The 552,024-nt window shown below is 46.1% G+C and overlaps 24 protein-coding genes, 2 long non-coding RNA genes, 2 other non-coding genes and 1 pseudogene across 70 annotated transcripts; 14 read left to right on the plus strand and 15 right to left on the minus strand.

Annotated features, from left to right (window-relative positions):
* Nucleotides 1-43: 43 nt before the first annotated feature.
* Nucleotides 44-10,618, plus strand: CD86 (CD86 molecule). The gene is made up of 6 exons (XM_074816803.1): nt 44-157; nt 284-333; nt 1,632-1,973; nt 6,772-7,083; nt 9,123-9,257; nt 10,060-10,618. The coding sequence occupies exons 1-6, from the start codon at nt 90-92 to the stop codon at nt 10,077-10,079; spliced, it is 927 nt and encodes a 308-aa protein (XP_074672904.1). The 5' UTR covers nt 44-89; the 3' UTR covers nt 10,080-10,618.
* A 27,268-nt stretch (nt 10,619-37,886) lies between these two features.
* CASR (calcium sensing receptor) lies at nt 37,887-120,065 on the plus strand. 3 transcript variants are annotated; one of them, XR_012621179.1, is made up of 8 exons: nt 37,887-38,066; nt 74,822-75,267; nt 83,720-84,026; nt 86,974-87,855; nt 109,271-109,501; nt 113,053-113,176; nt 116,880-119,739; nt 119,842-120,065. XR_012621179.1 is itself a non-coding variant. In XM_074809510.1 (7 exons), the coding sequence occupies exons 2-7, from the start codon at nt 75,083-75,085 to the stop codon at nt 118,328-118,330; spliced, it is 3,180 nt and encodes a 1,059-aa protein (XP_074665611.1). In that variant the 5' UTR covers nt 37,887-38,066; nt 74,822-75,082; the 3' UTR covers nt 118,331-120,065. The 3 variants fall into 3 exon arrangements, 1 of the variants encoding a protein (XP_074665611.1); XR_012621180.1 differs by having other exon boundaries at nt 116,880-118,797; nt 118,967-120,065; XM_074809510.1 differs by having other exon boundaries at nt 116,880-120,065.
* A 2,268-nt stretch (nt 120,066-122,333) lies between these two features.
* Nucleotides 122,334-129,588, plus strand: LOC141916767 (cystatin-B-like). The gene is made up of 3 exons (XM_074809523.1): nt 122,334-122,562; nt 127,951-128,052; nt 128,767-129,588. Exons 1-3 carry the CDS (start codon nt 122,497-122,499, stop codon nt 128,893-128,895), a joined length of 297 nt encoding a protein of 98 aa, XP_074665624.1. The 5' UTR covers nt 122,334-122,496; the 3' UTR covers nt 128,896-129,588.
* Nucleotides 129,589-163,434: 33,846 nt separating this feature from the next.
* LOC141920007 (extracellular calcium-sensing receptor-like) lies at nt 163,435-166,386 on the minus strand (annotated as a pseudogene).
* Nucleotides 166,387-187,004: 20,618 nt separating this feature from the next.
* LOC141916827 (cystatin-B-like) lies at nt 187,005-250,720 on the minus strand. Its single transcript, XM_074809641.1, has 3 exons — nt 248,257-250,720; nt 194,503-194,604; nt 187,005-187,425 (listed from the first exon to the last, which is right to left on the minus strand). Exons 1-3 carry the CDS (start codon nt 248,311-248,313, stop codon nt 187,297-187,299), a joined length of 288 nt encoding a protein of 95 aa, XP_074665742.1. The 5' UTR covers nt 248,314-250,720; the 3' UTR covers nt 187,005-187,296.
* Nucleotides 192,764-193,037, minus strand: LOC141916831 (uncharacterized). The gene is made up of 2 exons (XR_012621190.1): nt 192,974-193,037; nt 192,764-192,931 (listed from the first exon to the last, which is right to left on the minus strand). It is a non-coding gene; the product is annotated as an uncharacterized LOC141916831 (long non-coding RNA).
* Nucleotides 197,362-197,635, plus strand: LOC141920108 (uncharacterized). Its single transcript, XR_012622208.1, has 2 exons — nt 197,362-197,425; nt 197,468-197,635. It is a non-coding gene; the product is annotated as an uncharacterized LOC141920108 (long non-coding RNA).
* Nucleotides 198,121-205,415, plus strand: LOC141919994 (cystatin-B-like). The gene is made up of 4 exons (XM_074816682.1): nt 198,121-198,153; nt 200,605-200,676; nt 203,786-203,887; nt 204,601-205,415. The coding sequence occupies exons 1-4, from the start codon at nt 198,121-198,123 to the stop codon at nt 204,727-204,729; spliced, it is 336 nt and encodes a 111-aa protein (XP_074672783.1). The 3' UTR covers nt 204,730-205,415.
* LOC141916820 (cystatin-A-like) lies at nt 213,816-226,505 on the minus strand. The gene is made up of 4 exons (XM_074809626.1): nt 226,265-226,505; nt 222,246-222,432; nt 216,880-216,981; nt 213,816-214,039 (listed from the first exon to the last, which is right to left on the minus strand). Exons 2-4 carry the CDS (start codon nt 222,417-222,419, stop codon nt 213,911-213,913), a joined length of 405 nt encoding a protein of 134 aa, XP_074665727.1. The 5' UTR covers nt 222,420-222,432; nt 226,265-226,505; the 3' UTR covers nt 213,816-213,910.
* On the minus strand, nt 226,718-237,431 carry MIX23 (mitochondrial matrix import factor 23). 2 transcript variants are annotated; one of them, XR_012621189.1, is made up of 6 exons: nt 237,346-237,431; nt 236,363-236,488; nt 235,682-235,828; nt 232,065-232,124; nt 228,570-228,683; nt 226,718-228,356 (listed from the first exon to the last, which is right to left on the minus strand). XR_012621189.1 is itself a non-coding variant. In XM_074809610.1 (5 exons), exons 1-5 carry the CDS (start codon nt 237,394-237,396, stop codon nt 228,633-228,635), a joined length of 435 nt encoding a protein of 144 aa, XP_074665711.1. In that variant the 5' UTR covers nt 237,397-237,431; the 3' UTR covers nt 228,390-228,632. The 2 variants fall into 2 exon arrangements, 1 of the variants encoding a protein (XP_074665711.1); XM_074809610.1 differs by lacking the exon at nt 226,718-228,356 and having other exon boundaries at nt 228,390-228,683.
* On the plus strand, nt 237,524-246,324 carry FAM162A (family with sequence similarity 162 member A). 2 transcript variants are annotated; one of them, XM_074809587.1, is made up of 5 exons: nt 237,524-237,702; nt 238,658-238,783; nt 241,091-241,199; nt 244,355-244,463; nt 246,070-246,324. In XM_074809587.1, the coding sequence occupies exons 1-5, from the start codon at nt 237,687-237,689 to the stop codon at nt 246,163-246,165; spliced, it is 456 nt and encodes a 151-aa protein (XP_074665688.1). In that variant the 5' UTR covers nt 237,524-237,686; the 3' UTR covers nt 246,166-246,324. The 2 variants fall into 2 exon arrangements, with proteins under 2 accessions (XP_074665688.1, XP_074665696.1); XM_074809595.1 differs by lacking the exon at nt 237,524-237,702 and adding an exon at nt 238,019-238,186.
* A 1,180-nt stretch (nt 250,721-251,900) lies between the features above and the next one.
* Nucleotides 251,901-306,075, minus strand: KPNA1 (karyopherin subunit alpha 1). Of its 7 annotated transcripts, XM_074809545.1 has the most exons (17): nt 305,979-306,075; nt 293,467-293,600; nt 291,119-291,226; nt 289,212-289,311; nt 288,556-288,650; nt 284,516-284,647; nt 278,493-278,525; nt 276,289-276,377; nt 274,966-275,118; nt 274,320-274,419; nt 273,597-273,760; nt 272,705-272,783; nt 269,688-269,813; nt 257,417-257,544; nt 256,496-256,674; nt 254,733-254,921; nt 251,901-253,495 (listed from the first exon to the last, which is right to left on the minus strand). In XM_074809545.1, exons 2-16 carry the CDS (start codon nt 293,593-293,595, stop codon nt 254,734-254,736), a joined length of 1,803 nt encoding a protein of 600 aa, XP_074665646.1. In that variant the 5' UTR covers nt 293,596-293,600; nt 305,979-306,075; the 3' UTR covers nt 251,901-253,495; nt 254,733. The 7 variants fall into 7 exon arrangements, 5 of the variants coding, with proteins under 5 accessions (XP_074665646.1, XP_074665637.1, XP_074665656.1 ...); XM_074809536.1 differs by having other exon boundaries at nt 251,901-254,921; XM_074809555.1 differs by lacking the exon at nt 278,493-278,525 and having other exon boundaries at nt 251,901-254,921.
* Nucleotides 306,076-308,232: 2,157 nt separating this feature from the next.
* FBXO40 (F-box protein 40) lies at nt 308,233-326,492 on the plus strand. 4 transcript variants are annotated; one of them, XM_074809668.1, is made up of 4 exons: nt 308,233-308,333; nt 310,306-310,387; nt 317,907-319,802; nt 321,866-326,492. In XM_074809668.1, exons 2-4 carry the CDS (start codon nt 310,379-310,381, stop codon nt 322,061-322,063), a joined length of 2,103 nt encoding a protein of 700 aa, XP_074665769.1. In that variant the 5' UTR covers nt 308,233-308,333; nt 310,306-310,378; the 3' UTR covers nt 322,064-326,492. The 4 variants fall into 4 exon arrangements, 2 of the variants coding, with proteins under 2 accessions (XP_074665769.1, XP_074665764.1); XR_012621201.1 differs by lacking the exon at nt 308,233-308,333 and having other exon boundaries at nt 310,278-310,387; nt 321,866-322,479; nt 323,331-326,492; XR_012621200.1 differs by lacking the exon at nt 308,233-308,333 and having other exon boundaries at nt 310,278-310,387; nt 321,866-322,362; nt 323,331-326,492.
* Nucleotides 326,493-329,768: 3,276 nt separating this feature from the next.
* On the plus strand, nt 329,769-336,668 carry TAPBPL (TAP binding protein like). The gene is made up of 7 exons (XM_074809715.1): nt 329,769-329,904; nt 330,192-330,440; nt 331,698-331,982; nt 332,413-332,754; nt 332,934-333,257; nt 334,308-334,397; nt 334,621-336,668. The coding sequence occupies exons 1-7, from the start codon at nt 329,844-329,846 to the stop codon at nt 334,659-334,661; spliced, it is 1,392 nt and encodes a 463-aa protein (XP_074665816.1). The 5' UTR covers nt 329,769-329,843; the 3' UTR covers nt 334,662-336,668.
* A 596-nt stretch (nt 336,669-337,264) lies between these two features.
* On the minus strand, nt 337,265-368,317 carry VAMP1 (vesicle associated membrane protein 1). 5 transcript variants are annotated; one of them, XM_074809760.1, is made up of 8 exons: nt 368,249-368,317; nt 367,409-367,538; nt 366,501-366,659; nt 366,201-366,252; nt 354,799-354,939; nt 340,847-340,936; nt 340,600-340,760; nt 337,265-340,363 (listed from the first exon to the last, which is right to left on the minus strand). In XM_074809760.1, coding segments are annotated over exons 1-5 (369 nt in total). In that variant the 5' UTR covers nt 368,251-368,317; the 3' UTR covers nt 337,265-340,363; nt 340,600-340,760; nt 340,847-340,936; nt 354,799-354,913. The 5 variants fall into 5 exon arrangements, with proteins under 5 accessions (XP_074665861.1, XP_074665837.1, XP_074665828.1 ...); XM_074809736.1 differs by having other exon boundaries at nt 340,600-340,757; nt 367,409-368,293; XM_074809727.1 differs by having other exon boundaries at nt 367,409-368,293.
* SCNN1A (sodium channel epithelial 1 subunit alpha) lies at nt 349,488-357,200 on the plus strand. 3 transcript variants are annotated; one of them, XM_074809703.1, is made up of 14 exons: nt 349,632-349,720; nt 350,019-350,392; nt 350,807-351,062; nt 351,934-352,121; nt 352,909-353,009; nt 353,687-353,850; nt 354,194-354,292; nt 354,460-354,577; nt 354,825-354,903; nt 355,027-355,066; nt 355,215-355,272; nt 355,621-355,676; nt 356,218-356,293; nt 356,507-356,645. In XM_074809703.1, the coding sequence occupies exons 1-13, from the start codon at nt 349,703-349,705 to the stop codon at nt 356,248-356,250; spliced, it is 1,584 nt and encodes a 527-aa protein (XP_074665804.1). In that variant the 5' UTR covers nt 349,632-349,702; the 3' UTR covers nt 356,251-356,293; nt 356,507-356,645. The 3 variants fall into 3 exon arrangements, with proteins under 3 accessions (XP_074665795.1, XP_074665804.1, XP_074665789.1); XM_074809694.1 differs by lacking the exons at nt 349,632-349,720; nt 355,027-355,066 and adding an exon at nt 349,488-349,505 and having other exon boundaries at nt 356,507-357,200; XM_074809688.1 differs by lacking the exon at nt 355,027-355,066 and having other exon boundaries at nt 356,507-357,200.
* Nucleotides 368,318-370,656: 2,339 nt separating the features above from the next.
* On the minus strand, nt 370,657-371,566 carry MRPL51 (mitochondrial ribosomal protein L51). Its single transcript, XM_074809801.1, has 2 exons — nt 371,112-371,566; nt 370,657-370,927 (listed from the first exon to the last, which is right to left on the minus strand). The coding sequence occupies exons 1-2, from the start codon at nt 371,368-371,370 to the stop codon at nt 370,731-370,733; spliced, it is 456 nt and encodes a 151-aa protein (XP_074665902.1). The 5' UTR covers nt 371,371-371,566; the 3' UTR covers nt 370,657-370,730.
* NCAPD2 (non-SMC condensin I complex subunit D2) lies at nt 370,901-397,047 on the plus strand. Of its 3 annotated transcripts, XM_074809774.1 has the most exons (32): nt 370,921-371,046; nt 371,717-371,806; nt 371,937-372,012; nt 372,162-372,220; nt 372,673-372,854; nt 373,323-373,462; nt 373,790-373,917; nt 374,002-374,125; nt 374,207-374,354; nt 374,909-375,106; nt 375,631-375,765; nt 376,310-376,394; nt 376,951-377,125; nt 377,389-377,510; nt 378,491-378,688; nt 380,568-380,742; nt 382,366-382,450; nt 382,598-382,731; nt 384,106-384,238; nt 385,988-386,072; nt 386,176-386,337; nt 386,584-386,798; nt 387,998-388,109; nt 388,423-388,546; nt 388,815-388,970; nt 389,190-389,367; nt 390,382-390,476; nt 393,154-393,234; nt 395,919-396,105; nt 396,321-396,447; nt 396,582-396,737; nt 396,915-397,047. In XM_074809774.1, exons 1-32 carry the CDS (start codon nt 370,956-370,958, stop codon nt 396,995-396,997), a joined length of 4,239 nt encoding a protein of 1,412 aa, XP_074665875.1. In that variant the 5' UTR covers nt 370,921-370,955; the 3' UTR covers nt 396,998-397,047. The 3 variants fall into 3 exon arrangements, with proteins under 3 accessions (XP_074665882.1, XP_074665875.1, XP_074665888.1); XM_074809781.1 differs by lacking the exon at nt 371,717-371,806 and having other exon boundaries at nt 370,901-371,046; XM_074809787.1 differs by lacking the exons at nt 396,321-396,447; nt 396,582-396,737; nt 396,915-397,047 and adding an exon at nt 395,103-395,200 and having other exon boundaries at nt 395,919-396,052.
* LOC141920374 (small nucleolar RNA U85) lies at nt 372,281-372,598 on the plus strand. The gene has a single exon (XR_012622317.1). It is a non-coding gene; the product is annotated as a small nucleolar RNA U85 (small nucleolar RNA).
* A 4,268-nt stretch (nt 397,048-401,315) lies between the features above and the next one.
* LOC141920109 (C-type natriuretic peptide 1-like) lies at nt 401,316-404,475 on the plus strand. 2 transcript variants are annotated; one of them, XM_074816805.1, is made up of 2 exons: nt 401,316-401,364; nt 403,789-404,475. In XM_074816805.1, the coding sequence occupies exon 2, from the start codon at nt 403,789-403,791 to the stop codon at nt 404,059-404,061; it is 273 nt and encodes a 90-aa protein (XP_074672906.1). In that variant the 5' UTR covers nt 401,316-401,364; the 3' UTR covers nt 404,062-404,475. The 2 variants fall into 2 exon arrangements, with proteins under 2 accessions (XP_074672906.1, XP_074672905.1); XM_074816804.1 differs by lacking the exon at nt 401,316-401,364 and adding an exon at nt 402,242-402,340.
* Nucleotides 404,476-406,291: 1,816 nt separating this feature from the next.
* GAPDH (glyceraldehyde-3-phosphate dehydrogenase) lies at nt 406,292-410,772 on the plus strand. The gene is made up of 12 exons (XM_074809814.1): nt 406,292-406,388; nt 406,795-406,838; nt 407,446-407,545; nt 407,776-407,882; nt 407,967-408,057; nt 408,220-408,335; nt 408,453-408,534; nt 408,681-408,832; nt 408,946-409,024; nt 409,249-409,332; nt 409,462-409,559; nt 410,472-410,772. The coding sequence occupies exons 2-12, from the start codon at nt 406,816-406,818 to the stop codon at nt 410,539-410,541; spliced, it is 1,002 nt and encodes a 333-aa protein (XP_074665915.1). The 5' UTR covers nt 406,292-406,388; nt 406,795-406,815; the 3' UTR covers nt 410,542-410,772.
* A 10,648-nt stretch (nt 410,773-421,420) lies between these two features.
* On the minus strand, nt 421,421-432,711 carry IFFO1 (intermediate filament family orphan 1). 3 transcript variants are annotated; one of them, XM_074809843.1, is made up of 9 exons: nt 431,853-432,711; nt 426,063-426,123; nt 425,880-425,975; nt 425,534-425,674; nt 424,424-424,584; nt 423,829-423,949; nt 423,067-423,159; nt 422,747-422,877; nt 421,421-422,179 (listed from the first exon to the last, which is right to left on the minus strand). In XM_074809843.1, the coding sequence occupies exons 1-9, from the start codon at nt 432,548-432,550 to the stop codon at nt 422,077-422,079; spliced, it is 1,605 nt and encodes a 534-aa protein (XP_074665944.1). In that variant the 5' UTR covers nt 432,551-432,711; the 3' UTR covers nt 421,421-422,076. The 3 variants fall into 3 exon arrangements, with proteins under 3 accessions (XP_074665944.1, XP_074665936.1, XP_074665927.1); XM_074809835.1 differs by having other exon boundaries at nt 423,841-423,949; nt 424,424-424,608; XM_074809826.1 differs by having other exon boundaries at nt 424,424-424,608.
* A 9,874-nt stretch (nt 432,712-442,585) lies between these two features.
* Nucleotides 442,586-448,181, minus strand: NOP2 (NOP2 nucleolar protein). The gene is made up of 16 exons (XM_074809847.1): nt 448,020-448,181; nt 447,885-447,930; nt 447,719-447,801; nt 446,860-447,125; nt 446,528-446,571; nt 446,190-446,362; nt 445,216-445,415; nt 445,024-445,113; nt 444,857-444,944; nt 444,635-444,775; nt 444,319-444,458; nt 443,952-444,041; nt 443,529-443,651; nt 443,357-443,454; nt 443,142-443,272; nt 442,586-443,051 (listed from the first exon to the last, which is right to left on the minus strand). Exons 1-16 carry the CDS (start codon nt 448,123-448,125, stop codon nt 442,798-442,800), a joined length of 2,073 nt encoding a protein of 690 aa, XP_074665948.1. The 5' UTR covers nt 448,126-448,181; the 3' UTR covers nt 442,586-442,797.
* A 476-nt stretch (nt 448,182-448,657) lies between these two features.
* Nucleotides 448,658-472,062, minus strand: CHD4 (chromodomain helicase DNA binding protein 4). Of its 10 annotated transcripts, none has more exons than XM_074809935.1 (40): nt 471,940-472,062; nt 470,783-470,944; nt 468,649-468,776; nt 468,265-468,456; nt 467,743-467,861; nt 467,051-467,292; nt 466,837-466,964; nt 466,574-466,709; nt 465,955-466,136; nt 465,582-465,821; nt 464,457-464,660; nt 464,147-464,352; nt 463,778-463,909; nt 463,379-463,475; nt 462,796-462,987; nt 462,513-462,713; nt 461,426-461,563; nt 459,295-459,416; nt 459,003-459,176; nt 458,545-458,686; nt 457,942-458,073; nt 457,714-457,831; nt 457,386-457,510; nt 455,911-456,148; nt 455,570-455,742; nt 455,233-455,413; nt 455,046-455,132; nt 454,787-454,872; nt 454,572-454,705; nt 453,957-454,101; nt 453,601-453,766; nt 453,117-453,226; nt 452,747-452,882; nt 452,432-452,509; nt 452,182-452,319; nt 451,977-452,085; nt 451,523-451,655; nt 450,388-450,583; nt 449,327-449,502; nt 448,658-449,218 (listed from the first exon to the last, which is right to left on the minus strand). In XM_074809935.1, exons 2-40 carry the CDS (start codon nt 470,877-470,879, stop codon nt 449,201-449,203), a joined length of 5,751 nt encoding a protein of 1,916 aa, XP_074666036.1. In that variant the 5' UTR covers nt 470,880-470,944; nt 471,940-472,062; the 3' UTR covers nt 448,658-449,200. The 10 variants fall into 10 exon arrangements, with proteins under 10 accessions (XP_074666036.1, XP_074666035.1, XP_074666027.1 ...); XM_074809934.1 differs by having other exon boundaries at nt 452,747-452,879; nt 454,787-454,875; XM_074809926.1 differs by having other exon boundaries at nt 454,787-454,875.
* Nucleotides 453,434-453,573, minus strand: LOC141920370 (small Cajal body-specific RNA 11). The gene has a single exon (XR_012622313.1).
* A 22,059-nt stretch (nt 472,063-494,121) lies between the features above and the next one.
* LPAR5 (lysophosphatidic acid receptor 5) lies at nt 494,122-501,599 on the minus strand. 2 transcript variants are annotated; one of them, XM_074809941.1, is made up of 3 exons: nt 501,373-501,599; nt 494,944-495,753; nt 494,122-494,793 (listed from the first exon to the last, which is right to left on the minus strand). In XM_074809941.1, exons 2-3 carry the CDS (start codon nt 495,424-495,426, stop codon nt 494,314-494,316), a joined length of 963 nt encoding a protein of 320 aa, XP_074666042.1. In that variant the 5' UTR covers nt 495,427-495,753; nt 501,373-501,599; the 3' UTR covers nt 494,122-494,313. The 2 variants fall into 2 exon arrangements, with proteins under 2 accessions (XP_074666042.1, XP_074666037.1); XM_074809936.1 differs by having other exon boundaries at nt 494,122-495,753.
* LOC141916948 (protein Wnt-4-like) lies at nt 498,646-507,760 on the plus strand. 4 transcript variants are annotated; one of them, XM_074809956.1, is made up of 5 exons: nt 498,646-498,668; nt 504,847-505,085; nt 505,943-506,074; nt 506,239-506,381; nt 507,293-507,760. In XM_074809956.1, coding segments are annotated over exons 1-5 (984 nt in total). In that variant the 5' UTR covers nt 498,646-498,666. The 4 variants fall into 4 exon arrangements, with proteins under 4 accessions (XP_074666057.1, XP_074666049.1, XP_074666064.1 ...); XM_074809948.1 differs by lacking the exon at nt 498,646-498,668 and adding an exon at nt 504,427-504,491; XM_074809963.1 differs by lacking the exon at nt 498,646-498,668 and having other exon boundaries at nt 504,905-505,085; nt 505,943-506,104.
* Nucleotides 507,761-508,424: 664 nt separating this feature from the next.
* ACRBP (acrosin binding protein) lies at nt 508,425-525,444 on the minus strand. Its single transcript, XM_074816695.1, has 10 exons — nt 525,388-525,444; nt 522,512-522,908; nt 519,105-519,199; nt 518,884-518,986; nt 518,339-518,753; nt 510,485-510,617; nt 510,103-510,282; nt 509,829-509,996; nt 509,670-509,756; nt 508,425-508,855 (listed from the first exon to the last, which is right to left on the minus strand). The coding sequence occupies exons 1-10, from the start codon at nt 525,442-525,444 to the stop codon at nt 508,742-508,744; spliced, it is 1,749 nt and encodes a 582-aa protein (XP_074672796.1). The 3' UTR covers nt 508,425-508,741.
* Nucleotides 525,445-535,356: 9,912 nt separating this feature from the next.
* Nucleotides 535,357-551,325, minus strand: ING4 (inhibitor of growth family member 4). 6 transcript variants are annotated; one of them, XM_074810194.1, is made up of 9 exons: nt 550,843-550,873; nt 544,814-544,914; nt 538,458-538,529; nt 538,100-538,266; nt 537,793-537,907; nt 537,369-537,477; nt 536,897-537,044; nt 536,436-536,497; nt 535,357-536,223 (listed from the first exon to the last, which is right to left on the minus strand). In XM_074810194.1, the coding sequence occupies exons 2-9, from the start codon at nt 544,851-544,853 to the stop codon at nt 536,184-536,186; spliced, it is 753 nt and encodes a 250-aa protein (XP_074666295.1). In that variant the 5' UTR covers nt 544,854-544,914; nt 550,843-550,873; the 3' UTR covers nt 535,357-536,183. The 6 variants fall into 6 exon arrangements, with proteins under 6 accessions (XP_074666295.1, XP_074666309.1, XP_074666302.1 ...); XM_074810208.1 differs by lacking the exons at nt 544,814-544,914; nt 550,843-550,873 and adding an exon at nt 551,298-551,325; XM_074810201.1 differs by lacking the exon at nt 544,814-544,914 and having other exon boundaries at nt 550,843-550,920.
* Between the last annotated feature and the right edge of the window lie 699 nt (nt 551,326-552,024).

The following is a 552,024-nucleotide window of genomic DNA, read 5'->3' on the forward strand; positions in this document are numbered from 1 at the left end:
ACCCTGGGGGCTTTGCGTTCCTCCCATGGCATACCCCGTCTGCAGTAATCTTGCACCACTTCACCTTCTCTGTAAACCAGAGATCTGGCATGGCATGCTTCTTGTTGCTAAAGGCTGTGAAGAACAAAGAAGTCCTTGCACCAGTCCATGGGAAAAGGTGAGATTAACATTCTCAATAGTCTCTCTCTTGCTAAAACTTCTTACCACTTCTTTGGGAGTACTGGAGAAGGTACTGGAGTGCTTTCAACCTCTAAAATATTTCTTTCATTCTTCCTTCTTACAGTGTCATGGAGGTCTGCATATTCTTCCTTCATGCTATGATACTTCTCCCAGGTAAAAGACACATTTTTAATTGTAAAAACTGTTTTGATTATTTGTGTCCCACTATGTGATACTTTCTCATCCACTAAGTTGTTCATTCCTTAGTAGTAATTAAACATTTCTGTGGCACAATCAAGGTCATATAGCCTATGTGACATGTATTTAAATTGTGTGCAGGGACTCTATAAAATATATAGTAAGTACTTTCTCTCTTCAACTTTATATCTTTACATTACACTTATTTTATGTTTCTTTAAAATTTTCAATTTAAATCTATTTTAAAAATGTGTCTATATCACCTCTACATATCATAGAGCAGAACAGTATTAAACTGAAAACTGATAGTTTGTTATGGGATAACTAGAGTTGTAGGCAGCCGTGGAGATAATTTTGCAGTCTGGTGCTCTCAAAGAGCAGTCAAAACTTTTCACCAGAAGAGAGATTGTAAATCTTCTCCTCCTTTTGAGCACAGCAGAGGTGTTTGTATCTTCTGGGACAGAGGAGTGCATTTCTCACTCCAAGAAAACAGAGTCCTCCTAGCCCATCGCCACCAATAATAATGGATGCATGCACTGATGAAAGCGGGAGAAAAATCATCCCTTGTGAAATATGGTTCATGCTTTCTTTGCATGAAGGCATAATTGTGTTTATTGAGTATTTCTGTTAGCAAGATCAGCAACAGAACAGTTAAATTTGACATTTAATCTGTCATTAAACTCTAGATTAATTACAGAACAGTTAAATCTGACATTTAATTTCTCATTAAACTTTAGATTAATTCTTCAGTGAGACTGAAAGTGTTCACCTGTTTCTGACCTTCTGGTCATATATTCCCTAGACATCAACATTTACCACACAGTGTGCACTTTACATTTTCTTCAAAACTGCAATGCTGTGTTATTTTATTAGGAGAATGAACTCAACTTTTTAAAAAGAAATTGTGCAACTCTATACCTCCTTTGTGGCAGAATCGCACTACACTCAGGATGCTACATACAAGAACGGTTTGGACCTTTTGCCTGCATTTAAGTCCTAAAATATAGATGCTCACAACCTCTGTGTGGTAGGCTTTCCTTGGAAAGTAAAATATAGGAAGGAAAATAAAAAACAGTTTTATGACCTGGACTCCACAAGACTAAGTGAGTCAGTTTGAAGAACTATGTGTCCTGTCATACCTAGTGGGAGAATTTGTGTCTAAATAGTGGCGTTTTTATTGCTGCTGTTGTTAAGTGTTGCCTCTGTGAGTGCAAATACTTGGTGTTCTTTCCTAGCTGATGGAAATCTTAATTTCTTCTCTCTCTTTGTCTAAGGTATTGCTGCCAATGTGCATCAGGTGAAGTCATTTCTCAATCACACTGCATACCTATCCTGCTATTTTCCAAACTCTCAGAAAACAGACATAAAGGATTTAAGAGTTTTTTGGCAAAAAGGCGCCATTGAAGTGGTGCATGAAGTATACTATGGCCAAGAAATTCATGATAACCTTAGTCCTAAATATGTAAATCGCACCAAGATGGATATGGACAAATGGACCTTGCAATTGTCAAATGCAGGAATTGTGGACGAGGGACAATATACATGTATTATACAGCACAGAGATAAAGGATCGCCAAAGGTCATACACAAATCTGAGTGCTCACTGCACATCATTGGTAAGCAATTGGTTCTAATTGTCATCTGGTCTGGGTTTTTTTGTGGGGAGAGGGGGTTCTCTGTCACTTTGTTCAGTCCAGAAATGCATGGTAGTGTCCCCAAGCCACTGAAAATGTACCTGCACTGGAGCAGAATTTCTAAAGATGCTTTCTAAAGAGCTTCTCCATGGAAAATCCTCAGCTCTGAATGAAAAGTTCTAGGTGGAAGCAATTAGAAGTAGAAAATGAGGCAATAATTTGCTCAATATTGTATCATTCCTGATTCCCACCCTGTCATACTTTACAGTGAAAACCATTTTGCCTTCTTCCTCTTGCCTCCTGCAAGTTTTATGGCTTTTAGGACCCTGGAAAATACACTTCTTTATTTGCATCTGATGCACTGCATTCTATTAAAAGCAATAGTAGTTAACATCGTTGGTGGTAAATTACAATTGAAACATAACAAGATTTCTGCAAGCACCCAGCTCTTTTATGATGATATAAATTGCAGGGAAAATAAAGAAAAGAGCAGCTTATATGTGGAGGAGTAGAAATTCATATGCTCAGTTAAAGTAAGACTGAAAATATCTCTGAAGAAAAAATGCAGGCATTGATAAGATTCAACCTGATTTCTTGCATGTTATCAGAGGAAAAGACAGAAAATCTTTTAACAGGGGAATGGGGTTCAGTGAGGAAGTAATCTTTTCTTAATATTTTCTAATATTCTAGTAATTCCTAATATATTTTCCTAATTTTTTTCTATTTTAAGCTGCTCTGCTAGTAACGTTTGTCTGTATGCCTGTGTTCTCTTCCACTATGATAGTGCTAGTCATTAATAATAACAGCTTCTAACTTCCACTAGTGTTTTCAGGCTTCAAAACTGCTTCAGAAGAGAACAGGCCATGGTGTTACAGCACCCAGAAATGGAGTACCATGACATCTGAGCCTATTTAGCTTTGCTCTGTCAGCAGGCGTTCCCTCAATTCACAGATAGAAAACCTAGATTGTTAATTTTGATTCTGCCAGAATCTACTTGACGAGTATTTTCAGCAAAGTTTTAGAACTCAGAAACTCATAATGTGCACCCAGCAGCAAGGCCTCTAATTTAAGAGATGCTTAGCCTCAACTGTTCAGTTAATTCAAGCAGTTAAATTAGTTATATCAGCTTAGCCAACATCTGAGCAACGTGCTATAGAAGTCTCATACTTAGGCACTAAAATTCTCCCAGACCTTTTATGGTTTAACTTAGGAAGACTGCTTTAAACTCTACTGCTGTGTTCCTTCCAAATGATTCTGTTCACAGAATCACAGAATCATCAAGGTTGGAAAGGACCTTGAAGATCATCTAGTCCAACCATTAACCTCACACTACCAGTTCCCATCTACACCATATCTCTCAGCGCTATGTCGACCCTACTCTTAAACACCTCCAGGGATGGGGACTCTACCACCTCCCTGGGCAATCCATTCCACTGCCTAATAACCCGTTCTGTAAAGAAATACTTCCTGACATCTAGTCTAAACCTTCCCTGGCGCAACTTGAGGCCATTCCCTCTTGTCCTATCGCTTGTTACTTGGTTAAAGAGGCTCATCCCCCCTCTCTGCAACCTCCTTTCAGGGAGTTGTAGAGGGCGATGAGGTCTCCCCTCAGCCTCCTCTTCTCCAGACTAAACCCCCCCAGTTCCCTCAGCCGCTCCCCATCAGACCTGTGCTCCAGACCCTGCACCAGCTTCATTGCCCTTCTCTGGACATGCTCGAGTCATTCAATGTTCTTTTTGTAGTGAGGGGCCCAAAACTGAACACAGTCATCGAGGTGCAGCCTCACCAGTGCCAAGTACAGGGGTAAGATCCCTTCCCTGTCCCTGCTGGCCACGCTATTGCTGATACAGGCCAGGATGCCATTGGCCTTCTTGGCCACCTGGGCACACTGCTGGCTCATGTTCAGCCGGCTGTCAATCAACACCCCCAGGTCCCTCTCTGACTGGCAGCTCTCCAGCCACTCCTCCCCAAGCCTGTAGCGCTGCTGGGGGTTGTTGTGGCCCAAGTGCAGCACCCAGCATTTGGCCTTATTGAACTTCATACAGTTGGCCTCAGCCCATCGCTCCAGCCTGTCCGGATCTCTCTGCAGAGCCTCCCTACCCTCGAGCAGATCAACACTCCCACCCAGCTTGGTGTCGTCTGTTCAGTAAGTTCCCAAAGGAAGGAGCAGTATAAAACCATATTTTAAAACAAAACCTTGAAAATAATTAGAAGAAAAATACAAAGGTACTTGTGCTTACCTACTGTTTCTTAATTGGAATCTCATATCATACGTGAAATGGTTTTTGTAGTACAGCGTGTCACACTTTAAAATGGACATGAGAAAGATTGAGTGCTGTACAAGAATGACAGGGCAGTCATACAAAGCTATCTAGATCACCTGGTGACCAAGCCCATTCAGAAATACTGAAGTACAGAAGTACCTTCTAGTACAGTTTACATGTGCTATTTATATGTATTACATTAGGAAAATACATAGATAGATACATGTATATTATATGTATTGGATAGAGTCAGGATGATTTATAAAAGAACAATGAACACAGATCATTCTCCAGAAAGAAAGGAAGGCTTCACAATGGAAAGCTTTCGTTCTTAAAACAGGCAAGGTAGGGACCATGGTGACAAGCAGCTTAACTGGAAATTCTGCTGCTGTAGCATGGCTCTAGTGCTTCCTTTGGATGGATCAATAAGGGAAGTAGGTGAGACTAGGGAAGCTGTGTCAAAATATGCGCTATTCAAAGAGTTGGGAGTGAAACTGATGTCAGAACAGAGACTCTACAGTTTGTGTCCTCATTTTAAAGGGGATGTTTAAAAAGTTAAAAGCGTGGAGGTCTACTAGAGTTATCTGCAGGCTGGAAAAAATACGGTCCAACTGGAGACATTAAAAGATTGATCTGGTTACCTTATAATGCAGGAGACCGAGAGGAGTCTTGTTTTCAGAGTGTAGGAACCTGAAATACACATAAAATACTGGATATTTTTTTTTTTTAAAGCTAATTACTTCAGTGAAGATATAAAAACAGTCAGTGGCTGAAAACAAGTGAGAAGTAAGGCACATTGTCACTTTAGAAAATGGAACAAAACCAGGTAGGATGATTAACCCATTGAGGACTTAATATTAAGGGCTTGATGGATCTGCTGTCTCTTGAGGTATTTAAATCTAAGCCCATAGCCTTTTTGGAAGACATGTTATCTTTAAATGCAAAAGACTTCCTGAAACATGTTTTTCTGTTAACAGTCCAAAGCTTACATATATGTAGGCCACACCCTGCATAGAACCAACATCACTTTTCAGTAAATTGAGGTTCCAGAAGCCATAAAACCAGAAGTGCTTTGATCAGGGTATATTCCACTATTTCCACTTGTTTACTGTCAATAAGGTTGAAACTCTTAAATCGCTTGGATGATCTGGCAGGTTTCACAGCCCTGTATTGCATTCCTACCCTCCCTATAAAATGCCAAGGAGAGAATAAATACTCCAGACCAGAAGCTGGACTGAGCAGTCAGCTAAGCAAGTCAGATCTCAAGGAGAAAGAGGAAACTTAAGCTCTCCTGAGGGACAACTTAACTAAGTTTTGGGGTATGAAAAAGGTGGGGCTTCTTCCATTTTGAATTCACAGCCATGGACTCTCATGGGGCTCTAAGCGACTAAGCTAAATCCTTATCTCTGTGTGTTGGCATACAGCAAATAAAAGCAACATCATATTTCTTCATTCGTATCAAGAATTCACTGGGGCAAGGATTAGAGCCTGGATCAAACATGTTGAGTGTGTGTGCAGAAGAGTCAGACCTTCTTAGGCTCATATTTTTCTAAGAATCCTTTTCCCCTTCTCCAATATTTCTCCATACTGTCTTTAGTCCTACTGGCACTAAAATAATGAAGTATTTTCAATGAAGACTTGAGTCCGTTTCTTGTTTTTTCTTGTGTTTTTTTTTTTAACTTGCTGTATGCCAACATGCAGTCAGTATTATGTCTACATTCTCTCCTTCTCCTTTTCTGTTATAGTCTACTATTTCTACTACAACCTTTTAACCGAACAAATCCTGGTTAGGAATATTTGGGAGATTATTTAATAGAGAGTATTAGTTAAAAGCTTCCATTTATCATTAATATTTTATGTCTAAATAATTCTTTCCAATGCTGTTTCACTAATTATTTCTTGCCCGGGAAACTTGACTATTATAAAGCAACAGGTATGTTTTTAATTGACTGGGATGAGCTGAGCTAAGGGAGGCCTACTATCAAGTTGAGTGAATTACTTTATATGCTGCAAAATGATTACTCATAATACTGACAGACACCAAGGATATTTCTACCTATGACAGCACTGGACGCCCAACTTACCCAATCTGAAGTCCCTCAGATAATTTCTTTCTCTACATTTCATGGTTAGAAGTTTCTGGTTTTCCCCTTACTTAAAATCAGGAGGTTGAGAGTAGGCAGCACTGTGTCCCATTCCCATTTTGTGCTTATGCACTGACTTGCAAGCAGGCCAGGTTTGATTATTCTCAGGTGTCAATGGACCTAAAGGAGGTGGGAGAGACAAGGGCCCATTGGCTGACTGATTGGACTTGTGTCCTTGAAACACCCTGAGGACAAGGAGCAGCAAGTCTACATGTACACCAAAAATATAACAAACCCTTCTTGGGACTCCCATTGTTTTCCTGGGAAATGTGTTTATACTTACTTCTGCCTGAAAATCTTAAATAATTGGCAGGAACTGTCACAAGATGTGGTATGTCTGACTCATGATGCTTTCTCTTTGGTCTGTTTCAGCCAACTATAGTCAACCTGAGATAGCACAGCTGAACACTGGGGAACCAAAGCCCAACGCATACTTGAATCTTTCCTGTTCTTCCAGCGGAGGTTATCCAGAGCCCAAGAATATGACTTGGCTAATTTCACACGAAAACATAACATACAGACGTATGCATCACATGGATGTTTCACAGGATGCTGTAACAAAGCTGTACAACGTTACTACCAAGCTGAATATCACAGTTCCTACAAACACCCTCACTAATATTAGCTGCTTGCTTCACCTTGGAGAGCAGCTGGGGAGCCTTGTCTCAGTGCCACTAGGCATAGGTGAGTCTCCATTCGCCCATTCCAATTTTTGCACGGGTAGGAGCAGTGCACACTGCAATAGAGCTGATCACAGATAGCAGCGTAATCAAGGTAGGGAGTAAACCCTAAGTAGCAGTAGGAGTTGGTTACAAGCGTTGTATGTTCACCAGCAGCCATGGCCACCAAATTCCCTCTCCTTTTCATATGGGAAGTCTTATTATAGCAAGGAGAGGAAACAGAACAAAGGCTACTGCTACCCAATCCAGAACACAGCCCTGTTCATCCCCTCCTTAGATGCTGCTGCAGTAGCAACAAAACGACCTGGATGTCAGGATTAGGTGGCAACCAGTCTCTGGAGGTGACATTTAGCTGTTAAGAGAGGTTGCCACTTCACAGAATCAGAGAACTGTTGGGGTTGGAGGAGGCATCTGAAGATCATCTAGTCCAACCACTCTGCTCAAAGCAGGGTCAGCAGGTAGCACAGGGCCTTATCCAGTTCAGTTTTAGAAATCTCCTGGGATAGAGACTCCCCAACCTCTCTCAGCAGATTGTTCCAGTAACAATGCCCTGACAGTAAAAATGCTTGTTTTCTGATATTTAGGTGCTTGAGCTGCTATTTTTAATCATTCCCTAGAGAGGGGCAGAAGGCTAAACAGAAGAGTCCCTTGGACCAGATTTGGCTCACAAACTGCCAACTAGACTGTGCTGAGTTTAAGTGTAAAGGCCATGAAACTTTGACTAGTCTTAGAAGCATTCCTGGTGGTTTTCATAACATTTGGCAGAATGAAGTGCGCATTCCAAAATGACTATTTGGGGATTTTCTTTCTCTGGGATCATGTCTTTTTTCGGACACCTCTTGCAAGAAAAAGCTGGGGAACCAAGTTCCAGTAAGACTTTACTGCTGGATTATGTCAGGGTTCCACATGACTGATCCTTTCTTTAAACTAAAGCTGTATTTTATTTATCTCCTAGGACAGGAAAACATCCTTTGACATATTTTTGTTCATAAGTTATGGCACAAGCGTATCAAAATAAAGACAATTCCCATATGGCTTGCACATGTCTCCTTTAGACAGTGTTGAAGAGGGAGAGCTGTGCATCAGCTGACAGGAACAGGGATCCAAAAGGGAATGGTAGCACTGCAGGAAAGCCTACAGGCATGCACCTTACTACTGCAGATGTAAAAGAAGCTTGCCACTCATTCTGAAAAGAAGTTCCACAGTGCAGTTTTCTTCCTATAAATTTAGCTAGAGGGTTAAGTCATCAATGCTAGATATTCCAAACTGCCTCTGATGTCCTTACATTCTAGGATTTTTAAATAGTATATTAAAATACAATACAGAAGTCTTCTGAGGTTTGCACAGCTCTACATGTTGTTCATGAGTGTTAACGTGGCTCTATTAGCTATAGTGCTGCATCCTCCTCTTCCCTGTTGAATTCTTCTTCTCTCCTTCCTGGCTTTATGAAAGTAGCCACCTGATCAGCAGTGATGGTGGATAAGAAACTAGGAACTCCACAGAAACAAAAGCTTTGTTTGGTGATAACTGAAGCTCTATCAGTTGCTGACCCTGGCAACCAGAACCTCAAAAGCACAGTAACCAGAAATAGAGGGAAACTCCTTTGCATTCCCTGCTACTTTCACATCCCTTATGGCATTTCACTAGGGTTTGATCATCATTTCCAACAGATACCAAGTAGTAACATATCCCAGGTTCTTCAAACTTGCACAGTAGCACAGAGTAGCAGCAGCACAGTAGCAGCCTCATAGGCTCTTGTATTAATCAAGTCACTGATCTCTCACATTACTCAAATTTCAGAAAGAGTACTTTACCTTACTGTTGTTGAAGTGGCTGTTAAGACTTGGTAGTTTCGCTGTTTATTGGAAATTGAAATAAAGCAATGTGGATAGTGATTTGCTAACACTATTAAAGCACTGTAAAAGCAAAGGCTGCTGAGGGCCTTTCCCTACACTTCTAATTCACATAACTTTGGGACAGGTTGTTTAAGCTAACTGTCACCAAATTAAATCTTTGCTGTATCTCCTCTGTTTTCTTATTTAGAGATACAGGGGGAAGAAATGGAGCAAGTGAAGATAAATTTCTTTGGCCCACTTATAGCTGTGATTATATTGATCACACTTCTTCTGGGTTTTGTGATATTGAAGAAGAACAGAAATATCTCATCTAGCAATCAGAGTAAGTTATTACTTCTCAGTTTCAGCTTTACTGTCCCTCAAGTCACAGGTTTTGCTCTTTGTAATCATCCCTTTACCTACATTCAAGCTGCTGATAGAAACTTAGGTTTCATGCTGGACTTAAGCTAAACTTCCTTGGACAATTTATTTCCTGCAACGACTTAGTCCATCCAGCAGTAAGTCAAAACACCTTTCTCCTGTCTTGTCCTGGGATCCACCTCTCCCTCTTCTTTATGCTCTGTGAGACTGCCATGGCACCAGCTTACCACTTTTTCCTGCAGTTTTATCCTTTTTTTCTAGTTTATTGGTAGATTTGGCTCCTAAAACCATTGAGCTGTATAAACCTTCCTTGTCCATCACCATGTATAAGAAAGGAATAGCTGGGGGAGGGATGAGATGAGGCTTCCATCAAGTGCAAGTATCTCTGTCATCAGAGAGCTGAAGGATCCAAGGCATTGCTCCACCACAGGCTGCGCAACACTGGACTGGAAGAATCGTCTTGTACTAGGAACAGAATTTGATCTTTGCATTGCATTTCTCTATTTTGTTCCAACACTAGGTTTCAGCAGTCCAGGATTTATTCTGCACCGAAAGGATACTCGTGCTGACATCAGAGTCTCTTCTTCCTTGTAGCAAGAGGGAAATGTATTCCTTACAGTCAGTCCTGTTTCCTTACACAGCCAAGGGTGCTGAGCCCTGTCTCATTCTTTCTCCAAATCCTAAGACAACTAGACATTTACTAGCAACTCTTTTTCAGCTCCTATTTCTCACATTTCTGTAAATCACATATTCATCTATTTTAGGTGTCAGCCTAGCAGTCTAGAAGCCATCCAGCTTGAAACTGAGGCCATCAGCCAGACTGCTGACTGGGAACCAACTCTGCACATAGCAAGGCCTGAGGTCCTGTGTTCTTAGATGCTCTGCCAGAACAAGAATCCTCCCCAGATACCCTACAGAACAACATGCAACTTTTTTGTCTGGTGGCTGAAATCCACTGCCCAGTCTTCTCTGCTTTTATTTTTGCTCCAGAATGGTAGTAAATAGATGCTCTGCCTGTCTGCATGACTATCTTCTTGCTGTATCTTTCACTATGCACCGTGACATTGTAAAATCCCAAGTGTCAATGAAGAAAGCAGAGCTGCGTGGGTTACAGAAGAGAATCTCAGAAATAGAAAGAGTTAGGCCACAATCTGTGAATCATAACCATCACTGGAAACATGATCAGAGGCAGGCTATTAATCATAGGCCATGAACGCTTTTGGCAGAGCCAGCGTGGCTTTGTACCAGTAACTCTCTTATAAAGCTCCACAGCAGAAAGAGGAACTTCAGGGCACTTCCCCATCTTCTGAGAAAAATCGTGCAATTCCTATCAGGCATTTGAAACTAGAAATCACCTGAAGGAAAGACTTGCTTTAAACATAATTTCTGGTTCATTTTTTTTCACTACCATTCAAGCTTCATATACCCAGACAGTTAGTACCTCCCCACTTTGTTCCTCTGTATTCTGACTGGATAGAACATGAAAGCATGAGGTATCACTCCTATGTGTATAAGTCTACATATACAAATTAAGCTAAGCAGATAGCAAAAAATATTTTATAAGTAGGTCATGTTCCAATTTGGTTGACTGCATTCTCCCTTCCTTAATTTTGCTTCAGACCTTGAAGGTAGAACAATCCGTATGCTATGGTATGCTCAGCTATAGGAAGTAGTTTTACCTTTCAGAAAATATTCTCCATTTCACTCAAAATGTGCCAGTTCTCCAATCTTGAATGGTCTCTGCACTTTATATTCTTCAATAGCATTGACATCTTTCAGGAGAAAGAATGCAATAGAATTGAGACAAAATTCTTCTGAGGTCTTGATTGTATTTGCAGGTCTGACATTTTCAGCAAGAGCAGGGACATTAGCATCACATTCTCAAGACAAATTTCAGCTCAGAGTTGAAGTTTGGGGACATAAATTCTCTACAGTTTCTGCTGGGTACAAATATTATTTTCTGTTAAATGATGTTGTGAGTTGCTAGGTTCCACCTCAATTTTTGTTCCATTTTCAAGTGTGTGAGAGAATGTGCACGTCCTTTTGAGTTAGCTAAACCATTTGAGAGTCAGTTTTTTAAGCTATTACACTAACATTCCAAGTATTTTCATTCAGATTAATATCATTCAAATTTTATTAAAAGTTAAAGGTTTTATTTTTATGTAAAAGTTTATATTTGCTAGCAAACTTATTTAATGACTTATTAAAATATATGTCTTTTTCTGTTTCTTGGTGTTTTATTCTCCTGCCATTAAAGCAGTATTTTGGGGAATAAATGGGGAATACCCACATTTGCTGTTCTCAGGGAGGAAACACTCCCAGATTTTTCTTGGAAGCAAATGAATAAAAAAGGTATTGATGCAATGACCAAGAATGGCACAATTGAAGGTTTTGTATGTTCGTTCATGGAGCTGGATATATGTGCACAACTCTTTGTATATGTACCTCCTTGACCTATACACCTCAAAGATTAGATACAAAATTCCAGTCTGAAAATTTGGCCTTTTGATTCTATGCTGCAGGTTGTTAAACATACCTCCAGGGCGTCACACAATCTTCTCTAACTCTTGATTAACATTTGGTTCCTTAAATGTGTTTAACTATCAGGTATAATAAATCAGGTAGATACTCACTAGGTTTGTGTTGTCTCTCCTGCTTTTTTTAACACTTACTGTCATTCAGTTAATTTTTTTCAACATTTTCCCTTCCCACCCAAGTCATCCACCTCAAATCCTCACTAACATTGAGGTTGTCAGAACAACAGCTAAATCCTACTTTGCTCCTACCCAAACAACAAACTTTGTGAGTCTTTTGTCTTCTGTATGACTAAATTCACATACATACACATACACTCTTGAACTCACAGTCTTGGAACTCTCTTTCAAGTCCTTAAATCCTGATGTGCTGCTTATCTGGTCAGCTTTATGCACTGAGGAAAAAAACCATCACCAAACTTTCATGTTTGTCTATAGCAGAAAAACAATAACCAGTTCCTCTGTATCTGGATAAGATACCTGGAAATCTATGGACTCAAGAGTCCTTCTCTAGAACTTCACTTAGCAGAAAAAAGCAAGAAATTCTGAGCATTTGGAAATTCAGCAGTTTTTGCAACAGGTCTTAGTACCTCTGAGGGGGCTTTCCACCCTGATACACTTCTACTATCACTATCAGCAGCTGTAACTAGTGGAAAAAGTCACATGGAAGGTTCGGTTTATCTTTTGACAACTCCCTTTCATCCTTAATTTGTTCCTAATTAGTGAAGTTGTTTGATTTTACCCCTTGCCATCCCTCTACTTTAGGCTGCCAACCTCCTTCTATTACCTGCTCAATTTCTCTACCTCCTCTTTTCCTGCTCTTACAATCAGCTCTAATTCCTTCCTTCAGCTAAAGACAGTTAAGCAGAAAAATGCAGAGGGGCTTCAGGGAAAATCTTAAGTTTGTCTCTATCTGTTCAAAGGCATTAATCCTCTGTGCTAGCAGGTGTATGAGCATAGTAGCAAAGCACAAGAGAAAGCTCATGTGCTGGCATTTTTGTCCTCCATACAAATACATTCAGATTTCCAGGCTATCTCCTCACCCACTTTGTAGTTTTTTCTTTGACAGCATGCTTTCAGTCATTTAGTGACTCTATAAACATGGCAAGCAAACAAATGAGCATACGCCCACTACATACCACAGCATGTAACAGCTTTACTTAAAAACACCATTCCTTTATTTTTAGGTGTATTACATATTTCAGAAAATGCTAACAAAGAAATGGAAATGGTGTGTTAAACCAGTATCCAACGCCCAAAGGTAAAATCCTGTCATCAGACTTACAGTTATGATAGATGGCTTCAGGTTCACTGGTTAACCAGGACTGAATCACAGAATAGTTGATGTTGGAATGGACCAAGGGAGATTGTCCAGCTGAACCCCCCTGCTTGAGCAGGGTCACCTGGAACAAGTTGCCCAGGTCCATGTCCAGACAGCTTCTGAATATCTCCAAGGAGGGAGGCTCCATGACGTCTCTGGGCAACCTGCTCCAGGGCTTGGTCACCCTTCACAGTAAAAAAGCATCTCCTTGTGTTCAGAGGGAACGTCTTGGGTTTCAGTTTGTGCTCATTGCCTCTGGGCCTGTCACTGGGCACCACTGAAAACAGCCTGACTCATTCTTTTTTGCACCTTCCCTTCAGGCATTTATACACACTGATTCTCATCTCCAGGCTGAACAGTCCCAGCCCACTGAGCCTCTCTTCAGAGGAGAGATGCTCCAGTCCCTTCATCATCTCTGTGGTCCTTGCTGGACTCCCTCCAGTATGTTGATGTCTCTCTTGTTCTAGGGAGCCCAGAACTGGACACAGGACTCCAGGCGGGCCCTCACCAGTGCTGGTAGAGGGGAAGGATCACCTCCCCTCAGCCTGTGGCAACGCTTTCCCTGATGCAGCCCAGACACTGTTGGCCTTCTTTGCCACGAGGGCGCACTGCTGCCTCATCTTCAACTTGTCCACTAGGCCATCCATGTCCTTTTCTGTAAAGCTGCTTTCGAGATGATTTGCCCCGGCCTGTACTGGTTTATTCCTCCTGAAGTGCAGGTCTTGGAATTTCCCTTTGTTGAGGTTCCTCTCTGCCCATTTTTCCAGCCTCTGGAGATCCCTCTGGATGGCAGCACAACCCTCTGGTGTGCCAATCTTCCCAGTTTTTTATCATCTTTAAACTTGCTGAGGGTACACTTGCTCCCATCGTCCAGGTCATTAGTGAAGAGGAAAGTCAGTTAGTTTTACTGTGGATTTCTTAGTGTCAGCCAGTGCTACTGCAACAAGCAATACTTTCCTGTGGTCAACAGGTGAGGGGACAGACAGTGAAGTGTTGCATTTCTAGAATATTCCACAGTCACTTCTGAGAGGATTGTCATTAAGAAACCATCTCATGGCAAACATCCCTTAGTGGACTTTTTCCTCTTCAGGTGAATTATTTGCTACTGGAGGTTACGTTTGACCACAGAAATATGGCAATTCTATTAAAGAAATATAGTTCCTGTGTGTATTACCTCTAAGTTTTGGGTTCAAATTCTCTTTCTGCCTCCTTTCCAAACTCAGCAGGAAAAAGCAAAAAATTTTGAATATGAAATATTTATCTACACTGGAATTCTAGGCTGTCATAATTCATAACTGGTCTCTCTTTGCTTTCCCCTCTTTTGCACTGGGAGGGCCACAATGCTGGGACTGGGAAGGGTCTAAGGAAGACCCATTTTCTGATCTCAGGATAGGCTACCAGAAGGTTCTCAAAAAATAGAATTAGGCAGGAAAGCTGGTGAAAGAAGAGAAAGAGGGGGGAAATTGGATGAGGGCTGACAAAGTTTAAGGAAAAGAGTAACACACCAGACTGGCTTGCAACAGGAAGCGCACATGCATCGAGTGCAGAGCCCAGGCACAAGCCCCTGGAAATAAAAGGTTCTGGCAGCTGTCTGCCCGTTGCCTTCTGGGGAAGGCTACTCTCCAGCCAGCAGCAGTGCCACGAGCAAGGAGAGCTTCTGCACAGAAGTCCTGAAGTCCATATTCTCATAGTCCTTGGCTTGCCATACCTTCTTATATACTTGTGATTTTTATGGCAGATATGCAAGATCAAATTTTCCTGCACTTGGTGTGTGCTTGATGCTGAGACCTGCATACATTTTGTCCACTGCTTTTGTTAATAAAGCTCCTAAAACAAAAACTCATTAAAATCATAAAAATTATGCCTAGCAACCCATTTCTAATAAGCAGTGCTTGCTATTTCAGAAGGACATAGAACTAGGAACAAATGGAAAGATGAGGTGAGAATAGCTCCAATTGCAGTTACATGCATAAATGCACAGCTGACATACCAGGTATATTGCCCATCCTCTTCTGAAATACACAAATTAAATCAAAAGCATAACTAGTTTGTTTTGGAATAATTTTCTAAAGCTTTCCTCAGCCTAGGTCTATTGCTGTTAGCAAGAGAAACTGCTCCGTTTTCAAAACTGTGTTCAAAACAGCGTTCAAAACTGAGAACCTCTTTACCACCTCAACAACTTTCTGTTACACCCTTTTTCATCTTTGGCCTTCCTCTGTCCTGCAAATATTACACAATCCACAATCTGAGAGGGACTCTTCTCAAGGGTCTCAAGATGCACCATGAAAACAGCTTTCACTTGCCTTTCAGTTTGCCAGAACTACAGTCTGTTTCACAGCTGAGAGGGCTAATGCAATCCCTGTGGGTGTGAAAACGGGGTTATGATGCAAAAGCAGAGGAAGAATCTTTTTACCTTGCACTGTTAAATGCACTACTGTATCCAGAACCATATTTCAAAAAGATGTTAAAATATTAGAAATAGAAAAGAAGTGATAAAAAGTGACTAGGGCTCTAGAAAGCAAGTTGACAATGTGAAGTTTGTGGAGTTCAACCTATGCAGATGATGAAGAAATGGAGAAAGGGCCTGATGAATCTGTCTAGCATTCCAACACTTGGAATGACTGGTTAGGTAAGGAAGATGTGAGAGATCCCTCCTACCCGACTCTTGTACTGGGGAGCCCAGAACTGGCCACGGTACTACAGGTGTGGTGTCACCAGAGCTGAACAGAGGGGAAGGATCACCTCCCTTAGCCTGCTGGCAACACTCCTCCTAACACAGCCCAGGATACCATTAGCCTTCTTTGCCACGAGGACATGTTGCTGGCTCATGTTCAGCTTGGTGTCCACCAGGACCCCCAGGTCTTTTTCTGCAAAGCTGCCTTCCAGCTTGTCAGCTCCCGGCATGTGCTGCTGCATGGAAAGGAGACAAAGAAGTTGAGTTAAAAGAGGCAGAGTAAGCAGGTTTCTAGAATGTATCTGAAAGAGACAGCATATAGTAAAGGTTTGTACTGTGGAATAGAAAGATTTAAAAAAATATTAGAGGGAGAAAAATTATGACACCTAGCGAGAGACTCTATGTGGCAAGAAAAGCCAAGACAAACCCAAGAAAAGAGAAGAAGGTGCTCAGTAGCACATTCCCTCATCACTAGATAGCTTCTTGACAGCATTATCAGTGGTCACAGCTTCCACTACTCCAACTGCCTACAGCAACAGAGCATGTTGTGAGTGAGGTAGAAATCAAGCTTTTCCTATCAGATTAGACATGTAGCAGAGGAGGACTCAAACTCTGAGATCTTCTTTCTTCAGAGATTTTCTTTCTATGTCTGGGATATTGTACAAAGATCCACTCTCTGAGTACTGTTTGGAAAGTGTCTCAGATGAGGTTTGGTCTGATTGGATTGGCTGAAACTGGCAGAATTATGCTGATGGGTAACAACAGATCATATGGCCAGTCATCTTTGTCCAGATGTATTGGAAAAGATCATTTAAAATAATGGACCTCTCAACTAATTATTTCTTCTGCTTTAGTTCAACTATGGTTAGAGCTGATTATACTTAAAAAGTAAAGGTATTGCTTAACATCTTTGAAATCATGGGGAAGCAAGTTAGAAGTGCTCAGGAGTGAAAACCAGATTGCAGACCTAAACCTGTATAGAATTTGAATTAGACTATAAACACTAAGAAGGTGGTTTTTTTCAGTTGGGTCAGTGGTTAAGTCTTTCAATATTATGTATTGAAGAAAATGCAGAAAATGTATAAAAACCACTGTAGTACAAGACAGAGTAGGTTTTATCAAGCAAAATATCAAAACGTTCTATCAGCATAACACACTGATACATCAAAACCCAGCTTCCCCTAAAGTAATGCAAAGCAGCTGCTTGAGCCCAGAAACCAGAATTAGGAACCATGGCACATACTTATTTTCTTATATCAGTTTTTACCACTCCTTACCTTCCTCTCATTGGCAAAAAGCAAGTAGAAAGCTGAATTGAAGGGTATCACATCCCGGACATTCATCTGCAGGGGAATTTTGGGAGGCTGACTGTAACTGGCCTCTCTAAAACCCAACATGAGCACCTGCAGCAGCGGTACACCACTGAGGAAAAATGCCTTATCATGACAGTCCCTGGTCAGCCTGGGGTTGGCTCTTATTTCCTATTTCTTCTCCTTTGCTTTCATGGAATGCTTGACCTGCAGCATGGACAGGCTCCTGAGCAAACCTGGTGGCCTCCTCCCGCCCACCCAACCTCCCTGAGGCAGGGAGCATCTCCCAGGGGGCCCGAGCTACGACCTATGGCCTTTGTTCAGGGAAAGGCCACCCGTGCTCACCGGTTACACTGACACACCATTACCCTTTTGATTCCACATCAATTTTTTCCTTAAAGAAAAAGAAGTGTGGGGCAACCGTGAGGGCTGGGCAGCCTGTCTCGGTGCCCTCCCCTGTAGCAGCTCCCCTCAGGGGAAGAGGCCTGGCTGCCCTGACAGATGGAGGTGCTGCTGTCAGAGGGGTTTATGGTGAGGCATGGGGTCACAGGCTGAAAACAACATCAGGAGGTTTCCAGTCCACTGTTCAGCTCCAAACAGGGTTGGCTCTGAGGCCAGACTAGGCAGCTCAGGGCTCTGTCCAGTCAGGTCTTGAAAACCTTGAAGGATGGAAATGGCACAGCCTCACAGGGAGACTTGGTCTACTGCTTGACTGTCCTTGGAGAGAAAAAATTTTCCCTTAGACCCAGCCTGAGCCTCTCTTCTTTCAGTTTCTGTCATCTCTCATCCTCCCACCATGCACCCCTGTGAAGAGCCTGGCTCCATTTTCTCAATACCTCCTTGCAGCTGTTGGAAAGATGCGACCCAGTATCTCTTCTCCAGGCCAAACAAAGGGAGCTCCCTCGGCCTCTCCTCACAGTGCAAGTGCTCCAGCCCCATCACCACCTGGGTGGTCTCCCGGCAAACGTGCCCCAATTTATCCACGTCTTTCTTGCACTGGGGAGCTCAGGACTGGACACACTATTCTAGATGTGGTCTAAGAAGTGCTGAGTAAAAAGGGGTAGCATCGCTCCCCTCGCTCAATCTACTGGCAGTGCTGCTGTCCATACAGTCCTGGATACCATCAGCCTTTTTTGCTGCCAGGACACTCTCCTGTCATCATCCCACCAACATCTTCCCCCCTACTGATGGGATTCTTTTCATCTTTCCCCTAGAAGCCGCTAGCACTTTTGGAGATGAGATATTGAGAATCTACACATTTGCTCTGCCAGTCCTTAACGTTACATTGTAGTTTTCTTGTTATTTCTCCTCCTCTTCTCAGGCCTGGCTCATGGACAATACCACAAGTCTACCCCACTCTCATCAAATTCTTTGCCATTTGTTCCACTCACATTTTAGGAACTTATCATGTAAAACTAGAGAGTAGCCAGAAGACACAGACAAAAGGAGATTTATTCACGTGAATGGAACTGTAAGGCAGTCCGGGCAGGAAAGAAACCATGGGATAAGAAGACTGAGGTTTAGAAAAGCAGGGAAATTAATGATAAGGTGTGTTTGAAAGAGAAAAATATTCAGATAACAGAATGCAACATGGAGAATGGAGTTCACACAGACCATTGAGAATCTGGACATCAGAGACATGGACAGAGATTCTGTAAGGGGAGAAGTTCCTTTTTCATGAAAATATAAACCCTGCAGGTGGAAATTGCAGTTGCTAGAAAGCAGTTTTCCTCTCAGGGAAAATGTTAATAATTTAAAGTTTACTTTTAAAAGGGAAATTATGAAAAAAAATTGTAAAAACTGGAAAAGAATCTAGTCAAAGCATTTAATTTCCACAGTGTCAGTACTATACAATCCAAACAAAATAAGGATCAGAATGAGAACATATAAAATATCAAAATAATTATTTTTGAGTTTTAATTATTTGCTCCCCCCAACTTCTAAAGACAATTTTTGCAAATGGTTTTCAGCGTTTTCCAGAGGAATAAAAAATCTGTTGAAATTTTATTTTTAATACCTAAAGGCTTCTCTGCACTGAATTCTCTTTATGGGCTGATTTCAACGGACCGAAAGAGAAACACTGGGAGATTGATCTACCAGTGATAAAAGAGGCCCGATAGTTTTGGTTAGACAGATTCCACTATCTAACATGTGTCATTAGACATGTATCAATATAAGTAGAGTGTTTTTTAAGCTACGTAGTAGAGTACAACTCCATTGTGTATACTCTTCTCCATTGGCTGTATTTCCTAAATCTTTTGTTGGTGTGAATAAGCACCATTTCAAAAATAAATATCAATATGAAAAGAATGAAAGTAAGGAATACTGCTAAGAGCAAGAAGGTCAGACAAGAAAAGGCCCTCTAAAGAGTCTTCATGTGGCAGAACTGTGAAAAAGCAAGAAGTGTAGTATTAAATCCTTTCAGTTTGCACTAGCACTCCATACAATCGAACATCAGCCATCTGAGACATGAAAATCCATTCTTTTACATGCCTCGGACAATTTCCAAGCGTTTAGGTAGGTTGAATAGGCATTTGTTGGGGAAAGCTCCAGCGTCACTTTTATTACACACGCATAAAGACTCCCACTGTGCAATGTAGCGTAGTACTGATAAAAGTGTGAAGCTGGGTAGGGGTGTCACAGCGACATTTTGTGAAGCTTTCTTTTGCCACATTCCCCAGTGACCTCAACATCTTAAGGAAAGATAGTGTTATCATGTCCTTATGGCATTACCTAAGGCAGCAAGCAGAGGAGATGTAAGGCTCTGTCAGAATGAAGCAAGTATTCCTGTGATTATGGATTTTTAGCAGCCAACTTTTGCTTTCCCTGGGCATTTTAGGAGGTAAACTGAAGAGCACACATGTTTGAAAGTCCTGGAGACATTACTGTAATTATTTGTTAGGTTTGTATAAAAATGTTACTTACCTCTTACTGATCTCCTCTGAGATACTTTGTGTACATTCCTACTCTGGCTATACAAGCAATGTTAACTGAAGTTTTTGCCTTGACAATATATGAAAAGTACTTTAAAACTCCACTCTTTTTTCTTCCCTTTCTCCCTCCAACATGTGCGGGGTGGGGGGGGAAGAATAGGGAATGCCCCACCCTTCCAGTCCTGGCAGCAGCTCAGCAGCTCTGCACATTCCAGGAGTACAAAATATTCTGGAAGAAAGCCATAAATATAATTTGAGCTGTTGCAGTTGATACCTTGATTGTAGTAAGAGCATCCTTTTTTTATCTTTCACTGTACATGTCTGAGCAATTTGAAGTAAAATAACAGTCTCTGTGATGATCTCAGCAGCCCTTCGGTCTCTTTTGCTCAGAAACAAAAGTCGCTGAACCCTCCATGGACTTAGCCCTGCTAATATGAGAAGAAAAAGCTGCCTGAAGCCAAACTGCACAAGAAGCTTCAAAAACATGCAGGAAAAGCATCCAGAGAAGTACATTTCCTGATTCAAGTGCACTTCTTGAATAATCTCTAACATGTTAACAAATACAGTATTTTGATGGCAGGCAAATGCAATGAGTCTTTGCCTCCCTAGCTCTTCCAGGTGATGCAAATACAACCAAAGTGTTGTTTATGTGAAAAAATGAAGACGACAGCAGATCATCACCAGCTTAAGTGATTTCTCCACAAAGATTGAGTGAAAAAAATTGAGATCCCCTGCAGCTCCTGATGAAAAGTTTCTGAGCATTAGTTAGGTAAATCTAGATCTTGGTGCATCAGGACCTTCACAGTAGCTCAGTGAGAGAAAATCAGGAAAAAATTGCATCTCTCAGTGTATTTTGGCAATACTGCTACTGAATGCGTACTCAACATTCATTGGGAAGATCCACTGCTTTTATTTTAAGCAAGTAGACCCATATACCTGGTAAAAATACGGTGTCTGGTAAAAATATGGTGTCTGGAAAAAATGAGTTAGATTTTACACATGGTAGAAAATGCAGATTGTTCTAACATGCTTGTCTGGTGGTCTTCTCCCACTGATTAACAGAATTGTCTATTATTGAAGTGGAACAAGCTTACTCTATTCCTCATTCTGAGAACTGGAAGCAGCTGATGTGATTAAGCAGCTGAGTGATAAAGCCACTCTTAACTGATCTTAAGAAGATCTGTGAGAAGAGGCAAAATTCTGAAATTTTGTACCAGAAAATATAACAGGCCCTGGAACCAATTGTGCATGAACCATGCTGGGAACTAGTAGAAACATCACAGCCCCATCATTTATCTTTCTGATAAGTACACATAGACCAGCATCAGGAGGAGAACTTACCTGTGTGAGTTTGCATATTTGGAAATGTGGGTGTTTTCAGCTTCTTTACTGGGAAGGAGTAAAGACATCTGCCTGAAGCTCCATTCTGTTCAGAAACTTCTGCAGCAGAGTGCTGGGTAGAATTTATTTTCAGTGAAAGAGGAATGTGGTTGCCCTGCTAGTCATCCAGCCTAATGTATAATTAAACAACTTGTGTGATTTATCATAAGACAAAAAGTATTAAGATGCATTTTTTTGTGGGAATCCTTTTTAAACTAAGTAAAATTTATTGATTCACAGACCAGAGGAGGAATCTGCCACCTTTAAGTCATAGAAAAAATGAATTACAGGGTCCTCTGCAATGTCCCTGGCAAGAGTGAAAACCAAGTAATTGGTGCTGCAGACCCTTACCCTTAACAACTTCTCTCCTGCAGCCTAAACCCCACATGACAATAGAGAATTGAGATCTGGCCCAGAGTTACCTTCTACTGGTTTTCCACAAGACTCTGCTATGGAAACACATCCTGAGAATGACCCTGCAATGGAGTGTCAGCCACAAGGAAATGCATCTGAGAGATTAAGTTGCCTTCAGTGAGGGAGCCACGTGAAGACCTGTCTAATTCTGTACGTGTCATATTCATCCTGTGGAGGAACAGCTCACTACTGAAATATCTGAGATGGACCACAGCAATTGTTTAACATTGCCTACAGACAAAAGGTTCAAAGGAAATTAGAGGGACAGCTGAAAATTCCCAGGAGCTTATTTCCTGCATTTGAAAGTAGATAGGAAAAAATTAAAATGGCTGTTACCATTAGCTGCAATCTGATTCACAATCTGGCATAATGAAACCTTTTAGCAATAGGGAAAGCCTGGAACCGAAACAACAGAGCTAAACAGCTCCAAAGAAGAGCTGAGGAAACACTTAGGAAACTAACTTTAAGGGAAGGCATTTGTGAAGGTCCCGGTGTCTTTGTAGCACCGAGGTGTATGTCAGGGCAGATACAGAAATCGGCATTGGAGCTATGTAGTCGTTTAGGTGCTCCATTTGTCAGCATCACTATAATATGCAAGCAGTTCCCAAGGGAAGCAGACAAGTACCGTCATGCTGTGCCAGCCATGGGAGAAGTGAAGCGCAGGGTTAAGCAGTCAGACTGAAGCCATACAGGAAGGCTGAAAGAGCAAGGTACTGAATCTGATCTCCTGAGAATCGCTCCACTGTCTGATCCACAAGGCCATTCTTCCTTGTTGAGCCAACTACTCAGCAACTGATCTCAGTCACTGCAGATCACTTTTCCAACAGGAAACCCACATTCTGGGCTTTGCTTGAACCAGGTTAAAAAAGGATGTAGATGTTTCTGAATGGCAAATGGATAATAAGCAGGTTTAGAATCTGGGCAGACTTTGATCTGCAAGGGAAAAAGAGTACAGCAGAGGAAACAAGAAGAAACAAGTCAGGTCAGAGGCTTGAAAGTAGCAGTTTGGCAAATGTGGATTAAAGGAAGTATTGGTTTATCGCTTTAAGCATCCTATATTCTTATCAGAATATGCTTTTGTACTATCTAGAGCAAATATCCCTGCTTGTCATCCATCCAAACAAGTATATTTAATCTTTTATTAATAACTGCATCTCTTAAACCAGCCATTGGCATTTCCATGGCTCCTGGATCCTAGACCGTTGTACATGTGCAGTCAGTACACAGCAGTGTTAATAGATTTTCCATGGTAATCCTTCTGCAGTTCCTTAGAAATGCATTGCATCAGCAGTACAGTGCAGATACAGCTAGTGGGAAGTGCCAGGAAGCTGTCAGTAGGCAGTAGGGACCAGTTTACTAACCCAATCAGGAATTTTTGAACTTTACCATGCTGGGGACAATATAGAAATAGATAGATTGCCTTGTAAATAATTTCTTGTATCATTTGCAGCCATAGGGAACATGCTTCCCTGTGTGCACAGCCATGTGGTTAATTGATGCCTCCATTAATTCCAGCCCCTGTAAAAAAACCTTCTTGTTATCATCTCCTCATCTTACGTGGTCAGGCCTCCTGCTCAGGATACATGCATCAGCACCTTTTTTTCTGTGCTGGTCTTGCTGACCTGTACCTTTTGACAGCTCTTGATAAAAAGCTAGTTACCACCGGGTGATGATATGTTTGTTACTGACAAACAGCATGTGCTCCCAGGCCCCGTGTGAGGAGTTTTGCATTGCTTTTAAACATAGTCCTTAAAACTGGTTATGGATTTTCTGAAGTAGCATTGTTCATTAGGAAAAGCTAATTCTTTGAAACCAGCCCTGCTAGTGAGAAAGAACAGCTTTTCAAAAATTGACTCAGTAAAAGTCTGGGAAAAAAATTATGTGGTTATGATATCTGTATTTAATGTTTTCAGAATGAAGCCTTCTTTTTCAACTGGAAAATCTTTTTGTTTCCAATATTTATGTTTTAAAAGGTTTAAAATATTCAGAAGATCAAATGGAAAAAGTGGGTTTCAAAATCAGAGTAACAATATTTCAAATCTCCCCAATCTTTTTTTCCCCCCACAGAATTTCCATTCACTATGTTTTATAAGTGTAGGGTCTTTCTGCCACTTCAGGAAGAAGAAATACTTCAAAATCAGACCTTCACAGGAATAAAAAACAGCTTAAGACTCCTCTGTAAACTGTCTCTATTGTTTTCACACCATTGATGCCTATCCAGATATTGCAAATCAGGCACTCTTCTAGCGCAGTTCTTATTAGGGCCTTTGCCAATAACTTTGCCTATTTTCCAAACATCTGCTTGTGTTTAGTGTGGTTCATTTAAAATCACAGACACTGGCGAAATGAATACATTCCATCATACCCTTTTCTGTAGATCACTTGGGTACTCTAGGTGTTATTCAGACTTCCTAGATCAAAGAAACAACCACTTCATATTTCAGTTCCAGGGTCTGAAATGCTGCAAGAGCAATCTGATATATCTGTAGAGTATTGTGCTATTTCTAGTTTCATTCCGGGCTGATGAGGTCAAGTGAAGAGCTACGTAAGCACTCAAAAGCATAAATCGAATTTGAACTTTGAGCACTCATGTTTAATACATTGGACAAAACATGCCCGGCATTGTCAAGCTCTGTATTCAGTAAATAACTTCTTCTATACTGACTGCATCAGTACTGCAATGTACAGGGTCCCAGCTGGAGATTTGATACTTGGGGCTCAGGGAGTCAATCAGCCTGCAGTAAGGCTAAGATTTAAACAAAAGTGTGGCTGCATTGTCTAACTGCATGTGTTTCAGTATGTGTGCTCTTACAAAGGTGGATAGAGTAGAGGTGTATACGCATAGAAATTGTTGCAAATGTGGTTCATTCATTAGAACACAGCACTGAGTGTTGAGTATCTCATCTCTAAAATAGGAATAATAATACTTCCTTGCCTGGGCAGGGATCAGTCTCCCCTTTGGTAAATCGCAGGTATTTCACTACAAAGTCACATTTTGGTGGTCTTTTTGGCTATAGGAAAGGCTAGTCAGTTACTGATGACCCTACTAACAAAGTATTGGCCCTTTTAAAAATTAAATCCTTGATGCTGCAAGGACAAGGTCCACAGAGAAAGGAACAGGCTCTGCTGTTGCCAGCCGTTGCTTTCTGATTGCTGACTTGACTTTGCACCTCAACTCTCTGCACATTACTGTCCCTGATTGTTAGATAAGGTAATGGTCCCCCAAGCTACAAAAAGGCTTCAGCATCCCTAGACAAAAGGCACTGTGGAAGCACAAAAGAACTGTTTACATGAGTTAAAAAATAACTTTTAACCTTTGATCTTGAAGATCTATTTCACGTGCGCACCATATGCTCAAAGGCCTGACAGCTTCAGCCTCACCTTTTTCCTGTGGATGCACTCTTTGACTTCACAGCCCTTATGCTTTTAGCTTGATGGCATCCAAGATGTTTCTTAGCAATCATATTCTGCCAGCAACACACATTCTTTGCTCCTCAGGATCTGGGAAATTTGCTGCATTCCTCTCTTTTCCACACTGGTCTTTGGAGGAGTTAACCTCTGAAGAAACCCAAGCAAACAAACAAGAAATCCCACAAGCATAAGGGCTTTGCAGCATGTTGAAAATGCATAGGGGTGGAAAAACAACTCTGTAGTTGTCAGCTGAACCCGATCCAAACAATCTGATCAAAGATGATAACTTGACTTTGTTTTGTGCAAAAAGACCTTTGTTTATACATCGGGTGCACAACAAGGGGAAACGGTTAGGCAACATTAAAGTAGCTGGCCTGAAATAATAAATATGATGGCTAGAAGAGAGGAACAGCAGCCTGCAGAAGAAATTAAATTTTTATAGGGCTTCTGGTGACAAAGGAGATGGTATGGAATGTGGAAGGTTTACTTCAGGGCAGATATTTTTGAACTGATATCTTGTCTCTAATATTTGATTTAGGGAATGTTGTGGGGCTATGAAAGGGGCAGGAATAGGAACAGAGATGGCCACAAACACCTTACATATGCACCTGTATGGTGATCATGTTGAAAGATTTAAGAAAAAAAAAAAAAAAGGAGAATGCTTGCCCAAGCTGAAGAGTCACAAAGAGAATGAAAACATGAGAAAGACAGGAGACCAAACAGCAGCCTCACACTGAAAGCTGTGAACAGAGCCACTTGAAAGTACAGCACAAGGAGAGGAAAAGGCAGATTCTTTGCCTGCTCTCCTCATCTCTGCCTTTCCCATCTAGCAGTCTACTATCACATTGCTCACATATGACTTGATCTCATATCCCAATGTATTCAACGCCCCTCTCCATCTCTCCCTCCCTGGTCCCAACCTTCCTAAGCATCCTCAGTTGTAGGAAAGATTCACTTAGGAAAGTAGCATACTGCCTCTGTAGGTCAGTGGTAAATGCTGAGGGAAGGAGTATAAGAACAGTCCAAATGATGTTCAGTTCTCTCTCAAGTTTTAGAAATCCATCAGCTCAAGTCCTCCCCACAGGCCAGAACAGTCCTGGGTGGAGCTTCCTTTCAAGAGATTGCCATTTTGAACCCATTCATACTTTTGGTCTCAATGACATCCCTTGTCACTGAACTCCAAAATCTGTGTGGAGAAGGCATTCCATCCTTTCGTTTGTTCAACACTTCTCCATATCGTTTCCCTTGCCTCCCAAACCACTTCTTGTATTATGAGAAATGGCAAATTCTTTTTTTGCTTTTTTTCCAGACTATTCATGATTTTGCAGACCTCTATCATAACATATCTCAGCTGCCTCATCTCCAAACTGAACAGCCTATGTAGTCTCTCCCTGTACATAAGCTGTTCCTGTACATGGATTACTTTTACTCCTTTACTCTGTGACTGTTCCAGTTCCAGTATATCCTGTTTTTGGTGGGAGAGACCAGAGCTGAGGACAGCATTCCAGATGTGGACACGTGAGGGTTTTAGTCTTCCCATGGCATCTCCAAGTCTACCGAATTCAACAAGACGCTGAAAGGCAAATAGCTGATAGCTGAATTGAACCACTTGTAATCAGTGTAAGTCCTCTTCTACTATATAAGTACTTCTGAAAAAACAAAGAATAAAAAAACCCAAAATTAGCGACCATCAAATTATCTTGCTAGGCCCTTGTTGTGTATCTTGTAGGCTTGTTAACTTCTTTCTGCTAAAAATCCAGAACTATCGGTGTCATGACAATAGGTCCATTTGGGTTTTTTCAGTAGTGACTTAGTTATTGAATCAGCTACCAGGCAGAGGAGTGGATGTGGCCATGCAATCAGTTAGTTAAACCGGCCAGTCACTGACAGATAATGAGGTAAACAAGATCATACCAAGATTTGTTACAGACAATTAGACCAAGTCACAGCTGGTAAGGTGGAGAGGTTTCCAAATACCCAGCACTAAAGGCCTATGTAATATATCACTGCCCAGCAGGAGAGACTGTTTGTTTGCAGAGTTACTCATTCTTGTAAGCATTTGAAACTAATCTCTGCAATACAGAATATGGACATTAATTCATGAGTTGATTCCTATTTGCAAAGAAGTGGCAATACTTAACCAAGTGTGTCTTTGGAGCAAAGGACTTTTCAAGAAGAAAAATACTTCCTTAATTGAGACGTTTTGTCATAGAACCTATTACAACTGATGTAGAAAAAGAATGTAGTAGGACATATAGCTAAACGATAACACCTCTTCTTCCCTTGCCCTTCAAACGCGATGTCAATATTGACCAATAACTGAGTATTTAAAGGCCACCCCGAAAATTCTCATTGTCTATAAAAGCCTGAAGACTCACTCTGCCTAAGAAGTATGTTCTAAGGCATGATAAGGGTGCAAAAGTATATGACAAAAAGTAGGTGCAATACAATAACAACATTTTAAATTACTTTTTATGTTTTTAAAAGGAAACAGAATGTACTTTCTGATGTACATTATAGATATATCATCCCATTAGCAGCTGTGACACGGAAGACAAGAGGAGATTAATTATTTCCTTTCTTTAATGACTAGATTTATTCAGTAATGGATGAACAGTACGTGTGACCATTTCACAGGAAAGCAGAGGTGGCTAATGAGAGCTTCATTAAGACTGATGATCAAACAATACCGTAATAAAGGCATAAATTCAGAGGCTGGGATGTTATAAAGACAGGAGAAAGCATTGTGAATGTGTAGTCTGAACTCTTCTGTAACAGACTGTTGGATTTGGAATTAATGTCCTGATTATTAAAAAAAACAGTTTTGAATTTAAAAGATTTCCATTGCAGGAGATTGTATCAGAAATTGTTGGTAATTGTTCTGACAACTATTTGCCAGCAATATTACAAAATTTACCTTATTTCAAGTCTGAATTTGCTTAAATTCAAATTCCAGTAAGTGTCTCTTGCCCTGCTAGGTGTCTGAGTGTAAATGCAGGCAAATGGATGTGTGTCCATTTCTGAGGAGTTGAGGTCTTACCCATCTCTTTTTGCCTAGCTTGGAACACCAAACAGGTAAGGTTATCTACTTTTTGCCTTACCACCATAAAATTGTCTTTGGCTTTGAAACTGAAGAGCTCTTTATTACCACTTCCCCCTCCACACACACCCCCCCGCCATATTGATACTTGATGGCTGTGATAAGCTCACACCTTCACCTTCCTTTTCATAAACTAAACAAACCTGTCTCTTTCAAATTTTCACTGAGGCATTTTTTCCAAATCTTTAATAATTCTTATGTGTTTTTTCTTGCTCATCTCCAGTTTTAAGGCCATCTGTCTTAAAGTGAGAACACTTGCACTTGATACACTATTCCATCTGTTGGCACAGCAGTGCAAATCAGAGGTAGAAGATCTCCAATTTATAAATTAACAGTTTTCTGTGCAGCATTGTTCAGGTGAAGCTGATGTTCATCTACATGTCCATTGAGACGTCCAGCTGCTTTCATAGAAGTTGAGGACTAAGCCATAACGAATACATGCACAAATATCAGTGTGTGTGGACTTCTCATCATGAATAACCAACATCAGCTGAAGAGATTAGATTGTTGTGAATGACTGAGTAGAAGTGCTGAGCTAAGACTGATGGCATTTTGTGTGAATCTAAAATGATACTGAGAAATACATTCATCCTGGTTTTAATTTTTTTTTTTCCTCCAAATTTTAAGGTCCTCACTGAAGTATCTTGGTTAGAAGCAAAAATTGCCCCGTGCTGCCTCTCTACTCCATAGAGACAGACACCTCCAGGGGGTTGTTCAGATCTTTTGATGGGGCCTTACGCTTTCACTCACCTCTGTTATGTGTGATACAGTAAGTATCTTAAAGGATCTGCATTACAGATCACTGCTTGCACTGCCAGTTCTTCATCTGTCTATTGTTATTAGAGAACAACAGGAGACAGCAACTAATTCGTAGAAAGGCCGATCCCTGTGATTTATATGGAGGAGTGCATTAGCATTCAGCCTTCACTACAGTAAAAACTTCCACTTATAAAGATTGTAGGGAAAAGTAGCTATTAACCTTCATCATCATGAATAATTAACCACGCCAGCAGCTGAACTTAAGATTCATCTCTCAGTTAATGTTTGTCCAGACAGATAATACCTGAACTGACCAAAACGAAACACAAAACCCACACCACACCCAGCCAGTCAAAATCTGCTCATGCCTGCAACCGCATGAAGCAGAATTGACTCTTTAAATAAATAACATTTTAAAATTATTTTTAGTGTGTGAGCTAATTAAGATCCTTCTGTGCTTAGAAGGCTGTTTATTATTCAAAGTGTAAATTCTCTGGGAATGCTACAATTTTGGGACAGAGCATATGCACAATTCAAAAGTGGAACAGAAATTAAAAGAGAAAGGAGTTGGAAGAACAACCCAGAAAAACGATCTTATGTGCATATGGCTAGAAAACTGGCTAAAATGCAGCACTTCTGTGACATGGTCTCTTAACAGAAGTGCAGCAGGACATCAGGCAGGACAGAAGCTAAGGAGCTGTGGGAAACCTGAGGGGATATCAAGAGGCTTCCCAAGAGTAAATGAGCACTTAAGGTTCAGTTTTGACCTTGAAGTTTTTGAATACATACATATAGGTCCTCCAAAAGCACTTCTAAATACAGGGGGGAAACATTCTTAAACTGTGCATCTGTAACTTCAAAGTCTTCTGATTTCAACATAGTTCTATGTTTGTTTTGAATCCTATGGTATAACCTTTTCTTGGGTTGTCAGTGCTGAAAGGATGTTTGGAAGTCTCCTTTGAGGTCAGATCTGATGGTTCTCCATCCCAACATTTCACTTGCACCAACTGCAGACTAACACAAAGGGAATAATGTTCAGGCACCTGCAGACTTCATAATCACTATTGCCTCAGAGAGATGTGCTGCCTTTGTGCTTCAGTCTGAGGAAAAAAGACAGGACAGCATGTGCAAGATTTTTCTGGAGCTCTCCTGAACCAAACTTTGGAAATATAGAGAAGAAATAAAGGTATGAAAATGAGGGAAGACAGTGAGAGAACTAATACCAGAAGGGGAAAAAAAAAAAAAAAAAAAAAAAACAAAAAACAAACAAAAGAAAAACCAACCCAAAACCAAAAAACTGACTGAGGAAAGATCAGAGAATACAGGAGGAGCCTGACTGGAAAAAGCAAACAGCCAGACACTAGTAAATTTTGCCTTCAGTTCAGTTATTGTGCTAATGCTGGAAAGCTTCATCCTCGGTGGCCTGCTTTTTCACACTAGTTGCCTCTCTTAATTTATGAGCAAACAGAGATGCTGTTCACCACACTGATTTTTAAACAGTTGTTAACAGGCTTTGGAGCTGAAATGTGGAAAGCAAGTCCTACCTCTCAGAATTATTGTTTGAAGCTGGCAGCCTTCTGGTGCGTATATCACTACATCCATTTTGACTGGCTCACATCTGAAAAGTTTTCTTTGCAATCATACAATGTGGACATGAAACTGTTATTTTATCCATGGCTAGCTCCTGAAGTACAAGATGATTCTGTCATGAGGGAAAACAGCCAGCGCACTAAGCTGCCCCAAGTAGGCCAAATGTGACCTATAGATCAAACAAATGCAGGGACTGAATAATAAACAAAGCAGCTACAATAGTTATAAATAACATTTTTAACAGAAAATTCGTTGTTGAAAAGTGATAGCAAAGTAGATTTTAAGAAGAGTGTGCTTGGCTGTGATTAATAGAGGGACAATGTTCTCTGTGTGCTTCTGCTTTGATATTCAGCAAATACCTTGGAGCTTTTGTTTTGGTTTTTCATACTCCCCAGGGCAGGATATTCCAGGGTTGCTCAACAAATAACTGCTCAAATGATACTGCTTGGGCTGCTTGTATCTGCCAGAGTAGCCCTGCCCAACTGGACGGATCCTTTTAAAAAAGCTAAGGAGGGAGAAGAAACACTTAAGGATAACCAAATAAGAAGTGACTGTGCCTGAAAAAGGAATATGAGAACAAAGATGGTGAAGAGGGAAAGGAGTAACGAAAAGGTGAGAATGGACACCACCAGCTGTTTCCAGATCTGTACATGAGGAACACAGACCCTCGCCAAGAAAGTAGAACATTTCAAAATTAGTTTGGAGGTGGTCCTGGAAAATGTACATGCAGAGTGATTCTGCAATGGCAGCAGGGGGGATGGACTGGATGTGAACTTACCAGGTCTCTTCCATCTCCAGTTTCTATGAAAACAGTCACCATTCTTTAGCAATATGATAAATATTTTAAAAATCATAGATACAAACTAAATAAAACATATTAAATAACAAGTTCAGCCAATTTAATCATGACTTTTCAACTTTTTAAACCAAGACAGCAGGGAGGAAGAAGGAACAGGCTTGAGATTTTTAGTCCTCTTTGTTTAAGGCTAATTCACATAGGACACACCTTCATGAGACTTGTTCAATAACATTTGTGGAGCTGGGCTGGAGTTGTTGTTGGATTGTCCTCAGCCCACAGGGCTGCTGGTTTTGTCCAATGCACACTGGGTGCTGTCTCTCTCTAGCAGCCTTTAATTCAGATTTTGCCTTGTTTATGTTTCACTCCTAGGCTGGACCAGTAGATTTCATTTTGGGTAGTGTAATACCAGCCTAGTCCTTTCAGCATTTAGTCACCAAAAGCTGATTCCTTTCTTCATTCCTGCACTGACCAAAACAACATCAACTGCCCTCCAAGAGCAAATCTGCTCCTCTGTAAGTAATCCAGATACACAGACTTCATGGTCCTCAGCAGGGGAAGAAGAATTTTTGCCTTGAAAAACAGAACTAATTATTTGAGCACGTGGTGTATCCATAAAGTCTAGCTGCAGCAAGGGGACTTGTGTTCCGTGGGACAGCCACTAGACAGTGATATAGGCACATCTACACAGCCAAAGTATGTAGGCTTCACACCCCTGTAATAGCCCCAGCCTCTCGCTAGCATTTCCTTCACAGCCTAACAGCTCAAGTTTTCTCTGAATCCCAGTCAAAACTCAGCTTGCATATGTTCCTTCTGAGTACTCATCGTTCAGTCCTAGCAGAGAGGAACAAAGGCTTGAATATTTTCTCCTACACAAGCCAAAGATGAGGAACGTTCTGGGGTAGAGGGAGCCAGGGATATGACTTGCCTCTGGTGCTCAGCTTGTCCAATGGAAAGAAGACCTCAGCCTTCTGGCTTGTCAGTCTTGAAACTATCAGTCTAGCTTCTTTTATTAGCAGTAAAAGAAATTTAAGAAGTTGAGGCAGACATAGTCATTATCCCTGTCACATACTTCCCTGAATTTATGTAACAGAACAAAACAACGGAGAGCCTTATTTGGGCTTTATCAGTATAATTCTCTTCAGCACATCAGGCCCTGGGAGCAAGACTCATCCATCAATAACCTGGCTCAAATTTGGGCTTCAGCTTCCCAGGCAACTGCCTCAAGTCACTTACATTCCACACCACAGAGGTATTAAGCATACCTCTGGCAAACACCAGCCGCATCCTCAGAAAAGTTTGTCAGAATGAACATCAGATTTTCCAGTTATCCCATCTGACTTTGTGTTGCATTAAAGGGTAAGAGATGAATCCCTTTGTGTTCTAGCCAGTCCTCAAAGATTAGAGGGACTAGGGGAGGCTGGACTAACCCTTTAATAGGCCAGTTATTGTCATGCCTATAGGTCTGACACCAGATGCACAAACAGCTCGCATGCTGTAGGTCCAGTCACGTTCAAAAGAAGCAGTCAGGTATACTCATAGTACGGTCTATTCTGATGCAACATTTACAGACTTTTTGAGATTGCCGCTGATAAATACACTAAACTGCAGAATGGCTATATAGGTCTACAAACAAAAACACAACTGATTGCAATCATAAGCTTAATTTCCCGGGTAGTCACTCAGCGTAGCTGAGGTCACAAATCTTACCAAATGTTGTCCCTTCTGAGGGGCAGCAAGGAGAACAAACCCATCGATCTGTCCCTGCCATTTGGTGTCAAATTCTCATCCCTCTGAGTTAGGTGCGAACTCAGGGTAGTATTTATCCACTATTGTGCCAAGTGTGTATGTGTGGCTGGGTGGGACTGTTGTCAAGCCCCTGTACCTTGAGCTGTAGCACAAAGCATTTCTTGGCATAACTTCCAAGAAGTTGTGCAAAACATTTCTTGGGAAAAGCTGAAGAATGGGACCGTGCGCTTCCACCTCGCTTCGCGTTCCTCCTCAATGCCATGGCAACACAAACCACTGGATCTTCACTTTGTACTGTGCCTGCTCTAGGCAACAAGTTTTCGGCCAGTGTGGGTTTTGCAAGTTTTTTTCACTGTTTTGTGCTCCCAACACTTCCAACACTTTGCACCTTGCCATCTAGCCTTTACACCTTCTTCCTGACCCTTTATTCTTCCCCAACCACATGCACATCCTGGATAAGGGACATATAAAATGGAAGAGGCTAAATTACAGGAGCAGCAAGCCTGTCCGAGCACAAGCGCACCCTCCTGACTAGGGCCAGGTTGATCAGGAAACATTCCAAGCCCTTTTGGAGAGATGCCTGACTGCTGCGCTTGAGAGCTGCAAGAGTTCTGTTTGGGACGTCACCTATGCCTTTGTCCAGATGATGGACAGAGTTGTCCCTCTGCAGAGTTTCTCCAGGAAAATGGGATTATTTTGTCCTTCACACCTAGAGGGGACCAGCAGCGGGTGGACAAAATGCCAGTATGCAAAGAGCAACCATCAATAAAAACTTTATTCTCAGCTTTATAAACTGACACCTGCCCTGTTCACATCAACACATGACCTCACCGCTCCCCATGCCTTTGTGAGACTCCATCACCTCCTGGCACCTGCACACCCCCTACTCTGGCTACTCACTAGGAGATTAAGTTGGAGTGGCGAAAGTCATCCACAGTGTAGGGTGGGTGTGCAATATGATCCAACAGAGCCGTTATCCTGAGCAGGGATCATTAGAGGCATCATCAAAAGAATCAGCAGCTTAACATAACTTGTCCGACTATGCCCTAAAGGACAGTCCATGAGACCCTATTTGCCTGAATTCTGCACAATAAGATGCCTAATAAGATACATAAATCCTCAGGAGGTCCAACTGACTACAGATGCCACCCCAGTCAATGGTCTCCTCCAGGAGTTCTTCCCAGCAGTTGCCCACCTCTCTCCCAACCCATTTTCACCTCTGAGTTACTAACATGCCAGGGCATCTGATGATATACAGTTGGAAACCATACCAGCCCTGCAATCAAACAAAACCCTTGCAAGAAAAAGTAGCTGTTTCTGAGGGTCCTTCTGTCCTTCTGAACTCTCTTCTTGTTCTGTGAGACACCCCTTGTTAATCCCTGGAACATCTCTCCACTGACACCACAAGTGTCTTTCCATCACAAGGGACCTGCTGCAGGCTGACAGACTTGCTTGACAATACAACCTTTGATCCTCTGAAATCTAACCCTGAAGGCCACAGTGCAGCAGAGCTGACCACACTACCCTGGAAACCAGGGAAGTCTCTTGCCATCTCAGCTTTTCTCTTCTTTACCCTTAAGTCTGGTGCTCCAGCTTGGCCCTTCCTGGCTTTTCCTTGTTTAACCGCTTGTGGTACTGCCATGAAATATTCAAAGTTGGTTTTGACTTGTAGTTTTAAAGGAACAAACAGCTTAATGTTCTCTGTAGTTCTGTGTATGTCTTTTCACTCTCACATGTGCCTTTGAGGTAGAAGTGATCCTCAGTATTTGTTGATTTGCTTCTTTCACAGGCATGGTATCACTGAGCTACTAATGCTGTTCAGTATTACAATAAAAAGGGAATTAAATAATAACAATAATAATAACAATAACAACAACAACAACAATAATAATAAAATATTTGGCTTTTACTTGTTATTATTATTGTGTCTTTTAAGTGTATGCTGCATATGGCAAAGACAGAGAGAAGCTGGGATATAAGGACTAACTCCCAAATCAAGTCCCTACTGAAGCTGGCTTGGATCCAGAGTAGCTACTAAAAATGGCAGCTTCATCTGCAGAAAGGGTGATAATGACTGAAATCAACTGTCATTAGCACAGGACTCAAAATATTAGTGTTTCCCTGGTGTAAGGAACTTACTCTTTCTTTTTCCTCCCACCTAATTCAAAATAAAATGAGGCCATGTGAAACAAAACGAAGGATAGCATGGGTTTCAAAAGGACAGCAGGGTAATTCTTCCTCTGGAAAGCTCTGTGACCAGCTGCTTAGGCTATTTCCTTGCGAGGTGAGAGATGTGGGTTCCAACCTCCTTACACACAGGAGGAGCTGAGTCTTCTACGCCCTGGTGAGCTCCCCAAACACTGGGATTTGAGGGTGCCCTGACAAAGCGTGTTCTGGTACAGTCTGCCTGAACACTGTAGGCGTTCACTTTGTTCCCTTCGTGAAGAACACCTGTCGTGTTGCTCAGGCTTAGATACAAAGGCCCCGGGTGGATGTAGCTTTACTACTTTCACTTGTGTAGCTAAGCTCCAGAAAGCAACCAGTTGTCCAGCCAGAGTACAGAAGCTCCCTATGGGCTTGTCCTGTTGCCCCTCCATTGTCCCATTTTTATCAGTGGAAACAGTTTTTCTCTGTTGCTGCTATCATGATGAAAGAAGCAATCACAGAGTGATGAAATGACCAATAATGGGGAGCTACAATTAATATCAAGAGAAATCAAAAAAGCAAACCTTCTGTCCCACTGTTTCCTATTTGATACAAACATGCCTCAAATACGGAGGCACACAAAACCTATGGCATAAATCCCATGGCTGGCTAAGTGGGGGGAGTGCAGCAATGAATACAGCAATGTCTGACTTACAGATTTTGTGGAAGAAGTTTGGAAAGATACCACAATCTGACATCTGACCTGGATCATTTCCCATCTTAAAGGTTTTGTTTTCTTCCATCTTTTCTGTCTCTGCCCCATAACTACAGCTAGATGATTACTTGAAATAACTGACTCTCCCTTCTCCTCCAGTTTCTGCACGACCAGAGAACAGCCTTTAAAAAGTTCAGTTTTATTGCCATGCTACGGCATAGTCCTGAAAAACCTGACTCCAAATACTCAGTGTACAAAGAAATCTCCACTGTTTCTTCAAACAAGAGTTTCTTTTGATTTGGGATTTGAAACAGTAACACTTTTGACTGCTGCAGGGAAGTGGAAGAAGTTTGCTTGGGTCCCTAAATGAACATTTAGTTTGACCTGAATAGGGAATTCTCTGAATTTCTAGACCTTTTATCTGGAGCCATCACCAATTAAGCATGATTAAGAATTGAGGAAGCTATTCACCTTTGCAATCAGGGTTTCTTTGTTTTGCTTTGGTTTGGGTTTTTTTTTCATCATCCTTATAGCTACTATAAGGATGATGAATTATTTCTTGAAAAGTTAGTGTACTGCAGTAGGAGTGGGAAAATAAATACAATTATTTACCAAATTTAACTGCGTTCTGATACACAAAACACTACTTGAAGACTTAGGTGACTTTAAGTCCGTTGGTAATTCTGCAATACTACATGGACTAGCCATTTACTAAAAGTTAGGTCCCGTGGATCTCCTTCAGAAGTAAAGGTCTCTGTCACCTCTTCAGGGTGAAAAATACAATACACTTTTAACATATTCTAAGAGTCGCTCTCAACAGTACATCGCAACTCTAACAACATTTTTGTTGTTTTTATTTGGGAAAATGAGGACTGGACTCTCAGGACAGATGCAGACCACTGGGGTTGGGCTGTAGAATGGCACCTGAATCTGAGAACAGGGCTACATGCTACTTTTCCTTAAAAAAGCATTTTATGCGGTTAAGAGATTTCAGACATAAACTCTATAATGATCCCAAAAAGACAGTGTTACGCTCAACCAACGTTGACAGGCCTTCGGGCGTGAGAAGCAGTGTAATGGCAGTGCTAGCCAACGATGACGAGAACATTTTGTTCTCCGCATTTTGATTCTTAAGATGAAAATAAACTGCCCATTGGGGTGAATGTCGCAAATACGTATCCGCACAACCACACCACGCAGCTTAAACTGTACAGAGCGAGCTGAGGATTGTCTGCCTCAAGAGATGCGGGTGTCTGGTGGGGTCCCCCGCGTGGGTTCGGGTACCGGGGAAAAGCGCAAACCAGGCGGCCAGATTTTTTCGGTGTGAACTGGCACAAGCTCCCAAGTCTTGAAAAAGACACCGGAGCGAGCGCTGCTTTCCTTCCCCCCGCAGCAGGGTTCAGAGCTCGGGTACCAACCCACCGACCGCCGCTGCCCGGGGCCGCGGGGGGGGAACCACCGGCGCCCGGCAGCCCCGCGGGCACCACGGCCGCACCCCGGTGCCGGGCAGCGGAACTTGCGCCTCGGCCGGCGCAGCGCAGCCGCGGGAAGGTTCCCGAAGAGGTATCGGACTTCCCGGCACCTGCCGGCCGGGATGCGGGATGCCCCGGCCGGGGCGGAGCGGTGCGGAGCGGAGCGGGGCGCGCCCGGGCGGGTCCCCGCGGTCGCCGCCGCCCCCCCGCCTTGCGTGGGCCGTGGGAGCGGGCCCGGGTGCCGGAGGCGGCGGGGAGGGCTGGGACGGGGCCCTGGCCAAGGGGTTTCTCTCGCCCCCACCCCCCCTCCTCCCCTCGCCGCCGGTTCCCGTGAGGCTGCAAGTGCCGCCGCGGCAGCTGGGGGGGGGGGGGGGGGGTTGCGGCGGGGGATGCTGCCGCCGCCCTGCCCAGCGCCGGAGTGAGGGCAGGAGCTGGTGGCGGCAGGAGCAGCCCCGGCGGCGGGACGAGGTGAGCGGGGAGCGGGCCCGCGGGAGCGGGGCCGGGGCGGGCAGGGCTCCCGCCGGGACGGGGAGCTGGGGGGGGCACACGGGGAAGGGACGGAGCGCAGCCCTCGGGGTTCGCACTGGGGCGGCAGGGAGGGAGCGGGGAGCCCGCCGGTGCCAGCGCCGGGGTCCGGCTTCGGGGGCGCAGAAACCCGGAGGAGCAGAGCCCCCGGCGAGGCGGGGTTGGGGCGGGGGGGGGGCAAGCCGAGGGCGGCGGGGAGCCAGGGGCATTTCAGGGCTGAGCCCGGCCGGCCATGCCAGACGCAGACGTAATTGCACGGAGGGACCCCTCCGCCTCCCCTCCCCAAATCTGGGGCAGGGTAGCTTCTGATACATGTCGGCTCAGGCAAAAGGAGAAATTTCCGTAGAGCTCGGAGGTGTTTTCTCTGGCTGAAGTTATCTAGGAATAATATTGAGGGGAAGAACAGTAATTCATAACAAAACTTTAAAGAGCAACAGGTTGTTTTACTGAAATCGCACGCGCTGGGAAAAAAAATCACCGCGAGTGGTCCTGATAGAAAAACGGCTAATAGCAGTATCGTGCAAACCGATTTATAACACAATTAGGAGTTTGGGGAGCTCCTAACACAACTCAAACCAAATTTCACCATACGTCTGAAGCAAGATTCTAAAAACTAACGAATCTGACCTTAAAAAGCTTCATTTTTGACTTCTGTGGATACAGGGTATGAGCCTTAGAATTACTTTCATATGTTTAATTGTTTGAAGTGTTTCCCTTTTTACTGATGTTTTTCCTACCTGAAACGCATGGTCCATTATGCACAGCCCTCCTGCTCACTGCCAGGCTCGGCCCCCCCAAAACCATCCCTGGGTGTCTTTCTGTGCAGTCCTGGTGCAAATTACAGTTAACCCCGATGGACACCCCGGGCTGGACTCAGAGGAGTAGGGGAGGTCATGGGCCAGTAGCCCTACATCTCCCAGCCATGTCCAGTGCAGTGCTCCTGGCCGGGCATGTGCGGGGTGGGGGAGAGTGGTTTTGCAGGCTTTTCCTGATTTCCCCTTTCGAGTAGTGGCTCAATCAGTCAGGACTTTTTTGCCTCCTACTCGAGTTTCACCATCGGGTGTAAATGCAAAGAGGATGTGCTGGGAGGGGCAAGGTCAGAGGAGCATTGGTGAGGCGTTGCTAAGGCCATTTCTTAGGCAGTGTAGTGTCCCTGAAAGTGTTTATGCTAATTGTGGAACTTAGAGCTCTTAACTCCTGTTCTTGATTTAGCCTGGGGATGGGCAACTGTGGACTCCTTTCACTTACTGTTCTTACCTTCTCACCTCACCACGCTGCAGGACTGAGCTCTCCTTTCGATGAGAAATGCAAGTTCCAGCCCCCAGGACAGGACCCAGTTCTGTTCCCTGTGCATTCACTGGGGTCTGGTCATTGATCCCAGTGTTGTGAAGTCTGAATCCATACATCTCCTCTAGTTGCGAGAGTGGAAAAACTGGGTAGGATGATTATTAGGAATATTTTTGCTGAGGTCTACTGAGTGGTGGTGAAGGGATCTGACGGCTGTTCAGATGAAACGCTGTTTCAATAACTAGCTTACATTTAATTAACATAATTGAAGTTGTTGAAGAGTAGCTCATTTTAAAGCAGATTGATTACGGCAGGTTGGTGATGAGAAGGCATACAGAGCATCCCAAAGTAATTTCTTTTATTCTAAGATATGACATGGCTGATGTTTAGGGTCATGTATAAAATCATTAGGGTGACCCCAACTCTATGCCCAAGCGTGTGTCAAATCTTATCACAGTATTTGACACCAGCCTGTCCTACCCATAACCTCTCAAAGAGGCTAGTGATGGAGTGGGTGGTATGCAGGCAAAATTTTGACATCATTCTCAAAGTAGCAAGAGAGCAATGTTGACGGAGAAGGTCGTAGAGTTACCTCCTGTGCTAAACTTTATGGCTCAATGGAAGAATTCACATCACAGGTCTGTGAGCCTGATGCCCTTTGTGCCATTCTCAAACCTCAATACTTTCTTGATATTTGATAAGCTTGTTATAATTGTCTTCTGAAAGGTAAGCAAAAATGTCCAGTGAGACAGTGGGAGCTTTTCAGTCCACTCCCATTCCATCTGCATGTTGGTTGCAAACTGTTGCATCTACAGTTAGTTGCAAACAACCTCTTCTGCATAACTTGATAGGCTTTCTCAGTCACTTATTAACTGCAAGAGTGTGGAATGCTTTACCTGCACTAATTTGTGCCAACAATTGTAAGAACATTATTGACACTCAAGTAGACTGAGGGGGGCATTGACAGAGTGGTGGTAGGATTAGTACCAAAATCTTCTCTGCTGATGTACCAGGGCTAATTCTGTATAAGCGCATTTTTTGTTCAGCTGAAAAAGTTAGGATAGATGAACTGCTCAGCTCACAAAATATGAGAGGCTGTAATCTCTTCATGTGTATGTGAAATGCTAGTGAAGGCAACGCAATCTAGTGACTTAATTGTAAAGACGATTCCAGAATCTCTTCTGGGCTTGGACACTGACCTGGGGCAAACCATTTCCTCTCAGTTTTCTGGTTTCAAAAGTGGACATAAGAACCATGCCTCATGGGGTCTAGTTAGAAATGTCATGTTTAGAAACAGGGGGTTCCAAAGCACACTGGAATTTCCATGCAAAAAGCTCCGTATTGTTGTAAGGTATGGTTACCATATGGGAAAAGGCAAAGCAGAGGGGTTCAGAAGTTTCTGATCCTTTTTTCTTGCCATTTTCAGGAGGGTTCAACTGGCTGTTGTAGTTCATAGGGTCAGGTGACCACTTCTCTGTTCTGCAGTCTTCATGTGGACCTTATAACTAGATCCCCTGTACCTGAAACTAGTTTTACTGATTTAAATCCATTTTGGAGTTGGAGGAAAAACTTCATGCTGCTGAACTTGATATTTTCAATTTATTAATAGTTAGCTTGGGGCACTTGGGGCTGCTGTATTAACCTGTCTCTGCCTACAGTGCCTGGCAGTGGGACAGTAACTACTTGGTGCTGAATACTTTGGTGGACAAGATACTGAATACCTGGGTGAGTCTCTGATATGGGTATTACAGTTAGTAAGTGCCTGGGTTCTGATCTTTGCTTCTTGAAAAATGTGGTGGTAAATACAGCTGTGGTATTGCAGATAGAGATATGCAATATTGTCTTGTGCAGAAAGTGAGGGCCGTTGTGCTGTGTCCTAAGTCTGGAGGTAGATTTGAACCATTGCTTCTCAGGACTTGTCAGAGTGGAAGTACTCGTGGTTAATTGTGGCACTTCACATGCTAACAGTGACCATTCCAACACATTGCACAGGGAATGGGAATTTGTGATGGCCCAAAGAGAAGAAAAAGATGACAGAGAAAAGAAAGAAGGATGGGGAAGGAAAAAGAGACAGGAGCAAGGGTGGCAATAATCCTAGCAAAGTGAACATTTTCCAGTAAGCAGTTCTGAATGTGATGTAAAAAATAACAACTGAAAGTTTTATTTTACTACACAGAGCCCAAATTCTTCCTTTGATCTCTGTACAAGCTTCCTTTTGGCATCTGTGGGAGATCAGTGGAGAGAGGGGAGTGTGTAGTCTTGAATTTATGATGCAGCCCGTGGACAGTCATGAAATGGAATTCAGTCCTCTCAAAAAATGAATACATAGCCATGAGTCAACCAGAAAGGTACACTCATGGTCCTGAAATAAGTGATAAAAATCAGTCTGTTCACATACATTTTGCAACCAAAACAGTAGGTAAGTTATCTGAATACTCTGTTCATTGCAGCTAAACTGTTGGCATCTATTTAAAAAAAATAACTCCGTGTCCATGCTACTGTCTACAGGAATTCCTTAATACACTTGGTTTGTGTAATAGTTTACACAAATACTCTATTTTTGAGACTTTTTCCAGTATTCAGCATCTAGAAACAGTTATTTCAGCTTAATCAGTTAGGAACACATTAAGTGGCCTCTAATGAGTAACAATAAATACTCTGCAACAGTGTCTTAAATTATGGGATCAGTTTAGGAAATTTTGCTAATTAAACTTATTACTTGAAAATAGCAATATGTGAGCTTTAAAAGGTAGGTGACAGATACATCACCCTTTCTAAGCAAACCAAATACACAAGAATTCATAGAACTTAAGATGATTGATTTCAGGATTTTTTTCAGGTGTTTATCATGAATAATCAACATATAGGTCTATTCATCTACAGAAAGCCACTTTAACCCAAAAGAGTTTGACATCTGATGCTTCTGTTTGCCTATTGTGCCACTGCTCTACTTGGGCACTTGATATCTTGAATTAAAACATTGGGAAGCTAGGGGCTTTGGGATTTTTACATAAATTTTATGAGAAACAAAACATTTAGGAGGAACCCAAAGCAAAATCTAACATTAAAGTATGACTATGAATCATCCTTGCTCTGAGAACTCTACCTCCTTTCTGCCTTCGGTCAGCAAGTCCTTCCAGCACCACGACACTACTCAGGGCAGTCTGCTGGGTTTTGCAAGGAGTAAGGCTGCTGACCTGTTCCTGTTACCATTACTTGTCTCCACTTAGGAGGACATCTCGTAAAGGAAAATAGTGGTCTACAGTATGCTCTGCAAACAGGAAAGAGACCTGGTCCCTACCATAAAGTGCTCTCAGGCAGATTAGGTTAAGGACATGAAAGACATTTCATCTTTCCATTTCCCATCATGATCTCCTCAAGGCAGAGCTTAACAGATGTAGTCCTTTTCTCCAAAAAGTACCATCTAACCTGTATTTTCCTCTTTCTGCTCTCTGTGCTTTCTTTTTACATCGTAACATTAATCTTGAAAAGGGGACATTCATTCCCCATTTCTGGGGGATGGCACCATTAGTTAAGCATTTGCTTGTGAAGTTTCTTTGTTTGAGAATGGCCTGTGCTAAAGGAGCACCACTGAAGACAAGCTCTTGGAGGAATGTAATGTTATGGGGAGATTTCCTCTGGCCCCATTACTCCTGGCTCCTCTAGTACCAACTGGTAGCATGAGGAGGGGATGGAGATGGGAGCAGACTGACTGTTTCAGTGAATGTGCAACAGATCTGCATCTCTTATACTGGCTGGTAGTGTCAAAGCATTCAGCAGACTCAGGAGCTCTCCAGGAGCATCCACTCACAGCTGTGTTCACATGGTCCATTGCACAAAACTCTCCACAGAGGCAGGGCAAAAAGGGAGGTTGAGATCTGGTGGTGATGGGTTTCATCAGTGACTTTACAGGACTGAGGTCGCTGATGGGTTGTTCATCCAGTCTTCTACTTAAATTCTTCTTTGAAAAGCCTGAGCTGATCTATAGCTTGCCGACAGTTTTGTTGGCATCCTTCCTTCTTCCAAGGAAGGTTCAGGTACCTTTAAAATACATGGCGAGTACCATTTCAGGTGCACAGCAGTATGCCACGTAGCCTGCAGCCGCTGCGCCCTGGAAGGACAAGGGTCTTTTGCAGGTCCTGTGTCATGTCTGCCAGACCGGTGCGGTTCTCTCTGATATTCTAGCGAGGCACAGTGTAGGCAGGTTTAGACGTCTAGACTAGTGCCTTAGTAGTTGGTGCTTGTGGCAGGAATCGCCTCCTTGTTCCCATCTTCTTCCATCTCTCACCTCATTGCTGTCTTTGGCACACGCAATGCACATTTCTGCTCAGTTCTTTGGCACCACTTTGTAGGAAGCCATGACTGAATGGGTCCACATGTACCACACTCAGTCTGCTATGGTAGCTGCTTTCAAAATGGCCCATTTAGCTGTATGTGTTTTTAAATATTTTGAACATGTCATAATTGGTTCTCATTAGGAACTTCTGACTAACCCTGAGCTAGCCAGCTGTCCAAGCCCTGCAACAGCAATCCAGTTTTCAGATCTCTCTCTTCGTTTATGTTTTAGAATGTGTTTTACATTTAGCCTTTGAGGAGGAATTTAACAAAGCTGTACCCAGTCTACACCAAGCAGTACACTCTACACCATGTAGTGTTGCAGCTGTTCAGATGCCATTCTTTCTACACAAGTGTTTTGAAAGTATTTTGAATTGTAGAGGTAGTTCCTTCCAGGAGAGTTTGTACTGGCGAGACAACAGTCTGCTCGAAGGACAACTAATCTACGCTACATTTAAGTCCCACAGGTATTTTATGTCTTCTGCATAGCCATATATTTTGCAAGACTGTCATATTCTTGCACAAATGATAAAATGTCAAACCCTGCTGATGAGTTTCCTCCATTCAGTGGCCTTCCATCTATGGAGAATGCACAGATTTATAAACCGAGCTGTAATCTTAAATCTTCTGCTGCTTGTATTTATTATTTCAGGGAACCTGCCTACAGTCCTTATCTTACCTTAGGGAGGCAACTGTAATTCTCCAGTTTTATGTATTAGAGATAGAAGGGGCTGGATCCAGTTAGTGAATGATAAACTGGGTGTAAAACTCTGGTTTCTAAACAACTAAAATAGGTTCCACCTATTGCGCAAAAATGTCCTTTAAATACATTAAATACTCCATATGATACCCTTGTCTAAAGCATTGTAATGAGGATACAAACATTAATATCAACAGTAATGTGTGAATGTATATATGAACGTATAAGCATGAATTCATGATATGATTTAGACTTCTGTCTTTAACAAACATACCTATAGCAGATTATGCTTCTTTTACTTCCCAGGATAGTCTTAGGTTGAACAATTGTGGCAGCTAGCTAAGGTACAATTGCTGCTGCTTCCATTTCTGATGAAGCAGTGTTTGCACAGTTACTGGTCTCTGATGTGTCATGTCCATTTTCATGGACATTTGCATACCTAAGCCTTTGAAAGCAGCTGTCAGTCAGAAACTCTGCTTAATCTTAAGGAGAAGCCTTTACCTTCCTTCCTCCACAGTTAGATCAGAGTATGTCCTTTGAACATGCTGCCTGGGAGCTTTCAGTTGAGAGCTCTGAGCAGAGTCTCTCCTCGACGTGGTGCAGGAGGCACAGTGTGAATGTGCTGGCTTGCAGAGATGAGATCTCGACCCTCTAGGCTTAAGCAGCAGCTGGATGACACTTCTGAGGGTGGAAAAATCTCTGTGACTAAAGTGGATGATGAATATCTCAAGAACCTCCAAGGACCTGATCTTTAGTTCCTCAGTGTTAATAACTGCAATCCCTTCCTCTTCTGGAGTGCCTGCAACATTTACTGTATCTGTTTCACTCTACTTAAGTGTTGAAGTTTTGGGTCACAGACATGAGAGCTAGAAGTGTTTAGTTTTAATGGAAAACTGAGGTTCAAATGAAACCACATGGTCCCTGATCACCAAAGTCATAAGTACATTCTTGCTGAGTTTGTGCTCTGACCACGGATGCATCAGTAACTCTGTGGCTGGAATCTCACACACGCAGGATCTGATGCCATATATTAGAAATAGCCAGAACAAAGCAGATTAAGTTTTTTGGGGAGTTTTTTGCTGTAGTTATTTCCATTGCTTTCATAGAGTCTATGTCGGTTTTCAGTTGGGGCAATTAAGTATCTTATGTGGCACTCTTAATGGGAAGGAGTTCACTACAACCAGAAATATCCATATGTACTGGCCAGTGTCATAGGTAAACAGTATGGAGAGATGTGCAGTGGTTCTTGTTGTCAGACTTCCTGTGTGAAGTTATAGAGCTGAAGGTACTCAGGTAGGGGCCTGGATCTAGCCATTTTTCAGTATTTGTCAAAGTGGAATTCCTCTAGCTGAAGTAGGACGTGTCTGATGTTATATCATCAGCACTGGGGGCAGCCAGCAACACAGTGCAGTGAGAGATGCTGTGGTGGTAGCACTGAAACCAGCAGTAGTGAGAGGGTCCGGAGGAGATGTGGAGACCTGAAACCAGCAGTAGTGAGAGGGTCCGGAGGAGATATGGAGACCTGAAACCAGCAGTAGTGAGAGGGTCTGGAGGAGATGTGGAGACCTGAAACCAGCAGTAGTGAGAGTGTCCGGAGGAGATGTGGAGACCTGAAACCAGCAGTAGTGAGAGGGTCCGGAGGAGATGTGGAGACCTGAAACCAGCAGTAGTTAGAGGGTCCGGAGGAGATATGGAGACCTGAAACCAGCAGTAGTGAGAGGGTCTGGAGGAGATGTGGAGACCTGAAACCAGCAGTAGTTAGAGGGTCCGGAGGAGATGTGGAGACCTGAAACCAGCAGTAGTGAGAGTGTCCGGAGGAGATGTGGAGACCTGAAACCAGCAGTAGTGAGAGGGTCCGGAGGAGATGTGGAGACCTGAAACCAGCAGTAGTTAGAGGGTCCGGAGGAGATATGGAGACCTGAAACCAGCAGTAGTGAGAGGGTCTGGAGGAGATGTGGAGACCTGAAACCAGCAGTAGTTAGAGGGTCCGGAGGAGATGTGGAGACCTGAAACCAGCAGTAGTGAGAGTGTCCGGAGGAGATGTGGAGACCTGAAACCAGCAGTAGTGAGAGGGTCCGGAGGAGATGTGGAGACCTGAAACCAGCAGTAGTGAGAGGGTCCGGAGGAGATGTGGAGACCTGACAAGAGGCAGCAGTGTGGTGGGAGTTGAGGTGGGCACAGTGCTGGCACTGTCCACTCTCTTACAGACCCACCTACATGAAGTGTGGGAAGAACATCATCCTGTACGTGGCTATGGGAGTGAACAGGGTCAGCGAGGTGAAACAAGGCCGAGTGCTCCCCATCTGTTATTTGTATGAGGATGACATGCTTTTCCTCTGCAATGCTTGGTTCCTTTCTCCCCTAATAAACTATTCCTTGCTTTGTATGTCAACATGTTATTTGTAGAAATAGACTTATTGCCTGCTAATGACACTGAGACATAGCACAATTTCTGTGATTATAGGTGGGGACTATTGCTGGTGATAGCTGCATTTGATGGGTTCTTTTAAGAACCTTTAGATTGGTGGCAGTGCCTGGCAAACGCCACTAAAGATCCCAATGACATCTTGTGAGAAGAGACTATTGACAAAGATTGTTATTGAGGAACAGATTATTTTAATGCTACTATATCTAAATAATTTAAATAACTCATTCTGAAATTAATTCTTTTTCCTGAAAGTTTTATCATTTTGCCAAAATATCTTTCCTATAAGCAATGCCATGATATTGTTAGAGTTTACAATTTTTAAAGTGAAATCTTATTCTGGGAGGTGATTTGTAGTAGTCTCATTTTCTTATTCAATAAGTCTGTTGCCATATTTGTCAAGGTGATAGCTGCAGTTACTAAAGACTAAAACAAATCTTGGGCACTGTGGATTCTATTCACATTGCAAAATCGGCAGAGCTGACACAACAATTTGTATCCTCTTGCTTCATGTGCATTGCCTAGAGAATTACTGACTTGTAATTGAGAATTGTTGACAGTTGTGCCAACAAACCGAGGGATACAGAGAAGTGTAGGTGACACTGAGGGCGCAGTTTGTTCTGACAGCTTTCTGTTGCTGTTAGCAATTTGCAAACTGGCAGGTAAGTTTGGAGGGATGGCCATTAAAAACAATAACATCTTGTAAATTTTAAAGAATACACTTGCACGCAACACATGTGGACTATTAAGATTTTGTTTTTATAGGCACTTTTTGAAACAGCCCTATGTTAGATGGCCTTGTTTGAAAGCTCTGCTTGTAGTAAATCAGAGCACATTGAAATAGCTGTCTCAGAAATAAGAAAGGTTGATTGAGACAGGATTTGAACATACAATTCCAGACAGTAAAAATAGTTGACAGCAGCTTGGCACCCAGATACTGTCTTTCATCCAAAGATCTAAAAGAGCTTTTAAAAATGTCTAATTACAGCATAATGGGTTCCCATTTTGTATCAAGGATTATGAAAGCCGAAAAAATACACAACTATAATTTTCAGGTTTGGATTTCTATTGTTGGGTACTTACATTCATACTATACTTCATGTGACTGATCTAACTGTGGGTTTAGATGTCAGTTTGCATTCAAGATTGAAAATGATCTGATCTCCAGGCCCAGACATGAAAAGGGGGAATTTTTGATGAGTGTATAAAACATCTAAAAGCCTAAAGTATTTTGTTTCTCACTGTGATTTGCGCTTTTTTTTTTTTTTTTTTGATAATTTGTCTCTGACTTCAGTCTGTAGTTGCCAGCTAACATATCTTTATGATGCTTACACTAATCACAGAATCGTCTAGGTTGGAAAAGACCTTGAAGATCATCCAGTCCAACCATTGACCTAACACTGACAGTTCCCAACTACAGCATATCCCTAAGCGCTAAGTCAACTTTACTCTTAAACCCCTCCAGGGATGGGGACTCCACCACCTCCCTGGGCAGCCCATTCCAACGCCTAACCACCTGTTCTGTAAAGAAATACTTCCTAATATCCAGTCTAAACCTTCCCTGGCGCAATTTGAGGCCGTTACCTCTTGTCCTCTTGTAATGTTGTGCCACCTTCTTCAGAAGCAAAGCAACTACAAAAATTATTCAGGGAACATTACAGGAACAATAACTAGGAAGGAAAAAGGAGTCATGATTCTTAGTTAAGCATGTAACAGAGCCGTGCTGGTGTGTACTTAACAATGTGCATTTCCTCCTAAATGAAGGATTTTAGGTGAGCAAGAGTTCACATCCTGTTGGGGAAAGAGATTATCAGATCTATACCTCTTAATTAAGGGAACACAGTTTCACTAATACAGCTGGCAGGGGAGCTAGATAACTCATGGCCCTAATCTTTTCCTTTTGATACTCTGGACTGACAGAAATTGAAGATGAACACAGTGATCTACGGGCGCTCTCTGCTTTGCCTATATACTTTGTCCAGTTTAAATCTGAGTGCTCTCATGTTAATTTCACAGCATTGTTTCATCCAAAAAAGTTAATGGAGCACAGTTTTTAAATTGAGATGTTTCTAAAATCCAGACACCTACTTCCTCAGTACCGGCCAGCTTCCTTAATGTTTCCTGTATCTGGGGAAAATACCTGTGGGAATTAAAGTTCACCTTCTCCCAGTGGAACTCAGTTATCCAAAACCCTGTTGGAACCGCAGGCAAGCAGGTGATGTACAGAGCGGCCCTGTAGCTACATGGTGGCACGCAGGGCTGGGGCTGGCCTCCCTCTTTGTTACTGGATTTGGGCAACTGCAGAGGTGGTGGCATAAAGCTATTTTTGTTTCACCTTCTCTGGTCTTATGCCAAGAACAGCTTGGAGAGTCTGGGTAGGTCTTGTACAGCAACATTTACTTATGTGTAATTGTTCATTGCAGCACATAGTCCCTTCTCAGTCGAATGTTTAAGCTAAGCTTTGTAACAGATGCCTAGATTCATTGTTTTCTGCTATTTTTAGCTTTTATTAATAAAGTAATAAAATCCTTATCTGCATGGATTGTGTAAATCTTAGAGGAAAAAAATAAATCCCTTTTCCACTGTTTATTTAGTTTGTAAAGCCCACTGTAGTTCTGACATCTGTTTAACACAGTGCATGTTTACGGTGCAACTTAAATGGTTTAGAGTAATAATTACGTATAAAAATATACAGATGTCCTCACTCTGAACAAAATCCATAACTATATCAAATGGCAAACCTTATCCCAACTCTTACTCACTATAGCTCTATTCTTCCTAAATGCCTGCGGAAGCAGAAACAATCTTGTGGTTCCCCTGCAGATTTCTAAATGAACTAACCTGCTTACACTATCTTCTTGCACCATTTCTTCAGAAATATTCTGCAGGTTCCAAGACTCAACACTGATACATATAAAATTACAATAACAGCTGACTGACATGATATTATTCTAGGAATACTGTATGACTGTGTAAAGATTGCATGATAATGCAAATCTCACCTAGCTGAAAAATCAAAAGGTCATTCTCATTCATTCTATACTGAGATGAAAAATGAAAAAATGGATGAATAGAGCAGTACAAATTTGAGCTCATGTGTGGAGCTGAGCTAGTTAATTCTTCAGCTCAGCTCTAGTTCATGTGCTGCTATGACTGAAGTTATTTCATCTCATTTAAACAAATAGCAAAATAATCATTCAGGTTCAGCTGTGGCTTGAGGAAAAGCTCCTTCTCCCTGGTTACAGGATGGTTTAATACATAAGTAATCAGATAATTACAAATTGAATATAGGTAAAATTGATAACAGGTACTGAAATTTTAATTAACTTTGCACAGATTTTAATATTTATTCAGAAATTTGTATCAGGAATGAATTTCCTTTGCAGTTCTTCATGTATTGTTTGCTATTCTGTAGTCTTAAGTCATTATTAGTTTAGAAATTAGAAAGCACGTATGCAAATATTGGCAACTTTTGAGGTCACATTATAGCAAGAGAAAGAAACTTCCTCAAATGTCATTGGTCTGAACAACTCTTCTGCACTCACAAATTAGAATAGAGTTTGAACCTTTGTTCAAAGCTGTGTCCTCTTTTAATCCACCTCCTGGCTTCTGATTCTGTGCCTTTTTCTCACACTGCCCCTAAACCTCCTATTGTCACACCTTCCCCATGTTGGTAGGTTTAGTTCAATCCTCTTGCTGTGTGGTCTGGCCAGTGGCAGAGTGTGTTTGAACGCTGCAGATGAGAGATTTGTTCTTCAGCCTAAGTTAAAAGCCCTGCTTCCAAGACCTGAGCCAGGGGTCTGAGCTATCTGCCAGTGTGTGTGTGGGTACGTTCACAAACAAAACAGCAGGTTCTTGTGGCTTTGTGTGAATAGGGAAGAGGGAGACTGAGAATGTTCTCGATGATACTGCTCTGAAGGAAAAATGAGGGTAGGATATGACAGAGAAAGTGAAATAATGTCAATCAAATCATGGACGCATATATAAGTTGTGTTGGGAAAGGTTTTTTCCAAATACACAATACAGTTTTGGGTCAAAAAGAGGAAGACCCATTTCATAATTGAATGACTGTAACCCAATGTGCAGGTGCCTCACTCAGAATGTAGGATGGCCTGGTTCTGGTCTTTCAGCCAGATCAGGGCCAAGTTAGACCTGGTTGAACTCCAGAAGTTGTGTGTTGCAGACAAGCGCCCACCTCGCCAATGGCACTGGTGTTCCTGAGCAATGTTTCTGACATTTCTGCCTTAAAGCTGGGAAAGGTCTTGTAGTTCGTCTGATATGGAATGGAAAAAATATCTTAAGTTTTGACAGCATCCATTACATGGGGGAACTTTCTTTGACATGGCTTCGTTGTAGGAGTGGCTGACATGGTTTCAAAATTCTGAATGACACCTACATGGTAAACAAATACTTGGACAGGTGTGAGCCAAACTCCTGCTGCTTTTCAGCATCACTTGGGTTCTCAAGAGTCAGATTTTTAGACTTAATCAATACCTAAACATTTGATTAGTAGCCTATTGGGCTTTTCCAATGTCCCTAATCACCTAGCTCTTTCTGGGCTTCATCTCCCCAGGTTTGAGGACCCAAGTCTGGAGTGTCCTTTGAAATGGCATGTGATTATGGTGTGTCATAAACTATTAGTATTTCTTTGATTAAATGTAGTTTAGAATTAAATATATTCTCTCTCACTGAATCTCCAGTTCTTACTTTCAGTTCTTAATTTCTTCATTTCCTATTGTTATCAATCATAACTGTCTTTATTCAGCAATGTTTTTGGTGGAGGTGCATCAGAAATAGGCCTATATAGGTCTATATATATATTTGTAGGTCTATATAAGGCACTGTGGCTTAGGGAAAGCTAAACTAACTACAGTGATTGATCCATTTCAACATGTGTCAAGCACATTGACAGTAAATGGTACTTGAACAGATGCCTGTCTCAAGGCCTGAACTTAAGATGATGGACCTGTGTAACCACATTGGTTTGGAACCCGTGTCTTTGCAAATGAGACAGCAGGTTTTTTCCCTAAAACCTGTGTTGCGTTAAAGCTGCAGGTAAAGATCACTTTGCTTATTTTTACTGCACTGACATGATGCAAACTTTATTCAACGTAGCTAGATCCCAGAAGACACAGCATAGCTGACAGATTTACTAGCAAGGCCAAAGCCGGGAACAGCAGTCTGGCAGGCAGACAAAGACACACTGCTGGGTTTATGTGATTCTAAATACATAAATACATTAAATACCTGAATATAAACATATGTTTATAAATTCAGAAATATTACCCAAATATATAAATAGGAACAGTGATGGTATCTGATTCATAGTTCTTGATAGAAGATATGATGACAAACACATGGTAAGAACAATTGAGTTAAAAATGGCACACCTTTGAAAAAGGAGAAGGAAGAGCAACAGCTGAACTTGGGTTTCTGGATTTCAGCAGAGCGTTCCTCATTTTTTGTCTCCTAAGTACAGTTTGAGCATTGTCTCTTCCTGATGGTCTTAACATGCACAATAATACGTTTGGGGACACTTATCCAACTCCATCCTTCAGTCGGGAGAGACAGAAAATCAGTACAGGTTTTTAAAAACACCCTGGATATATATGTCAGTCAGTGGAAAATTTAAGCACCAGAGAGAATTTACTGGCCCAAGAATATAGCAGGCTTGCAAAAATGGTTTTTTAAAACAGTGATGGTGAATAGTCATAACAGTAAGAATATTCACTGCTAACAATGACACTTATTGGTAGAAATATGAAGTCCTTTTGCCTCAGTGCTTAGACAACTTATAACTGTTGGAGATGAAGGTGGGATCTGAGGTTGGAGGTTAATTATCCCTGCTCAGCCTATCTTGTTCTGAAATGACCAGCAATAATTTCTTCTAGAGAAAGAGCCCAGGCAAGTTATAGAGCGATGTGGATCCATTTTATTTCTGTGTCTGTACATTAATTTTGGTGCTCTTACTGGGATGCTGATAATCAAAATAACATGCTCTTATACTCCCCTCTTACTAATCTCTCTCTAAAATAAATAGGAGAAATCTTTTCTGTCTCTCGAGAAAGTCCTTTGCTGGCTTCCTCTAAACTCTGAAGACACTTACTGTCCCTTGATACTGATGTTCCATGTTCCAGACAGAGCTATTAGTGCTGAGCCTCCAGACACAGAATTGAATTTACAGGCTCGATGTTTTAAGGCTTCAAAGAGCTGAAAGGGTGGAGAGAGGCTGGCATGAAATGATATACTTTTCCCGATTTCACTTTTTGAAAATCAAATAAACATTTACAAATAAAATCATGAAAGCATTTTTTTTTAAATTAGATGTGTAAGCATTAGCTTTTCATTATATTCTCCCACTTGCAAATTGTAGCAAAGAGCCATTTGTCTTCCAAGAGTGTGGTGGCAAGGCTTAATTTAATGTTTGTTAGGAAGTCTTGTATCCTTGGAGAGAAGCTATGAGAGGAGTACGCAGTATCATTATAATATATGTAATTATAGTCTGTTCTTTTATTTTGCTGAGGAACAATGATTCAGTCTCAACATCCTCTATCCTCCACAGAAGAGGTCAAAGCTAATTGTTTTCTCTCTATTTACTGGCTAGGGAACCAGAGATTTCTTTCACTGCATTCAACATCGCACAAGAAGTAAATGATTGAGCAAGAAATGAAGCTGGCAAGAAATAAGGCATATACAGTGAGCACTCAGAATCTTACTGATATTTACTGGAGTACCTCCTACTACCGTTTTCTTAGCGATGTTTTTGGATTAAGCTCAGAAAGAGGTTACAAATGCTAATGTTAGCTTTGTGCTCTCCTTGATTCCTTGCAGAAGGACCAATAGGGGGGTGCTTTGTTATGTTTGATATTGTTTCCTTCAGCTTTGAAAATAGCGAGAGATGAATATGCTGTCTTCTGAAGGTTAAGGAGCAGTCTGTCTTAACATTTTATAATTTGAAAAGGTGATTGTGCTGAGCCTTTAGCAAGGCTCTTTAACAATGTTATCAGATATAATCGAGTAAAACAAAACAAAAAAAAAGAGAACAATTTGATTAAAATTTGCTGCTCCCAGTCACTTTCTAAATGTTTGTTGCCTTGACTGTTGTGGGGGTACTTTTTCACTGCTGCTCTGATATTTTCATAGAGTCTTCTAGTTTAAAGAAATCCAGATTTGCTCAAGTGCATTCCCATGGTACACCTTAGGTCTGTCTTTTCAATAGCAGGAAGGGAGATAATATGACTATTTTTTCCATTGATAGATTAATTTTAAGAGTATTCACTTTGTATCACATCAAGTCTTTTAGGTGGCTAGAGATCTGGTAGACTTGGGCTTAGCAAGGGTGCATTTTGAATATTAAATCTGTACAGTCAAAAAGAGGAGAAAACAGGACATCACCTTAATGAAAAGCCTCAGGAGGGTTTAAGAACGAGTTTTCAGGTGCAATGTTTGCACTTCCCCTTGAAAGTGTGGGTAGTTCTCATGAAAGTGAGCTATCAGTGAAATGACCTCTTGCTTGTCTATATTTATTCTCCTTTTGAGGCTTTGTCTTTGCTCTATTCAGTTTGTAAGTCAAAACAAAGTATCACACCGTTGCTAACACTGCAGGTTTAACCTGCTATCTGAACATCAAGCCAGGCTTGTTCTGCTTCACTACAGTAGCACCCACAGGAAAAGGACTCTGGATCTGGAACTTATCAGGGTTTTTTGTTTATGCTCGAGACAAGTATACATGTGACCTAGACTTCAACTTTTACTGTGCTGACACTATAGGAAACACTCCCCTTGTCAGTAAATTGTTATGTCAATGCCAGAAGTAGTTACAACAGTTGTAACTAGTGGCTACTTTTGTACCTGGTTTTCTGGTCATTTGTTTAGATACTCTGAGAGGACTGCCTGAACAGCTGAAACATGACAGCTCTGCTAAATTACTTAATTTCTCAACAACCAAAGTTTAGATAATCTGCAGCAGAATTCAGTGTCACATCGTTCTCATTTTGACAGTGACACATCTGTAGCATGCTCTATACACACGTTGGCTTTTGTTATGCCCCTAGGCTTGCGTTATGCCCCAGGGAGCTTGCAGTAAAACTGCCATGAGACATACAACATCACATATACCCCTCCTTTACCCAAATACTATGCATGTTTTTTCCCCCACATTTACTCAGAAGAAACAAGCCTCTTTGAGTTATGCAGTGATTGCATCGCCTGAAGAAATGTCTTATTTTTTTAAGATCTTGTAAATCTATCAAATCTCTGGGTTTAAGTTGGTTATTTGCATCTCCCTGTGCAAGTCTAGGGAGATAAAAAGAGAAAACAGTGAGTTAGCTGCACTTGGGATTCTCGCCAGTCTTCGTGGGATGGAAAATTCCTTCTTAATTCCTTATCTGACTTTAAATTTGACCCTCAGCATGTGAGCAAGATAGACCAACACACGCACTTCAGAAAAAAAAGATCCTCTGTGTCCTAGCAGGACACTGGTGCAACTTTTCCAGGGTCCCAGTCTAGCTGCTGCCAATCAGTGAAGCTTTGTCTTCCCTCAAGCATCCTAGAGCGTGCGGGTAAATTGGGCATCAGAAAAAAGAACTGTCCTCTCCCTCCTGCAGGCTGTCAACAGAAGCCTTGAAACATGAGATTTGGTTATAGAGTTCATCTCAATGCAGAGCTACCAGAAAGATGAGTGTGTTGAGCACAATACAGAAAGCCAGTGGTCCCCAGGGGAGAGTTGTAGATTTGTATATTCCAATGTTAGTGATCACTTATACATTAAAACTGTCTTCTTCACTGCTAGCTTTTGTGTTTATCTCAGTTTTTAACAAATGTGGTTTCATTTTACTATCTAGAGGACTGATTAAAAAATATTGAGTAGGGTCAGAATGGGATTGACCTCTGAGTGATGTCTTTAGAAATTACTCCACTCATTGATATCATCCATTTAACAAAACCTTTGAGATCTATCCATAAACTAGTTTTGAATCTATTAATTGCAGGTTTTTAATATGTATGGTCATACGCCTTGGAGAAGTCCGTATTGTACTCTACACAGTTGCCTTTATTAAGTCAGCTTCTCCTAAAAAGAACAGTGGGGTTTTTTTGACAAGATGGTTCACATTCATTGCATTTTATCCTCATTGATTTTTAGAAAGAATGCTGACTTAACTAATGTCATTATGGTATCCAAAATTGATACTGGGGTATGATGCCTATAATTTCCTGGGCCTTCCTTCTTTAGTAGTTATTTAATACCTAGCTACACTCGCAGTTCTCTGACCCTTTGGAATTTTCCCATTTTTCCATGAGTTGTTCAGTATCAACACTAGTGGTTCGGAGAACTCCTCATTGAGTTTATGTAAGACTTCAGGCCTGGTGATTTGAAAACATTTAATTTTAGCAGATCTCGTCTCACATCTCCTTTTATTACCTACAGTGAATTTTGTTGTGCTGACGTAATATGGGATGATACATTCTCCAGCTTCATTCCAAGGACAAAACAATGTGCGAAGGACAAAATGTTTATTGGATATTTCCGCCTTTTTTGGATTGTCATTTACAGTTTTATCACCCGTATGTAGCAATGGGCTCATGGCCAGTCTCAAGCACACTAATATTTACAAAAATATCTTTTTTGCCTCTACCTCTGTTAACTATTAATACTCCTTTGATTTTACTAGCTTGCCTCGTAAGTTCCCTGCATATTGTATCTTAGAAATTGTTATTAACTTTTATTTTCCCCTTTCTTCCACGCTACACATAAGTGATTTTTAGCATGTTTTATTGCCATCTTTTATCCCAGACAGTTTCTGGTTTAGTATAAATATTTTTGTGCTTAGAAGTGTGGTTTTGGCCTGTGATTGGCTAGGATTAACACTTTATTTTACATTTACCATTTGATTTTACACTACCAGTCAATTGGACTGATGATTGTTCTCAACTTTCAATGTTTGTCCTGTTTAAAACTCCAAGTCCATCCTGTGGAACCAGTCCTCTCTTACTGGTTGATGCCACATTCTGCTTGCATATTGTAATGGTAACCACATCACCAGTATTGGTACCTAGGCAATTGCTAGTTTGAAGAAAGCACTTAAAACTTCTAGTCCATCAGAAACAAGCCTCTGGCTGACCTGTTCCAGCTTCCACAGGGAAACTTTTATGTTACCGCTAGAGCCCTGGGAAACTTAACCATTGTTTTGTTACTGGCCACTTGACAGGTACAGCACATACTCTTCACAAGAGCACATCCCCCATGACACGGTTTATTTCAAGTTAAACACAGTTTATTTCAAGTGACCAAGGAAATTGTAATAAGAAGTGGGCAGGAAATGTGAGTACAAAGTCATTAGGAACAATTCCAGTGAGATTCCCAAATGAAGCATAAGGGGCTGCCTGAAAATCCTTGATTTTTTTTCCTCCCACTGGCTGCTCATGCTTGCTCCGTATTGTTTGTCGCCCCTGTTGTTGTGCTAGTGGAAATGTTTATAGGGCTGTGCTGTAAATAAGACCACCAAAATCCAATCAGATTTTTAAAATGTCACCAGTGAAGATGTGTTCTGATTTATAGCAGGGTCCCCTGGAACTTTTATCAGCCAAATATCTATTCTTGGAAGTTTTAATACTAGACTGAAAAAAGCACAGCATAGTATATTTTTGTACCAGTCCCTAAGGCTAAAATGGATATAGGTTGTCCTTTACACAGTGACAAGTATAGCTTTCACGCTCACTTCCATAGCTTCAGTGCTGTATGAACAGTCTTGGCTCCAGCCTAAGGGGACTCCACTCTGAGATATGGTAGGGCTCCCTCACAGAGAGAAAAGGAAGGAAAAGTCAGCTGAATACTTGAGGTCTTGTTGGGGATGATGAAAGCACATGAGAAAAGGACCATCAGAAGGGAAGGCTGTCCTTTCCACTATGAAGTACACTTTGGGTTTATCTTTTGGTGAATGGGAATCTGGTTTATCCCCTGATCCTGCACTCACGTCATTACTGGAGAACAGATCCCTAAATAAAGAGGCTCCTCACCTTTTGAAACTTAAAAATGGTCTGTCTTGCCTCCTTCCAGTTCTTTTTCTGAGATTTCCCGAGGGAAGAGGTAATATTCCCTTTAGGGGTTTTATAGGCTGTCAGGAAAAATTACAGGAGTAGCTCAAGAGAGGGCAGGATGTTCTTCCTTTGGTAGGGAGCAAACTTCCTCCAGGAAAGGCAAAAGTATGGCTAAGAAATGGTAAACAAACATTTGGTTAATGGCACGAGCTCCTTCTATCCTGTGTCTGGAATAGTGACTCTTGTCACTCGAGTTTCCTCCCACTTGCCTTTCCCCTCCCACGTAGATAACAAAAGCACACATTAACTCTGCCCCTACTGAGAACCATGTGGGGATGGAGTGAAGCGCTGTGGACAGGGCGATGGCTCCCGTGGTGAAACACGCATCCAGGTCTGGCCCTCTTCTGGCATTTGTTCATTTGCCACATTAATCCTGACAACAGCACAACCAGTCAGCATAATGCCCCATTATAAACAAAGATACACACATAAATATCTAGTTGAGGTAGAAAATGTGGATTTGTTGGGTTTTTTTCCTTTTCTGCTCTTTTCTTTTCTTTTTCCACTCACTTAAATAAGCACAGCAGAGCTGTTTTTTTATCACGCTCCTGCTCCTGCATTTTTCCAACCCAATTAGGCCATTACCAGGGCTAAATGAGGCATGGAGCTTCCAAAAGTCACACCGTCGTCCCGGAGATGAAGCGCGTATAGCTGCAGAGTTGGCAGGCGGGCGAGGTGGCTGGGACTCACCGGAGTGTGACCCCGGGTGTTTTTCTGTTCCAGAAAGATCACCTTCAGAAAGGAGGTGGGGGAAAGTCAATTAAAAAATATTATTTAAAAAAGCACTGTGTTAACGAGGGGTTGCCACGTTGTGGTCAATTAACGCAGCTGTGTTTCTTAGGGATGTACAGAGAAAGTGGGTGGCCACAGCGTCTTCTGATTTCTGGACGGTGTGGCAGATAGGGCCGTGAAGACCATGAAAGCCTTCATGTATCTTCCAGTGGTTCTGGTATTAGTTTTTTCCTTGCTGGTCAAGAGCTCCCTCCCCGCCGCAGCCTGCCCCCAGGTCTATAGTGCTCCTGGGCAATCCCGGGTCTGCTGGAGGACAACTGGTACTCCAGCAGCCAGGCTCCCTTTCCAGCTGAGGGCCTTCAAGTCATTTGTACCGTGCCAGCTTGTGCAATAAAGCAGGGCGCTCTTCAACTCTTTCCATGACACAAAGCTCGTATTTGCTTCTATTCCCAAGCTGCTGGGAACTCTTTGTGCTGGATATAGAAATGATGCAGTGGAGGGGGTCATCTGTCCTGCCCTGAAGCTCTGGTAGCCTTCGCCAATCATTCTTAAATTATGAACTGGAAAAAATTATGTTGTAAGTGTCTAACACAAGGGGGAAAAAAGGCTCCATTTAGAAAGACAGAGAATGCAAAACCTAGCAACTAGACTCATCAAAGACAATCCTGGGTTCTCCTGCTTTTTTTCAGAGAGGAGCTCTGCCAAAAAGGATTATAATTTTCTGTCATACACTGTTTTAAGCACATAAGTTTTTGTGTGCTGAAAGAAAAGTAACACATGCACTTTTATGAATTTTATTTTTGTACAATGAAAAGAATGAAGTCCTTTGCTCTGAATGCAGATTATTTTAGAAGCTGAATTCCTTGTCCCTAACTTCACCTCAGTTCTGCTGTCTTTACTCACACTGAGCAACATCTTAGTTACCAGCTAAATCATATGAAACTTCTTGCAGAATGTGGTAGCAGAATCAGATGCAATACTGAATTCACCGGCTAAATAAATCTGGAATTGAGAAAGATGCAATTTGTAGCCTTTTTCTGGTTTAAAAGAGTAGTAATAGATCTGTTGAGATAAATCTCAAAAAGAAGCCCACACTTAAGCATTATTAGACATGTTCTTCTGAATCTAGCTGCAGCAGTTTGAGGTGTTATTCTTACATCAGCATGCTCTTCGCCTGGGCAGTCTCCCCAGCAAGAGCCACGCTCCTGATCTGCTTCAGTGCCAAATCTAGCCAATTTGGTTAATCGCATCTTCACAGCAGTTTGAGCTGTACTGCCAGAATTTGCAGGAAAAAGCTAAGGTGAAGGCTCAAGATCTATTTTGATGACTCTTTGGAGCTCCCGATGACCTCCAGTAGTAGTGCAATAAAAAATCACTGGTGAGATTGGTACATCTTAGGTGATTGTATCAACTGAGGAGAATAACAGGGAATTTCCAATAGGGGAATATCACTCAGGGATATATATTTTCTTCACAGGAACGTGTGAGTCTCAGTTGTGGAGAGAAATGAGCTTGGAAAAAAGTTAAGGTGGTGATTATTTTATTCTATGGCTGTTTTTCACAAAACTATTTGCTTAGGACATTAACCAACTGCTGACTAGTGGAGCTAGAAATGTTCTAACTACTGTAACTGTCTAGCACAACGCTTTTGAAGCAGGTATCACTGGGTACTGCTAGAGGCAGGCTTTTACACCAAATGGATTTGAATCTGGATGGTAATTTCCATCATCCTCATACATTACAGGGCAGAAAAGATGCATCTGTAGAGTTCAAGATGAATCCCTAAGTGGGATTATTGAAAAAACGTTTACACTTGTCCTCTCTATCTTTTACAAATTATCATGGAAAGTTTGCTTCATACGTGTAAGTAATATGGTGCATCCCTGAAGAGGGAGTGCTATGCTGGGTGCTTGCATGTTGCTGCTTTGGTGTTGCTACTTGCCAGTCAGTACTGGCTGTATGCCATGGGTCTGTGGTATCACCTTACTGACACCTTTAGCAGGGAGCTGCAGCCCCACACACCCAGCCAGCATTTCTTAGGTGAATAATATAAATAATTAGAACTGATAAACAAGTCCTTGCATATCACATTGATCTTCCAGTGCATTGCATGGGCAGATAAGGGTCACTGTTCCTATTCAGGGGTCAGTGTATACTGTACAATATTGTATTCCACACTGTGCTCCGTCCCCCATGAGACATGCTAGCACAAGCCGGTTCTGCAAGGAAGAGTCAGCATAACGTGCCTTCTCTCACCATAGGACTAGAGTGGGACATGTGCCTGTCCGTGCCAGTTACTCACCTCCCCCCATGCCCATGTTTCTACTCTTGATTTTCTTCTTTGCCTTCCCCTGGTCTATGTTTAGTTATTTTATGGGTCCAGCAGAGCTTGTATCCTTGTTAGAGTCCAACATTTCTGATGAGCTTACTGAGACTCCCTTTACATTGAACTTATTTTTCTTTTCTGAGGACCCTATTCACTCCTGCCTTCTTTAACAGGAAGAGGTTACACATAGTATACAGGCAAAAGAAATGCAAAAATAAGAAAGAGTGTTTTGGCGTTAGAATGAATGGAGGAGAGAGAAGAAAGCTGGAGAACAAACAATAACTATTCCGTTCAGAAAATCATAAAATATAGCAAATAAACCATGGAAAAATAGGAAAAAAATACATCTGGGGACAGTAGAGAACTAGAAACGTAAGATAAATGGTAGAATAAAAGACCACAAACAATCTATATGGATTTATTAATAAATCATGCTGGACTTAATGTAAAAATAAACCATCCAACACAAAGAAAGTGTTTATTTGTTTTTAATAATAGTATAAATGAGAATAGAACAGCCAGCCAGGGGCTACTTTAGTCTCTGATTCAGCAAACCACTGAAGTACATGCTAAGCTTTTAGAATCCACTAAATTTCATTAAAGTCAAGTCTCACTAAAGTTGAGCGCATACTTGAGTGTTTTTTCTGAATTGGATTTATGTTGAAATTGGCTCAGAATTACAGTTGTCCTTATTGTTTGGTTCACTGAGGATTCTGCAGGGAGAAAAAATGAGATCAAATACAGTGTTTTGCTTCAGACGCAGAGGTTTTAAAAATAAAATAAAGTAAAATTAAAGTAAATTACTAAGCAAAATTTGGTTTTCACTTGAGAAAGGTGAATCGGAAAAAATGTTCAACTCTCAAATCTGTATTTTATTTTATTTTTTTGCTAGAGAAAAATCTGAATCAGCTTTGATTCAGGTGATATTCAGTCTGACATCTGTTGACATGGATGAAGCATCACATTTCTGAAATTATTTCTGGCCACTATTACAAGTTGGGAAGCCAAGCTCCAGACAAAGAAAGTGATTGGCATAAGGCTGCCCAGCCAGGCAGGAGAAAGAAACAGGTATCTTGTCAAGGATCCTTCCCCACACCGGCTCTGGGAGAACATCACTTCCAGCAAAACCATACCACGTTGTTATCAGAAACCTGTTATCCTAGTTTGTTTAAAAACTGCACTTCACAGAGAGATTGACTTTTGTAGTGGCTTGCACCTAATACTGATGCATCACAGAAGGTTTTGGAAAGAAGAATTTTGCTGATACAAACAAGATTCTTCTTCTCATGTTTATTTACATGATCCGAGCTTATTTGCTCCTGCTATTTTGTAAAAGAATGATCAAAAGCTGGCTGATTAACTCAGAGAAAGATAATTATGCTTTTCCTTATTCTAGTGTTCTGATTCTGTTATTTCATGTTCCCTAACCTTTCAGCTTGCTAACCAGCAGATCTTATGCTGGCCAACCAGAAAGTGTGACATTTCTTTTCAATAACACTGCACTAAATTGTGTAATTTTAACTACTTATAAATTACCAACTACTTTGGCATCATTCCACCACTCCTCGGTTCTTTCCTGCCTCACGATGTAGCACAGAAAGGAAACAGTTTAAAATGGCCTGATCCTGGTGACTGTCCTTCTAACCTATTATTTTCTAAACAGAAGAGAGACAAAAATTAAAGACAAATGTAGGGTATAGTGCATCCAGGAGTTGATAACAAGGCTAGTTCCCTCTTATTCTTTCCAAGCCAGAGTAGAGCAGCACAGTTTCATAAATTATGTTCTTGGATTGGCATTCGTTGGCATTCAGTAATTGAGCTGAAGCCTCTTTTCATTTGCTTGTAGAGAAGTGCATCTTTAAAAAATGCCCTGACGCAAAGAGCATAACACAACCGTATTGTTTTATGGGCATGCCTAGCAAGGAAGAAGGGCTGTGCTAAGGGGAATTGAGCCCTCATGTCAACCCCAGAGGTGTTCCTTGTGAGAGAGGAAAAAGACAGACTAGGAGCTGGGAAAGATGGAGAAACTTCCCAGTTACCTGCGCAGGGTTGTTCTATAGAGTAGCCGTGGACTTTACGTCTGTGGGCTGTGAACACAGTACCCATTAACACTTCTGTATCTTCTAAACTCAGCCCTAGAAAAGCTATTAATCCTGCAAATTAGGAATTAAGAGCAATTCAGTTGAGTGACACTTGCTGGCAAAGCTTCTGCACTGGATGTAGGAGGAAAGGCTTGCTTGAGATGCAGGAATGTATATATAATATGCAGGAATGTAAGGTACCCTGAAAGGCACACAGGTTGAATGCCTGGCTGTTTCACCTGCAGGCAAAAGTCTGAACTAATCAAATTTTGCAAACAACATCCCAGTGCCATATGCACAATCCCACAAGGATGTAGAGTGTCTTTATTCTACAGAGCATCCCCCAGGCTTTTTTTCTCCATATGTTCAGGAGGGTCTAGTCACTTCCCAAAAATATAGGGTGGGGTAAAATAGCTGTGACTGGAATGCACATTTGGTACTATGGTTGGTGGGACTTTCTTCAGAAACAAGGAAAGTTAAGGAACCAACCTCATAAAAAATTGTAACGTTAGCAAAATATTTCACTTCCTATTTTATTGCAACTCTTAAGGGTCCTAATCTTCCCTGTACATGAAGACAAAAATCCTTGAAACTACTGAGAAGCCTTAGACTGGTATTATATCTAAGGTGTCTTTTCACCCACTTTAAACAACTGAAAAGATGGTAGGCTCTTATCGGGAGAGGTAGGAAACAACCAAGTTAGTAAACCATGACACAGCAAGAGGTCAGAGTCTGGAACACAGAGAGACAAAACATGGCAGCTTTAAGATGTAGAGTAGATGGATTCCCTGGTACATATATTCTCTAAATCTGAGATTGCTCGACGGTCCAATGCAGCTCCCAGCATAAATTAGGGTAGTCAATAACTAGTGGGTTTATGGTGACTTCCCAAAAGGCTGCAGATGGGCTGCTGTGCCTCTGGAACTCCCTAGGACTTGGAAATCCCTCCAAGCCCTGCTGTTCTGCCACGGCTTCTGTGCAGCGCTGTAGCTCCTCAGCATTTCTTAGCAGTTCATTAAGCAATCTAATGAATTTGTCACATGTTGTTTCTTGTCTAGTCATTTCCCAGTGAGCGCTGGGGGCACAGCAGAATGCTTTGCTTGGTAGGATGCCATGATAACCTCATGGATCTCAGTACTCCCTTTTATGTATACAGACATGCACTTTTGTTGCACTTGTACTGAAGAAGGCACAGGAGTGGAAAGATAAGAAGTTGCAGAATCGCTTGATTCCCTTCTGGTATTTGTTTCAGAGCTTTGTGATATGTCTTGTAGGAATAAGCTTTAGCTCTTACGGCAGAAAACTCTTACCTTTCAGAGGAATAGAAACAGTCATACCTATAAGGCCCCTAGAGCTGCCTCTCAGGGTAGCTTACAGCCACACCTGTGTAGAAATGGCTCCAAAGACATAGGTCACCCTCCACATAGATTTCCACTGAGCACTCACTACTCATAAACCACTTACAGCTCTGTGTCTGCTAACACACCCCTGTGTCTGCTAATGGTGTTTGCTGAGTGCATTCAATGAATCTCTAAGGTATTTTCTATTACCGCTTCTGTTTCTGTTTTTTTGCTTCCCACCATCAGCAAACAGAATTATTTCCACAAAGGGTATAAAGCCATGCAATCCCAGCTACATTGTTTGGCATGTGATGGTGTGCGCTTTATGAGCCAGTGCTGAAGTGTGAGGAAGATCAGAGACCTCGTAATCACACATTAAATCCACACATGATAAATACTGGCTGTGGGCAGGTTTGGATTTTTACTTGGTTGTGCAAGAGTCAGGAGCTGATGCTGTTACTACCACCAAATTTGTTTGAGACTCCTTGAAACAAAGTGTTCTGGTTAGTCCTGGCTCCTTTTTCCATATCTGCAGTTCCCCAGAGGCTCAGACATCAGTCTCTAGCAGTTTAAGCTTCCTTGTTCTCAAGTTGCTGTGTTGAGCAGAATATCAGCAGTGATACCCTAGACATATTTCTGCCACTCTGGTATTTTGTAGTGCTAAACACAGATCAGGGTGTGACTCCACGCTCTTTCGTAGTAGGCTCTTTACTATTTGGACACCAGTCCGTGATTTTAGGAGTAAAGAAAAACTAATTATATGAGTGCTACATGAAAATAACGTTACAGGTACGAAAATGCTAGAAACTTAAATGGTAACTCACTGACAAACTTAACAACATCGGGCATATCAGATGTAGCAGAATTAAATGTGATACAATTGCCTGGTTTACTATTTTTTTTTTTAAGTTTAGCTTATCTTGGAGAATTGAAAATGTTACTCTAGGACAAGTGCTTAGGTTTTTCTTGGCCAACTTAAACACGTTCTTAGGCCTACTTTTCCTTCTGCAGGCTATTCCTCCCAGTGCTAAGAATATGGCTTTCTTACTTTGAACTGGTCAGGTCTTGTTATTTATGAGCCTCAGCAGATTCTTCAGTACCATGGCTGATTTTTACGCAGTATTTTTGTCCTCTTAGCTTTTCCAATGCCAAGTGTGACTGTAATGTATCTTTTTTTAACTTATATTTTCTGTAGTGTAATAGGATATTAACATCCTGATTTCTGCTAGCAAAATTCCATCAATAACAGATAACAGCCCCTTAAGCTAATAGCAGGGCATGGAAATACTGTCCTGGCGATGCTGTGCTGATGGTCTTGATGATTCTGTAAAGTATCATTCTCAGTAAAGCTCTAACATTCACATTTTGTATTTAGTTCAAAATCAAGTGTATGGGTAATGTTTTTAAAACAGAGTCACTATTGTAGACCTGAGTTTTGCTCTACAGTCTTCTTGTCTCTGAACTCTTCAAAGTTTTTCAAGGCTGAGATTCCATTTCCCAATCATGCTATTTGTCCAGACAAAAATCTCCCTATTTTGGGGAGTGTGGTGTGTAAGAATTATCTCTTTTGACATTGCCAGTAAGTACTTTATAGTGATTTTCAGTTAACACTTGCCTTCTTTAAAGACAGAACAGTTACTTCCACAAAGTTCAAACACAGCTCCTCCCTTTGAGCACACTAGCAGTCTGGGTTTGATTGGTCTTTGCATCCCTCGTTTTGACCAAAGAGGTACAAGAAGGCTGAGCTAATGCCTGCTCTGGTGACATATGGGAACAATTTACTTTTTCTCACATTGTCATCCCTCAGCACTAGAAATCTTGCCTGATTTCAGAACTATGAAGACTTGTGTCCTGTGTCCATTGTCCACTTCACAGAAGTGCCCTCCTTTAGCTGCCTTGAGCAATGAGATCGGGCACAAAGCTGACCACATATATCCTCCCTGATTTCTATTCTACCTGAACCTCTTCCTTGACTGTTGAGGGCAGGTGTGTTGCTCATGGCTACAACCTTACCATGGTCTAACCGTATGCTTTGCATTAATAAGAGAATTTCAAGGTACAGCAGGATATCTTCTGAGGAGTTTCTATCAGTTTAGCAAATTACAACTCTCCATTAGAGTGAGACTTAAAGAATCCCAGATTTAAAAGCCACAAAAACTGTAATGATTCTGCCACCTGCATTACACAAGGTATAGGACTCCAGCCAGTAATTATTTTATCAGATGCACAGCTCCAGACTGAGCTATGCTGGACCTTCTAGAAAGGTGTAGAAACTTTGAGATTTCAACAAGCAAAATCTGGAGAGGGAGCACTCAAGCATCTTCTGACAACGCAGCATTTCATCAGAAAACAGTGATTTGCCAAAAGCAAGAAGCTCCATGGAAGTCTCCTGGTGGGGCAGTGCTTTGCTGAAATGCAGCTGGAGTTTCCACAAGCTTTTGCTTAATGTCCAACAGGCCCCAAGGGGTGGGTGAGCAGCTTGGATCCTCCAAACCACCCAACATCGCAGCTCTGGGGCAACCTCACCTGCAGGCTTTTCTGGCCACGGGACGTCAGGCCTTCCAGAAGCAGGACAACCCCGCTGAATAGGCTGTGTGGGAGTCCAGGGTCTTTTGGGGACTGGGAAAGCCCTGTTTCCATGGCCAGGATCAGGAATCTTCCCCAGCTCTCTGCTGTAAAAAGGTCCTGAAAGTCCAGGAGACTCAGTTGAGCTTGAGCGTGCTGATTCCTTGCTGGTATTCAGGTTGATCACATGAAGTTTAGCAGGTTCTACCTTTGGGTTGAATGGGAGGGAAAAGCTTTTGGAAGATGAGAATCTCTTGTGAGGTTTCATGGCCTTGTGGATATTAACATGCTCAACTTTGCCTTGTGTTCAGCTGATGATCTACCATAACTTAACAATGTCATGCTGTTCCAAAAAAGACAAGTGCCACGCTGAGATGTATAAACAGGGCTGTAGCCTGCAAGACACATGAAGTAATTCTACCACTCTGCTCAGCACTGGTAAAGGCCCAACAAGGACACTGTGTCCATTTCTGGGCACTGGTCTGCACTAAATGTGGAGACATGCTGGAGAGACGCCAGAGGAACAAAACAAGAATACTCTGAGCTCAGAAAAGCATCTTTATGAAAAAAGATTAAATTAATTTAGTTTGCTTGGTCTAAAAGATAAAAAGGGGAAGTGAATTCAAATCCCAAATAATGCGATTATGAGGAGGGAGGCACTGGACTGCATGTGATAGATTAGAGAAGACAACAGGCTTAAGTTGCAACAAAAAACATTTGAGTTAGATGTGAGAAAACATTTGCCTTGGTAAGAGCAGAGAAGCATTGGAATAGGCAGCTCTGGGTGTCTGACAGGTCTTCTTCCTCAAAAGGATTTAGAGAAAATATGCTGGGAACAGCACTACTCCTTCTGAGTCCTTCTTGGGCTAAGGGACAGGGTGCACGACCCCTTGAGATCCTTTCCAATGCAGCTATTAAATGAACTTGAGCAGCTGCTGTTTAAAGTTGTGGTTAGTTACTGTTTGATTGAGAAGTACTCCATAAGCAGTATGTGCCATGAGTGTGCCATTCAGCTTCTTTTCACCCAAAGAACAAAGATTTATTGAACATTTCTGGCTTTTCTGCATGATTTAGTCTGAAAACTAAAACATCCATTCAACTAGCAAAATAGTACCGATTGCTGCAAACCTTTCAAACGCCCACAACTCTACCCTGAGTCCCATCTTTCACCCCCTCAGGTATGGTTTCTGCCATGACAACAGTAGCCTGATGTCTCCCCCTGTTCCTGGAACCACTTTAAGTTCCTCCACTGAAGGTTAGGTGAGATAGCTGCCACTTTACTTCCACTTCCCAGAGAGTTCAAACCAAAAATGTCTGATAGTTACAAAACAGAGTGGAAAGAAAATATTAAAGAATATTTAAAAAAAAGGGGGAGGGGGATTAAAAATAAGGCTGTGTCAAAAAAAAAATGGAAATGGCAATACTTATTTTTTATATTTTTCTTGCAAAAGATCTTATGGAATTGTCTTTGCTGAATACGTATACAGAGAAAAGGTGTTCTGCATTAAAGAGCTTATAATCAAAGAATTTATGCGCTAATACTAAATAATGTTTTAAATGTAAAAGTATTTGCAAAGGGAAAAAAATAACAATGGCTTCCAAGCTTCCTTCTTAATTCAATTGCTTCTTAATTTAACCTTTTTAATTTATTAGCTGAAAACTACAGGACTGCAGTAATTTGTTCTTTTAGTAGTACAATTTCCACATATATTTTGCTAAGTTTTATGTCTTCAGGCATGCGTTAGCAGGTAATTTAATCTTTGTCTGCATAATGCTTTCCTTTAATAAGGAAGAGGCTCATAATCTTAATCCAATTAAAGAAAAGAGAACTGAAGGAAGATTTGCCACAACAAAAGATGATACTAGAGGGTATTATCTTGGGGTACGGGCAGCAAGCTAATAACTGTTCGTCAGGAAATCAGCATCTTCAAATATTTTTGACCTCAGGCGTGAAGAGCACTTGAAAGCAGCTGGGAGACCTGTGTCTCCTATTTAACGAGATACTTGGTTTCCCAGCTATAGTTGATATTTAAGTATGGGGAGTTGTAAATTTTAACACTGAGATTTACAAGGAGCTGGGCATACACTTAGTTTTTCTGCTTCTGGATATCATTTTGTGCCAGTGCATCTTTGGACATTTATCCCTCAGTTTGCTGCCTCAGGGATGTTTTTAATATATACACAGCCCATCTGGTTCACAGACAGCACCTCTGATATTTCGGTTCTGTGTCCTGTCCCTGAGAATAGCTAGTTCCAAATTATTCAGGGGGATACCAAGTATTACCCTATACCATGACTGAATAACTCTGTTTTCATTGTTTAATCCCTTGCCATGCTCTTGAATGACATCTTGAAGTACTGAGTGCTGTAAATGCTGTTTTAAAATGAACCCTATTTTACCAGTTTAGATCTTTCCACTTTGCCTACTGTGAGAAAAGAAAAATAAGAATGTGAATTTACTTTTTCTACATTTAATACTTCAGCCACGTACTGTCTGGTGGCAAAAAATGGTTCCTAAATATTCAATAGCATCAGCTCAAACCCCTCTGTAGCATCCCAGCAAACTAAATTACATTGTCTGTTCATGATGAAAACGCTTTCCTTTTTCATAAGCAAAGAACCCCGAAGGTAAAAGAAAGCCTTATTAAAGGAAAAGCAGAAAAACAGAGTAATAAATCAGCAGGCTGTGGTCTCGAGCTCACCCTCTTCCCACAGCAGATGGGGAAGTCACTGATCCTGTCCCACCTTGGCTAAGTCCTACGCGTGGTTCCTTGCCCAGACTCAGGGCAAAGTTTTCAAGCAAATTTCTTGAGAGTTTTTTTTAAACCTCCAGTCATGCCCTTTTTATTTGCAGAAGTTCATCATGGCTTTTAACACTTTATAATCCTCACAACACTACTGTGATCCTAGAATCAGGAAAACTGTTGTTTGTATTCTGCTTCCTGTGCTTTTCTCTCAAGTTGGTACCATCTATTTGGTAGGAGGAAAACACCGGCCTTTATTTTTTCCAAGTTTAGATGGCTAACTAGACATTTTTAAAAAAAGTCTGTTTCTGCTGTGTGCTTTGGTATTGCAAGGCTAGCTGTATTTGCCTACAGATGGGATGGAAGGCCATTGCTGGCCACCTCCATCTCTGCCCCTGAAGGAGCATTGCAATCCCCCAGGTCTCTTTGCCAACTGGGAGGGAGGCAGGGGAGGAGATGCCCCAGGCTAAATAGCATTAGTCAGACCATCCCATCTCTGCAGCTTCTCTTCAGAAATTACTCACCCTGCTCCAAATGCCTGGCCTCTAAGTGCTGGCCCCACCTGTGCTGGGCCTCACCTCAGTAGACTGTATCAGCTTTTCTTTTTTTCCTGCTTCTTTTTCTTTTTTTTTTTTTTGTAACTACTGAAGAAATGAATATCCAGACCCCCTCTTCCTCTTATTTCCCTTTCCTAGGACCCCTCCCTGCTCTCCTGGAAGGCTACATTGCTGGCTGGGGTGACGACTCAGCCCTGGGGTGACCCCCCAGCCTGCCCTTGGTCTGGGCACAGCAGGATTTGTCCATTCCTTAGCAGATGTGATTGGCAGCATTTTACTCATGCTATCCTCAAACCTGGCAGTATTTAAACAAGAATGCTCTGCCTTGGCACAACTGCTGTGCCTGTGATGCCGTCTCCCCTGGACACCCTTGCTCTGTAGCAGATGTGGGCAGAGGGCTCCTCACAGAAAGTGGCCTCTGGCCAAAGCTCCAGGCTGATCTTCTTTCCCTTTGCCCACAAGTGTCAGCCATGAGCTCTTGCCTGCTGCATCAGCCTCCATGTACTGTTCATCATTTCAGATCTTTTCTGCTCTTCCCTTTCCTTCATATCCTCTCTTAATTTAAACAGTGCCAACCTTTCCAACCACGAAGTCACTCCTGGACACGTAACTTATTTGTTGGCTTTCTGAGCTGCTTTCATACGTGCTATATGTTACACTGGGACAGGTGTATCTGAGCCAACACTACCTGCAAGCATATTTAAATTTAGTTTAATAATACTGCCGCATTACTTTCCAGTGTTTAATCACACTTTGCTACCCAGGAGAGCATTTTACTTCCTTTTTGGCTGCTATTTCTTACTGAATTGTCCAGAAGAGGACCCAATTTTAGCCTGTTGTTACTAATTTTCTTGTGACTACTCATTCTGGAATATGCACAGAAGCTAATCAAAATGAGTGCAAAAATATTTTGTTCAACTCATAGTTGCTTCTAAGAACAGAAGCTCCCAGCATAGCTTTACATGCCTGTGCCAGACAGAAATGGTGAGAGATGTCTACTCAGATAGATCAATGAAGCAGGCAAGGAGGCAAGTGTAGTCAGCTGCACCAAAGGCAGAGCACCCTGCTCCACTGGGATGTGTCATTCACACTGGGACCAGCTGGATCAGAGCTCATGAGACCGGCCTCACTTGTCAGTCCCAGCAGCCCCACAGACCATTTGCAGGCCCCACAGCAATTCACAGAATCACAGAATCATCAAGGTTGGAAAAGACCTTGAAGATCCTCCAGTCCAACCATTAACCTCACACTGACTATTCTCAACTCCACCAGATTCCTCAGCGCTGGGTCAACCTGACTCTTCAACTCCTCCAGGGATGGGGACTCCACCACTGCCCTGGGCAGCCCATTCCAATGCCCAACAACCCCTTCTGGAAACAAATACTTCATAAGAGCCAGTCTGACCCTGCCCTGGTGCAACTTGAGGCCATTCCCTCTTGTCCTATTGCTTGTTCCTTGGTTCAAGAGACGCATCCCCAGCTCTCTGCACCCTCCTTTCAGGGAGTTGTAGAGCGAGATGAGGTCTCCCCTCAGCCTCCTCCAGACTAAACCCCCCCAGTTCCCTCAGCCGCTCCCCATCAGACCTGTGCTCCAGACCCTGCACCAGCTTCGTTGCCCTTCTCTGGACACGCTCGAGTCATTCAATGGCCTTTTTGGAGTGAGGGGCCCAAAACTGAACCCAGTCATCAAGGTGCAGCCTCACCAGTGCCGATTCCAGGGGTAAGATCCCTTCCCTGTCCCTGCTGGCCACGCTATTGCTGATACAAGCCAGGATGCCATTGGCCTTCTTGGCCACCTGGGCACACTGCTGGCTGCTGTTCAGCCAACAAATTCATGAGGGTCCTGCCCACCTTTGGATGTGGTTGAAGAGCAGACTGCAAAGCAGGTGAAGCAGTTCAGCTGGGGAGCAGATCACTCTTTTTCTTAGGGACTCCATGCTGTTGGTTCACCCACTGTTGGGAGTGTGCCCTTGGAAAGACAGCAGCAAGGAACAGATTGAAAGTAGTAGAACAGTTTGACTATGTGTCTCCTTCCTGCCTGATCCGAGCAGTGCTTGGGGAAAAGGACAGGCAGAGTAGCAGCAGGGATGCTCTGACCCTGATTCTCCATGTGGGTGGAAACTTTCCTGAGTGGTCCTCACACTGGGATGGGGAGTGGGCTGTCAGCAGATGTAGAGAGCATGACCCCCCCATCTGCAATAAATCTGATGCACTCCTGAAGCACTGAGCTTGCTGCACATTCACCACCTGTCTGGCTATATGTGCAGGAAGGCTAGCATTGTGTCAAGGCAGTGGGTCATGGTGTAAAGCTCTCTTCTGCAGCTGGCAGTCCACACCTTACTTCCTGTCACAAGATCAGACACCCATTCTGTAGATGATTGTAGATATTTCCGTGGGCCATCAGATAGCAGGAGGGCTTTGTGAACCAGGACAGAATGGAAAGTGACTGCAGTGACTGTTTGCCTTTCGGTAATTTGTCCCATAGGACCTGGCAGATTTAGCCTCAGTCAGCTGGAGAGTGAGAACATCACTCTAAAACATGTCTGGTATGCTTTTACATATCTTTCCTGAATCCATAAGTGGTGGGAGGAAGATGACATTTCCCTTAGCTGAAACGTGACAAAAGTGTTCCCTTCCTTATTCTGTTGGGCACCGAAGAAGCAAGAACCACCATCCATCTGCCAGGAAAAATGAGAACCCAAAAGCTTGGGGACACTCCCTTGTTGAACTGCTCTGTCACCTCCTAATCCTGGCTTGGGTTAAAGTTCTGTCATCTTGCTGTTGCATGCCAATACCAGAGGCACCTCAGTAAAAGGTACCAGTCAGATGTTAAGACAATGTGCTCACGAGTGATAGACAGTACAGGATCCTGGCTAGAGCAGCGTGACCAAACACTTAATTGCTTGCAGAGAAACATCCCAAAGTGTTTTCTGACTGCCAGTGTCAGCAGCAGCTTGACATTTCATGTTTCAGATTTTGAGGATGGTGTTGAAATCGCCATTCAAGAGTGGGGATCTAGCGGTCAAGTTTGTCAAAAATGGGAGTTTCTGACTTTGGATTGAGTCACCTGGATGCTGCGAACATGAAATACGTATTTTTTCATATGAAAACCAGTATGTTCCTACAAAATCTTTCAGTGTGACTCCACATTTCCTGGTAGAAAATTGTTTGCCTAGACATATTTTGATCTCTAGCCAAAGATTTGATTGGTCTTGCCAATAAAAATGCTCTTGTTCAAGCCAGGACCAAAGAATAGTTTCAAGTGGACCTGCCACAGAGAAGTGCAGCGTCTACCCAGCTGTGTAAGTGTGTTGACCTCAGAAGCATAAGAATGATATGAGCTTTTTCTCTCTTCTCCCATTGACTGCTGCATCTGGACCTTCATTTTAACAAAAATGTATGAAATATTTTCAAATGCTTGGTGGTCGTACAGCATGCATAACTATTAAGGTTGTCTACTATAAGAACCCCCATGATCACAGTGTTTCCCTGCAGTAGCTCCCTTTTTGACCTAGGTACATTTAGCACATAAGTCATCCTCCTAAAAAGGTTCTCAGCACTTGAGAACTCTTGATGACTTGCTTCAGAAATTAACTGTCCTCAGGATTAGCAACATATGCCTAGCTTCTATTCTGAATTTGCCTACCTTCAGATTTTTACTACGAGTTTTTAAACCTATTCCAAATAGGCTGAAGAGCTGTTTATTGTGAATTTTTCATGCTACCTCCTCCCCCATAGTCATACCCATTTTCATACGCCATAATTAAGTTAGTTCTTCATTTGGCAGGCCTGTAGACGTGCCGCAGGGAAAATGTATTGAGCACAGAGAACCTGCAATATTTCTCATCCCCAGGATGCAGGCTTCAAAGCTCTACAGCTAAGCTTGCAATGACATGATCACGGAACATTTCAAGCCTTCATGATTCATCATGGACAAGTATCTTGATTTCAAATGCTTCCCTGGAAGTCATCCTCACTTTCAATGTGAAAGAAGTCTTTCTTGTGACCTTGTTTCATTTTTAGCAAGGATAAGCTCAAACTAAAGAGTCAAGAACATGCAATGGAAAGGAGGGGATGGACCGACACGACACCAAAAGATTATCATAGTTATTTGCTTAAGAGAAAGGTTTGATTCTTACTGCATTTGATGCTTCCTTATTCCCCCCCTTGCCCATCGAAGTGTCTCACAGTGTGCTCTGTTCATGGAGGTCTGGTCACAAGTTTTACAGGGTCTCCTGTGGCAGTCACGCAGAACCATAGGAAGATTTAGTAACCCACCTTGCACGTGTGATAGAGAATTAGGCATCTGACACTTGTTTGAGGAGGTGTAGCTGGCAGCACCAGGGTGCCTGGCTTACTCTGTCAAGGTTGGTATGTGTCCCGGGTGGGTTGTTGAGTGGGGGCAGCCTCGGGGGCATACTGAAGGGTTGATCTGACAAAGCAGAACCACTGTGGCAGTGTGGGGCCCTGGTGTGTAGCTGGGATCACTTTTCATATCTTTCTTTTACAGTTCTCAGAGATGGGCTCTCCGTAATGCTTTGGTTATGAAGAAAGAAGGACCACTGAATTGTTGTTTTGCAATGGAGAAGACAGAGGGAGAAACACCAGCACTGTGGCTCCCCCCTTGTTGCTTATCTCCCTGCAGACATGTGTCCCAAATCCTCTCTGTGTTGTATTAAGGAAAGGAAAAGCTTAGACATTACGACATCTGCTTTCTTACATCATCTTTTCCAATTTTGCATCCTATAACCCCCTGGTGAAAAGAGGAACAATGACTTTATATAGCTGCTGCTTGATTCTTTTGCTATTTACCTGGAACACTGCTGCCTATGGGCCAAACCAACGGGCACAGAAGAAGGGAGACATTATTCTCGGAGGATTGTTCCCCATTCATTTTGGAGTGGCTGCTAAAGACCAGGATCTAAAATCAAGACCAGAATCAGTGGAGTGTATAAGGTAAGCCACAAAATGGGAAAATAAAAAGCTTTGGTGGGGAAGTCTTGACCTTTCTCGACCTCAGGTGACATGCTATACATTGTGTAAATACGGTCTATGATTTGATGCTTGTAGAGGCAATGGGAAGGTATGGTGTAAATAACAGAAAAAACAAGTGTGTAAAGACAGGAAGTACATGTGTTAAACAGTAACATAAATAATATTTGGACAGTGAAAGAGGGCAATTTTTGTCTTACCCAAAGCTGCCAAAACATGAATATACTGATCTATCTGGCCGTTCACAGTGGACATTTGAATAATATTTGAAAATGAACCTTCCTAGCAGAGGGACAGAAAATAACCCATAGTGCTCTTCAGTTAATTTGATTACAGTCATGCATAGCAACATGGCTTTGAAATCTTTTTTTTTTTTTTTCCAGTTCTGCCTCTTATTTTCTAAGACTTTACAAACTGTTTAGTTGCCTAAACAAGTGAACAGGTGAAAGTGAGATAGGTCACTGCTTTTGAAAAATCCCACTGAACACATAGATGTCTCTTTAGGACCTTTACAAAGTCCCAGACTTGAACTCCTTATCTAGGCTTTCCTCACCCAAAGTCCTTTTCTTCTCTGTAAACAGTGCATACAGGTTTTGTCTTAAGTCTTTGACAGTTAACCTCGGAGGGAGAAATCCACATCAAAACAAATTCTCTTATTAATGAAGTGTACCCATTTTTATGATGAAACATGAGGAATTTTTAACCTTACAACCCTGCACATAACACACATAACAAGTAGAAAGTGTGCCAGAAACTGATTGCAACTGAAATGTCATATAAACAAAATATAAGAAATTGATGTGGAATTTTGTCATGACTATGCATGGAAAAAATACTTCAGTGTTATGGGGCCTCTTGTATAATCATATGTGGAAAAATGTGTATCTGGAGTTATTTGGACCTCTCATCCTAGACTGGGGATCTAAGCACAATTTTGTCACAGATGGCAATGAAGAATGGCTGACAGCATTCCTGCTATGCTTACAGATTTCAAGTGCGGTTTCACGCCGAGACACTGAGCAAGACACATCCATCTAGGTTATGAGATCATCCCCAGATGCTCTCATAGAGACCACCCAGAAAGAAGTGTAATTAAGCAGGGGTTCATTCAGCTTCTGTGCATGCACAAGAAGGTCATGAAGTAAATGTATGTGGAATGTCTACTTCATGGAGCAAGAAGCTCTGCCAGATTCTCGGCAGTTTTTTCTCTCCCAGATGCAGCATTTTAAGAGTGGAATGCTGAAAAGTGATGGATGTTTTCAGCTCCGTTGTCTTCTTCACCTGCTCCAGGTGGCAGGCAGGACAGTGCTGATATTTGCAAACTGAACATAGCTTTCATTTCTGTCAGCGCTGGGTCAGCCTCAGTGACTGTCTTGCCATGGTCACATTATTAGAACAGATCACAGGAGAATGTTCCCCCATGAGTACTACAAGTGTATGGTTACCAAAAGATTTGTTAATGAGGTAGCACTGCCAGCAACAGGCAAATCCTGAAAAGCCAGACCAGCTGTTTTAAGGACACAATGGGAGATCCTTCTGGGTGGCATTTGATCTGCTAAAACGTGTCTTCCACCTGAAATTTGCCTGGGTAAAATCTGTGTTCATCTTACGCCTGCACCAAGAAGCTGCAGGTGCAAAAGAGAGGAGTGAAGAGGCGGGCAGTCATGGCAGTTTGCAGCACTCCGTCAAGGAACTGGATAAATTGTGAGTTGATAGCATAATGCAAATGGAGAGGGAACACTTAATGCAGGTCAGAGATCTAGCTGCAGAGGTAGTAGCAGCTACGATAGGAACAAGGGGATGATTGGACCAGAGATGGCTGGAAGTTCCTTCATGATACACATTTTTACCAGAAAATGTCCATTTCCAGGAAAGGTTTAATTCGAAAGAGATTGAGTTGAGAAGACTTTTTGAGACTGGTCATCAGATTTGAATGATGAAGACGGGACAGTTTATGTGTATTCCTTGTTATTGGTACATGTTAAATTGAGAGAAGATATTTTTCCTGAAAGGATTTTCTATTTTAAGCAGTATTTAAGTCAGAAAATTCCTTTGACTGGGCTTGTACAGAGATCTCGCAACACAACCATGGTGGTCCTTTTCGGTTTTGGACTCTATGATCAGGTAGTAGCCTGTGGCAGAGTTGTGCATGCTGACTCTAAGAGCCCAATACATTCTTCAAGTCATGAGCTAGAGTCTTTCATGTCACATTTGAGTTTCCTTGCTTCTGGGCAATTGGTTAGTCTGGAAGGATCGAACTCATATTTTCAGGGAAAGAGAGAAAAAAAACAACAAAAGGCTCCAGTTTCTTCCCAAAGTAAAATTTCCCTAGTCTTGTAGTGTCAAAAACTTTTGTAGGGTGGGAGGTCTGCTAGAGGAGCATAACTGTGGCTGTACTTGGTCAAACCAAAGGTGCTCAATCTGTCCCATACCTTTGACTGCCCTTATTGCCCTTTTCTGAGCCTTCTCCAGCACTGCTGTATCTTTTCAAAGCTGAGGATAATCAGTTTATACCTGTCCCCTTTTTAGATGGCTGTGTACAGCTTTTAATCTCTTTATTACATAGGAAAATGTGTCTCATATCACATAAGAAAATTAGACCCATGTCACTCTAGAAGTATGAGCATCCTCTCTCTTTCCTCATACTCTCCTCCATTAGGTAGCAGCAGCAGCATCAGACCATACAAAAACCTCCTTGCTTTGAGACCAAGAAATGACCTAAGGGTCCCACTGAAACCCTGTGGGTGGTTTCCCCGGGTCTCTTCTGGGGTTCAATATCAAGCAATTTATAATGTGGCTTTACTTTCTTTTGAGCTCTTTCAACCTGATCTGTGCTGTTTGGACGTTTCCCTACACATTTAGCTGTCTTCAGTGCCATACCTATGCTCCCAAATAGGTATTCTCAAAATGGGCAGAGCAGTTTTTTCTCCACATTTTCAGTTTTCACACTCTTCATACTCCTGTGGCACGGCACGTTTCTCCCCAGCTCAGCATGAAGTGGCCTGAACCTACTGTGCATACCTTGCACCTGATTATTTGGAAAACTATATACATAATTCATCAACGAAAGGAAAGGGGAACAGTATTGATCTGTTCTCCATTCTTTTTGTGCTGTTTCTACTGAAAATGCATCTTCATGCTTTAAGCACTGAATTGTAGAGTCCAGAGTGAAAATTTACTCATGATTTTGCCACATCAAATGTCAGATAGGAGCACAGAAAGTGAGACCAATTTTGTTTCCTGTTTATTGTTTAAGCAATCAAGTATCCCGCATTTGATATAAATACACCTTCTGTCTTTGTATGTCTCAGGTGCTGTTGCAGCAACTTTCTTTGCAACATTTGCTGATGCCTATCTGATGTGTGCAGTGGAGGCAGAGGCTGAGCACAGCACAAGCAATCTCTGACCCCCATTCCCTGTCAGCACCCACAGAGGCCTATTCATAACCTCATTTCTCTGTCCTTTCTTGATTTCAGGTAGATTAGCAGTAGTGGTGGTGGTGGTGGTGGTATCGTCAGTATTATTGTTAGCATTGTTGCACAGATGGGCCATAGCCATGTATTCCTCTTACTGTAATGAACTGTTTGCAGTGAGGATAAATCTCTACTGAGCTGACATACAGTGTTGCCAATATGGTATCACTAGGTCATCATTTTTAATGCATATTTGCTGTGTTCTGATCAGCTGTCTAGCCAGGGTCCCGCACTGTGACACATAGCTCTCAGGCTGTGAAACTGTGGTGAGACATCATCCCCATGTCATAGTGCAGGACTTCACAGAGCATGGGTCTGGGACGCTGTAGCTCACTGACTTTGTCTGTCCATCTGACAGAACAGAGAGTTTTAATTCTACCCCTTTCTGCTGTATTTGCTAATCCCACTGCAGAACTGAATGCATAACATGGTATTTAGAATTTCCTCTGTAAGACCAAATTATTTGCTTTTCCTCTTTCTTTTCCACCCACCTTCTGAATTTTAATTTTTCAATTTTCTTTGGTCTGCACAATTTGCCTTACCCATGCTTGTAAGAGTAGTAAGCAACTCATTATACCTACTGACTGCAGGAATCCAACAAACGACTGAAGGTCTCCCCTTTGCATAGTTTAGTAATAGCAGTGGTAGTAGCAGCAATAACATGTAATTAATGTACTGGAAACCTAGAGAGGACAGAGAAATTAGTATGTGTATACAACTACTAGAGAAAGAGGAGTACTGGCGTGAGCCAAGAAGCATATGCAGGCTTTGCCACCATTCTTGAACAAAAGTACCCGTCGGATATGGGAGGGTAAGTGAAAGCTGTATTTAGAGTTTTCACATTACTTTCTTCTTCTTTTCCTTCATATTCTATTGCTTTTAATTTAGTGCCTTGCAAGTGTTGATAAATGAAGGTCATGAATTCACATGAGGCTGTGAATTATTCCTTTATGGAGACCAACAGGGATCAGGAATAATTTCCCTGCTGGATCCAGACAGTAAGAGCTGTTCAAACCAAACCAGACAAACAAACAAGTAAAGAAAGAGGGGATGGAGCTATGGGGAGCTTAAACCACGCAGTGAGCTTGTGTCCCTTAATTTACATACCCTTGCTTTGTAACACTGGCTGAGACATTTAAGCCATCCTGAGCATCCCTTGACAGACATATTTATACGAACTAGAAAGAAACCTGTGGGAATAAGTGAGATCTTGCAAGTTTCCTATCTAGCAAACTGGGCTACTGCAAAGATAATCTGTCCCTGCAGGTGTGACAATTAAAATGAGGATTTGTGGAGGAATTGTTTCTGATTTCTTTTTCCCAGTTTGTGCTACTGCCTGGGAATAGAAAGATCAGTGACATACTCTGGCAGTTGGGGAACAGGCATCAGAAGGGAAACCTTTAAAGAGCTGAGTGTAAATAAAAATTCCTATCTACACATTTGGGCACTGAATTATTTACATTAAACTCTCATTTAGAGCTTAATGGCCACTTTTCATAGCACCACATCTCAGAAATGTTAAAATACAAGACTATGCCAATGTACCTGAAAGTAACATAGCAGAAAATAAGTTTTGGAGGCTGCTTATTTTCCACCAAAATACCAGTGGCTATTTAAAGATTCTGGAAATGTAATGAAAAGTTTGCTTCTGTTAGCAAATCCCTTGCAGTTTCTTCACGGAAATAACCAGTCAAATTTCTGCATGGTTGACAGAGCGTTCCAGTGATTAGTCATATTTAGTCACAGCAGCAGCACGGCACAGGCAGTCAGCTGGATCGGTGTAACCTGCTGCCAGGTTCAAAGGCTGCTCTTACCCATGTACACACCAAGCCAAGAGGAACCTATCTGTAGCCCCTTGCTGAGGTCTTACAACACAATGGGAGATAATTTATCCACAAAATTTCCATTCACAGGGATTGAAGGAATCATGATACATTGCTTCATTGAGCCTAGTTTAGTGGCACTGCCTTTATCTGACCGTGTCCGTGTTACAGCACTGACACAACACTGTATCAGTTAACAAAAATGAGACCTTGTCTGAAGGTCTATCAGGTATTAGAGAAGACAGAGTGAGCTGTGTTTGTCTCCATCCCATCAGATCCTCTTCTGATCTGCTGACGCTGCTATCAGCAGAGGTGCAACTGAAGAGAACTTCAGGTCTCCCGCCCAGGCTAGTTTGAGGTAAATTATCAAAAGCGTTTCAAAGACATTTTGGAGTCTAGCTCCCAGAAAACACCCCCTACTCTCCGTTTTCTTCCAAAATAAAACCGATCCAAACGCAAGTACCTGAAGTACAGGCCTTAGGCTGTAAATAAACATTCATCAGGAGCGTATGTCAGAAAGGAAAATAAAATCAACTGTGTATTGTGGGCCTTAGTCTGCATTTACTGAATTAAATGGCAAATATTTTCTCTGAAGTTGAGGGGAAGACAGTCCAGTTCTCACTGCTTTTGAAGGTATCACCTGAAGATACCATGTTGTGACATTTAAAAAAAATTAAATCAAATTGCTGTCAAACAGGCAAAAGAATTTTGTGTCACGTTGCACCTGTATAATTTAATGTGAGCAGGCTTAAATTTAGTTTTACACATACTCAAATGTGTGAAGCTTTTCACAGAAGTACAGTAGTACCTTTGAACTTCCCAGCTTCTCAGCAGTCTTCCCTTTAAACATAGAAAATGCTTTCAGATTTTTTTTTTTCACATGAGGAGCCTGAATATAGTTCCTTGCTTCAAATCCTATTTTCATTTTAATTAAAAATATCTGTAAATACATTTAGCTTTTTTAAAAGAAGTGTCACAAAACGCCTCCTTGCTGCCATTCATCCCACTGAGCATTACTGACCACATGAGGGAACGTGGTGTGCCTGGCACGTCTCTTTTCTGTGCACAACACGCACTGCCTCGTTCACTCTGAGGCTTGCCCTTTTATTTCAGAGCTTTCCCATTGCACCTCCCTCCTTATTGCTAGAGCAAAAAATACTCTCACCAAATTACTTCTAACGGTAACCCACACTCCTGTGTCCATTTTCTAAAGAGTGATCTTTAATAAGCTAACTGTCATTTTGGTCATAAGTTATAACTAAGGATTTTTATTGGCCTCAAACTTTTTGACTTGAATAGATCTGTACTGAAACCATGCTGCCGGGTCTTTGAGATACAACCTCAGAGCAGAACCTCATTTGGAAGTTGGCCAAAGATGGCTGGAGCAGGTGAAATCAAGTTGAATAAGTGAAGTTTTTAAGACTTAAAGATAAACCTTAGATGTGATATCTTTAGCAATTCTGATCCCAGATGAATCAAATCAAACTCCTGGAATGGGAGTAATGTGTCTATGTTCATTCAGCTTTGAAGAAGTCAAACATAGCTAACATCAACTTTGGATTTTAATCCAGCATTTAATCCAGCAGTTCAGGTCCTATATCTCAGGGATTGAAAGTTTGTGATTTCATGAAGCTTATCTTGAGAAATCTTCACCTTGGTAATGGCAACACCTCTCAAAGCATTTCAGAATGGCAATCATGTGAAACCTAAAATTTACCATTTTATATAGAGTCTGTTCTTGGGCAGGCTGTTTCCCCAAGCTCTTCCAGTTCCAGGGCCCATCAGTTTTCCCAATGGATCTCAGTCGTAACAGCTTCCCGTTTTCAGCTGCAACTCAACACAAAACTGCAAACTAACTGGTGTCCTGACCCATACTGCATTACATGGAAAGGCAGGTTTCAGTTCATGAAAGATTCTGCTGTACCAGCTGAATTACCCTAAAACACAGCAGCTTCACAGGCACACAACTGGTTGCTTGTGCAGCTTTACAGGAGAAAACACAGTAAGCAAAAATTGAGAATAGCATGTATCAAAGCTACTTTCTTCCTGCTGCTTTTCACAAAGAAGCTTCTCTCTTTTCTGGAGAAATAGTCACTCACCCTGCATCAGCTTCTTTCACTGCCAGCCCATGGGATGCTCTAAAGAGGGACTCCCAGGTCCTGCATTACACTTGCCACCATTCCCCAGCTCTGGTTTAGCTCTATGCACAGCTGAGAGTCAGAAAACTCAGCTTCTCCATTTCAGAGAACAGAGGAGGCTTCAAAAAACAGTTTCAATTTCACAGGCCAGCTCTGGTGGCATCTTCTGAGCTCGTGTCTAAGCCAAATGTATGAGAGCACTATAATAATGAGCAAAGTTATTCCTTGAAGGAAAGCACTGAAATATCTAATTAACAACTTAGCAAGTTACACTAGAATCTACATGTATAGCATGTCTCTGTTCTCTGGTATAAGCAGGCTGACATGCTCTCTCTCACAATGTGAAGTGTGTGATGTGAGGCCAAATTTCCCTGAGCAGGGCTCCCAGGCACCTGTGCATCCAGTGGCATGCCAGTGCTGTGTCTCAGCTTGCTCTGCCTGCCTAAAGCCCTGAGGAGCTGACACACAAGTATCCCTGAGCCCAAGTCCTTGGCAGCTTCGTGCTCAGCACAAGCTTAGCAGACACTGCCATCTGCATTCAGAAACATGTCAGAGGAGCCTGGAAGGAAAGCTGGTAGGTGTAGCTTTGTGTCAGAGCATTTGCTCAGGAATCACAAGATCCAGGTTTAGGGTCCTGAGCAGAAGGGACAGGCTGGAGCCAACACCCCAGGTATGCTCTCTTTCAACCTTCCCAGACTTCACGGGACTTAGAAAGTTCATCTCATCCTCAGGACCTTTGAAGAGAGCTCCCAAACTAAGAGCTGAAAACCAGAACAAAACCTTGTAGCATGTGCACACCTCTTCTGTAACCACTGAAGACAGAAGCAAAGCCTTCTAAATTTAGTAGGATGCAAGAAATAGCATAAATTGCTTTTGCCTTTTGTGTCTGGAATTCTCCACTCTGTCTTTGTCTCAGTCCTGGTCTCCTCTCTTCTGCTTCCCTCCTTCTCACTCTATTTTATTTTTATTTTTACTCTTCCAGGTATAATTTCCGAGGCTTCCGCTGGCTCCAGGCTATGATCTTTGCCATAGAAGAAATAAACAGTAGCCCAACTCTCCTTCCCAACATGACCCTGGGATACAGGATATTTGACACTTGCAATACAGTCTCTAAAGCCCTGGAGGCCACACTGAGTTTTGTGGCCCAGAACAAGATAGACTCCTTGAACCTGGACGAATTCTGCAACTGCTCAGAACATATCCCTTCCACCATTGCAGTCGTGGGGGCAACGGGCTCCGGCATCTCTACTGCTGTGGCCAATCTGCTGGGACTTTTTTACATACCTCAGGTACGCTTTCACCTCTCTTGTTTAGGTTACAGAAGTGGCCTGCCTCTCTGCTCTGCAGAGATTAAACAAAGATTGTTTAATCTTTGCCATTTCCAATAGAACCTCAAGGAGAGAAACAATACAAAATATGAGGCTTTCTTATGGTAGAAATATGTCTTGCTAGCAATTTGCAATCCCCAAACACACAGGTTACCAAGCAGCCAGTAACAACTTTCAGCCAACAGCAACTTAGTCTAGAGGACTAAAGTTGTCTAGAGTGGTTTAGTCTGTGACCACAGGTACTTTAGGTCAGCCATTGGCAGTTGCCAGCCTTGACAAGTTAGTTGTGATGTTGCTTCACCATGGTCACTGTCTAGTCATGCCCAACTCCCACAGAGCCCAGTTAAGGCATAACTGAGTCATTGCCAACTACTCTTAGGTCTCTCATCATCTCTGGATCATTCAAGTAGGTGATCTGTAAAGTTGTTCCTTGTGCTGTGAAGGTTTCTTCTGGGCTGACATGCCTTTCTTTTGCCCTAGGGTCTCCAAAACAAGGTTTGTGAAAGCATGTGGATATGCTCTCCCTTATCCTGGGATCATCTGTGTGGTGGTGTAGTTGTGCCAGCTCCTGTGTTGCAGCTTCCTTCTTGCTGTCTGCTCACTCTACTGGGGCCAGTGCCAGCATCCATGGTCCCATCCTTTTGTTTAACAAGCTTGTTGCTCTGCTAAGACCCCAAGCAAAGTTATAGCTTAATGTTGTTGCTCTTGATTTTAGATTTCCACACTGAAGACAGCTTCGGAAAAAGTGCTTGACCTTGTCCATTTCTGTGTTGCCTTGTATAGACTAACATTTCCAGTTCCTCTTCTAAATTGAATACAGGTTCCAGAGCTCACAAGAGTCCTTGTAACAAGATTGTGTCACACTGCACTCTCAGTCTGTCCTGAGAGGGTATATCTTTCCTTCAGCCAGGGCTCCAATTCCCATCTGCACCACAAATGAAGAAGGAAGGATTCTTGACTGCCTGGTGCACAGTAGTATGTCTTGTCTATTTAATGTTATCAGTCTGACTTCCTTGCAGGAGCCTGAAAAAAATGGCCATTTGGTCTCTGAGCAGGGCAAGAATGGTTTAAGCTAAGACCAGTATGTGCTATCTAGGTATTGCCCGGAGTAACATTGGAAGGTGGTGTGCAATAAACACCATGATGGCATTTTAAGGGGTATTGTTGATTTACACATCACATTACCGGGTGAACAAGGGCAGCCAAGAAGGGTTGGTGGGTTAGACTGAAGATAAGAGGTGTTTGCAGTTCTCAGACTTTCGCTTTGAACAGGAAATGGCATTTGTGCTATGAGGCAGTAGTCTTATCTAGAGGTTGCAGAAACGGGTAGATGTCAGGAGGTTCAGTTCTAGAACAAAGTCTCATCCAGGTGGCTGAAGTATGGCAACCGAAAGCAGGCTTTTAAACTGGGAGCTGTTGGGCATTAGAATACACATTATCACTGCCATTTATAGCAAGGCCATTAGCAAAACCATGCTTAATAGATCCTGCATTTCAGTAGAAGTTGGAGGTTTTACAATTACAATTAATGTGAGGCTCATTATTCATTACATTGACATAGAAACTGAAAATGTTTTGACTTCTGTTCTGTTTCTCAGTGTCTCACCTCAGTGTTCCGTTACAGCACATGCAGGAGCAGGGTACCTTGCAGGAGTGGGGTACCTTGCCTCTACCTCCTAGCAATAGGCTCTAGGAGATGAGAGTAGCACTTGGCAGGAGCTTGTCCAGGGGAGAGTATAGCTCTGTGAAAGGAGGATTTAATCCTGTGGCCACTGAAACTGCATCAGGAGACCTCCTTCTCTTTCTTCTTGCAGAAACATTAAATGCCAGAGTTTAAGGAGGAGATAAGGTTTTCTGCAAATTTCCACTTTGTACAAAATGAACTGTTTATAGAAGACTTTTTCAAATGAGAGTCAGTACTAAAGAGTTCAGATACCGATCTCAAAATGCAAAGATAAGTGACTTTTAAAAGTTCTCTAGATCTTTAAATTATTCTCTTCTGGGTTTTATGGTTTTCTTTCTACTTGTAGAAAATCTAAGTTATATCTTAAGAGCATATGGCACTTGTTCTGATTAGGAAAAAAAATATATTTCTTGATAGCTTTAGAAAAGGAAATAAAATCCCATTTTAACTGTAAAACATGGTGGCTCATGAAGTGTGGAATGCCTACTGGCTCCTTTGCTGATTCTGGCTGGCAATCAGGAAATACTGCTAAGATGGAATCAACCGGCATTACCATAACACTCCGCAGGGTCAAGGCAACTGATACACATCACACTCTTCGACTGGCAAGGATTGTATATCACATGCAAATGGTTCCTGATGGAGCCTGTTTAAGGATGGAGACAGAGGTGAGAGACGAGGAGAGACAGACAGAGGAGGTTTGGGCCAGCAATACCGGCCTGCTGCCTCATGTCTGGTTCAGGGCAGAAGAAGCCTGCATTTTGTCTGAATTATGTGCATTGCCCTCCTTGTCTGAATCATGTGCATTGCCATTGTTTATCTAAAAGATACTTTCTTCTTGTTTCTGGGTTCAGCAGGAAGTGCAGCAAGGTGCATGTAGGCCCCCCATGGCTCACCTCTTTGCCATTACTCCAAGCTAGTGTCAGTGTCTCTGCACCTCAGATCCTTACAGGTGGACAAGATCTTGCTGCAGCCTCTCGGGTCTGAGCCCCACTCCTGTATGTGCCTCTGTAAGACAGTCACAGCTGCAAGAACATACAGACTTTCAGAGTGGATCATGTGCAACCACAGGCTAAGAGTACGTGACTGCCAGTGTGGTGCTCAGCCCTCTCTTCATCCCATCCAAGGTTACACAGGTTGACAGTGATGCTAGATGAATGGAGGCAATTTGATGCAGGCATTTCACTTCATGGTGTGTTTTGCTTGTTTACTGTGCTCTCACAGGTCAGCTATGCCTCATCCAGTCGTCTCTTGAGTAATAAGAACCAGTTCAAGTCCTTCCTCCGCACAATCCCCAATGATGAACATCAGGCCACAGCAATGGCAGACATCATCGAGTACTTTCGCTGGAACTGGGTGGGAACAATTGCAGCCGACGATGACTATGGCCGGCCAGGGATTGAAAAGTTTCGGGAGGAGGCAGAGGAAAGAGATATCTGCATTGATTTTAGCGAGCTCATCTCCCAGTACTCAGATGAAGAGGAGATCCAGCAGGTGGTGGAGGTCATCCAGAACTCCACAGCAAGGGTGATTGTTGTTTTCTCCAGTGGCCCAGACCTGGAGCCTCTCATCAAAGAGATTGTCAGGCGAAACATCACCGGCAAGATTTGGCTGGCAAGCGAGGCCTGGGCCAGCTCTTCCCTGATAGCCATGCCGGAGTTCTTCCGTGTCATTGGCAGCACCATTGGGTTTGCACTGAAGGCAGGACAGATCCCAGGCTTTCGTGAGTTTCTGCAGAAGGTGCATCCCAAGAAGTCCACCAACAACGGCTTTGCCAAGGAGTTTTGGGAGGAGACGTTTAACTGTTATCTACCCGATGGGTCCAAAAATTCTCCAGCTTCAACTTCGTTCCACAAGGGCCATGAAGAGGGACTGGGAGCTGGAAATGGAACGGCTGCCTTCCGACCTCCGTGCACAGGGGATGAGAATATCACCAGTGTGGAGACACCATACATGGACTACACGCACTTGCGGATATCCTATAATGTGTATTTGGCAGTATACTCTATTGCCCATGCCTTGCAGGATATATATACCTGTACCCCTGGGAAAGGACTCTTCACTAATGGATCCTGTGCAGACATTAAGAAGGTTGAGGCATGGCAGGTAAGTCCTTCATTTGTGTGCCTGTGTAATATACTCGCAAAAAAAGAGAAGCTGTCTCGGATGCCTTTTAGGGTGCCTTTCATAATCCTGGGTCTCAGACACAGCGTAAGGCTCCTGGGATGTAGCACATCGCTGCATGTGGGTTAGGTGCACACTCCCACCCCACAGGGAATGTAAGGTAAGTTGTGTTAGGTTTGCCTGCAGTAAAAGGGGCTTAAACTAAGTTAAATTTTCTTGCATTTGCTACAGGCCAAAAGTGCACACACAGACAATTACCACAGTCTGGCTGACGCAAGGTAACTTGATCATATATTGAGCCCTTACATAAACAAGAGGGCCTGGAGAGAGCACATAAACAAGGAAAACAGTTTTTAGAGTTCATTTTCTTTGGCAAGCTCTACATCTTTTGCAATCCCACAGCAATTTTCCATACAGGCTGTATTTTTGCCCCACAATTTTAAACTTACATAGGATCAAACTAAAGCAGGTTGAGTAATGAAGGAAAATAACATGTGGCTATTGGGCAAATAATAGATAGCTGCTTTGATCTGGCAGGGATATTTCTGAACTGATAAAATGATACTAATGACTTAGTCACATTTACCCATTCATTCAATGTGTTCCACCCACCGGCACATGGATGGTATTCTGGCATTTTGTCTTCTGATCCTTTATGAATACCCTATACCTTACCATATGTTTGACTGTGCTATCCGATGTGATATTTGTTTTTAATATCTACTGTATGTGTTTTTAATATCTACTGCATTCTTAAATAACAGAATTAGGTTGTAAGGCTATCAAATGAAGATATTGCAAATATGACCCTTTCTGGTCATCACAGAAAACTGGCCCAAACATGCCTGAAATTGGCACAACACGGGTGAATATGAGGATCACATACATACCCATTTGCATGTGTAATTTCCTCTACTTGGGATAGTCTAACCAAAATAAAGGCTATCCATGCCACAAACTTTGCAGATGTTGGGTCAGCATTCACATGTGGGAACTGCAGTTTGGTTCCTGTCCAGTATCAATCAACTCAAAAACATCAGTCAGACCAAAGTAAAAGGCTTTGTCTTGGCATTTATTGGAAATCTGCATTGCTCTAGGTACCTGATTTACTGAAATCACTTTACTCAGATAGATGAGCGCAGGTTTGACCCTGGTTTAGGGGAATCCTGTGATTGCTGGCTCTCTCTGAGGTTTCTGTCTTTCAAAGCTATTCTGCTTTTCAGGAGCATACTGGCAGAAGTGGGCAAGTCACAGACAGATTTAGTTTTCCCTGTGTTGGTAAAAAGGATCCAGAATAAACATATTTTTAATTTTTCCTTTATGCCTTGTCAACTTGGGAAGTAAAGCAGGATATTCACAGAAACACAGAACCATCTCGGTTGGAAAAGACCTTGAAGCTCCTCCAGTCCAACCATTAACCTCACACTGACCGTTCTCAACTCCACCAGATCCCTCAGCGCTGGGTCAACCCAACTCTTCAACCCCTCCAGGGATGGGGACTCCACCCCTGCCCTGGGCAGCCCATTCCAACGCCCAACAACCCCTTCTGCAAAGAAATACTTCCTAAGAGCCAGTCTGACCCTGCCCTGGCACAGCTTGAGGCCATTCCCTCTTGTCCTATCGCTTGTTCCTTGGTTCAAGAGACTCATCCCCCCTCTCTGCACCCTCCTTTCACACCGTTCATATCATAGCTAAGTAAAATAATGTGGTGTCTGTTGAGGATTCCCCAATCGGGAAGAATGTCCTCTCATTTCTTGACTGGTGCTGAAGGATGTCTGCATCAAAACATAAAGCATCCTGCTGATCTAGGCTTTGGGGTATGCATATTTACTTTAAAGGAGGGAATCAGCATCAAGAAAGACTATGTGGGGGATAACATGACTGGGCTGGAATAGCGGGTGCTACAAAGGAACAGGTTATACTTGAGATGACCACCATTATGTGGTGTTGGCCATCAAGCATATTTGATATTTGTGCATTTTTTCACTTCATTTCAAAATCAAACACATGAATAGCAGGTAAATGCCAAATTTGTGTGCACACCTACTTCATATCAGGCATTGCGGCCCATTACCCTCAGGAAGCTTTCCTCAGCCCTGGGAGTAATGAGTTCACCTCACAAACGTGCATCCTCCAGCATCCCCAGAGTGGTTTTCTGACAACCAGACAGAAGAAAATCTTCCCACTAAAGTCAATCTCATTTGTAATGGTACTTCTGCCAGTGGTCAGTGCCAGCTCCCTCTTCTCACGATCAGCTCAAGGGTTTCCTGAGCAACCTGAGAGAGCGAGGGTGGCGTTAGGAAGTCTCCATGCCTGAGACTGGAGGCAGAAGCCACTAATAGTGTCTGCAATCACTGACCAGGTGGTGTGTGGGGCAGATAAGGCAAACCCGGTGAACTCATGGCTCCATTAGCCTGAGCTCCTGTTTAGAGCAGCCCTTGCCAGTGGGGTTGGTGGCTGAGGGGGATAAATGGTGTGTTTCATAATTTAATTATGTACCATTTAATGGCATTATCCCATTAACATATACAAGTTATCATCTATTTGTTGTCTTCTAATTGTTAATTTTATGTACTCGTAATAGAAACCTCTTGGAGGAACTGTTTTACATCATTTGTGGAGGGTGCTTGTGTGGGTCTATATATAAAAATAACATTTTTAAGTCAGTGGTCAGCTCATCTGAACTGGACAGCAGGAAGCCTAGCACAGAATTACTGTCAGTTAGTTAAATTGGGTGCCATTCATCCTATTAAGAATTTACCATCTACAGCTTAAGAAGGCTCTAAGTATGCTTCAGCATGGAAAGCATGGGATTTTTCTGTGTCTCCCAAGCTGAAATATCACAAATTAACAACCTTCTTCTTTGGCCTGTCAGCTTGACGTTGGTGCCCAGGAAGCTGATGGAGCAGCTCATCCTGAGTACCATCACACAACACATGTGGGACAACCAGATGATCAGGCCCAGTCAGCATGGGTTTATGAAAGGCAGGTCCTGCCTGACAAACCTGATCTCCTTCTACAACAGGACAACCTGCTTATTGGATGAGTGAAAGGCTGTGGATGTTGTCTACCTTGACTTTAGTAAGGCCTTTGACACTGTTTCCCACAGCATTCTCCTGGCAAAACTGGCTGCTCGAGGCTTGGATGGGCACACGCTTTGCTGGGTAAAAAACTGTCTGGATGGCCGGGCCCAAAGAGTTGTGGTGAATGGAGTTAAATCCAGTTGGCGGCCGGTCACGAGTGGTGTCCCCAGGGCTCGGTTTTGGGGTCACTCCTGTTTAACATCTTTATTGATGACCTAGACGAGGGGATCAAGTGCACCCTCAGTCAGTTTGCAGATGACACCAAGTTGGGTGGGAGTGTTGATCTGCTCGAGGGTAGGGAGGCTCTGCAGAGAGACCTGGGCAGGCTGGAGCGATGGGCTGAGGCCAACTGGAGGAGTTTCAATAGGGCCAAATGCCGGGTGCTGCACTTGGGCCACAACAACCCCCAGCAGCTCTACAGGCTTGGGGAGGAGTGGCTGGAGAGCTGCCAGTCAGAGAGGGACCTGGGGGTGTTGATTGACAGCCAGCTCCACAGGAGCCAGCAGTATGCCCAGGTGGCCAAGAAGGCCAATGGCATCCTGGCTTGTATCAGCAATAGCGTGGCCAGCAGGGACAGGGAAGGCATCTTACCCCTGTACTTGTGTGGTGGTTTAGTCCCTGCCGGGGTCCGAGACCACGCAGCCGCTGCCCCTCCCCCACAAAGGGAGTGAAATACAAAGCCCCGGGGCTGAGATAAGGAGAGGTTTGATACAACAGTGCAACAGCAACAAAACAAACAACAACAATAACAGTAACAGTAATAACAATGAACAGAGCAAGATATCTACCAATACAGCAGTGAGAGCAGAGAGATTGCATAACACACACACTCACCGATTCTCCCGCTGATGTCAGCATGGTATTGAATAATCCGGCTAGAGCTTCCCCCCCACTGCTGGGGAAACTTAACCCTATCCTAGCTAAACCAGGACAACTTGGCACTGGTGAGGCCGCACCTCGATGTGTTCAGTTTTGGGCCCCTCACTCCAAAAAGGCCATTGAATGACTCGAGCGTGTCCAGAGAAGGGCAACGAAGCTGGTGCAGGGTCTGGAGCACAGGTCTGATGGGGAGCGGCTGAGGGAACTGGGGGGGTTTAGTCTGGAGAAGAGGAGGCTGAGGGGAGACCTCATCGCCCTCTACAACTCCCTGAAAGGAGGGTGCAGAGAGGGGGGATGAGTCTCTTGAACCAAGGAACAAGCGACAGGACAAGAGGGAATGGCCTCAAGCTGCGCCAGGGCAGGGTCAGACTGGCTCTTAGGAAGGATTTCTTTCCAGAAGGGGTTGTTGGGCGTTGGAATGGGCTGCCCAGGGCAGGGGTGGAGTCCCCATCCCTGGAGGGGTTGAAGAGTCGGGTTGACCCAGCGCTGAGGGATCTGGTGGAGTTGAGAATGGTCAGTGTGAGGTTAATGGTTGGACTGGAGGATCTTCAAGGTCTTTTCCAACCTTGATGATTCTGTGATTCTGTGATGTCTGTGCTGTCTTTATTCTGAGCAATGTATATGCCTGCAGCTGCCATGTTTTAAGAACCTACCCTGCTGCCAGGCAGAAGATAATCCAGGTGCACAGCTTTGCAAAGAGCAGCTAGTATTCTCTGCATGTGCCATTGTTGTATCCTGTACAATACTGATCAAAATCACACTCATTACTTCTTTTTGCAGTGTTTTGTTCAGGTAACAAAGACATGCCGGGTAGTCCAGAACAAAATATATAAGCAATTTCTGTCACATTTGGAAGAGGCAAAATTTTACACAAAGCACTAAGGAATAAAGTGCATGACTGTAAATAGCACAACAGAAAGAATCCTCCTAAAGGACTCTGTCACCTCTGATTATCAGATGCCCATTCTCTTCTGATGGTGGGCTGTGATTTTTTTTTTTTAGGAGACTGTATTGAGTAAGGCCAATTCTGTGTTTGCTCTGGTTCATGGACTGACCTCCCCCAGATAGGAGCTCTCCCATAAGCTACAGAATAGCAATGGGAAGGTATGGAAAGAGGTGGGACATGGGCTCAGGACTCCTGTACTGATATTCCCTCTTTGTCAAAATTCCCTGCATCTTTGGCCTGTTTCTCCATAACTGCTCAGTCTGCTTTTGAAGCCCATTTTTCTTAACACCTTCCTTGATAAGATTTCCCAGGTCCCTCAAGTTCTTTCATTTACTTGATCTCTGCTCACATGGCTATTCCCATGGTCACTTCTAACAGCAAGTCCATCTGTTTTTCTTTCAATTCCCCTCTGAATGAAGATTTATAATGCTTTGGGGCATTTGCAGGAGCATCTCTGGTGTGTCTCTCTCATTTCAAACACTGGGTAGTCCTGCAAAAAATAAGGGGAAAACTGATAGGGGGTCTGTCCTGCAGAGCAAATATTTACTACTTCATATTCTTTCTGTGTGAGAAGAGGAAAAATCTGTCTTTTCTTCAGACAGAGTTCACTCTGTGTTTCTGCCCATTCATTTGGCTTCTTGATGTTTGCTAAAAAGCAGCTGATGGGCCTCTCTGTCTCACAGTAAAAGCATTGCGATTAAATGGGGAAGAGAAGTTCCCGTGGATTTGAGAAGGCAAAGGTGCACAGTCACAGTGTCACAGAGCAGAGCATCCTTAGGTGGACTGCCAGATGATTTGCAGGTTGTGGTTACACTAGAGGCTGTGAACTTTGGCAGGTTCATGAGTGAAAAATGAGATAGCTCATCTAGGCACCAAGGGAAAGCATGCTGACAGGCTGAAAAATGTGCTGCCCTAATGATTAACGGGTTAAAGACATGCTCGTGTAAATTATTGTATGCCTAGAAATCTGATTGACCTCAGACTTAGTGAAAAGCTGCCATATGCTCTTCCACAAAATAAAAGCAAATACAAATTCACTTCACCTAGCAACACCTACAGTCTTTCATTACACCTGTGCACCTGCCAGCCAGCAGTTCCTTCCTCTGTGCTGGTGATACGCATTATGAAGAGGTAAAAATGGATTGGTGCCTTCTCCAGCTTTACTTTTAGGTATGTCTAGCTGGCTGGAAATTGATTCTGCAAGGCTTTAAAGAAGTGAATGATGCCTTAGGTGACATACATCTCTCCAGACCTTTTAGCCTAATGTCTTATCTAATCAATTTTGTGTCTGTTGAACTATATAGGCCTGTTCGAACAATTAAAGTGGTGTATGGTAAACAGCTGCTTTGTGGTATAGAGACTGAAACAGTAATAGAACAGGTATTAACTGAGAGTGGTCTGAAAATTAGTCATTCTGGAAGAATTGAAATGAAGGCAGAGGAACCTGCTGAATATCAGGCAACTGCAAAAGCTCACCTAGTCTGCATTACAAATGCAGTGGAGAAGAATTTGTTATGAACAGAAAGCAAGCATTCACCAGTGTGGCTTTGTTGTGGGAGACCAAATTGAGAGGCAGATGACTTGAGCCACACACAGAAATGTGCAGGTCAATAGAGCAAACACAGCTGTTTCCCCACAAGGGCAGTAACAGAAGATCACTTATTCATCAGTTTGGAGATAACATCAGCTGAGAACATCACTTGTGAGCTCTTCCACTAAGCAGACAATAAATGCAGTATTATTTAGATGGCTCTGCAACTAAAAGGAGAAAAACTTAACTGGACCTTACTAAAGGTGGGGTCCTGTAACATCACCAGTAGAACATGTGCAGGGAAACCATCGCCCCAACAGGGTTGCTAGAAGAAGGGTGGATGAACTGCATGCAGCAAATACACAACCTCTATGTCGTGAAGTAAGGAGTTGTGGTTATTAATTACTTAGTAGAGAATGGCTGAGATTCTTCTGAATCGGGGTAGTACACACTGCATGATGACAAAAAAAAGAGCAGTACTCCTGCCCACCCCCAAACATGTTAAATTTTTCATAAAAGTAATTTTTAATATAGTCACTTATATGCTGCATTGCAACAAAAGCTGTATTTGAAAAGAAGCATTTTCTAATATTTATGAAGCTCATTTGTACCTTTGTTGCTTGGGGAAAAGAAGGCAACTTTGCAGCCTTATTGGACCTGGGAGTTTTAGGGAAGGCTCCATGAGATGCTCATATAATGTCTCTGTCTGTAGTGACTTCAGATAATCATTATCCCTTGAATTACCAAGACATCGGTATCTTTTACTAAGACAGAGAATGTCTTTGTTACACAAAAGAATCTTCTTCTAGGACTGACCTTGCCTGATGCTACTCACAAATGGGGCTGGTGACAAAGGGCACCTTGAGAGCCCCCTAAAGGCACTCAGAAAGTGAGGCGAGGAAACAAGTGGATTCATGAAAAATTCAGTTTCATGTTATAATCATTCCTCTGACTTGGCTGATTTCCATTTATCGCAAGTTAGGGTTGAAGCTAACTTCAAAGGCATGATAATCATAGCAAAGTTTATTATTTCTTTTCTTTCTGGGTGGTCAGCCATCTTCACAGACACCTTACTAACCAGCCATATAGTTTTATCCCCAAAGTGAACTTTCATGCACTATGAAGGACTGGTGTTGCTTCATACAGTGGATGAAGTTTCAAGGAAGGAGAACAAATTACTTTTTATGGCATATAAAGGACCCTTTTGCCTTGTAGAATTAAAAGAGTGATCTCCTCACTGGACCAGAAGCCATAATTTGCTCAGAATTCTACCTGTGTCTCTAGGAGGAATTACGTGAAGGTTATTTAGGAACTGTAGAAATCAATGCCTTGACATGAGATTTCTTGGCCAAGACTTATACTGGTAAAGGAAATGGAAAACACAGTTTTAAGCTAGTAGTCAAGTGGAACACGTGCCCAAACACAGTAACAGTGAATCCACTGGGACTTCAGTTGACCATTGATGAAACCTATGACTGTGCTTGCAACAGATGCCAATTCTAAATGTCCAAAATGGTTGCATGAGTTCAGTCAACTCAGTGTGACTATAGGAAACTTTAGGACTCTTCCTTTTTTTTTTTTTTTTTTAATGGATAGTGGTTCTTGAATAGATTATAAATAACCATTGAACTCAGGTTTGATGAATGACCAAAAGAAATGACACCAAGTATGTTGGTAGTATCAGTTGGTTCTCATTCTACCAGAGAGAGGCAGCTTACCAAAGCATTGAAGTAATTCATCCTATAGATCCAAATAGGAAAGAATTTACAGTCAAAAGCTATGACTTCCTTCTGGCCTAGAGAAAGGCACAATTCTTCAAATCAGTGTCAGCAGTGTTCTGTGCATGATGCAGTTTCAGACCTTGTTGGGACTTTGAAGAGACTGATCCATAAAGGGCTGTTAGAAGAAAGCAACAGCAAACGGGTGCAGAGACGCACATATACAGAGTCGTTCTCTGCACAGCTGAGTAGAGACAGCATTAAACACCTCCCAGAAAAGACATTTCGATCAGATTTTGATTATGCAAGACACTATATGTGAATTATGCTACGTGAAAACACTGAGCTTGTAGGATAACCATTGGCTCTATTATTAGCTTTAATAATTGGACAATTAATTATGTATTATTTAGTATTAAATTTATAATTAAATTAATAAAAAGAGCCCTATCTTAAGCTTTTAGATACTTCACCATAACAGTTATTGTGCAGTATGATGACCTCTCAAGAACATTAAAATATCATTTACTCAGTCAGAATTTCTGCCAATAGTTCCTTCACTGTTAGTACACACGGCACCCTGGGCCATTGTACCCAATGGATTTCTCCACATTATATTTGTTACAAATGAAGAACAAACCAATTATGGCACTAAGTCTAGACTAGGTGGCCATGATGGTTTTTTCGTATCATGGCTGTAGCTAAAGACAGCAGCATACAGAGTCCAGTACAAAATACCATCTAACAGCACTGACAATTAGCTCTCACTCTACCTGTACCATTGCCTTTGTCTGTCCAGAGACCACCTCTTTCCACAAAATCTTAATAGGAACCTAAAAAATGTTCAAATGGAGTCACTTTCCAAATGATCATGCAGTTCTAAATCCTTTGTATAATAAACTATGTAAATTTAAGCCACATTCAGGGAAGTAATCCTGATCCAGCTAAGGGATGCTTCCCATTGGAAGTCTAGATATTTCACTTCGGAAGGGCTGTGTTTGCCAGCCACACTTGTATTTAACAAGATTTATTTTCCCCAAAGACATGCTGACTAGTGGACCTTTTTTATTAGTATGATCCATGTCAGGTCACATCTCTTGTCGCAGATCGTGTCTTATTTCTAGTTGGGATTCAACTGACCTTTAGTTTCATTGGTCCTTACTTGGCCTTGCTCTATTAGATTTAAAAGTCCAGATGAAGTACTCATCGTTTTTCTCCATACAATATTTATGCACACTGATCAAATTATTTCTTGGTCTTATCTCGATAATTTAAACAGAGTGGGTTTTCAGTCATAAGATATGTTTTCTGCTTTATTTCTGTATCTTGCCCATTTACTCATCCTTCTGTTTGGCATATATTCAGTATTGCTTTAACAGCCTCCGCACAGCCAGACAATGAAAAAAGTCCCACATTTACATACTCTTATTACTTCCTCATTTATACGTGCACAAGTTACATTAGCCTTCCTTGCCACAGTGTGCAATGGAAAGGTCACATTAAGTTGGCAGTAATACTTTGCAGGATGCGGTACCCTTTCTGTGCTTGTGGCTTGAATTTCTTATGCCTTGATGTGTAAGTCTGAATTTCACTGTATTAAACACAGATGTTTGAGAGCAATCTGAGGGAAATGCTTTGTCCTGATAATTATTTACCATTACCGTATTCCATGCATTTTCTGCAAATTTTCCCAGCAGCACTTTTGTATTTTCTGCTAGAGTATTGATGAACATATTGGGTAACAGTAAGTGGTTTACTGAGGCTGGAGGAATTCTCCATAAACTGATCATCTGTTTCTGTTGGTATCTGTTTTTACAAATCTGTTGGGCAATTCTTGGTCCATGAATGGATGCTTTACATTACATGTAAAGCTCAGATATTTCACTTTTAAAGGGATGTGCTTGTCAACCAAACTTGGATTTAATAAGATCTGTATTCCTCGAAGCTTTACTGACTGGCAGCAATTATGTTTCTGTCCTATAATCTTGTATTAATTGATCCTCAACCCAAAATTCTTGTTTTCCCATTGTTTTTCCTGGGATTGATGTCAGGCTAACCAGCCTTTGGTTACAGAGGACATCCCTTTGCCTTTTACAATATTGTCTTTGCTTGGCAGCTGCTGCAGCCATCAGAGGCAGACTCTGGAGCAGCCACTGAAATACAAGTCTCTGTAAGAGGGTTTAGCTCTGATTCATGCCCTACATGGACTGACATGGAGGGAACCTTCACGCACACTGTTGGGAGTGCATTACACGTGCATGGGTACCAGAAAGGTGGATTGGGATTGCTGTGGAATAATATCAGATAGCATACTGACTTCATTCAAAGCCAGTGGCATTTGTATGCGTGTATCATAAATCTACTGTATTAGAGCTCTTTTCATTGCTTGTGGAGTGCTGTGATGAACTGTCTGGTTCTGCCAGCCTTTTAGATCCAATTTAAATTGCTTGGGCTGTTCTCTAATCTCTTTTTAAGGACCTTCTACCTCCGTTAATGGCACATTATGGCTCCAAAACAAGTGCCCTTGGGATAAGAATGTCCAGGCTTTTTTTCTGATAGCAATGGCAATAACATATCATTCATTTAGCTTTCCCTGCTCCTCCTTAGCTGTCTCTTTAGCTTGTCATCCTCTTTAGCTATCTCTTACAGCCTTAGGTCATGAGGATCTAGCATACATGACACCTTCCAATTTTAATATGTTCAAGAAATTTCTTAATATGTTGCCCGGTGATATTTTCTTCTTTGTTCTCCAGTTTTTTTAATGTTCTACTTTCAATTAATATACTACTTGTGTTTCACAGCCTTGTTTGAATGGCTGTTGGATTAATGCTTTTAGAGCACACCATAATAAATACTGCAGTTTGAGCTTTATTTATATGATGAGGATAGCAACATATCATTACCCCTCAATTAATGAGCTTTTATTTTAATGAACAGAGCCAAATTTCTGAATTGATAGTGGGTTTATCATGCATGCAGTACAGTCATTCAGTCCTTTCCTCTAGCTTGTCCATGGATTTTCTCCATTCTGTTGGGTACAGAGACTTCCGTCATCACTGGCCTACACTTGTACATCACTGGGGCAGAGACTAGTCAGAAGCGTGATTGATTTTGTACAGCATTATATTTCACATCTAGGGATTCTCCACAAGACATTATTTTTCATTTTGCTACCATGATTTTCGTCCTGATTACAAGAAACTGCATTAATGCTCACAGTATTTGTAAGGAGGGGAGAGATGCTGTCACTCCAGCCATTTTTCTCCAGAAAAAATCTACTGCAGTCAGTAGATCAGATTAAGTCTGTTTGGGATGGCACTGAACTGGGACCAAGGCTATTCCACATGCCTTAACTGCTGAAGTTTCTTGTAGGAAGGGTTCTTCTGGACTCTAGGGAACTAATAGTAAAATATCATACTCTGGGCCATGCAAAAGCTGTACCATCATACAGCTGGATCTTAATTTAAAACAGAAGAAGGAGAAAATGTTAGAGGAAAAAACTCTTTTGTCATCTCTCTTCTCCCCTGGAGTTAGTCGCGCTCACTAATAGCATTTAATTGAAGCGACACCATCCAAACAAGCATTCTGACAGACTCAAAATTAAGTGTTTCCCCTTTTCCCATTAAAAAGTAATTACAATTAAAAATGAAATTGTGACTTGAAGGTCACATTTTTAAGTCTGACTTTAAAAAAACATATTTGCACTAAATTTCAGTTGACTGGATTTCACGTGATGTTTTCCTATGTAAATCTTTGGTTTCAGAAAATCCTGTAGTTGAGATGTATGCAGAGGATGTTCCCACTGTTTATTTCCTCATGTATCATGTGGATCCAGTCAAGGCCAAGCACATGAAAACTTTCTTGCTATATTTTCCAGTCACATCACACTTAGCAAAATCATTATCCTTTATCATAGCAAGTTTAAGTGATGTGCTGTTAGCTTTGCATTAAGGGTTGACCCAGCGCTGAGGGATCTGGTGGAGTTGAGAACGGTCAGTGTGAGGTTAATGGTTGGACTAGAGGATCTTTTAGGTCTTTTCCAACCTCGATGATTCTGTGATTCTGTAAGCAGTATAAGCTCAGGACTTGCATTCTATAGACACTTAGAACAGCAGGTGTGCACATCGTCAGCAGAAGTTTTGGAGGACCTTCAGGAAATTAAATATCCTGGTCCCATCCTTACTGTGTCCTGTGACCTCAGTCTGAAAAACCAGCCATGCAATGCCAAAATGCTGTAAGATCATTTCTTGATTCCTTTGGGAACCTCTATGACTCAGCAGACAGGTCTTTCTGAAGCATTTTAGACCCAGTTTTGTAATGGCATTTAGGGAGTTGCAAACACCAGTAAATATCTAATGGGATTTTCTAAATTATGTCAGTTAGACCCGACTTGTGTAGACTGTTGCAAAACCCACTAGGCTTGTGTTTTTGAGTTCTTTCTGGACATCCTTATAACATAGTACTGTAGTAAATCTGACCCTAAATCCGATTAGTCCCATTTTATATCAAATCCCATTTTGAAATGCATGCCTTTGACATTTTTGGTTTAAGTGACTTGCTCTCACTGTTGTAGCAGCTATTGCTTTGTTACTTCTGTCACCTTTCACTGTCAAGAAAGCATCAAAGCTGCTGCAGTTTTGAATCAGCAAATCAGTGTCCCTTGGTCGCTGGCTAGAAAGCCACATAAGCTAACCCATCGAGCCTGGTTACAGGCAGTCCAGCCAGTCCTTGTTGTAGGAAACTCCATCAGTTTCCAAGCAGACTGAGCACTCACAGCATAGCCTGAGACAAAGGAAGCACAAAGCATCTTCCACTGAGCAGCAAGTGAGGTGTTTCCAACACAGTCCATCTGAGTTCCACCCTCTGCCAATTCCTGCAAATTTCTATTGGAGAACCTGCTTCTCTCTGACAGAGAAAAAGCAAAATGTACGCATGGATGCCCACGTCAGCACTCGAGCAGAGGGCCCTGGTCAATGGAAGAGGGCAAGAGAACCATCTCTCAGCTGCCTGGGGATCTCCTATCCACGATGGAAGCAGAACCAAACCAATTACCAGTTAAAATATGCCAATCAGCACATCTTGTCATGGCAGCTTGATGTCCTGTACTTCTCTGGAGACCTGAATAAAGTCAGTCAGCTTTGCAGGGAAAGGGGTCTCTGCTTCTGTGAGAATATGTCACCTCCTTCCCACAGATCACTACATGTGTCATAAACAGTTAAATAATCCTGCACTTTCACTTCTTTTCAAATGGAAGTCAGAATGACTGTCTAAGAGCTATCATCACCACCTCTGGACCTCTCTAATCTGCCTTTTATTCTTCTTTTCTGATCAAGTGACTAGAACTAACTGCATTTTCCAGGGGAAACTGTACTATCGATGTACATATTGGCACCGTATTTTCAGTGCCATTTTCTTTCTTACTTTCATATCCTAATATTTTGTTTGCTCTTTCAACTGTGTAATGCACAGAGTGTTTTTACTAAGCTGCCTGCTATAATGAATGAGTCTTTGTCTTGAGTGGTTAGTTAATTTAGTTTCCAATAAAGCTTATGAATAGCTTCAATTATTACTTCTAACATATGGCACATTGTCATATGCATTTAGCCTTCAGTTGTGCTGTCCATTGACCTACCTTGCTTTACGAGGATGTCATTCAGCTCTTATCAAAGCATAACAACTTTGAATGTTGTTGTGTTATTCTCAGCCTTTCTACAGGCCTTCCTGAGTCTTGAACTAACTCTTTCTTTCATCCTGTTTTTCAAGTCACTGGTAGATCTAGCATTTCACCAGAGCTGGGATGTCCACCCCATGTTGCCAGAATTCCTTTGCAGTATTGTCACTGAATCTCTGGCTGACTATCAATGCTCTCTCTCTTCAACTCTTTGACACCAGCCCTTCTTCCAGGGTTTATCTCCCTTTGTTCATCTGCACTGTTACCAACCTGACAGTTTCAGTCCTGGAGTAAAGCCCAGCCCTTGTACAGTAGGTGATGACTAGTCTTCGTTATTTTAGCATGAAGTGCCCAGTATCCCAACTACAGACCAGGCACTCCTTGGGCACAGGACTGGACACGTGCAACAGAAAGACATGCCATTTTTTTGTGAGGTGTTTACAGTGAGAATCCCAGCTCTGTTCCTGGGTCACTTTCAACCTCTCCACCTGGGTTACCCTTATAGTGATAAATAGTATTAACAGTCGCTTCTTCAGAGCAGAAAACCAATAGAAATCAGGCATCTTAGGTGGAATGTGGCGTACAGTAATGAATCACATCCCCCGCTGGCTGAAGAACTCTGTTCTGAATGGCCTTCAGAAAAAGGTGAGATTGATGGTGTTGGCATATCCTGCCATGTTGGTTTTAAAAAAAACCATCAGCACGACATGTTGCCGCCATTGGTGTATAATGGGCAGCAGGGGAGGAGGAGAGATTATAGAGCAAAAGGAGAGTTCAGCTCCTGCCAGCAAGAAGAATGCTGTGGGCAGAAGAGCTGGGTGCAATTCATCTTTCCCCACCTCATGCTTCTGGAAACAGGTATTAGTGACTCAGGGGGCTAGTGCCTTCCTGCCTGCTCAGGTCCTTCATGTCTGAACTGGTTGATACTGTGATGATGGCCTTTGGGAGAGCCTAAGAGTTGGCCCTACATGAAAAACAGGCAGAACGAGATAATCCAAAGTAGAGAATGCAGCAGGAATTAAACATTGATATAGACAGTAAAAATTAGAGCTTTACTAGCATGTAAATAAAGATTCACATATAGACAGATGGAAACAAAAGGGAGACAGAAAAATAAAAACCAATTGCTTCAGGGAACATTTATTGAAAAGTATTTGACAAATGGCTCTTTCAGAACTGGCATGGGCATATTTCCTTCTGATACTTGACCACTGGCAGAAACCAAATCATGTATGCCATGACCACTGGGCTAATGTGATAGCTGAGCTCTCAAGTTCTTATGCCTAGTACAGCATTATGAAAGTATCTTCTCTGGGTGCTTTATTAGGAATCTGAAACAAGAGGGGAGAATGGGCCCTCAGCAATTCAGAATGAAAGGAGAACTTGTCATCTTCAGTACAGTTGCCAGCTTTTCATCTTCACATTGAGCCATGAAGTGGAACTGTTTGCTGCTTTCAGGATGGACACCCTACCAAAGCAAAGATGGTACGTTTGGTAGCCATCGATCCAGAACTGTTTTACAGGCCTGAAATACAGCTAGGTAGAGAGAAATTAAAACTCTGTGTGGGCAAATGTATGTTAACTGTCAAGAGGATTCCTTGTAACTGCATGTTAGGAGTGGGAATCGTTTGTCTTTTATGAGACAGACACCTATAATGTGCCCAGGTTCACTTCCCTTGCAGGACCATTTGACCTAGTGAGGAAACATGCTGCAAAGAAACTGCAGAAGGAAGCCAAGGATATTAAACCCTTGCTGGTATATGGAGACTAGTTAAGGACCTGTCACAGCTGAGACAGAGTAAATGACAACCCATAGCAGATCTGGATACTGATGTTTATTTAAGAATTAACAAGACTAGAGCTTTTAACCTGCTTGGTATCTCACACACTCATTTGCTTTCCCCGCACCATTACATTCACTAGATCTCATCTTCCCTTCGTAGCAGGGACATTGTGTCTGTCAAGGTGGCAGTTGTCAGTTCATCCTGTGCAGCTCCTCACAGTTACCAGTCTCGAGCATTACTGGCCAAGGTCACTGGGCATCCCCCAACATTCATCTCCACACATCTCCTTCATCTCCAGGATCTTTCTCCACTTCCAGTGTTTTTTATCCAGACATGATCTTCACCTTCTTCTTTCTAGCCCTGAGCCCTAGGTTTTGGTTGCAATAAGCCTTCTAACTGGTGGTTCTGTCTCACATCTTGTTACTAATTGGAGGATTCAAGACATGCCACTTTGTTTAGTCCAGCTGCTATCAAAAATGTACAACTAGTACATACTGCTTGCAGCTAGCCTGTGCTCCAGAGTACAAAAGTTCAACTTCGGACATTCATACACACACAGTTATCTGCTGCCTGACTGCGTTTATAATTTAAGTGGGTTTTTTTGCCTGCCACCGGCCCTAATACTAGTGACACAAAGTAAGTGTCTGCTGCAGATCAAGGTGGAGAAAGGCTAAGGAAACTGGCAAGGCAAAACACAGTATTAAGTGGTGTTTATTAAAAGTGAGACAGCATCCTTCAAATCACTGAGTTATGTCCAGTGAATAAAATTGGAAGGATCATAAACTCTGGCAGGTTAAATGTAAAAATAAAATAAGGCAGGCCGAAAAACAGAATAAGGAACAGGCTGTAAATGGATAAAAGCTCATAAATTCTTTTTTAAACACTTCAGCAGTAGGACTGTCTGTTGAGCCATAGGTTATCACTGCAAAAGACAAGGTAAGGCCATGGCAGAGTAGAAGTGTGCTCTTTATGGTCAAACTTGAGAAGATTACTGAGTTTATTTATTAATGAGGGACTTGTAGAGGATCTGTTTGATTGGAGTGACTGTAGAAGAAGCTATGGGACACAAGAGCAAAACGAACCTTCATACCTCGGTACAAGTGAATGGTGTTCACCTGAGAGCTCTGCCAGAGCTCACAGATGAAGTAGCTGAAGTGCTGGCTACAGTGACCAACCACTCACTTGAAACAGTCATAGGCCCTGAGACCTAGAAAGCTGAAAGATGTGACATCAATTTTCTGGGGTTCTGGAGGAGACCCAAGGAATTAGCAGAGCCTGACTGAGCCCATTATTAGAAACTGTAGTAAAAAAAACATTAAGAAGGAGGGGAAAATAGAATATTCTGAGGAGAAGTCACCATGACTTTTGTAAAGAGAAGCCCTACCTCACAAACCTCCTGAAGTTCTTTGAAGGCTTTGGGATGAATATGGATAAGGGAGCTCCTATTCATAGAGTATGCTCCACCTTCTAAAAGGCTTCTGGTAGTCTGTCACCAAATTCAGTCCTCGCATGGATGAACAGTTGGTTGAAAGATAGTCAGCAGAGGATAAAAATAAATGGTGAGTTCTGACTAATCACAGATGAGATCTTCAAGCTTGAACAGGTCCTTGGGTGGACTCTCAGCTCTGGCTGAGTAGTCAAAGAAGCAAATGCACTGTCAAGAATAGTCACACTGGAAAAGGGACAGAGAGGTAAACAGAGTGCCCTGGGGCCACTTCATTAACCCTTGGTGCACTTCATTATCGTGTGCAGGTCTCAGAATTGATGAAGGACACCAGGAAAGTTTGGAGAAGGGTCAATGGAACAGCTTCTGTACAAGAAGCAACAAAGTCAGGGGAAAGAGGTGGCTGAAGAGAGATCTGACAAAGGTTTGTAAAATCCTGAGAGGCATGGAAAAGGTGACTTGCAAATGACAGTTCTTTTGTCTTTTCCAACATAAGCATGAGGGTCATCAAAAGAGATTAGTAGCTGCTCTGTTCCAACAGGCAAGAAGAGCTGCCTTTCACATAAAATGTAGATCTCCTTGCTGTAGGAGACATCAATGTGAAAAGTTCACACAGGTGCACAACACAAATGTGCAACGTCATGGAAGAAAAATCCACCACAGGTTATCAGGTACAAAGACCTTTGGCCCAGGAAGTCACTGAGCTGCAAAATATGTGAGAGTATTCTGGGGAAGTATCACGTCCCCTTCTTCTCTTTTGTAGGCATTTGCTGTTGGCCACAGGTCCTGGGGAGATGGGCTGCCAGTCTGAGACAATACAACTGTATTTATGTTATAGTTTTATGATCCTTACGTAAGAGCGGAAACCACATGACTCTGAGTATCTAGCCCGGATAAAGCATGGGATGCTACATGGCTGGGAATGGCCTTACCCAGAATAATGGAAGGGTGACCCAGAGGGCAGCTTGCAAGTCCTTTCTGATGTTTTAATTAAAAGGCATTGCAACACGGAGCTTGTGACAGAGGGAGAAAAAAAGAAGGAAACATTAGAGAAAGAAACATCTGAAGACAGCAGCTTGCACAACTCTCTCCCTGCAGGCTTCCACCAGCTGCTGACAGTGTATTCAAGCCACGAGGTCAACACTTCTTTTGTAAACTCTTAGTTCCAGGGTATGATACATGCACCCCTGGCACATGCTCTTGCCCTCACTGAAGCAGGGTCTTTTAAGTCTTTGTGGATTGAGTCCTGGGTATTTATGTTTCTATCTTTAGTTACAAAACACAGTGACACATTTTTAACTGTAAAGCCTTTAGCTAATCATTGATAGACAGGTGCCTATAAAAGAGTTCTGTAGTTATTCAGAGTCTACAACTTCCTCTTTTAAAGTTTAGTGCTTGTATATTCCTTGGATGTTTAAACCATATTTTCATCCTATAGAGAGCAGAACTTGTGTGATATACAGATATTATCCTGGGATTTTCTTACTGTCTAGAACAGGAACATGTCCTAGCAGCCGTTCAGTTACCATTTCACAAGCTGCCCCTTAGAAAATGAAGGCAAACTTTGGTATTTGCTGGAAAGAGAAATCAAGTTTTGTTACTCCCGTTGCCCCTCCATTTGGGATTTTAAATAGGGCATTTGTCTTTTCTGCATGAGCTGATACACCTGGGCTCTCCCGCTCCCCATCTATGGCTGCATAGCTGAAGCTGCTATTCTGTGCCTGGGGAAAGACAATATTACGTGCAGATCAGTGCTTTTATATGAATATTTACCCACCAGCTGGAGAGATCAGCTCATACATGAAATGGTTTATAACCTGAATACTCAGGTGTAGTGTGTGTGTGTGTGAGACCAAAGGAAACATGCTGCTAAACTAATCCTACAAAACCCCACCAGTAGCCAGGGGTATATATCACTTTCTAAGAAGTCTGATGTCAGGGGGTAAGGCAAAGGAATAGACTAATTGAGCTGAATGTTATGAAATTAAACAAAAAAAAAAAATGCATCCAGGGAATCCAGAATTTTCTCCACCTTTCATCTCGCTGACCGTAAGACCAGCCAGCCTCCTGCCGCTGCAGCTGGCCATGAGAGGCAGGACTTGAACTGAAGAATCTTCAATATGGCACTTGCAGGATTGTCCCCTAATGTGTGTAGTAACTGTAATCAAAAGAAGTGCAAGGTCTGCACCTCCTGTCAACCCAGTCAACCCAGCAGTGACACCCAGTCAGGATATCCTGGCGTCATTCAACAGAGTGCTACAGTGCTGCATGAGAGTGCAATACTGAGTGGGAGTGAGGAGAAATGTGCCATTCAGCTCAACATAACAACTTAAATCTGATCTGGACATCAGAGCTGTGGTAGGTGCTAGAGCCTGCAGAGGAATGCGGGTTATCTGCCTGGGACCTGCACTGCTGACGGACAGAGTTCCTGCTAACACGTCCAAGATTGCAGCCCCACTGCAGATGAGGCCAAAGTGAGTTGATGCAGTACAGACATCACCGTGGATCTGCAGACCCTATGTCACCTGTTCCGACCTCAGAGCTGCCTCTGCTCTGTTCTTGCTGCTCCCTGATGGAGCTGGGCAAGTAGCATCTTCCTGGGTGCCCCTCAGGGATGAAGGGGAGGAGAGGGAAGCATTCTCCTCTTTTCTTCCCTACAGCAGGCAATGCCCCAGCTCTCCACAGCAAAGGGCCAGAGCAGAACACCTTATTTTGCCGTGTCCAGAGGGTGAGGTCTTCCAGGGACAGGCTCTTCAGTGAGATCATTTCAGCTGCACACCTTATGGGGGAGCTGGTCTACAGAGGAGGGCCAGCGGGGATGAGAAAGACAGAAAAAAGTCTTGTCTCCACCATCTCAGCCATTATTCAGACTGAATACTGTGGCTATATTTTGATGTACTTCCATCAGCGTCACACAAAGCTGAAAAGGTATTGCCAGCCGTGTCCTCGTAGTGCTACTATGATTTTTCCAGACTCTCTCAGGCTGCCATCGGTATAGGCAGTGAGAGGAGGGTATCTCTGTAGCTCTGGGGATTTTAGCTTGAGATAGAAGGATCCCAAAAGGAAACAGAGAAAAATGAGACAATTTAGCAAAACTGACAGGAATTAATGAAGTTATTCTGCTCCTCTGTCCCTGTGTTTCCAGGTAAAAAGGCTTCATCAAAACAATATTGTCTGTTCTATGTGTATGGGGTGAGGAGGGCTCTGCCTGCCCAGACAAATTGATTTCGTTTTGATTTTTCTTACATTTTGCCATTCAGGACTGTATGTTTGGGCACTCACAGGTGAGAGAGAGGACTGGGCTTACATGCTGTCACAGGTGCTAGAACCAAAGCAGCAACTACGCCGCAGTGGTCTAGGGGCAGCTGACAGCCAGGTGCCCTCAGAGTCACCCCAGCTTTCCACAGATCAGCTCTACAGAGAAACTAATGAAGACTAACCATTAAATGGGGAGAAGAAATCTGAGAAGTGCATAAACCAGCAACTAACTTTTGAAGAAAAACATGATGTGGATGAATCATATCACAGTTGCCAGTACAAGTTTTCTTTCATGCTGCAGTTTCTTTGGACTACCTGTCAGGCTATCTAGATTGTGAATTTTGCAACTGCAGTTGTCCCTGGGATTAACAGCTCTTGTCCACAGCATATGACAATTAAGGTGAAAATCACAGGAGTCAACATGTGGGGACAGGCTGAATGTGATTACTTGAAACTATGCGACCAGGAGACAGGCACCAAAAAAACCTGGTATGAGTTCTCCAGGCCTGCCATGTGGCGAGCAAGCTTGATTTGTTGTTTTTTACTGAAGTCATTGGGCTTGGGGGGTTTTTAATCAAAAGTCAAGTTTCAATTGTTTCTCAAGTATTCCTGTTTCTGAGTGATTGATCCTTCAGAGATGAGCAATGCCAACTGAGAGCGTTTATGCAGAGTGGTTGCAAGAGCAGGGTGAGAAGGATGCATGCGTGACTGAAACACTTCAGTGGATGCTGCCACTTCTGTGCCCCCGAAGAAGAGCTACGGGCTTGCAGAGGTGGCTCAGAGGGACTGAAGAGGAATGCCAAGTGGCTGATGGGGTAGCAACTGGTAAACATTACAGATGGGTGCTGACCACCCTGAGGACCATGATACCTTGTGCTGTCTACAAGGTTTGTACAGGCTCTGTGTGTGTGTGATGACTATGAGAGAAAGCCTGATACTGTTGTGATTAACTGATTTTTAAGAGCTTAAGGACTGTAGTAAAGTGATTATTTCCAGTTCTGTCCCCACAGAAGATGTGTGCTGTGGTAGGGTTTTGACACGCAGGCATTCACAGTCTCTCTCTTCCTCTCTCTCTCTCTCTAGGTTCTCAAGCACCTGCGACACTTAAACTTCACCAATAACATGGGGGAGCAAGTGGATTTTGATGAGTTTGGAGACCTGGTAGGGAATTACTCAATAATCAATTGGCATCTATCTCCGGAGGATGGCTCAGTCGTCTTTGAAGAGGTTGGGCACTACAACGTTTATGCCAAGAAAGGGGAGAGGCTCTTTATCAATGAAAACAAGATCCTATGGAGTGGATTCTCTAAGGAGGTAAGTGCTTAAATCCTGACAGCAACATTTCCCAAGTTTCCACAAGCTCAAATTTGAACTAACCCTGCACACTCCTCGTATTATGGCTCCATGTCTCATTAAAAGATCCATTCATCTTACTGTATACATGGTCTCTGCCGTAGTCTTTCACACCCTCGTTTATGCACTTCTGGAAATAACGGGCAGCTGCTTCTCCCCTCCTATACATTTGATGAGCCCAGGTATTAATGGTTCAAATAACACCTTTTTTCTGACCCATGTAGATAGCTTGGAATTTTGCAATGCTGGTTCCACAAGGATGAGAAATTCATTACCCAAGTCTGATTGTTGACTAACTCACGTTTTCCTGAGCTCAGTAGTTTCTTCGCTGAGAACAGTGATCTCTTCCACTCCCACTGTGTCTGTATCAAGAAGTGTCTCTTCGTGCTCCTAGTTAAATTCTCAACTCTTTCTGCTGGCTTCACCCTCCAAGTCCAGAGCCACCTTTGACTTGTAAACCAAACAGAACAAGCCCTGTCAATCTGCCCAGGTTAACTTGGACATGGTGCCCAAATAGTGGAGATGCCAGTGCCTGCTACCTTTTTATAAACTACCAGAAGGTGCTTGTGCGGTCTCAAAAGTGTGTGATGTAGCCATTGACTTCAGTCAGGCCTAATTCCTTTTCCGCTTTCTTGCATATGTTAGATCTTTTCAGCACAGCTGTCCCATCACTAGCAGCCAAGGCTGTGTCTCCCCTGCATGATGGGAACATGGTGCAGAGATCTCCAGATAAGAGCCAGGTGAACTGCCGTCATAGCTGGTAGCAGCCCACTCCAACCCAGACACCCCAGCTCCCGGCGGAGATACTGAACAGGCATCTGGGTTGTGGCCTGGGAGGTGACAGGGAGCGTTAGCTTAGAAATATCGCTGCCAGGCCCTGCTGCAATGTTTAGACATGTTAAATGAGCACCTGATCAATGAACAAGGCAATTCGCTTCCAGGTGATTATTCATGTTGGCTGGCATATCAGGTAACTGCCTCTGCAGTAGCTACACTTACCTAATGTATTTACACCATCATTTAAGCCTTACCTTTACTCCAGATACTCCAGCTTCAGTTATGGTTTAAATCCAGAGCTCTCTGAAGGAGGCATGGGTCAGGCAGAGCATGTTACCACAGAAATACTGACCTCAGGCTTTTCTAAGCCCAGCTGGAGTCTCTGAGCACAAACTACAAGAGGAATTAAAAAGACCTGATATTCTAACCCCTCCTTCTGATCATTGCAAATGCCACTGGCACCTTTTCCAACAGTTAGGATTTTATTGTTTTTTACTTAAACAGAGTAATTGGGTTCTCTTGGTCTAAATCCCTCCAACAGTTCAATATTTATCTTCATTCTCTGTCTTAAACTGGTAAAAAAGTGACTGGATGTTTCTGAAGTGTCATGCCAGGGCATGTAAATTGTGTGCCAGTGGAGGGGCTTGTGATCTCTTCGTCTGCTGCAGCCTTTTTTTCAGTTTATAGAGTTTGAATTTCTTCCAGATAAAAGACAGTAGCCAATACTTCACTCATTGAAGCCTTCTGTGCTTCTGTCGTCCTCAAAAAAAGATTAAATTTAGTTAATTTTAACACAGGAACTTCAGCACTGGCCAGACTTGCAAAAGAACAAGTTAAAGAGTAGGTAAGATGAATAGATTCATTTTGGCAGAACTTGATGAAATTCCCCACAGAATACTTAAGAAGGCAGCCAAAGCAATCTCAAAAGTACTAGTAATTCATCTCTGAGAAACGTGGGGGTTGGGTGATGTCTCAAGGGATTAGAGGAAGGTAATCGTAATACCTGTTTTTAAAAGCAGATACAGGAGAGCCAAGGGAATTACCAACAATTGGGCTGAGCTTCAGTAACCTGAAAGACTTGATAAAAAAATTATTAAACAGTTTATAAACACTTAGAGGATAATCAACTGATAAGAAAAAGCCCACACAGATTTGTCAGGATGAAATCATGCCAAACCAATATAATTTTCCTCCTTGGAAGCTCAATCAGCTTAGCAGATAATGGGGAAACAGTGCATGGCTTCAGTCAGGCCTTTGATTCAGTCTGTTCAAAATCATCAGTGGCAGCCTAGGGAAAGACAGTCTAGACTGATGAACTCCTCTCGGTGGGTGCACTACCTGCCTAAAGACTGTCCCGAGGAATAGGTATTAACAGCTCAGTGTCTTAATAGCAATAGGTAGTAACAACAAAGAGTGTTTCCAGTGGGGAGCTGCAGGGATTTTCCCTGGATATGTGTCTGTCCAATTAATTATGCAATCCTGATTAACAGCTTAGAAACACTGTGCTGCTATAGTTCAGAGCGAAAGGCAACGGCAACCACTGTCAGCTGCGGGTGAATACCTGAACCGCAAAACAGGCATCTCCGCATAGGAGCTGCCGCTACCGAGGGCTTGCTTACGCTGTGGCTGAGGTCAGTGCCTGCACGCAGGCAAAAACTACACCCGGGACTCACTGCCTGAGTGCATCCACACAGGAGGTTCCTGGAGATCAAGCAGCACTTGGGCAAACTAGCAGCAAACTTCCAAAAAGGTGAACGGAGGTTTCCAACCAGAGCAGCTCTTAAGTATGTGCAGCTCATGGTACTTTGCTGGCAGTGGAAAATGTGGGGTTAACTCCCCTGAGCTGAGAAAGCCATGTTCTGTGTCAGCTCTCTTTCCTTAATTTAGTTGGGAAAAGGTGAGCTCAACCTCAGGTTATGCTTCTGTGTAAAAACAGTCCAGGCTTCCACTTACTGTGCTGAACTCCTTGCTGCCAGTGTGCGTTAGGCATGTGGTGAGCATGCCTGTGCAACCATTTGCTGCCAGGAATCCAGGAGCATGCCCAGGTGGGCTCACAGACAGCAAAATGCCTAGCCAGCAGGTGACACAGCTCAACATTTGCAGCAGCAGAAGTCTGGAAGCCTTTGGATCTGCATGTAGCTGCTGATTTGCATCTTTAGATGCTTAATGTTCTAAAAACAGGGCCTTTCTTTCTTTCATATGAAAACTCCTCTTGCTTAGTTAATTTGCCTTTTTTGTTTCTGGGTTTGGTTTTGGTTTCTGGGAGAGGGTTTTCAAGAGAACAGGAGGAAGTGGATTCCAAGAAACTGTTTTAAATCCTGTAAATCATTAGCAGTCAATATGTAATATATGGAATTGGGGATCAGCAGTCAGAGCCCATCATCTCCAAGGGTGACTCAAATTCCTGCCAGTAGAGATTGTCTTTTCTTTTAACCATCTAATGACTGTTTACCAGTGTGTGTATCATGGGTCACATATCAGTTCACAGTGCCCGCAACACAGTAGAGATCACGAAGATCTGCTTATCTTCCTTACCATCCCTTGATGTGTTCTTTCAAAACATCACTGCGGTGGGTTGGGGAAGGACTATTGTGCAAAATGTGTCTGTTCTGTGGAGGGAAGAGGTGAGCCTAATCAAGCAATAAGAGCCTCGGAGGAAGCCCAAGGTCCCACTGTAGAAAGGCTGCGTGTGTGGCACTGCCACCATTAACCCTCCTCGGGCTCTTTTCTTGCAGGTGCCTTTCTCTAACTGCAGCAGGGACTGTCTCCCAGGCACGAGGAAGGGCATCATTGAGGGAGAGCCCACCTGCTGCTTCGAGTGCGTGGACTGCCCCGACGGGGAGTACAGCGATGAAACAGGTAATCCCCACAGAGAGAGCTGAAATCGCTTCTCTGCAGTGCTGAGATGGAGGCTGCTTTGCCTGGGGGGCTTCATAGGAAATCTGGAGGGAGTTCTTCTGAAAAGCTTATGGGATTTGAGTCCTGTGGTCTTCAGGTCCTGTCTTCTGCTAAGCCTGCTTGTCCCTTCTGCTCTGAGTTAGGAAAATTAAGGCAGAGAACCTGAAAAAGGACTTGCATTTAGGAAGCCTCTCTCACATCCACAAGCAAACTACATTGCACTGTAGCAATAGCTTTTGTTCCTCCAAAAGCCTGGAGGAAGAAGACAGTCCCTACTCTAATTCTAAATTCTGTAGTTATCTGTCTGCTTTTCCTCATGTTGTCAGGGTTTTATTTCATGTTTTTAAAAGAAATAAAGTCCATTCCATTCCTGACTTCACAAGCAGAGAGAGATATTTCCCTTTATGGGGTCACCAACCACTGTTTCTGTTGAGCACTGGCACTGCAAGAGACCAGAATCTCTGGGTCCTATCAAACACCCATGGACATCTTTGTCATTGGTTTCAGTAGGAGCTTGGATCAAGCCCCTCAGGTTCTGCAGTGAAGGGAAAAGGTAACCTCAGTTTTAGAGTGGGCTGAAAAATTCTGAATTTCCAACATCATTAGCTCTCCCTCAGTGTTGGGCATCCCCAAGGTAAGGAAGGCAAGTAAATCCTGTTGGAACAGCAGTCCCCTGCATACTGCAGAGTGCTCAGGATCTCCTCACGCCCGCTCCGGCAGCACCGTCCCAGCGCACGCTGCAGACCTTGACTGAGATGAAAGCTTCAGTAAGCTGCATGCAAGACTGAACAATTGTTCTCCTTTGGGATAATCTAATTTGCATCCTATCAGACAGGAATGATAATTTTTTTAGCACACACATATAGTACTACAGGATGCTTGGGAGTAGCATTTTCAAATTAAATAGAAGTAATTCTGGTCATGTGTAATTGGGGTCTTTTGGTGTTTTTCACAGCATTTTGTGAGCTGGTGTGCTGGTGAAATTTGTGGGTCTGAGGGGGTAACTGCCTTCTGACTCCACATTTTCCTGCTGCTATTTTGGCTGACAGTAATGCTCTTTATTTCCTGTACTTGCCAGTTTTATAGGCATAGAGAGCAGTTTTACAACCAGTCTCATCCAGCTGAGACGGTGATACCACAAAAGGAGACAATCTGTCGTGTCCTCTCCCAGGTGTTTGCTCCCACCGTTTGTCTGAGAGCAGTGCTGGTACTCCTGTGAGCGTAGAGCGAGTTGGATCAGGTTTCTGGTCCTCCTGAAAACAAACTCTTAGCTGCATGACCTCTGGTGGTAACACAAAGGAGGGGGCAGGAATGAGCAGCCTTGGGAGAGGAGGGAGATCTGGCTTATTTCCTTCAGTAGCAGCATGGCCTCTTAAGTCAGCTCAAGACAACATCTTTAGGATGCAGAGCTAAATAGCTGCCCCGTCTCTCATAGAGGTGGTTGAATTCTCTGGTATGTGAAATTAGCTCTGCCTTGCCTGCAGTTTGCGATAGGTCTCCAGGTTGCAATAGGCCTCCAGGTAAAAGGCACAAGAAAAATCAAAATGATCGGCTGAATGGAGGTAAATGAAATGACATGTGGTGATGGGAGCTTCTGACTGAGCTTTTGCCTCAAGTGAAAGTTTTTCACATGAACAGCTTAAGGTGAGGCAACCAGTCATGAGGAAAGCAGTATCATATCAGGTCACGGATGCTCCCTATGACCACCCCTTCAAAAGAAGAGAGCTTGAAATAGGATCATCTGGGTTGGAAAAGACCCTGAAGATCATCTAGTCCAACCATTAACCTCACACTGACCGTTCTCAACTCCACCAGATCCCTCAGCGCTGGGTCAACCCGACTCTTCAACCCCTCCAGGGATGGGGACTCCCCCCCTGCCCTGGGCAGCCCATTCCAACGCCCAACAACCCCTTCTGCAAAGAAATCCTTCCTAAGAGCCAGTCTAACCCTTCACTGGTGCAACTTGAGGCCATTCCCTCTTGTCCTATCGCTTGTTACTTGGTTCAAGAGACTCATCCCCAGCTCTCTGCACCCTCCTTTCAGGGAGTTGTAGAGAGCAATGAGGTCTCCCCTCAGCCTCCTCTTCTCCAGACTAAACCCCCCCAGTTCCCTCAGCCGCTCCCCATCAGACCTGTGCTCCAGACCCTGCACCAGCTCCGTTGCCCTTCTCTGGACACGCTCGAGTCATTCAATGTCTTTTTTGGAGTAAGGGGCCCAAAACTGAACACAGTAATCGAGGTGCGGCCTCACCAGTGCCGAGTCCAGGGGTAAGATTCCTTCCCTGTCCCTGCTGGCCACACTATTGCTGCTACAAGCCAGGATACCATTGACCCTCTGGGCCACCTGGGCACACTGCTGGCTCCTGTTCAGCCAGCTGTCAATCAACACCCCCAGGTCCCTCTCTGACTGGCAGCTCTCCAGCCACTCCTCCCCAAGCCTGTAGCGCTGCTGGGGGTTGTTGTGGCCCAAGTGCAGCACCTGGCATTTGGCCTTATTGAAATTCCTCCAGTTGGCCTCAGCCCATCGCTCCAGCCTGCCCAGGTCTCTCTGCAGAGCCTCCCTACCCTCGAGCAGATCAACACTCCCACCCAACTTGGTCCTCTGCCCTCGTTAGCTGGGCAATCCTGACTTTCTCATTAGCATCAAGCTCTGCTCTGGAAGCTATGCTCTGAGTCTCTGTCTGTGCTTAGGTGCAAAGCCCAGAGGGACGTTGCTGCTAAAGGGGTTTTCTGAATGTTTGTTCCCAGAACCCACTGCAGCAACCCACTGCAATCCCATTGGGATCCCGGAGGCTGAGGTAGGTTGTGACTTCCACTCACTGCTCTCAACCCCTTTCCACTGCCATCAAGGGAGTCATGACCCTCCCCACTGGAGCACAAGACCCATTTGGGTCAAAGAAGAGCAGAAGCAGCAGGTCCTTGCCTTTGATCATGGCAGCCAGTGGAGACATGCATTGTCATCTCAGCAGGCACAACTAGCTTCATGTAGAGGAAAGAGATGGAGGCACCCATTTTCCCTTTGCAAGTATCAGTGGGACGCTTTGCTGGGTGTGGGGAGAGTGATATCATTAAGACGCATCTCCCCCTGATGTTTCGATATGAAATGGGAGTGTGCTGGGAGTCAAGGGCATTGCCTGCCTTCAGGGAAGAGCAATTGAAACACTTCTGAGACTCGTCTCCGTGGCATATGAAATAAGCTCTCAAAGCACTTAAGGAGGCAAGCACGTTTTTAATTTTCTCTGTAATAGAGACAGGCAGGATGTTTCAAATGATGATAAAAGTGTGAGAGGTATGAAGACAGGCAGAAGTAGATGATAAAAATGAAGGAAGAAGAAAGAGAGAGGCGCAGAGCCTGTGTAACAGCCAATAGCAATCAAAGTTTGCAAAGTTTTGCCAAGAAATGGATTCCAAAAATGTGAGTGCAGGGGCAGGACATTTTTAAGCCGGAACTAAGCATGCTTTGTGTTTTGCTATATAGTCCATGGGAGGCTGCTTGTTTCAGTGTAAAACACCCTGAGACACCCACTTATGATTCTGGGAACCTGAAGACACCTGAGGGGAACACCCCTTATATTTAAGGTGAAGGCCTTAGCTGCCATATGTCATCCCACATTTCAGCCTCTCATTCTGACAAACATTCCTTCTCCCTATCACTTCTTTTTCAGATGCAAGTGCCTGTGACAAGTGCCCTGAGGATTACTGGTCCAATGAGAACCACACATCCTGCATCCCCAAACAGATAGAGTTTCTGTCCTGGACCGAGCCCTTTGGGATCGCTCTGACTCTCTTTGCTGTGCTGGGAATTTTCCTGACTTCTTTTGTCCTAGGAGTCTTCACCAAATTTCGCAACACGCCCATCGTCAAGGCCACAAACCGCGAGCTGTCCTACCTCCTCCTCTTCTCCTTGCTCTGCTGCTTCTCCAGCTCGTTGTTCTTCATTGGTGAGCCCCAGAACTGGACTTGCCGTCTGCGGCAGCCAGCTTTCGGCATCAGCTTTGTCCTCTGCATCTCCTGCATCCTGGTGAAAACCAACCGTGTCCTGCTTGTCTTCGAGGCAAAGATCCCCACAAGCCTCCACCGAAAGTGGTGGGGCCTCAACCTCCAGTTCCTCCTGGTCTTCTTGTGCACGTTTGTGCAGATTGTCATCTGTGTGATCTGGCTCTACACGGCCCCGCCATCCAGTTACCGAAATCATGAACTGGAGGATGAGATTATCTTCATCACCTGTCACGAAGGCTCACTGATGGCCCTCGGCTTCCTCATTGGCTATACCTGCCTCCTGGCAGCCATCTGCTTCTTCTTTGCCTTCAAGTCTCGAAAGCTGCCTGAGAATTTTAATGAGGCCAAGTTCATCACCTTCAGCATGCTGATATTCTTCATTGTGTGGATCTCCTTCATCCCTGCTTATGCCAGCACATACGGCAAGTTCGTCTCTGCCGTGGAGGTGATTGCGATACTGGCTGCCAGCTTTGGGCTTCTGGCCTGCATCTTCTTCAACAAAGTCTATATCATCCTCTTCAAGCCCTCCCGCAACACGATTGAGGAGGTGCGCTGCAGCACAGCTGCCCACGCTTTCAAGGTGGCCGCCAGGGCTACACTGAGACGAAGCAACGTGTCCCGCAAGCGCTCCAACAGCCTGGGGGGGTCCACCGGCTCCACCCCTTCCTCCTCCATCAGCAGCAAGAGCAACCATGAGGACCCTTTTCCTCTACCAGCCTCCGCTGAGCGGCAGCGCCAGCAGCAGCGCGGGTGCAAGCAAAAAGTCAGCTTCGGGAGCGGCACAGTCACCCTGTCGCTGAGCTTCGAGGAGCCGCAGAAGAACGCCATGGCCAACAGGAACGCCAAGCACAGGAACTCCCTGGAAGCCCAGAACAGTGACGACAGCCTGATGCGGCACCGGGCCCTGCTCCCCCTGCAGAACAGTGAGCCCCTCAGCGCTGAGCCCGGCTTCCAGGCAGCTTCCAGCCCAGAGACCAGCTCACAGGAATCGGTGGTGGGAGACACCAAAGAAGATGTACCAAGCCCTGAGGCGGAGCCTTCCCTGCCATCAGCTAACTCCCGAAATTTTATAGGCGCTGGAGGTGGCTCTGTCACAGAGAACACAGTACATTCCTAACGAAAGAAGATCGTGAAAAGCACACCAGTCCCCAAGAGGAACTTGCTCACCTCTTGCTTCTGAACGGGAAAGACAACAAGGACACACTCCTGTGACACAGCCCCACCAGACCTTACTGTTAGCGCCGGCAGCGTAACGCACGTGCCTCCAGAGGAAGGACTGTGTCTGGGGAGCCTTGGGCTGAATTTGCATTTGTTTTGCTGAAACCAGGACATCTCAGAAGGACAAGTGAAGATCGCCACTGGTGGGGCTTAAGCAGAAGTCTGCATGCTGCCTTGCCTCCGTAAGCTTTTCCTGCCAGACTGCAACTCAGCTGACTATGGGAGGCACTAGGCAATTCCACTATACTCTGCTTTTACATTTATGTATGATATTCCTCTTTCCCACTATGTATAATATTCCCTCTTTATCCAGTATATGTGATCTGTAACCATGTGCATCAGGACTATCAGCTCTACAAAAGCAAGGTACACGGTTTCACTTGGGGAAAGCACGGTCGTGGGGAAAATAAAAAAGCCCCCAACATCCTGCATGCTGTGTACAGCCAAGGGTGTGAACATGTAAAGTATTTAATGTGACAGAGCGCCCTGCTATTTATATTTAGTAATGTCCCGATCTCTCCTTTCTGCCCAACAGGAAATATTGGACAATACTCTTCATAGACTCCATTGCACTAGACCAAGCTACTAGGTTCCTACTGGTTTCCTCCAGCTGAGGTGGCTTCACCTCCAGCCTGCCTGCTTTGGTGGAGGGGGAGAACAGCTTGTAAATTCCCCCCAGAGAACGTTGCGAGAGCACAATGAGATGTATCCGTGATTGATTATGTCGCTAGTAGTTGTATGCTTAACAAAGTGTTGCTGCTGTACTATTCCACATGGCATACATGGCTAACCCTTTCACACCATAGTCAGTGTTGTGCTTTGCCATATTAATCTGCCTCACACCTACACGGAGCATTGTGCTAGTTGTGATGATACTGGTGGGCCTGATACAAAGCAAATGAAACAAGGTGAAATGGAGGAGTTAGGGATGGAGAAATAGCTCCCAGATGTGGTAATACGATTGTAGGAGTGGATGAGTATCTGAAGTGTGTGTGCTGGTAGGTGACTGGATGATGTAGACGTACAGGCCTCGGCTCTGAGACATGCACAAAGACAAATGGATAAACTGGGTATGTTTTGGTTCCTACAGGCCACCTACTAGGTTATTTCCCTCCTGACCCATCTTGAAGAGAGGGCACCTAGCACTGTACAGGTGGTCTGCACCTAAAGAAAAACAGTAAGGACTTCAGCAGAGACACTTGTCCCACTCCCCCAAAAGCAGACATAAGTGCTCCTGGTTTTGCAAGGCATGCCTGGTTCTTCTCCATCCATGCTGGAAAGGTTGAAGTAAGAGAGTCATTAGAAAAGGTATTTGTTGCAGCCTGATGAGAGAAAAAGCACCCCTAGACAGCCCAGCAGGACGGGGTGGGGTTATGTTGCAGAATTTATTTCCCTCTTCTCACATCCCAGGTGCAAGAACAAGCGTCTGATGTGAAGATGCCAGTACCCTCCCTCATCAAAGATGAAGGCAGTCTAGACCGCTATGGAAAGGGAGACGGGCCTGCACCTCGGTGTGAGCAGAGACGAAAGGACTGTGTGGATGCGTTGGTGAAAATACCACAATTCTCTTGTTACTGTTTTTGCTTGGTTGTTCTTTTGCCAGGGCAGGCAAATAAAACTTACAGGTGACATTACTGCATAAAAACTTTGTTTTGCCACCTCCACTTGTTGCCGACAAGGAAGAGGAGTTTTGGCTTAGGAGAGCAAAGTGGAAGCCCAGAACCCCCAGGAGCACCCTATTCAGACAAGTTATTTTAACTCTTTTGTTGATCTGATACATTCCCCTTGCAGTGGGCTCAAGTTTTAATTACACCATGTAAGAACCAATCCAACTTTAACTGTAAGGCCTGCAAATTACAATATTTGATTAATGCTGTGGCACAGCTGGTTAAAATGAAAAAAAAAAAAAAAGGAGTTCGAAAACACAAATCCTTGTGGCCACAATTTTGGAAACCGCATTCTACCGTTGGACCCAGTGAGAGTTGCTCACTGTTTCTGAAAAACCAGGTCCCCTCCTCAGGCTGCTGACTGTGACCTCTAGGCTTAGTTTAGGCTATGGAATTGAGACCCGTGGTCTCCTGAGTTTAAATGCATGTACGGAGATGGGCGCTAGATGGCAGAAAGGGCTAAAAAAAGCGTTTCAGTTATGACCCACTCTTCCAAAAATTCCAGTAGCCAAATAGTTTTAGTGCTAGTGAATCATTCCTACGGGCCAAACCCAGTGCAGTAGTCCCTGAAGCAAAGCTGACAGCTCTGAAAGCATAGAAAGAGCTTAATGAATGAAATGAAAACGACACAAGATACAAACCGAAGACTGCACGAACACACGCGATGTGAGAAACAGAAAGTCACATCGCTGCCTTGTTCTCAGAACAATATTCACAGGCTATGCACACAGTAGGTAATGTTGACATTTGGGTGGTTTTCATTCTTTGGGTGGTTTTCATTCTTTAGGTGTTTTTCGTTCTTTACATCTACTTAAAAGGCATTTGTACGCTGGCATACAATGAGGCTCCAACAGCTGCCATAATTTTATAGCAACAGACCAGCCATGCTCAGTTTGCTGGGGAACCCCCATCCACCCTCAGTGCACACACACTGGGACCTCTAAGCCTCAAGCTCCATGTGCTGTGTGGGAGCCACTGCTGCAGCTCATTGTAGTGAGGCACACGCTAGATGCAGGAGAAGTTCAGTAGAAAAGGACCCCCTTTGTGAAGGTGATTTGCAACCAAACCCTTTTTCCCGTGCCAAGTCTAGGAGAAGAGAAGGTTTGCTCAGACACCTGTCCAAAAGCCTGTCTGTGTGTCACACAAGACAACACTGATGAAAACAAGTTGGGTAACATCCTTCTCTTGAAAGCTCAAGCCTGAGAACCTCCACTGGCATGTCCTACCAGAAGCTGCCCAGGTGAATGGCTGCCCGATTCCACCCCTCACGGCTCAAAAACCTGCTGGAAAGAATGTGCCAATGTCGCCTTTCCTGAACCATCCGGTAGCGAAGCAACAACAGAGTATGTCAGCTCTGTGGTGGAATTTCCTTGGCTGGGGGGCAGGGAACCATCCCAGCGAAGAGCCTGATCCTTCATCCCCACCCTGCTCACAAACCCGGCAGAGCTCTGCCTGCCCAAAGCCCCAGAAGAGCATTTATTTCCTCTTAGCAGAGAGATGATACCATAGGAAAGAAATCCTTTGTCCCTGTTCCGTTTCATGCTTCTCACCATGTCATCCCCACCAGTGCAGGGGGTCCATTCAGTACGCAATACCTGCTGCTGTTAAATTTAGGGTCATATTTACCAAATTTACCAAGGGAAGGGGGGTGGTGGGTGGTGGGTGTAGGTTTTTTGATGTTGTTGTTGTTTTTACAAGGAATCTGAACGTTCAAACTGAGGGAAAATTTGGCTAAAGACCTGAACATTCGAACTGAAGTCTCACCAGGGGGTTTCTTGAAGGCGGATAATTCACCACAGCCTTCAGTTTGCTGGCTGAGGAACAGCAAAATCAGCCTGGGAGAAGGAATGATGAACATGGTGAATGAGTGAGTCCCGGAGATGGCACTTTCCACACTGCTAGAGCAAACATGTCACGTAGGTGACAGCTGCTGGAAAATGTAACACACTAGAAAAGAAAAAAGCTGCAGTTCAGGACAGCCCTGTCCTCACACGGGACTGTCACAGAGGCGTCACCCACCGAGGCCAGGCCGCAGGCCTTCCGTGGATCATTCTGCACGCAGTTTTTATTGCAACTCTGGCTTTTGGCTTTTTTACTTTTTTAACCGGCTAGCGGACTGCGGCACCTTCTGCCAAGCCCGAGGAGAGCCGGTCCCGCCTGCACTAAAACCTCCCCGGCCTAAGGGCGATCGTTGCCCCCGCCGCGCTGAGGCGGGGCCGGGCACTCCCGCCCGCCACCCCACAGCTCGGAAGACCCACACGCAGGTTTAAGCCCCCGCGCTAGGCCCAGGCCCGGGCCCAGCACCGCCCCCGGGTCCGCCCCGCCGGTAGGCCCGGCCCCGCCTGAGCGGGACGGACGGGAGCGGCGCGGGGGGGAGCGGCAGGTAGCGGCTGCCGCCATGTTGTGCGGGGGCACCTCGGCGGCCCGGCCCGCCACCGACGAGACGCAGCGGATCGCGGACGAGGTGAGGGGGTCGTGCCGTGCCGTGCTGGGGCTGAGCCCCGGGAGGGACCCCCGGGCCTGGGAAGGGCCTGGCGGCGGGTCTGCCGGGGGCTTCTCCTGCCGGGCCTGTTGGCGGCCGGAGCTCCGTGCGCTCCAGGTTTGGATGCAGCGCTCGGGCCCCGTCCCCCGGGCGGGGGGGGTGGCTGGCGGCCCAGGTGCGCGGAACAGGGAGACGCCTTTCCTCCCCCCTCGGCGTCAAGCGGGAAGGCTGACAAATTGGGGGGGTGTTACCCGGAAAGCGGGTCCACGCCCGGCGTGCAATCAGCCGAACTTAACACACTGAGGGGAGATACTGTATTCAGGCCTGCGTACTCGGTGGACTTTTCCACAAATCAAGCACCACAACAGCAGGTTTCCATGCTCCTTTTATACACAAAAATCAGAGGTTAGTACTTTTCCAAATACACCTATTGGTCGGTTAGTGATTAACATACAATTATAATACAGCTCACATAATGCTTCTACTACTACACATGCTCAAAAGTTAGTTTCATTGCCAAGTTAATTGAAGAGTCACTTTGCCAGGTTGTCAAATAACTCATCCTCAAGACAATCCCAGACATTCTCTTTATGGTCCAGGACATTCTGCTTGTCTTCTAGGGTTTGGAGATTAAAGCCTATTCTTTATGAATTTTTTACTGCTCTTGAGCACGCTTCAACATCTCACTTGACCAAGCTTCAAGAGCTCGAAATTGTCCCCATATGTGTGGTAACTATAGCTACTTGCATAATCATTAACCATGGCTACTAGCAGATGTAGTGAGTGGTCACGGGCTCTCAGGAGCCCTCCCAGTGCCTGCTTGGCCTTGTGTAGTTTTATTGACTCCAGGCAGGGCGGGTTCAACATTTTAAGAGGGCATTTTCAAGGGATTTAGAGAGGAACCGTAGGTGGCGTTGAGTGCTGGGGGAGGGCTGGGTGCTGCCAGCTCCAACCCTGTGTATGTCCCGGCCCTAGAAGGTCCCTTGAGCTTGAGGAAGGAGCTCAGATGGTTGTTAAAAAGTGTAAACCTTGTAGCCACAGGGTGGGTTGGTTGTTTTGTTTTTTTTTTTTTTTGGGGGGGGGGGGGGCGGGGAAATAAGCAAGAAAACTTCTTTGCTGCTTCTGCTTTTCCCCCTACACAGAATTCAACTTTAACCACTGCCAGCTCCAAATCGTGATACTACTTACAGTAACTTAAATTACTGCCCATGTTAATGAAGTACATGCTTTTGCTCTAAAAATGCCAACGTATAGCTAAGTTCTTTCAAAACACAGGGTCTTGTTTCAGTCATGGGAACTCAAGTTCCTCCTGCTTTTTGGTTTTATCAGCTAGGGTATGTCATGCCAGTGAAGAAAGATGAAGGACAAGCTCCAGTTTCTTATGCTCTTTGTTCCCCAGGATTTGGGGATCCTGGGGAACAAATGGCTGGATTTGTTCCCCAGGCTGTAGCAGTTTATAAACACATACAGAGCTCCCAAAGGCAGAGCAGTCACTGAAATTAACATTTAGCTTGTAGAATCTGATGATTCTGCATTTAACAAAAAGAGAGATGTGCATCTCCTAAGCTCCAACCCGAGTTTGCAGAAATGAGTACGTTACTGAGAATTGCTGAGAGTCACAGTTACTGTTTTGACCTGAAAAGGCTTACTTGTCATGTTAAAGATAATGCAAATATGCAATTAATGTTGCACGTGGACTGAAAACGAGGTTCGAAATTCTGAGTTTCTGTTCTGTGGCAGACTGCAGTGGTTTGGTAGTCCAAAAATAAGATGAAGAGTAAAAACGAAACCCACTTGGATTCAGAAGTGAACAGAATTAACCAAAAATCTGGCATTTTTGTTTAAATCATGTAAATATTTCAAAGTTTGTCCAGCTTGTTTTGACTGCCAGTTTATTTAATGACATACAAGTGGGAGAACCCAAAACTGAAATTCGCCCATGCAGTCATAGCCTCGTCTGGATACAGACTGTGAAGGAAACTTTAGTTTTGTTAAATCAAGGTAGACTTCTGAAGTTGTTGTGCTTGCTTAAAATCAAATCTTTGTGCAGATGTGTTAGAGCCTGCCAGTTCTCTTGCCATAAATACAGTTACTGTTCCTGCTTTTCCAGTTCTTGTATTCTTTTGTAAGAGTTGTGGCACTGGCTGAACATTGTTCAGATTTGTGGCCCTGGCAAGTGCTGCTGCTCGCCCAGAGCAGGTACAGTGTGAGACAGAGCAGGACAGCTTCCTTCTGACGGTGCCTGGCTTAGGAGGCCCATAGGACCTGCCTCTCCACAGCAAGGATTTCCACCCAGGCCTGTTCAGCCTTTGGCTTCTCACTGGCAGCTGTGGCAGAGGTTAGTCAGGGTGATTTTGAACCATCTGCTTTTTACTAACTGCTCTGGGAGTAAGCAAACGGGCCCCGCAGAACAGCAGAGAGCCTTCAGGGGGTGATAATTTTCAGCCCTGTGATTGAATCACAGCTTGTTTGAGTGGGAAGGGACTGCACCTCCTGCCCCAGCACAGGGTCAGCAGCCCCAGGCAGCTTCGGGGCTTTGTCCAGTCAGGTCTTGAAAACCTCTGAGGGTGAGAACTGTACAGCTTCTCTGGGCAACCTGCTGTACTGCAGAAATGTTCTCAGGGGAAAATTTTTTCCTTATATCCAGTCTGAACCTCCAGTTTCAGTTTATGACCATTGTGTCTCATTCTTCTGCCATCACCCCTCAGTAAAGAGCCTGACTTCTTTTAGGTACTGGAAAGCTTTCCTCAAAGCCTTCTCCAGGCTGAGCAAGCTCATTTTCTTCCCCTTCTCACAGCACGAATGCTCCAGCCATCCGCCCTCATGGTGCCCTTCTGCTGAGCTTGCTGGAGTTTATTGACATCTTTCTTGTATTGGGGGCCCAAAACTGGACACATTATTCCAAATGTTCTCTAACAAGTGCCAAATAAAGGGTGATAACCACTTGCCTCTCTCTTTTTGGCTGGGCTCCTGCTGACACAGCCCTGTATGCTGTTCCCTTTGTTACCACTGCGGCACAGCATGTGTTCAGTGCACCAGGACCCCCAGGTCTAGACTGAGATCATGAACTTGCAGGGTGGGCTGATACCAGGCCTTTCGGAGAGTATTCCTCTCTGGGCTCTCCCTCCCTGTACTGACTCCGGATGCCCATTTGTCACATGCTGGGGTGAGTCATGGCCACAGGAACACCCTGACCAGCTGCCTCTGGCTGAGCTGTCTGCAGTCCTGAATCCAGAGTTTGCTTTCTGGTGGAAATACAAAATGTGCTGAGCCAGGGCGATTTTGAGACCTAGGAAACCAACCTTGCACAGCGCCTAGGATTGCTGAGGGAGCACGGGACAGGATGAGGTCAGGGGGATACTTATGTCTGCCCTCTCCTCTGCTTCTTAGAATTTGTAATAGCAGCTCTGGTGATGGAAACAAACCACTTGCTCCATCCTCTGACTCAAGAGAAGGGGAGGGGGGAGGACTGAATGTCTGCGCTTTCTGGGGCTGTGCCCTTCCTTGCATCTTAGAATGCAAAGTTGGTGGGTGCACTTTGATTTCCATATGGCAAAAAACCATATGTACAAAAGCATCCAAACATCACTGTCTTGCCTTTGATGTATAGTTCGCAGCCTGGAAGAAGCATAGAGGTGTGACCTCTGAGAGAAGATGTACAGTATGGTCACGGCCCCCAGATTAGTCACTGGTGAGCTGTCTTGGAAAGGCACTGGCATTTGGTCCTGTGCCCTCTCGGTGCTGGAGAGGTGGGAGAACTGTTGCAGGAATTGTTTCTGTTCCTGTGTTACCTAGAGCGCCTGAGCAGTGGCAAACTGGCACTTGTTTTTCCCCAAAGAAGCAGGTGAGATTCAGGCAGGAGAGCAAATGTGTTTATTCCCCTTGAATTTAGGAAGAAGGGGAATTCACCATATAGCTAGAAAGAGAAAATCTACTCACTGCTGGTACCATTGCACTGGGACTGGAGGGAGGGCTGCATAATGATGTAGTGCAGGAGGTAAGGCCTGGGCAGAACTGCGCTTGCAGCAAGGACTCCAAGACTAATTCATCTTGCCCTTATAAACAAAGCCTAAAATATTCTGCGTTCCTGACCAGGAATTTTACTGTATAGGTGTGATGTTATAGAGAGCCAAGTGTGGGAAAGAAGAGCTGCAACTCTGATGAGCTTGAATGACTCGAGCGTGTCCAGAGAAGGGCAACAAAGCTGGTGCAGGGTCTGGAGCACAGGTCTGATGGGGAGCGGCTGAGGGAACTGGGGGGGTTTAGTCTGGAGAAGAGGAGGCTGAGGGGAGACCTCATCGCCCTCTACAACTCCCTGAAAGGAGGGTGCAGAGAGGGGGGATGAGTCTCTTGAGCCAAGGAACAAGCAATAGGACAAGAGGGAATGACCTCAAGCTGCACCAGGGCAGGGTCAGACTGGCTCTTAGGAAGTATTTCTTTGCAGAAGGGGTTGTTGGGCGTTGGAATGGGCTGCCCAGGGCAGGGGTGGAGTCCCCATCCCTGGAGGGGTTGAAGAGTCGGGTTGACCCAGCACTGAGGGATCTGGTGGAGTTGAGAACGGTCAGTGTGAATGGTTGGACTGGAGGAGCTTCAAGGTCTTTTCCAGCCAAGATGATTCTGTGATTCTGAGCTCATACCTCCCTCCACGGTATTGGGCAAGTTCGTCTGACTTCTTGAGCACTGGTTTTATGCTCTGGAAACTGGGGTGATAACTCAGAATGCTTTATGGTTATTTTTTTGGAAAATATTTGCAGTTTGAAAACATTATAGATTCCAGCAGACATGCTGGAAGAACTGTTAAAGCATTGTAAAACCTTAGGCTTGGGTAGTTTGCTTTCAGAGCTTGATTTTCAGATGTCTGTCTGTTCTGTGATGCTGGGTGACTTGTTCTGAATTTGAAAAGGGAGCTAATGCTGAAGACCCTTTTTCTTCTTGTAAGAATGATGTATAACTTCTCCTTAAAAAGACCTGTAGTGTTGTGCATGTAGATACTGAACCACTTTACATTCGTGGTTAGGTACACAGGATGGAAAGGGAAGCTGAGACATCAATAGAGGAAATTGTTTTTCACAATAAATCTTTCAGCATACCCACGCAGTTCTCTTTTTGGAGGCTCCAGACTTGGTGTCAGTCTGCGGTGACTGAATCACATGGCTGTCTTGGCTTTGCTGCCTGTCTAGATTCTGGTCTTGCTTTAACACAAAACTTAACATTAGTCATTTTAATCTTTTAATAACTTGGAAAAGCAGGCATGCTCTGGGAATTCAGCAGTAGTGACCTGGGGGTACTGAGGCACACTGATAGTGTGGGCCTTAAGTCCTGAATACTTGAATCTTGCATCAGTCTTAAATAACCTGTTGTTTCCTTAAGGTGAAACCTCATCTAGAAGCAAAAGAAGGGAAAACGTTTGATGTCTTCACTGCAGTGGAATTTAAAACTCAGGTGGTTGCTGGAACAAACTACTTCATCAAGGTAGAGGACACTGGGCAAAGCAATTACTATTTTTTTAAAATAACATGTGTAATGTTTGGAATGGTGGGTTTATTTTCTTTACTTATCTACAGAGGGATACTTAGAATTTGGCCTTAATAAGAAAAAAATCTGTACATTAAAAAAAAATATCCATCCCCCCACCTCTCAGCCGATCTCCCTGCCTGTATTAAATGGAGATAAGTGTACTCCTCTATTTTTGTAATGATTTTTACTTTTCAGTTATTTTGTGAAACTTGGTTTTGGGGATGATTACACATCTGTGCTGTTGAGCACTAATCCTGGATTAAGTGATGTCCGGATGCGTAAAGATACGGTGAAGTATCAAACCTGCTCTGACTCCACCTGTAGTGATGCCACACATGAAAATCAAGCAACTCTAATCAAAGCTTTTAAGTGCTTGTTGTGCCAGATGAGATTAGAGCATTTTGCATTTATTTAATATATTAATCACTTCTATGCAACTCCATTTCCCTACCTGTACATGCCCTGTCTCAGGGATGGGGAGGATTAACAAGCATAGGTGGTATTTCCACAAAATCATGACTCCCAGACTGGTTTAGAACAAGACCACGCCTTCTGAGGTGGCGGTTTTTCTTACTGCCTCTCTGCTTCTCCAGCCTGACAACACCCCAGTCTGCACCGTCCCTCCTGCCGCATTACTCCGTGGAACTCACCGGTTTTTGTGCTTTGCAGGTCCATGTTGGCAACGACGAGTTCATGCACCTGCGGGTGTTCAGAAGCCTTCCCCACGAGAACCAGCCGCTGAGCCTCCACAGTTACCAGAGCAGCAAGACTAAGCATGATGAACTGGCTTTTTTCTAGCAAGTTTATCTTGTGCATTTTCCTAATAGTTCCTTATGTGCATTTTCTATAGGCTGCAAAATGTTGATTCCAGTGCCAACAAAGGAGAAAAGAAAGTGTCTTCTTTTTTTAAACTTAATGCTGGAAAAAGTAATTTCCTTTTATGCCATTCCCTTACTGTGCAATATCTAAATTCTAGAGTCACACAGCTCTCCTTTCACCTCTGCTAATGCAAACCCAGGTAAAGTGCACTGACTTCAGTGCAACTTAACTGGAATACCATGGCTGAGTCCTGTTTGTGGACTTCCTTAGTCTGGGAATTGAAAGGGCAGTGACAGCAGCACTCACATATTTGCAGCAGGGAGCAAGAGGAAAACCTGAATCCTTTCTGTGCTGTTTTGCAGCTGTGAATATATCTGTAAATGTAAATTGTGCTATGTATTTTATTGGCAAAGACCTGAAGAGAGACTTGAGATGAAGCGATTTTAAAGGAAGAGAATGAGGGTTATGGTCTTTTGAAACAAGCATTCCCTTGGTAATCATATTTATTCTCTTGCAGCAGTAGGAGATAATGTCCAGTAGAGGGTGTACGCATTAAAAAAACCCAACTTCTGTACTTTCTCAGTCCTAAGGAAAAGTCCTGGAAAGGAACTTAAGCTGGACAAGCCTTTCTGCATTAATAACAATAAATATTTCTCTTGAATTGAGATGGCATATTTGACTGGCGTTTCGCTGTTCTCTTTACTGGTTTTCAGTGTTGGTTATTACCTTGTCAAGAGTTTTTTTTTCATGAGTGTTTTTCATATTCCAGATAACCTTATGTTTATTTTGTGTTTTAATTAGAAATACTTCATTTTAATCCTGAGAGAGACATGAAAGATAACAAGAAAGGCTTTTGCAGCTATAGCAGCAGCAAAAGGGACACTGAGGAAGATGTGGGCTCTGCTCAGTGGAGCCGGGACACAGAAAAGGCTGAGGCACTCGCTGCTGCCTGTGTCTTGGCCTTTACTGGCGGGACTTGCCTTCAGGAATTTGAGGTCCCTAAGGTGAGTGGGAAAGTCTGGAGAAAGGAAGACTTCCCTCAGCAGAGCTGTATCAGGTTAGGGAAACACTTAAACGAACTGGACATAGACAGTGCTGTGGACTTGAGGGGCTGCACCCACGGGTGCTTAGGGAGTTGGCCAGTGTCACTGCAAGGCCACACTTCACACCCTTTGAAAGGGCAGCAGGGCAGGTTCAAGAGGGGCAAGAAGGAGAATCTGGAGCACTACAGGCTCATCAGCTTCACCTCAGTCCCTGGAAAGTGATAGGGAGCCATTTCCAAGCACGTGAAGGACAAGAAGGTGAGTGGAAGTAGCATATGGGTTTACAAAGGGGAAATCATGCTTAATCAACATGGATATCACACTGGTCTAAAATCACAGAACCATCTAGGTTGGAAAGGACCTTGAAGATCCTCCAGTCCAACCGTTAACCCAGCACTGACAGTTCCCAACTCCACCAGATCCCTCAGCGCTGGGTCAGCCCGACTCTTCAACCCCTCCAGGGATGGGGACTCCCCCCCTGCCCTGGGCAGCCCATTCCAACGCCCAACAACCCCTTCTGGAAAGAAATACTTCCTAAGAGCCAGTCTGACCCTGCCCTGGCGCAGCTTGAGGCCATTCCCTTTTGTCCTATCGCTTGTTCCTTGGTTCAAGAGACTCATCCCCCTCTCTGCACCCTCCTTTCAGGGAGTTGTAGAGGGCCATGAGGTCTCCCCTCAGCCTCCTCTTCTCCAGACTAAACCCCCCCAGTTCCCTCAGCCGCTCCCCATCAGACCTGTGCTCCAGACCCTGCACCAGCTTCGTTGCCCTTCTCTGGACACACTCGAGTCATTCAATGTCCTTTTTGTAGTGAGGGGCCCAAAACTGAACACAGTAATCGAGGTGTGGCCTCACCAGTGCCGAGTCCAGGGGTAAGATCCCTTCCCTGTCCCTGCTGGCCACGCTATTTCTGATACAAGCCAGGATACCATTGGCCTTCTTGGCCACCTGGGCACACTGCTGGTTCCTGTTCAGCCGGCTGTCAATCAACACCAGCAGATCAACACTCCCACCCAACTTGGTGTCATCTGCAAACTTACTGAGGGTGCACTTGATCCCCTCGTCTAGGTCATCAATAAAGATGTTAAACAGGAGTGGCCCCAAAACCGAGCCCTGGGGGACACCACTCGTGACTGGCCGCCAACTGGATTTAACTCCGTTCACCACAACTCTTTGGGCCCGGCCATCCAGACAGTTTTTTACCCAGCAAAGCGTGTGCCCATCCAAGCCACAAGCAGCCAGTTTTGGCAGGAGAATGCTGTGGGAAACGGTGCCAAAGGCCTTACTAAAGTCAAGGTAGACAACATCCACAGCCTTTCACTCATCCAATAAGCAGGTTCTCCTGTTGTAGAAGGAGATCAGGTTTGTCAAGCAGGACCTGCCTTTCATAAACCCATGCTGACTGGGCCTGATCATCTGGTTGTCCCACATGTGTTGTGTGATGGTACTCAGGATGAGCTGCTCCATCAGCTTCTCAGGTACCCAAGTCAAGCTGACAGGCCTGTAATTTCCCGGATCATCCTTCCGACCCTTCTTATAGATGGGCGTCACATTGGCCAGTTTCCAATCTGTCGGGATCTCCCCGGTCAGCCAGGACTGCTGGTAAATGATGGAAAGCGGCTTGGTGAGCACCCCAGCCAGCTCCTTCAGCACCCTTGGGTGTATCCCATCCAGTCCCATAGACTTGTGTGTGTCTATGTGATGCAGTAGGTCCCTGACTGTCTCCTCCTGGATTGCCGGGGGGTTGTTCTCCCAGTCTCTGTCCTCTGGCTGAGGAGGCTGGATTCCCTCAATACAACTAGTCTTGCTATTAAAGACTGAGGCAAAGAAGGCATTGAGGACCTCAGCCTTCTCCTCATCACTTGTTACCATGTTTCCTCCTGCATCTAGCAGGGGATGGAGCCTCTCCCTGGTCTTTCTTTTGCTACTGACATAGAAACGTTTCTTGTTATCCTTGATTGCTGAAGCCAGAGTAATTTCCAGCTGGGCTTTAGACCTCCTGATTTCCACCCTGCATAGCCTCACAGCATCTTTGTAACCATTGTGAGTGACTAGCCCCTTCTTCCAAAGGCTGTAAACTCTCTTTTTCTCCCTGAGTTCCAGCCAAAGCTCCCTGTTCAGCCAGGGTGGTCTTCTCTGTCACTGGCTTCTCTTACAGCACCTGGGGACAGCCTGCTCCTGAGCCATTAAGACTTCCTTCTTAAAGAGTGCCCAGCCTTCCTGGACCCCTATACCCTTCAGGATCGTCTCCCAAGGGATCCTTTCAAGCAGGTGCCTGAACAAGACAAAGTCAGCCCTTTGGAAGTCCAGGATGTCAGTTCTGCTTAGCCCTCTCCTGGCCTCTCTAAGAATAGAGAACTCTATTATTTCATGATTGCTGTGCCCTAGTCGTCCTCCGACCCCACATCAGTCCTTCTCTGTTCACAAAGAGGAGATCCAGCAGGGCACCTTCTCTGGTTGGTTCTCTCAGCAGCTGCATCAGGAAGTTGTCTCCCACACATTCCAGGAATCTCCGGGACTGGTCCCGCTCTGCTGTGTTGTATTTCCAGCAGATGTCTGGGAAGTTGAAGTCTCCCACAAGAACAAGGGCAAGCGATCGTGAGATTTCTCCTAAATGCCTATAGAATATTTCATCTACCTCTCTGTCCTGGGTGGGTCGCCTATAGTAGACTCCTACTACAACATCTGCCCTGTTGGCCTTCCCCCTGATTCTAACACACTCCACCCTGTCTTCACTACACTTGTACTCAAAGCAATCGTAACAGTCCCTAACATACAGCACCACCCCACCACCTCTCCTTCCTTGTCTGTCCCTCCTAAAGAGCTTGTAGCCATCAACTGGCACACTCTAGTCATGGGAGACATCCCACCATGTTTCTGTAACAGCCACTACGTCATAATTTTCCTGTTTCATCATGGCTTCAAGCTCCTCCTGTTTGTTACCCATGCTGTATGTGGACATTTATATCATTGTTTCTAAAGAGCCCTTTGTTAAGAGGTAATCTGCTCTTCATTTAAAATAAGTTGCCCAAATAGTGGGGAATAGGACATAAGGTTCTATTGTTTGGTTCATTTTCGAGTTGTATTTAATGTTGGGTGACGCGAGAAAGAATCTTAATCCTTGTTCAGCAGACTGGAGAAGGGCGATGCCTATCCCTTGGTTAGTTCCATTCCACATTTTTATAAACCCAAGAATTAATTTCCACACAAGGTTTGAAGGAGTCTTACTTCCACTCCCACCTTGTTTTCCTCTCCCAGGAGAGGAGGACCAGGATCTGCATGAGAAACAGTAAATGCATACTAGAATTATTACTAAAAATTACAGCTGATAAACTGATACCAAAATACAACATTGACAGTATTCGTTGGGGTCTGACACTCTTTTTGACGAGGTGGATTCGTTTGGCAAATGATGATCCGGTTTTCTTCCTGTAAGAGAAAAGGGAAAACGTGGTTCTTTCGAACCGGTTTCAAAAAGAAGGGATTATCCATCTAGTATTAATTTTGTGGCCTTTTCCACTGGCATCAGTAGTCATCAGATCGCCCTGTTGATTTGTGGTGAACTGTCTTACATAAGTCCATAAGCTATCACCTGGCTCACCTGGTAGGGATGGCAAAACGGGTTTCCTGGCTTAACTTCAGAGCCCTGGTGTTCCGGAAAGGGAGGTATTGGTCAGGGCATTTTCTCATCTAAAAGTCTTATCTGGGCCTTTCCACACTTTTATTGGTGATTGTAGGCTAGTAAGGGGTAACCCATCCATAAGCTCCCTGGGGATTTCTTTGCATAGGACATCTTTCCAAAGTCAGTTCCTCGTTATCCCTGACCCGTGGATTTTTCCAGGGTGGTGGTTCTTTCAAGGGCCAGTTCTCAAATTCCATTCTCCTAACCTCGGCTTTGCCTCTTTGTTCCCCCCCCCCCCCCCCGCCCCCGCCAGATTCCTACATTGTAGCAGTAAATTCACAGAATCACAGAATCATCTGGGTTGGAAAAGACCTTGAAGATCATCCAGTCCAACCATTAACCTCACACTGGCCAGTCCCAACTCCACCAGATCCCTCAGCGCTCTCGTGATCAGCAAGTACAAACCAGCCTTCTTCCTCAGTTGTTCCAAGTTATTACCACCGTGTATACATTATTCCACAAGCTAATTGACCTGACAACTACATGTCACTGATCTCTTCCAAATAGCATACTTAAATTTTATTTTAATACATTCTCTAAATAATGTTTATCACTGTATCTGTCAGGTGGTTGTTGTCCACACTGTATGCTGTAAATTCCTTTAACTGTTCGTCCCATGTCATACCCTGAAATTCCTCTACTGGACTTGCAGCCCTCGTCTGGCATTGTTCCACTTTATCTCAGACTTTTGGAAGCCAATGTAGATCCTATTTCTGCATGTCAAAACATTTGCAAGGTACAGCAGGAAATGTGCCACTGTACAGAATCCTACTCTAGGCAGAGCATCCATTAGACAAAAGAAACAGGAGAAAATTCTGTTACCTGACTTAATACCCACGAAAAGAAAAAGTCACTTCATGTTTTATGAACACTTCGGGACAGCCTGTGGAAGCAACAAAATTTAACATAAAGCTTAGAAACCATTGTGTCATTTAAGTAAACGGTGGCTCCCCTGCAGTGCTCCAAGCTAATTTGTTGTTTTTCTGAAGCCAAGCATTTTTATGTCTGAATATATATCCATGAGGGAAATGTATACATTAATGCATACATATGTATAAAATAAAACCAAGCAAATAGTAAATCAGTCACTATTAAGAACTGAGTTTTTAAAGACTACAAGAATATACTGTGGAGATAAAATAGGTGCTGTACTCACTCATGTCTCTATGAAATGTACTCATTCAAATCAATTATCCTTTCACAGATGTGATTCCATAAAGGGATAATTAGTTCATGTCTGTTACCAACTCCTGTGCAATCTCTCCCCAAGTGAGGGGGAATTCCGCCAGGGCAGGTTGGGTTTGGTTTCTTCCTGGCATTAACATTTCCGCCAAGCGCTCAGGGGTTGGGAATGCCACCCTTAAAGGGTCTTGGATTGGTGTAGCACATAGTTTTAGGGAGTCAGGAGGCCCTTTATCAGAGGTTTCATTCGATTGGGGTCAGCTCTTCGCAGAATCAGGGAGGGTTGGTCGGGTATTAGATGCCTGTTGTGCATAAACTGAAGACAAGCAGCTTTCTGCACACTTTGGGTAATTTGGTCCAGCCCTGGAGTCCACCACTCAAATTTAACAGACCACACCCCCCTTCCTCTTTTAACAACATCATATCTAAAGCTAAACGGGTTTGAGGTGTCATCTTTGATACTTGTTGGACTTGTAAATTCAGTTCTCCTAAAGCGTAACTTGTCCAGTTACTTAGAAGCTGGACTTGCCTGGTGATGTTTTCTAGAACAAATTGATGTCACCTCAGGGTTACAGATGGAGTAAAGACATTTTCAAACATTAGCGCTGCTAATTACAGAATCACAGAATCATCAAGGTTGGAAAAGAGCTTGAAGATCATCCAGTCCAACCATTAACCTCACACTGACCGTTCCCAACTCCACCAGATCCCTCAGCGCTGGGTCAACCCGACTCTTCAACCCCTCCAGGGATGGGGACTCCACCCCTGCCCTGGGCAGCCCATTCCAACGCCCAACAACCCCTTCTGCAAAGAAATACTTCCTAAGAGCCAGTCTGACCCTGCCCTGGCACAGCTTGAGGCCTTTCTCTCTTGTCCTATTGCTTGTTACATGGTTCAAGAGACTTATACCCCCCCTCTCTGCAACCCCCTTCCAAGTAGTTGTAGAGGGCGATGAGGTCTCCCCTCAGCCTCCTCTTCTCCAGACTAAACCCCCCCCAGTTCCCTCAGCCGCTCCCCATCAGACCTGTGCTCCAGACCCTGCACCAGCTTCGTTGCCCTTCTCTGGACACGCTCGAGTCATTCAATGGCCTTTTTGGAGTGAGGGGCCCAAAACTGAATCCAGTAATCGAGGTGCGGCCTCACCAGTGCCGAGTCCAGGGGTAAGATCCCTTCCCTGTCCCTGCTGGCCACGCTATTGCTGATACAAGCCAGGATAATTGTCCATGGGTATAATAATTGGGGCTTTCGACTCCCTTCATTGCCCATCCAGGTCAGGCCACCTGGGCATCTGCTGTTTCTCTACGCACCCATCAGGAAGGGGTAGTAAGATTCCACAGATGTCAAGTCTCTATCTAACATTTGCACAGAATTCGAGAAAATTATTGGATATATAAGATCTCTCTGGCTGGTCTTCGGATAACTAATCGAAAAAATGATTTTGCCAGCCTCTGTTTGTTGACCTGTGATCTGACCCGTAAACTCACAAGAATAATCACTGTATGTACAATAACAGTTCTATTGGTATTGGCATCCCGATAGCGCAATGCAATCTTTATCCACAAGGTGTCGCCCCAGGAAAAGATACAGGTAAGTACAGGCAAAAATAATGCTTTACAACAGTCCTTTATGCTTCAGATTCTTTGCGGACATGAGAATGATGACCCCAAGTCTCTTTCCTAGATACCTTAACAGCAAAAAATAAGTTAACAAAACAGTATAAGGCCCTTCCCATTTTGGTTCAAATCTGTTCTTCCTTTTAAAATTCTTAATATAGACTTTGACTCCTGGTTGGATGTCATGAACTTGACTCTCAGGGGTAACTCCCTGATGCCAATAAGCGTGATTGCGCATTTGAAAAAAAAAGAATTCTGCAAATATAAAAGATATTGTGTAACCTGTTCATCTCCATTCAAAAGACTGGTTTTTGCCAGCATGTATGTACCAGGCATAGCAAGTATTCTCCCAAATAAAATTTCAGCTGGGGAAATCCCAATTGGCTGTCTTGGGGTACTTCTTATATCCCATAACACTAAATTTACAGCATCAGGCCACTTTAGGACAGTCTGTTTACAAACCTTAACTGATTTTTCTTTTAAGGTTCTGTTCATTTGTGTTACTTGGCCAGATGATTCAGGGTGATGTGGAGTATGAAATTGACTAAAAATTCCTAAGGAATTATAAATTGGAATTAAAATTGCAGCTGTGAAATGACCCCCTCAATCAGAATCAATAACTTCAGGAACTCTGCATCTAGGAATTATTTCCTTCAGTAAAATTTTTACTACTGCTTTTGAATCATTTTTCCTAGTAGGAAAAGCTTCTACCCATCCTGTTAACTGATCAACTATCACTAACATATAAGAGTACCCCATTGTTTTTAGCATTTCAGCATAATCAATTTGGAGCTTTTGAAAAGAAAAGATGGCTGGAGGCCTTTTTCTGCTGAGAGGCTTAATTCGTACAGAAACATTGTTTACACAGTTTACATCCTTCACAGATTCTTTTGGCTGCTGCATAAATTCCTGGGGCAGCCCAAAGTCTTTGAATCCGGAGCACTAAGCTCTCTGGCCCCCTATGAGTTTTTTTGTGATGCCATCACATAATCGGTAATAAATACCTTTCTGGAAGAAGAGGCTTATTATCGAACATCCGTTGTTCTCCTTGTTGCTGGGCTCCAAGCCGGATCCACTGCTCCTTTTCTTCATCAGGAAGGCCTTCATATAACTTATTTATATCCAGAAGTTCGGATATCGCCTCATGTGATAATGACATAATAGACACAACCTGTCATGCTGTGGCTCTAGCTGCATGGTCAGCTAAAGAATTTCCTTTCGAAATCATATCTTGTCTCTGAGTACGTGATTTTATATAGATGACAGAAATCTCAGAGGGTAGTTATATTGCCTCTAATAATTTCTTGATCTGCCTTCCATGAGCAATAGTCTTCCCTGCTGATGTTAAGAAACCTCGTTCTTTCCATAAAGTCCTAGTTGCATGACAGATACCAAAAGCATATTTAGAGTCCGTATAAATGTTAACTCTTGTCCCAATTGCATATTTTGCAGCTTCTGTAAGAGCAATTATTTCCACTCGCTGTGCACCTAAAGGTGCAGGCAAAGGTCCCGCAAATAGTACCTGTGTTTCCGTAGTCACTGCAAAACCAGTACATCTTTGACTTTCTTCATAATAGGAGGAGCCATCCGAGAAGAGGTTCAAATCAGGGTTATCTAAAGGTTGATCCTTCAAATCGTCTCATGGTTTGATGGTTTCACTTAATAAATGAACACAGTTATGGTTATCTCTTTCTCCATCGGAGGGTAAAGGCATTAGGGTGGCAGGATTCAATGTATTGCACTTTTTCAATTTCAAATTATCAGCCAGTAATAGAATTATTTCATATCTATGTGCCCTTTGAGGAGATAAAGCTTTCTCTGCATATTGTTTCAATAATATCTCTACTTCATGGGGTACACAGACAGTTACTGGATGTCCTAGAACAATTGTCCTAGTTTTTTTCTACCATTTCAGCTGCTCTGCTATTGCTCTAATGCAAAAAGGAGTTCCTTTAGTCACTGGGTCTAATGTAGAAGAAAAATAGGCAACAGGTCATTCATGTGGTCCTAAAGTTTGTACTAACATCCCTCTCGCAGTTCCTTTATTTTCATCACAATACAATTTAAAAGGTTTTGAATAATCAGGAAGTCCTAGAGCAGGGACAGTCAAAAGTGCTGTTTTTAGAGTATGAAAGGCTTTTTCTCTCTCAGTACTCCAAGTAATTGGTTCTACTTCCTCATTTCGAGTAATGCAAAGATCTGGCTATTTCACTAAACTCTGGAATCCAAGGGCAACAAAACCCTACTTGTCCTAAAAATCCTCTTAATTGTTTTTTAGTAGTTGGTCTAGGTATCTCCTGAATCACCTTAGTTCTTTCAGGATCTACCTCTCATTTTCCTGGCTTTAATATAAATCCAAGATATTTCACTTGATGTTTTCAAAATTGTAATTTGGACAGAGATACATGGTGTCCCTTTTTAACAAGTTGGATACATAGATATTCAGTATGTCTAATACAATCATCCTTCATTTTATTTGCCAATAACAAATCATCAACATGTTGTATCAAAACAGACTTATTTGGAAAAACCAAATCTTGTAAATCATTTTTAAAAATTTGAGAAAATATTGTTGGAGAACTAGTAAATCCTTGTGGTAACCTAGTCCAAGTTAACTGCTTCCCTTGCCAAGTGAAGGCAAAGATTGATCGGCTTTCTTCCGCAATTGGAATGCTAAAAAAAGCTCCTGTTAGATCAAGCACCATGAAATACTGTGCCCAGACTGGAATTGGTGTTAAAATCAGACTAGGATCTGGTACCACAGGATGTGAAGCAATTACATGTTCATTTACAGCTCGTAAATCTTGAACAAGTCTATATGCAGGATCTCGATCTTTATCTACTTCATGTTTACTAACTGGTAAAATTGGAGTATTGTAAGAACTACGACATTCCTTCAAAATTCCTTTTTCTAAAAAATGTACAATCTGGTTTTTTATACTGGGAATGCCCTCATTTATAATTGGATATTGCCGAATTGAAGGAGGGGTCCCTCCTTTTGTTTTTATTACAATTGGCTCAGCTGATTTCAACAATCCCACTTCATCTCCCAATGTACTCCAAAGTTCTCTAGGAACTGCAGCCAATTCAAGTGGTATATCATTCAAATAATTTTGGTTTTGATCTCCCAATTCAATTATTTCTGAGCCCATTAAAATCAATTGAATCCCTGTTGGAGCCAAGGAGATAAACGTACCAAATTCCTGCAAAAGGTCTCGCCCCAAAAAGAAAGTAGGGGAATTGGGAGACATCACAAATCTACCCCAAACCAATTTCTTATCCAAAATTACAGGCAAAGGGGTAGATAAATATTTTATCTCTTCCCCTACCACTCCCCGTACTATTACTGTTTCATTGGAAATCTGGGGAACTTCAAAATTCAGTAAAGACAGGGTTGCCCCCATATCCACTAGAAAATTAACATAAGTACCATTTATCTTTGCAGAAATTTGACCGTGCTCATCTACCTTGATTCCAATGGGTCCCATTGTTCTTTCAGTTCCCAGAGAAGATGAGTATCATTTCCTTCACTGTGAGAGAGGTCGAGGAGGTCTGGCAGGTGGAGATCCTCCTTGTGCAGATACGGGTCTCAGCGGGCACTCTCTCTGCATGTGGCCCAAATTTCCACAGTAGAAGCACTCTAGAGAATTAGCATATGGAGAGATAGGAGGAAGTCTGCCTTGCACCCCCCTTCCCCTGAATCTACTTTGGTGAAACCCCCGACCTCTCCCTCTCGGGTTATAGGTTTGAGTAATTGCTGCAGCCAGCAATCCAACTTCTCTTTCTTTCTCTTTTGGCTCTTGCTTTTTCTCAAGTTTTAACCATTCTTCTTGCTGCTTTGGCTTTTCTTCACCTCTCCTGTCAAAAACAAAAGCAGCAATACTCAAAATTTTAGTTAATGTTTCACCTTGACAGCCTGGCATGTGTTTCTTAAAATATATACTTATATCTGGTGCAGATTGATCTACAAAAACACTAATAGCTATTGACTCTTGGAAACTGACATGGGCCATACCCCCATACTTTAGTAAAGTAGCCTTCAGTTGGCCCCAATAATCACTTGGGTGCTTGTCTGGTCTTTGTCTGCATTCTAAAACTTTTGTCCAATTAGTTACTCTCTCACTTGCTTGTTGGACTGCTTCTATTAGTTGTTGGATAGCAGCCCGATGAGCTCTTGCTCCCTCAGTAGTTGTCAAATTCCAATTTGGATCTTTCTCAGGCCAGGGATTTAATCACAGAATCACACAGAATCACAGAATCATTCAGGTTGGAAAAGACCCTTGGGATCATTGAGTCCAACCATCAGCCCTACTCTACAAAGTTCTCCCCTACACCATATCCCCCAACATCTCATCTCAATGACCCTTAAACACATCCAGGAATGGTGATTCCACCACCTCCGTGGGCAGTCTATTCCACTGTCTGACCACTCTTTCTGTGAAAAATTTTTTCCTAATGTCCAGTCTGAACCTCCCCTGTTGCAGTTTAAAGCCATTCCCTCTTGTTCTATCGCTAATTCCCTGTGAGAAGAGACCAGCACCAACCTCTCTACAATGTCCTTTCAGGTAGTTGTAGAGAGTGATGAGGTCTCCCCTCAGCCTTCTCTTCCTCAAACTGAACAGTCCCAGCTCCTTCAATCTCTCCTCACAGGATTTATTCTCCAGGCCCTTCACCAGCTTCGTTGCCCTCCTCTGCACTTGCTCCAGCACCTCGAGATCTCTCTCATATTGACATGCCCAAAACTGGATACAACACTCCAGGTGTGGCCTCACCAGTGCAGAGTACAGGGGGACTATCACCTCCCTACTTCTGCTGGTCACACTATTTCTAATACAAGCCAGGATGCCATTGGCTTTCTTGGCCACCTGGGCACACTGCCGGCTCATGTTCAGCTGCTTGTCAATTAGAACCCCCAGATCTCTTTCTTCCAGACAGCTCTCCAGCAACACTACCCCCTCCCTTGCCCTCTCTGAGCAATCTCTCTATCTTTTTGAAAAATATTTTTCCTTTCCTCTGCTTGAAATAGTTCTCGTAATAAAGTTTTCATATCATTCCAGTTAGGGGTGTAATCAGTGACAAATCCCAATAACAACTAAGCACATTTTTCAGCATCATCTCTTAAGCGAGGCATTTTTGCCTGCCAGGCTACTAAATCACATTGCTTCCAAGGTTCATGTCTCATCACTGCTGTTACTGGAGAGACTTCAATGGGTGCACCAGGGCCTGCTCTAGGGTTTGAGATATAATTCAAACACATTGGATACATGCCGGTACTCCTAAAAGGAAATTCAGTTTCCTCAGCTTAAGAAGCTGAAGGGAGTAAACTCCCTTTAGTTTTAATCAAAGAGGTTTTATTTCTGTGTTGACCCCAATTATACCAAATATACCAATAATCAATATCTTGACTCCCAGAATCCTCAAAAATAATTCTTAAAACTTTTTGCTTATGGGGTTTAAATGTTCCTTTCAGGGGCCATATATCCACTGGCCCTCCTCCTTTATTTCTTGTCAGGAATGGCCATTCCTCTTGGCACAATATTATCAATTTTCTTTTCTGTAATGATTGTGTCAAAGGTATCTTTCCCCAGTTTTCTAAAACCTCAGCAAGGGGCATCCCCCTTTCAATACTGGGTGCTGTCCCCATCTGTGGGAGAGAGGCAAGTCGACATCGGCCTGTCATCTCTGCACAGCCCCTGAGAAGAAGCAAGGCTTTGATGAACAACAGGCCTTGGGAGTAAGATAAGAAACTGCCAAGTTGTGCCAATGTAGCAGGGAAAATCAATGGACAGCTGCAACATTGAACTGTGGAAAAGTACTGAACTGTGAAAAGTTACCGCTGCATGAACAGCGCGTGAACAAGAAGTTGATTGGTCTGCACAGCACGTGTTAGAGTGGTCTTATGCTGATAGGAGAAAAGGTAGATAGCTGTCTAATTGCTGCTTTGCTAATTATGAAGTAAGAGTTTTAACCAGAGCATAAGTATGTACTATTGTAATTATAAAGGGTCTTTCCTTTTGCACTTCATGGAGAGTCCGTGCCTCAGTTGCCGCAAATGGTGCCCCGTGTGAGGCCAGTGATAAGCATGACCAGCTTGGATCGCTCCAGTGGCAAGCCCCTCAGAACTTAAGAGCTGCTGAAAGGAAGCAGGAGCCGGCATCAATCACCGTTGCAGGGTGAGCAAGGTGAGCTGCGGGGAATGATGGGTAGTTCAATATCCTCTGAAGAAAAGCCAGTGCTTGCACTAATGGAAAGACTGTTAGCTAAACATAAGGTGTATATTAACTCGCATGCCTTGAAGAGAATTTTAAAGTGTGTAGCAGTAGAAGTACCGAGAGTTGACGCGATTACTATATTCACTGTTCCAATATGGGATAAAGCAGGACTAACATTGTGGGAGTGTGCAATGCAAGGGAATCAGGTTGCAGCAGAACTCTTACCATCATGGAGAACCCTTTTTGAGATAATAAAAAGACAAGATAAGGAATGCGGCCAGCCTGTTAAGACAGAGGATGAGGACACAGAGGTCGAGGACATATGTTCTGAACCCCTGCGGCAAGCTTTATATGCTGAGTTTTTGACTGTGATAATCTTTTAGACCCTGACCCTGTAGATCCTGAAAGAGAATCTGGCCTGTGTCCTCCCTTAGCTGGGGATGATCCATGGGTAAAAGTGAGGGAAGAAGCCTTGGCGCAAGGGGATATGGACATGGCGAGAAAGATTGTTGTTCCTGTAATTTATGAACCAGGACGTCAGCCACATTGGGAAGGACTGCATTTTTCTGTTATCAAAGAACTCAGGAAAGCAGCGATTAATTTCGGGATTACATCTCCTTATACTACTAACATGCTGGGCTCGGTAATGATGAGTTATACCCTGACTCCTCAAGACTGTAAAACCTTAATGCAATTAATATTGACGGGAACCCCATATAGTTTGTGGGAGTCAGCGTGGCATAGGCTTGTAGAAGAAAAACGGCTACAATATCTAAGCTTGCCGCCTGGTGATCCTGTGGCAGTTCTTTCCTTTGATGCCTTGGTAGGTAAAGGGGAGTGGCGTGATCCTGCCTGACAAGCACAGGAGATGCCATGGCGTGCGTTGGATGATATAAGAGATCTGGCATATCGAGCATTTTTACAGGTACCTGAAGTTGGTAAACCTATGAAATCATTTACTGACATTAAGCAAGGTGCAAAGAGCCATATATGCAGTTTATTGATTGAGTGAAAGTTTGGACAAACAGATCCCTCATGCGGATGCTCGTCAAATTTTGTTGTTGGAACTAGCAGTTTTTAACACCAATGCTGACTGTCAGAAAGTGTTATTACCATTGGACAATCTGAATCTTATTCAAATGATAGAAACATGCAATAGAATTGGCACTGTTGATCATAAATATGAGGCAATGGCTGCTGCCTTTGCTACTCTTAATATGAGAAAACAGGTCTGTTTTGGGTGTGGATAAACAGTCCATCTCAAAAAACAATGTCCAAATCAGCAAAAGCAGATCAAAGCTCCTAATGTCTGCCTGCGGTGTAAGAAGAGTAGACATTTTGCAAATCAGTGTCGGTCCAAATTTGGTAAAGAGGGGAGGCCGATTTCGGGAAACCAGTCAAGGAGCATGGGCCGGAATTGTGCCATGACACAAATCAGTCCAGTAAATCCCCAAATGCATCGGAATTATGTGCAGCCACTCAAGGCAGTGCCGGCGTGGACCTGGCAGCCTCCAAGTCAGTAACATTATTAGATAACACAGTATCCTTGATACCAACAGGAGTATATGGACCGTTGGGAAATGGAAGAAGTGCATTATTACTGGGAAGATGATCTACAACCTTACAGGGGTTGTTCGTTTTACCAGGGGTCATAGATGCCGGTTATGAAGGGGAAATCAGAATTATGGCCTGGACCCCTGGACCCCCATGTTCGGTAACAAAAGGGTCAAAAATTGCTCAGCTTGTTTATTTTACTGCGACTGCCCCTAATAGTATGCCGAGAAGCCGGGGTGACTCAGGATTTGGATCAACAGGTACTCCTCAAATATTTTGGGCTCAGACAGTGACACAAGGTCGACCTCTGGTAAAATGTGGCCTCACCAAAGCAGAAGAAACTGTTGAACTGACAGGCATTTTAGATACTGGCACGGATATGACCGTAATATCTGCGAGCAAATGGCCACAGTGTTGGCCGTTAGCTCAAGTAACTCAAGCGCTTTTCGGGGTTGGTGGTCATGTTGTAACATTTCAAAGCAAAGATCTCATTCACGTAAGGGGCCCAGAAAAACGGGTGGCAAATGTTCATCCATTTATATTGGAAACCCCTATTACATTATGGGGTCGTGACTGTATGGCTCAATGTGGAATTCAAATTGGATCAAACTTGTCTTAAGGGCCACTGCAGCGCAACCCACCCTGAAACTAACCTGGAAAACAGAATCACCTGTGTGGGTGGATCAGTGGCCCTTGCCAATGGAAAAGTTGCGCCACCTTAATGACTTAGTTCAGGAACAATTAAGTGCAGGACATATTGTACCTACCACCAGTCCTTGGAACCCCCCGGTGTGTGTTATTTTAAAGAAAAGTGGTAAATGGTGACTTTTACATGATCTCCGATGCATTAATGATGCCATGGAGGATATGGGTACATTACAACCAGGAATGCCCTCCCCAACAATGATTCGCTGAAAGTGGCATCTTGTAATAATTGATCTGAAGGATTGGTTTTTTTACCATTCCCTTGTATCCAGATGATGCATCTAAATTTGCCTTTTCTGTTCCCAGCATTAATGTTAGTGAACCTGCAAGACATTGGGTTGTTTTGCCACAAGGCGTGAAAAAGAGTCCCACGATGTGTCAGTGGTTTGTTGCAAAGACTTTGAGTCCTGTTAGAATGCAGGTCCCCCAGGCTGTTATATATCATTATATGGATGACATTCTCATAGCAGCAGAAACACAGGAGATGATGGAAAAGGCTCTTGCTTTAACCAAAGACTCAGTATCTCAAATGGGGTTACAAATAGCACCTGAAAAGGTACAGCGATCATCACTATGGCAGTACCTGGGGTGGAGAATTTGTGAACAGACCATTGTCCCGCAACAGGTTAAACTTAAAACTGATGTTAAGACTTTAAATGATTTACAGAAACTGTTGGGAGCCATAAATTGGATATGGCCGTTGTTGGGCCTAACTAATGATGATCTGCATAGCTTGTTTGATATTTTGCGAGGAGATCCTTCATTGACATCACCTAGAGTACTTCAGAGAAAGTGAAACAAGATCTCGACTGTCTGGCTAACGCCATTTGAGAAAGACAAGCATCGTGATGTGTGCCCGGCCATCCGTATCAACTGGTATTATTTAACCCTCCAGGGCAGCCCTATGCTCTGCTGTTTCAATGGGATTAAACACTTAGTGACCCTCTTGTTATTATTGAATGGATTTTTTTGTCACATCAAATGCACAAGACGGTCACTACTCGTCCAGAAATGTTTGCCAAACTGATCATGAAAGGTAGGCAGCGCGTACTATTACTTGCTGGTCAGGAACCTGTGTGTATCATTGTTCCGGTTACTATGCACATGTTACAGTGGTTAATAGAAATGTCTTTAGAATTCCAGACAGCGATCTGTGACTATCCCAGACAGCTTTTAGTACGCAGCCCATCACATAAATTATTACAGCAAAATTTTTTATTATATGCCATGTTAAAGTGCAGTGATGTACCGTTGTAAGCCTTGACTGTGTTTACTGATGGATCTGGAAAAACAGAAAGTCAGTCATAGTATGGCAAGACCCACATACTCAAATTTGGCAATCAGGCATTACTCGATCCTTGGGATCACCACAGATACTGCAGAGCTAGCTGCAGTAGTCCGTGTATTTCAACGCTGGGACACCCCAATTAACGTTGTTACTGATTCTGCTTATGTTGCCAATCTTGTACGGCGTATAGAGAATTTGTGTTTGAAGTACGTTAATAATCCACTGTTATATACATTAAGGCACAGCCTTTTGCAATTATTAAATAATCGCAAGACTTCTTACTTTATTGCATGTATTCGAGAGCATACTGCACTACCTGGACCTTTGGTTGAAGGCAATTGATGAGCAGATGTTTTGACTCTGGCGGCACAGGTGGTACCTAATGCCTTCGAGCAAGCTCGGCTTTTACATGCATTTTTCCACCAAAACGCCAGGGCAATACAAAACCAGTTTTCTTTGTCAAGACATCAGGCTAAAGACATCATTGAGACTTGCCCTGAATGCCAGAAGGATTCCTTCTCTTCAACAGCTAGCGGTGTCAACCCTTGGGGACTCACCTTCTTAGAATTATGGCAATCCAACGTCACTCACTTTTCTGCATTTGGAACGCTAAAATGTGTACATGTATCTGTTGATACCTTTTCTGGAGCAGTGTTCGCGTCCTCCATACAGGTGAAAAAGCATGCCATGTGCGAAAGCATTTTTTAGCTGCATTTGCTTCCTTCGGCGTGCCACAACAGATTAAGACAGACAATGGGCCTGCTTATGTTTCTGTTTCTCTTTTTTCTTTCTTTCAACAGAGGGGAGTCAAGCATCTGACCGGCATTCCCCACTCACCGACTGGACAGGCCATGGTGGAGCGTACACATGGCACACTAAAGTGTCTATTACAACAACAAAAAGGGGGAGATGGAGGGTATCTATCTACACCTCACAGAAGGCTAAATAAGGCATTATATGTCATGAACGTTTTAAACATTTCCCTTGTCTCACAGGTGCCACCAATATTGCGTCACTTCTCGTCGCAGATACCAGATCAATAAGAAGTCCAGGGCAAGGCTCAATTGTTAGCAAAAAACCTGGAAAGTGGTAACTGGGAAGGACCATATCCTTTAATAACCTGGGGAAGAGGTTATGCTTGTGTCTCCACAGGTCACGGTCCCCAGTGGTTACCAGCAAGGTGTGTGTGACCATACCTGAGGCGGGAGAGGCAGCTTTTGGTGGACACTCAGGAGCTGGCTGTGGGTGCTGTGGATGCCCCTGTGCCGATGGTTTGCAGTCTCTTCGACTGATCATTTGCTGTGAGTTTTGGACGTGTTGGAGGAAGAGAGAGTATACAACTTTTGAAGGAACACATTTCCAAGTTACAGGTTCAAGATAGTTGGCTTGATGAGTTTTTTAGGGGGATGGGGAATAAGTGGCTGGCTTAAGTCTATCTTAAAATCAACTTTGATAGTTGTAGGAATATTCTTATGTATTATGTATTATGTATTATTATATGTATACCATGTATTTTACAATGCTTGATTGATAGAGCAATACGGCTGGATCGATGTCTGGCCTGTCTTTGGAATATAACAGCGCTAGTGACTTTGTTGAATTAGCTGGCAGTAAGCCTTGGGAGTGGTAAACAGTGAAGAAGAATTCAGAATAAACATTGATAAAGAAACTGTGCTAACCGCAAGTGCAAAACAAGAACCGTATTGCTGAGCAGCAGCCCGCAGTGGATCCCAGTGAGATGGGTGCAGCCTGCCTTGTCATCATTGCCAGCACCATCCTCACAGGTGGACTGACTATCCACTGGATTCCAAACCAACCAAAGCAGAATGTATGGGTAATGCTTGCTACTGCAATAGGACAAAATACACTATGTCTGTCCTTAATCACACTACAGTTGCCAACTCTTTTAAGAGAAAATGCTGAGGATAATTGCAACTCATTAACGAAATATATAGGCTTACTAATCACTAGTGAAATATGTAGCTTAGACAAAATGTAGTTATTAATAAGGATGAAATGCTGTAAGAATGTGTGTATTCAACTTCCTTCGTTTAGTAATATTAAGAATTAAGAACCCAAGTGTTTAACCTTATTAGAAACTCCCTTGGTTTCCCCCCCTGAGTGGTGGCCAGGCTCTGGGTGGAACCCAACAGGAGGATGAAATCAGATGTTTCCGCTCAAAGAAAATTGCCAGTTATTTTGGCCTGTTGATTTAGATATATGAGGCTGGACCTGCTTGCAGTGACTTTGGATGCCTCACCTACGGATGGACATATCATGTAGGATTTTCAACTTGCAAGGAAAGGTACTCCAAATCCTCGCTGCAACCATGGTTCCACAGCAATTGCAGATCTGAATATTAGCACCCCATTAAGTAAGTGTACTATTCTGTATTTTCCTTACTGTTTATTTTGTAGCATTTAGTCATATCCTTTAATTATTGGCAGTGAAAAGAACCTACTCTTTTCAACCAGTAACTGCAACTGCTGTATTGTTTTCAGTCTTTTGTGGAATTATTCTATGTATACTGCATTTTTTGAAGTTTGTCTAAACCTTAATTGATAAAGCTTTGAAACAAGTCTTGCAGGTGCAGCTGCAAAACAAAGAAGGGGGAGATGTGGGAGAGAGGCAAGTCAACATCGGCCTGTCATCTCTGCACAGCCCCTGAGAAGCAGAAAGGCTTTGATGAAAAACAAGCCTTGGGAGTAAGATAAGAAACTTCCAAGTTGTGCCAATGTGACAGGGAAAATCAATGGACAGCTGCAACATTGAACTGTGGAAAAGTACTGAACTGTGAAAAGTTACCGCTGCATGAACAGCGCGTGAACGAGAAGTTGATTGGTCTGCACAGCATGTGTGTCCTGGTTTCGACCAGGATGGAGTTATTTTGCATTGGAGTATTTCATGCCATGTGATGTCATGCCCAGGGATTTAGGTGGGCGGGCTCACTCGCTCTCGCTCTCACGCGCACTGTCTGCTCGTCGGGCCGTGTTGTTGTTGTCAGGGGGCAGTTGCCACGCTTGCTAAGCCACTGCTGAATTTTACCCGGGTTTTTTTGGACTCACTGTTCTTACTGTTATTCTCTTGTTATATTTAGTAAATTCTTTCTTTTTATTCAACCTATGAATTCCCTTCTTTTTGTCCCTCCCCTATTTCACCAGAGGGGGGAGGGGGAGGTGAACGGCCAGCCACGTGGCGTCTGGCTGCCGGCTGAGTTCAAACCTCCACAGTTTTTGGTGCCCAACGTGGGGCACCAAGGTTTTTCTTTTTGTTTGAGATAACAACAAAATGGGTAAAATGTGGATTGCTTGGCTCCTAAAGATCTTATCACCTCATTTGCAAAACGTGTTTCCCATGTTGTTGCTCACCTTCCATGAGAGGTGGGTTAAGGTTTTGTTTCTGTTGTACTATGTGATGCTAATCTATGATAGCATGCGGTCATCGGTCCTGGGGCTATTTACAGTTGTGTTTGAGAAATTTGGGGAGTTCAAATATCTTTGGAATGTTGACAAAAACATGGTTACTGTGCTGTTAGGAGTTAGTGTTTTCCTGCATGTGGTTCAGGTTTTGTTTATGGTTAAACTGTGTTGTATTTCCAGCAGATGTCTGGGAAGTTGAAGTCGCCCACAAGAACAAGGGCAAGCAATTGTGAGATTTCTCCTAAATACCTATAGCATATTTCATCCACCTCTCTGTCCTGAGTGGGTGGCCTATAGTAGACTCCTACTACAACATCTGCGCCGTTGGCCTTCCCCCTGATACTAATGCAAAGACACTCTACCCTGTCCTCGCTACACTTGTGCTCAAAGTAATCATAACAGTCCCTAACATACAGTGCCACCCCACCACTTCTCCTTCCTTGTCTGTCCCTCCTAAAGAGCTTGTAGCCTTCAACAGGTGCACTCCAGTTATGGGAGACATCCCACCATGTTTCTGTAATAGCCACAACATCATAATTTTCCTGTTTCGTTATGGCTTCAAGCTCCTCCTGTGTGTTATCCATGCTGTGTGCATTGGTATACATGCACTTCAGATGGGCTGGTGTTTTGCCCCCTTCCCCTTCAAATCTAGTTTAAAGCTCTGTCAACAAGACCAGCTAACTCCTGCCCCAAGATCCTCTTCCCCCTCTGGGACAGGTGCATTCCATCTAATGCCAAAAGGTCTGGTGCCCTGTATGCCAGCCCATGATTGAAAAATCCAAAGCCCTGACGGCAACACCATTCTTCTTCATCCATCCCTCCAACTGAAGGGATGGAGGAGAACACAATTTGTGCCCCCGACCCCTTAATCACTTTCCCCAAGGACATGAAATCTCTCTTCATTGCTTTAGGACAGGTCGTCACTACCTACCTGGAAAACCAGGAGAGGGTAGTAGTCCTTGGGTCTCACTAGAGTGGGGAGTTTTGCCTTGAGGTCCTTGACGTGGGCCCCAGGGAGGCAGCAGACTTCCCTATGAAGCGGGTCCGGTCTGCATATGGGGCCTTCGATACCCCTCAGAATGGAGTCACCCACTACAATGACTCTTCTGGGGTTCTTTTTAGAACTGGTTTCAATACCCTGTCTAGAATGACCCAGCCTTGGTGGACCTTGGCCTTCCTCCTTGTTTGTCTCATTTTCTTTCTCCTTCTCTTCTTCACTCAAAAGTTCCAGGGCCTCGAATCTATTGTGAAGGGACATCATGGAGGGTGAGGGAGGTCGGGAGAGGATTTTCCTGCCTCCCTGAGCAGGGACCTGTTTCCAGCCTCCCCCATCTCTTAGGTCCCCTCCTTCTGCCTGTAGAATCATACACATAGAGGGTGCTTTTTGTTAGCCGCTGCCACTCACTGAGGTCATGGCCCAACTCTGAGTTGTTAATAAAGCCAGCCTAGAGATACCCAGTCTGGCAAAATTCTTTAACACCCTCCAATATGGAATAAAGGGAGAGAGTGAGTCTGGCTTACTATAACACTTCTTGTTTTGCTGAAATAAAGTAGGCTTGGAGACACAGGGTCGTCTTTGGTGCTGGTAACTCCCCACCCTGAAGTGTTTCCACAGTTCAAAAAGCCGAGCGTTATCTCCAAACGCTACTCTGTGAGGGGATGGTCGCGGTGATAATGCAAGACTTGCTGCACCTGAAAGATCTGTAACATTAGACTGAACATGGACCTGAAATGGCTGTGCTCTGTCTTACTGCTATAGTACCTCAGGTGGCAGAAACAGCCTTGAGTAGTATTTCAGAGCCTACTCGAGCTTTACCAGGCAGCAGACCCTAGACAGGACATGCGGTAGATTAACAAATAGCTTTCAAAACTTATTTTATTTTCATGAATTTACTGATACAGGCAGAATCCACATGCGAGTTGCAGAGGTGAGGCACCATTCCACATCATCTCTCAGAAGGGGTCAAGAGGATCATCCCTGGTTTTGCCAGTCTCAAAACTGATAAGTCTGGGACCTTGGTTCTTATAAGGAAGGCTCTGAAGCACCTTTAAGTGGACATACTCAGTGTCGGAGACTTGGACCTAGAAACCAAAACAGCGGGAAAGTGAGGATCAAAGCAGGTTCAAACAAAAGGATGCTCTCTACAGACTTGGAAGAATGTCTTTCCTCTGGAGCTTATTTTTACGTGTATCTCCCTTTTTACTTCAACAGCTCTTTAACCCAAGTCTGGACAGTAACTGGTAGTGTAAACTGTCTACACCTGCAGAAAACTAATAAAAACTTTCAGACTCCTGTGAATGGAAAATGAGTGGGACTGCTTGGGTGTGGAAGCACCAGAAGGCACAACAGGAGAAGGGTTTTGATAGCATCCTATTTCAGTCATCAAGATCCCAACACATCAGCTCACAGCTTCTTGGGACACTCAGGGTAGGAGACAAGAGACAACGAGTAAATCTTAATGACTCGGGGGTGGGGCAAGATGCAGAGACAGTGTCAGCTCCTAGAAGGTACACAAAGGTCTATCCACGACTGGCACATGGTCCTAAGAAGCAATGACAACCTGAAAGCCAGGAGCCCTTGTCTTCAGAACTACTGCAGTCTGTGCCTGAACAAACAACCCCAGCCATCCCGATGCTTGTGGGAGTGAGTGCGAGTGCCTGAAATAAATACTTTTTAAAATGCATCCCCTTCCCCTCCAGAAAGTCCTCACATAAAGACTTGCTACAAAGTTGTATAATTTCGTGTTCACAGAGCCAAGCACAACAGGTGCTAAACTCTCACTGCTTGAGGTGTGTATATATATATTTCCGTTAATAATGGAAAGTTTCATGCCTTAAGCTCTAAGTGGTTTTTATGTGCTTAGTGGTGGCTGCGTCGTGGCACTATGTTTGCCTTGGTCTGGTTTACATCTCAGCTGTAACTCTGTTGTTGGTAAAATAGTAGTGAGGTGGAAAATTCAGAAGTATAAAAGAATGAATCTCGTGACAGAGCTCATTCCAGTTAATGCTAAAATGAGTAGCTGTTTCCTGTCACTTGCAAGATTGGGAAAGAAGAGACAAATAATCTGTTTTCAGTGTTACAAGTGGATTTCTTCCAAGTTCAGTAACATGTCAGTCTTCCTGTCTGAGTAGTTTGGTCATGAGGCTTAGCATGGACAGCAGACAAGTATTTTACATTGCCTAGATCAGCAGTAAGATGGCAGTAGGGGAAGAAATGCAACTGGGCGTGACTTCTGGCTTTGCTGCAGCCCTCCTGCAAATTTTCATTGAATCTTCACTACTTGGTACTTTGTCCACAAAGTGAAAGCACGTCTCCCAGGAGCAAGGGGAAGATAAGCATCATGGATGTAAGTCTCAGACTAGGCATATAACAGGTAGTCTGTCTGTGCAATCCCCTGGTGCCCACAGAGCAGAAATAGCTGTTAAGAGTTATTTTCAGGAAGGACCTGGGAAAGAAGAAGGTTTGGCAGCGTCTGTCCTTCCTGGGATGAACTGAATATGAGAAACGTGGCGCCAGTGCTCATAATGTCTCTCTGCAGAATTACTATCCCCCAAACCCCACCTGCCAATTCCTTTAATAAAAAGATTCTGACCCTTGTCAAGGGAGCATATCCCACCAGGCATATGTCTGCACACATGTGGCGTTAAGATACAGCTCGTGCAGTCACATGTAATGTTTGACCTACTTCCAGAAAGCCAGCCTGCTACTAAGCAATGCTTTCTGGCCTTTGCTTGCAAAATATGCCCAGCAATTTCTTATATGTTACTTCACAGAAAGCTGCTCAAATCCACAGGTAAGGTTTTCTAGTAGACGACAAATGGTGCTATCAGAGGGCTCCAAATTAAGCGTTACCCATTCTTCCCCCACAACAGAAAGGGGGTTTTGAAAATAGAGAAAGAACTAGCAGGCAGGCTGTACCTCTGCAGCACCTGACACAGAACCGAAACATCAACACACATGCTTGCGTGCACAACTAGTCAGCAGAGTATGAGATGCTTGCATTAGATTTTTTTAGATTTAAATTAAATTTGCTCTAAGTCTCCATCAGAGCCTCAGGCTGACTTCAAATTCACCACAATAAACACAACTGGAGGACACAGAGGCAACAGGAAAGCTACTTTGCCTTGAAAGGAAACAGGAGAGCAGAGCTATGACTAGTTTCAATAATTTCAGCTGATAAGGCAATCTTTGAGTCTTTGAGTGAGGTGATCCTAAGAAAGTTATCATTCACATCTGAAGCAGCACAAGTGCATGTTGTTCTACAGTAGCACCAAACAGAGCAATTTTATAATCACCTGGAGAGAGTCCCTAACTCTATTAGTGACATCAGGTGGTCTTCTACTACCTTTGCTTCTCTTTCTTGCTATAAGCCACTATGCAAGTCACCTATATTGTTTAACCACAGAGCACTCCGTCCTATGATACATACAAACCTTAATAAAGTACATGATCCCAGCAACCACCTGAGTCCTATACACTATGGCTTGAAAGATGCTGCATGTCATGTTTACCCTCCTTTCAAATTCTAGCTTCACCTGTAAAAAAGAAAGGAAAAAATGGTTGGCAGGTTCATATTTAGGCTTTTCTTTCACATCTGCCACTCCGATTTTCATCCTTTCAAACACACACCCTCAATCAAATAAACCCAGAACCCCCAAAATAATTCAATTTACACCAAGACCTACAGCCCTCTTTCCCAGCATGTGTCACGACCCGGACTAGGAGCCCAGAGAGTCTTAAAAGTTCTGCGATCCCCTCTCAGGTTAAATTAAGGGGAAACAACACCAAATGACCAGTTAAAATGTTTTACTTGCAGTAGAAAACAATTTAATCTTGGAAAAGGATAAGATGCAATGTGGTCTCTTATAAATCTATAAGAAAGAAAAGAAAGGAAAAGGAAGAAAAAGAAAGGAGAGAAAGAGAGTCACCACCGCTGGATCCAGCATTGTCTCAGGTCGAGTTATCTTGGGTGGTGAGTACACATCCAGTGAAGTTTTCTGTCGCTTTTAAGTTCCTCTTATCAGCAGATTAGCATACTTGGCAAAGAGAGGCAGGTCTGTGTGTGTGTTGAGGGAGAAATGGGATGCATGCCATTGAGTCAGTGGTTGTGCTCGCCCTGCCACCTTTACTTGCCCCCCAAGTTCCCCCAGATTTTTGCTGACTTCCTGCTTCTTGAGCAATCACCTGGCTTCCTGGGGCAGGATGCTCACCTCTTATCAATTCTTATCACCTCTTGGCAAGGTCTGCATGGTATCGGCTTACGCAATGGAGCCACAAAGTATCTGGCTTACACAAGGGAGTTAGTGACCCCCCTCTGAGGCTCACCTAAGGAGTCTGTCAGTACAACCGCAAGGGAGTGGGGGGTGCCTCCTTCGATACGCTCCACGCTTCCTTGGTTGACATTCCTTAGACTAATCACAAAGGCCACAGCTTGTCCTTGAGGTTTTCTGTGTCGATGAATGCTCGAGGCATTAATTCTTTCAATTCCTTACAGCCTTGCCTCCAGCTTTCTTTCAAATTGTTGACTCCCTCCAGCCCCAAAGGCTGTCCAGCTCAATGCCTCCTGCTCAGTATTGGGAAACTGCCACCTGCTGCCCTTTTAATTCTGTGCCAGAGGAACTAGGTAGCAAGCCATGCTCCCTAGCAGGGTACACCTGTGCCCCTGCCAGACAGCCTGGGAAGCTGCAGGCCCCGGTTTATGTTTCACAGCCTCAGAGCTGTACTCGATCTTTAGGTTTTTCTTTAAGGACCTGCAATAAACAGGGTTATTTAAGAGTATCAAAGACAACCACCTGATCAAGTAGTTCTTGCGAGTTATTCTAGTGCTGGTGGAAGCCCTGCAGCTAAAGCTGTAATTTAAACTAAATACGACCTTAAACATCTAGAAACGTGTAAAATACAAGCAACTGTAAGAGCTTAGTCCAGCACTGAACTACATACTTGCATCTCCCAGACGGGAAGTACGACCTTCAGACTGAGCCAGAACTCAATCAACAACGAACACAAAAATTTTGAAGAGAACAGCGGCCTTGAACTGGCTTCAACCCACATACTTCTTCCTGGCAACTGAGGACACCCAGTGTTGTGACAGCGAGCAGATTACAGAGAGCAGTGGCATTGTGATTGAACCATGTACTGCAGTTGCTGTATTTTGTTAAGAGTGACTTACATCTGTATTGTGTTACTGGCCTATTTGTATCATTCTGCTAAATCAGAAACCTCCCGCAACATCAAATATCTTCAAGTAAGTAAACCGGACATTAAACATCATACCCTCCACGTGCAGAGTATCTAAAAGAACCTGGTCTGAGTAGTGGACTACACATCCTACTTACAGATATCTCTTGGTGGCTCTGCCTCTCCGCACGTGCAGCCCAGCTCACCTTAGTCCGGTTTCATCATTGCCTGGTCTTCGTAAGCTCACGGGATACGTGGAATGGTGCCAGTGCAAACTGTCCTCTACAGCACAGCAAAGGAGGGAGCTGGGACCCCTGCATGCACAGGAGTGTGCAGCAGCATTGGCCAACACGTCCAGCCCCACTACTTCCAATTTGTTTCCTCAAGGAAGGCATAAGGTATGCTTTGGGCAGTTGCCAAAGGGGGAAATGCTCATCTTTCAGAGCTGGCAGGGTGAAGGGGGTTGGGTGGGTGGGTAGGAACACGAGATGGGAGATGTGCAAGGAGCTTTCCCACGCCACGTTGTTCCCCTCCCGCTCTTCAGGATGTGCTTTACACTCTTTTAAGAGCTGCTGCACTGCAGGGTGTTAAGAGTATCTGCAGAGGTGGTGTTCACACAGCTGCTTCCAGCACAGGACTGCTGCCTGTAGCCAACCACCATGGCAACTGGCCTCACCCTGCCTGCCTCATGCCAAGCTCACCTCGCCCCGCTGGCTCACCCGCGGCCCCTGCGCTAGATGCCAGCAGAGAACACGCTGTTTATCCATTGCCCTCTCCTGGATGTATCTTTTTTTAGAGCATGCTGCCACATGGTTTGTCCTATCCATGTCTTTCAGTGAGGGATTAATTCTACCAGGTACAATCTTCTCTCTTCAAATACACCACCTTTAATTTCAAACTAGTGACCTCAGTGCTGCCATAGTAGAGCTGGTCTTTGAACTACAGGCAAACGTCAACCAAAGGCAGCCAGTACTATGCCGGGCTACGGACAAGGATGAAACAGCAAAGTGGTTTGCCTCGGTCTTACCGTACGTACGCTGTGCAGAACGCTGAGAAAATACTTACTGGCCATCAAGGGGATTCGCATTTTCAGCGCTAGCTTCTTCAGTTCAAATAGGGGTTCAGAATCACCACCTGGTCTCCCAGTCTTTGCACAAGCTGCCAGACTCAGCCCTTCGCACACAGAGACTTCACCTTTAGATAAGTTGCAACTCACCTGGTTAGCGATATGCTGGACTTCTGGAGTAGCAGGCTCAGTGTCTGATAAGCCCCCAGGCATCATAGCGGCAGGTGATTCTTGGAAGTGCTGGGTGATTCTGAAGAGGGAAGTTCGGCGCAGTCTAAGCAGTCACCAGGCATCTCGTCTATATATACACGTACGTGTGTCATGGAGTCATATGACCTGTAACATACGGAGCCTACCATTACCGAACTGGAGGAGAGAGATGGGGAAAACAGGGGGAAAAAAAGCAATGTAAAGCACTGATCACGTTAACAGTAAATGTAAAAAGCACTTTAAAATCTTAAGTGTATATAGTCTCCACGTCAGTAAGAAAAGCGAAGAACAGCCTGCAGCCACCCACAACTTAAGACAGTTGGTTTGGGCTGAAACTAGAACCTCTTGCCCTTCCACCCACGTGCAGATGACCAGTCTGTGCAATTAGGAAACAGATCAAAGTCACACCCAGTATTTCCCAACACCATTCAAGGTCAGAAGAAAGCATGCGGTAATTTTCTTAGCGCAGCTCCCATTCAACTTGAACTTGTATTGTCTCAACATCCTTCCGAGTGGGAAATGGGAGCAGACTGCAATTTACTTCCCTCTGCCTGACCGCAGAGGTGCTAAGGTACACACCAGAACCAGAAGGGGAAAAAATGAAATCCTAGGGTCAGGTGAGTACTGCAAATAAGTTATTTCTGCTTCCGTCCTATCAAACGTATAGTTGCATTCAGGCAATCATAATAACAACTGAATATGCAGTACCATTTACATTTTTATTGAAACTCTGGTGCCAATGTCCTGGAAGACAAAGTACAATCCCTCTCACTACAGCAGTTGTGTGTGCACAATAGCTGTTCTAATTTCAAGGTACTTACATTTCACACACTGTTGAAATATGTAACACGCCGAATATACCGTCAGAAGTATTCACTCTGCAGTTACAGTCACAGACACATGACACAGTCATGTTCGTGACCATTTATGAATGTACAAAGCTCAAAGCACATGCAACCTACTGAGGAAAGGCTAGCAACTGTTAGCAGCCCTACCTGGTAAGGGCTTCAAGACCACAGAAAAACTAGTCCCTTTTGGTACCCCTGCCATCCCCCTCTCCAGCAAATGGGAGGAATGTTGTTCCAGAGCTAGGACCACAGAAGTAGCAACAGCCCAGACAGTTTTTAGTCCCTAGGGGCGGGGTCAATAGGGGGGCAGGGGGGGTGAAATGAGAATACACGCTGCACACAGGCAACGGGCATTTCTGCTGGAATTAGCATTGGGGAATTTACTAGAAACAAGCCTGTTCACAGCCAAAGCAACATTGGTCGTGCAGCACAGACTTATCGGTGTCCTAACCAGCCTACTAACCCTCCTCAAGGATAACAAGTGATGCAACAAACTGTAAACAAGTACTTTATATTTAACTTCAAGGCCTGTTCTTGGTACAAAGGACTGGAGATTGAGAAACTGAGCCTGTAAGGGCCCTAAACTCAACAGATCAAGGCAAGAGCATGTTACCGATAAGGATGTTGCAGAATTTCCCGAACTTGAGCGGCAGTGTTACGGAAGTGGATGAAAGGCATTTGAGGAAAAACAGTTGTCCTGAGGCAACATCTTTCTGAACGGAGAAGAATGTTCCCAGCATGTGCCTCACTACAATGAGCTGCAGCAGTGGCTCTCACACAGCACATGGAGCTTGAGGCTTAGAGGTCGCAGTGTGCGTGCCGTGAGGGTGGATGGGGGTTCCCCAGCAAACTGAGCATGGCTGGTCTGTTGCTATGAAGCCATGGCAGCTGCTGGAGCCTCATTGTGTGCCTGGGTACAAATTCCTTTTAAGTAGATGTAAAGAACAAAAAACACCTCAAGAATGAAAATCACCCAAATGTCAACATTACGTACTGTGTGCATAGCCAGTGAATATTGTTCTGCGAACAAGGCAACAACGTGACTTTCTGTTTCTCACGTTGCGTGTGTTCCTGCACAGCCTTCAGTTTGTATCTTGCGTCATTTTCATTTCATTCATTAAGACCCCAGGTCTCAATTCCATAGCCTAAACTAAGCCTAGAGGCCACAGTCAGCAGCCTGAGGAAAGGACCTGGTTTTTCAGAAACAGTGAGCAACTCTCACTGGGTCCAACGGTAGAATGCGGTTTCCAAAATTGTGGCCACAAGGATTTGTGTTTTCGAACTCCGTTTTTTTTTTTTTTTCATTTTAACCAGCTCTGCCACAGCTTTAGTCAAATGTTGTAATTTGCAGGCCTTACAGGTAAAGTTGGATTGGTTCTTACATGGTGTAATCAAAACTTGAGCCCACTGCAAGGGGAATGTATCAGATCAACAAAAGGGTTAAAATAACTTGTCTGAATAGGGTGCTCCTGGGGGTTCTGGGCTTCCACTTTGCTCTCCTAAGCCAAAACTCCTCTTCCTTGTCGGCAACAAGTGGAGGTGGCAAAACAAAGTTTTTATGCAGTAATGTCACCTGTAAGTTTTATTTGCCTGCCCTGGCAAAAGAACAACCAAGCAAAAACAGTAACAAGAGAATTGTGGTATTTTCACCAACGCATCCACACAGTCCTTTCGTCTCTGCTCACACCGAGGTGCAGGCCTGTCTCCCTTTCCATAGCGGTCTAGACTGCCTTCATCTTTGATGAGGGAGGGTACTGGCATCTTCACATTAGACGCTTGTTCTTGCACCTGGGATGTGAGAAGAGGGAAATAAATTCTGCAACATAACCCCACCCTGTCCTGCTGGTCTGTCTAGGCGTGCTTTTTCTCTCATCAGGCTGCAACAAATACCTTTTCTAATGACTCTCTTACTTCAACCTCTCCAGCATGGTGTTCTGCTGATTAGGGATGCCAATTAAACTCAGACACCAGAGTGAAGAGAGTAGGTGTATTTTACTCAAAATAACTAAATAATGTAACAAAATAATACAGAAAACATACAGTAAGAAAAGACAGAATAGTGCACTTAAACAAATAGGAAAATACAGGGTAATGCATCACATCATTACTACCTGAGAGAGAGAATAGTGATTAAGAAAGATCCATCACCACTTGCATACGTTACCATCATCCAGACCCGCAGGCGCTGGACAGCCCCGGTTGCAGCGAGGATTTGCAGAGCCTTTCCTGGCAAGTGGGAAGTCCTACGCGGTGTGTCCATCTGTAGGTGAGGCATCCAAAGTCGCTGTGAGCGGGTCCAGCCTTATGTACCAAAAACCAGCAAGCCAGAATAACTGGCACCTTTGTTTTCAGCGGAAACATCTGGTTTCACTCTCACATTAGATTCCCCCAGAGCCTGGCCAGGGGAGCTAAGGAAATTTCCCTGCTTATCTAATTTATTTATGTTCTTTTAGAACAAGGCCACACATCTGGTCCCAAGGCCGGACAGCTGGCTTCATGGCCTTGTTAACTTGCCTCTACGCAAAGAAGAAGAAAAATACATTCAGGATAGACATGTTTTCATTACATTCATCATCAGTAATGACTATATGATATCTAAGCTACATCTTTCATTAATGAGCATACATATTCATTAATGATTACATACTAAGTTAGCAGCTTTGGCTCAGGGCCTGTTGTTCAGGCTTCAACACTTCAACACTTTGACACTTTTTACATCAGTATAGGTGGTTTGTTATAACCTAGTACAATACCTACTAGCACAATGGTTATCAGTTACAAAATATACAGGATTCATCTATAGGTCAACTCTGGCTTGGGCCTATAGTCCAAGCCTTAGAACTTCGCATGGATGGAGAAGAACCAGGCCTGCCTTGCAAAACCAGGAGCACTTCTGTCTGCTTTTGGGGGAGTGGGACAAGTGTCTCTGCTGAAGTCCTTACTGTTTTTCTTTAGGTACAGACCACCTGTACAGTGCTAGTGCCCTCACTTCAAGATGGGCCAGGAGGGAAATAAACTAGTAGGTGTCCTGTAGGAACCAAAACATATCCAGTTTATCCATTTGTCTTTGTGCGTGTCTCAGAGCCGAGGCCTGTACGTCTACGTCATCCAGTCACCTACCAGCACACACACTTCAGATACTCATCCACTCCTACAATCGTATTACCACATCTGGGAGCTATTTCTCCATCCCTAACTCCTCCATTTCACCTTGTTTCATTTGCTTTGTATCAGGCCCACCAGTATCATCACAACTAGCACAATGCTCTGTGTAGGTGTGAGGCAGATTAATATGGCAAAGCACAACACTGACTATGGTGTGAAAGGGTTGGCCATGCATGCCATGTGGAATAGTACAGCAGCAACACTTTGTTAAGCATACAACTGTGGCACCTGAGGCACAGACTCTCCATTGAAGTGCAGATGGAAAATCCTTTATTATTGAAATGGTACATACTTATGCTCTCGCTACCTTAGCTCTTACTTCATGATAAGCAAATCAGCATCTAGATGGTCATCAACACTCTTATCCCACAAACAGCTCCATACCACACAGGCAGTCTCGGTGCTGCCATTTTCTTCACACACCAGCACAGCCTGGTATCTCTCTTCGAAGGCCTGTTTCTCCTCCAAACCTTGTTGCTTCTCTGGGCCGGCGCAGAGTAGAGCTGGCGCTTCTCCAAGCCAGCGCAGGACAGAGCTCCTGCCCGGCTCGCCAAGCAGAGTTCTTCTGGGCAGAGCTCTCCACCTTCGCTGAGCTCCCCAAACAGAGCTCTCTGGCTGAGCTGAGCTGAGCTGACCTGATCAGCTGATGTTGATTTGGCTCTTAAGTATTGAATCACACACAGCTGTGCAAGGCTGACAGGCCAATGCCAACTTGCCTCTTAATCATTTACCAGTAACACATGATTTGACTCTTAACATATTGAATCTCCCACAGCTGTGCAGAGATGACACTCCCACATACAACTACTAGTGACATAATCAATCATGGATACATCTCATTGTGCTCTCGCAACGTTCTCTGGGGGGAATTTACAAGCTGTTCTCCCCCTCCACCAAAGCAGGCAGGCTGGAGGTGAAGCCACCTCAGCTGGAGGAAACCAGTAGGAACCTAAGAGCTTGGTCTAGTGCAATGGAGTCTATGAAGTGTATTGTCCAATATTTCCTGTTGGGCAGAAAGGAGAGATCGGGACATTACTATGATACAGAGAAATGATTACTTGTTTTGAGACTTATTTACTTATAGCAAACTGCTTAGCAACTTACAGTATTACTTACAGTATTTTTGAATATTGCTAATAATCCTGCTTGCCCAGACTGTTCTGTGGAATTTTACCAAGGACTACTGTGTCCATCAAAACAAAACAGTTTACCGTGAAAATCTACCAAGAACTGCAGTGTTCAGCAAAATATCATGCTTTTGTCCTTGGGAAACAGATGTGCTCTAACTAGTTGGGTCTTGGTAATGAATAAAAATAACCATATACGGACAGTAGAAGTTCCATTGCTTCTCTTAGATAAGATAAAATGAATAAACCAACTGGAAAACACTCTTGTTATTCAAGAAATTGGCCAAGAGAATCTGCACATGCTCCAGGGAAAAGTACAAGTTGAGAAAGACTACGAGCCTTCCTCCCAAAGACCCCCAAAGGCGACCACCAGGAGGGAATGAGCAGGTGCAAAGATAACATAAACTATTGACGTCAGCCTTTAGAACTAACACAGCCTTACTCATGTATATGTATGTTTGTCTTATGTAATCCAATGAATATGTATATTCACACTCTATAAGTTTTTGGTAAAATGTGCAGTGGGTGTGCAAGCTTTGTGGAGAAATCCTCTTGCACCCCAGCACCGGAGTAAACATACCTGCTTTATAATACTATTCGAGTTGTAGAGTCTGTTTTACGCAAGTCAACTAAATATAAATAGGCCGGTGCTCTGTCACGTTAAACACTTTTCATGTTCACACCCTTGGCTGTACACAGCATACAAGATGTTGGGGTCTTTTTTATTTTCCCCACGACCGTGCTTTCCCCAAGTGAAACCGTGTACCTTGCTTTTGTAGAGCTGAGAGTCCTGATGCACATGGTTACAGATCACGTATACTGGATAAAGAGGGAATATTATACATAGTGGGAAAGAGGAATATCATACATAAATGTAAAAGCAGAGTATAGTGGAATTGCCTAGTGCCTCCCATAGTCAGCTGAGTTGCAGTCTGGCAGGAAAAGCTTACGGAGGCAAGGCAGCATGCAGACTTCTGCTTAAGCCCCACCAGTGGCGATCTTAAATCGTCCTTCTGAGATGTCCTGCTTTCAGCAAAACAAATGCAAATTCAGCCCAAGGCTCCCCAGACACAGTCCTTCCTCTGGAGGCACGTGTGTTACGCTGTCGGCGCTAACAGTAAGGTCTGGTGGGGCTGTGTCACAGGAGTGTGTCCTGTCTTTCCCGTTCAGAAGCAAGAGGTGAGCAAGTTCCTCTTGGGGACTGGTGTGCTTTTCACGATCTTCTTTCGTTAGGAATGTACTGTGTTCTCTGTGACAGAGCCACCTCCAGCGCCTATAAAATTTCAGGAGTTAGCTGATGGCAGGGAAGGCTCCACCTCAGGACTTGGTACATCTTCTTTGGTGTCTCCCACCACCGACTCCTGTGACCTGGTCTCCGGGCTGGAAGCTGCCTGGAAGCCGGGTTCAATGCTGAGGGGCTCACTGTTCTGCAGGGGGAACAGGGCCCGGTGCCGCATCAGGCTGTCGTCACCGTTCTGGGCTTCCAGGGAGTTCCTGTGCTTGGCCATGGTGTTCCTCTGCGGCTCCTCGAAGCTCAGCGGCAGGGTGACCATGCCGCTCCCGAAGCTGACTTTTTGCTTGCACCCACGTGTGGCGTACTGAAAGGCATGGACTCTCCCAGATGAAAGATGCGGGAAAAGATGAGAGAAGCAAAAAGCCAGGAAAGAGAGAGCGAGAGACACTTTATTGTTACAGCAGTACCTATTTATGCTTTTTTGTTAAAGCTATTACTACTTAGCTAGCAAATCAGCAATTAAGCAGTTATCCATTTTTATCCTATCACTATAAAGACTACTTAAAACACGCTCCGTGCTGAACAATCACCCTCTTGTTCACGTGCTGTTCACGCAGCGATACTTTCTACAGTTCAGATTCCGCCCCCCACCAACTGTTCTGGGGATTTTCCACAGTTTGGTGTTGTGGCTTCTTGTTGTTTTCTCGACCAGGTCAGCACAGCTCGGTAGCTTCTTATCTTACTCTAAGTATAGCTGTCTCCAAAACAGTGCATGGCTGTCTCCCAAGCAGTTTCTTATCTCACTCCCAAGGCCTGCTTTTTATCAAGGCTTCGTTGCTAGCCCAGAGGCCACACAGGGCTGACAGGCCAATGTCAACTTGCCCCTTTCCCACACCCGTGTTGCTGCTGGCGCTGCCGCTCAGCGGAGGCTGGTAGAGGAAAAGGGTCCTCGTGTGTAGGGAGTGGCGCTCGGAAGATCTCGCGATGTACGGAAGGAATAGCTGTAGCCCCCTTTGTTACAAGGTAAGGTGATGGATAGGCTTGTAATACTAAGGGCACACCCACAAAGGAGGTGCTTGGCGAATGTATATAGGTTTAATAAACGGACATTTTGTATCCACCACATTGGTGTTTGTGCTGATGTCCCCGAGAAGGTCTTAACCTCCTGCAGTATTAGTCTCTGCAATCTGAGCGCCACTAACCCGTGGAGAGGCAGGTTTAATGAGGCAGAGCTAACTGCAACACTCGTGGTTGCTCTTGCAGCTGATGGAGGAGGAAGGGGTGGAGCCCGTGGACTCCCCCAGGCTGTTGGAGCACTTGCGGACGGGTTTCTCCGTCTCAGCATGGCCCTGGCGGCCACCTTGAAAACGTGGGCAGCTGTGCTGCAGTGCACCTCCTCGATCGTGTTGCGGGAGGGCTTGAAGAGGATGATATAGACTTTGTTGAAGAAGATGCAGGCCAGAAGCCCAAAGCTGGCAGCCAGTATCACAATCACCTCCACGGCAGAGACGAACTTGCCGTATGTGCTGGCATAAGCAGGGATGAAGGAGATCCACACAATGAAGAATATCAGCATGCTGAAGGTGATGAACTTGGCCTCATTAAAATTCTCAGGCAGCTTTCGAGACTTGAAGGTGAAGAACAAGCAGATGGCTGCCAGGAGGCAGGTGTAGCCAATGAGGAAGCCAAGGGCCATCAGTGAGCCTTTGTGGCAGGTGATGAAGATAATCCCATCCTCCAGTTGATGATTTCGGTAACTGGACAGCAGGGCCGTGTAGAGCCAGATCACACAGATGACAATCTGCACAAACGTGCACAAGAAGACCAGGAGGAACTGGAGGTTGAGGCCCCACCACTTTCGGTGGAGGCTTGTGGGGATCTTTGCCTCGAAGACAAGCAGGACACGGTTGGTTTTCACCAGGATGCAGGAGATGCAGAGGACAAAGCTGATGCCGAAAGCTGGCTGCCGCAGACGGCAAGTCCAGTTCTGGGGCTCACCAATGAAGAACAACGAGCTGGAGAAGCAGCAGAGCAAGGAGAAGAGGAGGAGGTAGGACAGCTCCCGGTTTGTGGCCTTGACGATGGGCGTGTTGCGAAATTTGGTGAAGACTCCTAGGACAAAAGAAGTCAGGAAAATTCCCAGCACAGCAAAGAGAGTCAGAGCGATCCCAAAGGGCTCGGTCCAGGACAGAAACTCTATCTGTTTGGGGATGCAGGATGTGTGGTTCTCATTGGACCAGTAATCCTCAGGGCACTTGTCACAGGCACTTGCATCTGAAAAAGGAGGGATAGGGAGAAGGAATCTTTGTCAGAATGAGAGTCTGAAATGTGGGATGACATACGGCAGCTATGCACTGGCCTTCACCTTAAATACAAGGGGTGTTCCCCTCAGGTGTCTGCGGGTTCCCGGAATCATAAGTGGGTGTCTCAGGGTGTTTTACACTGAAACAAGCAGCCTCCAATGGACTGTATAGCAAAACACAAAGCATGCTTAGTTCCAGCTTAAAAAAAGTCCTGGCCCTGCACTCACATTTTTGGAATCCATTTCATGGCAAAATTTTGCAAACTTCAATTGCTATTGGCTGTTACACAGGCTCTGCGCCTCTCTCTTTCTTCTTCCTTCATTTTTGTCAACTACTTCTGCCTGTCTTCATACCTCTCACACTTTTATCATCATTTGAAACATCCTGCCTGTCTCTGTTACAGAGAAAATTAAAAACGTGCTTGCCTCCTTAAGTGCTTTGAGAGCTTATTTCATATGCCACGGAGGCGAGTCTCAGAAGTGTTTCAATTGCTCTTCCCTGAAGGCAGGCAATGCCCTTGACTCCCAGCACACTCCCATTTCATATCGAAACATCAGGGGGAGATGCGTCTTAATGATATCACTCTCCCCACACCCAGCAAAGCGTCCCACTGATACTTGCAAAGGGAAAATGGGTGCCTCCATCTCTTTCCTCTACATGAAGCTAGTTGCGCCTGCTGAGATGACAATTCATGTCTCCAATAGCTGCCATGATCAAAGGCAAGGACCTGCTGCTTCTGCTCTTCTTTGACCCAAATGGGTCTTGTGCTCCAGTGGGGAGGGTCATGACTCCCTTGATGGCAGTGGAAAGGGGTTGAGAGCAGTGAGTGGAAGTCACAACCTACCTCAGCCTCCGGGATCCCAATGGGATTGCAGTGGGTTGCTGCAGTGGGTTCTGGGAACAAACATTCAGAAAACCCCTTTAGCAGCAACGTCCCTCTGGGCTTTGCACCTAAGCACAGACAGAGACTCAGAGCATAGCTTCCAGAGCAGAGCTTGATGCTAATGAGAAAGTCAGGATTGCCCAGCTAATGAGGGCAGAGGACCAAGTTGGGTGGGAGTGTTGATCTGCTCGAGGGTAGGGAGGCCCTACAGAGAGATCTGGACAGGCTGGAGCGATGGGCTAAGGCTACCTGGAGGAGTTTCAATAAAGCCAAACGCCAGGTTCTGCCCTCGGCCAAAACAACCCCCAGCAGCGCTACAGGCTTGGGGAGGAGTGGCTGGAGAGCTGCCAGTCAGAGAGGGACCTGGGGGTGTATGGTGGTTTAGGCCCTGCCGGGACTCGAGACCACGCTGCCGCTGCCCCACCCTCTGACCGAATGGGGCAGGGAGTGAAATACAAACCCCGGGGTTGAGATAAGGAGAGTTTTAATACAACAGTGTAACAACAATAAACCGAATAACAACAAAAACAATAACAATAACAGTAATAACAATGAACAAAACAAGAGATATACCGACAGATACAGCAATGAGGGGACCGAGCGAAATAAAAGCCATCTACCGATCTTCCCGCATTTCGGCGCCTGGAATATATTTGTCTATACAAATATCCCAGTAACACAATACAGATGTAAGTCAACTCTTAACAAAATACAGCAACTGCAGTACATGGTTCAATCACAATGCCACTGCTCTCTATAATCTGCTCGCTGTCACAACACTGGGCATCCTCAGTTGCCAGCAAGAAGTATGTGGGTTGAAGCCAGCTCAAGCCTGATGTTCTCTTCAAAATTCTTTTGTTCATTGTTGATTGAGTTCTAGCTCACAGTCTGAAGGTCATACTTCCCGTTTGGGAGATGCAAGTATGTAGTTCAGTGCTGGACTAAGCTCTTACAGCTGTTTGTATTTTACACGTTTCTAGATGTTTAAGGTCGTATTTAGTTTAAATTACAGCTTTAGCTGCAGGGCTTCCACCAGCACTAGAATAACTCGCAAGAACTACTTGATCAGGTGGTTGTCTTTGATACTCTTAAATAACCCTGTTTATTGCAGGTCCTTAAAGAAAAACCTAAAGATCGAGTGCAGCTCTGAGGCTGTGAAACACAGACCGGGGTCTGCAGCCTCCCAGGCTGGCTGGCAGGGGCACAGGTGTTCCAGGCACCGCTCTCTACCTGTGGGTGCTGTGGGGTGTACCCTGCTAGGGAGCATGGCTTGCTACCTAGTTCCTCTGGCACAGAATTAAAAGGGCAGCAGGTGGCAGTGTCCCAATACTGAGCAGGAGGCATTGAGCTGGACAGCCTTTGGGGCCGGGGGGAGTCAACAATTTGAAAGAAAGCTGGAGGCAAGGCTGTAAGGAATTGAAAGAATTAATGCCTCGAGCATTCATCGACACAGAAAACCTCAAGGACAAGATGTGGCCTTTGTGTTTAGTCTAAGGAATGTCACCCAAGGAAGCGTGGAGCGTATCGAAGGAGGCACCCCCCACTCCCTTGCAGTTGTACTGACAGACTCCTTAGGTGAGCCTCAGAGGGGGGTCACTGACTCCCTTGTGTAAGCCAGATACTTTGTGGCTCCATTGCGTAAGCCGATACCATGCAGACCTTGCCAAGAGGTGATAAGAATTGATAAGAGGTGAACATCCTGCCCCAGGAAGCCAGGTGATTGCTCAAGAAGCAGGAAGCCAGCAAAAATCTGGGGGAACTTGGGGGGCAAGTAAAGGTGGCAGGGCGAGCACAACCACTGACTCAATGGCATGCATCCCATTTCTCCCTCAACACACACACAGACCTGCCTCTCTTTGCCAAGTATGCTAATCTGCTGATAAGAGGAACTTAAAAGCGACAGAAAACTTCACTGGATGTGTACTCACCACCCAAGATTACTGGACCTGAGACAATGCTGGATCCAGCGGTGGTGACTCTCTTTCTCTCCTTTCTTTTTCTTCCTTTTCCTTTCTTTTCTTTCTTATAGATTTATAAGAGACCACATTGCGTCTTATCCTTTTCCAAGATTAAATTGTTTTCTACTGCAAGTAAAACATTTTAACTGGTCATTTGGTGTTGTTTCCCCTTAATTTAACCTGAGAGGGGATCGCAGAACTTTTAAGACTCTCTGGGCTCCTAGTCCGGGTCGTGACACATGCTGGGAAAGAGGGCTGTAGGTCTTGGTGTAAATTGAATTATTTTGGGGGTTCTGGGTTTATTTGATTGAGGGTGTGTGTTTGAAAGGATGAAAATCGGAGTGGCAGATGTGAAAGAAAAGCCTAAATATGAACCTGCCAACCATTTTTTCCTTTCTTTTTTACAGGTGAAGCTAGAATTTGAAAGGAGGGTAAACATGACATGCAGCATCTTTCAAGCCATAGTGTATAGGACTCAGGTGGTTGCTGGGATCATGTACTTTATTAAGGTTTGTATGTATCATAGGACGGAGTGCTCTGTGGTTAAACAATATAGGTGACTTGCATAGTGGCTTATAGCAAGAAAGAGAAGCAAAGGTAGTAGAAGACCACCTGATGTCACTAATAGAGTTAGGGACTCTCTCCAGGTGATTATAAAATTGCTCTGTTTGGTGCTACTGTAGAACAACATGCACTTGTGCTGCTTCAGATGTGAATGATAACTTTCTTAGGATCACCTCACTCAAAGACTCAAAGGTTGCCTTATCAGCTGAAATTATTGAAACTAGTCATAGCTCTGCTCTCCTGTTTCCTTTCAAGACAGACTACCTATTATAAGCCTAGTGTGAGCTTTTACTTACATCCATGATGTTTATCCTCCCCTTGCTCCTGGGAGACGTGCTTTCGCTTTGTGGACAAAGTACCAAGTAGTGAAGATTCAGTGAAAATTTGCAGGAGGGCTGCAGCAAAGCCAGAAGTCATGCCCAGTTGCATTTCTTCCCCTACTGCCATCTTACTGCTGATCTAGGCAATGTAAAATACTTGTCTGCTGTCCATGCTAAGCCTCATGACCAAACTACTCAGACAGGAAGACTGACATGTTACTGAACTTGGAAGAAATCCACTTGTAACACTGAAAACAGATTATTTGTCTCTTCTTTCCCAATCTTGCAAGTGACAGGAAACAGCTACTCATTTTAGCATTAACTGGAATGAGCTCTGTCACGAGATTCATTCTTTTATACTTCCGAATTTTCCACCTCACTACTATTTTACCAACAACAGAGTTACAGCTGAGATGTAAACCAGACCAAGGCAAACATAGTGCCACGACGCAGCCACCAGCAAGCACATAAAAACCACTTAGAGCTTAAGGCATGAAACTTTCCATTATTAGTGAAAATAAACTTTAACTGGCTTTAAACTAGATATGAGGGGGGACGGGGAACTAACTGGGCCTGTTAGGAACAAGCTCAAGGGAAGCGTGACAAAGCTTGAAGGATGGTGGACTGGTGAGGGCTCTCCCTCTGCCACTTCATTTGAGAGAACGGAAAGATGTTTAGGAACCGTGGAAGCACCTGAGAAGGGTCTGGTAGGAAAGGGGCCCACACTCACAAAACGGTGTTGGATTCATGAGCTCATCTCAAGTGCATCTATACCAATGCACGCCGTATGAGCAACAAACAGGGGGAGCTTGAGGCCATGATGCAGCACGAGAACTATGACATAGTAGCTATAACACAAACGTGGTGGGATGCCTCACACAACCGGAGTGCTGCAATTGATGGCTACAAGCTCTTCAGGAGGGATAGACAGGGAAGGAGAGGCGGTGGAGTGGCCCTATATGTAAGAGAATGCTATGACAGCTCAGAAATCAAGTATAGTGATAACGGGGTTGAGAGTGTTTGGATTAGGTTAATGGCCAATAAAGCAGATCTTGCTGTGGGAGTCTGATATAGACCCCCCAACCAAAGCGGTGAGGTGGATGAAGCTTTCTATAAACAGCTGGGAGAAATCTCGCGGTCACTTGCCGTTGTTCTTGTGGGGGACTTTAACCTCCCAGATATCTGCTGGGAATCAGAGAGGGAACAATCCAGGAGGTTCCTGGAATGTGTGGAGGATAACTTCCTCACACAGCTGGTGAGTGATCCGACCAGGGAAGGTGCCCTCCTGGACCTGCTTCTTGTGAACAGGGAAGAGCTTGTGGGGGAAGTAAAGGTTGGAGGCCGTCTAGGGTGCAGTGATCATGAAATGATCGAATTTTTGATCCTTCGAGAAACAAAGAGAGGGGTTAGTAAAACTGCCACCTTAGACTTCCGGAGGATTAACTTTGACCTGTTCAAAAGACTGATTAACAAAATCCCTTGGGAGACTGCCTTGAAGGATATGGGAGTCCAGGAAGGCTGGACATACTTCAAGAGTGAAGTCTTAAAGGCACAGGAGCAGGCTGTTCCCATGTGCCGAAAACGAGGCAGGAGCCAGGAGCAGGCAGGGAAGGAGACCAGCATGGCTAAACAGGGACCTTTGGCTGGATCTCAAGAACAAAAGGAGAATCTATTGCCTTTGGAAGAGGGGCCAGGTCTCTCATGAAGACTATAAAGATGTAGTGAAGTTATGCAGGGAGAGCATTAGGAGAGCTAAAGCACACCTAGAGCTCAACTTGGCTACAGCTGTTAAGGATAACAAAAAATGTTTCCATAAATTCGTTAACAGCAAAGGGAGGATTAGGGAAAAACTCCCTCTATTACTGGATGCAGAGGGAAACACGGTAACTAAGGATGAAGAAAAGGCTGAGGTGCTCAACGCCTACTTTGCCTCAGTCTTTAGCAGTGGAACTGGCTGTTCCCTGGACACCCAGTCTCATGAGCTGGGAGATGGGGAGGGAAGTAGATTGAGGTCAGCACAGTTGAAGAGGAAGTAGTCAGAGACCTGCTACACCACTTGGATGCACACAAGTCTGTGGGACCGGATGGGTTACACCCAAGGGTGCTGAGGGAGTTGGCAGATTTACTCACCAAGCTGCGTTCCATGGTTTACCGGAAATCATGGCTAACTGGGGAGGTTCCATTGGACTGGAGGTTAACAAATGTAACACCCATCTACAAGAAAGGCAGAAAGGAGGATCCAGGAAACTATAGATCTGTCACTCTGACCTCGGTGCCAGGGAAGGTCATGAAGCAGATCATCCTGAGTGCCATTAAAAGTCATATAATGGACAACCAGGGGATCAGGCCTAGTCAGCATGGGTTTATGAAAGGCAGGTCCTGCTTGACAAAACTGATCTCCTTCTACGACAGGGCGACCTGCTTATTGGATGAGGGAAAGGCTGTGGATGTTGTTTACCTTGACTTTAGTAAGGCCTTTGACACCGTTTCCCACAGCATTCTCCTGCCAAAACTGGCTGCTCGAGGCTTGGATGGGCACACGCTTTGCTGGGTAAAAAACTGGCTGGATGGCCGGGCCCAAAGAGTTGTGGTGAACGGAGTTAAATCCAGTTGGTAGCCAGCCACAAGTGGTGTCCCCCAGAGCTCGGTTTTGGGGCCACTCCTGTTTAACATCTTTATTGATGATCTAGACAAGGGGATCGAGTGCACCCTCAGTACGTTTGCAGATGACACCAAGTTGGGTGGGAGTGTTGATCTGCTCGAGGGTAGGAAGGCTCTGCAGAGAGACCTGGACAGGCTGGAGCGATGGGCTAAGGCCAACTGGAGGAGTTTCAATAAGGCCAAATGCCGGGTGCTGCACCTCGGCCACAACAACCCCCAGCAGCGCTACAGGCTTGGGGAGGAGTGGCTGGAGAGCTGCCAGTCAGAGAGGGACCTGGGGGTGTTGATTGACAGCCAGCTGAACAGGAGCCAGCAGTGTGCCCAGGTGGCCAAGAAGGCCAATGGTATCCTGGCTTGTATCAGTAATAGCATGGCCAGCAGGGACAGGGAAGGGATCTTACCCCTGTACTCGGCACTGGTGAGGCCGCACCTCGATTACTGTGTTCAGTTTTGGGCCCCTCACTACAAAAAGGACATTGAATGACTCGAGTGTGTCCAGAGAAGGGCAATGGAGCTGGTGCAGGGTCTGGAGCACAGGTCTGATGGGGAGCGGCTGAGGAAACTGGGGGGGTTTAGTCTGGAGAAGAGGAGGCTGAGGGGACACCTCATTGCCCTCTACAGCTACCTGAAAGGAGGGTGCAGAGAGCTGGGGATGAGTCTCTTTAACCAAGTAGTAGGTGTTAAGACAAGAGGGAATGGCCTCAAATTGCGCCAGGGAAGGTTTAGACTAGATATTAGGAAGCATTTTTTTACAGAACGGGTTGTTAGGCGTTGGAATGGGCTGCCCAGGGAGGTGGTGGAGTCCCCATCCCTGGAGGTGTTTAAGAGTAGGGTTGACATAGTGCTTAGGGATATGGTGTAGTTGGGAACTGTCAATGTTAGGTTAATGGTTGGACTGGATGACCTTCAAGGTCTTTTCCAACCTAGATGATTCTGTGATTCTGTGAAATATATATATATGCACCTCAAGCAGTGAGAGTTTAGCAACTGTTGTGCTTGGCTCTGTGAACACGAAATTATACAACTTTGTAGCAAGTCTTTATGTGAGGACTTTCTGGAGGGGAAGGGGATGCATTTTAAAAAGTATTTCAGGCACTCGCACTCACTCCCACAAGCATCGGGATGGCTGGGGTTGTTTGTTCAGGCACAGACTGCAGTAGTTCTGAAGACAAGGGCTCCTGGCTTTCAGGTTGTCATTGCTTCTTAGGACCATGTGCCAGTCGTGGATAGACCTTTGTGTACCTTCTAGGAGCTGACACTGTCTCTGCATCTTGCCCCACCCCCGAGTCATTAAGATTTACTCGTTGTCTCTTGTCTCCTACCCTGAGTGTCCCAAGAAGCTGTGAGCTGATGTGCTGGGATCTTGATGACTGAAATAGGATGCTATCAAAACCCTTCTCCTGTTGTGCCTTCTGGTGCTTCCACACCCAAGCAGTCCCACTCATTTTCCATTCACAGGAGTCTGAAAGTTTTTATTAGTTTTCTGCAGATGTAGACAGTTTCCACTACCAGTTACTGTCCAGACTTGGGTTAAGAGCTGTTGAAGTAAAAAGGGAGATACACCTAAAAATAAGCTCCAGAGGAAAGAGATTCTTCCAAGTCTGTAGAGAGCATCCTTTTCTTTGGACCTGCTCTGATCCTCACTTTCCCGCTGTTTTGGTTTCTAGGTCCAAGTCTCCAACTCTGAGTATGTCCACTTAAAGGTGCTTCAGAGCCTTCCTTATAAGAACCAAGGTCCCAGACTTGTCAGTTTTGAGACTGGCAAAACCAGGGATGATCCTCTTGACCCCTTCTGAGAGATGATGTGGAATGGTGCCTCACCTCTGCAACTCGCATGTGGATTCTGCCTGTATCAGTAAATTCATGAAAATAAAATAAGTTTTGAAAGCTATTTGTTAATCTACCGCATGTCCTGTCTAGGGTCTGCTGCCTGGTAAAGCTCGAGTAGGCTCTGAAATACTACTCAAGGCTGTTTCTGCCACCTGAGGTACTATAGCAGTAAGACAGAGCACAGCCATTTCAGGTCCATGTTCAGTCTAATGTTACAGATCTTTCAGGTGCAGCAAGTCTTGCATTATCACCGCGACCATCCCCTCACAGAGTAGCGTTTGAAGGTAATGCTTGGCTTTGAACTGTGGAAACACTTCAGGGTGGGGAGTTACCAGCACCAAAGACGACCCTGTGTCTCCAAGCCTACTTTATTTCAGCAAAACAAGAAGTGTTATAGTAAGCCAGACTCACTCTCTCCCTTTATTCCATATTGGAGGGTGTTAAAGAATTCCACCAGACTGCGGATATCTCTAGGCTGGCTTTATTAACAACTCAGAGTTGGGCCATGACCTCAGTGAGTGGCAGCGGCTAACAAAAAGCACCCTCTATGTATATGATTCTACATATCACGCAATACAAAGAGTCTTTGGTGATTTCCCAGGAACTTTCAGCTCTCAATTCATCATCAATTTCAAAAGTCCATTCTATTCGACAATTTCAGCTAGTTCTCGTCATTCCGTTCCAATTCTTCCTCTGATGCCACTGCTCACTGATGCAGTCTTCAGTCATCATGGTTACTTATCTTCTTAAGGAATCTTCATCATAATTCACCTTTAGACTTCTGAGAAAAGACTCAAGATGTTCTATTTAACATATACTTAATCAATGTCTAGCTTCTAATTACCTAGCCTTTCTAAATTGCTTACCCCAAGTTAATCACTTATTTCTTATCTTTTGTTATGTCTAAAACTTAATACCTAAGATTAATTTTTGGTAATTCATCTTGACTGGGTTTTAAGCCAGCTATGAGGAGGGCTGTACAGGGGACAAATGAGCAATGTTTGCATTGAACTGTCAGTGTTGTTCCTAGAGCACCTGTACCCTATTAATGAAACCTATAAAACAATATCTATTTATTAATTATTCCTGCTATTAATAATATCCTAAGAGAAAAAGAATATTCTAAAAGCTTGTTCCTTTTACAAGGGGGGGGTGTGAGGACTTTTTGGGCTGATACGAGCAACAGCAAGTAAGCCCCGCCCAGTATTCAGGAGATGGGACAGGCTCTTCCTAAGCAGTGCTGGTTATACACAGAGCACACCTGCAACAAAAAGCCCATTAATACACACGTAAGGTCACTGTGCTCTCACCTCTCAAAGCTGCTCATCGTTTCTTCAGCCTGTGGTCAAGAACACGCATCAGCGTCATCTAGGCGTGGGCTGTTTGCCCTCAGTTCAGAGCCTAAGGACTGTGTGCGGTCAGAATTTTGGCACTCTCCATCGATGGAGCCTCCACAACCTCTCCAGGCAACTGGTCCCCTGTTTGACCATCCCTACCATTGCTAAAGAGTTAAAAAAAAGGTGTTTTTTTCCTGGATTTACATGGAATTTACGTATTTCAGCTTGTGGCTATTGCCTCTTGCCCTTTCACTGCACAGAGCGCTACTGAGAAGAGCCTGGCTCTTCCCTTTACTGTCTTGATGGCCCTTTACCGGCCCGGCTGAGGTACGCCCATGTCGGCATAGTGCCGGGGAATGCAGAACTGGGGCCATCGCTCCAGACGTGGCCTCATCCGTGCTGACTGGAAGAACAGCCTCTCCGCTGGCCACCTTTACTGCCAGGCGGCCAAGACGACAACGGCCAGGTCCTTTCCTGCAGAGCTGCTTCCCAGGCCCCAGCCTGTACCTTTTTTTCCTCCCCCCTCCCGGTGCAGGACTGCGCATTTCCCTTTGCTGACAGTTTCGAGACGCCCATCTGCTCGTCGCTGAGGTAAACAACACCCATCTTCTCTCCTCTGCCAAGACGTTTATCTCATCGTCTAAAACGTGGACTGCTCATCCCGTCCACGTGCCCCTCTCGTGTTTTCAATTTTACTACCCCTTCCTGATGGGTGCATAGAGAAACAGCAGATGCCCCAAAGCCCTGACCTGAATGGGTAATGAAGGGAGTCGAAATCCCCGATTATTATACCCACGGACAATTAGCAGCGCTAATGTTTGAAAATGTCTTTACTGCATCTGTAGCCCTGAGGTGACACCAATTTGTTCTAGAAAACATCACCGGGCAAGTCCAGCTTCTGAGTAACTGGACAAGTTATGCTTTAGGAGAACTGAATTTACAAGTTCAATAAGTGTCAAAGATGACACTTCAAAACAATTTAGCTTTAGATATGATGTTGTTAAAAGAGGAAGGGGGGTGTGGTCTGTTAAATTTAAGTGGTGGACTCCAGGGCTGGACCAAATTACCCAAAGTGTGCAGAAAGCTGCTTGTCTTCAGTTGATGCACGACAGGCATCTAATACCCCACCAACCCTCCCCGATGCTGCAAAGAGCTGACCCCAATCGAATGAAACCTCTGATAAAGGGCCTCCTGACTCCCTAAAACTATGTGCTACACCAATCCAAGACCAATTAAGGGCAGCATTCCCGATCCAAGAGCGCTTGGTAGAATTGTTAACGCCAGGGAGAAACCAAACCCAACCTGCCCCGGTGGAATTCCCCCTCACTTGGGGAGAGATTGCGCAGGAGTTGATAAATTACTGATGCAATGTAGGAATCTCGGGGAGGGGCCAGGGGGGAACAGAGAGGCAAAGCCGCAGTTAGGAGAATGGAATTTGAGAACCAGCCCTTGAAAGAGCCACCGCCCCGGAAGAGTCCACGGGTCAGGGATAATGAGGAACCGACTTTGGAAAGAGGGCCTACGCAAAGGAATACCCAGGGAGCTTATGGATGGGTTACCCCTTACTAACCTACAATTGCTAGTAGAAATGCGGAAAGGCCCAGATGAGACTTCTAGAGGAGAAAATGCCCCGACCACTACTTCCCTTTCCGGAACACCAGGGCTCTGAAGTTAAGCTGGAAACCTGTTTCATCATCCCTATTAGGTGACCGGTGCAGGCGGCTTACGGATTTATGTAAGACGGCTGACCACAAATCAGCAGGGAGATCTGATGATTACTGATGCTAATGGAAAAGACCACAAAATTAATATGAGATGGATAATCCCTTCTTTTTGAAACCGGTTCTAAAGAACCACGTTTTCTCTTTTCTCTTACAGGAAGAAAACCGGATCATCATTTGCCAAATGAATCTGCCTTGTCAAAAAGAGTGTCGGACCCCAGTGAATACTGTCAATGTTATATTTTGGTATCGGTTTATCAATTGTAATTTTGTTTTAGTAATCATTCTAGTATGCATTTACTGCTTCTCATGCGGACCCTGGTCCTCCTCTCTTCTGGGAGAGGAAAACAAGGTGGGAGTGGAAGTAAGACTCCTTCAAACCTTGTGTGGGAATTAAATCTTGGGTTTATAAAAATGTGGAATGGAACTAACCAAGGGATAGGCATCGCCCTTCTCCAGTCCGCTGAACAAGGATTAAGATTCTTTCTCGTGTCACCCAACATTAAATACAACTCAACAAAGAATCTAACCATGGAACCTTATGTCCTATTCCCCACTGTTTGGGCAACTTATTTTAAACGAAGAGCAGATTACCTCTTAACAAAGGTCTCTTTAGAAACAGTGATATAAATGTCCACATTTTAGACCAGTGTGATATCCATGTTGATTAAGCATGATTTCCCCTTTGTAAACCCATATGCTACGTCCACTCACCTTCTTGTCCTTCGTGTGTTTGGAAATGGCTCCCAGGATATTTGTCCCATCACTTCCCAGGGACTGAGGTGAAGCTGATGAGCCTGTAGTGCTCCAGATTCTCCTTCTTGCCCCTCTTGAACATTTTCTTTCTTCCAGTCCTCAGGAACCTGCCCCGCTGCCCTTTCAAAGGGTGCAAAGTGTGGCCTTGCAGTGACACTGGCCAGCTCTCTAAGCACCCATGGTTGCAGCCCCTCAAGTCCACGGCACTGTCTATGTCCAGTTTGTTTAAGAGTTTCCCTAACCTGATCCAGCTCTGCTGAAGGAAGTCTTCCTTTCTCCAGACTTTCCCACTCACCTTAGGGACCTCAAATTCCTGAAGGCAGGTCCCGCCAGTAAAGGCTGAGACACAGGCAGCAGCGAGTGCCTCAGCCTTTTCTGTGTCCCCGGCTCCGCTTGAGCAGAGCCCGCATTTTCCTTAGTGTTCCTTTTGCTGCTGCTATACCTGCAGAAGCCTTTCTTGCTATCTTTCATGTCTCTCTCAGGATTAAAATGAAGTATTTCTGATTAAAACACAAAATAAACATAAGGTTATCTGGAATATGAAAAACACTCATGGAAACAAAAGCTCTTGAGCAAGGTAATAACCAACACTGAAAACCAGTGAAGAGAACAGTGAAACACCAGTCAAATATGCCATCTCAATTCAAGAGAAATATTTATTGTTATTAATGCAGAAAGGCTTGACCAGCTTAAGTTCCTTTCCAGGACTTTTCCTTAGGGCTGAGAAAGTACAGAAGTTGGGTTTTTTTTAAACGCGTACACCCTCTACTGGACATTATCTCCTACTGCTGCAAGAGAATAAACGGGATTACCAAGGGAATGCTTGTTTCAAAAGACCATAACCCTCGTTCTCTTCCTTTAAAATTGCCTCAGCTCGAGTCTCTCTTCAGGTCTTTGCCAATAAAATACATAGCACAATTTACATTTACAGATATATTCACAGCTGCTGAACAGCACAGAAAGGTTTCAGGTTTTCCTCTTGCTCCCTGCTGCAAATATGTGAGTGTTACTGTCACTGCCCTTTCAATGCCTCATGAGCTAGGAGATGGGGAGGGGAAGCAGAATGAGGTCATCACAATTAAAGAGGAAGTGGTCAGAGACCTGCTACACCACTTGGATGCACACAAGTCTGTGGGACCGGATGGGTTACACCCAAGGGTGCTGAGGGAGTTGGCAGATGTGCTCGCCAAGCCGTGTTCCATGGTTTACCTGAAGTCATGGCTAACTGGGGAGGTTCCATTGGACTGGAGGGTGGCAAATGTAATACCCATCTACAAGAGAGGCAGAGAGGAGGATCCAGGAAACTATAGACCTGTCACTCTGACCTCGGTGCCAGGGAAGGTCACGGAGCAGATCATCCTGAGTGTCATTAAAAGTCATATAATGGACAACCAGGGGATCAGGCCTAGTCAGCATGGGTTTATGAAAGGCAGGTCCTGCCTGACAAATCTGATCTCCTTCTACGACAAGATGACCCGGCAATTGGACGAGGGAAAAGCTGTGGATATTGTCTACCTGGATTTTCGAAAAGCATTTGGCACAGTTCCCCATAGAATTCTCATAGAAAAACTGGCTGCCCATGGCCTAGATGTATGTACGATCTGCTGGATCAAGCACTGGTTGGATGGACAGTCCCAGAGAGTGGTGGTCAATGGAGCTAAATCCAGCTGGCGGCCGGTCACAAGTGGTGTTCCTCAGGGCTCGGTGTTGGGACCATTTCTGTTTAACATCTTCATTGATGATCTTGATAAGGACATAGAGTGTATCATCAGTAAGTTCGCAGATGACACCAAGTTAAGCGGGATTGTCGATCTCCATGAAGATAGGGAGGCTCTACCGAGAGACTCAGATAGATTGGATCGGTGGGCCAACGTTAGTGGGATGAGCTTCAACAAGGCCAAGTGCCAGGTCCTGCACTTGGGCCACAACAACCCCCTGCATGGCTACAGGCTTGGGAAGGTGTGACCGGAGCTGTCTGGAAGAAAGAGATCTGGGCGTTCTAATTGACAAGCAGCTGAACGTGAGCTGGCAGTGTGCCCAGGTGGCCAAGAAAGCCAATGGCATCCTGGCTTGTATTAGAAATAGTGTGACCAGCAGAAGTAGGGAGGTGATAGTCCCCCTGTACTCTGCACTGGTGAGGCCACACCTGGAGTGTTGTATCCAGTTTTGGGCATGTCAGTATGAGAGAGATCTCGAGGTGCTGGAGCAAGTGCAGAGGAGGGCAACGAAGCTGGTGAAGGGCCTGGAGAATAAATCCTGTGAGGAGTGATTGAAGGAGCTGGGACTCTTTAGTTTGAGGAGGAGAAGGCTGAGGGGAGACCTCATCACTCTCTACAACTACCTGGAAGGACAGTGTAGAGAGGTTGGTGCTGGTCTCTTCTCACAGGGAATTAGCGATAGAACGAGAGGGAACAGCTTTAAACTGCAACAGGGGAGGTTCAGACTGGACATTAGGAAAAAATTTTTCACAGAAAGAGTGGTCAGACAGTGGAATAGGCTGCCCAGGAAGGTGAGGTGGTGGAGTCTGTCGCAGTAGAGACGGACACTACAAACATCAGATTGTGTAAAATGACCAAAATGGTTACAAAAGCACCTTTATTGTTCTAACAAGCCTTTTTATAACCTTCTTCAAAGTAGGTGTTCATACAGGATTGGTTTACTTCAGTAACTAAGAGTTCACGATTGGGTGATAGTTTCTCGCCTGAATCGTCAGGACAGTTCTTCTTATCTTAGTTCTCTAATCTTGTTTCCATGGCACTTCTCGGGACTTTCTGGCCTCTCATGGATACACTGGAATTTCGTCAAGGTTAAATTCTTCTTCAGTTAGACTAGAGGCAGACCCGCTGCCTCCCCCGACAATTCCCCCTTTTTGTATTTGTGCTAGAAATATTGTGAGAGCAGACTTCTGCAGGGCCCTTTGCAGAAGACTGACAAGACAGGACAACATTAAAAGCATGGTCACAATTACCAAGATCACGACCCCCACAGTTTTGACCAGAGATATCAACCATCCAGAAAGTCCCCAACCTTTAAACATCCTTGTTAACCAATCTAATCCATCTTCTTCTGTTAAATGTTTGACACCATCCTTTAGCTGCTGTATGCTTTTGAAAATAGATTCTGAGTGGTCAGACAAATTCATGTAACACTTTCCATCAAAATCTTCACATCCATGTCCTTGCGCTAGAAGCAAAAAGTCAATAGCAGCTCTATTCTGTAAAGTAGCATGTCTGACACTATCAACATCAGTTAAAAGGCCACTTAAAGCTAAAGAGGTAGCATTAGTCTGTTTGCTAAGCCAGCATCCCAACTTATTTAAAGTTCTTAAGGCATTTGCAACTCCAACTCCTGGTGCCAATATGGAGGCTGTTACGATCTGGCCTGGATTCCAGAATTCAATGTTATCTTGACAAGAACTGCTAAACTGATGAACAGTCCTTTGGACTCGCTTATGTTTTTGAGTCATATTCAGAATCATTGACACATTTGGTGTTAATAACATGAGGCGTCTGAGGCTACACGGGCCTCCATTCAGTTTAGATGGAACGCCTCCCCAGGCACGATCTCCACAGATTAAAAACACACCAGGAGGTAATGCAAGAGGAACGTCAGAAGGCCGTGAGATGTTAATCGAGGCATAATTGCACCAAGCAGTTGAGTTATGATAAGCAGCATTAGTTGCATTCACATTTTGCCCTCTCTGTGCGGAAGTATTATAAGAATAATTAAAAAACAGACAAGCATCCATTATGACAGAGCCTAGCAACTCTCGTTCTTGGGGTTCTTGCGTAACCTGTGGAAGGTGACTATATACACCATCCCAATTATCTATACAATTTTCTGGAGAGTTGCAAAGAGAGAAAGGCTGAAGGGTTTGTGGGATTGGCCATGTGTCTACTGTCAATCCCACCAAACACGTGCAGAATGGATTTTCCAGGTTCGCAGTAGAGAGGCACAAGGCTTCTTGATGTGTCATGTTTGCCAAAGTCACCCAGACATTCTGCTTGGGTTGTGGAACTACCCATCCTTCACCCTGATGCAGGTTCCAGCACAGGCCGAACACACTGAGCAGGAACCCAGCGAGGGCCGGCATCTGTAGAGACACAAGCATAACCCCTGCCCCAGGTTAATAGCTCACATGGTCCATTCCACTGGCCAGTAATTAGATCTTTAACATGCACTTTGATGCCCTTTTGCAAATCTTGTTTTGAAAAAAGAGAAGACAAATGCTGAAAAAGAGGAGGTAGAGAAGAATTATCCCCATAATGGAGAAAGTTAAGAACATAAACTGCTTTATCTAAACATGCCTGTGGTGGTTCCCCAATCATTCCCCCTTTTTGAAGCTGCCGCTTCAGGGTGCCATGTGCACGCTCAACAATTGCTTGTCCTGTCGGGGAATGGGGAATTCCTGTAACATGAGTAACACCCCACAAATTAAAAAATGTATGAACTTTCTGTGAAACATATGCTGGGCCATTGTCCATTTTAATTTGGCGTGGCACCCCAAGCATAGAAAAAGCCTTTTGGAAATGTCGAATTACATCTTTTCCTGTTTCTCCATTATGTGCTGTTGCTACTAAGGCATGAGAATAAGTATCAATAGAAACATGAACATATTTCTGTTGGCCAAATTCATTTATATGAGTAACATCAGTTTGCCAAATCTGTAAAGCCTGCATACCTCTGGGATTAGTACCAAAATACACTGGTGTGTGAGTTCTTTGGTAATCAGGGCAGGCAGCTACAATGGAACGAGCTTCAGTATGAGACAAGCTGAACTGCCGTCATAAAGCTCGATATCCTTGGTGAAAAAATTGATGTGATAATACAGCTTGTTGCTTTATGTTAGGAACAGTACTCAGAGTCATAGCAGAAACAAGAGCATCCGCTCTGGCATTACCTTCTGTATAAAATCCTGGTAAAGTGGTATGACTACGGATGTGCATGATAAAATAAGGTTCTGTTCATAGTTGAATACTTTTCCAGAGTTCTAAAAGTACAAAGTTCTAAAAGTACAATGATAATCGATTGTCTGACATGGTCAAAACTACTTTGTCTAGTTGAGAAACTAAGTTAGCTACATACGCTGAGTCAGTTACAATATTTACAGGAGTAGAAAAAATAGAAAAAACAACAGCCATTGCATGCAGCTCTACTACTTGTGGAGAACCATTTTGATATACTACTTTGTTGTTCCAGTTGTTGTTTTCATACCATACTACTGCTGCTTTACCTGTTTTTCCTGAGCCATCTGTAAAAACAGTAAGGCCATTCACTGGTTCTGGGTGGCTTAAATTTTTCTGACCGAATGGTACTTCTCAAGCAAATTTCAGCAGCGGGTGTGATGGCAGGTGATATGGTATCTGTCCCTGAAAGCCTGCCATGGCTGCTTGCAGCTCATAATTATTCGCCAGACACCATTCAAAATACCAACTTTGAACAGGTAAAACAATCGCAGCTGGGTCACGCCCTGTTAGTTCTGTACATCATTTTCTGGTTTTTATGATTACATCAGCAATGAGCTCAAACAGTCCAGGAGCAGTTTTTTGAGGTCGGAATGACAGAAACATCCATTCCAAAATATGTAATGGGTTATCTCGCTTAGAATTCCACTGTATTAAAGCACCAAATGGCACAGTTCTATCAATTAGTACAAAGAGTTGTACCAATTGAGACAGATCTATTCGAGAAACAAATTTCTCGTGTATAGATCGTTCCACCATGTGAATTACATTTAATGCTTCCTTAGTTAATATTCTGGGTTTTGTTGGATCATTGGAATTTTTTAATAATTCCGATAAAGGTTGCAGTTGTGAATTGGTCAGTCCGAGATAGGGCCTAATCCAATTCAGGGATCCCATTAATTTCTGTACATTATTAAGGATTTTAACTTCAAGGTTAAGTTTCACAGGTTGAGGTATTACCTGCTTACCTGTAACTGTCATTCCTAGATATTTCCAGGGTTCTACTTTCTGTACCTTTTCAGGGGCAATAACTAATCCATATTGTTGTAACGAATCTCTGGCTAAATTCTCCATGTCATTCAACTGCTCCTTGCTGTTTGATGCTATCAGGATGTCATCCATGTAATGGTAACAATAACTGGTAGGGAATTTTTCCCTTACAGGTGACAAAGCTTGTGCCACAAACCATTGACAAATTGTTGGTGAATTTTTCATGCCCTGCAGCAGAACTCTCCATTGATATCTTTTTGTGGGTTCTGCATGATTGACAGAAGGCACAGAGAATGCAAATTTTTCTCTGTCTTGAGAGGCTAATGGTATTGTAAAAAAACAGTCCTTAAGGTCCATGACAATGATTTCCCAGTCTTGAGGGATCATGGCAGGTGAAGGCATGCCTGGTTGCAGAGCCCCCATCGTGGCCATGACAGCATTGACCTGCCGCAGGTCATGCAAAAATCACCATTTTCCTGATTTCTTTTTTATCACAAACACTGGAGTGTTCCACGGGCTCTGAGAGGGTTCAATGTGTCCAGCAGCTAGCTGTTCTGCCACCAATTCTTGCAGAGCCTTTAATTTCTCAAGTGGTAGGGGCCACTGGTCCACCCACACAGGGTTATTCGTTAACCAAGTTAAAACAAGCGTGGGCTGTCTAACACCCTGCAGCACAGTGGCCCCCGTTAAAAATCCGTGGTGATTCTCACCCCCCATTGTGACAAGCAATCCCTCCCCCATAAATTGAAGGGAGCTGCCGTCACATATGGTTTAATGATTGCTTGTTGGCCCTCAGGATTGGTAATCAGAACTGCTGTGGTTGCCATCCTTGCTCGCGCGGATCCTCCCAGCCCCACTACCCCTGTGTCTGCCACCACTGTGGGCCAATTAATTGGCCAATTAATATGATAGATAATAGTTACGTCCGCTCCAGTGTCCAGGAGTCCACAGACTGTAGTAGAAGGAGGAGAACTGTCTCGATTGTAGATGATGCACTTCATGGATGGACGATGTGGCTCAATGGGTTGTGACCAAAAAGTCATCGGCGCCCCAGTCGATCCAAAGCTGCTATCCTCACGGAGGCGCTGCTCTGCTTTTGGAACACAACTCAAAAAAGGTACAAGCTGAGCAATGAGAGTGCCTTTTGGAATCGTTACAGGTGGATAAGGAGTAGAAATCATAGCACAAATTTGTTCAGTAAAATCAGCATCAATAATTCCTACATGCACAATTAATCCATTCAAAGTGCTACTAGATCTTCCAACCAAAAGGGCACTTAGACCTCGTAATTCCATTGTCTTTCTCAATGCGGTGAGTCCCACCTGTTGAGATTGTTCCAATATAATAGGGGGCCAAGTGGCCTGCAGTTGAGTATTACTAAATGGCCCTTCACTAAGCAAAGTATCCTCTCTAATGTCTAGTCTCGGGTCATCCTGTGGTAGTCATAAATTATTCTGCACGGCTGCACGTGCCATCTGCCTCCAAGTAGATTGAAACACTTGTAATTGCACGGGCTGAAACAGCACTTGTGCAAGATGTGTAACGTCATATGAACACAGCAAATCTGTGCTGATTATTCGAATAAGTTGCATCACCTCAGGAGAATTGATTCCAAATTTCTGTGCTTTATTCTGCAAATCCTGCACCACTTTCCAGCCGATTGGATTGTGCTCATCGTGCTGGTTTGTGCCTGCAGCAGCTTTGTAAACAGCGAATGCACCAGGAGCCTCTGCTGCTATATCTACAGGCTTTGGACATGCCGGTGTTGGAGAGTACGGGCTGAGGCGTTCAACCAGATCCCAGTTGCCAGCTTCAGCAGCATACTTCCTAATTCCCTCCCAAAATCGATCAGGGGATCTTGGGACTACAGTTATTGTGGATGGAGGGAGAGTCCGTGGCTGGGCTTTTTTCACTATGGTTTTATCTGAAATATGCAGAGTTCGCATAGCGGCAGTTAAAGCTTCTTCTCCCTTACTTTCATTTTCGCTCTCACCTTCCGGCTCTGTGTTATTCGCCAGATTCGCCGTATTTTCCTCCGCGGGGGGGGGCCCGATGGAGTCACCCCTTCTGCTGCTGCACCGCTAGGGGCTGCCGCTGCACCGCTAGGTGGGGAGGGCCCCTCATCGCCCTGCAAAATATTTAATGGCAGAGAAGGAAGAGGTGGGCGAGGGCGTGATCTGCTTTTGCCCATGAGGGGTTTCCTGCCTGCTATCACTGACGCTGAGGCATCGGCTTCATTTGCCCCTTGGCCACAATCTCTCCCCTTCCTGACATTTTCTGGTTTCTCATCTTTCTTTTGCTCATCATTCGCCTCACATTCTGCTTTCCATTCCTTCAGGGTCTCGCTTAATAGACGCCATGTGGTTGCCAAATCCCATGCCTCTTTTTGTCCTTTAGAGACCTCATCCAATATTTTCAATCCTACTGCTTGCCATGCACTCACACTGAATGCAGTAACTGTTGTGGCTTCAAAGCCTTGCATCTTACTCCATGTCAAAATCTTTTTCAGGCTTTGTTCTGAGGTTTTAACCCCTTTTCTTTTTAATAGGGCTTTCCAGGTAGACAAAATCGTCTCTTCTTCTTTTGTTAATTGCTGCCCCATAATTACAGTCCCGTTCCCGGTGGCTCACCTTTTTAGGTGTCGAAGTTCAGGTCCGGACCAAGCAGATTCCCTCTGCTCTCAGCTACACCGGGCTCCGTCTCCGCGGCTCTTCCCGCCGCTGTTATACTTCTCCGCAGCTCTCCCCGCCGCAGAATACATTGCCTTTAAATGATCACTTCACCCTTATCACGTCGGGGTCACCATTTGTCGCAGTAGAGACGGACACTACAAACATCAGATTGTGTAAAATAACCAAAATGGTTACAAAAGCACCTTTATTGTTCTAACAAGCCTTTTTATAACCTTCTTCAAAGTAGGTGTTCATACAGGATTGGTTTACTTCAGTAACTAAGAGTTCACGATTGGGTGATAGTTTCTCGCCTGAATCGTCAGGACAGTTCTTCTTATCTTAGTTCTCTAATCTTGTTTCCATGGCACTTCTCGGGACTTTCTGGCCTCTCATGGATACACTGGAATTTCGTCAAGGTTAAATTCTTCTTCAGTTAGACTAGAGGCAGACCCGCTGCCTCCCCTGACAGGAGTCACCATGCCTGGATGTGTTTAAGGGTCATTTCGATGAGATGTTGGGGGATATGGTGTAGGGCTGATGGTTGAACGTGATGATCCCAAGGGTCTTTTCCAACCTGAATGATTCTGTGATTCTGTGAATTCCCAGACCGAGGAAGTCCACAAACAGGACTCAGCCATGGTATTCCAGTTAAGTTGCACTGAAGTCAGTGCACTTTACCTGGGTTTGCATTAGCAGAGGTGAAAGGAGAGCTGTGTGACTCTAGAATTTAGATATTGCACAGTAAGGGAATGGCATAAAAGGAAATTACTTTTTCCAGCATTAAGTTTAAAAAAAGAAGACACTTTCTCTTCTCCTTTGTTGGCACCGGAATCAACATTTTGCAGCCTATAGAAAATGCACATAAGGAACTATTAGGAAAATGCACAAGATAAACTTGCTAGAAAAAAGCCAGTTCATCATGCTTAGTCTTGCTGCTCTGGTAACTGTGGAGGCTCAGCGGCTGGTTCTCGTGGGGAAGGCTTCTGAACACCCGCAGGTGCATGAACTCGTCGTTGCCAACATGGACCTGCAAAGCACAAAAACCGGTGAGTTCCACGGAGTAATGCGGCAGGAGGGACGGTGCAGACTGGGGTGTTGTCAGGCTGGAGAAGCAGAGAGGTGGTAAGAAAACCCCCCACCTCAGAAGGCGTGGTCTTGTTTTAAACCAGTCTGGGAGTCATGATTTTGTGGAAATACCACCTATGCTTGTTAATCCTCCCCATCCCTGGGACAGGGCATGTACAGGTAGGGAAATGGAGTTGCACAGAAGTGATTAATATATTAAATAAATGCAAAATGCTCTAATCTCATCTGGCACAACAAGCACTTAAAAGCTTTGATTAGAGTTGCTTGTTTTTCATGTGTGGCATCACTACAGGCGGAGTCAGAGCAGGTTTGATACTTCACTGTATCTTTACACATCCGGACATCACTTAATCCAGGATTAGTGCTCAACAGCACAGATGTGTAATCATCCCCAAAACCAAGTTTCACAAAATAACTGAAAATAAAACTCATTACAAAAATAGAGAAGGACTCTTATCTCCATTTAGTACAGGCAGGGAGACAGGCTGGGAGGTGGGGGGGATGGATATATTTTTTTTTAATGTCCAGATTTTTTTCTTATACGGTGGTTTAGGCCCTGCAGGGACCTGAGACCACGATGCCACTGCCCCTCCCCCACCCTTGGACAGGATGGGGCAGGGAATGAAATACAAACCCCGGGGTTGAGATGAGGAAAGTTTTAATACAACAGTGTAACAAAGACAAACCAAACAACAACAATAACAATAACAATAACAGTAATAACAATGAACAGAACAAGAGATATACCACACGGATACAGCAGTGAGGGGACTGACTGGACAAAAGCCATCTCTGCTCTTCCCGCGTTTGGGCGCCCGGACCTGACGTCAGCATGGTATGGAATAACCCGGCTAGAGCTTCCCTCCCCACTGCTGGGGAAATTTAACCCTGTCCTAGCCGAACCAGGACATAATCCACCCCTTTATTCCATACCATCTGCATCATGCCCAGCTGCCATTTAGCAATTAACAATAACAAAAAAACAATTAACAAAAGCACAATATAATTCACGGTGTATTCTCACCGAAAATCAAGTCCCCTTGTGGTACGCATCGGACCTCTCCATCCTCCTGCATCACCCACCAGGTGCACCCAGGTCCTTGAGCAAAAACAATCCCGTGGATGGGTTTGCCTTTGCCCAGCGCAGGACTAACCCAGACCATTTTTCCCAGCACATCCCTCATGCACACCACAGGGACTTTATCCCCGTCCCAACACGTGGAAGTTTTGACTGAACCGGGCCAGCTCGATTGGCGGATCCTCTTGTGTTCACTAACCAAGTGGCCTTTGTCAGATGTGTGTCCCAGTGTTTGAAGGTTCCACCCCCCATTGCTCTCAATGTAGTTTTTAACAGTCCATTGTAGCGCTCGATCTTCCCAGAGGCTGGTGCGTGGTAGGGGATGTGGTAGACCCACTTGATGCCGTGTTCTTCTGCCCAGGCATCTATGAGGTTAATTTGGAAGTGAGTCCCATTGTCTGACTCAATTCTCTCTGGGATGCCGTGTTGCCACAGGACTCGGTTTTCAAGGCCCAGGATGGTGTTCCGGGCAGTGGCATGGGACACTGGATAAGTTTCGAGCCATGCAGTGGTTACTTCCACCATTGTGAGCACGTGGCGCTTGCCTTGACAGGTCTGTGGCAGTGTGATGTAGTCAATCTGCCAGGCCTCTCCATATTTATATTTCAGCCATCGATCTTCATTCCGCTGGGGCTTCACCTGCTTGGCTTGTTTGATTGCAGCACACGTCTCACATCCGTGGATGATCTCTGCGATGGTGTCAATGGTGAGGTCCAACCCTCAATCTCAAGCCCACCTGTATGTTGCATCTCTGCCTTGGTGGCCCGAGGTCTCACGGACCCACCGGGCTATGAACAGTTCACCTTTACGCTGCCAGTCCAAGTCCACCTGAGCCACTCCGATCTTAGCAGCCTGGTCCGCCTGCTGGTTGTGTTGGTGTTCATCAGTGGCCCGACTCTGGGGTATATGGGCGTCCACATGGCGCACCTTCACAGCGAGGTTCTCCACCTGGGCTGCAATGTCCTGCCATACTTCAGCAGCCCAGAAGGGTCCGCCCTTGCGTTGCCACTTGCTCTGTTTCCATTGCTGCAACCACATCCACAGGGCACTTGCCACCACCCACAAGTCAGTGTAGAGATAGAGCCTCGGCCACTTTTCTCGCTCAGCAATATCCAAAGCCAGTTGGGTGGCTTTCACCTCTGCGAACTGGCTCGAATCACCTTGTCCCTCAACAGCTTCAGTGACTCGTCGTGTGGGACTCCACACCGCAGCCTTCCATCGTCAATGTTTTCCTACAATGCGACAAGACCCATCAGTGAACAGGGCATATCGCTTCTCCTCATCTGGCAGCTCGTTATATGGTGGGGCCTCCTCAGCACGTTTCACCTCCTGTTCTGGTGACATCCCAGAATCTTTGCTCTTGGGTCAGTTTGTGATCACCTCCAATATTCCTGGGTGGCTGGGGTTCCCTATTCAAGCCCGTTGTGTTATCAGCGCAACCCATTTACTCCACGTGGCATCTGTTGCATGATGTGTGGAGGGAGCCTTTCCTTTGAACATCCATCCCAGCACCGGCAGTCGGGGTGCCAGGAGGAGCTGTGTTTCAGTGCGGACCACTTCTGCGGCAGCTCGAATTCCTTCATACGCTGCCAGTATCTCCTTCTCAGTCAGTGTATAGTTAGCTTCAGAGCCTTTGTATCCCCAGCTCCAAAAGCCTAGAGGTCGGCCTTGGGATTCCCCAGGTGCTCTCTGCCAAAGGCTCCAGGAAGGGCCATTCTCCCCGGCTGCGGTGTAGAGCACGTTCTTAATCTCCTGCCCTGCCCGGACTGCCCAAGGGCTACTGCCTGGGTAATCTCCTGCTTAATTTGTTCAAAGGCTTGTTGTTGCTCTGGGCCCCATTTAAAATCGTTCTTCTTGCGGGTTATGTGGTAGAGAGGGCTCACAATCAGGCTGTAGTTTGGGATGTGCATCCTCCAGAACCCCACAGCACCCAGGAAAGACTGCGTCTCCTTTTTAGTGGTTGGTGGGGCCATGGCTGTTATCTGGTTTATCACCTCCATTGGGATGTGGCGACGCCCATCTTGCCATTTTATTCCTAGGGATTGAATCTCCCTTCCAGGCCCCTTAACTTTCTGTCACTTGATGGCAAAACCGGCCTTCAGGGGGATTTCAATTATCTTCTTTCCTTTCCCAAAGACTTCCTCAGCTGTGTCCCCGCATACAATGATATCGTCAATGAACTGCAGGTGTTCTGGAGCCCCACCTTTCTCCAGTGCAGTACGGACCAGTCTATGGCAAATGGTGGAGCTGTGTTTCCACCCCTGGGGCAATCGATTCCAGGTGTACTGGATACCCCTCCAAGTGAACGCAAACTGTGGCCTGCACTCTGGTGCTATTGGAATGGAGAAGAATGCGTTAGCAATGTCAATCGTGGCATACCACTTGGCTGCCTTCGACTCCAGCTCATACTGGAGCTCTAGCATGTCCGGCACTGCAGCACTCATCGCTGGCGTAACTTCATTCAGGCCACGGTAGTCGGTTAGTCTCAATTCGCCATTAGACTTTCTCACTGGCCATATAGGGCTGTTGAAGGGTGAGGGAGTCTTGTTAATCACCTTCTGGCTTTCTAGTCAAGGGATCATCTGATGGATGGGGACCAGGGAATCTTGGTCAGTACGATACTGCCGCCGGTGCACCGTCTTGGTAGCAGTTGTCACTCGCTGCTCTTCAACCTTAAGCAATCCCACCACTGAGGGATCCTCTGAGAGACCGGGTAAGGTGGACGATTGTTCAACCTCCTCCAGGGCAGCTATACCAAAGGCCCACCGGTACCCTTTTGGGTCTTTAAAGTACCCTCTCCTGAGGTAATCTATACCTAGGATGCACGGGGCATCTGGGCCAGTCACAATGGGGTGCTTATGCCAGTCCTTCCCAGTTAGGCTCACTTCAGCTTCTAATAGGGTCAGCTGTTGGGATCCCCCTGTCACTCCGGAGATACAGATGGATTCGACCCCACTGTGGCTTGATGGCATCAGGGTGCGCTGTGCGCCAGTATCTACCAAGGCCTTATATTCTTGTGGGTCTGATGTGCCAGGCCATCGGATCCACACTGTCCAGTAAATCCAATTATCCCTTTCCTCCACCTGGCTGGAGGCAGGGCCCCTCTAATCCTGCTCAGCATCACTCACTTGTTGTAAGAGTGACTCCTGCAAGAATGACTCACAGGTCCCCTCAAGAGGGTCAGGCATAACGTTGGTCATTCTATTCCGTCTGGGGGATTTCCGACTGGACACTGGAGCTGCATTTCTCTTGGAAGACTCCTCTTTCATAGTGGTCTTCCCTTTCAGCTGCTGTACTCGTGCAGCTAGGGCGGGAGTGGGCTGTCCATCCCACCTCCTCATGTTTTCCCCATGGTCGCGGAGGAAGAACCACAGGGTGCCCTGTGGTGTGTACCTTCCACTGCCCTTCTCTTGGGTGGGGAAACGTCTGCTTCTAATGGCTGAGACATCGGCCCGTGCAGGTGGAATGTAGGACATGTCCTCTTCCACTTTCTGGAGCGTCAGAGACAGTTCCCTTACAGCTGAAACCGAAGCATGTTGGGAGGAAGGGAGATTTCCCTCATATTGTCGGATCTGGCCAGCCACTTCATCCACTGTTTGAGTCTGGGTGTCTCGCCACCAGGACGCTACTGCTGATGCTTTGGAATGTGCTTCTGGTGCACTTTGCAGGAACTTCCACCACACCAACTGGGTGCAGGGGGCCTGATCTGGATCCATGGGTGACCGCTCATCATTCAGATCACCATAAACCATGTCAAACACAGCCAATTCCCTGAGGTTCTGAATGCCTTTCTCCATGTCGGTCCTCTTGCCTAACCGACATAGGACATCATCCTTGTAGGGGCACCTCTCCCTTACACTGAGCAGGAGTCGCCTCCAAAGGCTGAGGGTTTGAGTCCGTTTCCCTATTGTCTTGTCAATGCCAGCCTCCCTAGACAAAGATCCCAACTGCTTGGCCTCTCTTCCCTCCAATTCCAAAACACCAGCTCCACTATCCCAGCATTGGAGCAGCCAGGTGAAAATCTGCTCGCCTGGAAGGCGGCTGAAATCCTTCCGCATAGCTCGCAACTCACTCAGGGATAGAGATCGGATGATTACCTCCGGCTCTTTCCCCTGTGTAATGGTTTAGCCCCTGCCGGGGTCTGAGACCACGCAGCTGCTGCCCCTCCCCCACAAAGGGAGTGAAATACAAAGCCCCGATCTGAGATAAGGACAGGTTTAATACAGCAGTGCAATAGCAACACAACAAACAACAACAATAACAATAAGAATAATAGTAATAACAATGAACAGGGCAAAATATCTACCAATATAGCAGTGAGAGAAAAACCAGCAGCACGAACCCCACGCGATCACCGATTCTTCCCGCACTCTGGCGCCTGGACGTGACGTCAGCATGGCATATGAATAACCCGGCTAGAGCTTCCTCCCCCACTGCTGGGAAAACTTAACCCTATCCTGGTTAAACCAGGACACCCTGTTCTCGTGCTGGGCCTGGCTCCTCTCCATCCCCTACTACGCGAGCTGACTTTTTGGTATATTTGGTTTTCCGTATCGGGGCGACTGATAGTGGCACTGCTTGTCCCTCTGGCTCAGCTGCTGTGCTGGTGGAGCCGACTGATACTGGCACTGCCTGTCCCCCTGGCCCAGCTGCTGTACCAGTAAGTTCACTTTCAGATCCTGCGGCCCTTTCTCCCCCTTGAGGGCAGTGAGCAGTGTTAAAGATGACTCGGTAGGCATGGGCAAGTCCCCAGCACATCGCAGCGAGTTGTGTCTCCCGGGGTTTGTCAGATTGGCAACACACCTTTTCCAAACACTCCACAAGTTTATCAGGACTCTGTATTTGTTCGGGAGTGAAATTCCAAAACGTTGGGGGTGACCACTGACTCAGGCACTTGCCCATCTCTTCCCACACACCTTGCCACTCATAACTATCTGCCCTCAGGGCAGGTTTCCGGGTGTTGCTGTTATTGGAGAAATACTGCATGGCCCAAACCAAGATCTGGCAGACACTCTGAAAGCATTGTGCCGCGAACACACTGGCCTGGATGCTCCAAGGATAACTAAAAGTCTCAAAAACCGAGAGGATCTCTTCCCGTGGCTCACCCATAGAGGGGGTGAGACCCCTAACAAAAGCCCAGGCAGCAAACAGGTACCGGTTCACCCCCACAAGCAGTGATACAAGCACATTATAAGCATCCAGTAGCCAGTACAGCAAAATAAGACCCTTGCAAATTTTCCACCGACAACAAACACCAACACTAGGAACACACAGTGGATATAAGGATTAATCCAGCCCCACCACGCAAGCAAGTTGGCCAGCATTGCAAATGTTCCTTACTAAACAATACAAATAAAACCAGAAAAATTGCACCGAACAGATTGCTCTAACGCACCTTCTCTTTTTGTCCTTATCTCAACCCTCTTGTGCCTCACGTTGGGTGCCAAAAAGGCTCTGGTGGTTTAGGCCTTGCTGGGACTCGAGACCACACTGCCGCTGCACCTCCCCCACCCTCTGACCAGACAGGGCAGGGAGTGAAATACAAACCCCGGGGTTGAGATAAGGAGAGTTTTAATACAACAGTGTAACAACAATAAACCGAACAACAACAATAGCAGTAACAGTAATAACAATGAACAGAACAAGAGATATACCACATGGGTACAGCAGTGAGGGGTGTGCCCGGACAAAAGCCGTCTCTGCTCTTCCCGTGCTTGGGCGCCGGGACCTGACGTCAGCATGGTATGGAATAACCCGGCTAGAGCTTCCCTCCCCACTGCTGGGGAAATTTAACCCTATGCTATCTGAACCAGGACATCTTATTAAGGCCAAATTGTAAGCATTACTCTGTAGGTAAGTAAAGAAAAAAACCCCACCATTCCAAATATTACACATGCTATTTTAAAAAAAATAATAATTCCATTGCCCAGTGTCCTCTACCTTGATGAAGTAGTTTGTTCCAGCAACCACCTGAGTTTTAAATTCCACTGCAGTGAAGACATCAAACGTTTTCCCTTCTTTTGCTTCTAGATGAGGTTTCACCTTAAGGAAACAACAGGTTATTTAAGACTGATGCAAGATTCAAGTATTCAGGACTTAAGGCCCACACTATCAGTGTGCCTCAGTACCCCCAGGTCACTACTGCTGAATTCCCAGAGCATGCCTGCTTTTCCAAGTTATTAAAAGATTAAAATGACTAATGTTAAGTTTTGTGTTAAAGCAAGACCAGAATCTAGACAGGCAGCAAAGCCAAGACAGCCATGTGATTCAGTCACTGCAGACTGACACCAAGTCTGGAGCCTCCAGAAAGAGAACTGCGTGGGTATGCTGAAAGATTTATTGTGAAAAACAATTTCCTCTATTGATGTCTCAGCTTCCGTTTCCATCCTGTGTATCTAACAACGGATGTAAAGTGGTTCAGTATCTATTGCAGGTGTTTTTAAGGAGAAGTTTTTAATATACATCATTCTTACAACAAGGAAAAGGGCCGTCTTCAGCGTTAGCTCCCTTTTCAAATTCAGGACAAGTCACCCAGCATCACAGAACAGACAGACATCCAAAAATCAAGCTCTGAAAGCAAAGTACCGAAGTTTAAGGTTTTACAACCCTTATCTGACAGTTTGTCCAGCATGTCTGCTGGAATCTAGAATGTTTTCAAACTGCAAATATTTTCCAAAAAATAACCATAAAGCATTCTGAGTTATCACCCCAGTTTCCAGAGCATAAAACCAGTGCTCAAGGAGTCAGAGGAACTTGCCCAATACCGCGGAGGGAGGTATGAGCTCAGAATCACAGAATCACAGAATCATCTTGGTTGAAAAAAGACCTTGAAGATCATCCAGTCCAATCATTAACCTCACACTGACCGTTCTCAATGCCACCAGACCCTCAGCGCTGGGTCAACCCGACTCTTCAACCCCTCCAGGGATGGGGACTCCACCCCTGCCCTGGGCAGCCCATTCCAACGCCCAACAACCCCTTCTGGAAAGAAATACTTCCTAAGAGCCAGTCTGACCCTGCCCTGGAACAGCGTGAGGCCATTCCCTCTGGTCCTGTCGCTTGTTCCTTGGTTCAAGAGACTCATCCCCCCTCTCTGCACCCTCCTTTCAGGGAGTTGTAGAGGGCCATGAGGTCTCCCCTCAGCCTCCTCTTCTCCAGACTAAACCCCCCCAGTTCCCTCAGCCGCTCCCCATCAGACCTGTGCTCCAGACCCTGCACCAGCTTCGTTGCCCTTCTCTGGACACGCTCGAGTCATTCAATGTCCTTTTTGGAGTGAGGGGCCCAAAACTGAACCCAGTCATCGAGGAGCGGCCTCACCGGTGCCGAGTCCAGGGCTAAGATCCCTTCCCTGTCCCTGCTGGCCACGCTATTGCTGACACAAGCCAGGATGCCATTGGCCTTCTTGGCCACCTGGGCACACTGCTGGCTCCTGTTCGGCCGGCTGTCAATCAATACCCTGTCCTGGTTCACCTAGGATAGGGTTAAGTTTTCCCAGCAGTGGGGATGGAGCTCTAGCTGGGTTATTCAATACCATGCTGAAGTCAGGTCCCGGCGCCCATCGTGGGAAGATCGGTAGATGGCTTTTGTTTCTGTCGGTCCCCTCACTGCTGTACCCATGTGGTATATCTCTTGTTCTGTTCATTGTTATTACTGTTACTGCTATTGTTGTTGTTCGGTTTATTGTTGTTACACTGTTGTATTAAAACTCTCCTTATCTCAACCCCGGGGTTTGTATTTCACTCCCTGCCCTGTCTGGTCAGAGGGTGGGGGAGGTGCAGCGGCAGTGTGGTCTCGAGTCCCAGCAAGGCCTAAACCACCAGAGCCTTTTTGGCACCCAACGTGAGGCACAAGAGGGTTGAGATAAGGACAAAAAGAGAAGGTGCGTTAGAGCAATCTGTTCGGTGCAATTTTTCTGGTTTTATTTGTATTGTTTAGTAAGGAACATTTGCAATGCTGGCCAACTTGCTTGCGTGGTGGGGCTGGATTAATCCTTATATCCACTGTGTGTTCCTAGTGTTGGTGTTTGTTGTCGGTGGAAAATTTGCAAGGGTCTTATTTTGCTGTACTGGCTACTGGATGCTTATAATGTGCTTGTATCACTGCTTGTGGGGGTGAACCGGTACCTGTTTGCTGCCTGGGCTTTTGTTAGGGGTCTCACCCCCTCTATGGGTGAGCCACGGGAAGAGATCCTCTCGGTTTTTGAGACTTTTAGTTATCCTTGGAGCATCCAGGCCAGTGTGTTCGCGGCACAATGCTTTCAGAGTGTCTGCCAGATCTTGGTTTGGGCCATGCAGTATTTCTCCAATAACAGCAACACCCGGAAACCTGCCCTGAGGGCAGATAGTTATGAGTGGCAAGGTGTGTGGGAAGAGATGGGCAAGTGCCTGAGTCAGTGGTCACCCCCAACGTTTTGGAATTTCACTCCCGAACAAATACAGAGTCCTGATAAACTTGTGGAGTGTTTGGAAAAGGTGTGTTGCCAATCTGACAAACCCCGGGAGACACAACTCGCTGCGATGTGCTGGGGACTTGCCCATGCCTACCGAGTCATCTTTAACACTGCTCACTGCCCTCAAGGGGGAGAAAGGGCCGCAGGATCTGAAAGTGAACTTACTGGTACAGCAGCTGGGCCAGGGGGACAGGCAGTGCCAGTATCAGTCGGCTCCACCAGCACAGCAGCTGAGCCAGAGGGACAAGCAGTGCCACTATCAGTCGCCCCGATACGGAAAACCAAATATACCAAAAAGTCAGCTCGCGTAGTAGGGGATGGAGAGGAGCCAGGCCCAGCACGAGAACAGGGTGTCCTGGTTTAACCAGGATAGGGTTAAGTTTTCCCAGCAGTGGGGGAGGAAGCTCTAGCCGGGTTATTCATATGCCATGCTGACGTCACGTCCAGGCGCCAGAGTGCGGGAAGAATCGGTGATCGCGTGGGGTTCGTGCTGCTGGTTTTTCTCTCACTGCTATATTGGTAGATATTTTGCCCTGTTCATTGTTATTACTATTATTCTTATTGTTATTGTTGTTGTTTGTTGTGTTGCTATTGCACTGCTGTATTAAACCTGTCCTTATCTCAGATCGGGGCTTTGTATTTCACTCCCTTTGTGGGGGAGGGGCAGCAGCTGCGTGGTCTCAGACCCCGGCAGGGGCTAAACCATTACACAGGGGAAAGAGCCGGAGGTAATCATCCGATCTCTATCCCTGAGTGAGTTGCGAGCTATGCGGAAGGATTTCAGCCGCCTTCCAGGCGAGCAGATTTTCACCTGGCTGCTCCAATGCTGGGATAGTGGAGCTGGTGTTTTGGAATTGGAGGGAAGAGAGGCCAAGCAGTTGGGATCTTTGTCTAGGGAGGCTGGCATTGACAAGACAATAGGGAAACGGACTCAAACCCTCAGCCTTTGGAGACGACTCCTGCTCAGTGTAAGGGAGAGGTGCCCCTACAAGGATGATGTCCTATGTCGGTTAGGCAAGAGGACCGACATGGAGAAAGGCATTCAGAACCTCAGGGAATTGGCTGTGTTTGACATGGTTTATGGTGATCTGAATGATGAGCGGTCACCCATGGATCCAGATCAGGCCCCCTGCACCCAGTTGGTGTGGTGGAAGTTCCTGCAAAGTGCACCAGAAGCACATTCCAAAGCATCAGCAGTAGCGTCCTGGTGGCGAGACACCCAGACTCAAACAGTGGATGAAGTGGCTGGCCAGATCCGACAATATGAGGGAAATCTCCCTTCCTCCCAACATGCTTCGGTTTCAGCTGTAAGGGAACTGTCTCTGACGCTCCAGAAAGTGGAAGAGGACATGTCCTACATTCCACCTGCACGGGCCGATGTCTCAGCCATTAGAAGCAGACGTTTCCCCACCCAAGAGAAGGGCAGTGGAAGGTACACACCACAGGGCACCCTGTGGTTCTTCCTCCGCGACCATGGGGAAAACATGAGGAGGTGGGATGGACAGCCCACTCCCGCCCTAGCTGCACGAGTACAGCAGCTGAAAGGGAAGACCACTATGAAAGAGGAGTCTTCCAAGAGAAATGCAGCTCCAGTGTCCAGTCGGAAATCCCCCAGACGGAATAGAATGACCAACGTTATGCCTGACCCTCTTGAGGGGACCTGTGAGTCATTCTTGCAGGAGTCACTCTTACAACAAGTGAGTGATGCTGAGCAGGATTAGAGGGGCCCTGCCTCCAGCCAGGTGGAGGAAAGGGATAATTGGATTTACTGGACAGTGTGGATCCGATGGCCTGGCACATCAGACCCACAAGAATATAAGGCCTTGGTAGATACTGGCGCACAGCGCACCCTGATGCCATCAAGCCACAGTGGGGTCGAATCCATCTGTATCTCCGGAGTGACAGGGGGATCCCAACAGCTGACCCTATTAGAAGCTGAAGTGAGCCTAACTGGGAAGGACTGGCATAAGCACCCCATTGTGACTGGCCCAGATGCCCCGTGCATCCTAGGTATAGATTACCTCAGGAGAGGGTACTTTAAAGACCCAAAAGGGTACCGGTGGGCCTTTGGTATAGCTGCCCTGGAGGAGGTTGAACAATCGTCCACCTTACCCGGTCTCTCAGAGGATCCCTCAGTGGTGGGATTGCTTAAGGTTGAAGAGCAGCGAGTGACAACTGCTACCAAGACGGTGCACCGGCGGCAGTATCGTACTGACCAAGATTCCCTGGTCCCCATCCATCAGATGATCCCTTGACTAGAAAGCCAGAAGGTGATTAACAAGACTCCCTCACCCTTCAACAGCCCTATATGGCCAGTGAGAAAGTCTAATGGCGAATTGAGACTAACCGACTACCGTGGCCTGAATGAAGTTACGCCAGCGATGAGTGCTGCAGTGCCGGACATGCTAGAGCTCCAGTATGAGCTGGAGTCGAAGGCAGCCAAGTGGTATGCCACGATTGACATTGCTAACGCATTCTTCTCCATTCCAATAGCACCAGAGTGCAGGCCACAGTTTGCGTTCACTTGGAGGGGTATCCAGTACACCTGGAATCGATTGCCCCAGGGGTGGAAACACAGCTCCACCATTTGCCATAGACTGGTCCGTACTGCACTGGAGAAAGGTGGGGCTCCAGAACACCTGCAGTTCATTGACGATATCATTGTATGCGGGGACACAGCTGAGGAAGTCTTTGGGAAAGGAAAGAAGATAATTGAAATCCCCCTGAAGGCCGGTTTTGCCATCAAGTGACAGAAAGTTAAGGGGCCTGGAAGGGAGATTCAATCCCTAGGAATAAAATGGCAAGATGGGCGTCGCCACATCCCAATGGAGGTGATAAACCAGATAACAGCCATGGCCCCACCAACCACTAAAAAGGAGACGCAGTCTTTCCTGGGTGCTGTGGGGTTCTGGAGGATGCACATCCCAAACTACAGCCTGATTGTGAGCCCTCTCTACCACATAACCCGCAAGAAGAACGATTTTAAATGGGGCCCAGAGCAACAACAAGCCTTTGAACAAATTAAGCAGGAGATTACCCAGGCAGTAGCCCTTGGGCAGTCCGGGCAGGGCAGGAGATTAAGAACGTGCTCTACACCGCAGCCGGGGAGAATGGCCCTTCCTGGAGCCTTTGGCAGAGAGCACCTGGGGAATCCCAAGGCCGACCTCTAGGCTTTTGGAGCTGGGGATACAAAGGCTCTGAAGCTAACTATACACTGACTGAGAAGGAGATACTGGCAGCGTATGAAGGAGTTCGAGCTGCCGCAGAAGTGGTCCGCACTGAAACACAGCTCCTCCTGGCACCCCGACTGCCGGTGCTGGGATGGATGTTCAAAGGAAAGGCTCCCTCCACACATCATGCAACAGATGCCACGTGGAGTAAATGGGTTGCGCTGATAACACAACAGGCTCGAATAGGGAACCTCGACCGCCCAGGATTAGTGGAAGTGATCATAAACTGGCCAGAGAGCAAAGACTCTGGGATGTCACCAGAACAGGAGGTGAAACGTGCTGAGGAGGCCCCACCATATAACGAGCTGCCAGATGAGGAGAAGCGATATGCCCTGTTCACTGATGGGTCTTGTCGCATTGTAGGAAAACATTGACGATGGAAGGCTGCGGTGTGGAGTCCCACACGACGAGTCACTGAAGCTGTTGAGGGACAAGGTGATTCGAGCCAGTTCGCAGAGGTGAAAGCCACCCAACTGGCTTTGGATATTGCTGAGCGAGAAAAGTGGCCGAGGCTCTATCTCTACACTGACTTGTGGGTGGTGGCAAGTGCCCTGTGGATGTGGCTGCAGCAATGGAAACAGAGCAAGTGGCAACGCAAGGGCGGACCCTTCTGGGCTGCTGAAGTATGGCAGGACATTGCAGCCCAGGTGGAGAACCTCGTTGTGAAGGTGCGCCATGTGGACGCCCATATACCCCAGAGTCGGGCCACTGATGAACACCAACACAACCAGCAGGCGGACCAGGCTGCTAAGATCGGAGTGGCTCAGGTGGACTTGGACTGGCAGTGTAAAGGTGAACTGTTCATAGCCCGGTGGGCCCATGAGACCTCGGGCCACCAAGGCAGAGATGCAACATACAGGTGGGCTTGAGATTGAGGGTTGGACCTCACCATTGACACCATCGCAGAGATCATCCACGGATGTGAGACGTGTGCTGCAATCAAACAAGCCAAGCAGGTGAAGCCCCAGCAGAATGAAGATTGATGGCTGAAATATAAATATGGAGAGGCCTGGCAGATTGACTACATCACACTGCCACAGACCTGTCAAGGCAAGCGCCACGTGCTCACAATGGTGGAAGTAACCACTGCATGGCTCGAAACTTATCCAGTGTCCCACGCCACCGCCCGGAACACCATCCTGGGCCTTGAAAACCGAGTCCTGTGGCAACACGGCACCCCAGAGAGAATTGAGTCAGACAATGGGACTCACTTCCAAATTAACCTCATAGATGCCTGGGCAGAAGAACACGGCATCAAGTGGGTCTACCACATCCCCTACCACGCACCAGCCTCTGGGAAGATCGAGCGCTACAATGGACTGTTAAAAACTACATTGAGAGCAATGGGGGGTGGAACCTTCAAACACTGGGACACACATCTGACAAAGGCCACTTGGTTAGTCAACACAAGAGGATCCGCCAATCGAGCTGGCCCGGTTCAGTCAAAACTTCCACGTGTTGTAGACGGGGATAAAGTCCCTGTGGTGTGCATGAGGGATGTGCTGGGAAAAATGGTCTGGGTTAGTCCTGCGCTGGGCAAAGGCAAACCCATCCACGAGATTGTTTTTGCTCAAGGACCTGGCTGCGCCTGGTGGGTGATGCAGGAGGATGGAGAGGTCCGATGCGTACCACAAGGGGACTTGATTTTCGGTGAAACCACACCGTGAATTATACTGTGCTTTTGTTAATTTTTTTTTTTTTCTTACTGTTAATTGCTAAATGGCAGCTGGACGTGACGCAGATGATATAGAATAAAGGGGTGGATTATGTCCTGGTTAAGCTAGGACAGGGTTAAATTTCCCCAGCAGTGGGGAGGGAGCTCTAGCTGGGTTATTCCATACCATGCTGTCACATCCAGGCGCCCAAGCACGGGAAGATTGGTAGGCGCCCTTTTGTGCGGTCGCTTTCCTCACTGCTGTACCTGTACGGTATATCTCTTGCTCTGTTCATTGTTATTACTGTTCTTTTTATTGTTGTTGTTCGGTTTGTCATTGTTACACTGTTGTATTAAAACTTTCCTCATCTCAACCCTGGCATTTGTATTTCACTCCCTGCCCCGTCTGGTCCAAGGGTGGGGGAGGTGCAGCGGCAGCGTGGTCTCGTGTCCCGGAGGGGCCTAAACCACCACAGGGTGTTGATTAACAGCCGGCTGAACAGGAGCCAGCAGTGTGCTCAGGTGGCCAAGGAGGCCAATGGTATCCTGGCTTGTGTCAGCAATAGCGTGGCCAGCAGGGACAGGGAAGGGATCTTAGCCCTGGACTCGGCACCGGTGAGGCCGCTCCTCGATGACTGGGTTCAGTTTTGGGCCCCTCACTCCAAAAAGGACATTGAATGACTCGAGCGTGTCCAGAGAAGGGCAACGAAGCTGGTGCAGGGTCTGGAGCACAGGTCTGATGGGGAGCGGCTGAGGGAACTGGGGGGGTTTAGTCTGGAGAAGAGGAGGCTGAGGGGAGACCTCATGGCCCTCTACAACTCCCTGAAAGGAGGGTGCAGAGAGGGGGGATGAGTCTCTTGAACCAAGGAACAAGCGACAGGACCAGAGGGAATGGCCTCACGCTGTTCCAGGGCAGGGTCAGACTGGCTCTTAGGAAGTATTTCTTTCCAGAAGGGGTTGTTGGGCGTTGGAATGGGCTGCCCAGGGCAGGGGTGGAGTCCCCATCCCTGGAGGGGTTGAAGAGTCGGGTTGACCCAGCGCTGAGGGTCTGGTGGCATTGAGAACGGTCAGTGTGAGGTTAATGATTGGACTGGATGATCTTCAAGGTCTTTTTTCAACCAAGATGATTCTGTGATTCTGTGATTCTGAGCTCATACCTCCCTCCGCGGTATTGGGCAAGTTCCTCTGACTCCTTGAGCACTGGTTTTATGCTCTGGAAACTGGGGTGATAACTCAGAATGCTTTATGGTTATTTTTTGGAAAATATTTGCAGTTTGAAAACATTCTAGATTCCAGCAGACATGCTGGACAAACTGTCAGATAAGGGTTGTAAAACCTTAAACTTCGGTACTTTGCTTTCAGAGCTTGATTTTTGGATGTCTGTCTGTTCTGTGATGCTGGGTGACTTGTCCTGAATTTGAAAAGGGAGCTAACGCTGAAGACGGCCCTTTTCCTTGTTGTAAGAATGATGTATATTAAAAACTTCTCCTTAAAAACACCTGCAATAGATACTGAACCACTTTACATCCGTTGTTAGATACACAGGATGGAAACGGAAGCTGAGACATCAATAGAGGAAATTGTTTTTCACAATAAATCTTTCAGCATACCCACGCAGTTCTCTTTCTGGAGGCTCCAGACTTGGTGTCAGTCTGCAGTGACTGAATCACATGGCTGTCTTGGCTTTGCTGCCTGTCTAGATTCTGGTCTTGCTTTAACACAAAACTTAACATTAGTCATTTTAATCTTTTAATAACTTGGAAAAGCAGGCATGCTCTGGGAATTCAGCAGTAGTGACCTGGGGGTACTGAGGCACACTGATAGTGTGGGCCTTAAGTCCTGAATACTTGAATCTTGCATCAGTCTTAAATAACCTGTTGTTTCCTTAAGGTGAAACCTCATCTAGAAGCAAAAGAAGGGAAAACGTTTGATGTCTTCACCGCAGTGGAATTTAAAACTCAGGTGGTTGCTGGAACAAACTACTTCATCAAGGTAGAGGACACTGGGCAAAGCAATTACTATTTTTTTAAAATAATGTGTAATGTTTGGAATGGTGGGTTTATTTTCTTTACTTATCTACAGAGGGATACTTAGAATTTGGCCTTAATAAGAAAAAAATCTGTACATTAAAAAAAATATATCCATCCCCCCACCTCTCAGCCGATCTCCCTGCCTGTATTAAATGGAGATAAGTGTACTCCTCTATTTTTGTAATGATTTTTACTTTTCAGTTATTTTGTGAAACTTGGTTTTGGGGATGATTACACATCTGTGCTGTTGAGCACTAATCCTGGATTAAGTGATGTCCGGATGTGTAAAGATACGGTGAAGTATCAAATCTGCTCTGACTCCGCCTGTAGTGATGCCACACATGAAAAACAAGCAACTCTAATCAAAGCTTTTAAGTGCTTGTTGTGTCAGATGAGATTAGAGCATTTTGCATTTATTTAATATATTAATCACTTCTATGCAACTCCATTTCCCTACCTGTACATGCCCTGTCTCAGGGATGGGGAGGATTAACAAGCATAGGTGGTATTTCCACAAAATCATGACTCCCAGACTGGTTTAAAACAAGACCACACCTTCTGAGGTGGGGGGTTTTCTTACCACCTCTCTGCTTCTCCAGCCTGACAACACCCCAGTCTGCACCGTCCCTCCTGCCGCATTACTCCGTGGAACTCACCGGTTTTTGTGCTTTGCAGGTCCATGTTGGCAACGACGAGTTCATGCACCTGCGGGTGTTCAGAAGCCTTCCCCACGAGAACCAGCCGCTGAGCCTCCACAGTTACCAGAGCAGCAAGACTAAGCATGATGAACTGGCTTTTTTCTAGCAAGTTTATCTTGTGCATTTTCCTAATAGTTCCTTATGTGCATTTTCTATAGGCTGCAAAATGTTGATTCCGGTGCCAACAAAGGAGAAGAGAAAGTGTCTTCTTTTTTTAAACTTAATGCTGGAAAAAGTAATTTCCTTTTATGCCATTCCCTTACTGTGCAATATCTAAATTCTAGAGTCACACAGCTCTCCTTTCACCTCTGCTAATGCAAACCCAGGTAAAGTGCACTGACTTCAGTGCAACTTAACTGGAATACCATGGCTGAGTCCTGTTTGTGGACTTCCTTAGTCTGGGAATTGAAAGGGCAGTGACAGTAGCACTCACATATTTGCAGCAGGGAGCAAGAGGAAAACCTGAATCCTTTCTGTGCTGTTTTGCAGCTGTGAATATATCTGTAAATGTAAATTGTGCTATGTATTTTATAGGCAAAGACCTGAAGAGAGACTTGAGATGAAGCGATTTTAAAGGAAGAGAATGAGGGTTATGGTCTTTTGAAACAAGCATTCCCTTGGTAATCATATTTATTCTCTTGCAGCAGTAGGAGATAATGTCCAGTAGAGGGTGTACGCATTAAAAAAACCCAACTTCTGTACTTTCTTAGTCCTAAGGAAAAGTCCTGGAAAGGAACTTAAGCTGGACAAGCCTTTCTGCATTAATAACAATAAATATTTCTCTTGAATTGAGATGGTATATTTGACTGGCGTTTCACTGTTCTCTTTACTGGTTTTCAGTGTTGGTTATTACCTTGTCAAGAGGTTTTTTTTCATGAGTGTTTTTCATATTCCAGATAACCTTATGTTTATTTTGTGTTTTAATTAGAAATACTTCATTTTAATCCTGAGAGAGACATGAAAGATAACAAGAAAGGCTTTTGCAGCTATAGCAGCAGCAAAAGGGACACTGAGGAAGATGTGGGCTCTGCTCAGTGGAGCCAGGGACACAGAAAAGGCTGAGGCACTCGCTGCTGCCTGTGTCTCAGCCTTTACTGGCGGGACTTGCCTTCAGGAATTTGAGGTCCCTAAGGTGAGTGGGAAAGTCTGGAGAAAGGAAGACTTCCCTCAGCAGAGCTGGATCAGGTTAGGGAAACACTTAAACGAACTGGACATAGACAGTGCCGTGGACTTGAGGGGCTGCACCCACGGGTGCTTAGGGAGTTGGCCAGTGTCACTGCAAGGCCACACTTCACACCCTTTGAAAGGGCAGCAGGGCAGGTTCCTGAGGACTGGAAGAAAGAAAATGTTCAAGAGGGGCAAGAAGGAGAATCTGGAGCACTACAGGCTCATCAGCTTCACCTCAGTCCCTGGAAAGTGATAGGGAGCCATTTCCAAGCACATGAAGGACAAGAAGGTGAGTGGAAGTAGCATATGGGTTTACAAAGGGGAAATCATGCTTAATCAACATGGATATCACACTGGTCTAAAATCACAGAATCATCTCGGTTGGAAAGGACCTTGAAGATCCTCCAGTCCAACCGTTAACCCAGCACTGACAGTTCCCAACTCCACCAGATCCCTCAGCGCTGGGTCAGCCCGACTCTTCAACCCCTCCAGGGATGGGGACTCCCCCCCTGCCCTGGGCAGCCCATTCCAACGCCCAACAACCCCTTCTGCAAATAAATACTTCCTAAGAGCCAGTCTGACCCTGCCCTGGCGCAGCTTGAGGCCATTCCCTCTGGTCCTGTCGCTTGTTCCTTGGTTCAAGAGACTCATCCCCCCTCTCTGCACCCTCCTTTCAGGCAGTTGTAGAGGGCGATGAGGTCTCCCCTCAGCCTCCTCTTCTCCAGACTAAACCCCCCCCAGTTCCCTCAGCCGCTCCCCATCAGACCTGTGCTCCAGACCCTGCACCAGCTTCGTTGCCCTTCTCTGGACACGCTCGAGTCATTCAATGGCCTTTTTGGAGTGAGGGGCCCAAAACTGAACCCAGTAATCGAGGTGTGGCCTCACCAGTGCCGAGTCCAGGGGTAATATCCCTTCCCTGTCCCTGCTGGCCACACTATTTCTGATACAAGCCAGGATGCCATTGGCCTTCTTGGCCACCTGGGCACACTGCTGGTTCCTGTTCAGCCGGCTGTCAATCAACACCAGCAGATCAACACTCCCACCCAACTTGGTGTCATCTGCAAACTTACTGAGGGTGCACTCGATCCCCTCGTCTAGGTCATCAATAAAGATGTTAAACAGGAGTGGCCCCAAAACCGAGCCCTGGGGACACCACTCGTGACCGGCCGCCAACTGGATTTAACTCCATTCACCACAACTCTTTGGGCCCGGCCATCCAGACAGTTTTTTACCCAGCAAAGCGTGTGCCCATCCAAGCCACGAGCAGCCAGTTTTGGCAGGAGAATGCTGTGGGAAACGGTGTCAAAGGCCTTACTAAAGTCAAGGTAGACAACATCCACAGCCTTTCCCTCATCCAATAAGCAGGTCGCCCTGTCGTAGAAGGAGATCAGGTTTGTCAAGCAGGATCTGCCTTTCATAAACCCATGCTGACTGGGCCTGATCATCTGGTTGTCCCGCTTGTGTTGTGTGATGGTACTCAGGATGAGCTGCTCCATCAGCTTCTCAGGTACCCAAGTCAAGCTGACAGGCCTGTAATTTCCTGGATCATTCTTCCAACCCTTCATATAGATGGGCGTCACACTGGCCAGTTTCCAATCTGTCGGGACCTCCCCGGTCAGCCAGGACTGCTGGTAAATGATGGAAAGCGGCTTGGTGAGCACCCCAGCCAGCTCCTTCAGCACCCTCGGGTGTATCCCATCTGGTCCCATAGACTTGTGTGTGTCTATGTGATGCAGTAGGTCCCTGACTGTCTCCTCCTGGATTGCCGGGGGGTCATTCTCCCAGTCTCTGTCCTCTGGCTGAGGAGGCTGGATTCCCTCAATACAACTAGTCTTGCTATTAAAGACTGAGGCAAAGAAGGCATTAAGGACCTCAGCCTTCTCCTCAACACTTGTTACCATGTTTCCTCCTGCATCTAGCAGGGGATGGAGCCTCTCCCTGGTCTTTCTTTTGCTACTGACATAGAAACGTTTCTTGTTATCCTTGATTGCTGAAGCCAGAGTAATTTCCAGCTGGGCTTTAGACCTCCTGATTTCCGCCCTGCATAGCCTCACAGCATCTTTGTAATCATTGTGAGTGACTAGCCCCTTCTTCCAAAGGCTGTAAACTCTCTTTTTCTCCCTGAGTTCCAGCCAAAGCTCCCTGTTCAGCCAGGGTGGTCTTCTCTGTTACCGGCTTCTCTTACAGCACCTGGGGACCACCCGCTCCTGAGCCATTAAGACTTCCTTCTTAAAGAGTGCCCAGCCTTCCTGGACCCCTATACCCTTCAGGACCATCTCCCAAGGGATCCTTTCAAGCAGGTGCCTGAACAAGACAAAGTCAGCCCTTTGGAAGTCCAGGATGTCAATTCTGCTGCCCCCTCTCCTGGCCTCTCTAAGAATAGAGAACTCTATTATTTCATGATTGCTGTGCCCTAGTCGTCCTCTGACTGCCACATCAGTCCTTCTCTGTTCACAAAGAGGAGATCCAGCAGGGCACCTTCTCTGGTTGGTTCTCTCAGCAGCTGCGTCAGGAAGTTGTCTCCCACACATTCCAGGAATCTCCGGGACTGGTCCCGCTCTGCTGTGTTGTATTTCCAGCAGATGTCTGGGAAGTTGAAGTCTCCCACAAGAACAAGGGCAAGCGATCGTGAGATTTCTCCTAAATGCCTATAGAATATTTCATCCACCTCTCTGTCCTGGGTGGGTCGCCTATAGTAGACTCCTACTACAACATCTGCCCTGTTGGCCTTCCCCCTGATTCTAACACAAAGACACTCCACCCTGTCTTCACTACACTTGTACTCAAAGCAATCATAACAGCCCCTAACATACAGCACCACCCCACCACCTCTCCTTCCTTGTCTGTCCCTCCTAAAGAGCCTGTAGCCATCAATTGGCACACTCCAGTCATGGGAGACATCCCACCATGTTTCTGTAATAGCCACAACATCATAATTTTCCTGTTTCATCATGGCTTCAAGCTCCTCCTGTTTGTTACCCATGCTGTATGTGGACATTTATATCATTGTTTCTAAAGAGCCCTTTGTTAAGAGGTAATCTGCTCTTCATTTAAAATAAGTTGCCCAAATAGTGGGGAATAGGACATAAGGTTCCATGGTTAGATTCTTTGTTGAGTTGTATTTAATGTTGGGTGACACGAGAAAGAATCTTAATCCTTGTTCAGCGGACTGGAGAAGGGCGATGCCTATCCCTTGGTTAGTTCCATTCCACATTTTTATAAACCCAAGATTTAATTCCCACACAAGGTTTGAAGGAGTCTTACTTCCACTCCCACCTTGTTTTCCTCTCCCAGAAGAGAGGAGGACCAGGGTCCGCATGAGAAGCAGTAAATGCATACTAGAATGATTACTAAAAATTACAGCTGATAAACTGATACCAAAATACAACATTGACAGTATTCGTTGGGGTCTGACACTCTTTTTGACGAGGCGGATTCGTTTGGCAAATGATGATCCGGTTTTCTTCCTGTAAGAGAAAAGGGAAAACGTGGTTCTTTCGAACCGGTTTCAAAAAGAAGGGATTATCCATCTAGTATTAATTTTGTGGCCTTTTCCACTGGCATCAGTAATCATCAGATCGCCCTGTTGATTTGTGGTGAACTGTCTTACATAAGTCCATAAGCTACCACCTGGCTCACCTGGTAGGGATGGCAAAACGGGTTTCCTGGCTTAACTTCAGAGCCCTGGTGTTCCGGAAAGGGAAGTATTGGTCAGGGCATTTTCTCATCTAAAAGTCTTATCTGGGCCTTTCCACACTTTCATTGGTGATTGTAGGCTAGTAAGGGGTAACCCATCCATAAGCTCCCTGGGGATTTCTTTGCATAGGACATCTTTCCAAAGTCAGTTCCTTGTTATCCCTGACCCGTGGATTTTTCCAGGGTGGTGGTTCTTTCAAGGGCCAGTTCTCAAATTCCATTCTCCTAACCTCAGCTTTGCCTCTTTGTTCCCCCCCCCCCCCCCCCCCCCCCCCCGATTCCTACATTGTAGCAGTAAATTCACAGAATCACAGAATCATCTCGGTTGAAAAAGACCTTGAAGATCATCCAGTCCAACCATTAACCTCCCACTGCCTTTTCCCAACTCCACCAGATCCCTCAGCGCTCTCGTGATCAGCAAGTACAAACCAGCCTTCTTCCTCAGTTGTTCCAAGTTATTACCACCGTGTATACATTATTCCACAAGCTAATTGACCTGACAACTACATGTCACTGATCTCTTCCAAATAGCATACTTAAATTTTATTTTAATACATTCTCTAAATAATGTTTATCACTGTATCTGTCAGGTGGTTGTTGTCCACACTGTATGCTGTAAATTCCTTTAACTGTTCGTCCCATGTCATACCTTGAAATTCCTCTACTGGACTTGCAGCCCTCGTCTGGCATTGTTCCACTTTATCTCAGACTTTTGGAAGCCAATGTAGATCCTATTTCTGCATGTCAAAACATTTGCAAGGTACAGCAGGAAATGTGCCACTGTACAGAATCCTACTCTAGGCAGAGCATCCATTAGACAAAAGAAACAGGAGAAAATTCTGTTACCTGATTTAATATCCACGAAAAGAAAAATCACTTCATGATGTTTATGAACTCTTTGGGACAGTCTGTGGAAGCAACAAAATTTAACATGAGCTTAGAAACCATTGTGTCATTTAAGTAAACGGTGGCTCCCCTGCAGTGCTCCAAGCTAATTTGTTGTTTTTCTGAAGCCAAGCATTTTTATGTCTGAATATATATCCATGAGGGAAATGTATACATTAATGCATACATATGTATAAAATAAAACCAAGCAAATAGTAAACCAGTCACTATTAAGAACTGAGTTTTTAAAGACTACAAGAATATACTGTGGAGATAAAATAGGTGCTGTACTCACTCATGTCTTTATGAAATGTACTCATTCAAATCAATTATCCTTTCACAGATGTGATTCCATAAAGGGATAATTAGTTCATGTCTGTTACCAACTCCTGTGCAATCTCTCCCCAAGTGAGGGGGAATTCCGCCAGGGCAGGTTGGGTTTGGTTTCTTCCTGGCATTAACATTTCCGCCAAGCGCTCAGGGGTTGGGAATGCCACCCTTAAAGGGTCTTGGATTGGTGTAGCACATAGTTTTAGGGAGTCAGGAGGCCCTTTATCAGAGGTTTCATTCGATTGGGGTCAGCTCTTCGCAGAATCAGGGAGGGTTGGTCGGGTATTAGATGCCTGTTGTGCATAAACTGAAGACAAGCAGCTTTCTGCACACTTTGGGTAATTTGGTCCAGCCCTGGAGTCCACCACTCAAATTTAACAGACCACACCCCCCTTCCTCTTTTAACAACATCATATCTAAAGCTAAACGGGTTTGAGGTGTCATCTTTGATACTTGTTGGGCTTGTAAATTCAGTTCTCCTAAAGCATAACTTGTCCAGTTACTTAGAAGCTGGACTTGCCCGGTGATGTTTTCTAGAACAAATTGATGTCACCTCAGGGTTACAGATGGAGTAAAGACGTTTTCAAACATTAGCGCTGCTAATTGTCCGTGGGTATAATAATCAGGGATTTCAACTCCCCTCATTGCCCATTTAGGTCAGGCCTTTGGGGCATCTGCTGTTTCTCTACGCAGCCATCAGGAAGGGGTAGTAAAATTGGAAACACGAGAGGGGCACGTGGACAGGATGACCAGTCCACGTTTTAGGCGATGAGATAAACATCTTGGCAGAGGAGAGAAGATGGGTGTTATTTACCTTGAGTTTAGTAAGGCTTTTGATACTGCCGTCCATAGCATCCTCATGGGCAGACTGATTTAAGCACGTGCTCGGTAAGTGGGCTGCAAACCAGCTGAATGGCTGCGCTTGAAAATTTCAATCTGGCTAGAGGTCGGTCCCCAATGAGGTAGCCTCGGGCTCAAGACTGGGACCAATACTGCGTAACATCTTCATTAACGACCTGGCTGACGAGCCCAAGCACCGCCTGAGCAGCTTTGGTTAGGACACAAAATTGAGAGGAGCGGCTGATACAGCGGGTGGAGGGATGTCATCGGGCTGCAGCGACAAGCAGATGAGCGTCTCCCACCTGTCAGCAAAGGGAAATGCACAGTCCTGCACAGGGAGCGGGGAGGAAAAACCAGTAAAGGGTAGGACCTGGGAAGCAGCTCTGCAGGAAAGGACCCGGCCGTTGTCTTGTTGACTGCCAAGGTGGCCAGCGGTAGCCACGGGCTGCCTTAGGCAGCGCACTGCCGGCAGCTGGAGGGGCTGTTCTTCTAGCCAGCAGGGATGAGGCTGCATCTGGAGCACTGGCCCCTGTTCTGCACTCCCCGGCACTACACTGACACGGGTGTACCACAGCTGGGCCAGTAAAGGGCCACCAAGACAGTAAAGGGAAGAGCCAGGCTCTTCTCAGTAGCGCTCAGTGCAGTGAAAGGGCAAGAGGCAATAGCCACAAACTGAAATACGTAAACTCCATGTAAATACAGGAAAAAAAATACCTTTTTTTCTCTTTAACAATTGCAGGGATGGTCAAACAGGGGACCAGGCTGCCTGGAGAGGTTGTGGAGGCTCCATCAATGGAGAGTGCCAAAATTCTGACTGCACACAGTCCTTAGGCTCTGACCTGAGGGCAAACAGCCCACACTTAGATGACACTGCTGCGTATTCTTGGCCACAGGCTGAAGAAACAACGAGCAGCTTTGAGAGGCGAGAGCACAGTGACTTTATGTGAGTATTATTGGGCTTTTTGTTGCAGGCGTGCTCTGTGTATAACCAGCACTGCTTAGGAAGAGCCTGTCCCATCTCCTGATTACTAGGCGGGGCTTACTTGCTTTTGCTCATATCAGCCCAAAGAGTCCTCACACCCCCCTTGTAAAAGGAACAAGATTTTAGAAAATTCTTTTTCTCTTAGGCTATTATTAATAGCAGGAATAATTAATAAATAGATATTGGTCTATAGGTTTAATTACAGAATCACAGCATTATCTAGGTTGGAAAAGACCTTGAAGATCACCTAGTCCAACCATTAACCTCACACTGACCGTTCTCAACTACACCATATCCCTAAGCACTATGTCAACCCTAATTAATAGGGTACAGGTGCTCTAGGAACAACACTGACAGTTCAATGCAAATATTGCTCATTTGTCCCCTCTACAGCCCTCATCATGGCGGGCTTAAAAACCAGTCAAGCTGAATTACCAAAAATTAATCTTAGGTATTAAGTTTTAGACATAACAAAAGATAAGAAATAAGTGATTAACTTGGGGTAAGCAATTTAGAAAGCTAGGTAATTAGAAGCTAGACATTCATTAAGTATAGGTTAAATAGAACATCTCGAGTCTTTTCTCAGAAGTCTAAAGGTGAATTATGGTGAATAATTTAAGAAGATGACTGAAGACTGCATCAGTGAGCAGTGGCGTCAAAGAAGAATTGGAACGGAACGATGAGAACTAGTTGAAGCTGTGGAATAGAATGGACTTTTGAAATTGATGATGAATTGAGAGCTGAAAGTTCCTGGGAAATCACCAAAGACTCTTTGTATTGCGTGATAGGTAGAATCATACACATACAGGGTGCTTCTTCTCAACTGGTGCCACTCACTGAGGCCATGGCCCAACTCTGAGTTGTTAATAAAGCCAGCCTAGAGATATCTGCAGTCTGGTGAAATTCTTTAACACCCTCCAATATGGAATAAAGGGAGAGAGTGAGTCTGGCTTATTATAACACTTCTTGTTTTGCTAAAATAAAGTAGGCTTGGAGACACAGGGTCGTCTTTGGTGCTGGTAACTCCCCACCCTGAAGTGTTTTCACAGTTCAAAAAGCCAAGTGTTACCTCCAAATGCTACTCTGTGAGAGTAGGGTTGCAGTAATAATGCAGGACTTGCTGCACCTGAAAGATTTGTAACATTAGACTGAACATGGAGCTGAAATGGGTGTGCTCTGTCTTACTGCTATAGTACCTCAGGTGGCAGAAATAGCCTTGAGTAGTATTTCAGAGCCCACTCAAGCTTTACCAGGCAGCAGACCCTAGACAGGACATGTGGTAGATTAACAGATAGCTTTCAAAACTTATTTTATTTTCACGTGTTTACTGACACAGGCAGAATCCACATGCGAGTTGCAGAGGTGAGGCACCATTCCACATCGTCTCTCAGAAGTAGTCGAGAGGATCATCCCTGGTTTTGCCAGTCTCAAAACTGACAAGGCTGGGACCTTGGTTCTCATGAGGAAGGCTCTGAAACACCCTTAAGTGGGCATAGCCAGTGTCGGAGTCTTGGACCTAGAAACCAAAACAGCGGGCAAGTGAAGATCAAAGCAAGTTCAAACAAAAGGATGCTCTTTACATACTTGGAAGAATCTCTTTCCTCTGGAGCTTAATTTTAGGTGTATCTCCCTTTTTACTTCAACAGCTCTTAACCCAAGTCTGGACAGTAACTGGTAGCGGAAACTGTCTACACCTGCAGAAAACTAATAAAAACTTTCTGACTCATGTGAATGGAAAATGAGTGGGACTGCTTGGGTGTGGAAGCACCAGAAGGCGCAACAGGAGAAGGGTTTTGATAGCATCCTGTTTCAGTCATCAAGATCCCAACACATCAGCTCACAGCTTCTTGGGACACTCAGGGTAGGAGACAAGAGACAAGTAAATCTTAATGACTCAGGGGTGGGGCAAGATGCAGAGACAGTGTCAGCTCCTAGAAGGTACACAAAGGTCTATCCACAACTGACACATGGTCCTAAGAAGCAATGACAACCTGAAAGTCAGGAGCCCTTGTCTTCAGAATTACTGCAATCCGTGCCTGAACAGACAGCTCAACACATCGCGATGCTTGTGGGAGTGAGTGTGAGTGCCTGAAATAAATACTTTTTAAAATGAACTCCCCTTCCCCTGCAGAAAGTCCTCACATAAAGACTTGCTACAAAGTTGTATAATTTCGTGTACACAGAGCCAAGCACAACAGGTGCTAAACTCTCACTGTGAGGTGTATATATATATATATATATATATATATATATATATATATATATATATATTTCCATTAATAATAGAAAGTTTCACGCCTTAAGCTCTAAGAGGTTTTTACGTGCTTTCTGGTGGCTGCGTCGTGGCACTATGTTTGCCTTGGTCTGGTTTACATTCAAGCTGTAACTCTGTTGTTGGTAAAATAGTAGTGATGTGGAAAATTCAGAAGTATAAAAGAAGGAATCTCATGACAGAGCTCATTCCAGTTAATGCTAAAATGAGTAGCTGTTTCCTGTCACTTGCAAGATTGGGAAATAATCTGTTTTCAGTGTTGTAAGTGGATTTCTTCCAAGTTTAGTAACACGTCAGTCTTCCTTTCTGAGTAGTTTGGTCATGAGGCTTAGCATGGACAGCAGACAAGTATTTTACATTGCTTAGGTCAGCAGTAAGATGGAAGAAATGCAACTGGGCATGACTTCTGGCTTTGCTGCAGCCCTCCTGTAAATTTTCACTAAATCTTCACTACTCAGTACTTTGTCCACAAAGCAAAAGCACATCTCCCAGGAGCAAGGGGAAGATAAACATCATTGATGTAAGTCTCAGACTAGCCATATAACAGGTAGTCTGTCTGCGCAATCCCCTGGTGCCCACAGAGCAGAAATAGCTGTTAAGAGTTATTTTCAGGAAGGACCTGGGAAAGAAGAAGGTTTGGCAGCGTCTGTCCTTCCTGGGATCAACCGAATATGAGAAACGTGGCGTCAGTGCTCATAATGTCTCTCTGCAGAATTACTATCCCCCAAACCCCACCTGCCAATTCCTTTAATAAAAAGATTCTAACCCTTGTCAAGGGAGCATATCCGACCAGGCATATGTCTGCACACATGTGGCGTTAAGATACAGCATGTGCAGTATTTAAATACTTAAGTACTTAATATACAATGTTTGTATATTAAGTTTGTACTTAAATACAATGTTTGATCTGCTTCCAGAAAGCCAGCCTGCCACTAAGCAATGCTTTCTGGCCTTTGCTTGCAAAATATGCCCAGCAATTTCTTATATGTTACTTCACAGAAAGCTGCTCAAATCCACAGGTAAGCTTTTCTAGTAGACAACAAATGGTGCTATCAGAGGGCTCCAAATTAAGCGTTACCCGTTCTTCCCCCACAACAGAAAGGGGGTTTTGAAAATATAGGAAGAACTAGCAGGCAAAACTGTACCTCTGCAGCACCTGACACAGAACCGAAACATCAACACACATGCTTGCGTGCACAACTAGTCAGCAGAGTATCACATAATCACAGAATCATCTCGGTTGGAAAAGACTTTGAAGATCATCTAGTCCAACTATGAACCTCACACTGACTGTTCTCAACTCCACCAGATCCCTCAGCACTGGGTCAACCCGACTCTTCAACCCCTCCAGGGATGGGGACTCCCCCCCTGCCCTGGGCAGCCCATTCCAACGCCCAACAACCCCTTCTGCAAAGAAATACTTCCTAAGAGCCAGTCTGACCCTGCCCTGGCGCAGCTTGAGGCCATTCCCTCTTGTCCTATTGCTTGTTCCTTGGTTCAAGAGACTCATCCCCCCTCTCTGCACCCTCCTTTCAGGGAGTTGTAGAGGGCGATGAGGTCTCCCCTCAGCCTCCTCTTCCCCAGACTAAACAACCCCAGCTCCCTCAGCCACTCCTTGAATATGAGATGAGTATGAGATGCTTCCATTAGATTTTTTTAGATTTAAATTAAATTTGCTCTAACTCTCCATCAGATCCTCAGGCTGACTTCAAATTCATCATAATAAACACAATTGGAGGACACAGAGGCAACAGGAAAGCTACTTTGCCTTGAAAGGAAACAGGAGAGCAGAGCTATGACTTGTTTAAATAATTGCAGCTGATAAGGCAATCTTTGAGGCTTTGAGCGAGATGATCCTAAGAAAGTTATCATTCACATCTGAAGCAGCACAGTGCAGGTTTTATACGTTTTCATATTCCTGTTCTACAGTAGCACCAAACAGAGCAATTTTATAATCACCTGGAGACAGTCCCTAACTCTATTAGTGACATCAGATGGTCTTCTACTACATTTGCTTCTCTTTCTTGCTATAAGCCACTATATTGTTTGACTACAGAGCGCTCCCTCCTATGATACATACAAACCTTAATAAAGTAGTTGATCCCAGCAACCAGCTGAGTCCTATACACTATGGCTTGAAAGATGCTGCATGTCCTGTTTACCCTGCTTTCAAACTGTGGCTTCACCTGTAAAAAAGAAAGGGAAAAATGGTTGGGCAGGTTCATATTTAGGCTTTTCTTTCAATCTGTCACTCCGATTTTCATCCTTTCAAACACACACCCTTAATCAAAGGAGCGGAGAAAGGAGACAAGAAAGGAGCGGAGAAAGGAGCGGAGAAAGGAAGGGAAGAGAGTCACCACCACTTGATCCAGCATTGTCTCAGGTCCAGTAATCTTGGGTGGTGGGTACACACCCAGCGAAGTTTTCTGTCGCTTTTAAGTTCCTCTTATCAGCAGATTAGCATACTAGGCAAAGAGAGGCAGGTCTGTGTGTGCGTTGAGGGAGAAATTGGGTGCATCCAATTGAGTCAGTGGTTGTGCTTGCCCTGCCACCTTTACTTCTCCCCCAGTTCCCCCAGATTTTTGCTGACTTCCTGCTTCTTGAGCAATCACCTGGCTTCCTAGGGCAGGATGCTCACCTCTTATCAGTTCTTACTACCTCTTGGCAAGGTCTGCATGGTATCGGCTTACACAATGGAGCCACAAAGTATCTGGCTTACACAATGGAGCCAGTGACTTCCCTCTGAGGCTCCCCTAAGGAGCCCGTCAGTACAACCATAAGGGAGTGGGGGGGTGCAACCTTCAATACACTCCTGCTTCCTTGGGTGACATTCCTGAGACTAATCACAAAGGCCACAGCTTGTCCTTGAGGTTTTCTGTGTCGATAAATGCTCGAGGCATTAATTCTTTCAGTTCCTTACAGCATTGCCTCCAGCTTTCTTTCAAATCCTGTTAGAATTAGACTCCTAGTTGACTCCCCCGGCCCCAAAAGCTGTCCAGCTAAACTGCCTCCTGCTCAGTATAGGGAAACTGCCACCTGCTGCCCTTTTAATTCTGTGCCAAAGGAACTAGGTAGCAAGCTATGCTCCCTAGCAGGGTACACCCCACAGCAGCCACAGGTAGAGAGCGGTGCCTGGAACACCTGCGCCCCTGCCAGCCAGCCTGGGAGTCTGCAGACCCCCGTTGTGTTTCACAGCCTCAGAGCTGCACTCGATCTGTTTAATGTTTTTCTTTAAGGGCCTGCAATAAACAGGGTTATTTGAGGGTATGAAAGACAACCACCTGATCAAGTAGTTCCTACGAGTTATTCTAGTGCTGGTGGAAGCCCTGCAGCTAAAGCTGTAATTTAAACTAAATACAACCTTAAACATCTAGAACCGTGTAAAATACAAACCACAGTAATAGTTTAGCCCAGGACTAAACTACATACTTGCATCTCCCAAACTGGAAGTACAACCTTCAGACTATGAGCCAGAAATCAATCCCAGACCTGCACAAGCATCATTAGTCATTTACTGCGTAGCAGCTGCAGATACTGTAGTTCCAGAAGAAACAGTGCTCTGTGCTGATAGCATTTATGCTCACAGCTCAGGTAGACATGTTTATGCACAGTACTCAGTGTAAGCCCTGTAGATCTTAAAATATGCACAGTTCAGACATCTACAGCCTTTTCGCATACATATTTAAAAAAAAAAAAAAAAGGTGTAATAGTTTTTCCTGAAACACACAAAGTATAGGGCAAGTTTTAAGTTCACCAGCAGTCACAGTGGTATTGTCCTCTCAGAGGTGAAACATCTGTGTAATTACTAGGCTGAAAGGGCAGGGGGATAGCAGGGGAGACAGCTGTGAGCAGCAGTGGAAGCCTGGCCAGGTGTCTGAGGCATCATGATTTACGTACCAGTGACTGTTTTACTATAGTTGTTTGCATCTGATGACACAAATTCCCTACAGAAAAGCAACTGCAGTGAATGTAACCCGAAAACTTGTTTCTGTCATCTACAAAGCGTAAACATTCGCCCCCGAAAGGGGCCGGCAGCATGTCAGCACTTCTCACCACCCACCTGTTCCCCAGAAACGCACAAAATTATTTGGCTTTCTCAGCACATCTACCTACAGCTGGCTGCCACTCCCCTGGCATTCCTTCCTAGCAGGCAGGTCCTGGAAAGCACCCTAAGAACATCCAGATCAACTATTGCCAGAGACAGGAATTAATCCAATTCAGCACATTCAGGCTCCTCATGATCTCTCACTCTGCTCTTCTGAGCAGCTTCCACAGGGTTTCTGTAACAGAGAGCCAACAGCTATACTTTCAGCTCGGGAGCTGCTAACTCTAACATACCAGGGAAACTTCATTTTCCAACCCTCTTCCAGCTGGCTGGGTCTGGGGGCTCCTACGATGCTCCTAAGCGGCAATTTTTGGTACATGTTATTCCTCTCTCAGAACAAAACAAAGCCAGTTCTGTCCAGATTTATGATCTCTCCCAACCTCTGACCCCTATGTCCCCCATTTGTTATTTATTGACAGAGCCTTCAGTAAAATCAGGCAGGCAGACAGCTCCTTAATCCTCAGATGGAAAAATATAACACTCCTAAGCTCTTACCTAACAGCTCCTTAAAGCCAAAACATTCCTCAGTTTTAGGCGACAGCTGTAAAGCAAGGAGCCTGAATAAATAATATTCCCCAGCTCACTAAGGATGACTACAGGCAAGGCACAGGTATAAGTAAATAATTATGTAATCCCAAGAGCAGACAGACCTTGGGCATCCCAAGGTCTGCAGATGCTCTTCACAACTTCACTCAAATCACATGAATTGCTTCTCTGCTTAGCAGAGCATAAAATCCCACAGAACTGCACCACTAAAGCATGACGCCGTTATCTGGCTGGAAGCAGAGCAGGATTCCCTCAACGTAAGGTTTGTCTCCACAAGAATATTTTCCTTGGAGAACTATACCAAAGGCTCTGCAGTGGAGTGTGACCTTTTTCAAAGGAAAAGGACCAGGAAGAATTCTCTTTCCAGAGCTCAGCACAAAGCAAACATTTCACCTTGCAGAAAATAAAGAGCAAAAAATCATGTTTTCATTTTCCTGAAGTTACTGAGAATGGAAGAATACCAAAATTAAGACCAGTCCTCTTCTGGAATCAAACAGAAAATCTGTACGTCCACATTTCAGATTCCCTATTTGCCCTGTACTCTGTGAGCAGTAACACAGCCTGAAATGAACGTTCACATTTTTAAGCACGTTTGCCCACTGACAGTTAAGCACCATGGTTTCATCTCTGATACACACTACAATAGGGTAGGCTCTTTTGATCACACATAACACAACCTAGCATTAAAAACAGAGCTCGGTACCTGGCAGGCTACACTGTCCTAGCAGTGTTCAAAGGAGGCCCTTAGGGTATTTCATAGACTCATTAGTCAAATTTCACAGCCCCCAGATGGAGACATTGCCCTCCCTGTCTTACACATGAGGAAATAAGAACTGCAAATACACAAAGGTGCCACAAGACCCTGCCTAGGATCTCCCCTCCAGAGGTAAAAGGGAATTTCTATCTTTGCAAGTGCTGCTCCTTCAACTACTTGTGCCAGCATAGGACAAACAGCGATACTGCTCCTGAGCTATTCAATCACTGTCCCCCAATTTTAGATAATCCTTTCCTCTTTCTGTTCTGCAGTAAATTTATCTCCCCTCTGACTAGCCTGTTATCACATATTCCAGCCCTCACCCATGTACACATGCTCAACTCTGGCAACCCCAGCTGTGACTGATCAATAAAGCCTTACAACGGAACAAGGCTCAGAGGAGGTGGGCAAGGGCGATGTGCCTACAAAACGCAGAAAATAGTGCAGGGGGTGACTGACCACAGCTTCTGCAAAGAAGCTGATTTTTATCTCAACACAAAGAGGATCAGAGGCAACCAGAGAGTGTTCATTTTAGATTAACATCTAGTTGAGTGGATCAACTGGTGGCGTAACTCCCTGAGTTCATTAGAAGAATGTGAACGCCATTAGAAGAATGTTAGCCAGACCAGCATGGGGGCATGAATACATGGCTGTGGCCAACACAGAGTATAAAAACTAAACAGTGACAAAAAGAATTTTGAAGAGAACAGCGGGCTTGAGCTGGCTTCAACCCACATACTTCTTCCTGGCAATGTTGTGACAGTGAGCAGATTATAGAGACCAGTAACGGAGAGCACAGTGGTACTGTGATTGAACTGTGTACTGTAATTGCTGTACGTTGTTAAGAGTGACTTACATCTGTATTGTGTTACTGGTCTATTTGTATCACTCTGCTAAATCAGAAACCTCACGCAACATCATATATATTCAAGTAAACCGGACATTAAACATCATACCCTCCACATGCGGAATATCTAAAAGAACCTGGTCCAAGTACTGGGCTCCGGCATCAGGCTACGCAGCCTACTTACAGATATCTCTTGGTGGCTCTGCCTCTCCGCACGTGCAGCCCAGCTCACCTTAGTCCGGTTTCATCATTGCCTGGTCTTTGTAAGCTCATGGGAGACATGGAATGGTGCCAGTGCAAACTGTCCTCTACAGCACAGCAAAGGAGGGAGCTGGGAGCCCTGCGTGCACAGGAGCGTGCAGCAGTATTGGCCAACACGTCCAGCCCCACTACTTCCAATTTGTTTCTTTGAGGAAGGCATAAGGTACGCTTTGTGCAGTTGCCAAAGGGGGAAATGCTCATCTTCCAGAGCTGGGAGGGTGAAGGGGATTGGGTGGGTGGGTAGGAACACAAGATAGGAGACACAAAAGGAGCTTTCCCATGCCACATTGTTCCCCTCCTGCTCTTCAGGATGTGCTTTACACTCTTTTAAGAGCTGATGCACTGCAGGGTGTTAAGAGTATCTGCAGAGGTGGTGTTCACACAGCTGCTTCCAGCACAGGACTGCTGCCTGTAGCCAACCACCATGGCAACTGGCCTCACCCTGCCTGCCTCATGCCAAGCTCACCTCGCCCCGCTGGCTCACCCGCGGCCCCTGCGCTAGATGCCAGCAGAGAACACGCTGTTTATCCATTGCCCTCTCCTGGATGTATCTTTTTTTAGAGCATGCTGCCACATGGTTTGTCCTATCCATGTCTTTCAGTGAGGGATTAATTCTACCAGGTACAATCTTCTCCCTTCAAATACACCACCTTTAATTTCAAACTAGTGACCTCAGAGCTGGCATAGTAGAGCTGGTCTTTGAATTACATGCAAACATTAACCGAAGGCAGCCAGACAAGGATGAAACAGCAAAGTGGTTTATCTCAGTCTTACCATACACTGTGCAGAACGCTGAGGGGATCTGCATTTTCAGCACTAGCTTCTTCAGTTCAAACAGTGGTACAGAACCACCACCTGGTCTCCCAGTCTTTGCACAAGCTTCCAGACTCAGCCCTTCGCACACAGAGACTTCACCTTTAGATAGGTTGCAACTCACCTGGTTAACAATATGCTGGACTTCTGGAGTAGCAGGCTTAGTGTCTGATAAGCCCCCAGTCATCATGGTGGCAGGTAACTTCTTTGAAATGCTGGGTGATTCTGAAGAGGGAAGTTCAGCGCAGTCTAAGCAGTCACCAGGCATCTCGTCTATATATACACATACATGTGTCATGAAGTCATATGACCTGTAACATACGGAGCCTACCATTACTGAACTGGAGGAGAAAAATGGGGAAAATGGAGAAAAAGCAATGTAAAGCACTGATCATATTAACAGTAAATGTAAAAAGCACTTTAAAATCTTAAGTGTATATAGTCTTCACATCAATAAGAAAAGCAAACAGCCTGCAGCCACCCACAACTTAAGACAGTTGGTTTGGGCTGAAACTAGAACCTCTTGCCTCTCCACCCATGTGCAGATGACTCGTCTGTGCACTTAGGAAACAGATCAAAGTCACACCCAGTATTTCCCAACACCATTCAAGGTCAGAAGAAAGCATGCGGTAATTTCCTTAGTGCAGCTCCCATTCAACTTGAAATTGTATTGTCTCAACATCCTTCCGAGTACGAAACGGGAGCAGACTGCAATTTACCTTCAGTGACTTTACTTCCCTCTGCCTGACCGCAAAGGTGCTAAGGTACACCAGAACCAGAAGGGGAAAAAATTAAATCCTAAGGTCAGGTGAGTACTGCAAATAAGTTATTTCTGCTTCCTTCCTATCAAACTTATAGTTGCATTCAGGCAATCATAATAACAACTGAATATGCAGTACCATTTACATTTTTATTGAAACTCTGGTGCCAATGTCCTGGAAGACAAAGCACAATCCCTCTCACTACAGCAGCTGTGTGTGCACAATAGCTGTTCTAATTTCAAGGTACTTACATTTCACACACTGTTGAAATATGTAACACACAGAATATACCGTCGGAAGTATTCACTCTGCAGTTACAGTCACAGTCATGTTCATGACCATTTATGAATGTACAAAGCTCAAAGCACATGCAACCTACTGAGGAAAGGCTAGCAACTGTTAGCAGCCCTACCTGGTAAGGGCTTCAAGACCACAGAAAAACTAGTCCCCTTTGGTATTCCTGCCATCCCCCTCTCCAGCAAATGGGAGGAATGTTGTTCCAGAGCTAGGACCACAGAAGTAGCAACAGGCCAGACAGTTTTTAGTCCCTAGGGGTGGGTCTATGGGAGGGGTGAAATGAGAATACACACTGCACACAGGCAACAGGCATTTCTGCTGGAATTAGCATTGGGGAATTTACTAGAAACAAGCCTGTTCACAGCCAAAGCAACATTGGTCGTGCAGCACAGACTTATCGGTGTCCTAACCAGCCTACTAACCCTCCTCAAGGATAACAAGTGATGCAACAAACTGTAAACAAGTACTTTATATTTAACTTCAAGGCCTGTTCTTGGTACAAAGGACTGGAGATTGAGAAACTGAGCCTGTAAGGGCCCTAAACTCAACAGATCAAGGCAAGAGCATGTTACCGATAAGGATGTTGCAGAATTTCCCGAACTTGAGTAGCAGTGTTATGGAAGCGGATGAAAGGCATCTGAGGAAAAACAGTTGTCCTGAGGCAACATCTTTCTGAACAGAGAAGAATGTTCCCAGTTCTTGAGAATAAAGGGAATGGGAGGTGTTAAAACTGGAAGTCTGCCTCTTTCTCCAAATTCACCACCCGACATGAGGAGTTCCTCGCAGCCCAATTTGCAGAGTTGACAATTCAAGCTGATGAGCTCAAACGCCATCTTTTGCACAAGACCCTGCTGATTCACCTCAAATGCTGATCCTCTTCCACCATGTTCCTACCATGCATCTTATTCACACAGCAGGACAGATGAGCTAACTTAACTGGAAGAACAAGCTCACCTTACTCATGCCAGAAGCCACAGAATGCATCCAACAACCATACAGCACCAGTGCTAAATGAGGGTATTTTTATAAACTTCTCCACTCACCAGGATGCTAACTCCCCTGGGAGTAAGCAACTTCCACTAACTCCCCTGGGAAGGGATGTTGGTAAGATCCCCAAGGCAGCAGTGCCTCCCTGGAGAACTCTTGATTCTGATTAGTAAGAAATACACTGAGCACAAAGACTAGGAGGATTAATTTATAATCTTGGGGAAACTCTAGGTGTGAAACTAAAGATGTTAATGTTGCGTGGAAATCATTCATTGGACTCCATATTTCTGGGTTTTCTGGTTTTTGACTTGAAAGCATAAGAGCTAATTTTTTTTTCCCCCAGAATGCACAGAGTTGTGCAGAAGGAAAGGGAAATCAACACTAATTATCAGTAAGCTGACGCTGAAGTTTACACAGGCCAATCGGCCTGTCTTCTTTCTGTGGGAGTGCTAATGGCTGTCCCAAAATCTAGTGGTATTTCTAAGACCGGGATGCAGTACTCATCCTGCACACATAGTTCATGAAGTCACTTTGAAACGCTGACATTTCACAGACCTGCTATTGAGGATGATCCATGTCGACGGACTATCCCAGGCAACCCTCATCTACACACCTCTCCTCATTAAACTTTGGAGCTAATGAAGCAGCATTTGGAACATTGCCTTGAAAAGAACAGCTGTTCCCATTCCATCTCTTGCACAACACCGACAAGCTAGTGAGTGTCTCCACTTCAGTATCTGAGATGTGTTTGATATTACATACCATTCCAGCCTACGCTCACCATTTGCACAGATGGCAATTTCTCTTCACTTAACAGTACTGCTGCTAACTTGGAGAATCTGTGCTGGGAGAACAGCACTAGTATTCATCGCAGTTTTAAAGCTGAGTAACATCTCGCACTATGTACTATTCCAATAACGAAGAAACAAATCTTTACAGCTTGCAGGTCACTACTCTTTGATCTGTGTAAGCAATTTTAAGAAGTAGAAGCTACAGTCAATAAAAACACTGGTACAGTAACAAATCAAAGCAAAAAAAACCAAAACAAAACCCCAGGGTTATGTATTTATGAGTCATTTTTAAATAAGAAATTAAGCCACTTCTAGAAATGATTGTGAAAGCTAAGCCAGTAGGTCAGTCTTCCAGTTTCGCAGTGACAAGACACGTAATTGTGACTGGATGAAATGACATGTGGTCTGCATCATTATAAGAGCTGCTAAAGGAAAGCAGCCCTCCATCTACCAATTGAAGATCTACTTGTCATCATCACAGTAACAACACCCTTGAATTTCAACAAGCTTGTCTGAAGAAACGGTTTCCTGCTACCCACTGATTTCAAAAGATTTCCAACATTGTACATCAACTAGGATTAAGAGAAACCTGAAATTCAGCAACACATAGTTACCACATCCCCACCTATGCTAAGCCTATGGGACCAGTAAAAAGCCTCTTCGCCTCGGTCTGCTTCAAGACAACCAAATTCTATCCTTAAAACAATTGTGTGAAGAGATTACCTACTTCATCAGTCTTGACTGCCTACAGGCTGCAGAAGACAACAGCACTGAGTGCCAGAAAAAACACGCCTCTTTCTATTTCACAGAAGGAAATAAGCAGCACACGCTTGAGAGGACTTTCCAAGCTATTCTCCATTCCATATTCACCATTTCCAAGCAACAGGAGAGCCCCAGAAGGGCAAGCCACCTGCAGGAGATCTAGACTCTAGGCAGTTGTGCTTTTGTTTAAGTGCCTTTACTTGCAGAAATAAAAGCCAGAACCAGGAAAAGGATGAGATCCTGGTATTTGTGGGGTCCATTGTTTGATTCACAAACAACATCAACCAGCCCAGTAATTTTGTGATTACCTTGATGCTGAAGTTGAAACAGGACTCAACTGCAGACTAAGCATGATCCTAGAACGGACAGGAGTCACTAGACAGACATTTTACCTGCCTTGGTTTAGGATGGCTCAGACCAAGGCCATTTGCGTACCATCACAAACCGTCCCACTTCACAGGCAGATCTGAAGTACTCAAAAAACAGCAAAGCCATTTTCTCCTTCCCTGTGCCCCCAGGCATGGCATGCAATTCCAGTTACTCACCTTAACGTTCCACTAAGTTCAAGAGCAAGATTCAAACAGTCTCTGATCCACACGATTTGCCATGTACTATAAGAGATATCCGTCTGTGCTCAGAGCAAACTAAACAGAGTAATTCAACTTTGTAGTGCAACCCTCTGTATACAAGCTGCAAACACCTGAAGAAGGGATGTTTGGGACTTAGAAGTCTTCTTATGGTGTCAGAAGTTTGTCATATACAGGTTTGTATAGAGCTACTTGTTTGGCCTTATATTCAGAGGAAAAATAGTGCTATGTTGGGGTTGGTTTTTTTTTTTTTTTTCCTCCATAGTTCTCATAAGAAGTGCTAGGCTGGTCTACTGCAAAAAAAAAAAAAAAAAATCTGTGTATGTATCACACATCCACTTCACAGGTCATTTTCACAGCATCTGCTTAAGTGAAGAAGTTTTCCCACAACAGCTGAGCAAACATCTGGATGGACAGAGGAGGACAATGATTAATTCTCATTACAATCTTTAGTTTCTACAGATATACAATACAAGCTTAAATTTCAAGAGCAGTGATGCCAACTCTATACACGCCAGCAGAAGTTTCTATCATACAACTGGCTTAAAAGGAGAATTTGTCCCTGCAGTTGTAGATCCAAGCCCTGGAGAGAACAAATATTTTAGACACCTATATTAGAGGTCAGTATTTGAAATCAAAACTAACTGTTCTCAACAACTCATTAGTGGACCACCTCCTGTGGAAACTAGGTTACTGGCAATTCAGCCCACAGTTCTGAGCAGTATTTGATTTCCACTTTGAGGTTACACAATTACAAGAATTTAACCACTGAAGAACAAATATGCTTTCTGCTTTCAGAGTTGCAGAAAAATGACGAGAATACTTCAAGAGTGAGAAGAGCGCTCCAACTGGAGTAAAGTTCTGCTTAGAGCAGTTGCAGTACCTTGGGAAAAAAAGGGAAAAAAATGAAGTTTGAACATTAGGATTTACATCCTCGAAGACTTAAAATAAATTTCTACCTCGTTCTCAAAGAAAAGTGAGAATAAATGACTTCACTGCCTAAAAATAAAGGCCACCAAGTAGTCCAAGTCTCTACTGGACAAAGAACTATAAAATAGATGATGCTGAACAGAGTTTAGTCAGCTTTCAGTAACACAGGTACGTTCCTCCATTTACTTCCCACCTCCCATACATGCACAGCTTTTAGGGAAATAAGAGTATAGAGTATATAGTCATTTCAGTGCCATTACTGAATTCCAAAGTGTTTGCAAGATAAGGCCTGTATTTTTAAGGCTCTGTTCAAGTTCAATGGTTCTTAAAGACTTATCACTAAGTAGTAAAACAGCTAGCAACAAAGCAGTAATGTAACAGCCAGCAACCAAGCAGACCTTGTCATTTGACTGTCAGCCAATTAGCGTGAGTAAAAAATAAAGGTATGATTATAGCAATTCCGCTTTCCTCCTACTTATCTGCTTTTAAACGCTGTGTTACTTCAGGGGTGTTGCATTAAAGCTTTCTAAATACACCACTGTGGCCAGAATCAACAGGATCAGATATACACAGCTATTTTCTCAGTTCAAATACAATTCACCTGTAGAAGGATCAGCTGTTTTCTCAGTTAAAATGCAATTCACCTATAGAATTAATTATAAAGGTTCATAAAGAGGGACAAAAATGGGGCCACCAGATAGTTAACTGTCTCATTCCCGAATGAGACATATCTTTATCACCAACCCAAAGTGGTTTTAATTGACACCATGTTCCCTATTTAAAGAAAAAATCCAGAACTTGGTAACACAGACCAAAGGCCAGCATGCAACAGACGCTGCCTGTCAGTTTTGTGGGAAAATGGCAAACCTGTATCCACATGCAACTCTGAACCAGCGCTGCTAGTGCTGAGTAGTTCAGAACAACGCCGGTAGCTTCTTACTTTCAGGGATGCTGAATCTACGCTTGCTGATCATTCTGTAATTTTTACCTCTTTTCAGATTTTAGTTGGTTATTTGCACAAACACGCCACGTTCGCTGATAGTTTAGCAAGCACCAGTTCAGGGCTCGTCCCTGCTCAGAGCTGGTTTTCACACTTTTTTCCCCTTTAGGACTGCTGAAGCTGTAGAAATTCAAGAAAGATGCCAGTTTCGCATTCCATTTGAAAATTATTTTAATACTATAAAACTCATTTGTTCACATATTTTGTACAAAAGATGAGTTGTTTTCTCTTAATTACAGGAGAATCATTTCAACCTTGATATTTCAGCTAAGTAGGTCCAAAACAAAATAAGACTGGGTTCTGCTGGTTCTGGAGGGTCCCAATACAGCTCACCCAAGGTCTCTTTCCAGTTTGGCTCTCATGGTTATGGACCACCTTGATGGAAAATACCCCACATCATTGACTCTTCGGAGGCTTGTAGTGAATTCGGCAACGCTCATTAAATACCTGAGACACCAAAACAGAAGAGCAAAAGCAAATCAGCCCTCATCCAGGAGATGAGCAGAACTTCAGAGCTAGTTCAGGCAACTACCTCCTCGCACAGCGCCCATCTCAAGCTGCCCAGCCCTGCCGTACCAATACATGGTACTTACCAAGGCATCTGTCTCCATTCACCTTCTCTCCCGGCTTTAGTGAATCCAGAGTTTGCAGCCTGATGCTGGGGGACTGCACAGCACTAAAAGTGTTCTCCCTCAGATAAGGCAGGCTTATAATCCTGGTAGTCTGTCATCCTCAAAGATGATAATGCCTTTTTTTTTTTTTTTTGAAGTGGAAGGCTCCTGACCAGCTGTGTTCTGTTAAATTCAATCTGGCATTTAAATTTGGACACTGTATTCTTCTCTTTCCTGAGCAAACGCATTTTACATTGTTGTGACAGCTAAGAAGAGGTGCAAGGGCTCTCGAAAGCCAGGTTTGCACTTTTACTTATCTAACCACAGGTGCTGATGCTGTCAGCCCTCCTATTGCAAAGGGCACACTGCTCTCACCTCTGGCAGCTTCCTGGGTAAAATTTAGGACACGGAACTAGAGACTGAACTGCAGGCCTTGTCAAGCAGACTGCTTACCCTAAGAAAATGTGACTATTTAAAGTAAGGCAGTCTGAATCAAAAGCACAACACATAGGCTCCACAAAAGTTACAGGTGCTCTTTACAAGCGATTTTGGCTCCAAACTTTGTCCAGCGCACGTCCTGAAAAGCGACACGAGCACCACCTAGCACCAAGTGGAGGCACTGGCAGTTATTAGTTGCCCCACCAGCACTCCTGCAAGAGCAGGAGTTTTGCCGAGCTGTCCAGGGACTTTTCAGATCCAAATGCCTGTGATCTTCAGGATATCAAGTTTCATGAACTCTCCCACTGGCTTCATGTGCAAAGTGAGTGGTCTTGTAATTTTGGGGAAGTTATGCATCACTTTATATATTTTAAACTGTATCTTCCTAGAATCTTCTACAGCTCACCTCCTTATTCAGAGTTCAGAGCATATGGCAACTTCAGCAAAAGTGAAGTTTGGAGCATGCATTAGTTTTAGCACTGATTCTTAAAAATTTTTGAGTAATTTTCAACTTATTTTCAAATTTAATTTACTTTAAGAAACAGACACATATTAAAAACTGCTTCATATTGCAGAAAACAAAAGTTGTGATACAGTTTCTTTCACACACACGCAGCCAGCCTGTCCCATTACGTTACCACATGCAATGGACACCTCTGGAAGAGTTAAGAGCATGTAAAGGTCTGAGATCAGATAAGCGATAGAGGAAACTGTAGAAATTAAGAGCCACAAAGGGTTCCCATTCAGAAACATTTTAATACTAAGCAAATTGCACCACTCTTGTCCATTGTCTGTCAGACATTTTAAGGGCGTATATGTCTTAAAGGGCATTCTAAGACACCATAAGGGACTCTCGCATCAAACAACAAACCAGCTTGCTGTCATGAAAACTTTTAAAGCATCTTTAACAATGACTCTGCAGCCTGTGGAAGATCAATACTGCAATCTTACTAACCACCTCCTACTTTTAGGATCACTGACCCACAGATCTCAGTGTGTTAGTCAGGCCACTTAACTCCATCAGTCTACCTGGGAAATGCTACGCTAATTTTTCAGACAGGAAAAACAGTGTCTGAGAAACCTTAACATTCGTGTTACTCTGCAGAAGTTTGATTCTGCTGTCTTTTACGTATTAATACAAAACACTGCAATGACAAACTCCACTGTGGAGGTGCTGTACAGGGACTAACGCAAGTGTCTTGTTTTGGAAGTCAATTCCTTGTTTGGTATCAGCCAAACAAAATTCCACTGCATGCATTTCTATAAAGCAGCATCTTTCTGTATGCCACTATTGCAACAGCTACCCACAGTGTGTGTTTGAAAATAACTGTTTCCTGATCAGATTTTTCCAATCACTTTTCAGTTGGTTAGGGTTAATGTAAATATATAAGTGTACTTTCCAATTAAAAGTCTGCAACAGTAAAATAGAGTGCAGTTCCTCACCTGCAAACCAATAACCACTTCCATGTAACATACTGCATTCAGTTCACAACTATGGTTCTAATTCCTTCCGTGACATATTTTTACAGGCAGCTAAATGCTCAAATATCCCTGCACCATGCATACCTCACCGTTTATAAACTCTCCAACTCCATCTTCAGAAAAAATTAGATATTTCTGTCACTAGCAAAAGCTTAATGCACCTACAGGAAATTATTGGCATCAGTGCTAAGTTTAGTGCCAATTCTGAGCTTCAGAATGAAGACAGAGGCAGCTGTTGTCCCCCTAGAGCAGAGTCACCATAAAATATTTGCCACTGGTAACCTGCAGCATGTTGTTAAGGCTGTGGCGCTGCTTAGTCGTATCTGAGCTGGTTTAAAATTAATTAAGCTTAAGAGCATGATTAGCTTTTTCAGACAATACAAAGGTAGTACTGATGGCAAAACATACCTGGACAACCATATAAATTCTCATCTAATCAGCCTGCATTGAGCTCTACTGTGGTGACTAGACCTCCAAGAATACACAAGACTTAAAGCTGTATTGCCTTTACACTGATGCAATCTAGGGGACTAAAATCCTGAAGTAGAGATTAAAAAGAGAGCTGCAGCTAGTACTAGCTATTCGTAAAAATCCTTTTTGCATTTAGAGAGGGCAAGAGGTTCTCTACACAGTACTGAAAGCTCTGAAAAGCTGCAACAAACCAGAAGAGGATGCTAGATGTGAAATGCTGCAGTGACAGAATACAGCCACCTCAGAATTTAAGCTCAGTGTTAAAATCACTTTGTAACAAGACAGTGGCTGGGGCCATCAATCCAGAGGGTGATCTGCCCCCTCTGTTGACACAGGAGAGCAACAGCAAGCCTGCCCCTTGCACCAGGGAGCATCAGCCTGGACCTGCAGAAGCTCTATCAGGAAAAGGTTCAACTTCTACAGCCCCACCCTCCTCTGGCCTCTGCTCAGAAGCACGATCATTACCAAACACGGACAAATTTGAACGACTCATCACTCCAACATTGTTAGAGACCCAGCAAAGCTTTTCAGACAGGGCCACCACAGAAGTCTACAGAGTCCTTAGCTACTAGGCAAGAGGAGAAAGGGAGTACTCCACAGTCCTTCCTCCCCTCTAAATCAGATGCTTTTCTTTTCTTTGCAGTGCAGCTGAAAAGCTTTGATCTCTGCATCCAGAACTGGGAAAATGACTGACCTAAAACGTTTTCCCCAGCACTGCCCTCCCCTATTTCTAATTAACCTGCCTCATAAGGTACCAGTCCCACATCTCCAGTGCAGGACTGTCTGTCAGGACAGAACATCATGGCTATTTTAAATGACTGAGTACCTTCCAGCTTCTGTCGTTTACCACTTCTTCAACATTCAGCTCCGACTGCATCAGTTTCAACTGCAGAAAGTAACAGAAAGAGGGTTATTGTCAAACAGGCCTCCCTGCAGCCGTCATTATTTACTACAGTGGCAACTTTCTAGACCACAACCCCAGGACCAGCTGCATGTCCCCTCCGATGGTGCAAAATGAAGGGCACGATGTGTAATCCTCCTGAAAGCCTGGCCAATACTCGGGGAGACCGAAGTCTGCAAGGGCATGGTGAAGGCAGACTTGCCATGCAAGCCTGGCAGAGGTAGCTCCTGATTACTAACGCTCTGTTCTTAAATATTGCCCGTCAAGATTTGCCAGCAATTAACTGATTAACGTTGATGGCTTCACAGACAAAAATAACTACACTTAATTCAAGCACTCGGCACAGGGAATGCCAGTGCTGGGGTTAGCTCTGCAGCCCTGAGTTGTCAATTCCTCCACACAGGCATTATTAGAGTAGTATAGGGAGCTGCCAACAAAGCTAGGACTGAACACAGACCTCAGATTCTGGATTTAAAATTAAGATCATAAAGAGAGCTTCTCTGCTTCCTTTGCGGTCTATTCTGTGCACTGACCAAAAAAGGGTCTACAAGAACAGACCACGTATGTTCACGCTATCTGAACCAGTTAATGTTATGTGATCACAGTAGGACAAATCAGGTTTACACAGATGCAAAAGCTCCGGCAAGAGCTACCACAATGCACAGTTCCTCAGCACTCACTCAATCCATGAGAAATCCCTTTGTTTTGCACCCATTAGAAATTCCAAGGGGCTGGTGTGACAGTTGTGTTCAGGTGACCTGTGGTAATTTAACCCTGCCACAAGGCCCTGAAGCAATAGTAGGAGATATAAGAACCATCTGCCATTTTTTCCTACATTTAGGATGTACTTTTGTTGGAGTCTTTAACGCAACAGACTGACGATCGGAGTTTATCCATTTCAAAGACATGGTTCCAATTAGAGTTGGTGAACAGAGGTGCAAGCCAAGACAGCAATCCCATCAAAAACCTTCCAAGTAAGATGTCCAGACACACAGAGCTACTACAGTTGGTGGATGGACTTTTACCTACTCAACAGGACTTCAAACTGTTTGAAATAACAACCCAGCATCCACAGAGAGACTAGATGACCAGGACTAGTCTCTATGAAATAACCCAGAAGATCCCTGGCAGTTCAGAGAAAGGTTTTTCCTGCTGGAGGATGTGAATAGGTTTATAATCATCTGGACTGTCACATTAATTGCCTTTGACACCAAGCCTAAGTAAAACTACTATTTTAGCCTTTTCCTCAGAGTTACAGACCTAAACACCAATATAGCATCAATCAACATGGCTACAGAGGAGGATTTGTTGTTGTTTCTAAAATATACTCTGACATTTTAACAAGTTTTCCTAACTCACTTGATAAAGCTAATAATCACGATACTGTATGTTTTGGATTTCCAGAATTTATTTGGTTGGATATTTTGACACTTCATTCAAGTAAAGATGATAAAAAATTAATACGATAATCCAGTGATGTGTTAATGTAAGCGGATTCAAACAATTGGCTGCCAGACTGACACTACTCCAAGTTTTCTTATTCAGTGACCTCAAAGTAATAATTTTGGATGAAGTCCTCCAATATGTACCATTAGCAGGGTAACAGAAACACAAATAACAAGAGAAACCAGCTCAGTATCGCAACCAAGTGAATATACATTTGAAATGCATAATCTTAAATGTAGGATGTGTTCTATCAAGATAGGTTATTTGAGCTGTAGGAAAAACAGAAAAACAACTTTCACACAAGAACCAAAAAAAAAAAAAAGCGGGGGACTACACCTCATAAAGTCCAACTGCAAATTTGAGGCCATCTCATCAAAAGATTTCTGGGATGTTTCCAAATCATGGATTGCTTTTAACATTTGAGATTACCTCCAATTATTAAACATTATCACTGTGATCCTCCTCATGGTTTCAGTGATAGGTTTTGGGCTCAATAATTAAACGATTTAAAGAACTGGCTCTGCAAACAAAATTTGTAGAAAATACTAAGCTACCATTCTAGTTTTCCAAACTAATAGGGATGCTTGTTAGCAGTTCCACAAGTGAAGCTTTAAGAATAAAACCACTTGCCTGTCACCTGCTTCCTTAAATCTGAGCTCGTGACAGAGCACTTCTCTGAAGAGCACATGAACAAACAGTTCACTCACGCAGTGCCCGGGAAAAATCAGATGTTTGAGTTCAAATCATCCCCTCAGGAAACTCTTTTACTACAACTGCATCAGCATCCAGCTGCTCTTTGAAACGGGGGCTACAACAGGCTCCTCTTGGAAGTACGTGGTAAGTGGATTTTTGAGGTAGTTCAGCACCGCAAAAGCAACATTTCAAGACCCATCTCCAAGTCTTGTAGTACTGCAGCAGGGAAAGCCACGCCCAGGATACAGGACCATATATATGTATATATTTATATAAATGATGGTGGGATGTCTGGCTGTTATGAGAAGAACTCAGTGTTACATTGGAAACGCGAAGTTTAGAAACCCTAGTTAAGATAGTCCTCAACAGAGGAAGGCTCACTAAACTGCTGAACACAGACACACCTAGCCAGCATATGCAAAAAAAGTAATAAGCTTATTTAATACGTGCTGCAAGCATACAGTGTGGAAAAAAACGTAAAGTAAACACGAGCCATGAGGAGCAGGTCTGGAAGAGAAATCAATGGAACAGTTCACGTCCCTGCTAATCTCTGCTCCTAGAGCTACACACGTGGTATCCTTTCCCCTATAAAGGAGGCCCTGGAATGAGGAAAAAGAACTTCAGTGGGGTTCCCTTCTCCAATTCTGATCCTCCATCTAGATCACCTCTGTTCACCTCTGGTTTTCATCCAGAGGCCAGAAGGTTGAGAGGACGTTTGCACATTAAAATGCCTTCTGTAAACCCAGAAGTCTCTCTCACACCATCACAAGGTACTCAAAAAAATTAATCCAAGAAATACTAAACAATAAAGAAAGCTGGTTAAGTGGATTTCAAGGTTGCCTGGCAGCTCCACATAGAGGACAGAAACTCCAATTAATACGCCAAGTAAGAACGATGCTTCTCAGGGCAACAATGAAAAGGGACAGTTTTAAGGCTGCGTAACCACGTGGTGCAAGAAACATATATAAAAGCCGTATTTCATTATCTTCTGGTGTTTGCATCTTGGCACTCATACCTGCTGTTTGCAGACATACTAGTTTGACAAGATCTCAAGAAGGCAAAATGAACCTTCAGGCATTTTGAAAGGACTAAGCAAGCCCCAGGTGGGGCTAAGTGGTGTCAGTCGGTGAAGGTTAGAGCCACCACGGGGAAACACACGTGTTTGTCTACGGCATTTGTGTCATAGGATCTCCAAAAATGCTCCACTTGCAGGGCAAAAGCAGCTCTGTTTTGAGGGCTAGGGCACATGGTTGTTACAAACCCAGCCAACGAGAGCCTTGGAAAAGACTGGCTGAGTCAGTCGGAGTCCCCTTCAGGTTGTCTCCATCACACTGGTCTTTCTGCTTGGGAAACACACCCTCTTCTTCCTCTCTAAGTGATCTCTCAAAAGCTCCACCACTCACCTTTGTCTGCTCTTTCCTGAGTTGCTTTAATAATGCTACGTCATCCTGGGCCTTTTCCCTCTCTTCTCTGAGAGTTTTCACTACACTGGAAGTCTGAGCGATGCAGTTTTTGATGATTCTCTCTCTGCTGGTGTGAGCATCCATCAACTAAGTGGGGAGAGAAAGAAAGTCACAACAACTCAGCAGAGAGTAAAAACCTCCGAGTTACAAGTTAAAAGAGAGACTTTCTAAAGTCAAGGTGTTGCTGTGCCTATAGAAATCCCTTTGACTCTATAATCTGCATGTTGAAAGCGACACTGCTTTGAGCAGCAGCTACCAACGTGATCCAAAGTCCAAGATACAAACGAGGAGGAGTCCTGCAAAGTAGCAGGAAAAGCGTGCTAGCACCCATTTCTAAAAGAAAGGAGTGGACTGGGCCGACACCATCCACTGAAGCCTGAAGCACACCTGGAAGGCTCGGTACTGCAGCACAAATAAGTTCCCTGCGTGGTTTTAAACCGAAGTAGCTGTTACACGCACGTGGTTTAGGTGCGTAGAGAAGTCGAGCATGTCAGTTAACAGATACATGAGGCACGATCTATCAAGACAGTGGTTTTCTTAGAAACTGAGGAGGCTTTACTGGCCACTGCACATAACAAAACCCCAGGAAGGGAGCTGGAAGTCAGAGGAGCACACACTCACAGACTGGTACAGCTCTTTACACGTCTGGCTGGCATCAATCTTCCCCACAAAGGAAGCTGTCGGGATCGTAGTGTTTAATTCGTGGACAATTCTGTCATCGATCGTCCTCATCACCCTGAGCAACTCCTGTATAAAAAAAAAAAAAAAAATTGCTTATATCTCTGAGAAAAGCCTACTACAAAAAAAAAAAAAAAAAAAAAACCAAAAAACCAACGCAATTGCATGAGTCTTTTAATAGAAAACTATGTAGATTGCTTACAAACAGCAGAAAACCCCCCACCAAACAAACAATTTCCACGTGCAGGAGTACCTGCTGCAAACCAACTCGTTTCCTTAGCAGCCAAGGCCAGAGGTGGGGAGAGGACTAGTCAGTGCCGATTAACTACCACCCCCTGAAGTCCCCCGGCCCCGCCGCAGCAGCCGGGCCCTGCTCGCCCCGGTTCCCTCAGGACACCCGCCCGCGCTACCGCCAGGCCGGGGGGCCGCTGTCCAGGGCCCCATCCCCACCCGGGAACGCTTCGAGGCGGGAAACCGGGCACGACCTGCAGCAGGACGGTAACTCCGACTGCAAAACCGCCTTTTTTTTGTGGGGCAAGATATTTGAGAAACAGGCCAGTTGCCTCCGCCGAGGTGGACCCTGCTCACGCCGCCGGAGACACGCGTGGTACTTCACACCATGAAGCCGCCCACGGAGGTTCCCACACCGCGGGCTCCCAGGAAGGAGCCCCGAGAGGGGGATCCCCCGCCCCGCTCCCTGCCCGAGAGGGCCCCGCGCTTCCGCCGTGGGACGTGAGGGGAAGGCCGGGCCCTGCCCCCTCCTCGCCGCCGCCGCTGCATCCCGACCATTGCGGGGAGGGGTGACCTCGCCACTCTCCCTCGGGGCCGCGCGGTGGCGGCAGGAGCGCGCCGGACGCTGGCAGGCGGCGGAAGCGAGCCCGACCCCCGCCCTCCCCGCCCCTCCGCCCCGGCCCCACGCGGGTTACCTGGAACTCGGCGAAGTCCTCGCAGCTCGCCGCTCCGCTGGGCGCCGCCATATTGGAAAAGCCGAGGCCCGCGGCGGCGGCCAATCCAGCGGCGAGGCGGGATGACGGGCGGGGCGGGGGGCGGGGCCTTGATGGAGCTGCGGGGCGGGCTCCGGCGGCCCCCTCAGAGGCGGGCCCGGGCCGCAGCGCGCCGGGGCCGGCCGAGGTGCGGGGTCCGCGAGTTCCACCGCTCCTCTCCAATCGCAGGCCCGGGGCGGAGCGCGGCGCCGGCCCAGCGGTGACATTGAGGGGCGCCGGGCCGGGCCGAGGCCGCGCGTTCCGCCGGGGCGTGAGGCTGCGCCATGTGGGGCCGCGCCGGTGAGTGACTGCGCCGGGCCCGAGCCCCGGGAGGCTCCGGGACACGGGCTGCCCGCCGGTTCGCCCTCTCCCCAGTAAGGCGGTGGGCGAGGCGGCGTTGTCAACCCCGAGGCGGCCTAGCGGTTTTTTTTTTTTTAAAAAAAAAGATTTCTGCCTTTTTTGCCTTCTCTGAGGACCTTGAAAAGGGTTTGGTTTCGTTGCGGTGGGGGGGTCGCCTATAAATGTAAATTTATCTTTTTCAGAGCTGGAATGCATTATGCCTAGAAAATAAAGGGCAACAGTTCCTCATAGGAGAGACCTTTTCAGCCAGCATAAAGAAGAAAAAGAACTCGCTTGATATTTCTAAAAGGGCCCTTTTACCTTACAAAGTTGTTTTTTGCTCCCTCGGAATTTTTTCATCATATTAATTGATCTGTTACAAGCTCGCTCTTGAGAGTATGTTTTCATATATACGGTGCCCTGTCCTTTTCTAATACACTAAACAGTAGGTATCTCCGTACGGCAAGATTCTGCTTTTTTGGCTTATTTCTTGACTCTGTCAAGTCTGTGACTTGCTTTTGGGATGTGGCAAGATTGGTAGAATAATGGTGTGCGGTCCTTGAAATAGCACTGTCCAAAGTATATCTGAAGCATGTAAATAGATAAGTTCCTTGAAATTGTCACATGCATTGTGTTTTTAAAATTGCTTGTAGGCTGTAATCGTGCATTCCTGTTTTTCTCAATAAGGTTAACGGGCAAGCTCAAGTCATAACTTATAGATAAGCTTTAATTTCTTTGGTAGGCTCTGTTACAACTAAATCTGTTGTTTCTTGATAATATTAGATTTGTACCTATTGTTTTTCTTTCTTCTTGTGTTTAAGAAGCCCCAAACACTTCCATTTAAAAGCTAGTATTCTCACTTTCCACTATTCTGTGTTAGATTTGGCTCTGTTGCATCCTCTGCTTTCTCTTCCAGATAGGGCTGTTAAACTGCTGGGAAGAAATATTCCCTCAATTCTGAGGATGACTAAAGGAGTGGATCCGAAGATAAGCAGAAGGCTTTGTATTAAACCCCAGGAAGAAGGTCAACTTCAGCCAAGAAGTAAGAGTTTTTGATAATGATCATGCTATGTTTCATGCCACAAAATACTTAGATATGCAGGCTGCAATCATCTGAACAGGAATTTTCGGCTGATGTAGATGCTAATGTCCCTGATTTTGTGAGAGAGAATTCTCATCTTTATACTGAAAAACTCAGCATTAAATTTAGCAATAAAATCTTGGGTTTTAACAAAGCTAGGGGCCAGTATTTCTTCTTGTGACAATAACACAGCTTTTGCTTTGTAGTAGGTCACTGGTATCTTATCTGACATGCAGTCTTACATTGAGGCTCTTCAGCTGTGCTCTAGAACTGACTGTTCAACCCCAGAGTAAACTGTCGATGTCTAGGAATGTCGGATGAGCTAAAATAACGTCTGCAGTTTTTCATAGTACAACCAGCTGCAGCTGTTCACAAAATTGAATGTGCCCAGCAGAAGAGAGTCAGTCTGAATTGTTGGGTTGGTTCATGTTTGAAGGTGGAGTTGGTCAGGTAAAGCTCAGGCCATGAAACAGTGTTTCACTATATATGGGACAGTTAGGATGCTCTAATCAGGCTTACTGTGTAATAAGTTCCTGTCATGGCCTACCGATGCTAGATAAAAGGAGCATACAAATGTGAAGCATTTTGCATGCTTCTGTCTTAAAAACATCATGCAGCTGTACTGGGTAACAGCAAAGCTCCTCCTAACAGCGCGGTGTCTCCAGTAGTGGCCAGTAAAGGAGTTCCCTTACATTTCTGTGAAGACTAGTAGGAATGGTGACCTACTGCAAGTATCTAAGGAAGAGGGCAAACATAACATAGTGTTTCTCCCCTACACTGCTGTCCCAGCGGTGGCATCTTTGTGCTCAGTAGTCCTCACTGGATTTTTCTTTCATAAATTTGCCCAGTCTCTTGAGCCTGGATGTATTTTTAGCATCCACATTCTCCAAGAAGGAATTCCTCAGCTGAACCGTGCTGTGAGAAAACAAGTACAGTCTTGTCTTTGTTTTTGAACCTGATGCATTCTTTTTTTCAGTCTGATGTTCCTTTATTCAGTACCCTTTCCAAAGCAGGACTTGTTCCTTATAACCCACGCTCCCAATATCACTTCTGATTCTGGTGTCCTCTGTTGTGCTGAGGGGAGCTTCAATTACTGCTTTTCCAGGCCAAAGGCTCTCAATCAGTGATACTGTTTCTTATATGGTGGCCATTCTATACCTGTGGCCATCCTTACCAATTTTCTCTGTGCCCGTTCTATTCCAACTATTTCCGAGATGAGGGATCAGTATTTCACGTGCTTTCCAAAATGCTGGAGTCACGGTTTTATCCAACAGCATAATAATGCTTTTGTGTTGGCCTGTGTTCCTAATCATTGCTAGTAATGCTGTTTCCCTTTCTGACTATTACTGAACATTTTGCCAAAATCTATGAAACCCTGAGGACTTACTCCTCAGCAGTAATGGTTAGGTTAGAGTCTGTCATTTGTACGTGAACTGGAATTGCTTCCTCTTTATATACGTGGGGTTTCACTGGCCATCTCATTAACTCAGGATTCTGAAGCCCTGTGGCTCTTTGCGCTTAGCCCTCTTCTTTGTTTTTGAATAACTTAGTGTTGTCAGCAAACTGTATATCCACCCCACTTCCTAGATAATTCATGAATTCACGAGACAGCACACATCCATACAGGTTACCTCCCATTGTTTTTAAAAAAAAAAAAAAAAAAAAGCTGTCTATCTTTGCACTTTGTTTGCTAGATTTTCATGGTATGCTTTGTATGGAAACCTTCCCCTATTACATTCTCAATATTTTGTATATGGAGTTTGAAAGACTGAGCTGAAAACTGAGGGTCTGCTCTTTGCCTATGGTCATCTGTTTGTTTATACCCCCAGATAAGATAAAATCTTACACTGCCTGGAAAAGTTAACATTTTGTGATGTAATGGTGCAGCATATTGGCTTGTTTGTAGAAGTTCCATTTGATTTTTATTTTTTTCTAAACTAATTTAAATGTAATAGGAAAACTGTATCATAGCACCTTAGGAAGCTTAGATGCTGGAGCAGGTTATGCAGATTTATAGAGCTACAAATATACAGGTCTTGGGCAAGCTTTGGCTTTCCCTACCTGGCCTCAGTTTAATCAATATTTACAGGTTTGTTAATCTGACGGTGATATACTTTTTGTTCCCTAACCAACTCTAGCAATCACACTTAAAATTCTGCATTGCTCTTCCTAACTGGTTGCATTACACCTGTGGCAATTCAGCTTCTCTGACTGTTGTTTTTGGTGGTTGTTTGTTTTTGTTTGTGCGTTTTGTTGGATTTTTTTTAGGTCGGTCTCCTTTGAGGGTGCCTGGACACAAGCCTACAGACTGGGAGAAAAGGTTTTTGTTGTGGGCAGGCCATTTCAAAAAACCAGAAGATATACCAGAGACTGTCTCGTAAGTGCCAGTTTTGAAGCTGTAAAAGAGACATTGTCTACACAGGAATAAGTTACTTGAACGCAAGTCCAGAATAACTTTTCTTCAATGGAATTGGTTTTCACAGCTGAAAATTTTTAACGCTGCTGTGTTTGGTGTATCGTCTTGTAGATGAGATGACCTGAGCAATTCTCTTTTGCTGAGGTAATATATCCCTTTGGCTTTTTTTCTGAAGGGATGACTAGCATTTATAAGTTGTTTCATTAGAAAAACATCACAAACAAGTTTATACTCTTCTCTCCCAATCAGAAAAGCTTTTTGCAAATGTTAGTGCAAGCATTTTCTAGCATTTTTCTTTATATGTCAGTCTCCCATTGTGTGAAACTTTCATGATGTAGGTATAAAATAACTGAAACTCATTTAAAAATATCTATTAATGAATGTCTAGAGGGCATGGGCCAACTTTCTTTACTCTTGGAATTTAAACTGACAGTGGAAATACACAGTCAAAATTTCCCTGTTGCTGGTGGAGTGCAAACGGCAGTGCTTTGCCCTGTGTGAAAAGTAGAAAATAAAACTGGATGTTCTAGCTTGCCTGTCTAAGGTGAAGATCAAACTTAACAACAACAGGCAATTATTAGTTTAAAAAACATTCCTGGTGGTAGTATAGTTATCTTTTAAAACATGCTTGTAATACTTTTAGATATATTTATTTATTTAAATTAAAAAGATAGAGTAAATCTTGTACTACTTGGGTAAAGAAACTATGTAGCTGCCTTCTAAAAGATACTCTTATTTGTTTGGATGTACTGTATGGGAATTGAAAATCCACCCGTGTATCTTGAGTTTCTTCTAAATGTATCTCAATGGATAAATATTGTAAAAACAAATTCTTCAATGTTGTATTGAATCGTTTTTCTTAAAAATACATTTGAAATACATAAAGGCATACATTATTAAAATCTATAGTCAGTTCATATATTTTTGCATATCAAACACTTGTTATGAGTGTTTTTAAGAAAACAGCGGAGTGATTGAAGCCATTTCAATGGTTTATTGAAAGGACAAACCGACTTCTGATAAAAGCTGACCATTTTTGCAAGTGCATAGGGGATTCTTGTTTTTATTTAGGCAAATAGTTCACTCAAAGCTGAGAAGACAATTGAGAACTATAAAAGCACAAAAGCTCATTTTCCAGTTCTGAGCTGAATTAAGAGTGGGTTGTAAGGGCTTGTGATAGAACTCAATAATCTTGCAAGATGTGGTGATCAGAAGTAACTCATTTATTAAACAAACGTTAATCTTAGCCACTGAATTGATTTAAAATGCAAACCGTGTTCAGGTAACTACCTTTTCCTCTTGTGTATTCTAACACATCTAAGGTACTTCAAAAAATACCTAAAAGTTTTTAAATCTTATTTCTGTGCATTTCAGCTTAATTGCAGTCTGCACCCAAGTTGTTCGTTGCAGATTATTAGCAAAAACAATTAACCTGGAAGCTAAATGTAGCTATTAGTTTCACGGTAGATGGATGTGTTCCCTATGATCAGAAATCTTGTACTCTGATCGATATTCTGAAACAGTGATCAAATCACTTGCCCTCCTCTTGAAAAACAGTAGCAAAACTCTCTTCAGTTCTTGGGTCCCATGCAATTTACCTTGTTGAACTATCATGGATCCTTCAGTATCTTTTCTTCCTCCAAGTATAAGGGTGAAAATGTCAGAAGATTCCATATTCACTCACATTTGTGTACAGTGATAATTTCCCAGTTCCATTAAATCCACTGCCCATGTTAGTTTTGAGGTTTAATTATGTAGTTTGATGCATTTATTCTTTCATCCCATAATGTTGATGCTTTTCTAGTCATTTGTAACTTTGTAATGTGCCAAGTTTAATCAGTGAGAAATGTTAAGACATCCTTGAGAAGGGAGTCAACTGCTCTAAATTCTGCAAGGGGAGTTAAATATATAGGGTTATTGTGGAAAGCACATCTAAAAGCATTATGCTTCATTGGCCCTTCTTGCATTGGTATCTCTAATATGAACTTTAACTGCAACTGAGATGTCATTTGGATACAATGATAATTTTCAGATGACCTAACATGATTTTTTTTGTTTTAACTCATCCCATGTACAGCTGGAATGCTTTAGTAACTGATAGTCTTCTTGTGGAAGACTTCTGGTTTTTAAAAGGTAACAGTAGACTAGGCAACAGGTTTCCCAAAGGAGTAGTATAGCTACTGGTGTGGCTAGATAAGCCCCCTAAAATAAAAAAAAAATAAAAATTTAAAGGAGTCCTCTGTCCAAAGCTGATGTTGGAAAGCTTACAACCCTCCATGCCTCCTGAGTTTCTTAGGAAAACAGATTACTTGAAGACTATTTACTCTAGCAGGAGGGAAGTGGTAACCACTGCTCTTTTACCAAGTCCTATTCAGAATTTCTGAGCAGTATTACCTTCAGCAGCCAGCGTGTAATCTGTAGCACTATCAAATCCTGTAGTAGAGGAAGCGTTCTTGCTGGAAAATAGACTGCATCATAAATGAAACTATTCTAAAGTTCAGGCAGAAAGAATTGCTAAGCTGTGATAATGCTTCCTTCCACCCAAGAAACTCCAACTGTTATGTATTTTATTCCTGCTGACAAATGGTTTTTACCATGCTTTGCCACTGAGGGAAAATGCATGTTTTACAATGTTAACTACACCACAGTTCTAATATGGATGGAGTGTTCCCTGGCTTTGCAGATATTGGAAGGTGGTAGTGAGCACAGAGGGAGCTGACATGAAGAAAAACATCATATTAGTAAAACTATCCCTCTCTTCTTCCTGTCCTCTCCATAGTGAACATACGTACTTAAATAGTGCAGCCTTCCTCCTCTGCATTGCAGTCAGGTGGTCTGGAAAGGCACTATGGTCTCTTAACAATTCAATACCCAAAGTTAAAAATATTGGGTTTTTTTCCAACTGCGAGAGGAACGCATTTGTGACCAAGTATCTCCCAAGGTAGCTGGGGATCAGCCTTTCCCATTCTTGTAGAATCTTTTTGTGAAAAGAGCCAAGTACCATTAGCATTGTATGAAACTGTATAGATAGCACGCTAGGAGAAATTAAACAATTAGCCAGATGATTTATTTGGGTGTCTGATAATGAGTCTGTTCTTTTATTATTATTTCTTGAGGATTGAAACAATCAGAGCAGCAAAGACCACACTGCGTGTGAAGTTCAGCTACGTAATGATTGTCTTGACAATAGTGGGATGCATAGTCATGGTGATTAAAGGGAAGCAGGTAAGTGCAGATTTTTGGCTGGCGAGTGCAAATCAGTCTTCACATAAACTTCTCAGTCCCTCCTGTGGATTTTTAGTATTGTTTTGTTTGGGTTTGTGGGCTGGGGTCTTTTTTCATTTTATCACTGAGCAGAAATTAAAAATAAGTCCTCCCAGAAGTGACCCTCATTGATTAATTCCCAAGTCAGAAAAGGGTGATGGCACTGTTAGACAGCATACACTTCCCTTAAAAGGAAAAAAGAAAACTTCTTTTCTCAGTGCAATACTGAATTTTAGCTTATGTTGGTTTAACCCCTTAATTTTGCTGACGGGCTGCCAGAGTTCAAAAGGAAAGAGCACCTTCTGTTGTGAGGATCTGGTAGGCAGGTAAATGCTCCTTGGGCCCTACTACAAATGCCTCTCTACACACTGCAACACTCTAGAATCAATATAATGGAAATAGCAAATGAGTATGTTTCTCCACAGACAGACTTGGTAATTCTTAAAAGTCTTTTTAAACAGTGACGCGATGGTCAGTAATAATTCTGTGCCCTTTGCGTTAGAAAATAGTCTTTCTTGAGTGTGGATGGAACGAGTTTCCCCAAATTATCATTTGTTGAATTGAAAAACTTTCGGAGAAAAGCTCCCACGTCCTGAGGTGCTGAACATCCTTCACTGGTGTAGAATTTGGCAAGACGCCGAAGAAGTTCAGCACATGGCAGAATTAGGTCTACGATTTAATTTGCATCATATGAAGAGAGTAAGCGTAAAGTTAAGATTCCAAGTGCAGCAATGGTTAGTCATGCTTTAATTTTATGTGTTTTTTAACACAGTTGGTGAACTATTAACCTTGAGGTATTTCTATAAAGAAGCAAGGAGCGCTTTGTGCGTACTGAAGCCAAGCTAAAACCTCTCAGCAGCATTACTCTTAAAATCAAGGAATGTGAATATAATCTGTGCAGACTGTCATGTTACTTTGGATAAAAAGCACAGTGGTAACAGAAAAAGAGTCCACTACATTCTTCTAAGCATGACTGGAAGCAGAAAACCCTCAGCTTAAAGCATCTATATGGGCAGAAACTTATTTGTATGCTGCCTTTCTCTGAAGCAGTTCTTCTGATGACATTAATGTTCAGATCTTGTTTCTATAGACCACTAAGTGTCCAGAGAAACCTTAAAACTAGTAACAGGGTCTCAACCCCAGCACTGTGAACTGTTGAAGTGTCAAGTGACGTTTCTGTCAGCATTTGCCTATCAAAATGAAAAGGATGCAGCACTCTGGAGCAAAACAGTGGAAAGGTTTTTCCCTGACTTTAGCAGAAGAGATCAAACACTGACAATTAAATTAATGACCAGATTAATGACCAGTATTAAACGCTGACCAGAAGCACAGAATGTATCTCCTAGTGCCTTAACAAAAAGGTTTAATTTATTCCCAGAGAAGCAATGAGTTTTAAGCCAAAATTGTCTCTGGATGTTTTAACACTCTCTCTCTTCCTGGCATTAAAGTTGACAGAACTGTGCCTTGGTAAGGACAGGCCAGGTATTTTGTAAGCTATTGATTCAAGTTTCATCTCTGTGGTCCTTTAGGTGACAATTACTGCTCTTGCTTTGTCACTATGTTGTAGGCTGTGAAAAGGCATGAATCTCTCACAAGCATGAACTTGGAGAAGAAAGCTCAATGGAGGGAGGAAGCTACTCGGAGCACATCTGCTAAACCTTAGAGGAGGACATGAAGAGACCAAGGACGGGGGAAGAAAACCTGAGTCCTTTTCAAGCACTGGAAGGAGGATATAGTTACATCTGTCCTGTATGTTAGTTCTGTACTCTCATGTTCGAGAATGAATACAGGATCTTGTAATCAATAAAACCAGAAATACCTATTTTCTTTTCCTAACAACCTCCCCTTTCTGCCAAACTCTCCTCTTCAGGGTTAGCAGAACAGGACAAGTGAGCAAACTAATAAACAGAAGAGTTGTTTCCCACATGTGCCATGCACTAGACTAGGCATCTTTTAAAAGACCGCAGGAGCTGGACCTGAATTCTTCATACCAATCTCCTTTAGGAACTCTTACGCTCTTACTTACAAGAAGACAACTGGGACACAAAAGGACAGCCCGTTAGGTTTCTGCTTGTACATCCATACTTGCACCAACAAAACACCTTCACTGGGCAGTCATCTGCTAGCACTGACTATCTGGGGTTCCTTCAAGGCCCCTCCAGTAAGAATGGTGCTGTATGTAGTCTATATTGTTACTGGGGATATACTGGCTTCAGATATTCCATATGTTCCTCTTTGTGCAAGACAATTCTATAGGGAGCCCTTGGGTCAAGAATAATTGTATGACCTGCATTAACATCACTAAAATGATCAGTTATTAGAAAAATCTGCTTACCTGTTCTAGGTCCAGTATATTCTGGCTGCATTTGTGTAAGTGAAGAATCACTTTTGGTGAAGAACTGCCCTTTAATGAAAAGAGGAGGGAGGTAGACAGTGAAGTGTCGTTCCTAAGCACCAGTGTGTTGCAAATGACAATCTACGGTTTTTACACCAGAGCTGGCTCTGATGAGCAAATGTCCAAGGTAAGGGAACAGAGATGACTATTTTGAGGAATACTGAGCAACAGCTTCAACCTCTGCTATCAGATTTACTATTTAGAAGCACATGAGTATGAGAAAGTCAATCAGGCATTTCTGCTCTCTGCTGCAGAGTTCTTTTTTCCAAGCCTTTTAGATTTATTTGCATTTTCCCCCCTTTAAGTCGTCATCTGTGCTTTCATGATACAAGCCCACTTAAAGATCATCCACCTCAAGTTTTAAAAGCAGCAGACTCAGTAATACCTGCAAAGAACAACTCCCAACAGTCCTATTTCTGGCATTCATCCCAGAGGAGTCACTTACTGTTCACACTGAACAGCTTGCAGCAACTGGAGACAGTATTTTTCCTCCTTTCAGTTCATTTAGAAGGAAATGCAGACTGGAACTGTCAGGACTGCTCAAAACTCTGTTCTTTCACAGGGCTGCCTGCTAACTGGCCCTGGGGACTCCAGATTTAGTCAAGATTTAGTTTATGAACTTCTGATACTGGGAGGCAGATTATTTTTCTTGAAACTTTCCTGATTATTTTTGTTGTACTACTAAAAATTAGTCCTATTGCTGAATAAGTTAAAAGCCCTACCAAAGTGCAGGGTAAATCTTGTCTTTATACCTGGAAAAGAGAAGCAGTAAGGTATGTAGTGCAGTCCTCTCTAGCACTTTGTGCTTTAAGAGCTAGAAAATAGCTGCTGCAGTCCATCTTTCTATGAATTGTATTTCTGGGTACCACTATTGACAAGATCTAACCAATCAAACAAGCTGTGCAGTCATTCCACCACAGAAGTTGCAGCCTTCAGGTGATGCCACATCTGTCATCAGTCACAGATTCATCGAGGTTGGAAAAGACCCTGAAGATCATCCAGTCCAACCATTAACCTCACACTGACCGTTCTCAACTCCACCAGATCCCTCAGCGCTGGGTCAACCCAACTCTTCAACCCCTCCAGGGATGGGGACTCCCCCCCTGCCCTGGGCAGCCCATTCCAACGCCCAACAACCCCTTCTGGAAAGAAATACTTCTTAAGAGCCAGTCTGACCCTGCCCTGGCGCAGCTTGAGGCCATTCCCTCTTGTTCTATTGCTTGTTACTTGGTTCAAGAGACTCAACCCCCCTCTCTGCACCCTCCTTTCAGGGAGTTGTAGAGGGCCATGAGGTCTCCCCTCAGCCTCCTCTTCTCCAGACTAAACCCCCCCAGTTCCCTCAGCCGCTCCCTATCAGACCTGTGCTCCAGACCCTGCACCAGCTCCGTTGCCCTTCTCTGGACACGCTCGAGTCATTCAATGTCCTTTTTGTAGTGAGGGGCCCAAAACTGGACCCAGTAATCGAGGTGCGGCCTCACCAGTGCCAAGTACAGGGGTAAGATCCCTTCCCTGTCCCTGCTGGCCACGCTAGTGCTGATACAAGCCAGGATACCATTGGCCTTCTGTCTGTCTCTGTAATCATTGCAAGTATGCCGTCAGTTAAGCAGAGCAGGCTACCACAGATGTGTCCACTCATTTAGTGCTGAATGCAAGTCACACTTAATTCCACCGCAGGTATGTGAACGGATCTTCTGTGCCAGCTCTGGTTCTTTGCCACACCAGTAGGCGCACAGGTGGGAACCAAAAAAAAAATCTTCCCAGGTTGTGTGCCTGCGCTCATGTATGTATTTAATGAGAACAAAAAGGAGACTGTTCAAACTACTTCAGGTTACCATGAAGAGAAACTTGTGATGTGATTTATGCTTGGTGACTGCAGAGCTTAAAACCACGCATCTCAAAAGTATCCCCCTTTCAATAAGCGCCTCTGAGTGCACTCTGTTCATGGAACTGGGAGGTACCTCATCTAGTTTTGTAAATAAAACTATACAGACTCATGCAGCTGGTAAAGTCTTTCAAATAAAAACATGTAAAATATCACTTAGAAAGCAAAACCTCAGAGCAGCAACGGTCGCCAGTTTTTCATTTTACTTAAATTTCTATAAGCCTTATGCCATTAACTGAAAAATTGAACTCTGGTTCAGTGATTTGACAAAAGCTCCATGTAGAAATCACATATCCTTTCCTCTGTCACTCTGATATCGCCACCATTTCAGTATCTCCCATAAAAACTGCATTGCTGCACACCCTGTGTTTTCTTTCAGCTTCCACGTAGGCTCCAGAGTCTCAAATAAAAGCCTGAGCCACTGGGCTTTGTGCTGTCTCCAGCTCACTCCCAACCACTGCAGTATTTTCTTTGCAAGTAGTTGGGTCCTAGAAAAATGACGTAAACCTTTCTCAGGGAGGCAACAAAAGAAACCACCTCTTTCCTAGTGTGATGGCTTCCAAAAAAGCACTTCTAAACACAGACAATGGTTAAAAAACCAGCACACGTTTCTGGCCTAAGCAGCCAATCTAGCTGACTGGAACTTCTTAATACACCTCGGATCACCTAATGAGCTCACAGCTTTAGCCTACAGACTTTTAACAGTGCCTGATGGAGAGGAACATAATAAGCCCTTAACCAGTATTTAATTTTCTTTCTCTCCTTTGGTCTGCAATAGCATTCATGTTTATTCAAAAAAGTCAGATTATCTATCCTATACCATACGCCATATCACTGTACCTGTTACAGAGGCAACTGAAAGCTCCTAATGCAACGGTCAATCCAACAATTCGAACAGTGCCTCCAAAGAGCATGCAGGATCCCTACGGACGTGGCCATAGCAGTACACAAAGAGGTTTGTCTATTTTTCTGCTAAGATTCAGAAGCAAAGAAATCATACTAAAGCTGGCCCAGAGAGGCAAACTGCCCAGAGGTAAGCCAGCTGTTCTGGAAATCCTGGGAGAAGCAGAGAGGTGTATTACCGGGAGCACTGTCACATGTAGGACCAGGTGGTGCAATCTGGTTCTTCAACAGCCTCAGTGCCGACAGTTAAAAGAAACGCAGGTTCAAGAACACGGAGGTTTTCCGGGGTCACTGCCTTCCTCCCTTCCTTTAAGATCAAGTGAAGGGACTTTGACCACCAGTACTTGGTTCGCATCAAGGAACCAACAGAGGAATTTAAGAATAGGCCGAAGTCTCTAAGCAGCAGTTGCCTCAAATGATTGTTTGCGTGTGTGGTGTCTTCCAAGGAGTCCCAAGCACCGGTCCTAGCTTAGTTACTGAGCTCTCAATAAGCTTCTGCCCCATCATCTGTTGTATCCTCCTGAATCCAAGAGAGTGGCTCTGCCTGCCACGTTCCACTGGGAACTTTACCGACAGAAAGAACAATAGCCCCTGTTCACCGCCCCAGCAAATACGCAACTTAAAAAGCATTATAAGTCTGTGGACAGGACTGCTGGATAGCAACTCCGGGCAGTCCTGCATCTTCTTTTCTCTAACACCCAGTTTAAAATTAGACACTGTTAAAACCTGAGTGTCATAGTTCCACCTCGTTACTGACGCGGTAATAAGAACTCACGAGATTCCTGGTTCTCACTAATCACAGAATCATCGAGGTTGGAAAAGACCCTGAAGATCATCCAGTCCAACCATTAACCTCACACTGACCGTTCTCAACTCCACCAGATCCCTCAGCGCTGGGTCAACCCGACTCTTCAACCCCTCCAGGGATGGGGACTCCACCCCTGCCCTGGGCAGCCCATTCCAACGCCCAACAACCCCTTCTGCAAAGAAATACTTCCTAAGAGCCAGTCTGACCCTGCCCTGGTGCAGCTTGAGGCCATTCCCTCTTGTCCTGGCGCTTGTTCCTTGGTTCAAGAGACTCATCCCCCCTCTCTGCACCCTCCTTTCAGGGAGTTGTAGAGGGCAATGAGGTCTCCCCTCAGCCTCCTCCAGACTAAACCTCCCCAGTTCCCTCAGCCACTCCTCAATCTCTTCACCTTAGCAGCCTGTGGGGCTTTTGCAAGGTGCTTAGATTGAATCTCCACAAGCAGACAGAAACAAATGTGTTCATCTCAATTTTTAGGATAAGGGAAGAAGAAAATAAGTGAGATCACTTTTCTGGCACTACTCACTGCATGGCAGAGCTAAGAGAACCCAAGAACTCCAACAGCTCCCTGGCCTATCCTCTACACATGAGACCACGCTGCCTCCTACTTACACACAAAACAAGAACTGATTATTCAAAACACAGTGTGACCTTCACAGAAGTGGAAGCTAGAGGCGTTCCCTGAGATAGGTCCTGTCTGAGCAGCAGCACATCCTTCAGGAAAGCAGAGAATACTGGTTTCAATGTTTCTAGCACAGGACATAACCCTTGTTACTCTCATGTCAGTCTAAAAAAGTGCCTCGTTTCTCATCGGAATGGAACTTACAACCTTTTTACAGTTCTTGCTGTTTCCAATTTTTTTTGCATCCTTTAACCGCTGATAGCAACACTGAGAGTGTTCCTGTAAAAAACTGTTTCACCAATGCCAAATATAAAGTTAATATAAATTCTCCATTTATACTAAAGATTTCTTTTTGTACCTGTGAGCATTACACACAGAATCATGTTAGGAAGCAGTGTTCAAGCGATAATGTGTAACAATCCTCATAATCTTTCAACGGCACTTTTCCTCCAAAACAGAGTCCTTCACCTGTGGCCTGAATGTTATTTATTAGACGGGTAACGTTACACTACACATTTGGCTCTATTAAAATGCAAATATTTTACTTGCCCTTGGCTTACAAAGTAATTCTGATCAGTCTGTATCAGTGAGCTGTTCTTTTCGTAATTCACAAGTCTGATCTCCCTTCCGTACTCATAATTTGCAGCCTTTGTTAGAAGTAGGTTTTGTTTCTTTTCAGCCTATTAACAAGGCTGAGTAAAGCAAGGCCAGGAACTGGTGGCTGGAAGATCCTGATGGAAATACACTCAATTAAGCGCCATTTAAAATTAAATTGAGACCTATGACTTAGCCACATTTTAATCCATTTAATGTGTGCCATGTTGATTTTTGTATTGTTTTAGTTTTCAGTCAAAATATTACGCAGTACCAGTCAAATGCCTTACACAGTCTAAGTATATATGACAACAACATTACCTGTGTCAACCAGGCCTGTCACTTCAAACAAACATACCAAGCTTAAAGATTTATACTTATCTGCTCTGAATTCACACATCCACGGCAAAAGTAACAAACACTGGCCAGGCTCCTTACACAGGAAGGCACACCATTCAGCTTAAATGGACTCTTTTTTAATTCACTCATTTAGAGGCAATTGTCATTATTTTCTTGGGGGGCAGGGGAGGGAAACGCCAATGCACCACATTGTTTTCACTAGCCTGGAAGAGAAAACACTTATATATATATAGATATATAGATATATAGATATGTATATATATACACACATATGCACGTGTGTATGTATATACGTGTGTGTGTATATATGTATATATACACACTAGTGTATATATACACAGAATATACATATATGAATATACAGAATATATGCACACACACTTTGCTCAGATTTGTTTACAAAATATGTAGCATTTTTATACCATCCAATAAGAGGTACATGATTTTAAACAAATCTTATAGAAATGACATGTTATTGGAAATTTACACGTAAAAAAATCCAGCACAAAAAAATCCAAAAGCTAAAACAAGATTTTGCTACTAATCAGTGCTTCTATCACCCTTCAAGAAAAGAGAAACACAGTTATTTTTATGTGATGTAAAGGCAACATTGAGGGGTTTTTTGCTTTTTTTTTTTAAATTAACCACCAAATTTAACCCCCTAAAATTACAAAGAATCGAAGTCCATTTACAGATCAAGTGCAGTAAACTAAATGTTCCTTCAGCACAAAGCAGCACTAGAGAAAATAACTGGGAGAGGGAAGGTGGAGGCCAACTGGCTTAGCTAGGGAGGCAGCAGGTGGCTTCTGCAGTGGCCACACAGGTCAGAGTCTCCATCCTGAAGCACAGACAGAACTGAAGACTGTATTTAAATAATGGTCACACAGAGCTGATGTTCAGGCCTTTGCCTAGCTTCTTTCAGCAGTTTGACAAGTGATTTCTATATTTTTATTATTCTGTATTCAATGGGCTGTTTTTACTTTTGCAGTGGCTTGTCACTGAGAGGAGTCACGAGGAGGATCTTGCAGACAGTTCTGCCACTAACATTTACCACAGGTACACGACGCTGCAGTTGTTGGTGGCAATTTTGAAATGTTTACATTGGACAAATGCGTGTTCCAAGCGTCCAAAACAGCTTGAAAGAACATAGCCCGATGCAGGGGGGAATCCATTGCATTTACAGAAATGGAACCGCCACTTTCAATCCCGTGGCATCTCCCCAGTTGTGTGAAGAGTTTGGCGTCCGTGTCAGCTGAACTCGGTGAGGAGTGGCTGGCCTTCGCATCAGATGTCTGTGATCCAAGCGGGTTGCGGAGCCAAGAACATGCTGCTAGCAGAAGGGCAGTCTGCAGCTGCGGGTGACAGCTGTCATGCAGTCAGCGATGCCTTAGAGATGTCACCTGTAGGAACCATGCGTTCCATGCTAATTCACCTGAAGTCCCGTAAACAGCAAAATAGGAAAAAATTAAATGAAAGGGCTAGGCAGATCCGGGCGTCATATTACTATCCTCTGAATGTAGTGTCATTTTAGTAGTTAAATAAGGGGCTTGACCAGGAGGACTCTTATTTTCAGGTGAGCTGGCAGGAAGCTCCTGTCTTGTGAAAATGAAAAGGAGATCTAATGCTCCTTGTGCTAAGTTTTACAAATTAAGATTTCTGTATTCAGAAGGTAATTTTTCAGAAGGTAAATCTGTTCAAGTCACACTGTGTAAAAATGTAAAGAGGCAGACAGGAATTTTTCAGCCGTTAACTATAATACCGAGGACCAGACTCTGGAGCATGAAGTCAGAAAGGGCTCAATTTTTAAGGAAGGCCCAGCTGCATCAAACTGTGCTGGCAAGCAGAAGTGGGGGAAGCTTCTCAGTTCTAGAAGCCCGTTTGGAAAGTCATTTCTGAGGAGGTGGTAAGAGTGACCTATTCACAGGCTCTTTTTTTGTGCATGGAGAGGAAAGACTGGGAAGGGTATACAAATCTCCACAGTGGTCTGCAATCCAGCTTGGGAGCTCAGTGTTCAGAAGGGATGGGGCCAGATGTGTTCAGTATTCTTAAGAACCAGAAAACACGTCCATTGCAGCCTGTTGTTGCAGGGGATAGAGAACTTACTCCATTATTTTTAACATGTTCTATATGCCAATAACCCCAGCTGGCACATACAGCAAAGTAGATCTATCGCATGTGAAGATTTAACGCATCTCACACAGCCATCCAAAGAGGCATCCAGGGAAGAATATGGGGAATGAATTCAGCTATGTTCTCAGAAAGTCTGAATGTCTCCCTGGACTGCAGGCACACACTGCAGCAAATACAAGAGAAAGGCAGCCATATCTTGGATGCCAGGAGTGTGAGGGCTAGTGGAGGAGGGATTATTTTCCTGTAATAGGAGCAGGGAATATCTCAAAGTATAGAAAGGTGCCTCAACTCCATGAAGATGACAGTGGAGAGGTTCAGAATCTAGAGGAAAAGGGTGATTCTGGTGACCCCTTGCCAAGGAGGGGGCATCCTGCCACAGAGAGCCAAAAGTTTTCCAGACGTATGTAAGAGCATGTGCACAAGGCAAGCAAATGAGCGCAAACAGGGTTATGGAAAACATTGAGAGAATCACTCCACGGGTGGCTTGTGGCTCGACAACAGGATCGGCTAAGGTAGAGGAGCACACAGCACAGGGGCACCTCAGAGCTGGAAGCCTTCCATGGGAGCCTCGCACTGCTGGAAGATGTACTGTTGCTGGTTGAGGTCCACCTGTGGGGCAATGCTGCTGTCTTCATCCTCTGTTCCAAAGTAGTGCTCAATCAGATCAAAGGCCTTCTGATAAATCTCTTGATTCTCATGGCTCTGCAGGAATTCAATCTTGTCCAGGCCTGCGGAGAAAAGAAGTACACAAAAGTTAAAGATCAGTGAAAGCATATGACCACCACCATTTTCAGTCTGTTGTGAACATCAAGTTCCATGACAATTCTCTCCCACCTTCAGACATAGCTTCGGGTTGACATAGCACTGAGGGATCTGGTGGAGTTGAGAACGGTCAGTGTGAGGTTAATTGTTGGACTAGATGATCTGCAAGGTCTTTTCCAACCTTGATGATTCTGTGAAAGAATGGGTGCCTCTATGGAGACCCTTACCCAACTTGTACTCTCTACAACCAAGGAAAACCAGGTTTAACTACAGAGTTCCCTGTAACTGTGTGATGTGTCTCATACTTTCTGTCTGCCTCTACCCTTTCACTCAAAAAATGAAATTAACAAGCTTGAATGTGTAAAGAACAAGGCCTCAAAGACTTTTTCTGAGGAGAATTTTAAGACCATGTTTCCTGAAAGTGTGTCATCACAGCGCTTTGTTTACAAGGACCATTGACTACAGAATCACGTAACTGCAAGCTGGAAAAGATTTCTAATAATCATCTAGTCCAACCTGCAGCCCTGCCCAGCACTGCTACCACCACCAGATTAGGCCAGCTGTGTCTAGCCAAGTCTTCAAAACTTCCAAGGATGGAGACTCCATTACCTAATCTGTATTACATGTATATACAATGCAGTTAAACTCATGCAACCAGTTTTTGGGCAAACATTAAGCAGATGGGCAAACTCAGGCCTTGTAGTCAGAAACAAATGAATATAATGCAGCAAGCTAAACTATCTTTGATACCTAGGAATGATGCTACAATGAAATCCAAGTCTTATCACTCTAGTAAATCTCTAATACTGGGAATTGTAGTGGCTTTCCTGTCTGCTCCTTTTACTATGTATGAAGACTAGAGGAAACAATTCTCCAATACTCTATAGGCAACACTGACATGAAAAGGGAAGTTAAACCCTCAAAGCAGGCAAGAAAAAATCCTATTCTGATCTAACTCTTCCCTGGAAGTCAAGGTAACCATGAAGGGAAGCATGGTTCAAGAAACCATTTTCAGTGATGCTATCCTCTTCTATACTGCTCTTAATATCACATTTTTATTAAGTACTAGAGAATTGACAAGAAAACTAACCTTAAGAGCAGCAGTACCTCAGAACTGAGGTGAAATCATGCCAGTACATGCCAGAACCTCAGCACAGCAAAGGCAAACAAGGAAGTTGCTGCTGTAATTCTACCGGGCAGCAGAGAGGGAAGGGAAAAGTTTGAAACCTGAGCAACAGAGCAGTGCACCTGGACTTTTATCTGCTGTGGAGTGAAGATACTGAGGCTGAATGACACCCAGAAGGCTCCCTCAGGGTCAAAAGAAATTAAGAAAAGAAGATCTGCACACACCATCTCTAATCTACATGCAGACAAAGATAATGTAAAAGATGGAGTACACTGGTAAATGGAGACTTGTCAGAGAATGGTTAATTTTCAGATAATAATGATGAGGAAATTAATAGAATTGCATCTACTGAAACTCTAGTGGGTTCCTGATCATCGCTTTAACCCTTGCCTCCCACAGACATTTTGTTCATACCATACGCTTCTTCAATGAGAGCGCAGTAAGGATTAATGCCCGTGCCACTGCGTTTGGACTCCTGCTCTCCAAGCCTCAGGATGTTCTCCAGCCCGTTCAGTGCTACTTGCACAATCTTTGAGTCCATTACTGTAAGGAGGTCGCAGAGTGGTTTGATGCATCCCAGTTCTACTAAATACCTGAAAAACACCGCATGGAATCCAGTAAATTGTCTGCAAAATTGTAATTGGTGGAGCCATTTAAGCACTTAGCATGAAGGTCTAAGAATCAAAACAATCAGATAAAATATCAATTTGACTGAAGAAACTGAGAAATTATAGATATCTATTTGTAACTAGTCAATTCTGCTGAAACAATGAAAATAACTTTAAAATACCTTCTCTATACAGAGAGATGAAATAATAATTTACTTTTGTAATATAAATTTATAATTCTATAACTATACTTTATATTTTATATTAATATCAACTATATTAATATTTCTATTTTTATTATTTTATACAAAACTGCATATACGCATAATGCACCAGTATAAGTTAAACACAAAAAACAGTGCACACGATGCCCTCGTCTGAGGGGCTGAGCTAGTCCTCTCCAGACTGCTAATGCACTGTTACACGGTACAGTGACCACTAAGAAATTAGTTTAAAAGTTGCATTTAGTTTTTTCAGATAACAGAAATGGTTCAATTAATTAAGTATTACAGCTGAAATACTTATGTGATTTCTCCCTGAAGGAAATGAATGGCTTATTCACAACTCACAACATTCACAACATTCAAAACAAAGCCAAGGTCTCTCTGGATACAACACTAGAAGCATACAGAAAGCATCTGTTTCTAGGTTTCTAGGTTATCAGTTGGATGTCTTGCACAAACAGTAATTTACTCAATTGCACTGAAAGGTTTGAACTATTTCGTACTTGATCTGTTCAGCAGAGCCTCCAGATGTTGCATTTGTGATTGCCCAAGCAGCTTCCTTCCTTGTCCGAAACTCAGCCGTTTGCAAAATATTTATAAGAGCTGGAAAGATGTGGGCATCTATGACTGTCTGCAAAAATAAATGACATGTCAGGGTTATAATAAAAATCAGAAATAACTTCCTTGTCCTGAGCTAATTAATGTCTATGCTCAGCACAACACATTAAACAACGAAATGTTACTTATCAAGGAACAAAAATCAGTTTTCAGATTTACATTCAAAACCCTAGTTATTGCCAGGGTCTGTGCTTATCCCAAAAGAATTCAAAACACATTCAGACTGAAGTGACTGCCATATATACTGTGTTACTTAATCATACCTTGACAGCAAAAGAATGCCATACTTTCCTTATTTTTCCAAGCAGTGAACCACTCAGCTATTAAGTCAGTAAACCACTAAGTCATTAAGATCCCTTAAACAGAGAAAAAAAAACTTAACAAGCCTGCGTGTCATACTGCATTTCCACTGGGTGAGACAACAGAGCAAAGCGAGAATGTAATTGTAAGAACTCCTCAAAATAAGCAAGCAACAACATATTCTTTCCTGGTGAAAAGACAAAGGAAAAGATGGTTTGGTACTATGGTTAACTGCTTGGCTCACCGAACTGATGTCAGTGAAATGAGTCAGCAACTCAAAGTTTCTAGTAACTTCTTCTGGAAAGAGCTTTTTGCAGTAAGACACAAATAAAACCAGTTTAGTTACACATATATGACAAGGATCCGAAACACTGTCATAAGGATCATTCATAGAAGCAAGAGTTCAGCAGTACATTTTTAAACTGCCGTTTTACAAATATAAGTCATCACAGAACTGATAAAGGCAAATTCATAAAAAGCCAGAGATCCTTTTCAAGGAGCTCCACAGAAGAAAGCTAAGATCAGATACAGCAAAAAGCTATAGTCAAGTCACGGTGTGGATGACTACTAGTGGAAAAAAAAAAAAAAAAACAAAACTGTTTGATATTTCTTTTACCCTTCCTGCATCCACACTGCACCTACTTTGTAAATCCATATCACGTATCAGTTGTACCAACAGTCCCATGAACACTGTCCTTTACCACAGAATCTGCACTTCTCGTAGAGCAGTCTGGGGCCCTCAAGGAAAACCACTCAAGACTTCCATCATGCCACGTTATATTAAATTTGTACTTTGCAAAGAATATATGGCAAAAAGTCCTTAACTGAAATTTTTGAACGTGAATGCTGGAAGTGGTAGGTCATAAACAAGAAACAGCTACTTCAGAAAGCCAGAAGATAAAAGAAAGTATCTTCAAAAAACAGAATGCATCTTCCCCCCTGACATATTTTACTGGGAAAAAACAATTTTTAAAAATATACAAAAGCAACACGCTGTAAGGTTACGTGGAACGTGAGAGCATCTGCTTCATTAAGGTTATCAGATCAAGGACCTTTTCAGCTCAGAGTGAGATATAAGTAAGGGAAGGTGATAAATAAAACACATGGTGACACAAACCTGATAGACAAGGGATAAGAGAGACAATCACAAAGAAGGAAAGACTCTAGTCACTAATTAATGGGCCATTAAGAAACTACAGGCACAGCTTTGCAGAGAGCCAGCCTGGACTGATAAGATGGGGACAAGTGGGACTGTGCAAAACTTAGTAACAAATCTTTTCTTGACTATTTTACTACATAACCTCCCTCTCTAGCCCACGTGAGCACTGTAAAGATTACATGCTAGCAACTGAGATCGGCATGATTGAATTTGGGCCAGGAACCGGATCAGACCCTGTGTCTGTGGGTCTAGCAACTCAAGTGGGTGGGGGTCTCGGCATCAGTACCTGGAGGGGACACAGACTAGGGAGCATGTTTCTGGGGTGTCTAGAAAAGATTAATTCAGGGACAGCAACTGGTGTCAGACCTTGGGTGAAAGGGCCCCTGCACCTGGAGCAGTGATGGTCCCGGTGTCAGCCACTGGCACAGGATTGCAGTCCACACAGCCCAAGTGGCTGGATGCCAGCTACTGGGGGGACTGGGCTGAAGCTGAGTGAGGGCCTCAGACCCTCAGCTGGAGTAGGATTGCAGGTGACATGACTTATGTGCCTGGGCACCAGCTCTGTGCTGATTATCCACAAACGTGGTGGTGGGAGTGGAGGATCACAGTGTACATAATTTGCTGGCAAACTGGACTAGACAGCAAGTAGGAGGCCCAGGATCCAGGTATGGCCAGAGAGCCTGTGCTCATATTCAAGGGGTCTGCAAACGTGGGGGATGCTCGAGACAAATCTGTGTATCTGCTAACAAGAATCAAGCTGAACTACCCTGTGAGTAGGAGCCAAGTACAGCAAGTTAAGAGAGCTCAGGATCCAGCCATGGACAGCAGAAGGGCAGAGAGCCTACACTGATATTAAAGAGATCTGTGAATGTGCCTGTGAGGACATGTCTGTTTTCACTAGTGAACTTCAGTCCTCATCTGCTGGAGAGGAGAAAGGGGACTTCACATTCTACACTTCTGTTTTATGTGAGTCCAGGTAATGCTATACAAGGGCGTTGTTGAGCTGGAAGCCCTTACAAAGAACAATGTGATACGGGATGTTAAGTATTCTCTGCCAAAAAAGCTTGATATAGATCTAGGATAGGATACATGAGGGCACTAAATCAAAAATCTCATTATCACTTCTTAAATCCTCTCCCCAAAGAAAATGTAATTTTACATGAGATTTATTTCCTTAGAGAGTGTCTTCTTAAAACCAACATTTTTAAGTACTAAAATCAGAGTAAGTTCCATGCTACCATGGAACTAAGTCAGCACATCTTGGCTGACAAGCAGTAACATACTTTGAGATTTCTTAATGCCAAAAAAAAGTTACCTTAAAATGTTTAAATTGAAACATGTAAAATAGTAGGAGAATTCCAGAACAAAGGGAACTAGCAATGGGAGGGCAGCAAGGGGGAGAATCACAAAGATTTTTACTGTTTTCCTTCTGGCTCAATTTTGAACTCTTCAATGCAAAGACTGGTGGGTAAAATTACTCTCAGAAGAGTGGAGAAATGTGCCTTTGAACCTTTTCAGAGGGAACTTAATCCAGATCTCATTTCTCCTAGGTGAGTGCTCTTATTTCTAGTTCTACTTATTTCGATTTCTATTTACTTCTATTTCTTATTCTATTGTATAAAAGGCTACGGGCACCCTGTTTACTTTCAGCTCTACAGTGAAGCTGGCTATTGTTACCCAGCCAGCATGGGTTTAAAGCACCTCTCATAAGGCACTTCACTGAAAGAGACGGGCTCAAGAGAGAAGCAGATTGTCAGGTACTATATTTTTATGTTCCCTACTGCTTGACATGCAGCCTCCTCACCCTAAAATGAGTTTCAGTTAAAGGTACTTAATCATCCCTCTGTGGTACAGCAAAGTTTGTCAACTAGCTGTCTGCTGAGAGTTGAAACTCTCAGAGCTTAGATTAAAAAAAAAAAAAAAACAACCCACAATCAAAACCAACATTAACTCAGAAAATAGTTTGCTTTAACCTTAATATCTTCACTAGATTTCAAAAGTCCAGTTAAGCTCAACAAGGGTGGAAACAATAAAACATTAATACAGAGAAAGTGCTAGCAGCATCTATTATTTACACCCTATGTCTTGCAGCCTTGCCCACAGCAGTTATTCTTGAAAGCAAACTAGAATGACTAAGGATTCTTAGCTCTACGCTATTTTATGTGGGAACAAGTTATTGTGGAAACAGGTCACGTTTCCCTTTCAGTTAAATTCCTTCTAAGTGATAAAAAAGTAAACTGCTGAAATAGAATTTGGTTTTGGTTTTTTCTTGAAGAAAAGCAAACCTCAAGCAGAGCAAAATCCTAAAAGACTGTGGCAGGATGAGGTACTTAAAATTTCTGAGGATTTACAAAGTGTTAATTCAAATTACTTCACTTTTTTAGCATTACTATACTGTGTGTGCCTAACACGTGGAAGTGTGTTGAAGACTAAAGTTAATGTAGTGCATATAAAATGATCAAGATAAACATAGCTTCCAAACAAAATGAATACAGTTAAGGGATTTCAGTTCAACAAGAACTTCAAAAACATGAAAAATAAAAAGGAAATGAAAAAAATCAAGTTGTAAACTAGAATTGATGTACAAACTACTGCAGATCTCACTCTTTGTCACCTGTTCAAATGTTCCACTATTCCTCAAAAAATTAAAAGTGCCTTGGCCATTCATGAAAACCGTGGGCAACTGCCTCACACGTGCCATAAAGGATGTTTAAACATTCTTTCTGAGCAGCTGATGCATTGTTACACTCACATTTATGCCCTCTAAAGGTGACCAGAATTTTTCAAGTTTAACAGTAGGCCAACAGGGTAACCAACACTTAAAGAAACACTCTAAAACCTGTATCCTTTTTAGCAGTTTTATATGGATTTTTCCAATCCAAATCACTCCTGTGCTTGCATGCAAGAACATACTAACACCCTGCGTCCAACAGCAGATGCACAGGAAAGTGTAAGCTCTAGTCATGTTTATTTTTCTTTTTCTGTTTAAGTATTCACAGTTGCAGCAGTGAGCTCCAGTTAGACTACACCTGTATGAGAAGATATGTGCTCATCTGTCCTAAACGCAGCACCTAGTAATTCTTTGAAGCCTCTTCCTTCAAGGATCTTGCTCAAAAAACAAAGAACCATCATTCCCCGTTCACCTTCTCAGATGTCTCTTGCATTTCTACAGCATTCTGCCACATCTCCCTTTGCTTGTCTCAGTCTGCTGAGCTGTTCCTCTCATGGAATCCAGTTGACATTTTATGGTTCCTCCTTACCATCCACTCTTCATCCTCTGAAGTTGGATCTACATACAGGGCTACAGTGCAGATTTATACTAGAACAAGAATAAGGATTCCCCTTTTGGTTTTTTTTTTTATCCCTTTCCTGATGATTTTTAGTATTCACATTGGTTTTAGGCTGCTACTACTAGGCACTGAAGTGGTATCTTCAAAATACATTAGAAATCTCTTTTCTGCATAATAGGTAATCCAAACCCCAACATTTAATACATTAAACTAACACTGAAATTTTTCCCAACTGCATCCATTTGTATTTGTTGGAAATGAACTCCATCTTGACTTGGAACTACAAGTCTTTCAGAAAACTGAAACTGAATTTTAACTGAAATCTTAATTTTCAAATTTAATTGGAAATTGAATGGAATTGTAATGCTCAGTTCTTCAGCAAATCTGGCCCCCACTTCTGAAGTGTCAGCTTTTTTGTGTTTGGTTTATTTATTTATTTATTTTTAATAGGCAGTATCCCTGTGCTTGTGCCCCTCCAAGGGGGTTGCCCGTTTCTTGGAAACATTCTGTCCTTATTTATTTTAATCAAGCTTCTTCACTTCACAGTATTTGATTTTTACAGAGTGAAGCTAGGTAAAAGTGAATTTTCAGAGTTTTATTACATCTGCATGAAAGTTGAATCTAAATACATTGTTGTCACTGTTAGGGAGCAGGTCTTCAGCAGCAGTATATGAAATTAGCATTTTGAGCGGGTCAGTACCAAGTGAATTTGCTTCTCCTCCTTTGGGCTCCCATCAATAAATCATGGTATGCAAAAATACATACATACATTTAGTATGCAAGTGTTGGCATCATATGTCTACGTATGACTCATCCCATAAATGTGAAAGCATCCAAGTCTTACAGCATGACTCTTTCTGCTCCTGCAAGCTCTCTCATTACCTTTAACAAATCAAGATTGCAGTCACCACCCTGGCTGGCAGCTGTGAATACAGCCCTACTGCTATGATCTCCTCCTCCTGGCTGGAAATTTCAGTTCACAGAGGGTTCTAAGTTACATGTGTTCCAGTTACCTTGTTTATTGATTCAATTTACAACTGCTTTTTAAATAACATAGCAAATATTTGTAAGCCAAAGCCACTTAAGGTGATGGCCTGAGTACAAAACCACTGCCATCTGAAAGCCAGGAAGGAAGCACTTCAGGTCTCAGATCTAATGGATTTTTATGTTGTTGACACAGATATGTAAGCTTACATACTCCAAACTGTGTATAAAGCAAACTTCGAGCCAGTTTACACAAGGTTGCTACTGCTGTCAGGACAAACCTGCACTATAATGAACAGCACCTTGTTGAAAGGTGTCTCCAGATTTTAGGGTCTGTCCTACAAAAAAAGGTAGCAATATACACCACTGACTGCTGAGGTTTTCAGGTAGAATAAAGGAATTAAAGGTATTCTAGCTCTGCTGCCCTCAATGTGGTACGATGTATGGGATTCACCACATGGTGAAACCTGAAAACAGATTTTGCACTTAAACGCCAACTTAACCCTGAAAGAGATTCATTTCTGACTTTCACTGGTCCCTCAAACACATATGACCTTGTCAGCAATGACAGATTTTGCTCCTAATTGAAACCCTTTTTGAAGTCCTGCCACCACAAACAGCATGTGAAGATTTTAGACCACTCGTGCAAACTATGGCATAAACCAAACACACTTCATATTTAAGTAATGTGATACACAGTTTGCCTGTGTAAACCACAACTCTGTGTGAATCATGTTACTCCTTTTCCATGTCCCCAGCGTTACTGTGGTCTTTCTGGAGAAGAGCCTCTGACAATTCTTACCTTTTATCTCTTTTCCCCAATTTGTAAAAATGTGCTTCATTCCAGAGTTTTTAAAACTGACAGGCAATGTATCATCTGCTACACTTGCCCATGTCCCATTTCAGCAAGGATAAGAAACCCTAAAGGAGGAAAAATATGGCACAGATCCTGTTGCTACCATGCCTAGGGGTACTCAGGTTTCCAGATGTTCTTGTGAGAATGTCAGATATATTAGAAAAGAAGTGATAAGTTTCTTAACCTGTCAACAGGAGAGAACTCCTATGATGTCTTCACTGTCAGATATGGAAGATTGTGTCTGATGTACTGCCTTTCAGAGCTTTTCAACGGGTTGCGAAGTTAGACACAGAACATTTTCTGAGGTATGTGATAGCCTTTCATACCCTTCAGAAGGGTCGACAGTCAGGATTTAGCTTCAGTTGTGCAGTTCTCCTTCTGACTCCCAGGAAGATGTAGTTCCCCTTCTCCCTGACTGGGGAAGCTATCCACTGAAGTACAGCAAAGCTGTATACAAACTAGGAAATTAACAAACAAAAACTATACTTAGTGACAATCACGACTGCATCAGGATATACACATCCAACCCAAACCTTAAAAGCACAGAAATAAAGAGGGGAAAGACTGCTGTATTCCACCACGCTTTTCTGTTGCCTAGGCACTGTTGATAACACACTCGTAAAGGCTTTCACTTCCACTTTTGGTGGGGAAAAAAACCCAAACCTCCTGTGCTTTAAGATGAGCTACAAAAGAAAGTTCAGCACGCACTTACACACAGTTCATGCATGTTAACTTATATTGCCTTAGCACTAGAAAGACTTTACTTGATTGTGTTTGAGTGCAAATCTAACGGTGACAGGCTGCTGCCTTACCTTTAGAAATGGCAGTGAAAGCCTCTGGAGTGTGCTACCAAACAGCATTGCAGGCATTATGAAAGTGGAAATGAATATAGAAGTCCTTCCCTCTAACTTTATATTTCTATACTTTAGAGTGGGTGGATGGAGGGAGTATAACCCAATGCAATCTCAAACAACACTAAATATAGCTCTGTCTGTTAATATATGTTAGATAAAATGCCTATTAGATTTATCAAAATATTCCATTTTCTTCTTGGTGTGCAAAAGGGATTACTAGATTACACCTTAGGGCTTGAGCACTGCTGAAAGCTTCCATAGTATTCTAACATCCCAACTGCTCTGGAGCAAAAACCCACTAGTTACATCAGCTGGTAACTTGCAATAATGTGGTTTACTATGCCAGGCAAACATTTAACTTTCAGGAAAAAAAAAAATAATTACCATGTGCTGAAGTTATTCTTGTCTGATTTCTGTCTAAAAATTGTGCATGTTCAAAATCCGATTAGTATCACGGAGGCTGGAATAGATCTGGCTACAGTCTATGACCTCTAGTAGGAACTAATTGAGCAATTTGGAGGGACTGGGGAGAAAGGAAAATAAATTATTTATTTAGAGCTGCATCTAGTATTTTAGAAATCTGTAAGGAAGACCAATTCTCAAGAAGTAATGTTTTAATTCATCACAATGTGAAATTAATTTAGAGAAAGAAAAAAGTTTTCAACTCACAGATGAAATGGGTTCATCCATGAACTTACTTAAATCAGACATTCTTCCCAGATGGGAATTCTCCTTTGTCCTCACAGCTACTAAAACAGACTAGGCTTTTATCTCCATTTTAGCACATGACCATCTTCAAGAAACACTTTATCAAACAGCATTTACCAACTTCAGAAATTATTTTAAAGTGTTTTTCAGCTCAAATGTTTACAGTGGTTTTGACATTGCGTAGTTGTCTGAAGTAATACCTCAGAGAAGGAGTTTTCTGAGACAAGCAGACACATCAGCTCTGGAGCTAAAAGGGGGTTTCATCACACCCTGCATCGCACATGACATTCTCTAGGTTCAGACTAGAAACTAAAGAATTAGAGCCTTTCTGGAATTTGTTAATACATCTGCGATGAAACCTTCCTTTCAACATGAGATTATCTTTGCAACTACACCTGCAATTGCCAATTTTACTTCCAAGAAGCAGTGGCCTCGAGATCTCCAATCAAGCATGTTGTAAACACTCTCCAATGTCCTTTACTTCACAACTTTCCTCTAACTGGCCTCCTTGTGCAGTTCCAAAAATCTAAGCTTCATGACAGACATGATTTGCAGTATGTCATAATTACCAGGATAGTTATCTCCTGCTCAGAAATAGAAACATTCTTCTTTTAATCTCATTTTTACAATTGCCAGTATAGATTAAACTGGGCATGCACTTAGGGCAGCCAGCATTTCACTATATAGCATATGTGTGCTCAGAGTTCAAAGGCAGCTCAATTACTCTGAATGGGGTCTGTGGGATTCTTAAATGAACTATAGCTTTCACTTTTGAGAAGCTGCTTCTCACATTTTTTCCCTGGACTCAAGTAACACATCTACATGCTTCCAACCTTGTCTGTGACATATTCTAAGACAGCTGCTTTAAGATGGATTCTTTTAAATCTATGTGTATTTTGGCTATTTGGTTGACCCCGTGTTTTCTTCCTGATGCAAGAATCCTGAGAAAGCTTCTGTCCACACAACCACAACAACAATTTTGTATGCAGGTAAGGGGGTTTTGTACTTGTAGAGAATCACCTGCTAGAAATGAAGGTGCAATATTAACGGTTCATGCTATGAACCGTTAATAACTTCCCTCTCCCTGCCTTCCCACATCAGAGCCATTCTAACCTGTTCTCAGTAGAAAGAGGGTTGGATCTAAACTGGTGATAAGACACCCCAAAACCTTTAGAAACTACTAAACACACACATGCATAGATGTACCTGATGATTTTATTTAGCTAGATTAGGCAAATTTTGTTTTAACAAAGAAGAGATTATTTTACCCTTACTTGTTTTCAAATGTGACAACAGTTTAGAAAACAGGATTACCAAGGGTATAGTTAAGACTGTCCACCTAAAGCCTCACTTTTACATGTCTGAGTAGTGGATACCAGGTGTAAGAATACTGTGCAAACAAGGACAGGCACTTACTCCTTCACTTGAACAGGACGATGTGGTACAGTGAATACTTATGTAGAAGTCACAGAAGTGAATACACTATCGAAATAGCTTCTGGTGCACTAGAATTTAAGTTACCTCAGGACTCTTCACAACTGCATCTTCAGTGGATCAAGAATATGAAAATAGAGATCCTAAAGTTTTGAAAAAATACTCTAATAACAAACTTTCTATTGGCACTTCTGATACTTATTTCTTTATGGAATGACTTGTGCGGATATCTGATTTTCTCAAACTCTTCTTTTTCTTAAGTCTGCAACATTCCTATATGATTGTGCATCCTGAAGCAACTCTCTGGTATGAGTTGGGAAAAATCACAAAGTTAAGAAAATGTATTGGGCTGGATTGTTCCCCAGAACCGTCTTAGACTTCCCAGGAAAAGCTGAAATGGCCTTATAGAGAGAAAATACTGCTCCTCCCTGTTTCTAAGGTGGTAGCAGCATGGATAAAGCAGCCAAAAGATTCTTCACTGCAAGAAAAGCAAGGCAAAAACATTTTTACCTTTGTACAAGCAGTAGTAACTACCTTCTCTGCACTGCTAATTGCACAGCAATTACAACTGCTGATGCAAGAAAAAACAGTGGTACAGTTGCTGATTTTACACAGCACTTTTTGTTAGAAATTCAGCTAATCCACAGATTAACACACAAGCCACAACAGAGGCAGAATCAAAATTCTTGGAGCTCTACCAAGGTTAGATTAAGTAACCATATCGTCCTCTGTATCTGACAAAACACATGATTTTTGATGGTAAAAGTAAAATCTTGACTGAGAAAGCCAGAGCAAATACAACTGTAGGAGGTTTCTTTGCTCACAGTTCCACTTTCATCTTAGTCACATCGTTACATCAGACAAGAAGGACCTACACAGCTTTCCATCTTACTAGGTTTTGTTTTCTTGCCTACTCATTTCCTAACATAAGAATCTCTGAAGTTAGATGAGCATTCACTCTTAATTCCAGGAAGTTTAGCAGAGACCGAGTTATCTTCCACAAAAGTCTTAAATTCCTATGCTTTGAGATGAAGATGAAGACCTCATTTAAGGTATTAAGGCTTTACACTGCCCCTTCAGCAGCTGAATGGTCTTTGCAAGTGCCTCCTGCAAAGGATATGATATACTTTTCCTCAGGAAAACCATGCAACCTTTTTACAATCTCCTGCGAGTTTTCTGCAAAAAGAGAAGTAATTCCATCCCTTCGGCGAAGAGGGAAAACCACTTCATGCTAATTGTGATCATAGAGAATGAATATTCCAGAGCCATCAGATATAAGGCTAGCAAGTGTCAGGCTGTCTTCCAAGGAAAAGGATATGGAGGAAAGAAGTACTCCTTGGCCACTTTTGCCAATGTATTATGGGACTTGGTTTACTTTCTGTGCGAACATGCATTGTTTCTGCCTGGTTACTAATGAGTGAGATAAGTATTTCTGATATTTAGTACTTCTGCTATTTATTTCTATTCCTCAAAGAATATACCTTCAACTGCCCTTTCACGCACCCTCTGCCATCTCTGAAAATACTCTCTGTATCCAGTGAGGGAGAAGAGCATTGAGAAACGTAACTTCTTAAATTTGATTTACATGAGGAGACTTTCATTCAATTGACTTGATGGGAACCTTATATATTTATCAGATAAAGCCTGGTTTCAATACAATCTGTTTTTCCATCACTTCTAAAAAAGAGAAGGCATTGTCCTTGAAAGACAAGCATAAAACTCCCCTAGTATTAGCTGTTCTGAAAACACTCCATATCCAGGGAAAATAAAATATATTTATCAGCTTCTTCTTTATCTAGTCAAAGAAAAACTTTTCTTCGGGGAAGAGATAGTCAATCTCTCATTTATAGCATCTGGAGACAAGTCCTGGGATTCTCCCTGATGACTGACACTAAGTCCAGACTCAGAATAAAGATGTGGTCTTTTGGAGGCCTAATTGTAAAGGCTGACAGAAGGGAGTAACACTTTGATTTGCTTCTGTGTGCTACCACTTAACATGAAGGGATTACAAAATTTGGTATAAACAGAAAGGACGAATCCCAAAGCAACATGTTAGATATTCAGTTTAATAAACAGCAATTCTAGATTTGGCTAAGCACAACTGCCTGTATCAGGAATTATAAGAAAATATAAACAGGAATAAAGAAAGTATTTTACAATGTAGTTGTCCACATCTGGTGGTGAAGTTATTTGATTCTCAAAGTTTGTAGCTTACTCTTTTCATACTTGAGAATTTCTGTATCTTAGTGATTGTCAAAGGCATGAAGCCAATTATTTAAGACAGTATGAGCTTAGCCTCATGTTGTCATTCTCTAGCATGACCATCTCCGCCCTTATAATCTGTAGATGATTATAAAATTAAATAATTTGAATTTGAGAGATGACTGGGCCACTGAAATATTCTAATTATGCACAGAGCCTGTAACATATGACTACTTATATGTAATTATATATCTGTGACTGTGCATGCATATAAATATGCACTTTATACACAAAAACCAGTGTACCGCCTGATGTGTGTTTCTTCTAGCCTGCAAGACAAAAATTACTGATCATAGCTGAAAAGGTTACCTGGATCTGGGCTCTGTTTCCAGCTGTTATATTAGATATTGTCCAGCATGCTTCCTTTTTGATAGATTCTTTTGGGCTGCTTAACAAGTGCAGTAAACTCTGCAGGGCTGAACAATTCAGAATTACCTGAATACAAAAGAAAAAAAAAAAGGGAAAAAAATCCACAAAAACACAAACAAACCACACCTTAGAGGATATTTAGGATAAAGAATCACAGGAACAAGAAATACAATGTCTTCAAAATCTAAAAAGCATATCCCATCAGATGACCCCAAAAAACTTAAAAAACCCCCAAACATAAACAAAACAAAAACAGCAAGATCTACGAAATAAATGTTTGCAGAAAGCTAATGAGCAAAACAGCTGAGTAATTCAGGTAAGACATCATGCCTTCATTATGATTTCAGTGTGACCTGAACACAAGAAGACACATTACGACCAAACAAAAATGACAGTATTTTGCTATTGGCTTGTTTTCTGTATTTTTTTATACTTGGAAGCTCCAACTACTTCTGTTTTCCGTATCAGCTGGCACAGTGGGGCAGACTGATGCCAGCGTTGTGTCCAGTGACATTATGAATGGGCAGTTCTTATTAAAAAAACAATTGTAAAAAATTGCCATTTTACAGAGCAGAAAAGTTGCAGGAAAATCTGCATTTCCAAAAATCAAAATTTTAAGTGCCCAAAATACAATAGAAAACGCCCCAGAACTGTTATTAAATGTTACAAGATAGAATATTTAATTATGTCATGTGTGACAGTGAAGGGCTTTTTGACCCTCTAAGAGGACATAACAGGATTCAATGACTCAAAAATTAAATTTTTTTTTTCTTTTTAATTAAATTCCAACTTCTTACAAGTAAGTCGGAAACTGGAAGAGCCTACCAAGAAGCACAGTAGTTTTTTGCCTTGTATGGCAAAGGCAGTCAGCTTAGAAAGAACAGTGTGGTAATAGAATTTTATGAGAAATTCTTCAGTTTGTGGGGGTCAAAAGGATGAGAGAGTCAAGCTGAATCATGGTGATGACTTCTGATTGTGGGATCTGTGGACTGAATTCTCTTGCTCATATCCCCACACAACACACACCTCGACACATATTCCTAAAACCTTTCTACTCCACATTGATTAAAAAAAGCAAAGATTATGGTTCAGCATTTTATCAGGTAACTGCTGGGACAAATTATCTTTTTCTGGATGCATACTATCTATGAGTTTGGCCATCTCCAAGCACTGGCAATTAGTAGTTGGAAATGAGATGTAAAGCAAAAGTGGGTTTGTGCTCTGAGGTTGTACAGGGAAGTTTCCAGGCAACTGGTCTTCTATGTTGCATTCATATTCAAAAATGTATCAAACATCAAAGCTGGGCTCTTCCTTCTGATTAAGGATTTTTATAGGCATTCTGTACCCCTCTTCAGCATACAGCACAATCTGCAGACAGGACTATAAAGCTATCCTACTTACACAGTTCTCTAGAATTTTAGGAAAGCTTACGCTATGCTCCTCTGAAAAAACTGTGCCCAACAAAAAGTTTAAACATTTTCTTGAATTAAAATCTAAGATTTATGCAGTATTTAATAACCTGCATTACATGTGATTTAGTGATCCTTTGTGGATTTGTTTTTCATGAAACTATGAAATCACAAAACACGCCTCAATCATTATGACTGATCTGCAAAACAGATGCCACTGAAAAAATACAAGAATGCCTATGCAATTCAGCTACCAAAAAAATATTGTAACAATCAAAGAATCGTGTTAACCTCCTCCTAGCAATAAGATATTCAGTGTCCTGTTGCCGCTAACTCATCTTTATCTCTGATCTGTCACAGAACTACAGAATTCCGAAGGATATATTTATATATATATATAAAAAAATAAGCATTGCAAGAAGCTTCAAGATTAGGAACCCAGATTTTAACTTTGGCATAATTTACATGGAAGGAGCAATTTAACACTTTGAACGGGGAATCATAAGCTTCATGCATCGACACCTCACTGAGTCTCTTTTCTCCACACTCTTCACATCATCTCATACCTGTAACTGCTACCACTGCCTCCACTACACACACCTCCCCACCTCCCAGCTACTACCACTTCTTGATCCCATTTCTGCTATCAGCTTTAGCAGAGTCAACAGCCTGCCACAGCAAGCCTCTTTGAGCCTGTCACTTCAATCCAATTTGGTTGTGCATTTCCCAGACAGCTCTGGACCACATGGGCATGCTTTTTAGTTTGTGAACTAGAGATGGAGGCCAAGAGTCAGTAAAATTTCAAAAGCTGTAGCCTACTCTGTACTTTTCATAAAGAAGTCGGAAAAAACTTTAACATAAGGTACAACAGCAGAAGCCCGGAACTGAAGCTTCTGCCCTACATGTAAAGAGAGACTGCCACCAGCCAGTGGATCACAGGTAACACATGTATGCAAGGCACAGACTCTCTGCTCCCACAGATTTTTAAAACTGCTGGGAGCTGCTGTCTCTTGCAAAACCTACCAAGAAGCAGGATGACAACCTAGTGCCTCTGAAGCACCAGATTTCCTGGCTCCCAGTTTAATTCCAATACAGTGGTGGGAGTCATTGCCTCCTATCAATGCTTCTCCAAACACATGCCCAGACACAGCTACATACCATCGAAAATCTGACCAGACACTCGGTTTTGGTATATTCATCATAGACTGTCAACAGCATCAAATGTGACAGGCCTTCGATGGCTCTACCACGGCACATTATTCAGCATAAAATTCAGCCTAAGAGGCAGACTTGCTTTAAACAAACCAGGAAAAACAACTCAAAGGGTAATACTCAACTATATACAAATCCCAGACATAGCTATGTAAGAAACACCAGTTTAAGACTGAACAGAAAAACTATGAAAACCACCACGTTTTGAGGCAACTAGTGTCATCAATCCTTCACGTTCAAATTCCAAAAGGAACAAGAGGAGGTGCCTGTGAATAGGTTACCACAACTAACAGAAAGATGAACTGCAGTACAACACAAGAAAAAGTGAATTCATACCTGGGTCTGGATATCATCTCCTGTGACAATGTTCCCAACAGCTCGTAAGGCAGGAGATACAACTTTGTAGTCATTGTGCCTAAAATTACCAAGGAAAGATCTAAGTGTTAACCATCCTGAAGCATCTCCATCTTTACATTCTCAAGGAAGGAACACCCATCAGCCAGGAGAAAACTTCCCTGCTAAACCTGACTTAACTCTCATATCTGAATCAAAACACTCTTTGACTTTAAACTAATGGTAAGCCTTTCTAGGGTTTCTAAATATTTAGGCCTTTAGATATCATTCAGCAGCATAAAAATAAAAGATTAAAAAATGCAGTTACTTCAGAATATAGGCATCCTTGGGAGGGAAAAAGTAGAAACACTTAATGTAGCATGCACAAAGGCAGAGAACGAGACAGAGGAACACTGATAGACGCTGCGTGTTTAACCCATACAGCTGTTTGACCATCGTCCATCATCATATTCATCCCTCCATCATCATTGTTAAATCAGGATTGGAATAGGAAGGGTGAAGTAAGAAATTTTTTCTCAAATTAAAACACTTCTTTATAAAAAGATACCTTAAGTAATACATTCTATTCATTAATGCAGCATCCAATTTGCTTTAATCTTAAAAGCCAGTATATATTCAGATTTTATAAAAATCAGCTGTTATGTGCAGGAAAAAACCTCTTAAGAAACAGCAAAACTAGTATAAGAAGAGTTCCATTGTTTCTGTTACTCATGACAAATAGAGAAGACTGAAGACAGATAGGTAAAATTAAAACTCAAATCTTGCTTTCTGGAAATTACTACATCTCAAGACATATCTAATTAAACTTCCTATTGCTGGAATCTTGGTTTTAGGGAAGAGTGCATAATGCATTTGCTCAGAACAAGTTTCTTACATTAGCAATTCCACAAGTCTTCTGCAGACTCCTGCATCAATCACAGCCTGGATTTTATCATTGGGGCCATCAGACAAATAGGACAAAGCCCAGCAGGCATCAGCTAATACATCTGTATCGTTAACAAAGAGCAGCCAGGAAAGCACACTAAGACAAGGTGAAACCTGTAAGACATGAAGAGGAGATACAGACATTGTGCAATTAAAACGGCCAGAAGATGTATTAACAAGTCAGTTAATTTTGTATGTGACATTACAGGACAAGGCACTGCCATCTCAAAGATCAATACTCAGAAAATTTCAGACCTAGGTAGTGCTTCTGTGCAGGGCTGTAGCTACATAAGCACAGAGGAGCATGTCAGCAGAAAACACTGAGAATTCTTCAGCCTCTACAGTACAACGTCTGGCAACTTAAACTCATAATTGTCTGCTAAGATGTGCCATACTTTGCACTACAGGAGCCAAGACGTACAGAGTTTTGTTCTGCTGTGGGATGGACTTCTCCAGTTCAGGAACAGTAACAAAAAGCTAGGAGGCAGCTATATTAAAGTAGTTTATGCAGTAGTTGTGAATGTCTGCCCAAAGGAACATTCAAAAATTTCATGTGCAAGAAGCCCATGCAAAATTCTGAAATGTTTCTGCTATTTAGTTTAAGTTTCACCACCCTTATTGCTTATTTGGCTACCATCACCTCACAATACATCTCCTTTGAAACACCTCTTACCTTGGCAAAATCTGGAGGAGGATTTTTCCCTCTGCAGAGGTTTGATAGAGCCCATACAGCATTTCGGGTCATAGTGAGACGGTTCTGTTTTGAAAGCAATCTAAAACAAACCAACAAAAAATTCCAACCTTTGCTTTTTAAAAATCAAAGCCAGGCAACCATGTAGGGCCAACCACATGAATCATTAAAATAAACTCAGGACTACATTTTAACATACACCAGGGCAAAATATGCTAGATTTTTTTTCCTATAAAACTACATCCTGAGGAAAAATATGTTTGTCAGCTGGATACTAACACATGTGCTAGACACATGAATCTTAGTATCCTGACAAGAACAATAATCATTACACTAAAAGTGTGTTCATTGAATTGCTTAGATACTGATGTGGCAGATTAACAGTCATAAGGCACAAGAACTGTGACAAAATTAAGTAGAAGGAAGTGCAGGTAGTTCTGGAGAATACTCTTTTCGCTCAGCTGCATTTTTATGTCAGTCTCAGACTATCAGCCCCACTTTTACACTTTTCTACGTTAACTAGGGAAGGAGAACAAAACTTATCCTCAGGAAACGTGTGTAATTGGGTTTAGGGCTTCCCAAACATTCAAGACAGTCACATATCTCACAGCAAGCACCATTCACAGACTTTCTGTGCACACTGGCTCCAGTTCTGGCATACGAGAGCCTTGCCCACTGGATTCCTGTTAGAACACCATTCTGCAGACCACCCCAAACCAGTCTCTTCCTGCAGTTGTTAAGGGGTGGCAAGACACCAGCTGCAGGGTTCAGCTTCTGCTCCCTAAAACAGAGGAAGCCCAGCAACGTGATGAACTGCAATATTGACACCTTCATGAGATCTGTACACCAAAACTGCCCTCTCACATTAGGACTATCCCTGGCATCAGCCACTGTTACACTGTGAGTCCCCTTATGTGAGATCAGTCCTAGCACTGACAAAGATGCATGTGGAGTTCATTAATTAAGCCACTGCGAAGCCTCTAAACAAGGCATCTTCCTGACAACTTAGGAAAGACTAGCCACAGTGCTCTTTGGCCTAGGAGGAATGCAGTAAGGCAAGACCTAGTTTTTCCACAACTGTAACAGCTCAGTTTCTTTTTCTCATAGGCACCCCACACTGTACCAGTGTCTTTACGAGAGCACTGGAGAACTCCACTGCTGCAAACAGAGTTTGTGAAGGACAGAGACCGAGTAATCCTAATTTGGACATGACAGCACAAAATGGTGTCACTGCTTCAGCAATAATATGTTCCTTCAGCAGAGGACCATCAAGATAATTAGCAGACTAGAGAAATGACACACAACAGGAGGGTTAGAGACCTGGATTTGTTCAGCCTTAGAAGAAGACTGTGTAAGGGGAGATATAACTGCTGCCTACAACAGTTTAACAGGTGGATACAGAAAAAGAGGAAGCCAGATCCTTCTCAAAGGGGCACAGTGACAGGACAAGAGGCAACCATCACAAAGTAAAACATAGAAAATTCTGGTTAGGTATCAGAGCACTGTTTTTCACCATGCCATGGTCAAATACTGCAGCAGGTTGCCCCAAGTGGTTACAGAATCTACCTTTAATGTTCCAAATCTGACTAGTTAAGTAGCTGAGCAATCTAATCTGATCTCACCTGCTATGAAGAAGGGCTTTGCCTAGATGACCTCCAGAGGTGCCTTTCAACTTATGTTATTCTATGACTCTATAATAAGCCCAGGCATCCACCCACTCTGTATAATAAAATATTATATCTACTAAATATAGTAGAATAAAATAGTTCCAGCTTAGCTACTCCTAAAACATGTAATGGAGCTAAATTGGAAACAAAAGTAGTTTAGGAGCTCCCATTAAAAAGTCTGATTAGTCCATAATAAAATAAATCATTATTATTCTTCCAATGCAAAAAACCTTCAGTCTTAACACTCAAGCAAAATTCTGGAAAACACGTTAAAACAGACTTACTGCAATAAAGGAGGCAGGATATTACAGTCCAATACATAGTCTCTGCACATAGTGCTGTCTCCAGCAATGTTGCCAAGAGCCCATACTGCCTGCAATGAAAAACAGAATAGTAATGGCTTTTATTCTCACAATTCAACCAGTTCAGTGTATGTATTAGAGTGGGAGATACTCTGTTCTCACTGTTAGATCCTGGACAACGTACAGAAGGGGAATGCATTCTGGTTCAGTATTACACATATAGACCTGAGTTCATTATATGATTCAGGAATATTTACACAGATCTAAGAGGAATACAGCCAACACGTATGTCTCCAAAGGCTTTGCAGGCAGACATAACCTTGCTCTGTCCACAATGTAAGAGATGAGCTTATCTTCTCAGGCTTAGGAACATACTAATTCTACACTCCCTCCTGGTTCAGAACTGGTTCAAGTCCAGATGTTCATAGAACATGTCAAGTTTGTATCTATCCAAAAAATGTGTGTGGAACAGCCCATATTAGTATTTCCTAAGAAGCCATAAAAGCATGCGTCACTTACACAGTCATATTAAGAATGCCAACACCAACTAAGATGAAAATGAGAATCTATATGCAAGATAAACCAATATTCAGAATCAAAGAGTTCAGATGGACAGTGGCATATATTCTTTAAGAGAAAACTACACAAGACAGACCAGTGTTGCCTATTAAGACATATGCATGGCAAAATGCAACAACAGGTATTTTTTCCCTTGGACATCAGTACTACTGTAACCCTTCATTTTGAGAAGAAAAGATCTAAAATACCACAAGATAATTAAAGAAGCATGAAAACCACCTTCTGTAATATGATGAGAATAAAAGATTTAATTGGTTTTGATTTATATGTTTAGGTCAAGTGGTGATTTATATATCACTGTCCAGTAGTATGAGAGCTATAACTAAAAAAATTAGAAGTAGTCTGTATGAAGTATAAAAAACATTTTATGAATTCCATGAGATTTACAGACAATATTTTGTCACACAAGAAAGTGTATGGAACTCATATTTGCTATTTATTTCAAGTTAGCAGAAGGCTAACTACCAAATAGATACATGTATCTACTTATTTGGTAAGACCCATACAATGTCTACATAATCACTGGAAATACTTCCAATACTGTATGTAGAAGACAAAAGCAATCCTATTTATCATGGACAGCAGCTGGATGTCCTCCCCAAATTTCTCTTCAGTTGAAGACTGTGTATTTATCTGCAGTAAAATGTGCTACAGTGCATAACTATTTCTCCAACTGAATGTAGGTAAGTTTCCCACACAAAATAAAGATGTTTTTCTCTCTGTATCTCTACTTGAAATAAACTACTCCTCTAAAAAAAATTGACAAAATAAGCCAAATTTGTTACCTAAAGGAAATTCTTGGATAATCTGAAATAAACCTATTTATTCATTATCCATATGATGTCAACTGATTTGTGCATTAGATTTCTACTGTAACATGTTTTTAAATGGTGGCAAAAAGATGCTACTTTAGAAAGCAAAATCCAACCACTGCAGAGGCCTAAAACCACTAGCAAATCCTGCAAAATTAATACAGCTAGATCCAAAATGTAGATCCAAAATGTAGATCCAAAATGTAGATCCAAAATGTAGATCCAAAATGTAGATCCAAAATGTAGATCCAAAATGTAGATCCAAAATGTAGATCCAAAATGTAGATCCAGATGTCAGCTTGCTAGATACAAAATAAAAAGATTCCTCCTCTGTACCAGTATTACCAATAACACCATAGATTGATCGGAAGTCCCTAAACTGCAAGTTGGTAAGAAACTAGGAGACTATTCTGGGGAAGGATTAGTTTGTTTTGTTCTCCTACTGTTTTCCAGGCTTCTGCTGTCAGCTGCAGTCAGTGACAGGGCACCAAGCTATACTGACCTTTGCTGTGAAGCAGCACAGCCATTACTATGCAATGTCCCCCCCCAAACTGATCTTAATCATGAAAACTTACTTTTCATTCCAATTCTTATTATTTTACAACTGTTGTGACAACAGTTTGTTTGAAATAAAGTATAACCTTGGGTCTGGCAGCCTCATGGACTCAAGATGAAGAAGTCAGCTACTGGAAAAATTTAGCTCTCTTATGTCTCTCAAATGTCTCTCGGAGACATTTTGCCTCCTGCAAAATGTCATTTGTATCGGAATGATAAAAAGCCACACTCGTCACTCACTGTGATGCTTGTATTTCTGCTGCAATGAGAAACCTGCGGAATGAATCAAAGATTTTAGCTGGCCCTGAAAAAATTTGTGGATCATCTAAAAACATTTAGGGGTGAAAATGTTAGAATTTCCAATAATTTTCTTTTATTGAACACGTGGGTAACTTTGTATGAAGATACAATCTTCTTGCCTGGACACCCTTACACATGTTAAAACACCCCTGGAAGCCATATTTCACTTGTCTGTGGACTTTTGTTTCTGCCATTATAGCAATATCTATTTTTAGGGTTGACAACAGTGATAATCACTTAATCCAAGAATCCATTCTGACCCTGAACAACAGACTGCTTTTGCAACAGCAAATCTCACATCAAAAAGTCTGACCAGGGGAGTCAAATAGCATCTCTACTGCTTTCCCAGTCTTGATTTTTTTTATGGCAAGAGAAGTCTGGCCAAGTAGTCTGGTATCACAGGACCTGGTAAGAGAGAATGTTGTAAGAAATCCTTGTAATGGTAATGACTGATAGTACACAAGATGCAAAGAAATTGAAATATCTTTAGAAAAGTATGCAAGGGTTCATTCAACAAGATATCTTTCCTTAAGGAATTACTTCAGCTCTTCAGATAAGTGAGGAACATAAGTAAAGCTCATTTAAACTCTTCTCGTCAGACACTGCTATAAATACAAAGCTCTGTCATGGTTCCCACAGATGACATGTGAACTGGTGTCTTCAGGGTTTGTTTGTCTGGATAATGTTCAATGATTTCCACTGCTGCTTCTGCACACTCCTCAAAACACAAATGGCTTGCTTCCCATAACATTTTGGCTTCATTCTACACATCCCAAATGTTTTTATCTTCTTTTCTGGATAGTTGCAGAAGTAAAAGGATATTTAATTCCATTAAATTTCAGAGTTTATGAAATTTAAAAAAAATTTTACTCTAAAAAAATTCCATTTCAGTACTTTCCAATATCTACATCCAGACCTGAAGATGAAAAGAACCTGTAATTTTAAGATGTGTGAGCTGACGTTTCAACCAACACCTTGAGTAGCAACGTTGTGTGTGAACTGAAAATGCAAATGCTGCCTTGTCAATTGACAGCATCTATTTTTATACACCTGTATAAATTTCCATTCACTGCTAATAGTGGAGTAGGGATTGTTGCAGGTCTCCAGTTTATTTTACTCATCATTAAACTCCAGTGTTTCCTCCCGCAGTGCTGGACAACTTCAGTAGCCAGTAAAGCACAAGTTTTGTAGAGTATTGCTGAGCCATATGATGCCTTCTGCGAATAAATAATCCATGTGTTTTCTGACAACCTTCCACTTTCCCCTGATTCTGAAGGCTCTCAGCCATTATTTCATTAGGCCTTCGGATATTTAAACCAAGTGCTAAATCAATCAACAGTGCGTAAAGTCTGTGCCTCTTGGAGAAGAAGAAATACTATCAAGCGTGAATCAACACTTTCTATACTTTTGGCCACTGACTTGGGAATGGATCTAATGCTGGAACAAAGATGGTGAAGATTAGCTTGCATACAACTGTGACTGGATAAGTGGACACAAGGAAGGATACCAGAAGGCCAAATCTTTAAGGGATTACTTCTACTATGTCCCAATACAGAAAACACCTTTCTTTCAGTGGCTGGGGTGGTCATAGTTCCTTATTTCTCACATCTCATCCATCCAGAGAAGGCAGCTCATATTCATGCCTCAACTGTTTTTCCTGATTTTGATTATTAAGACCTAGTTAGAAGGACTGCTGATGTAAAAGCGAAACAGAACTTGGACACCAGACTCACAGGTCACCTCTGCCAAACAAATGATGGTTACTAAAAGGAACAGCAATACAACTAGAAATGGAAAAATACTGAGGGAAAAACACATTGGTTGCTTTAGCTGAAAATGCAAACGTTTCCAAAGGAGAACAGGGCAGCTGGGGATGCTCCTGCCACCGGCTGTCCAGCAGAGCACAATGACACGTATCTGTCACTGTGACACAATCTCCATCATCTCAGGCAAGAAGCATAATGCCTTACATGGTTTTTGAAGGAAATTCAATGTTCATCAAGGAAACCCAAGTTGACATCTGGGTTTTAAATACCTCAGCAGGGGAACTCAAGAAAGAACTGCAGCTAAGACAGCGCTGAAGCTAGATCAACCTTAAGCATAGCTTTGAGAGAGTCCCTCAATATAAATAATTTCAGGCATATTTAAATTTCTAGATCTCTTTTGGAAGAAAAAAAATGTGATAAGCAGAAGAAGGCTAGGACATATGCCACTGACTAAATCTAAAAATCAGTACACACAAAAACAGAAATGGGGAGATGCAGTCAAAGTGCTTTTCACAAATAATGAAGATGTAGTTTCTGTAATAAACTCAGTTTCTTTGACAGGAAAAATGGATGCCAAATGGTTTGACCACTGATCACAGAGAAAGACTGATACACAATCTGAGAAAGACTGATATACAATGCAAACAATGAAAGAGTTAAAAAATGGTACGGTAATTAAATGTCAGCCTGCATAGCTTAATGGGAAACAGATCTTGCAAAAAGACATAATTTCATTAAAACACATGTTGTTTAATAAACATAGTTATAAAGATTCCCTCACACAGACTTCTATGAAATCACTGATTTAGAATCACACTAGACTCAGAAACTAGCATATGCAAAAGAAACAGTGCAACACATTAGGTTAAACCTGGTTTATAAATATGAAAAGTAACTGTTGGAAAAATCATGATCAGATAAAGCAAATTAGTATCTGTTCCTGAGCCACTGCTAAGGGAAGTTTGAAATAAGAGAAAAATTCAATGGTGTAAGTCTGTAAGACTGACTTACTGTAACACAACAACGGTGGACAACGATTAGCCAGTAAGTCAAATTAAGATAATATTAAATATAAATTATTTTTATTAAAGATTATTTTTTTCATTTATGTTATGCTACATATTCAAAATTATATTACCACTAACATTTCCTTCTACAGAATTACTAACCCACTTAGCACAAAGAATGGCTTGCTAAACACAGGTTTCAATATCTCTTTTTCTCTTCATCCTTTACTATATGGTTGCAGGACTAGCTTCTGGCCCATCTGCCCTGAACATTTTCTGTATTTTCCCATAATTTTGAAATTTGTTGCAAATGTACTAAGAGTTGCTTGCAAATAATAATCTTCACAATACTACTGTGAGAAAAAGATAAGAATCACCACTTCACAGGGGAGGAAATTATGGCCAAATATCTTCCTGTTTCAGAAATCCAGCTTGAGAAGTCCAGGACCAGATCTGCTCAAAACACAGACCTAACTACAAAAGTCACTTGCAAAAGTGCTGAGTTGTCCTCAACTACAAAACGAAATGGAAATATTTCACATTGAGCATTCAAAAAACACAGAACTAGTATCCACTTACTGAAAACCGATATAAGTGGATTGTCCAGCATCAGACACTAAGCAGAAGATACATTTATCTCAGAAACCTGCAATCGCTTTAATCATAAGAATCTCTTCCCTTTTCTCCTTCATTCACTATAACATGTTCCAACTTTAACAAACAGGGCCACAGTGTGACAAATAAAAGCCTCCTTTACTACCCACTTATTTGTTACCAGGGCAACAATCTGTACATACACTGAATGAGACAAGAGTCATCTGGAAAAATACTATGCAATTGTGTACTAATGCTATCCTGTAATGCAGAAGTATGAGATCTAACTTTTAAATGCTTAATGCTTTTAATTTTTGTTTTCGTAGATATTATGGTGAAACGTTTGGGATTTTTTAAAGCTATTGGAAAAAAGCCAGAATTTCTTTTATGTTGGCCTGCATTAAACCCAAAGTCAGCTGTGAGCAGGGCTGCAATCTCTACACCTGCAACACAGAAACCCACTATGAAAAAGCGTAGGTAACACTTCACAGTGGTATATTTGTCTTCTTTAGCACAGCTTACCACAGAGCAATTTGTAACTGGTATTTAGAGACTTACTGGTAACAGAGAGATCATGGATTCAGCACCTGAATTGCATAGAAAAATATTTTCTGGTAGTTACAACTCACTCTGCCTGCTGCAATCTGAACTTTAACATGTCAGCAGTTTATTAGGAGGCAGAGGGGGAAGGAGACAGATAAACTACTTAACTGTGGCCCCTAAGCTCTTCTGTTAATTCACACATCTTAAGGCTGAAGGCTGCACAACTCACTCTAAACAGGTTTGCTCTTCCCACCAGCTCTCTGAACATCAGCAGGGATAACAACAACCACCTAATAAAAAAATTTAGCTCTTGCACAGAAGATCATTAGGAGCAAAAAAATGGAGTAGCCCTTCCCACACTCAAAGCACCAAACATTCTGCAGAAAAGCACTGTTGGAAAGTGATGCCACCAATTTCAACCCCCAAAAAACAAACTAAAAAGCATCATATAGCTAAGTCTGGATGGATTTTCACATGGGCAGAACACAGCATTTATCTGCCATTTTGGCAAGCTCCCTATCCCATTTCTAGTTTCTACAACAACAGACTCATTTCCTCAAAGGAAGATAAAAAATGGACAAAAAAATATACTTATTCCCTTAAATATAATTTTCTCAAGCACCTGAATTTCTCTTAAAAAACCTTCTCAAAAATAATTCAGCCTTAGTCAGACTGTTGAAAATGGAAAGTTGCAGAGTGGAACAACTAGAAAGCTATAAGCAACTGAGAAAAAAAAAAATCTGTCTTGTGGAAAATGTTAGGCAACCTCAAGTACAGGTGGTACATTCTGAGCCAGCTATAAGAAAGGCAAGTTACACAAAGCGATCCAATGCTTATGAGTCGGGACTCCTCCAATCATGCATCTCAATACAGCCAAATGCAAGGTCAGACATCTAGGAACAGAGAATAGAGGTCACACTTACAGGATGGAGAACTGAACCCTGGAAGTCAGTGACTCTGAAAAGAACAATGGATCATATTGGATAATCAGCTTAACCTGAGCTCGCAGCCAGCTTGTGGCAAAGAGTCCGCAAAGACATCTTGGATATTTACACACCAAAGTATCAAGCAGAAACAAAAATGAGGTACTACCTCTGCAAACAGCATTGCTGAAAGAGTGCTACTGGAATATCCAGTGCTTTTAATTTCACCACCACAAAAAGATATTGAAACAAAGAAACATTCAGAAAAGAGTCACCGAAAAACAAACCAACCACCACAGAAATACCCTCATAATAAGAATTCAGAGCTTAATTTCATTTGCTCAAGAAAAGCTTAACCTATGATCTGTAAACAGCTATAGGAAAAAACAGAGAGCTTACTAATTGAGTAGACAGTGACAGAAAAGCAAATACCTGGATCCAAAGCTAGTCAAATTTGTATGGTAAAGGTACATACTTTCAATTTAGGATTAACTGAAACTCTATTTGTTAACATACTTCATCACCCTAAGCCTTCAAAGTAAGATTTTATGTCTGAAATACATCCTTGCTCAAACACAAGTTATGGACCTCATGCGGAAATTACTAAGTCAAATGCTTTTCACGGATCCCTTTGGGCCTTTAAAAACATTCATCTACTCTGCAATGAACATAGAGAACAAATTATAGTTTTCTCTATAGAGAGCACACTATAAATTCCACTCATGCTTTATCTTCAGGAGAAACAAGCATGAACATTTCATCTCTAAAGCAATTTTTTTAAACAAGGCTTGTTGAATTCCTCAATACACAGAAAAATATTAACCCATTAGAGATCAAAATGCAGTACACCATTGGCTGTTGTTAAATATGATTTCCAGAAAAAGAAAAATAGAATGCTTGCTTAGATATCTTAACACATACTAGGTAGAAAGGTACTGTTCTTCAAAACTGCCAAACACTACACTTCCTCTACAGGCTTTCTTACAGGATAGCATTGTTTCTTTTCTGGCAATTAAAAAAAAAAAGCCATAACAAACCCAAACAAACAGAAAAACAAAAAACTAAAACAAAAAACCCAACCCCACAAACCACCACACACACAAAACACCCAACACCATTCTTATCTTTACCTGTTCCTGTACATCTTCAAACTCTGAACTAAGCAGCTCTATGAAGATGGGGACGGCTCCTGCTTGGATCACTATTCTAGTCTGAAGAGAATTTCCCGAGGCAATATTTGTCAGCACCCACGCAGCTTCAAACTGCAAAACAAAATACAAAAGAAAGTTTACTAGGAGACTTCTGTGCCACGCCAAAAATGAAGACTATGTGTCTTTTAAAGACAGAAAGAATTAGCATAGGGAAGGCACAAGATATTACTAATTAACACAGACAATTTGTAAAGTAAGAATCGGAGTGAAGAGTTATCAGTATCGCTTGAAACCAAAATTTGCAGAAGTTCCTTATAAGAACAAGATCAGGTTCGCTGTGGCTTTTCAAATGTTATTTTTTGCTATGCAATTACATTACCTTTGGTCTGTTCTACTGCCTTTCCTTACTGGCTAAGGACCTATACACAAAAAATGAGTCCTCCTACAAGACATCCGATACCTGCATTCACTGAATCAGCAATGATATTCCTGAAGATGCACAAAGAGACATTGTTTGACAAAGCTTGATGGATATAAAGCAAACAAAAGCCATTAAGACAAAAACAAACCCCTAAATAAAAAAAGGGAAATGTGATTTCAAAAAAAAAAAACCAACAACAAAAACCTTTGTGATCACAATCTGGTAGAACTCTACAACTACAGCAAAGTACTCCAACTCTGGTGACCAGCATTGCTGCCAAGAGTTATTAGCGTATGATATTTTTATTCAAGACTTGAAGCAAAACTGAGATCCTGAATTAACACTTTGCATCTTTTGCTTTAACTGTTTTTGTAATTTATCTTTATTTTAATTTCAACTTAAGCAAGCATTAACTTTTTAAGCCAAAATGTAAATTTTAACACTACCTGATACAGAACTCAGAAAAAACAATTTTAGTAGATTTCTGCATGCTTTTCAATCCAAAAATTATTACACTACACTACTAAATTTAAATCCTATCAGATACATTCAGAATCTAGAGAATGAAGAGACTGTTAAAAGTTGAGTGAAAAGGTAAAAATGACCTAACAATAAAAATGGAAAGTTGTATGGTATAAATGACTGATTTTGACATTACTAATGAATTTTATTAAACTGATGTTGATCCAGAAGTATTCCAGTGAAAATCCTGATACACTTTCCAAGACTAGCTGGAGGGCTATCTCTGAAGAGCAGCAGGGACTTATATTTAGGATTTAATCATAAAAGCAACTCCTGCTAAGGAGATGCACAAAATCCTGAAATGGGCCTGAACTAAGAAGTCAACAAGTAAGCCGAGGCTTGTAAGGCTTTTCATTTTTAAGCGTTATTAATTATTAAAGACTTCGGTTTTAAAAATACAGTTAATCCTGCCCTCCTGAATGACTAAAGGAGAAATTATCTTCTGGTAAAATGTGATCAGAATAAACAATTTCAAAATACATCATTGTAATACACAGAGTATGGGCTGCAATAACGCAGAAACACACAACGTCAAAACTGAAATACTCATCATTAATGAACTAGAAGCAAAACATTCAGGCCAGAGTTTAAGGCCAACATAAAACATACTTGCTTTCATGCAATTTTACTTTCTCTGAAGTCAGTATCCAGGGTTTTGTGATACAGTATAACAGGATTATTAGTCATCTTTCAACCACAGAGGTTTCTTACTCATGTTTTAGAACTTGCCCTTTGGCTTCCTAATGGATGCCACCAAGTTGAACTAATCAGAGCTCTGAGACTCACACTGTCTCCAGTCATATACCCATAACAGAAAAGAAACACTATGTATAAACAGATTAATCAGACCAAATAGCAGGTACTTCTTGCTCAAATCTGTACTTTACCTCAAATATTTATAAAATAAGTTTTGATTATGAGCTAATCACAAGATCTCCCCATCTTTTGTGGAATGAAGTTCTGCTAAAACTGAGCTCTTCCCAACATCTAACTAGAATAAGGGTGAATTAGGTGATGCACTTGTGTGAGCACCACTGAACATTTCAGATGGTGTAAGTTACAGAAAGGTTAGTTGAGTGACAGTTTCTGTCCTCCCTCTCCACTGTGGACACCTGATGCTCCAGGATGTATAAACTAAGGAACAGCCATATACAAACAGCAACGGACAGAAAAACAAAACACTTCATGGTAAGTTAATTAACAGGAAGAAAACCTCACCCAAGGGATGATCTTGGTATCTCTGTGGTATTGTTCTTTAAGATTTCTCTCGCCATCACAAAAAGATTTTGTACATGAGACAAATGTACTTGTTCACGTATGGTTTAAGTGATCATGGAGAAGAGGGGAGCTTTTTTTTAAGTCTTGAAATCACTTGAGTAAAAACTGGACAAAGGAATTCCAGACAAATTAGGTCTTCCTACCACTGATACCAGAAGCTCAGTTTTTACTGAATTTTCCATTGACAACACAGAAGAAAAACTGAGCATAAAGTCACATAAAGTTCAAAGTTCAGCAACATAAAAGTTTCCATATTCAACTGGTGATAAAAGTGCCTACAGTATCTGAGCAAAAGAAAAGACTTTAGTGTTTCCAGACTGAGCTGAAAACCCTTTCCTTCTATAGCTAAGCTAGAGTCAGGAATGCCTAGAATGGCAAGCACAAAATCTATGCTGGTGCCAAGGACACTTTTGGAAACACTGACAGAGTAAAAACAAATACAACAAAATACAAATACAAGAAAGTGAGGTTCCAAACTGTTCACAGCAAAAAGTTCTACCTGCAGACCCTGAACTGCCAGGCAGGCAGACAGATTTGGCAAGATGAAGGAAAATTAACCAGTTGGAACATCAAGAGCAAGGTGCTCAGGTTTATATTTTCAATGCTGTGTTACAAAGTCTTTAGGACAAGCTTAGAAGTTTCAACTTTGACTGTTTTTGCTCTTCCCATGCCAAAACCAATACATGTTACACCAGTCAGGCCATGAGAATTTCACTCATTCTATGATTGCTTTTGAAGTTTTTAAAACTAGAGATGTACCTGCATTTGATGAAGTACCCTCTACCCTTATTTTCCCTTCCTATTCAAATACATCCTTCACATTTTAGGAGTTTGTTGCCCTTTACCTGACTGTCTCAGGCTTTCATGCTAGAGCCCTATACATAATAAAAAGCATTCCTTTTTTTTAGTATCACATTGCTTACAAACTTTCCACTGGAGTTGCAAACCAACTGACATAGTCTTAGTTACTGTCCACAGACTGCTCAAAGGTAGACCTTTGGAATTCTGTGGATATCAGTTTAAAAAGTAATTCTTGTAAATGATACCTTTTCTCTAATGTGTAAGAAAGTATCAATTTTTTGCATATCTCCACTCACCAAAATTTGGATTTCACATGACATTAAAAAACTTGTTGCCTTAGGCATTTTGAAAAAACACTGATTCTAACTTATGTATTGCATTTCATGGTTACTGTTAAGATTTTTTTTCCTTCCTTTTACTGAATGATTCATTTTCTTTCATTTTTGACCAGCCCAGAAGAAAGAACTCTGACCAGAAAAAAGGACAGATGGAAATGAAACAAAGCTCAAATAAGCAAGTCCAAGCAAATTAACCACCAGTGTAGCAGACACCATTTGTTCAAACCAAAGCAAGTAAGTTTCAAGGTTTCTGTGTTTCTCATTTTGGATTCTAATTCTAAACTTTTATTAATTTAATAAAATTTTAAGTAATAATTCTAAAATATTTAAAACTGTCTTCAAGTAGTACAAAAAAAGACAAACACTGAAGTTTAGCTTAAAGGCTTTTCATCCATTGAGGTCCAAATTTTAAACTCTGTTTTCATTACATGACAAAGTGTTCTCATCCTATCAATCACACAATGCAACTCAGAGGTCTCTCTCTCTCTCTCCTGTCCCCAGAGGTCCTGCTAGAAACCCTGAAGATAAGATAGCTTTTTTAACCTAGTGAAGAAAAAAAGAGGAAGTACAGATAATAAAACAAATCACTGGGTTTTTTTCCTACCTAATTTGCATCACCTTCATAATATAGGAAGACAGATATATTTATATTTGTATACCTGTAATGTACAGTTTTCTTTTCGTTTGAGGAACTCCACAAACCTGGCCACCACTCCTGGTGTGCTTATGACTTCATCTATTGGGGGATTTGGTTCTATTTAAAATAGAAAGCATAGTTAGATACATTTCTTTGTAGGGAAATTCTCAAATTACTGCATCAAAATAATACCCAATGACATACTGACTCCTCTTTTCTGAGAATGTGTTCTTTTTCTACAATACTGCTTTACCTTTACTAAAAGGCAATGGATTCCTATCTGTCACTGTAAGAAGACTCCAGCCCGAATTTTGAGGTAATGAGGTAACATGATTCAAAACACTAATGCACTCAGTAATTTAGGCAGACCAGCTTCACAGCAGTAGTTCTGTGATGTCACTCTGGCACGCACACATGCAGAGAAACTTCAGTATATCAGCATATTTGAACCATAGAGACACTGCCTACAATATTTAAACTTACATTCATATCTGCACCACTTAGTAGATACACAGATGTCAAGAAAAAAAGTGACTATTACATACATCTAAGCTGACATTTTGCAAAACAGAGTTTCATCCAGAAATTTCTGTATGAAACTCAATTTTTATTGCTGTCAAAGTGAAAACATATGCCAGGGACACTTCTACATTTTTCTCCAAGAATTTCAGGCCTTACCTTTAGAAAGCAGCTTTCGGAACTTCTGGGTGGCTGAAAGCTGCTGTTCTGGACTATTGGAGAAAATCATCTCAATCATATCAGAGGTGATGACTGCACTCTAGGATTCAGGTAGGGGAGACAGAATGAGAGTGGTAGAGAGTAAGAAGGAAAACAAAATCAGGATTAGTGGTTAAAGGGTACAACATTTGCTAAATCTGTACCAAGTTCATCTCTTACTGAGTAAAAACCTAGATAAGACCATCATGGACAACAAATAAGTCATCATACGTGTACATCTACATAAGCAGCATCATTCTTAAGTGTAGTCTTTTGTTTCTGGAAGCCAAAATTCAAATTTTACTTAAAATACAACAAGAAAATTACTCTTCAGAACCTCTTACCTGTATTCTCTCCCCCTTTTTTCTATCTCCCCTCCTCTAAAATAAATGTAAAATTGTCAGCTTCCACAAAAGGGAGCGCAAATTGGAATAGCAATTACTGTTATACAAGAACACCATTTTGATTAAGCTATTGCTTAGACTTCTGTAACATGTACATTTTGACTCATCCTCTTACACCAAAATGTATGGGATCTGTCATTTTTAGAAGAGTTGACAAACCTAATGCTTGTCATTGTAATCAAGTAAGAGTATTAAATCTTCCATAATACTAAGGGTTTCCACTAATATAGCCAAATGAAATCAGCAACCTTTCTTATGCCAGGTAAAATCTGACATGCTGTTCATCACACATGCAAACCCATGTAGAGAAGCATAAGGAGATTTTTTTCTTCCATTTCTGATCTAAATCCTTAGATAGATCTGATCCAAACCCTCCTTTAGATAGACAGGGAGATAGACAACAGTGCTGAAAATATTTAAGCTTTGTCTGCAACAGCTAACAGCTTCAACTGTTAAGACCCTGAAATAAGTGATATTAAATTAGTAAACTGTATAATGGTAGTATCCATCTCAATCAGATATGCTTCTTTCCTTACTTTTTACTATCTATTAATTTCATATAAGCTTCCACACAAACGATTAAATGGTATTTAGGACTTGTCTGACATTTAAATACTATCTCAAAGACTAAAACAATATATTCTACTAGTGATCTACCACATTGTTTACAGGCATTTCTCTGTTTCTCAGTAATTTTCAAGGCTGGTATAACCACCAACAGAAACCAAGCCCAGCCCAATTTCTATGAAAACATCATTGGCATACTCTGAATACAGACACAAGTGAGAAAGTCCACACAGAAAGTGAGGACTGCACTTTCCTTAGACCTCTCTGTTACAGCCTGAGTCCCTTCCCTTACCATTTCTCTTTCCAGGAAGAGGACTGTGGTAAAGAAACAGGGGGAAAAGCAGAAAAGTCTAATTTCCACTAAAAGATTTTCTGTAGATGAAACTCCATCTTGGAAAGGATGCAGATAGACAAGCTAGGTTGTTTCCAACACCCTGGCGAAAAACAGTGCCACTTGAAAGCCTGCTATCAAAGATTTTCACTGAGTCCCTTCTTACGTTGTAAACTGCAATAACACATTGCCTGATTTGTATTTTCATGTTTCAAGCATTATGAATTTCAGATTAAAAAACCCCAACAGCTCTGGGCAACAGTTGACAAAAATCACTCATAATGGTGAACATCAAAACCAGGAAGTAATCAGCCTGCCCGGAACAATGACATGTTATTTAATTTTCTTGAAAGCATACCCACCTAGCAACCACTCATTCTATCTGTAACATTTTTCTCTCATGTAATCTGTTTCAGGGCAGTTCACCGAGACAGGTGTTTAAGAGCTGTCCATAAGCTCTTTGAATGCCATTTTTCACATTCTTCTGGAATTCCATTCCCCTCAAGTCACTGCACAACAGGCCTTCCCAGCTTCAACAAACAGTGTACTCCTTTCTCATCACTTACAGAAGTCATCTCCATGTTGTTCATCTGAGCCTCATGGAAACCACCATCTGACATCACTTCCTCCTCCGCTTCTTCCTCAGCTGTTGCAACATTTCGGCGTTTAAACAACTAGAGAGAGAAAGTATTTAATATATATTATATAGCCAACATATGTACAGCATGTCATGTTAGGCTGCAGTAAAAATGACATACACTATCACCTGAAAGCAGCTGATATACTGGCTACAGGACTCCTCGTGACAGTAAATGGAGAAAGTTTAGTCATGGAGTAAACAAAAACAGCAATGTGCTAGAATACTGGTTCCCAACATTCCTGAAAAATTCCCACTGATGCTCCTTTCTCCGCTGTCCCCCTCCATCCCCAGGCTATCTCTAGCTTGCAGACAACTGCTTTCTTGCAGAGGATGTTGGGGCTTAAAGACCTGAAAAATTGCTGTGTAATAGATTTTTGTAGAACACTGCAGAGGCTGGGATAATTGAGGTGACACCGCAAAGAGAGGGGTTTGGAGGATGATCACATGGCACTGAAGTTATACTGGGATGAACAGAACCTGGTTGCTACCAATTTGAGATGTCATAAGGAGAACTAGAGAGGCTACAGCTTCTCCCCTTGATTCATCTGTCTCCTTGGAGGAAACACTAGCAATGACAAGATGGCTTTGGGGGTTCTGCTTGACCTGTCAAGTTCAGGAAGCAGGACTCCAGCACTGTGCCATGGCAGATTTGCACCACTGCAGACAGGCAAGACAAGGTCCTGACACAGACCTGCTGTTACTCTTCTCTCCAGAGAAATTGGGAAGGAGACAGTATGAAAAACTGCTAAGTCTACAGCAACCCTAGGTCAGTGACAGGCATCCTTATGGGATGCTATTCCTTCTAAGCTACTGGATGATGCGCCCACTCAAGCTCAACAAACACGTGCCCAAATACAATCTTCAACCAAAATTTATACATTGCCAAGTTATGTGAAATTCAGAGGCCTGAAGTTGTTTTTGAGGGGTTGTTCATCTAAAAAGACAAAAACAAAAAGCAAAAAATGGGGAATTTAAACTTCAACGAGCTATGTGCCAAATACGTAAAGGAAAAGTACCTGTACAAGGTCTGAACTTGTAGAGCTGCAGCTCTACTTGCAACTCCACTTTTCCTCCACTGTTAGTCCAGTCAGGACTAACAATTTTCCCTAACAGAAAGAAATACTGCCACATGCTTTATTTAGCCAACCTGTGGTAATCAGGTCCAAGGGAGGTTAGAGGCACAGATAAGACAGAAGATGACTCATCATTTTCCTAATTTAGTAACAGCTTTACAAATAAGAACGACAACATTCTGTGCTACCTGTAGTCCGGAAATGCTACCTGTAGATACTGAGCAAAATCAACAAGTATTGCAATTCCCTCTCAGAAGCCTTCCCTGCCCTTCCTTGAAAGCATCTGATAGTGACACTGTGAAAACAACATTAAACAGATTAGAGACTTGACCTACCACTCCAAACACAAGCATATTCCTGTCTTCATTTGAACTCCAGAAACCTCCACACTGATGAAAAAAGCTTTGTTACAACTTTGAAATGGAATCAATCCCTTAAAGCTTCCAATGAACACAACTAAGAACTAAAGGAAGAACTGTTCAGTGCCATCTGTTTCTATCAGAAGATGGTTTTTATCACATCTTGTCACTGCTGCTGTTTCTTGATTAAACCTGCAGAGCACCTGCCACTTTGCAGTGTTAATGAAGTAGCAAGACATGAGCAGGTAGAGAAGCTCCATTTCCAAGCATTTTTCTCAATCACTTTGCTTGCAACATACACTAAATCCACTACTCAAGGTACCAGCCTTATGGGCATAAACATCAAGAAAAGTTTCCCTCAAGAAAAATCATTACTGCAACTTCTAAGTACTCAGTCAGACCTTCTCCTCCTCCTATTCTAGCTGCAACATTTCCTTCCATTTCACCCCAGCTTATCACTCTTTGAACAGAGATAGAAATTAGAGCCACCACAACTCAGGTAGAAAAAAAAAAAACAAACACAAAACCCCCACCATAAACAAAAAGCAAAACAGGAGTTCCTCAATCACCTTCAGTGCAAGCTCAGACAGCTTTGTTCAAATCATCTTTAAGCTGCTCTGGCCAATCTTACACTTGAATGAATGAGGAGCACTCTAAGTTTTGTAGAGTCTCCAGAAGAGGCATTGAAGTCTGCAAGTGACTCTGATTTCAGACTCACTATGTATGAATTTGGCAAAGCAGGAACAACCAGGAATGGGCTTGAGAGACGCAAAGAGCCAGAGACAGTGCAAGACAAGACTGTTTAAGGGCTGGTTACAGTTACCACAACTGTAGTACATTACCTGTTCCTCCCTCTTTTGCTTCCGTAGCTGAAGACCCTCTTCCTCCCGCCTGCGACGCATCTCATCAGGGTTTAGAGATTTGTTCTTGTAGCTCTTCAGTCGGAAATTCTCTTTTCCTGAGGTCGTCATGATTCCTTGAAAATGCAATCAAAAAGAGAAGTCAGAAAATAATTACTCTTCAACAAGACATCACTTTATATTCTGTCTCCATCTTTTAATCTCTGTAGCCATGCGCTTCCAACCGCTCCCCTCCTGTATCATCACTTAACTTCCAATAGCTTGGAAGGTATAAAGCAAAATTTCACCGATGTGTCACTTCAATGTGCCAGTTCTTCATATCAGACCAACAAACTTGTATTTTACTCTCCGAGGCTGCAAGTCATGAATAAGTGAAATATTTTATTAAGAAAGAACTGAAATCTATGGCAGAGCATATAGCCTGGGCTAAAAAGAATACTGCACTAGTAGATCTTAACATTTCTTCACATTGGGAATAAGTCAAACTAATTATATTCCTTTGTTTTCACTCAGAAGTGAAGGGGTCTTTGCTGCTTTTTGGCTTAATTCACTTTGCAAGTCAGTACAGTGGCTTTTTTGCACTCCAAATCCACATTTTAAGTTAATGCAACACAGCCCTGTGTTCTTTCTATCCAGACAACGCCTGCAAGAAAAATGAAACTGAGTGAGAAATTTTAGGCGAGGATGGTTTAACCACTGAAAATGCTCACTCCTGCAAAGAAAGCAGCACCATTTTTCCTCTCCTCCCCATCCCTAGCCTCTAATCCTGCCACTGTTTATGCAAAGGGGCCTTTTTCCAAGTACTGTCTTATGCAACTCAGTGGATCAGCATTTATAGCTACCCATGATGATTTTCACATGTACAGTGCTGCACTTTGGAGCTACTTAGCATAAAACAATAGCTATAAAACTGTGTGGAAAGAGCACATCCCCCCTTAAATCAATGGGCTGTGGATCAGGTCTCTACTCTTAGTGCTCCGTTCTACTGCTACTTCTCTCCTTACACCTCTTCTTTAAATCCAAAAAAGGTTGGGAACCAAATTCTAAACACCTCAGTATTTCCATGCATCTAGATACAAATGCAGAATCTCAAATACATTGTACATACCCGCAACTCTAATTTAGGAAACTACACTATATATAAAGTTACTCTACAGGGCTAATGTGCTGTATTAAATATGCTACCTACCTCAAATTCCATAAGCACAGAATCACCAGGTGAGAAATGATCTCCTGTGTACTTTCTACTTTAAAGTGGAGCAACATGAGTGCGTACAGACTCTCAACAGGTTAGGTTTCCTATTTAAAATACATCAAACGTACAATTGAGTCTACTCTAACCTCTTCTTCTTTCAGATAGCACAAAGAGTTTTAAGCGATTAAAAAAAAAAAAGAGGATACCCAAATGTGCTTCTTATTAGAGCCTCCTTTTAAGTCGTGGCTACCTGACAACCACTTATAAGAATTCTGATGATCAGAACTGACTTCCACAGAAGACATTTCAGGCACCACTTCAAGCATTATTGTATTCTGCCAACTGAGATTTAAAAAACTGTTAAGCAACATAAAACTACTGTATTCAAGATCAGTTAGTCACAGATTGCACTGAATGCAACATAAAAACCTGATTATATAGGTAGCAGCCTAATTATGCTGAAAAGTCTCTTCCTGAAATGGCTTTTTTTTAAAAGCTCCTACAAAAAGACAAATTTCAGAGTGCCGGAAGTTCCCTCCATCCATTATTCTTAACAGCTTAGAGACCCCTTTTCTTCCTGTGTTTAAGTGACTGAGCTTAAAGTATTCGTGCTTCTTGCAATACGCTTAGCAATAACATTTTCTTCCCATTTTTAGTTTAAGTGACTACTACCTGTATATTAAACATACAAACTATTTGGGGAAGCCCTGGATTTTAACTGTAAAAAGAAGTTCAGGCTAACAAATACTCAAGAGTACAAAATTTCTTTTGTTTCTAAAACATTTTCAAATAAATTTTTTACATTTTAGTATTAGCAAAATTACCTCAAACACCAGATGGACAACCATGAGCTAAAAAGATGTATCTAACAGGAAAATGGCTTTGCAACCACTCTAGTCAACTTACCCTTGAACGTGAACAAACACAGGCATACACAACAGCCAAGATAAGGTATCAGGCCTTCCATGACACTATTAATAATTATCCATTTTTATCTGAAACACGTCTTCTCGAACTCACAAGATTATATTTGCCTTTATTTGGGATTTCAGGACTTTGATAGCTCCTGTGGTCATTTCACACCTTCACTTTCAGTCCTTAAAGTTCTTAATTTAAACAAATCCTCCACATGGAACATCTTCATTTCTTAATACTGAATTTCACCTCATTTCTATTATGTTGCCCCTTCATATGATGTTCCAGTGTTTCTAAACATCAGTGACACCATCCAACATCATCAGCAAGTTTCCTTAGTGTATTCTTCCTTATTGTACTTATTTACCTAGTCTCCCCTCGTCTCACAACTTGTGTATTAATTTCTTTCAATTAATTTTGCTTCTGACTTTAAGGTAATCATTTTCATTTTCCTCTCAGAGCTCTATTAACCCTCTCCTTTTGTACTTTATATCATTGTTTCACTTACTGAAAATACAGGCACAGGATTTACTTGAACTCTCTGACTTTACCTCAACCCCTCTACCTACTGACTTCACAAGAATAATCTTCTATTAGTTACATCCCTTTACAAGCTTTAGCTGCAACTTTTGGCTATGCTCATTTCTGACATTCAAGACAGCTCACTTTGCTGACTAACCCCTTCTTCTATTTTCTGAGTAATCTGTACACTTAAAATCCTTTCAAAATACTGTATTCTATTTTACCGGGGAGTAAAGCCTTCCTACAAATTCCTACCATCAAATGACTGGGAAGACAGTTTCTTCTATTAAAGTTGAAAAAATTAAGCTTCCTTCATCATCGAGAAGTTACCAATTCAACTAGTGATGAGTTCAATAATTTATTTCATAGTAGTCTCTCACTGGTAGTAAATAAACAAAATCCCAACACAGCCACATATCCATTTTATATACCTGCCTATCTAACCTGTATAACTATTAAATCCAAAGTTATTTTCTAAAAGCAGCTTTTGTAATATCCTCAAGATCTCCCAAAATCAAGTCTTTCTTCATCATTCTTTTACTAGTTCCCCAACTACTGGTGAAAAATTCAATGACCACATCCAGGACTTCATCTAGCCCGCATTTACTGCTAGCATCTTTAGACCTATTCAGTGTGAGCACACAGATTATTTTTAGGACTGAAAACACAGCAATCCTATGTCAGTTGTTGCAGTCATCCAAGGATTGTTTGCTATAAATCTCCTCTTCCATTTTCAGGATGTAGTCTTTCCCCCAGGCTAAACCACAGAGCCAAAACAACTTCAAATTGCCTCACTCAACTTCCGCAGCTTTGCTGTGGCTTAACTGAAAAGCTTTCAGTGGTCACTTTAAATTCACCAATGGTAATTTCTTCATAGCAAATAGCAAACCCTGGATCTTCTCTGCACTATCAAAATGAATGCTACTTCTGGTGAAAATCCGTGGTGGTTGTCATGGAAATGTTCTACCCATCTTTTCCTTCCTAAAGATAGCATAGTATTTTCCACATTTTTTTGGATACTCCCATCTACAGATAAAGACCTCTGGTGACCTGGTGATGAGTTTTCATGGTGTATTCTTTGGGGTTTTGTGCAGCACCACTCACCCACATGACACTTTCTCCTCCTCTGTTTGGCTGCCATGAAAAAATGATTTTTAGTAAAATTAAAAACACCATCTATACCCGAATAGATTTCCCAAATGAAATTATGATCCCCAAATTATTTGCTGATCAAGACAAGTGCCCTACCAAATATGGATGTGTTCTAAGCACACATTTCTAGGAGAAAGGAAAAGTACTGCATTTCTCCTTGCTCATCAAGTCGAAGAAATTCAGAGGCCCTGGAAACGCAGAGTCACTTACTGCAATGATTGACCTTGTCCCAAGCAATCACCTAGATAGGAACAAAAATGAACTCCCTGTCTTCTTAAATCAGATATCACTGTCACTAGACTTAAGGGCTTTGCCAGAAGGAATGCCATATGACTAATACTCTTGGATATTCCACACGTCAGATGCATCCAGATGTAAAAATAAAGGCCTTACAAATCAAGACCTGCATAATGGTATATATAACACAGGTGACTGAAACTAAGATTATCAAACACACTGCTGATATTAAAGACTGTTAGAGACAAACTGCCCTTCTTCGGCATTAGGGGTGAGAATAAGGGAAAAAAAAAGTATTTCAGAAGTGCAGACCTGTACAAGAAATTCTACCTTCCAATGCAAATGTATCACAAGAGGAAGGCTTGAAAATGAAGGCGGACAAGGAAGTTGAAGAGAAAAGGTGTTAAGTGATAAAAAAAGTTATCCTGAAGATCCATGATCCAACAAACTACCAGTCTACATTTCCTAACTAACACAGACAGAAGGAAAGGACTCACTGGAAGCATACTTGTGAGCTCTACTGTACTGTGAAACTGTTGTCTCTCTTTTAGATTGCTGCCAGAAACACTGAAAAGATACGAGAGGCACTGTCAACCCCAAAAGGACAACCCATGTTGGAAACAGCACTGTCGAGACAGAACTCCAAGCAGTGAGAGGAGCTGGAATTATTCAAGGTAAGAAATGGCTCAGCTATGCTACAAAACCTTTACTTCCAAGGAGATTTTTGTTTGTTTATTGGCTCTGCATAGGACTCTAGACCCTCTAGAGAATTAAAGTTTCCTCACAATCATGCTTCTTGACATCATGCCAAATACCTACAGCCTGGACAGATGTTCAAGCAATTCACTGAGCTCTGATTACAGGATGCATCATCTTCTGACACTCTTAGTGAAAGACTAGAAAACCTATCCAATTTAAAAAACTATCCTGAAAGCAGCACTTGGTTATTCGTTACTCTTATCAACACACTCCCTACAAATCCAACGTTTTGGCCACAAATATGTTTGGGTCTTCCCCCATGAAGTGTAGATTTTGGAAACTCATTTTAATTTGCTTTTTTGCAATTCTAAGGCAACGGGTTCAGGATGCTAACATGAGTATTTATATCTTGTGGAAGTAAACTGTCAGCTTTCCTGGATGTGACAGACAACAAAAGGTCTTCATAATAAAGCCATGAATAATATAGGGCATAGAATGATAAAAAAATGTCACCTGGGATTAATGCTATTTCCCTGGAAAAGCTTACAAAGCAACATCCTACATCTGCCATCATCCTAGAGAGACGAAAACATATCCACCAAGTCTCTACACTGTTGACAGTGTTATCTGAGGGAAAAAAGAAAATAAAGAAAATCAGGAGATTGACCTCTCTTCACTGCCACCTCCTGTTGTTTGAAAAACTGGCTCAACCAGATAAACATTTTGGTGAAGCTGTATCTGCTGCTTTTCCAAAATTATTTGAGAAAGCATACTGGATTACAGGGGACTATGGGAATGCCCATCAGTAGAAACACCCGTTTCTACGGGACAGGGATGTTACTTTCTAATTTCAAATGCCTTCAGACTCTTGCAAAGCTCAGGACATCTAGAGGAAAGGATATTTAATCATCTGAACTACAAAAAGCTATTGTTCAAGCACAATGTAGCGATTTCTAAAACCTTTGCTTAACTTTCTTTAGCTGTAAAACGGGATTGAGAAACACGACTCACAGTCACTATAAAACTAACAGTTACAGTATTTGTAATGACCTGCAAAGTAAGTTTTGCTGATGATATATCAAAACCTAGCATCAACGAGAATACAAAACGATCACGTGAATTTCATTTTCTGTGGCTTGGAAAAGCTGCAGCAGCAGGCATGAGTGCTATTCACTAGCAGGAATAATAGACTTCAGTTTATGCAGAATAGCAGGGACCCACACTCCTAGAGCAAACATCACACAAGAACGATGGAGAAGAAACAGAACTACCACCTTCTGCTCTCCAAAAGGCCAGAAGATTAAAGGAGCTTCAAATGTAACATGAGTTGCAGCCAAACACAGTTAGAATATATAGCCCTGAAACAGGGTGCAGACTTTTAGGGACTTTCTGTCAAAACTAGAATAAGAATGGGACTTCATGGAATTGCTGCCCGTCTCCGTATCTTTCAAATCTGCTTTATTTTGCAGTCTTCCTAGTCCTGTTAGATTTTTCCATGTCCAGTAGTAGGCCTTAATTCACAATTGTTTCTATTTTAGCACCTTCATAAACTTGTGAAATAGCAAACCCAGTACTAATCCATCTAAACTATAGCAAATTTGGCATGTTCTCTTTCTAGGCCACTCGGCAAGTTTGACTGGTACTTGCTTAAAAACGAGAACAATCTTAAAGCTTAAGACAATTAACACAAGGCCTGAAAAGACATACAATTTTGCACAGTATGGAACATGGTATTACAGACAAATTAAAAACCTCAATATTGACTGTTGCTCAAAAGCAAACGAAAAAAGGAGAAAAGAAAATAAACTGCATTATCTGAACAATGTTAAGGATCAAGCTTGTAGGAATGTCACATTTCAATAACGGGACCTCCTCATCTTCCACAAAAGTAAAAAGGGCTGAAAAGGTGGTTAAAATAAAAATAAACACCATATCAAAGGTATTTCTGCAGAATGACTAATCTTGAAGAGTCAATTGAGTATACCCCCAGGTAACATTCAGAAAGATCTTTTGTGCTTACAAAAAAATAGGGGTTTTTTAAGAGATATGCCTAAAATCAGGCCAACATCAGCTTGACAGGCCCCTGATCTTCCTTTTTTTACACTAAAAAATACACTGAAAGAAACAAAACAAAACAATCAAGGAAGCATATTTCTGGTTGAAGAAAAAAAAACACTAACAGAAATAGAATTACTTGACACTTAGTGTTTTCTCAGAAACTGATCTGACACATCAGCCTGTACTACTATTTAAGCACAGACAGGCACACAACTAGGCACTTAAGTCAATCTTCAAAAGTCTAAGGATTATGCATTTTTTTTTTAAGAAACATCACTGAAGAGATTTAGTAGTAATGCATTTACAAGGTTTATTGGAAAACAGTTTTAGAGGGGCGGGGGGGAACAATAGAAGATTATACACAGTATATCTAGCACTTCATTATACATTTACTGTCACAAAAATAGTTCCAAGATGTTTTGAGTTCCACTTTTTTAAAGATCCATTTCGACTTAACGAGGCAGCAGATACAGCTTTCAAAGTTCCAGAAAGCTTTTCACTTGAGCAAGAGGGCAAAAAACCTGACTCTCAAAGCCAGGTCAACTGAAAAGGAAAACATCTTCAAATTTGTTAAATGAGTCCTTCTGATTTGAGTTGCAAACACAAAATTCCTTTACTGCATTCAAAGTCATTGCACTGCAATAAATCTGTTTAAATGAAAAAACCTCACCCTGATTTCTATAACCCCACAGTCCACAATCAACCTGAAACCAAAAAGTTCCCACAAGTCATAAAACAAAGCAGCTAGTGATGGGGAATTAAACTTTTCAGCTGCACAGGATTATACTAACATTTAAAAAAATAACCTCACATTAACGTGCCCATCTACACAAAATAACAGAAGCGATTAATCCTGTGTGCCAAAATAAAATGCAATCTGTTTTTCTTTTAAAGCAGAGATTAATTTGTATTTTGATTAAGATTACAGCACATCCTCCCAACACTTACAGAACGAGCTGACCCACAATGTATTTTCTGCAAAGTCATATCTAAAAACTGGACTGTTTGAAAAACAAATCATCTCTATCATGTAACAATCATCATCTGTCAGAAAAAAAAAAGCATCCTAACATTTGTAACATCTTAACATGCCCCAAACATTCTTTATAAGAGGACAAGAGCGCACCTTGCAGCATTACTTATTTTCAGTATATAAAATCCCAGACACTTTAAAACAAATTAGGTTAAAAATAAACTAAAATGTTAATTCAAGTTAAATTAAAGTTGACTTTGCAGTTTCGAGCAACTTTTGTTTGGGGTTGTGAGTATCAGAAGGCACTGAAACCCAACCTACCTCATGCTTCCCCTGATAACAAATCTGCCTTCAACAAATTTCTTGGTTGCTGTGACTCAGCATTATGGAAGATACATGTGCAAAAGCACAAAAAAAACAGTAAGTCAAAATTCTACTGATTTCATACTAGCTTTGGACATCAGCAACCAAGAGAGTCACATCAGCCGCATCAAGCCAAAACGCACAGGAACTTCGAAGTGGATGATGATGCTCATTCTGTCTCCCTCATCCCGTTTACACCTAGTACCCCTCTGACCAAAAGCTCTCGAATCCAGCACACAGCACATTCACCAAGACACCTCTTTTCCCTTCTGATCATTTCTCAAGACAAACCAAGGTAAAACAAGAACTCATAGGCACTTAAAGAGGTGATCACATGAAAGCTATACAAAGGAGTTTAAGAGGCAATCTCATCCTGCTTCAGACAAAAACCACAGCAGAACAATCTAATACTAATCACAACATTATGATCTGACTTTACTTAAAGGTAAGTTGTGGTTTGTGTGCCACCAAAAGGTGGCTTGTTTGACAAAATGACATTTTCATGTATCAACAGGTGAATTTGCTTTCAAGTACAACTTCAGATTTGACAGGCTTACATTTGGGATGTTTAGCCACAGGATATTTCTAAAATCAGCATATCACTTCTGTATAATCTCAACTTTATGCCCAGACTGTAAAAAAAAAATAACATAAAGATCTGCGTGTGTCAAACTGGTTAGTTTCTCACAGAACATATGAATCCTCCTGCTGAGCCTGGCAAGCAGTCTGAACTGCCAAATAAAAATAGAAAAAGAGAAAATAATTACTCTAGATCATAAGGAAGCTTTCAGCAGCTGGTGACTAGCTAAATCTCAAGTCTCATCGCACACTCTTAAAACTCAGAGTCTATTACTCTCCGTATACATCCAGGAACACAGTCGTATTTCTTTCAATACTAATGCTTTTAGCTTCTGCCTCCTCATGACACTAAGCATTAATTATGTTTCAAGAAAGTATTCACTTTATCACAATTTAAAATTTCTTCTGTGTCACTGAACTCCATTTACTCCTGTCTTACATGAATGGATCAACAGAAGTGACAATGTGATGTCCAACCTACCACTTTTTCATACCCTCCTCCTCCTAACATCCTTTTTAAACCAATTCTGGTGAAAGGAAATTTACTGTCTGTCACCTGCCTTAGACTACCTCTGCTTTTTATCCTCCACATGAATTACTAAGCCTGCACAACCTTTAACACAGCTCAAGACATTCATGAGGTGGCATAATATAATTCCAGTCCTACTGTTCTACAGGTTTTATGTCTAGCAGAGGTGTTCACTGCATGTTTTGTTTAAACAAAAACATGTTTTACCAGAGTTCCCCTACCTTCTTCAACATACTTTAAAAGTACTGATATTTCTATGCGCCTTGCATCCTACTGCTCACATTTTGTATCTTGGAAAAAAAGAGCAGCTTAATCCATTACTTGCTAGGTAGACTTCAAAAACTGTAGCAGACTAAGGATAGATTTTTTTCCTCAGAGCAGAAAAAAACTGACTTGCTATCATATCACTGCCCCTTATCTCTGCAATTTACATCACCATTTTTTTCATTGGTATTATTACATGATTGAAACAAGGACTTCCATTATGCTTTAGCCCCTTACTATGAAGTTGGATAATTTTCGTATCAGTTCAGCTTCCACTCTTGCTCTCTGAAAAAAGAGGTGATCTGGTCTTTCTAACGTTGTTTGCCCATTACATCACCCAGAACCTCCTGTTTGGATATTTCAGCCACTCACAACATTTCATCAAGTCAGTAATTCCTTTAACATCTTTTATTTTTCTTGACTTGCTCATCACCTGCTAGGCTCCCTCACACCCCTATTCCCTTTGGCCATCAGAAGTATTTAAACAAATCCATTAAATTTAGCTGTCTGTTGCTGCTCTTCTATTTTCCCTTATGTTTCCAATTTACATTAAAACCCCTAACCCTAATTCACATCACTTTTTTTTTTTTTCTTCTATCTGCTATATTTTACACTTTTTCACATTGATTCAATTTCCATTTTTCTGGAGGGCACTGTTTTACACCTCTTGCCACAAAGTTATGTTTTCCAACCTAGCAACTTCTTTACTGTTGCCTTTAAAGGTGCAGTTTCCTTTTGTGTTCTTAAGGATATGAGTTAAACCCCCCATTTGCCCCCTCCAGGTCTTGTAAAACACTTCAGAAGAAAAATTCCACAATCTTGTGGAGGGACAAATAGAAAGGACAAGCCTGCCAGACACAAAACGGTCTAAAACAAAATGTACCATTCTGTTCACTTTAGCTTATTCAACAGAAGAGGAAAAAAAAAAAAAGAAAAAGAAAAGAGCACTGTATTGAAACACTGAAGTTGAAATAAGACTATCAAACAATCTGGTTAAATAAACATTTACACTTAGAAGTCTCTATAAAGAACCTTTCAGAAACTGCGACAGTGTTTGACTGTAGTACTTTTAGTTCTCATAGTGTCTTTGGTCAGTGCTGCTGACGGGAGCTGTTGCTGCCTTTCCCTTTCTAAACGGACTAAACTGTGACTTCTCCAGGAACCAACACTCAGCTGAATATACAGGACCACATAAGCAAGCCAGCTCTGAAGACATCAACACAGAGAACATAACATCAGGGGGGAAAAAAAAAAAAAAAAAAAAAAAAATCAATCGATGGCACACCAACAGCAAAAGGTAAACATCCTGGTACAGTGTTAGACTGAGAGAGGGGATGTAACAGACTCAGTTTAGAAGGATTTGAGGTTTGGGGGGGGGGGGCAATCCCAAACCCCCAAAACAGCCATATTTCTTGCAAATGAAGCATTATTGCATCTGTTTGAAAGATTATGACAAAGGAACCCATTCTGAGAAAAACCTCTACCTCGCATGTCATCTTGTGTTACCCTGCCTCAAGCCACCCTTCATTTTTCCTGGCCTATGGGTATGTCTAAAGGGTAATTAAAAGGTGCAACCACAGTTCAAGCAGAAACAAAGTTGTTTTGAACGAGCTAGTTCACGTGTCAATGCACATGGTAATGTTTCAGGGAGAACAACATAATGAAGTTACAATAAAAACAAGGACGGATACACCAAAGATTAGCTTGATTCAAACCATTCATTTACAGAGTGGCCTATTAACTATACCACTATAACTATTAATTGCCACAGGTATATATACAGAATAGCCTTAAAATAACTACTTTCTAGGGATAAAGCTGCAATCCCGTTTCTAGATAGCTCACAGACATATCCCAACTTTAAGTCTTTCATTAACATTAAGCAGTCAGAGCAGAAAATATGCCAGCAAACAAAAAAAATCCAGAGAAACGGCAGCTTGAATAAAGGATAAAGAGACTATTAAACACAACCATTCAGCACCATTTGGGAATTCTGCAGAAACAGCAGCCCAGTATTTTCACAGCTCATGACATATCTTTTCAGCCTGGAGTTTCAGTTTTCACGAAACGCCCTCAAGAGGCAAAGCTTAAAATCATCATTACACGTATTCTTGTACGAGCAATACGAATTTAAAGATTATGAATGGGACGAGTTTCCGCTGGTTCTAAGGGTCTCTGGAGACATGACAGTTGGAAACGGCCACGCCGGCTACAGAGAAATCGCAAACCCTTCATCACATATAGTCAAAGAGATAATGTTGTAGCTGGGGTAATGTGAGGCTACGAGGTGACGTTTGCAGGGAGAACGTATAGTTTTTGTAAGATCGATTAAGATCGCTAGGGGGAAAAAAAAAAAAAACAAAACCAAAAAAACCGTACAAGCTCAGAAGACCCAGGAGAAAGTTTCCCTTCCCCTCCCCCTCGAGCTGAGGTGCTGCCTCTCCTCGCACCCCGTCCCGCCACAGGCCAAACGCGGCCGGTCCCGCCGGCACGGAGCAGCACCGAGGAAGCCCGCCCTTGCGGCACGGAGTTACCCGGCTCCCCGCAGCCACCCCGCCGACTTTTTAAAGACAAGACCGCGGCGCTTCCGCGAAGCGCGGCGCGCCACCGGCACCAGCCTCGCGGGTGCTCCCGGGATAGGACCGGCCCGGCCCGGAGCTCTCCCGCTTCCCGGGAGTACCCCCCACTTTCCCCCTTCCCGGGCGGGTGGACGCGGGGCCGGCGGGACGCGACCGGCCCCGCCCCGCCCGCGCGGCCCCCGCCTGTTGCACGCGCGCAGGCCGGGGGCTCCCGCAGCCGGCGGCACCCCCAACCCGGGACGAGGCACCCCCCGCCGACCCCTCCGCGGGGACCCGGCCCTCCTCCCGCGCTCGGCCCGGCCCCGCTCACCGCCCGACTGCCGTTATCCCCGCCAGCTCGGCTCGGCGGGGCGCGGGCCCGAGACCGGGGCTACCCGCTTCCCGGCGGCGCGGGCGGCGTCGCCCTCTTCCCCCCGCCTCGCCCCGTACCTGCTGCCGGCGCGGCCCGGCCCGGCCCCGCGCTGTCTCCTCTCGGGCCCGAGGCGCGCGAGCGCCGCTCCCTCCCTCCCTGCCTGCCCAGCGCTGGCTGCCGCCGGCACTGCGCGTGCGCCCAGCCAGCTGCGCAGCTTCCGGCCTCGCCGCGGCGCCTTCTGGGAAGGCGAAGCCCTTCCGGCGGCGGCGGCCGCCCCTCGCGCGGCAGCGGCGCCCTCCTCAGGGCGGCGGCACCGGCAGGCCGCAAGGCCCCGTGGGAAAAAACTACGGCTCCCGGCAAGCAGCGCGCGGCCCCCGCGCAGCCGCAGCCGGGGCGCGCTGGGCCCGCCGCAGTGCGCCGCGGGGCATGCCGGGAGCGGTAGTGCGGCGGGCGGCCCGCCTGAGGGGAGCGGGGAGGAGGCGCCGCTTCCCCGCCTGAGGGGCGGTGTGGCGGCGGCCGGGCGGGTCGCAGGCCCGGGGATGGAGGCGGGGGTGCTGCGAATGGCAGGGCGGTGTTAGGCGGCCGCGGGCCTCAACCTGTCAGCGCTGCCGCCTGGGAGCTTCGTGACAGGCCGCTGTCAGAGACAGGGACCACCCGAGGGGCTTTGACAGCCCGGGATAACGTAACGAGCTGGTATTTCCACTTTCATTAGTGCTTCCTGCCATGCAGATTGCCTCGGTGTCACCACGAAGCACGTCACTGCCGTCGTCTGCACACGCGGAGGGGTACGGGTGGAAAGCGAAGCCATTTCACAGTTTCATAGGCGGCGATCGTGCAGTAGCGCCGAAGGCAGCGGAGTGGCAGTAACAGAGAGAGTGGCGGTCGCTGGTCATAGAGTCAGGACAAAAAGCCACAATAGCTGCTCATCAGCCACGGTGTGTGTTTGGATAGATACATACATCAGGCTGTGTGACAAAAGTTCACTTGCGCACCCACAGAGGAGGACAGGGAGACGAGGGCAGGAGGGGGATCCCAGCCAGCACCCTGCCGGGCTGCTCCCAGGCCCACCCAAGGCCCATCTCAAGGAGCACAGGGGCACGATGGCAAGCGGGGACCCAAATTACAGACAGAGGAAGGGACACCCTGTCCGGGCCCCTCCCAGGGGAACCTCAGCCCCAGAGCACCTTTAGGGCTGGGGGGGGGTTTGCTGCGTACAGGGGTGTGGGACACACGATGGGGTGCAGGGGAAGAGCGTTTGGGGATTGCACAGGACTCATTCGGGGATGTTTAGGGGAGGAACCAAAGGTGGGAAAAGGAGGATCAAGTGTGAGAGAACAGAGGGATACGGGAATAAAAAAGGCTGGTTGCCTGTAACTGGTTTGTGATGGTTTGTCTGGCCACGCCCTGCGCTTCAGCCTGTCCCGTCTTCTCATCAAACTCCTCCCGCACTTTTCCCGGGGTGAGGGACTCTCGTTACCACATGCAGGGGTGTGGGGGGGGTCTGGGTGCCAGCGGCAGGGACTTGTGCCCGTGGGGCAGCACCGGGCATGGGGGCGAGTGGGTGAGCAGCATCGAGGGTGCAGCTGGAGCAGCCATCAAGGGGGCCTGGGGGCTGCGAGGGGGCTGCGAGGGAGGAGATGGCTGCTGGGGGGACTGGGGGAGTCCCGGCAGCTGCCAAAGAGGCTGGAGGGCCTGGGGGTCCCTGGGGGTGAGACCATCACGGGGGAGCTGGCTACTGGGGGACCTGGGGGGACTGGAGAGGCTGGGGTTGAGGGGCAGCTACTGGGCAGACTGCCTGAGCCGAGCTGCTGGAGGGAGCCACACTGCACATACGTATGTGTATATATATACATATATATACACACACACACACACATGCTCACTAGAGCACCCGCATCCTGCTCAGCCAGGGGAGGGGGTGGGATGAGGCAGCTGGTGCTGTGTTTGTGTGAGTGCTCTGTGTGACCATCCATGTATATATGTTTAAGTGGTGTATGTGTGTGTTTGTGTCTGTGCCTACTGGGAATACAAGCTCAGCCTGGCTGCTGCTTGGACTGGGGGGCATGGAGCTGCAGCAACCTCACCTCTCTCTCAGGCTACAAGATCTGGCCCGATTTTCCCATATCAATAGATATTTCTATACGTATATGTATATAGATATATAATATACATATCATATACACAGGTATATTTCATAGGGTTTCTGTATAGCACAGCATTTCTACCCATAGAATCGAGATATGAGACATTAAAGCAGACAGGCAACAGCTTTCTCCCAAAGCATTTGCACCAAAAAATAAATGAGTTACACTTTTCTTTCAGAGATTTCACGTTTCTTGCACCCTACCAGTAAGCACATCTGTACTGCAGCAGGAGGTCTGGTTGCAGTATTGCTTGGCATTCCTGAGAGACCTTGAATCAAATTAGCACAGGTAAGCGTGGCAGCAGAGATCTGCAAGTTGTCCTTTTTTTTTGCCGAGAGTCTGGTTTCAGGTGCAGCTGAGCTAATACGATGGTGTGCTGCAGGTACAAGGATGAATTCCTGTCACCCATTGCCTTCGCTCTTCTGCTCCCTCCTCTCCACCACATACACATTTTCAGGCACGGTGAACTATGTTCGTTCTGTGTGTCTTGTGATACCCTGCCCTAAAAGACCACCGCAGATGATGCCTTTTTGGAGTACAGCCATCACCTGCAGGCAAGGATTTACAAAACTTGGGGCTCGCGTTACACGAGGCTGCGAGGCAGAGTATGGAACAGAGTGAGGCAGGCCCAGGGCAGGCTGTTTGGGTCTGCGTGATCACCGAGCAACACTTGGAAACAGTAAAAAACGCCACCAGAGTTCAGACTGCCTGAAAACATGGAAATCTAAAACCAGGCTGACATCAGGTGCCTGTAAAATTAAGACGGAAGGTAGCTTCATTTCTGTCAACAGCTACTTCTGAAGCTCTACATATTTTAGTAATCTGGGTTAATTCAGCTGGAGGGTGTTTACTCCTAAACCAGTCATACAGAATTTTGAGAATAATTTTTTACTTCATATAAAAGTGAGGCACGCCAGCAGCATGTTTTCTAAACACAGTCTAAAAAGATGACAACATTGAGGGCTGAAGAATGACCCTGAACTGTGGAGGGTTGAGAGGTGGAAGTGGATGGGGTAAACAGATCAGCGATCATCTTGTGATTAGGTGAAATTTGGGTTTAGGCATATTACCACTGGCCCCTGTTTTCCTCAGTGCAATGGGATGACAGAAAATGGTATCACGATAATACAGCCCTTTCTAAAAAAGGCCACGGAGCCAGACTGCTAACCATATTTAGCACTACTAAATTACGATTGGCACCAGCAAGCCTTGGTTGTCACCTACTGACATTTTGTTCAGCCCTAAAAATGAAAACACAGTTGCCTGCACTGTTTCAAACAGAGAGAGTCACTGGGGACTCGCAGATAGGGAAAGAGAAAGAGAAGACAAAGGCATCAAGTTTATCGTGACTTAGGATCTCAGAGCCACCACCGCCACAGCCAAAAGAAGTTGTTGTGTGTTTCTGAGGTGGTGAAAAGTGGTCGCATACAGCAGCAGGGTCATAAGAGGTGTCTTTGCATCCAGGCAGGGTGAGCACCCACCAGGGAGAAGCAGTGCCCGCCCCATCTGCACCCCTGAACCTCACTGACATGTGTCCGTATGTCTGTTCTCACCGTGAGTAGGCAATGCTCACCATGAAATTCATGAAACTCACCATGAAATGCTTTAATGGATCCATGCTGATGGTGAAAAGGTATTTCTCTCCTTTGCGTCCTCAGGTTTGGCTGAGGAAAGGTGACCCTTGGAGCTGCTTCCTCCCAGTGGCTGGTGGGACCCTCTCACTGTACTGTGGAGGGCCTGGAGCTGGGGAGTCTCCTGGGGGTCCCTGGGAGGCAGACAGGGTGACCTGCCCGGCTGCTCAGCTCGGGGCCATTCCCCCTCTTTGCCCGCCCTGCCCAGGCCGATCAGAAACCCGCCATCACTGTCTGCACCAGTTGGTGATGATGGGAGCCAGGAGCACAGCAACAATTCCAACAGCAGAAACCACAAACTGATGTGGGCACCAAGGGGAGTTAAGTCATAAAGGGCAAACCTCCATCAGAGAGCAGCAGGAAGCTGGCAGAGGGCTCTGGGAAGGGTTTTGATCTTTTCCTCTCATGCAGGGGGCACAGAGTATTGTTGATACTGCCTCTCACAACTTCTCTGCGAAGTATCACTCCAGAAGTGACAGTGTTAACAAATACAGTGGAAGAGACGGCTCTGTAAGCTGAGCTACATGGTCACATGCACGGGTTTTATTTTTAACATCCCAAAACTACTTGATGTTTCTGCCTGGGCTTGCTCCGTGTCCTCCCATTCTCTCCTCTTTCTTTGCTCGCAGTTCTCGCTTAGCCACCTCACTTCAACTCAGCTGAGCACAACCAGGAGAGCAAGTGTACACGCACAGGGACTCTATGATTAAGGTAAGGCTTTGTAAATAGAGTTGGAATCTTTATTAGTCAAACCTTATGCAATGTTTACTGTATCGAGCTATGAAAATCAAGACATCTTCAAAACAGCTTTAGTAATTAAGATGAAGTAGAATAATCAGACACAAGATGTCTTAAATGACACCCTAAAACAGAAGCAGCTGGTGAATGTGAACGCTTATATGACATGCTACTCCAAAAAAAACCCTCCATAATATATTCAGTGGGTTAGCCACAGTTTGCAGCACTGTATCTGGGGTTTTAAAAAACTAAGATGCTGATTCTAAGATGGGAGCTTCAGTAGCAGGACAGATGATAAATCAAAAACTCAATTTCTTTAATTTTCAAGAAACTCTGAGAGAAGTGAGACAAGGAGATACAGTAAGGGTCAGAGAGGCAAGAGCAATCTTCTGGCAAAAATGCTAAGACTTAAAATCCGGTGAGTTTTATAGATTCAGACTGCAAACTGTATGTTTGTAAGCCAGACTGAATAATAAAATGATAAAATAAGAATCACAAGTGTTAGAGGTACTACTGTACTACTTAGAGTTGTAGCTGCTTCACAATTTTTATTCAGGAATCTTTTCTTTTTTGTTTTTATGACTTAGACTTCAACCAATAGCTCTGACATTCTCTATGCAGTGCATCTGCCTTGGGCTGGATTTCTTTTGTTTGCTTAAAACCATTCACTTGATTATCTCAAGAAGTTTTCAGAAAAGTATGTTAATGAAATTGTTACCAAGGTGTAAAATAGAACCTGAGCCCAAAGGAAAAAAAAAAAAACAGTTTGGACCGTTGGGGGTTTTTTTTCCTCAAACTGGAACTAAACTGGAACCCGTTATTTCAAAGCAATTGCTGGACTCAAACCAAAACCAAACCCATTTCCCAGTTATTGATGCAAAGTGAGAATTTGCCTGACTATGCCTCTACCAAGGGACCCCTCCCATGCAGGAGGAGCAGCAGAGCAGCTCCATGCCACAGCCTCCCCCTTCTCCCTGTCCTGCCTGTCTCCCACAAGACTCCCCAACATGCTCAGCACAAGATCCTGCTGCTGGGCTGCCCTTGCACCCTACCACCAGTCCAGGGGACCACTTCAGCACCTGAAATTATTGGGTGGGTTTGCCTCAGGTGAGCTATGGCTACGTTGCACCAGGTAGGGAGGAGCAAGAAATATTGCTGATCCAGGTCTGATGGGGGGGTGCAGTGCGGGGTTTCTACCAGCCCTGTGTTACCCCTGCCTCACTACTCCCTACTCTGAACTCTCCCTTACTCCTCACGTAACAGCATGAGTGTATTTTGCTGGACAGAAATCGCATGAGCAAGTTTCAGTGCCACTTCACTGCCTGTGTGCAGCACAGATTTACCAGGTGAGGGGGAGGCGTGATGGTGCGACAGCTTCTCTTGAGCTCCGTGGTCCTGCATTCCAGGTTTAGGGAAGCTGAAGGGAAGCTGATGTGTCGCTGTGAGAACCTGAGCAGCAGGTATGCTCTGGAAGAAAAGCAAGGAATATTAAGTCTTTGCCAGACTGATCCGCTATACTGTGGACCTACTCCATCCTTGTCATTTTAAAGCTTTTTTTTTTTTCAGTATAAAGCAATTCCAACCCATTCAGTAACTCTGAACTAGTGGTTATTGCCATGAAAAAGCACAGCCTCAGCCAGCTGGTCCTCAGCAGAAAATACAGGGAGTAGCTACCTTAATTATCACAGTTAATTGTTCCATCTTTGGGCTAATCTAACAGGTCAGTTGTCTCACGGAAAATCTTTTCACTCTGCATGTCTTATACTGAGCATTTGAGATTCACCAGAAGGATTGCCCTGGAATCAAAGTGCCCATATAAAATCCATGTGAACTTGTTCAAGGTCTGAGCCTCAAAGAAACTGTCTTGCACATGCTTACTAGAAGGTTATTAGTGTTATTAATAAAGATTTAATCTATACCCTTTTTTCTCCCTTTCCACCTATCCTGAGCTGTACCATATTTATTGCCTGACTCATTTAAAGGTTGGTTGGCAACATGTATGTGCAAGATCACTCTGAATGGTGAGTGCAGGACAGGTGTACCACGAAGGACAGTGACCTCACACCAGGGCGGTCAGGCTGTGGCTGTCCCTGCTGTGGGTGTTGAGATGTGGGGCTTGACTCACTTAGGGGTCACCGTGATTCCAGGTGGTAGCATTCTTGGATTTGCTGTTTATTTTGTGTCAAAGGACAGAACTTTAGAAAACTTAAGACTCCTGAGAGTCATGTACAAATGTGGTATGGTACGGTTTCCAATGGCATAGTGTTTTCTTCCTCAGCTCCAAGAAATAAATATATCTGTTCAGCAAAAGGAGACCCAAGCCTGATTTCTTGCTGAGGTTGTTAAGTATGTAGTGATTGAGGAAGAGCGCTGCATGAAAAGGGAAGAAAATATCTAGTTTAAGGAGACTTTGATGCTCTCCTAGAACATGTGATTCTACAGCTCGCTCTGCCAGGGTTTTTGTGCAAGAGGCATGCAAATGCAAGTGAAACATCAGAACCTGAGCATCTCCTATATAAATATATATTTATTTATATAAATATTATCTTTAATTCTATTTATTTCCATCTTTCTATACTTTAATTCTACACCTGACAAATAGAAGTAATAGTATCTTTTAACCTCAAGTGCACCTCTAGGTACCGCAAAGATATATTCATTATTGGTTGTGAACCCCCTCAGATACTAAGACAGTAAATGTGTTGAAAAACCCTGTAAGGAAATTCATAACTCTGTATTCAGCTGAAGATTTAAGTATTGTGATAAAAATTAGATAAATACCATATACTGGGTAACAAGGATTAAAAAAAATAGAGAATATCTCATATCTTCCCAATACACTTCACTGAAAGTATTCACATTCTTTGGAAATATTTTCCTGTTGTAACATTATATATAACTTTAACATTCTTGGCTCCAGCATCTGGATGCAAACTTTCCTGAGATTTTTTTAAGAGCTCCTTATCATGTTGTAAATCTTAGAACGATTGTTTTATGTTCATTTGGAACCTCATCGCAGTGGCACTCTTTAAAGGGGTTTCTGGTGGCCCTTTTTGATGGTTCCTTAAAATGGGAGGCATCCCTTGATTCTGTGTGCGAAGATCTCAGATATGATGCATAATCTTAGTATGTCCTATGATCAGTCACATACAGCAAATACCAAATAAGAAAACAGTTGTATTGTTTTGGCTCATTGACTGCAATTGAATTAAATATATATTTACTGAAAATAAATTGTAATTGGTTTATAAACTGTAAATTAATGTCACTGAACAGATCTGCTCCAGACACAGACATATCTGCAGTTAAAATAGCAGTTGTATATTTTTAAACCTTACTTGATTTGCTGTCATGACAGTCTAAAAATAAAGATTTACCAAAATGGACAGACTGTGGACTGTAATTTGCATCCTTTCTTTCCACAATAGCTTGAACATGATTCAAGTAAGCATTTTTGGGTTGATTTTTTTCTAACCCAGCTCTTAGGAAATTTTGCAAGTTGCAGGGAAGCAAGAAGTGTACAGATTTAGATAAATGCTTCATCACCTGACATATCTGTGTGTCACCTGCCTTTGGATGACATGTACCAAACTTACTGAGACAAGAATTTGTAAACTTTCAGCTCAGGGTTTTGAAAGTTGTAGTTTGTGTACTGACAATAATACCATCAACTAAACCACAGAGCTAACTAGATCATCAGTTAAAATACAGAGCTCCTGATTACCGGCATGTCAGAATAAAAAAAGCATTCAAACACTGATAAATATCAGAAAAATTCTCTATCCCTCCTTCCTGTCCTGTCCTGTAGCTTCACAGATTTCATAATGAGAAGAGAGGCATATAAATCATTTGTCTGAAAATAACAGCATATACAAGTTAGAGATGAGGTAAACTCAACTAGAAAATACCTGAATAATGATGAAGACTGATTCTAGATCTGAGTGCTCCAATATGGTCACTTTTCATAAACAAAGCATGTATTTCTTTCTCTATATGTGATTCAGATGTGGTTTGTTTCAGCATCCAGCAGGGTGAAAGCAGGCTCCTCTCCAGAAACTTTGCCATCAGCCCTTTCTGTGTTTTGGAGAACCATAAGGCCCGTGCCTCTGATGTATTTTTATTTATCAGTTATTGCTCTCTGAGAGTTACTTTTGCAGTGGAAAGTATTGTTCACACATTCATGTTTTCATTGCAGTGTAATGTACCCAGCCTTCCTCTGACCTTATGCAAGTCATAGCTGGGACTATTTTTAGAGATTATATTTGCAGCAAAATGTTACAAGAATGAGAGCAGCAAGGATGCTGCCAATGTGAAATAAATCCATCTGTATCTCCTGCTTCTCTGAGCCACATAAAAGTAGATGTAACTAAACAGCCTAAAGCAGGATAGATGCCACCCTAGACCACATGTATTTAAGGGCTGGATGTGTCTGGGTCCACCCAGGGCAGCACCCTGGTGTCACCCCTGTGCAGAAGCCAGTGCTTCCCAAGACGAGGCAGAGAATGTTCTACTAGTTCTAATGTTCTAATAGTCATGAAATACTAATTTTCTGCATTGCTCTCTCTCTTTTCATGCAAACAAAGGTGAAGGTACCCAAGCCTTATACTCTGTAAGTTTGTCCCTGGGTAAAGGGACCAACAAGAACATGTTGCTTTACTCTGCAGGACCAAGGAGGAATGGGGTTGATTCATTAGGAGGTGTAAACAGGTATTGGTCAGCGCTGAAAGTTGGCAAAGGATGGAACGAAGATGCATTGAGCAATTAACGCACACCAAATTTAAAAACGAGTATGTGGTGTTTAGTGACTGCAGGAACCCACAAGCATTGCCTTTCCCAGACATCTTTCCTTCTTCAGTGTTGTTCATGACTTCCACTGCCGGGGTGTGAAAGTGTGAAAGAGGAGAACTTAAGACAGTACCTTCACCAAAGAGAGGGGAAGCAGCTTCACGCAGTGTCTCTTCCCCTTGAGCCTGAGCCCACTTCCTCTGCAGCACAGCCCTCCTCAGGGCCAGGTCACTTAAGCCTGGGGTTGCAAAAGCACTCATATCTAGGTAAATGACACTACTGTATTTTTTTTAACCTTAGGAAAAAGTCAAAGTCTAAATTATTTTACTAACAACTTCTATTTTTTCCCCAGAGAGTCTGCTGGGCCTGTAGTAGTTCCTACCACATAGAAAGCATGGTGGGAAGACTTGTCAAAAATCTTTTTCTCGTTTTGACAAAAAAAAAAAGCACCCTGAGTCCTGTTTGGAAACAGAACTCCAGTTCCTCCTTATTATTAGCTTTTTCCCTTCCACAAAGATTTTCAGTCCCTACAGTACGGAGTAGAAAGTCAGGAGTTTTCTACTTGCAGCGGCTCTTCTTTGGGCCAAGTTACTGATACCAGTGGAAGGTATCCAGGGAAGTAGCTCCAAGTAATGACTGAGCAGCCTCTAGTTCTCTAATCCAACAACTGTGTAAGAGGGGAAAGGACCACAGGGGGTCCTACATGTTGACCCTTAACAGCATTTCTTGTGGACATTGTTGAAGAAGACTGCTGGGCTGGATGGACCACCGGTCTGACCCGGAATGTCATTTCTTAGATTTTTTACAACAGAAGACATGCCTTATGCTAATCACCATCTCCATTTACTTGCTGTCAGACTCTGTGCTTCTGTTTTCCCATTTTTAGGAAGGATTAAAAGATATTGCCAGAAATTATTGCAAAGGTAGAGATATTATAAGCAAGGGGAACTGGGGACTTTTGGAAGCAGACTTCATAAATGCATTATTTTTACATTAAACTGATTTAATTAACTGGGAAATAATGAAAAACACAATAATGAAACCAAGCCAGTGGTTCATTATGACACAAAACCAGTAATCTGGTACTGACAACTTTTTATATAAGGATCTTCATACATCATGTTCTTGTACTTCTGCTTTTTGTTGTTGGACCTCAGGAAAATTGTATGTCCTTTTTATAGCAAAGGTTTTTAAGAGGAGGAGAGGAAAAAAATTATATATATTTTGAAACCACGTTAATATGGAAGTGTGAGAACAGAAATGCAGTCTTCCTCAAGAAAACATTTAACCTGTCTATATAATAAAGCTGGTTGAGATTTCTGAAACATTTGGTTTGGCAACCTCAACTTGTTCTTTTAATCCAGTCTGTCAACTGCAAAATGTTAAATTCATGGAGCTGTCTGGTGGGAGCTGAATATATGAAACAGAGACTGATATTGTTTATTGCTTGTTGCCTGGGACCACTTCCTCTATTTTCTGGCCCCTTGCGGTGTCACTAACACCTTCATAAATTGAATCTAACATATGATCAGCTCAGGATCACCTATTCAGTTCTGGATAGTGTGTGACACTGACTTGTCGGAAGTATGTAGGGTGAACTGAAAAACTAGAGCAGCGGTGACAGTTTTCTGTAGGATCATGCTCTAAAACAAATCCCAAAGGGGGAAAAATGTATTCTTTCTCAAAGAGACACCCTGTAAAAGGAATGCTCAGGCTGACTTCTCCCCTGCACCATCACAGGAAGGGAAAAGCTCTGCTGAGGTTAGACCTTTGTCGCTCCCCTTCTGCCCTAACTACACACCTTCCTATCTACTCAGCACTCACTGGTGACAGCAAGGGGAAGAAAGGTGAAAGGCAGGCTGTAAAAAAAAGTGAAAGAAAATTGATTTATCTGAGTGAGTATAACCTTGCAACAAGCCTCCACTGCACTCTGGAGCTTCTCTCGAAAGCGCAGACCGAGGCATTGCCTTATTCTGGGTTTTGACACCTGAAAGTAGATGTAGCAAATAACCTGCCTGAAGGAAAGTCCCCCCCCCAGTCTTTGTTCCACAACGTGCAGGCATAATCTAGGAGTGTAAGGGTAAAGCAGGAAAGCAGAGTAAAGCAGGCCAGGCAAATTAGCCTTTACCCAAGCTGTTTTCCACACTGGAAAGTGGGATCATGAAGATAATCTTCACTCTCAGCCTTGCTGGTGTAGAACAAAGGGAGATTCATTTGCACAATGTCTTTACGGGGGGATGACAAGACATGTAGGCCGAACGACCAGCTAGTTTTTCTACAGAGGAGAAAGAAACATCATCTTTCCTACTCAAGCAGTGTTGCAGAAGTGGGAAGCTCCCTCGCTGTGCCTCTGGCACTCTTGATTTCAGCAGCTCGGTATTGATAGACCCAGTGTAAATACTCAGTGTAATACCCAGTGTAAACCCAGTGTAAAAACAGCTCTCTCCCAAACCCTGGCTGCCTCTGCTGGGCTAAAGAGTAAAGACCTTACTTATATCTGTGCCGCTATCAGGCCACGCTGTGCCGCAGGGATCAGTACTGATACGTGACTGTATGGAGCTGGCAGAGATTTGCCCACAGCCTTATTCCCGCTAGAAGTGCGTGTGAGCACCTCACGTGTAGAAACCCAGCACAGGCACGGAGGGTCTGTGGCCATCCTTGCTCCTTTGGGCAATAACTGTTGTCTTCTTGTCTTTGCTACACACAGCACCGGGCTCAGAAAGCTCCCCCTGGGCAGCACAGGCACTGTGAGAGATGTTTCAGCCGGCACTGCCGCGCGCCGGTTGAGCCCTCCGTCTCCTGCATGGTGATCAGCTGCCGCTTTCACTGCGGGGCCACCTTCCACATGTGCAAAGAAGAGGAGCATCAATTGCTCTGTCCCTTAGAGCAGGTCTCCTGCCTCAACTCAGCCTACGGCTGCCCTTTTTCCATGGCCCGCTTTAAGCTGGCGAAGCACCTCCAGGTCTGTCCAGCCAGTGTTGTCTGCTGCTCAATGGAGTGGAACCGCTGGCCAAATGTGGATTCAGACACAACCCTCCACAAGAACATCATGAAGGAGACCTTGAACGAAGAGTGTCTGGACACAGCTTTGGCGCTCAGAGACCAGAAGATACTTTTCAGGACTTTGAAAATAGCTGACTTGTTTCCAGAGTGGAGGAGAAAGGTTGAAGTGGTAGAGCTAATGGATGAAGCCATGGGTGGGGAAGAAGGTGCTGTAGGAGGAGTAGCCTGTGGTTCCCAAGAAGGTGACAACCAGTTGTCTGAGCTCAGCCAACGTGATCGTGAAGATCTGGCAAAGGACAAAGAGGGAATGGATCTGGGGAGTTACAAAACCTGGGAGAACATTTTCAGCAAAGAGCTTCTGGCTTGCAAGGTAACAGGCTCAGCAGCCAGCACAGGACAAAAGACAGAGGCCTCCAAGAAAACAGCATCAGCCCCTCATGCTGACAGTTCTGCAGAGAAGGCAAAGGAAGTACCTGGTGGTGCAGAAGAGGCGAAGGACCAAAATCCTGAACAAGTAACACCAAACAGAGAAATGACAGGACTGGCTCCCTGGCAAGAAGGTGTCCTGGAGAGGCTGAAGAAGGAAGTCGGTGTAGGTGATTACAACATGTATCTGGTACATCATGGGGGAATGCTGATCCGCTTTGGCCAGCTAGCTGCTTGCACTCCCAAAGAAAAAGACTTTGTCTATGGGAACTTGGAAGCACAGGAGGTGAAGACTGTCTACACCTTCAAAGTGCCAGTCAGTTACTGTGGCAAAAGAGCACGACTAGGAGATGCACTGGGCCACAAGATGCCAACTTCAGACAAGTCAGTGGATACCTCAGAATTGGGAATAAACCTAGAAGAACTACCTAAGGCAAATATAGTTAAAGCCACACTGCTGTGTGCACTGGAAAAAGAGCTGAAAGGCCATGAGATCTCCGAAGCAAGGGGTATCGATGGACTTTTTATGGATTTTGCAACACAGACATACAGCTTTCCTCTGGAGCCCTTCTCCTCCAATGCCGTTCTAGCAGATATTCTGGATGAAGAAAGCCCACCAGAACTCCACGTGGAGCTCTACACCGAATGTGTAACCAGAAGACACAATAAAAGCAGTTCAGCTTTCACATTCACTTGCAGTCATTTCTTCAGGAGGGACGAGTTCCCATCCCACTTCAAGAATGTGCATGCTGATATCCAGTCATGTCTGGATGGATGGTTCCAGCATCGTTGCCCACTGGCCTACTTGGGATGTACTTTTGTTCAAAATCACTTCCGCCCTGATGGACTTAAGGCCAAGGTTATATATAGCAGGCCTCTCAAGACATTTGCTATTAAGCCAGAGATGGACACCCTCCTTTCTGAATCAGGGAAGTGCAATTCCACAGTGGCTAACCAAGGGAGAGATAAGGACTTGCTGAGCAGCCTCCCAGTAGAAGTGCTCAAGTACATTGCGGGGTTCCTGGACAGCTTCAGTTTATCTCAGCTATCGCAAGTGTCAGTGCTGATGAGGGACATCTGTGCCACTCTTCTTCAAGAGAGGGGAATGGTCCTGCTGATCTGGGAGAAAAAAAGATATTCCCATGGCGGTACTTCATGGAAAGCTCGCAAAAAGGCAAGTGATGGTGACACCGGGAAAAAGACAGTCATGGGTTCTCTCCAGATAAAACACAAGTGTAGCAAGAGATGCTGCATATAAGCATGCAGATGTGGGGAAGGTTCACAAGGTTGTGAATTTGCACCACAGTTGTCAGGGGTCAGGACTGTAAAATGCAGTACCTCTAGCAAAGGTAGGATGGTGTAAATGGACATCTTCTGACTAGCTGAAAGTCCCCACTCAAGCTTGTCTTGGGTAACCTGTTTGCATGTGCACCATTTTTAGACACCAGGCACTGAGAATTCCTGATACCTAAGGGTTACACATGGATTTTTGAAGAACTTGAAGTTGATACTTTTTCTCGTTCTTTACAAGCTGATCTAGCCTATGTCAAAAGTAAAACATGATTTAGAATGCCAAAAAGGTAAAGAACAAGGAAGTATGGCTGTGAAAGGAGCTCAGGTGTTCGCTTCAAGCCTCAAGGGCTGTCATGATTACAGTTCACAGGACTGCCATGATTTGTTGGGTTGTGAGCACCTGAGGGAGCAGCGTGGGGACAGGAAGCCTTCTGCAAAGCTGATCTCCCACTGTTTGTGCTGGAGAATTACCACCTTTATTGGCTGTTGAGGTAGTCTGAAAGAAATATGTAATCACAGCTCAGTCTAAGTCCTAGTTGAACAATAGTTATTCCAGATTTTTTTCTGCTCTAACATAAAACTGTTCGGAAGAATAACATGAGAGACTCCAGCATGACCAATCCGACAAGACAGAGATCTAGGAACAAATAATTTAGAGATCTAGGGAAGTGTCTAAGGACCTGGCTTTCAGGTGGACCCCTGAAGATCTCCACCTATCAATTCTTATCAAATGGAAGCTCAGCAGTTTATTAAGAGAAGGTACTCTTTATTAAACATGAAGCGTGATGAATTCAAAAATCTGTGTAACACAGTTCAGTGGCTGTAGGTTGAATTAGCCCAATCCAAAACAGGAATTAGCCACTGAAATAATTTATTGGAGGATGTGGCTTCCTTCAGTAAAAGGAAGACATTTCGGCTAAGCAATGATACAGCGATTAACTTCAGTTATTTTGGCGCAATTTCAAACTAGCAGCATTGAATTTAAGGACTATCTAACCCTTTTCATGTTAGCTCTCTGTACTGGCCACACAGGAATTTTGTCTCCAATGCACAGACTCTGCTTGAAAACATTCTGTTTGTAATTAGTCTGAATTTCTTGACTACTGTGTATAATAGCTATGATTACTTAGGACTAAGACAGGGTCAGGTAATCTTAAGCATAGTACACCCACATACTGTCGTTCTTCCACAGGAAGAAACACTTTCAAGGAGAAGAAATCCACTATGACTTTAAAAATTCAGTTGATTTAACAGTATGCAGCAAATACTAAAGTGGCTTAATCACAGTCTGTCACTACGTTAGTATATCACTAAATGGTACATGGTATCACTGCAAACGGAATTGGAAAATTTTAACTGCACGTTTCTATTTTTCACAAGCTTGTATGTCCTCTAGGAATAACTTTAACCATAGATTTCCCAGGCTTGTGCTGGGGTGGGGTGAATAACAACAGTGTTGTAATGTTAATTACTTTGAAGTTGCTGATAGATGCTTTGGAAGGTCTTTATGAAGTCAGGTTTCTTTGAGATATGGATCACACAAGCAAGCTGTAGTCACTTTGCTTTGTAAAGCTCTTGGATCACACTGTACATGCGACGGAGTTTTCTGTAGAGGTGTGGTGGTCAGGTGTCCTGGATTTCCTCATGCCCTGCACTGGACTGCCCTACACCAAAAACTGTAGGAGGATACTTTCCCATTAAAAATGGCAGGTGATGGCTAAAGCAGCAAAGCCAGCAAGTACGAGGTACATCACAATACAGATCCCATTTTTGCTTGTTATGCCAGCCCTGCACATCAGATGTTCACCAGCCTGTCCAGTACGAGTAATGCACACCCACTATAAACATATACAGCTTTTTAAAATCCTTTCTAAGATGGGAAACAGGAATTTTACCAACATTCCCATTTCCCCTCCCTAATTTCTCTCTCTTTTCCCGTATTAGATCTGGCAGTTCAGCAGCCTGTTCTCCAGAGTGAACAAATGGCAGCGCAACGACGTCGCGTGCATGTCGGAGCACCTGAAGAACTGTCCCTTCTACCAAGTGGAGCACAAGACAGACCCCGTGCTGCTGACAGGCATGTGCGAATCTCGAGAGCAGACTCGAAAGACTTTGGTTTCTACTTTCAAGCGCCGAGTCTGAACAACCTGTTTCCCCTTCGCCGTGCTCCTTTCGGAGCCCTTGAAAAGAAGATTTAGGAATTTGGGTGTAAAGATTGTTGCTTCCAACTCTCCTTTGGATGTACAAAACTGGCTTTTCCCCAGCTGTGTTTGAAACATCCTGCATCTTTTTTTTTTCCCTGAATTAATTTAATTGTTCAAACTTCACTGCTCACTGGTATCACGTGCTTTCTGCTTATGTTTCTGTTCCTTGCTTAATATGGCATCCCAAAGAAAGCAATAAGGAACTTGTTTGAAAACAGCACCTTTGCAACCTTGAAGGTAGGCTGCTGCTCCTGCACCGTGTCCCTGAGAGAAGCAAGAGCAGTTAATATACCTAGCTTGACTAGGTCTGAAACACCTTCGTTTTGGCTGGAAAGCCAAGTTCTAGGAGCACAGGTAGATGCCCTCCTGCCTGGCAGACCTAGGGACTGCTAATCTGTTCTGAGACACAGTCAAAAGAAAAGGACCCCCCAAAATTAAGTGAATTCATGAGAACTCCAGTGAGGACTCAGGAATTCACTGCATAGCCACAGACCATCATTTAGGACCCCAATTCAGGCAAGCGTGCCTAGTTGAGCACAAGCCTAAAGCTGAGCTCATGGGAGCATTCAAACCAAACCAAAGCAAACAAACTTGCTCTTTGTTAGAAATAACCAAGTAGCAAACAGTTTTAGGGGCTCAACTGGCTTTTTTTATTTTTCAGTTAATAACTTTCTCTGGTTTATTTAAAAATGCATTGAAGCCATCAAAGAATATTTGAAGTAATTTTTAGAATGCCTTACCTACTCAGTTTTGCAATTGTAAATTGCAAATTCTAATTGTAAGCAACTGGAAACAGTATGTCAAAGAAATACTATTCTTTTCTGTAAAAGAAAAGGCATTTGGCAACCCATTCAGTAATGGTACAGGTAATGTTTGCTTCAGTTAAATGGGCTGGAGTATATGATTTTTTTTCATTATTTACAGAGCAGAAGGGTGGTTAGGATTTGGTTTATTTTGTAATAAATACACTAATTTAAGAACAGAATGAGCTTGTTGAGGCAACAGATGAGAGCAAGTGGGCATGTTACCAACAGCGTCTGTCTTATTACACTATTTAAACCCATTTCAGAGGCACTAGTTAGAAATGTTAGTTATTAGTTGTGGTGGTGGGTGGGATTCCTCTGAAATGGCTGTAAACTGATGCAACAGCTTACAGCTGCTGCAGAGCCACAGCAGCACCGACTCACACCCCTTTCTTTTTTAAGCTCATGGTCAGAAGTGCTATCTCAGGACATGAGGTCTGGCTTTCATCTCACCGTCTCAGGCAGGAGGACCTCACCAGGAGCCGGGATGTCTGCTAGCCTGGACCACTGCTCTCCTCGCCTGGGCTGGCCAGGTGAAAACTGGCCCGGGTGGATGGACAGACACCGCGCTCGCCATCCCCAGTCTCGGTGCAGATCTAGGGTGAGGTGGCTATGCAAGAAGGAGCCCTCTCTTATCGATAAAGGTTGCTGATGAACCTGAGCTCAGAGCTTAGTAATGGAAGGCATCACTTGCGTGGTGACCAAAACCACGCTGAGTGCAGCTTGTCCTTGTCTACACTTCCAGCTTAAGTGGTCCCTGTGAGATTTATAACCATACAAGGATGTTTTTCTTCTCCAGACACACGCTCTCAGGAGCATATGGTCTGAGTTGTGGAGACAGGGGATTGGTCCCCGGAGCAGGAGTAGCAGCAATTACTTTTTTTTTCTTTAATGCTATTCTGTTTTCTGTCCTTAGAGATCCTTTCTGGGAAGTCTCATAATGCTTTACCCATAAGAATAAACTTGTCTGTGCAGGTATCCTGCGGAAAACACAACAGGTACATCCCAGTTTTATGCAGAGGAAACCGAAGCAAATGAACACAGGGAACCTAAGCTGGGCCAGGAGCAGTTAAAGCTGGGTGCTCTGATCCTTCAGCCACTGTGCAAAACCAAACTGGCCATCCTTTAAAGTTGCTTACAAAAACTCACCTGTCCTCAAAACATCCCATATAAGTTGCCCAATATTATCACTCTGTTTTACACAAGGAAGTTAACAGAAGTGAGAACAGACAGCCAGACTTCCTAGACTGGTCTCTACATCAGGGCCTCATCCTTTGCATATCATGTACCTGATTTTGAAAGATGCTGAGCACCCAACTGTAGCTGCAGACCACAGCAGCTGTAAACACATGTCCAAAATTCGGGTGCCAGTATCTATGCTGGATACTTAAAAATGGAGCCAGTCAAAACTATGGGTAATCTGGTGAGAGGAAAAAAAAAAGATGCTTAAATAATAGGGTCTCAGAGTAAGTCAGTGTTCAAGGCTAGTGTAAGAGACCATGAAAAATTTCAACCTGTGAACCATCTCTCACCAGATCAGCCACTTAGCTGCTGTAAACTGGTATAGCTGCCCTGAAATCGTGGCTTATGGTAGGTATGAATTGGGCTCGTTTTACCTTTAGTGCCAGTGTCACTGGCACTGCTGCTATTCTGCTTCTGGCCTCCTTCTGTTGATGCCAGAGGATTTAGTTCTGGTATCTCCCTGCTCCTGGAGATCGTATGACTTCAGTTGCAGCCTTATTACCACTGATCCTGCTTCTTCGCTGTGCAGGAGGTGTCAGAGTCAGACTACGGGGAGGTTGCAACCCTTGCAAATGTGGTGGTTAGGGTGTGGGTCGGAGATAGGAACGTCACAACCTCTACCTCTTGGGATCAGCCAGGGTGTGCATACATCTAGGAGACTGGATCATTTTCCTTCTGGTATTGCTATAGGGTACACTGGAGAGACACAGGCTGTTAATTCACGGAGGGAGAAAGAGACAAATTCGCCCCTGTCAATATATATGTATACTTCTATAAACTGCAAATTTGGTTAAGTAACCTTCAGCATACACAGCAGAAGCTGAAAATCCACAGTCATCTTCAGGTCAGTCTAGTTAACCCGACCCTGCAAGAGGGAAAGCTGTACAGGGAAGTGGATATCACCCTTATACCAGTGCGTAGCCATCTGGCAAATGCCAGCTGGTAGCCATTTCTTACTTTAACTCGCATTTAATGTGGGCTGGTGTCAGATGCAGTTTAATTAATCAGAGCATGAATGCCAAGCTAGGTCAATGTTGATGGTCCTGCTCATTAGCAGAGTCAGCAGAAGCTTTGGAGAGCTGCAAGGAACTGAATTTTCCTGCTCTGTTCATCTTGGTGAGGACAATGCCAGCTTAGGTAAAAGGCGAGAGGCTTCAATTTGGGTTCAGCAAATCCTTAGGCTCCTAGTTTAAGCTTGTAACTTGACCAATGGAAAGTTAAAACTCTTCCTAAATTTCAGCTTGAGGGATTTGATTAGAAGAAACTGGGCATTTGGTGTTTTTCAAAACAGGTCTTCTGCTGTGGCAGGCTCTGAACTGGAAAAGGGGACCCAAGCCTGGCAACTGAGGTTGCTCTTGGTCCAGATCACACACTCCAGACCTCCATGACTTTTGACCCCATTTGTGCAGCCCACACGTCTTGTGCAGGGTAAGAGCAATACTCCACACACTCCAGGCTGATGTGCTTTGCAGTGTTTCCACTTGTTCGAAGAACGGGAATAGAAATGACGGCATTGTGGAAATCAGAGAGGTCAGAGCAGGGCAAAAAGGCTTGGGATGACAGAGCAGAAAGACGAGAAACAGGAAAGGTAATGGGTTTGGATAGAGGAGACCTGCCTGATGGGGAGAGGCAAATGGAGAATGGTAAAAAGGCACACCAGTGAAGGGAAGTGGGTTGTGGAAAAGGTGATGGCAGCTGCAAATGTTTTAGGAGCAAATGGTTCAGGCACTAGGAAAACAGGAGTGACATTTAGGAGAACAGAGAGTAAGGGGAGCAGAGAGTTTCTTTTATTTTGTTTCTACTGACAAAGTAAGATATTTGCATGAGCCTGGTGAACTCAGTTAAAATGCCGACTCTGTTTTGAATTGTAATTTATACAGTGGACCTCACTCTCTGGCACAGCCTCTGTTCTGGGTTAGAGTATTCAGCCAGCAGATTGTTGAAACATGAGCTAAGAGGCCATGGTAAAACCACAAAAAATCACAGATTTTGATGCTCCTGTACACTGATCATTTGCTACCAACAACCGACTTTCTGGATAAATGCTTCTCCTTGAGGAAGGGGCTGGAAATTCCCCATCAGTGTCATATACAAGGCAGATGATAATTCTTAAGGGGTGAAAGGGTAGGTTACCTGCTGACACGTCCCGTAAGTCCAGGTTGGAGGAAAAAATTACTTGCCAGGTCTCCAACTCCAAAAACTGAGTGAGCGCAGATAAGGTAAAGTTCATCTGAACCGTGTTTGTTATTTTGCAAAAATCTGTAACTCCTTGTTGCTTTCTTAAGAATAAAAATTATTATGGTTTAAAAAAATCCAGCAAAATCCAAGTCTTAGCTTGTGTTCTTAGATTCACCACATGTATGTTTTCTCTGTTTTCAAATCAGTTGTGTTAGTTCCTATACCCTCATATTCATTACACTCCTTTCCTCTGCGCCACACTTTACTATAATATTCCTGGTTGAAGACTATTTTATGTTTATTTAATTTTAACAATTACTTTTATTTTTGACGCCCTCCTCTTTGCATAGCTACTTTCTCCTTCCTGGTTCAGTTACTTATGTATATGAAAAACCTTCTCTTTTTTAAAAAATCTTTTTTGCAGATTGACATTACATTACATTACATCTACATTATATCTACATTATATCTACAAACATTTGAAGAAGAGTTTTCTTTGCCAATTGCTCTCCTTACTCTTCACCTTGCGACTGTTCATCCAGATAGCTACAGAGGGACTTCTTTACTTGGGGTGCAAGTTCCACAGCCACTGTGCATCTCTCTCAGAAATTCTGGACATCTTTCACATCCAGTTTCCTTACTGCTACAGTCCACATTAAAGACTCTTCTTAATTCCTTGGGTTTTAATTTCTTTTAAAACAGAACCTGCATGTATAGTACAGGCCCATTCTTATTTAGCTTCCCACTTAATTTATATGTAAGGAAATTATGATCACACGCTCCAAATTTATTTCTGATGACCACCTGCTCTATGACTTAATTGCTATTTACAACTAACAAATCTTTTGTGGGTTCAGTGATGGTTTTGTGAAGGAATTTGTCATCTGTCATATTTGGAATTAGAGGCCTAAGGCCCATTATGATCATGAGAGATTATTCTCTGGTCCATAGCTCTGAAGTCAGTTTCCCCAGGCAGCGTAGTGCTTCCTGGGATTTACCTCTTTTAATATTAGCTGTCTCCCTACATAACCAGTTATGAACTTGAGCAGTTCACAGCTGACACCGAGCTGCACCAGACAAAAGCCTCTTTTAACTTTCTGAGTTTCATCTAAACAACATATAACATCATTCATATGATGCTAATGTGCTATTTTTATCTTCCTTTCAGTCCTGAACAGAGAATATTTTAATACCAGAGATGACTGTTCTTCTACCGTATTTCTGTTACTTGCATGCTAGCTAGTTTACATCCCATATTAGTTGTTCATAATTTCTTTCCCACCAATATCCGGAAGGTAGCTACAAGTATAATGGATCCAAAGACTTCTTGATAGTGGCAGGTGATATAACAAGGGGCAGTGGCAACAAGTTGAAGCTTGGCAGATTCAGGGTGAACTGCAGGAATGACTTTTTCACCAGAGGGTGAAACAAGTACCCAGAAAGGTGGCAGTACCTCCACCCTTGGAGGGTTTCCAGACTTGGTCAGACAAAATCATGGTGACCTGATTGAGCCAGAGATCAGACACCTCTGGAGATCTCCTCCCACCATCACTTCTCTGATTCCACAGCATCACCTGAGATTCCCTGTAGCACATGGGCATCTGCCTCCTTGGCCTCACCTGCTTCCCTTAGCTGAACTAGCCCTGTGGCTACTGGTATTTGCTGCTGCTTCTTTCATCACAATTATCATATTCTTTCCCCTTGTTGTCTAGGCCTCTGCCCATTGATACCTCCTTACCTGTCATCACATAGTTATTTAACTGGTTTTCATCTCCCTGTGTAGGAAAACAGATACGCAGCCCTGTCCCAGCAGTTGCAGCAACACTGAACGGCTCTCCTGAACATGATACCTGCACAGTAAAGTTATATTTACCAGCTAGCTCGATAAGCTGCACAACTTTTTACCAGAGCAGTTCTATTTAGCCAGCCTGATCCAGCGTACAATAGATTGCAGCTCTGGAGAATGGAAGAGAGTCCCAGCTTTAGCAGACACCTGGAGGGATTAGATTACAGAGAACAGTCAAGAGAGGATTACTGCTCTGTGAAACAAAGTCTATCACAACGGTGAGCTGCGGTGGAGCCTCTCTGCAGGCAGTAACCCACAACCCATTTCACAGCCACAGCACAGGCTGCAGAACTCCCCCAGCTCCTCTGCATAAACAGCTAATGGGCAAATCTGCTGAAATCCAGTTTTGGCTCCACCGGAGCAGGTAGAGAAACAAATCGGAGAAAGGAGCCTTGCCTTAGCAGACACTGCGGCAGCATTTGCCTGGGGTGAAGGAGTTGCAGACGCTTGTGCTCTGCTTCGTTGCCCTCTGAGAGCACAGATAACGCCGGGTAATAACACGTAGAGCCCGGGAAGCAGAGATGTGTGCATCTCAGACTGAAGGGGGGTGCAGGGCCTCACAGCGTGTGTTGGTAGGTGTGTGATATTACCCCAGTGAGGCAGCGGGAGAGCTAGTCAGAGCAGCTGGCCACGTCTGACAGCTCAGGACTCCTAAGCATAACTTCAGCAGAAAGAATTAATAATCCTTTTGAGGCTTTTCCAAGAAGGACTGAAGTGGTGAGGGAGGATGGGATTGGGATGCAAGGGGGAAGTCTGTATCAGGAACCCACGTCTGGCCAGCACGAGGTGCTTCTTGGGCTGGGTGTCAGGAAATTGTACTGGCAGAGCTGTGGCTGGGGGTTAGCACGGTTTCCTGCAGGTGTGTATATGTGATTATAGCAAGCCACAGCAAGGGCGAGTTGTGTTACTGCAGGGCTAGCGAGACTGTGAAGAGAGGAACAGACCAGCAGAGAAGCAGCCGTTTTCTCTCCACGTGTCTGAAAGATGGGGGGAAAGTGGTTAAAACAGCATCAAAGCTCACCCATTTCCTCTCTCACAGTTTGTTTTTTTTCCCGTGATGTTTTTTCCCACAAAGCCAGGGATGACTTGGCAGCTGGCGGTGGCACCCCACCCCGCCGGGCTTGGGGGGGCTGCCTCACACCACCCCAGAGCAACCGGCTTCTTGGCAGTTATACGAGGTTTCGCAGGGGAAAAAAATCAACCAAAAGAAACAAACCCGTTTCAACCTCCAAGTCTTTCACTAAGACAGTCAAAAAGCAAGCAGACGGAGAAGTGACTGCTTTCAGAGGCTGCTCAGCAGGGCTGGAGGAGATGAGCTCGCCCGCAGCAGCACGGTGGGAAAGGCTGATCTAACACTGACTTAAAGAGGGGCGCAGCAAGAGCAGCCCAGCCACAGATTTGGGGATGCTCCTCGATCCCGGCTGATCACGGCCCTGCTTCCCTGCTGCCTCACGTCTCCTGTGTGTGGTAAAGCAAGAATTAACAGCTTTAAGGGTTGGGTTGGTGGCTTTTTCTCCCCCCGCTTCTGCTTTGTCAGAGCGAAAGTGAAACGAAGCAGCTGGGGTCGGGTTTGTTTCTCGCGAGGGTTCCAGGGTTTGGAGGAGGCCGGGGGGCTGCTGCGGGGCTGGACGGCCAGGGGGGCCACTGCGATGCGGGGATGGATGGTCGGGGGGCTGCTGCTGTGCAGAGCCCTGCTGGCCCTGGCAGCGGGTGAGTGGCCGGGGCGGGGGGGCGCGGGGCTCCTCCTGCGCTCACCCCCACCCCACCCCTTCTGTGAAGGTCTCCTAGGGAAAACTAGGGTATTCCTAAAGGTTAACGCTGTTGCCAGAGGAGGGGGGTGTGGGGCTAGAGGGGGCTGCTGCCCGCAGGACTGGGAGAAGAACCCCAAAGAGCCCCCCGCCTCCCGATATTTATCCCCCATCCCAGAGAAACTCATACGCTCTTCTTTGTTTGCAGTGGGGTTTGTGCATTCAACCAGCTCTTTTCCCTCCCTAAAGGGCCAGCGCAAGCAGCCACACCAGAGCCTCCGTTTCGCAGGGTGGATATTGCCCTGGACTGCTCCTATGTGGGGGAAGGTGTGAGGGGCTTGCTTCGTGCTTTCAGTGCCTCAGCCTCTGAGCATCCTGCCACCCTCGTGCTGAGGGGTGTCCTTGTCAGAGATGTCGGGAACTTGGATGATGTAACTGAGTACAAAGTCCCACAGGAAAATCCTGACTCCTCTTCTCCCATTGTCTTTGAAGCCTCAGGTGAGTTGGGGAGCTGGGGTGGGAGAGACACCGCTGGGGTTTGGACCACTTACATGCACCAGGCTTCTACAAATTTTTAACTGAGTTTAGACAATTAATTTTTGAATGGCCACTAAAGTTCCATGCATGATTTCCTGAATTCAATTCAACAGTTGAGACTTCAAGGAAGGAACTTTGTGGAAGATGTTAGCAAACCCTGTTGAGGCACCTCTCTCCTACTGGGGCTATCCTAGATTGCCTATCTCTTGGGAAATATTTTGTCAAAAACAATTCAGGAATTATTCCACTATACAGTATTATTGCACCCATAAAGAGCATTCACATCTTTAGTCATACGGGTGTTTTTTGTAGCGGGGAGTATGGTAATAAGTGAGCATGAAGCAGAAGGCCAGCAGTGACTCAGCTCTCCTTACGTCACTTGTGGGTGCCAACCTGCAGTCCAGCCTCTGTAGCCCTTGCTTCGTGAGTAATTTTGCAAACACAGACAAGCAAAGGTCTGAGTCTGTACTTCACTAGGGTCTTGTTTGACACCTACAGTGGTTATCTGTGAGCATGTGCTCCCGTACAAGCTTATTTGAGACATTTTCAGAGAGCTGAAGGCTCAGCAGGATCCATTAGCCTGGGTCCATGCCCTTCTTCAAGGGGCGTGGATGGACTGGGCATGGGTGAGGTCAAGCACACTACAGCCAGGCATTGCAGACACAGAGTTAATTTCCAGTGATGTCTGTGGAAAGCCTATAGGTCACTAGGATGCTTACACCTGTGCTTAAGCCCATGCTGTGGTCTAAGGCACAGATTCAGTGTGTCTCTACGTCCAGCCACTCCTGCCTTCCTGCCACCCTTTCTTTCCCTACCTGGGATGCTTCAGTGTCCTCTTCATTTCTGGATTCAGACCTAAAAAGAATAAACATTGCAGGTCTTTATTAGGCATTTCACATACACAGGTTACTTTCTTGAGCTAGCTAAAGGGAATCTGTTCTGTTTATGCTCCTTTCCTAACAGCTTCCTTTGCCCAGCATGAACTCTGTGTAATCTGGCAGGATAAAATACAACCAACAGACTGAGGGATGTAAGACAGTCATGACAAACCTCTCATACTCTTTGCAGGCCTTCATCTATTAAACCTAGCCTGGTATTTCTGGGCTCTGACTAACCCCCGCAGTGCATGATGCTTCTCCAAAATATGTGTCTCATCATCTTGCACTTTCTTTCCCCTTTTGGATTCACATGGTTAAACCTTTTCCTCTATCCCCACAGCCCAGTCGGTATCCATCCCACACGCAGAGGCCCTGCTGCATGCAGACTGTGATGGGGAGGAGGTGACCTGTGAGATGTCCCCGTACAGCTCCCAGCGGGCTGGTGAGGGGCCCTGCCATGCCTCCTGGTTCATGGCCACCCTGCGGCTCTCCAGCGGGATCAGTATCGCCCTGGTGCTCAGAGGACCCCACTGCAGCAGCCAGGAGGAGGAGAAGGAGCACGACGCAACACTGCATCCAAAGCTGAGGATACCTATGAGCAAGGAGGGGACATTGTTGACCACAGGTGACCTGGTACCCCCACAGCACCGAGGGACTCCCCAGGAGTCCCGTGCCCCACCTCATACCAGGACCTCAGGACTGCCAGGAGTTGGTGCTTAGGAAAAAAGGGGTCATGCATGTTGCCCCCCACCCTGCCTCCTCTCAGGGTTTCCCATGCCCCAGCCCCTGAAGATGACAAGCACCTTCAAGACCATGATATGCACTTGGTGTCCACCTGTCTCCCTGCCCCACTAACCCCACCGGGGCTGTCTTCCTCCAGCTCTTCTGTCCACAGCTCTTCTGTCCACATGGTCCCTGTGGCATTGAACAGGGTGCCTGTGCCTCCTCCTCCTCCTCCAGGTGGGCAGTTCACTGCCACCCCTTCCCACAGGAGGATGCCTTCTTTAACCACCACATCTGTTTAACAATCTGCTTGCCTGTGTTTCTCTTTCCAGTTGAATTTCAATCATCTTCACGCAACACTTCCCTGCGCACGCATCTTGGCAGCTCAGTCACCCTTGACTGCCGCTTTGCCTTGGCTCCCAGCTCCTCGCTGTCCTTCCTCGAGTGGAGGAGGCAGCACCGAGGTAGCGGCCGTAGTCTTTTCCGGTATCAGGTGGGGAGCGCAGGCCCAGCAGCACAGCCAAAAGTCCACGTGGATGTGGGGGATCTTCTGGGGAGTGGAGATGCATCGCTTAGCCTGCAAGGAGTGAGCGTGGAAGATGAAGGGACGTACATCTGTTTGGTGTCCACCCCGCTGCACCAGGCCCAGCACATCATCCAGCTGCGTGTGGCCGGTGAGGAAGGGAAGTGCCTGGGGGCAACAGGAGTCCTGTGTCCCCAGGCACTGAAATTTTTCCCTGCACCCTTATCCCATCGCTTCCAATACTCATCATCACAAGCAGCTCGTCTTGTCTCCCTTGTGGACAGGGACTTTTGTACTCCACTAAGTCAATTCCCTGTTTATCTCCTCCAGAGCCTCCAAGAGTTCGTGTCATTCCAGCAGTGGTGTCATTTGAGAGAGACGTGATGACTACTCTGAGCTGCAAAATTACTGGCTATTACCCCCTGGATGTCTCGGTGAGCTGGACACAGAAGAGTCCTGAAGATGACACGGAAATCCCTCTCTCAAACGCACGCTTCTCCAGCCACCGGCAAAGCCAAGATGGCACCTACAGCATCACCTCCTACCTCAGCATCAGCTCAGCCACAGCACGGGCACCAGCCACCTACAGCTGCCATGTTTCACACATGGCCCTGGCAGAGCCCATCTCTGTGAGTGCCCATCTTAAGGCACCAGGTAGGTGTCAGGGGCAAAAGGATGAGTTCTTCCTCCTGCCCAGACCTCCTCCCACCTCATCTACCCACCACAGGGATCAGAACCTCTGAGTCACACCACATCTGCCTGTTTGTCCGTGCTTTTCTTCTGGTGTCCTCTCACACCCATCCCCTCTGTCCTCCTCTTCCCTTTCCCTTTCCCTTCCTCAGCTTTTATTTCACTCCCTGAAGCTTTTGGGGAGCAAGTATCTTATTTCCTTCAGGGGAAAAGAGATTTTATGACCGAAAGTGGAGCAACAGAGCAAATGTTTGTAGCACATGAGCTGGACCCCACTGGACAGGCACCAAGAAAACAGCTACCCCCCAAGGAGTTAGACACCCAGCTGGACTTGATGTTCGGCTGTAGACTGATGCTGCTCGAGAACTATAGCAAAAATCAGAATCACAGAATCATCTAGGTTGGAAAAGACCTTGGAGATCATCCAGTCCAACCATTAACCTCACACTGACCATTCTCAACTCCACCAGATCCCTCAGCACTGGGTCAACCCGACTCTTCAACCCCTCCAGGGATGGGGACTCCCCCCCTGCCCTGGGCAGCCCATTCCAACGCCCAACAACCCCTTCTGCAAAGAAATACTTCCTAAGAGCCAGTCTGACCCTGCCCTGGCGCAGCTTGAGGCCATTCCCTCTTGTCCTATTGCTTGTTCCTTGGTTCAAGAGACTCATCCCCACCTCTCTGCAACCTCCTTTCAGGTAGCTAATCCTTCCCCCTGTTGGAGTTGTTGGGGTTCTTGCTCTCCTTGCTGATGGGAGATTGCTCCTCTGTCTCCTCCTGACCCAGAAGGGAAAAGCAGCAATCCTGCAGTTTAACAAGTTACAACACATCAGTCCAGCCAGTATAACCTGGCCCTGGGTCTGTGTGGCTCATGTGTGTCATGTCACATCTGTGTACCTGACAAGAGCAGGCACATGGTCAGTTGCTGGGGGAGCTCCTTTAACGGTGACAACTCAATGGCTGTCCAGCCGCTCCAGCCAAGCTAACGTCACCGATCCTCCTCTTCCTCTGCAGAGCAAACGGGATCGGAAGGACTGGTGGGGAGTTTCATTGCTACTGTCATTTTCATCGTCGTCCTCTTCATTGTGCTCAGGAGAAGAGCAGGTAGGAGTTTAAAATGCTGAGCCACTTCCTTCATGTCTGAGATGCAGCAAGGAGCATCTTCCTCTCCCCTGCACCCCGTCTCAGGAGAGATGGAGGTCCGGATATCCTGGAGGGAGACTTGGGGAGCGGATGAGCTGAAGACTCATTTCAAGTGGAAGGCAGCATGAGGTGATGTTTTGGTCTTCCTGCATCTTGCTTCTTTTTTTTTCTCTCTTCTTTTCAGCGAAACCAAAGTCTGAGCAACCTCTTAGGGCTTCAGAATAGAGGACACCCTTGTGTCACCCACCTGCATTCCTTTGTCTCCCATCCCTTGACACATCCTGCTCAGGAGAGCCAGCCCTGTCCAAATATTAACAAACGGAGCTATTGGTCAGTATGGGAGGAGTAGGACTGCCCTTGATGGAGGAGCTGAGTGACCATTCAGAGGTGGACTCACCGAAAAACATGTCTTTATCTTGGGAGGGCAACTGCATTACAGGCAACATGCATTGTTTCAGAGAAAATTAAATTGTATATAGACAAGTGTTTGTATGACTGTATGTATGTATGTGTGTATACAGATATCTGTATGTATGTATGTGTACATGTAAATAGGTATACAACATTTACACATGTATGTAGGTGTGTATCTGTAGATGTATATAGGTACACTTGGTTAATGCCCATGAGGCAGGCATTTAAGTAAGATATTTATGTATGTGTGTGCTTTAACTGTGAAGTTGGGCAAATATGTAGGCAAAATTGATGCTTCAAAATGGTAAATCCTCAAACAGAGGAAGTTATGGGTTAAACTGATTGCAAATCAAGCAGTTAGAAAAATATGACTCTCCAGGAGAAAGTTACAGTAGGATTTTTAATAGAAATTTCACTGCTAGAAGTTTACAAGGTGGAGAAGATCTGTGCTTCTGCAGCTGTAAAAAGACAGATATGATTAAATGCTTTTCTGGCCTAACAGGGAATTTGAAGGTAACACTTAGCATATAACCAACAGTGGGAAAAAAAGCAGAAGAAAGGTGTGGATGGAAAGGAGGTATATGGCACCCAATAAAAGTGAGAATTTATGAAGCATAGAAGGTGATAAGGAGTGTTCAAAATAATCTGGAAAAACTGGATTGCTGCAAGTACTAATGGCACTTGGAGGGAGTTTTTTCAAAATACATTGAAAACCAAGACATTCTAGGCTCTTACTGGATGGGTATAGGTAAAACTTTGATAGAGAAGATTTTTGATGGAGGCTTTTTGATAGAAGATAATTGTTTGTATACAGAATGAAACAGAACTGTGTATTGATACTACATGAGGATGGTAAACAGCTTCCTAATCTATTTGAAAACTGAGGAAGGTTTTAACATCATCTGTTAAGCACAGGTATTTTCAGATCAGTATCCAAGAAAATTTGCATCTCAGAATCATAAAGATTTAGCTGAGAAAACACCTGGCCCAGTGGAGTTAGGTATTTAAAAATCCTGGCATACTAGAGAAATCACAAGATCTTGGAAGAGCGTGTTGTGCCACTGTTCACAGAGAGAAAGCGAGATGACACCAACAACTGTTAGATGGTTCCGTAGGAATAACCGTAGGTAAGAGAGTGTGAAGTTATTACAGGTTATCTAACAAAGGCTTCAAAAATGAAAATAACATTAATAATTTAGTATCTTTTTAAAAAAAAAGAATTTGTGAGAAACAAACCTGTCTTCATTCTTTGACAAAATAATATATTTGGTGGATAAAAGCACTGGTGCAGATTTAACAAACCAAAAACTATGTAAATTCTGAACAAAAAATAATAGTGTATGTATACATCATAATTGGCATTATATGGATTAATTACTAGCTGACAGACAAATGGCAAAAATTCATTGTCCAAAAAGAAGCAGCAATCACTGCTGGAAGCGTGTGCCTCTGAAAGAACTGTGCTGCTTAATATTTGCGTCAGGAGATACAACTGTAAAAACTATTGTTTATAAAATTTGCAAATTGCAAGATCAGTAGCTAAAGCAGAAGGAGTCCTTCAGATCAACAAAGTCACCTGGCCAGCTGAACATACCCAAACAAGAGAAGATGCTCAGTAATGCCAGTGAAGTCTCCTCAGATGCTGGACCACCACGCTGTCTCAGTGCTGTTGATCCACAAATCCCTACCCATTGCCTGACCTGTGGGAACACGTAAGAGTGACCATGGGCAGAATGTAACTGCTGGTGGAGGCAATTTTTGCTTGTATCATTTTCTCTTCATTTTTGATGTGTTACCAATAAATATCTTTAGTTCCAACAGTTGTCTTCTGTCTGTGCACCTCCTGCACCACTCTGTGGAGTCAAGCTGACTGCGTGGCTCCACAGCTGGTGACCAGGCAGGCGGAGCCCCATGCAGAGGGGGGAACCACCAGGGACTCGGGATGGGGAGCTCCAAGGGACCCTGGGTGCCAATACCGGTCCCCTCGCCCCCAGAGGCTGCTACTCTGGAGCAGGACTCACCGGGGGCATTTTGTAGTGCCTGCTGGATCCAAAGACGCCCCCAGATAATGGGTGGACCCAGGGAGCAAGGACAAGCTGAGGAGAGCAGAAACCTCCTTGGCAACCACTGGAAAAGTCACTGTCACCTGTGACTGACAATGCTGAGTTGGAAGCCCAGCAAAGCCTGAAGATGCAACACCCGCTGGCAGTGCAGGTGCCCATGTGGGGTTTTATTACATTGAAAGCTTGGAGGTGGTCCAGAGCAAAATGATGGGACCAGTTAGGAAGGTCAGAAAATGCCTTACAGGGGGCACTTTGAGGCATTCCTCTGGTCTTACTAAACCAGTATCTCTCAATCACACCACAGAAAATAGAGAGTAGAGGTGGCACCGTAGCCTGCAGAGAAAGGCACAGTGAGAATCAACAGCTGCAAGTTATATTTAGGCATGTTCAGAGTAGAATAAGACATAATATACTCAACAGTGAGGATGATTGTCCTAGTCATCTGTCAGTAGAAATGGCAGGCTATCTCTCAAGATCTTCAAATAAAGGCCGGGTTACTTTTTTTCAAGCTGTCCGTTAATAATAATTAAAAAAAGAAATAATGGCATCAGTTACAAGAGACACTAGGTAAAATTCCAAGGCCTGTGTTATACGTGAAGTGAGAGTTGGTGATTTATCTGCCTTTTTGGCCCGTAAACTGACATAAAGGAATGAAAAATAATGGAGAGATGGAAGAAATGCATTAGGAGTGAGTGTATTCCTTGTAAGGAGAAATATACCATGGCACTCGATTTTATTAGACTACCAGCTCTCTGATGCTCCCCACTAGAGTTGCTATGGGGAGTCCACAATTGCCGAGTCTCTGAAGGTCTCATGCTGAATTTAAACCACAAAAACAAATAAAGCATATACCCTAAAGGAGAAAAAGTAACACTTACTGATAAACAAAGTGACCTTGTGTTTAACAATGTTCCTTACATTTTAAATATAAAACACTTATTACAGAAAATGTCACTAACAGACTAAAAGTCCATCAAAGATAAACTTGATTGCATTAGAAAGACATGGATAAACAACATTATATATTCTATGCCTCTGGGAGATAGCCATGCTGCCTTCCAAGGTCAAATGTGCCGTGGCCAAGTGCCACATGGCATCACTGCCTGGCCACGTGAATTGAGAGGCAGGAATCTGGTCATCATCTGATTAGCTGCTAGGCAGACCACCCTTATATTATAGGTTATAAGGTATACTGTGTCGATACAAATAGGTATTAAATGTAGGTGTTTTAAGCTAGTTCTTTAGGAGAATTATTTTATGTAAGTCATGAAATTTGATACAGATTTTGTCAACCTGCAAAACATAAGGTTAAATTCTTTGAACTTCAGTCAACACAAGATTACTTAGGGGCTGTGGCTGCATTGTATTGTGAATATGGACAAGTCAAAACTTCTAATGCGGTACTGGAAGAGCAATCATTTTGCAAACAATAAAGCCAAGCTCAAGATTTCCACATAGGTTCCTCTTGTTTGATCATGCCTCTGCTCATTCAATTTAAGCTGGCAAAATAGATCCAGCAGTCTAACTACATTGGTTTAGATGCACTGTATGAGCGTAGCTGAAGCTCAGCTGGCATGTGCCTCAAAGAGAACATGCATTAACTAGAAGTATTTAAATAAACTGTCTAGTATTAAAATAAACTAGTATTTAAATAAACTGTCTTTACTTCAACCTCACACTGTATCATAATCACATGTTCTGCAGCACTTCCAAAGCAACTGTGGACAGGTAGCACAGCTCAGACACCTTGTTCAGCCCTTTTCTGGAACATGACAGACACAGTACAAGAGGCCACTCTCGACCCTGAAGGTCAGCACGCAGGCCCTCTCCAGCCATGCAGCTGCTACCTACACGCCATTAGAATGCAGTGTAAGTGGCCCTGTTGCAAGGCGCAACAGTAAGGACAGGCTTAGCTAGGACTGCTTTTTAAACCATAGAGATGTCACTCTTGAAACATTTAGGAATGACATCTCTGAAAATGTCAGAAGTTGTGAGAGCTGTGCTCACCATTACATGTAATTGCCAAGTTTATCACAGATCAGCCTAGGAAGAGTTCTTCTTTTGTGCCTGAAGGGTTACAACCACGCAGCTCCCTGCAGTGGGGAAAGCTGTCCTTTTTAAAGCTTGTTCCCGTTTTGGTACCACGTGCTCAGGCTGAGAAGCTTCAAATTCCACCTGTTACCCTCAGCCTCTTGCAGACTCATAGTGAAGTGTCTAACGCACAGGAATCATTCAAAGCTAAAACCCCTCTCCCACAGTCCACCAGGCAATGACGGACTGTAACTCGTTCAAGCCTAGCATGTCACAAGAAACAGATTTCCACACAGACCGTAGACATAATACTAAACTTTTCCACATCTCCCCCATCTTGGTCAATGAACAGCAAGTAATCACTGCAACCTGCTTGCTAGGGGTAGGCCAAGACAAAGCATCAGGGCCAGCATTCATGCTCTCTGGCTGTACATTTCTTCCAGACCAGAAGCTTGAAGCAGGAAGCTCCGTTTCAAGAGCTTGGCATCACAGTCCTCGGTTGGATCGGCACAGTGAGCAGCGGGCGGTTCACACATATACAGAGTAAGATGACTCCCACGTGGCTGCAGCTTCTTGAAAGCCCACAGACATCAAGCAGTTCTTCTCATTAGCTGGATACCTGTTTTTATAGAGGTCATCGGAGCTATACATTGGCTGCTTCTCCTCCCTAGCACTGCCTGCAGGAACACCGCCCCGGGGCTTCTCTCTGTGAAGAGTATGAAATGCTGACAAAAGACACGTCTTCATTAGTACTGCACGTTTGCTTTTCTTAGTAACAGCAATCTTCTGTAGTGATCACTTTCTCTGACCTGTTCTTCATCTGGACTTCACTGACATGAGGAATGATAAGCTACAATGGGTAATGAAGCTCCTGTTACATTCCACACTCTCTCCCTCTAAAAAAACAAATCAAACCAAAAACAAACAAACAAAAAACCACCAAAGAGAAAGGAAAAAAAAAAAAGAAAAGGGAAAAGAGAAAGGAGAAAAAAAAGAAAAGGGAAAAGAGAAAGAAGAAAAAAAGAAAAGAGAAAGAAGGAAAGGGAGAAAAGGGAAAAGGTTTGGGCTTTTCTTTTCCCAAAGCTTCCAGCTCTGTTACAACCACCCCCTAACTTGTGTCCCATACAAAAGCATAGGACACATGCTTCCCTCCAGAACATGATGTGTCACACTAAGTCAGTCCAGCTCCTATCCACCACCAAAACATGCTCCTCCTCCCAGGTCAGCTGGAAATTCAGCTTCTCCCAGCACACAGAATGGTGCGTTCCCATGAATCTCCTTCAATGAATGATGAGTGTATGCTGAAAAATGGCAGATGTCCCCTCTGGATAAAAAATTAACCGAGAAGCTCAAAAAGTCCATCTGGAGTGGAGAGGGCTGGTTTCAGCCTCCAGGACCAGCAGTAGTTGCCAGCAGTTCCTGGTGAGGAGAGACAGGAGAGAAATTAGGACCATCCCCACCCCATGTCCCCAGGTAAACGCAATGGTGGCAGCACTGGGAGCTCCTTCTGCCCCTGCAACCCCTGAGTCGGGAGAGGAGAACAGAGAAGGCCACCACCAGCAACTTCATTCCTGGTGCTGACACAAACACACCCCTCTGTCACTGCTGCTGTCCCCTTCAGTGGTAGCTGGGTCAAAGTGCCTGGACCACAATACCCGTTATGTCCTACAGCAAGAGCCAATCACTCTGCAGGTCCCAGCTGGCTCTGACGTTACCGGGCAGCATTGATCCAAGCACGCATCCAAATCCCCAGGAGGGGGACCACAGCACACGCCTTCCGTAGGGTGGCAGATGACAGTATGGATTTCACAGCCTGCTGGGGAAATAAGCATCACGGAGTAGTGCACCAGGCTCAGGCCACCTTCTAGTTCCTCCACCCTCTTGGACTCTAGCTGTACTCACCTCTCATCTTTTTATTTATGCTATCTTCATCTGAAGCACAAACAAGTCCCAGAACCTCTTCCATCACCTGCCACTGGCCAAACCAGCCACCTGCAGCTCCAGAAAGAGGATGTTTGATTGCAAGGGTGTTCCTGGTCATTGCACAGCCTATTTCTTGTGCTGTTACAACTCTGTGCAGAGGATCACAGGACATCACCCACCACCTGGCACCCTCAGATGCCTTCAGGAAGCATTGGATACTATTGCAGATGCTGTGCTCTGTGACCCCTCTTAAGTTTCTGATTTATGTTTTCACCTCATCCTCTCCCCTTCTTCACTCGTTCCTCCCTGTAAGCATTTGATTTCTCCCTGATTTCTCTTCCCCTATCTTCCTCCTCTCTCCTTCTCAGGGAGAGCTCAAGATTAAGGGTAAGCATATAATAATTCTCAATAATACTCTTCCAGCCTTCAAACACTTTCAAGTGAGGGACTTCCCAACTGGATGTGGTTTATGTGGTTTAGTCACCCTCTGTAGATTTCTTTTCCATGAAACTGTCCATTCTCCCCTTGAGCCTATGTAAAGTCTAAAACTTGGCACCACATTCACCACTTTCCCCTCCCCAGGTACCACACTAGCAGTAAGCATGGGTTACACACTGCTCGGAGCAGTTCAGCTGTTTTATTCTTGAGTTCCTTTAAGACTCCTGGATGAATGCCATTGCTCCCAGCAAGTTGTTACTGTTTGCTTTGTCAGTGTGTTGAACAGCCTTTTCCACAGCCGCTTCAATTTCAGACCTGTTCATTGGCGAACCCCACCCTGCTGAAGAATGGTTTCTGTCACGGATGATCTCGTCACTCAACACTTAACACAGATGCAGAGATTTCTGCAATGGCCTTATCTCCCCTGTGCACTCCTCTGATCACCAATTTGCCCTTCAGAACAGCTGGCAGGTTCCTGACATGTTTCAAGAAATATCTAAAGCTAGTTTTGACTCCTTCTGCTAGTTGTTCCTTGAAGCCTTGTTTAACCTGACTTACTGTCTTTCTACATGCAATGTGCCAAAGTTTATATCCTTCTCTGCTTCTCCCATTGTAAACAACTTCAGCTTTTTTTGACAGATACTTTTTGTGACTTCCCTTACCTGACTGAACGATGGTTTCTGTACCCCACATGAAAAGTGTTCATCCCATTTTTCATGAGCATGCCTGGTTAGTAAGGATGGCAAAGGGTGACAGAGAGTGAATTCAGGCAATGAAGATGAAAATATAAAAGGGGTGGCACTTTTGGACACACAGAAGAAAGGTGTTGGTATAGGCCATCAATGCTGGGCAACGGGTCAAAACAACAAAGGCTGCCAAAGCAGAATGGGAAGAAGAGAAGTGGCCGGAAAAAAACAAGAGGTAGAGGACAGGATGTTAGCAGCAGTGAAGACATTAGGTGGGAAAACAGGATTATGACCCTGAGCCTTGGGATGTCACACTGAGAGGGGGAGTGAGAAGTAAGAGGGAACATCAACATTGCCTCAACAGGTACAATTAATGTAGCGTTACAAGAGGTAGCGGACAGGGTTAGGGGTGACAGTGAAGGGCACAGGATTGTATGGTACAGTAACATTGACGTGGACTGTCAGTGAAGCAGGGCAGCACTGGACAGTGCTGATGGACAGCCAAGGAGAGGCCCAGATAGCTTGGGCCAAGGATTATAAGGTGCAGCAAAGGAAGAGAAAATGACTGCAAAGGCAGGAAAGGCAATATGTCATTGTTTTAAGAGTTAGCAGACTAAGTTCAGCCTCCTGCGCTGCAAACTGTCTGGCATGAGTCATCCACTGGGAGATAAGTAACTTGTCAGCATGTATTTCAGTGTCACTAGGCAATGCAGACCTTCCCACCACAACCAGGCACAGTTCGTGGGGCAGTAGGGCACGATTTTCTCCTTTTTCTGAGTTCATTCACTGCTGTTCTTTCCATTCATCTCCTTCTCCTTTCCCTGTTTTCAACAGTATTTTTTACCATTTTCTTTTCCCTCTTTTTCAAATACTTCTAAGTCATGGGTTTGCTTAGTATACATTTCTTTATGAATTGCTGTTTTTTTCTTCTCTTACATTTTTGTATATATCCAAATCATATTCACACACCTGCCCTCCCATGAAATACCATCAACGTCTTATTAAGTCCTTAGCATGAAAGATCAGTTGCCTCAGTTGATAAATATGTGTGGCCTCATACCAGGAGGTATGCTGCAAACGCTTTCTGGCAGGGGATTTAGAAGGCAAAAGGTCCTAGACTCTCTTTAGTGGACCATTTTTAAAGCTACAGGGGAAGATTCTTTCTCTCAAAAGAAACCCCAGCAAAATCCACCACCAACCCAACCCTCTGTGTCTTGCTTGAAGAAAATCCTTTCCCAACCCCAAAATTTGTCCAGGAATATAAACTTCTTGATATGTGAGGTGTATCTGAAACAGTTTGTCTTGATATAAAGTTAAAAGGAAAGGTGACAGAATAGTGACCATAAATGAAGAAACCTCACTCTTCTCAGTATCACTAGAAGTGGTCACATGGCTTGAGTAAGATTCACGTTTTGTTGGCCAACCTCTTCTGCTTAAAAGAAAGGATGAATAGCAGAAAAAAAGAAATCAAGCTACATCTTCAGAAAAAAATGGGTTCTTTGTCTCGTGAACCATTCCAGATCTTCATGTCACTGCTAGCCTGAGATCTTCTGAGGTTTCATAGTGCCTGGGAAGACATAAAACCTCTCAAGCAGTGGAATGAATTGAACATGTGTGAACAATTAAAAAGGAGATGGGAAAGGGGGGTGATGCCTTCTGCTCTGCCTTTTGAGAAGGGTGTGGTGGGAAGTGTTCCCTCAAGCCATTTGGCTATGAAATCTGGCCTTACCCATAAAAGAAATGGGATTTATGGATTAACTTCTCTTCTTAAGGGCTTAACTCCCCATGGATTCCCTTTTTGAGGGCATAACTTCTAGTTTACATTCCAGAGGAGGAGAGGATCACCATCACCAGAGCAGAGCCGAGAAGCAGAAGCAACATGAAACCACTGAGGTGGGAGTGACTATGAGGAACGCCTGGAGAATTCCACAGGGCAGCGTCAAAACCGGAGGTCAGCATCAACTAGGTTGTCCTAATGTCAGCTCTAGCAGAGCTCCAGGTGGGCAGCAGTGAGCATCTGTGTCTGTCAAGCAGACACCCGTTGTGCTGTGCTGGATGCTGTGCTGGCCCAACCCTGAGATCTCTGTTGGCTGGGGAGCAGCAGGTGTCGGAAGAAAAACTGGTCTGAGGTGGCTGCATCTGCCTCGAATTTCCAGGAACGCGCTGGAGAGATCACGAAAGGGGTGGGGATGCAGGCCTGGGGAGTCAGGTGACTCTGATAATAGTTATATTGTTAGGGCTGGAATGAGGAAATTAAAGATTTCAGCTGGGAGAACAGGGAGAGGGGAACTCAAGGAGGCTCCATCTTGATCTCCCCAATCGTTAGTTGCCCCTCATGACAAAGCAGCCAGAGAACTCACTGGTTTTGACACCCAGTCCTACAGCTTTGCTCTCTGCTGTTTCAGCCTGGACTACACACCGAGTTTCCAGACAGGCATTAGTCTTAGTTTAGCTATGCCAGTGGGCGGGAATTTTCATCTGGCCATTTCCACAGTCAATCCCGTTGCAATAGGAGTGGATTGAGTAAATGGCCTCAAGTTGCACCAGGGGAGGTTTAGATTGGATATTATGAAAAATTTCTTCACCAAGAGGGTTGTCAAGCACCAGAATGGGCTGCCCAGGGAAGTGGTTGAGTCACCATCCCGGGAGGTACTTAAGATATGTGTAGATGTGGCACTTAGAGACATGGTTTAGTGGTGGGCTTGGCAGTGGTAGGTTAATGGCTGGACTCGATGATCTTCTCCAACCTAAATGATCCTGTGATTCTATGATCTGAGGAGCTGTCAATCTGGCTGAGTGATCCTACATGAGACCCTGGTGTTAGGGAATACATAGCGGAGGTAGAGCCCATCTTCAGCGCTTCGTAATTTTCTCATGGAGGAGAGGTAGGAACTAAAGTGGCGGCTCACTCGGACACAAAGTAGTATGGCTAACGTACCTCAGGGTCTGGGGCACTGGGCTGCTTCAGCACCCAGACTGATTCTGCATTTGCAGGAAGCACTATCCCTCATCCCACAATACAGGTGGGAGCCAACTACATTTTTCAGGAGCTAATTCAGATTTGCCAGCTGAGGCAGAGCATGAGTAGCCACTATCCAGGCTCTCCTCTGGGCTTCATACTGCATTACAGCATGCAAACAGCAATGAAAGAGGATCCATCCAGGTCTTCTGGGGACCACTCGTGTTAACTTCATTCTCCTAGGAAGAGACACACAGTTTCCAGCAGGATCTGCTCAGTCCTACAACATTATTTTCATAAACTCTACCCTGTAGTCTCCCACCTTTCATGCTGAAAGACAGGGATAACACACACTCCTCGGTCTTCCTCCAGGGCTCCCTTTCACGTCACCTGAACGGCCCTCTGCAGCCACTCTACAAGGTAAAAATTAATAAATACATTGAAAAGCAGCCTCCTCGGGACACAAAGGAGTGGGGGTGTGTACGTGGACATGCTCTTGCTGCTGTAGTATCACTGGTTATTTAGGATAGACACCATTGCTGCTTGGCAAGTTACACCAGCAGCAAGGGAGAAGGCATTCAACAGCCCATTAGATGGGTTTGCAAATCCCTGATGGCTTTTTAATAAGGATCCTCTTTAGAGATCACCACCTCTGCCTCAAGGGAGCCCATGAACCCTGGGTAAATAACTCCCTGTTGAAGAGCAACAGCAGTACATAGTGTAGCTTCACGTCTACCCATCTTTATCAGCTGGTGCTTCTTTGGCCAAACACTGCACCATCTGTGCTGCTATTCCTTGACTGTTTGGGTTACTAGTTTTAATGCAGAAAAATATAATCAGCTGTAGCTAATCCAGAAATAATCCAGAAATAATCACTGGCTTCTACCTTGCAACAGAAGGAAAACACAATTGCATATATGGATATACAAAAGAACTAAACTGATCCAAGCAGTTCAGAAACATGTATAATTTGTTACATTTGGAATCCAGACCAAACAGCAAGAGACTTTTCTTTTTTTTCCCACCACAGTAGCAGCGTGTTGAAAAAAGTTTGTTCTATTTTAAAATGTTGTGTGCACTACAGATCATTATCACATTCCTACCTGGGCAGATAATAGACATAGCTGGTAAGGAAACATTTCAAATTTGATGCCATAAAAAATGATTCATGTTTACTCAAAGGTTGCTCAGTAGCAATAAAAAGCAGTCATGCATTCAGCTTGTGAAGGCAGAATATACAAAAGCACTGTGCAGAACAACAGGACGCTTCCCATTTCAAAAGAGAAGGACCTAGTGACAAGCATCTGAAGGAAAAGGATCTTTTCAGAATAAAGCTCCTTGGATTTAAAATGTTGTTAGAGGTGATGTAAATACTATGAATCAAAACTTCCAAAGAGGTTTTGTAGTGCCTGATGGAAGACCTTTCATCCTAATGCAAGACTCGGGATTTCAGAAGACCATTTATCCCATAATTGCCAAGCCTGAATGGGGTGGGGGAAATATCAGTGTCAAAACCAGTTGCATCAGGTGTGACTCACCTTGATAGGTCAATACATCGAATACATATCCAGAAACTTGTAGATGGGCAAAATGCTCAGACGACTCTTGTGGTAAGGGAAGTTTGAGACAGGAGTGTATCTAATCACCTAAATTATCAACAGGAGTCGCGTTTGCAAACTACACTAATAATTCCCTGTCGCTATCTTTTGTTACAGTGAAGCGTGCCTGAGGAAAATGGTACTGTTTATGACTGACAATCTTGGTCAGAAGATGGTCACTTGAGTGATCTAGTTCATCTACGCATTGGGAAAAAAGTAGAACAAAAGCCAGGAAGACGTAAGTAATCAAAAAAACCTGAAGAGTTAGCAAATTCTGATGTTCTGCAACTGGAGATGGAAACTGGCAGCTGAGAAGACAACGGGAGATTTGTTGTTTGTATTGTTCCTAAGGTATGTGGGGAATCAAGCGGTAATTGTGGTTGTAGAAATGTTAAAAATAGATTTTTGGTTCCTCTGTGAGTTGGCAATCAATCTGCAGCACATCTGTGTGACCACGGGAACTTACGGACTTTTACAAAGCCACGGCCAAAGCGTGATGTTCACATGACTGAAGCGACTGGAAGTCACCTCAGGGCTGATACGTGCTCTGAGGTGTGCCACGACGGCAGATAACGTACAGCAGCCTGAGCAGCTCACCGGCGTGAGAAAGCAGGAAAGGGGAATTGCTTAGATCACAGCTGCACGGCAGCTGGAAACAGTGAAAGAGCCAGCAAGTGGTTTTTTAGTTCTTTAGGAAAAAAAATACAACATATGTCAAAAGTCTTCTGAAAAATAAAACATATATGTACCTAGATGTGCATACAGACATACACAGATCTATAATGTACCTCATTTATAGACATTTAAATACAAAACATGCAATACATGCACCCACACCCTAATCAGCTGCTATTCTGGTCCAAACCAGCAAAGGCCAGAAGTTCTCCCAAACAACATGGTGATGGAAATTGTCAGCCATGTCAAAATGCTGAGAATGTTGCTTTAGACTGTCATTTGGCTACAACAAATCTGTTCAGATGTTTTGAGTTTTTAATTATTCCTCAAGTCAAAAGAAACCAAAAGAAGTAAGTTACCTTTGTCTCACACCCAGCAAAAAGGATTGTGTTTCTGAACTCGTTTGCAAAGATCAGTTGAAGACAGTTTAAAATGCTTTTAAATATTGTGGAAATCAGAGAAGGCCTATCAGCGCTATCAAATTTGGGTGTCAACTTTGCGGGTGCTGTTAACTTAAATGAATATAAAACAGGCATTTTCAGAGGCAAAATCATTTTTGTCATTCCAGCAAGACAGAGGCACAATTCCAGTAAGAGAGAGGCAGTTAGTGTACCTGAGTATTTTCAGGAAATTACAATAATGTAAGTCAAACAAGTTATAAACATGAAGTTTATGAAGTGACTGGATCATAGCTCCATAGGTTACACGAAGTGCTGATGCTGCATAATTGTTAGTACCTCTGTGTATGTTCACAGAGCTTAAGGCACAGGCCACAAGGCTGGTTCAAAACGTTGATGCGCATCTTCAGGGATGCTCCAGGTCTATCTGAGCACGTAAAACACACAAATGGCACAAGTAAAAAAGAGCTCACAACCCTCTGCTAAATTACATCTCCTGTGGCACTGCCCCAGGTGGGATACGGAGCTGCACAACCCGTCAGCCCGACCCGGAAGGGCATTTCTAATGCTCTGGGGAAGCTGCTTTGTAACAGGCATTTGATACGGTGTTAGTTCATTCCCTCTGTTTCTCCCACTTTTGGCAACTCATCTTTGATGGACGTTCAAAATTAATTACTTGAGATATAATTAAGTTTAGAACTGCAGAAGAAACGAAGCTTTTGCCTTGCACTGCTTTTTGTCATGGACCAGAGCTAGAGGAAAGCTCCAAGTTGTGGCTGTAGGTTTGTAACAAGCAGCTTGTCACGAGGCTGTTCCTGGCACGCTGTCACTTAACTGCCGGCCTCAAAAGTGGACTGTTTGCCATTTTCAAGCATGGTATTTTGCAATATGAAGAGGTAAAAGTGGCTGTGTATTTTGAGTCATTAACCAAATCACTGCTAACTCCAATAAGGATCGAAATTCAGGGACAGATGACCCTGAACAGGGACTGATCTGAAAGAGGTATTCATAACGGACAGAAAGAAGTGAAAACCTTGGAGAGAGCTAGTTTAAGAGAAAATAATTTGGAGAAAGGATTGGGAAAGAGGTTCCACTGTTACAATGGCAGGAGGGCGTTAGGGACCCCTGGTCACATTTGGCTATGGGTGTTCAGTTCCATGGTCTGAGGAAATGTTGCAAGGCTTTGGGTAACGCCGGGAGGCCTTGATTTCCCAGACACAGATCAGTGAAACACGTTCCCACTCATGTTTGGGCCAGGTAGTTCTGGATACAAAAGATTTCTTTAGTTAATGACCCAGCAAAAGCGATGCTACCTCATGCGTATCAGCCATCGGCCTTCTCTGTCCCAGCCCCATCCCTCTTGCCGGTCTCACCCCAAACTCTCCACATACCTCGGCTTTGCCCTTGGAAAAACACAATTTGGCGATTACAGCCACGTAGGAGACCCCAGCGGCCGGGGAGCGTGTGCCCCATCCATGGGCAGGGCTGGGTCCTGCTGCCCCCGGGAGCTTGGGGGGGGAGGGAGGGGGGGGGGATTGGGGGGGGGGGGGGGGGGGGGCGGCCGGCCGGTGCTGCCTCTTTGGGACAAGCGCTGCCAACTCTTTCTGCATCACCTCCGCTCGCTGGGACGCCGTGTCCCCGCCCGGGGGGAGGCTGGGAGGAGGAGGAAGAGGAGGAGGAGGGACAGGCTGTTCTGCAGCCGTACCTGGCTGGGGCAGGGCTCCCCTTGGGGCGGGGGGGGGGCCTCTGCTGCCGCCTTAACCCCCTCCCCGGCGCCGCCAAGGTCACCGTCCCGGCGCGTCCCCCGGTCCCTCGGCCGCCTCTGCCCGGGCGCGGACATTTGAGAGTTGAAAGAGGCTTTTCTTCCCCGGGGGGAAGGGGCAGGTGCGGGAGAAGGAAGGAGGGGCGGGCGGGGAGAGGCTGGCAGGGCCGGAGCCGGGCGGGGTGCTGGCTCCAACTGGAAAGGAACCGGTCCCAGCCCAGCCGCAGAGGCTGCGGGAGAGCCGGCAGCGCTCGGGGAGAGCACACCGGCCCCGGCCCGGCTCCGGCCCCGGTCTCGGCCCGAGCGGCCGCCGCCCGCCATGGGCACGGCACCTCGCGTCAGTCCGCGGCCCCGACGGGGCGGGCGGGGGGGGGGTCGGGGGTCGGGTGTGGGAGGGCGGCGGGGGCTGTTCGGTGGGGGAGGATCTGCCCCCCCGCCCCGTCACCTGTGGGAGGGGAGGACGAGGGGGGAGCGTGTGCATGGGCGGCTGGGGACCTGCAGCTTGGGGTGGGGGTCAGGGAGGACGGGGTGAAAGCATCAAGGTTTTGGGAAGGTGGTGATGCAGGGAGAGTTTTTGCACCGGGCGCGTCTTCCCGGAGCCCGGGTTGCCCCCTCATTCTGAGTTTGTGCCATAGGGTGGGTCTGTGAAGACAGGGAAGATGCCAGATGGGGAGAAAACGAGGCAGTGTAAGCAAGAAGAGCAACAGCAGCAGAAAGAAGAGGAGCGGGAGGGCCTCATCGAATTCTACGGTTCCTACCAGGAGTTATTCCAGTTCTTCTGCAGCAACACGACCATCCACGGGGCTATCCGCCTGGTGTGCTCCAAAAAGAATAAGATGAAGACAGCCTTCTGGTCCGTCCTCTTCTTTCTCACCTTTGGCTTAATGTACTGGCAGTTTGGGATCCTCTACAGGGAGTACTTCAGCTACCCTGTCAACCTCAACCTCAACCTTAACTCCGACAGGCTGACTTTCCCAGCCGTGACGCTGTGCACCCTCAATCCGTACAGGTAAGAAATAGACTCCCGGAGCTGTCAACTGCCTTGGCTTTCATGGGCGTAGGATAAAAGCATGTACTCTTGTTGTCCTCGTGGTCCATGACCGTCCCCTTCTGTAGCCACACCAGCAGAAAGGACACTTTTCACGGGCCTTTGCTGCTGCAGGGCATTCACAGGAAGGCATGTTAGTTTAGGCAGCTCTTTTTGGTTGTGTATGTTAGCAGGCTGCACTATAAACTGCCACAGGGCAAAAGCAGATGGGTTTACTTCTCTTCTACAAGGATGGTGGCCTCCAGCAAGGGGTTGCATTTGTAACTGGCGGCAGGAATGCCTGGACTGACCCCAGCAAACTTTGCCGCGTGTCTTACTCAGAGCTGTTTATGTGCATCCAGCCCTAAACCTGTGGGCTCCCCTCTCCCCATATAGATACAGTGCCATCCGGAAGAAGCTGGACAAGCTGGACCAAATCACCCATCAGACACTACTAGACCTCTATGACTACAACATGTCTCTGGCACGAAGCGACTGGTCTGCACCATCCACGCAAACACGTAGCTCAAGGAGCCTGCTCCATCATGTCCAGCGCCATCCACTGCGAAGGCAGAAGCGGGATAACTTGGCCAACTTGCCAGAGAACAGTCCCTCAGTGGACAAGAATGACTGGAAAATTGGCTTTGTTCTGGTGAGATCCCTAGATAACCCTGTGTCCTACCCACTCCGGTCTCTGCCTAGTTACTTGTTAGACCCCTGGCCATGCCTTTCCCCGTGTAGAAGTCTGATTAATCTATACTGGTTTTTGCTAATGACAGATAAAGGTAGAGCTGAATCCTTTGCCTGATGCAATCCTGCTCCCCAAGTCCTGTCCCTGTCCATGTGCACCCCAGGAGACTTGCCCACATCAGTGCCCATCTTTTCATAGGTAGAGCGGGGAAACCTCGTCCTTCCTGAAGGCTACATCAGCCTTGCAGTTGCCTTTGGAGAGCCAATTATTAACATCAACCGCAGTGTTGGCCAATAATAGCAAAGCGGAAAGTATTGAATGGCTGTGGGCCACGTGAAACGTGGTCATGGTTGCATTTGCTCCTAGGTAGCAGCTTCTTTGCCCTAGGGTATCTGCGTTTGCATTTAAAAAGGCACTAAAGGACTGAAGCTGATGACTTGCCAGTTAACTGGAGTTCCCACAGGATCACAAACGTTTTTCTGGACACACCCTGAAGGAAAGGCTCCCCATGCAAGAATTTAAAGCTTCTGGTAGAATGTATGTGCAGCAGATCACCCTGCACACCTCACAGTGACCTGCTGCCTCCTGGGTTTTACTCAGCTTGCTCATTCACCTGGTGTTTTCCTTCTACCAAGGAGCTGCCCTGGATTTGCTTTCTCACATCTTGCCGATCACCTTTTTGGTCAAGCGCGGGAGCCTTGCGGAGCTCCTCCACTCCCTCAGGTTCATCTCCTGCCCGTGCTGAGGGAGCACAGCTAATCCACGGGCACAACCTCACGTCCTGGATGAGACTTCTCTGACATGGCTGGTTTTCTCCTTCTCTTCTTAACAGTGCAGTGAAAACAACAAGGACTGTTTCCATCAGGCATACTCCTCGGGGGTGGATGCCGTGCGGGAATGGTACAGCTTTCACTACATCAATATCCTGGCACAGATGCCTGATGCAAAAGCCCTGGATGAGTCCGACTTTGAGAACTTCATCTATGCTTGCCGCTTCAATGAAGCAACATGTGACAAGGCGTAAGTGGTGGAAACGTCCCACCGAGTCTTCCTGAAAACACCCCTATTTTGTGCCTGGGTTCGAGAGGAATCAAGAAACCCACATTAGAGAACCTCTTTCCCAAGGTGGGATCATTCCTTGTTCATTTCCCATTGTCTCAAATTATGTTTCTTGAGTCTTGTGGGTTATGCTCACCAGGGTCACAGTCTCTGTGACCTGAAACTATGGATCTCAGAGGATGGTTTCGCCTTTTCCTGGGTTTCACACAAATGAAGTAGCTATACTGGTACAAACCCCAGAGTGGGTACAGATGTACAGTGTAGAAGTCTCTTTATTTTACTTTCTACAGTGATAAAGTGGTACATATCAGCCCACATACAGATGGAGGAGAAGAGAGAGTTGTTTCAATAAGACTAAAAAAATATCCTGCTTCTCTCCTGCCATTAGTGGTCAAAAAGCCTCAAACGGGTAGTGGAATGAAACCCATCAGCAAGGGAGGAAAAGGGGTGGAAGAGCTAAGGGTTTTGTCAGTATTAGGAGGATAATACAGTAATTGGTAGTACTGCTAAAACCCACTTGGGCTCTCAAGAGTTAGCAGTATGAAAAACCTGTCCAGCTCCAGGACATTTTTTACAGCATATTTTAATTGCTTTTCCCCTTTGGGTGAGTTTACATAACAAATACTGCCCATCTGCTGTAAGCCCCTCTCTGTGCAGGTGGAAAACAGAGTTGTTCCTTTCAGAAAGCCCTTCCCCTTGGTCTTGCAGCCCTTCTCACCTTGTGTGAACGTTTCTGTTCCCCTCTCAGGAATTATACCCACTTCCACCATCCCTTGTATGGGAACTGCTATACCTTTAACGACAACAGCAGCAGCCTGTGGACGTCCTCGCTGCCCGGGATCAATAATGGTGGGTGAGAGGCACTCTTTGGTGAGTAAGAAGAACAGCTTAGCTCTGTTTTCCCAAGGAGTTATGGGCATCCTGCTGTGCCTAATGCTGCTGGTGGTGGATTGCAGCCCTGCTCTGTCTCACCAAGCTCTGTTGCCACCTATATGGAAATTGCTGTCTCATGGACATGGCTGTCCCCACTGCTGCTCCCTCCCATCAATGCCTGATCCTTACGTTTGTTGCTGCCTCTGGACTTGTGCTGGCCCTTCCTGAAGTCCCCTGTTGAGCTGTAGTGCTATGCTGCTAAGAGCCTGGTCTTCACCTCCTCCTTCCCCATTTTCCTGTTTCCAGCAACTGACCTGTTTGTTCCCAAACACCCTGAAACTTCTCTAGGCCCCATCTTCAGGCTTTTCTTCCATCCAGCTCCAAGTCTCTCCATGAAATCTCTCTCAGTTCCCTGTTCTGCTTTTTCTAAGCCACAGTGAAGAAATCCAGTTTTCTCTGGCCTCTCCTGGAGCCTCCAGCTTTGTCTCTGGACTCCCTCCAGACACCCTCCATTTCTGCCCAGCTTTGGTGCAGCCCTGGTTGATGTTTCTCTTCCCTTATCTCTTACGGACTCACTTCTAACCATTCTGCTGTCTCTCCTCTCCCGCATGATGGCCAGCCATGACCTCCCTTGCTCTCTGACATTTCCTCAGGTCTCTCTCTGGTGGTGCGCACCGAGCAGAATGATTTCATCCCTCTGCTGTCCACGGTGACAGGAGCCAGGGTCATGGTCCATGATCAGAATGAGCCAGCCTTCATGGATGATGGGGGTTTCAACGTGCGTCCCGGTATTGAGACCTCCATCAGCATGAGAAAGGTGAGGAAGCAGGAGGGGTAAGAGCTGTGGATGTGAGGTTATGGGGGAGGTTTAACTTGGTGGATAGACACAGATGGGTTGTCACGGGCCCGGTGTGCATTTAAGGGAGGGGATTAATCACATGGAGTGAAGGGAGGCAAGGAAAAGCAGCTTACTGGACTAGATGAGAAGCATTTGGCTGCAATTTATCAGTGAACAATGAAGTGGAGGAAAGCAGGGGGAGCTGGCATCTTGAGGAAAGTGTAAAGAGCAGATACTGACGGATGAGCAGTGTGTGGCATGGAAGGGTAGAAAGAGAACCACAAAGTGCCTGTCCTTCTGTGTAACGACTTTGATATTTTAGGAGATGACCATGCGTCTTGGGGGCAGTTACAGTGATTGCACAGAGGATGGCAGTGACGTGCCAGTGCAAAATCTGTACTCATCCCGCTACACCGAACAGGTAACTCATTATCACTGGGTCTGTGGCAGCTTGTTTCACAACTTTCCTGAAATGTTTCAGTCCTGTAACAGCCATGCTTGTCCATGGGCTGTGTTAATAGTATGATGTCATACAGGCTGCAGTGGGTTTTCCCTTGTTCAGCCTTTTCCACCTTATATGCCTCCCAGGTCTGCATTCGCTCCTGTTTTCAGCTCAACATGGTAGAGCGCTGTGGCTGTGCATATTACTTCTATCCCTTACCCGCTGGAGCAGAGTACTGCGACTACACAAAGCACGTAGCCTGGGGTAAGTGGACAACTGTAGAGCTCATGCCCACCTGAACCTGTTTGGTCCACCTCATGTCCCAGCACATCTCCTCATTTCTTCAATGAGCTTCCTGGTGAGGGACATTGGAAAAACACTCTTGTCTTGGACCGTTAGTCCCTCTGAGCCTGTGGAAGGAAACCTTCTCTGGATTCCCCTCGCTGTTGCACATCACCTTTTGTATACAGATACTGTGAGCTTACCTGGATTTACTTTCTCTTCTGCTCAGGCTACTGCTACTACAAACTCCTGGCTGAATTCAAAGCTGATGTGCTGGGCTGTTTTCGCAAATGTCGGAAGCCTTGCAAGTAAGTTTGGTCAGGCAGACTGGAAACTCTTTATTCCTAGAGGTGTTGGAAAGCAAAGGGTCAGAGGGTAAAAGCTTGAGTCAATAGCTGAGCTGCAACCCAAAATGATATTTCTCCCATCAGGAAGCCAAAATGGCTGAGGAGCATCAGTGTCGGCTTGGGGGTGAGCTCCCGAGGACTGTGCAGAAGCTCAGTGGGAAGTGGGCAGAACTTCAGCATGGGAGGGAGTTTCCAGCTGTGCCTGGGGATTGAGAAACCTGGCCTTGTGGCACCTACAGCTTCAACAGCTAACATGGCCTCTTGTCTTCCAGAATGACAGAATACCAGCTGTCAGCTGGATACTCCCGCTGGCCTTCTGCTGTCTCAGAGGTAAGGAGAGGGTGTCCTGGCTCCCCAGCACTGCTCTCACTTCCCATTTAGTCCTTCCTTAACTGGTACTATATCAGGAAGTATTTCTTTCCAGAAGGGGTTGTTGGGCGTTGGAATGGGCTGCCCAGGGCAGGGGTGGAGTCCCCATCCCTGGAGGGGTTGAAGAGTCGGGTTGACCCAGCGCTGAGGGATCTGGTGGAGTTGAGAATGGTCAGTGTGAGGTTCATGGTTGGGCTGGATGATCTTCAAGGTCTTTTCCAACCGAGATGATTCTGTGATTCTGTGTGTACTAAACCTACAGGAGGTGACTGTGATCATGTAATGCAATGTATTGCACTTTCATTTCAGGACTGGGTTTTTTACATGCTTTCACAACAGAACAAATACAATATCACATCCAAGAGGTGAGAACCCCTAAACAGAGGTTGCGTCCAAACCAGCAACCATCCCAGTGGAGTGTGCATGTGTATTAAATCACCGATGGGAAGAGATTAGGCATGGGACCTGTGAACAAGGCCAGTGGATTTGAGTCAGAATAGAGATAAACTGAGACTTCCACAATGACTGGGAATCCAAGTGAAGAATCTGAAAAGGGTCAGATGCTAGTATGAAAATAGTGAGTCCCAGGCAGCTGCTGTGTGGTCTCGAGTCTTGGTAAGGGCTTGTGGAAGAGTGGGAAGGAGAGCGACACAGGAGCTGGTACGTAGCCAGCATAGGATGTCACAAATGTTGGGTTTCACAGTGCAGTCTCAGAAGTGCACTCTAAGTACCAAAGACACTATTTGGTGCAGAATGAGGGAACTGCAGAGATGGGTAAAAGCCTCTGGGTGGTATGTGTGGGAGGAGAACAGGGAGGCAGAAGGGGACAGAGAAGACAATTACACTTGGTGAAGAAATGCAAGGATTGGGGATTTGGGGTTACTGAGCCCCATCTTTCATTTACAGGAACGGAGTTGCCAAAGTGAATATCTTTTTTGAGGAGTGGAACTACAAGACCAATGGGGAGTCTCCAGCCTTCACGGTACACACTTTACTGCCACGTCCTCTCTAGCCATCCCTTCCCCCATGTTGGCATGCGTTTGCTCCAGCAGCGTTGCTGGCTATCAAGTCTCCTTGCTGTGGCAGGGTGGGAAGAACCTCCCAACACCACGGGGGCACTGCTCATGGGAGCAGGCAGGGAGGCAAAAGGCTCAAGCAAGGGCTGTCCTCACCGCCCTTTCTCCATCTCTTGCAGGTAGTGACTCTGCTGTCCCAGCTTGGGAACCAGTGGAGTCTCTGGTTTGGATCCTCTGTCCTGTCTGTGATGGAGCTTGCAGAGCTGATTCTGGATTTCATTGCCATCACCTTTATCTTGGCCTTACGCTGGTTCCGTTCTCGGCAGCAGCTCTCCCCACCAGGACCCCCTCCAACCAGTCACGATAACACTGCTTTCCAAGACGAGGCACCAGGTCTCGGTGCTCCACACCGCTTCACTGTGGAGGCTGTCGTGACCATGCTGCCATCCTACAACAGCCTGGAACCACGCGGACCGAGCAGGGATGGCGAGGTGGGACACGAGTGAGGCAGTAGCTTATTCCACAGCTCCGATGGGTGGCAATTAGAGCAGAGACTGCACACTTTCTCTGTGGCATTTTGTTCTTTCTGGGGTGCTCTACCTGGACCATAGCAGAAGACTGCACTGTGGTTGGTCTGGGTTCATTGCTTTTACTACTGTAGGTGAATCCTTCAGTCTCATAAAATACTATTGCTCTGGGGATCTCCAGGGATGAGAGCTGATCTAGTGTGTGTATGGGGGAGATGTCCACTTGATTTCCTTACACTCCTTGCATGTGCACACCCGCACATGCATGCATGCTTTCTTTTCCGTGCAACAAGGATTCTGCCACAGTTCTGGTCTGTTGTTAATTAAAGAGGTTTGGCAGGCGTGACCAGCCTCCTCTGTGGTATAACATGGGACAGGAGTGGAGTCTCAACGGGGGTACAGGGTGAGCTTTGTTAAGCTTTCCCTAAGATTGGAAACCGGTTGCTCTTTCCTAGTTCCTAATGTCCAGCTCTGATCCCAAGACCAAGCCACCCACGCTCTCCTTCCCCCAAGGACAGGCTACTTGTATAGCCCTGAGAGATGACAGCCACTGATATCTCAATCTATATTATGCACAATACTCTGGGGATGTGGTTGACGCTTGCTGTCACTCTGGGGATATGGTTGACGCTTGCTGTCACTCTCACGTCAGGACAAAACACCCCTGGCAGAACAAGGTCTCCCTTTTTAAGCTGCTTATGTGACACTGCTATACAGCTAAGATCTACCAGTCTCCTTCCTTGTCATATACCATACACGTATTTTGAGCCATTTGACCATCTGCCAGAGCATTCAGGATAAACTGATCTCCACCTAGGAGCTATGGAAACAAAGCAGCTATGCACACCCTCAAAAACATTCCAAACACTATCTCTGCTGCCATGAGATCCTGCAAAAGAGGATCAGGATAGCACAGGTCATGCAGTGCCTGCTCTGCTCCACTCATCCCTTCTCTGGTTCACCCACAGAGGCTCTCCTGAGGATTGTGAAGCAAAGAAGTGCTGCAGGCTTTAATCTAAAATCCTTTCAGGGCAAGCTTTAGCCTATTGGAATGGACTGCATAGGTAATCAAGGCCAGGACAAAGATGGTTGTCTTCCCAGGAACTAATTTGGGATCTTTGCAGAAAAGCACACATCTTCTTGCAGCAAACTTGCCATATTATTTTTTACAAATACTCAGAGTTCTACTGCAGTGGTGTTTACACAGCACTTTATGTGGTATCAAAAGAGCAAGGGTGATGTCTTTAACAAACAGGATTATCCACTTGACCAGGTACACACAGATACCAGAATTTAAGCATCTAGTTTAGGCAGAGACCTGTGGTACCATGTACCCAATCACACTGCAAACAGCCTCTTTTGAATTTAAAAACTAGTTAATCATAACCAAAGAAAAACTTCAGATATTTTAAAAATTAAGGTAGATGCACTGCCCTTGGGAATCTGGAGGATTTTACTGCACTATGTAACCTGTTGCCTAATTCTTTCCTTTGAGATGTTAAACACATGCTTGTTGTACTCCTCTTGCCTTAGTTACCTAAAGGCACTTTTCACTTCCCAGCAGAGAGTTATTTTCTTTCTCCTCAGACATGAACACTATATTATTTTATTACACAAATATTCGTGGTTCTTCAAACTTTATCCCAGTGCTCAGCTGATGCCCCTTGTTTGAAAGAGGAAATGTTGTCTCTCTGCTGGGAATAGAAGCGAGAGATTCAGGGGGTGTCCTCCAGCAATGCAGGCAGCCTGGCAGGAGGGAGCACCCTGCAACCGTGGGCACTTACAGGTGTGAGAACATGTATTCTCCCGGGAGACCCCCCACTGGAAAAAATTAGGACGTCTACAAACATGAAAAAAAAAATCCACTTTCTGTGTTTATGGGAGATTTTAAAGGAAATCAAAACCTGACACTGGACACAAAGCTGTTTGCTTCAGAAGAGCACCTCCAAATCAAGAAAAGAGAAGGAGCAGGTGCAACATCTAAAACAGTCTCTGTATATCTTAAATATAAGATGATTCATACGGTGAGCATGATCTTTCCTGAATATCCAAAGAGTAAGACACGATTCTTCACATCACACCTTGTGATAACCGTAAGATTGATGTGACCCACTGCATCACACATAGTTGAGTAATTAAAGGAAGATTAATCAGAGGCATAACTTGAAACATTAAATTCTCTTCAACGCCATAAATAAATATAGCTATAGAAGGTGGTGATGTATTCCCTAGGGGAAGCTTGCACCATATTATCTCCCTCTTCTGTAAAAGCATTAAAATAGAAAAAAAAAACAGCTTTGGCTGATGAATTCAAAGTGATGGCCCCATTCTGGGTAGCTGTAAATCCAGAGTTCAAAGTCTGTACAAAGATGAAGCTGTTATATAAGTTGGCAAATAGATTAGCCCTCCCTGTCCTGAGGATCAGTGCAAAAATTGCCATCTTGAGAGAAATCAGGTGATCCTCCCAGGAACACCCCTACACTTCTAGGCTGACAAGACCACAAATTACCAGCTCAACAGATGTAGAGTGAGCTTGGTCCAGCTGAAAACAAGAGGAATCCTGCAGTGCTGGAATGAGAATGCAGGAAATGGAGTGTTTCATTGAGAATGTGAAATATTAGAGAAAAGGGAAGAAAATGCACATTTAAAAGGATTTGCAAGTCAGCAAAAGGGGAATTAAAGGTCTGAGCTGGGGTGAATTTGTGCAAGAAGAGAAAGTTGAGGGGATGTAAATGCTCAGTAGTTGTAGGTATGTTATAGTGCAGTTATTTGGAGGACATGGAAAGTGTGCAAGAAGCAACTGTAGGTCCTAGGACACTGAAGCAAAGCAAGCTGTGTCTTTTTGGACTGGGAGCATCTCTCATGTAGGGGGAAGGCATAGAAGTAGGAAGACAAGTGCTTGAAGTGGGAAGGGAAGCGCAGGAGAAAAATAATTTTGTGGGTAAGCTGGAGTATTCAAGTGGTTTTGCAGGGGTATGCAGCACAGAAATGGGTAGTTCCACATGCTTAAGGAGAAGAACGAGGATGAGAAAAAGGTTTATACAATGGGGAAATTACAGAGGAAGAAGAGGGATGAGTGTTTAGAAGCTTAAAAACGATAGCAGAGGATCTGTGGAAGTGTTTGGTATTGCTGAAATACAAGGCAAGAGCTGAGCTCTTGTGGGATGCAGAACAACCCACAGACACAGGGTATAAGGGGCTGGCAGTGTCCTGGTGGCCGACATTTGCAGGTTGATTGTGGGTTAAAAGCATTTGGAAGTCATGTGCTAGCAAAGAAAAGGGTACAGACAGTCTGGGAAATGTAGGGACACTGAAGTTTGAGGGCTCCAACTGTGAGATCAGATGAATTTGGAGGATCTGAGAACCTCTGAGGAAGTTTGGCATGTAGTGGGACTGGGGGAATGGGAAGAAGTACTGGAAGAAAGGAAAGAATGGGCCAGCCCCTCAGGAAGGAGGAAAACTAAGGAAAACAAAGCACAGGATGGTTGGGAAGGCAGGGAACACAAGGGCAGTTCTACAGGCAGGCATACCCTGCTATCTGCTGAAAACTTGTTCCTTGAGTGTGACAGTCACAATTTGACAGACACCAAAACTATTTTTTTCCATACTAATTAAGGTAATAGAGGAAATGCGTGGAAGTACAATGTGTCTAGAGAAGCTAGAAAAATGAGAAAGCCGGAAACCAGCTTCAGAAAATAAGCAGTACATTTAGAAGAACTGAACTCTGCTTGCTGGAGTGCTTAGAGAAGCTGGACAGATAGGTGCAAGGGTTCTCTGCACAGACCTCGGTCAAACCTAGAAGGAATTTGAGGAAAGTTACAAGGCTCTTGGGTCAGGTTCAATAAAATCTAAGGGGTGGAGATGTGCTACATCAAGAAATGAAAAGGGCAGCAGTGCTGTTGGTGAAGAGACAGCAGGGAACCACAGAGATCAGAAGTACAGAGGGATGGCTGTGTTCAGTCTTACAGTTCTTTATACTTCACAATGTGCAGTATTTAAAGGGGTCTAATGAGCACAAGAGAGGAAAGCGCCTTTCAACTACATGTTTAAAGGCAATGAACTAAAAATAGCTTAGTATCTGAAGATCATGGCAAATTTATTAAAAAAAAATGGCAGTACAAGGGCTTTTGGAAAAGATGACTGGCAGGAAAGAACATGAAAAGAAAGAGTCATTTTGGCCTCTGCAAGAATCATTTAGCACGTCTATGCACTGAAGGAAAGGATATTATGGGGCTGTTTCATATTGGGAACCTGGGGAGCAAATAAGGGTGTTCTGAAGATCTCTGGCAAAAAAAGTCAAAGGTTATCAAAAGTATGAAGGCTGAAGTGCAACTTTATTTCAGCCTGTAAAGAGAGAAAGTTTTGTGAAGGGACCCAGTTACTTCTTCCAAGAGCAAACATTATAGGTACCTGGAGGAAACACTGCGCTAAACTCCAGAACATCTGCGTTCAGACACAGATGAGTTGCCTATTTGGTAAAGCAAAACCTTACCTGTTACATCTCTGAGAGTGTAATTATTTGCTTAGAGGTCAGAACAAAGCTAAACACTTCTGTACTTCCTCATTATTGCCTCTGTTCACCAATTTAAGGCTGACTAGGTTAAAGTCAGAGAAGGGACCTCCGTCACTTCACAGGGAAGCTAGGTCCATTAAACAAGTGTTGATGCAGCGTTCCTACTCTAAAGAAAAATCTTTTGTCTTCCCCACCATCATTTGGTTGCTCTCCAGCTGAGAGAAGAAAACCACCCCCCCCCACCCCCCCGCAATGATAAGAGCGTGCAGCCTAGTTTGATCAGTGCACAGAAACCTCAGGAAAGGCCAAAGCAAGCGTAGGGCATACAGAAACATGAAGGCTTAAGGCATATCCATAGAAAAGCAGTATAGTTGAGGCTTTTCCCCCACCAAATCTGAAGGTGTTGGGATGATGCACTTGATATAGAAGCTGGATGTTTAAAGGCAAAGCTTGAATTTCTAATTAGACATACAAAGAACTACTCTGCCAAAGCTTCAGCCTTGCTTTTAGTGCACATTTAAAACCATGTTTTGTCCAGGATAACAGACTCTGCAGGAGCAAGAGAGGTGCTGATGATTAAGGATGGCACCTCAGAAAGTGAGTTCCCAGCAGAGCGTGGTGCTTTAAACACCTACTGGAGGATTTATGGTTAGACACGCAACTCTTTGCAAACATGCACAACGTGACTCAAGTGGGTACAACCCTGGGGCAACTTTCAGCAGCATGTTGAGCGCCAGCTCTGGGCTCCAGAGCAGCTGGCTAGCTTTGGAAAGTGAGCACTCCAGTCCCTAGGTTTGGAGACTGTGTAGTCAAGAGTCTGGAAACACATCTGTTCTAAGAAAAAGTTTTTCCTACCCCCCCTACACGAACAAGGCTGAGAACTAACAGGAAGACAACACACAACTTGGCAGGAATTGTAGCATGACTACTTCATTCAGGTTGTGCAGGCCTGATCTGTGATGAAGTTTTGACTGTATGTGCTGCTTTAATCCACCAGCCAGTTCAGACACCCTCCTCTCCTGGGAAGCCTTTCATCTCTGAAAGCATTAGCCAAGCTGCACTGCTCCAAATTCACCACTGACCATACACTTTTCTGGTATAATTTTGGTGATGTTTAAGACTGGACAAAAACTGACCATAAGCCACAGGGAGTACTGTTTTACAGCCTTAAGTTTGTAACTGCAGAGGCAGGTAAGGGCACAAGTACCTCATTTTAAAGTAAGTCTGAACTGGACAAAGCGCTGTCGTTTCTTCTTAATGAGTTTCAGGGGTACAGTGAAGCAAAACAAGGAGCCACTTACCTTTATTCCAGCCATGCTCCAAGATATGCTGTGAACAGCATCCTCCTCTTAGAGGTCTTCAATTGGATCCTGAACATATGTTCCAACACCAATGGAGAATTGTTTTCTGGGTTTAAGGATCTTAGGGTAGGTGATTGAAACCCAAAGGCAGCACAGCCTGAGGAATGAGAGCTACCAGAACACACCCTCCCATTCAGGGGACTAGCTCAGAATCACAGAACCATCTAGGTTGGAAAAGACCTTGAAGATCCTCCAGTCCAACCATTAACCTCACACTGACTGTTCTCAACTCCACCAGATCCCTCAGCGCTGGGTCAACCCGACTCTTCAACCCCTCCAGGGATGGGGACTCCACCCCTGCCCTGGGCAGCCCATTCCAATGCCCAACAACCCCTTCTGGAAAGAAATACTTCCTAAGAGCCAGTCTGACCCTGCCCTGGCGCAGCTTGAGGCCGTTCCCTCTTGTCCTATTGCTTGTTCCTTGGTTCAAGAGACTCATCCCCAGCTCTCTGCACCCTCCTTTCAGGGAGTTGTAGAGGGCGATGAGGTCTCCCCTCAGCCTCCTCTTCTGCAGACTTAACCACCCCAGTTCCCACACATTGCACAGTGGCTGGAAGTTGCGTTGGTTTGGGGAGCCTCTTCCCCACAGCTGCTGGTTCATGCATCTTGTTACAGACTTACCACAGAGTCAGTCCTTCACATGGTTCCAGTACAACTGAAATCACCATCATTGCGATGGAAAACCAGCCACTGCTTTGAGGGCCAGAACTTCAGGTGTGTGTATAGTATGGAAGCGACAAAAAAAAAAGTATTCCAAAGCCAGTTTGGTATCCCAACCCCTCCCCACCCACTGACAGACCAGACAGACTCAGTAAGGTGGTGAATTGTGTTTCTTAGAGACCATTTAAAGTACATGAGCTGATTACTATAACATGCCAGAGCAGATTACAGTTGTGTTTATAGAGGAAGGAAATAAACTGCATGTGCCTGAGTGGCTGTAATGCTGTGGACAGCAGAGTCCCTTGCTTTTACTCAGAGGGCCTTGGTGTTTGGGGGGGTTTTGCCCATGCATAGAGACACAGAGGGGAAAGGGAGCAGAAGAGGAGGCAACATACAACATTTAAGAGAAAGAAATGGAAGAGACAGCCTAGGGGGACCTCAGCCCCCAGAGAAACAGGAGGAACGGGGCACCAAAGGCTTATTTAGAAGAGTTCAAGAGAACTGCTGGTCTGGGGGCCTCAAGCTTGTATGCCCACCCCCTAAAATGATAGCAGTAAGTAGTACAAGCAGGCCCTGGCTCCTCTTCAGTAGACGCACTTCTGACCATCCATCACATCTCAGTTCCACAGGGAATGAGGGAATTGCTCAGGGGACGAGGGCTGCTTCACTCCAGATCTTCATCTCTGCCCTCACCCAAGGTGGAGAGGGATGGAATTGCAGGGAGATGAACTCAGCGCAAATGAAATGCTGGGGCATGGAAGTGAGCATGCAAAACCTAGCCCCTTCCCAGATGCCCTGTGAGGAGGAAAGGGGCTTCCCCGGCACACCCGATGAAACAAAAAGCATCTGCTCCTCCCATCTTTTGTACTTCACTCCCATCTGGGAATGCCAGTGATGTTCTCCCCTGCCTCCCCACATGCCCTTAAGCCTAGGCAGATCCCAGTGTATTCTAGAACCGAGGTAGAGCTTCCTAAATTGAAGGCATGCCCTCTTTCCAGTCTAGATTACAGGTTACAGCTCAGCTTGTAATAAAAAAAAAGTACATTCCTCAGAAGGCTCTGCAGAAACCGAGGAACAGGGCAGCTCATTTAACCCCAGGTTTGACAACACATTCAAGCAATTCACAGCTCTTGTTATTTTTGATGAAGTAGAACAAGGGGATTGCTTATAAAAAGCCACAGCATTCCACGCTGCAAGTTTACTTCCAACAGAGATCACTTTGGATCTAAATTGAAGATAACCCATAGCAAGTAGGATTTCAGTTTGATAGGCAAGATCTAAGCTGCTAAACTGGGACATCTGATGGCACTTTGCAATACCCATGCCCAGAGCAGCATTTCCCTTTGAATCCCTAGCTAACCATTCTAAGTATTTTCTAACTCCTGCTGAAAGTTAGGGCTTTGTGGTAGCAGGAACAGAACAGGTATTCTGAGAAAGCTACGTGGCTCATTCAGTCTCATCTGGAATACCTCCAGCCTCCTTCACTTTCATCTGCTATGTAGTGGACTTCCTTTGACATTCAACCCAGTAACACAAAAGTAAAACACCCATTCCCCTTCTGCCATGACCCCAAAGTCTTCCAGAAAGCTACAAGATAGTAGAAAGCCATAGGGTCCCAATTTGTGTCTGCATAGATGAAAGGAATATTTGACAACTCCTACCAGACTCCTCAGTTGATGTTTTGTTCCTCGTGGCAGGAGATTTTACTCCCACACATGCCTTTCAGATAGTAACAAAACTCCTTTCACTTAACTGTGTTTAGTCTGTTGCACATGACTGAGGTAATCATGTAGGCTCTCCTTTATAATAACCAAAATGGCCATGTTCAGACAGCAAGTCACCTGAAAATAAGGACAGGTGGAATAAATTGTTTCTTTAAGTGCTCATCTCTCCATAACTAGAGAAATCTAGATCACTACATCTAGCTCAGTCACTGACCAACACAAACTAGCCTTTATTTCAGAAGCTCAATGAAAAGCTTAAGACATGCTGCCACTCTTTTTAGGCAGAACATTAAAGAATCTCACATGCTGAAGTCCTTCATCCCCAAAGGCACTGCATTAAGGCATTCTTATTTTGCTGGAGTCCACACAGGCACTATTTGACAAGCTCACACCCAAAAATAAACCATAAAAATTCCCTGCAAAAGAGCAGGAGCAAAAGCTACCCACTCCTCTACTTCCCTTTCCTCTAAACTCAGATGGACCCTCCCTAAAGCTGCAGCAGCTGTTGAAGAATCTAACCATGTTCAGTAGAGCAATTCAGAGTCCTATACAGAAGACAAATTAAAACCAATAAAGAAATCAATGAAGAAGCTAGGTGGAAGGGAAGATAAGATTCAGGGGAAAGAAGAGACAGGCAAGGTGGCAGGGGACAGTAGGTTGCAGACTTGAAGGAGCTACATTCAAGTAAAAAAGTAGACTGGAGACAAAGCAATAGGGGGAAAAAAAAAGGAAAGAACAAAAGGGCATGTTACACCAAAGGTCCCCCAGACACCTCCAAATCCCCCACCAGGGAAGGGACTTGCCACCCCACCCACTCCAGGGTAAACGCCCCTCATACTTACAGGTTTACCTGACCTGGCAGACAGAATTCCCCATTTCTACAGTGATGGCCACCCCCAATTCCTTCTGTTGCTATGTAAAGCATACCATTTCCACCATAAGCGTGGGAGTTCTGGCAGCACCACCTCCCTTCTCCAAGGACTGAAGATAACACTTATGCAACAAAGACCCTCCAGATCTCAAACCAAAAAGGAAGTATTCTAGAGCTAGTGTTCTTCACCTTTGATCCTGGGCTTTTCAGTACTTACTTGCAATCACCACCACCACAATGGCACAAATCACTCCCATCATGATCATCATCTGGAGAAAGAGATTGTCAAAGAGTAATACTCAAAACAGATTGACAAATTCACATCTTCCCTGACAGCCAGGGAACATAAGCCAGACCCTGAAGGTTGGATGGCCAAGGCCTCAAAGTACTTCCACAATCAACAAATCCTAAGCATGTGAAATCATTATTAAGCACCAACTATCCTCTCAAAGCCCTGCAATAGAGGACTAGCCCAATTTCCTTCTGATAAAGGAGATCACGGCCCTATGAAACTCACCTTGCAGTTCTTCCACCAGTACTTCCTTTTGAGTTTTGCTGCACTACTTTCAAATTGTGAAGCACCGGCCTGGAGCGCATCTGCCCGGTCATCCAGCTCTGACAGTCTCTGGTCTCGTTCCAGCACCTTGTCTACATTTACACACATTATATCAACGACCTGTAGAAGGAAGAATAGCAGAAGCAGTTGTATTGGTAAAGAGAGTTGAAAAAGTAAGAGGAGTAACTTGGCTAATAACAGAGATACACAAGCTAAAAAGGTCAGGATAAGGAACAGGTCTCGAGTCACTGCCCACTTTGAATTGAGGAAAAAATCCTAGATACGCTGTAAAAGTATCAGTTTGAGTACACTTAAACCAGGTCCTCGGCCCCACATTCACACCCATTTTTAAAAGCTCTCAAATCCAGCAAGCCTGAACCACCACGCTCAGGAGAGTAATCATAGCTCATTTCCTGGGAACTGCAAAAATAACTTAAGAGCTACATGTTGCCGCCCCAGTGAGGCATAAAGGCGTTACTGCATGTCAGCAGCCACGCTATAGCCACTGACTCTGGAAAGTCAGGCAAGGTTCCCCACACACCACACACACTTGAAGCAGCAGGCAGGAATTAAGAGCTGTTCTGGGTGCTGTACAGCTTTATTTCCATAACAGATGCATGAGATGAGGTATCAAAATTCTTACAGGTCTGCTCCTTAGAAGTCATATCTGGAATTAAGCAGCTTTTAAACATAAAGCCTCCAGCCTCTTTGTAAGTTATAATATGTACCCTATTTTGAGTATAGAGTATCAGCGCACTGCATGGGCGTGACAAGAGCATCCACCCCCTGTCAAGCCCGTCGCTGCTGCAGAGCAGTAGAAGAGTCCAGGCAGCCTGCGGGGAGCCAGCACGGCTGGCAGAGCTACTCACCTCCTTCACTTGGGCCTGCGTCTGCTGCAGCCGACGGTTACTGCTCTGATTGGGGGGCGGCCCGGGGGGGCCCCCACCCGGAGCTCCCCCTTCGGGGGCCCCGGGAGCAGGTTGCGGAGCTGGGTCAGACCTAGGGAAACAGAGAGAAAACCCAGCCAGCCGCTCGAGGGACAGAACCTCCACACACTCCCAAATCCACCTGAACACCAGTGTCCCCATGCCGGCAACAGCCCCAAGGCCCCGCGCCCTCCCTGGAACCCCCCGCACCGGAGGCAGGCCAGCTCGGGGGAGGACTCGGAGCAAGGACAGGCCCAGGAGGGCAGCGGGGAGGGCCAGCGCCGGGACGGGGAGTAGGGGGCTGGCGGGTGCGGCCATGCCCGGTGCTGCGGCCTCCCGGGGGAGGCAGGATGGGGCCGACAGCCGTCTGGCCGCGCGGAAGGGACCGGGAAGCGGCCCGCAGCGTGCCGCAAGCGCCGGGCGGAGGGAGGGGGACGGGGCCAGGCCGACGGGGAGGCAGCACAGGAGCGGCCCGGGGGGCGGCTGGGCGCAGCGGTGACCGCCGGCCCGGTTGGTGCTGGTTGGGAGGAGGTGCGACGGCCCAGGGCCCCACGCATCACCGGTGGGGCAGGGCCTACGCACCCACCGGGCTCCTCGGCGGGAGAACGGGACAGCCCGAGGGCGGGAGGGGGGGCGGTGCGGGCAGCCCTGCGTGCAGCTGCTGCAATGCGCCACTCGGCCCCGCCGCCGCCGGGCAGGACGCAGGCTCTCGGCACTGGCCCCTTCCCTCCCGCGCCAGCCGCCCCCCGCCACAGCCCGCCCACGCTCGGGGGGGACACTCACATCGCCGAGCCGGACCAGGACCCCCCGGACACGCCGCCGCACTCAACTCCGCACCGGCACCCCGGTACCGCCCGGGCCCCTTACTTATAGGAGGCGAGGCCCCGCCCCTAGAGCAAACAGTCAATGAGAAGTCTCCGAAGGAAGGACTTGGCCAGGAACAGCAAATCAGCACCACCTTCTCGTTCCTCCGCAGCCAATCAGCGCTGCGCGGCCCTGCCGGAGCGAGGCGCCCTCTGAAGACGCTTTAGCCGAGCCCCGCCCCCTCCTCCGCTCCGGGCTTTCCAGGGAACAAGCCCCGCCCCGCAGTGACTCGCCCAATAGGCGCAGAGCCCGCTCCCCCCGCTCGGCATGCGCGAGCCGCGCCCCGCCCCTGCGGAGGGTTCGCTAAGGGGGTGCGAGTGTGTCCTTCCGCTCCGCCGGGCCTGGGGCCGCCACGGCCCCGCTCCTGCTGCCAGTCGGCCGCCGGGCCCTTCCCGCGGCCTAGCGCTGGACCCGCCGCCCCGGTCACGCAGGGTCTGCACGTGGTTACCTGCCCCCCCGCCCCCTTCCCCGACCCAGTTTTGCCCTTCGATTCCGGCCCACGCTGGCGCAGTTGCGGGTGGGGGCTGCGGAGCGCTGCCGTGGCGCGGCTGTTGGCTGCGGTTCAGGCGCTGTCCCTTGCAATTAAGATATGGCGTTGCTGGCCCGCTGCCGCCCTACGGCACGGGGAACCGGGATAAGCCCGAGGCAGCAGCCTTGAAGCCTCCTTCGGGGGTAATGGGGCTCCAGCAGCAGCCCCAACAACAGCTGCACGTTTGTTTTTTTTCCCCTCTAAAAGATTGTGAGAAGCCTGCCAGATCAGAAAGGAGGATTCTTCAATTTGGAATAAAACAGGAGGCAGGAGCGTGGAACAAGAAATCTCTCCATATGGCACTGGGTGTGGTGAGTAGGGTGACAAGCAATTGGTTTACATCTACGCTGAACTACCTTTTCCTTTCATAAGGTGATACAGGCCATTAATAAAAGTGTCAGATTTTATAATTAGTAGATACACAAAACAGTTACATTATAAATTACAGCCTGGAAGCCTGTGGCTACAAGGAAAGTGAAGACTTAATACAGGGTTGTGACTAGAGCCAGGTCATTTGCAGATAGGACTGCCGAGGGTTAAGGAACGCCCTAGCACTAGCCTCAGTGGAACTGAAGGTTTTTAAACTGTACCTTCAGACAAGCTGTGAAGGGACAAGCCACAGAAGAAGCATCAGTGGCTTGGCAACCTTCCCGCCGCAGTTTGAGGACCATTCCAATAACTATTGCAAATAACAGAAGATGGAGCTTGTGGAAGTACTGGCCCACAGAGCCCATGCCAAATTGGTGCTTAGGGACTGAAAGGTGACAAAGGGTGCAAGATACTTTTCTCTGACACTTCTCCAGTTTCTGACATACTCTCAGCCAAGGATTTGATATGTAATAACCCCCAGCTGCTCTCTTCCAGGTGAGCGCTCAGTCTCCACTTGAATCTGTGCCCATTTCCTGAATCCACAACACCTTCTGGCAGGAGTCCCACAGATGTGCCGCCCTGCTCCTGAGAACGTGGACTTCAGCTGCTTGACCAGAGCCTTTGGGTTCACCTTCCTAAGCCTCAGACCTAAAGTTCTTTTCATTTCCTGCCACTTCCAGCCACGTGCTTCTGAAGACAGAGTAGCATTGCTCCATAACAAGATACATCAAGTCAGCAGATAACTCCCCAATTACCTAGCAGCCAAATTAACAACTAAGGGAGAAGACAGGCAAACACCTGCTCATCGTAAACACTTTCCTGAAGTATATAATGGTCTTCGTGATGCTGGACTAGAAGGGTGCCAGCTTTGACTCACCCTTATTTCTTCTCTAAAGAAACCAGTAACAGTTATAGAAAACTAGAAGCTAGAGTTTTTAAAAAACAGTTAAGTACCTGAATTACTTTTGCAAATCCTGACAATTATAAACAAAAGGCCACTTAGTGTCATTAGTATGGGGTTAAGGCATCATCAGTGTGAAAAAGACAAATCCTGTTCTTAGGTTTTGATGCCTTTCAACTAACATTTGGATCATTCGCTCAATCACAGGTGAGTGGAGGACAAGGGGACAAGTAGTGAGCAGGAAGACATACTGGCAGGCACTCTTAGCACTAACTTGAAAATTTAGCTATGAGGAAAAATCTAAGCTGGAGCTTGCTGAAATTGTCAAGTAGGATGTGAGGACCTGGGGCTTGGAGACTGTAAGGATGCTAGAAGCCTGGCCAAAAAACAGGACTCTCAGGTCAAGTTTAAGGATGCAAGCTGGAACAGATGTCTGTGAGAAGTATGTCAGAAATGATCGAGGGGGCAGAACTTTGGGGCTGGGCCAGAAATGCCCAGCGAAGGTTGCAGAAAGCACTAGGAACCCAATTGTGTGAAAGCTGGCTTTATTCTGACCGCGATGCCACAGAATCATGCTCCACAGGCTGAGCCCACAGTTGCTCCTAACGGTGCTTCCCAGTGCGATTGAAGCGCCTGTACAAGAACCGGATCCTCTTGCTGAGTTTGTGGTAGTCCTCTAGAAACATCCGATTTCCCACCACCTGCTTCTTGCGGATGCACCTCTGCAGCTCGTTCCCCCGCCAGCCTCGCAGCCACTTGGGTCCCACGATGAGGTTCTTTGGGTGGATCTGGAAGCCACCTGGGAACGGAACGGCAGAGCAGAGAGGATGAAACCAGGCCCTGGAGGAGGCTGTTCCCAGGGCGGCCGGCCCCCATCCCTGCCGCCCTCTCGCTGCTGGAGGAGCCACTCGCCCGCAGGTGGGTCCAACCTCCGTCTCCTCCTGCCCTGGGGCTGCAGCGGGGAGGGGGGGTGCGCGTCTTACCCAGGATCCCCACGTTGTCGTAAACCCCGAACAAGGCCCGTTTTTCCGTCCACCGATCCACCTGCTTGGGCTTCGGGGGCTCCTTGATGCGGAAGGGCCGGGTGAGCCCTGCCAGGGGCGAGGAGAGGGGCACGGGGAGGCCGGGCCGCACGGGCCCCCAGCGCGCCCCGCCGCCACCGCTAACGCTCCGCTCCGCCCGGAGCGGGGGCGCGGCCCAGCCCAGCAGGGCTCTCCCCGCCGCCCGCACCAGCGCCGTCATTGGGGTGACCCCGCGGGAGGTTCCCCCGCCGCTGCCGGGAGAGGAGGTGCCGCCGGGCCGCCCGCCCCGTGTGCTCCCGCCCCGCCCTTCCCGGTTGCGGTGGCCGTTGGGAAGCGGAAGGCCGCTGTCGTGACGTCGCGCTAACGGTCGAGGAGGGCAGGGGAGCCTGTGATTGGGCGGGGCTCCGGCGCGCGGCGGCGCTGATAGGCTGGGGAAAGGGGCGGGGCGAGCGGGGCCCGCGCGCGCTGGTTTGAGTGCTCAGGGCCTGCCCGGGCGGCGGTGGCGGCCGCCTGTGGGGTTATGGTGGGGCTCATGGCGGCGGCCTGGGAGTTCCACCTGCCTTTAGTCCCCACCGACCTGCGGCGCGACGATGGCCGCGGGGGTTACGTCGTGCAGAAGGTGCTGTCCGCCCGCGAGCTACCGCCCGCCCTCACAGGTAAGGCCTCCCCCCCTACCCGCACACCCCCCACCCCCCCACCCCCACCCCCCTCCCCCGCTTGGCCCAGGCCTGCCGCCGGCTCACCGTGTGTGTCCCCCACCCCGCTCCTCTCCGTGTTTCCCCGCAGCTTTCCGGACTGCCTTCCGGACGCGGGGCGGGCTGGCGGTGCTGCAGCACTTCGACTCCCTCTACAGTCTGCTCCAGTGAGTACAGAGCGACGAGCGCGGAGCCGGGGACACCGGGAGCGGAGGCGGGTGGAGGAGGGTTGTGGAGAGGCTGGTGCCCCTGGGCGCTCACGCCTCTCCCTGGTGGTGTTTACTCGCTGCCTTCATGCCTTGTCCTTGCCCTGCAGCCACTTCCAAGCTGTGGAGACTGCTGTCAGGGAGGATGGCCTGGAGCTGATGATGCACGGTGGGTATCCGCTGTTTCCAGCTGAAGCAGGAATAAAACAGAGGTTGCTCTTCTTCGGCAGCTCAGTGATGATATAAAGGCTAATGTGACTTGACCAGCTGGGTTGCACCCTCAGCCCATTCCAGTAATACGGGTCTGTAATCTTGGTGGACAACGCTGAGCTGTGCGTGTTCGCTGTAAGGGCAGGCCGACAGAAAATCCCCTTCCCTGCATCCCTGGAAGTCTTTGGGACGCATCAGCTCTAAGCGAGGGTTTCTGTGAGCTGGCGTGGGGCTGTGGGGATAGGATAAGACAACGTGTCCAAGGTTTGGGTTGTAGGGGGCAGCCCAAGTTACAGCTGGTGAGATGTGAGCACACATCTTTGGTAATCTGATGACTGCTCTGAGTCTCCAAAAGCGAGGATGGATGAGGTGTCTGGCAAGGAGCTCTCACAACTTTCTGTCTCTCTTCAGTGGTGTCCCATCATTCCAAGGAACTTCCTGCCATCTTGGGTGGCTCTGGGCTGAGCCAGGCAGACCGTGCTGCTCACCTCAATGCTCTCAAGATGAACTGCTACTTGCTAACTGGCCTGGTGGATGCCTTTGAAATGGAAACCAGCAGCAGTGCTTTGTTGGAGGTGGATCCTAGTGGGAAGGTAGGTGAGGGGACAGGGGGGAAAACAAGATGATAAAAGTAGAAAGTGTGTAAGCTTGCTGAACTCTGATATCTATCAGGTGTTATAGCTGCGTTTATATAAACACAATGCCAGCAGGAGCAGTGCATAATGGGGAGTACTGGTATTTCTGTGAAACTGTACATGGAAAACAGCCAAAGGGACAATGTGTGTCTAAACATCAACAGGGACTCAGATGCCCAGGCCTCTTTGTTTCACTCTTCAGTGTTTGGCTGGTACTTAGTGTGCCAGTATTTTCTTAATGGTCTAATATGACAGCAACAGTCATTTGATGTGGGCATATAAGCTTCTTGTACATCTAACTATATGTCTCTCAATGCTGTAGAATTTAATAATTTTTTTTTTTTTGAGGGAAGCAGGGTGGCAGTGGTGTTCTTTCTTTTGTCAAGCCGCTGATGGATGTATTGCATTGTGTAATCTCCTTTCTAGAACAAGAAGAACCGTACCAAGATCTCTGGATCCTTGTGGGAAGAGGAGAGGGAGCCGCTCTTACGGCTGCTCACGCAGCTGCTGCAGCTGGATCTCCGTCAGCTTTGGGGTGGTTTGGTGGTGGAAGAAGACTTTGTCAGGTGTGGGATGGAGTGGATGTAGAGGTGGAAGGAGTGATGGTGGTTTTCTGGAAGGGGTAGGATTAAAAGTTAAATTTGGCAGTGAAGTGATATTACAGCCATCAGTGGAGCACAAATCACTGGAAACTGAGGAAAGCATCTTGAGGCAGAAGTGCTGTGTTTAGGAACTACTTCCTTTCCTCATGTAGGCCTCAAATTCAGACGTTTGTTGCTTAGGTTTTTTAAGGATACTGGAGAATCTCTCTGGTTTGCCTAGTGCAGTGTTCTGGAATGATGTTAGTGCAAGTTGTGATGGTGAGGTTGACTATCTCTCTTCTGTGGCTTTAGCTTAGTGACAGGAAGCTGCTACCGTATCCTGGAGAATCCAAGTATTGGTCTTCAGAAGTACCGGGCCACGCGGGAGGCTGTGACACATCTGCTTGCTGCAGCTCTGATTCACTACGATCACATGTTCAGTGAGTTCCCGCTCTTCTGCCTTCTTCCTGAAGCCATTCCCAGTTGCTTTCCCTGACTGCTTTCTTCCTTCTTATGTGTGAAAGGTGCCACTCTGAAGATCACACAGATGCTGCAGCACTTTGAACATGTAGCCCCAGTGTTTGCGCAGGCTGTGAGCCTCTGGGCCACAGAGCATGGTCTGAAAAGCCTGGTGGGCGAATTGCTAAGGTGAGAAAAATACCCTGAGGCTTGTTCTTCTGTGCCTAGCAACTTGAGGCACCCTATTCCTCGTTTCATCTTTCTGTGCAGGGAAATCGGACAGAAACATCAGCAGGATCTGGCTCGTGATGCTTCTGGAGTCAAGGGTTACGCTGTCTTTATAACTGAACTGGCTGAACAGATTCCAGCTCTGGTGTTATCCCACATAAGCGTTCTTCTGCATCACTTGGACGGGGAGGTATGTTTGTGCATTATTACCTGTCCAGAGAAGTCAAGTGGTGGAGGTGCTGCTCTTCAGTTTTTCTGTTGGAAAACACAACCTCTTTCACAGAGATCCAAGCGGCCAAAACCTGCCCTTTGGGAATAAATTCGGCCCTTACTTAAAAGATGCACAGGAAACAGAAACCATGACATCTATTGTTTGGTTGTCACTCCAAGATTAGGGAATGGAAGACTGCTTACTGCTCTGAGATCCCAGCTGTTGTCCCTTGTTCTTCAGTACTTAATGACTTTGTCAGTGTGTTACCTCTTCTTAAACTGCCCTTAAGTCATAAGTGTTTCTCATGTCAGTTCTTGAGTTCTGTGGACCGAGGTGGATAGCAGGGTTGGATTACTCTCCCTTGCAGGCACAGCCATGATCACCCAAGGTTAATACAGAGTCTATAATGGAGAAATTCACTTAAGGGTGGAGCGTGGGACTTAGAAGGCCCAAACTCTGGGCTGTCCTTCCCCTTGGCATATCAAGTCATGTCTCTTTGTCTGTTCCTGGCTCGACAACTCTCCTTTTTGCAGAGTTACATGATGCGAAACGCCATTCTGGCGGCTATGGCAGAAGTGCTGGTGCAGGTGCTGAATGGTGACCAGCTGGAGGAAGCTGCCCGTGGTACTCGGGACCAGTTCCTGAATATGCTGCAGGCCCACGTCTGTGACGTCCACAGCTTTGTGCGCAGCCGTGTGCTGCAGCTTTTCACTCGAATCGTTCAGTGCAAGGTAAGTCTGTGCTAGGGAAATGGTGTTGCCTCAGTTGTCCCTTTCCTGTTGTGTTTTAGAAGGGAATTTCTGTCACCCCGTTCTTTGTTTGCAGAGACTGAAGTTTAACAGAGAAAGGTATTGTCCCTGTGTACTGTGGTGTCTGCGGTTCCTTTTTCCCAAGAGACCAAAGATCCTGGGGGCAAGGGAACTCGGGAACAGAAATTATGTGCTGCCTTTCATTACTGGGACAGACTAGAGGGAAGAGCACAGTATGCAAGCTCTTTTTGGACATTGGTATGGGAAAACATCACCCTCACTAGGTAGACTAAAACTCGACTCAGCAGGACCCTGGATGACCTAATCTAAGTCCTTGCTTTCAACAGAGGTTGAGCCAGAAGACATCCCGAGGTCCCTTCAGACCTAGACTTTTCTATAAATCTATAACCTGTGCCTTTTAGTACATTAATATGGCTGCAGGAAAATAACTTTCCTGACTCTCTAGGCCTTCTTGGTAACTTTTCTGTGTTCTTATTTTGTGCTAGGCCCTGCCTTTGACTCAGTTCCAGTCTGTGGTATCGCTGGCTGTTGGGCGGCTCAAGGACAAATCTGTGATAGTGGTTAAAAATGCAATCCAGGTCCTGGCTGCGTTTTTGTCCAACAATCCCTTCTCCTGCAAGGTAATTCTGACTAGTATGATGGAAATGCTGGGGGTCTGCAGGCTGAATATCTGCAGTGTGCTATAGCCAGGGCAGCAGCCTTTCTGTGTCTTGTGGGAGGGACAATGTTAGCCTTTATTTTAACTCTGCAGTTGGGAGCTTTCTGGTTTTCCCAGATTCAGATCTTGCTCTTCCCTCGCTTGGTGTAATTAGTAGGTATGCTGACGGCCAGGAGGGGTGTGTTTGATTGTGGAAAAACCTGCAGCAGTTTGATTTGGATCCACTGTGGGGTTTCTTTCCTTAGGATCAGAATTAGTCTTTTAGAACATTCTGCACAGAGCTGCAGCTCTTTGTGTTGAACTGCCCCTTCTCCTGAGCTTCTGAGCCTCAGACTGGCAATTTACAGCCATTTCCATTCTAGAAACTACTCCAGTTTCCAAAACCAGGGTTATCTGAGGGGATTGATAACTTAAATCAGGGAGTGGAAGAGAAAGGAGAATTCTCTAGCATTTCAGAAAAAGGAGGATAAGTAGTGTATTTCTATTTCTCTTCCTGGCGTCTTCAGCTAAGCTGTACTGACTTGGCTGAACCACTGAAGAAAGAGGTGCAGAAGCTGCAAGAAATGAGGGCCCATGGCAGATCCACAGCAGGTAATTTCCCTTCTTCCTCTTTCCTCTTCCCAGGGCATACCAGGGTTTATTTTTAACCCATCTTAAATTTGCTCCTGGGTTGTGGTGGCTTCATACAGTGGTGTTATAAAAGGACCATATCAATGTCCATATCTAGATCAACAGTCCGTTTAGCTAAATACCCTATTTTCAGGGTAAGAAGTGAAAATACTTATGAACACCCTCCCAGATTTCTATTTTCAATTATTCAAGAACTGCTTGAGCCATAATTATTAGTCAGATATTAATTTAAACTTGATTAGCCTTGGACCTGGTGCTGCCTACAAAACAATAAATATCAAATGACGGTTCTCTCTTACCTGTCATTTTTTTTACCTTCAGTGGTTTCTTTTTTTATGCCTAAGAGTTCTTGTCTATTCTTACTGCAGTCTGGGTGGGATCAGCAATGGGAATAGTGCCTGCTGGTGGTGGGGAAGTAGAATTCCGAAGTTGCAGATGAGTTTCTCTCCCCATTAGGGTGTCATTTCAGTCTCTGTATTCTTCATTTCCTCTGTTGTTCGGTTGTTTTTTTTAACAGCTCCAGCGATCGGCCCAGAGGAAGAGTGGGAAGCGATGCTGCCAGAAGTTAGGGCTGCCACACAGCAGCTTTTTCAGCCACTGCAGGAAGGGGAAGAGGAGGAGCTGGAAGTTGACGAAACAGTGGAGAGTACACTGGAGCAAATCACTGGGTTGCTGAGGAAGCTGAATTACAGGTAAGAAGGCTCTGTAGTTTGAGAGAGTGTTTACCCCAAGGGATACATCAGTCTCTTGTTCTCTGTTCGAGAAAGGTTTGAGCTCCAGGCTAGAGGGATGATTTCCAGCCATATTACTCTATGGGAAGAGATTGACATGGGCACTCAGCAGAAGATGCTGGCAGGAGCTGCTTTTCCAGGTGTTCAGGGCAAAGTTGAATGGCTTCCCCTTGGCTCTGCCCTAACGGGTTGCTAACGTTCTCCTCGGTGATGTCGTTGTCCAGGAGCGCAGCCCACCTTACGCAGAAGGCCCTGTGTCGCTTCCAAGGGAAGGAGCCCTTCAGTGGCCCTGCAGAGGAAAATGAGGAGGCGACAATCCTGGGTGTTCTGAAGAGACTTTACACAGGTAACTGCTTCAGATCATTCTGTCTCTTCCCCAAGTCCAAGGCGATGCCAGAGCTAGACCAAAACCCTCTGGAATGCCCTGTCCCTCCTTCTGACCTGTGCAACTCAGTCTCTGTGTACTTGACAGCTCATAGAGCTGCACCATCTCTGGATCATTTGCTTGTGTAGTGACGTGGTATTTTGCCTGGATCACATTAGTCGTGTTATTTCATTTCTGATTGGAACAGTTCCATGTTCCCAGTAGAAATGTATTTTTGATGCTTTAACTCTCACATAGTATCTGCTGAAGGGAGTGAAGCCAGTGTTATCCACTCACACCCTCCTGTCCTGTCTGGATTTGTCAGGAGTTCTGCTTCCTGAACAGGTGGTGGCACATAATGCTTACCCTTAGCAGCCTTGACCAAGCATCTGGTTCAAGCAAAGCCTTGCTTATCTGTGGCTCAAGCCTCTGGGCATGTTTTTAAGACTTCACATGCTTTATCTCCGATGTTGATTCAGAATAAGGTTTCCTAGCCAATCCCCTGGAGCTCGTTTCTTTCAAAACTCTGCCATCTAAAAATCTCAACTTTATCAACTCTCCACACTTGCACAAACTTTGCTAGGGAGTGGTAGTGTTTGTCTTCTCCCTACTCTGCCCCAATTCCCTTTTAGGGCCTCATCCATCTTTGGGGAGCTCTCAGGTTCAGATTAACCCCTTCAGCATTTTAATGGAGTTTACCCCAACTGGACCATGCCTTTCTCCACCCGTGGATGAAGTTGGTATTTCCGTGGTACGTCACACTGTAGTACTGGAACTTGCTCTGCAGCATGCTGAGATTTTGTCTTTGTAGCTAAGACTGGTGGCAGACTTTGGATTTTTGTCTCCTGGCTCTTGGAAGGTGTCACTGTGGGGTGGAGAGAGAAGGGTTAAAATGACATGGACCTTGCTTGTTTCTCTTATACCTTCAGTACTGCTCACAAACAAGTGTTCATGCTGTGCAGGTTCGTGCCCAGGTGAGAACAGTGAGGATCCTCCACGTGACAAGACTGAAGAAGTTGTGCTGGAAGAGCAACAGCAAACAGAGCTGGTCAAACAGAAGATGTTGGTGCAATACCTGCAAGATGCTTACAACTTCTCAGCGAAAATCACAGAAGCCCTGAGCCTGATCAGCAAGATGATGTATGAAAACTGTGTCTCAGGTGTGTGAAATAACCATGGGGCCCTTTCTCTCCCATTTAGCATTTCCAGATCTTTCCCCTTGCTGGAGAGGAGACGTGGGAGTGGCAGAGGGCAAGGGGAAAAGGTTGGAGGAGCTGCTCTCCACTGAGCAGATATCCCAGGCACTTCCAGGATCTTAGAAAAGCAACCAACATCTAAATGGATGTCGTGAAAGGGTTGTGTTAGGGCATTATCAGGCTTTTTAGGAATCTTGTTTTTAAATATCAAGGTTGAAAATGTTTTCAAAAGCCAGGTGACCAAAACTACTTAATTCACAGAAGCTGCCCCACCTCCTGTGGAAGGCGGGATATAGGTATGTCATCTCAGCCGAAGCTCTCCCAAAGGAGGCATGGCCAGTGAAGCTGGGTTCTGTTACCTCTTCAGTGCCCTCGTGAAGCTTCAGGTGTTATGCTGGCCACAAGATGGGAACTGAGCAGCTTCTCGTCCACCTCACCTTTCCTTAAACTTTGTTCTGTAGCTAAAAGTGATCCTGATCAACGGGTTCTATGGCCTGGTCATCTTCAGTGCTGTAGTGAAGGGTGGTGATGAGTAGGCCTTTGAGCTAATTCAGCTATTCATATTTAATATTAGAACTACTGCAACCAGTTAGACTTTTTAAGTGCTTATCCTAAATCAGCACCCCCAGTGGGGCTGGGGCATAGAGGAGGACAGCTCCCTTCTCCCCATTCCTCCCTGGCACATCCACTTGCGTGGGTCTGGGCACCACAGTGCTTCATGCAAGCACTTCTGAGGTTCCACCTGTAGTAAGAACTCGTACATTACCTGCGGTGAGTGTGTGGGCTTCCCCAGCAAGGTCTGGATGTCATTAGCTATTTGAATGCACAAAAATGAACTCCTGAGTTCAGCGTCTTTACAGGTCATTTGAAGATCAAGGCTGAGAGGGTGCCCCTCACCTGATAGTTAAACACCTGGGTTTTTCTCTGTTTGATTTGTTGTTTTTTTAATGGCTGTGCAGATTTTACTAACTTTCCACCTCCCCGTTCTATGCCGTAGTGTAAGGAAGGCAAGTTGAGTGTCTGCACAGCTGACACATTTTGAGATGTTCTCTCCATTTAGAGACAGTATGCTGCTGGGTGAGGGAGTGGTGATAAGGGATGTGTGTGCTCAGATTTAGTTTTTTTTAATTAAAGATTTCATTTTATTTTTTCTGTTGCAAATATGTATCTTCTGGTGTTACTGGGGGCAGGGGAAGCATACCAGCTTGTCTGATCCAGGATCTTTATTCAGATTTATAAGCTGGGGCTTATACTGGTGTAAGCTCCCACTTAACCAGAGGTCAAACTCTATGAATTGTTCATGTACAGTGCCTCTAACCGTTACTGTGGCTCTCTTGTGAATGCTCTCTAACTTAATGTTTTTTCTTATCTTATGAGCAGAAGACTGGGCAGTATATTTTGGGAGCACTCAAGCTGGAATTAAATACCTTATTCCTTTACCCATTTATACATCAAATAGCTTAGTTCCTCTGGTTACAGCATTGCACTGGGACTTACATTCAGCGGCTCTTGTCTGCTGTCACCATGAGATTTTTTTTTTTTTTTCCAAAGCTACTGTTGCCTAGAACAGAATTTTGTTCTTTCTCAAACATGGGCTCTGTACTGCTCTTCTAAATGTATCCCATTAGATTTAGCTGTAATCTTGTTCACCTATGCCTGTTTCCTCCAGGACGTTTACATCTTTGTACTAGTGACTCCATTCTGACTCTGCAGACAGTAGCAGTGACCTTAGATGCTTGTAGGGCTTGCTGTGAGAGCAGTACACCTGTGAATTTGTTTTAATGGCCTCTTTAAGGAGGATTAGGAAAGAACTGCACTAACGCAACTGTTCTTCTCTCTGCAGTGGTGCAGGAAGCCATTGAGTTCTTTGTGACAGTCTCAAAGTTTGGTGTGCCCCAGGCACTGCTCGGAGTCCGCAGGATGCTCCCCCTCATATGGTCAAAAGACCCCGCTATTAAGGCGGCTGTGCTGAATGCCTACAGGCAGCTCTATCTGAATCCCAGCGGGGATTCTGAGAGGTATGGCTCTTCCTAAACAGAAGGGTTTTTTCTCTTTCTTTCCTTTTTTCCGCCCCCCCCCCCCCCTTCCCCCCACCCCATTTCTCTTTTGGGGAGCTCTTTTGGGGAGCTGTTAGCAACAGGGTGTGGACAGGAAGAGAAATCAAAGTCGCCATGCTTCATGCTGAGCTGAAACATAAGTTACATGTCTGATTATCCCAGTTTTCCTACTGCTGAGCTTCTGCTCTTGGTTTGTCATAGTGTTCATGTGTAGGAAATGAATGCAGCAAAACTCCATGTGAGACCTTGTGGAATTAAACTGTTATCAGGCACTCAGAATGTTCTCATAAATTCCACTCTCATGCAAAGCACTGAAGCAAGATACACGTGCCCAAATTATCTGGGTAGGGTCCCTATGTGATAGGGAACAAGGGGTGTCTGTTATGAATTTTGTCTTGTCAGCGGGATTCTTGATTGGCAACAATGAACTGATTTTTTTGGACAGCTATTTCAACCCATTTGGGAGTCAGCTGTTGTTACAGAGCCATCCCACGTCTAAGAGTCTTGCACGCTTCACCTTCAGTGGGCAAAGTTGTTGCCCAGTGTCTCTTCCCCCATTTTGGGTTTCTTATGCTGTGATTGCTCATCCTGTTGGGATAAGAGGAATGCTGTACAGTGTGGTCTAAAGTTGGAGCTATTTTTCTCTTACCAGAGCTCAGGTTTTTTGCTGACAAGCCACGCATGCTGTGGCCTTATCTGAGTGTAGGCATTCTACTTCTGATCTACACAACACATTCCTCAGTGTTTACTGGTTTTCTTACTGTGAGTTGTGTCCTTGATTGTTCAATACACACTGTTTCTTTATCCCTCACACTGTACAAGTTTAGTTGCTACTATTATCGTTTGGGTGCTTTCACACACATTTCTACTTGTATTTCTCTCAGACCGATCTTATGTGGTTCTGTAACAAATCTCTACACGTGGCAGATGAGAGGATGTTAATGGGGTCTTTGTTGCTGATCCTCATTGAAGATTCAGGGATGGGAACAGGGTACCACGTGCATGCTTGTTTCTTCCACACTAGACTAGCTGTGTCTCCTCTCTGCTGTGGCACTTGCTCTTTTTTCTTAGCACTTGCCCACGTGTGTAAATCCTGTTCGATACACGCTCGCTAAGATAAGTGTGATCCCTGGTGAGATGCACCATACTTCACCCTCATTTGTACCATCAGGGCAATAAAAAGCATCCACTGCTTCTAGTTTCTTCTTCATAGTATTGTCTGGAGACAACTCCGGCAGTTTGAGCTCTGGCATTATTTGTTCATAGAGAGATTATCCATTTGTTATGTTCTAGGGAACAGTACCTCGACTTGTGGTTGAGTGTCTCTTGCTGGGTCTCTGAGCACAGGGAGGAGCAACGGTGCACAAGGCAGTAGACTTTTGAGTCCATGTCATGCTCACGAGCTCGGTGACTTAGAGAACTCCAGCTTGTGGAGGGGGAAGTTTTCCTGTTCCCAGGGATCAGCTCTGTTATCTAACAGATGTCCTCAGCTCTCTGAATAGGAGAGTAATTGTGACAGTTGATTTTTCTTTTTCTTTACTTTTTTTTTTTTTTTTCTTCCTTTTTGTTTTTCCCCCTTCAAAGGGCCAGGGCCCAGGGCCTGGTGCATTCTCTCTCTCTCATCATGGTGGATGCATCACTAGGAACGATACAGTGCTTAGAAGAAATAGTGAGTACTTGTCTTGCCTGGGTTTGAATTGTATTTGTGATCTTAGAGGTCTGTTGTATTAAAATAGTAGTCATTGCCGTTAATGTCTTTGTTGAAGTCCATCCTCCTCTGCCTCTCCCTACTTGCTTTATTGCATTTCTTTTCCAGATCTCGGAGTTTGTGGAGAAGGATGAAATAAAGCCTGCTGTGATCCAGCTGCTTTGGGAGCGATTCACAGAAAAATCTCAGTGCTCGTCGCTAGAACGACGTGCTGCTGTGATGCTGCTGGGGATGATGGCACGGTGAGCCCAGGGCCTGGTTTAATCCTGTGAGCGGGAGGATGTCCAGGGAGTTGATTTTTATTGAAGAACTGTGGGTGCTGCATCAGCTGGTCATTTGTTTTGCAGCTTCAGAAATAGTAACCATGTCATGGGATAACAAAGCCTGAAGTTAAACATAGTTGTGGTGGGTCCCACCAGTAGAGTCTCTGAGTATGACAACGTTACTTTCTTTGTATTCTGAGTGTCCGTTTCTCCTCAGAGCTTACCATGTCACAGCTCTGCAGCTTTGTCTGTGTTTGGACAAGAACAGTGAGAAGCTGCTGAGCAGAGGTGTCTGGAGCTTTTAGCATGAAGGGAAATGAATCTGCTTCCCTTCCGGGGCGCAAAAAGAGTGTAATTGCACTGTAAGGTTTTCATTTTCTGTTTCCCAACCCAGTAACCCTTTGGCATTTAGCTTACCTGCCGATTTCTTCTTGCTCTTCCTACTTCAGTCCTTCATCAGTCAAAAATAGGCCTGCATAATGGTGATCTTAAACTTCTGGGCTCTGGAGCTTCAGCCAGTTCCTCAATTTGAGTATTAGATATTCCTTGCAAGTTATTTCTACTGCCCCATCCCATGTGCTCGTGGCAGAATTGTGGACATCGTCTCAAAATTAATATCCTTCCCTAAAATCATGTGATTTAAAGAAAACTCTAGGTTTCCAGGGTATCCCATAAGATTCTGTGTTGAGTCCATGGGTATGTGCGTGTGTGAAATAAGAACAGCATTGCCTTCTTCGCAGATCTGCTAAGGGAGGTGATTTTGCTTTTGTCCTATAGATTCTCTTTTTAAATACATTAGATTCTGTTCTTGCCTTCTTCACCCAGTTAATTCCATGTTCTTCAGATCAGGCCTGGTCTGAAGAATAAACAGTTCTACCTTTCACAGTTAGAAAGAGCAGGGGGGGTGGGCATGGGTTTTGGGGATTTTTTTATTGTTGTGTTGTTTTGTTTCCCACAGTAGGGGAGGAAGTGGCACATGTCACCAGTCCTGAGCTGCTGGACTCTTTTCTATTTTGCAACATTTTTCTTTGTCTTTAAGTTTTGCTCCTTTCTGATGAGAAAGAAGAGTCAAGAATCTTCTTTCTTTACAAAGAGACAGTGTGCCCAGTGTTGTTCACTTTGGAGAACCTCATCTCTTAGTGGAGTGTGGATTATACTGGGTTGTGTGGAATATTGCTTGCTGCTCCTATAGCTGTATATTGAGTCATTGGCTGAATTCTTTTTTTTTTTTTTCCCTCTTACTTAAACCACTGCCTTCCACAAGGCACAAGGAGTATTTCTCTTGGTTATCCATTCTTCTGTAAACTTTGAGCAGCAACTCGTGTAATACCCCCCATGCCTTCCATTCCATAGAAGGAAGCCAGAGATCGTAGGTAGCAACCTGGATGTCTTGGTGACAGTAGGGCTGTCTGAGAAGCTATGTGAAGACTATCGCCTGGCTCAAGAAGTATGCAATGCCATCTCCAGACTGGCCTGTAACCCTAAGGTAAGACTCTTAGTTCTTGAGGTCAGGGGGAAAATGGTTTGTATTGAGAAGAGAGAAAAGTGATTAAATTTTTACCAATTTTGAAATTAAGTAGGTTGAGACCATTCAGCAGCACTGTCTGGAAAGCTTAGCACACATCAGTGATCATGTAATAAAATAATCTTCATTAGGCAACAGGCTGAATTCAATTACTAAAGAGTTCAGTGCACAAGAAAATCTGTTTTTCTTTCAATTCTATTCCACAGACTCCCAGTTCTAAACTGATTTGTGTTTCTTCAACCATGAAGCCCTTTCCTCTACTGATGTTTTCTGGTGTTGTGATTCTTTTGCCCTCCCTATTAATTGATATTTGGGAGTTGTCAGCTGTATAGCTGAATATAAAACATGAAAGGTTTTCAAACCTGTCCATGTTGTACTTATGACAACATGACAGTCAATGGCTTCTTTGTCTGGGGAATAATTTATACTTTTTTTTCATTCACTTGGGGGAAAAAGAAAAACCTCTTTTGTTTTTTGACTCAAGTATTTAGGGCATTTTGGTGCAGGAGTTCCAGCGTGAAAGCATCCCTCCTTCACACAGCACCATCATTCTGTTTGCCCCTTCTACTGGGGACGTTACTGCAGGACCTTCATGAATTAATGTGTATCATGACATTCATAAATGTTCTGAAGACAGTTGTAATTCAATTTTAGGCTGACTTAACTCTGCAGTTGTTTGTATGTGAGAAGGGACAATACTGAGCTGTAGATATTTGAATGACAGTGGTAACTCCTCTTTCCCCTCTGCGCTCAACCAGAAATTCAGTACAGAGAGTAGAATTGTAGTGAATTGAGAAATTCTCTTTCCAGATACTGAAAGCTGCTAAATCCTCAAGCAGTAGCTTGTTTTGGTCAAGTATATATTGATCAGGCAGACACAGATGTGCTGGGGTATCTCAGGTGTTGTCATACTTGGTTTAGTAGTACTCTGGGCTATATTATTCCCAACCTAAAATGTGCTGGGACTGATACAGTTATTCCCAACCTAAAATGTGCTGGGACTGATACAGCATATGTGCAATAGCCTAAGTGCGAGGTGTTGTTGGATCCAGAGCTATCCTCTGTTATTTTTACTGATGATATTTTGCTTTTAAACAAAACCTCATGGTTCTGGAGTACCCCCAGGCAAGGGCATCTAGCTAACTTACTGTTGATAACTCTGAAGATACTCTAAAAGTTTCCCCCTTTAGAGCATCTTTAGGGAAATGCGTTGTGGATAATGAGTAAATAATATCATATTTAAAAAGAGTCATTTTGAGATTTCAAAAGAGTTATTTTGGTTTAAGATTAAAGCAGCGGAACTGTCTGGGTTGACCTGGGATCATCATTTGGCCAAGCTTTAAATGCTCCCAATGCTGCCATCATGCCTTCAAAAGTGACAGTAATGTCCCCACCATGGGCCTAGTGTGGGTTTGACTAGCATTGTGTACACAGAATCACCCAAGGTTGGAAAAGACCTTGAAGATCCTCCAGTCCAACCATTAACCTCACACTGACCATTATCAGCTCCACCAGATCCCTCAGCCTGGGTCAGCCCGACTCTTCAACCCCTCCAGGAATGGGGACTCCACCACTGCCATGGGCAGCCCATTCCAACACCCAACAACCCCCTTCTGGAAAGAAATACTTCCTGATATCTGGTCTATCTACACAGGAAGGGCGAGGGGGATCTCTTACGTGGTAGGAGTAACTCATCTGTTCTCTCTGCAGCCAGCACTAGGGAAGAACAACGCACCTTTTCGGCTGCCACAGAACCACATGCTCTTTGATTGCCTGAGTGAGACTGTGAGTAAAGGTGAGCTCAAGTCAGCAGTAGGTTTGGAGGGGATGGAGTCGGGCTGTGAGACAGCCTGTGTTGTCGCTGGTATGTGTGGTACATCGCTCCATCTTCTTGTCAGGCTTTGGCCAGCCGAGTGCTCACTGGATTCCCTTCATGGAGGCGGCAGTAATGCTCATCTACCAGCTAGCAGAAGGGGCAGAGGAGATATGTGCTCACATCCTGCAGGTGTGCAGTCAGCAAGCTCTGGACAAACTGCAGGAGGCTGACAGGCAGAAAGCTGGTAAGGAAAAAAGCTGGTGCAAGAAAACCTGTACCTGTGGTTTCTAGCGCTGCGATTGGGTGGCCTAAAGTAACTGCAGGAGGAGAACAGAGCTGAGGTGCTAGTGGAGGTGTTTGCATGGAAGGGTGCAAGTGCTCTGAAGGAGTCTGTGGAATATGGAGATGGGTTACACAGTGAGACTTGGCAATAACTGATGGGGGAAGAGGTCTAGATCAACCCTGAACTGTAGTAATTTTTCTCCACTAGATCCAGGGGTTTCTCCCAGCAGAGTCTCTGATGGTGCTAGCAGTCTCCCCACATTTCTGCTGGTGCGTCTCGTGTCCCTTGTGGGACAGGTGGCACTGCAGCAAGTAGCATATTTGGAAGTGTCAGTGAGTGCAGAGCTACGTCGACGCCGTATCCTCAGAGAGGAGAAGACCAAGAAGCGTTCTGGCAGCAGCGTGAAGAAGCAGAGACCCCAGGTGAGAACCGAGGGGTTTTTTCCTACGGGCAGCTCTTCTAGTGTCCCAGCTTAACGGCCACAGCAAACTTCTGGAGAATGCACTCCTGAGGATGCATGAAGTCTGGGTAATGCATGCTCTGGGAATAGAAATAGACATGTTGGTCGGGATTGACAGGGAGAGCTGAGGTCCTCGAACGACCCTGTTCAATAAAACTCCCACACTGGTCTTGCATTTTGAACAGACAGAAGAGAAGGAATGAAGGGTGATGTCCTGGCCATACTTATCTTCCTGCTTCAGGCAAACATTTCCTTTCCACTCATCACCTCCTTTCTTACTAGTGCAATCTATTGCAATTGCTGCTACTGGTGAAGAACACCCATTTGTGCCCTGAGTTTTGGAAAAGGGCTTCTGGAACCTTGGTCTATAGGGCTTGAGGGGTCCTATCCTCTCATGGGTAGTAACGATGAAAGCTTAATAGAAGCCTTCTTAATAGGATCTGTATGATAAGAAATACCCTGTTTGGTTAGGTCTACCTCAGAACATTTTCCAGAGTGTAGTGAGGCTGACTTTCTTGGGTGAGAATAGAGGAAAAGTGTGTGTCCCTAGGTATCCAGTCTCTATTTAGACACCTACACTGCTATGTCCAGAGAAATTTCTTGTTCATTTCCTCATCTGCCCTGCTTATCAGTACCACTACCATTTCCCACACAGAGAAGGTTACTATGAGACTTTCCAAGAAGCAGCAGTTGGATGCAGATTTCATCCCTGTGCAACGCCCACGTCTCTTTTCTTCCCTTGTGTTGCTTTTGCCTTGTTATAAGGTTTCCCATAATCTTGCTCACAAGACCAGCAGTTCAGAGGCCACTCTGAACTTCTTGCTTTTTAGGTGTATACGTGTCCCTTAAGTTGTGCCAGACTCGGGCATTGGTGCTGGATGTGTCCTATGTGTGTCTCAGCTTAGTAACTTCAGTAGCTTTAGGCTTTCTTTTCAGTGGTGTTCTGTGACACTTGGACTGGCAAATCCTGGACTACCCTTCACAGCTTCATTCAGTTCTCAGGGAAAAATGGGTTATAAAACTCACCATAAGTCTGTTGTTCTCAACTCTAGTCACGCTGCTGGTAACATGCATGCACCCCTCACCTGAGAGAAGAGTACTTCATATAGGAAGGGGCTGTAGTTGCCTGTCATCTTTTTTACAGTCTTCCTTTCTGCACAGAGCATGGGAAAAGAGACCACTATGGAGGAGGAGCTGGGCCTCGTGGGAGCCTCGGCTGATGACGCAGAGGCTGAGCTCATCCGCAGTATTTGTGAGACAGAACTTCTAGATGGTAAGTGTGGCTGCCGCTGAGGAGCACTGCCTCCATCTGCCTGTGTGAAAGAACAGGTACAGCGGGCAACAGATCCAGAAGGAGGAAGGCTGTTTCCTTCAGAAGGAAATGCTGTAATTTTTTGTCCAGTGTCAGCCTTTGTGTAGGCTGGCTGTTTCTTTGCTCTGCCTCTCTGGAGGTGGTTTTTCAGTGGTGGAAGTGAGTCAACCAGTTTCTGTAGTTTGCAGGAGTTCTGGGATAGACTGAGTAATTGTTCTTGAAGGGATGCACAAACAGTGCTCTCATACTTGCTGTTTTTGTCCCCACTCTCTAGGGAAGCACCTGTTCTCTGCCTTTGTTCCACTGGTGCTCAAGATCTGCAACAACCCTGGGCTCTACAATGATTCGGTGCTCTCGGCTGCTGCAGCTCTGACTCTTGGCAAATTCTGCATGATCAGGTAATGCCTAGCTGTGCCAGTGTTCTCTTGTACAAGCCTTCCTTGTACAAGCAAATCACAGAATCATCTAGGTTGGAACAGACTTTGAAGATCATCTAGTCCAACCATAAACCTAACACTGACTGTTAAATGTTAAATGTTGCAACTCCTTTCCTGTGGAGTGCACAAACACAAAAGAGTGTTCATAGGTATTTTTTTTTTAAGCTCTACTCTCTGAGAGGTGGGATTTTGGTATCTATGTCTTCTTTTCTGTACCTTATCTTGTCAGCTCTGAGTTCTGTGACTCCCACTTGCGCCTGCTGTTCACTATGATGGAGAAGTCCTCTTTGCCTGCTGTGAGATCCAACCTCGTTATTGCAGCAGGAGATCTGGCCATCCGTTTCCCCAACCTGGTGGAGCCTTGGGCATCGCATCTCTATGCCAGGTAATGCTACACTCAGTGCTGGGAGAGGACAGGTGATGAGAGCTCTGTGGAAGGGTGACACTGGACCTCGGGAAGGTGAGAATAACTCAGGAAACCAAATTTGAAGGTGTTGATGAAGGGAGACAATAGACCTGGGCTGTGGAGTAGGCTGTCATGGGTATCAGTACCTTAGAGATACTCACTCAGCTGCTTTCTGTGATAACTATATGCTTTTATCAGGTTGCGGGACCCCTGCCCGAGCGTGAGGCAAACGGCTGGACTGGTGATGACTCACCTTATCCTCAAAGACATGGTAAAAGTGAAGGGCCAAGTGAGCGAAATGGCAACTCTGCTTATAGACCCAGAGGAGGCAATCGTGGGAGTGGCTCAGAACTTTTTCAGTGAACTCTCCAACAAGGCAAGTGGATGCTCAGGGACCTTAGTTCACAGGAGTGGGGAAGGGCAGGTGGAGACTGGGTCAATGACCAAAGAGTTTTGTCTGGAGAAGGTGTGTCTGTTCCTCTTTGTTGCCTGAGTGAGGGTAGATAAAGGAACTTTTGCAACACGAGTTTTGTTTCGACCCTGATGTTGCTGAATTTGGCCTCATCCATTCACATCGGAAGGCAGGCACCAAACGAGTGCCCCGTCCCTTTGCTTTCTTGTAGACGCCTAGCACAGGGTAGGGAACAGTTTTCTGCAATTTAGGCCTGACAACAGAGTTCCCTGACCCTCCTATGGCTCAGGCAGTGCATCATTTCTGAAACCTTTCAAAGTTGTTGGCTATGTGACACTGAGATATTTGAACAGAAGCAGATGCAGCCCAAGCAGGTAAGCACGGTTAGCAGCATTACCCCCTGTACACTGTTTGAAATTCACTTCTGAGTTTGAGATTTAATGCCTGAGAAGCTGCTGTGATACTGGGGCTTTACTATCTTGGCTTGCTCTGTTAAAACCAGAGTCATCCACCTGACTGCACTGACTTCCTACCTTTGCGGTGTCTATGACAAAACCACGTAAAAGCAATGGAAAAGGGGATCTGGACTGGGCCTTTTCAGGCAGGGTGGGAGGCAGTTCCTTGAGCTGAACTGCTGCTTAAGTTTCCTTTATCAGAAAGCTTTTGTGTTGGGTTGTGACAAGATTGAAAAGCAAAGAAACTGCATCCAAATCTGCCAAAGAGGAGAGCTGTTGCAAACCAAGGGTTGCAGTTGTTGTTAGCTTGTTGGTTGTTTGTTTTTCCTCCCTTAGCTTCAGCCAAGTAGTCCTGGATAGGTTTATCTGGCTGTGTACGGCTTGTTTCAAAAGGCTGATGTTTTCAGCTAGTAGATTTGGGGTGGGGAGAAAGGAGGTAATTTTAAATGGGCAACTGATTTGGCTTGGCTCGAGCTGTCCTTCATAATTCTGTATCTCATATAGAACTTTGTATTCTGCACAGGGTAATGCCATCTATAACCTGCTTCCAGACATAATCAGTCATCTCTCAGATCCGAACTGCAGCATAGAAGAAGAATCCTTCCACACTATTATGAGGTATTCTGGGGTTAAAAAAATCTCTTTTGACCAAGACTATATTTATGCAAAGAGGGTGACAGATCCAGGGAAGAGAAACTAGTGACACATGCAAAATGCTTTTTCATTTGTTCTTGATCTGACTTTCTCAGTCTGCATCTGAAATGGAGTCATGCTGAGGGGAATCAATTCTAAAGCCACATAGTTGGGGGTGAGGAGAGACTCCACAAAGAGTTTCCACTAGCTCATTCAAAATTACTTTCCCCTAGAAAATGAAAACAGTTGGTTTTGTGCATGGGAATGTGGATATACAACATTAGGATAACACAACAGATTTTAAAGACTCTGCTGCCTTTGTCATTTTGGTGACCTACTGGATTTTTGTAAGGAATTTTAGTAAAGCTGTAGTTAAAGTAACAGGTTTGGGTTTAGGGTTTTTTGCTTTGGTTTCTTTTTTTCAAGAAAGCCTTACTCCATAGTATAGAGACATATTGGAATATTTCAATCTGAGGGTATGGGTTGCTCATAGACAGCACAAGCAATGTGTTTAGTGGTAAATTACATAAATTTTCCTCTCATATCTGAAACTTAACCATATGAGGGTTTTTCTGAGTTGCCTGGGTCCCTGTGGATTACAGAGGGGAGTGTTGGACATAACAGAAGTACTGCTGTTGCTGAAGGGAACAATAAAATCTTCAGTGATTTTTCAACTAGCCTTTCTGTCCATGAGAATCCAGTGCATTTAGGAAGAGGGGTGAAATTTTGGACAGGTAGGAATTACAAGGCACAGAAAAAGTCTGTTGGTGAGGCTGAAATTAAGACTGAAAATTATGGCTGCTAAAGTCAATGGATGTTTTGTTTCAGCTTTCAGTAAGGAGGGTAATGAGAAATACAGCATGTGGCTACTGACAGCGCATGTAGAAGGGGAAGTTAGTGTCTGAAGTAGAAGCAAACCATCACAGAGAAAAAAAAGGCAGCATGTATAAAAAGAATGGGACGTAACTTTGGAATTTTCAGTACAATTTTTAATAAATGTCAAACTGGAGGTGTTACCACAGACCTAGAGAGTAAGTGTCACACTTGCATTAAAGTGTGATTAGTGTGATTGACAGCTATAGATGGACTTTTCTGATTTCCAGCAACATACAGGGCGAGAACTGGAGGTGCGTGGCAAATCAGAGAAAAGGCAGTATTGATTTAACAAAGTAGATAGGTATCAAATTAGTCTAAAGCTAATTCATTTTAAAGAAGATCTGATCATCAGTCAGCACACCACATTGTATCCTTTAAATGGGGGAAAAAAGGGAATAGTGGTTGAAACTGAACTATTTCCCCATGTAGCACTATACAAAATGCTTACATTGTGGAGAGGATCTGGCTTAACTGAGAAGCTGGTGGACAAAAGCACAGGCTGGGAAGGAAGCAGTGGCTTATGCTCCAGGGATACTTGCCAAAGTAGGGGTGTGTAAAAAAGATAGGGGTAGTGGGGGGAGCATCCCTGTTAAAGGACTAACTCATGGAGAATGAGAGTGTTACAGTAATAACTGAGATGAAAACTAGCAGAACAAAGTGTAAGGTTAAATGTTGAGAAATTGTTTAACCTCCGCTGTAAAGCTATGGCTAAAGTTAGAGGTGTGTTCCACTTGCTATTTTAGCAGTCAAGTTATTTCTGGTTTACGTGTAGGGAGGCATTGGTAGTGCTGGTGAGACCTTGCACGAATGCTGCTGTGGTTCCAGTCACTTAAGTTAGAGAAAGATGAATTGATGTTGGAACAAATGCAAAGGGAGGACTCTTGAGGATATGTTCTCTGCTCCATATCTTAGAAAAGAAGCTTGGTATGGTGGTTGTAGACATAACAAAGATGTGCTCAGAGACATCAAGGCCAGTGGCAACCTGACTGAGCTTAAGTTAACAGAAATGTTGGTACAAGAAAAACAGAGGCCAGAAGGACCTTCTTAATAAATAGAAGTTATTCAGTGATTTCTATGAGGAAGTACTCAACTGAGTTAAAGTCCATGTGTCTCTATTCCTCAAGAAGCTAAGAAAAACATGGGATCAGCATTTAAGCATTTAAGTTCTGTTAGATTTTGTTCCCACTTTAGTGCAAAGTAATTGCATTGATCCAAAAATCCAGCAATACACCTTCAGCAAATTAATAATGAAAAAGTTACAAGAATGGTTTTGAAGGGGAAAAAAAAAAAGTACTGCATGCCACCCCACTCCTCTCAAGGTCTGCTTGTCAGACATACTAGTCTGCCAGTGCAACTTGGGAAGTGAGGAAATTGTCTGGAGGTGTTGTATGCTCTTAAAGCTGGGTGGAAGGAGTGGATCAGAAGTCAGCACTGCAGGCTTTTCAGTGTCCCTCCTACTCAGACCCTGCACAGACATTAGCACTTCTCGCTCCAGATCTGCAAGGGTCTTTGCTTTAGCTGGATTTCTTCGTTTCATCCTAGGCAGGTGCAGTTTTCATTATATGTTACGTCATAGCAGCTGTCCTCCAACAGCGACTGTCATTACTATTTGAAATATATATATGTTTATAGCTTCTCCTGAACCAAGTCTAAGACATGCAGAGCTCTCTTCTCTTCTTTTGGAGGCCCACCCAGTTGACCCCTGGGTAGGATAGCTGCAGGCATCCCATGGTGTAGGCAGAAATGGGGTTTCCTCCCTCAACTTCACCATTTTTTCCCTTTGCAGACATCTCTTCTCATATATTACAAAAGACAGACAGACAGAGAGCTTGGTGGAGAAACTTTGTCAACGATTCCGGACTGCCAGGTGGGTTGTAATCCTAATTTTCCTGACAAGTAAGTCTGCTTCTTGGGAATTGTTAGAAGAAACTAGCTTGTTATACGGTGGCTCTAACAGGTTCCCATCATATTCTTCACGTGGCAAAGTGACAAATGCTGACATAACCTGGATTAGGTCCCTTTTTCTTTTATTTTTTTTTTCTTCCCTCTATCTTCCTCCTAAAAGTACATGAATAAATATGTATAAACTAGGGCTTCTGGTTTTATTAGACTGTGACTGGCCCCTCTCCCTTCCCTGCTTTCTTAGGGCAATTTAGATCTTCATTACAGCTGAGCAGGGAGACATCCCACGTGTGGGTTTTATGCACCTTTGTGGTCCTTCTCCACAGGCTTTTCCCTTGCACCGGGGCTTTGAGCAACCTGGTCTCGTGGAAGGTGTCCCTGCCCATGGCAGGGGGGTTGGAACTAGATGGTCTTTAAGGTCCCTTCCAACCCAAACCATTCTATGATCTCAGCTTAGGAAATCAGCGCGTTCAACTGAGAAGTTGGGATCTCCCCTGCAGTCCTGTCTGGGACAAGCTCAACTATCTAGCTGATACAGGCCTATCCTTGTTCTGAGTGCATGGGCTCAGTACTAACTCTATGCCTGGGACTCCGTTTTCTCATTCAAGGGCTTGTGCCCCTACACACTTAAGCCTTTGCTCTGCTCTGTCTGCAAGATGTGTGTGCCTTGCCCCTGGTGCTAATGACAGTATATAGTGCAGGACCCATGCCTTGAATCTGGGATTATTTTTTTTTTCCAAGAAGAAAGATAGTAGAAATGTATCTGCCTCTCTGTCCTGTACTTTCAATGATACCTTCATTTTACCTTCCACTGGATTTCATGCATCTGGCCTTCCTCCATTCCTGTGGTTTTTCTTCTCCATCGTTGTGGCTTTGCCCTTGAGGTTTAAGCTGTGTCTGCTTATCTTGGCCATTCCTACACGGTGCCTGGGCATGTGACCTGCTCAGCTGCCTCAGGGAGTTGCATATTCCCCAGAAATATTTGGATTTTGTTTCCTGAGCTGGAGTGGCGAGTGGCCCGTCTCTCCAAAATTGCCTCCCAAGAACACTGGTGAGCTCTTCACACCACATTTGTAAAGAGCAATCTGCATGTAAGCCATGTCTGGCCTTTACTAAAATGCCCTAATATTTCCGTACCACCAAGATGATGAGTTTAACGCACACTAGTGGTAATGCCAGACCCTCACTCCAGGCTAAAACAGGAGCTTATCAGAAAAGATTTTGCAGCCGCTGCCACCACCCTCCTCAGCATTTCTGGAGTTCTAAACGTAGCAATGTGCCAGGTATCGTTCAGACTTTAAATGTGGAAACACCTGGATGCTGCAGCTTTGTTCTCCACCTGTCTGCGTTTGGACAGTGCATTCTAAGAAAGTATACGTAGGACAGACTTCTGGCCCTCTGCTTTGTATATGTTAATGACAGGGGCTTCAGCTGAGCTTTTTTCCCTCATTCCATCACAGTGAGCTACATTAAGGATGTTAGCTTGCTGCTTTTTGGTTTTTTGCCTTTTTTTTTCCCCAATAACTTGCTGGAATTTGAATGTAGTCCTCCTTTGATACAGCAGTTTTTATTTGTTGACTTAATGAAAATGGCCTTCTTCATGTAACTGGCCAGGAGAGAGAACATCAAATACAGCTTCTGCTTGAGACTATCTCAAACATGCAAACATGAGCAGCCACGTTTTTTTTTATTATTCAGTTGAAATAAGGCCCTTCAAGAGGAGTCCTCATCTCACTGAGTGTATTTTTTCCTCATAACCAGCAATAACTTCTCACACTTTTTGAACAAGTGACTGTGTTCTTCAACACTGAAGCCTTCATGTTTTTCTGACAGACATGAAGTCAGTGTCTTTGGAATCCAGTGGTGGTTGTATCAGCACTAGCGTGGCCAGCAGGGACAGGGAAGGGATCTTACCCCTGTACTCAGCACTGGTGAGGCCGCACCTCGATTACTGTGTTCAGTTTTGGGCCCCTCACTCCAAAAAGGACATTGAATGACTCGAGCGTGTCCAGAGAAGGGCAACGAAGCTGGTGCAGGGTCTGGAGCACAGGTCTGATGGGGAACGGCTGAGGGAACTGGGGGGGTTTAGTCTGGAGAAGAGGAGGCTGAGGGGAGACCTCATCGCCCTCTACAACTACCTGAAAGGAGGGTGCAGAGAGCTGGGGATGAGTCTCTTGAACCAAGGAACAAGCGCCAGGACAAGAGGGAATGACCTCAAGCTGCGCCAGGGCAGGGTCAGACTGGCTCTTAGGAAGTATTTCTTTCCAGAAGGGGTTGTTGGGCGTTGGAATGGGCTGCCCAGGGCAGGGGGGGAGTCCCCATCCCTGGAGGGGTTGAAGAGTTGGGTTGACCCAGCACTGAGGGATCTGGTGGAGTTGAGAACGGTCAGTGTGAGGTTAATGGCTGGACTGGATGATCTTCAAGGTCTTTTCCAACTAAGATGATTATGTAATTCTGATTCTGTTGTGTATGGTATGGCACAGCACTCTGTGCCTGACCTGTAACACAACAACCTGAATCTCATGTTGTGCAGGGCAAAAGCACCTGCAGGAAACGCTTTATTCTCATGTGCTGTAGTTCTAGGTAGCACATGCTCATCCTTACACACCCCTTTTTGTAAGATCTAATGGCAATCTCTGTCTTTCCCAGAACTGAGCGTCAGTATCGGGATCTGTCCTACTGCCTTACTCTGCTTCCCCTCTCGGATCGGGGCCTTCACAAGCTGCAGGACAACTTTGACTGCTTTGCAGACAAGCTCCAAGACCCAGCCGTCTACGGTTATTTCCAAACTGTGCTGGCTCGATTCCGCAGAGCAGGTGGCAAACTGGAGACTAAAGTAAGGATGGGGGGCAAGTGTCCAGGCCAGGAGAACAATAGCTTTTTACACACAGTGATTGGAAAGCCCTGCAGTTCTCCATTTTAAGCAGGCTACTCCTCACCCCCAACAGCATAAGAGAACTTGATGGCAATCTGCTATGGATATAACATTTCTCTCTCCTCTCTCCCCACCTTCTTTCTCTCTTCCCCTCCACTGTGTTACATCTCCCTCAGGCTCTGGCTGAAGAGCTGGAGCAGAAGCTGTCTGCCTGCCGTAACCGAGGGCTGGATTCAGCAGAGACGTGCCAGGAAGGCAGCGGAACTCCAGTGCCAGAGCCGGCCAAGCAGAAACCAACAGGAAGTATGTTCCTTTTGTGAGACTGCAGCCTTCCCCCTGATCCTGCAGTCCAGCAGAGACACCTAGAGACTTTTCCTCACCCTTACAGACAGAATGGCTGCTACCTTTCTCTTTTTTTCTTCTTTTTTTCTTGGCAGGTTCACGCTGCCGGCCCCTGAGCACAGCCAACAGGGATGAAGATTTTGTCACACCTCAGCCTCGCAGCCTCCGAAACCAGAAGCATGCCAAAAAGCACCCTCCACCCAAAAAAGCTATTATTGCCTTCTCCAGTGATGAGAACAGCTCTGAGGACGGTAAGGCATAGTACAGGTACGTTTAAAAGGTGAAAGAAGAGAAGTGGAGAAAGACTATAGGTCCTTTGGTAATGGGCAGGCAGTGTGTAGGGCTTCAGAGCGCTGCCTAAGCTGCCTGCAGATTCCTCTGTTCAGCACTCCACTGCCTTGGTTATTCACACATTTTACTCTCTCTAGAGCTATCAGCAGAATTAAGAGAGGAGGAAACCCCCACCAAAACAACTCCCATCACCAGATCTTCAGCCCGCCGGCTGCGCTGAGGGAACCATCTGCCACTGTCTTTAACTAAAAATAAAACTCACTTTATGCAGCAGTCGTCTTCTGTTGTCTCAACTACCCCATAATATGACAGTGCTTTAAATGAGGACAAAATGGAAGTTACGCATCAGGCTAAAGCAATTCCAATCCTGACTTTTGATATCTCCACAAAGAAAGGCAGTAGTGAACATAGCTGCCAGGTTTGCCCTGGCTTTGTAGATGAAAACAAGCTGCTCTGATTAAAAAAAGAAAAAAAAAAAAAATCTTTGGAAGAAAGTCTTTCTAAGAGCCAAACTAACCACCAAGTACCAAATGCTCATTCCCTCCCCCCTTTGCACGTGGTTGTAAGTATACCATTCAGCTCCTCTTAACATGGGACCAATACGATTTTGCTGGGTTTAGGCCCTTTTGTTTGATCTTTTTGAAGCTCTTGCCCTGCAAGAGGGGAAGTAACCTGCATCTTTTTCTTGTACAGATATCTTCAAAGAAGAGTTGAGGGATTTGGGGGGTGAGGGAAGAGGAAGAAAAGCTGCCTTAGACTATAGTGAGAGTACAACAGAGAATATGCAAAGTGAGTAGGAAAAAAATACAACTGTTTTTAAAAAAAAAGTAAAAACAAACATAAAAATTTCAGAATTATCTTTGCCTAACTCTGATTTGCTCAAGTTACCAAGTATACTGGTAACGTTGGTTGTCTCACTGTGCTTTTTGGAATGTATTTACTGCCAATCCAATTATGTTTCAAATAAGACTGACACTTAAGCTCTTTCCTTCCAGGAATGCCACATCAGTGTTCAAGTCAATCCTGGCACTCCTTGGACTGCCATGTGAACACGAAGTGCCCTAAATCTGAATTTGTGTTAATCACATAAACAACCTTTAACCTCCTGTCTCACAGGCAAATTGGCATTTGTCCCAGAGCTATTAGTACAGAATTATTTCCTCTTACCTGTGAGTTGCCTAGAAAGCAGACTGGGTGCTAGCTGGGCAGGAAGCAGGTTCCTGTGGATCTTCTGCGTTCTCTGTCTCTGAGGATCTACCAAGTTCCTCCCAGCTGTCGTGGTTACCCTTGTTTTGCCACTAAGTAGATCCTGCTGCTCAGTTCTCCTCCAGCCTGGGCTGCATAAGTAGCAATAAAAGACTACTGTAGCTTATTTTGATACCTATTAAAAAAAAAAAAAAGCATTAGGAATGGTTAGACTAGATAATCTTCAAGGCCTTTTCCAACCTTGATGATTCTGTGATTGAATTGCCTTGACCTGGGCATACGGTTTTGAATGCCACTACCTGAATGGACATATAAGCATGTTGGATGCTTATAGAAACAAGTAGATGAGGGAATGATGGGGTGATGGGTGTATTTACTGGGCTGGGACATCTGGGCCAAACACCACACTCGAGTCCTAGGACTCAGGGGAAAGATCTGCCCGATTGCCATCACTGGTGTAACAGCCAGATACCAGTATAGACACCCTCCCCAACTCCACAGCACCCCAGTAAGAACAGGACAATCGTGTGAAATACAAAGATCAGAAAGCTGCAGCAATATTGTCCCCCTCTCCCATCCTTCCTGATAAAACAGCGAAGGCTATGGGATACAGAGGCAGCAGCGACAGCATTAACAGTAAACACGACACAGTCGTGCATCCTGTACGTGATTCCCCCACCGCCGCCCACAGGGTATGTCACTCACAGATGGGAATGCAAGAAAAAGGACAGCATATATGGATTTCTCCCCAGGCTGAGACTTTACAAGTCTGTGCAGTAAATCTTGCGTATATGTGAGATAATATGTTGACAATCCTGCGGTGAGGGAGATAGGAACGGATGGGTGGAGAAAGCAAGGTGGCCATAAAACTAAGCCTTGGCTTACCTTCAGGCCATGCTTTTCCACTAGAAGTAGTTAAACTTTTTCCTTCAGGAGAGCCGCGCAGCCGCCTTTCCGAGATGGGAGGGAGTTTTGGCAGTCAATGGACTGACACAGGGGCTCCTTCACTGCTTTGCAGTCTGTCTTCTCTGTCCTGGGCACAGCTCTGCCCAGCCAAAGGAGAGGAGAAGGTCAGTGAGCCAGAGCTCCTGTTGGTCCCTTTCTGCAGGCTGTTGAGTGGAGCATCCCCCTCTTCTTGCTGGCCTCTCCTGGTATTAGAGGAGTTCATAATCCTGTGTCACGGACAAAGGAAGTCCTGCAGAAAGATGAAGCAGAAACCAAGAGGGGTTTGGACAGCTACACAGTGGCTGCTGCCTTAAGCAGCTGGTTGCTGCCCTTCTCTTCCTTGCAAGCAGCTGTGACGGTGGCTGTTGTGATGACCAGGAATTGCGACTGAAGGAGTAATCCCGCTCCCTCGCTTCTGAGGCAGTGGGATGACTCAGTGCCAAGATCAGTGGTTGGACTAGATGATCTCCAAGGTCTTTTCCAACCTAGATGATTCTGTGATTCAGGGGGGTTGCCATTCTCTGAGGACCTCCTGACCACGGTGGGCTCCAAATGTCTGCACGTGGTACCAGTGGAATGATGTGAATATCGTCCTTGCTGCTAGAGCCTGCAGCAACCCTCAGCCCTTTCCATCACCGTGGGCCAAGGGGTGTTCCCCCAGGGTACTTCACCCAGTCCCTCGTCCCCCCCACTCAACTGGAGTTGCCTTGCTCCTTTCCTTTTTAAGCAACTGTTTGTAAAAGACTGATGGTGATTCAGCAGGACACCACTTTTCTGGTTGTCTTGCAAGCTCTAGAATCAGTGCCCCAGCATCAGAGGGGGAAGGGTTTTTATAGAGGAAACTTGTTAGCACCAGAGAGGAAAGAAGGACAATAACCTATTTGAGTCTGAGAAAACTGGGGCAACTGGGGACTCGTTGTCTGCCAAAGCCTTTTCATTTCACAGTCATTGTCAGGGCATGTCAGGGCGACTATTCAGTTCTACCGCAGTCCCAGCAAGGATCTGGGGCACAGAGCAGTTTCACAGCACCTGAGTCATTGAACACCTGCAATTTATCGAGGCCTTGCCGGATTTGCAAATTTGCAAGAAAATGTGCAAATCTTCTACAGTCTCTGAAGTTTCTTGCTTGGTATGGGGCAGTGATGACTCCTCCTCTCTTGTTAGCATGAGCTTTTGCTGGACCCAAGGAGGGGACCTGTCACTTGAGAGCTCAGCGTCTGGCCATCCCTGCAGGGCTCACTGAGTGCAAGTGGGCTGGAATTTGGAGCAGTTACAAACACATTTCTGGCATTCTTGCAGTATGGGGGCCACCACATTCAAGGGATGCCAGATCAAACCTCTACTACATTTCATACCAAAAAGAAAGCATTGTTGCTTTTATACTTACCTTTTCCTCAGGAAAGCTGACTCCCGGAATAGGTGTGTTCAACCTGAGATGCATCTGTTTGCAGGGAGCACGAATGCTCTAGCAGACTGACTCAGCTACTTCTGGATGGTCTAATGTGACCAGAAAGTACAGAACAGCATCCCCTGAGACATCTTTTCGTGTGGGATGAACACGTGCTCGCTTCCCATCCTCCTTCCTTTCTTCCCTACCCCTGTGAAACTTCCATGCTGCAAAGCTCCACACCCGACCGCATCCAGCCCACATTTGCGCACAGGCACGCATGAACAGCACGTCCCAGGACTCTCCAGCAGTTACCTGTGCTTTGTATTCAAAAAGCTGGTGCGAACGCAATCCTGTTGCCTAGAAAATGTCTCTTTCTTTTTACTTTTTTTTTTTGCTGGCATGTCCTGGGAAGCTGGCCCAGCCATGGGGTGACAGGGGACTGCCAGACAAGATCACCAGAGCCTTGCTCTGGAACCAGCACCACGCATGGGGCGCAGGTATCAGGTGGAGCCGACCTACTTGGATGTCCCCACCTGTGCAAAGTCTCTCCTGCTTCCAGCATCAGTGCTCCAGAGCAAAGCCCCACACTCACTTTCCATGGACTGGATGCAAAAGGGTTCGTAAAACTTTCTGGCTCCTTCAGCAGTAAAGAAAGGGACCCACAAATCTGCATCGGCAGGTGCAAAATGCTGGGAGGGAAGGAGGGAAAGACAGGGCAAATATCTGAACTGTGACTTTTGTTATCTCTGCAAAATACTTTTTTTTCTAATTCTTTCCTTAAAAAAAGAAACCAAAAAACAAAAGCAGGTAGCAAAACACTGCACATCAAGTTTTGACCCAATTGCTTTGTGCAACAGCACTGAAGAAAGAGAAGTTTAAGGTGTTATTAAACTCACCCAGCATACCCACTACTAATCCTGTAGCGGGGTACAGTCCCCCCCATTCCTCTTCCCTGACAAACTTTCCTGATTAGTTTCTGTCTTCGCACCCAGGCTGACTTCTGCACCCTGATCTCCAAACAGTGACCTCATTGCCTTGTTCAACTGGTGAGAAACTACAGTAAAATGGGAGAGGTAAACAAAGGGGGGGGAACTAATGGCCAGAAGATTTAGGAGGTAGGAATCTGCTCCTTGCTGTCCCACTTCCATTGTGCGCCTGAGCTTGAGAAAGTGCAAGCTGAGCCTCGACGAGCTCTTTTCTGTGCCGGTTCCTCTGGAAACTCAGCCCAGCTCGCCAGATGGTGACTCAGGACAACCGGCCCGCAAGTTATATGCCCGCTACTACTAGACCCAGGCTCCTGTCACCACTACAAATCCTGTAGAGTTAGTGCTGGAATTCACACACCTTCTGCAGCAAGAGCTCTTCATTCCCAGGCCAACCGGCTCACTAAGGTATAAATATTAGAAGCGAAAGCCTGTGTTGTCATAGAGCTGAATTTGTGTCAGCTCCGTGCAGCCAGCAGCGTGCCTACCGCTAGCTGAGCTGTAGTTCCTGCTCACACTGATTAGAGAAATAGCATTAACAGCAGCCTAGGAGGAGTATCTTCAATATTACTATGCATGCAGCCTTCAATAGCCTCGTTTGGGACATGTTTCAAAGTGTCACCCCATTCCTGACCCTGACAGATACCTCCAGGTCCTGGCCAGCAGCAGCTCAACTCCCATTTGTCTTCCCAGACACTCAGTAAACACCTTTGTGTCCTTTTTCTTTAGAGGAAGGGGTCTTGCTGAGCTCACCCTGAAATATATCACCCTAGACAAAAGGGCTGAAAGGTTAAGGAGCTCCAGGGGGTAGTTCAGCAGAGAGCTGGGGGCCTGGCCCCTGCCAGAACCAAAGCTATAAAGGCAAAGAGGGGTGAGGGACGGCATCTGACACGGATGCTGCAGGTCCCGCCTCGCCTCCCACTAGCCCTGGGATAAGAAGATGCTGAGGCTCCAGTCGTGGCCTTGCTCACTTTTCCTCCTCTTAGTTCTGCTCTCTGCCAGCGCTCAGACTGTGTCCTTACCGGGACAGAGGCTACAGGTAGGAGGGACTGGGAGAAAGCTGAGGGAGGTTTCAGGAGTGGAGGGGCAATTTGGGGAGGTTGTGTTTGAACCTGGAATGAGTGGCGGTCCCAAATTCCAGCTACTGGAGGCTGCTGTCTGTTCTCACTGCTCCCTCCCCTTCAGTCCAACAGCCTCAGCTCTAGGGTGACTGCATCTTTATAACCCAGCCCCCAAGAAGCACTGGCATTACGAGACAGCAGATAGACAAAAGCCTTTCAGTGCTCTCTGGTCCGGGGCAGGATGCCTGTGCGACTCCCCACGTTGCCTGCAGAGGCTTTTAATGGTAAAGAGACTGGTCCTGTCTAAGTCTGCCCTGGGTCAGCAGCCACCAGAAATTACAGTCGTGTCCCTCATCATGTTCGGTGCCTGGTTCTGATGTTTCAGAAGGTGCTTGCTGTTAGACCAGGATTTTCACTCCTAAATTCAGTACTAGTCCCCAGTAGCCCCTCTTTAAGGCCAAGATACCCTGCCAGGATGCCAGCTAAGATCTACTTCACTTAGTAAATCTTTTATCTTCAGCAACTACAGCAATAATACTTTCGGCTTTCAAATCTACCCACCTTCCTCTTACCTGAGCCCTATCACCTTGCCTTCGCGTCACCCTGGGAAAGCCACGGGGAAGTAGTTAGGACGTGAACTAAAATCACAAGACTGATCCTGCTATGACTCACCGCTTTCACTCCTCGCTGAAGATGCCCGTGTCCGCTTCAGTTAACTCGCTACCGAAAAGAGCTGCACAAAGACATCTCCAGCCTTAGCTCAGCACCCACGTGAGGGACAGATGTGGAATGGCTGCCGCAGGCTGCTTCCCTGGGCAGCCATGCCATGCCTCCAATGCACCTCCCAACCCTTGTCTCCTCACAGCCAGAGGCTGCCGGCAGTCCCAGGGGTGTACAATCAGCGCCCGCCTGCACAGATAACCTAGAGGATTCCCAGCAGACGGGGAGTCCCCCTTCCTCACCCCTGCTCTGCTGCTGCCTCCTCTTCATCTTTAGCAGCAGGTATTCGGGGCAGGCCTGTCCTCCCCACCAGCCCTCTGGAAAAAAAAGAAACGCCACACAACAGCCTGAGCACACAGAGGGGCTCAGCATCAGCAAAAGGAGCAAGGACTGAAGCCTTCCAAGTGTTGGGGGGGAGCAGTTTGACAAGAGCAGGGCAATCTGCACACAGGCAGATGCTCAAAGCAGCTGCCTGCCTGCTGTTTTGGACAGCAAAATCATTTCAGGCTGCAAGAGCTGCTGGTCTAGGCCTTCCCTGTGTCCAGATGCAATGTCACAGGCACAGTGCCTGCGTGCAGGCACCATTTTATGTCCTGGCCAAGCCCTCAGGAAGGTGTGGGCAGTGGGGTACAAGGGGGTACAAGGCCTATCGCCCGGAACGCAGGCAGCTCTGCTCTCACCCCCCTCTCCTCTCTGTTTACCCCAGATGCTCCTTTCCCAGTTGCTGCCCCTGGAGCCCAAGTCCACGCTGGCCGAAGAGGACACGAAGGAGGGGTCCGGCTTTGGCCCTCAGTTGCTCTCCTCCACCCTCCCCTTCCTCCCGGCAGGGGCTAGAGCTGCCCGTCCCTCTCTCTGGCGCAAGACCCTCACCAGTCATAAGTGGGCACTGCCTGGAGATTGGGCCTGGAAGGCCGTGCCCAGGGGCTGCTTTGGGCTGAAACTGGACCGGATTGGGACTTTCAGCGGTTTGGGGTGTTAGCCTTGGAGGGGCTCTGAGGTGAGAGGGCCAGCAGCGAGGGCTGAACGAGTGGGCAGGGAAGAATGGGAGACCTGAGAGCACGGATGGTGGGGAGGATCAGGGCTGAGGGGATGGAGGCCACCACCTGCCTGCAGCCGGGGCCGAGGCTGAGACACGGGACCACCCGTACTACCGGGGGCCCAGCTGGGGCTGCGAGAGCAGCCGCTGGGAGGCTCACCAGCCCCGCTTCTCCGCAGCCAGAGGAGACCCGGCTGCCCGCAGCACCAGCTCAGGAACCGGCACGGCGTGCTGCCTGCAGCTGAAGCGTGGAAGCTCCTGCCTTGAAGGAGAGCTGTGGTGGCGGGGAAGCGGCGTGGTGGTACGAGGAGGAGGACCCCTGCTCCACCGGCAGCCCCCTCCCTCCTCTCCGTGCTTGAGGACTCGCTTGTTAATTAAACAGAGCTGTACTAATTTCCGCGTCCAAGCCTCCGCAAGAGCCCGTGGCTGCCGCCTGGGGCTGGGGGGCTGGCAGCGGGGGGCAGGCTGGGCGATGGCGGCAGAGCCCGCTGCCCCCGGCCCCCACGCGTGGGGGCCATGTTGGGTGCACGCCGCCATTCCGGGTGGGCCGGGCGGCACGCGCGGTTGCAGCGCGGTGCTGTGGCAGCAGGGGGGCGGCGGGGGGGGGGGGGGGAAGGACGAATGGACGGCGGGCAAGATATCGACCGGTCACAGGGGCAGAAGGGCCGCGTTGGCTCATCCCGGCCGCACTCTGCCCCCCGGCACAGGACACCCGGCGCTGCGGTGTTTGCCAAGCAAACACAGGGGCCTCCTGTTTGTGCAGAAGCTGGCCCTGAGAGCCCCCCCCAGGCTCTTGGCGGGCTGCAGCTGGGGCACCGTGAGCCCCGGCGCAGGCTTGCACCCCTCCAGCCCCACTACTGAACCATGCAAGCCATCATCCCCTGGCCTTTAAGAAAAGGTCGTAACCTTGGCTGGGTCTAAACATAGCCGCTGGCCCCTCGGCAGCACCGGGAATAGCAGCGGTATAAGGAGAGTTGGGTTACATTCCAGCTGTGTGACCCCCCCTCTGTCCCCCGCCCTGGTACCTGCATGGCTCTCCCAGCCTGCTTTTCCTTCCTCATCCTCAAATCCCTGCCGGAGCCCTGCTCAGCCGAGCAGCTGGAGGGACAGCCCTGCTCCTACCTCCCCCCATCTGCATCCCACACCTTCCTCCGTGTCCCCCTCCCCAAGGGAGGGAGGCTTTTGGGCACCCGGGCTGCGCAAACCCTGCCGAGCCAAGCTGGGGGGACGCAGCCCGGCACGGCTCAGGCGAGGGAGCCCAGCATGGGGAGGTGATGAGCCGGGCAGCGGCGGCAGCCATGCCGGGAGTGCTCCCTTCTCGCAGGCAGCCGGCGAAGGCGGGATGAGGCAGCCGACGCAAGGCCGGCGGCCGGGCAGGATTTCCGCCATCACGTCCCGCGGGTAGCGGCGGTGCCGCAGTGCCTCATTAAGATGGTGCTCACGCTGCGGAGCGTGGCCTGTCCACGGCCCCAGCCACAGCCCGCCTGGCTAAACCCACCCAGGGGAGCCAAAGGCAAGCGGGGGGGAGTCCCCACACTGGGGGTGAGAGAGAGCCCCCAGCTCGCACGCACTGCCTCCCAGCGCGGGGGGGAATGAATGGGAGATGCTTGGGGACCCTCGGGGGTGCCCCCAGTATCTCTGCAGCCACGTTGGGGGGGGGGCAGGCGGGCTGGGAGAGGGGCGCAGGTTGCAGCCGGGGTGTGTGTGTGTGGGGGGGGGGGGTTCTCCTTTGTTACCAGGTGAAGGCAGCACACGCCATTCCCCGCGGCGCTGGCGACAGCGAGCCCCGAGGAAGCAGCCCCTCACCGGCCATCACCGGGGGGCGAAGCTGCGGGGGGAAGAAGCGGCGCGGGGAGGGGGGGGGGGGGGGGGGCGGCCGTTCCCGCCTCCCCAGGCAAAGACCCCGCCGCCCCTCCCCGCCCTGGGGAACACCTCCCCGCCGCAGGGCGAGGACCCGGCTTCCTCCGGGAGCTGGGGGGGGGGGCGGTGGTGTCGGAGGGAAGGTGCAGTGCGCACCCCCCGCCCCACGGGGCACCGCGGCGGGGACCCCTTCCCCCCCCAACTCCCGGCGCGGGGCCTTTGTGGGGGGGGGGGGGGGGAGGCAGCCGCACCCGCAGCGCGGGCGCACGTAGCCCGGCCCCGCCCCCGCGCTCCCATTGGCCGGCGGCGCGGCGGGGCGGGGCCCAGCCCGTCCCCTCCGCGGGTATAAAAGGCGGCGGAGCGGCGCTGCGCCACCTCCTCACTGCGCGGCGGGCGGCTCACGGCGGCAGGTAACGGGCGGCGGGAGGCGTGGGGGGGCCGGGGTGCGGACACGCGGGGACCCCACACCACCCCCACCCACCCGGGGGAGGAGGGGCGTAAGGCGGGGGTGGTGGGCGGCAGCCCCCGGGCGGAGCGGGGCCGCGTGGCGGCGGGCACAAAGGCAGCGCAGGGGCGAGCGTCGCAAAATGGCGGGGTGAGGGGGTCGGTGAGGCGCTTGTGGGGCGGGCGGGGGAGGCTGCCTGAGGGGTGGGGGGAGATCGTCTGGGGGGCGGGTTCTGAGCGCGTCCGCCCCCTTCCCTCTTCCCTCCCCACCCCCCCCACCCCCCCCCCCCCCCCGCGTTAATGGTGCCCGCGGTGGGGGGGCGGTGGCCGGTTTCCCGCTCCCCGCGCCTCACCGGACGTTTCTGCCCGCAGGAACACCCCGAAGAGACGAAGATGGTGAAAGTCGGAGTCAATGGGTGAGTGAGCCCGGGGCAGGGCTGCGGCACCGGGAGGTGCCCGGGGCGGGGCGGGAGTGGGGGGGAGGATGAGGGAAGGGGGAGACAAGGTCGCCTCAAGGGCGCGGGGGGGGATGGGGGAGGGATGGTCCCGTTCCACCGTCGCCCCCCGTGCTGGGCTGAGGGGCTGGGGCAGGGCGAGCTGCTGAGTCACTTCCCCCTGCAGATTCGGGGTGACTCACCCCGGAAGCGCCGCTGCTGCACGCTTGCCCCGGCCACCCCCCCCACCCCCCCTGGGGGGTCCCCGCACCCCGCCGGCGGGCTGCGGCCCCCCCCACCCCCCCGAAAGGTCGCCCGGTGGATCGTGTGTCGGCGGCGGCCCTGGTGGGATGTGACCTTCTCCCACCGGGCTGAGGAGTAACCGGATCCGCGGGGGCCCTCAGTAAATTTAGAGCTTGACCTTTCCGGTGCGAGGGTCGCTCTTAATCTTTAACCAAGGTGCATCAGCCTTTGGACGTGGCTGCTGGGCAGGAGGTGGTGGATGATGATCCCGAAGCAAGGCAACAGGCCATGCCCAGCCCAGCGGCTTTGCTGTGGCTCCTCCTCACCTGTGTCTGTCTCTCCCCAGATTTGGCCGCATCGGCCGCCTGGTCACCCGGGCTGCCATCCTCTCTGGCAAAGTCCAAGTGGTGGCCATCAACGATCCCTTCATTGATCTGAACTACATGGTGAGTTCCTTTGCAGTGCCTCCTCCAGGCCTCGCTGAGTAGGACTTCTCTGGCTCTGTTCTAGTAGCTTCCCAGGAAAAGAGGTGTGGGGCTGGGAGGTTCGGCAGAGCCACTTCCAGTTGGACAAGGTCACCGGGGAGGTGGGGAGCTGAGACTGCGGCATAGGCAGCATGAGGCTTGGGATGATGGCAGCTGGGGTGTCTGACCTTCCCCCCTTCTCCCCTTGCTAGGTTTACATGTTCAAATATGACTCTACTCACGGTCACTTCCGGGGCACTGTCAAGGCTGAGAATGGGAAACTCGTGATTAACGGGAATGCTATCACCATCTTCCAGGAGTAAGTAGTTCTCCCTTTTGCCCCTTCGGAGAATGAAAGCAAGTGCCTTGCAGCGCAGCTTGTAACAGTTTTGTCCCTCCTCAGGCGTGACCCCAGCAACATCAAGTGGGGAGATGCTGGTGCTGAATATGTTGTGGAGTCCACTGGTGTCTTTACCACCATGGAGAAGGCTGGGGTGAGTGTGGCACGCGGAAGGGGTGCTGCTGCTCCTGCCTGGAGGGTGCATCACTAGTGCACGGAGCTGCTTGAGATGGGGCTGGGAGGAGAGGAGGTTGTCTGAAGAAGTGAGGTGTTGGAGGGATTCTGGGTTATCTAATCTCCTTCTCTTTTTTCCCAGGCTCACCTGAAGGGTGGTGCTAAGCGTGTGATCATCTCTGCCCCCTCGGCTGATGCTCCTATGTTTGTGATGGGTGTCAACCATGACAAGTATGACAAGTCTCTGAAAATTGTCAGGTAAGGAGAGAGGAAGATTCTCCCTGGCCCGGAGTTCTTACCAGCTATGTGGGCTCTCATCTCACCTTTGTAGATGTGTTGCCTCTGGCTGATGAGCCTTCCTCTCTCTTTCTCCAGCAATGCCTCTTGCACTACTAACTGCCTGGCGCCCTTGGCCAAGGTCATCCATGACAACTTTGGCATCGTGGAGGGTCTTATGGTAGGTCTGGAGCTTGCTGCTCAGGAGGGTGCCCTTTCCCCAGGTCCCCTCATGTGAGGAAAAGCATCTGTACTCCCTGTGTCCCTTGAGATGCTTTTTCTGGAGAGCACTGGCTGTGTCCTTACCCCTGTGCTCTGTTTCCCCAGACCACTGTCCACGCCATCACAGCCACACAGAAGACGGTGGATGGGCCATCTGGGAAGCTGTGGAGGGATGGCAGAGGCGCTGCCCAGAACATTATCCCAGCATCTACTGGGGCTGCTAAGGCTGTGGGAAAAGTCATCCCTGAGCTCAATGGGTGAGTGTTGGCCCTTCTCGGTTGTCAGGAGGCCGCAGCTAGTGCCTGGCCAACTTGGACCCATTCCAGAGGGGTGCTGGGTGCTGCTCCCTGCTGACTTACGTCTCTCACAGGAAACTTACTGGAATGGCTTTCCGTGTGCCAACCCCCAATGTCTCTGTTGTGGACTTGACCTGCCGTCTGGAAAAACCAGTAAGTGGTGTGGGCAATGTCCTAACAACCTCCAGACCTGCCCCTGCTTCTTCTAAACTTCTCCTTTTTACCTGGAATTGCCCTCTCTGTATCCATCTCTTCCCTAAGATTTGATCTTCATGAAAATAGCACCTGCCATGGTGCTCCCATGTGTCTCTGCTCCCTCCCCCCAGTGGACATTTTGTGTGAGTTGGGATCTAACCATCTTAAATTTCTCCTCTCAGGCCAAGTATGATGACATCAAGAGGGTAGTGAAGGCTGCTGCTGATGGGCCCCTGAAGGGCATCCTGGCATACACAGAGGACCAGGTAAGTAAATCTTGGTGGTTTTTGGCGCTCACCTCATTTTTCTGGTGGTAGCAGCCTTGCTGGGGTCCTGGTTTGGACACTTTGGTTCAGGCTGTGGGTAACCTGTTAACAATTTCCATTCTGTTCCAGGTTGTCTCCTGTGACTTCAATGGTGACAGCCATTCCTCCACCTTTGATGCGGGTGCTGGCATTGCGCTGAACGACCATTTTGTCAAGCTGGTTTCCTGGTAGGCACAGCCAGAGGGGTGAGGGGGGGGAGGCTATGGAGTCAGGGCTGGCACAGACGAGTTCCAAACTTGTCCTGTACATCGCTGCCGGCTGGCGATGCGGGGTGGTATGTCCCTGCTGAGTAGGGTGGCTCTGACATGTAACTCTGGAGAGAGATTGCATCTTCCCTGAAATGACTGTAGCTTTCTCCTTCCCCTCCTGGAGAGTGGATGGTGAAACAAAGACATTGACTCAACAGTAAAGTTTCTTTACTGTTAAGCAGGTATTCTTTATTAGCAGCGCTGGGGTTGCCCTGGGGATTCTCCACCATAAGGGCTCCCAAGAATTAGCAAGGGACATCAGTTTACATACACACAGATCATATATATTCATTAGATCTCCTAGAAAGGGGTGTCTTATGATAATGAGTTCCTGGAATTAGTTTACGTAGTCTGAGCATGCGTAGTGAAAATAGGGTGAGGGTCTTTACTCTGAAGTAAAGTCCAGGTGCCTCCTTCCTAAATCAGCAGAATCATCCTCCCTATAACAGGGTCTCTGTGTCTCTTTGTTCGAGTCCCCCCTTACCTTAGTTTTCCCATTCTAGGAGTTGCCCAAGTGTCCACTGAAGGCCTTGAGTCTGCTATCAGTGATTTACGTCGGGACCCTGACGAGCATTTCAATATTACCTAAATAGACAAAGGGGCCTAAGGAAACAGTTGAGGAGTCAGGAGTCCTTGAGAAACCAATGAAGCAAAACACGAGCAAAGCTTCCATACATCAATTTAGTCTTAATAATTGTCAAATTCCTTTGTTTGAGCCCTTTCATTCCCTTCCAATGGAAAGTTGTGTGGGATGGACCAGAGGAGCAGGAACAACGGTGGAAGGGGATGCAAACGGGTTGGTCCTGAGAGTGCTTGTGTTTCCGTCCCCAGGTATGATAACGAGTACGGATACAGCAACCGCGTCGTGGACTTGATGGTCCACATGGCATCCAAGGAGTGAGCCGAGCACACAGCCCCCCTGCTGCCTAGGGAAGCAGGACTCTCCTCCGCCGGAGCCCCTGCCCTTTTCACCACCGCTTAGCTCTGTGTCCTGCAGTGAGAGGCCAGTTCTGTTCCCTTGTCTCCCCCACTCCTCCAACTTCTCCCCGAGCCTGGGGGAGGTGGAGAGGCTGATAGAAACTGATCTGTTTGTGTACCACCTTACATCAATAAAAGTGATCACCATCTGAAATGCCTCGGCTGTCTCTCAGTGGGAAATGGGAGAAAGTCGGGGAGGTGTAATGAGTGAGTGGAGGTGCTGGCTTTAACGTGGGCCTTGCAAAGAACAGTTGGTGCCTGTCCCCGTGCTGATGGGGTGGTGAGCTACGCCTGACAGATGCGAGAGGCCAGACTCCAGCCCGCAGGCCAAAATAAGGTGTGGTGCAGGGCTGCCCTTGCAGAACTGCTGCCTGGTGGAGTTGGAAGGCAGCTCTGCTGCTCTGTCCACCTTCTGCCTTTCTGGATTTGCTTGTCAGATGGGTGTATGCAGAATAAAATGCTGAGCAGATGACTTTTTTTGCATTTGGTTTGGCAAAGGAGTGCAAGAAACAGGAATTATTTCTCCTTGCCTTAGTAGAAATGTTACAGGGAGGATTTTTTTTTCATTTGCTTTTACCTCTTCAAATGAATCAACTTGCCCTAGAGGAAATGGCTGCCTTGGGACGTGTTGGGAGGCCAGTGTTACCATGGTGCTAGTTAGTCTTAATTCTGGCTTAATTCTAGGTGGAAGGAGGGGCAGTTACAGTTAAGCTCCTGAGCGGCAAATCTCTGCAAGGTGAGTGTCAGCCCTTGGTAACTGTCACCTCCTGGAGGCACGAATGCTGCCACACAGGGGCTGAGCCTTCCGTGATCTTGTGAGCACTGGGGTAGATAAACCAAAATTGTGTGTCCCCCTGACTTTTAGCAGCTCAATTTACTGTCTCTGGGGTGATGTGTCATTCTCACCCCGGCAGGCAGGGTTGGAGCTGTTGTCTGGGCCCCAGCTGCTTCAGACCCTGATCTGGAGCAAAGACTTAAGCTGGAGGCCTTAAGCTCCCAGGATCAAGGTATGCTGGACACAGTTTCCCAGAGCCGCTTATCTCCAGCGGTTGGGCTGCGTAAAAATTAAATGTTTACTGGACTAGAGGGCAATGACTCAAAGTTGCTTTGTGAAGAGGAGAAGGTTGAATAACCTGCCTCTGGATAGCAGCTGGGGCTAAGCAGCTTTAGACCTGGACCAGAGCAATACCTGGTTTAGCCCACAAATGGCCCCGTGGGAGCTTTAGGTAACTCTGGAGTTAAATGGGAGCTGCCTGATGCTGGGTCTAATTGGAGGCAGCCCTCCTGTGGAGCTGGGTTTGCTGGGGAGAGGTGTAGCCTGCAGGCCTGTTGGGTTTACAAATGAGTCTTGGGTTGGTCCCATCCTGTCCTCAATTGCTGCGCTTGGGTGCTTTGAATGGCTGTCCTGTGCACTGCTGCCCGTGTATTTGTGTGCGTGCCAGTGAGCGTCTTGCTAGATCATCTGGAAGTGCAGAGAAGCTACTGAAACACTTTGTTGGATGTCTGTTTTCCTATGTAAAACAAAGATATTTTCAGCTGGGTTTAAAGTAGGAACATTTCAAAGAGTCACCTTTTTCCTCTATGTTTCCTGAGCAAGATAAGTCTGCCTGAAACTTCACCTAGAGCAAACAACTTATTTAACAAGAAAGAGCCCTATCCAACCTTAGATCAAATTGCTGTGGGAATGAGCAAATTCATACAACCTGGGCGGGTGGGGTGAAGGAAGAGTACCTGCTCTCAGACTAACAATTGCTGGGAATGTTTCAGATAAAGGCTCGCTGTGTTTTAAAATACTCTTTCAATCGTTTACAATCTTGCTTGAAATTCCTGGAAAAAATATGGTAGCTAGGTGAGGCGAGCCAGGAATCACGGAAATTAAAACAGAGTTGCTCCTGTATGGAAACAGGGAGAGCGAGTGTGGCAAACAAGTCATGCAGCCTCTGGACCGCCTGAAGGGCTTGGTTTCCTCTCTCCTAAATTCCTGAAAAAGCACAGCTCTTCTAAATCCTCATTTTGCATCCAGACACTGTGCCTGCAGATGGCACCACAGCAAGGCCCCTCCGGACAGATGGAAAAGCCAGCTCAGCGGCCAGCCTGGCCAAGAACTACAACCCTGCCCTAAATTTTTTTTTTTCAATTTGAAAAATTGATATATATGACTGCAGCTGGCATTGGGATAAAGATGGGAGATCTGCTGTGGCAGCTGCTTCTCTCTCTGGAGAAGGTTTTTCTCCTAAGTAGGGGAGATCTAGGATTGCTCTTAAAGCATTTCCAAGGAAAACTGATAGAAATGGTTGGTCAGGGAAGGCAGGCAAAGGAGCTAAAAGCGATTGTGCCGCTCTGCCAGGGCAAACTGGCTCCAAGAGCAGCTACGATAAGCCAGAATCCATCCTGGTTTATGAACACCTTGCCAGGGGAAGGTATAGAAAGCCACTGATCCTGGCCAAAGGCTCGACTCTGCCTTCCTCAGCTGGCCAGCACCAGGGCTGGCCGTGCTGGGCTGTCGTGGGAGAGGGATACACCTCAGAGACGGGATCACTCCTTTGCAGGGCTGTGCTGACACAAAGCGCTCTGGCCCACCCACAGGACAACTTCTCTGATGGGCAGCCAGCCATTTCTAGGGGTGGTAAGCTGCACCTTTTGTTTTCTTTTCTAAGACAGAGGAAATTCAAATGATACTGAGGTACGGTAATTAGCAATGGTGTTACAGGAAAATTCCCTTTTATGGCAACTTTGAATGTTTAGAGAAATTATTTTATACTTCATTTGCACACACTACCAGCCATGCATTGCTCCCCTGAGAAATGGCTAGTTGTCCTCAGACCACCTTCTTCTCAAGATGTCAGCACGAAGCTTCAGCATTAAGGAAGATGCCATGTAGCGAAAAACATCTTGAGCAGATGTGAAAACTTGCTTGGAAAAAAAAAAAATCACACCAAAGTGTAACAAAATGTGCATAAGCACAGTAAAAAAAGTCTTGGACGTTTAAAACACACTCTGTCCACTTCTGAAGTAATGACTTTGAGCAAAGCAATCAACAAGATCTGTGCGAGGAAGAGGAGACACAGGTCTCTGATAGGAAAGACTATGACACAAGGCATATATTGCACAGCCGTGTAAGATAAACATCTTAAATGATAATGTTCCAAACTCCTTTGTAACAGATGACATTCACAAAATGCAGGTTCACCGCTTACTTAAACTCAGGGTAGGCAAATACCTCTGTGGACACCAGCAGTACTGGCAGAAAGCAGGCGTTTCACCAAAAACAAGCTGCCTACCTTTGGGCAATTGTACTGTATACACACTGCAAAAAAAAAAAAATTTGTTATTTACTCTTCTGAGCTGAATGTAGTTTCTTACTACAGGACAGCTAACTACCCTCCATCATCTTACCTTACTATAGAAGTGTTATCTGCAGGGAGTTTTTCTCAATTAAGTGTTCCTAGAAGGAACAGTAGTACTGAGTTATACTTTACTGAATGAGATTTGAAAAGGCAGCCGTCAAAAAGCTGAAACTGTAGTCAAATGAAAATGGACAAAAAACCTCATAAGCACTAGCAAATCAAACTTAAGAGCCTAAAAAAAGGCAGATTTTTAGGAAACGATGTGCCAAATAGAAAAGGTAGTATGAAAACATTTTTCAAATGCATCTTGGAGGCAAAAAAGCTGCCAAAAAGCTGTAAGATGGCATGGGCATCACTAGGGATGCTAAGGCTGTGGCAGAAAAGTAAAACTGTTGTTTTGCCATCAGAGGAGCTTTGGGGTATTCCTAGACAAGAGATTGTTTCCTCAGCAGCGATGAGATGAAGCCACTGTTGCAAACCGAAGTATCAGGACTTGAGAACACGTGCGTGACATGAAGGGCAGCAAATCCTCAGTACCAGGTGCCAGACTCAGATGGTCTCCAGTATGAAATGGGTGAACAGGTAATTGTGCTGTAAGTAATTCACCACTGCATCAGCCTCCCCACTTAATGAAACACAAATGGCTGTAGGAAAAAGCAGACTGACAAAACCTTTCAAAGAACCTGAACTGCCCCAGGACAGGGAAAACCACCCTTTCCAGACTGAGAGAACTAGTGGCAAGGCTGGTGGTGACTGAGAGAGAAGGTGGGAGGGACCAGGGTCTGAGGACATCTGCCCCAGGGTCATTCCCATTCAACACCTTCAGAACAATTCGGAGCATAGAGCACCAAATTTTGCTGATTATGCAAAATGATGCAGGACACTCAACACTGGAAATGTGCAGCAGGATCTTGTGACCAAGCAACTGGGTTATTGAAATGGTGGGTGAAATTCAAGGTTGCTAAAAGAGAAGTAATTCATGTAGTGGAGGGGCCAACTCTGACATTGCAGGTCTCAAAGCTCTCCTGTAACGTTGCCCAACTCCACCAAACAGGCCAGCAACCTTTGTTGGCCTTGCTCTGAGACCTGGGGTAGAAAAAAACTAGGTAGTTTGTAATGTCTGTAATGGCCATCTTTTCAGTTACCAAGCTGGGTACTGGTTTAGGTGCTGGACCCCAAGCAGACACTGAAATCTCACTGAATGCGCATGGCCTCCAGCTTCCCCATCTCCTCAGACTCCTAGTATGCCTTTCTCAGCTTGACTAAACTGCCATCTAGACCATCATCACGCACTGACTTTAGGCACTGGGCAAAAATGCTCACGCATTTTTTTTTTTTTTTTTTTAAGGAGCAAAATAACTAAACTTTTCACTCTCAAAACATTTTTCTCCAGCCTGGAATCATGGTTAGGGGTCTTTGCTCCATCTACTCCGACTTACAGTGCAAAGCAGGACAAAGCACACCAATGTCACACGGGGATAAAAGATATTTAAAGATGCCATCAGCTTCAACGTCTGTCTGAGAACTTGAGATTGCTTGTGAGCCCTGCCCTCTAAGTCCTTCCAGCCCTCCTGTTGTCCTGGGGATGGTTAGTCACTCGTATTTCTTTGCTTTTAGATCTGTCTGTGCTTAAATATTGGCTATGTACGTATGGCAACAGAACCTATGTTTTGACTCTATTTAAAAATATATTTTAATGCCTCTTTGCATTTTTGACTAAGATATTTACTCCTTTTGAGAGTCTGTATCACTTCTACGTATAAAAATGGTGTCAGCTTTGTCTGTCAGTTCCTTGTCCCTCCATAGATCTGTGCAGGTTTTTTTCCATTCCTTTGGGATTTCTACCCTCCTCCCTTCTCTACTGGTTTCTCATTGGTGTTCATACATGGCCTGTCAGACTAATCACTGACGTCATTTGTTCACCCATCCACACAGTCTTTTTTAAATGTCTTCCCCCATGCATTTAAAAATTGACATCAGCAAACCATGGATTTCAGCAGCCAACGCTTTTTCGTCACGGCTGAGGTTAGAGCGCTTTGCAGAACACCATTTGCAGGAACGCGGCGACAGCGCTGTGCTTTTTTTTTTTTTCCAACATCCCTTACTCCATCTCCCCAAGCAGCCTCAGGCTTTGCGCAGTGGCTTGTTCACTGCTACAGCACCCCATGCACCTCTACGTTAGCATTCTCTAGGGCATCTGTGCCTGGAAATGCAGAAGTGTTTATTCTGAGAAGATCCTGTCAAGGATCCTCCTTAATTGCTAATGGCCTGGAAAGTGCTTCATCATTCCCCTCTGACCACATTCTGCTCTTTCCAAATACAGAACAGACGTATCTGGTGAGTACTTCTCTTTTTTTGCCTTTTTTTTTTTTTTCCAATTTCAGCCAAGAAAAAGGGTTTATATTACTGCTAGGATTGATTTTTCTTTAAATATAACTAGAACAACTTGTTAGTGTCCTTAGGCATCCAGCTGTTGTTATTTTTTTCTTGAGGTGATATGAGTTGCTGAAGACTTTTTTTATACAGCTGAGTTAGTTTGTTGTCCCTCCCTTCCTTTTCCTCCCACCCAGGGCTGCTGCAGTTGTTACAAGGTTTATTTTTTATTAATTAAGGTCAGGCTTTATTATTATTTTTATTAGTTATTCTAAGTACTATTGTCACATGGTCACTGATTCAAGGAAGTAGTTTACTGAAAGCTATCTTCTCATGCATAATAAATCACAGGTTTTTTGATAACTGGAAAAACTCTCTTCTTTCCAAAGATCTTCCACTTAATCATACTTTTTAAATACTTCCCCTAAACAATTTCACTGTAAGAAAAAGCTGCAGAACACCATGCAGTTCTCCGTTACAGCATTTCTGTTCTGGGTGATGTCTTGATTTGTTTCTCAGCTGATGCCTTGTCTTTAGGCAACCATGAATCCTAACCCCGTCTTCATCTGTCACAAGGACATCTAAAATTATTCCCTTACTTGGACATGCCATCATTTGTAAGTTGATGAGAAACTCTCCATAGCACAGCATATTCTTCAGTATCCCCAGCCAAAGTCTTGCATGACAACATAATTTTCCTTCTCACACAAAGCAGAGAGGTAATCACCATGTTTTGTTTGGGGCTTCAGGAGTATATAAAAGACTCTTCAATGCTTTGATGAAACTGTGTGTCAAAGCATGCTGTCTGGCTGTTAGCTCTAGAGCGAATGTGACTTCTAGCACATCTTCCAAATCCAATTCACAACTGCTCTTGCCTCTTCCACTTCTACCCAGTGGGTTAGGTGGGTGAGCTAGCAGTTCTACAATGTCACTATGAAGATTAAAAATATCAATTAACCACATCTCTTCCTACCCTGAGAACTTCTATTTCCTCTTGCACCTGGTCCAGATGCAGTCTGCTGTCAAAGCTGAAAATGCTGCCTCTCCTCATCTGCTGTGGTGTTGGTTCAGCTTAGTCATGATGTGTTTTTGTGGCTGCTTGAGCTCCTTTTCCATATTGTTACCTTAGTACTGTCCCAGCTCTTATAGCTGCTCTCCAAGCTATGAAATCTATACCCCCCCTCTACCAGCGGACCTACAGCATCCTCTCCTTATTCCTGTCCCAACAGAAAGTGTCCCAAGCATTTAGAAAATTCACATCTAAACCACCTCTCATAGTCTCATACACCCAGTGGAAGATTCTCAGTGGTGACTGGGCTTCCCTAAAGCTGTCTGCAGCCCATCCAGCTCTCCATGCTGTCTCACTGTCGCGCTCAGCATCAATCGCCATGCATAGGGGCTTGCCAGGTGTCTTCAGGAGCCTGTCCATGCATCATCCAGGTGCATCTCCAAGGAGACAGCACTCCACTGTGTTCTGCATTAATTCTGACCTCTCCTCTCAAAAGGAGGTTTCTTACCTGTAACCAGATTATTTGACATACTTGATCATCATGTGCAAGTTCAGGAACAACTCTGTGCCACAGGTACCTGTGATAGCAATAACCATAAACATATAAAGAATATGGCCTTCTTGAGAACAAACGAAGCTTTTGCAGCAGAGGTACAAGGCTTAGGAAAGCCAAGCTCAAATCCAGAAACAAGAATAACTTCCCATGCAGCTTTGACTTCTCCTACCTCTTGGCTAAGAAACAAGATAAACAGAAGAATAAACAGGTTACCTGGGAATCAAAAGCTGCTGCAGCAAAGGCTGTCAACATCGTATTTAGGTCCCTCTAAAGAATCCTGAAACAGGGAAAAGCTAACTCACACAAAGCTGAGTTGTGTGGGACACGTGACAAAGCGCCTACAGCAGAAGGGTGCTGGGTGGAAAATACAGAACCTTAACTGAACGGACAGACAAGTCAGACTCTTTCAGCTCTGAGATACAATCTAAAATAGATGGGATCCAAGAATAGGTGAAGGGAGGGAGCACCCTTGCTTAACACAGGGAAGAAGATCTGGTCTACTTAGTGGTTAGGTTGACTCAACCCTCTCTAGAGCCAGTAAGAACATCCCACATCGATGCGGTGAGGTGCAAGGAGGGTGATGCTCCCCGCTGTCTCTATGGGAAAATCTGGTAGTCTTCATCAAGAAACTCAGTGGGCCTGGTCTCAGAGCTACTAACAGAGCCAGACAGGGTCTCCAAGGATGAGAGCTCACCTTTCAGATGAGTCCCAGGGAACTTCACTAGGGAAGGGGCAGGGGCGAGGCCACTCTGCATGCCACAGGATCAGAAACGCCGCTGAAGTCCCTTGCCAAGAGGCTGATCTCAGCACAGGGAGCACGGAGCACAGCAGCCACAGCAGAGAACTGCACCTCTCACCCCAGCTCAAAGGCTGATTGTGTCCCTCAGCACCTCACAAGTGGGTCTGTCCCAGCCCAGGGACAACTCTTGCCTCAAGGTTGGGTTTTTGTGCCACTCCCACTGCTGATATAGAAGTTGTGCCTGTCCTCACCTAGACACAAAAGTTCAAATGTTGGGGAGGGAGAAGACAGAGCAATCACTAGCACGTTTCCAGACTGCCCGAGCAAGTCTCCACCAACAGGGACTTCTGTAGGGTGGGGAAGCTGAACCAACATGCCTAAATATTCAATGGGAGGACCTCACTGCCAATCCAGAGAGACATGATCATGGAGGTCAACCAGAGAGCAGCCACAGTCCCAAGACAGATGCTGACAGAGGAACGGTCTGGATGCATCCTGCCATGGAACCCCATTCAGTAAGACACATCCGTGCTTGGACTGTACTTGGGCAACATTCACATGAATGCATGGACACCAAGTGAGGTAGGACTTTGTCCCCTGCATGCCAAGGCCTGCCCTGGTGCACTAAGAACCATACTAGACTCAGCTGCAACATGCTCACAGGTGAGCACAGTCAGCTGGAATGACTAACTGACCTGTTCCTCCAAAGTTCATTTCATCAATTCATCATCTTGGTCAAGAATAGGAAAAGGCACACTCCACCTGCAGCCAAGCTGCCCCTACAACTAAGTCTTTCAGAGTTTAGGCCAAAGATTTTGGAATGGGCTGGGGTCTAAGGGTAAATGAGATACGATTATTTCCTTTGAGATGAATGCGGACCAGCAGATGTTCAAAAACCTGGGTCTTCGCTAGACAATTTCTTCTGATATTGCTTCCTGAGCAGACACTGCCGAGAGGTGTCCTGGAAAAGGGATGAGGTTAGGGACGCGAGAAGAAACACAGCACTGAGCAGTTCATAGATGCTACAGTTCCCACCAGGGCTCATGGTAGAAAAAAGCAGGCTAGATACTCCCCAAAGAATGGAGAGGAGCCCACAGAGAAGAGTTAAATAGATGGAAGGTCCACATCTCCTCATATCCAGCACTGATGGACATGTAGATGCAGGGAAGATGGTCTGGCTAACAGTGGAGGCCTTGGGTTGTGCTTCTCATGCAGAGACATCACTGAGGCAAAGGATCGTGTCCTGCCAGTGAGATCTTGGGGGCTGTCACACTGGTTGGGGGATGGAGCCTATTGCTGGCAACACAATTCACCAGAGAACAGCATCTTGCACACATGGGCGGGGGAGATCTCAGTTTCACTGCAAATGAAATTCTGACAAGCAGTGTGGGACTGGGGTCCCCATGTGACCTGGTACACGGGCATCTGGCAGCACCAGCTGCTCCTCTGGGCAATGACTGCTCAAGGCAGAGATGTCAGTCCTTCTGTGCTTCATGCTTGAAATCTCTCAGGGTACATGTTCTACAGTCCTGTGGGTTTCTTAAGCGGTACCGAGAGGCCAAGGTATGCACGTCATGGATTATGCACCAGGGAAGCCAGACTTAGCCAGCCACTCATGGAGATCTCCGCACCAGAGAAAGAGCAGAAAACACTGCAGAGACATGTACAGGAAAGGGGATTTGCATGAACCAGAAGAGCCTCCAGGCATGATAGAAAGTGATCCCTGATCTGCGTGTGAGGCATCATCACTCAAAAGAAAACGCCCAGATTAAAATATTTCCTTTGGCTTTAGCTCTTTTAGGAAAAAAAATAAAAAAGGGAAGAGGGAAAGAAATGGAAACGGTTGGGCAAGGTCTTCGCCATGGGCCTCACCTCCACGCCCTGTCTCAGGGCAGGCACTGGGGCACACACCTCCCACCCACCCGCAGAGCCACACGCAGCTGGGGCGGGGGGAGCACACCTCTGCTGCTACCCAGCACCCTGCTGCTCCCACGAAACGCTCTCCCCACTTCCCCCTGAGAGCTGGAGATGGCATTTGCCAGCCAGAGCCCAGCCACAGCAGACCATGGGCTGAGGGACTGCCATTTCCCAGCGCCAGCAGCAGTGCCCCAGCTTCTCCTGGCCTGGAGGTTTCCTCAGCCACCAGCTTCTCCTGCCATTTGCAGGGCCTTGCCTCCCTGCCGGCTCTAGGCAGCCAGCTTAGCCCACGCTGTAACGCCGACGCATGCCTTAACACGTCTCGCAGGCACAGGCAGAGGACCTCACCCTGCCCAGACCCCGACCCTGTGTGCTGCGGGCACGCCGGAGCTTGCAGCTCAAACACGTGGCAGCCTGAGCTACCCAAGCCAACCCACGGAGATAAACTGTTGCACCCCTCAGCCCCCGTTTTATCTACCTTACCTCATCTTAAGAGGTGATCCAAAAACTACTGCCATCTATTTTCTCTTTCCTTCAGGATCTTTTGTGAGCATTTTTTCTCTGGAGCTTCACCTGCCTTGGCTGTGCAGCCTGGGTCCACTGCTCAGCAGATGGCCCTGCAAAACGCTGCCTCTCAGCAGGCTGCTCACCCCCTCCGGCCACCCTCCCGTCACCGGAGGAGCACATGCAATGGCCACCCAGGCAAACGCTACAAAGAGATGCCGGTCCCCTCTGGCACGCCCAAGGGACGGGAGAGTCCCATGGGAAGCCCCCATTGATGGGGTCCGGCGGAGAACACCCCCCGCCTCAAGCTGCGCCAGCGCCCGCGGCAGCACAGGGAGAGCCCACACCCAGCGAAGCTGTAGAAAAGGAAACTGTCCCATTTAATGACCCCTCGCCCCCGTAACACAGACGCGAGCGCACCGCCGATGTCTGGCAAAAGCAAAGTGCACGGTGAGCGGGACTCGGCCCCCGTCCCAGAGGAGGCGGGGAGGCTCAGGGTGCCCGGCATGGAACGGGGACTTGCCGGGCACGTGGCCAGCAGCAAGGAGAGAGCCTCCAGGCTCGGTCCAGTTGGCACCAGTGTCAGGTCCAGTTTGCAGGGAGGTACGGCTCTCGTTTGGCTCCGTGCGGTGCAGGGAGGGCAGGGGGCAGGTCAAGCGTACCAGGACGGATGATGGATGAGGTGGGTCTGGGAGGGGCCTTGGAGAATGCCGCCGTGGCAGGTTTGGAGCCTCCCTGCCCAAACCGTGGTTTAACCAAAGTAGGGGAAGGGAATAGAGAAGGGGCTGGAGGCTGAGCAGCCCAGGTGAGGGCACTCAGGTCTATCTAGCTATTCCCATTTGCAAGATATCCGGTGGCGGGGGGGTGCGGGATCTGCCAAGCACCCCAAAACAGGAGTGAGCCTGGGCGACAGGCGTTTACCAGTGGCTCCACATCCCTGACAGTCTCTCCCAGGCGCGGCTCGGGCACCCCCGTGCCAGGAAGGGGGTCCGAAGGAGCAGGGCCTCCCCTCATTATCTGATGGAAGCGTCGCTGGGGGGGTCGCGGTCGGACTCCTCACTCTCCTCGTTCGGGGCCGACTCGCTGTTGGAGGCCGGGGTGAAGGCAGGAGACTTTCTGCAGAGAAGAGTAAAGGGCAGCGGTCACAGCACCGCCCAGGGGGAGGGAAAGGACCCAGTTCAGTGTGGGCAGAGAGCACCAGCCCACACCAGGACAGAAGCTGAAGTGCTCCCCTGGGGCACGTGTGGGTCTGTGGGAATCCTTGGGTGCTGGGGAGGGTGTCCCAGAGGACCCCAGTCCAGAGCATGAAGCAGGGCTGGGGGAGATGCCTGCCCAGAGCAGGACCTTGCCAAGGCATGTGAGGCTAGGGGCCAGTGAAAGCCCACCACAGAGGTCCCCAGCCTGGAGCCACCCTGGCTCCACACGTCCACGAGGAGCTACTGTGTCCCTGCACAATGGCAGCTCCTCTCTCCATCGCGGGGAGATGGCTTCACCTGTCAAAACTGACTCCTGTGCACAGCCCACCTTCTGCAGAGGCAGCACCACCTATGCAGAGGCTGGTCACTCTGGGAACTGCCCCCTCTCCGTGCCACACCAGGGCAGGGCAGGAGTGCTACCCTCTGCTTCAGCTCCCGCTCACCACCACCCCAGCTCCGGTATCCCGGCCCTCCTGCTGAAGCTCACCTGTCCCCAGACTGGGTGATGAGCCGTCGGCAAGTCTCCATCTGCACGTCCAAGCCTCGCTTCATGCTGCACATCTCCATGTACTCATGCAGGTGCCGGTTCATGTCGTTCTTGGCCGTGGCCAGCTCCAGCTGCACGAGGGAAACGGCGCAGAGATGAGTCCGGGGCACGGTGCAGGGCAGGAGGCATGGCCAGACCCAAGGCTGCCACCTCCCACTACCAACTACCTGCTCCAGCATGGTGTCTCCCTCCCCCGGTGACCCACTCCCCCACCATTTCACCCCATTCTGTGCCATGTCCTCCCCACCTCCTCCTCCCACCTCTATTTGGTCAATGGTTTCCTGGTACTCCTTCTCACGGCTCTTGAACAGCGACTCCGTGTCTTTGATCACCTTCTCCAGGCTGTCATCCTGCTGTTGGGGAGAGCAGACAGCATGTTTAGAGGCAGGGAGGTGTCCAACACGAGGAACCAAAGACAAGAAAGAAATCAGAGAAAGAACTGGCAGGAAAAGAGGAAGAAACATAAGCAGTGTATAAATAAGGCACGAGTCAGTCCTGCCAACACGGGGTAGAGACCCAGGACTCGCCACAGCCCATCAGCCCAGAGCAAGCCTAACAATGCACAGCTTTGGAGAGCACAGACCATCCCCAAGCGTGACACATCACCAGGGGACTTCTGAGGGCCGAAGAAGCGGGATGGCGAGGGCTTTGGCCAGACATTGAGGCCTCTGTTTGGGCAGTGTTGCTGCACAGTGGGCAGGTGGGTTGGAGACGCTGAGCAAGGGACCACCAGGGACCAGCCCAGCCAGAGGAAATCTCTTCTGAGAGGGCTGTGGCTCTCCCCACACATGTGGACCATGCCCTCAGCACATCTTTCAGGTCCCTGGTCTGTCTAACAAGGAGACCTTCACAAGGATGTGGTAACGTATTCATGTAGAAACGATGGGGTATAGAGGGGCAGCATCTGTACAGGCCTGCAAAGGATGGAGGGGCTGAAGTCTGGTCTTTGAGGGAGCATCTTCCCAGGACCGAGTGTCCCAACCCGGGGCTGGATCCTCGAGGGGACCTGACACCACTGTTACCTCCCCCTGCACCTCTGCGGCTGCAATGGCGTATCCAGAGAAGTCCTCCCAGAGGAGCAGCGTTTCTTCCGTCTCCTCCCACGTGAGGCTGTCACAGTCATCCTCAAAGTCATATTCCCTCCTGGGGGCAAGGGAACAGCACATCAGCACCCAGCAGGAAAAACCCCTGCAAGGCAGAGCCAGGCAGGGGGCTGCATCAGTGCCGAAAGCCTTGCCCCTGCTCACAGGCAGGGCTGCAGCTCTTGAAGGTTTAGCCAAGGTGAGCTCAAGTGCACCCAAACCCAACGGTTGATGGGGAAGGAGCTGGCTTTATGGCAAATTCAGGCAGGGACTCCCAAAGGCAGGAATGGGGGCAAGAGGAGCAGAGCTGCTCCCACCCACGGCATGGGCGGGCTCAGGTCTCCCAGGGGGTCAGTCCCACCGTGCCGCAGAGCGCAGGACGTACGTACCCCGCAGCAGCACCTCCCACCTCCCCTCCCCAGAGAAGGGGATCCGCAGCCTGACCCTGCCCTCCCCATCCCAGGCGCCGGTGGGGAGCCGGGAGCCGGAGCCTCACTCAGCACTGGCAGCAGAGGTGCGGAGCAACCGCACTCACAGCTGGTTCAGCATCCTCTGCATTTCCTCATTGATACTCATGGCCGTGGTCTCGTCCTCCTCTTCCTCTTCAGGTTTTCGGGAGGCATCGCTCTCTGAGAGTGAGGTGTCTTCGTCGCTGACCTGCTTGCGCTCCCGCTTCCGCCCCACCGAGGCTGGGACCTTAACGGGAGACAAGTGCAGAGACTACAGAAACGAGGCCGGGTCCGAGGTCGGGGGCAGGTAGTTGGGAGGAGATGAAGGGGAAAGGAATGGTGGAGGGATAGAAGGGCAGGGAAAGAGAGAAAGAGAGAAAGAAAGAAAGGAAGGAAGGAAGGAAAGAAGAAAAGCAAGAGAGAAAGAGAGAGACGGGCTCATTATGATCAGGTTAAAGATGGTGCAATGGATAAAACATGGCTTTGGCATTTTCTAAAATTAAAACTAAGCAACTGAAGATGGAATCTATGAATCCGATGAGAAAAAACAACATGGTTTTACTGCAGAAAAACTCAAATTGCCCACCACCCCAGTCCAGAGACAGGGAAACACAGTGACAGAAACAGGAAAAAAGAGACAGAGTCTGAAAAAGGTGAAATATGTCAATATTTACAGTCCGACCTTATTTATAGAAAGTTTAAAATTTGTACACTTCCCCAACTGAATGGAACTAACCAGTTGCTTCTGTAAGGACAAAGAGAGCAAGACAGAAAGGCAGCAACATCCAGAGAGAGAAGAGAGACAGAGACAGAGAAGAGAGACAGAGAGAAGATGACGGAGAGGGGAAGGGGAAGGAGAGAGATGGGGTTAGAGACAGACACTCAAGCAACAGGTCTCCCTCCTGCAGCTGCTCCCCTACCACTGTGGGGTCCCCCGGCCCAACACAACAGGTCAGGGAGAGGTTGAGGGGCCTCTCGATGCTCAAAGCAACATCTGGGGCTTTCCACCTCCTCTCTGTGCCCTTTTGCCTGGTCCTCCCGAGAGAGACGGAGAGCAAGGGACCGCACGGAGCGAGGGTAAGGGTGACCAAGCGTCTCCCCTAGCAGGGGGCTGGTGTTGTCTCTTCTACCTCCTTCGAGAACTCTCCTCCCCAGAGCCGGCAGCTGAGCCGGGAGCAGCAGCAGGCGCTTCTCACCTGAAACATCTTGATCATGTCCTCGCAGTTGCGCTGCTGCGCCACGTCGCACAGCTTGGCGGTGATGTCGATGCGCCGGCAGATGTCCATGTCCACCTTCATGGCCTTCTCCTGGATCTTGGTGTCCAGCTCCGTGATGTTCTGAACCCACAGTGCCGCAGGAGGGGGGACAAAAGGAGGAAGATTAGGCAAGGCAAACAGCAATCAGAGTCCCCACGTTCCCCCTCTGTGCTGCAGGACTGCACCCCCGACCAAGCACATGCCCCACCAAGGAACTGCTTTTCTATGCAGCCCCACCACTTGGGTAGGACACTGCTGCCGGGTCGGAGAGAGGTTAGGGACTCACATTGCTCATCAGTCCCTTGAAGACAACAAGCTCTGCCTTGAGCTGCTCCACCTTCATGGCCAGCTCCTCCTGGCAGGCTTCAGCCTCCTGGGCTTCCTGCCCCGGGTGGAAGGAGATGTGCAAATCAGCGTCAGCACAGGGCAGCTGGGTTGCAGGGGAAAGGGTGGGGACAGCGATGCTCACCTCCTGCAGCTCAGTCACCCGGTCCTGAAGCTGGACACGCACCGTGTACTCCTCTTCCCATCTAGGGAGACAAACGCACCATTCAGATCCCGGCTGCCATCGAGAGAGGAGGGAGCAGCAGCTGCTCACCCCAAAGCTATCTGAGAGGGGGTGATGATGGCACCGGGGCGGGAAGGAGGACGTGCTCAGGAATGCATCGCTGCTTGTTTCCAGACGACGGCAGCTGCCAAAGGCCCGTCAGCCCCCCCCTTCCCAGCCACAAACCCTGCCCCGCCACACTCTCTGTCGTCCCCGCTGTGGGCTGGCCAAGGCTGCCTGCTCCACGACAGGGGGAGCTGGGGACACCGACCGCAGGCTCCGCACAGAGCTGCGCTGCACACTGCCACGCTGGGGACGATCCATGGCCGGACGCAGCCCACCAGCCTCTCCATCCACCTCCCAAGCCCCTTGGGTCACATTAGGTTCAGCTCCAACCCTCGGAAACAGGCTCGCTGAAGTGCTAAGGCTTGGACAACAGGCCCAAGCCAGAGCTGACCTACAGATGAATCCTGTATATTTTATAACTGATAACTGTTGTGCTAGTAGGTGATAGGTTATAACAAACCACCTATGCTGATGTAAAAAGTGCCAAAGTGTTGAAGTACTGAAGCCTGAACAACAGGCCCCGAGCCGAAGCTGCTAACTTAGTATGTAGTCATTAATGAAGTATGTATGCTCACTAGTGAAAGATGTAACTTAGAATATAATCAGTAGTGAGGATGAAATGCTGAGTGAATGTATCCAACTCTCCTTGCTCAGCCTCATTCAAGGCTGAGAACCCAAGTATTTGGCTTTGTTAGAAACTCCCTTGGTTTTCCCCCCCCGAGCCCTGGCCAGGCTTTGGGTGGAATCCAACAGGAGGATGAAATCAGATATTTCCGCTCAAAACAAAGGTGGAAGTTATTCTGGCTTGCTGATTTTTGGTACCTAAGGCTGGACCCGCTCACAGCGACTTTGGATGCCTCACCTACAGATGGACGCATGGCGTAGGACTTCCCACGTGCCGGGAAAGGCTCTGCAAATCCTCGCTGCAACCGGGGCTGTCCAGCGCCTGCGGGTCTGGATGATGGTAACGTATGCAAGTGGTGATGGATCTTTCTTAATCACTATTCTCTCTCTCATTCAGTAATGATTTGATGCATTACCCTGTATTTTCCTATTTGTTTGCTTTAAGTGCATTATTCTGTCTTTTTTTACTGCATGTTTTCTGTATTACTCTGTTACATTATTTAGTTATCCCCAGTAAAATACGCCTGCTCTTTTCACTCTGGTGTCCGAGTTTAATTGGTATCCTTAATCAGCAAAACACTTGCAGATATTGCAGAGCTGCCCCCACCCGCATCATATTTGCGACAGCGTTTGCGTGTCTGCAGCGTTGCAGTTCAGGCTGTCCAGAAGCACAAAACCCAACCTAATACCAAACCACGCCATAGCGCGAGTGGCCATGACGCGCGTCAAGATGAAGGGCTGCTCTTCTGCCTGTAGCGGTGCAGAGGGCTGCCCTGCACCGGGCCGTGCTACCCTGGCAGGCTGCATAACAGGTTGGATTAAAGAACACTGTTTCATCCTACAGGGAAGCGGGATGAATTGTCCCAGTTTACGCCACATTGGCCGGTGGGTTCTGCATTAGGCTCTGCGGCTTTGCAAAAGGCTGCGCTGCAAGGTGCCCGGCCTTGCTATACAAAGACACATCACCTAGCAATTATTATATTCTATTTTGCTGTGTGAGATCATCATCTTTGGCCATGCTGCGGTGTTGGCCCAGCCCACGGTCTGTTGGGATGCCACCAGGCTGTACCGCTCTTTGCTAAATGACTATCCCATAGAGCAGACGGGTTGGCATGCGCTGCGGTGCAGCACAGGGCAGGGCTGCTGCATTCTTACCCAGCTCCTGGCTCTTCTGAGAAAGCCAGTTTTCTCTGAGGAAGTGGGATTTCCCCAGGAAAGCAACCAGAGCTGGGCCCTGCCTGACGCTGTGATCTCCAGTTTCTATTTAATGCTTGCAAGCATCAACACAGGCACTGCAACCCTGCACAAGCATGTGAAAAATCTCTCCTCTTGCTTACTCACACCAAGTTTGAAAAATAAATCCTAAGATCTAGGAGACCAGAAAGCATATGAAAAGCCCTCGCACTTGTTATCTCGGGGTATCAGGACAATCTGATGATGTGGGAGAGTCCTGGCTTACGAATTTCTAATCTTTTAAGGTTGGCAATGCTTACTCAAACAAGGACAAAGCGCACAGTCCTCATGTTGGTGTTGGCTCCATATCGCAGCTACAAAAGGGGAGTCAAAGGGGGTTCCCATCCCTTTTGGGAAAGAGGGAGACGAAGAGAGAGGGAAGGAGAAAGCTAAAAGGTAGAATTGCCCTAATTGCCCTTATATGGGAACTATTCAAACACGGCCTCCCTCCCTGGGGAGAAAAACGCCTTCCACCGTAAGAAAAAATTTTCAGCATCTTTCTCAGCGTGGCACTTCCTCTCTTTTTTGGTCCCCGCCTCCTTCCGGGTCTCTGTATAGCCCGGACTTACTGGGGGAGTAAAAGCATAGCTGCAAATCCTTGGAAGAATTCATTCCGCACCGATGCTACGGAAGATGAGCGTGGATCAGATAAACACCGATTTAAAGGCAGGAGGCAACGGCAATTCACTCTGCGACGAATCTGCGCGCCCATCCGTTCTGAGCCTCTCTCCTGCTCGCCTCCTGCCTGGCTCCTTCTTCCCTGCTCCCTCCTGCAATGCACCACTCCTAATAATAACCCGCCTGCAGCACCACGGCTGCTGCCAGGTCACTGCCAGCTGGAAGCAAGGCTGCCCCACACAACCCCACGGCCACTGGTGCACGCCGAGGGGAGACGCACATCCTGCCCAAAGGCTGAAATACGGGAGAAAGCAGAGAACGACGGCAGGAGGGTCCCAGAGCTGGCTGCAGGCCAGGCCTCCCACAGCTGGGGATGTGACAAGATACAGTGCCGTCCCTACACCCCAGGTGTGTCCCCTCAAGAAGTTCACTTAGCAAAATAAACAAAACCTCCCACACCTTTAGAAATCCTGTTCCCTGCAAAAGGCTTTACCCTATGCCGCACAGTTAGTGCACGCTGGTGCTGTGGGGCTTTGAAGCTGCATGTTTCCCTCTCCTGCCGTGTTTGAGCCTCACCTGAATGGTGAATGCCTGGCAACCTGGCACACCTCCTTGGAAGGCAATTACAACAACAAAAGATCTTCTTGTGGACTTTCAATATATAAAAGAGGCTTATAAGAAAGATGGAGAGAGAGATGGAGAAACAGGATGAGGGGCAACGGCTTTAAACTGAGAGAGGGTAAGTTTAGATTGGACATAATTAAGAATTTTTTTACGATGAGGGTGGTGAGACACTGGAGCAGGTTGCCCAGAGAAGCTGTGGATGCCCCATCACAGGAAGTGTTCAAGGTCAGGGCTTTGAGTGACCTGAACTAGTGAAACTCCACGGCAGGGGGTTGGACTAGATGATCCTTAAAGATCCCTTCCAACCCCAACCATTCTGTGACTCGAACACGCTGTGCTGTAACACTACTCGCCCCACACCCCCAGCGTGTCCTTGCAGCATCCCAGACAAAAACTGCTTGGGAATACAGTTGTAGCAGATGGCACAAACCTGATGAGACTCTCAGATCCCCAGTGCTTGGATGATACTCGCAGGCACCCTTTGCCCCTCTCCAGGCCACCTAGCCTCAGCCTGCTCCTCCCAAGTGCAAGCCTCTCCCCTGCTGCTGCATCTCTTCTCGTCCCTCCCTATTGCCCCCACACCCCTCCTAGATCCCAGACTTGAATTTCAGGCCTGCATATCCAGAGAGAAGCTCCTCCTGTGGCACTGCTCCGCATGTCATGGGGTGCACGGTGGCAATGCTGCCCTGAAGACAGCGCAAGCTCAAGCACCCAAGCCACGGCTCTGAGAACCGGGAAATCTTGTGTTAACACGGTCTCTTCCCTCTGCCCCCAGGCAGGTGGCAAAGGGATGACACCAGCCACGCCGTCCCCGTGGCAGAGTGGCAGATCAGAGCCCGCCATGGCAGGGAGGTCTCTGCTCCCGGGAGATGTCGGTGTCAGCCCTCAGCATGGGGAAGGGTGTGGAAATGGGATCCTCCTGTCCCATTCCCCTGTTTGGGACCTGGCTACACCCGTCAGAAAGTTCCCAGTGCTGGAAAGGGTCTGGGGGTGGGGTCTGCTTTCCCCCAGCTCCTGGTAACACGGTCCAAAAATAGATCCCACCAACAACATTGGCCTGCAGCAGTTCGTGGTGCCCCCCTGCCTGCCCACAGCGTCCCCAGTCCCTCCAACACCCATCCTGCAGCCTTCCCCAAAGCCCACTTGCCAGAGCAGGACAACCCTGAAAAGCTCTCCTTTCTCCCAAAGTTTCAGCAGCACCAACAAACCCTACTTGGTCCCCTCTGGCTGACCCAGTTTGAGCAGGGGAGGCTCAAGTCCTCCAGGCCAAAAAGGTGGCTCTAGCTCCCCGCTCTTCGATCTGAAAACGTAAGGCAAGGAGAGCTGCCTGCCCCTGGCTTAATAATAAAAGGCCTTAGTTACAGACAGCAATAGGTGGGAAAGAAGAGGTGCCAACTCTGCCTTTCCACATGCCTTGCTTGGTGCTTTTGGAGCATCCAACAGGCAAGTCTGCTCAGCCAAAGCCTTATAAAGCCGAAAACATAAGGTGTCATCTTGGATCCCCAGCCTTGATTTGGCACCAGAGCCCATGGCTGTGAAGCACAGGTCAGCGGCACGGCTCCCGTGAGTAGAGCACACCGTTTCGCTCCCTTGGGTATGTAATCAGTTACTTTTTAATTGCTTCTAAAGCATGACAAAGTGACTTCTCTTCTGAAAAAAAAAAAAAAAAATCAGTGCTCAGGTGGCGTCAGTCACCAGCGATGGTCTCGCCCATCCCCGCGCCCTGGCCCGGCGCCGCCAGCCCTCTGCCTGATCTCATCCTACGTGCGGATCTGGGACCAGCCTCCAAAACTGGCTCGAAACAAAAGCGCCGCCGGCGCGATGCGAGAGCGGCAGCCGCCCCGCACGGGAAAGAAGAACCGGCCAAGAGATTAGCTTTGCATTCTGCTTCGCCCTTCTCCGAGGCACATGCCAAGCCGCAGCTATTTTGGGTGGAGAGGAAAGCCCCTGAGGAGTGGGGTGCTCCTGCGTGGCTTGCTGCTGCTGAGGCGCCGGCTGGGACAGCACTGGGGAGGGAAAGGGCCCAGGGGAGCCAGCCGCCCTACCGAGGGGCTTCTCGGCACCTTCCTACGTAGCCAGAGCGCTCTCCTCCTCCCAGCAGTCTTTTCCAACCCAAACCCACTCACTGCTCCACGTTCACCTTCCTCACCTACTTTCTGGCTTGCTCCTCCTTCCCCAGTGTTTCCAGATTCCCTCCCCTTTCAAACGCCAGCTCCTGGAGTCACGTTATTTCTTCCCTGCTTGGAAAACCACTTCCAGCTTCTCGCACCGGGTTGGTAAGACAGGAAAAGGTGCAGCAAGCATCCCGAGAGGGTTCAAACACCAGGAGGCAAGTGAGGAGACCCAGGTGCAGACGAACGCTTCCAGGGGTCCACGTTTTTGCCTTACAACCGCCTCACCTCACGCTGCCTGGAGCCCGCACTCCCAGGAAGCCAGGCCAGGGCTGCCTCTCCCCCACTGGCCGCTTCTCCCGCCCCAACCCCGCAGCCTCCCCGGCGATGGTGGGGGTCCCTCGGGGGGTCCCTCGTTCCCGCTGCCCCTTCTCACCTGCGCTTGTACTCGTCGCGCTCCCTCTTCACCTTGGCCAGCACGTTGTAGAGGGCACGGATCTCCGGGGTGATGGTGTCGATCTGCACTCCCACCCCGTCCGGGTGGACCCAGGAGACCCCCGGTCCCTGCACCAGGGTGGTCTCCGGTCCCGGGCCCAGCCGTCGGGCTTGCGAGAAGGACCAGATGGTACCGGGCATGAAGCGGGAAGCGGCCGGGAAGGGAGGAGGCGGCTGGATGGGGGCACCGGGGCGGCAACCGGGGGAAGCCAGCGCCCGGGCCGGCCCCAGCCCCAACCCCAGCCCCAGGGTGCGGATGGGGCCGACGAAGCCGGTCTGCACCGCCTGGTCGCGGCGTGGGGGTCCACGACCCCGGCCCCCCCCTCCCTCCTCCAGCGCCTGCTGCAGCTGCTTCTCCAGCTGCCGGTTGCGCCGCTCCAGCTCATGGACCTTGGCCAGGAAGCAGCGGAACCGCAGGTTCAGCGTCTTCAGGACGCTGATGTTGGAGCCCAGATCGTTGCGGAGGGCCATGGCGGCGGGCGGCGGAGGGAAGGGGCCGGGGGGCGGCGGGGCGGCCAGCTCCCCCCCTCCCAGGGGCTCGGCGGGACGCGGCGCCGGCGGCGGCGGCAGCTCGGGGCCCGGCAGCCCCTGCTGCTCCTGCGGCAGGAGGAAGAGGTTGGGGCCGAAGAGCGGGTTCATGGCGGCAGCGGCGGGACGGGGAAGCTGGGGGGGAGCCGAGGCCGCCGGCGCCAATCACGGGGGGGCGGGATGCGCCGGGGGGGCTGCGCCCGGCCGGCCCCGGCGGCGGGGGGTGCGGCTTCCGCTGCGGCGGGGATGCGGCGGCGGGGCCGGACAGCCGCTCCCCCCCCACACCCCCCGCCCGGCCCCGCTCCCCCCCCCCGCCAGCCCCGGGCGGAGCGAGCGGAGGAGGGGACAAGGCAGAAACAGGAGGGGACAAGGCGGAATCCTCCCTTTCCTCGCCCGGGCCGGGGAGGGGGGGGCCCGCGCTCCGCTCCGGCGGGTTTCGGGGCTCCCCAGGGCAAAGGGATGGGGCCCGGCCCGGCCTGGCCGCTGGTAGCCCCGGGGACGGGCCCCTGGCCAGCACCGCAAGCTGAAATCCCGCCGGGCCCCGATTCCCGCCAGCACCAACCCGGTGTGCCTGTACCTACTTTTATTATTTTTAATTGTTATTATTTTTTGCATAGCCTTTAGTGCTTCCCCCAGTGCTGCGCCCCTTAAAAACGGCACAACTCGCCCTCTGCACCCCGAAGCCCCCCTCCAAAGGCAGCCCTGGCCCTGCTCCATCAGCAGCCCGCCTCCGGAGAGCTGCCACCAGACAATGGCGAGCCAGAGGGCAGAGGAGGTGGTGCGGAGGCAGCCAGCCTCTCAAATATCACGCTTGGCTTGCCACTGGCTTTCTCCTTCGTTTTTCACAAAGCAGCCTCGGACCTTGTTTCCTGCCCCCTATTTTAGGTCTTTTTCCTACAGCCTCCCACCTTCAACCCCAGGTCAATGTTGCAAAAAGGACTGGCATGCTCCCTCACCCCATTACCTGGGGCGATCAGTGTGGAGCACAGAATCACAGAATCATCTCGGTTGGAAAAGCCCTTGAAGATCATCCAGTCCAACCATGAACCTCACACTGACCATTCCCAACTCCACCAGATCCCTCAGTGCTGGGTCAACCCGACTCTTAAACCCCTCCAGGGATGGGGACTCCCCCCCTGCCCTGGGCAGCCCATTCCAACGCCCAACAACCCCTTCTGGAAAGAAATACTTCCTAATATCCAGTCTAACCCTGCCCTGGCGCAGCTTGAGGCCATTCCCTCTTGTCCTGGCGCTGGTTCCTTGGTTCAGGAGACTCATCCCCAGCTCTCTGCACCCTCCTTTCAGGGAGTTGTAGAGGGCGATGAGGTCTCCCCTCAGCCTCCTCTTCTCCAGACTAAACCCCCCCAGTTCCCTCAGCCGCTCCCCATCAGACCTGTGCTCCAGACCCTGCACCAGCTCCGTTGCCCTTCTCTGGACACGCTCAAGTCATTCAATGGCCTTTTTGGAGTGAGGGGCCCAAAACTGAACCCAGTAATTGATCAATACATAAACATTTATGAATGTGGACACCTGTGTTACCTTGCCCATCTGTGTGCTCGTAGCCCCTTCCCCCAGGACTTGCCCCGTGCAGCTGAGCACGATGCTTGTGCAAACCAGCCTCCAAGATCTCAGCTGAGCCGCCAGCGAAGGATGAGCGAGTGATGGGTTTGAATTCAAGGAGATGCCCAGCACTGCACTACATTGAATGCTGTGGCAGGAGGCAGGCAGGCTCCAGTGGGGTGATGTGCTGCAGCTCTTCCCTTGGGATCTGAGGTACAGCTCAGTCCACGCTTCCAGAAACTTCCTGGACCCACTGAGGATGGTCAGCTTTGCTAGTCTTGACTGGCAATCTGGCTATTGCATTTTCCCTGCTGCTTCTCCTCCAGGCCTACAGGATCCCTCTATCCCTCCATTACTTGCCTGGGAGCAGACCAAATCAAATTTGTCCCCCTCTCCTGCCTTGCTGTTTCCAGCATCAGTTTTGTCCTGTGACCTGCCTGGCTCCTCTGTCCTGCCCGCAACTCTGGGCTCCCCACAGCAGCCCCCATTTGCATTTATAACACCTCCTCTCCCACCAGTAACCTGGCTCCATCCTCCATGGCACACCCATGGCCACTGGAAGTCATAATTGGATGTCAGTCCCTCCCACATGGAGCTTACAGGGGGAAATGAAATTAGCTTTCCTTCATCTGTCATCTCCTTTTTAATGTTTTACCTCTTCTTAAGTGGCTGTTCCCTTGCTCTGCCTCTGACCAGAGAGGCTGAGCCACGGCAAGCAGCGCTTTTGTCAAGGGAGAGGAGGGCAGGAGGGCTTTCCTCACGGATGGGCGCAGGAGATTCCTGTCTTCCAAAACCCCTCGCTGCAACAGCAGCTGGCAGGGAGCCCTGTGCCCAGCAGCAATACTACCAAATAAACAGCTAGAGAAAAGGGAAGGACAGATGGACAAGAAGAATCCCGGGCAAAAAGCTTGTTTTGAAGCAACGGCGGCAGCTCCAGCTCAGAGACCTCCCAGCACATGCCCTGGAAACCATCGCTGACTCCCTCCTGCGTGCTGCCACGTCCCTTCACCCGCCCCCGTGCTGCCGCAGCCTGCACGTACGCAGAGCAACCTGTGTTTTCTGCCAGCATCCTCCCCCCTGATTTTATCCCCCATACCTGCCAGCCTGTTTGCAAAACCCAAGCAGGGTCAGGCAGCGGGGTGATCTGCTGCACGCAGCCAGCGGGGAGCACAGGCAAGAGCGAGGCCACAAACTGTGGAGCAAGCGCTTTCCTAGGCTCTGCTCGGCCTGCTTCTGTCCTGCTGGGGAAACCTGGCAAGCGTTTATTGATTAATGAAATGCCAGTGGAAGGAGGCATTGCCATCCATCAGGAAAAGCTGTTTCACCGGGAGGCCAGCGCAGCGCTTGAGCAGGTGGTGGGATCTCCATCCCTGGTGGTTCTCAGGGCTCAGCCATGCAGAGCCACAGCGCTGTGCCCTAGTGCTGGGACAGTCCAGCTTACAGCAAGGGGCTGGAGCGCTTCTTCCCACCAACACCCCTGTCTCCTGGAGAAGACAGGGCAGGGTGGAGCCTCCTTTTTCCTAGCTTCCCTTGCTTGGGATACTTGCTGGGATAAAAGATTCCTCCTGAAACAAAGAAATGGACTCAACAGTAAAGTTTCTTTACTGTTAAGCAGGTATTCTTTATTAGCAGTGCTGGGGTCGCCCTGGGGATTCTCCACCATAAGGGCTCCCAAGAATTAGCAAGGGACATCAGTTTACATACACACAGATCATATATATTCATTAGATCTCCTAGAAAGGGGTGTCTTATGATAATGAGTTCCCAGAATTCATTTACATAGTCCAAGCGTGCGTAGTAAAAATAGGGTGAGGGTCTTCAGTGGTCGAGGGAAGAAGTAAGTAGTCTTCTTCACAGTGTTTGCTAGTTGACCTTCTTTCCAGAGCGTGTGCTGTGAAGTAAAGTCCAGGTGCCTCCTTCCTAAATCAGCAGAATCATCCTCCCTATAACAGGGTCTCTGTGTCTCTTTGTTCGAGTCCCCCCTTACCTTAGTTTTCCCATTCTAGGAGTTGCCCAAGTGTCCACTGAAGGCCTTGAGTCTGCTATCAGTGATTTACGTAGGGATTTACGTATCAGTGATTTATGTGACGAGCATTTCAATCTTACCTAAACAGACAAAGGGACCTAAGGAAACAGTCAAGAGTCCTTGAGAAACCAATGAAGCAAAACACAAACAAAGCAAAGCACAAGCAAAGCTTCCATACATCACATCACAGTTTAGTCTTAATAATTGCCAGAAATTCATTTGTTTGAGCCATTTCATTCCCTTTCACTCCTCATGCAGAAGATGGCTTGGGCAAAGGGCCAACCTCTTCCAGTTACTCCTGAGGAAGCCTAGAGCCTAGAGACAATCCTACCCAGGGGACCACAGAGCTCCTCCACTGGGCCTCAGCCTCACCCCAGCACAACAGCTCCTCCTCAGCTTCACCAAAAACCCCTGGCACTTCTCCAGACCCTCTAACAGCTCCTGCTCTGATTTTTGATAAACTCATAAAACTCACAAAACTGAGTTTTGATGCTCAGGCTCAGCAGTGGCACTGCTGGATGCCACCTGCTGAGATGCTGAGCTGCTCACTACACCTCCCTGCAGCTCTTAAAATTGTACCTGTAGACAGTGCAAAAATAGACTCTTATTCACAAACGTGCTGATATTTATCTTATTTCCACAGATTTTTAAGGTCAAGAAAGAAGCACCGCATTTTCTGGCCCCATGCAAAACACACTGTGAAAATCTCTGTAGCTCAAGTCAGGTACTCCTCGTGTGTCTCTAGTTGCTGACAGCACGGTAAAAAGAGATTGAGCCTCTACCATTACCTTTCATAGGCAAATCAAGGTAGATGCCCCAGGTGGCTAACCACCTGTTAAAATCACATGCCTTGCCTTGTATCATCTCGTTTGAATTTGCCTGGCTTTAACATACATCACCAGTTTGAGATGTTCCCCCTCTCCCAGGTCTCAGAACCTCTTACTAGCTAACGCAGCCTCCTTGCAAAGGTGCTTCATAGGTGAAACCTGTTCAAATTAGCTCCACAGCTTCCCTTGAGGCTCTTTTTTTAAGGCATAAGTCACATCAGTGTGTGTATACCCCGCCTACCTGCTCTTCTTCCCTCTGAGTACCCCAGCACTGCCTTCTTCCCTGCACCACACTGCTGGAATATTTCAGCATAAACTCTCCAAGTCTTCCAACTTCTAGGATGCCTCACTAAAACTGACCCCTAAAATTCCTTCTATCCACAACCAGAGGCAGGTGCTGCAATGAACAAACAACTTTTGGGCACCTTGCTGCCTAGCAAAACCAGCAGCCCAGAGTGAGCTGCCTAGATTTGGTCTGAATGGGGAGAACAGAAGCTACATGATAACCACACTAACCAACACACAGAAATGTCCCTATCTAACAGCAAAGGAGGGAATGGATTTTCTTTTTTAAAAACACCAAATACCAGTCCAGGAGGGAGTTTTGTAGCCAGGCCTTGCATGTGGAGGCAGTCCCAGGAACTACAGCCAAGAGCCAGGGACCTAACCGACCTTCTCAGCAATTCCCCATCGACTACATCAGGAGGTAAAACTTGCAGACATCCTCTTCGGGGGCTCTCCGCATCCTCCCTAGCAGGGATGGACAGTCTGGGGGAGCAAAACCTACTGATGGGAGCTTGGTCATTTGTGGATTCAGCCACTACAAAAGCGTATATAACTACGGGGTTACGTGCAACAGAGCACATGCGCAAGGATTTAATTTTATACCCAAGTCCCCGAAACGTGCAGTGCAGGATTTCAGTCCCTTCCTCTGGATAGAGCCTGATCTGAGACAGCGCAACTGCAGACTGCCAACCCGGCCTGGAGCAGACATTACAGTCTATGACATCACTGGAATTAGGGACCGACCCGCATTGCTACTGGAGTCTCTTCTCTTTCTGCACTATTGTCCCCAGAAGTCTATGGTTTCCTTTCCCCGCCGTGCCAAGGGTGCAGCAGCGCAGGGAGGACACTCCCTCCCGGTTTGCAGGGGTGAGCGGGCAGCGCTCCAGAGCCTGGCAGGCAGGGGCTGCCGGCTGACCATCTTAACTGTACCCTGATAAGCCTTCTCTGATAGACTCGTTCATCTCCGTTCGGGGAGGAGGCTTTGACAAATCCTCACCGAATTAAAGATTTTATAACGTACATGATATTTCTCCCACCGCGCTGGCAGCCATTAACACAGAACCTCACCTCTTCCATGCATCAGGTTTGTTTTGCACACTTCTGGCCTCGTTTAGCCTAAACAACTTTACAGCACGTGGCAATTCTATTGCAGAACTGCTTACCCATTTTTTTTTCTCCAAGTCATTAAATACCACCCCAGTAACATTTGTGCACAGCACAGTGGAACAGATATCATGACATTACACTGACTTCTCTCAACCAATTTTTAATTTATAACAGCATTCTTACTCCTCAGATCTGCTTTCATCCCTTGCTTCGCCTCAGTTCTTGCTTTCTTCTGTCTCAGCTCTTGCAAGCCATGTTATCAGCAGCTTTCAGATATTAAAAAATACATTAAAGGAAGGTATTGAAGATGATCCAGTAGTCACATTTTCAAAAAAATCACAGCTTTCAGGTAACAAAAGATTCCCAGAGTAAGGCAGCAGCTGCAAACACAAGTCTGGTGTGACCAGCAGCCTCCTGCCAGAATGCAGAGGGAAGACACCAACCTTCATCCCCAGCTGCTGCATCCCCAGTAGTGCCTCCAAAGCTCTATAGCAGCATTTCAGCATTATCTCTCTGAGCAGTGGTAACTGTAATGGCTGAAATAAACAGCAGAAGGGGAGTGACCCCAAAGAGAGCTGAAAGTTTCCTCTGTCTCGCCTCAGCTATAACAAAAAGTTTGCAGGCAAGCAAAGTGAGGGGAAGTTTTCTTGACATGGTTAAAGCAGCATCTATTCGCACCTTTCAGAGCGGACTGACATAATTTGGAGGTACACCAGAAACCAGACGGTTACATTGGGATCCCAAACCAGAACTTTCTATCCCTGCTGCTGGGGTTATCAAGATAAACGGGTTATCAAGCTATGCTATATACTAGCATAGGCAGCAGCAAAGGTTAGCATCACTCCCGAAAGGACAGGCTTGCTGGAGGTAAAAGTCCTCCTAGGTACAAGTCACCCTATAGCTGGAAGGTTGCTATATGGTTCCAGTTTTGAGTTGTACCCTAAAATCCTGTATTTCATCACTGCCAGGGAAATCCACTAGAACTGGAAAAGAAATAAGGCTGGAGGAGCAGAGGCAGGGCTCGGCCTACCTGGAAGCTGCCACAAGCAACGCAAGCCTTGTGCAGCAAGGAAGGAAATGAGGTGTGAGGCAGAGCTCCGGCCTCGCCTCGGGAGCACTAAGGGCAGACGCCGGAGCGGGACCACCACCCAGGGACACAAGGACTGCTCAGCTGGGTCAGACCAAGGGTCTATCCAAGCCCAGGAATCGGTTTCCAGCACAGGATGAGGACAGAGGGGCTTGTGACCAGGGCAAGCGAACAGCCATCCCTCCTCACAGCGCTCTCCCAGCCTCCAGCAGTTCACAGCCCGTGGATTTTCTGAGCCAGTTGTGTTTACCAGCTCTTACAAAAAAACACTTTTCCCTTGTGCATACAGCTGGGTTTTCAACCTACGTAAGCTTCTAGCATCCACCACACCCTGCAGAGAGCAGTCTCATGGCTACCTATACCTTTGGTGCATATGATGGGTCCTAGGGTTTTAGTTTTCTGTGTTTATTGGAAAAGAGCAAGCAGTTGTTCCCCACTCATCTTCTCCATGCCACTAAATTTTACACAATGTTATATCACTTCTTTCCCCGTGGTCTCTTTTGCAAGCTTAAAGAGGCCTAGACTCTAGCTGTTCCTCTCACAGAAACCATTCCGTAACTTAGGCTGTATTTGTCCTCCCTGAATATTTCCCAGTTTTACAACGCTTATTCAGATGGAGGGCACTAGAAATGCAGTATTGAAGTGCATGTTCAGGGAGGTAATTTTATACAGAGAGGCAATCATTTTCTCCATTTTGCTATCTAATAATCCCTTTCCTAATGACACCTAGCATTTATTTAATTTTTCTGAAAGACCCCAGAAAGCTTCCCTCGGGTCCTATATGTCAGGCAATCCAGAAACCTCACCCCACAAGCCTGGAGCGAGACGGTCACATTCAGAGGCTCCTCCCTGCCCTAATTCACTGAGAAGCATACGGAAAAGTAATTTTCAGCTATAAGAATATTTGGTTAATGGCTATTCAACACAAAAAGACAAAGTCCCAAAACAGAGTTATAATAAATTAAACACAGAGATACATAAGCCCTAAAGAGCAAAGATAACATAGGCTTTAACAAAGACCAGGACTCCACAGACACTGACAGATTGAACCATTACAGGAACCACTCAAGCGCAACCTGGAAAAGCTTCAGCCAGAAACTTCACAACTGATAAGAAAGCAAAATTATCATGATGTGCTTCATGAGAAAGAGTGAATTTATGGGGTGTTTGAGGGGAATTGTGGGACTGCATAAAGTTTATCATGTTTTAAGGAAGATTATGGGAGCAAAACTTACTATGGGATGTTTAGGGGAAGGATTGGAGGGGAAAGGGAGACATCAAGCTAGATCAGGGAGAAGTGAGCAAGGGAAATGGAGAGGAGGAATAAATAGAAGGGGCCAGTCACACAGAGAGCGTGTCTGGCTGAGCCCTGTACCTGATTACCACCATCTGTCCTGGCCTCGTATTAAACTAATCCGAGACGTTTCCTCTGCACGCATGCACATTTGTGATCTGTTAGCAAACTGCAAGCTGGACTAGCCTGTAAGTAGGATAAGAGGTCTGAGAGGCAGATACTGGGCAGACCACAAGTCCGAAGACCAGCTAGCAGCAATCCACGAAAGTGTGTGCACGTGATCCAGAAGCACGCTCTCAGTTAGATGGGCCAGGGAGTAAGAACAGGATTAGGCCTTTTTTGCCATTCATGTTTTCTGAGAGCTGTTTGTGTTTTCCTGGGCACGCACCACAGCACTTTCTTTGGTTTCTGCTAATCGGTCTGCGTTGGGTTGCATCTATAGTGCGTGTGCCTGTGTCCGAGGGAGTTTCTGGAGTCCACGCTCGGCCTCGCCCCTTGCTGAACCTGGCAACATGGGAAAGCAGCAGCCTCGCACATAGCAAACCAGGACAGAAATGATTCCCTAGATCCTACGGTCCACTGCCTTCAGCTGTCCTGAATACCAAACACTGGAATAGCACAAGTTGTCCCATGAACCCAAAGCTTGGCGGGGAAAACAGATCAAAGCAAAGGCTCATTTGCTGAGATAGCAAGACAATTACAGAAATGAGTTATGCCTCAGGACTGTTACACACCCAACTCCACGCACACGGGGGTGGAACAGAAGCCAGAGAGCACACTTGATAGAAAGCTTATTAATGAATTATCTCTAGAAAGATTTATTCACTGGAGAGCAGAACCAAAGAAAAGAATATCAACTCAACATGAGCTAGCAGTGTGCCCAGGTGGCCAAGGCAGCCAGTGGCATCCTGGCTTGTAGCAATAGCATGGCCAGCAGGGACAGGGAAGGGATCTTGCCCCTGTATTTAGCACTGGTGAGGCCACACCTCGATTACTGGGTTCAGTTTTGGGCCCCTCACTCCAAAAAGGACATTGAATGACTCGAGCGTGTCCAGAGAAGGGCAACGAAGCTGGTGCAGGGTCTGGAGCACAGGTCTGATGGGGAGCAGCTGAGGGAACTGGGGGGGTTTAGTCTGGAGGAGGCTGAGGGGAGACCTCATGGCCCTCTACAACTACCTGAAAGGAGGGTGCAGAGAGGGGGGATGAGTCTCTTGAACCAAGGAACAAGCGACAGGACAAGAGGGAATGGCCTCAAGCTGCGCCAGGGCAGGGCTAGACTGGCTCTTAGGAAGTATTTCTTTCCAGAAGGGGTTGTTGGGTGTTGGAATGGGCTGCCCAGGGCAGGGGTGGAGTCCCCATCCCTGGAGGGGTTTAAGAGTCGGGTTGACCCAGCACTGAGGGATCTGGTGGAGTTGAGAACGGTCAGTGTGAGGTTCATGGTTGGACTGGAGGAGCTTCAAGGTCTTTTCCAGCCGAGATGATTCTGTGATTCTGTAACTCACACTCACAAGGGAAAGGGACCTGGGCCAACGTTTAAATAGGAATCGCCCAGACCACTGCTTGTTATGTCTGAAGGAGAAGCAACCACATCTGGGTGAACAAAAAGGCAAAAACCCCTGTGACTGTGCAGCTCCGGGACCAGCAGCAATTCCTGCTGCTGACTGGAAGGCCAGGAACCAAGAGGTTGCTGGGGACCAGCACAAGGGTAAAGCAGGGACAAGGAGAGCAGTGAACTGTTTTAGCACACAGTGACGACAGGGACCAGCACAGGACCAACTGGCTGAGGAGTTCCCGCGAGGATTTCAGCTCCCACCGCTTCTTTGCAAACATCCATGTTGCAAGGCGTAGAACAGGCACGAGAAATGCCAGAGCAATGAGATGGGAGGGGAAGGGGTTGCTGTTGCAGAGGAGGAAGGGGACGCAGAATTCTGCATTCTGGTTCAAGGGAAAAGGACAAGAGTTGAGGAAGAGTATAAAACTTTTAATGGGTCAGCGCATCAGTCCTTGATGCGGAGGGAAAGGAGCAAATGGGGCTACACCTGCCCCAGGTGCTCAGTGCCACAGAGATTATCTGCACAGAGCAGGAAAGACGAGGTGGAACAGGCACAGTTGCAGCAGCCCCTATCTTCTGCCCTCCAAGGAGGGGACCAACACCTGGAAAAGTAGTTCCTCTCACTGTCCGTTCCGTTTCACTCTGTGCTTCTTCCTGGTAGGGACTTGAGGACGCATCATTTTGGGAGAAGGCCGGCCAGCCTTCAAGGGTCTCCTCTGTGCCTGCAATGAATGTCTCTTCTTCAAAGCAGGCTGGGGCGGCTTCTGCTCTTTGTTAACTTTTGATCCCTCAAGTTTCTTCTTTTTTGGCTGAGGCTCCATGACGGTAGCAGGGACAGCAGATGGAGCTGCTGCTTCCACAGCAGGTTCTTCATCTGAAACATGAGAGAAAGGCGCTGTAAGAAGAACCCGCCTGGCTTCTGAGGGCAGGCCGACAGCTCAGCTGAGCTCCAGCACTAGGTTACCTTTTTGTGCCTGGGGGATGGCATTAGAGAATTTCTTGAACTTGGCAATGAAGAACCCATCCATATTGTGCGTGTGAGGATAGAAACGCCGCGTAGACTTGAGGGAGGGGTGGAAGCGACGGTCCTTGAACCTGGAAGAGGAAGTGAGGTGAGAAGTGATCGAATGCCCTCTGCTCAAACCCAGCCACAAAGTTCCTGTGACCTGGCACACGCACCTGGTGAAGCCTTCCTTGCCAAAGTCCAAACCTGTGGCCACCAAACGAACGTTACGTTTCTTCAGGGCATAATCCACAACCCACTCATTCTCCTCCACCTGCCAGAGACTGAGCGTTAGGATTCAAAGCTCACTGGTCCCCCACGTACGGGATGACCACAGCAGAGACTTACCATGATGGAGCAAGTGCAGTAGACGATGTAGCCCCCTGTCTCTGAGGCAGCATTGACCGAATCTATAGCGCTAAGAATCAACTCCTTCTGCAGGTGAGCACAGCGCAGGATGTCTTTCTCATCCTGAAAGACAGGTTAGGATGCCAGAGGCACAGGGAAGCACCCCAGGCCTCTAGTGTGGATGGAGGGCTGACAGTACAGTAAAGCACATATGATACAGAAGATTCTGGAGTCTTCTGCAGAACTAACCTCAAAAAACCCAGCTTTGGTACAGCACGCAGAATAGGAAAGTGAAGGAAAAAATCAGTGTCTTTAGTTGCAGGCATCTCTCAAGAAAAAAGTTGCCTCAAAGTCCTTCCTCTTGTGACTCATACTTGAGTCCCCATCTTGAGTCCCCATCTTGTGTCCCCACTGGTCACTCACCTTGTTGGTTTTGACAGCAGGATCCTTGGAAATGACGCCTGTTCCGCTACAAGGAGCGTCAAGCAAGACACGGTCGAACCCTCCAAGCACCTACAGGCAGACGTATGTTTGGAATTACGCTCCCAGGCAGGAACTCAGAACAAAACCAAAACTAGAAGGGGAACCGGAAGACTGGGAAGGCAGGAAAGATCCCTCACTCCTCCCTGTCCGCCTTCCGGTCTCCATATCAAATAAGAAACACACTCCCCACCAGCTCTGCCCATCCTCCTGGGACAGGTGGCTTTGAAGAACACAGCTATACTAACGGGACAGCACAGCAGCTTTAGATAAGCGTGGTAAGGCCAGCCCAAAGCAGGCAGGAACGTACCTTAGGGAACTGGCGTCCATCGCAGTTACTCACTACAGCGTTGGTGACTCCCAGCCGATGCAAGTTCCCCACCACGCTACGCAGCCGTTCGGCATTGCTGTCATTGGCCAAGATCATACCTGTGTTCTTCATCAGCTGAGCTGCCAGAGGGCAAAACACATCAGCAAGGGGCTGAAAAACTCCTGCGCTTTTTTACCCCCCATAGGGACAGCCACCCCCTCTCCTTTCCCTGAGTTCAGCCCCACTCTGTTCCCCCTTTCCATACAGACCAGTGGAAACTCATCCCCTTTACAGAGCCAAGCCTCCCAGGCAGTACCTATGTAGCTGGTCTTGCCTCCTGGGGCACAGCACATATCCAGGATGCGTTCGTTCTCCTGGGGAGCCAGAGCCATAACAGGGAGGAGGCTGGAGGCTCCTTGCAACATGTAGTGCCCAGCCAGATACTCAGGGGTGGCACCTGGGCAGGGAAGGCAGAACAAAAGATGACATGTGAAAGAAAGGGAGCCAAGAGCGGGTCATCTCAGCCTTATGATCTCACCAATGGGCACAGAGGAGTCATAAATAACAAGTCCTGTTTTCGACCACTTCCCCAAGGGGTCGAGGTTTACACCACGGTTGATTAGAGCCTGCAAGACAAGGAGAGGGGACTGAGACACCGCCCCGTGTGATGGGAGGCGCAGGAGACAACCAGAGCTTCCCACCTACCTGCGCCAGGTCCCGTCGCCGTGTCTTGAGCGTGTTGGTGCGAATGGTCACAGGGCGGGGAACCTCATTGGCTTCCAGGAAGTTTATCAGCTGAATGAAAGAAGGGACAGAGAACAGAGATAAAAATGAAGACTCAGGGAGGCAGCCAAATCCTCATCAGTCAGCAAAGATGTGGGTGGGGCAGGATCCTACCTCAGGGAGCGGGAAGATGTCCATGAGCTTCGTGAGCAGGAAGTCACTGTAGGAATAGTAGGCAGCCATGTCCCGGCGCAACAACGCCAGGTACTCCTGTCGCGTGCGCCCTTCCTCCCGCTTCACCACAAAGTCCTGCAGCACCTCCATGTTGCCCTTGATGCGCTGGTGAATAACGTGCAGGTCAGGCGGCTCAGCAGGTAGAAAGACCATTAAGGAATCATAAACAGCCAAGAAACTCGCATGCAGGCTCTTTAGAAGCACAATCGGTCAGGCAGGACTCCTTCATCGCAGCAGCACCCGCACCAGAAAGGCCTTGCTGGAATATGCTTTCACCAGAGACCAGCAGGGGTGGGGTTCAAAGGACAGAACTGAATGAAAAAGTTCATGAGGCAAGAACTACAAGTTAGTTAGTTTAGATAAACAGAAAAAAAACAGGAAAGACAGCAACAAAAAAAGTCTTTAATAGTGAAAACATTACCTGTAGCAGAAAGGAGACTAGAAGTTCCCCAAGAGCAACTAAGGGTTACGGAGGAGAAGGAGAAAAGGCAGGATTAAAGTGTACGTGGGGGTGGGCAGGAAATTAAAATCACCAAAGCACAAGAACAAGTGCTTTGGATACTGGACTTGCTGTCATCAGAAGCTCTAGGAACGGGTTAGACAAACACCTGCCAGGAAAATCAGAGTACAGAGGAACAAACTACGTGATAGGATATCCCCGTGCATTTAGGACTAGAAAGGAAATTAGGGCAGGCTCCAATCTCCATACAGGGCATAACAGATTTCCTAACTATGCTGTACAGAAGCACAGCATTGTATGCTATCTATTAGAGCAGCTCATCTAAAAATACCTTGTCGTGCACAAAACACTCTTGCTAAGCAACGCTCAAGATAAAAGTCCAAACGAAACTCTTTGGTTGTGCCCAGGCCCCGTGCTGCTGCATGCATATGGATGTCACAGATAAAAAGGATATCCTCTCTCTCAATCTGTTCAGTAGTTGGCAGTTTAAATTGTTCATCTATATCCAGGTTGAGCTGCAGATCTGGGCTCTCTTCCTCCTTCTGTCCCATTTTCTGCCTGCCTGTCTCCTCTACCGCCTCCTCTGCCACCTCCTCCTCCTCACTCTCATCTTCACTGAGGTCTCCCCTAAGGACAAAGAACAGGATAAGCGTTTTATACAAGAACAGCATCACACAGGCGCTTCACAACTACCATTTCTTAGATGTCAGAGAGGACAGAAGAACGAACAACACAGGCTCCTCATCTAACCAGGAACAACACTGTGGACTAGCAATGTTCTCAAATCCTCACCTGTCAGACTTCTGCTTCAGGGCAGCTTTTTCAATAGGCAGCAACTAAAGAAAGACAAAAGATTAATGAAATGATATCCCCAGGTGCCCCCTTACTTTCACCATCTGTGAAATTTACCCACTCTGTTTAAAAAGGATAACAAACAAAAGCACCAAATGTTACACTGGGATCAGTCACTAAACTTGAAACCAATCTTGTGAAGAAGAGGAAAGCTCTCCGTCACCTCACCATCCACCCCCCAGCAAAGTCACCCGCCTTCCCCAGGCCTGATGGGTCCTTCCAGACAGCAAAGTCAAGTATTTTTTGCATAATTAAGGGAAAAAAGCTCCTACCTCTTCTTCCCCTGATGATGAGGCACCATAATCATCCACCATCTCCTCGCTGCTCCCATCTTCATCCTCCTCCATCTCCCAGCTGCCCTCTTCCACCTCACCATCGCTGGATAACTCCACGTTTTTTCCTTTAGATGGGATTTTCTTGGCTTTGGCTGGAGCCAGCCATTTTGAATTGTCATCACTGAACCCAGACCGGCCACGAGGGGTTTGTCCTGCTGCTTTTATGGCATGTTTCTCCTTCTGAGGGGATACCTGCTCTCCAGCTACACGCAGAAGAAGCGGTTAAAAGTTAGGCATTATTCTCAAAGGCAGCTGCCCCGTGTTTTTTAATTGTTAATACAAAAGAGGCCTTCATCCTAGTCCCGAGCTGCCTGTCTAACAGAAGGGGCTGCTGGCTCCCTGCATCAGTTTTCCCAATCGCAAACAAGGGCATATTCTCACCTCTCTCAGAATGAAACTGTAAATGGATTTAGTACAATTACCAAAGAAAAACACAGCTACAAAACTCTTACGGTATTTGCTCTGACATGTTACAGTACCCTCCTTCCTTCTTTCTACTGCAACGGCTTCCTACGCTACGTAAGAAAGCTTAAAAGCCTCTGCTACCCAACCTGCCTGCAATAACCTTGCTGGGAACAGAGAATAAATCAAATGCGGGTTTAACACGTGGAAGAGAAATCTACTGGTTTGTCCTTCAGACAGCACTGCCGCCTAGCACGGCAGTAACCAGAAACCAGGAAAAAAATGGGGTTTTTTTATAAATAAACACACTTTTGAATAAAAGACCGGAGGCGGGGGGTGGCGCCCCGGGGGGCAGCACGACAGGGTGGCTGCCACCCCCTCGGCCCGCACTGACCTGCCGGCTCCCGCCCTCCTCCTCCGCCGAGCGGCCTCCTGCCCGCCGGGCCGCCGCCCGCTCCCAGCCGCCTCTTCGCAGCCCTGGATCGGGAGGGGAAGCGGCAGTCAGGCCCGGCCAGGGCACCCCCAACGCCCTCCCCGCCCCACCGGGCCGCCACCCTCACCTCTTCCGCCCGTGACTGGAGAGCTTCTTCCTGCCGGGCTCCGGCTCTGAGGAGAGAGACACGCGGCGGTCGGTCGGTCGGGCAGCCCGCACCGGCGGCACCGGGCGCGGCGAGGCGGCACCGGGCCGGACTTACCTGGCGGCAGGAAGCGGGCCAGCTCCACCTCGGCCCCCCGCTGCTTGCGGGCCTTGCGCCCGGGACCGCGCTTCTCCTTCCTGGTGGGGTCCAGCTTCCGCCCCATGGCGCCGCGGCAGTCTCCGGCGGCACCGGGCCCGCCGCCACACGTGCAGCTCCGCTCCCCGCCGGCGCACGCGCCCGGCCTCGGCTCCGCCCCCGCCTCCACCCATTGGCTACTGCCGTCGCTCCTGCTCGCTCATTGGCCCGGCCGGAACGTCAGTCTGCTCGGCCCGGTGAGGCGCTTCCGGCCGCAGGCGGCCGCTACCTGGCCCCGGCTCCCGCCGCCGGCGGAACAGGGAGGGAAGGGGGGGAGGGGGGGCGGCCCCAGAGGGCACCCCGGGCCCTCCCTGAAGGGCTGGGGCCACAGCAAGCCCCAGCCTCCGCCTGTGTGCGTGTAAACACACCAGGAGGACGCAGCAGAGAAAGGGCTTAATGCATACAAAAGGAGGCAGCAAGAATTCAGAGATGTAGGGTACCCCAAAACCGGCTCCCAGACAGAAAAAACAGTGGGTGAGGTTTGAAAAGGAATAGTGCAGGGCTCACTCCCCCACCAGGGGCAGTCCCCACCCCCTCTTCTGCCAAACAGAAGCAACAAAATAAAATACAGGGAAACTTTTATTTTTCAGTTTCACCAAGGTTTTGCTCTGTTTTTTGATATTTTTTTTTGTTTTTGTCTTCAAGCCGCTTATTAGTGGACAAGTCCGGTCAGTTTTTGTATTAAAAAGGATCTTGATGGAGGTAGCTTTGTCTCTGTCCTGGCTTTCGCTTGGTCTTGCCTGCACACTCGTCTCAGTAAACAAACTCAAAATAAAATTAAAAACGAAAACTGGAACTCCAGGCGGAGGCAGCGAGCAATGCAGCCAGGTTCTCCATGTAACAGCCATGGCGCTGTGGCCTCCAGTCACTATATACAGAGTCCATCATACATCCCCCTCTCTCCTAAAAGCACACTCCTTGCTCCAACGGGCTGGCTGCAGTGGAAGGAGTTTCTTCTCCTCCCCAGAGACCTCCGCAGCAGCTTCCATGGAGGGAAACAGCACCCAGTCAGGAATGTCAGGCAGAGGGGTAGAGTGTGAAGGGGTGGGGTAAGGGGGGTCACTTCAGCTTGGCCAAGAGGTCAACAGCACTGGGCCAGGGACTCACTGCTGCTGGGCCACCTGTAGAGTGAGAAAAGATGATCCGAGACTCAGCGCTGGTGAGGGGAGGGTGGCCTTCCCCGCAGAGCACCCCCAACCAACTCCTTACTGACCAGAGAGGGTACGTACTTGTTGGGGAGGGGGTGGCGGGGGGGGCTCGCTGCTGCGGTTGGCCAGCCGGCTGAGGATGTTGCGCTCGGACATCTGGAGACGCACGGCCACGGGGGGGATGCGGGCAATGGTGGCGGGCAAACGAGTCACGTCTGCCTTCATGTCACTCAAAAGCTCCTCCAGCTGCTTCAGAACTGGAAGAGAAAGCGACATCTGTTCAGAGGGGAAAGGGACGCCCCATAGGGAAAAGAGCAGAGGACCCATCTCTGGCCAAGGCCCAGCCAATTAATGACGGTGGCTGCGCCTCTGTGATAATGTATTTAAGAAGAGGAACCTGAGGGGGACTTCGAGGAGGAGATACGAGGGCACCTGTGCAAACACTGAGGTCAGTGGAAGGAAGGAGGAGGAAGAGGGGAAGGTGCACCAGAGAAGAGACACCCCTGGATCCCGTGGCGAGACAGCAGGGACCTCCCTGCCACCATGGAGGTCACCGTAGGAGCAGAGATTTGCCTGTGGGGGACCCCCAGGACTCTGGGGGAAGAAGCAGCCCCCACTGTTGTAGTTCAGTGCTGGGAGGAGCAACACGTGAAGGTGACCCATGGCGGAGCATCTGGAGAGGATGTATCCTGTGGGGAGGAGTCACAGTGGAGAGAGGCTGTGGAAGGCTGTCTGCCATGGGAGGGACGCCCCGCGGAGCAGGGGGGAATGCAGTAGAGTGCTGCCCCCCTACCCTGGAGGAAGAAGCGGCCCCATCCCCTGGCACTGAGGTAGAAATATCAGGAACAAAGCTGGGCCTGGGAAGAAGGGAGGTGCGAGGGGAGGTGTCTTTTTAAAATATGGTAACACTTCTCACTGTCCCATTCTGTCTGTTGAGTATTGTTTTTGTTAGCGTTTGAATTAAAGCGATGTTCTTGTCTTCTTCCCCTAGCAAGCCTGGGTGAGCGACTCCTCCCTGTCCCTGAGCCTTTTTGTTTCATTCTTCTCCTTCCCAGTGCTGGGGGGAAAGGGGTGAGTGAACAGCTGCCCTCTGGTCCTAAACCACAACAAACACCTATCCCACCCTTGTTTAACACACTTACCTTTGTGCAGCACAGCATTGGCTGGTTTATTCCCAGCCATTGACTCCTTGGATAGGTGCTGGTGGCTCTCAGCCAGGCATTCCACCTCTGCGAAACGTGTGTTCAGAGCCATAGATGGATGAGATGGGTCTTCTGACATGTTCAGATAAGCAGCTCGCCGCAACTGCTCCTCAATCACCAGTGCTTGCTCCAGGAGCTACAAGACGGGGCAGTAATGAGAAAAAGACTTTCAGCAGTTGCCCAAAACACAAGTCTGTTTGCACCCCTGGTCTCTCCTGATCCAGTTCTCCACTATCTCAACAAGGTGAGATTCTGCAGCTGAACCTCCTTTCACCAGCTTCTGTTTTATACAGAGTTAAGGCCTAAAGACCCCAAAACAATTCAGGGCTCCGTTAAGCTAGGCCAGGTACACAAGAAAACCAGATTAACAGAAGACTACCATAAATCCTCTAGGATTCTCTTTCCTTCTCAGATTCTAAAGACCAAGTTGTTGGCTATTTTACTCTTTCTTTATAGAGAAAAGGGGATAGAGCTTTCTCTTTGAACCCAAGTGAGAAGTATCCCATCCTACTTTTAAGAAGAGTAAAAACTGTTAAGCATGTCAGGGACATTTGGAGAAATCAGATTGAATTCTGTTAGTGCAGAACCGATCAGCCAGACTACACTGAATTAATGTTTTGCCCCAAGACTGAGAACTACATGGCCTTTATTTGGGTTGTTCTTAAACCACTCCCAGAACTAAGCTACAGCCACTCCCAAACAGGCTGAGGCCAGGACTGTCCATACAGTGTTTCTAAGTTCTGCTCAGGCACTCTGAGGCAGTTGTAGCACACCAAGCAGAAGCTGTGCTGGAAACAGCCACTTCAACATTAAGCCTCCTGCACAGTAGTTGTTCAATACACATTTGGAGAGAGAGCACAGAACCAAGCTCCCCAATACCATTTCTAGAGTAAAGGGAGCTCCTATCACGGAGCTACTACATGACCCTGAGAGATATCACTTATATCCCCCCACCCCCGCAAACATAAAGGCACTGCAGAAGCCTTCACTTAGCAGAAACTCAGAACAGCAAGCTCTCATTCTTAGAGGCCCAGCTGGCTGAAAAGCACTTACCATACTGAAAATAAACCCTTACCTTAAATCTCCTTGCCAAGAACTTATTCTTTATTTCCAGGAAGTTACCCCTGTTCATCTCACCCTTGAAGGGTTCATTGAGGATGGCGTAACGGGGATCATTCTGAATATCCTGCCAACGGGCATAGCCATGACTGAGATGGGATGAGCTCAGGCAAACAAAGGCAGTGAGAACAAGGGAATACACGGCCCAGGCAGATACAGTTCTCAAGAGGGGGTGGGGCACCGCGGGTGCAGAGAGGGGAGGAATAGGAGCCAAGGGAAAGGAATGAGAACTATGTCCTGCTAAGTCATAACCATGCTGGCAGGAAACTCCTCCTCCCACCATCACTTTCGCTCTCGTGAAAGAAGATAAAGGCGCTCTCTCAATGTACTCCCGTCAGACCAGGAGAGTCACCCTCACAGTGACAGCTTTATATAAAGGGGAGAGAACCAGTCCGTCAGGGTAAGGATACTTGATAATCCCAGCAAGGAGCCAGTAGTCATGACGCCGATGCCAGATCTCATAGGTCTTCTTTGTGACAGTTGCAGCCCGCTCTTCATTCTGCCACAGGGAGTGTAGTTCTGGAAAGGCAAGAGACACCAAAACAGTTGAAAGTTGTTTCAAACACACAAGCAGGGGCATATAAACAAGTTCAAGCATATAAAGATTTCTCGTACCAGTGAAGCCACCATCTGCTATGTTGAACATGAAGCGCTGCTTTACTGCCTTCTTGTGCCTTTCATCCACCGACTCTTTCAGCATCTCTCCATTCTGCAGCATCACCACATCTCTCTTATCATCCTCCTTTTTCTCATCTGTACACACAGGAAATTATTAGAAAGAACACAGCAGATACCACAGCAATGACCCGCAAGGAATCCCTGCAGGAGAGGGATTAAGGAAGAGAATGGAATTATCATGACTCACCTTTCTCATCCAGAGTGATTATAGGAGGTTCAGGGGGATTCTCAACAGGCGCCCTGTCTTCCACTTTCTCCACGTCAGCTGCAGGAGAGAAGGGCAACATGAGATGTAGGGGAACACAGCTAGTCCAAGGTTTTGTTCTTCAGTCTGTGAAACCTAATGTTATTCAAAGGAATAGCCCCAGATTGTCTACATTTATGCCTGTTTCTTTAGGATGAAGCGCTGAAGCAAAGATGATGCAGCTTTAGGAAAATAGTATTCAAGAGGGAGGGGGGGTTTATTGCTGTTCAAGGTATTAAACAACCTCCCTAGAGATACCTTTGCTTTCTACTTCCATTGGCTCATCTGGTCTTTCCTTCACCTCTGGTTCCTCTACTTTTTTTTCATCTGCTTCTGTGGGGTTCACCGGGGATTTTGCTTCCTGTGGCGGTGTCTCCACAGGCTGGGCACACTGCTGAAGACAGAAATCAATGAGAAGTGAGGTAAAGCAGCACATGGAAACAAGACAGTTGCAGCAGTTTGGAAAGTAAAGATGCACAGAACTGTCAGGCCAGTTCTGAGGACCTGAGAACTATCTTTAAGTACCATTTCAAGAACTTACCTCTGTCTCAGCAGCTGAACAACACAGAGGAGGCAGAAGTAGACACATTTGCAATTGCATGAGGCAAACAAGCAATCCAATACTCACCTCCATAGGGACTTCTGTTTCAGTAGCAGCAGCACTGAGCTCCTTCTCTGGTTCAGATGGCTCTCCTTGCTCTTTAGCACTAGCTCCTTCTTCTACTTTTACTCCTTCTTCTGTGTATTCCCCACCCCAGCAGACAAAAGAAGAGAAGCCATCAGTAAGGTCTTCCCCTCACTGTTCCCAAGTACCCATCTCCTTTGCTCCCAGAGATGAGGCCCATCAAAATGGGACCAACATCACTCAAGATGACTCCCCCTTTCCTGCCCACTACGAATGCTGGGCTTCTCTTCTGACTGAAGTCAGCTCATACAGGGGAAGCTGGTGTCCTCTCTTGCCTTTAAGGGCTTGCACATGTCTTTGGCAGCCCTCCTAACCTGAGAGGTAAGTTGATCTGCGTCCATCCCCAGACCCCACCACCACAGCTCTGGTGAGGGGAACAGCCAGGATGAGGTCAGGACGCAGGACTGCACAAGAGGGGAACCCTCACCAGGTGGAGGCACAGGGGCAGGCGTATTTGGCTGCGTATCCCCCGGTGTCGAAGGAGTTGGAGTTTTGGGAGAGGGTGAGCTTGGCTGCGAGAGTTTCTTGTTCTCCTCTATCTCTGCCAGTTCTGGCATACTCCAACGGCCATTCACATGCTCAAATTCCTGCACCTGCATGAGAGGGAGAGAAAGTCCTATCATTGGAGGACTCATACAAAGCTTGTCCTCAAACCAGATGAGACAGACCACTCAACATACAACAAAAGTAAGTGTGAAAGGAGAAGTAACTCACTAGCTCTGGACACCAGTGACTACAAGTTGTATGGAAAGCAAAGGCTACGTTGCTCTGCTAGACACCTACCTTTTTGCGTATAAGTGACATGACCCCAATGCGAGTCAGGACATGCTGTCGAGAAAGACCTTCCCGTGGGACCCCATCTGCAAAGGTCTCTGCACCATCAGCTCCAGGTTCACATAAATGGCGCATGAACAGCGAGACGTACGCCCTGGAGAATTAAGAGACACAATTAGACTGCAAACCAGGTGAGCTGGAGATATGCATTATCAGACCCCTTCCAACTCCTAACCTAGAGTAGCACAAGTTCTGGGATTCCAGCTTCCTTCAAGGAACAAAGTCCTGACAGAATTACTACATACATAAAGCTGACTTAAGAGTCTTGAGCCAGAAACAATAGTAAGCTCAAAAAGGACTCAGGGAAGAGTAGTCATTACATGCTTACCTGACCATGCTACTCCTCTAAAAGCATTTGCTTTTGGTGACTGATGAGTCAGGTCCAAGGAAAAGAACTGGAAACAGGCCCCTGTCTCTCCCAGCTTATACTTCAGTCCCCCACAAAGAATCAACACATTAAGGAAATGTAGTCTCTAAGTAAAGGCCAGAAAAAGCCCAGTTCTCATTCCTCCCCAAAGGGACTAGATGTTGCCAGTCTTCCATCCCTGCCTAACGCAGACTCACTTGAACTCTTTCTCTGACTTGCCACGGAGGTCCCGAACAAGCCACTGAGTGGTGAAGGCATCCTGAGGTGGCATTCCATAGCGCATGATAGCATTGAGGAAGGCTTTCCGCTGGCGGGCATTGAAGCCCAAGACCTAGAATAGAAGACAAGACAGATATGGCAAGAGCTATACAGAAGCAGCTAGGATGCAGACACCTACCCTGGTACTACCTACCTCAATGTTCCCTCCCACACGGGCAAGTAAGGGAGGCAGAGGCTTATCCTTATCATTTCTCAAGCCTTTGCGGCTAGGCCGACGAGCTGCTGAAGAGAGAAATGCAGCTAAGGAGGAGAGACAATGCACAGCATATTGTCGTGTGAATATTTCCCTTGCAGAACAGCACCACAAAGTGTATAAATCACACAAATCAAGTCCCAGCTGTTCCCACACTCAGAGAAAGTGACCCAGGAACTCTGGCTTCACCAGAACTTACCTTCAGACCTTTCATCAAAGTCCTCGTCTCCTTCTTCAGAAGCAACTGAATAGTCTGACTGATTATCTGACTGGTCATCCTGCCAGTCTGAAAGAAAAACAGCACGTGAGCCTGAGACGCTACTCCGTTACTTCCTAGCAACATATACTTACACCCGTTTCTCCCTCAGGTTCCTGTGGATTTGTACCTCTATCCTCCTGCGAGCCATCATTGTAGTTAACTTGCTTGCGAATACGTTTGCCCTTGCCCAGATTCCTGGCCAGATCCTCCTGTTGCTGTTCATAATGGTGACGCAGCAGTTTCTCCCAGTAATCAGGATCCACTGACTCCTCCTGCTTAATGATCTCCCGTTCAACCTCCTCTTCCTCCTGCCACAGAGAAGTAACAAATTTAGAGACCTATGCTCCAAATCCCAACCTGTGAGCAGATACATGCTTGCGTGCCCTTAAAAGCATCAGAGCTCAATTTGCTTAATTGATCCTACATCACTCAGCAGAAGATACTGACATCCACCTCATACTCACCCCCATCTCCTCTTCACGAACCACATACTGGGCTACCTTGAAGGAGCTGAGATACTCATTCATGCCCTGCAGTTCTGTATCTTCTGTCTCATCCTGGTTCCGATCCAAAAGACGCTCAATGGCTTTGTCATCGTAGTGGATGACACTGCTGTCCTCACCTTCTTTGTTATCCCCTGAGGGAAGAGCACAGGCAGGGTTGCTGTGTGGCTCTCAAGGGACTAGGAAAGGGAATGCCACCCTGGACCTCTCTGTAGAGCTAGAATCAACACTGTGCCTACAGTCGCTTGCTAAGTAAGAGCCAGACCTCCCCACCTCCTTCAGTTCTATTCCCAGGCACTCACCCCCCTCAGTAGCCTCATCCTTGAAGAGCTCTTCAGTGCCAAATTTGAGAATGTCATCAAGTTCCTGTTTGGACATGGAGCCTGTCTTGGAGCCCAACCCTGGTCTCACTACCAGATGAGTTAGCATCATTTTCTTCTTGGCCACCTGAGTGATACGCTCCTCCACTGAGGCCCTTGTCACAAAGCGGTATATCATCACTTTCTTGTTCTGTCCAATTCTGTGTGCACGACTGAAGGCCTAGAAAAGAGATGTGCTCAGAACAGTCTAGAGCTACACAAGTAGTAGTCTGATACACCCTGCTGTGTTGGGTTGGGGGGGGGGGGGGGGGCAGGGGCTACAGCGGTGGCTCCTGTGAGAAGCTTCTCAAAAGCTCCCCTGGCTCCAAGTCAGACTCGCCTTTGGCCAAGGCCAAACCAATCAGCAATGGCAGCTGCACCTCTGTGATACTGTATCTAAGAAGGGAAACCTGGGAGAAGGAGCTGGAGTTGTGAGGAAAATACCTCTGCAAACACCGAGGTGAGCGGAAGGAAGGAGGAGGCCGGGGAGGTGTGCTCGAGCAGAGACCCCCCCTGCAGCTGGTGGCGAGAGAGCAGGCTGTGTCCCTGCCCCTGTAGCCCACGGAGGTCACTGGTGGAGCAGATGCCGACCTGTGGAGGACCCCACGCCAGAGCTGTGCCCAAAGAAGGGCTCTGAGCTAAGCCCCTGCTATTGTAGTGCAGCGCTGGGAGACTGTGACACATGGGAGAGACCCACACTGGAGCAGGGGAAGAGCTGTGGCCCGTGGGAATGACTCACGTTGGAGAAAGTTTGTGGAGGACTGTCTCATGTGAGAGGGACCCCACACTGGAGCAGGAAAAGAGTGTGAGGAGTCCTCCCTCTGAGGAGGGGGGAGCAGCAGGACTGACCAGAGCCCCCATCCCCTGCCCCACCTGGGGTGTTGGAGGCAGAGAAATTGGGAGCAAAGCTGAGCCTGGGAGGAAGGGAAGGGTGTGAGGAAGGTGTTTTTAAGATGTGGCTATACTTCGCACTGTCCTACTCTGTTAAGTGGTGGTGGTGGTGGTGTTTGAATTACTGTTCTTTTTCTCCCCCTAACAAGTCTGTCTTTTGCCTGACCATAATGGATGAGTCATCCCTCCCTGTCCTTGTCTTGATTCTGAAGCCTTTTGTTGTATTCCTGAGGGGGAAGGAGTGAGCATGCAGCTCAGTGGTGCTCAGTTGCCCTCTGGGCTCAAACCACGACACCCGCCTACCTCCATAAATTTCCCAGTTGCCTTCATGCTGGCTCTTAACAATAGCAAAGGCTGGGCCCTGGAAGAACCCTCTACTATTTCACTTCCCAATTCTACCCATCCTCACTGCTCTAATTTTGCATATTTCTAGAGGGGAACTCTCACATTCCTTCACACCTCCCGATGATTTTATTTCCCCTCTTTCACCGGATTACTCCGTAGTGAGTGGTCTCATTCAGACTCACCTGGATATCGTTGTGGGGGTTCCAGTCTGAATCATAGATAATCACAGTATCTGCTGTGGCCAAGTTAATACCAAGACCCCCAGCTCGTGTTGAAAGCAGAAAGCAGAACTGCTGCGCACCAGGAGCTTAGACAAAAGGAGAGAACAAAAGTAATCAACGGAGAGTGCATTACTCAAACAAGGATTTGTATCTGACCCGCATCACTTGAGGGGGAATCGTTACAGGTTTAAGGTTCCAGGAGAGCAATGGAAGACTTGGACCACAACAATCCTTAAGTGCATATAAGGCAACAGTTTTCATTTTGCAAAGAAAGTAGGAGACTCCATACCATTGAAGCGATCAATAGCCTCCTGACGCATGTTGCCTGTGATTCCTCCATCGATCCGCTCATATTTGTACCCTTCGTGCTCCAAGAAGTCTTCTAGAAGGTCCAACATTTTAGTCATCTGCATATCAGAAAAACACCACATCAGTGTGAGGGACAAGGGGATACCAGATCAACAGGTTCCCTTCTCAGAAAAAGAATTCCCAACCTTAAGGTTTTTTCCCCATATACCTGAGAGAATATAAGCACCCTGTGACCTCCTTCCTTAAGGTTCTTTAACATCTTCTGGAGCAGCAACAGCTTTCCAGAGGCTCGAATAAGAGCACTACCATCATACATGCCATTTGGCATTTTTGGAGCTTCCTGAGAAAGAAAAAAAAAAAGAAAAAGGAGTAAGAGGTGGAGTGGGGAAAGAAAACAGCTTGAAGGGATGTAGGTCTTAGTTCCTAGCTGTGTTCATCAGATGCTGACTCACATCTGGTCATTTAGCTTGGCACAACCACAGTCTGTAGCACTACTTATCTGAAACATCAGTGCTACCCTGTGCCTCATCTCTTGCAGTTTGACTCCTACATGGCCTCCTCTTTCTTACTGACTTAGTCCCTACTCTTACTGTCTTCACCACCTTGCGTGAGTCACAAGATGCTCCTGTCAGATATACTGGAAAAGAAAAGGCCTTCCAGCATATTGGGTCTACATAAAGACAGGATGAAAAAGATATAGGAGCAGAAAGAGAGAAAGGGGAACCCCTTCATGCTTCACTAGGGAGCTAAATGGCTCCCCGATAACAGCCAGCAGGGAATTTGCTTATACAGAATAAGTGACTGGACGTACCATAGCAGCCACAGGAAAGAGGTAGGGGTGGTTACAGCACTTCTTCAGATCCATAACAACATTGAGCAAGGAGACTTGGTTACCACCACCCCGTGCATTCAGTGCCTCAAAGTTTCTTGTCAAAATGTATTTATAATATTTCCTGAAAAGAAAAAAAAACAAACTCAGACACCCCTCATGAGAATGACTAACATACTCTCTTGCTAAACTCTGCACAGCTCCTGGCATTACCTGCCAGCTACCTAGGCTCTGCCTGTGGCATTCACTATCTCTTTATCCCTTACATCAGAGCACAGGATTAGTCCTCTCTCTGCTGTAGTGGCAGCAGGAAATGTTCCTCCTATCCACTGTGTAGAAAGCCCTATAGTGAGGATGAGGCTGTTTCAGATCCTCTTTGAAATAACAGAACAGAGTAACAGTAGATCAACAGCAGGTGCTCTCTTCATCCTCACACTCACTTCTGCATGGGGCTCAACTCCACTCTGACAATGAGTTCAGTCTTAGATGGCATATTCTTGAAAACATCAGCTTTGAGACGCCTCAGCATGTGTGGGCCCAGCATGTCATGCAGCTTCTTGATCTGATCTTCCTTGGCAATATCTGCAAACTCTTCTAGGAAGCCCTCCAAGTTACTGCAGAGAAACAGACACTCAGCAAAAGCCACAAAGGAAAGAGGGGGGAAAAAAAAGCAAACGAGGAAGGGGGTAGGAGTGACAAGACAGGCAAGCTGACTTGCACTGCAAGACATACTGGAATCTCTCTGGCGTCAGGAAGTTCAGCAGGTGGAACAGTTCTTCCAGGTTGTTCTGCAGGGGAGTTCCTGTAAGCAGCAGCTTGTGCTGGAGGGAGTAACCATTCAGCACACGGAAGAACTGGGAAGTAGAGAGCAGGGAAGAAATGGTGAGGGGGAAAAAAACACCCACAAACCCAAAACCACACAAACATGTCAAAGGCTTATTAAGTCACAGACCTACAAAAAAAAGTATTTCTGCTATAAAAAAAGTTGACACCAAGCTAGGGTTCAGTTTAGATCACATTAGCTGTTTGGACAAGAGCTCCAAGTAGTTCACATTCCAGTCAGGGTCACTAGACTGATCTCATTTGGATCATTGTTCTGCATACCTAAAACATGACTGCAGCAAATCCTACAAGCCATCAGGTGCCAGTAGGTTTCCTTTGCTCTTTTAAGTTACAAGCTCTTTCAGACCACCAATCATCTCCAAACTGCTGTACTATGTACTTTTTCTTGCTAAATTAGTGTTCCACATTCTTACAACTACTCTGCCTTGAGAATTCTAGAAATAGCTAAGTCACTCTTCCTATTCATATCAATCCTGGCAATGTTCCAGAGCTCTGAACAAGCAGAGGAGAAAAGAGCTAAGGATCTGCCAATGTGCCTTTAAGGTAATTTGTGCTGGTTTTCACAACAATTAAGTAATTCCAGACAGGAGGCACTGAGCAGTTAAAGTACTGAACTGAAAAGCACAAGTGTACCATGTTCACCAGCACAAATTGACAATAAATCAGTTACTGCTTTATAAGGTTGGCCATTTCTTTGCTTATTTTACACTGAGCATGATACAAGGTCAAACTTGAAAGGTAGCTTAGCTTGTACTAGATGGCAAACAAAAAAAGATGAGAAACCCACCACCACTTATGTTTTGGTTATCACATCAGAAGGATCCTTCTAGTGGCCTCCACAGCGATTTATCTTTCTACATATAGTTATACCCAAAAAACATTCTCATTTTAGAATCAAATATGGAAGTTACTGATTATATCTGCAAAACTTTGGTAGATAACCACAACCTGTCAAGAAGTGTCTGATCTGTCTTGCAGCCAAGCAGCTGCAGCTGTCCCTATGGGACAGGAAACAGCTCTAGAAAAAGATAAATTTAATGGTCTTGGATAACCAATCATAACTATCAGTCATAGCGTAACCTTGAGCCTTTACATCTTCTTTCAATTAATATGTATCAATAGTAAGCAATCATTACTACTTCCAGTAATTTCAGTGCTAAGCATAGAATGACATCCAGTCTGAGTGCCTACAATAAAAAAAAATATCCAGAAACTGGACTGCAAGCACAGCTGTGATCTCAGAAACACGCCTCACACCAAGGTCCGAAAAGCTAAAGCCATTTAAACAAAAAAAGATATCAAGAGGGAATTTTTTCTTAACACTGTTTCCAAGAACCTATAAAACCAGATTTCCAACAACAACTGTTTTTAGCCTACTGAGCTCTAGAACCCAGCTGAAGACAGACCAGAATTAAGGCACAAGGGCTCAGGGAGTGGCTGGATTAAGAAATACAGTCAAGTCTACTGAATTCAAACGAGCTTAGTCAAGGTGCAGCCTCATATAAAAGCAGCTATACGGCTTTCAGCATCTACCCAGGCATTTTTGAACACCTCTACCCACCTCTCCCACGTCTACAACATTTAATTAGTTCTGCTACCAAGCTAGATGAATGCAGAGAGCAAGCCTACTCTGGAAGCAGGATAACTGCACTCATGCAGCTTGTTTCACACTCAGTATGGTAAACCTTTCCGGAATAGAGGCGGTGCAGATATATGATCTGCTTTCAGAGAAGCCAGTTTGTATAATACAATGACATCCAGGCTGCTTCTGTTTTCCAGTACACACCAATTGCCGATTCACCCAGAGAGAAAGCTGTTTTAACCAGTGATAGAGATAAAAGTGAAGTTGTTGCCAATGATAATTGATGTCCAAATGAGGGCTGATTTTTTTTTAATAACATAAACTTACTACTGAACAAATGACTAAGAGTTGGCAGAACAACTTATGTGCTTAGGAGCAGCTATCTAATCTTCTGAACACTCTGCTCATTCCTCTCTGCCATGCCTACATGCTCTGTACCTTAGACTGATTGTTCTTCAGTCTGTGAGCTTCATCCACAATGAGACAGGCCCAGTCAATAGAGCCCAGTATGGCCATATCGATTGTGATCAGTTCGTAGGAGGTAAGCAGCACATGGAACTTCACAGCAGCCTCCTTCTGCAAAAGAAAAGTACAAAAGCGGTTAATGGCATAGGGGAATGCCCCAGGACAAAGTAGATGCAGTGTTTCTCCAAGTTATTCTGATGAGGCCTGGTCAAACAGCACATCAAAAACGTTTCACACCCACGGTTTCCTGTCACAAGATTCAAAACGCGACCCAAACCATTCCAGCCCTTTCAGCCCCCATTTCTCTCAACACATGTAAGCCTCCTCAACCCCCTCACAGTACCTGCTACTTCTGGACAGTTGCCAAATATTGTAACAGAGGAGTTTAACAAATAAACAGAAAATAGAGGCGTGTTCGGGAAATAAGATTTGGGGAAGAGTGGCTCATCAAAAAGCTAAGACTTAAGCAGGTAAGTAGTTTATTGTGGAACTTTAAATTACTGTTAATACTTAATGCGGTTCAATTTCAAGAAAGGAGTCCTACCTATTTCTGCCACTGGAAAAGCTTTAGCTCCCATCTTGCTTTTACTAGGAAGTCCAAAGTTCTACAAAAACCAACCACCTAGATCAGGCTCAGAATGCCATTTCCCAGATGTCTAGGCCTGTCAGCCAGTTCCTCAGAGGGATTAAAACATTGAAACTGTTTTGTATGTTTGTCTTTTTCATACAATGGCAATTCTGACATTGACTTAGATCCATAGAAGCAATACACAGCTTCACAGATTAAGGAGAGAAAAGAGAGACTTGCCTACGGTCAGTACTACCTTAGTCAACTCTCTTTTTCCAGTACTGAATTAGTTCAGACTAGTAGGAGTGTTTAAACAGTCTAGAGCAGGAGTCTAAACACCCACTAGTCATCAATTTGCAGTCATTTCCCCTTGGAAACTACATGTATAATCAGTTCCCAGGGACATCAGAGTATCTGAATCTCAGCTGCTCAAAGTCAGTCTAGTGCATCTCTTCTTTCAGTTCTGGCTTGCATTACAGCAGAGTTCTGTACCTTCATTCTGGATGCTTTTTTGCCTCCACGTATGGCATTATCCTCGAAAGTGAACTCATTCTCACGGATGATGGCCCGACTGTCTTTGTCTCCGACATAGGTCACCACATACATATCTGGGGCCCACATCTCAAATTCTCGTTCCCAGTTGATGATTGTGGACAGTGGGGCACTCACCAAGAAGGGACCCTTTGAGTGGCCCTATGAATAAATCAGTAAGAGCATTAGATGAACGCAACCACTAACACAGAATCTCCCTGGGTAGTCATCTCCCAGCTCTCACCTCTTTGTATAAGGAGTATAGGAACACAGCTGTCTGCACAGTCTTTCCCAGACCCATTTCATCAGCCAAGATTGTATCTGTGCCCTGGGCCCAGGAGAAGCGCAGCCAGTTCAATCCTTCCAGTTGGTAGGGATGCAAGGTTCCCCCCGTCACATCGAGGTACTCCGGTTGCCGGTCATACTTCACTGTCGGCTACAGTGGAAAGAAGGAAGAGTTGAGATCCTTCAGCTTAGCTAGACAGCTACCAAGACTCCCTTCCCAGTCACCCACATATTCCCTAGTGCAATGAGACTCCACATAGGACAACCAGTCTAGCACCAGACCAAATTCCCAAATGGCCAAAGGTATCCACCAAAAAGCTTTTTTTTTTTTAATAAAACCCTTTCACCAAGAGCCAGTCAGCATCTCACACAACTGAGAAGGTGGGCCTTTGTCCAAAGGCTCTATAACCCATTCCTTCTTTGGGCCACGAAGGAACTCTAAACCATATGCTTTTCACTGTTCAGTTTCCCATTTACCTGCCTCCCTCCCCAAAAATAAGCAGCTGTATCAGATGGCTTCTAAGCAATGAACAGTGACTTACATCCACTGTGGGAGTCTCAGGGGGCCTTTCCAGTTTCCGCATCTTCACTTTCTTTAACTTCTTACCAGGCCTGCCCTCTTCACCTCTCATCAGTTCCCTGTGCAAAGACAGTCCCAAGAACATGCAAATTTAACAGCTTTTACAAAAGACTGAGGGAAAACTATTGCAAAGAAAAGGAGGGTGATCATTCAACTCAAAACAGGCTCAAGAGAACAGGGTTGGAACCTTCATGAACTGGTGGAGAGGCACAAGGCCCCTGCCCAAAGGATTAAGTAGTCAGCACAAGACACTAATTAGCTATCTCCATATATTAATCCAGCCAGTGCTGGGGGCTGACATACTCCAGTATTTTCTCTTGAGGGAAGGGAAAGGAACACAACCTCTAGATACTTCTCTTACCTGTGATTCCAGTAGGCTTGCTTGTAGAGGTCATAATCTTGGATATCCACATCTTCACTTTCCCAAGATGCCTGGTCATAGGGTAGATCTCTCCATTTAATCAAATAGTGGACATTCCCCTTCTTATCCACACTGTGGAAGAAACCAGTAAGTCTTAAGCACAGTGAAGTGACAGTATTCACACAACCCAATCAAATGGGAGAGAAGGAAAGGATCCCTTAATGAAGCAACAGAAACAGAACAACGTTTGTCATACCGACAAAAGAACTCCCACTGTTTCCCCCCAGTCACACTGCAGTTTAGCTCATCCACTCTCCCTTAGCCCTGCTTAAGATCTTTGTTGAAAATGCCCTTTGCTACCTCTCCTACCTATGATTAAGGATCCTGTGGATCATCATCCACTCAGGCTTGATCCCGTATCGATAGAAGCGCTCCTCCATTTCAGCGTATTTGGGGTCCTTGTTTTTTCTCTTTCGGCTTTTCTCCTCTTCCCCTCCAAAGTCTCCTGAGGGTGGCTCATCCATATCGTTTTTGCGTTGGTAGTTACGAAACATGACCTGACAGTGCAGCTCCAGCTGGAGTCAGGACAGAGGCAGTTAGTCAGTGTTTTCCCCGCAACTACCCAAAGTATCTCCCCCCATTATCCACCCTTATGACATGGTTAGAGTCCTCCACTCACCTGCAACTCTGACACCCAAGAGCAGTGCCAGTAGGACATGCCCTGCCATTTGACAAAGAACTGCCTTTCAGGCCGACCCTCTAGGGGCTTAGGGGGAGGTGCATTAGGGTCTGCATCGGGTGGACGTGGTGGTGGGGGGCCAACTGGGGGCTGACCCCATTTCCAGATCAAGATCTTCTGCACTTTTCCTTTCAAAGCTGGGCACTGAAAAAAGTTAAACAGAACTTGTTACATCAGAGGGAACGTACTCTTAACACACAAGCACTGAGGAGTAGAAACATACAGAGTCACGGTTCTCTTTCTTAGTTATAGCTTTACTATACAGATGGAATTTGCTTTTTGGACTTGGAAGTTTTCACCCTCTTATCTTCAGTATTTCTTTGAGCTTTCTCCAGTTTGACTTTTTTCTAGGACTGACAAGCCCCAGACTGAATTCAGCATCTCAAATTGGTCGTCTCCCAGCGCCACACCAGTTGAGAAATTCTACAGGAAATACAGGAATTGATAGGCTTGATGAGCCCAGCAGTCTATCCAACCACAACTCCAATGAAAGTTTGTACAGAAAATATTTTGCTGAGGAACTATCACCCAGCATGTCCTGAAGCAGCTTTTTTGTTCATCAAAGTCCTTGTCACCTAATGAAAGCACGTAACACCATTTATAGTATTTCATTTCAAGAACTTCCTGGAAGACTCTGACATTTCTCCCAACCATCTACTAAAAAAGGGCTTCACATTACAGAGCCTGCAGTGTAAAAAAACCTGCTTGGCTCAGCATCAGTCTAAAATATTTTTTTAAGCACTGAATTTGCTTGCACTCATTCTCCTGCTTCTACATACATATAGGATCCAAGAAAAATGAGTCTTGGCATCCTGGACCCAAAGCTGCCCAACTACTCTGAGCATGGGCAAGCCTCATGAGACTCAATGGCTGTATGCCTGTCCTTCCGGCTGTCTGGAGAAAACAAGGCACAATCCAGCCACAAAGTGCCTTGATGTTTCATGACAGAAGTGTGAGAGGAGACAGTTGGAGGACTAAGCATTTCTGGGAAAATATGCTGATCTAAAGGGATTAGATCTATCAATCTCTTGTAGCAATAGGAAAATGGTACTAGCAGAAACTCACAGTGCAGCGAGGACACAGCCACTCTCCGTTGGGAATCTCTGGCAACGGGGGATTCAGACAGTGGATGTGATAGGACGAAGGACAAGCATCACAGCACAGCAGCTCTCCTCCATCCTTGCAGACTCTACAGAACTCCATATGGTGGTCATCCTCCTCCTCAGCATCCCCCACAACATCCTCCAGGATTTCCTCCCCTTCAGAGTTATCCTCCTTTGCCTCCCACTGGATGCCCTCTTTTTCCTATAGGAGAAGGAAATCAGAAAACCGAAGTCACACATTTGTGATTATTTTATCACCACAGAAGAGCAGCCCCGAGTCACTTGACATCCCCCTCCATGACCCCTTGCACAGTCTGGGGGAAGCCAGTACTCACACAGTGCGGGCAGCTCCATTTGCCTTCTGGGGCTTTCTCCATGTCTGGGTCCAGGCAAACCATGTGGTAGGCACGAGGGCAGGTATCACACAGTATAATTTCTCCTCCCTGCTGGCACACCTCACAGTAGTCCTGGTGATCAGTCTCATAGCCATCCACAGCCACTGTGGAGTCCTCCTCACCTGCAGAGGGTAGTGAGGAGTTACAGCAGCACAAGCCAGAGGTACAGGCTTCCTACAGCAAGGGAGGGTACTCTCCCAACAGCCTACAGTAGTAACATAGAGATCCAGAATACAAAATTCTTGCTCTGCCTATGTAAGCAAACAGGGCAGGGAGCAAGAGCTGTAACAGGAGTAAAACAAGCCCCTTTGTGCCTCCTTCCACCCATGAAATTAAAGGTGTAGTTGAGGCTAGGAAAACTCAGCACTGTGTCTGTTCCCCTACCAAGGTGAAAAAACTCCCAAAAGCTTTTCCTTACTAAAAATATAATCAGATTCTTCCTTCAAGAACAATTCTCTCACACGTGCTGTTAAATATCCAAATTCAGCACAGACATTCCTCTAATCTTTCTACACACTTAGCTGCACTTCTGGCTCCAACTGACAACAAGCATCAATACCTTTCTTTTTCTTTTTCCCAGCTTTGAGTTTTTTGCGACTGCGGCTACTACGGCTTGTAGATCCATCTGAAACAGAGTAGCTGTTGATGCTGGCATCATCAAAGTCTGACTCCACATCCAGATCATCATCTTCACTCTTAGATAAGAAAAAAAGCTATGTTACTCAGGCACGCATGCTGGGGGCAGCAACCAGACACGTATCCCAGCACTTCTAACACATCATCACCTCCTCTTCAGGAGGTCAAGGAAGGAGTGTCACTTACTGATGATCTTTTACGCTTGGAACCAAATCCTCCCAGTTTGATTTTCAAAGGTGCCACCTTCTTTGTTTTAGGTTTCTTGATATCAGGAATACGAGGACTGGCCTTTGGCTTCCGCCGGGCATTGGGTCCTAGGAACACAGGAGCCTGCGAGTCAGGAGGACTACTGCCTTGACACCACTCACCCTCTACCATCCTGCCAGATTCTTCATCTCACCTTTGCCCTCCTTTGTCTTGGCTTTCCTGAGTGGCACATCTACAGGGGGCTGTGGCAGGACAGCATCCACATTTGTCACCATACTCTCCACTACTGCAACAGCCGCAGCAGCAGCAGCTGCCACAGATGCACCTGAACTTCCCTTGAAGGGGTTGTTTGTGCTAAACTCCCTCCATTTAGCTCCCAGCACCATCATCATCTTCGACACTGCTATTTTAGGGTTCTTGGCTGCAATAAGTGGCCTGCGTACAGTTAAGGAAGGAAGAGTTACTGAACCACCCTGAAGTCTAGATCGTTATTCCTCCCCGACACCCTAACCCGTCTGCCACCCCCATCAGCACCTCTATCTCAAACTACATTCCTTTCTAATCTCTGATCTCAACAGCCAATGAATCTCTCCACTCCCATCCTTCACTCCATGTGGAAGATGCAAATGCTCAGGGGCTTGGAAAGTGAAATGGAATTTAGCACACTAGGGAAGAAAGGACACTGGGAGCGAGGACTTGCATCATCTCGATCACTGAAAGCAAAAAAAATATGCAGATCAATTATTTAACTGTTGCTTCAGTTTTTGCTCTAGGTAGAACACTAGTGTCTCAAATGTGCCTTGAGGTTCCAAAAACAAGGAACCTAGTCCTTGTCCCAGCTCTTTGGTTTTTTAACTCCAGAGTCCTTCCAGGCTTGCGGTTCACCTGACAAACTGGCTGAAAGCTTTGTAGTTGGTGAGAGTGCGGTAATCCTCCTCTGTGAAAATATGATCAATATCCTCCATGCCCCAATCTTCCAGGAGCTGAGCAGATGACTTCGGCTCCTGTGCAAAGAGAATTGCAGCAACTCTGAGACAAAGCTCTAGTTCTGCTCTACGAAAAAGCAGAACTTCCACACATCTACAGATGACCCAATGGGTCAGGATCAGGGGATTTTCCCCCCCACCGCCCATCCACTTATCACAGCCATAGGACACAGCCTCAGTAGAACATCAGTGGAGGTGGGAAAAGTCTTTGGATTCAATATACATTCTAAGTGTGTTTAAGGCAGAAGAAGGGAAGGAATGCATGGTGGGAAAATGCCTAAATCAAGCAGGTCTAGTGGAGGAAGAGGAGACTGAACAGCCCCAACTCCACGTGCCATCACAAATGGAGAGGACAATGATCCCCAAAATCAGATGCATGGGAATGAGAAGCAAGCAGTCAGTCACCAGGGTAGCTTCTCACCTTTGAGTCATCATCTTCTTCCTCTTCTTCCTCCTCCTCCTTCCGCTTGGCTTTGTTTTTCTTTTCCTTCTTGGGCCCTAATTTCTTCTTTTTCTTCTTCCCAGGAGTGTAGTCACTGCCCTCACTGTCAGAGCGCAGAACCTCCTCTTCTTCCTCCACAAACTCATTCCCCTCACCAGAGCTGTCCCCCAGCTGGGGAGGGAGGGAGAGAGAAGATCAGGCAGCTGTGAGAAAATACCCTGGATAAGCACTAAACATCACACTCTCACCAAGCTCTAGAGGGTTCATACAGATGATTGCTGCCATAGGCCAACAATAACAGTAAGCAGCCTCACCTCATATATCTGTATTTTAGAGTGTCACCTTAGGCATCCTTTTCCTTACCTCCTTCTTCTGACGCTTGCTGAGCTTGGGCACTTTGGGTTCCTTTAGTTTCTTGGGCTTCTTCTTCTTCTTGATTTTGGGTGTCTCTGCCTCTGACAGAAGCTCTTCTTCTGGCTCTTCTTCAGGCTCTGGAGGGGAAGAGGCAACACGCCTCATTCAAACAGCATCGGCACACTACAGCATAGCCCACTCCTCACAGAGATCACTCAACTTGTTTACTTCTTGCTAAATACTTACAAACTTAAGACATGTTTACACCTGCTTAGTCTGTTACTGTTCACAACAGATACCAGGAACTGGTATCATAAGCTACCACTGCACATGGTCTTCCCCCTCCCCCCAACACCACCTATTTCCACAACATTCTTTCTCCAAACAGAGCTGCACTCAGATCTTGCCCTAACCCAACGAGAAGAGGAAAGAGCGTGGAGTAGACAGCCGTGTGTAAAGGACACAAAATGGTGAATGCGTTTGAGAACCTGACTAGGATACTGTTTCAGTCCACGGGCCTCCAGGAAAGAAACCCACAACTATCTAGCCTCTAGAGCAGTACAGAGCATCCTACAGCCACACGCAAAATACAGGCCAGTAAGCCACTACTTGTCCTCCTCCATAGTAAAGTTGCTACTCAGCAACTCCATTCTGACCCCAGTTTGATACAGCCTCCCCCCAACCCCTTCCCTCCACACCAACAGCTAGCAAGCTCACTGCCCGGCCAGAGGAAACACATGCCAGCTCCCCGCCACCGCAGGCTCCCATCTGTGCGCCCCCAGTCCCTGCCTGCCCCCGCCCGAGGGGCAGGGGGGGGCCAGACAGCCCTTCCCTTTGTGGCAGGCTGCGGGAGCAGCCCGGCCACCCGCCCTCCCCGCCGCCCCGCCCACCGCACACAGCCAGAGTCACTCCTTCTCCCTCCAAGGGAAAATGGCCTCCTGACCACAGGAGCTGGGCACGGTGGAGGAAGCCACAGGTCAGAGGAGCTACCGCAGCCAGGGGTGAAGCAGCAGAGGCTGAGGTCTCAGAACCTGGGGTCCTGCACCTGGCCCCTGCCATATCACCAACCAATGGATGTTTCTTCACTCCCACAGTCCTGCAACACCAGGTCCTTCAGGTATTCCACCTCTTCTCCCCCAAGTTCTGATTTAGAGCCTCTAGTGTCCTATCCTTTCCAACAGATTACCTAAAGCTCTCCAGTTTGCAGGGATTTTAACAGTTTTTCTTCACCAAGATTTTCCTTGGCTTACTGACAGTCCCCTTCAGCCTAAGATTTCAGAGGTGCCAGAAAACCCTAGAGTCAAAGCTTAAAAAAAGAAAGCCAAGCAAACAAAAAACCAAAAAGCCCACAACACCATTTTCCCTTTCCAGTCGCAACATTTCTCTTGTATGACACTGTAACACTACAGCATGAGTTAGAAGGAAAACTCAAACTTGTCTTACAATCCAGCACAACAGGATATACATTATCCCTTTTCACAAGGAAGCGGAGAATCCACATGTAGGTCCACAGAGCAAGTTGTCAACAACAACAGCAGCAGCAAAAAACCCAAAACAAAAGAGTGCCCAGGGCTCTAACTCAAGTCTCATGTTGATGATGAGGATGAAAACACGAGGGAAAAAGCAAGGTACAAAGACTACACAAAAAGCAAAGGTGAGCAAGCAGCACTGAGCGAGAACCCCAAGAAACCTCAATAATTGGGTGTGGTGATGAAGGAAAGTGGGTCACGCAACAGCCCAGGGCAGTTTGCTCTGGACGTCAGTTGGTCTATGTTCCCAGATGAAAGCAAGCCAGGCACCCTGCCCCTTCACATACTACCCCCACTTCTGCCTCCCCATTTATGAACTCGCAGGCGTTTTGGTTCCCCATCAAAACGACACTCTGCTTCCACCCCTTACACCTCCTCAAAGCACAGGCCCCGACAACCTGCAGCAGCTTGGAACAAAATCGGCTCCACCTGACACAAAGCCACAAGCCTCCCACTCCAAAGTAACCCCAGAACTCATGTATCAAAATCAAAAACATGTGTAACCCATAGTAAAAAAAAAAAGGTCATTCCCCAGCACATCATGTATTTCACATATTCAGTGTGAGACCAGCATCACTCCCATTTCACAGGCATGCCCTGCAGCCTCTCCATACCTGGATGCTGGGGGATAGCGTTGTTCAACAGGATCTCCATCTCATCATCATCGCTGCCCGCTGAGCACGGTGACGGAGATCCAATGCCCGATGCCATGTCCTCCAAGCTGGGGGAGGCCTGGGCTTATACACGGTGTCGTCTTCTTGCCAGTCAAGCCAGTACTTCATTGAAAAGAAAAAGAGAAAGTTACAGCAGACCTGAACTCCGTTTTCCCATGCAATAGTGCTACCAAGAGGATCCGTGAGAAAGCTTAGACAGCAACTTTACTGGATTTGGAGCCTACAGATAATAGAAACACCGGCAGCAAGTATCAGCTTAGAGTTGTGATGAAGCAGGCTTTGAAGACACCAGATATTAAACTGAGTCAGCAACTCAGCCCTGGCGAGAAAGCCAAAACAGCTGTCCTACAGGAAAATTCTCCCGTCCTCTGCAGCCGGGTGCCCTCGGTTATTTCTGCCTTGGGCTGAAGGAGGCGGCGAGGCAGCTGGGCTTCCAAAGGAGATCTGGGGCCAGCCGGGACGCTGTCAGCGAGCCGCCGGCCGTCCCCAGCCCGCCCGCCCAAACTTGGCGCGCCGGCCCCGGGCTGACACCGCCGCGGCCGGGGAGGCAGCCCAGCGTCGGCCTCCTCCTCCTCCTCCGGCCCCACACAAAAGGCAGGGCAGGCTCAGCGGCGCCGGCAGCCCCGAGCTGCTGCCCGCCGCACCCGCGCCCCCGCCCGGAGCGGGGCTGCGCGGCGCAGGGCGGGGGCGGCGGGAGGGGGTGGAGGGGAGGGGGGTGTGGAGGGGAGGAGGAAGGGGGGGGCAGCGTCTCGTTGGGGCACGGTCTCCCGGGCGGGGGCGCGGGGCGGGGCCGGGGAAGTCCGGCTCGCATGCGGTGAGGGGCCGGCGCTCCTCCCCAGGGACAGGCGCCGGCCGGGGCTGCGGGGACCGGCGGGGCGGCCGCTCCCCGGCGCGGTGTCGGGGGGGGGGGGGGGGGGGGGGGGAAGGGCGGGGGAACGTCCTGCGGCCGCCGGGGCAAGGGAACGGTGCGGCCCCCCGGGGGGAAGCTGCGGCTGGGGGCCGACGGGGCGCCCGGCGGAGAGGGGTGCCCGCCGGCAAGAGACGCCCAAGAGGCGGCGGAAGGCCCTGCCCGCCCTCGTCCCCTCCCGGCTCCTCACCCGGCTTCAGACCCCGGCTCTTCTCTCACCGCTGCTGCTGCTGCTCCTGCTGCTGAAGGGAAAATGGCTCCGGCCCCGGCACCGCCTCTTAAAGGGGAAAAAACCCGGCCAGGCCCCGCCCCGCTCCCGCCTCCATCCCATAATATGCCCCGGGACCCCGGCAACAGGCCCCGCCCCCGTCTCCCAGCAACACCCCCCCCCCCCCCCCCCCCCCCATCCGAGACATCGTATAATACTCGCCCTCCCCTCAGAACTTCCCACTCACTGCCCGGCCCGGCATCCCATAATAATAACCCCTCCCGCCGGGAACATCCCATAATACGCGCCCCCCCCTCATCCCCCGCCCCGAGAAACATCCCATAATACTCCCCACGCTCGCACCCCTCCGCTCCGGCATCCCATAATACTCGCGCCCCCCCCCCCCCGCCCGGGACCCCGCGCCGGGGCAGGCCGCCCCCCGCGGCGCGGCCCCTTTCGCCCGCACGCGCGCGCGCCGCCCGGCCTGCCATCCCATAATAGGCACGGGGCGAGGAGGGGGGGAAGGGGGACACACACCGCGGACACTGTAGTACCCCCCCGAACATCCCATAATAGTCACACCCGGGGCGCACATCCCATAATATTCTCTCCCTCACACCCAGAGACACACACCCCCCCTCCTCCCCCCGCCCAGGCAGGCATCCCATAATAGTCGCCGGGAGCCACCGTCCAGCCAGCCAGCCCATAATACTCGCGGCCGCCCGCCCCGCAACCCGCGGGGCTCCGCCGCGCCGCCACCGCCCCCCCTCCCCCCAGCCCACCCCCGGCGCCCGCCCCGCCCCGCCCCGCCCGCCCCACCTGCCCCGGGGCCCTGCCCGGCCCGCGAGGTCCCGGGACAGCGCCGGGGCATCGCCCGGCCCCTGCGCGCCGCCCGCCGACACAGGCCTGGGCGGCCCACAGCGGCCACCGCGGCCTCGTTTCCCTGCCGGCGGCCCCTCCATCTTGGGGCCCTCGCTCCCCTTCCCCACCGCACGCCCCGACAGGGCCCTACGGCCTCTGGGCGCCATTGTCGCCCTCACGCACCACCGGGCCCCATCCCGCACACTGTGCCCGTGGGGTCCCTCCAAGGCCACCCCTGCCACCGTGTGTGTGTGTGTGTGTGTGTGTGTGCGCGTGTGCGCGCGGAGCTGCAGCCAGCTCTGTTCCCTCCTCTCCCGCCCCTGGTACCTACACAACTACTTGCACCCCAGGGGTACGTGGCAGCTCCCCGTCCCTCCATTCCTCCCTTCACGCCATCCCTTTCCAGGGCCATGAACAGCCCACAGGTATAAATACACCCCAGTTATGCACTTGATCATTAATTAAACAAAATCACATCCCATAATGCTGCCTATTCCCCGTTTCACATCTTCACAACGCTATTAATCGCAAGGAAGAGGCACGGTCCTGCCCACCTCTCCCGGTCAACACGTGAGTGTCGACGCCTGCGCTCGTTCCTCCCCAAACCAACACCTCTCCGCTGTCCCGTCCCCGGCGGTGCATGTGCCCGTTTCACCCCGCCGCGGCGGAACACCCCGGAACATGACTGGAAGATTTACTGTTACAGACCGCGACGGGTCGTTACAGATCCCGTAACGTGATCCATACTTTGCCCAACCACGCCAAAAACACCTCTGCGCCTACACCCGGCACATGCGTGTGCTGTAACACCATCCTAGGGTGTCTCGGGACTATCGGCAAACTCTCCCTACCACCCTCTTCGCACCAGCACCCCTCCACTGAGATACCGTCAACCTCCACCATCTTGTCCCTGTGCCCGTCACCACCGTGTCCTCCAGCACGGTCCCACAGCGCCGATTAACGTGGGCAGCGTGAGCCACCGCTCCCGCCACGCGTCCCTCCCGCCTTGCCAGCAAAGACCAGACCGCACATCCCAAACCGCCGTTGTGTTTTCACCTTCTTCCACGTATAAAAACCGGGCGCTATCCCTGTCTGTACACCTTTGCCTGAACGCCGCCGTCGCTATCATTTATCTCAGCTCCACGGAGGAAAAGCGGGAGGGAAGAGCCACGCTACCCCCCCCAGACGCTACCCATGCTCCGTGCGGACCCGGACTATCCAGCGCTACAGAAGCGTACGGTGGATAACGCCGCCGCCGAACTCACGCGGACCCCCGCAGCACTTTTCATTCCCTCTTTTGTGCGCTGACAGCCGTAATCCTCTCTAATAGGAGGCAGGCGGACAGCCACGCCAAATTCCCCTCCTGAGCAGGCTGGCCCCAAGCAGTGACACCCGGACACCGTGTGTACCTTTCACCTGGTGGTTTGGCGGCATGGTGAGAGAGAGAGCGCGGGTGAAAACCCCACCAAACGGAGTTAGTCGCTGCGGCTGTCTCTACAGGTGCTCCCCGAGGCTCTCGCCAGCAGGGTTAGGATCTGGAGAGGGCTGTTCGCGACCAGTTAGGCGACATGTACCCCAGAGCCTCAATCCCGAAAAGCACCAAGCTTCCCAACAAGCTGCTGCTCCCCTGAGATCGTTGTATGACACCCCAACGCATCTTTTATCAGAGGTTCCCCACCTCGAGGTTCCCCACCTCACTTCCAACTCCTTTTTCTGCGTAACTTGAAGTTTCTCAGTCAGCGGCAGCCTTAATTTTCACTCTAAAAAAAATTCATGCAGGATATAAGTGATTATGATTACGGTGGTTTTAGTGTTTTTGAGGGGCAAGTAGATTAAATGGATTTTAAAAAATGAGACTTCTAAATGTTTTCCTTTGAGGATAACACTGCAAGATAGATTTCCAGCTGTTTGGCTGCTTTAAGCCTGAAGTTACCCTTCCTTACTGTGGTTTGATTACTTACCCGGTTTAACTGATTCTTCTGAGTTTATAGCACTTGGCTTGGAAACAATTACAGCAAGAGCTGTGTAATACAATCTCCCCTACCTGCTGATGTATGCCACTGCCCCAAACAACCCCACATCGCGCTGCCGCTGCCCAAGAGGCCTGCAACATCCCCTTGCTTCAGCGCTGCACCTCTGTTGGGGAAATCCAAACGAACCCGAGGACCCTCCCCACACCCCTGCCCAGCTCCGCTTCCGACGACAACTGTGTGAAGCGGGCTCTGTATCCCCACAGCACCGTGCTGGCGTGGCCTCTAAATTATTCCTGTAGTTTTGTGCATGGTCCGAGACACGCAGGGTTCAGGCCCCAGCCTGGGGACACAGGAGAGTGTCCTGCCCCACCTTCCTCCTCCTCATGGGCAGCCTCCCCTGCCCTGGCTTTTATCAGGCCCACAGCCCTTTCTCGGTTTCGCTTTCAGCAGAGACGTGTTTCTCCAAGCTAACAAGGAGAGCAAAGTGTGACACTGTTTCACCCTGGTACTCCTTTGGTGTTTTCACTTGGGCACGGATGGAGGCGAGAAACCTCCGTCCAGGGTATTTCAGTGCCGTGCAGTGCGGGGAAAGGACTCCGGAGCATTTTGGAAAGAAAGGAAACTTTCCAGGCTAGTGTGAACCGTTTGTATGGAGGACACAGATAACAGACTATAAGCACGACTTGCTGGTGCTGCAGACAATGTGATCTTAAAGATCAGTTTATGGTCTCTCAGGTTATTTTTTGTATGGAAGTCCTTTCGTGTCCATAGCAAAGTAGAGGCGTTAAATGGGTGCTGGATGTTGTGATGCTGCCGCTGCACTTTGGGTTCTGGGATGCCGTTCCTCAAAGGCTGCAGGTACATTTCACCTTTCCCTGTAACCTAGTTGTGACCACTTGTAGCTAATCTGGATGGATTTACCCCTTGTATTTTCTCTTCAGCTGCCCTCTGGGCTCTCCTGACTCTGCCATGACTCTGAGTTGAGATCTTACAGCTTCTGCCAATTAACCTTGAAGAGCTCAGGACTTCTGAGAAGGCTTGCCTTTCGTTTTTCCTTTGGTAAGGCAGAGAATTTTGCCCTAGACCATTCTGAGAGGACAGGGGTATCAAACTCCCACATAAGTAACTTTTACTTCGAAATTAGTAAGAGACTTGTCCAAAGTTTCACTCAATATTCAGGTATTGCCCCAAAGTCTGTGTCTCTTCAACCCCCCTCCCCTCCCATTTTAAACTCTCATGTGAGAATCCTCCATCCCCAACACTAGCCAGAGCAATTGTCCTGAATTCTGCAAGTCTCCCACAACACTACAAAGCTCTTTCCTCTGCCTGAGACACTCTTTTCCACTTCCAGATTTCTGCAAAGTCTTCATGGCAAGCTACGGAAATACAAATGATCCATTTTCATTGTTGCTTTCTTCATCGTGCCCCCTACACCCACTCTAATTTTTTGTTTTGTTTTTTTACAGAGAAGCGTGAGATTATTTGTTTAGCACAATGGAAGTATCTTTGCTTTGGTGTCAGACATGGAAGAAAATGACATGAGAAACAGTCTCCTTGTCCTGTGGAGAAGAGACAAGAGCCCCTCCTGTCATGTCCAAGAAGCTGCTCCTGCAGCAAACAAATGCCACTGGAACAAGAGGCAGAGAGAGACTTGCACACAGAGAATTTGGGAGTATACAACCCGAACAAGAGCAAGAACCACCGAACAGACGATGCCTGCTGCTCCTCTGAGAACAACATTCTAGTGTCAACAGCGGATCCAGTCTCTCTAACAGCCACCTAGGTGAGGACTGCCCATATGCCAGCATGACTCTGCATCTACTTCCCGTTAGAAGAGCAGCAGTTCAGACTTCACTCGGCACTCGTCATGAGCCTCGTCTCCTGTTCTGCCAGGAGAAGGAGGGGGCAGGGTGAATGGTGCGGCCGCGCAGCCGGAGCCACGTCGCGTCAGCCAGACGTGCGCGGTGCATGAGGCAGTGCTAGCGGCAGAGAACTGAGTGGGGGAAGAGATAGAGAAGATTGGGGATTGCTCAGCCCCCTGTAAATCTGAACTGTCGATCCGTATCTCTGTACGCTTTGCTAGTTTGCTTGCTTTAAAAAACATCACAGACATACTTGGTACTGACACCTATAGCTAAGGTTACTTGATATTTTCCATCACAAGTCTGTTTTCAGTTACTCAGAACTTTGCCAGACATCAGACATTCAGATTCGAATTTTCCATGTTTATCTTCACCTTTTTTCTGAAGATGGAGGCACTTAGTAATACGTAAGAAATAAATGTTATTTTGCAATTGAAAAAAATTGACTTTGAAACATTACCAGTCTTTTAACATAGAATTTTGTATACAATGAATAATGAAAGCTGGAAGCGATACCCCAAAATTAAGGATGCTTATTAGTTATCACTTTTAGGTTCCCATTTCCCTAAAGTGCCTTAGATAGAGATGCCCTCCTCCCCTCTCCATGAAACAAACAGTTGGATCCAGTCAGAGAAGAAGCAAGTGGTCTCAAAGGGACGGCAGTAATGGCCTGTTGGTCTGAGCTGCCTGGATTGCAATCCTGTGATACCTATTTCTGTGTGCCTTATTAAAGCTGGTGCACACTGACAAGAATTGCTAACACTGAAACACATCTCCTCTTGAGCTCAGTTAGCAAAAATACTGAAAAAACAGGCTGGGACAGAATTCTCCTTCATCTCCTAGCTCCAACTGGATCTGGGAGAGGCATTTCCAGCACTGCACCCAGCAACAACTGTGCTGCAGGGAACAGTGCAAATTATCCTAGAGGTTGTATACCCCATTTGATGGGGTGTGAACCCCAACCGCTGCTGAGCAGAGCTGATGGGCTCAGGTTTGCTTGAGAGAAGGACAGAGGAGATTCAAATCTCAGTGGTGATACCTACTAAGTCGCCTTCAACTCAAAACCAGCCAGAGGTCTGCAAAGCTGAGCCACAGGTGTCTGGAGGAGCTTTTCTCTTGTCCTGTAAAAGGCAACAACCACCCAGGTAACTTTGGAGCTGTGCCCTCAGTGCAGAAACCCACGATCACATATCAGGTCATGATCTGAGATGGACTACTCAGGGACGGGTCTTGCTTTGTGCCATGCACATTCACGTTTCATGAAGTTGCCGGCTCCCAGCTGTGCAACACTTGGACTTACACGGCAAGTTTTTTCTTAAAAAAGATACATTTGGGACCAATGTTTAAGTGCCTTACTGCGAGTCACTGGGATGCTCTGGAACCCCAGTTTGAAGGGCTGTGTGTTTTTTCCCTTCCTCAACTATGTAGGCAACAGAATTTGCTCTGAGAGCAAGCAGAAGCCTGCAGACTCACAGAGGCGGGAGCGCCCAACGGCAGCCTCACCATTCTGGGGACCCAGCCGAGGGTATAAACCCCACGTGAAGTTGGCAGCCATGGCCCCCACTACGTTTTTCTCTCTGCCTGTGCCTGATGTGTTGGCCCGTTCGCACCCTCCTGCCCTCCCTCTGCTGAGGAACGGCAGGGCCAAGGCCCCCGAGCAACTCTCCTGGGCAGCCCCACCCTGCCGAGCCGGCCGCATCCCATAATAGTTCACAAAGGCGAGTCCATCCCATAATAACCACCCACGGGAAATGCTCCATAGCAACCACCCCCCCACCCCCACCCCCCCATCCCCACATCGTGGAGCAGCCATCCCAGAATACCCTGCCGGCTTTATTGGTTATGACTGCTGAGAGGCAGGGGAGGGGGAGCCGGGGCGAGGGGCCCCGGGGCGGGTGGGACGGGGGCACCGCCAAGAGGCCCCGGGCGAGTGGCGGGACGTGGGAGGGGGGGTGGTGTCCCAGCGGGCACCGCCAGGAAGCCTGGCCGGGGCTGCAGCCTCCCCCCTCCCCGCCCCAGGCTGCACCGACATCCCATAATAACTCTCTCCCTCCCCCCTCTCTCTGTTCGCTGCATCCCATAATATTTCCCAGGGAGGCAGCCCGCCGTAGGTACAGAGGCATCCCATAATAGTCGCCCGGTCACACGCACTGGGAATGGTGCCATCCCATAATACTCCTCTCTCCCCTCACGCCGGCTGCGGCGGGCCCTGCCATCCCATAATAGCCGCCTCCTCCCCCCCCCCGCCTGATGGGGCATCCTCATCCCATAATACTCCCCCAGCGGCAGGAGGGCCTGCCATCCCATAATACTCCCTGCCACCCACCTGCCCCCCTCCGGTCGCGGGAGGCCTCGCCATCCCATAATAGTCGCGGCTCGCCCTCCCCCGCCGCAGAAGGGCCTCGCCATCCCATAATACCCGCCGCTTGCCCTCCCCCTTCCCCCCCCCCGCTCCCCCCCCCCTCCCCTCGGGCCTCGCCATCCCATAATAGCCGCGGCTGAGGCCTGACCCCGTGGGCCGGACCCCGGCGGCTCGGCTGGGCTTGGCTTGGCTGGGCTGGGCTTAGATGGGCTCGGCTCGGTTCGGCTGGGCTGGGCTCGGTTCGGCTGGGCTCGGATGGGCTTAGTTTGGCTCGGCTCAGCTGGGCTCCTCTCAGTTCGGTTTGGCTCGGCTGAGCTCAGCTCAGCTCAGCCCTGATGCCCTCCCCACTCGCCCCTTGGCAGCCACCCCACCAGCCCAGCCACTGGCCACCGGCCACCCCAGAGTCAGCAGAAACGCACAAAGCGGGCGCAAGCGCCGCTCAGCAGCATGGCGGGCGCGTGCCCACGCCCGCCCGGAGCCTCGGCCGCCGTGAGGCGCCGGGGCCGCGCTGCCTCGGCCTCCCCGACGCCGAGCCCTGGCCTAGTTGTGCGGGCGCGTGCCGCCGGCCGGGAGGTCTCCCCGCTGCTCTCCGGCGGGCGCCGCGTTCCGCTGGGCTCGGAGCAGCTCTGCAAGCGCTCGCGTCCGCTGGGAAGAGAACGGCTCAGCTCGCCCTCCGCTCTCATGAGCGGAGTTTGCTTCTGAACGGGGTTTTTACCATAGTCTTTGGGTTTTGCGTCCGGCCCCGGCGCTGCTCTTGCGCCCCTGTTGTGTTTAATGTTTGTGACGGGCTCGTTGTAGCGATCCCGAGCTACTCCGTGGTTTTACCGGGCGTAATCACCACCCGCCCTCGCAGGTACGGCCCAGCACTTGCCGCGTTTACTTCTTGTTAAACCCAGCCCAATATCCAAGGGAGGAATAGAAAGCAAAAACCCCAAAAGCTGAAATAACAACATGTCAAAGGTTTGTACGCACAAAAGAACAAAAAAACCCGTAATCTCCCGCATTCTGAAGGCACCAAAATGATAGACTTTGTGGATTAAAAGTAGCCAGGGCTGAGAAACGCGACGGCGAGGTAGCGAGGCGTTTCCTTGGCGTGAAGGCGGGTGGGACGCAGCGAAGGCGCCCGCGTCCGTTCTGCCCGATCCCCGCAGAACACGCGTGGGGGGACGTTTCTGGCGCAGCAGCAGCAGCAGCAAGTTTGGACGCCGCTGCAAGGAAAGGCGGGAAGGATTCTGTTTTCCCCAGCCAGAAACCCGCCGCCGCTGCTTCAGGGGGAAGGCTGTCCCTCCGGCCTCCGCCCGCTGAAACTGGAGAAGGGGTCTGCCGGAGCGCGCGGGTCACCGCCAGTGCTGGCGAGGTGTGGTCCCTTTGTCTGCTGGCTTTTCCGGCGGCGGACGCAGGAGCCCCCTTGGCAAACTCCGTGTTTTACAGGCAGTCCCCCTGTGGCGGATCCGTTACCAGGGAAAGCGGCTGCAGGGGAGCGCGAGGCGGCGGAGGATGCAGCCGGTGAAGTGCCGCGCGTTTTCTTCTGCCTGTCACACGTTTTGTTCGCGGGTGATCTTCTGGCATCGGTTAGAAATGAGCAGGCGAGCGAACACAACGCAGCGCTCCGCGGTCTTGGAGAAGGAGCCCTGGACTCGGAGCCTGCGAGCGCTGAGTCCTTTCAACAATCCTCCCTGCCCATGTTTTTCACGTTACCGTGCACTTGGGCACCCACTGAGTAGGTCTCCACTCTGCGTTCTCAGGGACGTAGCTGCCTTTCTCTTCTTCTACATGGAGAGTAACTGAATTAGACTGGCTCTTAGGAAGTATTTCTTCCCAGAAGGGGTTGTTGGGCGTTGGAATGGGCTGCCCAGGGCAGGGGGGGAGTCCCCATCCCTGGAGGGGTTGAAGAGTCGGGTTGACCCAGCGCTGAGGGATCTGGTGGAGTTGAGAACGGTCAGTGTGAGGTTCATGGTTGGACTGGAGGATCTTCAAGGGCTTTTCCAACCGAGATGATTCTGTGATTCTGAGAAGGGCCAAGTGAAGTCATGTCAGGCTGAGCTTTTGTTTGCAACGTACGGTCCATTCCGTACCATCTGCACGTGACGTGTTTAGATCAACGTTACATCTTAGTAAGACATCGAGAACACCTAATGCAGAGGAGGAACTTAAACTGCTGCAAGCTTGGCTTTAACTGGACAGATGTGCGGTTTGGGCACACGCTCAGTGGAAATCCATCGCAGTTTGGGTGCTCCTGTCCCCTGGCTGTCCGCTCCTGACCCACTGCAGTAGGTCTGGCGCCAGAGCAGAGGATGTGCACGCTCGGTGCCTGCTCCAGCGCGAAGTCCAGCGCTTCACGGCACAACAGCTGCGGGAGGAGGTGTGAGCTAAGGCAGCTGGTGGGACCTCAGCGGCTGTGCTTGGACCCCAGTGGGGCACCCCACTTTTCAGGGCCTGCCTGCCCTGCCAGCAGCCACTCCCTCCTCTCCCCTGCATGCCCTCCTTCCCCTCTTCCTGTCCTCCGCAGCCCCCACCGTCCCCCTCTCGCACCCAGAAGCAGGGCAACTGCTACAGCCGGGCTGCTGCCCCGGGGAGCGGGAGCCGTATTTCTGCTGGGGCAATAGCTGCCACTCAGCACTTGCCTGTGGCAAGCGGGCACAGGAGGGGCATTAGCGTCCCGGGCAGCGAGCCACGCCAGCCCGCAGGCTCTCCGTTTGATTGCACTAAGTGAACAGGTGCCTCATCCTTTGATTTAACAACTCACGAAATTGAATTATACCACTTCAAAATGTTCCATCTTAGGTGAAGCTTGAACATGTCCACATGAGCTGTTTTTAGAGGTGTAACAAGACTGTTTTAAACAGAACGATTTACATCGATGACATTGCTAACAGACCAACCGTATTGTGAAGTACTCCAGGTTTCAGGTTTGCCCTTCTCTCTCTCCACAGAAATATTGCAGGCTTTGTGTGCGGAGTAGCTGTTCCCAGCTATCAGGCCTTGTTTCTCCATCTGTCTCGCAGTTCAGACAAAGCTTCGGAGAAGCCATGGTCTACAGCAAAGCAGGCGCTGTATTTCTGCCTTATTCTGAAGTTGCTAGGGAAAGCGATGTGACTGATCTGAGTGGCAAGTTCAAACTGCAGATTTTTGCAAGGAGAAAGTTACCAGCAGAGCTGGAATTAGACTGTCTGGGTATTCCTGCTGTAAACCGTTTGGTTGCTTATAACTTTTATAATTGGAGCTGAAATTTTCCATTCTGGCTGTCTGCCTACATCTGACTTTTTATAATTTTTTTTTTCTTTTTAAATATGGCTTCAGCCTGAATATTTAATCTACTCAGGGAAAAAAAAGGCAGAGAAAAACATTTTGGTTTAGACCGTTAAAGAGTACGTTAAAAAGAACAGCCCTTTACTATGAATGCCAGCGCAACTGCTCTGAAGCCGAAGCCTATGAAGGAGAGCTGTCCTCACAACAGAGCTACACTACTCACTATCCCCAGAAAAATCCATGTGAAATTTAGATAAATTATAAGCCTTTCAAGATAAAATTTAAAAAATCCAGTTCACTTCTGTAGGGACACTTCAGACTTTCACCATGCGGTTCTTTGAAGATCCACATTCAGTGACCATGGTCTCACAAAGGTGGGAGAAGCGTACGTGCATGTCATAGGGCTGCGGGGAAAGCCACCCATCCTCTGCGACCCCTGCCCTGCCGAGCCGCCAGAGCGAGCACCCTGCTAGTACTGACTGCTCTGGGTCCGGACGGGGTAACGGGGGCGCAGCGAGTGAGGGGAGGACGCCAAGTCTCTTGGGGAAGGGAAGCACAGAGAATACCTGGAGCACAGGTCTGATGGGGAGCGGCTGAGGGAACTGGGGGGGTTTAGTCTGGAGAAGAGGAGGCTGAGGGGAGACCTCATGGCCCTCTACAACTCCCTGAAAGGAGGGTGCAGAGAGGGGGGATGAGTCTCTTGAACCAAGGAACAAGCAATAGGACAAGAGGGAATGGCCTCAAGCTGTGCCAGGGCAGGGTTAGACTGGCTCTTAGGAAGTATTTCTTTCCAGAAGGGGTTGTTGGGCGTTGGAATGGGCTGCCCAGGGCAGTGGTGGAGTCCCCATCCCTGGAGGGGTTTAAGAGTCGGGTTGACCCAGCGCTGAAGGATCTGGTGGAGTTGAGAACGGTCAGTGTGAGGTTAATGGTTGGACTGGAGGAGCTTCAAGGTCTTTTCCAACCGAGATGATTCTGTGATTCTGTAATAGATGAGGGCAAGGAGCCTTCAGTCAGAAGGAGTTATTGGAAAATGAAGGGGTAGAAAAGGGAGAAAAGAGCCTTGACTCCCTGAAGATTGAAAATCAGAGTACATGGGGTTAAAAAAAGTCAAAACTGATAGCTCTAGTGGAATCTAGGCCTAGAGAGAGGGAAGACTAGGACAAGTTGAACAAGCAAGCTAGTCTTGGGAGCTGTGGGGAAAGCAGGAGTCAGGAGACAGTGAAATGAGGAGAAAAGGTGAGGTAGAAGTGGTGGGAAGGGTGTGACAACACTCAGCCTGGAGATAGGAAAGAACAGGCCGTGATAGACTCATTAGGGAGCCAAAGAGCAGGAAAAGCACTCAGATAACTGAGCAAAGAAGTCTGAGGCGGAAGGGTGGGCAAGGAGCTGGCCAAGCAAGCACCAGTGTCTATCCTGTTCCAGGGGCATAAGCAAACCCTCAGGTTCCTGCATCTCATCATTCCCGAATCATGACTGAGGAGTGCTGAGGCTGGCAGCACTGCTACCATGTAGTGCTAAAGCAAAGAAGGAAAAAGAGAGTAAGATGGAGGGGATCCTACAACAGCTTCTGACTTGCCATTCTCCACTGAAAGAACACAAATGAGTTACTCCTAAAAAAGATCTGCCTCCTTCACCAGCTGATAAATGACATCCTGAGGTCATCTTATGGGCAAAAGAACATCCCTCCTGCTCCCCCACAACCTCATCCACGCCCTTTCCAGACTCCTTGGTAATGTCACGGAGACTGAACCAAATGAATGAAGATTCATCTGTTTTAAAGTCTTTGGTGAAAAAATCCTGCACCTTTTTTTTTTTTTTTTTGGGGGGGGGGGGGGGGGGGAGAAGTTAGCAGACCAGATAGAAAGCTCTTTATGTAGAAAAGGGTAAGCTGTTCCCAATATCTGTGCTGTACCTCTTCCTAATTCCTACACACTCTGCCCACTTCCCCTTACAATTACCATACCTGCCCTCTGCACCTGGTTTACTGCCCAGACTCTAAGGGGTTTCACCAGAATTGCTGATGGGGCAGGTGACTGGGATGCCAGAGCTGGATGGGGTCCACCCAAAATCTGTTGAAGGCTGTGATTCTTCTCCATTACCCATCCTCTTCAAAGACTGTAATGCCATGGAGGGTAAAGTGGGACAGGCTGAGAGTGACTGAGCTCTACAAGCTGTGCCATTCTCAGACGTGTTTCTCTCTCTCTCTAACACTACCTGGTATGTTTGCTGACAGATGCACCTCGGCTTGAAGTAGAAACAAAGATGGCATTAAGGAACCCCCCTGAGCTGCACATAGGAACAATGTCAGATGTTAAAGTCAGTCTTTGTGGTATCAACTTCTCTAAAATAATTCTTTCATCAACAGCCAAATGAACTCCGCCAGCCAGCCAAAACAAAGACGTTGCACCTTACCATCAAAGTTTCCAGTTTACCCTGCAGTAGTTGCATGTACAGCCAAGTGGAATCTCTCTTTTTGTACTTTGGTCCCTTTTATGGATGTTCAGGCTTTTTTTTTCCTTTCTTCCACCTGCCCATCCCCCCCCCCCCCCCCCCCCCCCCCCCCCCCAAGAATCTGTGGGAGCAATGAAATATAAGAAAGGGATGCTGACTTTCCTCAACCAGCTCTCTCTTCACTCCCCAAGCTATTTGGGGAAGGAACTTGAGATGGATTTGATGCAGGTTTGGTGCAGGACAAGGAGTATCAACTGGCACTCATGAGCTACATAAGATTGGGAAGCTGTAAGCTCCAAATGGCTGCAGGTTCAGACACAAGCAAAGCCCCATCTCAGATTCCAGAAGCATCCATCACTGTGGCGTGAGTCCAAAGAGCTGAGACAAAAGACTGTTCTGGGCATCTTCTGTAGCATCCAAGCATGGAGACAGTGCTATGAAGATCCTGAGGTCTTGGTAGGGTCACTGTGCTGTCAGCATCTCGAAATGTTCCTCTGATGAGGAGCACAAGCATCTTCTCCAGTAGGTCTCAGAGCTTTTCCTATTCCTTACAGGCTTTGTTGCAGCGCAGTGCCTGATGTCTCACAGGCAGCCCTGGGAATCTGAAACATAAAGCTGGACAACTTCCCTCCACAGCACTTGGCTGCTACCAGAAACTCTGCACGGGTAAGAGCTGTCTGTCAGACTCCGAGATCCCCACCCACCACCCCGCTCAGCTCGACAGGCAGCTCAGACGGATCAAACCACCAGCGCTGAGGAGGTTACTTCTGAGGATCACTAACACCATCTCGTGCTAAAACCAAGCCAGTAGGAAACACTTTTTTTAAAAATTATTTTTTATTTTTTAAACTGGTGAACGCTACCCCCTATAGAGGGCTACGGAAAGCAACGCAAGGACCGAAACAGAAGTGGTGAAAAAGGCAGGCACAATCAGCTTCATCCCCTGTTTTGGTGTCCCTGGGAAGTTGCTCTCCCAGCTAAATTATGTTTCTGGTGCAAAGTGACTCAAGTTTTTGGAGGAGAGTAGTTTTCCTTAGTACTTTCAGACTGCCTGTTGAGAAAACGACAGGAGGAAGGACAGCATGGAGGGAACAGAGTAGCACAGGCTCAGGTTTGAAGAAAGCAAAATGGAGAACCGTATGTATGACAGGGCCCTCCCAAGCTTCAAAAATAGCTCAAGTGATGAGCCTGACCATTTCTCTTTGAAGCATCGATGTCACCCTGCCTGTGGCAATGATCTACTTATCAGATTGACAACATATTGCTACTGGCAGTTACTCTGAAACAGCTAGAGTCAATAAATACCATTTATAGATTAAGTAGCCAGAGATTTTTCCTATTGCTTCTGCTGTATTTAATTCTTCCTTGTCCCGTAAGTCACGGTGTCTCACCCACTGGCTCTCCTTTCCCTCACCATTAGAAAGTACAAAGTGCAGAATGACACAATGACCCATGTCACCTTTTTGACTGTCTTACCCTTTTACTTTCTAATTTTATCATTCATATTACCTCTGAACTAATATGGCATTTTCTTGTTGATTATAGAGGTGGGTTCTGTGGGTAATAAACTTTGTGCAACCAACCTCCAGATCTCACTGGTATTTTCCTGTCACTGTTTCTTCCCGACTAATTCCCCACATCACTTCCCTCCTCCGGAGGCAGGTCCTTTTGGAGCACCAAGTGTGGGTGTTGGTGGTTCGGGTTACACTCCAGATGCTCAGATAAGGCCACCAGGTCATGAAGACAACCTCCAACTCCCAGGCCAATAAGTAACGCCTTGCTACCCACCACAATGCACCCCAAAACCAAGCCAAGCTTGTGGCAGAGCTGATCCTGACAAATCATCGCCAAGAATTGTGGCAAGCGCTAATGAGGTATCCTCTCTGCGGCTGCAGGAGTCTCCAGCACATCTCCCAGATTCAGGTCTCTCATAGGCCCCAGATTCAGGTGTCCCATAGCATCCCCCCCGGCCCTGCCGTCCCCCCCACCCCGGCTCCGCAGCCTGCCAGGCACACTGCAATGCTTTCAGCGGCTTCCCCAACACTTTTTTTTTTTTTTTTTTTAACCTCCCTGTCCCCTCTGAATAGGCAGTAAGGGGGGCTCAAGCACTGCAATCATGCAAATCGTCCCGCCAGGTTTTTTGTAATGCTAATTATATCAAATGCATGCTCATCAATGAGAACGTCTAATTCCCCTTGATCATTATCTAGATGTCGAATACTGATAAAGAAGCATCTGAAAAAATTAATCTCCTCGCAACACAATGTTTGTGAACCCCTTGTTGCCACTTTTGCAGCCCGTGCCTCTGTCCCAGAGCCCCCAGATGACACTGGGCATCAGCCCATGCACCAAATTGTCCCCAAAAGCCATCACTCCTTTGCCCCTTCTAGTAAAAGCTCTTGGCTTGAGACTTTGGTGTTTGATTCACAGAACTGCTTGGTCTTGTATTTGTGACTGAAATCAGTAGGAGTGACACGAAGAATGTAAACGTGCTATATAGCAGTTCAAAAAGTGACATCCAAAGTAGTTCAGAACACACAATTTAGCTGCAAAGTTTCCTGCCTATAAAATAGTAATAATACCATAGCGGCTTATGGGCCTCTTGTGAAAGAAGTTAATTCAAATTTATGAAGCCATTGGATTCAGGGATGATAAATACTACAGAAAAGCATGAGAAGATCAGTAGCCCTGTTTGTGGAATGGAGTTCGGATATGTGCAGTAAATAGCTGATGGATTTGTATACTGCATGTGGAAAAAAAAAAAAGAAAAATAGCAAATAGCTACTTTTTTTTTTCTCTTTCTGTGAGCGGTGTTCTTCCTACGCAGGGAACAAAGAAGGGACTTCGTGGGGAAAACAATCTGTCATTGCGTAACCAAGGACAACCGTGACACCTATGCACAAGGAGCCCACAAGGAGAAAACTAAGTCTGGCGTTTCCAGACCCAAAGTGCAGGGCTTCCAAACCTTTTTTTGGTGCGTGTTTTCATCTCTTGCAGCGCTCCATAAATGTGCGAGTTCAGCATTTGCCAGGCTCTGATCAGGTAAAACCCTCACGGCAGACCTGACCTGTGTGATGGGTGAGATTACTTCCAAATGTTTTTATTGTTGTTGCTTCTCTGTTCTTTATCTTCTACTGGGGTGTTGCTGTCCTGACAACAAAATTAACTCCCCTTCTCGCTCCCCCTCCCGGGGAAGACGCACTCACACCTTTACTTCCTTCTGTTTTAGAGTTTCTTGCCTTTATTACATTTTTTTTTAAAAAAATTGCTTTTTCCCAAAGGCTGAGAGGAGAACAAGAACCTGCACAATAACGCAGGGCAATCAGCCTCGACGGCCGCAATCCCGGGAACGACCCTCCCGGCTGGCAGCGCCGCCGACCCCGTGGGGTCCCCCTGGCCCCAGCCCGCCCAGGGGGGCCGCCGGGGAGGTGGGGTACCCCCCTCCCCCCCCCCGCCCCAGAGAGCCCGAAGGGTCGCTGCGAAGCGCAAGCCGGGGTGGGCGCCGGGCTGCGCGGGGAGCGGCTGCCCCGGGACCCCCCACGGGGCTCCGTCCTCTTGGGGACGGCGGTGGGGGACCCCCGTGCGGTCCCGGGGACACCTCGGAGGGGGCCGGTGCTGCAGGGAGCTGAGCCCCCCGGTTCCTCCCCGAGGCCCTGGGGCGGGGGGGACGGTCCCTGCGGCGCGGGACAGAGTGCCGGGACCTCCCCCCACCCCCGTCGGGGGGACGCGCCGGTTCGGCCCCGGGGAGCCGCGCAGGCGCCGCCGCCGCCGCCGGGGGCCGCTGTTGGCCGCGGAGAGCGCGGGTCGGGCGGGGAACGGGGCGGCGGGAGCGGCGGGGGGGCGGTGGCAGCCCAGTCCCCCCGGCTCAGAGCCGCCCTCCCGCCGGCAGCGGCCCCGGGGCGGGGGGCGCCGCCTGCCCCTCCCGCCGGACACCGGGGCGGGGGGGACGGGGGGAACAAGGGGGGGGCCGTTTCCCCCCTTTACATCCCCCGCCAACCACGTGCCTGTGCTGGTGTGCGTGGTCGCTGAGGGATGTACGGATGTTGGCTTGGGTCTGGAAATTCTTTTGTTGCTTCAGATTACAAAAAAACCCCCAATCAACCCAAAGGAGAAAGCAAACGGTAACGTTGGTCACCGGAAAATTTTTCGTCACAAAACATTGACTGTGGCGAAAGCATCCCCTTGGTTTCAGCTAGCTCTGGCTACCTATGGCTGGGTGTGTTTTACCCACACAGACTCCTAGGAGGGCAAAGAATAAGAGGCTGAGACCCTGCAGGTATCCTCTGAAGCTGGGACAGGCTGTTCCAGGTGTCACACCGTGTGCGGAGGGTTTGGTCGTGTCGTCTGAGCCCGTTCCTGGGGCAGGGACAGGTTGCTTTATAGCCCAGTGATGTCTGTACTGGTTTTCTTTTTTTTTTTTTTTAAAACCCAGAGTCAGAAAAGGCCTTTCATCATCACTTTGTGGTGAAAAGCTTGAACCTTTCCTTCCATCCCTTGACCTCCTGGAGAAAAGCACTTTCTTGTTCCCTTGTATTTCAGGGACTGAAGTGGAGAGTGACTGCTTGCGCTTCAGGGAGTAGTATTTGCAGGGCAGGGAGGTTTTACAGCTAGCGTGGAAGGCTTGATCACCGCTGCCTTGTCACTGTTACTATCTGAGTGACATAGGTTAAAGCAGCAGTAGTGATGTCTGGCTTTAGGACATCCAGACTCCCAAATATCCTCAAACAAAATCAGCAGCGTAGCAGGTTCTTCAGTGACATTACGCTATTTCTTCTTATTTTGTGTGGGAGCCCGCAGAGACCACTAGGTCGCTGCGGAAGGTGCTACGCAAGCCAAACAAAACATGATCCACACCCAAAGATCTCAGTGTAAGAGCAGAGACAGCAGGTGACATGGAAATGTGGGAAACCGCAAGGGAACCCTGAGAGGGTTTTGGTCAGCAGGATGTACAGCGGTATCAGCGCAGCGGCAGCCTGGCCTCTGCCGAGATTCTGTTAGCATTGCAGAATACGAGAGTTTGAAAGAAAGGCTTCAAAGGGAAGTCATGAAATGCGAAGCTTTGACTGTTCTCAGCCTCAGGATCAAGGACTCTGGCTGCAGCTGGACGGCAGGCGGGGTATGGAAAGCGTAATCCAAGCGAGAACAACTCTAAGTGGGAATGATAATGAAGAAGCTGAAAAAATGCTTGGGATATCAGATCAGCATCTAAAACACAAGGTCAGAGAATCACACAATTATTGAAGTTGGAAGGACCTCTGGAGGACATCTGCTTCAACTCCCAGCGAATGAGGAACAGAGGGCTTAAGTTGTTCAGGGCGTTTGTAATCAAAATACATGTTTTGTTGGGGGGATACATCAACTGGTGGGAACCATATACAGCCAGGAACGGTGGGAAGAACATAAGCAGTGATAAAAGTGATTTGAAGATTAAGTCTGGCTTGCTGTGGGACTTCTGAAACATCTTTTCAAGCTGACTTATAGAACCCAAAGTGTCAGTGGGCTTCTAGAAAGTATAAAATGCATTTAAGATCAAGTTTGATAGTCATAACAATATGTTTCTATACCATCCAAATAAGGAACCATTTTCAGAAGTGGCTGGCATGTCTGTTCTGGAAGTCAAAAGATCTGAAGTCCTAATGTATTTATGCATTTTTGCAGATACCCTGTCTGATCCATATAGAATAAACATTCTGTGCTCCTTTGCCATCCCTCTGACCTTTCACTTGTTTAGTCTGACTTGATAAGAAGACATTTAATGTTCACATCTGCAAATGACACAAAGTACAGGGAAGCAGCGAATGGCATCTTCTACCCCTAACATAGTTAGCAAGAATACTAATTGAAGAATTATCCCAGTAGGATGTAGACACAGGCTGAAAAGACTTTGCTGAGCTTATATTCCCATTTAGCGTTCCTTTCTTGAATATCATTGCTTCACATAGTTTGTTCCTGTTGTTTTAAACACATGTTTTAAAGTGGTTCCATTTTGTAGAAATTGGTATTGTTGGACACCATACTTTCAGATTTGTTTGTTTGGCTTTTTTTAATACATGCTCATTAAACAGAAGCTATAAAGCAAGATAGGGTGAGTGATTCATTTCACTGAGAGGCAGTACATGCATGTTCTCTTCTTTATCACCACGTGATGGAATAAAAAATTGAGGCTAACAAAGGCAAAACCGCAGAAGCAGAAGACCTAGGTGATTCTGGCAGACATGAAAAATATCCAAAATCCCCTTCAGAATCCAAAGTGATTCAATTTGACCAGAATCCTCAAAAATGAAACAAACCCAAGGCAAGCTGAAAAAGATTGAAAATCCAAAGGACAAAACGCAACAGCCCACACTGGGCACACCATTGCCTATATATAACAATTAAGGAAAGCCTTTAGAAACCCAAAGTCAGGAAATTTTCTGCTGTGTGTAGCATGACCAGCAGCCCCCTTTATTGTTAAACTGGTTGATGAGATTCATTAAGAGTACAGCTTTTCAGTTATTTATAATTTTGTCAAAATATTTGAGCTAAAATTTCCTCTGCTGGAGGTGGAATATGTTCCAGGTAAAAATAGTTCCGCTATTTTCAGGAACGAAACTATAAGAAAAGATGATGTTTTCTGATGTTCTTTTTGGGAAGTTCTGCATTGTGTTTTGGAGGGAATACTGCAACTTTGGCAGAGGAGCAGCCTCTTCCAAAGGAGTGACGTCTGCCACCTGACATTTCATTCATGCTTGGTGAGCTTGCCAGGAGAGGACCAGACGCTGCTCTCAGTGGCCCTGAGAAAGCACAAGAGGCAGCAGCCATGACTTGCAACAAGGGAGATTCCTGCTGAGCTTTAGGAAAAGCCTCTCCCCAGGGCATGTTTCAGCACTGGCAGGGGTGTCCTGCAAGGCTGAGGAAGCTCCATCCTTGGAGGTGCTCAGAAGATGCCTGGACATGGCTCTGAGCAACGTGAACTAGCTCGGGGTCGTGAGCGCATCCTCCCTGCTCCTGGGGCTTTGGCTGTGTGAGCTTGGGGCCGGGTCAGAGACAGTGCAGCTGAGGGCTGCCCCTTCCCTCTGGTGACTTTGGGGAGACTTTCCGGAAAGCTGTACTGGAGCTGCAGCCAGGGCTGACCCCCTTCCCCAGAAGCTGCTTTTAAGCTGGTGCCTTTGCCCTTGGCTCCTGCCTGAGAAGTCTTGGCTGTGGCTGACCGTGCACTGTGTTGATCTAGACCCATGGACAGGCTTTCTGGCTTGACCTGAGCCCTGCCTTGTCATGATGGACTTGTCTGGCAATCACTGGGCTGTGGCTCACCCTGGTTACTGCCTCCAGACCTGATCCTGATGCTGACTTGACTTCTTAGTTTGACCTTGGACCTGCCTCGTCACCACAGGCTTGTCTGATGATCTGGATTCTCAGCTGAACCTGGCTATCATCACCATACCTGTCTTGCTTGCCTTGCTCAGGTGTTTCCCTTGCTGGGGAAGCCCCTTCCTCTGCCTGCCTTTCTACCATGCCTGGCTCTCAGCTGCCGTTCCTTTGGGGAGAAGCCAGCCCTCACTGCCCTCAACAACCTGCTGTGAGCAGGGAGTTGGGGTAGAGACCTCCAGAGGTCCCTTCCCACCCAAATCTTTCTGTGAATTTATGACAGTGCTCTAGCCAAGGTAAAGAAAAATTCAACTTCTCTGGGCAGGGAAGAAAGCATAGCAGTAAAAGTGTTGTGCTGATGCTCAGGTGCCTGGCATATTAGATTTGGGGAAGGGAGAAAGGACCGGAGGAACAGGGACAGGGAGAGGGGTCTAGGAGAGAGGAAGGTGGACGAAGATGTGGAAATGGATAGCAGTGCAGCTGCTGTAATACCACTTCACTACCCTGTAAATCCCAGAACAAAAGGGTAACATCAGACCCTAGCAGAAGATATGCACGCAGCTCTGTTTCCTCTCCAGCTGCACTGTGTCACCAATGATTCACAATCACATGGCAGTCCTGAATTTTCAAAATAGAAATACCTACTGCCCTGCAAGCCCTCCTCCACCTCTCTCACTGCATCTCTCAGACACCATTAAGCGTCCTTCGTTTGCAGACATATTTCAAGGCTGGTCTGCTGGTGATGCAGAGGGTGAGAAAGGGGACTGATCTGACCTACCTAGGGCATATGCCTGTGACACAAGGATCTCTCTGTGGAGAGGCTCATCATCTTCTGCAGGTCTTCCTGAAGGCCTGCTTCTACAGTCACCTGTAGTAAAAGAGAAGGTCTTCAAGGGAGACTGGAAAGATGGATTTAAAACCCTGTGTCTCCTAAACTGTAACAGAAAACCATGATGCATAACAATACATTTATTCCCACAACAGTCATGAGGCAGGGAGTTGAAATGAGATTCATTGCTAACTTAGAAGTCTAAGAACCAGGACTTTACCCTGAACTGCATTTCATGTCACTTTCCCTTTAACATTTTCCAAAAAAGTTAAAATATACCATAATGGACCCACTCTGGGGTAGCCTGAGTCCTGCTGGAAGCCACAGAGTGGCTGTTTTACAGTGCAAGTGGAAAGACAACCCCTGGCCACTAGCAGGAGTGAATAACTGGGGTTTCTAGCACTGCCTGTGTACAGCTGGATCTCTCGCTTCTGGGGAGATTTATAGGACTTTTGCATACGGTGCAGGCTGAAAAAGCATGTACAAACAGTGCGAGCAGATATATTTCACCACAGCCTCATTCTCTGACATCATTTCTTTTTAACAGTGAAAATCACTCAGACCCGAAATCAATCACACTATGGCTGAGCGACAAGAAAGTGCAAAGCCCTGACATCAATGCGAGCTTCAGAAACGACGACACTGAGGGGTATCCACTCTTTTTTCTGGTGCCATTATGAATGTCAGGTGTATTTTTAAGTATGCTGGTGTTTCCCAAGCCATTTTGCTTTAGGTAAATGTATAGCCATTGTGCTGCGCCCGTGTGAGTACAGCTGTACAAGCACATTTGACATACCTCCTAAAAACTGTTTTGCTAAGGTCTGTGACTTACTGTACAATTAGAAAGCTATTTTCTGCAAGAGTACTAAATACTCAGCTATTCTCCTTGACCCCAACAAGGGTTGCTAAATGCTTCAGGTCTTTTGGAAAATGAAGATGATTATTTAGGTGCCCCAAGCTGGACTTAAGACTCAAATTGAAGCATCTAGTTAAAAAAACAACAAAGTTTCCCTCAGTCATCACTACTAAATTCACCCGGTCAGCAGTGAGTACCGTATCTGTGCTCTGATTATCCCCAGAACTGCTTCATGCTACAGTGCAGACAGAAAGTGTCCAGGCAGGATGGACTTGCTATAGGAATCTCTGCTGACCAGACCCGGACACACTAGGTTTGTTTCACATCCTTGTTTGCTACTGTTTCCTGTACCAAAAGAGTCAGGAGGGACCATGTCACCAAGATATCTCTGTTTATTCAAAACAACCTTTCATCCTTCAGCGTTGTATCATCACATTCACCCACATACAGTCTGCTGGGCTCCCTCAAACAGTTTGCTAAGTTACCCTGAGCTGTTTCCCACAGTCTTGCTGCAATCACTGAATGGGTGGCTCTGCAACTCTGCAATGGTGTGACCTTTCTGGTGGTTATATTTCCGAGTCCTCAATAGGGCCATTCAAAAATATTGCGGTAGGAAGTGGTCGCACAGATTCATTGGGACGGATAAAGTTTTCAGCTGGGAACTGTTTTACTTTTGAGACAGTGTGGTTTCGGATTGACTTATTCTCCACAACCTGATTCTTGAGCATCCCTGTATCTGAGTCCCAGGTTTGTCCCCGCCGCAGTTTCTTAAAGGTGTTACGGAAACCCTCAGTACTAAAGTAGTAGATCAAGGGATCCAGCATGCAGTTCATGCTGGCCAACAGCATTGTCATAATTAACACTTGGCGCACGGAGACCTGTGTTTCTTGCTCAACCTTCATCACCCGGGCCTTTATCAACCCATAAACAGCCAGGGTAGTGTTGTAGGGCACAAAGCAGATGATGAAGATGACCAGATTGACCAAGAGGAGACGGACGGTCTTCTGCTGTCGCAGGGTCTTTGGCTGGCTGTCCTGGCAGAGCTCCTGAAAGATCCGGATTGAACAGTATGTCACACAGCTGAGAGGCAGGAGGAAACCCAAAATTTCAGCCAGGACAACTAGGGGGAAGAGGTTATTCTGCCACATGTTGTCACTAAAGCTTTCAAAGCACAGATAAACTGTCTGGTTCTGTACCTCGCAGTGGTTTTGCTTGTGGACTATGGCTGTGGGGATGGAGCCCATGAAGATCACAACCCAGACGATCAGGCAAAGGAGCTTGGCCACCTTGGGCCGCCGCAGATGTCGCCAGCGAAGTGGGTGGACAATGGCAACATAGCGATCCAGGTTGATGCACATGAGGAAGAGGCAGCTACCATACATGTTGATCTGGAAGACAGAGCCAGAGACCTGGCACAGGGTGTTACCAAAGGGCCAGTGGTGGTTGGAATAGTAGTAGAGTCGCAAAGGCAGAGGAAGTGTGAAGGTGAGGTCGCTCACGGCCAGGTTGAACATGTAGATCATCACCACAGACTTCAGGCGCAGGTAGCGGATGAATATCCATAGCGCCATCACATTCAGCATCAAACCTGTAATGAATATCAAGATGTAGCCAGGCAGGAGGAGGTGGTGGTTGAAGCTGTAATCCTTGCATGTCTGAGATTCATTGGAAGCTGACATGCCCAGCGGGGATCCAGGGAGAGTCTTCCTGAGATGGCTGAGCCTGCTGGTGGGCTAAGGAGGCACAAAGAAAAGCATTGAGAGGTCATTCCCCTCTAGGAAGGGACGGGCAGGTCATTCCCCTCATCTGCAGCTGAGACGTAGATGGGCACACCTCTCTTGTGACTGGTGCTGCTTTGGATTGCTGGTCAGCGGTCATCTGGCAGGGATGGTAACGTAGTCAGCTGGAGTCAGCTTCTGCCTCTAGTTCAGCAATTCTTTCCAGTGGTTATGGTGATGCTGAGGTGATGGAGGGACACTGCCAGTTGTTGAATGCCAGCACAGTTCCTGGTTAAAGTGGAAGACCAAGAAAGAAGAGCTTATGTTAGAGGGGGAAATCTCTTGAAAGCCTCAAAATCCCACCATGATGTCTTGTGCTGCAAGAACTCACAAAGAAACCAAAAGACTAAGAAAAGTGGACAGGAGAAAAGTGAGTAATAACATGGCAGAAGAAGCCAGAGCAGAGAGAAGGTAATTGTAGTACAGAATCATTTATTGCTCAGCACCAGAAAAAGCATGTTGTTTTGATCGCTGCTGGGAGCACATGTATACAAGAAAGGGACAACACAAGAGCACACAGGGAAAGTAGTCAAGGCAACTCCAGAAAAAAGTGAGAGAGAGAAAGAAAAAGAAGAGAGCAAGCATTTTGAGGGAAAAATGCTGACTGGAAGGAACTTAAAATAAAAACTGCATAGATTGTTTTATATCAGAGAAATAGGACTTTGTACATCCATTGCAGATAAAAAGAATTATACTACAGTTAGACTTGACTCCACCTTAGCGCCTTTTCCTAGGTGAAACAACCCCCACACACCTGAGTCCCAGCTAGATGGAGTTCCTTATGTTACTTACATTCATACAGTTCCTTTGGATTGGATGTCCTCAGATCATTTTCCTGCTTACAACACCATAAAGGATGAAGCAGCCCATGTCCCACAAACACAGAGCAGCACAGCTGGGTAAGGGAGCACACGGTAAAGCAGGAAGGGCCATGAGATTCATGTGGACACACATACCTGTGACTCCGAAGTGGTGTGAGGCTGGTAACCGCTCTAGATACTAACGGTAGCACTGCCTTGCCAAACATTGATCAACTGGAGTGAGGCCAGTGGAAGACCACCAGAAAGGTCTGGGGGCTGGAGCACTTGCCCTGTGAGGAGATGCTGAGGGAACTGGGCTTGTTCAGCTGGAGAAGGCTCCAGGGGATCTAATAGCAGCCTCCCCATACCTGCAAGGTGGTTACTGGAAGAGGACAGAGTTAGCTGTTCACAGCGAGGCATGGCAGGGGTTATAAACTGAAGCAATAGATATTCAGACTGGCTATAGGAAAAAATGTTTTCACTGTGTTGACAGTCAGGCACTGCAACAGGTTTCCCCAAGAGGTTGTGGAGTCTCCATCCTTGGAGGTTTTCAAGACCAGACTATAAAGTAGAGAGTAGCCTGATCTGATCTGATCTGATCTGATCTGACCTGATCTGATAGCTGACCCGCTTTGGGTAGAAGGTTGGGCTAGATACATCCTTAATTATTCTGTGATCCTAAAACTAGATATCTGCTCTCAAAGCTGTTACAGTGGAGCAGGGGCTGGTAAGTATGACAGAATTCCGCATAGCTGTTTGCAGGGGTTAGATAGGGACTCCCTCACAGAGCCCATGTAGAGTGTGATTTACCTTGAAATGAAAGTAGAATTTTCTGTCTAGAGGAAAATTTTACGTAAGGTTGATATTACTGTAAGAGGAAGCTACTCAGCAACATAACAGCCATGACAAGCATGTCAGACCTTTTAGATGGCATTGTGGGTCTAGAGGGAGAATCTGTTAAAGACAGAAGAAGCACATGCTGACTTCATAGGCAGGAAAAGATTCGTCTGCAACACTGTGTTAAACAATGACAGTGGAAGTCTAATACAAGAGAGCAGACAGCTATCAATTTGACCATCCTTTGTGTTGTTGGGCAGGTCCACCACGAAGGCAGGTTTCTTAGAGGAACTTCTACTGGTTTGTAAAGTTACATTCTGAGTGGCTTTTACCCTTCTCTGACAAAGATGGATGAAAACTTTGTGTGAAGACTTGCATAAAAGTATAATATAATCCAGCAAGACAAGGCAAATGTACAAGAATGTTGTTGGTTTCAAGTGAAATTATTAGATGCCTCAAAAAAACTCAAGGAAGATATGTCAGCTTTTGCTAGAGCCAAAACCTTGAAATGACTGCAGACTGAACAGACTGGTGAGACCTTTGTTTTGACTGAGACAAAGTGAGTGAGACTGAGACTCTGAAAGACCATGACCTGCTCTAATGTGTGTGCCCAGACCAGCTAGGTGTCAGGTGAAGGTGACTGTCTCCACAGACAAGCTATTTTTATCAAGAGGTATTCAATAAACACCTCTAGAGAATATAATATGTAAGCACAGTCCATACTGTGTGAGATCAGTGGTCTATCTACAACTACTATTCTGTCTCAAATTGTGGATGGCCAGGGGGAAATGTAAGAGCAGTGCAAGCATGTAGTTATCCTCCCTCAAGTTTTCTTTCTGCTTCCAGCATATTGTAGCCCAGGGATTTCCTGAGCCAGAGGTGACCTATTTGTGTTCAGCAGTCCTTGGAGAATTATTTTTTCCAGTTTCTTTTTGCATCAATGTAAAATTTACCATCTACAACATCCAGTGCCAAGAGTGCCAAGAAGTTTCACAGCTTAACTGCATCTCAGATGAAGAACCACTTCCTTGTACTCATTTTTGAATCACCACCTGCTAGATTCAGTTCCCAGTTTTAGAGCTGGAAGAGACAGTGGAAAAAACATTCACCTTATCATTTATGATTTTATAAACATCTACCATATTCCCCATCAGTAACCTTCTTATTTTTTTGAGGCTAAAGGGTCCTCGTTGTCACAGTCGTTCCTCACAGAGGAGTCTTTCTGTCCGTGTTGCCCTTCTCAGTACCTTTCCAATTCTGCTACAGCCTTTGTGAGCTCTGTGGTGGAGTGCTCAAAATGTACACAGTGTTGATGATGTGGGTGCACTGAGCTGAGTAGGCGCAGATCTCATTTGCAAGGGGTAATGGTCAGTTCAGATTGGTTTTTCTCATTACTTCACCAGATGAAATTTCAGCTGTTATTTTAAGGCCAGTCACTCACACTTCTCTTAATCTCTGCAGTCCTTCACAGTCAACCCTCCTCTTTTCTAACTTGAATAATTTTATGTCTCCAACAGATTTGTTATTTTGTTGTTCATCCTTCATGAATAAGTCAAACAGTCCAAGCCCCAGCACCGGTGTCCTGTAACTCCACTGAGAAAACCAATCATCTACCCTCATTCTCTGTCCTGTCTTTCGGGCACTTTTTGGCCAGGTAGGAACGTTTTCTGTAAATTTCTTTAAGCACCTTTGGTGAGAGCCCTTTTGAAAATCCACACGGGCCACTGTTCACGTGCTTGTTGACTCCTTCAAAGAAGGACTGTGAGACACAGCACCCCTTTATAAAAGCCATGATGATTCTTCCCCAGTAATTAGATGTGACTGCGTGCCAATTGATTTTTTCCTTTATTATAGCTTCTACTAATTTGTTCAGCACAGACATCAAGCTCCAGCTCCCTGGTCTGAAATCCCCCAAGAACCTTTTCTCAAATTGTGCCTGCTGGTGAGCCTTTAAAAGCAGTTTTAATGTTTCTACACCACAGTTAGTCAGGTCTTCCATCCTTTAGTTGGTTTTGGACCTCTGGGGTAGGACCCATGTGGTTTCAGCCACTGCTTAGTGCATCTTGCTGCTCCATAACCGTTTCTGCCACTGTTTTGATCAGAGACAGTCCTTTGATGACTTTCCTGCTGTGGAAATCTCCCAGGCTTTCCTGCCATGAACACCAGTGCAAGAAATCTGTTTAGTTTTTTGCCTACCATCACCTTTCTATTTCTCTGAGTGGTCTTTCCTTACAAACTAGCCCTTCAGCCTTCAAGACACCAAACAGCAGAGTTCTAAAATGTCAGCAAAGTTCACTGAGAGTGGAAAATAGATTGGGGTTTTTTTGAGGTTTTTTTTTTTCTTGTGAGTGGATGGAAACACAGAAGCAAGAATCTACTAATGGTGGTGTTACTGAAGCTAAGCTGATAGTCTCAAATCTGGTGTAAAAGATACTGTAATCAAGATCTCAGAGACCTGTAATGAGATGTGTACATGCATGGTCTTTGGAAAAATGAAGCTGTGGGAACGGAGCATTTCTCTGCGGAGCTCTGAGGGTACTGTTTTGGCTGTCCCTCACTGAAAAGGAAAGTTACGGGTAAAGCAGGCTCGTAGCAGGGAGACAGAAGAGCTGAAACTAGTTCCTTTTGGTTAATGTCTGAGAGCCACAGGCCATGTTCTTTGTGGCTGCTTCTAAAAGAAACTCAAGTACTCGAAAGCTGCTGCAAGGTCTCAAGTCATCATTGAGTGAGGAGGCAGTGGTACCACAGCTGAACTGCCATCTTCCTCATGATGAGATGCTGTCTTGAAATCCTGAAGGAACTTTCTGTTTGGTGACGGACCTAATGTGGCCCAGGAGGTGGAGGAAGCATCTTTCTACCTCTCAGTGAAGATCAGTATGAGCCCCTGAAGGCCATCTGCCGAGACCATGGCCTTTTCCCCAGCAGGAATGGAAAAGAGCAATTCAAACCATAGATGCTACCTAGGCAGATACTTCTTTCTGTTTTCAGGTGGAAAATTAGTTTGTTGCTAGTATTTTTGCTCTGGAAGGGGGAACAGGGGGAATGACATAGACATGACACATGTGCGCATGTGCACGTATACACACACACAGACACACACTATGAGCAACTGCTGCAGGAGAGGAGAAGCTGCAGAAACTAGAGGGCGAAAACACCGGTGAGGGAGGAAGAGCTGCTGCTACAGGTGTGACATGCGAGCAACGTCAGCTGCTATTGCTGTGTGAGGGGAGAGTAAAATGTGATGCTGGAGGGTGGGCAGACATCCTCGAAAAACAGCTGAAAAGAATGCACCATCCTCTGCTCCCACACACCTCCTCCTGTGGCCTCCCCACTCAGACGACAACCATGTGCCTTCCTCGAGCACTTGGGAGCTGCTCAGGGCCCTGGCTGGTGTGGAGTGCTGGTCTGAGATGAGCCAGAGGTTGGGAAGACAGCTAGAAAATTCTTGCTGAGCATGCCACAAGGTCAGTGTTTCCAAGAGCGACTTGTCATTTAAACCCTGGAGCGCTCTGGGGATGCAGACAGTGAATGTGGCATTGAGGTACAAAGCAGTGCAGCTGAAAACGCAAACTGCACAAGCTCACTTAGTAAATCTGAAACCAAGAGGAAATAACAAATAATGCACCAAACCTCAAAAAAACCACCCAACTTTGCTTTAGAAATTGAAGGTATATTTTTTCATAAATGTGGATGCTTTTAACCTGCTGTAGGTGATATTTAAGCCCCACTTTCCACCTTTTTTCCAACCAAAAAAAATTTCGATTATTATGATGATTAGAACCATGAAGACGTTCAAGACTTAGGATGGCTTGTTTTTAACGAGAGATACATGACATCAAAGCTGAGACCTCCATATTTAACTCACGCGGTCTGATCACACTGCTACTGCTTACTCCCTAGAGGTGTCACCCCCCCTTCATCTTCTGAGGACCCCATAGAAGAGGACTTCCATTGTGGGCACCTTGGCAAGTAAGCTCTTGCCTACGCAAGCAAGCTGCCCGTGCTGTTAGTATCACAGGATCCCAAAGAAAACCTCTGTTTAAATAAATATTGAGATTTGCCTTGCACCCCTGGGTTCACTAGGCAATTGAAGAGGCATCGAGGGTTTCCCGGTGCTCTGTGGTCAGGTCTGGCAGCGCAGCAGCTCACGGAGACCAGTGCCCAGTGAGCCCAGACCATCCATCTCTCCAGATGTTTCCACCTCACTTACCTCTGCTGGTGAAGAGCCAAGGGTGCACGAGGGCTTTCTGGCTAGTGATCGCTGTCACTGCAGAAGTCTTGATCCAGGCACCAAAACTGCAGGCAGCTTGAATTAAAACAGAACCAGGAAGGCTCTTTGACTACTTGTTCATCCAAATCATAGCCGTCCTCTACTGCGCCATGGCTTGTTCTGCATCTGTCATGCTGCAGTTTGTCTCCCCTCCTTCCTCACTTCCTGATGCGCTTCTGGCTGGCCACAAAGCACGAACTTTGCTATCTGAAGCTGATAAGCTAAAACACATCCTATGAAAGCAAACGTAATCATAAAAGAAGCAACACCCAGGTGTCCTTGCAACTGAGGAAGTCTGCCCCGGGTCATAGTGCCAAATACTTGCTGGTCTTTGCTTCCATGCTAACTCAGCCACCCCCAGGACTCACGGGGGAAAATGAAAACATCCCCCTCCCCAAAATATTGCCAAACACGAGGTAGAAGTGAAATACAGGAAGTGAGAGCAAAGTTGATTTAAACACTAGCCCGTTCAAAGGCTCAGAGTCCTGTCAGTCCCATGGGCTTGGGCGCTCTGGGGCCAAGCTCCTGCCTGGGGGCCCTGTTGTGCACCACTGGCATGTGGCAGGGACCCAAAAAGAACCAAGCTCTGAAGAGGTGTCAGTGCTTGCAGCAGGCAAAGGCATGTTTGCCACAAATGTAAGTCCCTGTCGTTCAAGGCTACAGGAGGCACAGTGCTAAGAAAGTGCAAGGGCTGATTTAGCAGGACATCTGCAACCGAGCACACTGCCAAGTGAGGCTGGGAAGGGATCTGCCCTTCTGCAGAGCCCATCTGGCATTCTGTTCCTTCAAGTCCTATTTCTGCTCTGCCAGTCCCAGCACACCTGGGAGAATAGATGGGTCCTGGGGACACTCCTAATCCTACTGTCATCCTTCCCCCAGAGCAGCTGCCCCGAGAAGAAGATGCCGTGCCTGTGGGCTCCCTCTTTCTCTGCAGCCCTTGCCTGGCTCCTCTGCCTGATGGCTGCTGCTGCTGGTGTTTGACTTTCTCACTCTCTGCTTGCCTTGTTCTGCTGTCACTGCCTCCTCATTCAGGGAGTGACACACCAAGGGATATATGTTCCTGCTGCTCATAAATCCTTGGAGAGTACAATAGCACCCGAACCGCTGATCTCACCCCGCTCCTTTTTAGTGCCTCTCTTTTAACCAGACCCCCTCTCTCACTTCCTAGTTGCTGGGATCTTTGTTCTCACAGCTTTTTGTGTCTCTTCAGTTCCCATCAAGGCTCTGGTACTGATAAAGACTTGCAGATATACTGGGGTGTGTGTGTGTGTGTCCTTCTCCCTTTGCAAAAGGCGTCTCTGACACCGTCTGTGGGAACTTTCCCCTCCCTGGTGGCCCTCACGCCCTGCACACATGTGCACACGCCTGGCTGAGCCTGGAAGTCCTGGCTTTACTCTGTGTGTCAGAAGAGGAGGATGTGGTGGCACTTCGCCTCGCCCCACAGCATCCCTCACCCAGCCAGGTTCACTCACCTCACCGGCTCTTGGTGCATCAGCCCATGAATTCTGTCTCCCCCTGCCCAGGTGGGCTCACTCCTCTGTCCCTCGCTGTATCTTGGAGACTCGGCTTGTTGGGAAGAGCAGCACAACCCTTGGCATTTCCTCACTGCTGTCTGACTCGACAGCAGGTAAGACCAGATTACTGGGGTGTGTGTTGGAGGCTACACCCTGATGCTGCAGATCCCAACATGCCTGCCACCCCAGAGTGCTGACTCCAGAAAACAGGAGCAAGGACCCAACAGAACGAGGGACGCAGGGAGCTGGGAAGGCAAGGAGAGAGGTCGAAAGCGTGCTAGAGCAGAGGGGCTGCTCAGGTTTGAAAGGATGACTGATAAACCCCAGTGCTCTTCAGACCTCTTCGTGCAGGGAAATGTGGAAGAGGGCAGCAAAGGGGTGAAACCACATGTGGGGCCATGGTGGAAAAACTATAGCAGGGCCAGGGCAGCCGTGTTTCACTTTCTGAATGATTCAGACAGGAAAAGCAGAAACCTTTGGGCTGGCTGTGTGAGGAGTTTCACTTTCCAGGGTGGTGGGGACATCTGGCACTGCCCAGGCCCACTGGGGGCATGGTAGGCTTTTCTCCCAGGACATTTCATCTCCCCAGTCGCTCAACTCACTTTTTCCTGGACTCCCAGGAGCTCTTAGGAAAGGGCTACCCACTGAGAAGAGGTGTAGCCACCTGATCACACCTGCTAAGGAGAAGGGCAAGGACTGTCTCTCTTGCCATGGGGAAGAAAATGAGGGGTGTGAAGGGAGACTTGCCAGGGAAAGAGTTAAGAGAGCCAGGGGGCAGCCGGGCTGTGTCTGTTTGCCGTAGCTATGTGGGCTGCAGGGTAGAAAAGAAGAATCTCCAGCCTAGAGAAGACAGATGAGGGAGGGTCTGCAAGGACGTCAGCTGGGGATAAGGGAGGCAGCAGGTCTTCCCCTCTCAGCTCCCATGAGCTGTCACTGCGGGGAAACTCTCCGGCTCTCTAAAGGGCTTTGTGACAAAGCGATGACGAGCTGGTGGGTCTAGCAACAGCTGCTTGGTGCTGCCAGGTTTTTCTTGCGTGGAAATTTCTGTCTGCTGCTGACTGGGTCTTGGACTGCTTTCTGCTGATGAAGTGACTTGACTGTGGAGGAAGACAACCAGATCGTCTGCTGACAGGACAGCAGAGTCCGGGGGATGCTGTCCCCAGCCATGTGAGCTCGCTCTGACGGATGCCTACCCCAGAGCCCTAGTTCAGAGCTCTCCCACAGTGCTACCCGACCTGTGGGGAGGGACCAGCACCGGCGTGGGTGCGCTGGCGAGGCCAACCCACCAGGTTTCTGTGGGCTACTGGGTCTCCAATGCTGGCAGGCACACCAAGGCTGCCCATGGTCATTGCTCGGGGCAGGGGCTACCCGTGCTTTGCAGTGCTGGGCTGGAGCTGCTGTGAGAGTGACTGTTGGGTGCAGGAGGGGATTCAGGCGGCTGCTACACCGTGACTGAAGGTGGAGGTTTGCTGGGGACAGGATGGAGATGGTGCGGCTGTACGTGGCACTGATCCCTGTGCAGCATGTCCTTGCTGTGACCTGGCTGTAAGTATGCTTCGCACTTGTACTGTCTGGATTGGAAAGTCACCTGGAGAGGTGCTGTCTCCCCAGAAAACAGGCAGATCTGTGAGAAAAGGGTGGAAGAAGGAACCTGGGCAACCTGAAGCCAGCACATTAGAAGGGGCATCTCTGGGAGCGTGAAGGGAGAGGGACGATGAAGTCAAAGAGGTGCATACCAGGATGGGGAGCAGGAATGTCCAAATTCAGCACAGACAAGAGGCAGCACATCCCCTTCTCTGCCCTGTTTCTGCTCTAAAATAAGGCTATAGAGGGCTAGTCCCCTGCAGACATGGCCCTGACTCTAGTTGATCTGCGACTGAATCTCTCCCCTACCCCACAGGTACCTGGCCAAGCAGCCTTCTCTGCGGGCCATCCTCCGGGACCCCCGTGGCTGCGAGGGTCTGACGGGGCTGGTAGAAGAGCAGGTGCGTGTTTGCCGGCGGCAGGTGGAAACCATGGATGCAGTGAAGCGAGGCGCAGAGTTGGCTGTTGAGGAGTGCCAGCACCAGTTTCACTCTCGCCGGTGGAACTGCTCCACGCTACAGGGGCTGCAGGTCTTTGGCAAGGTCGCCATCCAAGGTCAGCAAGGGGGAGACAGTGAAGACAGAGGTGGCATGGGGTCCCTTCAGTGTGCCCACAGGGTCCCCTTGACAGATCAGCCTTTCCTGGGCTAGCATGTGAGTGTCAACTGGGCCCATCCCCAGAGTGGCCCGTGCCTTCCTCCACATGCTAACAAAGCTGTCAACACAGAGCAAACTGAACCAAATGCACATGCTGTTACAAATATTAATATTCTGGCCAAACTTCTTCCTCATTTGGTCAGGCTTGGCTTTTTAGTCCCATCTGGACCGTTCTGGGTACCATCTCTGCAGATCGGTAGATCTCCCTCACCCTGCCACCAGCCCAGACCTGTGGAGCAGCAGCTCAAATCAAACCTTTTCCTCTGATGCTAGAGTCCTTTTTTGTTGCAGGCCAGAGAAAAAGGATCTTCCTATGCCCCCAAAACAGCACAGAACAGATTTTGCATGTGTTTGGGCAGGAGGAGCCAAACAGGGTCTCTCTGGCTTCTAGAGACAAGGCACCAGGGAGGACCCTGAAAAAGCCCTCTGTGTGGGAGTCTCGGCCCCTGGCATCCCCCACCACAGCTCCCCTTTCACTTCCCTTGGGGGCTGCTGACTTCTCTCCCTCAATGGGCTCCCCAGCCCAGGAATTGAGGGTGCCAACAGTGGGGGCAGTGAGGCAGAAGGACCCCACAGAGCCATCTCCCTCACTGGTTCCAGGCCTTGGGAACCGCAGCATCGTGCCAGTGATTTCTCCTGAGCAGTCTCTGTCTGAATACATCCTTCCTGCATGCAGTCACACCTCTTTCCCCCGTGTCGTGTGCTATCAGTGCCTTCCCCCTCCGCAGACTCATGCCATTTCTCACCCCACTTCAGGCACGCGGGAGTCTGCTTTCATCCACGCCATCTCTGCCGCTGGTGTTGCCTTTGCTGTGACTCGTGCCTGCAGCCGTGGGGAGCTGGAGAAGTGTGGCTGTGACCGCAAGATCCGAGGAGTGAGCCCCGAAGGTGAAGGAGGAAGCCAGTGGCAGGAAGGGGGTGGCAGAGGAGAAGATCCTTGGGGAAGACTCTCACCAGTGGAGGAGACATCTCCCTTCTCCACAGCCCTCAGCCCTTTGGGAGCTCCTTCCAGGGCTTCTCCTTCTTCATCTCATGACTGCTTTCCTCTGCAGGTTTCCAATGGTCGGGCTGCTCTGATAACCTGTCGTATGGGATTGCCTTTTCTCAAGCCTTCGTAGACAACCCCGAGAGGAGCCGTGGTGTCTCCTCCAGCCGAGCACTCATGAACCTGCACAACAATGAGGCTGGGAGGAAGGTAAGGGCAGGAACAAGGGCTGGGAAAGAAGCCCAGCTTCAGGGGCTTCTCCCTGGCTAGGCGGGCCTCAGTCCATCTCCCCTACCCCAAGGAGCAGTTCAGGGCAGCCACAGGCTCTCAGAGCATGTCCTGCTGCCTTTCCTGAGCCCAGCACTGCGCTGCTCACACCGAGCTGGCTCCTCGCCTGTGTGGAAGGGGGTCCCAGCCTCCCCTACCTGCTTCTGTGCAGTCTTCTTTTCCTCACAGAGCCCAGCTGTGATTTACCTTCCTTGGCTGGTTCTGCAAAGGAAATAGTTTCCCCATTCTGCTCTGAAGGTCTTCCCTGCCCCTCCAGCCCCTCCTGAGCAGACACCGTCCTCTGCAGGGGCCATTATCAGATGTGGTCCCTTGAGCATCCTCTGCCTCTGGGCAGATCTGTTCCCCTTCCCACAGTCCCGTGGGTCAGAGCAGGTCCCAGTCATTTCCCTTGCCTCAGGGATTTCTCTTACAGACCCAAGCCAGCCTGTTTCCCATAGAGTGGGTTCCCTTCTGTTTCATATTAGCTTGGCTTAAAAAGACTTTTTTGCTCCCTTCCCTTCCCTTCCCTTCCCTTCCCTTCCCTTCCCTTCCCTTCCCTTCCCTTCCCTTCCCTTCCCTTCCCTTCCCTTCCCTTCCCTTCCCTTCCCTTCCCTTCCCTTCCCTTCCCTTCCCTTCCCTTCCCTTCCCTTCCCTTCCCTTCCCTTCCCTTCCCTTCCCTTCCCTTCCCTTCCCTTCCCTTCCCTTCCCTTCCCTTCCCTTCCCTTCCCTTCCCTTCCCTTCCCTTCCCTTCCCTGGTTTTGGGGGGGAATAGTGGCTGCTGGGGGGCCCGCAGGCGGAGGAGGTGTAGGGAGGGGTGTCCTGGGTCTGGCTGGCAGCTTCCTCCCGCTCCCCAGGCTCTCCTGGCCCACATGAAGGTGGAGTGCAAGTGCCACGGTGTGTCGGGCTCCTGCGAGGTGCGCACATGCTGGAAGGTCATGCCTCCCTTTCGCAAGGTGGGCAACATCCTCAAGGAAAAGTTCGAGGGGGCGACAGAGGTTCACCCCAAGCGGGTGGGTTCCCGCAAGCTCCTGGTGCCCAAGAGCTCTCGCTTCAAGCCCTACACAGCTCACGACCTGGTCTATCTGTTGGCCAGCCCAGACTTCTGCGACCGGGACCCCCGGCATGGGGTATTCGGCACCTATGGCCGTCGGTGCAACCGGACATCCCCGGCCATGGACGGCTGCGAGCTCCTGTGCTGCGGCAGGGGCTTCCACACGGCTCAGGCAGAGGTGGTGGAGCGGTGCAGCTGCAAGTTTCGCTGGTGCTGCTCCGTCAAGTGCAAGCAGTGCCGGCATCTCGTGGAGGTGCACAGCTGCCGTTGAGGGGGAGCGCAGGGGGGGACTGCAAGGCCGCGGGGAGAGGACAGCCCCGGGGGAGGGACACAGGGAAGCAGGGGAAGGTGTGGGGGAGACAGAGCCTGATGGGGAGCCAACGTGGGGTTTTGCTGCCCTGCCAGAGAGCAGCCCCTGGCTCCACAGGTGCCATCAGTTCCCCACACAGCACCCTCTCGCCAGCCTCGTTGGGCTTTTTGTGGTTGGAATTATTTTTCTGGATGGAAGTTTGGAGGACACAGTCCCAATAAACCCTTAAACTTAGAAATAAATGAGCTGCAATGGAAAGCAAAGTGCGTGCATCAGGTCCTTCCTCACACGCTGCGTTTGGGACCTGGAGGGTACCTGGCTCTGCTCCCTCCCGTGGGCTGGGAGGGGACGAGGCCACGCTGGAGTCCGTGTGCTCAGTGGCCACACAGGCTGCAGTGAGTGAGAAAAATCAGGGAGCAAAGCAGGGGGGAGTGGGGAACCCCACTCAGACGTGAGAGGGGTCACCGAGGGGTGTAATAGAGCGGCAACATCAGAGAGAAAGGAGAAAATTAGGTTTCCCAGGTAGAGGGCTCTTTATACAAGAAGACTCATTCTTGTGAGAACTATTGACTGGTACAGGCCTACACAGGGAGGGAGGTGAGAGATGGCTGGGGGTTTCAGACAAGGACGCTTGAGCCAGTGTCTCTAAATCCAGGTTCCCAGGGCTGATGCCTTCTCCAATGCTCAGATGCAACTTTGGCTGGAGAAAATGTTTTCAGGAGGAGTTCCAGCAGGTGCTGCAGTGAAATGATGCTGAGTGAGGGTCCCCTCATGGTGTGCTGCTGGATCTCGGAGGATGAGAGCTGGCTATGATGGTCTGGCTAGTCAGCAAGGGGTCTGGAAAGAGCTGTCCAAGTCTATCCAGGCTCTTTGCCCCACCACATCCTCAGAGAGACTGCTCCAGAGCCTGGCAGTTCCTGAACATCCTCCCGCTACTCTCCATCACCCCTTGGAGAGGCTGAGGAACCTCTGCTGCCACTGCTTCACCTTCTCCTCTCCCTCCTTCTCACTCAGCACCTGGTACGTCTCGTTTCTGTGGCAGCCGCGGCGAGACACCTGCAAGGAGAGCCTGAGTTTAGAGGACTGATACCACTGCCCATCCTTTCCCCAAGTAAGGAGGATCCCCATGATGGATGGCATTTAGAGGCTGGGATGATGGGGGCACCAGAGGGAAGAGGGGAGAACCAGCTGGGAAGTGGGAGTGAGAGGATGATAGCTAAACTGTGTGTTTCCTAAGATACAGGCTAGTCCTCTGTCCTGCTCTGATGTTCTTGGTTTTTATTACCACCTAGGAAGCATCCAGTAGATGGGGAAGACCCTCCCTTGTGGGGATATAGACCCTGATGGGTGGGAGGCTCCCCACAGCTCCTCTGTCTCCACATCAGGTAATGGTCTCAAGTTGTGCCAGGGCAGGGTCAGACTGACTCTTAGGAAGTATTTCTTTGCAGAAGGGGTTGTTGGGCGTTGGAATGGGCTGCCCAGGGCAGGGGGGGAGTCCCCATCCCTGGAGGGGTTGAAGACCCAGCTGACCCAGCGCTGAGGGATCTGGTGGAGTTGAGAACGGTCAGTGTGAGGTTAATGGTTGGACTGGAGTATCTTCAAGGTCTTTTCCAGCCTTGATGATTCTGTGATCAGTGACTGTCTCCACTGCCACCTCTTACAGTGTCTGTGCAAATCCCACTGCCTCAATTACATGCCAGCTGCACTTGGATCACTATTTGTCATCCCCCCTGCACAAACACACTCAGTTCTCTCCTTCTGGAAGGAAAAGCAGTAGGCCAGTGAGTCCTGCAGGGACTTGGGGCTGGCTGTGGAGGGACCAGCCGTGGAGGAGAAGGCTATGTAAAGGGCAGCACAGGCTGCTTCTCACCTTCTGGTTGTAGAGGCTCTGCTGGAGACACTGGTGGCTCTTGAACACGCAGTAGCTGGGGTGCTGAACTCCTCCTGAGTCACAGATCTGGGGAAATGGGAATGAAGGCCAGAGAAAGAAGAGGAGAAGGAGGGATGGAAGCATCCACTGGGCACCCACCTGGCGTGGGTCGTCTCCGTCTTGGAAGGTGGTGTACTCTGCCTTCAGCCAGAGGGTCACACGAGGGTCCTCACAGCCACGGGTCGCTATCCGGCTGCACCAGTACTCCATCCTCATCCCTCTGGAGAACTCCATGCCATAGTGCTCTGAGGTGTCTGGAGGGGTGGTCTGCAAAGGGGTGGGATAAAGAGAGCCATGTTTCTTCCTCCCCTTCCCCACCACCCAGTCAAGGCTCCTCCTCAGAGGCCAGCAGGACATGCATCACGCTTGGTACCTTGTTGCCTGCAGCCCGGCGCTGGGCTGAGATCTGAGGGCTGATGTAGGGGATGAAGCCGCTTGTCTCACAGTGAACACGGTTCAGGTTTCTGGTGTTCTGACACTGTTCCATCTTCAGCGAGCAGAAAGCACAGTCAGGGCACAGGTCCATGTGATGCCGCCCGAGGCTGTCACACACCTAGGGTGGATGCAGTGGGGAGGTCAGGAGGGAAAATGAGACTGAGGAGCTCCCATATCCCTCGCTTGGAGCTTGCCTCTCTGGTCACCCAGGTCAGCTTCTCCCAGGAGGTGGCACCTCTCTGGCTGTTAGAGCACTGTGGTCAGCAGTGCAGGGAGCCCTGCACACAGTAGGGATCAAAGGTGGACATCAGCATCTTTACCGAATCTCCGAACCCAAGGACTCTTTCTTCCATCTCCTTCCAGGCCTCAGTGACCACTGACAAGAGACAGTTTCCCTCCAGAATTGCATAGCACAGGATCATCACTGCTTCATCATTCTTCAGGGCTAAAAGGCTGACAGAGAAAGGGATGAAGGAAGTCAAGTCTCATCTCTTGTCACAAGTGGAATAGACCTTCAGTTAAATACTGAAAAGGGGGAAAACAATCCCAAAGCACAGCAAAAAAAAAAACCCTCCCAAAGAAACCTTGGACTTCTGGCCAAGCCACGTGGAGGAATGGGGGTGTCTGCAGAGTCTATATGTGCCTGTGTAACACAGAGGCTACAGGGAGCACGTGAGAGGGACGGGATGAGGAGCACAGCTTGAGGAACTTTCCCAGGGGCCCTGCAGCAGCTGCTGCATAGATTTGTCCATCTGAGTGCACACCAAGGAGGTGTCTGTCAGAGGTCTGCTGCGTGTTGACCATGGAGCAACCCCATTTGGGTCTGGAGTATGTAACTTATTAAGCCTCCCTCCTGCTTGAGTCAATGTATTTGACAGAAAGGGGAAAAAATTGGTAACAATGAACTAACTGTTCATCCCAACCCCCATGGGAAGCTAAAGGTATAAAATTTAAGGACAGTGGAACAAGGGCAATAAGAATATTTTACATCTTTTAGGAACAGAAGAAATTGTACACATGGTACAGAACTGTTACTAGACAGGGGTGTTATGAATTATCAGCAATGGTGCAGAAGAGGTAAAAATGCTGATTAAATATTTGCCTTCTATGTCTGGAAATAAAATAAATGATAAATAAATTTTTATCTGGCAGAAAGTAAGAAAAGGTAAGAGCAGCAATTGCTTATGTTAAAATGCTCTTAAAATCCATGCATGGGCTAACCTGCATGGAGAAATTTTCCTAAAAATAGCTGAAACTTCTTGGAGACCTTCAGATTATCCTTGAGAAAATAAAAAAAAGTGGTGGAGAACCTGGAGGAAGATCATGAAGATCAGATTTCATAAGGCCTGGAAAATTCCCATCTGAAGCAAGAAACTGAAGAACCTTTAATTAGCTGAGCAAAGGCACTAGTGGGTGGCCACTCAGTCAGTCTATACTTTTACCAAGATGGGGATAGCTGTAAGGCTCTCTTCATTAGCAGATGGAAGAGTAATGACGTTTAGTGACTGTAATTTGGTGTAGAGATCCATTAAAACCAGAAATTAGCTGCATGTTTCTGACACGGAGGGTATTTAGCACAGGAGCAGCTGATGGGGTGGTTTCTCCAGAGATTGGCAACTTCAAAAAGATATCCCAAACTTCTCTTAGGAGAAGGATCTGTAGCTCAGCCACATGATACTGGTTTTGCTTCAGAGGTCACTAGGCATGACTTCATGTCCTGTGCTGAGCAGGAAGGCCAGGGTGAGCGATCAGAGCAATTGCCAGGCTTGAAGGGTAAAAGAGATCAACCTCCTGCCATTAAGCTCTTGTGATTACACAGTGCGTGAAGAAATCAAGCTGTAAGAAGTGAGTGGTGTTCACAGATCCATGGACGTGTGAGAGGCGTAGACCGTATGCCCAGGAACACACAGGTTCTCGGCATTTGCAGTGGGCTTGGGTGTGTGCTCACATAGGAGAACGTGGGTGAGCATTAGGACTACTAACAGGAAGAAGTCTTGTGCACCTCCTTAACAGATCCCCAGGCCCTGCCACACACCGTGGATGAAGGAGCTCACAGCATGTGCTCTGCACTTGCAGCGCGTCAGAAACAAGTGATCCTGTACCCAAACAGTTCACACTATCCAGCAGCAAATGAGTATGTCAGGATTTCTGAAGGCATCTCTCTCACTTAGGTATTACAAGAGAACCTGGAAAACCTTAGTCACAGAAAATATAATGAGTGCTAGATTTTTTTAAAAGACATTACAGTCAAATTTGTTTTATCACAGTGCAGCAGATGCTGCTCTAGCCTGCACGGAGGCAAGCGAAGATGTTCCTTCAACACGCTGTCCTGTACTGTGCTGTGGACAGGCTGCAAATGGTATTCTGTGGATACAGACACGTGAACAAATTACCATGGTGCACCCCCACAGCACATCAATCACATCCACTGAAAAACCAAGGACAGCTGAAAACCTGGAAATCTGCGTATTGCAAGCCTGTGCATCTCTTACTGCGATACACCATGGTGTGACCAACCTGGTCAGAGGTTTGTGGAGGGAAGGTCCGAGTTCAGAGAGGACAAAAGAACGCCAACTGAGGACAGCGGTGACAGATACCAACTCTTTCAGGCAAAGCTGGAAAGATTTAAAATGTGCCAGTAAAAAAGAGAAGCAAAGCCCACCTATCCTGCAGAGAGCACTTCCAGAACCTGTAGATCCCTTATGTCCACTCCTCTATCTCACGTCTCCACATGATCCTTTTTATTTTTGGTTTTTTGTTTCCTCTGTAAACACTCAGACTGTTTAGGATACCAAGAAGAACAGGAAATTTTAAATTTAGAGCAAAAAGTCTGTGCTCATCCCACTTGAAAATCTTGTCTAAGGTTGTTCAGTTCAACCCCCTCAGCATTCTTCTGTGACTGGGAGCTGGACATTGCTGAGAGAAGAACCAGTGACAGCCCACAAGGCACACCTAGCATTTCTCTTCCATAAAGGATTGCTCTTTGTCTGGGGATTACCTAACCCTGACAATTTCTCTCTTAAGCAGTCGTAGCCCAGGAGAACCAGTGTTTGGTCCACTTTGCTGATAAATCTGTGACAGCCGAAGGGGTCCCTGCCACCACTCAGATGCTTGACTGCTTAGGCACAGTTGGATCTTTGTCTCTGGCTGGGTGATCTTGATGGGACTCACAAATGTCAACTAATAACCCTGACAGTATTCTCCAAACTCATCTGAAAGAATTTATCCACAAATATGTCATTATTGGCTATTGTTTCACTACTTGCTTGTTATTCCAGTGACACATTGTGATTTGATTGCTTCTTCATCACACCAGGATGATCAATCCAGTAAAGTGAGAAGCGCGTTAACAGTCGTTAAAAATGATATGAATAGCTCTGGTGTTCTCATCACTGAGGTATAAAGAAGAAGAACACTGTCCAACTTGGTGTACTTTTTTAAAAATAGCAGATAAATAACAACCTGAGGCTTAGAAAGCAACTGCTAATAAATGGGTTTAGCAGCCTTTGCTTTCTCCAACACACGTGCTGGTCCAACAAGTACAGCCCGAACAAGATACAAATAGACGATTACAGGCAAAAGGGACAGTACAAGGGAACTCGGCTCCAGTCTTTTCTAAAAAGAGCGCTTCCATAAGTAGATCATAAGGAGCGATAAAACATCTGCTGAGTGTTGATGACCTACTTGTTCAGAACAGACGCAGCCAGACATGGGTAAGAGCCTCTGCTGCACAGCAAACTGTAGATTTATAGACCGTGTTCGATGTGATCGGCTCATGCAGATCAGAAAGCCTCACATCCCTGCGCACCACCTGCTGACACTTTGCTGTTGGCCATGTATGCAGATGCACGTGAACTGTGTTCATAACATCCCCTCATCCCCTCAGGAAACTGAGCCACACCATCAGCCCGAGGTTAACAGGAAGTTCTGCTGCTCTCTGTGTCACATCCATTTCCTCCTCTATCTCTGTTCTCCATCTCTGCTAGGAGGTTTTCTGTCCCCACAGTTTCAAATTTGTCAGTTGGTTTACCACCTCTGGGTGAGTGAGATATACTTACATCATCCCCAAGTGACGGTTAGTTCCTGAAAGCAGCTGAGAGGTGTCTTGGGAAGGGGTCCCACACCCCATCCCCAGACCCAGGGATGGGTCCTGGGCTCCTCCCTCGCCCGCAGGCACCTGCAATCCACCACTGGGTGCCCTGGGGGATGTCCCTGGGTTCCTCTCTCATTGATGCCCAGCGCCCTGGCACCACAATTTGGTGCATCCAGCCACTCTCCCACTGCCTTACAGCAGTGCTGGGGCTTTGTGTCCCATCACAGAGGCATTGCAGGCAAATGGTATGCGCTCGGCAGGGTAGAACAGCACTGCTGCTGGTCCCCTGCACTCATTGACACGCTGCTGAGCTGTTCATGGATGTGCAGAAGTTCCACCATGCATCAGGGAAAGTGATAGGTCTGTCTAAAGCAATTTCCTAATGCAAATCTCTCCCCAGTTTAGCACCTCTGCATGTTAATGTCCTAACCGCTGCCCTGGAAAAACCTAACAGGTACTGGGAGGCAATGTTTCAAAGGGAATGTGAAAAAAATAATTAAGAAAAATCTGTGGGCCAAGGTCAGTAATTGCTCGAAGGCAAAAAGAGAAAACTTCAGATAAAAGCCTATCTTGCTTTAGCATCTCAAGATGTGGCGCAACACACATAGAGCCTACTTCAGCGGTGTCTCCGAAGAGTGCTGGTTAACAACATCCACTTCTCCCTCAATGCAGTGACAAGGATTTGGGCCATTAACTTTCAGCTGCTGAACCTCCCTGATATTGGCTGGCTGTGTGAGGTGGAGTGAATACCTGAGGCAAGCAGAAAAGAAGATAAGGAGCGAACAGCAGCTTTCCAGCACTTTATAACTTCTGATTTAGGGGGGTTGCTGCAGGAAACTAAAACCACTAAGGAAAAAGCGTTCTTAACAGCTTCAGAAGAGAAAAAGTGATCTTGGCCTGCATGCCAAGGCAGCTGGCAGGTTGGTCAGGTACCTGACAGATCAAACCCCAACACAGGAGCTATTGGGAGAACAGGAACGTAACACCTGCCCAAGGGCTGGGGGAGCACAGACGGTGGGAAAAACTGTATTTCGTAGATACATCTCTCCTGCTGAGCTGCATGATATTACAGCCTTTTACCTTTTTTCCCCTGGGACACTGAAAGACCTCTGCTTTGGAAGTCCCAAAAGCCTGGGAGCATGTGAACTTCTTCTAGCCTGGTGGCGAGAAGACAGCCTGCCTCATCACGACTCCCCTTTCACAGCTAGCCACGCACAGTAGCAGTATAGAGATACTAAATTGGGCCCTGGCCTCACTGAATGTCCAAAAGATACCTCTACATAATCCCCAAAGTGACAGCTAGTTCCTGAAAGCAGCTGAGAAATGTCAGGGGAATGGGTCCCATCCTGCACCACCAGACCCAGGGTAGAAAAGTAATTGTGAACGAGCGTTGATAATTCAAAAAGAGTGTTCTTTCTGGGGATAGTATTTTTAATGAAGGGTCTGGTCTTAAAATTAAAGCTGCCAGGGATGAAGTATGTAAGCACCACATGGATTGTTTGGAGGGGTAAAGCAGGAGGAGGAGGGTGCAGCCGCTGGGAGGGCTCGGCTCAGCCTTACTGGGGAAGCTGGGCTCACGTGAACCACAAACATCCACGGGCAAATACCAACAGGATGAGGTCTGTATCTGGGACAGCCGTGACGCTGAAAGGGGTGTAGGGGTCGTAGTGGACAAACAACTCAACAGCGGGAAGCCCTGGGAAAAAGGGCAAACGCAATTCTGGTGTGCAAACAGAAGAGCAGGGAAGGGAAAGGAAGCTGACCTCCTTCTGTGTACCCAACTGCTGAAACCCATCACTGAATGGTGCACACAGAGCTGGATCATGTGGATGTTTTAAAGGGACACTGAAAATTGCCGCAGAAAATGAGAGTTGCATGGGCTTTACAATGTAAGAGCTACAGAACTCTTTTTAGCTTATTGCAAGACTGAATCATGGTGCATAAGTAACTTTGAGGAGAGGAAGCACAGGGAAATAAATATCTATTTAATCATGGGGCAGAAAGCAGAATAAGGACTAAAAATTGAAAATAAGTGCAATAAGAGACATTTTTTCCCCCCATAATGAATCGCTGCTGGCAGAAAGACCACAAAAGCATGCTGCAAATTCTTCAGCTTGTTATATTCCTACCTTTGCCCTGTGTCTCTCTAAAGGTCACAGCTAGCTTTGCCAGGTACTAGGAAAGCTAGTAGAGCTTCCAGAGCAGCTGCCACGAGCAGGGATGAGCGAGAAGGGATGGATGTCCCACTGGACATAAGACCCTGGGGAAGACACACAGCCCTGGGTTTGGTGCTCGTCACAACCGTGCACACCTCGTGTTAAACCAGATGCTGAACGGCACCTGTGCACACCGACCAGTCCCGCCCAGCACTGCTCCTCTTGCTGGAATGGAAATGCCTCAAAGCATTTTTCCCCATTTTTAGGTCATGCTTTGAAGTCCCTTTGTGAGGAGGCAGGATGTGGCGAGGAGCAAAGCTGACAGGCGCGGTCTATCTCACCTTTTTATCCTCACTTGAGTTTAAGCTTTGCTTAGCATGATTGATGGGGCTCGGCTGCCAGGTTACAGACACACAGTCAGCATTAGTGTCTTTGAGAAACTCTGCGGCAGAATAGCGAGTGTCATCTGCAATCACAGCAGTCCCTCAATAATCCCAATATAACTAAATCAGAGCAAGGCTCCATTCCAGAGGCAGGGAAAATGAACATATCCTCAACGAAACAGAATTTTGACTTAGTAGAGTACATACACCAGGAAAAATTTGCCTGCCAGTAGAAGCCTCTACAATATTAGGAAGGAGGATGACATAAGTTACAGCCTTGCAAGAGAACAGTTATAGCTCAACAACATGATGCAATTCATTTTTTGGTGCAGAAGTGAGATCTCTGGCTCAACTGTAGTAGTATGCAGTGTTTTTAATAGAAACCACAGATGTGCAATCATGCACAAAACCTGTGCACTTGCAGGACCACTAGCTAGCAACAGAGCAAAACCAAAATTACTTCTGCATGAAAACCACATCCAGACAGCATTTTTTTTTGCTCTTGGCAAGCAAAATAATCTTTGCATCTCAGTCAAAGCAAGTGGTCCTCAGCCACAAGGTACTAAAGCATCAAAAAGTAAATTTGAGTGAAAACATACGATACTTTTGCAGGTCTTTTCTGTTTGGGCTCACCAGCCCCAGCTGCCTGAGGACAGAGGTGAATGGATCCTGGCAAATCAGCTGAGAAGAGCTCAAGTTGCTCGGCCAGCTCCTAGAGCATCCCTAGGCCAGAGGAACTAAGAAGGGTGCATAAAAGGATTGCAGCAAGCCAGACTGTCGCAGGGCCCTTTGCTGAACTGGCATGCAGCTGCTTTCAAAGCCAGAACAGCACACCAGAAACCCCTTAGGAAGAGCAATGCACAGATCCAGAACGCAGAGAGGTGCACATGCCCGAGAAGAAGTAGTGGTCCTGCACAGCCAGGAGCAAGGCTCTGTGCTCCTGTCTCCATTTCCTAGCCTGGGGCTGCTTTTGCTCTACCTGGGTGAGGACGGAGCACTCCTTGGAGCGCTCCTCGGGTCAGACTGTCTTAAGAAACATCTGCTTCATGTTGCATGCAGAGAGGTGAGGAGCACAGTGAGACACATGTTTCCTCCAGCATCCCAAGGACCCATGTTTGCAAGGAAGCGACGCCTGCAGGTCATCCAGACTCCTGGGAGACAGGAGTTGGGAGGAGGATGAGTGCAGAGGTGTCTGCACACTGCAGATGGCCACAATGTGGGGATACATGTGCATGGGATAAAGCCCTGCCTGCAGCTAAGGTCCAGCCTAAATGCACTTTGCTCAGGACGCAAGGACAGTAACACTGTTGGGCGCTAGTAGTGCTGGGTCACCCTCTCGCTGATCACTCTGTGCTGGAGTCGGGGTGTCTGAAGGGTTCCCTGGGTACATTCCTGCTCTGCATGGGATGGTTTGCTCCACAAACTTCCTGCCTGCGCTCAGGCATGAGTGCCGTGGGGCTAGCAGCCAGCGTGCATGAGGACAGCCCTGTGTGGATGGCAATGTGGTACCCTGCTGAGCAGGGGGATGGGTCTTCCGCTCACCTGCCACGGGGGGCCATTTCCTGCACCCCCTTCTCGGTGCTGCCTGATGTGCTCCCAGGGTCTTCCTTGATGCTGGAGTTGAGAGAATAGCCCTTGGTGCCCAGGGACTTCTCCAAAGAGAGGGCCAAGCGGATCAGCTGCCAGATGCTGCTCTGCAGGCGTTGCTGCCAGGACTCCTCTGCCTGGGCAGGGGATCCCAGCCTGGGAGGCAAGGAGGCAGGGGGAGCAGTTGGAACTGGCAGGATTGGTGGGAGCACAGGCAACTTCCCGTTCTTTGGGGGTTTCGGCAACCCTGACATGGGCAGAGGGACCTTCTTCGGCAGCGGTTTCTGATTCGAGAGCGCATACGAGAACTTCAGGAGAGCGTCCACGTTGGTGCGCAGCAGGGTATCAACAGAGAAGCGAGAATCCTGAGCTGGAGTTGGGGAGAGAGTGGGACAGGGCGGGCTTTCTGAGGCCAGTCAGAGAGCTGCTAAGGAGGAAGAGTAGCTACAGGAGATCAGCAGGTGAGCAGGGGTGCCCAGCGCAGCTTGGTGCAACCGTACCTTCTTTCACAGGGGAGCTTTGGCCCCTTGTCCAGGAGTCCACAGCAGGGGGGTGCTCTGTCGAGAGGTTTTTTGGAGGAGACAAACTTGGACATGGGATTCGCTGAGCAGAGGAGAGAGGGAGAAACATGAGCCCTGTTGTGTTATCATCCCTTCCTCCTCACCCCTTCCATCTCCCTAGAGATGGTCCCCCCCGCCCTGTCCCAAATCCTGCTCCCCACCTTGGTGTAGAAGTGGCGCTTCACGCAGCGGTACTGGGCGAACTTGCAGAAGGTTTGAAACCACGGCGCTTCTGGGAATTCAGAGCAGACCGGCCCTGGAGAGGGGTGAGAGAGAGATGGGGGCAGGCTGCAGGTTTTGGCATCTGCCCCCTTGGCCTGGGCGCAACAAGAGGTGGGGACCTCTCAGATAGCTGTTTTCAGAGCGGCTTGTGGTCGAAGGGAAAGTGAAAGCTCTCTGCACCCAGGTGGAAATCACAGCCTTGTGCCCTTATAGCTCCCAATCCCAGGTGTCACATGCACTTTCCACCCAAACCACCCAGGGTTTCAGTTTGTCCTTCTGCCTTTTTTCATGCAGTTATCTTCCCTTTTATAGAGACCCAAACTTCCTATTTTCAGGATCTGATAAGGACTCTGTTATTAGTCCTTGAAGGGTTTTTTTTTAAAAAAGACAAGTAGTGATGTAATGGGTTAAAAAGATGACCAGACCAGGGCTGGGAACACCAGAGGACACAATATCTTCAGGGAAAAGTAGTTTGACATTGATTCCAGCCATGCAGAGGATGAGATGCTGCTGACAAAGCCTGTGGCTGGACACACATGCACCATAGTCTTAACCAGCACTGCTGACACTACTGGCTCAAAAGCTGCAGCTCTTCCTGCAGCGATTGCAGGGTAGCTGAGGTCATGCAGGAGAGCTGAAAACCCTGCGAGATTTGGGAAGGGGGGTAATCTTGTGCTCCCTCTGCTCTGTGAGTGCTTGGCCAGCCCTTGGCACACGCTGAACAGGTCAAGCACTAGCTGAGATGGAGGAGGTTAGCAGTGGAATTGTACACCATCTTGTACACTGTATGCACTTCTCTTGTGCTGAGCATACGGCTTCACCAGCAAAAATAGAATTTCAGGTATCCACTGGTATCCCTGCACAGAAGAATGCCCAACTTGTAGGGAACACAACAGATCTCCACCCTGTCCTTTGGTGATGCCCTATGAAATCCCTCCAGGATGTGGGGGACATGGACTTGGCAGAGCTGCAGAGTTACTCTCCATCACACAGCCACTGCTTGCAAAGGAGCGCTGCTGCCCTTGGGCAGGGTTGGAAGCCCAACCATTGGCTAACCCCAGCGTTAGCCTGGCTCTCCTGGGCCAGGACTGCATCCCCAGCAGCACATCCAGGCCAGGCTTGGAGTTTTACAGCTTACTGCGTCCTGTCACAAACCATTCTTATGAAGATACAGGAACTTCCATTTTGTGGTGGGGGGAGAAGAAAAGCACATTTTCATTCCAACATCTGGGAAATGAAGGAAAACTTGATACATATAAACTTTCCCGTGGGGTCTCTGCATTTGTCTTGATTTTCACCATGGCTCAGCTCTCTCACAGCCTGTTGAGCACTGATGACATGGTCTGACAAGCACCTTGCCTCCTTTAGCAATGATCCCCGTTTGCTCCTTTCTCTCAGCTTATCTCCCCTATGGAAATACTCAGCTTTCTTTGAATCCTCCGTCGTTCCTGTCAAGGGAAGCTCTTCCTAGCACCTAGTTTAATCAATACGATCTTTTGCCTATTTCCTCTGCTCCTCATGCCCATGTGTTTGCTGCAAACAGCTACAGCTTCTGCTGGGTGTCAGGAAGCCTCTCCCTTGGGCTTTGTGGCCACCTTCACCTGCAGGAGCTCCCAGCATGGCGGGGGTGGGAGGCAATTAATTAACAATTCCCTCATCACTAAAAGATGGAACCAGCCAAGATATTTGCATACACTCATCAGGAAATATCCTCCTGTCTCTCATCTTCCACAACAAAGAGCATTGAAAGGCTACGTGTAGGTTTTCTTTGTTTAAAACTCAAGGTAACTCAGCACTGCACCTGAAGAGGCACAATTAACGCTCATGAATATCTTGAATATCTGGATGTAGACAGCACTGCCATTCATCTGTGAGGACCGTAGAAACAAAACATGTGAGGGCACATGCTCTGTCACATCCACTCAGCCTCTTAGCCTGGCTGCAACATGTGCCAAAATAGCCCCAAAACTGGAACAAAGGAACACGGAGGGGAATAAAATCTTTTGGATGGGTCTGTCGGGGTGAGGGATGGAGGAAAAGAAGGCAAAGAGGGCATCTTGCAAAATTGTCCCATCTCCTGGCATTCCCAGGTGATCCCACTCTTGGCAGCTGAGCCTCTGAAGGCAGCAGCAGTGGAAGTGTGGCTGGATATGCCAAAGAGCACTGCCAGGGCACTGGACATCACCGAGAGAAGAACCAGGGACAGACCCCAGGGGCACCTAGTGCCACAGCATGGTGGATGGCAGGTGCCCACAAGTGAGGGAGGAGCCCAGGACCCATCCCTGGGTCTGGTGATGTGGGGTGGGACCTGTTCCCTGACACAGCTGCAGAAACAAGCAAGAAATAGTTGCCCTCAAGCTGCAGTCCAAATAAGCACAGTTGGCTGATCATTCAGTTCATTGACGTTCATAGCTAAATATAAAGACATATTTTTTATGAGAAAATTGTTCCTATTTTTTTTCCTCTGAAGAAAAATACAACAGAAGTAGTCCCAAGTTTTTCAGCTGCACAGATATAATTATGCCACTTAAATTCTCTGATGCAGGGGTGCAGGGAAAGTATGACTGCAGTGATTTAAAGGGTGCTGTTGCTATGGCGCTTTCTGAACTGGGATGTTTCTTGGCTCCTGAAATGTTAAACACTTAAAGAAGCAGCTTATCAGCTCAGGCTTTCTTAAAGGCCCATGAGAGCCCATGAACCAAGCTTGTGTTAAGCCCCAGATCAAGCTGGAAGGAGCTGATTGGGTTGTAAGAAGAGCTGTTGGGAAAAGATGATGAGCTTCAGAGAGCTTCAGAAAACCGGCCTGTTTATTTCTCCACCAATGGAGAAACTGAAGAGCTCAGCGAAGGGCCACCAAAGTGGCCATGGCTTTCAGCCCATGACCTATGAAGAGAGGCTGGGGCAGCTGTGCTTGTTCAGCTGGGTGAAGAGGAGATGGGGAGGTGAGCTAATGGCAGCCCACAAGGACCTGAAGGAGAGCTACAAGATGACAAAGTCAAACTACTCTTTCATTCATTCTTGCTTGTGCCAGACAACACAAGAGGGAAAAAAATTGCAAATTCCTTCTTGGGAGGTTAGGACTGGCCTTTAGGAAAAGTTTGTTTCTCCAGGAAAGCAGTGCAGCATTGGAAGGGGTGCCCAGAGAGGCCACAAAACCAAACTGCCTTGCACAAAGCCAGAGTGCTCTAGTGCTGGGAGTGTCCTGCTCCAAGCTGGAGTTTGGGCTGGAGACCCTTTCCACCACCATTCCTGCAATCCTGTGGCATTTGGGGCAGAGAAACAGCTGGAACTGGACCAGCTGGGGCAATACTGGCCTCTGTCCCTGGATGTGGGGTGATGTCCCTACCTTCGGGGACATGGCCATGGTTCTCCTTCTGGTCCAGCTTCAGGATGGTGGGGCTGAGGCAGCCATGTGCCTGCCGCAGCTGGCAGGATGCATTCGCCTTCCAGGGGGGTTGCAGGCTGGCAAAGAAGATCTGGTACTCTCTGTCTGACAGCGGGCTGCCCGGAACATGAGGCACTGGTGGAGCAGCAGAGGGCATCAGCAAGGTCAGCAGCCCTGTGGGAGAAGGCAGGCTGCACTTAACCCTCCTGAACGGGGGCAAGCGGTGGGTGGAAACAAAAGACTGGCTGGTGGGGCGGCCTGCTTCCGTCTGCTGGTGCTGAGGGGGGCACAGGGATGAGCTGGCCTCAGGTCTTCCTCCATCATCCCTGCTTGCAGGGCCCTGGGGGAACCAGGAGCTCTGGGGCAAAAGGGGGGGAGAAAAAAAGAAAAAACAGGGAAAAAAAAGGGCGGGAGGGGGGGGGGGAGAGAGAAAAAAAGAAAAAAGAAAAAAAGAAAAAAGAGGGAAAAAAGAGGAGAAAGAATAAAGGAAAATAAGAAAATTAAAAATAATAAAGAAAAAAGAAAAGAGAAAAAGAAAAAAGAAAAAAGATAAAAGGAAAAGAAGTAATTAATAAAGAAAAAGAAGAAAAAGAATTTTAAAGTTGGAGGTTTTCGTGGTTTGAGTGGCAGTTGTTTCAGCTTGGTTTGGTTTGGGAGAGGGATCATTTCGTTTTTTGGTTGTTTGCTTCTTTGTTTTGTTCCCTGCAAAACCCCAGCCTTCCCCACCCGGCAGGCCCCACTGCCCACCCCTGTGAGCCACCACCTCCACCACGCCGGGGGCTTTGCCCTTCCATGGGAACATCCGTCCATCCCCTGCGCCCCCTCCACCTCTCCAAGGTGGCCCTGGGAGGGTGGGTGTTACTCACCGATCAGGCAGGGCCATGGTGCCATGGCTGCCAGGGCCTGGTGGCACTGTTGGAATGAGGAGGGGATGACATCACAGTTGGGGTGATGGGGACGCGGTTGCCAGGGGGTGCAGTGGAGGGTTGCTGAGGCACAGGCTCGTGCCTGTGGGGGTGTGAGGGGAGACAAGCACCCCATGAGGAAGGAAGAAGCCAGGCCCATGGGGACAAGGTGAGCAGGAGCCAACCTGGGCCCTTCCCCCTCTGCCTGGGGACATGGTGGTGGCTGGCAACAACCTGCAACAGCACTTGAGGCCTGGCCAGGCTACCCTGGGCTGAGGGTACCCCAAAAGCATTACCTTTGGGGTACCTTGCACCCCAAAGCGTTTTGTGCCCTTCTGCAGGAGAAAGGGTACAAAATCTGTTCCACCTGCAGGAGATGGAGATGCACCTGTGACTCCCAGGGAGAGTCCAACTTGCTTTAGGACATGGTGGGAAGTTAGCTTGACCTCTCCCCGACAGCCATGCCACTTTCTGAACCCCCAGCAAGTCACAGGAGCACCTGCTGCTCTTCCTCTGCCTGTGGCGTGGGTGCCCTGAGTGCTGCTCAGTCTCCTTGGGCAAAAGCAGGAATGGTGTCATCAAAGGAGGCTTTGGAACCACTGGTGTGGAGGTGCCCAGAGCCCCACAGGGCTGGTTTTGAGGGACACCCACACCCACATGCCCATGCCCGGTTCTTACTCCAGAGACCGAAGTGCAGGGCACAGACAGAGCCACCCACGTGTGGGTCGCAGCCGACACAGAACTTCCCAGGGCTGGGCACTTTCTGATGTGAAAGGGAAAGACACGACCATCACCATCACGGGCAAGCAGCTGTCAGGGTGGTTGGAAAGAAAATGCTTGGCACAGCAGCTCCAAGAACTGCAGCCGTAAGCAAAATGCAGGGTGGTATAGCAGCTTTGTGTACCCACCGCATCACCCCACAGCCTCAGCTCGGCTGCGAAACGACACCCTTGCAGAACTGAGGAGGAGCTGCAGGCAAAGCGGACAAAGTTTTCAACAGTGTAACAGGATGCTACTGAAGAAGTCGCTTCTGTCGCAAATCCTGGGAGATTCAAGCACCTCCGCTGTACGCAGCAGCTGCGGGGAGTGCTGCGGCTGTGCTGTCAGTGATTGCAAGGCTGACACATCACCTGCCGTACCCTGAGTGGCCATACAGGCTATTGAGGTGACAGCTCAAATCACTCCAGCCATGCAGTCTATTCAAAAGGTGTCTGGCATGTGTCCTTGCAAGAGACAAGCTATAGTTTGCTCTAAGGTGTTTTGTTGGAAGGTAACGCTTCTGAGAAGCTTGAAGCCTGACCATTTAACAACAGCATTGAATCTTAGGATGTTTTTGCAGCTTCTTAGAAGGACAGTGAGCAGGAAACATTTTCCAGCTCGCTCATTCCCCTCACATTAAAACAGGCAACGCTGCTGGAGCTTGCAAGTTTTAGCCAGTTCCTAGTCTTCCATTGCTTAGCTTGAGACATATTGCTTATCAGCTGGTTTTAGACAAATCCAGGGCCTTCAGCTCCTCAACTCTGTTACAGAATCACAGAATCATCTCGGTTGGAAAAGACCTTGAAGATCCTCCAGTCCAACCATTAACCTCACACTGACCGTTCTCAACTCCACCAGATCCCTCAGTGCTGGGTCAACCTGACTCTTCAACCCCTCCAGGGATGGGGACTCCCCCCCTGCCCTGGGCAGCCCATTCCAACGCCCAACAACCCCTTCTGCAAAGAAATACTTCCTAATATCCAGTCTAAACCTTCCCTGGTGCAGCTCGAGGCCATTCCCTCTTGTCCTGTTGCTTGTTCCTTGGTTCAAGAGACTCATCCCCCCTCTCTGCACCCTCCTTTCAGGGAGTTGTAGAGGGCCATGAGGTCTCCCCTCAGCCTCCTCTTCTCCAGACTAAACCCCCCCAGTTCCCTCAGCCGCTCCCCATCAGACCTGTGCTCCAGACCCTGCACCAGCTCCGTTGCCCTTCTCTGGACATGCTCGAGTCATTCAGCGTCCTTTTTGTAGTGAGGGGCCAATGTTAATCCCGTCTGCTCCCCCATGACAATGGAGCCAAGGCTGAGTTCTATCATCCTGACTTGAGCAGCTTCCCAGGGGAACTCAGTGCTGACCTCAGTGGCTGATGGAAACACATGACCTAGGAAAGCACACCCACGTGGCATGTCACGCAGTGTTATTAATGTCTGGCAGGTGCTGGCTACATGGCCTACATGTGCCAGCAAGAGATTTATGGCATGTGAAAACGGGAAACAAGAATGCACAGACCAGAGTCCCTGGACATACACTGAGAACTGAAACACAAGGCAGAAGATGAAAGAGCTGCCAAAGAAGTCATCCTTGGTTGATTCTCTGGTAGCAATGCCTGTTGGGAGCTACTGCACATTTGGAAAGAAGGTGGTTAGTGTTGTGAGGATGGATTGGCTACTTAGCACTTCTCGTGCACTGTGGCACACCCTAGATTTGGTTCAGGTTGTCAAAAATCCTTCAGGGAACTCTGATGGTCCACAAGTGCATTGAGAATCCAGCTAGTCTGTGGCACGCACCCAGCAGAGTTGGGAGCCTGCGAGTACAGGAGACACCGCTGTTGTTTGGCTAGGTTTGTGCCAGATGGCTATGGGGAACTTGTGCTTTAAGTTTCCACAAAAAAGAAGTCATCTCTGGGGAGGGATGAGGACAGGAGGAACAGTAGTTTGGACAGGACACATCAATGCTGCAAGCTCGGGGGAGCCTACTCCCTACTGCAGCATCAAGCTATTACAGTGGTCAGTAATGCGCAGCACAAGGGTGATGTTAATTCCAGTCTTTTCTGATTTCTGAGGGTTAACTTGCCACCTTTAAGGCTCTACTCCTGATCACACATTACAAGCTGTATAATTTTTGCACTGAAGCAGATTTTCAACCTTGTTTTCTGAGCCACCACAATATGGTATTTTCTGCAGACGGCATTCCTGGGCTCTCCTGAGCTCGGCGGGCTGACGTACCCGGCTGTAACCCCCGGGCCTACAGCATGCTTGACACCAGCAGTAGGGATGTGCAACAGCAGAATAACAACTCACTGGAGTTGCGTTTTCCATGTTGCTATATGATTGCCATGTTGATTCCGAGCTTCGGAAAAGCCTGTCTGGTTTGTGAGAGACCACCCTTTGGCAGACAAGCTCCTCTTCCAAGTTAGTCTTCTTGTTGTCTTAAATACTTCGGCTGTTTCTCAGCATTTCCCTCTCTGCATGTTCCACCACAAACACCACTGCCAGCAGCAACGTCTGAAAGCCTCTGGAACCAGGTCTGTGGCTCACAGACCCTTCCTCCTCTGCTACAAGAGTTATATTGCTTCTTCCTTCATCAGGTGATAGAAAACACCAGACGATCAAGATGAGCACCCAAAAATATCACCATCCTGGACACGACACGCTGATCCAATCGCCCCAACCCTTTGTTTCCCCTCTACCTTGTGCAGGTCCATGGCGCACAGTCCTGCAGCCCAGGACAGATAAAGGCTGTGAGCAGAGATGGCAAATACAGCCAGAAGCAGCTGACTTCGCCGTAACAGCACAGTGCCAAGCCAGACCTTGGCTCTTGTGAGCAAAAGACCAACGGGGAAAGAGCGACTGCAGAGCCAGGTCACAGAGGTTCCTCAACATGCACACTGGCCTAACGTGCCAAGAAAAAAACACACTCAGGCACATCGAGCACTTAACTTAAGAAGAAGGAATGAGGGCTAATGTTTGCTAGATTGTGACAGCTCTGTGAGTTACGCTGGGGGGGCTCGGGAGGGAGAAGATGTCTGATCAGCTCAAAAACTTGTGAAGATGGAGGATACAAAGTTTAGCTGTGAATTCCAGACTCAGTGCCTTGTCAAGCAGCATCCCTAGAAAGCATGTGTCTTAAGTAATTTGAAATGTAAGCAGAGTTGATAAATGCTTCCAAAAGCACCTGTTATGGGGGAAAAAAGTTACTTCAGAAAAGAAGTTCTGGTAACAATACCTGAATCTCTTTTCTCATGTTAACTGGAGTGAAAAAAATCAGAGTACTGGTACAGCCGTAATGCTGCTGTTAACTGCAATATGTTTGTAGATCACTATGTTGCTAGAAAATAAGCACTGCCTGGTGCTTATGGAAGGGACTGTGAGCAATTCCACTTGTGTAGTTGTTAGGACAGACTAAGGAAGGGGCCAACAGAGCCCCGGGTATACGCTAGGTGATTTATTCCTTACAGAGCACCAAAGGAAAGGGAAAACTCTGGTACCTTCATTTATTAAAACATACACTTAAGAGAACAGGTAGAAAAGGGGGTCCAAATCCCACCACAGTTCCCCAGCAGCATGCTACCCCCTCCCCTCCATGGATGACAACATTCAACAGCAACGGCTCCGGTTCTCCTTGGGGTCCCCTCTCCCTCCTTGCCCACCAGGCTTACTTTCTTGCTAGATCTCTGTCCTGGTTTCAGTTGGGATAGAGTTAATTCTTCTTCTAGACTTAATAGTTCTTCTAGCTAGAATAGTGCTGTGTTTTGGATTCAGTATGGAATTTGGTATGAGAAGAATGTTGATAATACACGGATGTTTTCAGTTGTTGCTGAGAGATCAAGGTCTCTCTGACTCCCCATGTCCTGCCCGTGCAAAGGTACACAAGAAGCTGTGAGGGAGCACAGCCAGAGCACCGGACCCAAATTGGCCAATGAAATATTCCATATCATACAACATCATGCTCAGTGTATAAAGGAGGGGTGGCCAGGAAGGAGTGGGGGTTCTCTCTTGTTTCTGGGATTGTGATTGCGGGATCTTGGTGTTTTGGAATTGCTAGCTGGGAACAGGCTGGGTATCAGCTGGGGGGTGGTGAGCAGTCGCATTGTGCATTACCCATTTCTACTTTCTATTATTGTTATTGTTTTATTCTATTTTGATTATTATACCGTTTTTATCTCAACCTACAAGTCTCCCTTTGCCCCTTCAATTCTATCTCTCATCCCCCAAGCCGGGGAGGGTGAGTGAGCTGCTGGCCAGGTTCAAACCATGACAATCCCAGTTCCCAAAGCATTTGGTTTTGCTCCGGTCTCAGCAATTTGGCAGCTCCCAGGAGCTCAGGCTCGCAGAGGTGCCCTTGCTCCATGCTGGCTGCAGCTCTGTTGGTGACATTGATGGGTGTCACTTGAGGCTGCAGCAGCTTCAAGCAAGAGCACATCTGCTCCATTCACATGAGGTATTGGAGAGTATGGAGGAGCCTCCTTGATAAAGCAGGGCTGGCACCTACAACCCTCTGTGCATCATACGTCTGATCTCCCCTCCCCAGGCCCTTGTGCACTTTGTGTGCTCAGTGCAGGCCTCACCAGGGACTCTAAAGTCACAAGCAAAACCAGCTGCAGAGCCAGAGTTCAGCCACTTGCCCCACAAATCAAACATGCTGGTGGGGCAATCTCAGGAGAGGAGGAAAATGAGAATAGTTGAGATGTGAGACAATGAAACCTCTGGCTGAGACAGCAGTCCCTACTCCAGTGCCTACAGGACACGGATTTAGATGTCCCCCAGGGCTACATCTGGAGGATGCGGGGCTGCATCTCAGGAGTGTTTCTGGGCTGCGAAGACCAGCTGCCATCTCATACTAACAGAAGAGCGGACAGCCCAGCCAAGAAGTCATCAGAGCCACTGCACAGTGGCCAAGTAAAGGTCCTCTTCTAGTTCAGCTCTAGGTCTTCCACGGAGCAGAGACCACTTCAAGAGCTCAGTGCTGAACACTTTCACCCTGGTAGCTATGGCCCTGTGGGAAGGGATGTGGGTACCAGCCCACTCAGAGCAGGGCTGAGGTCTCCATCTCCACTGACAAAAGCATTAGAGAGTGTTCTGATTTAAACCAAAATGATGTGAATTGCTGACTTTAATCACAGGTTAAATAATCTTCATTCCACAGTTGTACTTCATTTTGGTAGGTGTACTGTCACTGGCTGAGAGCTATGCGAATATGCTGATAAATATAGACTTTACATTAAAATTGGCACTCGTTTTAACTTGGTGGATATGTAAATCTATTCACATTTATACAAGCACCGTACAGTTATAACATGCATTAATTCAGATACTTAATTTACATTTTATTTTGTTAGGAAATAGTGAATGAAGCATTTTTTACTTGTCATTTAGAAAATGGAACATTTAATTGATTGCAAAAACAGCATTTAAAATTGGTTTCTTGAATTAATAATACAAACTAAAATGGAGTGGATTCATAAAAGCGTGCTTGAATGAACTGCTCTAGTCTTTTTAGGCAGACTTGTTCAGTTCAAGAACAACCTGATCTAGCCACAAAGTTATCCCTAGTGCAAACAGGGGCTTGGACTACAGAGGTCTAGAGAGGTCTCTTCCCACCTAGATCTTTCCGTGATAAGTAAATGGGTTCTTCCAATGACTGGATCCTTCAGGCTTTTGGAATGAGGAAATCTCACGGTCTCACACTTTTTTTTTTTTGCTTGTCATGTGTGAAAAATAATTCCAGCCTTTTCTCCTCCCAGTCTGGTTTTCAGCTTTGAATGAGTTATTCCTTCAATGGCAGCAACCCAAACCACTGAAATTAAATTCTACAACTGCAAAAACAGACCGAAGTGGGCAACTTGCTGAACATTTTTTTCACACCAGGCTTTAGGTTCGCCTGACTTGAATAAAAATGTCTTTTTTAAACTAACACTTAAGTTTCTTTTATGTATTCAGAAAAATAAACATAGATTAGCATAAATTAATCAAGGAGCTTGACTATTTTTATAAATGAAATGCATTTTATTTGATAAAACCAGTTATATTCTGATACTGTAACCACTAGGCAACGGAGTTGGAGAAACTTCTTTCAGTTGTCTTTGGAAAGAAAGATAGGGCATTTTGTTTCCTTCTATTAGTCTTTAACTTTTTTAATGCTGCAGTCTTCCTTGCCTACTGCCACTGCTTTAGAGCAGTCAGGGATTGCACGTTCCCCAGACTTTGCCACTCAGCTTGTCAACATCTCCACAGTTTGTCCTCCTGGTTCACATGTCAGGGAAAAAGTAGAGCCATGGTTGATTATACAAAGGCCAACGGCTCAGAACTGTCAAACCAGGCAGGTCTGCTTCGCACAGGGCCCTCTAAGCTTGCTCAGAAGTTTGGATAATCACGCTACATTAAATGATCTACCGACGCGTGGTTGGTATGTGACTGGCTTGCCTTGCTCTGCTCCAGGAGATATGAAACATTACCATTCCTGCCGCCAGTTCGCACAAGACCGTTCACTGTGTTTGCATCGCGGTCTGGGCGCAGTCACCTCAACGGCCTGCTGTGCTTTAGCTAAAACTTCACTTCGCCAAGTGAATGACTAGATATCCTTCGTATCCCTCCTTTCTGGGACTTGGAGAAAGTGCCACTCGTTCCTCTGTAGACGTCAGAGGGGAGCAATCCTGCTGTCATCTGTAGCTACCACTTCTCGGCAATGTGTACCTGCGTATCTGCAATGAGAAACATCCTGGGAGGACCTGGAATTATTTTCAGCAAGTTACCTCTTGGAATGTTTTTCTTCTCCACTGCCAGTTTGAGACCTCTGGACTGATTTGGCCAGCATTTGAATTGAGCCTTAAGATCTTCAGCAACATCACCTTTCACCTGGAGCCATCCAACTGCTGCTTCTTATCCTAGTTCGCTCTGCTGCAGAGCGTCTTGCTACCCAGCACGTCTCTGACCTGATTTAGGACCAACAGCAGCCCTGCTTTGAATCACAGAATCATCTCGGTTGGAAAAGACCTTGAAGATCCTCCAGTCCAACCATTAACCTCACACTGACCGTTCTCAACTCCAGCGCTGGGTCAACCCGACTCTTCAACCCCTCCAGGGATGGGGACTCTCCCCCTGCCCTGGGCAGCCCATTCCAACGCCCAACAACCCCTTCTGCAAAGAAATACTTCCTAAGAGCCAGTCTGACCCTGCCCTGGCACAGCTTGAGGCCATTCCCTTTTGTCCTGGTGCTTGTTCCTTGGTTCAAGAGACTCATCCCCCCTCTCTGCACCCTCCTTTCAGGGAGTTGTAGAGGGCGATGAGGTCTCCCCTCAGCCTCCTCTTCTCCAGACTAAACCCCCCCAGTTCCCTCAGCCGCTCCCCATCAGACCTGTGCTCCAGACCCTGCACCACCTCCATTGCCCTTCTCTGGACACACTCAAGTCATTCAATGGCCTTTTTGGAGTGAGGGGCCCAAAACTGAACCCAGTCATCGAGGTACGGCCTCATCAGTGCCGAGTACAAGGGTAATATAAGGGAGAAGCTGAAAGATGAGGGAGAAGCTGAACCAGATGACCTCCATGGGTACCTTCCAATCGGTGTTTCCAGTTCTAAGATACATGTATTTATATGCAATAATTGTCTCATAAGAATTGATCTGCAATTCGGTGAGTATTCGGTGAGTATCACCGAAAGACGCTCTACAATTGAGCCTCAAACAGTCTGTTTAAGCACAGAAGCCTTACACAACCTGTTTAACAGACAGTAAGAGACTGCCTACCACATGGCTGAGTGTATAGTTGGGTAAATAATACCTGAAGAGCGCTTAACGAAAGGCTGAATGCTGCTGGGCTATAGGGCTAGTTTAATGGCTTGCGATGTTTGTAACAGATGAAGAAGGTGGCCCCAGCAGTGGAAGGCGAGGGCTGTGGCTGGGACAGTTTCTGTGCACATCATGCAGTGGCTGTGGCAGTGGCAGCGTCTGGGGGGTGGGAGCTCACTGAGCACATCTGCTCTCTGGAAAGGGGAATTCTTTGCTGAACAGCCTCATCGACCACACTTGCCCAGCTACCTAGGAATGATGCCCCACAGCTGGGGCAATCACAGCTGGACAAGACAAACCGGTCATTTGTCTGCATGACCAATTATTATTAATAAACGGGCTTAAAGAGGCTGGCAAAAGTCTTCCCTCTTGTTGCGCTGTACAGCTCCAGCTTCTCAAAACTCAGACTTTGCTCATCAACTAGGTTATTTCCAAACACTTTAAAAGGGCAATTTCTCCAGCTCCGTTTTAGAAAGTGTTTATGTTGCACTGACCGCTGTTCCAGGAAATCTGCAAGCTAGCCAGTTCTTTAAAGGAGTTCATGATTACTTTAACTTAGTGCATCCCCTGTTTAAGCACTTCAATTCTAGGTGAAGTAAACTTTTCAGATCGCATCATCGCTACAGAGATACAGGTAAGTATTAACAGTGATCTTTTAAAAAAAAAAAAATCAAGTAAATTTTGACTTTTTTTTTTGCTACTTCTAGTCAAACTGATTTTATTATGTTGACCTGGATTTCTTGCTTGTTTTAACGAGAGGCGATTTACTTCTCTGCTGTTTCAGTATTTCACAGCTGGATGGCTATGGCAGCCTTCCTGACATCATTAAGGACCAGCACAGAGCTGGCTCTTTTCCAGCCTTGCAGGCTTTCCCTAGCAGTCCAGAGCCTGACAGAGAGCAGACCACGGACGCCTTTGGGTGGCTTTCACGGGACAACAAGCACCATTTACTGAAGGCTGCTGATCAAAAAAGCCTTCGCCCCAATAGATGCTATTTAAAATCCTCCTTACTGTTTGCCTAGGAAGTACATCATTCCCATATGACACCAGCACCAACACAGAATAAATATTTACAGAACACTTCCCCCTCCTCTCATTACAAACAATTCTGCTATCTGCAGTTGGTAATGGACATGTGCCATGTTCAATTCTATCAAAAACAAAAGGCATTCTAAAAAAAGCTGCTTATGTTTCTAGCCTTGTCGCTTATAGGCTTTGTTCTCACTGGCTTAATTTTTGTACTTTGTAATTTCTAGCTTCTACTGATTCTTTTATTTTCCTTCTTTGGTGATTAAGTATTGCAGAGTTACTGCCCTTATTCCCTCTTCTCCAAGGTTAGTTTTTAATGTCCTTTCATTTGCGTTTATACTTGTAAGCCATTTAAAAATTCTTGGGTTTTATCCATATTTTTGTCCAAATTCCCTCTTCCTGTAAGTCAGACCGTTCCCTCAGCTGCAGCTGCTGTCCCCCCACATGCTCCACGCTGCTGGCTGAGGCACCCCTTAGGACACCACAGCAGAATGGTGGGCGAGTGGAGCTGCCCACCTCACGCTCCCCGCCGCTTTCTGGCACTGAATCAGAACCCAGCCTAGGTGCTTCTCACGGGTTTTACGTTAAGTCATCAGAATGCCCCAATTCTCGGTGTGCCAAGAAGCACGACAGTAACCCTGTGGCTGAGCTTTAGCCTGAAAACAGGAGTGTTCTGGCCTACCTCCCCCTCTCAGCGTCCTACACCAACTGCAGAAGACCTGAGACTTGCATTTCCCAAACCAGAGCTACCCTGATCAGTTACTCCTGTCCACTAAGCACCACCTGAACAACAGGCCAGCTCATTTCCTAGCTTGGTGTGCAACACACCCCTGCCCACTCACACTTTTTTCACATTACAACACATGCATTTATAAGCTGCTTATTATCCTTCATCAGCAGTGGCTTCATTACAGGGCCACCACTTCAAACACCTCTCTAGCCCACAATTCCTAGAGAGTTTGCTGCTAATGGTGGCCATTACAATCCAGCGTCTTATTGCATCAAAACCAAACCACTCAGAGGAGTGTTTACACCCTTTGTCACCCTCGCACTTTGCCCAAAGCCTGTTTTCACACTCAGACCACATCCTCCATTTGTTCTGTGAGTTGAGCACCCAGCTGGTATCTGGATAAACCCCAGTTGAAGAAATTTATTCTCCTGCCAGAGTCTCCTCCCCCACTGGATGATGGCACAGTGTCTTCTCTTACGAAGACTAGACCAGACACACAACCAACACCTTCCAGAATTTACTTCCTTTCTGTTTAAGGAGGGAAGCCCCAGGAAAACGGTCTAAGACAATCTGGGAATTGAGATACGGACTGTGGCAAGTGATACCACAAACCATGAGAGCCACGTCTGGGTAAGAGCTTACAGATATTTTTTTCTGTGCAAAAGCACACTGATGCAACGCTAACTCACTTGAGCAGAGACTTAACACCAGTTTCTGAGCTGATGGCTTTGACGGGGTGCCCATACAATTACAAGGCGCGAGCGGCATTGCCCTTCACCTACACAGTCCTCTGGATGGTTTTAATAACGAACCCCTAGAAGAGCTTTGGCTTCCAGCTACCAAGTCCTCCTACAAGTCATCTATGCAAGGAAAACATTTAATGTTTCAGGTGAAAAGTTTAAGCCCTCCTGAATAGCAGAGAACAAGCAGGAAGAACAGACTCAAGCTCATCAACCTCCAGGCCGTGCCAATGGAATTGATAAAGGGGAGCTTCAGCATGGATCACCTCCTCCCAGTTCCCTGCAGACACAACGAAGAGACAATCAAAAACGTCTTCAGTAATTGTTTTGGAGCCTGACATTATCTTAGTAACAGCAGCTGGAGTTTCTGGCAACAAGGTGATCCAAGGTGAAAGCAACCCCCTGGGGAGCAAGTTATCAGGGTATCTGGAAAATCTATCCACGTTCTTGGATGCACATGGTTTGTGCTGATGGCTTATTTTCTCAGCTGTGCTGCCCAACAGAGTCCTGAGTCTCTGAGTCCAGAGAGGGTTGGCCTTCTATAACCTCCACCTCTCCTCATTTAAGAGGAGACAACTGATGAAGTAAATGATCCAACAAAAATGTGAATAAATGTCCACGCTCTTGTAAGGGCATGACTGAAGGGGCAGGTTTTTTTCACAGCCACTTGAAAGCTTAGTAACCTTTTGCAAGTATTTTCAAGCCTAACTTAGGCAGAATGTCACTTACTAACACTGTTCAGGACTTCCATGAAAAAGCTAAAAATTCATCGTTTAGAATAAAAGCAGAGACAAGAGAGAAAGAATAATGAGACCAACTGCCTCAGTTTACTTTGGCGCGGACAGCAAGGCAAATGGAGTATTTGTTTCAATGAACTTTATTTAATTCTGTATTATACAAGTGGGATCTGAATCCCCAAACTTCCCATCATCAACATAATGGAGAAGCACCACTGCACAAAAGGAAGGCAGAATTTTGGAGCCAGAAGACAGGCTAGATCGAGCCATTTCTCCCCATGTGGTCAGAAATTCTTCCTCCTTCACACAATGTACTTCCCAGACCAGCAAGTTTACCCCAGGAATAAGAGAGACAAAGCTAGCTCTAAACACTCCCTCCTCCTCCTCCTCTCCCCAACAAAAGAGGCTGCTCAATACCAGTAGTGGAATGGTTAAAGATAGGCAGTACATTAGGTTTTCAGTCTCTCAACCAGCCCACTAGATTAAGAAGTGGCCTGGTTACTCCCTCTCTCCTGGAAAAGATCCAGGAAAATCAAAGACCTAAAATGCTGAAGACTTACCTCCTTTCCTTCTCCCATCCCATAGCCTTGTTCTCTAAGCAGAGAGTAGGCAATGAACTCTGAGGAGGCTGAAGGAAAGCCAAGGAAAATCAGGGGCTACCTGAATCCCTGGGAATCTGGTGGCTACCCTGGTGCCCTCACATTCATTCCCTTTGAGGTTCAGAGACCTGTTTGGAATAGTACAGAGAGGGCTTCCCTTAGGGATTCGGAGCAACCAGGGATACAGAACACACAGGAACCGCCATGAGGGTACACACCATTCCAGGGATGGCCCAAACCACAAAGAGGTCAAGACTCCCCCCAGCCAAGGCCCCAAGGGCTGGGGGAGCTGGGACGAGGCCCTGGCAGGGGGAAGAGAGCTCCTGCAGCAGTACTGAGGGCTCGTGGGATTTTACTTCTTCTTCCTCTCCTGGGAACAGCGAGGGCAGAACCTGGTGGAAAGGGAAGTAAAAAACCAGCATTTAGGGAGTGACAATGAACCTTGAACATACAGTCCCAAAGGACATTTTCCAAGGTCCCCGACAAAGCCTTAATTCAAATTTTCCTTTTTGAGAGGTATTCTAAGTCAGTACTCTCCCTTCTGCCACCCAGGACCTCCCCTTTCCAAAGGCCAATGCGTCCTCCAGGTTGCTTGTTCACTCACCATTTTCCTCTTGGTTTTGTTGTCAGACCCACACAGGCAAAATGAAACCATTCAATGGAACACTGTTGGGATGGAGAGCAGTCAGTTAAAGAGCAGTTTTCTTTTGAAATCCCTGCTTCTGGGCTACTGAAGCTTCCCCACGTTTGATCATTAACTCCTAAATCTCTAGCAGTGATCAGGGAATGAACTTACGCCCAACCTACACATTGTCAGCAAGGAGAACTCCTCTTCTCCCTTGCTAAGTGTGGGGGCAAGAAAACAACCTGTCATTTTAAGGAAAACCCTGAAGAAAGAGGCACTTAACAGGTCACGGCAAGCCACCCCTCTGCCCTTCCAAACCACCCAAGGTAAGTCCTCTCCTTGTCACTGCTTGCTGCATCAGGCCCCACCCAGGCAGGACAAGACTTTGTGTGCAAGACTCCCCTCTATTCCCTTCTCCCTCATTTCCAGCAAGCTCTTACATCGGGGTTGTCGCAGCCGATCATCTCCCCGTAGGAGACCTGGTGGCAGAGGCAGTAAGTAGGCTCATTGGGGTCCACGGGCATATCCAATACATCTGAAGGGTGCACATTTCCAAAGGTGACTGAAGGCATCCCATACTCTGTGCTACTGCAGGACAGGAGTAAAGTAGGTCAGCAAAATAACTGCCTTTGAGTCCCTTCATGCTTCCCAAGACATGTTTCCCTTGTTTGCCAGAGACAGACACTCCTCTATTTTTAAGCACACATACACACAACTCCACTGAAGCGACCTGCTTTCCTCTTCGTGTCACACTCCCCTGAAAGAATTAAAAGGTCTCCATCTTCCTGCTTCCCAAGGAGGGACAGGGGACACACCGTCTAGTCTAAGCCTTCGCAGGGAAGTCTAGCTAGGCCTCCCTTGGTCTGATTTGTAGTGCTGCTCCTCATTCCCACAAATCTCTCAAACACTTACGTGCGGACAAGCTTCAATTTCTTTTGGGCAGTTTTAGGCGCTTCCTCATCAGAGTTCTTCCCTTTAGAGCGAGCACGGGCAGCTTTCTTCTCTTTCTGGGCTCGGCCCTCTGGTAAGAAGAGAAAGAGGTGCTGCATCTGCCACCCCATCAAAACAGACACCTGACAGCAACAACCTCTCCAGCACTAAAATACACTCCTACTGCGGAGCGTATATTGGCTTTGGGCCATGCACCCCATCTTAATTTTATCTAGCGGCCTTGAATATGCTCACACAAGAAGAGCCCAGGTCACCATCTTTTTACCTGTCCTTCAGATTCCAGCGTAACAGTCTGTACCACTCCAGTGCCTGCCTTCATCCCCACCACTTCCATAGTCACTTGGCTGCCTCCTGTATCAATCTGCAGCCCAGTGGTGGTACTCACTCTTCTTGCCCTTGCTGGAAGAACTGTCATAGTCACTCGACTCTATCTGCTTCTCCTTCAGGTCTGCTTCAAAGCGAGCGAGGTCTGTGTCCAGCCGCCGGATGTGCTTATCAACCTGCAAAGGTGACAGGGACCAGGAGTCACACAGAACAGAGCCCAAGAGGGCAGAGAGGAGCGGGCACAGGGCTCGCACTAAGAGCTGGGAAGATAGAGTGAGTAGGGCCTAAAAAGAGAGATCAGGGCCTCCCAAGATTGGGGGTTTAGTACAGCCTTTCATACAACAAGCACTAGACACTTCCCTTCATACCATCTCGTAGGTCTGCATAGCCAGCTGGACCTTGTCGTCCCCAAACTCCTTGCATTTCCCATAGGCCTCCTGGATTTGCTTGAGAAGCCCCAGTTTTTCCTCCGAAGACAAAGTCCGTGCATTGCTGATATACTCGGTGGCCAATTTATCGATCTCTGACTTGAGGTCTGAAACAAGTTTACCATTAAATATGTAAATACACATACACACATACTACAGTGCCTTGCTCTAAGAGATGGAAGGATCACAGCAGAGCTTCCTCCCCTGCCCCGAGATCCCCATCATAAAGGCAAAGGAAAGAAAAGCTGGTCAAGCTGCGTACTTCCTGTCTCCTCAACAAACCACCTCTAATCCTCACCTTCTGTCCTCTGATCCAGATCTCGCATGAGCTGGAAGTTTCTCTGCAATTCAAATGGCAGGTTCTCAATACCTGCAGGGAAAGGAGGGTACATAGAGAAGTCAGGTTCCTGTCCACGATGCCAAGGCAGAAACAAAGCTAACTGATGACATATACTCCACTCCCGTGATACCCAGTGCCCTTTCCTGGTGCACATCAGCATGCTTCCATTTGTTGTCAACTCCAAAGGAGACAAGACTATAAAAATATATTTAATCCAGGGACATAGTTCTATAATACATACTAGTTAACAGAAAACTGCTGCTATGCAGAAAGGCCTACATTAAGAAAGCAGAAAACCAAAATTTGTAATGAAGTGAGTCATTATAATACAACATATCCATCCAAGAACTCCATTCATTAACGAAAAAAATAGTACAACAGCTGGTAAATAATGCCATCTAGGTATATCTATAACAGGATGTAAAAATTTAAGCTGATCAAATGCTAATTCACTGAAAAGTGAGTCCGTCTTAGTGCATCTATTTTACATGTAGGAGACAGGAGATACTTTGTGCAGAGCCAGAAAACAAGTCTGAGACAGGATGGGGAGCAGTGAACAGCAGTCTTAACCCCCCGTCACGTGTTCCTTGTTCTGCCTTCTGCACCATAATCTCAGTGTGGTCTGTCGAACACCTGGAAGGATGCTATACTTCGTGAATAATAAATGCTTGTAGGGCTCTGAATGAGCAATGTGAAGTTGATAGTCAATTAATTTTCAATGCACTATGCTACTCACCCCCTAGGCATCACCAGATGCTCAACTGACAAAGCCGATAAAAACAATTCTTATTTTTCCATGCCTGTCTAATCAAACTGAGATCTAGTGTCACTGCATTAACCTGAAGTCCAAGCTTGACTGTTGTCACCTTTATACCTAATAAAAAATATAAATCTCTCTTGCAGGTTAAAAAAAAAAAAGGTGGGGGGAAAAGCTATTCAGAAACACAACATAAGCATGTCTGCTTCCTGAGCCCACTCCCCAACACATAGGGAGCGTAAATAAAGGTGTGCCTACCCATCATCAGAACTGTCTAATACATCAGTCCCAGCAGCAGTCTCTATTTTCGCTGCCACATGTTTCTACAGCAGAGACATTTCCCTGAAAAGCAATCAACCAGCAGAGAAGTTTTGTATGCAAGAGGCACATTTTAACAAGTACTACACATGGCCCATGAAATTAATTCCTGTAAGAAGTGAAAACAACTGTGGGCCGACCTGTGCTCAGAAGCTTTAACTTATTTTTTTGCAGAGTATAGTAAGTTATATACAGAATCCTCATAAGTAACCAAGTTATTGCTTCAATAAATTTATGTTGATATTTCTAATTTAAATATCTGAGAAATGCTCAGATAGCAGGTGTCCTTAAGCACCCAGATACATAATCACACAGCACATGCACATCGTCCCCCTGCATTCAAGGATAGTTAACAGTGCAAAATCAAATTCTCAAAAAATTAGTAAGCAGTAAAATTAAGCCTGTCCGCACATTCCTAAATTTGATACTTCCATGGTAGTCCAGCATGTCAGACTTCACACAAGGTTCAAGGAGCCGACTACCAGATTACATCCCTATGGCTCAAAAAAGCATCTCGGAAGACAATGGTGACACAATGCTGAAAATTATCATTGCTTACAACAGGACCTTATGGCAGAGATGAAATCCAGCTTGGGAATCTCAAGACCAAGCCTTTTTCCTTCCTGCAATCCCCAGCCTCATCAACTCCAAACCTTTCAATTTATACAGCAAATGAAACCTGGGTCATACTGCAGCACGCTGCTTTTCACTCCTCTCCAAAGCATCCCCTGCAGAAGACAAGACAGGTATCCTCTAGAGGAAAACAGTATCTGTTCTTGCACTGCACACAATATGTCAAATTTACAGCAAGTTTATTAGTCCTGGAAGATCATGACTTCTAAATTCTTGACTTTGTAGTTTTTAAAAAAGATTAATGCAATTTCTTTTTCTCTTCTAAAAAGGAAAGTTGGTAAAAGCACAAATTCCACCATGTACAGTCAGTTTTCCCTCAGCAGGGCTAGAAAATTTAGACAGAGTGAGCACCTAGGCTAGCACAAAAAAACAGTGGGATGCTATTCTCTGGGCAGAACAACCCCACACGAGCTTACGGCCATGTTTCACAGTGATATCCTCGCAGCCGGAGAAACTCAGGCAGGAGTCTGCTTCTGCTACAGAACCTGAAAGGGACTGTGCTTTATTTTTTACAGCCGTTACTGTAAAAATTGGCCACCACCATTGATGCCAGCACATGCCCTCGCCTGGAAAACCTCTGTCTTCCCTCTGCCTCTAACGTGCCTGATCTTGTCTTTTCAGCCGGTGCCATCCATCCTTTGGAGACTCTCTCTTCCCAGCGCTGCCTCCCCTCGCTGCCAGCCCCGCACAGCCCGGCCAGGGCCTCTCCTGCCTTGTTCCCTGCCTCCATGCATGCAGAACGCCCGGCTCCCGGCAGCTCCCGGCAGCGCCGAGAGAGGCATCATCCAGCGCTGGCCAAGCAGACGCTCAGCAGAGACCCAGTTGGCGGATCATTTACCAGTCAAGCACGTAGGAGCAATGATCTTTCAGAGGCTCATTAGCTGGGCAGGTTTCCACGGGGACTGATGAGACAAACCCCTGTCATTTGAATTCCTTCCCTGCTAAAACCAGCAAAATGATTTTCTAAAACCCCGGCAAAACGTTTCACTCTGCAAATCTATTATCGGACCAACATTCTGCAATTGCTTCATCAATAAATTGGGAGAAAACAAAACAAGTGACAGTACAGTGACTTTATAATCAGAACTGTTATAAAGATGCTTTATCTATTCAACTGAAAGTGGAAAGAAGCTGAGTACACTGTTACAAATTATGATCCAGAGAGTTTGGCAAGAACAAAAAGCATAAGACAAAGCTGCAGCTAAGCAAGTTTTAACTGAGCAACAAACTATTTGTACAGTATATAGTTTCATCTAACTACAGGGAAGTTTTCTACTATCTGCAGCTTAGCTCAAAAGCTCTTGTGTACCCTTAAACAAAAGCATCACAGAATTTATCACCGCGGTCAGTATCCTTGCTGAAATTGTCTGGTCTGTGCCATGCTGGCTATCAGACATCACCACCCTAACAGTCCCATTAAAAAAAAATTCTAAGATTTAAGTTTCTATTTCCTCATTCCTACTAATGCAACACACTTCAGTCCTTCTAAAAACATTCATGTTATTTTGTTTCATCCTGAATGACTCCTTTTCATTTGCTCTTTCTTCTTATTGTAAAATGCACCTAGAACTTCTCATGACTAAACAACTGTAAAATATCCAAATAATTCTTAGATTCTGGAATGGATCAGTGTAAAGAAAAAACACCCTAGAGGCATCCTTGATCACTTGAGGGGCAGAGAAGGGCAGTCACTCTGTCCCAGACAGGCAACAATCTGACAGAAAAATAAAAGCAAGGGCCTCTTTCAACACAAATGGCATAGCAGCAAGAGTGGAAGAGGAAGATCTGCAGTGAAAAAAATGCTCGCAATGCCAGCAGCTTCGCCCAAAGCATGGGCTGGCATTAATGCAACTGCAGCCATCTGCACAGATCCACGTGCAGCCCCACTGTGCCCCACTCGTTCCTGTCACAGTACGATTACCCTGAAAATCATCATTGCAGGTCTCTCATTGAGTTTTTCCCACCCCTTTGTTTTCCCACTCTCGTTTTAATTTCTTATCGCAAGTTAAAAGTCTCTCTACATACCTTCGTCTTTCCTTTCCTCAACTCCTACCACTTCACTACTCCCATTCTTTGTTCATCTGTTATTCTCCTCTTTCCTTGTCATTCCTTCCCTCATTCATTCTTCTGCAGGCATCCATAACCATGCTGTCTTGTCCCTAAAGAACCACACGCTCTCACTCTCCACAAGTCAGGATCCACCAAGACCCTCCTTCCCCTCCAATTATTACTATTGACTTCTTTTTAGAACTGATATTTAGGCAACTGATATTTAAACTTCAGCTACTTAACTCAGATGTTAACTCTGACATAGACACACAGAGCGCAAGCCCACACATCCCGACAGCTTTCACTATGCTTCAGTCCTCCAGAGCATGTCTTTTAACTGTGCCAAACAATGGGTTTGTACTGTCACAATGTCCAAATTCCTAAACAGATCCATTGCACCAAGCACTATACAAATAGATGGTCCCTCTCCTGAGACATCTGTTCACCCATCATGTTCAGATGCATGTTTCAATTTATTAAAAAATGTGAAAATACATTTTGAAACATAACCACAGTTGCTTTATTGAACAGCACAGATTTCAGCTAACACTTTAAACACCACATTGTGAAGATAATTAAAAAAAATCCTGCTTGTGCCAGGGACTGCCACAAAGAAAGGGTAAGTTCTTTGCCCCCTGAGATAGGAAATTGGCTGGTATCATGTGGGGGAAGCACACAGGACTTTTCAGTACTCCATGATTCTCATAATTTTGTAGCATTTTAAGTACACTGCAGGACAACTGGCTTAGAGCAATTTTCAGGAGCTTCCTTGCTTCACAGAATCACAGAATCATCTACATTGGAAAAGACCTTGAAGATCATCTAGTCCAACCATTAACCTAACATTGACAGTTCTCAACTACACCATATCCCTAAGGATTCCTCATTAGAGGGAAGATATCTTGTATATCCCTCCATCCCTCTTTTTAGAGGGTATAACCCTTTTAAACTGCTGCTTCTACTCTGTCCTGCACTCTCAGCTAATTATTTCTCTTCCCACACAATTTATTGAAATTGGTGGATGTGTATAATATATACCTTTCTCTCTATTCATATATGACTCAGCCCTACTGCAATAAATGCATCTTAACCTGTAACATCCTCTCAACAGCTCTGTAAGGGATAATACTACCTACATTTCTACAAACAGGGTACTCGGGTGCATAGTAGACTGCACAGGCACCCAGGAATTCTGTGGCCATGGCATATACCCCAAGCTCTGGGCCAGTGCACTGGACACCAGTCCACCCAAGCACATCTACTTCAGGCACTGTCCAAAGAAACAGATTATCAGTCAATGTAACAGCCACAGAAACCTAATACTCCCCCAAAGAGTGAACCCTTTTCTCAGGGCGGGAGGGGCTCTTTTTCTCTCTTTCTTATTGCATTAGTTCAATGCTACAGCATCCACAGCCAAGATAGCAGGTGATGTTGTTAAGTCTCAGAAAAGGGATCTTTATTGCTGTGTTAAAGATCAACCTTGATTTCAGAAGCTTGGAAGACTAACATGTCAAATGAGACTTGCACCACTCCAGGCATTTCCAGCCTGTCACAGATCTCCAAAGGCAGTGACCACCACCAAGGAGATCATAGGGCTACCTGACAAAACGGTCAGGTCAGATTTGCTGTTGGGTAAGTGAAGAAATGCGGAGAAAATGCAGTATGCTTTGTCTTGTAACGCCACCTTGTATCAACTCTGCTAAAAATACCAGTCAACAACAAAATCAATTCTAAATGAACTGGTCATTAACAATTATAAATGTATTAGCTTAGTGGGGGCTGTGCTAGTAGCTTTCACAGACAAACAAATGATGCCTATGAATCACTAAATCCTCTCCCCTGCATGAGATCTTTTGTAATTTTCCAGAGATCATGTGTGCTGCATCTCAGATGCAACTAATCCAGTCTCAGTAAGGTGAAAGGCATCTTTCACTCCACTAAAGCAGTGTTAAATATAGAAACATTTTATTAAGAGATTTGCATATCTGAAGTATGATGTGAGAAACTTGAGAGGCAAGAACAGGAGGGTATGGCCACATGCTACATTGGGGAGGGGCCAGAGTAATGACTGTAGGTGCAGTGAGAGATAAAAGAACCTGGGGAATGTGGAATGCAGCCAGGCCTGGGGAGGAACCGAAGGCTAGCCTACAGCTAGTTCTGACATCACACCCATGCCCTCCAAGAGGATTAAGATGACAATACACATCATACCCTCATTTGATGAAGCTATACAGAGGAAAATCCAGACAGATGTAGCTATTCCGAAAGAATAACCCTATTTTACTGGGTTAGCTAACATTATCAAGGAATGAAAGGACATTCCCATATCAGTTGCTGGAGAAAGACGACTTTCCAGAGGGTGTATGCTGCTTCTGTTGCTCTGTGCTTATGCTGTCGTAAGTTTTCTAGTACTGACAAGCCCTGAACTGGTGCAACTCTGTGTGCCTATTGACATATGCAAATAGAAGGAGCAAAGAAAACTTGACGCCTCCCTAATCAGTACAAAAAAGGGGAAAAACCCAAAAGAAAACAACTACACAGTACCATGTTAACTTACCAGCTGAGGACTCCTCATCTAAATCTGCTGTCTCCATCATCCTCTTCACTGAGGCAGATATGTCCTAGTGTCTGCTCCTGGAACAGGTCCTGACTGGTGGCCTCCAAGACAATGGAATTAATATCAAGCAGCCATCTGAGTAGACAGGCCAGCAACATTCTTCTACCTCTCAAGATCACCAAGGCTACTAGCCCTCTGCTGATGACTCTCCCAAGCCTTTAGGTCTAATTCAGACCAAATGTTGGCAGAATCTAGGTCCTCAGAGGTTTGGGGTGGGGGAAGATGGAAACACTTTTTATTGTTTTGTTACCATTCCTTATCAACATTTTACGCTGACATTTATTCAGTAACAGACCAGTTTAACCATATGGAAATTTGAACTTCCTTCCAGTCTGGCACACACTTCCCAAGTGGAACAACGCGTGCTCCCTGTTCAGCAAGGCAAATAAAGCAACAGCCTCATCAGCAGGAACATATGTGGTGGACACATAGCTGGAACCATCAGGGAAGGTGTTGTGTGACTGCTTCAGAAAGCACACCCACAAACACAACCCTTCCATTCACCTCAGCTGCGTGAGCAACTGCGCAGATGCGTCCTCAGCAGTACAGCACAGGTAGGTGAGCAGAGAAGGCACTTCAAAATAAATTCAGGCACCAGAGAGGTGAGGAGAGGTACACGCCTTGGTTCTGTTGCCATAAAAGATAAATCTGTGTTTTGTCACTAAATATGCTTACTTTATTCTGATACCCACTAGGTGGGTAAACAGGGAAGCACTGATGGTAGAAAATACATGCAGTTGCACAGCAGTTCTCTTTACTATAAAGACAATCCCTACACTCATGGCACATTCACATATAAACAGAGACTTGTAGAAAACTATCTGGGACTGTTTTCTGAATACGTGTACTTCAACGATGCTCATTACAAAGAAGCTCTGCAATCCTCCCAAAAATTCCAAACATGAAGAAAACTCAGTGTTTGCATCTCATCTTCTAGAAAATCTGTATTAGTCACCCTTCCTTTCTCCCCCTCAAAGCCTCCACTACAGTATTTCTAACCCAGTACGAGAGCAGATAGTGAGCCAAGCACACTAACTCACGTTTGAGCAAGCACAAACTGCTCTAATGAGTCTTCATGCACATTCAATCTTCTCATCACAAAACACCGTTTTCTTCCTCCTTATTCTTCCTCCATTCATTTCTACATCTCTAACTCCTTTGCACCCACAGTTTTTCCCCTACTAAATCTGCACTGCTTTCTTGGCATGAGGGAAAGGTCTTCAGTATCTTCCTCTTTCCCCTCAGAAGCAGTCACAAAATGGTTTAGAGACCACAAAGACAGTATTTGAAGAGATGGAAATCTCTTCATGCTTAACTTCAGCCACTGAAGAGAACTGAGGAAAGAGCCATGCTCAAAGAAAAACACCCGGGAAGAAGAGATCTGGAGCAAGAAACATTCATTCCTCTTCTTCCCCTTCCCTGAATTCTTTGGCTCAGTACAGTCATTGAAGGGGCAGCTTCAGTAGGATGAAGGAAGGAAGGTGATCAGAGCAGACAAGATACGGAGTTCTTCTGTCAGGATGTTCAGCACAGAAGGAATGTGCATATTTTTCTGCTGCAAAAACATCTGCTAGGAGCATAACACATTTCAGACAGATATGCTTTGCAATTAACAGCTTAGAGCAAAAGCAAGGGCATGTCTAATCCTAGGTCTAAAGCCAGTTTCAAATTACAGCAAGGACTTGAAAGCTACTGAAATACCAGACCCAAGAAGCTGCCAGACACCTTTTACTAAGGTAACTTGGCTGTTCCACAAAAATCTCCTGGAAAAGAACTTTAGATGTCCAAAGGAGAGGACTCAAAATTTATGAACTAAAACAACTGAGGCTGTATGTATAGCTCTGTCAGACTGCTCGTGCATTTTAAAATACAGTTTTTAATTACCTAACTGCATGAGATTTTCATATGAGGCAGTTCTTATTCCCAGTGACTGAGCAGTGATTCAAAGGGTTTTTTTTTTAATCTTTGCTCAATACAGAGTCACACATACACGACCCAAAACCCAATATGAAAACTGAATTGGTAATCAGCTTTTCAACGTGTTCGTTATTGTGACATTAGAATGCTTTTTCACAATGTTGCTGCGGAGCAGCCCACTTCCCTTACCAATAAAAAGAAGGTCAAGAGATTTACTGAGGCAGAGAGATTAAAGCCAAGAAGGCCAGCTCATTACAAACACACCTCTTGAAATGTCTAAAAATGCTACATAGTCTGACTTTTCAGAATTATCTGTTCAAAGCAGACTTCAGTTGCAGCTGACTACACATCTTCACTCATAATTTGAGGGAAACACAAGCCATGCAAGGAGAACCTCTAAAAAGCATGACCCCCAAAATAAACACAAACATCACTTTGTCAGAGTGGTATTCAACTGCCTCAAACATGAGGCCACTTTTTTCTTCTTACAATCTTCACTTAATTCATTACACGCCTTCCTTTCTTCAAGGATATGAAGAGGTCCTACAAACAACTGCCCTCTTTCATCACACACTCCTCATTCATTCCCTGAGCAGATCCAGCCAGTAGAAAGAAAATATGAAAGAGAATCTCTGTGGGAGGAAAAAAAATTCAACCGAAAACTGTGTCTGCATTAGCACTATAATACTAAAAGAATTCCATTCCAAGATATAAATATTAGACATTTTTAGAAGAGCTGGCCAAAGGTTTTGGCCTGTTTGTATCAATTTTCAGGAAGTTTTGGAACATTAGTGAACTACATCAAAACTGAACTGAATTTTTTAAAATACTGAAATAATGTAAAAAAAAAAAAAAAAGGAAGGAAGGAGAAAGGAGGAGCAAGGGGGAAACTGAATGTTGGCAGGGAGGTATGAAAAGAAATGGAATAGCTGATCTGAGATCATCTCAAAAGAATTAAACGAGGATGAAAATATAGATTAAAGGTTAAACTTGCCTAACTGGACATTTTTGGTAAGAGTACACATTTCATTAGTGAAAATAATTTTTTGAAGTGATTAAATTACAACTCGTGACAAATACTTGATGTAGTATCAAAAAGTATCTTGCATAACAAACTAGAATAAGAAAAAAAACAAACATAAGATCTATTAAAAGTACTTTAAACAGCTACATCAGTCTTTAGAATGCATTACAGAGAACTATCAGCTGTGGCTGTACCACTCGTGCAAATCACACAGCAGTTCTTGATCCACCAAAAGAAAAGTTAGTCACTTGGAAGTGAGATGCAGACTGGAAGAATGAGAATGGAAGGAACAGACCACTGGGACAGCAAAAGACAGCCTGTCTGCAAACAGATACTTTCCATCAAGTCTTACAGAGGGTAGTACATTTAGGAATGAGCAGCATCAGTGATGGATAAAGGAGGCTGGACTGTATTTCTCAGAAACAGAAAGACTGTATCGTATCAATATCATGGTAGAATATGAGCTCCCAGCTGAAATGCAATGGTGAGCGTACCCAACAGAACGATAACCTGACTGCTTTAGATAGTACCATGAAGAACACTGGTTACTAAAGGACTGTATGCATTTTCAGAGTCTGAAGTTCAAGTAGGATGTCAAAAGATTAGAGCAGGATTGGAGAACAACAATATGGGTAACTAGAAAACTGAAAAATATGTTATCACTGGCAGTTTTTTTTTTTGCTAAGTTATCAGAAAGAAGGCTAAGATTTAATCAATTACAATCTACACAAGGAAGAAATTTTTAATAAGGGGACACTTCAACATGGCAGGTGAAAGGCATTACAGGTGCAATGACTAAATATTGGAACTGTGAAAAGTAACTACAGAAAAAGTCACAAATCCATAACAGCAACGCCTATCAGTAAACCAACTTACTGAAGACTGAGATGGATACTCTTTGACTGTAAGTATTACAACTCATATGATGTGCTTTTCTGAAAGAAACTCTAGATTAAGCACAGCAATTGTCCTACAATTCGCTATAAAAGGGAAATAATGTGGCATATACTATACAGGACACCAGACAAAATTGAAAAAGGCCTTAAGAGCTCTAGAGTATGCAAAAAGGGCTAAACCATCGCAGTTAAGATTGCTTTGTTCTTCCTAACATCTTTGTAGCCAGATTTTTTAAAGTACTTTTAGACTGTACACATTACTTTTTTTTTAAGCAAGATACCTTAAAAATGATAGTTTACACCACCATGTAAATATCAACAGGACGAGAATCTCTACTTCAATTGCAGGACCACACATCTCAGCTGAGAGAGAAAATATGAGTTTGTAATTTTCTCTGCATGCTTGTACTAGAGGGGAACAGGAGTTTCCAGGGGGTTCACTGATTTTAGCTGACAGTGACGATGAGATCCAGAAGTGTTTGACTTTGGTGGGAGCACTCTCTAGCCACCAAGCTCAGCGACAGCTTCCTTTCTCTCCGACCTGGTATCTACCATGTCTCTCCACACTCAGTGCTGCATCTTTCTCATCTCTGCCTACCATCTGCAAATCCCAGTCTTTCACTCCTTTATCTCTGCACTGCAGTTCTTACTCAAAATACACTTGTGCTTTCCCAGTAGGAAAAACCTGCGCCCTCCCCATGCACTTACTCCTTGTCCATCTGCTTCTTTCTTCTCTAGCCCCCGTCCTCCCAGCTCCTGGCCATCTTTGCTGAGGAGCCTCAGTCAACTACATTCTTCCACAACAGAGTAAGAAGAGCAGAAAAACATACATCTTTGCTCAGCCAATCCTTGCTCCTCTCTAACAATCTGCCTCCTCACCCAACTCTTCTTCCTGGCTTTTGCATCCTCCTTCCTTGCAGCTCCTAGATTGCCTGTTTGCTTCTGGCTTATTTTCAGCTTTCAGCAAAATTTGTTGTGGTTCTTGAACTTTCTTAACTTAATTCACAAGAGGTTTCCTTTCCTAATGACAAAAGGAGCACTGCAGACACAAGGAATGAGACCCTTTGTCTCCATATCAACACCGTATCAACTCTGTACTGGAAGAACCCTAGTGTAGCAAAATTTCTGAAGAACCAAGCTCCAAAGTTTCCAAGCATATGCAATCAGATAGCACGAGATTTAACTTGGCCAGGTGTAGTGAAGTAAAAGACATGTTACCAGAACTACCACCCCATCATCATGCTCCCCCGTATCTAATGTTGACACCAGATCAGAAAGAGAAAATGAACAGAGCATTCATCAAAGAACAGGTTACTAAACCTTAACTCATTAGCACATTCCTTCAAAAGCAACTCCTCTGATTAGTCTAGTTGACTATTTTAAAAACACGGGAGTAAAACACGCATTGAAAGTCATCCCCGAAAGGGCAGAGTCCGACAAAGTTATAAGCACCTTAAAGCAGGATGGTATCATAGGGGGGCTCAGATAACGTTACCAACTCCGTTAGCATTTACAGAGCGCTTCTCGGACCAGCGAAACAGGACTGCCTTTGTAAAACGACAGCGAAGGAATCTACCGAAACGACCTTCCTACAGCTACAAAAGTTATCTTCGGCTTGATTCCCCCAGCCCTACAGTTTATCCCGGGAAAGCCCCTGACAGCCGAGCTGCCGCTCCCGAAAGGCGGCTGCAGCCGCGCCGGGCTCCTTCCTCCGGGGCCAAACCAAGCGCTGGCCGCTGCCGGACCGCAGCGGGGCCGGGCTGCCGCAGGAGCCCCCGCCGAGCCCTGCCCCACGGCGGAGGAGCAGCCGGTACCGGCGCTCCGGGCGGGCCGCCGGAGCCGCTGCCGCCCTTTGTAAACGGCTCCAAGACACCTCTACGCGTCGGGCAGCGGGCGGGGCCTCTCCGCACGGCCCCAGGACCGGGCGGCAGCGGCGGGGCCCTCACGGCCGGGCCGGGGACAGCCGGGCAAGGCTGCCGCCCGAGAGGCTCGGGGCAGGCCGCGGGCGCGCCGGGGACCGGTCAGCCCCCAGGCAGAGCTCGGCCGCCGCGGGGCCCCGCCCCGAGCCGCGGTCCGTCCGTGCCGGGGCGGCCCCAGCCGCGGCCCTCGGCCCCGCCCCCGGCGGCTCTTACTATCCAGGTAGTGCTCCAGGTACATCCCCGCCGCCATCTTGGGCCCCGCACACACGGGCGCTTCCGGCGGGAGCCGGACGCCGGCGCCCACCCCCCCAACCCGGAAGCGGCGCTGCCCGGCTGCGGAAGCCACTCCCGCTCCGCTCCTGCCGCCATTTTGAGCTCGGCGGGGCTGCTCGGGGCGGCTCCCACGCTGCCCCCATTCCCGGAGGCAGGGCCGCCTCTTCGCCCGGCCGGGTGTCGCCCGCCGCCTCGGGGCTCCGCCGGGAGTGGCGGAGGGAGGGTGCCCTTGCGGGATCAACGTGGGCCGCTCCGCTGCTGGTTGCGGGGAGGAGGCGGCTCGGGGAGCGGCGGCGGGAGGAGCGGGGCGAAGCGGGCCCGGCCGCAGGGCCCGGCGGGGAGCAGGCCCGGGGCTGCCTGGGTCCGAGTCCCCTGAGCTGCGGGAGGGTAAATACCTGCTGCCTTCATCTCCGCGCCAAAAGAAACGGGCTTCGTCTCTTGGAGGCTACGGAGGTCTCTCCTGGCTTCAGATAATTTTCAGCAGCTGGCTGGGCACTCCCGCCGGGTAATCTGGGTGAGGAAGTGCTGTTAGTTTGTTAGGGCACTGTATCTTTCCATTCCCCATGTAATTCGACAGTGAGGAGTAGCTGCTGCTACATCGTAACAGAGACCATCTTTGCTGTAAAATGATGGTGGTACAAACTTAGCTAACAAACCAAACAAAGCAGTGAAGTCACACATGGGACCATGCTCTCTTTTCTGCACCTTGCCCGACCCACTTTCATGACCATATACCACGAGTCACTTTTAGGTAGGAGATCCTGCTACAGCGTTCAGGAGCCCTTCCCCAGACTGTCCTTTGCTAGTGATTGCACAGGACACGGTACGGTTTTGTGCTAGGTCGAGAGGGTGAGGTCACACGTGCGATTACAAAGGAACTGAGACAAAACTACCTTCTTTCGGTCCTTAGGATCTATATAATATTCAGGATTGTTGTTTCAAGAGGTCAGCGTTAATTTAGCATCCTATACAGTTTAGGAAGCATGGGGCTGATTTAGAAAATGATATATTTAATTCACCTCCTGCCAACTCACCTACATTGAGTAGGTGAGTATACAGTCCCAATACTTTATAACAACAGTCATTGCTCAGGGCTGCGTGCTGCTAGATCCTGGTCCTGAG

This window comes from Strix aluco, chromosome 2, assembly GCF_031877795.1.
Source record: "Strix aluco isolate bStrAlu1 chromosome 2, bStrAlu1.hap1, whole genome shotgun sequence".
NCBI classification, from domain to species: domain Eukaryota; kingdom Metazoa; phylum Chordata; class Aves; order Strigiformes; family Strigidae; genus Strix; species Strix aluco.

What these genes read in the sequence shown, in the direction of transcription:
- TAPBPL (XM_074809715.1), top strand. Translation starts at nt 329,844, where the DNA reads ATGCGGGGATGGATGGTCGGGGGGCTGCTGCTGTGCAGAGCCCTGCTG. An exon ending in CATTGTCTTTGAAGCCTCAG is followed by an intron (nt 330,441 to 331,697) that starts GTGAGTTGGGGA and finishes CTATCCCCACAG; the next exon opens with CCCAGTCGGTATCCATCCCA. An exon ending in TGCCCATCTTAAGGCACCAG is followed by an intron (nt 333,258 to 334,307) that starts GTAGGTGTCAGG and finishes CTTCCTCTGCAG; the next exon opens with AGCAAACGGGATCGGAAGGA.
- LOC141920109 (XM_074816804.1), top strand. Translation starts at nt 402,242, where the DNA reads ATGCTGAGGCTCCAGTCGTGGCCTTGCTCACTTTTCCTCCTCTTAGTT. An exon ending in TACCGGGACAGAGGCTACAG is followed by an intron (nt 402,341 to 403,788) that starts GTAGGAGGGACT and finishes TGTTTACCCCAG; the next exon opens with ATGCTCCTTTCCCAGTTGCT.
- LPAR5 (XM_074809936.1), bottom strand. Translation starts at nt 495,426, where the DNA reads ATGTCAGCTTCCAATGAATCTCAGACATGCAAGGATTACAGCTTCAAC.
- NOP2 (XM_074809847.1), bottom strand. Translation starts at nt 448,125, where the DNA reads ATGGGGCGGAAGCTGGACCCCACCAGGAAGGAGAAGCGCGGTCCCGGG. An exon ending in AGGAGGGCGGGAGCCGGCAG is followed by an intron (nt 447,126 to 447,718) that starts GTCAGTGCGGGC and finishes TTCTGCGTGTAG; the next exon opens with CTGGAGAGCAGGTATCCCCT. An exon ending in CTGAAGCAGAAGTCTGACAG is followed by an intron (nt 446,363 to 446,527) that starts GTGAGGATTTGA and finishes CTTTGTCCTTAG; the next exon opens with GGGAGACCTCAGTGAAGATG.
- CHD4 (XM_074809854.1), bottom strand. Translation starts at nt 470,879, where the DNA reads ATGGCATCGGGCATTGGATCTCCGTCACCGTGCTCAGCGGGCAGCGAT. An exon ending in AAACAGAAGTCCCTATGGAG is followed by an intron (nt 452,883 to 453,116) that starts GTGAGTATTGGA and finishes TTCTGTCTTCAG; the next exon opens with CAGTGTGCCCAGCCTGTGGA. An exon ending in CAATGCTGTGCTGCACAAAG is followed by an intron (nt 449,503 to 450,387) that starts GTAAGTGTGTTA and finishes TTTCTCTTCCAG; the next exon opens with TTCTGAAGCAGCTGGAGGAG.
- CASR (XM_074809510.1), top strand. Translation starts at nt 75,083, where the DNA reads ATGACTTTATATAGCTGCTGCTTGATTCTTTTGCTATTTACCTGGAAC. An exon ending in AGAAGGTTGAGGCATGGCAG is followed by an intron (nt 87,856 to 109,270) that starts GTAAGTCCTTCA and finishes CTCTCTCTCTAG; the next exon opens with GTTCTCAAGCACCTGCGACA. An exon ending in GGAGTACAGCGATGAAACAG is followed by an intron (nt 113,177 to 116,879) that starts GTAATCCCCACA and finishes CTTCTTTTTCAG; the next exon opens with ATGCAAGTGCCTGTGACAAG.
- NCAPD2 (XM_074809774.1), top strand. Translation starts at nt 370,956, where the DNA reads ATGAAACCAGGCCCTGGAGGAGGCTGTTCCCAGGGCGGCCGGCCCCCA. An exon ending in AGGTGGATCCTAGTGGGAAG is followed by an intron (nt 372,855 to 373,322) that starts GTAGGTGAGGGG and finishes TCTCCTTTCTAG; the next exon opens with AACAAGAAGAACCGTACCAA. An exon ending in GTGGCAAACTGGAGACTAAA is followed by an intron (nt 396,106 to 396,320) that starts GTAAGGATGGGG and finishes CATCTCCCTCAG; the next exon opens with GCTCTGGCTGAAGAGCTGGA.
- GAPDH (XM_074809814.1), top strand. Translation starts at nt 406,816, where the DNA reads ATGGTGAAAGTCGGAGTCAATGG. An exon ending in GTCATCCCTGAGCTCAATGG is followed by an intron (nt 408,833 to 408,945) that starts GTGAGTGTTGGC and finishes CGTCTCTCACAG; the next exon opens with GAAACTTACTGGAATGGCTT. An exon ending in CCTGCCGTCTGGAAAAACCA is followed by an intron (nt 409,025 to 409,248) that starts GTAAGTGGTGTG and finishes TTCTCCTCTCAG; the next exon opens with GCCAAGTATGATGACATCAA.
- IFFO1 (XM_074809826.1), bottom strand. Translation starts at nt 432,550, where the DNA reads ATGAACCCGCTCTTCGGCCCCAACCTCTTCCTCCTGCCGCAGGAGCAG. An exon ending in ACATGATCAAGATGTTTCAG is followed by an intron (nt 424,609 to 425,533) that starts GTGAGAAGCGCC and finishes TCGTTTCTGTAG; the next exon opens with TCTCTGCACTTGTCTCCCGT. An exon ending in CAGAGGATGCTGAACCAGCT is followed by an intron (nt 423,950 to 424,423) that starts GTGAGTGCGGTT and finishes CCTTGCCCCCAG; the next exon opens with GAGGGAATATGACTTTGAGG.
- VAMP1 (XM_074809744.1), bottom strand. Translation starts at nt 367,783, where the DNA reads ATGGCCGCACCCGCCAGCCCCCTACTCCCCGTCCCGGCGCTGGCCCTC. An exon ending in ACTGGTGGAAGAACTGCAAG is followed by an intron (nt 366,253 to 366,500) that starts GTGAGTTTCATA and finishes CTCTTTCTCCAG; the next exon opens with ATGATGATCATGATGGGAGT. An exon ending in TGTGGTGGTGGTGATTGCAA is followed by an intron (nt 354,940 to 366,200) that starts GTAAGTACTGAA and finishes CAACACCTCTAG; the next exon opens with GAATAAAGAGTTTCCAGTCT.
- KPNA1 (XM_074809545.1), bottom strand. Translation starts at nt 293,595, where the DNA reads ATGACGACCTCAGGAAAAGAGAATTTCCGACTGAAGAGCTACAAGAAC. An exon ending in TTGAAGATGTACAGGAACAG is followed by an intron (nt 278,526 to 284,515) that starts GTAAAGATAAGA and finishes TTCATTCCGCAG; the next exon opens with GTTTCTCATTGCAGCAGAAA. An exon ending in ATCCTGCCTCCTTTATTGCA is followed by an intron (nt 275,119 to 276,288) that starts GTAAGTCTGTTT and finishes CCTCTGTTTTAG; the next exon opens with GGAGCAGAAGCTGAACCCTG.
- ING4 (XM_074810194.1), bottom strand. Translation starts at nt 544,853, where the DNA reads ATGATGGAGACAGCAGATTTAGATGAGGAGTCCTCAGCTG. An exon ending in TCTGGATCAGAGGACAGAAG is followed by an intron (nt 538,267 to 538,457) that starts GTGAGGATTAGA and finishes AACTTGTTTCAG; the next exon opens with ACCTCAAGTCAGAGATCGAT. An exon ending in AAATTGAAGCTTGTCCGCAC is followed by an intron (nt 537,045 to 537,368) that starts GTAAGTGTTTGA and finishes CCTGTCCTGCAG; the next exon opens with TAGCACAGAGTATGGGATGC.
- LOC141919994 (XM_074816682.1), top strand. Translation starts at nt 198,121, where the DNA reads ATGGATCCAGATCAGGCCCCCTGCACCCAGTTG. An exon ending in TGAAGCTGTTGAGGGACAAG is followed by an intron (nt 200,677 to 203,785) that starts GTGATTCGAGCC and finishes TGTTTCCTTAAG; the next exon opens with GTGAAACCTCATCTAGAAGC. An exon ending in GAACAAACTACTTCATCAAG is followed by an intron (nt 203,888 to 204,600) that starts GTAGAGGACACT and finishes TGTGCTTTGCAG; the next exon opens with GTCCATGTTGGCAACGACGA.
- MIX23 (XM_074809610.1), bottom strand. Translation starts at nt 237,396, where the DNA reads ATGGCGGCGCCCAGCGGAGCGGCGAGCTGCGAGGACTTCGCCGAGTTC. An exon ending in AGGACTTCGCCGAGTTCCAG is followed by an intron (nt 236,489 to 237,345) that starts GTAACCCGCGTG and finishes TTTTTTATACAG; the next exon opens with GAGTTGCTCAGGGTGATGAG. An exon ending in TAAACGACAGAAGCTGGAAG is followed by an intron (nt 228,684 to 232,064) that starts GTACTCAGTCAT and finishes TTGGTGTCTCAG; the next exon opens with GTATTTAATGAGCGTTGCCG.
- LOC141916767 (XM_074809523.1), top strand. Translation starts at nt 122,497, where the DNA reads ATGTTGTGCGGGGGCACCTCGGCGGCCCGGCCCGCCACCGACGAGACG. An exon ending in CGCAGCGGATCGCGGACGAG is followed by an intron (nt 122,563 to 127,950) that starts GTGAGGGGGTCG and finishes TGTTTCCTTAAG; the next exon opens with GTGAAACCTCATCTAGAAGC. An exon ending in GAACAAACTACTTCATCAAG is followed by an intron (nt 128,053 to 128,766) that starts GTAGAGGACACT and finishes TGTGCTTTGCAG; the next exon opens with GTCCATGTTGGCAACGACGA.
- CD86 (XM_074816803.1), top strand. Translation starts at nt 90, where the DNA reads ATGGCATGCTTCTTGTTGCTAAAGGCTGTGAAGAACAAAGAAGTCCTT. An exon ending in GTGCTCACTGCACATCATTG is followed by an intron (nt 1,974 to 6,771) that starts GTAAGCAATTGG and finishes GGTCTGTTTCAG; the next exon opens with CCAACTATAGTCAACCTGAG. An exon ending in TATCTCATCTAGCAATCAGA is followed by an intron (nt 9,258 to 10,059) that starts GTAAGTTATTAC and finishes CATCTATTTTAG; the next exon opens with GTGTCAGCCTAGCAGTCTAG.
- FAM162A (XM_074809587.1), top strand. An exon ending in AGGTCAACTTCAGCCAAGAA is followed by an intron (nt 238,784 to 241,090) that starts GTAAGAGTTTTT and finishes GATTTTTTTTAG; the next exon opens with GTCGGTCTCCTTTGAGGGTG. An exon ending in GATATACCAGAGACTGTCTC is followed by an intron (nt 241,200 to 244,354) that starts GTAAGTGCCAGT and finishes TTATTTCTTGAG; the next exon opens with GATTGAAACAATCAGAGCAG.
- ACRBP (XM_074816695.1), bottom strand. Translation starts at nt 525,444, where the DNA reads ATGACTCGAGCATGTCCAGAGAAGGGCAACGGAGCTGGTGCAGGGTCT. An exon ending in CCATGGCCATGTCCCCGAAG is followed by an intron (nt 519,200 to 522,511) that starts GTAGGGACATCA and finishes ACCCCTCTCCAG; the next exon opens with GGCCGGTCTGCTCTGAATTC. An exon ending in AGAGCCTCTACAACCAGAAG is followed by an intron (nt 508,856 to 509,669) that starts GTGAGAAGCAGC and finishes CTCTCCTTGCAG; the next exon opens with GTGTCTCGCCGCGGCTGCCA.
- SCNN1A (XM_074809688.1), top strand. An exon ending in GGAAAATTGGCTTTGTTCTG is followed by an intron (nt 351,063 to 351,933) that starts GTGAGATCCCTA and finishes TCTTCTTAACAG; the next exon opens with TGCAGTGAAAACAACAAGGA. An exon ending in GAAGCAACATGTGACAAGGC is followed by an intron (nt 352,122 to 352,908) that starts GTAAGTGGTGGA and finishes TTCCCCTCTCAG; the next exon opens with GAATTATACCCACTTCCACC.
- FBXO40 (XM_074809668.1), top strand. An exon ending in CATGGAAAGCTCGCAAAAAG is followed by an intron (nt 319,803 to 321,865) that starts GCAAGTGATGGT and finishes TTCCCGTATTAG; the next exon opens with ATCTGGCAGTTCAGCAGCCT.
- MRPL51 (XM_074809801.1), bottom strand. Translation starts at nt 371,370, where the DNA reads ATGACGGCGCTGGTGCGGGCGGCGGGGAGAGCCCTGCTGGGCTGGGCC. An exon ending in CGACAACGTGGGGATCCTGG is followed by an intron (nt 370,928 to 371,111) that starts GTAAGACGCGCA and finishes TTCCGTTCCCAG; the next exon opens with GTGGCTTCCAGATCCACCCA.
- LOC141916827 (XM_074809641.1), bottom strand. Translation starts at nt 248,313, where the DNA reads ATGACTCGAGCGTGTCCAGAGAAGGGCAACGGAGCTGGTGCAGGGTCT. An exon ending in GTGCAGGGTCTGGAGCACAG is followed by an intron (nt 194,605 to 248,256) that starts GTCTGATAGGGA and finishes TGTTTCCTTAAG; the next exon opens with GTGAAACCTCATCTAGAAGC. An exon ending in GAACAAACTACTTCATCAAG is followed by an intron (nt 187,426 to 194,502) that starts GTAGAGGACACT and finishes TGTGCTTTGCAG; the next exon opens with GTCCATGTTGGCAACGACGA.
- LOC141916820 (XM_074809626.1), bottom strand. Translation starts at nt 222,419, where the DNA reads ATGACACATGTATGTGTATATATAGACGAGATGCCTGGTGACTGCTTA. An exon ending in TCCAGCATATTGTTAACCAG is followed by an intron (nt 216,982 to 222,245) that starts GTGAGTTGCAAC and finishes TCTTTTTTACAG; the next exon opens with GTGAAGCCACAGTTTGAAAG. An exon ending in GGATCAACTACTTTATTAAG is followed by an intron (nt 214,040 to 216,879) that starts GTTTGTATGTAT and finishes TTTGGTTTCTAG; the next exon opens with GTCCAAGACTCCGACACTGG.
- LOC141916948 (XM_074809948.1), top strand. Translation starts at nt 504,427, where the DNA reads ATGGAGATGGTGCGGCTGTACGTGGCACTGATCCCTGTGCAGCATGTC. An exon ending in GTCCTTGCTGTGACCTGGCT is followed by an intron (nt 504,492 to 504,846) that starts GTAAGTATGCTT and finishes CCTACCCCACAG; the next exon opens with GTACCTGGCCAAGCAGCCTT. An exon ending in CCGAGGAGTGAGCCCCGAAG is followed by an intron (nt 506,075 to 506,238) that starts GTGAAGGAGGAA and finishes TTTCCTCTGCAG; the next exon opens with GTTTCCAATGGTCGGGCTGC.